The following is a 576716-nucleotide window of genomic DNA, read 5'->3' on the forward strand; positions in this document are numbered from 1 at the left end:
TCTTCTGACAAGTCACCATTGGCTATGAAAGTACGTAAAGCAGTCATGCAAGATATTACCACTGAAATGAATAGAACTGTGTGTGAGAGTTAGTCTGCACTGCCTTTCAGTCCCCAAGAAGGCCTTGGGGGCAGCTTGGAGATTGAAACACAAAAATACAATAATATGAGATTAAAACTAATATAACAGATCCATTAAGCCATTAAAACAGCAAGAGAGGGGAATAAAACACATTGGCCAGTTTAAACATACATTGCTGTTTCTGATTGCTCACTTGCTTGCTCAGACCTAGCTCCTGGTTAACTGTTTTATCTTAACCTCATTTTTCAGCTGAGCTTTGGCTTCCCGATTTGCTCAAAAAAATCAATAGAAAGAACAATTAAAATGTAATGCATCCAGCACAGTGGTAGGACAATCCTGAGATCCTCCCTTTCCTTCCAAATTAACTTTGTCCCTTTCGATAAAAAGATTCAATACCTTTGACTTGTGGAGGCTCCAGCACTTACACCTGCACAGGTTGACCATATGGACACTAGAGGGCCTCTGGGATTTGGTTTCCAGAGCAGAGTCTGAGAGGAATCTATGGAAAGTGAACATTTTTTCTATACTTAAGCGATATATTTTTCAAATCTGTTTCAAACTTCTAATATCTTGCAGTTGCTAATGGTGAATAGATTCCTTCAGGTTCTGTAGTCCAAGAAGCAACAGCATTGGCCATTTCTTCAGTGTGAATATTGCTAACATTTATTTCAAAAAGTCAGTAATGTGTTACGGAATGGAACGTATGTGTGTTTTGCCTTTCTTCTTTCTGACAGGCAAAACTAAACAAAAGGAAGTAATTGTTGAAATTAATTTTTGTGAAATGTGTAGATACGAATATAAAATCTGTGACTTTTTTCACAAGAAAACTGACCCTCATCCTGGCTCTTCTGGATCTCATTGTGTAGGCTTGGTTAAAGATCTACCATTGGAAGAAAAATGTATCTGTCCAGACCCTGATCTGATTCCACTGAACCTCTGCAGTAAAAATAGGGATGGATGAATAATCTGTTCAGTTCAGATTTTAATTTTGAATTTTTGAACCACTATGCAAACCGAAAACCAGTTATCCCTCAAGATTTACACTTCTCCAAATTTTGAAATAGAGTTCTGTAATAAAAAAATGTGTACAAAAAGGCACATATTAGGGGGAAGAATGTTTAAAAATGCATTAGGAAAAATTGCTTGCAGAAAATGTATATATTAGGAAAAAATGCATACAAAAATGCATGTATTATTATTATTATTATTATTACTACTACTACTACTACTACTAACATTTATATCTGCCTTTTTTCCTCCAAGGAACCCAAGGCAGCATACATAATCCTCCTCCTCTCCATTTTATCCTCACAACAACAACCCTGTGAGGTGGGCTGGGCTGAGAGTCTGTGACTGGCCCAAAGTCACCCAGTGAGATTCCATGGCCAAGTGGGGACTAGAACCCGGATCTCCTGGCTCCCAGCCCAGCACTCTAGCCACTACACCACACTGGCTCTCCATATTAGGAGAAATATGCACCAAAATGCTTATGAATTTTCATGTGAACTTTAAAAAAGAATTCTCAAAGTTTCGGGTGAACCAAATTAAAGACCGGAGAAATTCTCAAACTTCAAAATGAACCAAACGTAAGACTGAAAAAATGAGAAAGTGAGAGAAACCAAACTGACAGATTTGTCCATTCCCAAGTAAATATTTACTATTTCTACCACCTCTCCACTAATAGCAAAATGCAAAACTTTAAAACAAATAAACCTGTGTTAAAAGTAATTTTTAAAAATCAATGTTAAAATTAATAATACACAGTTATCATAAAAGAGGAAGTAGTATTAGTTGTCTTAGCGTCCTGTTAAGCTACAGAATGACCACACAAGGAGCATCTCTACACCAGCCTAACATCCCGCATTTAAAATGGGGCTTTGTGCTTCTGTTTTAAATGCAGACTCATAGCAGACTCCCTTTACACGCACTTCCTTTCCACCCCTTTCCCCCTTTTCTGAGTCTTCCATATGTTTCATTATACAGCTGCTAGATGGCGCTGTGGTCTAGCTCCTCTTATTGCAACTTTACTTTTCCTTTTTCATAAGGGAACTGAAATAGAACTCAAACTCTGTAATTTGATAGCTCATTATCTCCGATCTTTTAAAAAATGAAATAGATGTCATTTAATTCGGGAGCTGCCCTGGAGGTTCACAACATCATCTAAAGGACCCACAAACTTCCACGAGTAAGCAATCTCAATAGCAGGATAAAAGCTCCATGTGAAGAAACCCTTTGTGGTAATCTTGGCCAATCCAAAATTATGATTATTTACATTGTATGGTTCATTTGGCCCATAAATGGTTGTAAGAATCTAACATCATGATGTTTTATTGTAATGTGTTATAATTATGGTTATTGTATTTAAATTGTCTGTTCAGTGAACCACTTTAAGCACAATGTACTTTTGGAAAATGTGGTATACAAATAAATATGGCTCTGTTTGCAACTGTCACAAATCAGAGAGATCCTTAAAATTTTATTCCTGTTACCATTTGTCAGCGTTCAACAAATAGTAACCAAACTACCCAAGCAATTCAGGAACGGATACATTCCATCCAAATTGGCTAGCAGCACAGCAAGTCTCAGACTAGGGACTCCGGTGGAAGGGCCCACCTGCCTTCCTCCCTGGCAACTTCATGCAGAGGTAACTGCTAGTCTCACCTCTACTGTGCCACTGCTGCAGATAGCCAGGTTTTGATACTGCCCAGCGAACCGCCCCTCCTTCATGGATCACTGCCTTGTTGTGGCGAAGGGGCTCGCGTAACTCAGTGAAGCCATAAGCTATGCCGTGCAGGGCCACCCAAGACAGACAGGTCATGGCAGAGAGTTCTGACAAAATGTGGTCCACTAGAGAAGGAAATGGCAACCCACTCCAGTATTCTTGCCAAGAAAACCCCATGGAATGTATCACAAGGCTAAAAGAGATGACGCCGGAAGATGAGCCCCTCAGGTCGGAAGGTGTCCAATATACTACTGGGGAAGAGCAGAGGGAATTTCCAAGTGGTGCCAAAAAGAGTGAAGCGGCTGGGCCAAACCCGAAAGGACACTCAGCTGTGGATGTGTCTGGTGGTGAAAAGAAAATCCGATGCTGTAAAGAACAATATTGTTTAGGAACCTGGAAGGTAAGATCAATGAATCAAGGTAAGCTGGAGGTGGTCAAACTTGAGATGGCAAGATTGAACATTGACATTTTGGGAATCAGCGAACTAAAATGGACAAGCATGGGCGAATTTAATTCAGGTGACCATCATATCTACTACTGTGGGCAAGAATCCCTTAGAAGAAATGGAGTAGCACTCATAGTCAACAAAAGGGTGGGAAAAGCAGTACTGAATGATCTCAGTATGAATCCAAGGCAAACCATTCAACATCACAGTAATTCAAGTCTATGCCCCAACCACTGAGGCCGAAGAAGCTGAGGTTGATCGGTTCTATGAAGACCTACAACACCTTCTAGAACTAACACCAAAAAAAGATGTCGTCTTCATCATAGGGGATTGGAATGCTAAAGTAGGAAGTCAAGAAATCACCGGGATAACAGGCAAGCATGGCCTTGGTGTACAGAATGAAGCAGGACAAAGGCTAATAGAGTTTTGCCAAGAGAACACACTGATCATAGCAAACACTCCTTTCCAACAGTACAAGAGGCGACTCTACACATGGACATCACCAGATGGTCAATATCGAAATCAGATTGGTTATGTACTTTGCAGCCAAAGATGGAGAAGCTCTATACAGTCAGTAAAAACAAGACCTGGAGCTGACTGTGGCTCAGATCATGAGCTGCTTCTTGCAAAATTTCGGCTTAAATTGAAGAGCGTCGGGAAAACCACTAAACCATTCAGGTATGACCTAAATCATATCCCTTATGAATATACAGTGGAGGTGAGGAATAGATTTCAGGGATTAGACCTGATAGACAGAGTGCCTGAGGAACTATGGACAGAGGTCCGTAACATTGTTCAGGAGGCAGCAACTCAACCCATCCCAAAGAAAAAGAAATGCAAGAAAGCAAAGTGGCTGTCTGATGAGGCTTTACAAGTAGCTGAGGAAGGAAGGGAAGCGAAAAGCAAGGGAGAAAAGCGAAGATATATGCAACTGAATGCAGAGTTCCAGAGAATAGCAAGGAGAGACAAGAAGGCCTTCTTAAATGAACAATGCAAAGAAATCGAGGAAAACAACAGAATGGGAAAGACTAGAGATCTCTTCAAGAAAATCGGAGATCTCAAGGGAACATTTTTTGCAAAGATGGGCATGATAAAGGACAAAGAAGGCAGGGACCTAACAGAAGCAGATGAGATTAAGAAGAGGTGGAAAGAATACACAGAAGAACTATACAGGAAAGATCCAAATGTCCCTGATAGCCATGATAGTGCGGTCACTGATCTTGAGCCGGACATCCTCGAGAGTGAAGTCAAGTGGGCCTTAGGAAGCATTACTAACAACAAAGCTAGTGGAGATGACAGTATTCCAGCTGAGCTATTTAAGATCCTAAAAGATGATGCTGTTAAAGTGCTGCACTCAATATGCCAACAAATTTGGAACACTCGGCAGTGGCCACAAGACTGGAAAAGGTCAGTTTACATTCCAATTCCAAAGAAGGGCAACGCCAAAGAGTGTTCAAACTACCGCACAATTGCGCTCATTTCACATGCCAGCAAGGTTCTGCTCAAAATCCTACAAGCTAGGCTTCAGCAGTATGTGAACCGAGAACTACCAGAAATACAAGCTGGGTTTCGAAGAGGCAGAGGAACTAGAGATCAAATCGCCAACTTTCGCTGGATCATGGAGAAAGCAAGAGAATTCCAGAAAAACGTCTATTTCTGCTTCATTGGCTACGCTAAAGCCTTTGATTGTGTGGATCACAACAAATTCTGGCAAATTCTGAAAGAGATGGGAGTACCAGACCACCTTACCTGTCTCCTGAGAAACCTGTACGAGGGCCAAGAAGCAACAGTAAGAACCAGACATAGAATAACCGATTGGTTCAAAATTGGGAAGGAGTACGACAAGGCTGCATATTGTCACCCTGCTTATTTAACTTCTATGCAGAGTACATCATGAGAAATGCCGGGTTGGATGATTCACAGGTCGGAATTAAGATTGCTGGGAGAATTATCAGCAACCTCAGATATGCAGATGATACCACCCGAATGGCAGAAAGCGAAGAGGATCTAAAGAGCCTCTTGTTGAGGGTGAAAGAGGAGAGTGCAAAAGCTGGTTTGAAACTCAACATTAAAAAAACTAAGATCATGGCATCTGGCTCCATCACTTCCAGGCATATGGAAGGGGAAGAAATGGAAGCAGTGACAGATTTTATTTTCTTGGGCTCCAAGATCACCACAGACGGTGACTGTAGCCATGAAATTAAAAGACGCTTGCTCCTTGGGAGGAAAGCTATGGCAAACCTAGACAGCATAGTAAGAAGCAGAGACATCACCTTGCCGACAAAGGTCCATCTAATCAAAGCTATGGTTTTCCCAGTAGTAATGTATGGCTGTGAGAGCTGGACTATAAGGAAGGCTGAGCACCGAAGAATTGATGCTTCCGAACTATGGTGCTGGAGAAGACTCTTACGAGTCCCCTGGACTGCAAGGAGGTCCAGTCAGTTAATCCTAAAGGAAATCAACCCTGAGTGCTCATTGGAAGGACAGATACTGAAGCTGAAGCTCAAATATTTTGGCCACCTAATGCGAAGAGAAAACTCTCTGGAAAAGACCCCGATGCTGGGAAAGATTGAAGGCAAAAGGAGAAGGGGACGGCAGAGGATGAGCTGGCTAGATAGCATCACTGATGCAATGAATATGGACTTGAGCATGCTCCAGGAGAGAGCGCAGGACAGGAAGGCCTCGCGTGCTATGGTCCATGGGTCGGACACGAAGAGTCGGACACGACTGAACGACTGAACAACAACAAGCGAACCACCCAGCAGGGATGCGGTGACGTAAGAAGGCAGGGTTCTATCCATTTTATTTATGTATTTAATAAAAAATAAGAGGTATTATTAGGTTGCTAAGTAGTTCTCTTGTTAATATTTGTATGTAATGCTGTATTTGTATATATAACATGTATTTGATGTTGGTTGGTGATGTGCATAATAAAACATAAAATTAAGAATTTTTCTGCTTTTTCACCCTAATGAGGGTCCCTAGTCAAACACCAAATTGAGTTTGATATCCCCTACCCGCAATGCAGTAGAAGGTTATCACACACACACACACAGTTCATATATAAAATTTGTTTGTGTTTGTTTCAGAGGTCAGTAAAGGTACCATTTTAGGCCGGCATTTCTTTCTGTTTGCCATCTGACCTAGTTCCCTTCTTCTAAACTACCCTCTTGTGAGGAACAGCTATGTATGGCAACGGAGTTCTGACATGAGATAAGCAAACAGCTTCTCACTAATTGGAATGAACACTCTGCTGCTGTCACAAGACTCCAGGCATGTTTGAGTCTAGGGTGGAGCTTGTATGGCCTTGATAAATCAACTTATCGAACATCTCATACTTGATCCAGAACTACAGTACACACAGACATTCACAGTAGTTTACAACGAAAGCGTAAGATTTGCAGTAAATTGCCCACTGTGATGGTTTTTGAAATAGCAAGTGAAATGCCTCAGATGAACAGAAATTTTGTACAGTGATAAGTCAGAAAGGTGTTTGGGGCTTATTTTATCCCAGAGCATCAGTTTAAATTTCAATGGGAGGGCTGCAAATTTCAGAAAAGGGTGAAATTCTCAATGACAAAGCTAAAGATCTTTAAAGTAGTGCTTCAGCTGCTGGGTGGTATAGAAACGTAATTAATACATTACTAAATAAAATAAGTAGCAAATGCAGTCCAGAATAAATAAATAAAACATTTTTAAGTCAACAGTAACGAGCCATATGCATCTCTCTGGGGAGGGAGTTCAGGAGGTGTGGGGGCCACCATTGACAAAACCCTATTCTTCATACCTGCCAATCTAATGGCTCATGCTGGTTGGCTAGAGAATAGGACTCCAATGCTGATCTTAATGTATGGACAGGGTTTTACAGGTCTAGCGCACTATGCCTGTCTAAGCTATCTGTTTTGAGAATATGTCCAAACAAGGAACAATCTATATTTTTAATGAAGAGAATCAACGGACCGACCTCAGCATATCACCTGCATTCAGGTATATTCTCTCAACTAGTTAACTGATTGGTTGAAAGCAAGGTATTGATCAACTAAAAAGCATATAATCATTTGACAGAACTACCAGCTTAAAAAAATGCTTCCCTTATACTCTACAGTTGCAATCCTATTCATGTTTAGACAGAAAAAAGTCCTATAAGTCCCAGCATGCCCCAGCCAGAATGGCTGGCTGGGGCATGCTGGGAATTGTATGACTTTCTTCTGTCTAAACATGAATAGGTTTGAGTCCTAAGGCTTCAATCCTATATACAGTATACTTATCTGGGAGTAAGTCCCATTAAATTCAATAGAACTTACTTCTGGGTACTTAACAGACATAACATTGCAGTGTAAGGCTGCAATCTTAAACATAGTTACTAGAGAGTGAGCCCCATTGAACACAGTAAGTTTTCTTCTGAGAAAAACATGCATAGGACTGTGCTGCATTGACCTAATTTCATTTTATATTTAATTCTTGACCTAATTTCATTTTATATTGCACTGTTGTCATGTAAAATAATCTTTATAACAGTCTCTAATATGTTTACATGTTCGTAAGCTGCTCTGAACAACCCATTTTTTGGGTGGTGAAAAGTTGGGTATAATTTTAAAAATGTAATTAAATACATGTCCAAATTCTTGGGGGGTTATTGGTTTAATATAAATATAAGTAATCAAATAACAAAAGAGATGGGTCAATAAGCCACTCGCCACTTTTGCCTGCTCAAGCTCATCTAACAGAGGATGAGAGAGAAAAGAGAACTAGTTTATTAGAACAAGCAGCCAGATATAGTAAGAAACAAGACAAAAGACTGAGTATTAAATAAGGAAGAGAAGTGGAGGGACAAAAGGGGTCACAGGAGAGAAGCAAAAGGGAAGGGCTGCAGCAGAACGCATCACTGCTCTAAAAGGCAGACAAATCAATGCTATATAAATGTGAAGTTGTCAATGATTTCCTCAGTTCTAGATTCTTATATCTTGGGGGGGGGGGAGCGGGAAGGGTGCTTGCATTCTAGACCTTGTGGTTCCAATCTCATGAATGTTAGTGACAAGGTCCCATAGAAATAAAGAGGATGGAACTGTCTCATTAATTTCAGTGGGAGTGAAATGTGATTTACAGCTTGATACTAAACATATTTACTCTATAGTCCCACTGTGTTCTGTGGGGCTTACTTCCAAGTAACTATGCACAGGATGGTAGGCTGCAATCCTATACTCTCTTACTTTGGAGTTAGTCCCATTGGACTCAGTGAGGCTTACTTCTGAGTAGATATTTACAGGGTTACACTGTAAGGCTGCAATTTTGCACACAGATAAGCTGTTTAAATGTCATGGAAGTAAATGAGCTTTAAGCAGCGTCCGTCTGTGCAGGACTGCAGCTTTATTCATTTTACACTATGATCCTAAGCACCCATATCTGGAAATAAATACCACTGAGAGATGAGACTGAAATATGGAGCCTCAAGCTGAATATTTCTCCTTCTGAGTTCAAATTTGTGACAATATGAAATTGATTTGGAATTATTTAGATGGAGATGTACAGAAAGGACATTGGGTAGGTTCTCAGTCATACATACACACACACACACACACACACACACACTTTAATTAGAGTAAAAGCATACAAGTGCAACACAATATACAGTAATTCTGTCAAACATGAACTGTCCTCCCCCACAATCTTTTCAAGTTCATGGGTGGGTCATTGACAGGGTGGGCCTGTCACTAGCAAAATTCTGATAATTGTTTGCAAGACTTTTTGCCCGTTACTCTGTAATATAAGCTGAGTCACTGCATAACATCATTCTGTTTCCTCACCCGCCCTGCTGTTTGCAGCCTCTGCTGTATTATCCACATAGCTCTATCGTTCAGGAAGTAGTCCCAAAAATGTAGTTATTCAGTAGAAATATGCAAGGTATGAACTGTACCTGCTGACTGAACCTGTTTTCACCTCTGCCCCTTGCCATTTCACTGTCTCACCACCACCACCAGTCCATACCATGGCAAGAGAGGGACATGTACCGCCCACCCCGCTGCCCATCAGACTCCCTGCCTGAGCTGACAGACGTGGTCTCGGACTTGGTGTTGAAGACCCCTAGGATGATGGTCCTGGGGGATCTCAACTTCCATGCCGAGGCCGCTGTATCCGGGGCGGCTCAGGACTTCATGGCCGCCATGACAACCATGGGGCTGTCCCAACATGTCATCGGCCCAATGCATATAAAAGGACACACGCTTGATCTGGTTTTCTCGACTGGGCAGGAGGATGGTGATCTGAAAGTGGATGAATTAACATCTGTCCCTTTGTCATGGTCAGATCACTTCCTGCTGAGGTTTAGACTCCTGGCAGCCTTTCCCCTCTGCAAGGGTGGGGGACCTATTAAAATGGTCCGCCCCCGGAGATTAATGGATTCCGATGGATTCCAGAGGGCTCTGGGGGATTTTCTTGCTGGTATGGCTGGTGCTCCTGTCGAAGCCCAGGTCGCTCTGTGGAATGCAGAGATGACTCGGGCGGTTGACACGATCGCGCCCAAGCGCCCTCTCCCACTGAGCAGAGCCCGGCCAGCTCCTTGGTATACACCTGAGCTGAGAGCAATGAAGCAAGAGGGGAGACGGCTAGAACGCAGGTGGAAGAAAACTCGTGCTGAGTCTGACCGAACACAGGTAAGAGCCCACTATCGAGCCTACTCTGTGGCGGTGAGGGTGGAAAAGAGACAGTTCTTTTCCACCAGCATTGCATCTTCTCAGTGTCGTCCAGCGGAGCTTTTCCGAGCGGATCGTGGCCTGTTACATTCTGGGCCAGGGAGAGAGATGGTGGAACCCTCGGTAGCACGCTGTGACAAGTTTGCACGGCACTTTGAGGATAAAGTCGCTCAGATTCGTCATGAATTGGACACCACCATCAATGCAGTTCCATTGGTAGAGGCATTCAGAGCACCGTCTGGTCCAGTTTTATTGGATGAGTTTCAGTTACTGAGGCCTGAGGATGCGGACAAGGTGCTTGGCCAAGTCCGATCGACCACTTGTGTGCTTGACCCTTGCCCTTCATCGCTTATTAAATCAAACAAGGAGGGGTTGTCCGGCTGGGTCCAGGAGGCTGTAAATTCCTCCTTGAGAGAGGGAGTGGTGCCTGCCGCTTTAAAAGAGGCAGTAATTAGACCACTCCTGAAAAAGCCTAACCTGGACCCAGAGGATGTTAACAATTATAGGCCAGTGGCCAACATCCCCTTCCTGGGCAAGGTGCTTGAGCGGGTGGTTGTAGGGCAGCTCCAGGCACTGTTGAATGAAACGGATTATCTAGATCCATTTCAATCGGGCTTCAGGCCTGGTTTTGGAACGGAAACTGCCTTGGTCGCCCTGTGGGATGACCTCTGCCGGGAGAGGGACAGGGGGAATGTGACCCTGTTGATTCTCCTGGACCTCTCAGCGGCTTTCGATACCATCGACCATGGTATCCTTCTGGATAGGTTGTCTGGGTTAGGTGTTGGAGGCACTGCACTACAGTGGTTCCACTCCTCCTTGGATGGCCGATTCCAGAAGGTGGTGCTGGGGGATTATTGCTCTGTGCCATGGCAATTGTGCCATGGGGTTCCACAGGGCTCTATTTTATCCCCCATGCTGTTTAACATCTACATGAAACCGCTGGGGGAGGTTATCTGGAGGTGTGGGCTGAGGTGCCATCAATATGCAGATGACACCCAGCTCTACCTCTCTTTCTCATCAAAACCAGGTGAAGCAGTGGCTGTTCTGAATCAGTGCCTGGGCACGGTAATGGACTGGATGAGGGCTAATAAACTGAAACTCAATCCAGACAAGACGGAGGTACTGTTAGTGGGTGGTTCGTCTGCCCAGCTAGCTGATATTCAACCTGTTCTGGAGGGGGTTGCACTCCCCCTAAAGGATCAGGTTCGTAGTTTGGGGGTGCTCTTGGATCCAGAACTGTCACTTGAGGCACAGGTGAACTCAGTGGCACGGAGCACTTTTTATCAGCTTAGGCTGGTATACCAACTACGCCCTTATCTGGACAGAGATAGCCTTGCTACAGTTATCCATGCTCTGATAACTTCTCGTCTGGATTACTGCAGTGCGTTATATGTGGGGCTGCCTTTGAAAACGGTCCGGAAACTTCAGCTGGTCCAAAATAGGGCAGAAAGATTGTTAACAGGGACTGGCCTGCGAGCTCATATTACGCCAGTACTTTTCCAGCTGCACTGGCTGCCAGTCCATTTCCGGGCCCGATTCAAAGTGCTGGTGTTAACATTCAAAGCCCTTAACGGCTTGGGGCCAGGTTACCTCAAGGATCGCCTCCTCCCATATGTGCCTGCCCGGACCTTAAGATCATCAGCAGCAGCCCTTCTCCGTGAGCCCCTGCCAAAGGAAGTGAGGCGGGTGGCTACTAGGAGGAGGGCTTTTTCTGCTGTGGCACCCCGGCTCTGGAATGAGCTCCCTAGTGAGGTTCGCCTGGCACCTACATTGTATTCTTTTCGGCGCCAGGTGAAGACCTTTTTATTTTCCCAGGCATTTTAGCATTTTAGCTTTCTAAATTTTTATCTTTGCTGTTTTAAATCTGTATTTTAAACTCCTGCACTGCTGCTAGGTTTTATTGTGGTTGTATTGTTATATTGTGGTTTTAATGTTCTATATATTTTAAATTGTTTTATTGTGTGTTGTTTGGTTTTAATTTTGTGAACCGCCCAGAGAGCTTCGGCTATTGGGTGGTATAGAAATGAAATAAATAAATAAATAAATAAATTTGGATCATAGACCCAAACCAGCTTGATGGAGACCTATTTCAGTTTTGCCCCAGAGCCATATACATAGCTACACAGTGCTTATGGATTTGGTACAATCCACATGAATAGTCCCACAGAAGACCTTCACTATTGTCACACATTACCCCCAGTAAAGCATTTCAAACAGCTTTGCAAAACCAAAAGCCTTTATCAGGTTAGAGACCACTGGAAGGTGGACGTTGAAACCATTCTCTTCAAACCACAGCTTCTCCCCTGAAGACCAATCACAGGAACGTATGCATACTACCACAGAGATCTTATCTAACATTATAAAATGCCTAACATTTTCTTCTTTTTGGGGGGGAAAATACTTTTAATTCTATTTTTTATCTTTATAAATGAAATAAACAGTACCAACAACCTAGTCATTATCTACAGTTTCCAAGAATACTGTATTCTTAGGACTACATGGACACAGCAATAACAAAAAAGAAAGAAAAAGAAGGAAAAGGAAGAAGAAAGCAAGCAAGAAAAAAAATATTAAAAAGTTACTTAAAAGGATTAAATTTGAACTCCATTACACACAAACTTCAAATAACATTCTACTTACAAGTTAACATTATAACACTGCCAATATTAGAATTCAGTACAGCATAGATAATCAACTTTACATTTCAATATCATTCATCAGTCTTATAGCAAGGGAGCAAGCCTACAATTCAATGACCATATATTGCCCTTCAGTTAACATATAATAGTAAAGCTTAACAATTTAACTGGCCAAAAATATTACTAATCAAAGTCTCATAATAATGATAGTAATAATAATATAAAAAAGGAAGGAAATTAAAAAGGATAAGTAATAATAATAACAAATCACTAATAAATTTTATGCTATCTATATTTTAGATAGTGTCATTTCTAAATCTATATATGAATGTATACATATCTATACACACAGAAACAGGAATTTTATTATACGGACACGACTGAACAACTGAACAACAACAACAACAACATCATGTCTAATGTAAAAGAAGAGGAAGTAAGAAAAAGAGAGAGAAAAAAGGGGGATATATGTACACAGTCCTCTGGAGTGGCATACTGCCTGGACCTTATAACTCAAACAAATCCGAAGAGCAATAATAATTGAAAAGTTCCCAGCTCATGAGGCTGGGGAAGATGTCTCCTGTGCCTTACTTTGAACGCCAGCTAGCCAAGCCTCCGCCATTTCATGATTTAAAAACTTTTTCATCTGGCCTTCAAAAAGAATGCAAAATATAGCAGGATATTTGATATGATATTGCAGATTCATTTGTCTTGCCTGATTTCTCGCCTTGGTAAATTGCCTTCTTTTGTCAGCGATTTCTTTAGTGTAATCCGGAAATAACATAACTTTGTCTCATGTTGCCCCCCCCAAAAGTTCTCCCACTTCTCTTGCCAAGCGCAAAATATGATTTTTTGTAGAAACTCTTTCAAATTGAACTATAACAGTATAGGCAGTCCCTTTGATGCCACGAACTGGACCTGGAACACGGTATGCATGCTTAATATCGAGTAAATAATCAGATGGCAGAGCGAGTAGCTCATGCAAAAATTTATCCAAAAATTTAGACAGACAGGCAGATCTTTGATACCAAGGATACGCAGATTCGCTCTATGATTATATGCCTCCAGTTGGGAAATTCCCGCAGACAGGATATTATGGGAGGAATGCATAGCTGTCTCTTACGCAGACACCTGATCTTAGAGAGCATTAATCTTCAATTCCATCTTTTGCAAAGAGCTATTAATTAAATCCACAACCCCTTGAAGGTTAGTAATAGAATCTTGGATTGTATCCAGCCTCTTAGCCTGTTCTGCTAATTGAGAAGACAACGTTTTTATCAGAGCCACCAACTCCTCTACATCTCCGGCATCTCTAGAAACCTTTGCCAAGGGAGGGGTTGGGGGAGTTGGCGGTGGTCCCATGGCTTTTTTCCTTCCCCTTGCCGCTGCCATCCTCCTTTTCCATAAAGAAAGCAAGTAAGTATAATTACAAACAAACAGTCACTTCAACAGATTTTGCAGGTCCTCAGATATTGTTGGTATTTTTAATTCATAAATACTTTTGGGGCTCATCAGCCCTGAAGTCTCCTAATTACATAGGAGTTTCAAAACAGCTTTGAGTAGATGACGCTTCGGAAAACTGACCTTAGGGTCCAGCTCTTCTGCTGCTCCACAAAAGAAGTTGTTCTTCCAAGATCTTATCCAGATGGTACTCTAGCTTCCCCTTTTAATTCCAGGGGAAGATGAAAAGGTTTTTCAACCTTTTAAAAGCTGTTTGAGGAGGCGACCTGTGGACGCTTGCCAGGACGACATGGCTCCTACTGGCAAACCCTAAAGTGCCTAACATTTTCTAAGGAGATTAGATATATATTAAAAGCTAAGACAGCCTCTGCTCACCATCTATAGACACAATACAAAAGGAGGAAAGAGGAAAGAAAGCATAATAGCAACTACACTTTCCCTGGCATATGGATGGGGCCAGGCTGGTTTGCCCTTGCCATGGCAAGAATCAGATACCAACTCAGTTTTGGCTTTGTCCTTTCAAGAATCATTGAGGGGTGTGTATCTGTGTGACTTTCCCTGATGCTGTGAATCCCCAGCCTGCCATTTGTGTACTCGTATGCAGGCTGTTCTCCAGCAAAGGAGATTGTTACCTTGTCGTGGTGCTGGAGCTTGAGCACCTCAATGATGCCATGAGCTAAACTGTGAAGGGACACCCAAGACGGGAAGGTCATGGCAGAGAGGTCAGACTAAATATGATCCCTGGGGAAGGAAACGGCAACCCACCCCAGTATTCTTGCCATGAAAACTAAATGGATCAGTATAAAGAGACGACTTTATGAGGTGACGGACTCGACCTTGGGGGAGCTGGGGGTGGCGACGGCCGACAGGAAGCTCTGGCGTGGGCTGGCCCATGAAGTCATGAAGAGTCGGAAGCGACTGACCGAATAAACAACAAATGCAGGCTGTTGTACTCTCATGGAAATAAATCATCATTCCCACTGTTTCCAGTGTTCAGGCTTTCAGTGCACAAGACGGAGGGACCAGCAGGCTTGGGAGAATGCCAAGGTTTACAGAAGTATAAAAAAAGCGTTAGGAATTTCCAGGCGGAGGGAAGAGGAGAATCCAAAAACAGCCCAATGTGGATTTAGCATGCCCAATGACTGGGGAATGCTGAATGATTGGGGGGGGGCAGCAGAAAACTGGACAAAGAGGGATGGAATGGCTCAAATCCCGAACAGCTGCAACATTTTGTTGCTGGTCCTGCTGGTGTATACAAACAGCAACACAATCCCCATTGATTTCGGTGAGAGTTAAGCATGACTACCTTTTCCTGGATAGTGATGGTGAAATAGTAGAAAAGAACTTTAGAGATCCTCAGAATGCCTTTTGCAAGTGCTCATAGTTTGCATACCCATATTTTTAGAAACAAAGACGGTAAAACCATCATCTTTAAAGACGACTGTCAATGTAACCCTCTGCAATACCACAGGGTCCCCTGGTTCACATTCATTCATTCATATAAGCCGTGGCCGCCCTCTAAACTCCGTCTGTGTGGCGTACCTAGAATTTTAAGCCTGACTATACTTTGGGTGTGGCTAGCACGGACTTTCGGATTCCCGAAAACGAGAAAATAGCATTTGGGGGTGTGTTTTACACAGCAACATTTGGAAGCCTAGCAACGAACCACAAAAGCTGTCGTCAGTCTACAAGGAAAACAGCGTAATAACCGGAGGGGAAAATATCTCAAAAGCGGAAACCCACCACTGAGCGCAAGTGCAACTTTCGCGCTTCTCTGAGCCAAGGAGAGCGGCGGACATCGCCCGGCCCGGAGATCCCGCTTTCCGGTTACAGCTCCCCGAGTTTCCCCGAGGGCTCGCCCCAAGTTCGGTCCGGAGCTTCCCCGGCCGGGACGCCCGCCTCCGGGCCTGCGCCCCGCGCCCCCCGTGCGAGGCTCGCGCAGCCCTCCGGCAAGCCTTGCTGGCTTGGGGCGTGTCCGGAGGGCGCGGGCGGCGCGCGGGCGGCATGGCTGGGTTCCCGTTGTCCGGCCTTGATCCGAGGCTCTTCGTGCTTTTTTCCCTGCTCTCCAGAACTCGAGGTGAGCAAACAGAGCGAGATGGATGCTGCGGCGCCCCGCGGGAAAGATCGCCTGCCCCTCGGCCCACCGGAGCCCCGATCTCCCTCCCAAACACTGCTCCTTCCCCACCCGATGGGAGGGGCTCGCTCCCTCCCTTGAGGGCAAGGTCCTCTGCACGTGTAGGCAGAAAAAAGCCCTGCCGCTCCCAGCATCCTCCAGCCAGCCCGCTGTAGGACTTTTTTCTGTCTACGCAGGCAGAGGCTCGCGCCCTAAGGGAACATTTTTATCCAGAACGGTATACGCTGACTAGTATAGTGAGTCCAGTCCCTAATATGAATGACAGTGGCCTTGGGGGTGGGGTGAGGGACGGCTGCTTTTCGTGTGCAATCCAAAGCCACCTTTACCTGAAAGTAACCCCCCTTGAACTCAGGGAGACTTACTTCTTAGCAGCAGCCATGCACAGGCTTACACTGAAAGTCATGAGTAGGAGAGGTGCCACTGACTTCATTGGGAATTAAGCATGCCTGCCGTTTGCTGGATTGTAATCTTCAAAGATAATGTAATTCTGGTTTTACCAAGACACTGGTTCTAGAAATCACAGTATCCAAACCATCAACACTTGGAAAATACCTAAATGAAGCCCTGATGAGCCTTGCCTCAAATTGCATACAGATCCGTTTATTTCCAGTCTCATTTCCCTTATGTTAGGTGGAGTATTGCTTGCCCAATGAGCTTTGTTGCTGGGATGAAATTTGAATTTGTGTTTATCAGATTAAGATACTGAAGTAAAGAATAATATTGTGACTGAAAGGCATTCTAAAGTTTTCAAACAACAGCACGTCCCTTGAAGAATATACCTGGTTATTCAAACGCATCTCAGAGAGAAGCATCCTGACAGACCTCATGTTTCACATTATGACTGCCAGAGATGTTAGGAAGTTGTTTTCATACAATCAACTTTTGGGAAAATGTGATTCTGGGGCAGTATACTTAGGACACTATTTAAGTATGGTCTGTATCATTCGATTCAGAAGGGGATGGTGAATATTTATAAGCAAAACATAGATTTCTGACTGCTCAACAGGAAATTGGTTTTGGGTTTTTTTATCAGAGGGTAGGGATAAATGAATTACTAAAAAAGTGGCTGTATTTACAGCAGCAAAGACCATGCAGGGACTATTCAAATACCAGTGCTATGTGTTGCTGATGAAATATAAATATGACTTAGTTACATATTTTGGCACTGTTGTATTTTTAGAATGATTTTATCAGTCCAGCATTGCACAATGAAATGGAATTGCTATAACTCTTTCCTGAAAAATAAGTACATGTAATTACATACATCCAGACACAGCACTCTAGTCACTACATCAGAGTGTAATATACTTCCTTAAAGAAGTATATTACTTCTTTAATGCTCCTTCCTACATTCCTAGAATAAAGGTCTGGTGTGCTTAATTTGCTGCAGTGGTGGTTCTACGGAAGCGCTGTCTGAGTTTTGCAATAAATGGAAACATAGCAGAAAGATGGGCCAAGATGTGTGATGCTTGGATACAGAGGAGGGTGAGCATGTGGAATGGGGAAGAGGTGGCATTGCAGCCGCATACTGACTTATGAGCCACCAACGATGGGTGTGTGTGTATGCCACTGGCTGTCCTTCCTGAATAGTTAGTCCCCCACTTTTGTCAAACCCCTTGAATTACAGCTGGAAGTCTTGACTTCGCTCTCATCTGGGTGTGTTTCCTTTCAACTTCAACATGGTGGTGTACAGAGGCCAACTGCCAAAACAGTTATCCTTGTTCCAATATTTCTGGCCCTGACTGTAGCTTAACAATGGTGCAGTCCTGCACATAGGGAAGATTTTACTGAAAAACTCCCTTTTAAAATAATGCAGCCAAATGTCCAGATATAGAAAGGTAGTTTATTTGGGGGAGGAAAGAGGAAAAGTGAAGGACAAGTGAAGACAACAATCACATGGAGACAATTCCTAATAAAAATAACTAAAGTTAATCTAACTTAGCTAGCTAGCTACTTGAGTAGAATCTTGGATTACATAGCATATGCAAAGTTTCTTTAACAGAGTATGGACTGAGAATAAGCATCTTTGTGTTCCTGTTTAAAAGTTTCCATGTGACAAAGACTGAGGGCAAAGTATCACATGTTGATAGGAATCGGAGATCAGTTTTGTTTTTTTAAAGCCACTTGCTTAGTGGAGATGGAGTGGGTTGTTTTATTTTGTTCAGTGGAGTGATAAGCTCCAATTCTGACATCAGTGGTCTTTACAGCCAATCAGAAAATTATTTACAGGCTAGGTCTACCTGCAAAACAACTCTGCACAGTATAAAAGAACTATGCAGTTCCTTCCAATGCAGTGCATCGTTGTGAAAAAGATCTGTTAACAGGCTGCTCATGGAAGAGTAAGCTCTGCAAACTCCATGGTATTGGCAGCTGCAGGCATGGTGGCTTTAAGAGAAATTTGACTTGAGCCAACACAGGGAACTTTGGCCTTAACAAAGGAGATTGCTCAGCAGCTTTAGGTCAGGTAAGCAGGGCTGGATGTAGCATTACCAAATCAATCAAAACTGCATATATGCAAAAAGCCTCAGGTAGGAAAGAGGTAAAATTAACCTAAAATGCAAGAAACCAACCCTGAAGTGAATTCCACTCCTGCTTAAAAGTCAGTAACCTCAGTGGTCTTTTCAGCCAATGAGAAAATGATGTAGAGGCTGTTTCAACCGGCACAAACACTCTGCACATACATGATAAGAGAACTGTCCAGTTACTTCCAATGAGATGCATTAGTGTGAAAAAGATGTGTATGTTGGGGAACAAAAGGTAAGATTTTGCCTATTGGTGAGCCCCGCAGTGGGTGATGAGGGAACATAAGATGTGCTAGGGGGTGCTGTTGAGCTGCATCCAAATATATTAATCACAGTGGCACAAACATCTGTGTTCTCCCAACATCTTGCTGCTGCTTAAGAACCTAAGAAGAGTCCTGCTGGATCTGAACAAACGCCTGTCTAGTCTAGCATTCTGTTCCCACACTGGCCAAGTAGCTGCTTTGGGGAAACCCACAGGTTCGACAAGAGCACTCTGCTGTTTGCGCTCCACTCAAACATATACTACAATCCGACAGCAGTGTTAGCATGTATGTGCTACGTAAGCAGAGCAACACATGCACAAGCATGAGGCCTGCTGGATTGTGTGGCCTGGTCTAGTTGCTTCTCTGTCTTCTCTCATGATTGGGGGCCTTTCTCAACACCACTGTCTGTAACATATTGGGAGAAGGCAACTGGGTCAGACAGACAGACAGCCCAGGCTAGCAACAAGCAAGCATTGTTGTCAGAGCACCACCTTGGGAGGATGGAAACAGCTGGGGAAAAACTGGTGCCACTGCAAAATATGGATTTCAGTTTACCCAGGACCACTCGGTTGATCAGGCTGAGAGGTTTGGGATCTTGTGAGGTGGAGAAGAACACACACACAACCAATGCAGATGAAAGAAAAGGAGATTTATTGAAATAAAGGAAATAAGCAAAAGTAAAACCTCCCCACACTCTCTGAGGCTGAAGAGGTTACATGCCTCTCAGGTACAAACTTAGTTACAAAGAAATCTCAAATAGTTTCAGGCTCTCTGAAACTCAAGAGGTTGCACGCCTCTTAGATAAGAGCCCCAAACTAACAATCCTCAAGCAGTTGTGCCCTTCTCTGTGGCTTAAGAGGTTGCATGCCTCTTAGGTAAAAACGTAGTTACCCAAATATGGTGCATTAAATGACTAAGTATACAGTTAGCCCCTGTTTGTTGCTCAGCTCCAGATCGGTCCACGCCGCAAATGACCCACTGAGGCAACAGTGATACAATGTCAGCCAGGTCCAAGCCTAAGCCTGCTGTCTTATATCCTAAACCCAAACGGTTAAGTATGACAGAACAAAGATAACTGCGCCTTATATAAGCCCTGGACGATAAAATCCTTTCCCTGAATTTTATCCAACACATACCCACCACAACGCTATCAAGTATTTGGCCAGAGCAGTTATGTCCTGTGGATCAAGGGTACTGTTGGTATGTGCACATACAAATGATCCAGATGCACCCCTCCCCGAACACTGGCAGATTCAGGGGTTTTATACCCTTTTCCCTTCGTTGGGGCCCATGAGATCAAAGAGGGGTTCAGTATGTTCTTTGTTGATAATACATCATGTTCCCAATTCCCAAGATTGACATTTGTTGTAGAGAGCCTGGCACCTCCTTCTGACTCCCCAACATCTCTATGGTCATAAAGTGCTGTCCTTGTTATCAAAACATCTGCAGATACCCCTCTTTTATTGGCCCATGTCCATCTTCTGTAACTGATACTTTGGCAATCTTCAGCACATACCAGAGCACCCTCATCTGGCCCTCCTGCAATAAAACCATTCATTCTCCATTCACACACACCCTTCCTGATCTGGGCTATTCACACGACATGGACTGGTTTAGAATGTTGACCTTTTTACATTTCATAGTGTTCTCAATTAACACTCAGATGTCTTGGGTCACAGAATACATTTCAGGATGTTTATGATTCAGGCTTGTATTCAGGGTCAAACTTTGCATTCTATTTTTTCCACACCGAATATGTTACATTACAAAAGAAAACAAGAGTATACTGTGGCGCCTGAAGTCTACAAGGTTATCTACTAGGAGCAGAAAGAGACGTTATAGAAAGCACAATCTTTATTGACAAAAATCAAGTAAGGGTGGATTTAAGAAATTAGAGAAATTAATAAAAGTGGTAAGATATTACATGTAAGATATAAACTTAACTATTTAAGGGAAATATGTGTAAGGAGATATAGGGAAGACAACATGAAAAAATAGGAAAAATAAAATCACACTGTGTCACCGCCACATCCCATTGCCCAGCATCTGCCACTTGAGGTCGCCACTTCACTCTGCCAAATGATAGGGACAACTCTGTCAAGCTGGCTTTTTCCCCCTGCTGCAGCTATTTCTAGCTGAGATGGTCAGGATCAGGGGCTGATGGTTTAGTGGTGAGTGATTCTTGCTGTTTATTCGGTTAGTCACTTCCAACGCTTCGTGACTTCATGGATCAGCCCACGCCAGAGCTTCCTGTTGGCCGTCACCACCCCCAGCTCCCCCAAGGTCGAGTCCGTCACCTCCAGAATATCATCCATCCATCTTGCCCTTGGTCGGCCCCTCTTCCTTTGCCTTCCGTTTTCCCTAGCATCAGCATCTTCTCCAGGGTATCCTGTCTTCTCATTATGTGGCCAAAGTACTTCAGTTTTGCCTTTAAGATCATTCCCTCAAGTGAGCAGTCTGGCTTTATTTCCTGGAGTATGGACTGGTTTGATGTTCCTGTAGTCCAAGGCACTCTCAGAATTTTCCTCCAGCACCACAGTTCAAAAGCATCTATCTTCCTTCGCTCAGTCTTCCTTATGGTCCAGCTCTCACAGCCATAGGTTACTATGGGGATTACCGTTGCTTTAACTATGCAGACCTTTGTTGTCAGTGTGATGTCTCTGCTCTTAACTATTTTATCAAGATTTGTCATTGCTGTTCTCCCAAGAAGTAAACGTCTTCTGATTTCCTGGCTGCAGTCAGCATCTGCCGTAATCTTTGCGCCTAGAAAGACAAAGTCTGTCACTGCCGCCACGTTTTCTCCCTCTATTTGCCAGTTCTCAATCAAGCTGGTTGCCATAATCTTGGTTTTTTTGAGGTTTAACTGCAACCCAGCTTTTGCACTTTCTTCTTTCACTTTCATCATAAGGTTCCTCAGCTCCTCCTCACTTTCAGCCATCAAAGTGGTATCATGTTCATATCTGAGATTGTTAATGTTTCTTCCAGCGATTTTAACTCCAGCCTTGGCTTCATCCAGCCCAGCACGTCGCATGATATGTTCTGCATACAGGTTGAATAGGTAGGGTGAGAGTATACAACCCTGCTGTACTCCTTTCCCAATCTTAAACCAGTTGTTGTTCCGTGGTCTGTTCTTACCATTGCTACTTGGTCATTATACAGATTCCTCAGGAGGCAGACAAGATGACTTGATATCCCCAAAGCACCAAGAACTTGCCACAATTTGTTATGATCCACACAGTCAAAGGCTTTAGAATAGTCAATAAAACAGAAATAGATGTTTTTCTGAAACTCCCTGGCTTTCTCCATTATCCAGCGGATATTGGCAATTGGGTCTCTAGTTCCTCTGCCTTTTCTAAACCCAGCTTGTACATCTCGTTCCATGAATTGCTGGAGTCTACCTTGCAAGATCTTGAGCATTACCTTACTGGCATGTGAAATAAGTGCCACTGTTCGATAGTTTGAACATTCTTTGGTGCTTCCCTTTTTTGGTATGGGGATATAAGTTGATTTTTTCCAATCTGTTGGCCATTCTTGTGTTCTCCAAATTTGCTGACATATGGCATGCATCACCTTGACAGCATCATCTTGCAAGATTTTAAACAGTTCAGCTGGGATACTGTCATCTCCTGCCGCCTTATTATTAGCAATGCTTTTTAAGGCCCATTCAACCTCACTCTTCAGGGTGTCTGGCTCTAGCTCACTGACCACACCATCACATCTTTCCCCGATATTATTATCCTTCCTATACAGATCTTCCATATATTCTTGCCACCTTTTCTTGATCAGTTCTGCTTCTGTTAGGTCCTTGCCATCTTTGTTTTTGATCATACCCCTTTTTGCCTGGAATTTACCTCCGATGTTTCTAATTTTCTGGAAGAGGTCTCTTGTCCTTCCTATTCTATTATCTTCTTCCACTTCCGCGCATTGCTTGTTTAAAAATAATTCCTTATCTCTTCTGGCTAACCTCTGGAATTTTGCATTTAATTGAGCATATCTCCCCCTATCACTGTTGCCTTTTGCTTTCCTTCTTTCTTGGGCTGCTTCCAGTGTCTCAGCAGACAGCCATCTTGCCTTCTTGGTTTTCTTTTTCTTTGGGACGTTTTTTGTTGCCGCCTCCTGAACAATGTTGCGAACTTCTGTCCATAGTTCTTCCGGGACCCTATCTACTAAATCTAGTCCCTTAAATCTATTCTTCACCTCCACTGCATATTCATTAGGAATATTGGTGAGCTCATATCTAACTGATCTGTGGGTCTTCCCTATTCTCTTTAGTCTGATTCTAAATTGTGCAATAAGAAGTTCATGATCTGAACTACAATCAGCTCCAGGTCTTGTTTTTACCACCTGCATAGACATCTGCCAAAGGCTGCAAAGGATATAGTCAATCTGATTTCGGTGTCGACCATCTGGTGAAGTCCATGTATGAAGTCATCTCTTAGGTTGTTGGAAGAGAGTGTTTGTTATGCACAGTGAGTTGTCTTGGCAAAATTCTATCAGCCTATGTCCTGCTTCATTTTGTTCTCCCAGACCATGCTTGCCTGTAATTCCAGGTGTCGTTTGACTACCCACCTTAGTATTCCAGTCTCCTGTAATGAAAATAACATCTTTGTTTGGCGTACTATCCAGTAAGTGCTGCAGATCCTCATAGAACTGATCTACTTCTGCTCCTTCAGCATCTGTGGTTGGGGCATATATTTGGGTCACTGTGATGTTAAATGGCTTACCCTGAATTCGAATTGAGATCATTCTGTCATTTTTTGGATTGTATCCAAGCACTGCTTTAGCCACTTTATTATTAATTATGAAGGCTACTCCATTTCTTCTGTGGCCCTCTTGTCCACAGTAGTAGATCTGGTGGTCATTTGATGTGACGTGGCCCATTCTGGTCCATTTCAGTTCACTGACACCCAAAATGCCTATATTTAATCTTGACATCTCCCCAATAACCACATCCAATTTACCCTGGCTCATAGATCTTACATTCCAGGTTCCTATGGTGTGTTGATCTTTAGAACATCGGATTCATCGTTCACCACCAGCACCATTGGCTGCTAGCCATCCTTTCAGCTTTGAGCTAGCTGCGTCATCACATCTGGGGCTTGTTGAACTTATCCGCTGTTCCTCCCCAGTAGCATTTTGACCATCTTCCAACCTGGGAGTCCCAGCTTCCGATGGTATGCCGACATATCTCTGGTTGTACTGATCCATTTAGTTTTCATGGCAAGAATACTGGGGTGGGTTGCCGTTTCCTTCCCCAGGGATCATATTTAGTCTGACCTCTCTGCCATGACCTTCCCGTCTTGGGTGTCCCTTCACGGTTTAGCTCATGACGTCATTGAGGTGCTCAAGCTCCAGCACCGTGACAGGGTAACGATCTCCTTTGCTGAAGGAGTGATTCTATTTCAGCCCATTTTCCCCTAACTAAAATGGGGACTGCCTCGGAGTTTTGAGTTTCGATGAGATGCTGGTTGTTGAGAGGTTTGTGTGCTTAAAGTGTTTTAGAAATTATTAACAATCCTTGTAATATCTAACTAAAACTAAATACAGCATTCTGTATGAATTTGACTGACACCGAACAGGGTTATAATGTGCTTTGCTGCTGATGGTCAGTGTAAATCCATAAAAAGAATATTGGAAAACCAAAGCAGCTATGCAGTGATTAAAATCAATATTATCTGTTCAATACAGGTGATTGCGGAGCTCCACCAAAAGTGAACAATGCCATCCCTTCTAGGGAAGTTGATGATGAAAGCTTTTCTCCTGGTCATACAGTAAGCTACAAATGTCTGGATGGTTTTTATAATATCCATGGAAAACTAAATGTTGTAACATGCCTTCCAGATTCACACTGGACAACTATAGAAGAGTTTTGTGAGCGTAAGTTATCTTTTTTGTGTACAAGTTTTTGGCCATTAGTCTTGTATTATATTGAACAGTTTATAGGTTGTAATAATCCAAATGAACCAGAAGGGTATTATTAAATATTGTTTGTTTGTTTATTACATTTCTGTACCGCCCAATAGCCGAAGCTCTCTTGGCAATTCACAAAAATTAAAAACACAAAATACAGCATAATATTGAATATTGTGTCACTTCAGTCAATGATGACATGATTACAAATTTATTAACAGCCATGTCAACAGCTGTGTACTGGAAAAAGAAAGTGGGTATGCCTCTATTAGATTGGTTTTACAGGCGCTGAGTGTAGCTTTAATGCTTAAACTTGCATACCATATCCAGACCTATGAAAATCAAATCTGTCAAATCTGTAAAAATGTATTCATTAGGAAATGGTCAACTATCTGTCTCGTCTAGATTGAACTTCTGTTTATCGACCCCCGCCCCATACAGTCCATTACTACACCCAGGCACTGGTTTAGCACCACCACCAACTCACCTGAACTGGATGAAAAAGAGAAAATAGGCCTATTCGGGCATTATGCCTGAATACAGTACAGGAACATGTGTAAGAGGCATGAAAATGCACGTACTGGCCACGCTGTTAACAGCTTCGCACACTCTGGCCCCACCATTTAAGCCTCTGACCTCCTTGTATTGAGGGGAGTCCCTGCCCTCATGCTTACAAGACAAAACCCTGAAGGAAAATGGGATGGGGAGGATACAGAAAAGCAAGAAAACTCAGGCACCAATTCTTAATGTTATAAGGTTCTTATCACGACCAGCTTTGATGGAAGTGGGCTGCTCACATTTCAGAAACAGATCTTGGCCAGGCCTCCAAGAATTAGTTGGTGACCTGACCTTTCTCAAAATGGCTGTAATGCAGCCAGATGTTGTTGGGTGTTGGCTGTGGGCATGGGAGGTCGCCTACACATGCAGACACCCTCACAGAAGATTGCTGAGATTGTGGGGGGAGGCTGCTTCAGGGGTTGCTGAGGAAGGGGGAGCTTCTGGGTTCTAGTTGGAAACTGACAGCTTCTTGTTACTCCTGCCACTGCCCACTGCACTAAAGTTGAGGTGATGCCACCACCTCCAGTGCAGATGATTCTCCTGCCTTTCCTCGCAGGGCAGTTGACTCCAGTGGCCTCTGTGAGCAGGGAGGAGAAATAGCTAGGCTCTAAATTCTTGAGTAGCTCTTAAGGGAAACTTATTCCTGTGCCTGTACTTCAAGGTATTTTGGATGTGCTGGGGCTTCTTCTGAAGAGATACTCAGCATTATGAAAATCCCTGCTCTTCTAGTTGCCTCTGAGCTTTTGCACACATGGAATAGCTACCTTTGAATAAAACGAGGTTGTTTCTTGCAGGGAAACTGGCCTTTGTGCTGGGTATAATCCAGCATAAGCCTTTCCTATGAAAATGTGTTAGGATTCACCCATTCAAGCTACATTTGGTTTTCACAATCTATATGATTGGCCAGGATGTCTTTTTCAAGGTAGTGCTTACGTTGTGAATAAATCTTATGGAAAGAATCGACAGACAATCAGTCACAAGGAGACATGGGAAGGGTGGTGTAGGAGGAATGCAGAGGTGTTCTGAACATTTGGGTGTACATGTATTTTTACCATCACCAGATTGGCTGCTGTTTGGAACTTAGCCCTCTTGGGCTAAGCAATTTCTTTTGACTACTTTGCGGGGTTGGAGTGGATGTATTTATTTATTTGTTGTGATTGACACAGCAGATACAACATTATGCATCACAGCCTATCATCTTTAAAAAGCTGAGAAAATCAAACGTATAGCCTTTCTTTTATAGTTCTTCCTAGGAGAGTTATTCTGTCTGCTTTTGTTGACAGGCAGCTGCATTAATCCACCGAGGTCCAGATTTGCTAGAATACAGCCAGGAAAAATGAAGATCTACTATGCAGCGAAGTCGATACTGACCTATATCTGCCGCCCAGGTTATGACAGCATCCCTGGAATTAACCCTGTTGTAACTTGTCTTGAGAATTACACCTGGACAGCAGTCCCCAATTTTTGTCAAGGTCAGTATCTTATTGTTGCAGTTAGCTTCGAGACCACACAGAGCAACTGCTAGTTTGGCCTGTAATATTTTCAAAAGGTACGCCACTAAGAATACCAGTAGATACCTTGTTTTAATAAATTGCTTAGAGATCATTTAACAGATACTTCCATTATTCTGTGGGACTTGGCTATAGTTTTGAGGAACCTAAGCGATGAATATGCTTTTAATGTGCTTTTAATGTGGTTGGTATAATCTGCTGTTTTCTTTCCATCTTTTTGTTTTTGTCATATATTTGACTAACTTGTATTTTTCTAGATGGTTAATAGATGGTTGTGAGCGGCTGTGGGTGCCTCATATTGAGTCAGAAAGGCAATATAAAATGTTCTAAATAAATAAAATTAATTAGCAATCTAAAATATTGAGCCAAATATTCAAATATACAATGTAATGAAGAATACATTAACTGCCAAAACAACAACAACAACCTTTAAGAATATCTGTACAAACAAAAACATTGGTCAGAATTTGTGAAAGCATTGAGCATGCTGAAGGTGATTCCTTTCAGTAAGTGCATTAATTAACCCTTTGTTATATCACAACCAAATATTTGTGTTTGCGCTGCAGCATTCTGCCTATATTGGCATTGGGGGGGGGGAATTCATTAAAATTTTAAGAACAGCTTATCTAACATTGGGGCGGCAGTACTGCTTCCTGAGAAGGGAGGCACATCACAAACTTTCTTGTGTCCCTTTGAACCTGAGCCAGGATACTGAATGAATTAAATTGTTCGTTTGTTAATGCTGTATCCATCTAACCCTAGCATGTTAATTCTCAATGTTGTTTTCTACTAGGAAAATCATGTGGTGATCCAGGAAAACCGGAAAATGGCGAAGCTGTTCTTCTAACTAATTTCCTGTATTTGGCAAAAGTAAATTTCACCTGCGAAGATGGGTGTGTGTTGAGTTGGCTCTATTGGCATATTGAATTATGAGAGAAAGCTTATGGGCTGGATTATAGAACAAATTCATGGTGTACCTGATATTTTTTTAAAATCCAAGATTTAGGCAAAAGGTTGTCAACAATGAGAGAACAAGAAAATCCAACAAAACTACCTTGGTTTGGATCCAGGGTCTGCCTTCTCCAAGAGGAAGGGTTTGGCTTGCAGACGTTCCCTCTGCCCAATTTTTGGGAATCTCCCCTTCCCTATGCAGCTATTGAGCATTTCCAAAACATATGATTAAAAGAAGTATTAGTTGTATTACGCCTCCAACAATTAGCCAAGTTAGACAACCCTGTATTAAAGAGACGTTGTGGCATCCAATAGATCCCAAAAAGAAGTTTTGCTGAATAAGACATAAGCAGAGGTCCATAGACATATGAGATACAGACAGCAAAACGGCAATCCATTGATTAGGCAGAATAGGTCATTCCAGTTCTCTGTTCCATCCCTGCTTAAGACCCTGTGTATCTTATTTATTCACCGATAATAAGTATTTATAAACATGAATTGTGCGTCAATATACCTAATCAGCTTCAGTAAGTGTTTACAATAGCCAAGGGGACTCCAGAGCTATGAAAGCAGGGGGATCGAATCTAGATTCTAACAAATGTTGCAGCTGCAAGTATTGCCATTCAGCTGTAGCAGGCAAATCAAATTTATCTCGCAAAGCCCAAAATGGCAAACAATAATCATCAACACCCAATAATTGACCCAAGGTAAAAGTCATCTTATCTGTCCAGGTCTGCCACACACAAAAATTCTTTCCAAAATGAAAGAAATTGGGATTTCCCCATGAAGTCAATTTGGATCAAACTGTAGTTGGCATGAAATTATACACCAGATGTCCCTGACTGTCGAAATTGTGGGAGGAGCCCTGTGCGCTCCAGACAAGAAAATTCCAAAACTGGCCAAGGTGGAAAATCAAATCTATGTGGAAAAGACCAAAATTTAGTGCAAGTCAGCAGATAAGCCCGATGATACGTAGCAAGATCTGGAAAGCCGAACCCATCTTCTTTAACTGGAATGGCAACCTTTTCAAAGATATTCGTGATGGAAGGCACACCCCACCACCCCCAAATCTGCAAAACAAAGCATTAAGCTTTTGGAAATATTTGCCAGGTATAAGTAAGGGAATCCCACGTATAACATAAACAATTGCCCATTTATATCTTGTGAAATATAGAGATAAGAAGGTACATGCATCTACAGAAGAATGAGATAAGAAGGTTCTCTTTTTTTAGGTACAAATTAATTGGATCACCTTCTATCCAGTGCGTACTGAATGAAAAAGAAGTTGAATGGGAACCGATGCCTCCGGAATGTCAACGTATGTTTCTCCCAATGGCTTTGTACAGGCCCAGTACTCACTACTTCAGCACGGGACTTGAACCATGGGAGCAGCCCCAGATTATGCACGAGGAACCCGAATTGCAGCCACTCCTCATGGCAGCTTCAACCCTTCAGTACCTGGGCTAAAGGTGGCATGAGGAGCAACCCTACTATGTATATGATTGCACAGAAAATATTTTCTTCTCAGTTTACTTGTCTTTGGGCATCTCTACACCAGCCTAAAATACTCCATTTAAAATGGGGCTTTCTGCTTCCATTTTAAATGCAGGATCACAATAGGGATGTACGAAACACTTACCTGGTTCCGTGCTGGGGCATCCGCAGTGGGGGGGAGGTGCTCCGTCCCTCCCCCTGGAATCCTCCCCGGCCAGCTCCACTCCGCAGCAGGTCCGCGGAGCCGCCAGTCAGGGCCAGCCGCAGCTGGAGTTCCAGCCGCAGCTGGGCTGCTGTGGCTGCAAATGGTGGCCGTTGTAGCGGCCGCCATTTGCGTCCTTCCAGGCTGCCGTGATAGGCTACGTAAGTATTTACGCAGCCTATCACAGTAAAGGCAGCCACGCAAACGGCGGCCGCTACACCATTTGCGTGGCTACCTTTACTGTGATGGGCTACGTAAATACATATGCTATCACGGCAAAGACCAGGGGTGCAAACTGTGTAGTGGCCGCCATTTGCATCCCTGCTCTTTGCTGTGATAGGCTACATAAATACTTACGTAGCCTATCATGGCAGCCTGGAAGGACGCAAATGGCGGCCACTATGACGGCCGCCATTTGTGGCTGCAGCAGCCGGCCTAGAGACCAGCTGCCACCACTGCCGTCTCCACATCCGCCCCAGGTAAGCTTCGTCCTGGGGGTATTCCGTGGGGTGGTGGGGGGTGGGAGGCCGTTCTGCCACAGGTTTCAGGGGATCTGAGATCCGTGGCGGAATTCTCCACCATCCCTAGATCACAACGACTCCCTTTTTCACCCACTTCCTTTCCCCCCTGCCTTTTCCCCCCTTATCTGAGTCTTCCATTATCTTTCATTGATCTCGCTCCTCTTCTTGCCACTTTTCCTCTTTTCACGGAGGGAACTCAAGTGGAACACAATGGGGTAATTTGATAGCCCATTGGGGTTCATCACACGGAGCTTTTATCTTGCTATTGAGATGGCTCTGTCACGGATGTTTGCAGGCTCTTTAGATGATGCTGTTACCCTCCAAGGTGTCTCCCTCCATTTCCTCCAGCCTATCCCGTGTTTTCCCCAAATGCTAGTATTTTTCCCAGCCCGTGGAACAGGAGCGCCATGACCTCCATGTGAAATTCTCCCATAGTGGAAGAAACTGCTCTGTTTGCCTGCTGTGGGCATTTGTTTTTGGTTGCTGGGGGCATGGTCAGGATGACGAAGGCTTTGAGGATGGGAGCGGGGTTTCAGGGAAGGAGACCTGAGCAGATTTGACAGGCGCGAGGGCAAGAATCACCTGCCAATTGCCTCTCCTGCCTCTTCATTTCTCAGTCAGAGGGAGAAGAGGATAAAATGCCTCCCTGAAACAAAGGTAGACACAACTGATTCCCCACCCCACCAAGCTCAGAAGCAGCATCCTCTGTTGTTTCAGAGCACCCTATTAAATTCAGTGGGGCTTACTCCCAAGTAAGTGTGCCCATGATTGCAAACTTATACCGCGGTATTATCTCTACTCAGAAGTAAGTCAGGTTTCCTGGGGGCTGCAACAAAACAGTACAGCAGAAGTTGAGCTCCGGAAACAAGACCCCCCAGCTTTGTACACATGCCAGGGAGGGAGAAAGGCAGTCCCTGAGTTCAAACCACATGGCTGCCATGTAAAGAAGCCCTTCCTAATCCCACAAAGAAACCGAAAGCAGGAAGCTCTGGAAAGAATGTGGGTTTTTGCAGGTTTTTTGCTTAATGTAGAAATACCCAGAATCTGCGATCTATTTAAAAATGGAACAAAGGGCTTTTAGTGCAGGAGATGCCCTGGAGGGTCACGGCAGGTCACAGTATCATGTAAAGAGCCCGCAAACTTCCGTGAAGGAGCAATCTCAATCACAGGATAAAAGCTTTGTGTGAAGGAGCCCTTTGTTTCTTATTCAGTTACAACTGACTTTAAGTCTGGTTGTGATGTATTTATGTTGTCCCTAGCCCCTGTTCATGATACAGGGGCTAGGGACAAGGTGAGAATATACAGCTTGGTTTAGCCTAGTTTGTAACACCTAAAAACAGCTGCCCCTTAAAAAAACATTATCCAGGCAATTGGGTACAGGAGCTTGTGATGATTCTCAATTGTAGTATAACATATTCAAACTACTAAACTTGTTCCCATAGAGTCAATCGATTGCCAAATTGTTTTAGTGAAAAGTTTAGAACTGAAATGTTCATTGATATTGATTAACTCTTTTTCTGTATTTCAGAGATTACTTGCTCTTCTCCTCCTCATGTCACTAATGCATCCCATGATGGAGGAAGTACTGGAAATTTTACCTATAACTCAACAGTAACTTACAAGTGTGATCGTGGCTTTTCGCTTACGGGAGAGGCTTCTATTCGTTGTACAACTGAAGATAACATAAGTGGAGTCTGGAGAGGTTCTACTCCTGAATGTAAAGGTAAAAAATGTCTCTCTTGAGCAAGAGAAGATCAATTAACTGAAGGATGTCTCATGATTTCAAACTGTTCTTGTTCAGTTGTTAAGTCATGTCTGACACTTCGTGACCCCATGGACCATAGCACGCCAGGCCTTCCTGTCCTCCGCTCTCCCCTCGAATGTGCTCAAGTTCATATTCATCGCATCGGTGATGCTATCTAGCCATCTCATCCTCTGCCGTCCCCTTCTCCTTTTGCCTTCAATCTTTCCCAGCATCAGGGTCTTTTCCAGGGAGTTTTCTCTTCGCATTAGGTGGCCAAAATATTTGAGCTTCAGTATCTGTCCTTCCAATGAGCAGTCAGGTTGATTTCCTTTAGGATTGACTGATTGGACCTCCTTGCAGTCCAGGGGACTCGTAAGAGTCTTCTCCAGCACCACAGTTCAAAAGCATCAATTCTTCGGCGCTCAGCCTTCCTTATAGTCCAGCTCTCACAGCCATACATTACTACTGGGAAAACCATAGCTTTGATTATACGAACCTTTGTTGGCAAGGTGATGTCTCTGCTTCTTACTATGCTGTCTAGGTGTGCCATAGCTTTCCTCCCAAGGAGCAAGCGTCTTTTAATTTCAAGGCTACAGTCACCATCTGCGGTGATCTTGGAGCCCAAGAAAATAAAATCTGTCACTGCTTCCATTTCTTTCCCTTCTAAATAGCAGGAAGTGATGGGGCCAGATGCCGTGATCTTAGTTTTTTTTAATGTTGAGTTTCAAACCAGCTTTTGCACTCTCCACTTTCACCCTCAACAAGAGGCTCTTTAGATCCTCTTCGCTTTCTGCCATTAGGGTGGTATCGTCTGCGTATCGGAGGTTGTTGATAATTCTCCCGGCAATCTTAATTCTGACCTGTGATTCATCCAACCTGGCATTTCTCATGATGTACTCTGCATATAAATCAAATAAGCAGGGTGACAATATACAGCCTTGTCGTACTCCTTTCCCAATTTTGAACAAATCGGTTGTTCCATGTCCGGTTCTTACTGTTGCTTCTTGACCCTCATACAGGTTTTTCAGGAGACAGGTAAGGTGGTCTGGTACTCCCATCTCTTTCAGAATTTGCCACAGTTTGTTGTGATCCACACAATCAAAGGCTTTAGTGTAGTCAATGAAGCAGAAATAGACGTTTTTCTGGAATTCTCTTGCTTTCTCCATGATCCAGCGAAAGTTGGAGATTTGATCTCTAGTTCCTCTGCCTCTTCGAAACCCCGCCTGTACTCCCGGTAGTTCTCGGTTCACATGCTGCTGAAGCCTAGCTTGTAGGATTTTGAGCAGAACCTTGCTGGCATGTGAAATGAGCACAACTGTACGGTAGTTTGAGCACTCTTTGGCATTGCCCTTCTTTGGAATTGGAATATAAACTGACCTTTTCCAGTCTTGTGGCCATTGTTGAGTGTTCCAAATTTGTTGGCATATTGAGTGCAGCACTTTAACAGCATCATCTTTTAGGATCTTAAATAGCTCAGCTGGAATACTGTCATCTCCGCTAGCTTTGTTGTTAGTAATGCTTCCTAAGGCCCACTTGACTTCACTCTCGAGGATGTCTGGCTCAAGTTCAGTGACTGCACTATCATGGCTATCAGGGACATTAAGATCTTTCCTGTATAGTTCTTCTGTGTATTCTTTCCTCCTCTTCTTAATCTCATCTGCTTCTGTTAGGTCCCTGCCTTCTTTGTCCGTTATCATGCCCGTCTTTGCACAAAATGTTCCCTTGATATCTCTGATTATCTTGAAGAGATCTCTAGGCTTTCCCATTCTATTGTTTTCCTCGATTTCTTTGCATTGTTCGTTTAAGAAGGCCTTCTTGTCTCTCCTTGCTATTCTCTGGAACTCTGCATTCAGTTGGGTATATCTTCCCCTTTCTCCCTTGCTTTTCGCTTGCCTTCTTTCTTCAGCTACTTGTAAAGCCTCATCAGACAGCCACTTTGCTTTCTTGTATTTCTTTTTCTTTGGGATGGATTTCGTTGCTGCCTCCTGAACAATGTTACGGACCTCCGTCCATAGTTCCTCAGGCACTCTGTCTATCAGGTCTAATCCCTGAAATCTATTCATCACCTCCACTGTATATTCATAAGGGATATGATTTAGGTCATACCTGAATGGTTTAGTGGATTTTCCTACGTTCTTAATAACAGTTTTTTTAACAAATGCTGTGGATAAAATATTAGGAAACGGCAAGTATTCATAATTTTGAGACACTATTTAGTCAAAGTGAAATGTATGGTAAAGCCAGGAATATATTCCCAAACTTGCAGAAAGATAGGTAAGAAAGAGCTGTCCTAAAAATGTATTGGGCTGGATCCAGAGATGCACTAGTGGAAGAAACCATGGGGGCTGTTCCCTGGAAGACATTGTCGTCCAAGAGGCCTTCCACTTGCAGAAGAAGGCCTCCTGGGTACTACCCATTGAGCTGGATCATCATTTTGCATGATATATCTACATATGAAATTTGCAGTGTTTTTATGGGTGTGATAGATGTCAGGCCATGCTACATAATGGAAAGATCTTTGAAAGTGTGCTTGTCACGTTGCATAGCAGAAAAAATAGTTTTTTTATTAGTTGAGTGTCCAGTCCATCTTTACTGGCACTACCTAGCAGGTGGGCCATGCAATAAAGCGCTTTTTGATCCAGGAGTCTTACCCGTATCTAGTGTAATCCATTGTTTGGCTAGACAACAAACAAAGGGCATGTTCCGCTCATGTAACACAGGAAGGGCTTCACACTTATAGACCACACTTTCCGGAGCTATGAGGTCATCAGTGGGGAGTAGCGGGAACGGATGATGACTATATTTAAATTTAAAGGTCAAAATCATGAAGGGAGCAATCCTATCAGGATAGGCAGCTGCCTCCGAACTTGGAGGCAGCCGCCTATCCAATGCAGGGCGGGTGGCGCACAGAGAGGATCTTTTTCTCTGCGCTCTGGCTACCCTGCATTAGTGGCTAGATCGCCGATTTTGGCTGTCTAGCCACGGGACTTTGGAGTGGGGGTGGGGAGGCTGGACAATGCATAGGAAGCGTTGTACCGGCACTTCCACACTCCCCACCCCCGGGAACTCCCCCTTTTGCCCCTCTCCGTGCTGATCTGAGCGCAGAGCCTAGGGACAATCCACGCTGCCTATGAGTTAGTGGGGGAGGGGAGGCGGTTTTCCAGGAACCAACCTCAGAACCTGGGCTCCGAGGTCAGTTCCTGAAAACTGAACAATCCTATGGCTGTCTAGCGGCTGTAGGATTGCGCCCTAAATTGCTAATAAACGTATTAGCTTTAATGCATCAGATTTATTTGATTGATTTAGAGCAGGTATGGGAAGTCCAGGGCTCTTTTTTGCCCCCCATGTGTTGCACCCCTTGTGCAGGCACCAAATAAATACATAAAACAACTAATGGTGTTCATGGCAGTACAGAGTGTCAAGCTAAATTTGATTTCCAAGATAAATTAGCAAATTCATTTGCAAGCTACATTTGTCCCTTTTGGCATGCTGTAGCAGCTACGGTGTGCTAAAAGGATAAAATTTAGCTTGCAAAGCAAGCTAATTTTTGACCCTTTAGCCTCTCTGTAGCACAACGGATGACATTTTTTTTTGTTATTCCCCCCCCCCCCTATTCAGGGTGGTGGTGGCAGGGGCCACAGCAGGATGCTGTGCGTTGCCCACCCCTGATTTAGAGAGCAATCTTAACCTCTCAGATGGCTGACTGATGTGGGTTAGGATAGGGCAGAAATTATGATGCCTAGGTGCCTCTCTGCCCCATAGCATGCCCGCAGAAAGCTCCACATGCATAGATCTATTGCTGCCGGTGTTCCTGCCACCAGGGCAGTCCAGGTTTGAGGATGGTTTTGTATGGCCTCTATTCCCTAGAGAGCCCCCTGGATCTGGCCCGTCAACTATCTCAGCCTGTATCTTGGCTAGCTTATTTCCCCGCCTTTCTTTTCAAGGGGGGAAATTCCTAACAACAATGGTCCATTGGTCTAAAAAGCCTGATAAAGTCTCTACCCCCCTCACCTCTTGCTCTGGCTGGCATGAGTTTGGAAGTATCAGATCATCCACCACTTTGCTTCCTCCCCACCCCCACCACACACACACACACTTTAGATTGTTCTGCCTGCAGTGCTATCGCAGTTTCTCAGCCTTTTAGATACACAAGAAACTTGAAAATTTCTCAGAATGTTACCAGTCAAGTTTAAGGAGCTCTTTATTCTTTGCTTCCCCATGTGCGATGTGCCACCATATGTTTTTATGGCCCCTGACGGGTTCAATTTTAAATTTATAGTAAGGCAGGTTTCCTAAAATGGTGGGGAACACTTGGCTGTGGAAAATTGCATGGCATACAATTTGTATATGCTGCTTCTTAGAGCTTCATTTAATTAAGAGGTTGCAGCATTTAAATGCAATCATGGGTATATTTTGAAACCGATAATGCTCTTTTTAGACAAAATGCAACCTGGGTGAGTTCTGTGTTTAAAAACTGAAATGTGATTGTATTAGTTTCCAGTTATGTACAGGAAGGTTCTTTTTATGGTGCAGACAATATACAATCCTGAAGCATCTTTTTCATGCTATTTGTACTGTAGCCTCTACTGCGCTTACTACATCTGTGCCTCTCAGTGTAGGACCAATGAAGAAAGGTGATGAATCCTCAGGTGAGCTGACATAAAATCCTGTTTTGGAGCCATCAGGGCTAGTAATGCAGCACATACATTTTAGAAGTGAATGGATTATTACAATGTAAGTGTCTATGATACAGTCTTTTCTTGAATGGAAATGGGTTGTAATGGTGTACAGATAATTCTAAGAGTAGCCTTGATCTAGATATGGGCAAGGCAAGATTAGTGTGTACAGCAGAGGATTTTATTTTATTTTTGAAAAAGTAGCATCCCAGCTTTACTTTGGAAAAGCTATTTCTTGAATTCTGTGAAGAGTTTGGAATGGAGGGGAAGGGAGGGGAGGGGAGGGGGCATAAAAAAGCCAAACTGCACATTTAGAAATAGTATATTGTACATTCAGAAATAGTACAGCATATAGGCTTTCCTTCGAATAGCAAGATTGCTATTATTATAATAACCTTATTATTTTGTTGTTATAATAACATCTGTGCAGGGCAGATAGAGAATAAGAATGTGAAGGAGCATTGTAGGCTACAATTTTCTATCTGGATGCTCACTTTCTGTAGGTAGAGAGCTGCTGATTTTGTATGGGTGTGTGCACTAGCCAACGAGGCTATTAATTGTACAACTTCTTATATCCTCAGAAGTATTTATTCATGCTTTCTCCTGTGCTGTGCTGTGCTGTGCTAAACTGTCAAAATATGAAAGCGGCAATATACTTCCACACAACCAGGGTCTGCATCAAGGGTCAGCATGGTTGGGCACATGCCAAGACCTGCTGATGAGAGCTCCCAAATCTGCTCCTCCTCTTCACCAGTAGATCAGGAACAGTAGATGCCAGTGCCTGCATGTTCATTGGCTCTCTTCCTGGCAAGCAAGCAGGTTGTAGCAATGATGAGGAGAGGCAGCAGCAGGCAACAATGCTGGTAAGAAGATAGGTTCACTGAAGGAGAGGGGCCCATTGTGAGTGTCTTGCCAAAGGGCCCTCCAGAACCTGGAGCCCACACCACACACAATGTTACGTCTGCTGTCAATGTTATTGAGATGAATAATTAACTGGAGATAGGCCACTGAACATAAATGGAGGCTGTCAGGTGTAGTCCTGTCGTTTATATAAGCCCTGTTCAGGCATCCCTAATCCCTCAGGGAGAGTGGAGACAAGCATGCTAATTCCATGCCCCCTCCCCTGGTTGCCTCCACAATTTGGATGGTGAACATCTGCAGCAGGCAGCTGGTTCTACTCATGTAGGCTTCCCATGTAATTGGAAATCAGTCCTAAATCATGTGGGGAGTCTACATGAGTAGAGCAGGCTCCCCACTGTAGATATTTGTTCTCCAGCTTGTGGAGATGACCAGGGCAGTGACAGGGCATGGGCACAGAGCTAGCACACTTATCCAGGCTTGTGGTGTGAAGGAGTCTCTATGTCAAATGCCTCTGACGTTGCCAAATCTGCAGTTTTGTCTATGCATTATTTGGTTGCACAATTGCTGGTTCACTGCTGGTGTAGTGCGTTCCAGTGGGAGAAGCAATAAGATGTGTTGATTTTTGGTTCTCTTTGATTTGTTTCATTGGCACTGAAATATCAGAAAGTGTGGATCCAAATGCAAGCTCTGAAGTAACAGACTGAATGCAGGGAGGCATTTTTTGCACGTTGCTGAAGTCTCAGAGCTTTTGAAGCTTATCTCAAATAGTAATGTAAAGCCTGTGTCGCCATGGGCGCTAGTAGTCTGAGAATGATTGGATGAAAATATGTTTGATCATTTCCCTTGCAACTGGAACAAGTTTCAGGGAGCATTTCCTTCTTTCCCTCCCTCTTCCTCTCTCACCGTTCCAATTATGTCCCACATTAGCTTTCCTTCAGTGAGCACCCCAATAATACGACCTCTTTCCACTACATTAAAGCAAGCCCCCCCGCCTCCCCCTGCCATAGCAATCCACCTCCCTCCCTCTCATTCACCCACACAATTAGCCTCCCTCCTTCCAATAAGAACCCCTGCCCATTACATGGAAGCATAGACAGACCAACCAGTCCTCTGTTGTAGGGAAAGAGGGTGTTGAAAGCCTCCACCCAAGAAGCCTCACCCCCACCTTCACTTTGGCCTGAAAAACAAAAGGTGAGACCGCTACTCCCCCTCTCGTGTGTGCACACACACACAAATACACAACCCTCCCCACACACACAGCATCATGGGAGGAACAAAAGCAGCCCCTCCCTCCTCACTCTCTGATTTGTCCCATTCAAATACAGTTGGGGGGGGGAGCATGGCAATTGCCCCTAGCAACCGCCCCAAGGCCTAGCAGCGCCCCTTGAAGCCTACCTGTGAAGCAAAACAAATCAAAACAAACCCAAACAGAAACAGAAAAAAGGAAAGTGGGAAGATGCAGGTAACGGAGGTCGAAAACGTGTGCTGTCAAATCAAATCATGTAGAACAAATAAACTGGCACTGAACCAATAGAAGACTGTTTGATGCGGAGCCAATAAACATACCGTTTTGCTATTAAAGCTTGAGCTCTGAACTACTTTGAAGTTTCAAAATTTTCTGCATGTCTACACCGCTCAAGCTTCAGTTTAAAAAAATGAGCAAAATCAGTCTGGTAGATCTCTAATAATAAGCATTTCGCTGCCGTATTGTTATATAGGTAGTAAGTATGTCTACGTAAGCTTATCTCAACTACAGTAAGATGACATCTGGACGGACATACACACACACACACACACACACACACCCCGTAAAATTATGTGTTTGAAGCAGGGCTACTGCAAGATAAAGGCTCACCTGGAAGCCCCCTTTCTCCTTCTTAAATCAAAGTTAGGATTCTCTGAATCCATTTGATAACTGCAGTCATTAACTAGCACCAAGCTACTGTTCCTGCTCATACTTTTTCCATATAGGAGTTGTCCGCAACACCATACTTAGCAGTCTTGTAGAAAATCTTTTCCAGCGGCACAAGAGGTGACTCTACACATGGACATCACCAGATGGTCAATATCGAAATCAGATTGATTATGTACTTTGCAGCCAAAGATGGAGAAGCTCTATACAGTCAGTAAAAACAAGACCTGGAGCTGACTGTGGCTCAGATCATGAGCTGCTTCTTGCAAAATTTCGGCTTAAATTGAAGAACATAGGGAAAACCACTAAACCATTCAGGTATGACCTAAATCATATCCTTATGAATATACAGTGGAGGTGAGGAATAGATTTCAGGGATTAGACCTGATAGACAGAGTGCCTGAGGAACTATGGACGGAGGTCCGTAACATTGTTCAGGAGGCAGCAACGAAATCCATCCCAAAGAAAAAGAAATGCAAGAAAGCCAAGTGGCTGTCTGATGAGGCTTTACAAGTAGCTGAGGAAAAAAGGGAAGCGAAAAGCAAGGGAGAAAGGGGAAGATATATCCAACTGAATGCAGAGTTCCAGAGAATAGCAAGGAGAGACAAGAAGGCCTTCTTAAATGAACAATGCAAAGAAATCGAGGAAAACAACATAATGGGAAAGACTAGAGATCTCTTCAAGAAAATCGGAGATATCAAGGGAACGTATTGTATAAAGATGGGCATGATAAAGGACAAAGAAGGCAGGGACCTAACAGAAGCAGATGAGATTAAGAAGAGGTGCAAAGAATACACAGAAGAACTCTACAGGGATCTTAATGTCCCTGATAGCCATGATACTGCGCTCACTGAACTTGAGCCAGACATCCTAGAAAGTGAAGTCAGGTGGGCCTTAGGAAGCATTACTAACAACAAAGCTAGTGGTGATGACAGTATTCCAGCTCAGCTATTTAAAATCCTAAAAGATGATGCTGTTAAAGTGCTGCACTCAATATGCCAACAAATTTGGAACACTCAACAGTGGCCACAAGACTGGAAAAGGTCAGTTTACATTCCAATTCCAAAGAAGGGCAACACCAAAGAGTGTTCAAACTACCGCACAATTATGCTCATTTCACATGCCAGCAAGGTGATGCTCAAAATCCTACAAGCTAGGCTTCAGCAGCATGCGAACCGAGAACTACCGGAAGTACAAGCGGGGTTTCGAAGAGACAGAGGAGCTAGAGATCAAATCGCCAACATTCGCTGCATCATGGAGAAAGCAAGAGAATTCCAGAAAAACGTCTATTTCTGCTTCATTGACTAAGCTAAAGCCTTTGATTGTGTGGATCACAACAAACTGTGGCAAATTCTGAAAGAGATGGGAGTACCAGACCACCTTACTTGTCTCCTGAAAAACCTGTATGAGGGTCAAGAAGCAACAGTAAGAACCGGACATGGAACAACCGATTGGTTCAAAATTGGGAAAAGATTACGACAAGGCTGTATATTGTCGCCCTGCTTATTGAACTTATATGCAGAGTACATCATGAGAAACGCCGGGTTGGATGAATCACAGGTTGGAATTAAGATTGCCGGGAGAATTATCAACAACCTCTGATATGCAGACGATACTAATGGTAGAAAGCGAAGAGGATCTAAAGAGCCTCTTGTTGAGGGTGAAAGTGGAGAGTGCAAAAGCTGGTTTGAAACTCAACATTAAAAAAACAAAGATCATGGCATCTGGCCCCATCACTTCCTGGCATATAGAAGGGGAGGAAATGGAAGCAGTGACAGATTTTACTTTCTTGGGCTCCAAGGTCACCGCAGATGGTGACTGTAGCCATGAAATTAAAAGACGCTTGCTCCTTGGGAGGAAAGCTATGGCAAACCTAGACAGCATAGTAAGAAGCAGAGACATCACCTTGCCGACAAAGATTCGTATAATCAAAGCTATGATTTTCCCAGTAGTAATGTATGGCTGTCAGAGCTGGGCTATAAGGAAGGCTGAGCACCGAAGAATTGATGCTTTCGAACTGTGGTGCTGGAGAAGACTCTTATGAGTCCCCTGGACTGCAAGGAAGTCAAATCAGTCCATCCTAAAGGAAATCAACCCTGAGTGTTCATTGGAAGGACAGATACTGAAGCTGAAGCTCAAATATTTTGGCCACCTAATGCGAAGAGAAAACTCCCTGGAAAAGACCCTGATGCTGGGAATGACTGAAGGCAAAAGGAGAAGGGGACGGCAGAGGATGAGATGGCTAGATAGCATCACCGATGCAATGAATATGAACTTGAGCACGCTCCAGGAGAGAGCGCAGGACAGGAAGGCCTGGCGTGCTGTGGTCCATGGGGTCATGAAGAGTCAGACACGACTTAACGACTGAACAACAACAACAGAAAATCAAGATATTGCTGATGATTCTGAGGAAACCCAGGGATTCTTGCTAATTGATGTTTAATTAGGGTTTGTGGCAAATGGGGAAACATAACTATTAGGAGATTCAGGGTGCTTCCAGACGGATGGCTCCTAGTGCTACCAATCACAAGACATAGTACCTTTTTGTGGCGAGAGAAGAAGAGGTTTGGAAAAACCTGGAGGGTACAAATGGAAGATGAAGATGTCTCGGCCTCTGTAAATTTTGTGAATGAGGCATGATGATAGCATGATAAAAGCTTCACCTGGAAGCATCCTCAGAACTACTTTCTTTACCTACATTTCTTTGCTACTGAGGAAAACTGTATACTGTGCTCCATGAATATAGTCTTAGCATGATCTTTTGTTTAGAGTCTGAGGACAGATTTGAGCTGAGACTCTCTATATGTTGTTGTAGCTGCATACTAATCCAATTCCAGCCTACCCTACATGGTGCTGATGTTATGTTTAGTGTTTTCCAAGCAGTGATACATTTGTTTCCTGTATTTGCAGGGAAAAAATGCATCAGAGACCAACATTGGCACCCACATCAAGAAATAACTCTTCCAAAAAGCGTGCTCTAGTTTATGCATTGAGGCACCACAGATTGTGACAGAGGGGTGCAATTACAGGAGGGATGTCTATACCTTAATCTGGGATGGGAATTATCTTGGGTTGCACCAATCCCTGTTTCAACCTCCTTAGCTTGCTTTCAAGTATTGAAGCCTTCAGTCCCTCTCCCACCCCACTGTAGTTTTAGATTTGAAATACCCCATTGCCATCCTTTTTTTTTTCTTCTAGTGATAAACTTTTTAAAAACTTAATTGGAGCAGGTTTTCTTTATGAAAAACGAAGCTGGCTGTGTGCTTCTTTTCACTAGGCTGGGATTAACTTGCAGGAGATTTGGTCCAGTAAATGGTATCTCCTTAAGTAACGTGACTATCTGCATTATAAAAGTGCATAATATATTGCCCTTTAAAACATTTTGTATTTTTGTTTCAAGGGCCACCATCTGGAGTCCTGATTGGTGTCAGTAAGTTATCTGGAACCAAATAAATGGGGGGAAAAAAACCCGATCAACCTTTAGCTATGTTTAAAATCTTTAACAAATAGCACTATAAGTTAATTCTGTTTTGTTCTGATAATTATTTGAATTTCTTTGCTATGGGGGTGGGGGGGAAGGAAAGGAGCCCCACTGAACTGAGTGGTGCTGCATAAACAGATTATTTTTAAAGGAACATCTTTAGTCAGTTTATATAACATAGGAACATAGGAAGCTGCCTTATACTGAGTCAGTCCCTTGGTCCATCTAGCCCAGTATTGTCGACACTGACTGGCAGCAGCTCTCCAGCATTTTAGGTAGGATTCTTTCCTTGCCCTACCTGGAGAAGCCAGGGATTGAACTTGGGACCTTCTGCATGCAAAGCATCTACTCTGTCACACTGAGCTATGGCCCTTCCCTTAATTGAACCAAGTTCAATCTGATGGGCACTGACTCCAGTCATTTGGATGCTGCCCTATATGGGGAGCTGTTTGTGTGTAGTCTCTTATCTTGTAGAACCTCAGGCTACTTTCCCCTATAGGTTTGTAGTTCTGTACTGAAAATTTGAGGTTTCATGTGGTGAATGCCTACTCCAGGCTTAACCAAACTGATGTCCTCCAGATGTGTTGGACTACAACTCCCATCACCCCCAGTCAGCATGACCAAGCACTGTGTTGCCCCGGCCATGGGCACTGAACTCTTAGGTTAGAGGTGCCAAGATAGCGATAAATCAGATTCAAAGGTTTACTTACAAGGAGACTTTATTGGGTAACTTACAGCACACAGGTGCACCCAATGGTTGGATCAGACAGCTTCTCTGAACCCCAAGCCAGCAGGTACAATGGGTTTTATACAATATATGTTAGCAATAAGGCAGCATAACATCAGCAAGCGCCCCTAGCGTTCATTCCCAGCGTAGACTAACAGCACTTGGTTCTCAGCACAGCCACCCGCAGCTCAGCATAAACACATAGCTTCACTTCTCAGGCACGGCCTGATAAGGCTTTCTACTCATTAGTAAGGAATGCGCTGAGAAAGCTGTTATTGGCCCTTTGAATCATCTTCACATGCTCAGAGGCTTACTAGCAAGGGAATTGCACCAATAATGAACTTAAGCAAGCATTATGGATCTCTAGGCCCCTCTGACACTACAAATGACTTGGCTACGCTCCTGGGGCCAATACAAGCACCCATTGCCAGCATGCCTTGATCTCTGTGGCGGGTTGGATTGAAAGCAGACTAGAAGTTGCTTTGCTGCTGTTTTAAATGTTGTATATTTGAATTCTATTGTAAGTCACCCTGAGTCTCTTTTTTTTAGAAAGGTGTCTAAGGGAGCAATCCTATGGCTGCTAGTCAGCGGCTAGACGGCCATAGGATATCTGGCTTTCTGGGAACTGACCTTCCCCCCTTCCGCGCTGCCTGGAACAGCCCCATGCTCTGTGCTCTGAAGAGGAGTGCGGCGCAGCCAAGACAGGGCGTTCCGGGCGGTGTTCCAGGGCGGGGAAGGCAGAAATGCTGATACAACACATCCAGTGTGTTGTCCGGCAGCCTCCTCCCCTGCTCTGCCTTCCTGCAGCTAGACAGCTGAAATTGGCTGTCTAGCCGCAAATGCAGGGCAGGAGAAGCGTGGAGGGAACAATTGTACTTCTCCTACCCTCCATTGGATAGGCAGTTGCCTCCAAGTTTGGAGGCGGCCGCCTACCCCCTTGGATTGCACCCTAAGAAACTTAGATGATAATAATAATATCATCATCATCTTCATGAATTCACCAGTTAGAATTTATATTCCTTTCAAATATTGTTGGCTGTGTTCTTTGGAAAGGGATGAGCAATTGTGATCTATGTTCTCAGCTTGTTGACATGTAACGCTGTGTTTGCATGTAACACTAAAGCATAGTTTAGTGTTATTAGGACGACCCACAACAATCCTCTGGCTCATGTGTTCCACCTCCCCCTCTTCCTCCAGTGCAGCCAAGAGGAGGAATTTGGAACCTTTTGCTTCCATTTTAGATTAACTGCAATTTAACATTACATCAGAACCCTAAACTGTGGTCAGTCTTAATTCTGGCTTGTTGAAACAAGCCAGGTTCATAACCCATGTGATCCCTAAAAGTAGGGCCAAATAGCATCTGTTTTGGGGTGATGTTTCATTGATAGTTTTCATCACCAAATCTTCTTTTCCCCACCCCATCCAGCAGCACTTCTGGTGGTGGCTGCTCTTGGCGCTGTTGCTATTGCTGTTGTTTTAAGGCAGAAGGGGAAAAGGTAAGCCGGCCATAATAAATCTTGGTGTTGGAATAGTATTCTTATTCAGCCCATTATCAGTTTCTGCTCTGTAGCACCTCTGCTACTGATTCATCGTTCTTCATTTTTAGAAGCCTTAGGGTTTGTTTTGTCTGTAGAATGTTCAAGGTGTGGTGGTGCAAGGACAGCTTTTAATGGCATTCTTAAAACTCCACTTCCAGCATAAAACGTGTGAAATTAAAACTCGGATTAAACTGATAAATCTCTTACACGTGTAGAGCGTTTGCTGACCTATAGATAAGAACAGGGCACCCCTTGCACGTGTTAGAGCTATTGAGTTTCCACTGCAGAGCAGAGCCATTGAAATCTGGCAAATATATTTAGTCTTTCTTCTCATTATATGATTGTGTTTTGCACCATATTCTCAAGTGCCACTTTTTTTTCCTGCTGTTCAGCTCTTACACTTTGAATCAGGAAACCCAAATGTATCCATGTTTACAAAATATGGTCAGCAGAAGTAAGAAAGAACACACCTAACTTGGGCCTTGAAAGGTATATGCTTTTTATTTTGGAAAGACATTTCAAAGCCAGAATCATGCATGTTCCTTCACTTCTGCCTGTCCCAGTATGGCTTGGGGGGCGGGGGCAGGGGTAGAATAAAGCAGCCTTAACCAACCTGATGCCCTCCAGATGTTTTGGACTACAACTCCCAGAATTCCTCACCGTTAGCCATGGTGGCTAGGGCATTTCAAAGTTGAAGTCTAAAATATCTGGAGGGCACCAGGTTGAGGAAGATTGGAATAAAGCGAATCCATGCTGTTATACTCCTGGGTGAACCTCTTACCCCTTTGCTGGCAATTAGGCTGATTTCCGTGCAGATCTTCTTGAAGAGCAATGCTTGCTTCACATATCACGCAGGTTTTACATGCTTTTTCTTGCATGATAGTGCTTTTTGTAACATTTCAACCTATCCAGAGAAGAGAAGAGAAGAGAAGAGAAGAGAAGAGAAGAGAAAGGGATTCATAGAATAAATGCTAAATCAATAGAGGATGCATGTTATCTTTTATATTTGCTCACCAGAGTGCTAGGGGGATTAGGGGATTAGCTGCGTTTTAGCCCCAACAGGCATCCTCCACCTCCTCCCCACCTATTCCTCCTGCCCCTTGCTTCCCCCCACTTGAGAAGTCAGGAGGGGGAAAGGGAGGCGAAAGGAGTTGTGTTTTGTCAACATTGACATTGTCATGACTGCAAGGACTAAGCCATGTGCTTTTGCGATTGCATTTTTAATTGGGTGCTGTCTCTTTAAATGAAAAGTGGGATGAGCCTGGGAGTCATTTGCATAAAGTGGGATGTGTCTGAGGGAGTGGAATTCAAAGTAGTGTATGAATTTGCTGAGACTTCCTTCCTGAATTAAACTGCATTGCAAGACTGACTTTTCCTGCCAAAATTTAAGTATGAGTCATCCTAAGACTGCAGTATCAACTCTGACCAGTAGAGGGTGCTGTGATGTTAGGGATTGCACAAGATGGTGGTGGATGTCACAAAATGGACACCACGCTTCAGAAATCCAAATCCAAATCTGAAGCTTGCACACCCCTAATTCTCCATATGGGCTTGATTTCAGTGGTTGCAGGTCATATTTTTAAGTGCACATTGATTTACAAAGCAGTATACAAGTCCAAGTGCAGTTAACTCATCCCAGAAGCACTTAGTTGTTTTAGCAGTTTTAAGGAATTTTCAGTATTTCAGACTTTGCTTACAGGACCTGCAGTACCCACATGATCAATGTAATGCAGTCTGTTACTGGAGAGACTAGAACAGAAATACTGCAATCCTATATGTGTTTACTCAGATGTAAGTCACATTGAACCATTGAGTTCAGTGTGACTTACTCTCATATAGGTGAGTATAGGATTACATCTTAAATCTCTGTAGTATCCTCCCACCACAGTTTACTGCTTCCAACATTAGCAATTGCTAGTAAAAATATATTTATTTTATTATTTTTTAGTAGAAGATAATCATGGTATTTGAACAGGCCAGGTCTTCAGTCACCTTTTCTAATTAGCGGCTTTGGTCAGCTCTTTCTCCATTACTTATCCCTGTCATATCTACCTCTGTTCACCCAATTAATTCTCTTTTAACGTCCTTAACCTTAAGTTAGCATTTGCCAATCAAGAAGTGTTGTGATTCCGCTTGGACGTGAAATTTGTGATACTGACCTGTATACTTTAAAGTGTTATAATTAAAGAAGCTACAGTAGATGCACAGGTGAAAACATGAACTACAATTTATGTTCATCAGGTGGCGATCCAGAGCGGGAAATGTGTACCATGCGTGTACTCTAGCGTTCCCCAGCCTGATGCCCTCCAAATATTTTGGATTGCAAGTGCCAAGATACCTAACAAGTGGCTATGCTGGGGGCTGATAGGACTTGACATCCACCTGATCTGGAGGGCACATTCTAATGCTGAGTTTCCCTCTCAGCAGTTGGCCCCAAGCTGTTGTTGTTTTAAACTCGGCCTCCCCGTAATTATTAAAAGCCACTTAACCTGCTGATGACAGGCTGTTTCCCATGAAACCTACACACACACACACTGAAAGAATGCACAAGAGGGGTTGTGGGTCACACAGGCTAACCCCTACTCTTGCTATCTGTTGTACACTGGAGCCATGCTGCTGACAGCCACAGTGGAAATGCTTCCCAGCCATCCGCGTATTTGGAAGGCATGGGAAAGTGCTCTTCACGTACACACATAGAGCTCCTCCATGCAAGGAGAAACTTGGATTGGGCCAGAGTCCCTCCTTGCATGGAGAAGCTCTATGCACATTCATGGGTATTTATGGAGAGCCCTTTCCCACAGCATCCCAACACATGGATAGCAGGGAAGAATTTCCACCATGGGCAATGGCGGCAGGGCAGAGCTAGCCCACATGGCCCCTTCCACACATTATCATAATGCTTCTGGGGCAGGGTGGGGTATTGTTTGAACCATCTTGATTTTAGATTCTAATAGCCTACTGAGGTGCTGAGTTATGGCAGCTATATAGTCCAAATGGGGCTACGGAGAAACATGAAGGAGATATCAGTGTTCTTGAAGGAACTGCAAGATTTGCGGAAATAGAAAATATCTTTAGAGAAAAAATGAGGTGGGGGGAAGAACCCATCAAAACAGCTGAATAAGGACTGAGCAGGCTCAGAGGCCACAGAATGCTGAGTTTTGTGGGAAAGAGAAAACTGGGAAGGGAAGGAAATCGAGTATCCTGAAAGAAGATAGTAGGTTTCACTTGAGTAGTCTGACGAGGGAGAGGAGGGATGGCAACACACGCAAAGCAGCAGTTTCCTTTTTCTGTTAAATTGCTCTCATGCTAGCGGTTAGGATCAATGGGGAGCCTAGCTCCAGATGAAGAGCAGAGCAGAGCTGCTCTTTGCACCCCCATTCATTAAAAAAAATCAGGTTAAATTGTAATGTATACTTCAGTGTAGGAGTGGGAGTACACTCAGCCTCCAAAGAATTAAATTAAACAAAGAATTGTTTACTAGCGATGGTGGCAGCTGTTTTTATATGGCTTCATTAGTGCTCCTTTTCTGGTTGAACAGAGGAGCAAATGCCTCTTAACATTTTTTTTCTTTTAAGTTGTAAGAATATTTCACAGATTGAAACAGGCATGTTTTACACTAATATTTTATTTTTACAGGAGAAATTCCTGCTTTTGTCTGGCATCTGTGCACTGCCAATGAACAGGAAAATGTAATATTGGAACAAAAAATGCATACCATTTTTGTACTGAAATTTGCTCCACTTGGACATCGTGTGTTACATTTTCTCTCTCTCTCGTTAGACTGTATCTATCAAGTTGAGGAGAAATGAGAAAAACAGCAGCTTGCCCCTTATCAGCCAAATGTGGGTGTTCACTTGTTTTCCTGAACTTGGTGCTCATGTCTGATAAGGCCTCTTCACAGTATTCGGTATTACTTGCCTATATCATATATTTGCACTGAGAGTTGAGGCTGTTGTTGTCCTTATAGAGAATTTTAGGGCTGTGCAGGGACCCCCCTGATCCGACTCGGTGACTGCTTCATGGCGTCGGAGGTGGGCCCAATTCAGCTCAGGCTGATTCGGGGGTTGGGGGCGACCCAACTCGGCCCTGAACCTGAAGTGGGATTCAGATACCAGACCCTGCTTTGGGTCCCCCTCTGATGGCCCTGCGCAACCCCCCAGCTCCTTACCTGGGCCGCTGCCTCCTCCTCTTACACCACAGCCGTCGCCTTCTCCATCGCCACACCATCACCATGCCACCACCATCACCTTCTCCACTGCCACCACCGCGTTCTCCTCGCTGCCGCTGCCGCCTTCTCCATTGCCGCTGCCACCACTGCTGCCTTCTCCGTTGCCACCGCTGCCTTCTCCATCCATCTCTTGAGGCCTGGACTTGCGGCAACTCTTCTTGCAGGGAGTTGCCATTTTTAAAATGGCAACTTCCTGGAACTTCGGACGGAGAAAGCAGCGGTGGCTGGGCAGGCAGAAGTGACAGTGGAGAACGTGGCGGCGAGAAGGCAGCAGCGGTGGAGAAGGCGGCTCAGGTAAGGACCTGGAGGCGCCAGTGGGGCTGGGCCAGGGGGGGCGAAGCTCCAAAGCGCACTGAGAGCTTCAGAGAGCCCCTGACCTGCTCCGGGTCACTTTGTGCCCCCTCTACTTCACCTTGGAAGGGGCTCAAAGTGACCCAAAGCAGCCCGCTTCGACTCAGGGTTCGTGCCTTGGGCCTAGAGAATTTGTCCCTTGTTCGGTGATTGAGGATACTCAATGTAGTTTGAAGTTGCTGATCCACTGTTGTTATCCATAATCAGCAAAACTTCTTTACATGGGGGAAAGAATCCCAGGATCAATTAATCACAATGCCCTCATTCTCCCTCTTGGGTTACTATATTCTTACAAACAACTATCAGGAGCTATGGTGGTCCACTAGAAGAGAATCTAAAAGTGATGGTAGCATAATACCTTTTATTACGGACTTCTTCACATGGAGCTTTTATCCTGCTATTGAGATTACTCACTCATGGAAGTTTGCGGGTCCTTTTCATGATGTGGGAACAAATGATACCGCCAAGTGGAGCTACGAAGAAGAAATCACGTCAGACTTTGAAGCTTTGGGAAGGAAACTCAAGAACTTTGGGGCCCAGATAGTTTTCTCATCCATCCTTCCAGTAGTTAGACAAGGGATAGAAAGGGAAAGAAAAATACTCCGGGTAAATGACTGGCTACGAAGGTGGTGCCGGCGTGAGAGATTTGGATTCTGGGACCACAGGCTATACTTCCTGCAAGATGGGCTGTTGGCAAGGGACGGGTTGCACCTCACAAAGGCTGGGAAGAATGTGTTTGGCCACAGTATGAAGAACTTCATCAGGAGGGCTTTAAACTGAATCCTATGAGGAAGGGAGATGTAATGTTGGGGGTAACAATGGACGAAGGCTCATGCACTGCAATAGAGAGAACAGCTCTAATAGCGCCCAATAATAGTCTTCACAAACATGTAGGAAGAAAGCCAGACTATGAAGCACATGGTATTCAATGTCTATATACTAATGCCCAGAGTATGAGAAACAAACAGAACAAACTTGAACTCTTAATACAAGAGGGAAATTATGACTTAATAGGTGTAACTGAGACTTGGTGGGATGACTCTCATGACTGGAATACGGCAATTGAAGGATATAACTTGTTCAAAAAGAACAGGAGGAACAGAAAGGGAGGTGGTGTTGCGCTATATGGAAAAAATACATATCTCTGCACAGAAATACAGGAGGAGGAGCTTGGTAGCCCCATCGAGAGCATCTGGGTTGAAATAAATGGAGCAAAGAATAAAAGGAACCTGGTGGTCGGAGTCTACTACCAGCCACCCAATCAAGGAGAAGACGAGGATGAAACTTTTGAAAAATAAATAGCTAATGTTTCAAGGAATCATGATGTAGTAGTAATGGGGGACTTCAATTTCCCCAATATTTGTTGGGAGACAAATTCTGCAAAACATGGCCCCTCCAGGAAATTCCTGCCTTGTGTGGTGGATAACTTCCTCCTACAGAAAGTAGAGGAAGGAACTAGAGGATTGGCTCTCCTTGACTTGATCAAGGATAGACATTCCTGAGCGTGATAGTGACCCTGGCAGGAGAGGGAGGCGCAACAGCAGTTTCTGGATGCTAGGCGCTGGCGCAGCGTCAAGTGGGAGATGGTGGGCGCTGAGAGGAGGTGCTCAGCCCGCTTGGCACGATGGCAACAGCGGCTCCCCAATGCCCCACGGGAAAGGGGTGGACAATCTTCAAAGAGCCCTATTGTCTGTGTGTTGATTCTGGCTCCCTGAGGGTTTCAGAAGGCAGCAGGGGCAACCTCCTGACAATGATAAAGCAATCCATCTGTAAGCACCTTGAAAACAATGCAGTGATTACTCGAAGCCAACATGGATTTGTCAAGAACAAATCCTGTCAGATGAATCTGGTCTCATTTTTTGATCAAGTAACCTCCCTTGTGGACTGTGGGAATGCTGTAGACATCATATACCTCGACTTCAGCAAAGCTTTCAATAGAGTGCCCCATGATATCCTGATGAGCAAACTAGCTCATAGTGGGCTAGATGAAACAACAATCCGGTGGATCCACAGTTGGCTACAGAACTGGACTCAAAGAGTGCTTATCAATGGGATCTTCTCCAACTGGGGAGAGATAACGAGTGGGGTACCGCAGGGCTCAGTCCTGGGCCCAGTGTTCTTCAACATTTTTATTAATGACTTGGAAGAGGAGGTGCAGGGAATACTGATCAAATTTGCAAATGACACCGAATTGGGTGGGATAGCTAATACTTTGGAAGACAGAAACAAAATTCAAAGTCATCTTGATAGACAGGAGCACTGGGCAGAGAACAACAAAATGAAATTTAATAAGGATAAATGCCAAGTTCTGCACCTAGGAAAAAGAAACCAAATGCACAGTTACAAGAGGGGGGATATGTGGCTCAACCACACTACAAGCCAGAAGGATCTTGGAATTGTTGTCGATCACAAGCTGAATATGAGCCAACAATGTGATGTGGCTGCAAAAAAGGCAAATGCTCTTTTGGGCTGCATTAATAGAAGCATCGCTTCCAAATCCTGGGAAATACTAGTTCCCCTCTATTCAGCACTGGTTAGGCCTCATCTGGAGTACTGTGTCCAGTTCTGGGCACCACATTTTAAGAAGGATGCAGACAAACTAGAGAGGGTTCAGAGGAGGGCAACAAAGATGATCAGGGGACTGGAAACAAAGACCTATGAGGAGAGACTGAAAGAACTGGGCATGTTTAGCCTTGAGAAGAGAAGACTGAGGGGAGATAGGATAGCGCTGTTCAAGTACTTGAAAGGTTGTCACAGAGAGGAAGGCCAGGATCTCTTCTTGATCATCCCAGAGTGCAGGACACAGAATAATGGGCTCAAGTTACAGGAAGCCAGATTCCGGCTGAACATCAGGAAAAACTTCCTGACTCTTAGAGCAATACAACAAACCAATTTGGAACCAATTACCTAGGGAGGTAGTGGGCTCTCCCACACTGGAGGCATTCAAGATGAGGCTGGACAGCCACCTGTCAGGGATGCTCTGAGTTGGATTCCTGCATTGAGCAGGGGATTGGACTTGATGGCCTTGTAGGCCCCTTCCAACCCTACTATACTATTCTATAATTCTATGTCATCAATCTCCAGGGCACGTCCAGAGGTGTTTCCTGGTTATTCCATATTAAAAAGATCCTGAGAAAATATGAATCAAAATATCTCAGATTGTTGTGCTATTAAAACAGCCACTAGGTGGTGATGTTTCACTGAGTTCTATGGAACCTTGAAAATTAAAAACTTCCCCTCTCAGCAGTCCCTCTGGGAACCTGCTGTAAACGCGGAAAGGCTCCAGAATGGTAGGAATGCGGATTTTTTCTTTAATGTAAAGACAGCCTAGGAGTGACCAAAGCATCAGATAGTAGTGACCAGTCTTTGGGATTCCCTACAACTCTTCCTCAGTCTAAATATTCAATAAAACAACGAAAAGGGAAGGGCAGTTCCTATAGACTTTGGGGCTTTTCCATATGTTTCTCTCCCCACCGACCCATTTTTAGTTGATTGGTTGTTCTTACTGAATACCTAGCCTGAAGAAGAATTTTGACCAGCTTGCACATTAGATGCTTGACGTGTATTTGGGTACTACCAGTTTCTATGTACACAAGATAATGTTTATGTGGGACATTTTTGGAAGAGAAGCAAGCTGAGACCAGCATATCTAGGTCCTGTTTTTCTTGTGTTGTGTTTGCATTAGCCTCTGATCAGCCCGCTGATTATTTAATAAACAAAGACTAAAATGTATTATAACATTTGTGTTCCAGGAAAAGTATTTGTATAAAGAAGCTCTCAAGTTTCTATATTTATTTTTAAAAAGCCAGGGAGAAAAATTATTTCCCCTTTATTCATACGTTTATAAGATTTTTCTCTCTAATCATAGGTTTTTAAGTCATTTCCCCTGATTAGAATTTTCTTTGAAACTTGTCCTTTGAAACAGGTTGTCATATTTGCTCAACAGATCACTTCAAATAAAATTATTTATATCAGGTGGTGGTTTTCCTCCACAACATTAATTAGCAATGTGCATAGAGAACTCTTGAATAAATACCTAAAAATGAAATACAAATTGTTTTCAGTGTTTAATCTTATTCAAAATATCTAATTAAATATAACAAAAAAGGCAGTGTATAACACCTCATTGAATGAGGCTGTAATGAAGAACAATTAGGCTGCAATCTTATATCCATTTACCTGGGAATATGTCCCATTGAACTCTATGGGACCTACTTCTGAGTAGACATGTGTAGGATTGCACTGTAAATCTGTATTAAATTTACTCATCTGAAATTTTATGGGGAAGTTAGATTACTAGTGTTGCTAGGACCTTGCCCAAGGTGATGAATATTTACATGTACTGGGACTTGAACCAAACTGCAGCTATTGCATCTCCAGTCACATTCCTTCACCACTCCTCTCCCACACAGCTCCAGCTGTTGGGCAGAATTAGAGTCCATCTAGCCAAGGTTGGTGGGGGAGGAAGAGGGTGGAGGTACCGAGCTTACAGCTTTGCTCTGTGCGCCGGAGCATACGAAGGCACAGGCATTGCCTCTAAGCAAGGGCCTGGCAAACCTTTTGTTTACAGCAAAGTTGATATGTATCCTTTCTGGCTCTGGCCAAATTAAGATGGCCCAAGGTCTGGGAATGAGGAAGAGGCAAGGCAGGTCTGGTCTGGGAATGAGGAAGAGGCAAGGCAGGTCTGGTCTGGAACAAGAACAGAATGTCTCTGTTGGTCTTCGAAGCTTTTAGAGCAGCCCTTCCCAACTTGGTGCCTTCCAGATGTTTTGGACTAAAACTCCCACGAGCCCCAGCCAGTGTGGTCAATGGTTAGGGATGATGGAAGATGTAGTTCAAAATATCCGGAGAGTGCATCAGGTTGGCAAAGGCTGTTTTAGAAAGGTCTGGGCTTTACACATGACTTATGCTGAATGCTTGCTGTTAAAGAGGCTTCTTTGCTGGTCTAGCTGGTTTCCCCTCTGTTGGCCAGAACTTAGTGAGTGTACATGGGTTCAGTTCTTGCCTCACATCTCTCAGACTCCAGCTTCAGAGTTCTGCTGTGCTGTGCTCAAATACTGACACACTGTTTTTTTCAGGTGACGGTATTTAAAACAGGTAAAATGAACCCTCCTGCTGAACCAGTTGCATCTAGTTAAAACGTTTGTTGTTCAGTCGTTCAGTCGTGTCCGACTCTTCGTGACCCCATGGACCATAGCACACCAGGCCTTCCTGTCCTGCGCTCTCTCCCGGAGCGTGCTCAAGTTCATATTCATTGCATCGGTGATACAATCTAGCCATCTCATCCTCTGCCGTCCCCTTCTCCTTTTGCCTTCAGTCTTTCCCAGCATCAGGGTGTTTTCCAGAGAGTTTTCTCTTCGCATTAGGTGGCCAAAATATGTGAGCTTCAGCTGCAGTATCTGTCCTTCCAATGAACACTCAGGGTTGATTTCCTTTCGAATTGACTGATTTGACCTCCTTGCCGTCCAGGGGACTCGTAAGAGTCTTCTCCAGCACCACAGTTCGAAAGCATCAATTCTTCGGTGCTCAGCCTTCCATATAGTCCAGCTCTCACAGCCATACATTACTACTGGGAAAACCATAGCTTTGATTAGACGGACCTTTGTCGGCAAGGTGATGTCTCTGCTTCTTACTATGCTGTCTAGGTTTGCCATAGCTTTCTCTCAAAGAGCAAGCGTCTTTTAATTTCATGGCTACAGTCACCGTCTGCGGTGATCTTGGAGCCCAAGAAAGTAAAATCTGTCACTGCTTCCATTTCTTCCCCTTCTATATGCCAGGAAGTGATAGGGCCAGATGCCATGATCTTTGTTTTTTTAATGTTGAGTTTCAAACCAGCTTTTGCACTCTCCTCTTTCACCCTCAACAAGAGGCTCTTGAGATCCTCTTCGCTTTCTGCCATTAGGGTGGTATCGTCTGCATATCGGAGGTTGTTGATAATTCTCCCAGCAATCTTAATTCCGACCTCTGATTCATCCAACCCGGCATTTCTCATGATGTACTCTGCATATAAGTTAAATAAGCAGGGTGACAATATGCAGCCTTGTCGTACTCCTTTCCCAATTTTGAACCACTCGGTTGTTCCATGTCTGGTTCTTACTGTTGCTTCTTGACCTTCGTACAGGTTTCTCAGGAGACAGGTAAGGTGGTCTGGTACTCCCATCACTTTAAGAATTTGCCACAGTTTGTTGTGATCCACACAATCAAAGGCTTTAGCGTAGTCAATGAAGCAGAAATAGACGTTTTTCTGGAATTCTCTTGCTTTCTCCATGATGCAGCGAATGTTGGTGATTTGATCTCTAGTTCCTCTGCCTCTTCGAAACCCAGCTTGTACTTCTGGTAGTTCTCGGTTCGCATACTGCTGAAGCCTAGCTTGTAGGATTTTGAGCATCACCTTGCTGGCATGCGAAATGAGCGCAATTGCGCGGTAGTTTGAACACTCTTTGGCGTTGCCCTTCTTTGGAATTGGAATGTAAATTTGATCAAATAAAAGGTTTGGTGGTTTTTGTTTTTTTAAGTCAGCTATCGGAAAGGCTGCAGTCTTTCAGATAGCTGACTGCTGTTGTTGCAGTTATTATGATAGCCTGGCCACCGCAACTAATTTCTGAGAAACAGGAGCAGTAACTAATGATAGCTTCCATTAACAAATTTGGAGGAAAGGCTTTGTGCATGTAATCCTTACAACAACTTTCGAAGAGAGGTCGAAGAGAGGTTGGTATAGTTATCTCTATTTTTAGATGCAAGGGTAAGAGGATGGGAAACTGAGAGAATGGCTTTTCCTTTATTAAACAAACAGAGAATTTTCCAGGTTCCTAATTCCCCCTGTGTTGCTAGACCTTTTTAACTATGACCAAATATTATGGGCATTTTGCCTTGATGATCTAATAACTGCATTCCTATAGTCCTCACATTAATCTCTTTCTTGCCCGCCTTGCCTTTTTTCTTCTCATTAGATGAAGGAATTTTTTAAGCAAATAAGGCTCTTATCAGAGCCATTCATATGACCTATATGTGGTGAAGCATTCCTGCACTGAGCACGGGGTTGGACTCAATGGTCTTATAGGCCCCTTCCAACCCTAGTATTCTAGGATTCTAAGCAGTTGCACGATTTGCTATGGAATATGCCCAAACCACAATTTGTTTAATGTGTCTGGACATTTCTTTGTGCCATCAAAAAGGTTTCTGAGACAGAGAACCTACAGAAAAAAAGTATCAAGAAAACTTACTTTGCAAGAAAAGAACACTGGACCTCATTGCCCCCGAAGAAGATTTTGTAACAGAGTGTACTGAGCTATCTTTTTTTTTTTTCACTTTATGTACTGAAACACTGGGACTTGGGCTTGCTTTGAACCAAATCCTCATCCACTTCTATTCCCAAACTCAGCCTGTATACTCAGGAAAATTATGCCCTTAAAGCTAAGTTTTTCCACATTTCTAAGGCCTCAAGGCACATCATCTGCCACAACAGAAAAATGTGCAGCCCAGTTGCTTCCAGACAATCTGCTGTTGGGCTGCAATAGCCTATGAGATTGTTAGGGAGTTGGAAGTATGAACCATTGTTTCTCTTTCCTACGGAAATGATGATCAGTTATTCATGCATCACTTGATTCTATTTCATATGCTGCAGTCATGTGCTAGACCAGCCTTCCCCAAAGTGGTGCCTTCCAGACCACAACTTCCATCATCCCTGTCTATTGGCTATGTTGTCTGGGGCAGATAGGAGTATGTATGTATGTATGTATTTAACAACGTTTGTATACTGCTCCATATTTAAAGCAGATTCCAGAGCAGTGAACTTAAAGAGGTAAAATAGTAGAAAGATAAAAAGATTAAAACACCATATTAAAATTATTCCTTTTAAAATCAGAATGTCAATAAAGACCGTGGCTGGTCAATTACGGAATGCTTCCTGGAACAGAGCTGTTTTCAGGAGGCACGGAAGCAACACAGTGTTGACACCTGCCTGACCATCAGGGGCATGGAGTGCCAAAAAGGGGGCCACCACATGGAAGGCTCTTCTCTGGGTGGACTTCAGTTGGGCCATAGGTCCATGTGGATCCACTGGGAGCATGCCCTCTGATGACCTCAGTAACTGGGCAGGTTGGTAAGAGAGAAGGCGCTTTCCCGAGTATCCAGGTCCCAAGTTGTTTAGGGCTTTGTACATTAGTACCAAAACCTTAAACCTGGCCCTGTAGCAAATAGGCATCCACTGCAGTTTCCTCAGCAAAGGAGTTGCATGCTGAAAAGGGGCAGCTCCTGACAGTCCAAAACAGCTGTTTTGTTCTCCAAAACAGCTGGGGGGCACCATGTAGGGGAAGGTAGTGCTAGACAATATCTGGATTATATACAGCATTATCTCAGCGTTATCTATACCATCTCCATGATAGATTATCCTTGTGTCACAAAAACATGTATAGCTTTTGAGGATGGAGATTCGGGAGAGCAGGACTATATCTTCCATATTTCTTGTTAGCTGCCTTTGTCCAATAACACAGGTTTACATGAGTACAATGCTGCTGCCATCGGATCTTGTACCCATACATGCATATATTTGACATTCTGACAGAGGAACATATTGAAGGCACCAGAGGACGAACTAAAACAAACTCTCCATTTGGAGGCCCAATTCAAAGTGCTGGTGTTAACTGTTAAAGCCCTAAATGGCTTGGGGGCAGACTACCAAAAGGATTGTCTCCCCCAATATATATCTGCCTGGACCCTCCAGTTATCTTCAGAGGCCCTTCCCTGTGTGCCCCCACCAAATGAGGGGAGATGTGTGGCTACTAAGGAGTGGGCCTTTTCAGTGGAGGAACCATGTTTATGGAATGCCCACAACACAGGGCATTCCATACAAAAAGGCTTGCCTGGTGCCTACGTTGTGGTCTTTTTGGTGTCAGGCGAAGACCTTTTTATTTTCCCAAGCTCTTTAGTCCTTCAGCTTTGTTTTTAAAATGTTTTACTGTGTTTTTACATTTTTATACTGTTCCTGCCTTTTACTCTGGTTTTTATTTTGGTTTTATGCTGTTTCAAACTTTTAAAGATTTTATATTTTATCATGTTGTATTCTGGGATTTTAACTTTTGTGAACTGCCGAGGGAGCTTTGGCTATTGGGTGGTATAGAAATACAGTAAATAAACTGCAGAAAGTTAAAACAAGAGGGAAAACTTTGTGCCAGTGATTTTGTATACAGCCTTAGCCAACTCATCTCTTTCTTCTTGTAGTCCTTTGAAAGGGAAGGTAAACACAGGTTTTGGTCAATCTGTGATCCACCCACCCCCATTTGATAGGTTGCTTTAAAAAGCATAATTGGTAAATAATATGGATATTATAAAGTGGCATGGTAGTGACTTTTGTAAGAGATGCATAGGTTCTAAAAACTCTTTCCTAGCTATTTAAGAAAAATGCCCTAATATGATTCTGTGCAAAGGTGTTTACAATAACATAGGAGCACTGCACAAAATACCCAAACAGGTTAGCCCGGCCAGTGGCAGTGTAGAGGTTTTCTACATGAGGCTGCTAATCGATTGTTAATCTGTTGTGGGCGCAATCCTATCGAGATAGATGTCAGCCTCCAAACTCAGAGGCTGATGCCTATCCAATGTTGGTTGGGAGGAGCATGGAGGGGATCCTCTCCTCTGCACTCCGACTGCCCTGCATTCTTGGCTAGACACGCATTTTTGCACGTCTAACCATGGCTTTGGGGAGGGGGAAGGAAAGGGCCCAGAGACCTGATTGGAAGTTGTCTAAAGCAGCTTCCACAGTTTCCTCCCCAACTCGCCCCTGGGACCACCCCCTTTTTGCCCCCTTTGCACTCCATTCATGAGTGCAGAGACAGTGGCAGCCCGGAAAGAACTGTGTTGGCTATGAGAGGGAGGGGGAGGTGTGGGGAGTATGGTTTCTGGAAACTGAAAAATCTTATAGCCGTCTGGACAGTGTCTAGTGGCCATAGGATTGCTTTCTGTTATCTACTTTCAGTTTTGTTGCAGAATTGAAATCCAAACACTACACAAGGAGCATTTCCTTTCCTGCTTTTCTGCTGCATAACCTCTAGGTGGCACTGTGGTATGGTTGAAGAGCACAAATACACAAGAGGAAATTGTGCTTTCTTTTGCATTCAGTGATGCATTTTCCCTGCTTTAAAAAAACTTGCCAGAAGTGCTGGTTAGACACAGAATGGAAACTGAAGGGTCACAACATTGTCTAGCAACTGTGAGGAGCGAATGACAAGTGTATGATAAATGCCTCATGTAGAAAAGCCCATAGACTTTGCTCCTGGTGTGTGTATTTCTATAGAGTAGAGTTTCCACTTAACCAATATCAATTATTTGGTGTTGGAAATATCTTGGAAGTCACAGCAGTCTGAAATACAGCAGTAATAATTTCTACATTTTCTAGGTGGGTAGAACACCCTTTTCAAAGACAGCACCTTTCCTATAGCCTCCCTTAAAATAATGGAATATAGGAAAGCCACTGTTATTGTTGTCAACATGGGGAAAACTTTCCATTGAAAGGCAATGGAAGTAGCTCCCACTGAAAGGCAAAACAAACATTCAGGAGTGAAGTGCTTTACTGACGAACTGCAAACCGTTGCTGTTTGAAAAGGCAAGTGTGAACACAGCCATTTGCATTCTTTAAATTGCTGTTTCAGTATTTTATTCATTTTCAGTAGAACACTGTATTTAGCAGCCACAAGCATCTTTTTCTTTTGGGGGGAGTTTCTTGTGAACTCTGCCTGTCTTTTGGTTTGTTACAACCCCCACCTCATTCCAGCAGCAGATGCCTATTATAGCAGTCAGGAAGCTGTTTGAAAGGGCCAAAGGTGTGGTACTGTGCGTTTTAGTTACATCAGTACTGTGCCCTTCCCTACAGCACAATTCAGAAAGAGGATATCAGTTTTTAAATATGCTACTGAACAGAATCAGGCTGTTTGTTTTATAACCTACCAAAGGAAATGATACCCTGTCTACCTAATGCTACAAGTCTGCTTCCCTGAATTTATAAGTGTCAATGCTTTGTCATAAACTATATTTATTTTAAAAGTCATCATGTGGTGGATTATTCAGTGGGTGGCCTGTTGCAGGGTTTGATTGCTCATTTCTGTCTGTGGGGCAACTAACATTAGTTAAAGACGTCCCATTGTATCCTGTTAAAATATATTATTTGCCCTGCCCAAAGATTATCCCTGATAGCAGGTGATTTGATGTCTAGATGGATGGGTAGATAATCAGTTTTGCCCTCTGTACTGTTCAGTAGAAATAAACAGGGCTTCCTCAGTTCATAAAGGCTCATGTGGGGTAGGGGTGGGTAGTAGTATATAGGGAACTCAGTGAGGGGCCCATATACACCCAGCAAACTTTGTGTGAGCTTTTTTATTTTAAAAAATGGGATGGGGCAGGGAGAGATTTGAAAAACGCTGTAGCTGAACTGTTCTTGAACATGTTTTTCATGCAGGTTTCATTCTTCAGCAACCACGGTACGGCTTGCTACAGTTTAATCCATTCTTTCTTTAAGAGCAGGATACATAGGATCAGACTGGGGTGGGGGGGTGTCCTTGGATTTATGTTACTATCAACAAACCCCCTTCTCAGAAATCCCATAAGATACTGGAATAACATCAGAATGCACAGAATTATTCCTTCCCTTTCACCATGAGATTGTACCATTCTAACCAAGATGGAAGATCTAAAATGGTGAAAAGCTGTTCTGCTTTGAGGGAACTAGGATGTCTCTAGGAAAGAAGGGGATGCCTGACAAATTCTGTTGCCTATACCAGCAATCTGGATGCTTGAGTCATGCATCCTTTCCCAGCTGACCTTCAGACAATAATGTATGTATTATTCATCACTTGTGGCCACCCTTTTCCCAAGCTATACAGGGCAGCATGTATGTGGTTATCTCATATTATTCCTAGATTAGGCTAGCAGAGAGTGACTTACCCTCTGGAACCCAGCAAGCTTCATGCTGGGTGGGGATTCCTGGTCCATTAGGCTACACCAAAAAAGAGTATTTATGTGTCTCTGTTTCTCCCATTGTAAAATAAGAATAACGTGAAGACTGTCCGACTTCAGAAAACTTTTGATCTTGAGGACTGAAAGCTAAAGTTAATACTTCTTCGCTGTAAAGTGAATACATTATAAAGAGAAAGGAAGGTAGTTGCTATTATAGGAGCAGGACTGAAACAAGATAAAATTTATTGTTCAAGCCAAAGGGCTAGGCAAAAACATACAGAAACAAATCAGTACAGTAATACAGGATTACAATTTCAAACCCCACATCAAAGCATGAATAGATGCAAGGTTACAAAGAAATGGGCTTCCATACAAATTAAATTTCTGTATCTTCAAAGTAATTTTCAGCAGTTTTATCTAGTTCTCTCTTTCTGATCATTCTTGCTGCCAAGGCAGAAATTGCCACTTTTGTGTGTTACATAGACATTAGTATCACTCAAGAGAAAACAGTTTCCCTAAGAGTGCTTATACTCCCCCTGGTCATCAAAGGTAGCAGGACAGAACTGCTCAGTCCAGACAAATACATAGCAAGAAGTGGCACACTCCTATGCAGTCAACAAGAAGTGTGTCTTTAATTTTTAAAAGTGTGTGTGTGTGTACACAACTCTTTTCAAAATGCTGTAACTTCTGTATTTGTTTAAAAAAATATTTACTACATATATATGCCACCTTTCTTTCATCATGGAACCAAGGCAGTGTAAATGGGGCTCCGAGAAGGTCTTTCATCCAGGCCCTAGACAGACCTGGATCAGCTTAGCTTTAACAAGGCTGTGGCATTGTGGGCCCTCAGAATATGCTGTGTCAGCCATTGCCTTTAGAAAAACAAATGGATAGTATCTGTTTGCTTTGGCTTCTCCCCAGCCATGAGCTATCTTTGTATCAACTAGGGATGGGTGAACATGCAATATTTGAGTTTGTCGAGGTTTTCCGAATTCCTCTCCGAAGCTCAGTTTGCCACATTCAGATTCCCAAACGCAAGCATCTTTTTGTTTCTTGACTGGGAAACATGCACACCCAAAATGCGCACTTTTCCCCATTCAGCAAGCATGAAAAATACACATTTATTGAAGAGGCTCACAAGTTCAGAAACATGCAAACATTTTCTCTGAAAATACATTTGCGGTTGTGAACAGAGCTTGTTTGAATGTTTTGCAAGCAGAAATGAAGTTTTTATTTATTATTTATTTATTATTGCATTTATTTGTTGTTCAGTCGTTCAGTCGTGTCCGACTCTTCGTGACCCCATGGACCATAGCACGCCAGGCCTTCCTGTCCTATTGCATTTATATCCCGCCTTTTTTCCTCTTGCAAGGAACCCAAGGCGGCTTACATTATCCTCCTCCTCTCTGTTGTATCCTCACAACAACAACCCTGTGAGGTAGGTTGGGCTGAGAGTCTGTGACTGGCCCAAAGTCACCCAGTGAGCTTCCATGGCCAAGTGGGGACTAGAACGCGGATCTCCCGGCTCCCAGTCCGTCACTCTCACCACTACACTACACTGGCTCTCCACTGGTTTTTGTACATCCATAGTACAAATGAAACTATTGTGTGTATGGTTTGTTTGTTTTTTATTCTTTTGTAAACTGCTTTGGGTTTTGTTGGAAGTGCAAATAAATAAATATAGAATTGTTTAAATGACACCCAAGTCATTATAATGATAGACTGGCAATTTTTTCTATAGCAGTTGTGCTCTGTAACTGTTCGGTGTAATGTTGCCTTAAAGAAATCTATCCTCTCTGGGAGTTTCCTTGTCCTTGTGGAAGACAAGTATATCTGCAATACAGAATGTGGGTGAGGCTATTAGATATATTTCTTAAAAACTACTTTCACAATCTTGCCTTGGCATGCCTTGCTTTGGATAATGTAGCAATGCCTCAGAAAGAAAGGTAACTACTTTGGCATGACTACCAGGAATGTGGTAGTCATGTCAATACCTACTTCATAGGATTGGCTTTGACCTCATTATAGTGCTAGCAATCCAGAGTAGATAAATCCAATTAATCATCCATAAAAGCAAATCAGTTACATCAAGAAAATGTTCATGCCTCCATGTAAATTACATACTTTCTGTTTCTCATGATTAACTAATGCAGACAAATCAAGGAGAGAGCCTTTTTGGTGTCTGTGGGGAGCCTTTTGAACTCTCTCTTGAGGGTGGCTCATCTTTCTTGCCCCCTTTCTAATGGCTTTCCATAGGACTGTGAAAACCTTTCTTTTTAGGAAGGCTTTTGGGCCATAAACAGTTGCTGTCTTTCTGAAATGGTCTTAATTGCTTTGGTTTAATTATTTTTTCATAGGTTATGCTGTTAATATTTTTCCCCTCTCTGCTGTTGTAGTGTTTTATGGATGCTTTATTGTATTTATTGTTGTGATCAAGCTGTTGTTACAATTGGAATTTGTGATGTTAGCTTCCTTGGGCTTGTTAAGGAAAGGCGGTATATAAATGTTTTAAATAAATAAACTAAGAAGATGTTTTTGAATCAAAATAAATTGTTTAAAGCATTGCCATTAGCATTAAATATATTGAGACCAGTATAGTTTCAATTCAGACATTAGCCCTAATCCAGCTACACACAGAGATTATCCCCATTCAATTTAACAGGGGCAGCTCTGCAGTCATAGTCCCAGTAGACACATGGAGTTATCCCAAACAGTGAAATGAATGATGATGGCCAAGCTCAATGGAGAACTTCATTGCACACACTCAAGCTTCAGAGAGCTTTGCATTGGCATGAGAATGTGTATCTGGGATTAAAGAATGCATTCCAGTTATAAATTAACACATTTAGCTCTAATTTATGATTTGCTTGATTATGCATTTCTCAGACTTCCTTACCCAGTAAATGAGATCTGAAAGTACCTAATTCTGTCTTCACTTGAGACGTAAACTTCAATACAAAAGCCAGCGTTTTCCCCAAAGTTCTTTCATTTAATATAGTTACTTCCATGGATAACTTTCTGCTCATGTTGTAGTAAAGAACTGAAAATTTCTTGCCATAAAGGAACATTTTCACTTTGGGCCAAACCATGCAAGCAAGTACAAGTTTTCTTTGTGTATTTGTGTGTGGTTACACAACTGCATGGAGAAATGTTTCTGAACTGGTCAGTACAGGGAGGGAGCCACCACAAGTCCTGTGACTGCAACATCTGGTAAAACAGGGCCAATATTGCAGAATGGGCTAAAAGTTGTCTGCATGTTGCTGAATGCACACTTCAGTTTCTACCATGTACACAGTCACAGAAAAAAAGAGCAATGCCTGCATGCATGAACTAGCCGCAAGTTATTAGCCCTTTCCTGCTCAACATGGTAGTCACTTTAGGTCAGGGGTAGGCAATCTTTTTTTGTGCCCCAAATTTGCCCAAATCTGCAAAGCAAATTTGCCAATTTGAGAAACTTTCTTGGGCATCACCACAAAATGGGCATGCTGCAGCTGAAAGCATTGGCCTGCAGCCCCCTGCCATTTTCATTTCCTAAAAATGTCTCTGAGCCCCAGATGTAGCCGAGAGGCATTCATGGGGAAAGAAGATGGGAGCAGCTGAAAGCCCTCACTTTACTTTGAAGTGATTCCAGTTGCCGGTAAGAAATGATGGTATTTCAAAAAATGAAAGTGGGAGGGTTAGGACACCTTGGCAGACACCAAGAAAGGTATCCGAGTGCCACGAGTGCCTGTGGGAGCCATGTGGCCTAGCCCTGTGTTTGGTAATTTTCAGTGTAATCCTATGGCATGTTGATTCAGAAGTAAGTCCTACTGGGTCCATTGGGGTTTACTCCTTCATAAGAATGTCTAGGATTGTAGCTGCTGAGCTTCTTGGAGAGATGAAATTCAAAAGAGCAGTGCTGAACTGATCACTTTCTGCTCTTTAGGGCGCAAAGCATGGCTGACTGGGGCATGCTGGGAGTTGTAGGCCTTTTCTCTGTCTAAACATGCATAGGATTGTGCCCTTAATGTTCCTGCTGTGCCTTAAGTGGTGATAGTCTTATTCTTGCTGTCCACAAGTAGGCAACATTAAAGAAACAAACACACATGAAGAAACAGATATTACATTTGTACTTTCTGATTGCCTCCCACTTCTGCTGCTGCCCCAATGTTTTGGAGCCTTTAATGAGATTAGGAGCTGCCATATGCTACCAAAGTGGAGTCTAGAACAAAATGCTGATGAGGCTGGAGTTCTTTCAAAACATAAGGTCGTGATAGAAGTTTATTAAAGTGCAGCATGGAAAGAATGGAGAGAGAGAATTCTCTCTCCCAGCTGCCCAATGGCTGGCAAGACATTCAGGACGGGCAAAAGGAAATAAAAATCTAATAAAACAAACAAGCAAATACTTCACCCAAAATATAATAGGCTTCTGAAAAGCACTGGCACAGGATATAGTGATGCCACTAGCTTCAGTGGCTTTTTAAAAGGTCACTTATGGAGGATGGGCCTATCAGTGCCTAGTATCCAGGCTAATAATAAATGAACCTCCATAAGATAGCATACCTTTGCTAATCAAATACTAGAGATAAACAGAGCAGAACTATTGCCCTGGGCCCTGCTCATCTGTGTCTCAGGCCCATCTGTCCAGCCATGGGTAGAACCAGAATGCTGGACTCCACTGACTCTAGTCTGCTCTTTCTTATGTTCTTACTAGTGGGTTAAAAGGACGGATGATGTGAATGTGAGTTGGGCAACTCCTTTTATTTTTTGTATATATAGAACTGATGAAGAGAATGTTGCCATGGCAATGTTGACATCACTAGCAAGAGCTGGGAAACTCCTCCAGGTTGATTAATTGCTGGAGCCAGCTGTGTCTGACTCTTAAGGAAGGCTTTTATCTGCCCAGCCCAATGCAGGGCAGAGGTGCCACTGCCAAAGTGTTGCTATGTGGGGGGGCCACCCCTTTGGGGGTGCCACTTCTGGGGGGATGCAAGGGCGAGACCCCCAATGCCTGGCTAATCTGGAGGTTTTTTTAGAGTCTTTCTGGATGGGGTGGGATTGGTTTACTTTTTAGAGCCTTATTATATGCTGGGGGGAGGATATGGGGCCAAATTTGGACAGTTAGTATAGTGATATGTAAACTGAGGCATGGCATTGAGAGGAGGGCTAGCCAGATTAAGGGGAATGCAGCCCAGACAGTTAATGGCTGTGCCATGCTCCAGCCCTCCTCCCATCTGGAGGTTTCATGGTTGCCCTATCAGCCTGCCTACAGGTTTCTTAAATACTATATATAAGATTTAGTATAAATAAGATTTTCCTCAGCCATGATTTTCCTCAGCCAGTGGATGAGGCAGCAGATCTGGTATATATAACTGAGAACTGGGTGGTTGAGCAGGGAGTAGTGTCTCCCAGCTGTACCTAGTCTGGAATATTTGAGTCTTGTGTTGGGCCAGTAGAAGAGATTGCGGATTATTTTTAGAATCATAGTAGGGTTGAAAGGGACCTATGAGACCATCGAGTCCAACTCCCTGCTCAGTGCAGGAATCCAAGTCAGAGCATCTCTGATAGATGGCTGTCCAGCCTCATCTTGAATGCCTCCAGTGTGGGAGAGTCCACTACCTCCCTAGGTCATTGCTTCCATTGTCGTATTGATTTAACAGTCAGGAAGTTTTTCCTGATGTTCAGACGGAATCTGGCTTCCTGTAGCTTGAGCCCATTTTTCTGTGTCCTGCATTCGGGGATGATCAAAAAGGGATCCTGGCCTTCCTCTTTGTGACAACCCTTCAAGTACTTGAAGAGCACTATCATATCTCCCCTCGGTCTTCTTTCAGTCTCTCTTCATAGGGCTGTTTCCAGTTCCCTGATCATCTTTGTTGCCCTCCTCTGAACCCTCTCCAGCTTGTCTGCATCCTTCTTAAAGTGCGGTGCCCAGAACTGGACACAGTACTCCAGACAAGCCTAACCAGTGCTGAGTAGAGGGGGACTAGTACTTCCCGGGATTTGGAAGCTATGCTTCTATTGGTTGTTCAGCTATTAAATGGTTGTTCAGCTATTAAATAAGGATGGCAAAACGATAACAGATGACAAGGAAAAGGCAGAGGTGCTCAATTCCTACTTTGGCTCAGTCTTCTCCCAAAAGAAGGTCTATGCCCCCCCTGGCAAAGGCGAAGTGCAGGCTGAAGGGGCAGGATTGCAGCTTGAGATCAATAGGCATATGGTCAAGGAACACCTAATTACTTTGAATGAGTTCAAATCTCCAGGGCTAGATGAACTGCATCCTAGAGTAATAAAGGAACTGGCAGAACTCTCAGAACTGCTGTCTATTCTCTTTGAGAAATCATGGAGGATGGGGGAAGTGCCAGATGACTGGAGGAGGGCTAATGTTGTCCCTATCTTCAAAAAGGGTAAAAAGGAGGAACCAGTCAGTCTGACATCAATCCCTGGGAAAATTCTGGAGCAAATGATAAAGCAATCCATCTGGAAGCACCTTGACAACAATGCCGTGATTACTCGAAGCCAACATGGATTTGTCAAAAACAAGTCCTGCCAGACAAATCTGATCTCATTTTTTGATCAAGTAACCTCTCTTGTGGACCGTGGGAATGCTGTGGACATCATATACCTCGACTTCAGCAAAGCTTTCGACAAAGTGCCCCATGATATCCTGATGAGCAAACCAGCTCAAAGTGGGCTAGATGAAACAACGATCTGGTGGATCCACAGTTGGCTACAGAATCGGGCCCAAAGAGTGCTTATCAATGGGACGTTCTCCAACTGGGGAGAGGTAACGAGTGGGGTACCGCAGGGCTCAGTCCTGGGCCCAGTGCTCTTCAACATTTGTATTAATGACTTGGAGGAGGAGGTGCAGGGAATGCTGATCAGATTTGCAGATGACACAAAATTGGGCGGGATAGCTAATACTTTGGAAGACAGAAACAAAATTCAAGGTGATCTGGATAGACTGGAGCGCTGGGCAGAAAACAACAGAATGACATTTAATAGGGACAAATGCCAAGTTCTGCACCTAGGAAAAAGAAACCAAATGCACAGTTACAAGATGGGGGATACGTGGCTCAACAACACTACGAGCGAGAAAAATCTTGGAATTGTTGTCGATCACAAGCTGAATATGAGATAACAATGTGATGTGGCTGCAAAAAAGGCAAATGCTCTTTTGGGCTGCATTAATAGAAGCATAGCTTCCAAATCCCGGGAAGTACTAGTTCCCCTCTACTCAGCACTGGTTAGGCCTCATCTGGAGTACTGTGTCCAGTTCTGGGCACCACACTTTAAGAAGGATGCAGACAAACTGGAGAGGGTTCAGAGGAGGGCCACAAAGATGATCAGAGGACTGGAAACAAAGCCCTGTGAAGAGAGACTGAAGGAACTGGGCATGTTTAGCCTTGAGAAGAGAAGACTGAGGGGAGATATAATAGCACTCTTCAAGTGCTTGGAAGGTTGTCACAGAGAAGAAGGCCAGGATCTCTTCTTGGTCATCCCAGAGTGCAGGACACGGAATAATGGGCTCAAGTTACAGGAAGCCAGATTCCGGCTAAACATCAGGAAAAACTTCCTGACTATTAGGGCAATACGACAATGGAAGCAATGACCTAGGGAGGTGGTGCGCTCTCCCACTCTGGAGGCGTTCAAGACGAGGCTCGACAGCCATCTGTCAGGGATACTCTGACTTGGATTCCTGCACTGAGCAGGGGGTTGGACTCGATGGCCTTGTAGGCCCCTTCTAACCCTACTATTCTATGATTCTATTAATGCAGCCCAAAAGAGCATTTGCCTTTTTTGCAGCCACATCACATGGTTGGCTCATATTCAGCTTGTGATCGACAACAATTCCAAGATCCTTCTCACTTGTAGTGCTGTTGAGCCACTTTTTCCCCATCTTGTAGTTGTGCATTTGGTTTCTTTTTCGTAGGTGCAGAACTTGGCATTTATCGCTAATAAATTTCATTTTGTTGTTTTCTGCCCAGCGCTCTAGTCTATCCAGATCACTTTGAATTTTGTTTCTGTCTCTCAAAGTATTAGCTATCCTGCCCAATTCTGTGTCATCTGCAAATCTGATCAGCATTCCCTGCACCTCCTCCTCCAAGTCATTAATAAAAATGTTGAGGAGCACTGGGCCCAGGACTGAGCCCTGTGGTTCCCCGCTCGTTACCTCTCCCCAGTTGGAGAAATTCCCATTGATAAGCACTATCTGATTCCGATTCTGTAGCCAACTGTGGTCCACCAGATCGTTGTTTCATCTAGCCCACTTTGAGCTGGTTTGCTCATCAGGATATCATGGGGCACTTTGTTGAAAGTTTTGCTGAAGTTGAGCTATATGATGTCCACAGCATTCCCACAGTCCACAAGGGAGGTGACCGGATCAAAAAATGAGATCAGATTTATTCGGCAGGATTTGTTCTTCTAGTAATCACTGCATTGTTTTCAAGGTGCTTACAGATGGATTGCTTGATAACCTGCTCCAGAATTTTCCCAGGGATTGCCTGGTCTGTAGTTCTCAGGTTCCTCCTTTTTACCCTTTTTGAAGATAGGAACGTTAGCCCTCCTCCAGTCATCTGGCACTTCACCCGGCACTTCACCCGTCCTCCGTGATTGCTTAAAGATAATGGAGAGTGAGAAAGGTGTCTATTATTGTTAACAAGAGAATTAAGAAATATATTACTTAAGCCTCACTCTAGAAATGTTTGTAGGGGAGCACAATGCTATGCTCACTTCCTTGACTGTAATCTACTGAAATTAGGAGAGAATGAACATGGCAGTATTACACTGTGGAACGGCTAAAAAAAGGAGGCTAGCTGCGCCACTGTGTTCTTACTGCAGGTTATCACCGAAGCCTTCAAGCCAGAAAAGGAGTCCAAAGCAGACAGGCGTACATCGGCGGGCGTACTCCTTAATGCAAGAGGCACGGGCTTTACAGCCATCTGCATTCGTTTTGAACTCCACGCGTCCCCGTTCAAATGGCATTACCGTGAAAGGGAAGCCCACCGATTTCCATTAAACGGGTTAAGAGGCGGCTGCAAGTCCTAAGCTCGCTCGCCGGTCCCAAGACACGCGGTGGGCTTGTCTTCCGGGTGGACATGCCGAAGGTCGGGCCGGAAACCCCCCGTACGGGCCCGGGGTGCCCCGCCCCGCCCCCTCCTTCGCGCAGGTGGTGGCGGGTCCCTCCCGTCCCCGCTCTCGTGGAAGCTCCCCCTCCGCGACGCGCACGACCGAGGGTTACGATGCCCGGGCCCGCCAGCAGGCGCGCGTCTGCGGCAAGGCGTGGGCGGCGCTTTCCTGGCAGCGGTGCGGCTGTACAGCAGTGCCGCGCTGGGCGCGCCCATGGCACCGGAAAAGCGGCGCTGTTCCTTCCCATCCGTTGCTTTCGAGGCCCTTCCGTTCCGCGGCTTTTAGGCTGAGAAGCGGCTCCCCGTCTCTCTCTGGCTCAGCTGCCGCGATGAGGCTTTTCCCCCGCCGCCACGGCGGGCTCCTGAGATGGGCTTTTCTGCTGCTGCTGTCGGCCGGGGTCCACGGTGAGAAAGGAAAGCTTTTGGGTGCCTGCCAGCGTTCAGTTCCTGAAACGAGAGCCGCCGGGGCTCTTTCTCTCGCTCGCTCGGACGGGCCGGTGGTGGGGGTAACTGAGGCTTCCGCAGGGGTTTAGGGGAGGCATTCTGCCCATGCTCAGAGGAACGGCCTGCTGTGATACTGGTTTCGTGGCGAGCCCGGAGCTCCCCGGCCTTGTCTCTGCTCGTTCCTTTGCCTTGTATCGTTTCCAAGAGTGGGAGGGCGAGGAGGCCGCGCCAGGCTCTCCGCGCTACGGAAGCAGGAGTTCGGGGTTCCCCGACACGCCCCCGAAGCGCGGGGCGGTGGGAGGCTACGGCAGCCTTGGAGCTGGTGGTGTTCGCCTTTTGGGGGAAATATTGCCGGCGGGGGGGTTGAAGAGGAGGAGGAGCCGTCCAACCACCCCGATGCTGGGCATTAGGGAAGGCGTTCGGCGCCACGGATCCTCCCTCGCTCGCCCTCCCCCCTCGCTTTACCGTGGACTGACAGCCGGGCCTTTTGCGCAGATCCCCTTATGGCGCCGGATTCGCAGCCTCTTGGCTCGGTGGGTCCTAAATGACCAGACAGAGAGCAGCAGGTGATGGGGGGCGCAGTGTCAAATAGGCTCGGTATCAGCACCGGATTCTGCATGGGTAGGCCAGACCACACTGGGACAGGCCCTGCTCACAGGAGCATCCATAACGCTTATTCCAAGAACATTTTATAGATGGTTGCTACCACTAAGCTAGCAGATCGTAATGGCAGGCACTCCGGGAGGTTCCCTGCAGCAGCACCTAAGACTACAGGCAGGATTATATGAGTGAACCCAGTCGCACGAATAACCTGGTTCCAAGACACAGAGCTTTCATGGTTGAGACTGGTACTTTAAATTGGGCCTGGAAGCCAAAGTCGTGTTTTCAGACTTTCTGGCTCCCAGCAGCTTCAGGGCACCTGCATTTTGCACCAGCGGCATCCTCTGGGCTGTCTTCAGAGGAATCCGATATTGCAGTACTCCTCTTTGGAGGTAGTGGAGATCAGGACTAGCTGCTCCAGATAGGGCTGCAACTGGCATACAAGCTGGAGCTTTCAAAAGGCACTCCGTGTTACCATAAACATCTCCACATATCTCTAATATCTTGTGCATTTATGTTAATTCTAAGATGTCTTGGGAGCCAGCCTTGGCTGAAAGGTGGGGTATAAATACAGTCAGTGTCATGAAATGACACTGAGCCTTCCAGACTCTAATTACATTAGTACAAAGACAAGCTGCCAGGAAACATGTAATTGTTGGCCTCAGCTTTTGAATTAGAAGAAGCCCATTGCAGGCCTAGGGGCACAGGTTTCCCACCCCTGGAGCAGAGCCTCCTGGGACCACTGCTTGCTTCAGTGTGTCTCAGCAAAGGTCCCTTGCTGTTTCAGCCAACCCATCTGATGAAAGACATAGAACTGCTTTATGTGGCAGACAATTTCACAACATATCTTGGTCTGAGTATCCCAGCATGGTCTATCAACAGAAAGGGCAACTGCTAGGAAGCTCTGAAATATGTCCACTTTCTGCTTGTTTTCTTTTGTCTCCTCTTCAAAAAAAAAAGAAGTGTTTTTACTTCACAACCATGAGGTGACAGTGAGAGAAGTACCTAATATTCCAAACACTGCTGACCATTAACCTGAAAACATGTAAACCTGGTGTATCACATTGAATGAATAAAAATGAAGGCAACCTGAAACTGGTACTATAATCAGCATGCAACCTGTGTATTGGGGGAGAAATTCAAAATGCTTTGGTGAATAATATCTTGGCATCTTCCACCAGTTCAGAAATTGGCCTGGTACAATACAGATGGTAAATAGTAATACTATTTGTTTCAGTCTTTTTTCAGCTGTACTTGGGAAATCAACTCTAAGAATCTATAAGAAAATTGGCCTACAGTTCCCATTAAAGAAAAGGGCAGGAGGCTTGATAAATTGTCCAGAGTCCAGTGCTAGAATGATCCTTTCTGTTTCTCCCTGCTTGAAAACATCCTGTCTATTGTTCTCTCCAGGTGATTGTGGCCAGCCAGAGCATTTTACCTATGCTATGCTAACTAATTTATTTATTTATTTATTATTGCATTTATATCCCGCCTTTTTTCCTCTTGCAAGGAACCTAAGGCGGCTTACGTTCTCCTCCTCCTCTCCATTTTATCCTCACAACAACAACCTTGTGAGGTGGGTTGGGCTGAGAGTCTGTGACTGGCCCAAAGTCACCCAGTGAGCTTCCATGGCCGAGTGGGGACTAGAACCCGGATCTCCCAGCTCCCAGTCCAACACTCTTGCCACTACAATGAAACTTTGAAAAAGAGCTATACTGTTGGGACTGTTCTGCCATACCAGTGCATCCCAGGATATGAAAATATACCGGGAATATCTCCTTCTATTCGATGTCTTGAGGCTTCAAAATGGTCAGAAACCCCTGTCTTTTGTCGAAGTGAGTAACTTTGTCACAGTTCTACTTTTGCCAACAACAGATGCTGTCTTGAAATATTAATTGAAACATGTGCCAAGATGTCAAGCTCTCAAACTTTCAGCAGTGGAGGAAGAAATCCTATGGCTGCTAGACACTGTCTGAGGGGCCATAGGATACCAGGGATTCCTCTCCTCCGAGGTCAGTGACAGCGCTCTGACCTCAGAAGGGGATGTTGGAGATCTGACCCCCATCCCCTGCCCCCTTGCAGCCAGTGTGGAAAGAACCCTTGCCAGCTGGCCTCTGAGGTTGGAAAAGCAACCTTGGAGGGGGGGGGGGAGTGGGCATTCTGCTGTGTGGTGAGGGGAGGAGACTGGATATGAACTATCCTGAGGCCTCTCCAGCCTCCTTCCCTCTGCTTCTGAAGTGCTGTCGCTTGACTGGCAAAAAAAAGCCTGTCTAGTGAAAAATGCAGGGCAGGAGAATGGGGAGGTGAAGATCGCCTCCACCGTTCCTCCCGCTCTGCATTGGATAATTGGAAGACCCAGAGTTTGGGGGCTTCCAGTCATCGAGGGCACAATCATTAGGGTTGCACCCTTATTTTGTAATTTATGTCTTGTGCAGAAAAGATAAAAAAGCTGCTAATATTCTCTCAAATGAGTAACTTCACTTATTTAGTTGGATATGTAAAACTATAGAACCAGTTATCTGTCAGCATCTTACCTGTGTATTCCAGATGCTTCAGAAAGTTAGGCAATAACACGGATGGGACTTAAGAGTGGGAGAGATGATTATCCTAAGCATCACTCCTCCCAGTAGCAAGCTGGTGAATGCTGTCAAGATTGTAATGAAAACATGGCTGCTGAGAAACAAGAGCAGAGAAACAGTGCTTGAGGGAACCCTAAAGTTGCAGAAGCAGAATAATATATTTTTAAAGCTAAGTGGGCAAAAAGCAGCCTAATGAGGACTGGGCATGCTCAGTAGTTACCAAATGTTGACTGTCCATTGCAAAGGATGTAGGAAGATAAGGAGTTTGTGGAAATGGAATGGCCTGCTAGAGGATGGAACGACTGGCCATCTATCACTCTCTAGGAGTGAGAACCACACTAGGAGGTGAGAATATGTTGCAATGTTTTGTTCCAGGCTTTGCTACTCCTTTCTAATGCAGCGGTTTCCTGGTGTCTTTGAACTCATTACTACTGTTGACAGTTACTACTTCTGGTGTTAGAGTTCCATAGCTCAGCTGTGCACTTCACTAGGTAACCCTAAATCTTTTTGAGTGGAGGCCCCATGTGGAATTTTGAGAGACGGTTGAAGGCTCTCTGATAAAATAGCTGCCATTGGGGAGCTTCCCCATTCACAAAATGGCTACGATGGTGCCTGTAGCCAGTCAAAAGACACCCATTCCCAAAAAGCACACCAGTGTGGGTAAAGTAAAAGTAGCTTGCCCTGGAACCTAACCAAAAGGCAGAGGTGGGGGATGAGCTCCAGATCAAAGCCACTCTTTTGAACCCACAGTTTTCTGCTCCAACACCAATGTGACAAAAGGCAAATTGATGAGGCTCAGACAAGCAGCGTGGCTAAGAAACTGAGAACAAAGCAGAAATGAGCCCCAAATGTCAAATCACATATTTCCCGCACAAAACACCACAGATTATCCATTTCACAGAAGACAAACTGGTGATGCTTAGAGAAACATACATACACACAGGCAAAACACATGCACAAAAGCCAGGCAGAACACACATTACACAGAAAAAAAGCTCATGCAAATGACAGAGAGAGCACAGGCCAAACATGCCCTCGTTCCCCACCACCCCCTTCAGCCACCTGGGATGTTCCCTTCCACCTCCAGCTTACCTTTTTCTTGTTTGTCTTTGTGAGTGGGAATTGTACAAAACGAAGCATTGAACTGCAGCCACCCACCATTTTTATTTCCTAAGAATCCCCATGCAGGCCCCAGAGACATACTTGAAAATAAAGATGGCGCTGGAGGTTGGTGCTCGTCGTTGTTGTTGTTGTTATTATTATTACTATAAAAATTAAAACAAATGAGGAGAGGCAAGGAGCCTGGCAGGTGCCAAAGGAGGTTTCTGCAGGTACAGTTGTGCCTATCAGTACCACGTTGGAGCGGGCAGACGTGGGCAGAAAAGTATTTCCTCATGGTTAAACTGCCCCTGCTGGTGAGCCTGTTGGGTATAGCTATGTTTTTCTTCTAGTTTTTTTTTTATTTTGTTGAAATTTTATAATAAAAAATTAGTGTGTGTGTTTTTTAAGCCTGTTGGGTACCAGCTAGTTGTAGGATTATGGTAAGCAGCTGTTTTCTATTTAATCTTTTGAATATCCACTCAGTTTCCCCCACTTAAGCTGTGTTTCCTCTTAGCACTATTTCTCCAAAGCTAAATAGTCGGCTTCATTTTTAGAAAAAGTTTGCTGCTGAAAGTGAAAGTATTAGAAACACTCCCACAATGCTGGTATGCTGTTGGAAATGGCTGAGTGTTTAACTGCTAGCTCAAGTAGCAAAACTTTACATTAAAGTATATTTTTCCTGTCTCACTAAAATCTTTTTTTTTTACTGTGATTACACTAAGATGAGGACTGTACTTCAGACAATCCATATATATAAAATAAAAGATTTATTCCTTCATCACAAGGGCTTCAAATGACTCTTGTGATGCCAATATGCTTGATAGAGACACTGTACTGACAGTAGAACCGAATTAAATTCTTTTCCTTAGATGGAAGAGCCAGTATGGTGCAGTGGTTAGAGTGTTGGAGTCGAACTGGGGAGAACTGGGTTCAGGACCTGACTTGGCCCTGAAGTTCACTGGATGACTTTGGGCCAGTCACTGACTTTCAGCCTAATCTATCTCATAGGGTTGTTGTGAGGACAGAATGGAGAGAGGAGGATCATGTATGCCACCCTGGCCTACATGGTAGGATATAAATGTAACAAATACATTTTTTTTTTAAGGAACACATTACTTTGTAAAAGCTAGCTGGCTTTATTCATGTGACTAATTCTATTTAAATTTATAAGACATTGTATATATATGGATGCCCAGTGAAGGCCTTCCTCTTCAAGCAGGCATTTAATCTTTAATCCATTGCTCTGATTAGTGGTCTTACTCCTAGCTCCTTAACGTTTTTAATATTTTTAATTTTTTAATGGTTAATATTGTATTGTTTTGATACTTCTATTGTGTTTTTGTTCGGTTATTTTTAGGGTTAGTTTTATGATTGTAAACCATGCAGAGGGCATTTTCCAGTTGGGAGGTATACAAATCTAACAAAAAAATAAGACTACTCAGTAGCGCAGTAGGAATTTCTTGCTCCTAGTATTAAAACAGCTCCATTCTGATCAAGCTGCCTTAGCAACACCTCTTCTGGCACCTGGTTCTCACTTAGCACAGCTCTGTTGCTCGTTCCCCTTTGAATCTGACCTCCAGTCTCCATATTGTCCATCTAATTACCCCTCTGGCCATGGACTGTCTGTCCCAGGTGTGCACAGTATATAACACAATATTCTGCTAAATAAATAGCGAATAGTGACTGTGTTAGACAGCTGTCCTCACTATTTTTCAAGCAGGAGCTGCGTTGGCTGTAGGCACAGCTGCAGGGGCCACTCCTTGTGCAGGTCGACGTTACTTTATCTTTATTTGCATATTCATTTTTACTTTATCTTTATTTGCATATTCATTTTCCTCTCCACTGCAGGCTGTACAGGGCATCCCTGCAGCAAACCAATCGCATTGCTGTTTGTCACTTGGGTTCCCCCCCATCCCCCAGCTAATTGTCTGATTGCTCCTGCATTCTCCTCTCTCCCCATCCACAGCCACTTTACAGCTGATGAGCAGCAGGACTCCTGACCCCCCACCCCCAAAGCCTTCTAGGATAGCCCAGAGCACAACAGCTAGCCCACTTCTAAAGCAAGCAATAAGGCAGAGCTAGAGAGCCCCTGCTGAGAGTGAGCAGCTGCTGCAAAAAGAGAGGAAGCAGGTGAAAGAGAGAGGCAGAGAGATGCACTTGAGCTGCTGCCAGTGGCCCTCAGGCCTTGCAGTGAAGAAGGCTGTGCTGCAGCAACCTTCCTCCTTTCCTATGACATACTGCATATAAACAGTATTGAAAGGCTGAACTAGCTGCCTCTAGCTGCCTATGATATCAGAAAGGTGGGAGATGTCAGCAGGTACAGCTCTTCCCCTAAAATTAATTGGTTTATAGCATTTAGTAATTTGAAAGTCATAGTAAGAAGCAGAGACATCACCTTGCCGACAAAGGTCTGTATAATCAAAGCTATGGTTTTCCCAGTAGTAATGTATGGCTGTGAGAGCTGGACTATAAGGAAGGCTGAGCACTGGAGAATTGATGCTTTCGAACTGTGGTACTGGAGAAAACTTTTAGGAGTCCCCTTGGACTGCAAGGAGGTCAAATCAGTCAATCCTAAAGGAAATCAACTCTGACTGCTCATTGGAAGGACAGATGCTGAAGCTGAAGCTCAAATATTTTGGCCACCTAATGGGAAGAGAAAAGTCACTGGAAAAGACCCTGATGCTGGGAAAGATTGAAGGCAAATGGAGAAGGGGATGGCAGAGGATGAGATGGCTAGATAGCATCACGGATGCAATGAATATGAACTTGAGCACGCTCCGGGAGAGAGCGGAGGACAGGAAGGCCTGGCGTGCTATTGTCCATGGGGTCACGAAGAGTTGGACACGACTGAACAACAACAACAACAATTTGAAAGTCCTCAGCTTGGAATGATGCCTAGATGTTGCCTCCAGCCTGATTCCTGTTCTTGCTGCTTCCATGGCTAGCAGTGTAAAACTTCTGAAATGTTGAAGCCTTGGGGGGAAATTGAAAATACTTACAATATTTTTGTATCTGATCTAAACTCAGTCATTTGCATTTTATGTTCTTAATCTACAGCCTAACTGGAACAAAAATGTACTGTTTGGTGTAGATATATGAAACTGAAGTTTTATTCAAACCGTAATTCCAAATCTACCCAGTATTAGAGATGGAACAGCAAGCTGCTGCCCCTGAAGGAGAACAGCAAGCTCTAGGGATGGGGAGAATGTTGAAAATAGAAGCCATCAACATAGCAGTAAACCAAAGGAAGTTATTTATTATCTCAACAGTCTCCTCTCAATACTTGGGAATGCCAGCATTATCCAGAAACAGAAGAAACAATTTTAAAAAACCTTTCCAGTATCTATTTACCAAAGGCAACACTGGGATGCATGTACACAATGCAAGTCTCTCTCAGTTGCTTCCCTCTCTCTGAAGGAGGGGGGAAAACAAAACCTAATGTCTGCATCCATCCTACCTGATTAGTGTTAAGGACTATCAGTAAATCTCAGCGCTGAGTTAACATTACAAAAGAGTTCAATGCTATTACAAGGTATCATCTTAGAACATGCCGTACTAACTTTTCATAAAAGTGGCCAGTTGAAAGTCATATGATGTCATTAAATAATTAAATATGTTAAATATTAGTTTATCACATTTTTCCCTAATCGGAATTGGTTTCTGAAAGTTCAAGAGATTTTGTTTTATCTTCATGGGCTTCAGGAAACTGAAGGTTTACACAGATTGAACAAGCTTCTCTAATCTTTTACATGTTGGCTGGTTTCTTCATTTCATATGCACACTTCTAAATGTAGACCAGTTCCTTTCACATGCCGCAGTAACTAGAGGGATCTGAAGCAAGAGAGAGAGGATGTGAGAGTTGTATATGTATACAGAAATTGTCATTGCCTTCTACTATAGTTTGTCTTGCATAGTTTGTTAATAAAAAGCATTTTACGGGAGTAAAGGGAAGCTAAAGCAATATTTTAAAAACCTTTAAAGCATTCACTTTTTTTTAAGTAGTTCATAAAGGATTTTTTAAAAATTTACCCCCAATCTTCCATTTTTCCATGGGGAAAAATGGGTGGGGTTGGTCTAAAACACTCTTTCCCCCCCTTATCCCCAGCACTGATGCCTTCACACTTCTGTCCATGCTCTCCTCCCCCAGTATTTGCCCCAAAAAATGGTACAGGGGATGGATTTGTTTGGAGCTTCTGTTCCTGGGAAGTTTGCTGGTTTAATGGATCAAGTGTTAGACAGGAGACCTGAGTTCAGATCCCTGTTCAGTCATGAATCCCACTGGGTGACTTTGGGCCTGTTACCTCTGAGCTTTGGCTACCAAGCAGAAATGTGTGTGGAGATGTATACTACCCTACGTTCCTTGGAACAACTGAGGTAGGATAACCTGATAAAATTACCATTCCAATCTGCAGTGTGTTAGAGGTCCTCCTACTCCCTGGAGGATGAAGTGAGGCATAAGAGCAGCTGCATTCCACCAAGGGTGATTTATCTACCACAGCATTGCATACCTTCCTTTGACATTGGGTTTATCACTTCCTCAGATATGTCATACTTATCTTGCAGGCTAATTATGTTAGAACTGTCGAGTCACTCATCTGACCTGAAAGACATTTTCTAGGTGTCTGTATGTATGTTCATTTTGTTTGAAGAATCATGACAGTGTGCGGTAATACCCGTTCTGATTTTTCTTTTAGGGAAGCAATGCCGTCCTCCAAATATAGAGAATGGCAGAATAACACCCATAGGTGACCTCCAGCTTGGTGCTGAAATAACCTTTACCTGTGAACAGGGGTAAGTTATATGCCATTTGTTGTAACAGCTTATCTTTGAAAAAATCCTGGAAGGGGTTTGATGGACATGTATTCTTAATGTATTCTTAATGTACTGAGAGTTAATGTTAAAAGTCTGAGCCATTATGTATTATAATTATTTATATCTCACTTTTAAGGATACAAATCCTTCCAAGGAAAGTTTCGAGTAAATCAAACAACATCAAGGGCACAATCCTATGGCCACTAGTCAGCAGGTAGATGGCCATAGGATTGGTCGATTTCTGGGAACTGACCTTGGAGCCCGTGGTCTGAAGTTGGTTCCCGGAGAACCGCCTCCCCACTGCCTCATAGGTGGCATAGATCATCCCCAGGCTCTGTGCTCATAAGAGCCAGGCAAAAAGGGGCGTTCCCGTGGGCGGGGAGTGTGGAAATGCCGGTACAACACTTCCTATGCGTTGTCCAGCCTTCCCACCCCGCACTCTGACGTCTCACAGCTAGATAGCCAAAATCGGCTGTCTAGTTGCGATGCAGGGTGGCTGGAGCGCAGAGGAGAAAATCCTCTCCACGCTCCTCCTGGAGTGCATTGGATAGGCGGTCGCTTCTGAGTTAGGAGGCAGATGCCTATCCCCATGGGATTGCTCCCTAATAAGATTATAATCAGACAGTACCAAAACATATCAGAATTCTTTCTATGGGGTGGTTGGTGTCAATTGGCCCTGTTCGTGGACCTTACCTGTGGAATTCTCTCCACAGAGAGTGTCTCCTGGCAATCACTACTTCTTTTTCACACCAGGAAAACACATCTTTATCCAGTCCTCTTAAAATAATGCTCGAACTGGTTTGAATCTGACTGCTGATGTGCTCTTACTCCTGTGTTGTAATAGCTGGTTTTGAATTTTTGGTTTTATTAGTTCATATTTCTATAAGTGGTCCTGAAAGTGGTAACAGTGGAGGATGGGCTATATATAATCTAAATAAAATAAACTTACTGGCTAAGAAATATCCTCTATTTGCCCACCCATTACATCCCTTGTACTAAAATGTGAGACCTCACTTTCTCTTTAGGTACCGACTAATAGGTGTAAAGTCTGTTCGTTGTGTGGTGAGTGAGAAGAATGTGGATTGGGATAGAGAACCTCCATATTGCCAAAGTAAGAAGACATTTTTCTTTAATCTTGTTACGTTTCTCTCAGTGCATTTCATTGTAACTACACCCACAGCTGTCCCCAACCAAAGTACAAAGCCCAGTGTGGTTTTTGGTCTAGTTCAGTATATCTGGCATAATGGTTGTTGCCTGTATCTGGATTTGTCCACCCTATTCTAGTATTTAATTCTTGTGCATTTTTTTCTAGACTATAGAGCAAGAGTGGGCAACACGTGGGCCATCTGTGGCCCCTGCCACTCACCGAATTTTAAACAATGGTGCCCATAGCACTGCAGAGTGCCCAATTTAGCTTGTTTGTTTTTTCCCCACATGGCTGTGACAGCTGAAAATGTTACTCAGGTGTGTGTGTGTGTGTGTGCATGTGCACACACACACAGAAATTGCTGAGATGCTGTCTACCAAAATCCCATGAAGCTGGCTTATACTGAACTACACTATAGGTTGATGTAGCCCAGTATTGTCTACTTTGGCTTGACGCAGCTCTTGAACATCTCAGCCTTTCCCAGTCTTGTTAGCTGAGATACTTTGTATACGTGAAGGATTGAACCTAAAGTTATAACAATATGAACACACAATGAACATACAATCCACTAACACCCACTACGTTCATTGTGTGTTCATATTGTTATAACATTATATTATTATTACTTGACCTATTTACAGTTGTGTGCTTGTTCGCTTATTTTTAATTGGTTTTTGCAACTGTGGCCCTTTTTTGTACTTAGGGTTGAACCTAAATGCATGTGCTCTACCACTGAGCTATGTATAGACCTTCTCCACCATACTCTGGTTAGCATATCTAGTATCTGTGACCTTGCACATGTTTAGTATGATGGATTCTGTTTCAAAAGACTCCCTTTTGATTGGACTGTCTCCAAGGGATCATGCGTGCATGCACCTTCATGGGTGAAGAAACCTTCAGTGTCGGAAACTAGAGTTTGAGTAAATTCTGTGCAAAGTATACTTGCAAATACTAATATAGAACTACACACATGGACCTACCTGCCTTTTCTTGGAGGGAAATATTTTTTCTTAGCATCTGGGTCTGAAATTGTTAAACTGAGGTATTAACATATCAGCCTATGGCACATCTGCAATGGACCTTTCACTGTTACTCTTTGCAGCCTGATGGTGCATCTTTTAGTTTCTTCTTTGGGGTCTCCTCTGTTTGTGTCTCCTGTTGTATCCTACCAAAGTTTGGATAACGTGCACCATGCTTCAGGAACCAGTGGCAGGGGGAAGGATAGATTTTTCCAGCCTACTGTCATTGTTTTACTTGGAAGGGATCACAAAGGAGTGACCTTCTTGATGATATGAGCTCTGTAGCAGAACCGCGCCCCAGAAGAGGCCCCAGACAACTGCCTTTAATGGTATGAACAATGTGTCTGGGACTAAGGAAGTGAGTTCTCTACCTCTGGCTGCTGGCAGGAGGTATCCCTAGTTGTGTATTTACTGGATTGAAATAGTCACTTGATGAATGAAATAGCTGAACATCTTTTCAGTGATGAACTGCTTTAGCAATTGTACTTAAACTGAACTGTTAATCTTGATACCCTTCCTCAGCAATCCCTTGTTTTCCGCCACCTGGAACTACCAATGGAAGACATACTGGCAGTGATGGAGATGAGTATGTATATGGCAATGCAGTAACATACACGTGTGACGCTGGTTTCTCCCTTATTGGAAATGCAAGTATTGCATGTACAGCTGAGGAAAATGGTGTGGACGGAACGTGGAGTGGACCTGCACCTGAATGTAAAGGTGATGGAAGTTCATGCTCACTATTTTACCTGCAGTATGTTAAATTTCTTTCGTTGTGCGTAACTGCTGGACAATAAAGTTCTTGCTAGAATCACTGAACTGTGTAATCCACTAAGCACTGTCCTGCACTGCAGCCTCCATGGATTTCAATTGGATTGTAAGCAATTCAGTGGGATTAGTGAAGTAGTAAATGTTTTTTAGGCTAATTTTAAGGGTAGAACTCTCTACCTTTAGCTGGATTGGGGCTTTTATGCTCAGTGGAGTAGACATGATAAATACAATGGAGGTGTTTCCCTTTCTGTAATACAGGAAGGCGACACACTAAGTAGAAATTAGCTTGCATAGACCTGATTTATCTTTTTGATTTGCCCCCTCCTGAGGGATTGTATTGTAGTACAGGAGCAATACAAAGCAAATCCTACTTTGGGCTGAAGTAATCATTAAAATACAAAATAATCTCAATGCACCCTGTACTGGTTTAGTACTACATGCTGATAAACAACCTCTCTGATGATCGGGTTGCATATATACAATATAAAAGCTTTTTTATGGCCGTACTCAGTAGGTAAAAAGTGTCAGGTATACTTCTGTGAAACAACTTAACCAGATGCCTCTTACCTGACTCATAGGGATCCAGCAATAGCCCTATAGGACCTTTATTACAAAAGAATATAATGCAAAGAGGGAGACTGTTGTACAGAGCTGTGAGAAGATCACTTCTGGAAAAGCATGAGGGGAAAAGCAGAAGCGTTTCTTTTGATGGGCCATTAGGCATAAATTTGTAAAGAGAACACTTCGTCCTTAAGCCTCTAGTTTGTCTGTTGCTCGAGATACTTGCTGATTGCTTGATCAGATGTAACCGAGTCCAAGTTCTTTTTTAGACTGTAATGAGCTCTAGTGAGCTTGAAGGCATAAAATCGTTGAGATTATGACCTGGTTCGGATGACACGACAGCCCACCATTGTTTGATTAACCCTCACAGTGCTACAGTGCATGCTGTCTGGTATTATGAATATGCAAGCCCTGGTTGGGGGTTGCCGTGGCTTATGTCATCTGAACCTGAGCGGCTGGGGTTATTTGCGGGTTAAACAACCCTTGCAGAACCCATGGTCTGTTTTAGAATTATGCAGAGGTTGTTTAGCCCTCAAATAACACCCCCCACCCACCCCGGCTCAGATGACATGACAAGCACAGCAACCCCTGGCCAGGACTTGCATGTTCATAATGGCAGCTGGCATGCACCACAGCTCCTTGTGGGTAAATCAACTCTTGATGGAATGTTGTGTCATGCAAACTGGCCATATCTCTCTTTTTTATGAATTCAGTTCTTTATTTTAAGCCATAAGAAATGGAATTTGTTCTCGTGTGTCCATTTTGACCTTGGTCAGAGGCAGGCATTGTTAATTACATTTTATTTTTGCCAAAGCTTGGGTAGTGGTTGCTCATTTACAAATTTAAGATTTTCAGTTCAATTTTACTGCATTGACAACCAGTCATTTGCAAACAGTGAACTGGTCCATAAAGCTAAAACATATATGACTAAAATGCAACCACTAGTGACATTCAGGAAAACAACAGCCCTTAAAATTTAACATTTAAAACTTAAGGTCAAACCATCTTGGCTTGTCTTATATTAAACTAAACAAAAATTGAGGGTTTGAATTCAAAGCCCCATGTCTCACTGTCAATGCAGAATTAATATATTTTTCACCATTCTAAAAGCAGCATAATAATCCAGTCTTTTTAATAACATAAGCACCTTTTCCTTTGATGTTTGCAACCTCTTCTTCAAGAATGGGAAAATATATTTAAGTCTCAAGTCATCGTATTTAGCACACTCTACCAGAAAGTGAATTGGATCTTCTATTGTCTTGCAACTGAACGGACATAGCCAACATGACCTGGGCACATTGATCTACCCTCTTACTTCCCTCAAGGGAATGCAGTGCAATCAACTTTTAGTCATAAGAACCTGTAATGTATAGGGACTTTGATATGCCAGATATTGTGCCGCCTGATTAAATATAGCTGGCAACCCAGCATATAATTCATTTGATCTACAATTAGCCACCTTGGCTTTGTCCATTTGCCACAGTGTATCTGCTATCCTCTGCTTTATGAGCAATTTGGCCCATCATAACTCTTTGATAAAAGCAATCCATACGAAAAACCAATCTGGGTCACATACTCTCTCATTATACCTGGCCATGACCCGGCCATGTAATTCATCTCTTCAAAAGCAGACTGAAGCAATGGTGAGGTTAGCTGGAAAATCTATCTGAGCCAGAGGTGAGCCGCTGCCTTCATTACCAGGACTGAAATGCATAAAAAAACACACGATTTCAGTCCTTATTGTGGCATGCTTCTTGTTACATTTAAAGCTCTTGTTAAAAAACTACGTTGAACTGATTCCAGCTCAGCCAAGTTTGTATTTACCCATAGCACAGCCGCATAAAGCATTTGTGGCAGTAGTTTACAACGATCAAGTTCCAAAAGTGGGGAAATTAAGTGCCCTCTGCTCCCAGCTGAAAACCTTATGATCACCCCGCTTGAAATCTTGGCTTTCTCCACTGTCCCTTTTATGTATTTAACCCATTTGCTGGCTTTTGAAACAATGATTCCGAGGTATTTATATTGGCTCCTGGTTATGGCTGTCCAGCGATGGATCTTTCTAGATCTGTCAACTTCCATAACCTTTGTTTTCTTATAGTCCACAGTCAACGTTTCTTGTTGGCAAAACTTGGAAAGAGCCTCCAGCAACCGTCTCATCTCTATTGAGGTATAAGACAGCATGACAGCACTGTCTGCATATAATACAGAAACCAGACAGTGTCCCAGAGATGGTGGGGAAAACTGTGGACCGGACAGGGCATTTACCATGTCATTCAAATAGATATTAAATAACGTTTGGGCTAGCAATACTCTTGAAATTGAATCAAAGGCAGCTTTCAAATCCACAAATGTTTCAGGCAGTGCTTTATGCGGTGGAGAAGTATATTCCCTAATCAGATGGTGTAGGAGAAAACAATGATCTATAATAGAGCGTTCCCTCCAAAAGCCCGCTTGTTCCTCAGCCAGGATCCCAGACTCTTCTAACCCGGTCTCTAATTTCTCTAAGAAGTATTTTCTATGGAGCTTGCGGATCACATCCAGGAGACTAATAGGTCTATAATTTCCCGGGTCAGATCTAGAACCACCCTTAAGAATTGGGATGACAGTTGCCATAACCTACTCCTTTGGGAGTACTTCTGAGACATCAATAGTTGTAAACAAAGATGCAATCAATGGAAAGAGAGCCAGTGTGGTGTAGTGGCAAGAATGTTGGACTGGGAGCTGGGAGATTTGGGTTCTAGTTCCCACTCGGCCATGGAAGCTCACTGGGTGACTTTGGGCCAGTCACACACTCTCAGCCCAACCTACCTCACAGGGTTGTTGTTGTGAGGATAAAATGGAGAGGAGGAGGATAATGTAAGCTGCCTTGGGTTCCTTGCAAGAGGAAAAAAGGCGGGATATAAATGCAATAAATAAATGGGGCCCATCAATTTATTTGATCTTTCAAAATATCAGCTGTTATATTATTGAAGCCTGGGGCTTTACCTTTCTTTAAGCCTGCAATTAATCTAACAACTATTTCTGGGGTTATGGGGGGCCATGCTTGCTGGTTTACCAAGTCCCCTGGACTCATATCTATCTTGGTCCCTACTACATAAAACAGCTTTCGGAAGTGATCATCCCATTTGGATGTACTAATGGGGAATAAACTTTGTGGAGGACTTAGCTTATGAGGTTGATTTATCAGGCTCCAGAATGTTCTATCCTTAGACTTTAGGATTGACCCCAGCTCTACCCACTGAGAAATTATTTTTAATTAGACTTTTAAATAATTGGCATTGCTCAAGATACCAAATTGGAAGGGGGATAGTTGCACTTTGTTTAAGCGTATTATGAGCTTTGTTTAGTTCTTTCTTTTGTAGCTTATAGTCTGAATCAAATATGGTTTTGAATAAGTTTTAGCTAATAGCGGTCATGGGGCACAGAATAACAATGGTCCCAGATCTGCAATCATGTCCTGGAATAGGTCAATTTTAGCTTCCCTAATATGACCATCCGTTATTAGGTCATATAGATGTCTCATTCTATTGAAAGCAAGTATTTGTCCTAATTCCTGTTGGTCCACATTTTTCCCTTGAATCCTTATTCTGGTGCTCCTGAGTAGGCCTGTGATTCTAGTCCTGGCTTCCCCTCTCCTTGTGGAGTTACGAATGTCTATTGCTAACCTCTTTTTCTTTGGGATGGATTTCGTTGCAGCCTCCTGAACAACGTTACGGACCTCCATCCATAGTTCCTCAGGCACTCTGTCTATCAGGTCTAATCCCTTAAATCTATTCCTCACCTCTACTGTATATTCATAAGGGATATGATTTAGGTCATACCTGAATGGTTTAGTGGTTTTCCCTACGTTCTTCAATTTAAGCTGAAATTTTGCAACAAGAAGCTCATGATCTGAGCCACAGTCAGCTCCAGGTCTTGTTTTGACTGACTGTATAGAGCTTCTCCATCTTTGGCTGCAAAGGACATAATCAATCTGATTTCGATATTGACCATCTGGGATGTCCATGTGTAGAGTTGCCTCTTGTGCTGTTGGAAAAGAGTGTTTGCTATGATCAGCATGTTCTCTTGGCAAAACTCTATTAGCTTTTGTCCTGCTTCATTTTGTACACCACGGCCATGCCTGCCTGTTATCCCGGTGATTTCTTGACTTCCTACTTTAGCATTCCAATCCCCTATGATGAAGACGACATCTTTTTTTGGTGTTAGTTCTAGAAGGTGTTGTAGGTCTTCATAGAACTGATCAACCTCAGCTTCTTCGGCCTCAGTGGTTGGGGCATAGACTTGAATTACTGTGATGTTGAATGGGTTGCCTTGGATTCGTACTGAGATCATTCTATCGTTTTTGAGATTGTACCCCAGTACTGCTTTTCCCACCCTTTTGTTGACTATGAGTGCTACTCCATTTCTTCTAAGGGATTCTTGCCCACAGTAGTAGATATGATGGTCACCTGAATTAAATTCACCCATGCCTGTCCATTTTAGTTCGCTGATTCCCAAGATGTCGGTGTTCAATCTTGCCATCTCATTGACGAAAGAAGGGAAGCGAAAAGCAAGAGAGAAAGGGGAAAATATACCCAACTGAATGCAGAGTTCCAGAGAACAGCAAGGAGAGACAAGAAGGCCTTCTTAAATGAACAATGCAAAGAAATCGAGGAAAACAACAGAATGGGAAAGACTAGAGATCTCTTCAAGAAAATTGGAGATCTCAAGGGAATGTTTTGTGCAAAGACGGGCATAATAAAGGACAAAGAAGGCAGGGACATAACAGAAGCAGGTGAGATTAAGAAGAGGTGGAAAGAATACACAGAAGAACTATACAGGAAAGATCTGAATGTCCCTGATAGCCATGATAGTGCGGTCACTGAACTTGAGCCGGACATCCTAGAGAGTGAAGTCAAGTGGGCCTTAGGAAGCATTAGTAACAACAAAGCTAGCGGAGATGACAGTCTTCCAGCTGAGCTATTTAAAATCCTAAAAGATGATGCTGTTAAAGTGCTGCAGTCAATAGGCCAACAAATTTGGAACATTCAACAGTGGCCGCAAGACTGGAAAAGGTCAGTTTACATTCCAATTCCAAAGAAGGGCAACGCCAAAGAGTGTTCAAACTACCGCACAATTGCGCTCATTTCACATGCCAGCAAGGTGATGCTCAAAATCCTACAAGCTAGGCTTCAGCAGTATGCGAACCGAGAACTACCGGAAGTACAAGCTGGGTTTCGAAGAGGCAGAGGAACTAGAGATCAAATCGCCAACATTCGCTGCATCATGGAGAAAGCAAGAGAATTCCAGAAAAACATCTATTTCTGCTTCCTTGACTATGCTAAAGCCTTTGATTGTGTGGATCACAACAAACTGTGGCAAATTCTTAAAGTGATGGGAGTACCAGACCACCTTACCTGTCTCCTGAGAAACCTGTACGAGGGTCAAGAAGCAACAGTAAGAACCAGACATGGAACAACCGATTTGTTCAAATTGGGAAAGGAGGACGACAAGGCTGCATATTGTCACCCTGCTTATTTAACTTATATGCAGAGTACATCATGAGAAATGCCGGGTTGGATGAATCACAGCTCGGAATTAAGATTGCTGGGAGAATTATCAACAACCTCTGATATGCAGACGATACCACCCTAAAGGCAGAAAGCGAAGAGGATCTAAAGAGCCTCTTGCTGAAGGTGAAAGAGGAGAGTGCAAAAGCTGGTTTGAAACTCAACATTAAAAAAACTAAGATCATGGCATCTGGCCCCATCACTTCCTGGCATATAGAAGGGGAAGAAATGGAGGCAGTGACAGATTTTACTTTCTTGGGCTCCAAGATCACCGCAGACGGTGACTGTAGCCATGAAATTAAAAGACGCTTGCTCCTTGGGAGGAAAGCTACGGCAAACCTAGACAGCATAGTAAGAAGCAGAGACATCACCTTGTCGACAAAGGTCCGTCTAATCAAAGCTATGGTTTTCCCAGTAGTAATGTATGGCTGTGAGAGCTGGACTATAAGGAAGGCTGAGCGCCGAAGAATTGATGCTTTCGAACTGTGGTGCTGGAGGAGACTCTTACGAGTCCCCTGGACTGCAAGGAGGTCAAATCAGCCAATCCTAAAGGAAATCAACCCTGAGTGCTCATTGGAAGGACAGATACTGAAGCTGAAGCTCCAATATTTTGGCCACCTAATGCGAAGAGAAAACTCTCTGGAAAAGACCCTGATGCTGGGAAAGACTGAAGGCAAAAGGAGAAGGGGACGGCAGAGGATGAGATGGCTAGATAGCATCACTGATGCAATGAATATGAACTTGAGCACACTCCGGGAGAGAGTGCAGGACAGGAGGGCCTGGCGTGCTATGGTCCATGGGGTCACGAAGAGTCGGACACGACTGAACAACATTGCTAACCTCACTGGTTGACCTTGTCTAGGCAACCCCCCCAAATCAGAATGTAATCGATCACACTTGGCCCCCAGCAATTAAAGAAGGTGAATTCATCCCCTAGATCTTTAGAAGCTGAACCATTTAACAGGATTAAACCTGTCTCCCTTATCAGCGGACAAAAATAATGGCCATGGCTATTTACTGAGCGGTCTTTGGATTGTCTTGTAGGTCAATCCCAAGCCAGACTCCACTTGTCCAACCCCTCTTCAATACCATATCCCAAGATGACCCAATATGGGCATTGAAGGCCCCCCTCCCCAGGTTGATCATGGATCTGGGAAACTTCAGTTGGATGGCCCCAATTGATTTGCTGAATAGTTGCCATAGAACAGTAGGGTTGGAAGGGGCCTACAAGACCAACGAGTCCAACCCCTTGCTCAATGCAGGAATCCAAGTCAGAGCATCCCCGACAGATGGCTGTCCAGCCTTATCCTGAATGCCTCCAGTCTGGGAGAGCCCACTACCTCCCTATATAATTGGTTCTATTATCGTGTTCCTCTAACAGTCAGGAAGTTTTTCCTGATGTTCAGCCAGAATCTGGCTTCCTGTAACTTGAGCCCATTATTCCATGTCCTGCATTCGGGGTTGATCGAGAAGGGATCCTGGCCTTCCTCTCTGTGACAACCTTTCATGTGCTTGAAGAGCGCCATCATATCTCCCCTTAGTCTTCTCAAGGCTAAACATGCCCAGTTCTTTCAGTCTCTCTTCACAGGGCTTTGTTTCCAGTCCCCTGATCATCTTCGTTGCCCTCCTCTGAACCCTCTCCAGCTTGTCTGCATCCTTCTTAAAGTGCGGAGCCCAGAATTGGACACGGTACTCCAGACGAGGCATAACCAGTGCTGAGTAGGGGGGAACTAGTACTTCCCAGGATTTGAAAGCTATGCTTCTATTAATGCAGCCCAAAAGAGCATTTGCCTTTTTTGCAGCCACATCACATGGTTGGCTCATATTCAGCTTGGTGATCGACAACAATTCCAAGATCCTTCTCGCTTATAGTGTTGTTGAGCCACGTATCCCCCATCTTGTAACTGTGCATTTGGTTTCTTTTTCCCAGGTGCAGAACTTGGCATTTATCCCTATTCAATTTCATTCTGTTTTCTGCCCAGCATTCCAGTCTATCAAGATCACTTTGAATTTTGTTTCTAGCTTACAAGGTATTAGCTATCCCACCCAATGTTGTGTCATCTGCAAATCTGATCAGCATTCCCTGCACCTCCTCCTCCAAGTCATTAATAAAAATGTTGAGGAGCACTGGGCCCAAGAATGTGATACCCCGCTTGTTACCTCTCCCCAGTTTGAGAAGATCCCATTGATAAGCACTCTTTGAGTCCGATTCTGTAGCCAACTGTGGATCCACCAGATCGTTGTTTCATCTAGCCCACTTTGAGCTAGTTTGCTCATCAGGATATCATGGGGCACTTTATCGAAAGCTTTGCTGAAGTCGAGGTATACGATGTCCACAGCATTCCCACGGTCCACAAGGGAGGTTACCTGATCAAAAAATGACATCAGATTTGTCTGGCAGGATTTGTTCTTGACAAGTCCATGTTGGCTTCAAGTATTTGTTTTCAATTGTTTTCAAGGTACTTACAGATGGATTGCTTGATAATCTGCTCCAGAATTTTCCCAGGGATTGATGTCAGACTGACTGGTTTGTAGTTCCCAGGTTCCTCGTTTTTACCCCTTTTGAAGATAGGAACAACATTAGCCCTCCTCCAGTCATCTGGCACTTTACCCATTCTCCCTGATTTCTCAAAGATAATAGACAGTGGTTCCAAGAGTTCTTCTGCCAGTTCCTTTATTACTCTAGGATGCAATTCATCTGGCCCTGGAGATTTGAAGTCATTCAAAGTACTCAATTGTTTCTTGACCATATGTCCATCAATCTCAAGTTGCAATCCTGCCCCTTCAGCCTGTACTTCACCTTTGCCAGGGGGCTCATAGACCCTCTTTTGGGAGAAGACTGAGCCAAAGTAGGAATTGAGCACTTCTGCCTTTTTTTTTTTTGTCATCTGTTATCCTTATGTAACAGCTGAACCACCATTTATTTCCTCTGTCTTTTACTATGCACGTATCTGAAGAAAGCTTTTTTGTTGCTTTCAGCTTCCCTCGCTAACCTCAGCTCGTTCTCACTTCCATAAGCATCACCTCCCCATGGATGGCCTTTAGACGCTGGAGCCTTGGCATGTGTTGTTTTAAAAAAACAATAAACATGTAATAATATTTCTTTCAAAAGCCAGGTGTCTTGAAGCAGAATTATCTTAGATGAGGTGATTAACTCGAAAACGAAGGTTCATTCAGCTTGTTTGACCATCCTGTTATATTCCAAGAAATTAACGCACCAGTGACATTAGCGGGGCTCTATTTCCTACTAGTAAAAGGGAGGAAATAGGAGCAATTGCATTGACTCTAACATCACAACAAATTGCCCAGTTCTTTAGCTGCGATTTAGATATGAGGATTTGTGAAGAGGGGACTTTTTCTGTGGATGCCAAAAAATTTACTTCCGCTGTTACCTATTTTATATTTGGACATATAAATTCCACAGGCTGAGCAGGAGTCTCTTGCAACAGAGAGTCAAAAGTTTGCAATTATAGAGTCACCATTCTGCACTGACTTAAACTAACTAGCAAGCACAGGATCTTTGGCTGGTGATTTACTTTGTGCTGGATCTAGAGTTAAATCAATCAACGGTGCCCCATTTGATAGATCTTGTGTTTTCTTAAGCAAATGTCTAACTTGGCCCAAAGATGGAAAGAAGAGTGTACTTCCCTGTTTTATAGAATCATAGAATAGTAGGGTTGGAAGGGGCCTACAAGACCAACCCCCTGCTCAATGTTTTGGACGTCTAGCTCTGATGTTAAATTTTTGAAGAACATCCTCCGACACCATTATTTTGCTCACAGTCAGAGAAGAAGAAAAGGTCAGCACCAATCTTTTCTGATATTGTAACACTGGGAGTATCTGAAAAGATTTCAGATCTCCCATTATTAGGCCCAGCTTCAGCAAATTATTTAAATTTTATAGAATTCTAAATTTCCCTTGCCAACTTGGGAGGGAGCCATTTAGTAATGGGAAGACATCAAGGGCCACTTGACGAGGGGAGATTACAAGCTTGTAATCTATAGGATTCAAATATATTCTTGAGCTAGTAGCAGGTTTTGCTAGATCCTGGGATGCAAGTTTTCCTTTGCTTAGGGGTTGATCCTGTTCCTTTATGCTTGGAAGTAGTTCCACGTGATTTGAGGTTTGCTCAAGCCTAGATTTCATTTCTGGAGTTAGTGCAGTTTCTGCTTTAAGTTGATTGAGAGCCTTAAAGACTGTCATCAGTGTAGAGGACACTAAAGTGCAATGCTCTGCAACTCACATAAAATTAAAGATTTCCTTTTATGAGCTGGGAGGGGGTGACAGTTTGACTTGCTACATGTCCAACCCCATGGCCGTTTGGACTACAGGAGCTTCCTCCTGGGCAAGTTATAGTGATTTTGTAATGCGGTGGAGCATAGTCAATTAAGGTTTCTGTCTATATACCAATCAATTTTAGATGGTTTGGCTTTTGCAGTTAAGGAGGGGGTTGAAGGGCACCTTGTTCTTTTTTTACTTGACCCCTCCATATGATGTGATCAGCCCTTTAACTTTCCCACTTACCGCCTCCCAAAATTGTGATGTGCAAAAGCCTCACTGATGTATAAACACAGGACTGAATGTATAAACACAACTATGGATTAGAGTATTTTATATAGCACAATACTAAGATCTAGACAGTTTCTACTTAGTCCTAATCCTGACTACAGACTACCCACCCCACCCCAGAGGCCCCATTCTCCTCAGAGATGCTGACAGGCCGATGTTGAACTCTCAGCATCAACAAAGCTGGAGATTTAAGTTTTAAACTCTCACCTATTTGTGTCATGCAAACACTTAATTAGTAAATGCCACTTTTCTCTTTCCAGTGGTCCAGTGTAAGAGACCAGAAATTCCAAATGGACGCCTGTCAGGCACATTCCAGACTACGTACACATATAAGAATATTATAATCATTAAATGTGATCCCGAGCACACTCTGAAGGGCAGCAACGCCATTATGTGTGAGGCTAACAATTTGTGGAATCCTGCTCCTCCAACATGTGTTAAAGGTAAGTATCCTACTATACTTAAATGACTTTCAGAAGAGTTGTAAACTTTATGCTGAACATCCTGTGTCTATATAGAGCTAAACACTCAAACCAATTCTATTATTTCCCCCCCCTCTCTTTTCAACCAGGTATTTTAACCCCCACTGTTCAGCCAGGAGAAGAAGAAACTACAGGTGAGTCTTATAACATTTTTGGATTGATAATAAGGCTCAGCTTGTAGAATGCAAAGGATTTTGCTTTAAAATATACACAGTGGTGTTCCATAGATACATCTTCATGCCATAATTCAGCATCCTGCCTTTCCTTCAACTCCAAATAACATAGGCTGGGATACAGAAAGTATGCCTGCTGTCTTGGATTTACTTGTGGAGTATTCTTTGGAAAGCAGAGCACTGTGGAAGATCTATTTTCTTTTGAGCAGCAGACCACTGTGCCAAATTGCAAACTGTGTATGATCATTCCTTTACTTTTGAAAAATGTGTGACCTAGGGAGCGGTCTGAGAAACACAAGTCTAAAACTCCCTTGGGCAGATGGAACTAATTGTATGGGTCTTTGGATCCTGGTCATGGGATTATGTAATGAAATTGTTTAATATTCTAAACTTCTCCGCTCACCATCAGTGCAGTTCAGAGTGGGTTTACATGCACACACCTTTATGGGTGAAGTGTGAATTTTAACTACTGTGGAATTGTGTGAGGTTGTAGATTAAATCACATGTGTGAGTCACCAGGGAGAAGGATGCACTGTAACGAGCGGGAACCAAGGCTGAGCTTGCGGAAGCTCTAAGTTAAAACAAGAGTTGGAGAAACTGTCTCAGTCAGGACTTGCACAAATGACTTGGCAGAGAGGGTTAATTACATTAAGATGGGTCGGGAACGTCAGGTCTGAAGGCCTAATCCATCCCTCCTGGGCTCCCAGTTGGTCCCTCCTGGGTTGTCCAACTGTCCATGTTAGGTTTCCCCCTAACCGCTCATCATTTGGTGGTTTTCCAGCTTTTTCATGGTTTCCTGAAACCATACTAAAAGCTTGAAATGCCTCTCCTAAGGCTTAGTTACCAACAGTAAGAGATCTAATCTGCAATATGCTGTGAATTTTCGCATTTTGGCCCTGCCGACTACTGAAATGCAGCCCTGAGAACTTCTCCACAGTGGGATTTGGCCCTTGGGCTGAAAGAGTTTCAGCACCCTGTATTAGGAGAGTATTGGGAAGAGGGTGGCTACGGAAAAGGCTACATGGTCGTGCAGGAGTAGCCTTGAGTATTGGAACTGCACTGCAACATCGTGTTCTGTATGTAATCTGCATATGTTCCTTCCTAAGAGGAGTGCTGCTGTTGAGAATTCCTGCCAGTTATCTCTGCCAAACAGGGCATTTCCCTTTTCTTCACTCCATGTTGAGAGTTCTGTTTTTCTTTTTCAGCAGCTACTCTACATTCCATGGCTACTCTGCTCATATTCTCACTGGCCTGTGTTTTGGGGGGTTGGGCCCCCTTAAGGAAAGAAACCTCTACATTTGTTGTAGTTTTCCAAACCTCAGGGTTCCTCTAAGCATGCCGATACCTGCCTCTTGATCTTCGGTGGCCCCTCTCAGGCTACAATCCTAATGGCACTCAACCCTCTGAGTTTGCTATTAGAAGAAGAGAGGAGAGCAAACAGACTAGCAGAGGTCCAAGGACAGTGCTAAGGGAAGGTCACATAAATTGTATAATCTCAGTGCAGAGGGCTATTGCACACACAGCTGTGGAAAGATATCTTCTGGAAAAGTGTTAGGGAGCAGTAAGAGTATTTGTTCTAATGTGTCCTTTTTGTTTGTATTTTGGGGTAAAGAGAAAATTTTCTCTCTAAGCGTCTGTGCTGTTCACCTCCCTTGATACCTAGTGAAGCCCCGATCTTCATTGCATACCTTATGCTGTCAGCACATTGGAAAGCAAAGTTCCGGTCTCCAGCAGGGGAAACACTTTTTTCCAGCAGTATACACAAGAAAGGATGTCGGTAGGGTCACTATTGGCTGGGGCTTTGCTCTTTGGTGCATTCAACCCCCAAAGCCATTTTGATACAAGGGCCCCCACTGCTGTCTTGTAAGCTTGGGAAGCTAGGTAGTGGGGAGTGTTTTGGGAGGAGGGACAGTGGAGAGCTAGTGGGGTTTGTAGCCAGTGGGAAGGACTGCAGGGAGCATCCTGTGGAGAGGATACAGGGAACCAGTGTGCCTGGCAGGGGGTGGCAGCAGGGAACACATGGCAGGGGGGCAGACAATAGGGAGCAATGTTATATTCTTCAGTTCATTAATTCCTGCAGTGGGACACGTTGTTGACAGTCTTCTTAGCCATCCAGGAAAGGTCTCTATGGCTGAACATCGCTTTCTCAAGTTGTTTGGGGGGATTGGGCCCCCTTAAGGAAAGAAACCTCTACGTTTGTTGTAGTTTTCCAAACCTGTTGAGTTCGTACAATTGCATGTTGAGTTCGTACAATTTCACTGTGCTGTGCCAATTGGCTTCTTCCCATTATCAAGAAAATGCCAGGAAAGCTGTCCTAGAAAAAATTGCTTGTCTTTTAGACAAAGGCTGACCATCTCTTTAATAAATTAGAGTTTGAATTTGGAAGCTCATCTAAAGGATTTTTTAAAAATTGTGAAAACCCCATTTCTTGGTTCCAGCTACTGTAGTTTCAGATTGTAACTCACTCCTCTTTCCTCTTTCCCCTCTTCAATTTTAGGATCTGGCAAGACTGTAGCAATTGTTATTGGTAAGTAATTGCAGCGTGTATTACTTCAGTGTACAACTGGTTGTACAACTGGTTGTGGTCCTGGACCCTGTTCTCTGAGGAAGACTGCACATCCCCAGAAGGGGTGACAGTGTAGATCTGTGGAGGACTCACTGCTCAAAATATGTCTATCTGCAGACTTACTATGCCCAATATTAAAATATATATGAACTAATCCACCTGAATTGAATAGCTGTAACAGTTCTTGAACATTTCTGGATAACTGTCTGTACCCATGCTATTGCTTCAGCCGGTGAGGTAGTTGAAGTCTCATACAGCTTAACGGACACAGAACAGATAAGAAGTTGCCTTCGTCAGTTGCATATTTCTAGGTTGCTTGTGCATGAGAGGAGTGCTGCTACCATGATGAAGGCAATGCGGATCTGGTACTGGATTCATAATAGAAAAACTGGAAACTAGTGAAAGTGGTCAAACATAGAAAGCACAGTCCTTGATTCTCGTATTTATTATCTCTGTTTGCTTCCTAGTATACTGCCTCCTGGATTATCTCCCCCCCCCCCCAATCAATTGTAATTGTTATTTTGTGTTTTATATTTGGTCCTGTTTTGAGGTTTTCTCTCAAACCTCTCTGGAAACTTATTCCAAGTCTGTATTGATACATTAGTGACTAGTCTCTTATTTTACCCTTTCCAGCATTTCTACAGCATATCACTGGATTTCTTTCTCTTTTTCCCTTCAAGGAGCAGTGGCTGCTGTTGCAATCGTGATTGCTGCTGCAATTATTGTAGCTATGAAATACCGTAAAAAGGGGTGAGTCAGCCCAAGACACACTATCTCTGGTCCCTTATGGCCCTTTTGTGGCTCTGCAAGCAAGCGTATGCTTTCAGGCGTCCCTGTGCCTTCTATACAGCCTGCACCTGCCATATAAATGTGCTTTGTGTCCAGAATAACCTTGTGTGTTGCATTTGGAACAACAGCACTAATCTGCAACATAGGAGAAACAGCATTGACTAAAAGACTGTAGCTTCTCTAGAATGGCTAATCTGTATTTTATGAAGTTCCTCGTATTGGCTTTCTGGAGTGACAAATCATCTGTCTCCATTTACATTACCTGTCATTCTAACACCGGCTTGGCATTGTCTAGTGAATATTCTGGCACTGGAATTTCTAAAATCCATATTAAAACAGCTACAAAACATTGTGCCTCAACCTGAGATGTCAGAAGCATTCAAGGGTAACCTTGATGTCAGGTTTGTGACTCTGACTTTCGGACACAGTAGTAAAATGGATTTATTGAAAAGTCCTGTCTGAAGTCACTAATGTTCTTCAGGAGCTGTCTGCAGTGTTGCTGTCTAAGCCAACAGTTTGCAGCTGTAACCTTCTAGACAGATTAAAATGGGATTGTTCTGCATTTTTGTCTTGCATAATTGCTTTCTTTCTTTCTATCTCTGTCCATTTTCACTGTAGTATTATATGCGCAATTTGCTATTTCTATATGATACATGTACATAGATTCACAGCACTCTTTAAGCATAATGGAGTGTCCCTAAGTTACTTGTGCAGTGATTTACTAGTTTCTGGTATTCATTGCAATAATCTCTTTAACAGGATGGTTACATGCCATCACCGTATCTTTCAGGTCTTTACCAAAGAATACTGATGTAATCCCATGGCCATGGGTATTTACTTTGGATAAATCCTATTTGTTGGGACACCTTAACGTTAATGTTTTCACTATCTGTGAAAAGTTGTGTGGACAAATATTTGCCATGGAATTGAAATGACATAGAATTACACTGGAGTGTCATTTGGGGTTTGAGTTTCCAGGCAGACTGTCCTCTGCATAACGTTTCATGTTTGCAGGTTCTCCTTTGGAATATGCGAGCTCACTGAGAAGTGTTCATTATTTGGTCCTCAATAATTGTTAATGAAAATTGAAAAATATGTAAACAGGACTTGATTTCAAGCATGGAAGTCAGAGGATTGTGGGAAGGGCTTACTTTGGCCACGCACCAAGTCTCCTGCATTGATCCCCACTCACCCACTTTCCTCTTTATCTCTTCGCTAAGTTTACTTATAAAATCTTTGAATGAATAAATATCTTACTCTTCAGTCAAGGTTCCAAGAGCAGCTTAAAAAAATCAATCAGAAATTCTCTGCCCTTGGGTAGCAATCGGTGCACCCTCTACACACACCAGCGCCCCTCAGATTTCATTTAGGGGTAGACGCCTTGCCCTGAACAAGAACTCCAACAGCATTACAAAGACTTAACATTTTGTTTCTTTTTAGGGTTGTGTATGTGTTTAATTCTCTTTCTAATCATTTGAGCTCCAGGACAAAACCAAGGAATGCTGTTCAGTTCTGTTGAAGATACATATTTTGTCTATATGACATTGTTAGCTATAAAAATAAGATCCAGTAGTTTAGAATTGAATGTTTATGTATTGGATCCAGAGGGACTCTAGCATGAGTGGAAGGCACTTGTGCTCCCTGAAAAAGGGTGAGAGTTCTGCCAGCGCCTCCTTCCAGCAGTAGCTGCACATGCCCCAAGCTTCATGAACAGCTTTCTCTGAGGAGAACTTCAGGAGACTGCAGCAAGGACAGGAAAGGCCCTTTCTGCAACGAGAACTCTGCTCACAGTTCTTAGGGTCCCACCCATTGTTTCATAAGTTAACTTGGGTTCTTGCAGTTGGCATAAGTCTGTCTTTCAGTTTTGCTGAATTCGTGCCTTAAATGTCTTGAGTGGTCAGATTACTAGATTGAACAATTACGGGGGGGGGGGGGGGGCGGGATAGCAACCGTCTCCCACCTCCAAGTATGGAGGCTCACAGATTCCCATTCTTGTTAAGAGAGCACCTGCCCTGGATCTGAACCACATCAGATATTAATTCCTTAGCAAAGATCTTGCTGTGTGTATGGGATCGCCATTCAGCCATTTCACTCAGTACAGCCATGTTTCGTGTTGCAGATTCCCTGTTTCTCTGTGTGCTTTTGCTAGTTTAATTTGAACCTTGAGGTGATTTTCCTGGTATTCCCACTCCTGATCTTACTCAGCCATCTGAAGTAGCATTGCTTCTATCTCTGCTGCTAGCAACTTCACTTGGCGTGCCCCCTTTCTTTCTCTTTCCTGCTCTTTCCCTCTCTGAGAGGCCTCTCAGTTCTACCCCTTCAGGACTTGAATGGGCACCTGAATTGCTGCTTGCCTCTCCTAGTGAGGCTTGAGGGATTTTCACCATCTTCCCTCCCTAGCCTTTCTCTGCCTGGCTAGTATGAAGCTGGGGTGGGGGGGTGACTTCCCCTAGGCAAACAAAACTTTGCACACTCATGCTTTTCCCACCTTACTTCCAAAGTTAACCTATTTTCGGGGTGCTACTTTTATACCTTCAATTCAGGAATCTATGTGCTGCCAAGCGCTGTCACAGTTGTGCACTAGCCACGTCAAACGGCTACCCTGTCTCTTGACACGTACGGCTTGCCTTTGTTTGTTTGTTTGCTCATAATCTGAGTATGCATATAATTGTAGCTTAAACTAAGTTTGCATTTCAGATGAGAGAGATGCTGCTACTTTTCCATTTCCAGTAAACAATGGAGTGGAAAGTGGAAGTGCTTTCTGTTAGCACGAAGTCATGATTTTAAGTATGTGATGGAATCATTACTTCTGCTTGACTCTCCTGCCTTCTTTAACATATAAGGTAATAAATAACATGCACTGCCAGATGCTTAATATTCCACTGTACCATTTGGGAATTGGTGCTGTGCCTCATCACTGAAGGTATTTCCTTAAGTGGTATATTCATAGGTGACATGATATCCATTCAGTGCCATAGATCTGTGTCACCTTTATGCTGGGACCTGGACAAAGGTTGACCCTGTGAACACGGAGGGCCTGTGAACATTTGACTGCAGAATAATAAAGAGTCTGAGAAGAGCCTATTGGAAGTGAACATTTTTTCTAAACTTAAGCTACACATGTTCCAGATCTGTTTCTTTAGTGCTCCTATAATCCTAATCAGTTTTGTCTGGTTTACATCTAATAACTTGCAGTTGCTAACAGTCAATAAATCCCTTCTGGTTCTATAGTTTGCAGAGTTGGATTTTCCTGTCCAGGAATCAACAACATTGGCCACTTCTATATAATCAATACTAAAGTTTCTTTATGAAAATCAGTAGTGTGTTGTGAATGGAATGTATGTATGTGTGTGTTGCCTTTCTTCTTCCTGACAGGCAGCATTAACAAAAGGAAGTAACTTGGAATTCCTTCCAGGGAAATATATCAATAATTTAAAATTTGACTTTTTCCACAGGAAAACTGACCCTCATCCTGGCTCTTCTGATACTTATCGTGTAGTCTCAGGCAAAGATCTGCCATTGGAAGAAAAATAAAGTTATCAAGACCTTGATCTGATTGCATTAAAACTTCAGTAACCCTCCAGCTGATGATTAATTCTCAACAATTCTTTTCTGAGAACTGGACATGGAAATTGAGTGAAGATCTGAGTGGAAAGCTTTAGCAGTTTTTATAGCTGAAGAAACTGGCCATACAGATTGCTTCGTGTTCCAAACGCCTCAATATTTGGCCTCAAGAAAAGCCTGTTTACTTGCCCTTTTTGATTTTGCATAGAACTGTTCTGCATTAGGTGCCAGAATGAAATATGGAATCAAGGGGGACTTGTCTCATCCCTACCAGTGCAGCTGGTAGGGAAAAGAAGACTGGGTAGCTAAAGGTCCATGGAGCCAAGGAGTCATAGTAGGCGGAGTTAACCAGATGCAGTTTTCTCCCCATCTACCTCTTTCAAAGAGCCCTAAAACATTTCGATTTTCTATGGCACCAGCCACCATTACACAGAAAAGGGAAAGTGTGTGTGTAATTGTTTCTCTCTCTCTCTCTCTCTCTCTCTCTCTCTCTCTCTCTCTAACTGAATGCAGCGGGTGGTCTATGCAGGTGGAGTTTTTAAAAAACAAAGCCTATTGGCTCTGGGTACCCTAGTGGACACCCAAATTGCCAATATAAATCTTGGGTGATGCAAAGGCGCAAAAGACACAAGCATACCCAAATGTGGAAGGCAAGGAGAGCATTTCTCACAGATGTCCTTGCCCCCTCTGCTGAGTCATAATATTACTGTACAGGAATGTTCTGAGCATATGCAGCTACTGGACATGCTCAACAGGAGCCAGCAAGTTTCCAGTGGAGGAGGGGAGAAGAGAACTAAAACAAGGACCTTGTAAGACAGAGGCAGATGGGGGTGCACTGTCCTCCCACACAGAGCGAAGTGGAAGTGATACATTACCTCTGTAGTGGAAGTGATACATTCTGCTGCCTTTAACAGCCAAGATGCTATAATGGAAGCATAATGGGTTTTTGCTAGGAAATACTGAAAGTTACTGTTCACAAGAGCACGCCTTTTCCCTCAAAGTTTTGTACCATATACATCTTTAGAAGGGATGCAAGTGTGGCTGTCAAAATCCATTACACTGCTGAATTCTCTGGGATTTCCTATGCAGAGCCATAACTAATGTTACCTTGCTTCCCTCTTGTGGTTTAAAAATGTACAAAGAACAATATGTGCCTAATAGAAAATGTGCCCTGTATATTTTAGTAGTCAGCAAAAGCTTTGTATACATAATAAAAAAAAAATGAAAGGGCACTTTTAGGATGCAAAAATATCAGTGGGAAAAAGTTAAATAACCTGTTTGTCCCGCTGAAATCAAAGCAATCAGAAAGTGCTGTGCTTCAGCTGTTTTGAGCCCAAGCTTGTTAAGTTCATGAAGGAATGTTGTCTGTATTTATGTGATGTGCGTTTTTTTATAAACTTCATGTTGGATTGTACAAATATTTGATTAAATGAATGAAATAATGAATGTATAGAAAGTAAACTTTGTTTATCTGAGAATGTTTTCAAGTACTAAATAAATTTGAATAAAACACACCAAGCATCATAGCTGGCCCTGAAGAGATGAGCTGAAGATGCAATGTAGCCATTAGAAACGCTGCTGACAGAGATCCATTTCTGGCTGTTCACAAATGCACATTACAGTAAGAATAGACATTTGTGGGCAGACAGTGTAGTGCCCACCCAGATGTTTCAGACACTCCTCTTAAGCAAAAACCCTGAGACGGGCGTAGGCACAGGAACTAGAGATCAAATCTCCAGCATTCGCTGGATCATGGCAAAAGCAAGAGAATTCCAGAAAAGTGTCTATTTCTGCTTCATTGACTACGCTAAAGCCTTTGATTGTGTGGATCACAACAAACTGTGGCAAATTCTGAAAGAGATGGGGGTACCAGACCACCTTACCTGTCTCCTGAGAAACCTGTACGAGGGTCAAGAATCAACAGCAAGAACCGGACATGGAACAACCGAGTGGTTCAAAATTGGGAAAGGAGTACGACAAGGCTGCATATTGTCACCCTGCTTATTTAACTTATATGCAGAGTACATCATGAGAAATGCCGGGTTGGATGAATCAGAGGTCGGAATTAAGATTGCTGGGAGAATTATCAACAACCTCCGATATGCAGACGATACCACCCTAATGGCAGAAAGCGAAGAGGATCTCAAGAGCCTCTTGTTGAGGGTGAAAGAGAAGAGTGCAAAAGCTGGTTTGAAACTCAACATTAAAAAAACTAAGATCATGGCATCTGGCCCTATCACTTCCTGGCATATAGAAGGGGAAGAATTGGAAGCAGTGACAGATTTTACTTTCTTGGGCTCCAAGATCACTGCAAACGGTGACTAGCCGTGAAATTAAAAGACGCTTGCTCCTTGGGAGGAAAGCTATGGCAAACCTAGACAGCATAGTCAGAAGCAGAGACATCACCTTGCCAACAAAGGTCCGTCTAATCAAAGCTATGGTTTTCCCAGTAGTAATGTATGGCTGTGAGAGCTGGACTATAAGGAACGCTGAGCGCCGAAGAACTGATGCTTTCGAACTGTGGTGCTGGAGAAGACTTCCGAGTCCCCTGGACTGCAAGGAGGTCAAATCATTCCATCCTAAAGGAAATCAACCCTGACTGCTCATTGGAAGGTGCCAGAATGAAATATGGAATCAAGGGGGACTTGTCTCATCCCTACCAGTGCAGCTGGTAGGGAAAAGAGGACTGGGTAGCTAAAGGTTACCAGTTGTACACCCAGTATTGTTCTGCATTTTTGTCTTGCATAATTGCTTTCTTGCTTGCTTTCTATCTCTGTCCATTTTCACTGTAGCATTATAATACGCAATTTGCTATTTCTGTATGATACATGTACATAGATTCACAGAACTTTGTGAGCACAATTTAGTGTCCCTAAGTTAACTGTGCAATGATTTACTAGTTTCTGGTATTCATTGCAATAATCTCTTTAACAGGATTGGTTACATGTCATCACCATATCTTTCAGGTCTTTACCAAAGAATACTGATTTAATCCCATGGTCGTGGGTATTTATTCTGGATAAATCCTATTTGTTGGGACACATTAATGTTCCTGTCTGTGAAAAGTTGTGGTGTGGGCAAATATTTGCCATGGAATTGAAATGACATAGTAGGCAGCTTTGTAAGGTTCTCTTGATTTTGAAATATGAAACCTGTTAAATGCGTTATTTTACCTGATTGAATCTGGTCACATTTTTCATTGAAGACTGAAGATCTTTTAAATTTTTTCGAACGTAAATGTTGCCAAGCCTTTCCAATAGGCTCAGTGCCAGTTACGATGACTGGGTTTGGACATCCCGATAACCCATTGTGGGTTATTGTGTCATCTGGTGGGAGTTTAACCCACCATGGCTTATTTGTCCAAAATAACCCACTCTGGTAACCCATGGTCTGCAGAGTGAGTCATTTAACCAACCATGAGTTATGTCGGCTGGCGGTCACCGTGGGTTATTTTCGTTGGCTACAGAGCTGTGCGGGAAGAGCGGTCAAAACTACTTCCACTCTGCTTTTTGCTGGCTTAGCTCTTAGGAACATGTTAAAGTGATCAAGCCAGCAGTGCATGGGGCAGGGGGATGAGCAGAATTGGGACCAAACCTCATAGCCAGCCTCCCCTACTCAGAGGCACCTGATGATTCATCACAACCCAGCACCCTGACAGCAGCAAAATTCCAAGGTGGCTAGAAAACCTTGGGGGTTTGCAGGATCCAGACAAAACTTCATTAACAACCTCCCCCAGTCAGGAGGTGAATTCACAAGGGCAGTATTGGGAAGACGTTAAAGCCTCTTTGCCAGCAATGGCTATGTGGAGAATTGCGCTTTACTGAATGAACAGTATTACATCTCTATGAAGCTTGGCCCTGGTCCTGCAAACCTCCAAGGTTTCATAGCCACCTTAGATTTTCGCTGCTGTCAGTGCCCCAATCCTGCAAACCCCCATGATGTCTTCTCCCCCTTCTTTGGTGCACCTAGGATTTTCACTCCCCTGGGGTAATTGGGCAGGGTTTTGATGGTGGATTGGGTGCCTCCTGACTAAGAGAAGCTGTGTGTGAAGTTCAGCTCTGATCCTGCAACCACCAAGGTTTTATAACCATGTCCCTCTTTTGCTGCACTGTCCATTCTAACACAGGCTTGGCAATGTCTAGTGAGTTTAATGTCCAAAATCCATGTCAAAAAAGGCTACAAAACAGTGTGCCTCAATCTGAGATGTCAGAGGCATTCAAGGGTAATTGTGGTTTGTGACTCGTTGACTTTCCACCTCAGTAAGAAGATAGATTTTTTTGAAGAGTGCTACCTGAAGTCACCAGTGGTCTTTGGGAGCTGTCTACTGTGTTGCTAAACCAACGATTTGCAGTTATAATCTTCAAAACAGAATAAAATGGGATTGCTTGTAATCTTTCCCTGCATGACTGTTTTCTTTCTTGCTTTCTATCTCTGTGCGGAATTGTCCAATTTCTCTGTAGTGTTATATGCATGATTTGCTATTTCTGTATGCCACATTTAGATAGATTCACAGCACTTTGTGAGCACTGTTCTGCATCCTTAAATTAATCCGGCCATATTTTACTAGTCACAGGTACTAAATGCAAATGAAATGATAATCTCTTTAAGAGGATGGTTACGTGTTATCGCCACACTTTTCAAGACTTTATAAGTCATACTGATGTAATGCCATGGTTTTGGATAAGGGACAGATAGATACACCCAATTAGTTGGGAATCCTCACAGATTACACTGTAATATGCATATCTGTGGAAAGCTGTAATGTGTTACTCTCCACAAATATTTGCTGTAGAATTGAATCAGCATAGGATTGTATTAGAACTGTCCTTGAGGTTTGATTTTCTTAGGTAACTGTAAATTTATCTTTATTTAGAGAGGATGAAACTAGTTAACTACTTGATCTTACATGCTTGAAACTGTTCATATTTTTCATTTTGAATTGAACATTGAGCATCTCCATCTCCTTTTAAGCTTTGTTCAAATTAAAATATTCCCATTGCCTCAGCGCCAGTTATGATGTCTTCATCTGGCTGTGTACTCTAAATTACCTATTCAAGTTTAGCCAAAAGACCAAGAGACTGTCCTCTGCCTAACTTTTTCTTATTTGCACGTTCTTTCCTGACCCAATGAACTCATGGAAATGTGTTCATTATTTGGTCCTCATAACTAACTGTAATTGGAAAATGTGTAAGCAGGACTTGATTTCAAGCATGGAAGTCAAGGATTGTGGGAAAGGGCCTATTTTGGCATATGTAGAATTTTGGTCTACTGCATTGGTTGACTTTTCCTCATCCAGTTTTTCGCTTCTCTATTTACTAACCTAAGAAATTTATTCCGATTTTAGGGTTGGAGTGTCAAGTGCTCACTCAAGGAGGGGTGTCTGTGATTTCTGCCATTTCCTTCCTCCAGTGGTAGCCCCACGTACGCCAAGCTTCATGAACAGCTTTCTCTGGGGAGAGGTGCAGGAGACTGCAGCAGGCTAGGAGAGACCCTTTCTGCTCACAGTTCTTAGGGTCCCACCCATTGTTTCATAAGTTGGGTTCTTGCAGTTGGCATAAGTCTGTCTTTCAGTTTTGCTAAATTCATGCCTTAAATGTTAGAGTGGTCAGATTACCAGCTTGAACAATTACTTGTATTGTGGGGAGAGGGAGAATACCAACTGTCTCCCACCTCTGAGTATGAAGGCTGACAGACTCCCATTCTTGTTAAGAGAGTGCCCCCCCGCCCCCAGATCTGAGCCACATCAGATCTTCCTTAGCAAGGATCTCACTGGGTGTATGGGATTGCCATTCAGCCAATTCATTCCTTATTCCCATGATTTGTATTGCAGATTCCCACTGTTTCTCTCTATGTGCTTTTGCTAGTTTAATCTGAACTTTGAGGAGCTTTTCCTGGTGTCTCCTTATCTCACTCAGCCACCGGAAGCAGCATCGCTTCTCTCTCTGCTGCTAGCGACTTCACTTGGCGTGCCCCCTTGCTTTCTCTTTCCTGCTCTTTCCCTCTCTGAGGGGCCTCTCGGTTCTACCCCTTCAGGGCTTGAACAGGCACCTGAATTGCTGCTTGTCTCTCCTAGTGAGACTTGAATCTCACCATCTTCCTTCCCTAGCCTTTCTCTGCCTGGCTAGTATAGGAGAGTGGAGGAGTGCCTGTCTTTCCCCTGACAAACAAAACACTTTGTGCATTTACGCTTGTCCCACCTTCTTTCTTAAGTTAACTTTGGGAAAGGAGTTGTATTTATGCCTTCAATTTAGGAATCCCGGTGCTGCCAACAATCTCATGATCACATGCTAGCCATATGCAGTGGCAGCCCTCCAGGGTATGTCCTGTGCGGGATATTGGGGTGAGAAGTATTGACTTGTTGAAAGCTGTAGTGAGCCTATCATATTCCAGTCCTCTTTCCACTGGATTATGCTGACTGGTTAACAGTGAGATGTGTTTTAGAGAACCTAGATCATAACTGCCTATTAGAATGCTATGTAGACAATGGGGTGTATCCAACTGTGGCTTTGTGCCAGTGGAAAGCACCTTCTGCAAGGTAGGAAACCTGTTATTTCCTAATCTCCTCCCCTCCCCTGCACGCTATATTGCTGCCTTGTACACTATATCACATAATGTTCCAGACAGTCCCCCAACCCCAGGATCAGATTTGGGGGCATTTGAGAGGCTACAGTGCATAAAAGGGAAGAGCAAAAATCAGGTGCCCTGCCTTGTGCACGGAAAAGTGCCTTCTGTTAGCACAAAGCCACCATTGAATACAAATGTCACTGTCAAGGGCTCCTTGGAGGCCTCTCTCAGTCTAATCCAGTAGCCAAGTCCAGACACAGACAAATGGATTCTTTTCAAAGCTTTATTCCTCTTTTACAACTTAACAACTCTACTGTTAGCAACTAGATATGAGCAGCAGAGTACCTATGCCCTAAGTTAGAACAGTTGGTCCCCGTTTGAAAGGGAATTACTGGCAGACCCCTGAACTTAAGGACTAGGGAGAGTCCCTCCCCTTTTCCCTTGGATCCTCTGGGCGCAGCCGTTGTTTGCGCGCCAACCGGGCACTACGCCTCCTTTCTGCGCCCTCCATTTGGTGCCGCTCTCTGCTTCGGCGTTGCGCGTCCATCAAGTCTGCTTCCCGTCCTCTGTCACTCCCAGGACTGCTATCTAAGCTAGGAATGCTGGTGGGAGGAATCTCCGTCAGCTGTTGGCCCTGGGAAAGAGGAGTGCGCTCCTCTCCCAGGAGCGACTGCTCTTCCTCAGAATCAGAACTACTCTGGGATTCTATGGGCTCAGTGTCCACCCTGACAGTCACATACTGCATTCAAGATCTGGAACGTAAGGTAGGAGTTTAGGAAATAAAGTTTTGTCAAGAATTTTATTTTTAGCATGTCATAGAATTGTTACTTCTGCTTGGAACCTGCCTCTCCTGGGCCACTTCCAGTTCTAGATTTCACGTATAACGTAATAACATGCATTGGCACATGCTTAATATTCCACTGCACCATTTGGGAATTGGTGCTGTGCCTAATCACTGAAGTACTTCCTGAAGTGGTCCTTTCCATATGTGACATGACATCCATTTAATGCCGTACACCAGTGCCACCTTTATGCTGAGAACTGGACAAAAGTTGACTGTGTGGACATAGGGGGGCCTGTGGAATTTTGATTACAGAACTAAGAGTCTGAGAGGAATCTGTTGGAAGTGAACATTTTTTTCTAAATTTAAGCTACACATCTTCCAGACCTAATCCTAATCAATTTTGTCTGGTTTACATCTAATGCCCTGCAGTTGCTAATGTTCAAGAGATTCCCTCTGGTTCTGTAATTTCTATGATTTGATTTTTCTAAACGGGAAGCAACAACGTTGGCCATTCAGTGTGAGCATACTAACTTTTCTTTCAAAAAGTCAGTCGCAGGTTGTCGAATGGAATTTATGTGCACATTGTGTTTCTTCTTCCTAACAAAACTAAGCAAAACTAAGAGAAAGTTATTGCTGAAGTTCCTTTAAGTGAAATATATATAGATATGAATTTGAAATTTGTCTTTTTTTCCACAGGAAAACTGACCCTCATCCTGCCACTTCTGAGTCTTATCGTGTAGTCTCAGCTAAAGATCCGCCATTGGAAGTAAAATAAAGCTGTCAAGACCTTCACCTTATTGCGCTGAGCTTCTGCAGTAAAACTCCAGTAACCCTCCAGCTGATGATTAATTCCCAACAATTTTCCTTTCATGAACTAGACATGGAAACTGAGTGAAGATCTGAGTGGAAAGCTTCAGCAATATTCATAGTTATAGAAATTGGTGATACAGATTGAGACATGAAGCAATGTTTGCCCTCAAGAAAACCCTGCTCACTTGCACATGTTACTTTTGCATATAAATTATTTGCACTTAGCCGCAAGAATCAAATATAGAATCATGGGAACTGGCCTTATGACTGGTGTCTGGTGGGATGGAGGGCAGGGCAGCTAAAGGTCCATGAAATCAAGGGGGTGCAGTAGGCAGAGCTAACTAGATCTAGTTTTCTTCCTGTCCACCTTATTTGCAAAGATCCAAAAAGACATTTAAGTAATACATTATAATTACATAGCATTTAATGAAACTGAATAATAGGTGCTGTGATATGTGGTTCCATGCCAGTAGAAAAGGTGTGGCTTCCACCATCCCTTACAGCTGGGGTCCTCAATATGGTGCCAATAGGAGCCAATATATCTGCAAACACCCCCGTTGGCACCCACCAGATTGCGTGATCCTCCAGATATATATTTTTTTAATTGTTAAATGGAATGGCATGGACATTGCAAAGCACCAGCTGCCAGCACCACCTTTAATTCCAAGAATGCCTCTGGGCCCGATAGACCCCTGAGGCATTCTTAGAAGATAACAATGGTGTGTGCCTGTAGCCCAACCACCCAGAAAAAAAGATGCTTGGGGCTAGTTGGGAGCAATCTGCAGGTTAGAGAGGGTGATGAGAGCAGCAGAAAGTGCCTTGTGTATGTGTTTGTGTAGGCTAGCTTGTTCATATGGTTAGTTTGCTTTGACTGAATTTGGGTGTGTGGTATGTACTTGCCTGAGTTTTGTGTATGTGTATGTATTTTGCTGGGGGCGGGGGGTTGTGGGTGTATGATGTCTGTGTGTCTGTTTCTCTGATTATCACTAGTTTGCTTTCTGTGAATATTTGTGGGGGAAATAGGTGGTTTGGGGTTCAGAGCCCACCCCTGCCTTGTACTCAGTTTCTTGGCAAAGTTAATTGTCTCTCAGCCTCATCAGTTTGCCTTCTGTGAAATGGGTGTTGGAGCAGAAAACGGGGTACAAAATGTTGGCTTTGCTGTAGTGCTCAGACCCCACTTCTGCCTTGAGCTTAGGCCCTTGGGCACCTTCGTTTTCTTTTAGCCTCACCAGTTTGACTTCTAGGAAATGTGTGTTTTGTGACTAGCCATGCCCACCACAACGGCCATTTGTGAATGGGCAAACCCTGTCATGCCAGCCATTTTGTGAATGCCCACAACCATCTCTCAAAATTCCAAATGTGCCCACCAGCCCTAAAGCAATGGAGACCCCTCCCTCAGAGCTACCCCAATCCTCCAGTTAGGCACCCCACTCTGTGAACTAGGAGTTTGGCTTTCAGATTGCATAGCTTGTCCCATCTTTGAAATGAAGAAGGTCAGCAAATAGCCATGAAAAGAATGTTTGGGGCAACATCAGAAAAGAAGAAAAGGGCGTTTTGAGCAAGCTCGCTTGGTTCTGTGTTGGGAGAAATGGCATGTAGCTGCCTCTACCCTTTACTGCTGGGGTCAGAAACCTTTTTTTTCCAATCTAAGGTCCAACTTCCAATCTAGGAAACGGCTTGGGGGACACAATTGATCTGTGGGTGGGGGCAAAGGCAGAGTGGGCAGGGCCAAAATGTGATTCTTACTGATTTTAAGCCTGCTGAGAAGTAAGCAGGACAAGCCTCTGCATGTATACTCAGAACAAGCAGGCTTACATCAGTCAGCAACACTTTCAAATAGCATCCAAAATACCAGGTCTCTGCATGGCTACTCAGAAGCAAGCCTGCACAGCATGGCTACTCACAAGTAAGCAGGACAAGCTTAAGGAGTAAGTAGGACAGAATCACTCAGTAGCTCCTGTCCCCGCTCCCTGGAAGAAAAAGCTCATCTCTCCAAAGAGCAAGAGTACAAAGGGGGTGGGGTGGGGGGCAGGGATCCAGACAGAAGAGCAATCCTTGAAACCCACATGTGTTTTCTATGGCAGCAATTCCCATTGTATAGAAAAGGCAAACTCGAGAAAGGGGAGCAGGGGAGGAAATGTTACATACACGTTCACTCTCATCCTGCACCTTGCCTTAATAAGACTGCTTCCTGGAACTGAATGCTGGTGGCCTGGGCTGGTGGAGTGTATTATATGTATAAATATATAATTAAAGCTTATTGGCTCCGGGTGCCCTAGTGGATGCCCAGATTCTGAACATAAATCTTGGGTCCTCCATAGGTGCTAAAGACACAAGCATAGCAAAATTTGGGAGTCAAGGAGAGCAGCCCTCGTAGATGTCCTTCCCCTGCTGCTGAGTGATGTTAATACTGCTGGGTGGAAGAATGTTTTGAATATATCCAGCTACTGCATATGTTCAATAGCAGCCAGCAAGTTTCCTACGAAGGAGAAGAGAAGACTAAAACAAGGAAGCAAGTAACTGGCTGAGATCATTGCTGGGGAATCTATTAAGGACATGGGAGACTACCACCCCACCACCTTATGTACACACACAGGAAAGGGCTACCTCTGATCTCATCATGGAGGTGATACATTTTCCTGTTTTTAAAGACATCTAAAGATGCTATACTGGAAGCATAATGGGCTCTTGCTAGGAAATATTGAAAGTTACTATTCCACAAGTGCATGCCTTTTTCCTCAAGGCTTTGTCCCATATGCATCTTTAGAAGGGATTCAAGTGTGGCGGTCAAAATCCATCACACTTCTGGATTCCCCAGGATTTCTCATGCAGAGCCATAACTAATGTTACCTTGCTTTCATGTTGTAGTTTGCAGCAAGAACAATGTGTGCCTAATATAAAATGTTTTCTGTATATTTTATTAGGCAGCAAAAAACCAAGGGGCGCTTCTAGGACACACAGATTTCAGTAGGGATAAGTAACTTGGTTGACTGAAATCAATGTGACTAAAAAGTGCTGTGCTTCAGTACTGAGGCCAAGCTTATTAAATTCAAGAAGGAATTTTGTATGCATTTATGTAATGTTATTTTTATACATTTCATGTTGGAGTGTACAAACTCTTACTTGGTTATATGAATGAAATACAGTCTGTACAGAAAGTAAAATCTGTAAATGCAGAGGTTTTCAAATATTAAATACATTTGGCTAAAAACTAAAAGACACCAAACATAATGACTGGCTTTTTTATTTGAAGTAAGAGTGCTGGAGATGCAATGAGGCTATTATGAATGCTGATTGCCGTGATGCATTTCTGGCTATTCACAGGCACAATACAATGAAAATACCAGGTGGCCTAAAAGTAGGTATACAGTTGTTTAGAATGTTGATGGGAGGGGGAGAGAATGTGTGAGTAGAAGGTGTGTGGGTGGAGTCAGAATTTGTGTCGTACTGTGTGCCAGAGTGTTCTGGACAGGTTTGAGGAATGTTGCAATGTTGATGGAATACATTTCGAGCACTTACGAGATTAAACAGTGTTAAACAAATGTAAATGTAATAATGTAATAAAATGCAAATAAACTATACTGTACACCTACTTTTGGCCCACTCTGTATACATTCGTGGGCAGGCATGTAGTGCCCAACCACATATTTCAGACACTTTCTGTACGCAAAAATCCTATTAGACAAATCTTATGTATAACTTGTGTTCTTAGAATGTCAAAAGTGGCCTGTATGCTGTTCAGTGTCATTAGTTTAATAAAAACTATGTAGTTTAGGTCTTAAATAGTGAGGCAAGAGAACAGCATAACTTTTTTTAAAAGAGCATTTTGGTTATGGTGAGTTACAATAAACAATGAAGAATAATGATGATGTTTCCTTCTCAATTTTGAGGATAAGCTTCTGTTTGTCATTGTAAATACAGTACTTCACTGCTGGAGAAAAGAGAATTCAAAAGACCAGTATCAAGCTAGTCACTTCTCTTTAACATTCCTGCTGTATCTTAAGTACCAATAACCTTATTCTTGCTGTTCACAATTGTTGTTGTTGTTGCTGTTAAGTCATGTCCAACTCTTCATGACCCCATGGACCATAGCATGCCAGGCCTTCCTGTCCTGCGCTCTCTCCTGGAGTGTGCTCAAGTTCATATTCATTGCATCCGTGATGCTATCTAGCCATCTCATCCTCTGCCGTCCCCTTCTCCTTTTGCCTTCAATCTTTCCCAGCATCAGGGTCTTTTCTAGGGAGTTTTCTCTTCGCATTAGGTGGCCAAAATATTTGAGCTTCAGCTTCAGTATCTGTCCTTCCAATGAGCAGTCCGGGTTGATTTCCTTTAGGATGGAATGATTTGACCTCCTTGCAGTCCAGGCGACTCGTAAGAGTCTTCTCCAGCACCACAGTTCGAAAGCATCAATTTTTCGGCGCTCAACCTTCCTTATAGTCCAGCTATCACAGCCATACGTTGCTACGACAAACATAAATAAGCATACATGAAGAAACAAGTAATACATTTGTACTTCCTGATTTCCTCCTGCTTCTGCTGTCCCAATGTTTCCGAGACTTTACTGAGGTTAGAGCTGCCATATGTCAGCAATGGGAAGCCTATAAGGAAACACTAATGAGGTTGCAGCTTCTTTAAACTTGACATGAGGCTATGACAAGTATATAAAAGTACAAATTGTGGAAAGAATAAATGGAAGTTCTCTGTCCACATGCACAACTGGCAAGATGTGCAGGATCCAAATTATAACAGACAACTGGAAAACACTGGCACAGGATATAGTAACAGCCACTAATGTGAAGAGACCAAGTTAAAGGAGGCCAGGCCTATCTGGCTATTAGCCAGGCGAATAATAAATGAACCATAGACAGTATATCTTTGTTACTCAGATACTGGAGGTAAACAGAGAAGGCCATTGCCCTGGGCCCTACCTGTTTGGATCTTGGGTCCATCTGTACAGCCACGAGTAGAACAGGAATGTCAGATTAGCCTGTCTCTAGGCTGCTCTTTCTTCTGTTCTTACTGAATGGGTTAAAAGGACTATCCTAACACTAGCACGTGCGGACCAAAGGTGATATTCAATTGTACCCTCCATCCAAGAGGAAGAAGCTGGAGGAATGGCTCTGGGTCATAACCCCAACACGGGGGGGGGGGGAGCTGTGTGTATCCCCGAAGTTGTATTTGTGGAGGTGCAGTGTTTGTGGACGTGGTGAGGTGGCCATCTCCTGTATATGTAGAGGTAAAACTGATGAAGAATAGAATTATTTAACTTGCATCTGCTGTATTCGGCCTCAGTTGGGAAAGGCCGCGAGGCGAGCTCAATCCTATGCTCGCTTCCTTGGTTGTAAATTTACTGAACGACTCAAGGTGGCAGAAAAACGCTCGCTGTATTAGTGAGATCACCTGCACTACCGTGTTTTGTTGTAACTGCACATCTCTGAATTCTTCAAAAAGAGAAAGAGGGAGTACAAAGCGGTTAGAAATACGCCTGCAGCTGCCGTACCCTTTAATGCAAGAGCTTTACGGCCAGCTACATTCACCTTGAGAATCGTTATCAAAAGGGTGCCGATCCTAGGCATGACGGCTTGCTCGGGAGTCGGTCCCAACGAAGCCGGTGAAGTTTGTTTCCGGGTAAACATGCACAAGGCCAGGCTCGAAATTACCTGCGTAGGACCGAGGTACCGACCCCTCGCCCGCTCTTTCCGTGCATTCAAGCAGGCGGCAGCCCCACGCAGCCTGCTATCCCCACGGACACCACCTCCTTCCAACCACGTGCACAAGCACGCGCCCCTAGCCACAGCGTCCGCAGACGCGCGCGCGCACATATGGGAATTGCGTGGGTGGCTCCTTCCCGCAGGTGGTGAGGCTGCTGCGGGCTGGGCGGCTCCGAGCACAACGCTAAAAATACGACAGTGGTCACGCCCATTTCGCCGGAAAAGCGGTGCAGCTTCCTTCCCGCTAAGTTGTTCCGCGACCCACCCATCTGTGGGGAGGCCTGTAGATCGCGAAAGCACGTCTCTCGCCTCGCTCTGTGCGCGGCCCTACGATGGGGCTCCTTCCCTGCCCCTTCTGCGGGGGGCTCCTGTGGGGGGCTCTTCTGCTACTGCCGCTGCTGTCGCCCGAAGTTCTGGGTGAGTAAGGAGGGCTCTTGGGTGCCTGTCAGTGTTGGAATGGGAGCTAAGTGAGGCTTCTCCAGGAGGTATGGGAAGGGCACTCTGTCCATGGTCAGAGGAACGGCTTGCTTTGATATTGGTTCCGTGGTGGTGGTGGTGGTGGTGGTGGGGGTGGGGGGGGTTCTGCCATTAAACTTCTTGCTTGTAAACTGTGTCGCGTTTCTGGGGCGAGCCCAGGCCTCCCTCGGCCTCACGGCGGGCCGTCCTTGCTTACTTGTTCCGTTGCCTTGTTTGCAACAGTGGGAGAGCGAGGAGGCCGCTCCTTACGTACAGCTGTTTCAGGCTCTGCTCTGCAGAAGCAGGAGCCTGGGTTCCCCCCACGCGCCCCGGGCGGCAGGGCGGGCTGCGTCAGCCCTGGAGCTGGTGACGCTCCTTTTCCTTTATTTGGAAATAATGGGCGGCGGCGGGCGGAAAGGGAAGGCAAAAGGAAAAGGCCGCCGGCATTAGGAAGAGGCGGTTCGGCACCACGGATTTTCCCTCGCTCGCGCCCACCCCCTTAGGTTGCTTTATTGTGGACTGAGAGCCAGGCTTTTTCCACAGTTCACCGTATGGCGCTGGGTTCGGTGGTGTAGCTACGGTTGGACCGAAATCCAGGGCAACGAAATCCTGGGCAACGTAGCCCAGTGGGCCCCAAATGGCCAGCCAGACAACAGCAGATGACCGGGGGGGGGGGGCAGCGGCAAACAGGCTCGGCATCAGCACCTATTTGGACATGGGCATGCCAGAGTGCCCTGCAACAGAACTTAAGAGCACAGGCATGAATAGGAGTGAACCCAGTCGCACAAGGTGAGACATCACCTTGCCGACAAAGGTTCGTCTAATCAAAGCTATGGTTTTCCCAGTAGTAATGTATGACTGTGAGAGCTGGACTATAAGGAAGGCTGAGCGCCGAAGAATTGATGCTTTTGAACTGTGGTGCTGGAGAAGGCTCTTACGAGTCCCCTGGACTGCAAGGAGGTCAGATCAGTCAGTCCTAAAGGCAATCAACCCTGAGTGCTCATTGAAAGGACAGATACTGAAGCTGAAATATTTTGGCCACCTAATGCAAAGAGAACTCTCTGGAAAAGACCCTGATGCTGGGAAAGACTGAAGGCAAAAGGAGAAGGGGACAGCAGAGGATGAGATGGCTAGGTAGCATCACCGATGCAATGAATATGAACTTGAGCACACTCCGGGAGAGAGCGGAGGACAGGAAGGCCTGGCGTGCTATGGGCCATGGGGTCACGAAGAGTCGGACACGACTGAACGACTCAACAACAACAACAATGCCAGGGTGCACTGGGTCCGTTGCTGCTCGCAGGAGTGCCCATAATACTTATTCCAAAACTATTTTATAATTAGGTGGCTACTGCTAATTTAACAAGTCTTAGTGGCAGGCACACAAGAAGGTTCCTTGCAACAGAACTTAAGAGCACAGGAATGAATAGGAGTGAACCCAGTTGCACCAATAACCTGGTTCCAAGACACACAGAGCTTTCACGGCTGAGACTGGGACTTTAAATTGGGCCTGGAAGCCAAAGTCATGTCTTCAGACTTTCTGGCATCCACCAGCATCAGGGCAGTTGCATTCTGTAGCAGCTGGACCCTCTGGACTGTCTTTAGAGGAACCCCAATATTGTGGTACACCTGTTTGGAGGTAGTTGAGGCCAGGACTAGCTGCTCCAGATAGGGCTGCAACTAGCATGCAAGCTGCCGCTTTCAGAAGGCACTCCGTGTTACCATAAACATCTCCACATATCTCTAATATCTTGTGCATTTATGTTAATTCTAAGATGTCTTGGGAGCCAGCCTTGGCTGAAAGGTGGGGTATAAATACAGTCAGTGTCATGAAATGACACTGAGCCTTCCAGACTCTAATTACATTACTACAAAAACAAGCTGCCAGAAAGCATGTGATTCTTGGTGTCAGTTTTTGAATTAGAAGAAGCCCATTGCAGGCCTAGGGGCACAGGTTGCCCACCCCTGGAGTAGAGCCTCCTGGGACCACTGCTTTCTTCAGTGTGTCTCAGCAAAGGGCCCTTGCTATTAGCAACAGCTGAACTAGTAGCCATCCCATCAGGCTGAAAGACATAGAACTGTTTTATGTGGGAGACAATTTCACAACATATCTTGGTCTGAACACCCCAGCATGGTCCATAAACAGAAAGGGCAATTGCTAGGAAGCTCTGAAATATGTCCACTTTCTGCTTGTTTTCTTCTGCCTCCTCTTCAAAAAAAAGTATTTTTACTGTACAACTATGAGATAATAGTGAGAGAAGTAGGTAATATTCCAGACCCTGCTGACGACGGGGGAGAAAGCTCTCCCCTGCTGAAATCCAGGGCAACAATGCCCAGTGGGCCCCAAATGACCAGCCAGAGAGCAGCAGGTGATGGGGGGGGGGGAGACAGTGGTGTACAGGCTTGGTATCAGCACCTGTTCTGGCATGAGCATGCCAGAGTCTAGTACAGATGCTGCTCACAGGAGCATCCATAATTCTTATTTTTAAAAATATTTTCTAGTCGGGTGGCTGCTGCCTGTGTGTGTACATGATTACAGATGCTCATTTTTTCTTTTAAAATAGCTAATTTTAGTATTCCAAAATATATTCTTCTTTTAGACAACAAAATGGTGTTTATTCCCAAGTAATTGTGGTTAATATCAAGGTAGCAGAAACCAACTTCATAATCTTATAGTCATGGTGCTGTGAGCTGGCCATGCATGTATGGGGTGTTTTATCACAGTTGCTAAACAGTTTTTGTTTTGTTTTGTCTTGCTTTAACATATCAGGCATGTAGAAGCAATTGTAAAGCATGGATTGGCAATGGGGAGGCAGGGGGGAGAAGAGAAATATTAGTTGTGTGTCTTGCAACTGAAGTAAGACACAGGGCCACCTAACTGCCTCCCCCACCCCACCCCGAACATTAATTTTAGGGTCTAAAGTTGTTTAGACATGCCATTGGCTCTATTAAAAACTGACTTATCTGAACATAAGTCTTGACTGAAGATTTCTTTAACTGACTACAGAAGTTATTTGGGTTCAGAAATGAGAGGATACAAATAACAAGTAATGATGAAAATTGAAACTAAAGGCCTAGTTGAGTGTCTGGAACCTGGACTATGATGTCAACAGCCAGGGACCAGAGCAGATTATTATTTATTTACCTAAAGTATTTTTGGCTGCAAAGTGAAACACTGCAGGAGCAAGAGAAGATAGAAATCTGTTCTAGCCACATTAACACACATACAGATTACAGGATATTTTGAGAAGCTGCTCTGAAATGCACAAGCTGATTATGATTTGTTTTAAAAGCATCACTGAAGAGAGAGGTCTTCAAGGTTTACCTTGAATGCCTGTACAGAAGGGACAAGGAACAGGTTAATTGGAAGGGAACTCCACAGTTTTGAGGCCACTAGTGAGAAGACCCTACCTTTTATGCCCGCTAACCTGAATTTCACGGTGGGCTCTTGAGAAGGACCCCAGCAGCATTAGAGCAGGCAAGATTATGGGAGTGAGAGCAGTCTGTCACATAATCTGGTCGCAAGTCACATAGGGCTTTAAAAGTTAAGACCAGCACTTTGAATTGTGCCCAGAAACTTACTGGCAGCCAATGTGGTTGGTGCAAAATCAAAGTTATGTTTTCAGGCTTTCTTGCACCCACCAGCATCAGGGCAACCCTATGTCTACCAACTGCAGCCTCTGGACCATCTTTATAGGAAGCCCCACGTAAAGAACATTGCAATAGTCCAGTCAGGACGTAACTGAGACCAGGACCAACTGCTCCACATTCAGCTGCAGTTGCCGTACAAGCCTGACCTTGCAAAAAGCACTCCACATTACCATAAACACTTCTGCATATGTCTAATATAATGTGCCTTTATGTTTAATTGTAAGCTGTTTGGGGAGCCAACCTTGGCTTAAAAGTGGAGTATAAATATCAGACTCTTTGTACATTAGTACAAAAACAAGCCGACAGACAGCATGTGATTGTTGTCCTCAGTTTTTGTATAAGCTGATCAAAGTGTATGTTACACAGATTAGAGTAGGGGTAGGGAGGCTTTCGTTTGTCAAGGGCCAGAGCCTCTCGGGGGTAGTCTGTTGGTGGCCACATCCCTGCAGTGGGTGGGGCCAAAGCCAGTGGTGAGTGAAGCCATCCCCTGAAGGATGGGAGTGCCTGTCTGTCTCTTTCTTTCTCCTACTTTCATTTCCTTCTCTTTTGCTGTTATTCTCCACCCTGTGCACTGGCATAGGAGGGTGTGATTGCTCTTGCCAGGTCTGAACTGTTTGCTAGAACAGGTTATTTCAAATTAGACCGACAGCCACATGGAACTAAGTTGAGAGCTACATGCAGCCTTAGGGCCACAAATTGCCCACCCCTGGAGCAGAGCCTCATAGGACCACTGCAGATTTCAGGGTCCCCAGTGTTGGCAACACCTGGAATAATAACCAGCCTAATTGGCTGAAAGATGTGGAGTAGGCTTCCCAACTTATCTTGGTCAGAGCACCTGAGCATGTTCTGTAAACACAAAGGACAAGTGCTAGGGATCCCTGGCTACTTAATGCTTTTTTCTTTTGCCTCCTCTTCAGACACTATTTTCATTGCACAACCATGAGTCAACAGTGAGGGAAATACGTAATATTCCAAACTATGCTGACCATTACCTGAGAACATGTAAGCGTGGTGTGTCAAATGTTACTAGAAATGGAAGGCGAACAGGTGCTACAAGCAGCATGTAACCTGCACAATGGGGCAGAAATTCAAAATGCTTTGGCAGACAATATCTTAGCATCCTTCACCTTGTTAAGTATTGACCTGGTATAATACAGGTAGTAAATAGAAATATTTCTGCAGGAAGTCTTGTTTCAGCTGTACTTGGAAAATGTACTCCAGGAATCTATGAAAATGGTCCTACAGATCTCGTTTAGGAAAATGGCAGGAGGCTTGATGAAGTCCGTTCCCCTGAAGCCAAGGTTGTTGACATAGAGAAGCTAAGAGAGGCAGAGAGCTTGGTGGATGAGACCTTTGGGGACCTAATAGCGGTGTCTCAATCCCTGGGTCACAACTCCTCTGCTGGCATGGAGAATGGGGGTCTCGTGAAAGGAGGACAACATTTCTGAGGAAGAGGAAAATGATCCCTTAGAAGGAACCCGTTCCTTGGAAGATGAACAAATATCCTCTCTCACAGAAGTGTGCCTCCGGGGCTGTGGGGAGCTTGTGGTAGTGGGAGAGTTGATTATTGGACACAGATAGCTGGGTTTGTGATGGGCACACAGACTGCATGGTGCGAAGGTTGTGGATATCACGCGCTGTCTAGATAGCTTTGTACATAATGCTAGGGTGGAGTCAGCAATCGTGGTCCATGTTAGTACCAATGACATGGGGAAATGTAGTGGTAAGGTCCTGGAAGCCAAATTTAGGTTCCTAGGTTGAAACCAAAGACTCCCAAGATAACGTTCTCTGAAATGCTACCTGTTCCACGTGCAGGGCTAGCTAGACAGGTGAAGCTGAGGAGTCTCAATTCATGGATGAGACAATGGTGTAGGGAGGAGAGGTTCAGATTTATTAAGCACTAGGGGACATTTTGGGACAAGCCAGGCCTGTGCAAGAAGAACGGGCTCCACTTGAACCAACATGGAACCAGACTGTTGGTGCTAAACATAAAAACGGTGGCAGAGTATCTTTTAAACTGAATGCTGGGGAAAAGCCAACTGGAGCAGGGAAGCTCCAGTTTGAGTTGAAACATCCCTAGGGAATGAAGATGAAAATGTTTCTGATTGCCCAAATGTAGAAGGGGAAGAAATAGGCCATGACCATATGATGAAGCATGGTAGCCAGTCAAGGAGGCCTAAAGGCACAATCTTATCCGGATGCCCGTAAGCTCCACGCTCCTCTCACTCTGCATTTTTGCTAGACAGGTGATTTTGCCCATCTAGCTGGGGCTCTGCAGAGTAGGAGGGAAGGATGCTAGGGCTTGGTAACAATATATAAAAACCTTGCCTTAAATTCTAAAAGAAAATATTTTATACTCCAAAGCTTTTCAATTTTTCCATTTTTTGGAAAGAAAAAAAAGGCCTTGGGGGAAAAAATGGGGAAAAAACTGTTATTTTTCTAGGCCTTCACATCTCTACATCTTCTCCCTGCTTCAAAATTTCCTATCTATCATTCTCTCCAGGTGATTGCAGCCGTCCAGACCCACTTCCTCATGCTACGCTAAAGAATGGAGGTCTAGATGAGAGTTATTCTGTTGGGACTGTTCTGCGATATGGTTGCATCCCAGGGTATGAAAATATACCAGGGACAATTCCTTCTATTCGATGTCTTGATGACTCAACATGGTCAAAAACCTCTACATTTTGTCGAGGTGAGTACCTTTATCACAGTTTTACTTTTGCCAACAACAAAATCTCTCATGAAACGTATGCAAAGATCCAAAACTCTCAGACCCTTTCAGCAGTTTAGTTTCTAGTGAGGGCATATGAGGAATTTTGAGGGACTGTTCTGGGCACTCTGATAAAATGGCTGCTGTGGGGGAGCTTGCCATGGTGGGTGTGGCTAGTCACAAAACACCTATTTCCCAGAAGTCACCAGTGAGGCTTAAGGATAAGTAGCTTGCTCAAGGACCTAACTAAAACGCAGAGGTGGTGACTGAGCTCTAAAACAAAGCCACTGTTTTGTACCCATAGTCTTCTTGTCCAATACCCATTTAACAGAAGGCAAACTGATAAGGCTCAGAGACTAGGAAACTGGACCAGGAAATGGAGAATAAGGCAGAAATGGGGTCTGAGCCCCAAATGCTAAATCACATTTTCCCCAGAAAGCACAAAAAAATATTTTGGAGAAGGCAAACTGGTGATGCTCAGAGAACCCCCCCCCCCCCCCAAGTAGAACACACCGGAACAAACCAGCTAACATACACGTCACTGGGGGGGGAGGCAAAACACACACAGCAAAGAGAAAACACTCCCTTCACTATCCACCACTGCTTTTAGCTACCTAGGATGTTCCCTTCCACCCCCAGCTAATCTCACTGTTTCCTGTGGGCATTGTGGAAAATGAAGTACTAGACTGCAGCCACCCACCATTTTTATTTTCTAAGAATGTCTCCAGGGCCTATGTAGACCCCAGAGACTTTCTGAAAAAGAGATGGCAGTGGAAGTTGATGCTCTGCTTTGCAGCATGCCAGCCTCCTAGTTAAAATTATAGTAATTTTTAAAATAATTTAAAAAAATCTTTGGAGAGCCTGGCAGATGCCAAGGAAGGTTTCTGCAGGCACAGTTGTGCCCATGGGTACTGCAGACTTATGCAGAAAAGTATTTCTTTATGATTAAACTGCCCCGTTGTGTGTTAAGCCTGTTGGGTACTGGCTAGTTGTAGGATTATATGCAATAGTAAGCAGCTATTCTCTATTCATTCTTTTGATCATCCATTCCGCTTTCCCCCCCCCCCCCCCCCCTTAAGCCATGTTCTCTCTTGGCTGTATTTCTCCAAAGCTAAACAGTCTACCTCCTTAAAAAGAAATTGCTGAAAATCAAAGGAATGTTGAAAATGTTCCCACAATGCCAGTATGGTGTTGGCAATGGCTGGCTGTTTTGAATAGCTGCTAGCCCAAGTACCCGAAGTCAACATTAACGTGCATTTGTCTGTGTGTCACTGAAATCTTTTTTATTGTCCTTAATGACACAGATGGGGGTTGTACTTCAAGCAATCTAATTTACCAAAAGCTTTCAAATGGCCCTTGGGATGCCAACATGTTTGGGAGGGATGCTGTACAAAAGGAAGTTATTTATTATCTCAACAGTATTCTCTCAATACTGGACAGTGTCAGCACTGTTACCAAGTGTCCTTTTTACACAGATGTATGCAGGACTGGCCCAAGACATTTGTTACCTGGGGTGGGGAAGCAAATTGCGTCCTCATCCTCAGTCACGGTGTATAAAACTTAAAATAAAAATGTTAAATAAAATTTTGGGACTAGTCTTAGTCTAAGGATATGTTTAAATAATATAGGGTAAAATCCTATGCATGTTTAGACAGAAAAAAGTCCTACAACTCCCAACATGCCCCAGCCAGCATGGCATTCTGGGAGTTGTAGACTTTTTTCTGTCTAAACATGCATAGGATTGCATTCTAAGTTATCAAGGACACCTTCCCAACTGACTTTCATTACGCATCATGGGGTTGTCCCCCGGGGAAAAGATACCCACAGTCTCCAAAATATGTTTCCCACCCTCCTTGCTGTGTACTACAAAATTTCCTATCTGGTAGAGTTGCCACCTTTTTCACTGATGGGGTTACTGTTCTTTTTAAGAACTATAAGAAGGGCAGAAATCCAACAAGCATAGATTTTCCCAGCAAGGAAATAGATTAATGGAAATCATTATTATATTATCAGTATGCATAGCTCTTTACAGAATACTAGAGGCCAGGTCCCTGTCCTGAGGAACATACAATCTAAAGTTCAACACAGCGGAAGGAGATGGAGGTGGGATAAACAGGGAAAGAATAAGTGATTATTCCCTTTCCCGTTCTTAGACTTAGTTACTGACTTAGGCTATAATTCTATACACAGTTTCTGGGAGTAAGTCCCACTGAATCAATAAGACTTACTTCTGAGTAAATATGCATAGAATTACACTGGTAGTAGTTACAGTAGGGCAGGGGAACACACCTGTGCATCACACATAACCAGAAGCCCCATTTTTGTGGCTCCTGTGCAGGAATATTTCCCTTTTTAATATTTATTTAAATATATACCTGGCAGTCCAATGCAACTAAAAGTTTAAAGCTACCTTTCCTAATCTAAAATATCAGGCTTCGAACCCAGGAGAACTAGAAACTACAAATATAAATTGCAAAGCAGGGGGTGGGCAATGGAGATCATGTAAAATCCAGCAGCACAGAGAGATCACACTTTATGAATTGCAGTGGTGGCAGGGAGAGAAATAATTATGAAAAACCCAGGACTAAAAACTACAGATTATGGAATACAGAAGGGGGGGGGTGAGAATTATGGAAAACCCAGCATGAAGGTGAGACATACAGACAACAATCGTTTATGTATTCAAAAATTAACAATGCATTCTCTGGACATTGCATGGCCATGATTGGTTATTTAATTTCTTCTTTTTTCTAATTAATACCTCACGGCCCAGTTACTTGCAGCCTAGCTTGCTCTCTCCTCGTGATGCTGCCAGCTGCTCACCTGCATACTGCACCGCACTTCCCTTGCCAGCAACTTAGCTATAGCGGCCCTGGGGCACAAGCATGGTCCAGGAGCAAGCATACTAACTTGGAGAAAGGTCCTTGAGGAAAAAAGATGATGCTTGATGAGTGAGGAGAGAACCAAACACGTGGCTTTCTCTTTCACTTGAGCAGGAGAGTCAGGAAGTGGTAAGAGAAAGAGGCAGCCCTGGTGACAGAGGTCTGCAGCTCAGCTCAGGTGTCAGCCTCACACCGAGCGGCAGTACTGTTGCCAAAGCAATGCAAGTGGCTGCAGGTGGGTGGGCAGGCAGGAGTTGACGTGACCCAAAAAGGAGTGCAGCACTGCTGCGGAGTCAGGCAGCTGTGGCAGGCAGTGAACTCCAACCCACACCATAAAAGGGCAAGCAGCAGCAGTGTGCCAAGGCAATGCAAGTGTCTGCGGGTCGGCAGGCGAGCAGGTGTTGATCTGGCCTAAAAGGGACACAGCGCTGCTGCTGAGTAGTGGGAGGGCAGTGGGCCCTGCCCCAGCCCAGCCCAAAATGGCAAGCAAGGAGCAGCAGCACCATGCCAAGTGTAGCATCAGTGGGCAGAGGGAGGGACAGGAAGATGGAAGGCAGCCCCAATCCACCGCTCTTCCTGATCTTGTCACCAGAATTGTTTGCTTCCATCCGCTAATGGGAAGGCCTGCCCTGGATGTATGCCCAAGTGTGCACCTTCAGACATGTAGCCTTGACACTTGGAGGGATTTTTTAAACATTGAGAACCGAGTGTCCCAAAACATGGCACTTTACAGGTTAAGGGGATTTGGGGATTAAAGGCATAGTTGCATAAGCAAGGAGTAATTTATTGAAAGAAGTTAAACATGCATTTGCCACGTCAAACTGAGACAGTCAAACTGAAACTGACATGTCAAACTGAAACAGTTATTTGTAGGGTTACATTTCATTCATACAGGCTAATGTTTCTAATTATTGAGAGAGACACATTACAACTGATGGTTTGGCACAATTGACTAGAGTGGCGGGGGGACTTCTGGCAGTGAAGAGGAGGGAGACGGATATGGAGAATGGTGTGGGAGGGGAAGGAGACTTGTAACAAACCTAGCTGAGTTTGTGAGGAAGGAATGGTAGCCAGCAAGCTGCTTGCCTCCCTAGAGGCACACAAGTTTGTGGAAGAGAGAGGAAGAGGAGCAGGGAAAGAATAGGAAAAGGAGCAAGGGCTCCCCAGGAAAGTGGGGGTAATGAAGGAAAGGGAGAGGGAGTTTATAGCAAGCTAATGGACTTACTGGGCAGAGGTTTATAAGGGGGTGGTTACCTCATTTATTTGCATGGTTTTGGGTGCAATGAAGGTGGAGGCAGTAGGGTGCATTTTCAGCAAAAGAGAGAAAGGCAGGAGAGAGGGAGACATGGGGGTTCCACGAGATTCTTCTTGTGGGAGAGATTGAGGCTTCTTTGCATCAAAAGAGTCCTAGCTATTGGGCAGACTGGATGTTGCTGATATGCCCAAAATCCGTGCTTAATTATTAAAAACTCCAACAGTGGCCAACAATTCTGCCTTGGGTGGCTCATCAAGACTAAGATAGGCTGCTGAATAGCTTATAAGGTGCTAGTTTGGGAGTAAACTGGACTGAATTTTTCCTCTTGGCTTAAGCAGGAAGTGAAAATTAACAAGCTGTTAAATGCATTTACCTGTTGATGCCTCTAGAACTAGTGTGGGTGCATAATTGTAATTTTGGAAGTGATATTCAGGTAGGGGAAGAGGTCAGGGGATAAAGTCTGGAGAACAATGAGCATGCTAGAGGGGTCCTTGTGTTACATACACAGTTCTGCTTTGTGTGCCAGGCCTGGCTTTTAAGATGGCAGATTTCTGTGCTTTCCCAAGCTGGAATGATGCCTCCTGTTCCAGGTGTAGAGTACCATGTCAAAAATAGTAGAATATTGGGGAATTGGGAACAGCACTTTCCAGAACCAGTTAAAAAAAAGTTCCAACATCTATTTGCCACAGGTGCCAATGGGATGAATGTACACAGCCATGGGTGTTAGGGAAAGGCACATCAAGGCATGTGCCCAGATCTTTGTTGAGCTGTGCCCCAAATCTTTTGAGGTGCCCCATGACATCATATGCCTTGCTACATGCTTGTATCTTCCCTCTGAGCTCAATAGTCTTGCGGTGACTAGGTGAGCTTAAGATTCACTCCCTTAACAGATGCTACCGGGGGTCTAGCATGAAGGCAGTAGCCTTCTAAACTATAGGAAACCATTAACTACACTGCCACCTTTCTTTCCACAGTCTGCTCATTATTATTATTTTCCTCTTCCTACCTTTCTTCTCTTACATGCCCACTGCTGGGTGCTTGCTTGCATGAAGGTTTGAAGAGGGAGGAGGAAGGGAAGGAAGAGCTCCCTGTGAAATACTAGTATAGCATATTATTTTACTGCCGCAAACTGGAACTTTTGGCTTCTGCCAAAGCTCAGTGGCCTCAGAACAGAAAAGGATTTAGTTAAGCCTCCACAAACTTGTTTTTCCCTCTCCACCTTTAACTTCTCCCACATAGTTGCAGGAAGTGCTGGGGAGGCTGCGTGGAGAGTGCCGTATGGCTCTGCCAGCAGGTGTGGAGCTTTTCAATGCGTTTTATGGATTAGATAAAGCAAGAAAAAGCCCTCAGACACCTTTTCATTCATTTTAGTTCTATACCACCCAGTAGTCGAAGCTCTCTGGGCGGTTCATCAGAATACAACATAATAAGATCACCTCACCTCATAAAGTTTGTTAAGATATGTACAATAGTCCCACCCCCCTCCACCCTCTTCCCAAATTCTTCTGAAGTGCTGTCCCCCTGAAAGGAGTAACTTGACTTGGGGAATTCTCTCTCCCGCCTCCATTTACAATCACCATTCTTCTTTTCCTCTTCTTCCCTCCCCTCTCCTGGTCTTCCTTTCTCTTTTTTGTTCAGTCTAGAGCAGGAATCCCCAAACTTTGTGGGCCCACTTGGCACTTTGAAAAAGTGTCCTGGGCACCACCACAAATTGGCTGCTGTATGGGTGTGTAGGGGCAATCACAAAATGTCAGAAACACCCCCCTTATCTATGTTTGTGCCCTGTGTGTGTGCTTCTCACTCTGGCTACTCCCTCTCCCTCTCTTTCTCTGGCTCTCCCTTTCCTTCCTTTGTTTCTTCCTTCCCCCCCCCTCATATGGGGGGTGTTTGGCTCCCCTCTATCTTTGGCTCCCCTCTCTCTGGCAATTCTTCACTCCCTGTCGCCCCTTTCTCTCTGCCTCTCATGTGTGTGTGCCTTTCTCTGCCCACCCTGTCTCTCCGCCTTGTCTGTCTCCCTCTCTCTGTCCCTCCCCTCTCCCCATCCCCACGCAAGTGAATGGAGCCATGGGGTGAGAAAATTGGCTTGAGCAGGGGTGAAGCCCAAGGGTCCTTCATGGAGATGGGCTTTGCCACCCCATCCACCAGCCATTTCTAGGCAAGGAGGACTTCCTCCCCTATACAAATGAATGGATAAATAACTCCAGTCACTTGCAGAGGGGGGGAAATAGCTTGGTGGGTGCCTCAGCTTGGCCTTGCAGGCATAGTGGTGCCCACAGGTGGTGTATTGGAGACCCCAGATCTAGAGCAACTTTTGAGGAATTCTCAAGAGGGGAGCATAGGAATATAAGAAGCTGCCTTATACTGTGCCAGACCATTGGTTGAACTAGTCCATTGGTCGAACTAGTATCGATGCTGACTGGCAGCAGCTGACTGGCAATGGCTCTCTTTCCTACCCTACCTGGAGATGCTGGGAGGTTTGCAACTCAATCCTCTGTGTGTTTTCTCAGAAATAAGTCCTGAGTTCTGAGCATGGTCTTGCAGGCTTAATAAACTGCCCACCTCATTCCACTCCACTAACTTGGCTGCACTTCCAGTCCTGTGCATGTTTTGTCATTTCTGTTTGTTTGTTTTTGCATGGACTCTGGCTTCAGTGGTGAGGGAAAGACACGGTACATGGTCAGAGCTATTTTCTCCATAACTTAGCTATAGAATTGAAAACAGACTCCTTGGCTGAAGCCCGGTGAAGTCTTGGCACAAATTAAGTTATGGAGAGGAGGAGACAACAAGAGCTTAGGCATAATGAGGAGGAGGTAGAGGATACTTGGGGAAAAAACACCTGTTTTTATAAAGAGTTGCTAGCCAGTAGAAAAATGAGAAGGGGTTGTTTGTGGAGGGGAACAGAACATATGTGATCTGGTTGTTGTTTTCTTGCAACAGGTGTGGTCACTGCGTAATTTTTTAAAAAGGAAATGCTTAAGTTTTAATCTCTGTGGAATATATTCCATCACTGTGAAGTGTCTGAGGAGGGGGAAGGCTGTAATTGCTCAATGGTAAGAGAAAACCTCAGTCATTCCTAAAGGAAATCAACCCTGACTGCTCATTGGAAGGAGAGATACTGAAGCTGAAGCGCCAATATTTTGGCCACCTAATGCGAAGAGAAAACGCCCTGGAAAAGACCCTGATGCTGGGAAAGATTGAAGGCAAAAGGAGAAGGGGACGGCAGAGGATGAGATGGCTAGATAGCATCACTGATGCAATGAATATGGACTTGAGCACACTCCGGGAGAGAGCGCAGGACAGGAAGGCCTGGTGTGCTATGGTCCATGGGGTCACGAAGAGTTGGACATGACTTAACGACTGAACAACAACAACAAGAAGAGAGAAGCATTCAGTATATGCTCAGAGGCACTCTTTATTTCAGTGTTATTTTTCCTAACATTAGTGAAATGTAAATACATTTTAGTCATTCTAAATTTGCGTACATTAGCACATGCAAGCTTGTGTTATGGGCCCGTGCCCTAGACCTTTTCAGCCCCTCTATACAATGCAAGCAATGATCTCTTTCAGTTGCTTCCAACTCTCTGAAAGGGGTGGGGGACACAAAATAATGTTTGCATCCATCTTACCTGACATGGCCAGCCGTAACATTTTGTGGGGTCATGTGCTCACTTCAGGCGGCAGAGTGGGAAAGAGTGGAGAATGATGCCACTCTCTCCCCCTGCCCCTACCAGGAAGGCCCGCCATTTCTTCCCACCCTGGCTGGCTGCGGCTTCAGCTGCCGCCCGCCTGCCCAGCCTACCCACTTGGCCAGACACTCCCTCACTTGCTCGGGCAGCTGGCTGGCCTCTTGCTCCTGCTTGCCCAGTCACCCCTGCCTTGTACCCCTATGAGCTACCATGAGAGGCTGGCTATGGCTGGGAGTTCCCCAGGCCTCCCATGATAGCTGGGGCACAAGGCAGAAATAGGAGCCAGGCCAGCAGGAGCAGCAGCCAGGCTGGCAGGAGCGAGTGACCAGCTGAATTGGCTGGCCATGCAAGTGAGGGAGCAGCTGGCCAAACAGGAAGGCTGGGTGGGCGGGTGGTAGCTGAAGCCGTGGCCACCCACAGCAGAAAGAAGTGGCAGGCTGTCCAGCCAAGCAGGGATGGAGGGGGGCACACAGGTGGCAGCAGCTGCGAGCACAGATGGCAGCATTGGCCGCAAGAACAACAGGGAGGGCAGCACTGCTGTCTCACTTGAGGTGGCAAGGGACCTTGGGCCAGGCGTGCTATGTGATCAAAGTGTTACGGGCTATCTGTAAATCTCACTGTTGAGTTACATTTTACAGAAGAGTTCAATGCTATTATAACGTACCATCATGATGTACAGAAAATGCCATAGTATCTGTGTTCAGATCTGCCTCTGTCTCTGAAGAATCAAGAGCTTTTCTTTCAGAACTTTCATTGCACCGATTGAAACAAGCGTCACTAGTCTTACGCGTGTTGGCTTGTTTCTTGATTCGGAATGTATACTTCCAAACAACGTAGAGCAGTTTCATTCACATGCTACAGAGCTTGGTGGAATGTGAAACAAGAGAGGATTTGAGAGTTGTATATAGAAATTGCTATTGCCTTCTATAGTTTCTCTTCTGTAGTTAGTTAATAAAAACATTTTGAGGGAGTAAAGGGAGGGAGTAAAATTACCTTCCAGTCTTACATATTTTTCCACTGGAAAATCAGGCATGGGAGCCTCAAACACTTAGTTTTCCCATGCCCCACCTGCACTTCACACCTCTATCTCCCATCCCCCACTATTTACAAAAGGATGATATGAGGGATGGATTTGTTTGGAGCATCTCTTCCTGGACAGTTTGCTGGTGTAATGGATGAAATGGACACGAGACACCTGGGTTCCGATCCCTGCTCAGTCATGAATCTCATTGGGTGGCTTTGGGCCAGTTATCTCTGAACCTTATTGACCAGAATAAAATATGTGGGGAGATGTATACTGCCCTAAGTTCCTTGGAAGAAGTGTGAGGTAATCTATAATAATAAAGACAATGCATGCATGCCTGTGTGTTAGACTGTCTGTCAGCACCAAGACCATGAAACCTTGACACCTGAAACTTGGTATGCATACTAAGGGGACCCTAGAGGTGTGCACCTCCAAGTTACTGTTTTTTAAACACATTAATTGTAATCAGTTTAAATGTCTCTCTGTTATTGAATCTTTCAATAATGTCTTCAGTCAGTGGGGACAGACTTCCCTAAATAGTACATAGCTTTGCAGTTGATACTGTTTGAAGTGAGGAGAGATTAGTAGGCTGAGAAACAGTTATATGGCTTCTCACTCCCCACTAGTGTGGCTTCCCCCTGCTTTGGGGAAATGGGATGGATAGACCCCTCTCCCAGAGAGCTATAGGGGTGCACCATGTCAGGGCCCATGCCGGCAGGCATAGCTTCACTCATATGGGGCAGGCACTATGTGTCCAATTCTAACCATTGTGAAAGTTTCCTTGAAGGCTTCACTGTATCAAATTAAGGGCTGTTCCAGCCCATGTGAAGCTGGGTCCATTTGCTAGTAATCTAATAAAACTACCAATGAAATCTGTAGCAGATTGGTGGTCTCATAGTCCCAGGAGGATGAAATGAGGTATAAAGGAGCTGCACTCAACCAAAATAGTTCTATACAGACAGCTGCAACACAGACAACTGTTACTACAATTCCATTCCAGATTTCGCTTTTATAACAGTTTGATTAAACTTTTAGCATTACATGTTGTTTGCTTTTTTGTATAAATGCAAGTTTACGGAGATTTGGTTAAAACATGTTTCATTGTTACATATCTCTTATGCGTTACTGTTGTACTGTATTGCATTGTCAGTATTACCTGCAATAATAACCACCTTCAGTATTCAGATGGGTCCGTTTGACTGTAGTATGTTGTACCTTGGGGATCGTCTCCTTTGAGTTGGTTGGCACTTCGTTTAAGAATCACGACCTGTCGTAATCCTGGCTCTAATTTTTCTTTTAGGAAGGCAGTGCCGCCCTCCAAATATAGAGAATGGCAGAATAATATCCACAGGTGACCTCCGGCTTGGTGAGGAAATAACCTTCGCCTGTGAACAGGGGTGAGTTATATGCCGCTTGTCGTAACAGCTTGGCTTTGAAAAAATCTTGGGAAGGGTTATAGACATGTATTCTTAACATATTGAGAGTTAATGTTAAAAGACTGAGCCATTAACTAACTATTTATTATAGTTATGTATAACCTGTCTATAAGTCCACAAGTCTTTCAAAGACACATTTCAAGTCAAATCAAATGACATTAATAAAATTACAATAACACTATCAAAACATAACTCATCAGAATCCTTCCTACAGAGCAGTTGGTATCAGTTGGTCCTGGGTGGTGGGCGGGGAGAGTCCAGCTGGAGCAGACTCTGATACCATCTTCACCTGCCCTCCTCATTCCCATCACTGTGTTGTGTTATTTTAGGGTCTTGCTGTCCTTAAAGCCTTTCTGGCAAGCTGGATTGAGGATGGACAGTTCTGCCTAGCTGTACCTATGGGATTCTGCAGCTGTGTTTCTGAGGATTCTAAATATGTATATGGACAAGTGATGCATTTTTTGTTACTTTGTCCTACTTTTGACCTAAAAATCATTTCAAAGCTCTCAAAAAGTGTCTTATCTGATCATTTCTGGAGGAACAGAAAAGGTGTGCTCTGCTCTCCCTTTGGGCACTGTGGTGGTGGAGACTGGGCCTAACTACACTACCTAGAGAGAGGGTCACCAAGTGGAGAGAGGCAGCCCTGCTCACTCTGCTTCTCCCCAGCACACCATCCAGAATGAGAGGGTGAGCAAGAAGAGACAAGAGCAGCTGCAGAAATGGGGAATTGCCACCCCAAAGTGCTGTTGGATCCTGCCTGAAGCCTTGGCCCTACCCCCGCCTCCACGCTGCTGTTTGAATTACTGTAAAGGCATCCCACGCTCTAGGTGGGATGCCCTTAAGGCTCGTTCGGAAGCTGCAGCCTGTGCAGAATTCAGCAGCGAGGTTATTGACTGGAGTGCCATACCATGCACATAATACACCTTTGCTAAAGGATCTACCCTGGCTGCCAGTCTCCTACTCACCTAGGTTTAAGGTATTGGTATACAAAGCCTTATACAACTCAGGACCAGTTTACCTCAAGGAATATCTCCCACTATACCAACCTCCCAGGCCACTAGGATCAGGGCGGGGGGGGGGGGGCGCTATTATCTGCACCATGGCCTATGGATTTCCATTTGGTGATGACACAGAGACAAGCCTTCTCTGCAGTGGCACCTGCCCTGTGGAATGATCTCCCCTCTGAGGTAGGTTAGGCCTCAACAGTAGGGTGTTTTAAGGGTTTATTGAAACATATTTGTTTGCTTTGGTTTTCCCCCAGCCATAAGCTATCTTTGTACCAGCCACATGATACTATTGTGTGTGTGTGGCCTTTTTTGTTAGTTTTCGTTTCTTGTTATCCTTTTGTAACCCTCTTTGAGATTTTTTCAAAAGGGAAGCGGTATATAAATACTGTTAATAAATAAGCGTCTACTGGTGTCAATGGAAGCTTTTTCCTAAGCTGAATTGCATGACAGATGGGAAGGAAGTGGGGAAGAGAGAGAAGGAGGGAAGAAAATGAGAGGGATGCATGGCTGGATGTTTGTGCGTGAGAGAGAAACAGTATGAGGCGAGTCTGGCCCTGCCAACCATCTGTTCCAGCCTTATCTGCTATTAGCGTATTGTCCCCCACAGATTTCAATTGAGGGAATGCCCCCTCTTGATGGGGAGATGTTCCACACTTTGGCCCTGAACAACATTTGTGTCCACATGACCATGCTTCTTCCGTTTTTCTTCCATGTTGCTCTTCCTGAAGGGACAAAAGTGAACGCTTCCAAATACTTTATGTTGAACTGAGGAGATACATTATAAAGCACTTTGCTTGTCCAGGATCTCTCGTATGAAAGCTTTACAATCTATAATCAAAGCTGCAGCCACCTTGAAAGGGGGTTTTGTGTTGGAATGGGGGTTCTGGGAGTCTCTCTCTCTCTCTCTCTCTCTTTTTTTTTTTTTTTAACAACAAACCTGTGTTCAGAATCAGATTGATTGGTAGCTCCTCTCAACCTAGGCTGGTGGCAACCAGCAAAAGGGCCATTTGAGTTCTGGTGCCGCCTGCCTATGTAATACTCTCCACAGAAAGACTCTCCTGGCACCCACTCTTAAGGGTTCTTTTCATAGTAGGCAACGATATTTTTATTTACTCTGAATCTTTAAATCAGAAGTGGGCAACCTGTGGCCCTCAAGATGTTTTGACCATTGGCTATGATTTATTTTATTATTAAAATGGCTAGGGCTCATGAGAGTTGTAGGCCAAAACATCTGGAGGGCCACAAGTTACCCACTCCTACTTTAAATGTTGACTGAACTGATTTTCATGTGACTGCTGATATGCTCTACTGCTCTGTTCTGCTTAACTGTTTTTAAACTGTTGCTTTAATTCATATTTCTATATATGGCCCTGGAAGTGGTAACACTGTAGGATGGACTATAAATCTAAATAAAATCAATCTGCTCGCTAAGAAATATAATGTAATTGCACATTCATTATGTCCCATGTGCTAAAATTTCACTTTTTCTTTAGGTACAGATTAATAGGCGAAAACAAAGCTCGTTGTACTGTGTCGGGCAACATAGTTGAGTGGAGTAGAGACCCTCCATATTGTCAACGTAAGATGATATTTTCCTTTAGGCATGCTGTGGTTTCTCTCTGCATTTCAGAGTAACTCATTCATTGCAAATATTTTAGTCTGCCCAAGGTTTGGTATATGATTGGAATAATCCCCTGTGCCTGAATACTTTGGATTTTTTCTGAAAATTTAAGTGAAGAGTACCTATGGGTCTTGATATATTCTCTCTCATCTGTCTTTCCCATCCCCTTCTCCTGCTGCTGTCTCCGTCCAATATACAAAGCCCCGTGTGCTTTCTGATCTGGTCCAACATACTTGCCATAATGGCTGTTGCCAACCACCCTGATTGTACCAGAATTTGCCTACCCTACTCTAGTTATTTAAACTTTGTGCTCCTTTGCCCCCTCCCCCAACCCCCATCCTATGCATTGCCGAGATGCTACCTATCAGAACCATGTGTACCTGTCTTACGCTGGACAAGACCGTTCACCTAGCCTAATATAGTCTACTGTGACTTAAAGCAGTGCTTCAAGGTCTGTCTTTCCCAGTCTTGCCACCCAAGATCCTTTTGACTGGAATATTAGTCCTGGACCTGCCTTAGGTGTCCGTAAAAATGCGCAGAGAATCTTGAAGTTTGTATGTGTTTCAGGCCCATTTAACATGCCCATTCTGGTTCATGATTCTGTAACTGCCATTTTCCAAGGTGGCTGACATGCAAATGGCGATATGAAATAACTCATTAATGGATGCCTGTAGAAAGCTCATTTTGGTGGCAAAATATAGAATGGGCATGTCTACTCAAGTGAAATGTGTTCCTACATGGGTCTGAACCACATGCGAAGTTCAAGGTTCTCTGTCCCTCTACCTTTTATGAGAGTCTACTGCAGGTCCTGGATAAGATGTCAGTGACTGAACATGGACCCTCTGAAAGCGAATGCGTGTGCTGTACTGCTGAGCTATGGCCCCTTTCCCCCATACTCAGAGCAACAGATCCAGTATCTGTGTTGTCTGGTATAGCTGTTGCCCTGGGCATCATTAGCATGATAAATTCTGTTTTAAAACACACTCTTCTGATTAGGCTGTTGGCAAAGGTTCATCCTCTGTGATACAGCAGAGGAAGAAACCTTAAGAATATGAAGTAGAGTGTAAGCAAATTGTATAGAATTTGGAATATTTCCAAATACTAATACAGGGCTACAAGCAGTGTCACGCAAACAGACTTCTACTCATGCAACAGGCTGTCCCCTTCCTCTTCTCCCTCCTGCACATTTCCCAAATCAAGTCCAGAGGGTTCCCCAACCTTCTAGAGTACATTTGTGGGAGAGGGGGTGCAGGGGGCATGACGGGGAACCCGTTCCATCAGTGGTGGATGCTGCACTGGTGGAAGGGCACCATTGGTTACAACCCATGTGTCTCCCTCCCTCCCACTCTCACTCACACACTCCTCTTTGCCCATCTTTCCTTGGCTTAAATTATTTTAACATTTTGAGCTTAAATCATTACATTGAGATTAATACACTCCTATTTTATGGGTCCTGTAGAATGGACCTTTCACTGCCATACGCTACAGTAGGAGTGTTGAACCTCTTTCAACAAGAGCCAAATTCAGTTTTGGAGAATCTCTTGGGCGCTGCATTCCAGTCATGGATAGGGTTGAATGTGATATGGCAAAGACAATATACTATCTCCCACAGCATATTTAGCTTAAAGCTCTTACTCCAGTAGCTAAACCTTTGGAGAGGCATTTCAGCCTTTAGGGTGGGAAGAAACATGCAAAAGCTGGGAAACCACCAAACGATTGGCAGTCAGCAAAAGAGGGAAGGGGGCATGGCCATCTGGCGAAAACAAGAGGGCCAGATTGGGCCCCCAGGTGGTCTGGAATTGGTACATGCTCCTGAGTTTCAAAACCCCTGCTCTGCAGACTGATGCTGCCTCTTTCTGTTTCTTCTGGGGAGTCCCTTCTATCTGTCACTTCTATTGTATCCTATGAAAGACTGGATAACCTGCACAGTGCTTCAGGAGCTTGTGGCAGGGGAAATAATTTATTTTTCCAGCCTATTCCCCTTCGTTTACTTGCAAAGGATTACAAAGGAGTGACCTTTGTAGAGATACGAGCTCTGTGGCAGAACCCGATCCAGGAAGGGGATGGAGTCAGTTTAAATGGGTAATCTTGGTGGGACTAGAGAAGTAACTTCACTACTGCTTCTTACCGTCTGGTGGTAGAAGGTATCTCAAAGTATATATTTACTTGTTTGTTTCAAGTGACTATCTCAAAGAATGGGACATTTTTTCAATGAAAATATCATCAGTCCAATTACAGCCCAAATAGCAATGCTTTTGCAGTTGGTTTACCTGAACTGTTAACATTGATTATTTCCCCTAGAAATCCTTTGTTTTCCGCCACCTAAAGTTGCCAATGGAAGACACACTGGTGATGATAGAGATGAGTATGTATATGGCGCTGCAGTAACATACATGTGTGATGCTGGTTTATCCCTTATTGGAAATGCAAGTATTGCATGTACAGCTGAGGAAAATGGTGTGGATGGAAAGTGGAGTGGACCAGCACCTGAATGTAAAGGTAATGGAAGTTCGTTTTTGATATCATACCTGCAGTATGAGAAATTGCTTTCATTGTATTTAATAGCTAGAAAATAAAATTCTTACTAGAATTGGATAATTGAATAATTCATCAAGAACTGTGCTGCAGGGTAGCCTCCGTGGATTTCAATTTGACTGCAAGCAATTCAGTGAGAGTAGTGAAGTAGTAGTGCTAGTGGGGCACTTACCCTCAGTGTGCTGCTACTTTAAATTGAGTCATTTTGGGAGGTACTTATAGCCCTGATCCGGCTAAGGTTGGTCAATACTAACTCCCATTGAAAGCAAAGAAATCAGATTTGGTACGAACTTGTTCCATTGGCTCAATTTTGACTTGGTCATTAGTTTGTTTAGCTGGATTGGGGCTTTTATGCTCGATATATGAGACAAAGCTTTAAAAAATGATGTATTTCCCTTTTTGTAATACAGGAAGGGAAAACTTCAAATAGTATTTCTGATCCTGCAGAGAATTCATTGGAGATTTGGGGGGCTTGCCCCATCTTGAGAGATCCATGTGGAGTAGTAATACAAAGCAAATCCTACTTTTGGCTGGAATACCATTTAAAATACAAAATACCACAATTTACCCTGTAGAGGCTAACTATCCAGCGTCAATAGTACCAACTTGCATGTGTATGTTGCAAAAACCTTTTTAATGGCAATACTTCTCTTTCCAGTGGTCCAGTGTAAGCGACCAACAATCCCAAATGGAAGAGTGGGAAGTGGATTTCAGGCTACATACACATATGATAATGCTATAAGGATTGACTGTGATCTTGGCTATACTCTGAATGGGAACAACTTTATTAAATGTGGGGCTGACAGTTTGTGGCATCCTGCTGTTCCAACATGTGACAAACGTAAGGATACTGCTGTACTTAAATGTCTTTCAGAAGAGTTGTGTAGAACTTTATGCTGAACACCCTGTATCTATATACAGCTAAACCCTTAGACCAATTGTATTCCTTTTCCCCTCTCTTTTTGACAAGGCATTATCACCACCACCATCACTGTTCATCCAGAAGGTAAGAAAAATGAGACTATAGGTGAGTTATAACACTATTGGACTGATAGTAATGCTCAGGTTTTGGAATGTGAAATGCTATGTTTTAGAATATACACAATGGTGTTCCATAGGTATATCATCATTCCATAATTCAGCATCTTGCCTTGCCTTCAATTCCAACATACATAGGCTGGAATACTGAAAGTGTGCCCGCTGGCTTGGGTGTGTTTGTGGAGTATTCCTTTCCTCTGAACAGCAGACAATTGTGGAATATCTATTTTCCTTTAAACAGCAGACCACCATGCCTGACTGCAAACTGCATATGACAATGCCTTTACTTTCAAAGACATGGGGAGTGCTCTAAAAAACAAGTCAAAAGCTCCATGGGCAGATGGAACTAGTTGCATGGGTCTTTGGATCCCAGTCACTGAGGATTATTTAATGTAGACTACTTACTCTTCTTTAAACTGCTCCACTCCACTCCACTCACCATTAATGTAGTTCAAAGTGAATATACACACACACCTTTTTGAGGAAGGAACATTTTTTCTGGATTTAGATCAAATGTTACTCTGCATGTGGCACCATTTTGCCTGTGATCCTTGACTCTTGCTAGCAAATGCAAGTTTATCCATTATTACTGAAGGCAAACGGAAGGATGAAACTGATTTCTTAGTGAAGAGGGGGCCCATCATAATGACTGCACCTTCTGTAACTCTCAGAGGTAGAATATATTAAATAAAATAAATATGCATGTTCATCTAATATATGCTGAAGAATTTGCTATACATGTTTTATGAATGGGTATTTTAAAAATCTGGGCCAAGTGCACAAGTTGTTGTAGAGTAAGCAAAGTTCTGTCCATGAGTAACTCAGTCAGAAGCATTTTAACTTCCAAAAGACAGTATTCTGGGAGAAATTGGTTTATGTGAATTTCCTATCAATGTCACCCCATATAGAGTTTTCTGAATCTTGAGTGATGAAAGAATACATTAATGCAGTAGTAGCCAGCATCTCAACATCAGCATCTGTCTCTTGTTACACAGGGCCAACCACAACGCCAACCAGAAGGACAACCAGTGGAACAGAAAAAACTGGTAAACAATTGCTTTTAACTCACATTGGTTTGTATTTATTACAGAAATTCTATACTGCCCTTCTATAAGAATTCCCAGGCCCGTTTACAACTCTCCTTTTAGGTGCAGTTCAGCCTTGGTGTGCTAAAGCTCAACAGATAAATTGCTTTATACCAATCTAGGCTGTTGGTCCATCAAGATCAACTCTGGCAACCCCTTTCCAAGTCTTGAGTAAATATTTTCTTATCCCTGATACCCAGGATCCTTTAACTGGGATGCTATGATGGGCATCAAAAATTGGCTTTGATGCTGCAGGCTCTCTTGCGATATGTAGGCTGCCTACCAGACATAAAAGTTGAAGCATTATTGCAGGCAAGAAATCATAAAATTTATAGAATTGAGAATCATTGTAGATGAAACAGAGAGTCAACGGAGAAAGGATGCATTCGTATTTTGGCCCTGCCCCTTTTGTCTCGTTGACCACTGGCATTTCGGGTAACTTCTCCAAATGGAATTCGTGAAAAAATGTGGCTGGAAAATCTACATGGTAGTGCAATAGTAGCCTTGAGGTCTTGAAATTACACTGCAATATCTGCTCCTTTCTAAGAGGAGTGCTCCTATTTAGAATTCTTGCCAGATGTTCCTTCCAAACAGGGCATTCCCCTTTCCCTCACTCCATGTTGGTAGTTCTGTTTTTTTTTCTTTTTCAGCTGTTCTATATTCCCTGGCTACTCAGCATGCTCAGTTCTCATCAGGCTGTGCTTTGTGGGTTTGGCCCCCTCAGAAGAAACCTAAACATTTGTACTACTTTTGCAAATTTCAGAGTTCCCCATAGCATGCTGATACTCTTCTCTTGTTGCTCAGCAGCCCCTGGCTACAATCCTAATGGCATTTGAGTTTGTTATTAGAGGAAATGATGAGAGTGAAGAGACTAGTAGAGGTCCAAGAATAGTGCCAAGGGAAGCTAATGTAACTAATGCAAGCAGGGAGGTTGTTGCATAGACAACTGAAGGGAGATATCTCCTGCAAAAAGGAAAAGTGAGAGTTGTTTTAATATGCCTTTAACTTTTTGGTAAAGAGAACATTTTCTCCTTTTGCTTCTAGTGCTGTGGTCCTGTGTACACCTCTCTTGGTACTTGATAGGGGCCCTACCCCCCATTGTCTTCAATGCATAACTTAGGGTATCAACACACTGGAAAGCAAAGTCCTGATCTCCAGCAGGCAAACACTCATTCTCTCTTTTCCCCAGAATGCCTCTGGGCCCCAGATGGGGCCAAATACCTGGTTTGGCATTTGGAGCTCAGTCCTTGGTGACTGGCTTGGCCCCCATGGTAGCCACTTTGTTGTGGTGCCCGTGACAGTTTATCAAATTTCAGTGTATGCTCATGGGACCAAAACGTTTGGGGGCCCCTATTCTCATGCTTGTTTAATACCACAAATATCACAGCTGTTAAATGGATACTAGGAGTGGCAGTTTGGACTGCCTGGAGATGAAAGTTCCTTAGGAGAAAAAGTGCATGGATGGATGAATTTTCCTTTGGACAGCTTCAACAGCAAAAAAAAAAGTCTTATGAAAAGTACTTGGCTTTGGCTATTTTTTCTTCCATTTCAGTTCTTTTCTGGGTTTTGTTTTTTGTTGTTTTTGCTATTATATACTGTAGAGCATTGGACAGGAATGTGTGGCCCTCCAGATGTTGTTGGACTACAGTTCCCAACAGCCCAGCCCAGCACAACCAATGGTAAGGGAGGATAAAATTTGCAGTCCACCAACATCTGGACAGCCTGTCATTTACCCTCCCTGCTACAGAGGGTCTTCTGTTTCTGCCTGGCTTTGTATTTGAATTTGTGTACCTTCTGGAATGTGTTTCTGTGCACAGAAGCTTCTCTTTATGCAGGCGAGTCTTTCAAGGTACTTTATAACTTTTCAGTACTGCTTTTCATAAAAAAAAAAAAAAATCCAAAGCAGTGTTTATAAACTCTTGATCCTCTTCCACACAGGATCTACGCAGAGGCCAGATGGAACAGATTCTAAAGGCCCAGGTAAAGGTCAAACTTGGTGGTGGAAAGCAACCAGTCTTAACTTTCGATTACCTCTTGCACTTCTCATAGAGGCAAGGCAGTATTTTCTCAAATGTGAAGTAGTTTTGTTTTGAGAATGGGAGCATACCATCTGAGAACTTGGGTAGGTATACAGAGGCAAGGGGGATTTCCAGGGCTTGCATCTTTTCTTTTTAATGATTCCAGAATTATTTTGTTCTCACCTTTTTTTCTTCTTGCAAGGAACCCAAGGCAAGAAACCCAAGGCAGCTTACATTATCATTCTCTCCATTTTATCCTCACAACATTAATTCCTGAGTGGGACATGTTGTTGACAGTCTTCTTAGCCATATAGGAAAGGTCTCTATGGCTGAACATCTCTTTCTCAAGTTGTGCATGTTGAGTTCATACAATTTCACTGTGCTGTGCCAGTTGGCTTCTTCCCATTATCAAGAAAATGCCAGGAAAGCTGTCCTAGGAAAAAATTGCTTGTCTTTTAGACCAAGGATGACCATCTCTTTAATAAATTAGAATTAGAATTTGGAAGCACATCTAAATGATTTTTTAAAAGTCGTGAAAAACCCATTTCTTGGTTCCAGCTACTGTAGCTTCAGATTGTAACTCACTCCTCTTTCCCCTCTTCAATTTTAGGATCTGGCAAGACTGTAGCAATTGTTATTGGTAAGTAATTGCAGCGTGTATTACTTCAGTGTACAACTGCTGCTATTGATTTTACTACCTGATGGAAATGAACATGGAGCACCTAATTCTCTGTGCTCTTTCTCTGTGTCTCTCTCTCCACCTTGCAGTTTAACTGCTGAAGACTCCTACTTGGAGGAAACATTGAGTCTCTTTTGCAAGGGTCCTGTCAGGGTACAGATAGGCATCCTGCCTCCAGGATTGGGTGTGTTTTTTCTGCTGTGAGGCAAGCTTTGTTTCTATGCGCAGACATGTAGACCCCCACCCGCCTTTTCTGTTGTAATGCTGGACATGGTTGGCTCCCAAATCCAGTAGAGCTTTCCCCTTGCTCTCGACAAAATATTACGTTGTCTGCACGTGTTTCCTCCTTTAAAAGCATAACCCAAGGGAGGGGGTATTCAAACTTGAAACATTGCTTAGGGAAAGGATTGATTTCATGAATGTCACTACAACTGGTTAGTCTGTACTGCTGGAAACAGAAAGAACTGGTTGTGGTCCTGGACCCTGTTCTCTGAGGAAGACTGCACATCCCCAGAAGGGGTGACAGTGTAGATCTATGGAGGACTCACTGCTCAAGATATGTCTATCTGCAGACTTACTATGCCCAATATTAAAATATATATGAACTAATCCACCTGAATTGAATAGCTGTAACGGTTCTTGAACATTTCTGGATAACTGTCTGTATCCATGCTATTGCTTCAGCCGGTGAGGTAGTTGAAGTCTCATACAGCTTAACGGACACAGAACAGATAAGAAGTTGCCTTCGTCAGTTGCATATTTCTAGGTTGCTTGTGCATGAGAGGAGTGCTGCTACCACGATGAAGGCAATGCGGATCTGGTACTGGATTCATAATAGAAAAACTGGAAACTAGTGAAAGTGGTCAAACATAAGAAAGCACAGTCCTTGATTCTCGTATTTATTATCTCTGTTTGCTTCCTAGTATACTGCCTCCTGGATTATTTCCCCCCCGCCCCCATCAATTGTAATTGTTATTTTGTGTTTTATATTTGGTCCTGCTTTGGGGTTTTCTCTCAAACCTCTCTGGAAACTTATTCCAAGTCTGTATTGATACATTAGTGACTAGTCTCTTATTTTACCCTTTCCAGCATTTCTACAGCATATCACTGGATTTCTTTCTCTTTTTCCCTTCAAGGAGCAGTGGCTGCTGTTACAATTGTGATTGTTGCTGCAATTATTGTAGCTATGAAATACCATAAAAAGGGGTGAGTCAGCCCAAGACACACTATCTCTGGTCCCTTATGGCCTTTTTGTGGCTCTGCAAGCAAGCGTATGCTTCCAGGCGTCCCTGTGCCTTCTATACAGCCTGCACTTGCCATATAAATGTGCTTTGTGTCCAGAATAACCTTGTGTGTTGCATTTGGAACAACAGCACTAATCTGCAACATAGGAGAAACAGCATTGACTAAAAGACTGTAGTTTCTCTAGAATGGCTAATCTGTATTTTATGAAGTTCCTCGTATTGGCTTTCTGGAGTGACAAATCATCTGTCTCCATTTACATTACCTGTGCATTCTAACACCGGCTTGGCATTGTCTGGTGAATATTGTGGCACTGACATTTCTAAAATCCATATTAAAAAAGCTACAAAACCTTGTGCCTCAACCTGAGATGTCAGAGGCATTCAAGGATAATTGTGGTTTGTGACTCTGACTTTCGGACACAGTAGTAAAATGGATTTATTGAAAAGTCCTGTCTGAAGTCACTAATGTTCTTCAGGAGCTGTCTGCAGTGTTGCTGTCTAAGCCAACAGTTTGCAGCTGTAACCTTCTAGACAGATTAAAATGGGATTGTTCTGCATTTTTGTCTTGCATAATTGCTTTCTTTCTTGCTTTCTGTCTCTGTCCATTTTCACTGTAGTATTATATGCGCAATTTGTTATTTCTATATGATACATGTACATAGATTCACAGCGCTCTTTAAGCATAATGGAGTGTCCCTAAGTTACTTGTGCAGTGATTTACTAGTTTCTGGTATTCATTGCAATAATCTTTTTAACAGGATGGTTACATGCCATCACCGTATCTTTCAGGTCTTTACCAAAGAATACTGATGTAATCCCATGGCCATGGGTATTTATTTTGGATAAATCCTATTTGTTGGGACACCTTAACGTTAATGTTTTCACTATCTGTGAAAAGTTGTGTGGACAAATATTTGCCATGGAATTGAAATGACATAGAATTACACTGGAGTGTCATTTGGGGTTTGAGTTTCCAGGCAGCTTTTTAAGGTTCTTTTGATTTTGAAATATGAAACCTGTTAAATGCGTTATTTTACCTGATTGAATCTGGTCACATTTTTCAGTGAATATTGAGTATCTCCGTTTAAATTTTTTCAAACCTATACATTGTCAAGCCTTTCCAATGGGCTCAGTGCCTGTTACGATGACTGGGTTCGGACATCCTGATAAGCCATTGTGGGTTATTGTGTCACCTGGTGGGAGTTTAACCCATGATGGCTTATTTGGCCAAAATAACCCACTCTCATAACCCATGGTCTGCAGAGTGGGTTATTTAACCAATCATGGGTTATCATGCTGGCTGGTGGTCACCATGGGTTATTTTCACTGGCTACAGAGCTGTGCAGGAAGAGCAGTCAAAACCGCTGCCTCTCTGCCCTTCGCTGGCTTAGCGCTTAGGAACACATTAAAGTGACCAAGCCAGCAATGTAAATGGGGGCGGTGGGGATGAGCAGGATTGGGACCAAATCTCATAGCCAGCCTCTCCTACTCAGGGGGCACCCAATGCATCATCAAAACCCAGCACCCTGACAAAAGCAAAAATCCAAACTGGCTAGAAAACCTTGGGGGTTTGCAGGATCCAGACAAAACTTCATACACAGCCTCCCACGGTCAGGAGGCGAATTCGCAAGTGCAGTATTGGGAAGATGTTTTCAAGTGGCCACCACTTTTTTTTTTTGCTACACTTGGGGTTTACGTTCCCCTGGGGTAATTGAGCAGGGTTTTGATGGTGGATCAGGTGCTTCCCAACTAGGAGAGGCTGTGTGTGAAGTCCAGTCCCAGTCCTACAAACCCCCAATGTTTTATAACCACATCCTCCTTTTTGCTTCACTTGCAATTTTCGCTGCGTGGTGAGCGATCACACTGGGTTTTCTTGGTGGATCGGGTGCCTCCTCACTGGGAGAGGCTGTGTATGAAGTTTTGTCCAGATCCTGCAGACGTCCCGGGCTTTAGAGGTGAAACAGCGGGGGCAATGTCTTCCTCTGAATAACTTACTCAGTCTTAGCCAAAACGCCATGAAGACTGTCCTCTGCATAACGTTTCATGTTTGCAGGTTCTCCTTTGGAATATGCGAGCTCACTGAGAAGTGTTCATTATTTGGTCCTCAATAATTGTTAATGAAAATTGAAAAATATGTAAACAGGACTTGATTTCAAGCATGGAAGTCAGAGGATTATGGGAAGGGCTTACTTTGGCCATGCACCAAGTCTCCTGCATTGATCCCCACTCACCCACTTTCCTCTTTATCTCTTCGCTAAGTTTACTTATAAAATCTTTGAATGAATGAATATCTTACTCTTCAGTCAAGGTTCCAAGAGCAGCTTAAAAAAATCAATCAGAAATTCTCTGCCCTTGGGTAGCAATCGGTGCACCCTCTACACACACCAGCGCCCCTCAGATTTCATTTAGGGGTAGACGCCTTGCCCTGAACAAGAACTCCAACAGCATTACAAAGACTTAACATTTTGTTTCTTTTTAGGGTTGTGTATGTGTTTAATTCTCTTTCTAATCATTTGAGCTCCAGGACAAAACCAAGGAATGCTGTTCAGTTCTGTTGAAGATACATATTTTGTCTATATGACATTGTTAGCTATAAAAATAAGATCCAGTAGTTTAGAATTGAATGTTTATGTATTGGATCCAGAGGGACTCTAGCATGAGTGGAAGGCACTTGTGCTACCTGAAAAAGGGTGAGAGTTCTGCCAGCGCCTCCTTCCAGCAGTAGCTGCACATGCCCCAAGCTTCATGAACAGCTTTCTCTGAGGAGAACTTCAGGAGACTGCAGCAAGGACAGGAAAGGCCCTTTCTGCAACGAGAACTCTGCTCACAGTTCTTAGGGTCCCACCCATTGTTTCATAAGTTAACTTGGGTTCTTGCAGTTGGCATAAGTCTGTCTTTCAGTTTTGCTGAATTCGTGCCTTAAATGTCTTGAGTGGTCAGATTACTAGATTGAACAATTACGGGGGGGGGGGGGCGGGATAGCAACCGTCTCCCACCTCCAAGTATGGAGGCTCACAGATTCCCATTCTTGTTAAGAGAGCACCTGCCCTGGATCTGAACCACATCAGATATTAATTCCTTAGCAAAGATCTTGCTGTGTGTATGGGATCGCCATTCAGCCATTTCACTCAGTACAGCCATGTTTCGTGTTGCAGATTCCCTGTTTCTCTGTGTGCTTTTGCTAGTTTAATTTGAACCTTGAGGTGATTTTCCTGGTATTCCCACTCCTGATCTTACTCAGCCATCTGAAGTAGCATTGCTTCTATCTCTGCTGCTAGCAACTTCACTTGGCGTGCCCTCTTTCTTTCTCTTTCCTGCTCTTTCCCTCTCTGAGAGGCCTCTCAGTTCTACCCCTTCAGGACTTGAATGGGCACCTGAATTGCTGCTTGCCTCTCCTAGTGAGGCTTGAGGGATTTTCACCATCTTCCCTCCCTAGCCTTTCTCTGCCTGGCTAGTATGAAGCTGGGGTGGGGGGGTGACTTCCCCTAGGCAAACAAAACTTTGCACACTCATGCTTTTCCCACCTTACTTCCAAAGTTAACCTATTTTCGGGGTGCTACTTTTATACCTTCAATTCAGGAATCTATGTGCTGCCAAGCGCTGTCACAGTTGTGCACTAGCCACGTCAAACGGCTACCCTGTCTCTTGACACGTACGGCTTGCCTTTGTTTGTTTGTTTGCTCATAATCTGAGTATGCATATAATTGTAGTTTAAACTAAGTTTGCATTTCAGATGAGAGAGATGCTGCTACTTTTCCATTTCCAGTAAACAATGGAGTGGAAAGTGGAAGTGCTTTCTGTTAGCACGAAGTCATGATTTTAAGTATGTGATGGAATCATTACTTCTGCTTGACTCTCCTGCCTTCTTTAACATATAAGGTAATAAATAACATGCACTGCCAGATGCTTAATATTCCACTGTACCATTTGGGAATTGGTGCTGTGCCTCATCACTGAAGGTATTTCCTTAAGTGGTATATTCATAGGTGACATGATATCCATTCAGTGCCATAGATCTGTGTTACCTTTATGCTGGGACCTGGACAAAGGTTGACCCTGTGAACACGGAGGGCCTGTGAACATTTGACTGCAGAATAATAAAGAGTCTGAGAAGAGCCTATTGGAAGTGAACATTTTTTCTAAACTTAAGCTACACATGTTCCAGATCTGTTTCTTTAGTGCTCCTATAATCCTAATCAGTTTTGTCTGGTTTACATCTAATAACTTGCAGTTGCTAACAGTCAATAAATCCCTTCTGGTTCTATAGTTTGCAGAGTTGGATTTTCCTGTCCAGGAATCAACAACATTGGCCACTTCTATATAATCAATACTAAAGTTTCTTTATGAAAATCAGTAGTGTGTTGTGAATGGAATGTATGTATGTGTGTGTTGCCTTTCTTCTTCCTGACAGGCAGCATTAACAAAAGGAAGTAACTTGGAATTCCTTCCAGGGAAATATATCAATAATTTAAAATTTGACTTTTTCCACAGGAAAACTGACCCTCATCCTGGCTCTTCTGATACTTATCGTGTAGTCTCAGGCAAAGATCTGCCATTGGAAGAAAAATAAAGTTATCAAGACCTTGATCTGATTGCATTAAAACTTCAGTAACCCTCCAGCTGATGATTAATTCTCAACAATTCTTTTCTGAGAACTGGACATGGAAATTGAGTGAAGATCTGAGTGGAAAGCTTTAGCAGTTTTTATAGCTGAAGAAACTGGCCATACAGATTGCTTCGTGTTCCAAACGCCTCAATATTTGGCCTCAAGAAAAGCCTGTTTACTTGCCCTTTTTGATTTTGCATAGAACTGTTCTGCATTAGGTGCCAGAATGAAATATGGAATCAAGGGGGACTTGTCTCATCCCTACCAGTGCAGCTGGTAGGGAAAAGAAGACTGGGTAGCTAAAGGTCCATGGAGCCAAGGAGTCATAGTAGGCGGAGTTAACCAGATGCAGTTTTCTCCCCATCTACCTCTTTCAAAGAGCCCTAAAACATTTCGATTTTCTATGGCACCAGCCACCATTACACAGAAAAGGGAAAGTGTGTGTGTAATTGTTTCTCTCTCTCTCTCTCTCTCTCTCTCTCTCTCTCTCTCTCTCTCTCTCTAACTGAATGCAGCGGGTGGTCTATGCAGGTGGAGTTTTTAAAAAACAAAGCCTATTGGCTCTGGGTACCCTAGTGGACACCCAAATTGCCAATATAAATCTTGGGTGATGCAAAGGCGCAAAAGACACAAGCATACCCAAATGTGGAAGGCAAGGAGAGCATTTCTCACAGATGTCCTTGCCCCCTCTGCTGAGTCATAATATTGCTGTACAGGAATGTTCTGAGCATATGCAGCTACTGCACATGCTCAACAGGAGCCAGCAAGTTTCCAGTGGAGGAGGGGAGAAGAGAACTAAAACAAGGACCTTGTAAGACAGAGGCAGATGGGGGTGCACTGTCCTCCCACACAGAGCGAAGTGGAAGTGATACATTACCTCTGTAGTGGAAGTGATACATTCTGCTGCCTTTAACAGCCAAGATGCTATAATGGAAGCATAATGGGTTTTTGCTAGGAAATACTGAAAGTTACTGTTCACAAGAGCACGCCTTTTCCCTCAAAGTTTTGTACCATATACATCTTTAGAAGGGATGCAAGTGTGGCTGTCAAAATCCATTACACTGCTGAATTCTCTGGGATTTCCTATGCAGAGCCATAACTAATGTTACCTTGCTTCCCTCTTGTGGTTTAAAAATGTACAAAGAACAATATGTGCCTAATAGAAAATGTGCCCTGTATATTTTAGTAGTCAGCAAAAGCTTTGTATACATAATAAAAAAAAAATGAAAGGGCACTTTTAGGATGCAAAAATATCAGTGGGAAAAAGTTAAATAACCTGTTTGTCCCGCTGAAATCAAAGCAATCAGAAAGTGCTGTGCTTCAGCTGTTTTGAGCCCAAGCTTGTTAAGTTCATGAAGGAATGTTGTCTGTATTTATGTGATGTGCGTTTTTTTATAAACTTCATGTTGGATTGTACAAATATTTGATTAAATGAATGAAATAATGAATGTATAGAAAGTAAACTTTGTTTATCTGAGAATGTTTTCAAGTACTAAATAAATTTGAATAAAACACACCAAGCATAGCTGGCCCTGAAGAAATGAGCTGAAGATGCAATGTAGCCATTAGAAACGCTGCTGACAGAGATCCATTTCTGGCTGTTCACAAATGCACATTACAGTAAGAATAGACATTTGTGGGCAAACAGTGTAGTGCCCACCCAGATGTTTCAGACACTCCTCTTAAGCAAAAACCCTGAGACGGGCGTAGGCACAGGAACTAGAGATCAAATCTCCAGCATTCGCTGGATCATGGCAAAAGCAAGAGAATTCCAGAAAAGTGTCTATTTCTGCTTCATTGACTATGCTAAAGCCTTTGATTGTGTGGATCACAACAAACTGTGGCAAATTCTGAAAGAGATGGGGGTACCAGACCACCTTACCTGTCTCCTGAGAAACCTGTACGAGGGTCAAGAAGCAACAGCAAGAACCGGACATGGAACAACCGAGTGGTTCAAAATTGGGAAAGGAGTACGACAAGGCTGCATATTGTCACCCTGCTTATTTAACTTATATGCAGAGTACATCATGAGAAATGCCGGGTTGGATGAATCAGAGGTCGGAATTAAGATTGCTGGGAGAATTATCAACAACCTCCGATATGCAGACGATACCACCCTAATGGCAGAAAGCGAAGAGGATCTCAAGAGCCTCTTGTTGAGGGTGAAAGAGAAGAGTGCAAAAGCTGGTTTGAAACTCAACATTAAAAAAACTAAGATCATGGCATCTGGCCCTATCACTTCCTGGCATATAGAAGGGGAAGAATTGGAAGCAGTGACAGATTTTACTTTCTTGGGCTCCAAGATCACTGCAAACGGTGACTAGCCGTGAAATTAAAAGACGCTTGCTCCTTGGGAGGAAAGCTATGGCAAACCTAGACAGCATAGTCAGAAGCAGAGACATCACCTTGCCAACAAAGGTCCGTCTAATCAAAGCTATGGTTTTCCCAGTAGTAATGTATGGCTGTGAGAGCTGGACTATAAGGAACGCTGAGCGCCGAAGAATTGATGCTTTCGAACTGTGGTGCTGGAGAAGACTTACGAGTCCCCTGGACTGCAAGGAGGTCAAATCAGTCCATCCTAAAGGAAATCAACCCTGAGTGCTCATTGGAAGGACAGATACTGAAGCTGAAGCTCAAATATTTTGGCCACCTAATGCGAAGAGAAAACTCTGGAAAAGACCCTGATGCTGGGAAAGACTAAAGGCAAAAGGAGAAGGGGACAGCAGAGGATGAGATGGCTAGATAGCATCACTGATGCAATGAATATGAACCTGAGCACACTCCGGGAGAGAGCGCAGGACAGGAAGGCCTGGCGTGCTATGGTCCATGGGGTCATGAAGAGTCGGACACGACTGAACAACAACAAGTGCGTGTGGATGCTGTGAGGTGGCCATCTGTACACCTAGGTGCAAAAACTGATGAAGAAATAGAATTATGAAACTTGTCTGTGTTCGGCCTCCGTTTGGAAAAGCGGCTTGGCACAATCCTATGCCCGCTTCCTTGGGTGTAAGTTTACTGAAACCAGAAATGACTCAACGTGGCAGAAAAACCCTCGCTGTGGAAGTGTGATCACCTGCACTATTTTGTTTTGGTGCTGGAGAAGACTTACGAGTCCCCTGGACTGCAAGGAGGTCCAATCAGTCCATCCTAGAGGAAATCAACCCTGAGTGCTCATTGGAAGGACAGATACTGAAGCTGAAGCTCCAATATTTTGGCCACCTAATGCGAGGAGAAAACTCCCTGGAAAAGACCCTGATGCTGGGAAAGACTGAAGGCAAAAGGAGAAGGGGACGGCAGAGGATGAGATGGCTAAATAGCATCACTGATGCAATGAATATGGACTTGAGCACACTCCGGGAGAGAGCAGAGGACAGGAAGGCCTGGCGTGTTGTGGTCCATGGGGTCACGAAGAGTCGGACACGACTGAACAACAATTGCACATCTCTGAATTCTTTAAAAAACGGGGGGGGGTGAAGGGGTTACAAATACGTCTGCGGCTGCCGTGCCCTTTAACGCAAGAGGGGCACGTGCGTTACAGCCAGCCGCATTCACCTTGAGAATCGTTATCAAAAGGGTGCCGACCCTAGGCACGGCGGCTCGCTCGGGAGTCGGCCCCAGCGAAGCCAGAGCGGGGCTTGCTTCTGGGCAAACATGCGCAAGGCTGGGCTCGAGATTACCTCTACGGGCTCGAGGTATCGAGTCCCGGCGAACGCAGGCGGCAGCGAGGAGACCTGTCCGTCCTGTGACGACCGTCCGAGCTCCCGCTCTCCAACCGCCTCCACGAGCTCGGGCCCGTGGCTACGACGGCGCCGCGCACGCGGCCCGCCGCGATCCGAGTGTTGGCACGCGAGGGCCGGCCAACGGGCGCGCGTCGGCGAGGGTGGCCGCAGCGGCCCCTTCCAGCAGGGGTGGCGCTGCGCGGAGCTTGGCGGCTCTGAAGTGAACTGCAAGGCTGCGGGAGGGGTCGCGCCCGTGTCACCTCAAAACCGCCCCCCGGCCGCGCTCCCTTGAGCGGCGCTTTGGCTGCGAAAGCGCTTCCCCTGGTTCTCCCAGCCTGAGCCGCGGCAATGAGGCTTCTTCCCTGGAGCGACGGGGGGGTCCTCCGGAGGTGGGCTTTTCTGTTACTGCTGCTGATGCTGTTGTCGTCTTCCGAAGTTCACGGTGAGAAAGGAAGGCTTTTGGGTGCCGCCAGTGCTCAGTTCCTGCCGGAGCCTCCATCACCTGGCACTAAAAAATATTGTATGGGGGCTAACTCTGGCTTATTGAAGGGGTATGGGAAAGGCACTCTGTCCATGCCCAGAGGAACTGATTTGATATTGCAGTATTTTCTGAGCGAGCCCAGAGGGCCCCGCCCCTCCACCCAGCTTTGTTGTGGTTGGTCGTCTCTGCATTGCTAGGTACCGAAAAGATTTGGGGCGCAGGTCCGTAGGACACAAATTGACATAACATTTGCATATGCTGATTTACGTGTATATGCAAACTTAGAACTAATTACTGGGATTTAAATTTAGATTTCGCGGAAGACTACCCAAGTAGTTTCCCATCTGAATCACACGCCATAATCAGGTGCACATATCCTCTTTACTATCTGCTTTATATATCCTGATCTGAATAGAAAAGGGCTGTGCCCTCCATTCTTCACCAAGTGTGGCAGGCTGGAAGACAAAATGCCTTTGTGGTACCTAGCCTTACAGATTTATGGTTCGCTAAACATAATAGCACACTTGTACGGGAGAGTGGGAATGTCAGTCATAACTCATGGCCTTACGGTGCACTCCGTAGGGAGTAAGCCCCATTGAACATTTTTTCAGGGGCGGGGTGTGTGTGTCTTTCTCTTCCTTTCCTTATGTTACATTACACACACACACACACACGGTGGTGCTGTGGTATAGCGGAATTGCTCAATTATGCTATGCTTTATCCTGCCATTCACAAATATGAGCAGACTTTCCTCTTTAGAAAAAAACACACTAAAATGGTTGCAGAGAGGATGACATCATGTAAAAGACTTGCGAACTACTCTAAGTAAGGAATTACCAGTGCACAATAAATGCCTCATGAAGAAAGACTCAAAGTCTGCAGCTTACTGTTTGGTCCTACCAGGTGGACACTTATTATTATTTTATATTATTATTACTTGCGTTTCTATACTGCCCTATAGCTGAAGCTCTCTGGGTGGTTTACAAAGATTAAAAGCTATTTAAAATAGAGTACACAAAGTTTAAAAACTGTTTACATAAAAACACACAAACAGTATACACAAAGTCAGCATAAAGACAATAAAATGTTTATATATGGTTATTTCTAACATTGGGATGCCTCACAGCTTTATTGTAACACTAACATTAATAGGTCTGTGGGGGTGCAGGGGGAGGATTGTGCAGAATCTGCTTCAAACCAATGCCCTGCTCCTTAACCGATGAGAATAAACACTACAAGGGCAGTAAGAGGAAAATAGTACAGTCATCCCCTAATACAGACACGGATGCCTTGATTATGTACAAAGCACCTTTCTTACACTACTGATGTGAACCACAGCCAATTTCCTGAGACAAGTGCAACTGTGCAAGCTGGTGCTCGGCTGTGGTAAAGTACTCTACAGAACAGAGAGATGGAGTGATCCCAAAGCTTATTTTGAGTAGCTAGTTCTGCTGTAGTTTTTATCTGCATTAGGCTCCTGATAAATTATTCTGGCTTTTCTTTCTCATTTATAGCCATAAGAGGAAGTGAGAAACTGATTTCTGTAATGGAAATTACTTTTCTTTATTACAAAATTAGGTTCCAAAATGAGAGGATCCAAATACCAAGTAATCATGATAAAAATTGAAGCTAAAGTCCTGATGATTGTCTGGAACCTGGATTATAGCATCAACAGCCAGGGACCAGAGCAGATCATTTACTTATATACCTAGAGCATTTTTGGCTGTAACGCAACATACTATAAGAGCCAGACAAGATAGAAATCTGTTCTAGCCACATTAACACACATACAGATTACAGGATATTTTGAGAAGCTGCTCTGAAATGCACAAGCTGATTACAATATGTTTTTAAAGCATCATTGAAGAGAGAGGTCTTCAAGGTTTGCCTTGACCCCCTGTACAGAAAGGACAAGGCACAGGTTAATTGGAAGGGAGCTCCACAGTTTTGAGGTCACTAGTGAGAAGATTCTACTTTTTGTGCCCGTTAACCTAAACTTCACAGTGAGCTTTTGAGAAGAACTCCAGCAGCATTAGGGTACAGGCAAGATTATGGGAGTGAGAGCAGTCTGTCAAATAATCTGGTCACAAGTCACATAGGGCTTTAAAGGTTAAGGCCAGCACTTTGAATTGTGCCCAGAAACTTACTGGCAGCCAATGTGGTTGGTGCAAAATCAAAGTTATGTTTTCAGGCTTTCCTGCACCCACCAGCATCAGGGCAACCATATGTCTACCAACTGCAGCCTGGACCATCTTTAAAGGAAGCCCCATGTAAAGCACATTGCAGTAGTCCGGTCAGGACATAACTGAGACCAGGACCAACTGCTCCAGACAGGACTCCAGCTTGCATACAAGCCTGTCCTTGCAAAAAGTACTCCACATTACCATAAACACTTCCGCATATTTATAATATAATGTACCTCTATGTTTAATTGTAAGCTGTTTTGGGAGCCAATCTTGGCTTAAAAGTGTATAAATATAATTAATATCAGACTCATTGTACATTAGTACAATGACAAGCTGACAGATAGCATGTGATTGTTGTCCTCAGTTTTGTATAAGTTGATCAAAAAGAAATAACATGAAGCTATGAATTGTCCAGAGTTCAGTGCTCTAATGAACCGTGCCACCTCTTCCCCTGCTTCAAAACTTCCTCTCTATCTTTATCTCCAGCTGATTGCGGCCGTCCAGATATGCCTAAATATGCTACACTAAGGAGTGGAAGTCTGCAAAACAACTATGCTGTTGGGACTGTTCTGCAATTCCGTTGCATCCCAGGGTATGAAAATATACCAGGAACAACTCCTTCTATTCGATGTCTTGATAGCTCAACATGGTCAAAATCCGCTACATTTTGTCGAGGTGAGTACCTTAATCACAGTTCTGCTTTTGCCAACAACAGATTCTCTCATCGAAACATGTACAAAGAGCCAAAACTCTCAGAGCCTTTCAGCAGTTTATTTTCTAATCTTTATCTTGTGCAGAAAAGATCAAAACACTGCTAGTGTGCTCTCAAATGAGTAATTTCACTTAGGGCGCAGTCCTATCGGGATGGTCATCCAATGCAGACCGGAAGGAACAGCCAAGGCGATCTTGGCCTTGGTGCTCCTCCCGCTCTGTATTTGGGCTAGACAGGCTTTTGCGCCTGTCTGGCTGGGGCACATCGGAGCAGGAGGGAAAGAGGCTGGGGAGGCCTGAGGATATGTCGTAAGCCAGCCTCCCCAGTCCCTCCCCGCCTGCCAGCATGCTCCCTTTCCCTTCTCTGCAAGGCTACCTTTGCAAGCTCAGAGAGGCAGCCAGCGTGGATCTCTCTGTGCCGTGGGGGGCAGGTAGCTCGGATTCCGAGGTCGGAGTGCTGTCTCCAGCTTTGGATCCAGGAATTGGAAATATTCGATGCCCCCCCCCCCAACTCTGTCAAGGGGCCATAGGATTGCTCCGTCCAAGCTCAATCCTATGCATGTTTAGACAGAAGAAAGTCCTACAACTCCCAGCATTCCCCATCCAGCCATCCTCAATCAGACCAGTTATCTGTCAGTATCTTGCCTGCAGATTGAAATGGGCCCAGGTGCTTCAGAAAGTTAGGAAATAACACAGATTGGAGCGGGGGTTGTAGAATATTGGGAGCTTTGAATGGGAGGGATGATTATCCTGAGCATCACTCCCCTCAGTAGCATGCTGGTGAATGCTGCCAAGAATGTAGCCAAAGCGGTATGCTGAGAAACAAGAAGAAGATGCTTGGGAGAACCGTGAAATTTAAAGAATTAAAAAAAAAACTTTTAAGAGAGCAATCCTATGGCCCCTAGACACTGTCTGGGGGCAATAGGATAGTTTGGATTCCTGGATCCATCTCCGACCTCGGACGCAGCTCCTGTCCCCCTCCCCCTCACAGCCAGCGTGGAGAGAACCATGCCAGCTGCCTCTCTGAGGTCGCAAAGGCGACCTCGGAGAGGCGGGAAAGGGGACGGTTCTGTAGGCAAGGAGCGCAGGGGACTGGGGAGGCTAGCTTACGAAGCATTGTCCAGCCTTCGCAGCCTCCTTCCCTCCCATTCCACAGAGCCCCAGCAAGACGGGCAAAATCGCCCATCTAGCAAAAATCCAGACTGGGAGGAGTGCAGAAGCGAAGATCACCTCTGCACTCCTCTTGCTCTGCATAGGATGCCTGTCAGCCTCCAAGTTCAGAGGCTGACAGGCATCCCGATAGGATTGCACCCTAAGAAAACTAAAGGGGAAAAAATGTAGTAAGGACTGGGCATGCTCAGTAGTTACTGAACTTTGTCACTTGGAAAAGAAATAGGAAAACTGGGTGGGTGGGTGTAAGTGCAAGAGCAAATGGAATGGACTGCTGGACGACGACATGACTGTTTCTCTCTAGGTGAGAAGATATTGCAACATAAGAACATAAGAAGAGCCATGCTGGATACCAAGGGTCCATCTAGTCCAGCATTCTGTTCACACAGTGGCCAACAGGAAACCCACAAGAGGACATGAGTGCAACAGCACCACCCCGCCCATGTTCCCCAGCAACTGGTGTACATAGGCATACTGCCTCTGATGCTGGAGGTAGCATAGATCCATCAGGACCAGTAAACATCGACTGCATTCGCACGACGCACTAACCCATGATGAGTTGTTGTCTGAAACAACCCACGGTGAGTTAGCATGTTGTCCGAACCTGGAACAATTTTATCAGAGTGGGTTGTTTTCCCAAACAACCCACCCTGATAACCCATGCTCTGCTGTAGGAGTTATTTTACCGACAATTGGTTGGCGTGCCATCTGAACCTGGACATGCCAAGCCATCATGGATAAAGGATATTGGCCAGCAAGCCAGTCTTCGCAATTGCAGCCAAGCTGCTGCCAGTATCCCTTTCCCCTTGCCAGCAGCAGCCTCTCCAAAGTGCCCAAATGGCACTTCGGAGGGACTGCCACTGCTACCCCCCCTAAGCTCTAGCCAAGCCCCCCGTCCCCACTCTGACTGCCATCCTGATCACTGTTGGTGCCCTTTTTTTTGGTGCCTCTTTTCCCTACCCAAAAGGCACTTCAGAGGGGCTGCTGCTGCCCCCCAATCCCTGCCAAGCCCCCCATACCCACTCCAACCACGAGTGCTGTCAGAGCCCTCTTTTTTTGTGCAAAAGCGGGGCTGGGAATAGTTTTTTGTGCGTTTTCCCAGCCCCAATTTATATGTGCAAATGGCCCTTTTGCTTATTTTTTAATGGTATTTTAATTTGGTTATTCACAGTTGCACACTTCTGATACATTTTGGGTATCCAAAAATGTCAGAGCTTGCCTTGGTGCTCCCTTGTATTGAAAACATACAAGGAAACACTCAAGGCTGCACCGTAACAAGGCTGTTTTGACAGCCTTGCCCATTTGACAGGTGGGGAAATGGGGTGTAGATCAACCCCCTAGCAAGGGTGTCCACAGGGTTCAATACATTGCTCTGACCCTTGGGGGTGCCCTGCTAGGAATCCCCACTTGCCCGAGTCCTCTGCACCTCTTTCTAAGGGTACCCGAGGCCCCTCCATTTCTCCTCAGATCATTGTAACTGCTTCGGTTTTGACAGGTGTCAGAGTAGAAGCAGTTACTTACTTCAGGGTAGAGAAATGGGATGGCATGCACTTTTATATGAAAACCAGATGCTGGAGACTCAAGGAGGGGTGTACTAGTTCTCTCCATACTAGACTCAAGGAGGGGTGTACTAGTTCTCTCCATACTAGACTCAAGGAGGGGTGTACTAGTTCTCTCCAGCGTGGAGAGAACTAGGGTTCCACAAAGGTCAGGGTGGCAGTTTAAATCCCTGGGGTCCTTGACAGGTGGGGAAAGTTAGCGAAACACCCCCCCCCCCATTTAAGGTCTTGCCATTGGTGGTGCCCTTTTCTAGTTCACTACACCCCTAGTCGACAGGCCCCATTTTCATAGAAAAGTGCATCCCTCCCCCTTTTCACTGGTTTTCTATTAGCTGCATGGGAGTTCGACAGCTGTCAGAGGAGCTGTCAAACTCCAGCTCTGCTAGTGGAAGGGCAGGGAAAGGGGGGGGGATGAGTGGATCGGCTTGAAAAAGAATCTTTATGACAAAGAGAGTGTCTGTCCATCTGTCCATCACCAAAACCTTGACATCTGAAACTTAGTATGCATACTAAGGTGAACCAAGGGTGATACCTCCATGATATTCTGTTTTTTAAAACACTTTAATTCTAATTAATTTAAATGTTTCTATGTTATTATATCCTTCCATAATATCTTCAGTCACTAGGAGCAGACTTCCCTAAACAGTGCATAGCTTTACAGTTGATACTGTTTGAAGTGAGGGGAGATTAGTAGGCTGAGAAACAGTTATACGGCTTCTCCCTCCCCACTAGTGTGGCTTGGGCCCCCTTGGGGAAATGGGGTGGATAGACCCTTCCCTCAGAGGCCTACAGGGGTGCACCATGTCAGGGGTCATGCCAGCAGGCATGGATGGGGCAGGCGCTGACAGCTGTGAAAGTTTCCTTGAAGGCTTCACTTTATCAGACTAAGTGTTATTCCAGCCCATGCTGGGTCCATTCACTAGTAACCTGATAAAACTACCAATGAAATCTGCAGCAGATTGGTGGTCTCAAGGAGGATGAAATGAGGCATAAAGCAGCTGCACTCAACCAAGATAGTTCTATACAGACAGCTGCAACACAGACAACTAATATTACAGTTCCATTCCAGACTTGGCTTCTATAACAATTTGATTAAACTTTTAGCATTACATTTTGGTTTTTTATACAAATGCAAGCTTACGGATATTTGGCTGAAACACATGTCATTGATACATATGTCTCTTATACATTACTGTTGTACTTCATTGCATTGTCATGTTTTACCTGCAATAGTACTCACCTTCAAATGGATCCATTTGACTTTGTCTATAGTATGTTGTACCTTGGGGATTGTCTCCTTTGTGTTGGTTGGTGCTTTCTTTTAAGAATCATGATGGCATGTGGTCATACCGGGTCTAATTTTTCTTTTAGGAAGGCAGTGCCGCCCTCCAAATTTAGAGAATGGCAGAATAATATCCAAAGGTGACCTCCGGCTTGGTGAGGAAATAACCTTCGCCTGTGATCAGGGGTGAGTTGTATGTCACTTGTCGTAACAGCTTGGCTTTGAAAAAATCCTGGGAGGGGTTTGATAGACATGTATTCTTAACGTATGTTATAAATTTGAGCCATTAACTATTATAATTATTTATAACCCATCTTTAAGGTCACAAATCTTTAGAAGGCCAGTTTCAAGTAAAACCAGTTGGTGTCAGTTGGCCCTGGGTGGCCTGTGGGGTGGGGGGTGGGGCCGAAGGGTGGGGTGAGTCCAATTCTTGCGTGGGGGGCTGTTGTCCATACAGTGGCCTATGGATTTCCATTTGGTGATGACACAGAGATAAGCCTTCTCTGCAGTGGCACCTGCCCTGTGGAATGATCTCCCCTCTGAGGTAGGTTAGGCCACAACAGTAGGGTGTTTTAGGTGTTTATTGAAACATATTTGTTTGCTTTGGTTTTCCCCCAGCCATAAGCTATCTTTGTACCAGCCTCTTCAAGGTTTATCTCAAAAGGGAAGTGGTATATAAATACTGTTAATTAATAAATAAATAAAGCATCTACTGGTGTCAATGGAAGCATTTTCCTAAGCTGAATTGTATGACAGATGGGAGGGAAGTGGGGAAGAGAGAAAAGGGGGAAGAAAATGAGAGGGATGCATGGTTGGATGTTTGTGTGTGTGTGAGAGAGAGAAAAGAGTGAGTGTGGGGTGAGTCTGCTTGAGCCCCACCTACTTTTAGTATGTCCCCATCCCCCATTTCAGTTGAGGGAATGCCTCTCATGATGGGGAGAGGTTCCGCACTTCGGCTCTGAAGCAACCTTTGTGTCTGCATGACCATGCTTCTTCTGTTTTTTTTCCCATGTTGCACTTCCTGAAGTGACAGAAGTGAATGCTTCCAAACACTTTATCTTGAACTGAGGAGCTCCACTATAGAGGACTTTGGACATCCAGGATGTCTTGTATGAAAGCTTTGCAATCTGTAATCAAAGTTGCAGCCACGTTAAAAAGGGGGTTTGTGTTGGAATGGGGACTTGCGAGACACTTTTTGTTTTTTAACAACAATGTTGTGTTCAGAATTAAATTAATTGGTAGCTTCTCTCAACCGAGGCTGGTGGCAACCAGCAAGAGGGTCTTTTCAGTTCTGGTGCCCTGCCTATGGAATACTCTCCACAGAAAGACTCTCCTGGCACACACTCCTATGTTTTTTTTTTCTTGTAAAGATCTCTGTATTTACCCAGAATCTTTAGATCAGGGGTGAGCAACCTGTGGCCTTCCAGGTGTTCTTACTTACAGCTTCCATGATCTTTCACCATTGGCTACGCTGGCATGAGAGTTGTAGGCCAAAACATCTGGAGGGTCACAAGTTTCCCGCTCCTACTTTAAATGTTGATTGGACTAGTTTTAATGCAAGTCCTGATATGCTCTTACTGGTCTGTTCTGCTTAACTGTTTTTGAACTGTTGCTTTAATTATATCATATTTCTGTAAGGGATCCTGGGCGTGGTAACACTGTGGATGGGCTATAAATCTAAATAAAATAAACCTACTGGTTTATTGGTGAAGAAATAACCTGCATTTGCACACTCATTGGGCAACATCCAATGGCTGCGCCTGCTGATTCTGTTGCGCAAGTGGCCCCGATCACTTGCACAACAGCTATTTAGTGCTTCTGGGGCAACCTGAAACAAGAGGAAACGCTCACTTCTCGAAGGAGTCAGGTCGGCAGAGCTTGCCCCAGAAGCATCCCAGGCCAGTTGTGCAAGAAAAATGTCAGGGCTAGCCACACATGGAAGAAAAACAGCAGTGGTGGGCCCTGCACATAGATGGGCAGGATTGGTTCTTCTTTGTAGTCTGTGTGCATCACACATATGGGCTCTGTGGCTGCGCTGAGCCTCTTTTGGAAAACTTAGAATCACAGAATAGTAGGGTTGGAAGGGGCCTACAAGACCATCGAGTCCAACCCCCTGCTCAATGCAGGAATCCAAGTCAAAGCATCCCTGACAAGTGGCTGTCCAGCTTCATCTTGAATGCCTCCAGTGTGGGAGAGCCCACTACCTCCCTAGGTCATTGGCTCCATTGCCATATTGCTATAACAGTCAGGAGGTTTCTCCTGATGTTCGGCCAGAATCTGGCTTCCTGTAACTTGAGCCCATTATTTTGTGTCCTGCACTCTGGGATGATTGAGAAGAGATCCTGGCCTTCCTCTTTGGGACAACCTTTCAAGTACTTGAAGAGCGCTATCCTACCTCCCCTCAGTCTTCTCTTCTCAAGGCTAAACATGCCCAGTTCTTTCAGTCTCTCCTCATAGGTCTTTGTTTCCAGTCCCCTGATCATCTTTGTTGCCCTGCTCTGAACCCTCTCCAGCGTGTCTGCATCCTTCTTAAAGTGCAGTGCCCAGAACTGGACACAGTACTCCAGATGAGGCCTAACCAGTGCTGAGTAGAGGGGAACTAGTACTTCACATGATTTGGAAGCTGTAGCTCTATTAATGCAGCCCAAAATAGCATTTGCCTTTTTTGCAGCTACATCACATTGTTGGCTCATATTCAGCTTGTGGTCGACAACAATTCCAAGATCCATCTCTCTTGTAGTATTGTTGGGCCAAGTATCACCCATCTTGGAACTGTGCATTTGGTTTCTTTTTCCTAGGTGCAGAACTTGGCAGTTATCCTTATTAAATGTCATTCTGTTGTTTTCTGCCCAGTGCTCCCGTCTATCAAGATCACTTTGAATTCTGTTTCTGTCTTTGAGGGTATTAGCTATCCCGCCCAATTTTGTGTCATCTGCAAATTTGTTCAGCATTCCCTGCACCTCCTCCTCCAAGTCATTAATAAAAACACTGAAGAGCACTGGGCCCAGGACTGAGCCCTGTGGTACCCCGCTTGTTACCTCTCCCCAGTTTGAGAAGATCCCATTGATAAGCACTGTTTGAGTCCGATTCTGTAGCCAACTGTGGATCCACCTGATCGTTGTTTCATCTAGCCCACTTTGAGCTAGTTTGCTCATCAGGATATCATGGGGCACTTTGTCGATGTCCACAGCATTCCCACAGTCCACAAGGGAGGTGACCTGATCAAAAAATGAGATCAGATTTGTCTGGCAAGATTTGTTCTTGACAAATCCATGTTGGCTTCAAGTAATCGCTGCATTGTTTTCAATGTGCTTACAGACTGATTGCTTGATAATCTGCTCCAGAATTTTCCCAGGGATTGATGTCAGACTGACTGGTCTGTAGTTCCCAGGTTCCTCCTTTTTGCCCTTTTTGAAGATGGGGACAACATTAGCCCTCCTCCAATCACCTGGCACTTCACCCGTCCTCCATGATTTCTCAAAGAGAATAGACAGTGGCTCTGAGAGTTCTTCTGCCAGTTCCTTTATTCTCTAGGGTGCAGTTCATCTGGCCCTGGAGATCTGAACTCATTCAAAGTAATTAGGTGTTCCTTGACCATATGCCTATTAATCTCAAGCTGCAATCCTGGCCCTTCAGCTGTACTTCGCCTTTGCCAGGGGGGTCATAGATCCTCTTTCTGGAGAAGACTGAGCCGAAGTAGGAATTGAGCACTTCTGCCTTTTCTTTGTCATCTGTTATCATTTTGTCATCCTTATTAAATAGATGAACCACCATTTCTTTCCTCTTTCTTTTACTATGCACGTAGCTGAAGAAAGCCTTTTCGTTGCTTTTAGCCTCCCTTGCTAACCTCAGCTCATTCTCAGCTTTAGCCTTCCTGATGCCATCCTTGCAATTCTGTTCTACCTGCCTGTACTCTTCCTTTGTAGCTTGGCCTTACTTCCACTTCCTATATGTGTCCTTTTTTGTTTTCAGGTCATCCCTAAGCTTTTTGTGAAGCCACATTGGCTTCTTCTGTTGTCTTCCACCTTTTCTTGTTGTTGGAATTGTTTGTAATTGTGCCTTTATAATTTCCGTTTTAAAGAACTCCCACCCATCTTGGACTCCTTTTCTCGTTAGGGTCACTCACCATGGGACCTTACTTATCATTTTCTGAGTTTATTAAAATGGGCTTTCCTAAAGCCCAGGGTACGCGTTTGGCTACACTCGGGTTTTGCTTCCTTTACAACCAAGAACTCAAGTACAACACGGTCACTTTCCCACAGAGTTTCCGTAACTGCTACTTTATCCACTAAGTGATCTCTGTTGGTTAGGATCAAGTCAAGGATAGCCAATCCTCTAGTTTCTTCCTCTACTTTGTGTAGGAGGAAATTATCAGCAACACAAGTCAGGAATTTCTTGGAGGGGCCATGTTTTGCAGAATTTGTCTCCCAACAGATATTGGGGAAATTGAAGTCCCCCATTACTACTCCATCATGCTTCCTTGAAACATCGGCGATTTGCTTTTCAAAAGTTTCATCGTTGTCTTCTCCTTGACTGGGTGGCCGGTCGTAGACTCCGACCATCATGTTCCTTTTATTTTTCTTTGCTCCATTTATTTTAACCCAAATGCTCTCGATGGGGCTACCAAGCCCATCTTCCTGTATTTCTTTGCAGAGATATGTATTTTTAACATATAGTGCAACTCCACCTCCCTTTCTGTTCCTTCTGTGTGTGTTTTTTGAACAAGTTATATCCTTCAATTGCTGTATTCCAGTTAAGGGGTTACCCCACCATCCCACTTCTAAAGCTGAGGAATGTTTTGGCGGGACCCTCCCCCACCCATCCACTGCGCATATCCTAGAGGGTTCCCACCTGTTCCCTCGGTTCTCTTTCGACTGCCTAGTAATAGCCTCTTCAGGAGCTTCCTCCATTTTTAGAGAACTTTTTCTCTAAAAGTGTTTTACACTGGTGCTGAGGTCTTTTTCTCTCTTTTTCTTTTGTTGTTGTTATCTTTTCTTATTTTTCGTTGTTACCTAAAAAAAAAAAAATCAGCGGTTTTGTTTGTTCATCATTGTCATCTACTGCAGCTGTGGTCTTCATATGGCCACAAAGGCCCTGTGTAAATGTGTTAAATGTCGGAGTAAATTGCCCTCCACTGACCCTTACTCTTTTTGCCTCTTTTGCTTGGGTGAGGGACGTTTACCCAACACTTGTTCTTTGTGCCAGTCATTCACTAAACAAGTGTGGAAGAACAGATCTGACAGATTCAAAATAGAGCTGTGGAGGAGGGCCTTTTTGGCCACAGATCTGAAAAACGTAGCCAACTCTTCAATAAAAGAAAAGACAGTGGCTGCTATGTCTTTGCCAAAATTGTCATCTCCTCATCCCTCGGGTTCCCCTGAATGGATGGCCCCCCCGACTCTGGGGTACTCTTTAGCACTCTTGATAGCAAGCAAGATTTCAAAAAAAGCTAACATTCCAAAGTTGGGATCTCATAGCCTCAAGAAGCAAAAGAAAAAGAGGGTTGGTGATAAGCTGTCGAAACCTAAGGTTCCAACACCTCCACCTTTACTGGATTCACCTATCTGGGTACTCTCGTCGGTGCCAAGCGCTCCTGAAATTGAGCCAATTTCTACAGCATTGGAAGGTGAAATTTTGGAGATGTCTCCTCCACAGCCAGTTTCTCGGGACCGAAAAACTTCTCTGTCAAGAGATCACCAGTTGTCATCTTTGGTGAGGGATGAAGCTTCTCAACATCAATTGTCATCTCCTTCCCGGGACCGAGAACACCATTTCCCTCCTTCTGAGTCACTCAGGTCTCCTTATGGTGACCATTGTTATGAATATCAGTATAGAGAAAGGTCCAGGTCTCCTCATGATGATTGGGATAGAAGTTCTGAGTGGTCTTACCCACCACCATGATGCTGTGTTTTTGAGGACTGGCCTTGCCCTTGGGATCGAGGATATTATTATGATCAGACAAGATACCGTGGGGCAGCTTCACCTAGATACCATCCTCGACCATCAACAACTCTTTCTCATCCCCCCGCGGGAGATGATTTTGTTCCATCTCCACCTGTGCCTCCCCACCTGTCATTGTTGGTATGGAGCCAAACACCATCAGTCAAGCTGATGCAGTTGCCGCCTTCACCTGTGGTACAACCATACCCTTTACCAGTCCCCAGTTCCTAGGCCATCTTTGCCTCATAATTCAGCAGATGATTGCCAGTCTGATTCCTCTTCATACTCCTCTGTTCCACCTTCTGTTCCCTCTTCAGGTGATCTGGGATGCAAGAGGGAGCTTCTCCTTTGGAGGACATGTTTAGTTTTGCTGAACAGGTTAGCAGGATGGCCCATTCGCTGGGTATCGATGTTCAGCAACCAGAGCAGCATGTCCAGGACCCAGTTTTTGACGCAGTCCATACTGAATCGTTAGAACTGGTAGTGGTTCCCTGCCTCCCACCCCTCCTCCAAATGGTGCAGCAATCATGAAAGGCCCCGTCTTCAATGGTGCCTATGTCTAAGCAGCTTGAGTCCCTATACCATGTACAGGATAATGATGCAGCATTCTTATATTCCCATCCACGCCTGAATGCCATCATTGTAGAGTCGTCGCAAGGGTGATCACAGAAGATTCATGCCATGCCTGTTAACAAGGAGGGTAGAAGGCTGGATCTGTTGGGGAGGCTGGTCTTGGTCTCTGTCTGGTGAACTATCAGGCCATGATGGCCAGATACTAACTGTTTCTATGGGAGAAAAGGGACTCTCTTTGCACTTATCTCCCAGAGGACCAAAGGGATCTTGCTAGAGTTTTTCACATGGAAGCTGTCCAGTTGTCCAGGCAGCAGATTAACAGTTTCCCCCATGAAGCTGACTGTAGAGCTAAGTAGGGATGTACAAATTGTGTTCCTTCCATGCTGCTTGACTTCCGCAGTTTGCGTCCTGTGCTCCGTTCTGCTGTTCACAAGCCCCCAGAATCCTCCTCTTTTTTTTCCACTCCGAAAATTATGTAAATAAATATGTACCGACAAACATAATTTCTGTACCCAGCTGTCTCCGCGAGTCCACATAACTTCCGTAAGAATCACTATTTTTTGTAAATATTTACGTATTTTTCCCCTCTCCCCTGCCATGTAGTAATTACTTTCAGCGAAAACACTTCCTCTTCCTTGTAGCGGCTTCCCTAAAGAAGGCTGTCTTAGGTGTGCATGAGAGATAAACTATTTGTTTAAAGCAACGTGGTTTTAAAGAAAGAAAAAACCTTTTTAAATGACCATGCACGATGTATTGTTCTCCCTTCTAAGCTTTCTATTTCCACATCCAGCGTTGTTGTTGATGTTGTGAGGCTAAAATGGAGAGGAGAACTAACTCTATGCATGTCTACTCAGAAGTAAGTCTTATTGAGTTCAATGGGACCTACTCCTATGTCAGCACCCCACTTGCCTGCCCCCAGCTCAGCTTTCCACATCCAGCTCATTATCAAACCTCCTGTTAGGTTATCTCAGAAGACCCTTGGGTGAATGGGGGGGGGTGGTTTCCAGGGAAACAGCTGGATTGGGGGAGAAGTGCGTGCACACACACACTGGAAGAATATAGTACTTCATTTTCCCTTGTATGTTTATTCCTCATTTTGCCCATTCCCTGAGCATGTGCAGAGTGTGCTTTTTATTCAGACAAAGAGAAGCTTGCTACTCATGCTACATTTGTACAAGTGTAACTGCTTCAGAAAGAACTTTCATTATACTGTCTCTTTTCATGAGTTTCATAACAGCAGTGTGGTGTAGTGGTTAGACAGCTACTGTAGTCTAGTGGTTAGAGTGTTGGACTGGGACTTGGGAGATGGGGGTTCTAGTCTCCACTTGACTATGGAAGCTCACTGGGTGACTTTGGGCCGGTCTCAACCACACACATTGTTTGTGTGTTCTTTCTGAAGCAGTTACACTTGTACAAATGTAGCACGAGTGGAAAGATTAGCAAGTTTCTCTTTGTATGAATAAAAAGCACACTCTGCACATGCTCAGGGAATGGAGAAAATGACGAATAAACATACCAGAGAATATGAAGTACTATATTCTTCCATTATGTGTGTGGGGAGCTTCTCCCCCAATCCAGCTATTTCCCTGGAACCCCCCCGCCCCCCATTCACCCAAGGGTCTTCTGAGATAACCTAACAGGAGGTTTGATAATGAGCTGGATGTGGAAATATAAAGCTGAGCTGGGGGCAGGCAAGTGGGGTGCTGACATAGGAGTAGATCCCATTGAACTCAATAAGACTTACTTCTGAGTAGACATGCACAGAGTTGGTTCTCCTCTCCATTTTAGCCTCACAATGTCAACAATGCTGGATGTGGAAATATAAAGCTTAGCAGGGAGAATAATACATCGTGCGTGGTCATTTAAAAAGGTTTTTTCTTTCTTTAAAACCACGTTGCTTTAAACAAATAGTTTATCTCTCAGGCACAGCTAAGACAACCTTCTTTAGGAAAGCCCCTACAAGGAAGAGGAAGTGTTTTGGCTGAAAGTAAACTCCCCAGCGGAGAAGGAGGATTTCAATTTAAAAAGAAAACCCACAAGGTGGTAAACACAATTCATTAAAAAAAAAAAGTATGTGTTTATTATTGTAATATTGCTATCCTTCCGATTTACAAATTATACTGCATATTTATTTACGAAAATTTTGTGACTCTTTGCAAACAACAACAACAAAGCCACGTGATTGCTGCCTCCGCAGGACCTCGTGGTGCCACTTCGCAGAGGATTTCGTGGCACGGACTGAAGGGAAATCAATCCCATTTCAGTCTGTGGCAGAATTCTCTGACATCCCTAGTGCTAAGTCAATGGTGGGTGTGACCGTGCTCCAGAGACACGCTTGGTTGAGGTCTGCAGGCTTCACTCCTGTGGCACGATCGTGAATTAAGTATTTGCCTTTTGACAGTGAAGGTGTCTTTAATGCCAAAACTGATGAACAAATGTACTCTGTACAGAAGGCAAAGACAGCTGCTGGAAAGATGGGTTTGGGTCCTCAACTTCCATAGCAATAATACAAGTCATGCAGGTGGTTCCGCCACCAACTGCACATGACCAAGCAGCAGTTTGATCGTTATCCATGCTACCAGCCTCCTCAGCAGCAGAAGAAGCAGACCACTCCTTCTTCGAAGTATCAGGGTTGTGGAAGGACTGATTTTTCCTCTAAGTGGTAGCTTTGACTTTCCAGTGTTTGCCATCCCCAGTCTCCTCAGCCAACCCTTCTGTGGGTCCATGCTGGCTTGATTCCTGCCCACCTGGAAAATATTAACAGTGGACAGCTGGGTGTTAAATATAATCAGTCGGGGCTACATGACAGTTTCATACACCCCACACACATAGGGATGTATGAAAGTCACTTACCTTTTAACGAAATGTGATTCAAGGTGGGGGGGGAGGCGCTCCGTCCCTCCCCCCAAAATTCTGGCCGGGGGGGAGGCGCTCCGTCCCTCCCCCCTGAAATTCTGGCTGGGGGGGAGGCGCTCCGTCCCTCCCCCCCCCCGAATCCTGGCCGGCTGGGTCCGCAAATGGCGGCGGCCATAGCCGCTGCCGTTTGTGTCCCTGCAGTCAGCCGTGATACGCTATGTAAATGTTTACGTAGCCTATCACAGCTGAGTAAAAAACAAAAAAACAAAACGCGCGTATGCAAATGGCGGCGCCCATGGGCGCCGCCATTTGCGTACGCGCATTTTTTTTTTTACTCAGCCGTGATAGGCTACGTAAACATTTACGTAGCCTATCATGGTATTTTTTTAAAATCTAGCTGTGATAGGCTACGTAAATCTTTACGTAGCCTATCACGTTTTTTTGGGGGGGTTGGTTTTTTTACTGGAAATGGCGGCGGTGGCAGCTGGTCGGAAGACTGGCTGCCGCCGCCTCCACCGAACCGGAGCCGCTGCCGGAGCCACCGCCACCAGGAAGATTCGCCCAAGGTAAGTCCTGTGCCAGGGGGGGCAGGGGGGCAGACCGTTTTGCCACCGATTTCGGGGGGCCGAATGCGCTGGCATTCGGACTCCCCGAGATTCGTGGTGAAATTCTCTGACATCCCTACAACACACATACATACACACAACAATTGGGTTTTGTTCAAGTCACCCCTCCATCACAGGCCCTCCTGGAAATGATGACCCTGGTCCAAAAGGGAGCAATCCAAATTGTTCTTCCACACCAGCCAGAGGACGGGTTTTTTTCCCTTGGTATTTTACCGTATTGAAACGGGATGGAGGCCTCCATCCGATCATGGATTTGAGGAACTTGAACAAGTTTATTATTCCCAGAAAATTCAGAATGATCACGATGGCAACCACCCTGAGAGTTTTTACAAAGTGCATGGTGGTTGTATGCATGTACCTTTGACTCCAAGACATCAAAGTCTACCCTTACCTGGGCAACTGGCTCCTCATCTTGGACTCCGAAATTCCCTTTGTCATGCCATCGAGATTGTTCTGAACTGTGTGGGAGCATTGGGCCTGTACGTGAACAGGGAAAAGTCGACTTTGAAGCCAGCACAATGGCTCCAATTCATAGGAGCATTGCTGGATTTGACAGTTGCACACACTTACCTTCCTCGAAAGCAGCAAGAGCAACTGATTGCCGTCACAGAGACCCTTTACTTTCATTGACTACTCACCACTCACACTATTCAAACACTGTTGGGGCATATGGCGGCAGTGGTCCCAGTTGTTCACTGGGCAAGGCTTCGGATGCAACCACTACAGAACTGGCTGCTCTGAAACTTTGATTTCACCACCAACGCTCAGCGCTGTCACCTGAGGATTCCAGTCAAAATAGCAGGTTCCCTCCTGTGGTGGATGCAACCACGCAAACTCTGTCGGGGCACTCCCTTCGTCCAAACATCCCCTACGCAGATATTGACAACAGACACTTCCCTTTCGGGATGGGGAGCTCACTGTGGTCCACCTCAGATTCAGGGAACCTGGGCTGAGGTGGAGGAAAAAAGTCATATAATTTACCTAGAATTTCTTGCCGTTTGGAAGGCAATGCATGCATTTGAGACTTACCTTCATGGAAGGCATGTGCAAATCTTGACCGAAAATACAGCGGTGTTGTGGCACATCAAGAAGCAAGGGGGCACACATTCATCCAAGCTTGTGAGTCTCACGATGGACATATTCCAATGGGCAATCCAATGGGACATTTTTTTGAGTGCTCTTCACATTGCTGGAGAGGACAATGTTTTGGCGGACACTCTGAGCCGGTTGTACAAATCATCCTATGAATGGCAGATGTCCACCTTCATCTTGCATCATCTCTTCCTGAAATGGGGTTGGCCTAGAAGATGGATTTGTTCGCGACCCCATCAAATGCGATATGTAAGATATTCTGCATGAGCGCAGGGATTGGTCAAACATTGTTAGGCAACGCCTTTCAACTTTGATAATGCAGGGAACTGTTGTACCTGTTCCCTCAATTTCCCCTCCTCTCGAGGGTGCACCAGAAGCTAGCAGATGATGGGATGGACTGCATTTTGATTGCTCCTTGGTGGCCAAGGCAGTCTTGGTTTGCAGCCCTGCTGTGTCTGTCCAGAAGACAGTTCCTACATATTCTGCAATTCCCGGGTCTGATCTCTTGGGATCGAGGCAAAATCAGACATCCAGATCTCGATACCCTGAAACTCAAAGCTTGAAGGATTCAACAGTGAGTACCAGTAGTCGGCTCCCGTTTGAAGTCCAGGCCATTTGGGACATGGCTAGGAAACCGGCTACGCGTCGATTTATGCAGCTAAGTGGTCGTCTGTTTTGAAGTTTGCAAGTCTACACAGTTTTGAAGATGTAATTTTGTTTCTGCATCACTTGTTCCAGAAAGGTTTGACGCTTTCATCCATAAGGGTTTATTTGGCAGCTCTTTCTTTTTATAGAGGGCAAGTTCAAGGTTTTTCCCTTTTCACTCACCCTACTACCTGGCAGTTCCTGTGGGGCTTAAAGAATTTGACACCTCCAGTGAGAACTCTAGTACCTCAGTGGAGTCTCTCTTTTACACGCTCTCTTCTCAGAACCCTTTGAACCTTTGGCCACAACGGATCTTTGGTTGTTGTCATGGAAAGTAGCCTTTTTAGTTGCTATCATGTCCTTCAGACGTGTTAGTAAAATTTGTGCTTTATGGGCTGATCATCCCTACCTGATCTTTCATAAAGACAAGGTTGACCTGAGACTGGACATTGATTTTTTGCCAAAGGTGGTCTCTGATTTCCATGTCAACCAACCCATCTTATTGCCAACATTTTTCCCAGAACCAACTTCTGACCTGGAAAGGAGGTTGCATGCTCTGGATGTAAAGAAGGCATTGGCCTTTTATAAGTCAAGGACACCATCTTTCTGTAAGATGCCAAGACTTTTCATTTGTTACAGTGGTCCCAGAAGGGCTTCCCTATCTTGTTTCAAAGGCTAGCATCATGGATTGTGCAGACTATTAGTTTAACCTATGACTTACAAGGCTTAGCGTGTACACCTCATGTTCGGGTGCATTCAACAAGAGGGGATGCCACACCTACAGCCTTCAGCAAAGGTGTGCCATTGTCGGACTTACGTAAAGTGTTGACTTGGTCAAAACCCTCAATGTTTGTAAAGCATTACAAACTGGATGTTAAAGCATGTTCCGACTGTGCTTTTGGCCAAGCCATGCTGTCATTTGTCTTGTCGTGAATAGGGATGGCAGAGAATTCCGCCACGGATTCCAGTGAGGCCGGATTCTTTAGAATCCGCCCCCCCCCGGAATCTGTGGTAGAACGGCCTCCCAGCCCCCGCGGAATCCTCCCAGGACGGAACTTACCTGGGGCGGATGCGGCGGCGGCTCCGGCGATGGCTGGTCTCCGGCATAGCGGCCGTCATTTGCGATCTTGCAGCCATGATAGGCTACGTAAGTATTTACGTAGCCTAAATGGCGCTGCGCCATTTGCGCCCCTGCTCTTTGCCGTGTTAGGCTACTTAAGTATTTACATAGCCTGTCACGGTAAAGGCAGTCACACAAATGGTGTAGCGGCCACCATTTGTGTCCCTGCTCTTTGCCGTGATAGGCTATATAAATACTTACGTAGCCTATCACGGCTGCTAGCAAGGATGCAAATGGTGGCCGCTATGACGGCCGCCATTTGCAGCCGCAGCAGCCCAGCCACGGCCAGAACTCTGGCTGCGGCTGGACCCGGCTGGCAGCTCTGCAGAGCCGCTGCAGAGCGGAGCTGGCCAGGGAGGATTCCAGGGGGAGGGGCGGAGTGCCTCCTCCCCACTGCGGATGCCCCTGCGCAGAGCCAGGTAAGGGATTCGTACATCCCTAGTCATGAGACACCTACCCACCACCAGTAAGTGAACTTGTTAATCACCCATATGTATGATGCACAGAGACCAAGAAGAAGAAATGCAGGTTGCTTACCTGTAACTGCAGTTCTTTGAGTGGTCATCTGTGCATTCACACAACCCACCCACTGTCCTCACTCTGGTCTGGTGTCAATGTCAAATTCAGTGTTGGTATCGAGGTGTGATTTTTCCCTCGGATTCAAGGCCACACTAGGCAGTCTCAAAGAAGTGAGGGAACGGGCAGGAACCTGCTGGGATATGCACAGTGGACGGTGAGGGAGGATTCTCACCAAAATGTTCCTCAGCTTTAGAAGTTTCCTGAAAGAGGCTCAGCACAGGCGCAGAGCCCATATGTATGAATGCACAGATGACCACTTGAAGAATTACAGTTACAGGTAAGCAACCTGCATACTGCCCATTATATCCCATGTACTAAAATATAAGACTTCACTTTCTCTTTAGGTACAGATTAATAGGCGAAAGCAAAACTCGTTGTATTGTGTCGGGAGACATAGTTGAGTGGAGTAGAGACCCTCCATATTGTCAACGTAAGATATTTTCCTTTAAGCTTGCTATGGTTTCTCTCTGCATCTCAGTGCAACTCATTCATTGCAAATATTTTAGTCTGCCCAGAGTTTGGTATACGATTGGAATAATCCACTGTGCCTGAATATTTAGGACTATTTCTGAAAATTTAAGTGAGAAGTATTTATATCTTGATATATTCTCTCTCATCCACCTTTCCCACCCTCTTCCCCTGCTGCTGTCTCTGACCAATGTACAAAGCCCTGTGTGCTTTCTGATCTGGTCCAATATTCTTACCATAATGGTTGTTGCCAACCACCCTGATTGTATCAGAATTTGCCTACCCTACTCTAGTATTTAAACTTTGTTCTCCACCCTCCCCACTAGATGGTACAGACTCACTTTTCAATCTGACAGAGTGGATTAAACTTCTGCTAGTTTCTTATCAAGAAATAGCTAGTGTTTCCAGAATTGTATTACCATGATCTATTCCCTCCACATACTTTAGGACTGGGATGTTACAAGAAAGCGAGGCTGCTTTAATATTTTTCCAGCCTGTCCACATGTTCCCTTCAATATACTGCATTGTATTTTAGGCAGATTTGTGAGTTTGGGTCAAAATTATATACTCTGATTACTGGAAGCCTCTAAAAGACATTACGTCCATCTTAGTCTGAAGCAGCCCCTGCTGGATGTCTTTGCATATCTTTCAGGTGGTTTTGGCCTTTGACAGCTGAACGTGTATTATGCAGAATTATACACACACACCAGGATATATCAAATAAGGGTGCAATCCTATGGGTTGTGCCCTGGGTACTCGTTAGCCCATGAACCCGGAGGCTTATAAGTATCCTATGCAGAGAGGGAGGCAGCCTTGCACCCCCTGGGCTACATTTTAACTAGATGGATGATTTTGCCTGTCTAGGGAGGGAGAGGAAAGGAGGTTGGGGTGACCATAGGAAAAAGCGTAAGCCAGCCGCCCCTGTCTTCCCCCCCACACACACCTGCAGGAACACCCCCTTTCCCCATCTCCATGCTCTGTTTACAAAGCACAGAGAGACAGCCAGTGCGGTTCTCTCTATGCTGGCTACAAGGAGGAGGGAGAGGAGTGGGGAATGTGGTTTCCTGGCTCCGCACTCGAAGCCCTGTCTTTGAGTGCAGAGCCAGGAGTCTGAAAAATCCTATATCCCCCAGATGCTGTCTAGGGGACATAGGATTGCTCCCAAAATTGCATTAAAAAGAAATTGATTGCCAAGATGCTACCTATCACAACCACATGAAGCCGGCTTATATTGGACAACACCACTGGTCCATCTAGCCCACTATAGTCTACTGTAACTTGAAGCAGTGCTTCAAGGTCTGTCTTTCCCAGTCTTGCCACCCAAGATTTTTTTGACTGGAATATTAGTCCTGGACCTGCCTTAGATGTCCATAAAAATGTGCAGAGAATCTTGAAGTTTAAATGTGTTTCAGGCCCATTTAGCTTGGATAGACATGCCCATTCTGGTGCATGATTCTGTAGCTGCCATTTTCCAAGGTGGCTGACATGCAAATGGCGATATGAAATAACTTATTGGATACCTGTAGAAAGCTCATTTTGGTGGCAAAATATAGAATGGGCATGTCTACCCAAGTGAAATGTATTCCTACATGGGCCTGAAACACATACTAACTTCAAGATTCCCTGCCCATCTGTTTTTGTTTGTTTGTTTGTTTGTTTTTATGGGGGTGTATATGACAGGACTAAGATGTCAGGGATTCAGCATGAGACATTCTGGAAGCAGAAGCATGTGCTCTACCACTGAGCTATGGTCCCTCTTCACCATACTCTGGACAGCAGATCCAGTATCTGTGCTGTCTGATATAGCTGTTAGCCTGCACATCTTTTATTTTAAAACACGCTCTTCCGATTAGGCTGTTGGCAAGGGCTCGTGCTCTGTGATACAACAGAAGAAGAAATCTTCAGAATATGAAGTAGAGATTAAACAAATTCTATAGAATTTGGAATACTTCTAAATACTCATACAGGGCTACACGTAGTGTCACGCAAGCAGACTTCTACTCGTGCAACAGGCCTTCCCCTTCCTCTTCTCCCTCTTGCACATCTCCCATATCCAGTCCAGAGGGTCTCCCAAACTTCTAGAGTAGATTTGTGGGGCTGCAGGGGGCCGTGAAGGGGAATCCATTCCATCAGTGGTGTATGTTCCACTGGTGGATGGGCGCCATCGGATACAACCCATCTTTCTGTCTCTATGGCTAAGAAAAAACCTGTATTTTCACACTCATTGGGCAGTATCCAGCCACCAGTCCTGCTGATTCTGTTGTGCAAGTGGCCTGCACAGATTTAGCAGTTCTTGGGGCAACCAGAAATGAGTTGAATACAGCCCATCTGTCTGTTTAATAGTATGAGTAATCTTGCTGGGACTAGAGAATTAACTTCGTTACCGCTTCTTGCTGTCTGGTGGTAGAAGGTATCCCAAGGTATATATTTACTTGTTTGTTTCAAGTGACTGTCTCAAAGAATGGGACATTTTTTCAATGAAAATATCAGTCCACTTACAGCCCTAATAGCAATGCTTTTGCAGTTGGTCTACTTGAACTGTTAACACTGATTATTTCCCCTAGAAATCCTTTGTTTTCCACCACCTAAAGTTGCCAATGGAAGACACACTGGTGATGATAGAGATGAGTATGTATATGGCACTGCAGTAACATACACGTGTGATGCTGGTTTATCCCTTATTGGAAAGCCAAGTATTTCATGTACAGCTGAGAAAAATGGGGTGGAAGGAAAGTGGAGTGGACCTGCACCTGAATGTAAAGGTAATGGAAGTTCATGTTTGGTATCATACCCGCAATGTGTGAAATTGCTTTCTTCTCATTTAACAGCTAGAAAATAAAATTCTTACTAGAATTGGATAATTGTGTGATTCACCAAGAACTGCGCTGCAGTGTAGCCTCCATGGATTTGAATTAGATTCCAAGCAATTCAGTGGAGGATAGTATAGTAGTGGTGCCCAGTGGCAACTTTCCCTCAGTGTGCTGCTTCTTCCAATCAAGTCATTTTGGGAGGCACTTAGAACTTACTTGGAGTGAACCAACTTAACAATCTCTCAGGCCCATGTCCTGGACATGCTTTTTTGCTGCTTTCTGCTGTGAAGGAAGCTACCATCCCTGATCAGAAATGATGGAAGAAGAAAAAAACCCTCTCCCAGGCAGATTGCCAATCTGAGCCAGCTGTGTTTGTCTCCTGGGACAGCCTTATTTGCCAGGACTTGACACTGAGTGATGGTGCCTCAGCAACAATGACCCCAAAGGGGAGGTGCCACTTTGAGAGGAACTGCTTCAAGGGGATGCAAAGGCAAGGACCACCCCTCTGATATCGGGTTGACTGCCCTTTGTGGTTTTGTTGTGGGGGGGTTGGCTTCCATTTTTAGGACCTGATTATGTGCTGGGGAGAGGATATGGAGCCAAGTGGGGGGGCCCTGAGGGGGCCCCAATTTGTGTGGTTATGGGTAGAAGGAGATCTGGCATTGGGATGAGCGTTAGCCAGGTAAGGGGAACACAGCTCAGATAGTTAATGGCTGTGTCATGTTCCAGTCCTCCCTCTACCCATGGGCTTGGTGGTTTCCCTATCAGCATGCCCTAGGGGTCTCTGGATGCTGCTTTTAAATGGCAGACTCATTCAAAATAAGATCTCCCTCATTCTTGCTTTAATAGTGGATGGGTGGCCTATCTGGCATGCATAACTGAGATCTGGGTGGGGGAGCAAGGGGCAGTTAGTCTCTCCCAGCTGTGCCCTCCAGGGTACTTGGTTCAGCATCAGGGTAGATTTATGGGATGGGCGGGGGCTGCTGTGATCTTTAGGAATTCCATCTCTCTTTCCAGGCTCCCTGTCTGTCTGATTACCAGTCTGGAGTGTTTGTGCCTTGGGTTGGAGGTGCTGGACAAACTGGGGATTCTGTTGGCATACCGGCCTAAGAGTTTCCCTACCTAAGCTGATGGAGGTGGTCTCAGATGTGCTGTTGAAATCTTCTAGACTGTCAGTTCTAGGAGATATCAACACTGAAGCCAAGGGCACCTTGTCTGGGTGGCTCAGGATTTCATGGCCTCCATGACAGTCATGGGGCTGGCTTGCAATGTTATCAATCCAACCCATGTTTTTTCAGCTGGCCATGGAGATGGTGATCTGAAGGTGGGGGACTTTGAATCAATTCATTCATTATGGTCAGATCACCTCCTGCTGAGGTTTAAACTTACGGCAGCTTTTCCCCTCTGCAATGGTGGGGGACCTAATAAAATGGTCCACCCCCAGAGGCTAATAGATCCAGATAGGTTTCCAGATGGCTGGGGCATTGGAGCGGGGGTCAGGGGTCCATCTGATATGGTTGGCTCTCCTGTTGAAACCCTGGATGACCTGTGGGATGTCGAAATGACCGGAAATTGACACGATTGCTCCTGAGCGTCCTTTCCTCAGTAGAGCTTGTAGGGCTCCATGGTATTCTCTGGAGCTGAGAGTAATGAAACAAAATAATAGATGGCTCAAGCATAGATGGAGGAAAATTCCTAACAGATGCAAACACTGGTAAGTGCCTATTCTCAAGTATATTCAGGGGCATTGAGGACAGCAGAGAAACTCTGCCTCTATTTAATCCTCTATATGCTGCCCAGTGGAGCTTTTTAAAGTTGCTCAGTGGTTGTTATATGCTGGCCCTAGGGAGGCTGTGGAGCTATGAACGGTCCACTGTGATATGTCTGCAAGACACTTTCAAGACAAAATCTCTTTCATCCACTTGGACTGTGTTATAGCAGATGAATCAAGTGACATATCCAGCGCACAGTCTTGTTTAGTTTTGCTAGATGAGTTTCAGCTGGTACAGCTCACACACATTGCAAGGCAGTTGAACAGGTTGAGCAGCCACTTCTGCATTGAATCCTTGCCCATGGCTCATAAAAACCAGCAGCAAGGGAAAAGCCAGCTGATCCAGGAAGGTGATTAATGCCTCCTTGCAAAAGGGAGTGGTCCCGGGGCACCTGAAAGAAGCAGCAGTGAAGCCACTCCTGAAGAAATCCTCCCTGGACCCAGAAGGTCTTAACAACTTTAGGCTGGTGGCAAATGTTCCATACTTGGGCAAGGTCCTTGACCAGGTGGTTGGCTGTGGGTGCTCTTGGATGAGACTGATTATATGGATCCATTTGAGTTGGGGCTCAGGATCAGTTTATGGCACAGAAACAGCCTTGGTCACCCTGTTATGATGACTTATGTCAGGAGAGATAAGGGGAGTGCAACCCTATTAATTTTCCTTGGCCTCTTGGCGGCTTTCAGTACCATTGACCATAGTATCCTTCTGGGGCAGTTGTCTGAGTTGGGAGTGGGAGGTACTGCAGTGCAGTGGTTTCACTCCTACTTGGATGGTTGGTTCCAGAAAGTGGTGTTTGGCGGATATCTCTCAGTCCCATGGATTCTCCAGTATGTGGTTCTCTAGGGGTCAGTTTTGTCCCTCATGCTGTTTAATAGCTACATGTAACTGTTAAATGGGGTTACCAGGAGTTTGGAGCGCATTGTCATCAGTATGCTGATGACATGCAGCTCTAGTTCTCCCTTTCACTTCATCAGGTAAAGCTATGGGTGTGCTAAATCAATGCCTGGCTGCAACAATAGCCTGGATGAGGGCTAATAAAATGAAACTGAGACAAGATTGAGATTATGCCCATGGGTAGTTCTTCTGACTGGATTGAGGGTGTTCCAGCTGTTCTGGATGGGGTTGCACTCCCCCTAAAGATGCAGGTTCGTAGCTTGGAGGTTCTCCTGGAGTCACTGTTGTCACCTGAGGCTCAGGTGGCCTCAGTGGCACAGAGTGCCTTCTACCAGCTTCATTTGGTGACCCAGCAACACCTCTGTCTGAACAAGGATAACTTTGCTTCATTAATTTATGCTCTGGTGAACTCCAAGTTAGATTATTGCAATGCACTCTATGTGGGGTTGCCTTTGAAGGCTGTTCAGAAGCTGCAGCGTGTGCAAAACGTAGTGGTCAGATTGATAGGAGGGACCAGAAGGTCTGAAAATATAAAACTGATTATGTCCCGCTTGCACTGGTTGTCTGTAAGTTTCTGAGCCCAATTAATGGTGCTGGTTTTGACCTATAAAGCTCAGGACTGCAGTACATGATGGAGTACCTCTCTTGGTATGAACCAACCCATTTAATATACATCATCTGAGGTCCTCCTCCAAGTGCCTCCTCCAAAGGAAGCTCAGATGATGGCAACAAGGGAGAGAGCCTTCTTGGTGGTGGCCCTCCAATTGCAGGCCTCACTGCTCTCCCAGGTGAGGCCTACCTGGCACCAATGTCAACATCTTTCGGCACCAGGTTAACACTACTCCCAAGCATTTGACCACTTATGATAAGGTTTTAATGTGTCCTAGGATTTATTGTTGGTTGTTTTAACAGTTATGTTTTTGTTCATTGGTTTCATATTATGTATTTTTAGGGTTTTAATCTTTGTAAACTACCCAGAGACCTTTGGCTATTGGGTGGTATAGAAATGGAATAAATAAAATACTAACTCCCACTGAACGTAAAGAAATCAGATTTTGTAGTGAGTAATTTGTTTTATTTTGACTTGGTCATTACCATCTTTAGCTGTATTGGGCTTTATGCTCAACGTAGTAGTCATAATAAAAATTAACTGAGATGTTTTCCTTTCTGTAATACAGGAAGGGAAAATACTAAATAGCAATCAACATCCTGTATACAGGTGATTTCTTTTTTTGGCTTGCCCATTCTGAGATCCATATGCAGTAGTAATACAAAGCAAATCCTACTCTGGGCTGAAATAATCATTAAAATATAAAATAACCTCAGTTTACCCTGTACTGGCTTAATACCACATGCTGACAACCAACATCAGTGATGATAATGTTGCATAGGTACATTGCGAAAGCATTTTTATTGGCAATACTCAGTAGATAAAAATTGTCAGATATACTTTTGTGTACTAACTTATGCATATGCCTCTTACCTGACTGGTAGGGATCCAGAAATAGCCCTAGGGGAATTTAAACAAAAGAATACAAAGTAAATGGGGAGAATACTGCACAGAGAGCTGTGAATAGAGAAGTACAGATTTTGTTAAATCCATTCTGTCTATGTTTCATGGATTGTCAGGCATCTTTTATTCCATCGTCCGCTCATTTATGGAATTGGATTTTTTCTATGAGAATTTTGTTCCACTTGCATAAATGTGCACTAGCACATTTGTGCAAATGTGCATGTGCACAAATCCCCCCTAAAAGTCAAGAACAGTCCACAGAATCTGTGCAACTCAGAAGGAGCCGGTCTCCTGCAGAACCTGCAGGTTGGATTCATTTCAGTCCATTGCAGATTTCACCGACATCCTTAGCTGTGAAAAGATCATTTCTGGAAAAGTGTGAGGGGAAATGGAAGTATTTATTTAGATGTGTCATAGGGTGTAAATTTTTAAAGAGAGTATTTGCTCCTTTAGCTTCTAGTTTGTCTGTTGCTCCAGATACCCAAGGTCTTTCATAGACTATAAAGACGTGGAGGCATACAACTGTTGAGATTATAGTCCTATATTTAATAAATGTATATGCCAGTTAATAAAAATTTTCATCACTATGGTGTACAAAATGAAGAAATCACAAACACAATAAAATAGAATATAAAAATAATAAAATATCACTTTCAGCATCTAGATATCCAAAAGAGTAAGCAGCAGTATCCTCCCATCAAGAAAAATGAAATGGGAAAACCTTGGGTGAAAATCGTTCTTTATCATGCACCTAAAGCTCACAAATGGTGGTGCCTGCCTTAAGTCCAGGGGTAGAGCATTTCAGAGGGCAGGGGCAACTACACTAAGGGCGCAATCCTATGTTGATAGTTGGCAGCCTCCAAAGTCGGAAGCTGCCAAGGATCCTAATGCAGGGTGGCCAGAGCACAGAGGTGATCTGTGTTCTGGCCACCCTGCATTTTTGCTAGATGGGCAATTTTGTCAGTCTAGCCATGGTGCTTTGGAGCAGGAGGGAAGGAGGCTGGAGAGAGCATAGGAAGCTGTGTAAAGCAGCTTCCCTAGTCTTCTCCTCTCCCCACCCCAGGGCATGCCCCCTTTTCCCCGTCTCTGCACTCAGTTTTCCAAGCAATGTGATTCTCTCCATGCCAGCTATGAGAGGGAAGCCAGGAAACCAAACAGTCCCATGTCTCTGCCCCCTGCCCCCCAGGCACTGTCTAGGGGACATAGGATTGCTCTCTAAATGCCCTTTCATGGGCATTAATTCAGGGAGCGTACAGAACCATCAGAATGACTGAAAGGAGTAGGCAGGAGTGTAAAGGACAAGGCAGTCTCTCAAGCAGCTTGGTCCTAAATTCTTTAAGGCATTGTACACTAGTATTAATGCCTTAAACTTGGCCCAGTAGCATATAGACAGCCAGTACAACTCGTTCAGCAGGGGTGTTACATGTTGGAACTGGTTGCTCCACACAGCAACCGAGCAGCATTTTACACCAGCTGCAGTTTCCAGACCAACCTCAAGAGCAATCCCGCTTAGAGCACATTTGAATAAACTGATCTATAGGTGATGGATGCATGGACCACTGTGGCAAGGCAGTCTCTATCCAGGAACAGCCGTAGGTGGTATACCAGCTGAAGCTGGCATAAAGCACTCCTAATTGCTGAATTCACCTGGGTCTCAAGTGGCAAAGATGAATCCAGGAGTACCCCCAGAGCCTTTCTACATGAGGCATTTATTGTACGCTCATAATTCCTCATTAACAGTAGTTTGCAGGTCCTTTACACTACATTGTCATTCTCCAGGGCCTCTCCTGTGCTTTGCAACCATTTTAACAGCATTTTTTTCCAATGAGGAAAGTCTAGTAATAATTGTGAATGGCAGGATAAAGCCTAGTGTAATTGCACAATTCCTCTATATCACAGTGCCACCTAGTGCTCACTTCCTGGCATATAGAAGGGGAAGAAATGGAAGCTGTGACAGATTTTATTTTCTTGGGCTCCAAGATCACCGTAGACGGTGACTGTAGCCATGAAATTAAAAGACGCTTGCTCCTTGGGAGGAAAGCTATGGCAAACCTAGACAGCATAGTAAGAAGCAGAGACATCACCTTGCCGACAAAGGTCCATCTAATCAAAGCTATGGTTTTCCCAGTAGTAACGTATGGCTGTGAGAGCTGGACTATAAGGAAGGCTGAGCGCCGAAGAATTGATGCTTTCGAAGTGTGGTGCTGGAGAAGACTCTTACGAGTCGCCTGGACTGCAAGGAGGTCAAATCAGTCAATCCTAAAGGAAATCAACCCTGAGTGCTCATTGGAAGGACAGATACTGAAGCTGAAGCTCCAATATTTTGGCCACCTAATGCGAAGAGAAAACTCTGGAAAAGACCCTGATGCTGGGAAAGACTAAAGGCAAAAGGAGAAGGGGACGGCAGAGGATGAGATGGCTAGATAGCATCACCGATGCAATGAATATGAACTTGAGCACACTCCGGGAGAGAGTGCAGGACAGGAAGGCCTGGTGTGCTATGGTCCATGGGGTCACGAAGAGTCGGACACGACTGAACGACTGAACAACAACAACAGTGGAATATAAGGAAAAGAAGAGAGAAAACCCCTGGAAAAAAATGTGTGTAAAAGAGCTGAGCTTAATCCTGCAAAGAATCCGGAAACAAAAGTCTTGATAAAGTGGAGGGTTAAGTCTATAGTGTACATATGCCCCCAAACTACGATCCTGTTCTTTCAGAAGGGAGTACAGCAGGTTGTTGACCAATCTCCCAGAACAGAGTGTAGCAGCCATATCGGGGGTCAGACTAAGTAGCCCCATGCAGTCTCATGCTTCATGTTCTTGCTCAGCTCTTTCTCCCTTGAATATATTGTTGTAAGCTGATGAGACACAGGAATTCCTTATCTTGTCAAAGGACATACAATTGTATATCTTGTTCTCTGCTGTTCTCTTCTGTTCTCTCCTTATCATGGCTACCCTATAACCCAGTTCTTGTATTATAAACAATGGTGCTAAGAGAAGAAATGTTGAGGACTGCAACCCCACGCGGGAGGGGGAGGAGGAGCCGTTTCATATGTGTCACAATGTCTATAAAACCAATGTGCTGATGTATTTCGGGGCTTCTGGCTCTTTGGAAATGATTCCAGCCTTAAGCCCGCGCGTTAAATAAAGAATCTCTTTTTCCTTCACTCCGTGGTCTCTCTGACTCTGGGTTCTGCAACATAAATGGTGCCGTGACTCGGATGTGGCAGGCTCTGAGCCAGAAAGGTGGCAGTTGCCTGCTCTTGATCGCCGCACCGGGAAGACGAGCTCGGCGCATGCCTCCCTTTCTTGGTGCCACCAACCTTTTTGTCGAGTGAATGGGAGAAAGCCTGCACCGGGATCGCCCAAACGGCAGCGAGCAGCAAGAGAACCTTGGGAAGTGGAGGAAGGAACTTGAGCCCTGCCTGTATCGCAGCTGCAATTGAGTTGAAACCCACACTGGAAGCCTTCAGGAGAAAGGCAAGTATATGGGAAAAAGAGGGCCCCGCCTTTAGGGAGAAAGGCCTCTGGGCAGAAAAAAAGAGGGCCCCGCCTTATGAAGAAGGTCAGTGTTGGTGGTATACGTATACAAAAGAACCTACTCCTTGCGGGTAGAAGGGGGGCCTGATCACCCCCCCGAGTGGGCTCCAGTACCCAGCACGCCAGTACTCAGTAGGAAGCTGAAGAAGCTGGGGAAGCCGCTTTCCACTCTGGTAAAAAGTGGGAAAAGTGGGTGGCAGGGACATATGGATGCAGTGGAGAGATTGATGATTGTGTGAGTGGCTACTGCGGTTTCTGACGCATACCGTTGACCGTCCGGGTGCCCAGGCCAGTAGCAAAGTGCGTGGTGTGTAAAATCCTCTTGTGTCGGCCAGTGAGACCCCTTACTCACTGACCAATTCCCATTCCCTAATTGTGTCTGTCTTCAATTTAGGAGGGAGGCTATGGGTGGTGGGGGAAGCAAACCTTGCACCCCCTTGAGATGTATGTTAAACAAAGAAGGAAAAAGGTTTTTTTAAAAAAGATTCAAAATAGAGAGAGAAAACAGCAAAAAGCTCAAGGTCGAGCTGAGAGGAAAAAAAGAACAAGATCTGAGGCTGTTAATTAGAAAAATGTTGCAGGACAGTCTGGCTTTTAACAAAGCATGGGAGCGTGAGAGTGTAAGGCCGAAAAAGTAGCTGTTAGCCTAGCGCGCTGAGAGGGGGGGGCAGGAAAATTGCCCACAACGTTCTGAGTTGTGCAACATCATCACCTCGCCTAATTGAGATGAAATCCCTAAGAAATGGAAACTGAAAATGAAGACCCAGAAGATGAAGGCAAAATAGAAAATAAAGGTGAAGAATCAGCCCCAGAGCACAGGCTAGACCCTCTTCGAGTGAAAAGTGTGCCATAAGACTGTCCCAAAGCAGAATGAAGCAGAAAGACCATGTTGAAGATCTCTGTCAAGGTAACCGTGTTTAGCTTTGAACTGTGTTAGAATTGCATAGAGCCTGTAGCTACTGACCATCGGCTATATGATTTCTGAAGAGCGTAACCATTAAGCTTTTGCCGTGGGATTCCCTGCAATGAAGAAATTTCACTGATTTGAGTGTCCAGTGTTACACTGCCTAAGTGTGTGTGCTGAAGAGACCGAGAAACCAGACAGCATGTTCCTGGCCAAGCCAAAATCACGCTACTACCATGCTCCTAAAAGCTGCAATAAACTGTGTAAGCTGGGAGACCCAACCTGATTGAGAAGAAAAGAAGATATTGGAGCAACTGTCTTAAAAAACAATGAGATCTGTGTAGCTGGCTGGCTGACGCTGTCAGTGATGTTACAACTTTAAATTAAGACTGTTTTCCTGTTTGAGACCCCAGCGAAGAAAGCTGACCCGAGTTATTTGTTGCCCGTGCCAAAGCAAGAATTTGGCTGCCCTGTACCTCATCATGTCCTGTTTTAAGCTTGGGATTTACAAATACAAACAAACTGAGAAGCTTGCCTTTGAAGTCCTGCAAATCACCCCACCGCCTCCCGGAAGATTAATGGCTGCCTGAAAAATGCAAGTATAAGGCGATGCCCATCACCCCCCAGCGTCCTGAGTTTCGGCACTCAGTGTTTCAGTGCTTTCGTGTACCAGGTTACAAGAGAAAAAAAAAAGAGTAAGTTTTTAAAATGTCTGTGAGAACCTGACAGAGGTTGAATAAAATTTACAGAAGAGTTGCCCAAGTTAAAGCGTCACGGCTAAAGAGCTGAGCTGTGCCGCTCTGTTTAGACAGAGGCCTTGCTAAAAAGTTAAAGGCCCTTGTCTGTCAGAAGGGGTGTAGGGCCACACTTTCCCTTTTTAAACTGATGCAAAAGTGGAGAGCCTTTGCTGGAAACATCTCATCTTCATTGCCGAGAGCCTTCTCTGTTTGCCTCCATCATCATCTGGGCTTTTTAAAGACACTCTGCACTCTAAAATTTTAAATTGTCAAAGACTTGCCATGGACAGTGCTGTGAAGCTTTAGATAAACTTGAACTCTCATCGCTGTGAACCGCGTGTCTATGTTTGTAGTCAGCTCAGTGTACAGCAGGCTGAGTTTGATCTATGACTTTTAGATTTCCTTCTGCCAGAACTCATGCAGCATAGAGTTGCCGATGCAAAAATGGTGACCTAGAACTCTTTGCGTGTGTGGGTATGCCCGTCCCTTGATTTTAATGAGCCCTGAGCTTTCAGCCAGAAGAGCAGTATGATTGCTGGATCTGCTCCATCATGCCTTACCATGCAAAAAGTGTTTTCCATTCATTGTGTTAAATTGCAGGAAAAAGTTTGTTGTGTATATTTTATGATTTCTTAGATATCATAAAATATATGTGATATTTGCAGATTAGTGTTAGTTGCAACTCCAAATAATACTAAGTGTGGTTCCCAATGGATGACAAGGAAAGAAAGACAAAAGCAAGTAGAAAAGAAGGAATAGAGAAAGTAGCAGACAGATAGAGAAGAGAGAAAAAAAAAGAAAGAAAAGGCAAGAGGCAAAGAAAAAACATTTGTAGAAAAGAAGCGTGGCCATAGTTGCCCCCAGGGTAAATTAAAAGCAGCTGATTGTGCCTGGAGCTTATTACCTGGGGTAAAGTAGCCACAATAATGTAATAGTTCTTTAAAATGAAGAAAATGTAACTAGAAGGAGAAGAAGAGCCTATCCCAAATGTGTGTCATTGGGACTAGTGTAAGGCAGAAAGGTTTAAGTAAGTGAGTTTAACTTGAAAAAGACAAATAAAGAGACAAGGCTGGTGCATGGAGCTGAAAGTTTTATATATAAAGTTTGAAACATGATCTGCAATACAGGCAGATCAGCAAAGCAAAAGAAAGAGAAAAAATTTGTCTTCCCATACTAATGAATAAAAGTGTTATCAAGCACTTTGGGAAGCGAAGTTGTTTACAGGAAGCTGTGCCTGAGAACCAAACACTTCTAGCCTATGCTGAAAATGCTTGCTAGTGTTGTGTTGCCTCATGGGTAACATGTATGGTATAAAACCCATTTAGCCCAATAGTTCGTGGTTCAGAGAAGCTGTCTGATCCAACCATTAAGTACGCCTGTGTGCTGTAAGTTACCCAATAAAGTCTTCTTGTAAGTACCCCCCCCCCCGCTAGAATCGCAAAACACAAGTGGGGCTAGAGCGCCTCACCCAGTATCAAACCCTGCTGTTAAAAGCCATGAAAGCAGGTATAAAGAAGTCAGTTAATATAACCAAAGTGTCTAAAGTGCTGCAAGGTGCCACCGAGGCCCCAGAGCGTACTTGGAGCGTCTTTCAGATGCCTATCGCCAGTACACCCCCCTCGACCCAGAGGCCCAAGAAGACGTAAACGAAAAAAGAAAAGAAGAAGACCCGGTAGAGGCAGAAGATTCTTAAAAAAGAACCAGTGTGCCCAGTGTGGACAAGATAGACATTAGTGGCATGAATGCCCAAATAAAATAAATCAAATACACAAAGGAGAAAACCAAAAGGGCCAGAATAGGCAAAGAGGGAAACAGCTTGAGAGGGGCCGTGACATTGACTTCATAATTGACACTGGAGCAGCATCAAAAGCAAGCAAACAGCCTTAAACAAGAAGTCCAAACACTGAACAAAGTTCCTCAAGCCCAGCGTCGCTTTGTCTTAGAAAATAAGCCCCCAATTCCCATCACAGAAGTTCATCCTTTCCAACCAAGAGTTAAAGTATGAGTTAAAGAGGGAAAAATAACCCTTTGACTCCCAGATGGAGAGGACTGAGAACTGTCATACTTTCCACCCCCACAGCTATGAAAGCAGCTGGAGTTAAACCCTGGATACATTAGACACGAGTCAACAGAGCGAGAGGGGGAGAGTAGACTGTGAACAAAAATCCTAAAAATCCTTTGAAAGGATTTCTTTCCTTTTCAAAAATCCTTTAAAAATCATTCTAAAAAAGCAGTAAGAAGACTCAGGCTAGACCTTACTGTGGACACACCGGGAGACTGTCCCCCTGCATACGGTCAGACCTGCAACTGGAGAATTGAAGAAGGGGACTAGACCCTACTGCAGCTTGCCAGATGAATAGCTGCCCGGCGTACAGTCAGATCCCAAAGAAGATCAAACATGCGTGTTGTAGTGTTAGTAGTGTTGCATTGTGTTTCCTTAATAAGGTGCAAAAAGGGGGGTCTGCCCCTGGAAAGAGAAGTTTGTCCCAGTGATTTGCTGATAATTACTGGCTTCACCTGGCTAACATCACGAGAATAAAACATTTTTGTTTGCCAAGAGGTATACCTGCAAACAGGCTTATTAGCTCTTGCCTAATACCTGTCTGTAGACATCCTGGGAACATTCAAAAAGATACCATGTTAAGAGTTTATGGTGTAAGTTTAACTTATTCCCAAAATGCTAATTGGGGCATAGTTGCAAAGATCCTACCCCCTACAGAGTTCACTCTACGCACCCCCATCGTTGCTGAAACAAATGCTACGTGTGCACGAATGCTTAATTGTCAATTTTTTTTCCAGAAAATACAAAGCTATCCCTGGCCCCCTTCCACTGTAATAAAATTCAAAACATATCTTTTAATAATGCCCACATACTTTTGCCTCATGGATGGTTTTAGACATGTAGTTCCCGCACTTGGGCATTCATTCCTGCCAACTTGTCTAATAACCACCCATGTGGCCTCAGCCGCCAATTAAACTGGTGCCAATTCTTCCCCTGTGGCCCGAGAAAATCCGTCGACGGCAGCCTCGAGCACTCCAACTAACTAAAAATTGTAATAGTCATGTGCAGTTATATTCTGACTCAGAAAAATTGGCCTTAGCAATGTCACTGGTTAAGGTTCCAGGTTTAGCCTTGGCTGATGGTCTGGAGATCAACCGGTTAGCTTGCAGCTTAGCCAAAACCATAAATGCCACCTCACGAGCATTGTCATTGTTAAATAAAGAGTTGCGTGATCTAAGAGGTGCAGTTCTAGAAAATAGAGCTGGTATAGATTACCTCTTCCTTCTTCATCATTTAAGTTGTGAGACACACCAAAAGCTCTGTTGTTTTAACTTAACTGATAATGGCAATGCTGTAGATGAACAGATCAACAAGCTGCACAATATAGTAGCTAACAAAACAATAAGACAAAACAATTAGCTAAATTAGTTAACCCCTTGGCTTCCAGATTTTAGCTGGCTTGAAGCGTTGTTCATCCTAATTCTACCAGTGTTGTTCATAAAAGTTCCGTTATGTCTCTGCGTTCCTTGTCTTATGCGCTGTTTAACCAATCTGTTTATGTCTCAGCTAATAAAACTGCTGCCCTCTACGCTCTAATAGCCCAACAAGAGGCTAAGTAATATGTATGTCACAAAAAGCTTTGTATAGTTATCAGAAATGCTATAATTGTAATGAAATTATGCATTTAAGGGGGGAATGTAGCAGCCATATCGGGGGTCAGACTAAGTAGCCTCATGCAGTCTCATGCTTCATGTTCTTGCTCAGCTCTTTCTCCCTTGAATATATTGTTGTAAGCTGATGAGACACAGGAATTCCTTATCTTGTCAAAGGTCATACAATTGTATATCTTGTTCTCTGCTGTTCTCTGCTGTTCTCTCCTTATCATGGCTACCCTATAACCCAGTTCTTGTATTATAAACAATAGTGCTAGGAGAAGAAATGTTGAGTACTGCAACCCCACACGGGAGGCGGAGGAGGAGCTGTTTCATATGTGTCACAATGTCTATAAAACCAATGTGCTGATATATTTCGGGGCTTCTGGCTCTTTGGAAATGATTCCAGCCTTAAGCCCGCGCGTTAAATAAAGAATCTCTTTTTCCTTCACTCCGTGGTCTCTCTGACTCTGGGTTCTGCAACAAGAGTATCACTCATGCATAAGGCCTCCATCTTGCCAGGATTCAATCTCAGTTTATTTGCCCTCAACCAGTCTGTTACTATCTCCAAGCACTGACTAAGGCAGGAATGTGGAATCTCTAGCCCAAGGAAGTACTGCATCCAACCCACCAAGTCTCCATGGGTTCCTCCAGGGGATGAAGCTTGGTCTCCAAGTCCTGCCCTCTGTTGGAATCCCTGTTGTTATCTCTAATCAGAGATAACAGCGGGGATGTGGGTGGTGAGTGGCTGGTGCTGGGAGGAGCAGCCACTCTTTCCAGCCCTGTCTGACTCATTTCACACAGCGCGCAAAGCTGGGAATGCAGCCATTGCCCCTCGCAACATGGAGAAAGGCAAACTGGGTTGGTGTAGGGCGATGGCACCAGTGAGTTTGGTGTGGGACGATGATATCAACCCACTCAGTCTATCCTGATTACACCTTTCTCCAAATCCCTAATGACTACTCCCAATGGCTTCATATGGATGTTCAATTGCATTAGGGACTAGATGGTAACCTATGGCACCCTGCAGTTCACCTAACAGGGTGCCAAAAAACAATCGCCCAGTACCACTCTCTGAAATGGACCCCATAGGTAGGAGTGGAGCCACTGAAAAATAGTGCCTCCAACCCCTAATGTGCAGAGTCAATCCAGGAGGATGCAATCTTTCTTAATTCGTTTGGTTATTTATTTGAAGCCAAAATAAATGAAATTAGTTTTTGTGTGTCCATTTTGTTCTTGGTCTGTGTGACTTCCACAAGCAAAAGGCAAGTGACTTCTGCAAAAAAAATAAAATCATGTTTTGTTTTGGCCAAAGGTGGGTTGTTCATGCTCATTTTCAAGTTTAAACTCCCAGCTGCTTATTTGGTACAAACACTTCCTTTTTAAATACTGTTCTTTTCTTTTCAGATGTCAAGTGTAAGAGACCAACAATCCCAAATGGAAGAGTGGCAAGTGCATTTCAGGCTACATACGTATATGATAATACTATAAAGATTGTATGTGATGCTGGCCATACTCTGCTGGGGAACGCCTTTATTAAATGCGGGGCTGACAGTTCATGGCATCCTCCTGTTCCAACATGTGCCAAGGGTATTTTACTATACGTAAATGTCCATTGAATACCTTGTCTCTATATAAAATGAAACACTTAGACCAATAATATTCTTTCCCCCCCTGTCTTTGCAACCAGGTATTTTCACCACTACCACCACCACCACCACCACCACTACTCGTCCAGGAGATAAGAAAAATGAGACTGCAGGTGAGTTATAACATTATCGGACTGATAATAATGTTCAGGTTTTAGAATGTGAAATGCTTTGCTTTAGAATATACACAATGGTGTTCCATAGGCATATTGTCATTCCATAATTCATCATCTTGCCTTGCTTTCCATTCCAACGTACATAGGCTGGAATACTGAAAGTGTGCCCGCTGGCTTGGGTGTGTTTGTGGAGTATTTGCTTTCCTTTGAACAGCAGACAATTGTGGAATATCTATTTTTCTTTAAACAGCAGACCACCATGCCTGACTGCAAACTGCATATGACAATGCCTTTACTTTCAAAGACATGGGGAGTGCTCTAAGAAACAAGTCAAAATTTCCTTGGGCAGATGGAACTAGTTGCATGGGTCTTTGGATCCCGGTCACTGAGGATTACTTAATGTAGACTAGTTACCCTTCTTTTAATTGCTCCACTCTACTCACCATCAGTGTAGTTCAAAGTGAATTTACACGCACACACCTTTTTGAAGAAGGAACATTTTTTCTAGTTACAAGATCAAATGTTACTCTGTATGTGGTACCATTTTGCATGTGATCCTTAACTCTTCCTAGTGAATGCAAGTTTATCCCAGTTATTTCTGAAGACACTTAAAAAAAATCCAAAACATTTCTAGCCTGGAAGACTGTGTGTCCAGGTTTAAAAGTGTGTGTGCTGTGACTGGTAAAATTCCAAGAGCCAAACAGAAGGTGAAACAGATTTCTTGGTGACGAGAGGGGCCATCAATGGCCTTCATAATGATTGCACCTCCCCATAACTCCTAGAAGCAGAATATGTTAAGTAAAATAAATATGTGCATATTTATCCAGTGTGAGTGATACATGTATGCTGAAGAATTCTGAGTTACCTTGGTGGATTTTTTATGGGAGGGTAGAGGCAAGAATGGAAAACCTGGTAACTGCTCTACTGGTCACACCAACTCCACAGCACTCTATAAAAATAAATCATTGCTCCATTTTGAGTCAAGGTGACTTTGCTACAATTCATTTTTCCAATAGGTATTTTTAAAATCTGGGCCAAGTACACAAGTTTCATTGTAGAGTAAGCAAAGTTCTGTTCTTGAGCAAATCAGGTAGTCAGAAGCATTTTCAGTTCACCCTGTAAAGCCTTTTCTGCATCTTGAGTGTTGAAAGAAATTGCAGCAGTAGCCAGCATATCAACATCAGCACCTGTCTCTTGTTACACAGGGCCACCCATAAGGCCACCCACTCAGCCACCCATAAAGCCAACCACAGGGGCAACCACTGGTGCAACAGAAGAAACTGGTAAACAACTGCTTTTGACTTTTGTGGGGTTGTATTTATTTATTATAGAAATCCTGTACTGCCCTTCAATAGAAATTCCAAAACGCAACTCTCCTTTGATGGGAGAGTTAACACTTTGATGGGTGTTAAAGCTCAACCTGTATAGTTGCACTATGGACATATATATGAATAGATAAATTGCCTTATACTAATCTAGACTGTTGGTCGATCTTGCCTAGCAAGGTAAACCATGGCAGCAACTTTCCAAGTCTTGAGCAAAGCTTTTCTGATCCTTGATAAGATCCTGTAATTGAGATTCTATGATGAGCACAAAAATGGGCATTCATGCTGCAGGTTCTCTTGCTGACACATATGCTGCCTACCAGACATCAAAGTTGAAATATTGTTGCAGGCAAGAAATCAATATAAATTTAATAGAATTGTAGATGAAACTGAGAGTCACCAGGGAAAGGATGCATTGTAAGAAGTGGGAACCAAGGATGAGCTTATAGAAGCCCTAAGATAAAAATTAAAGTCAAAGGAACTGACTTGGTCAAGAGTCAAGACTCACACAGATTACTCAACAGAATGAGGAGCTATGGCTCAGTGGTAGAGGAGATGCTTTGCATGGAGAAGGTCCCAGTTTCAATCCCTGGCATCTCCAGGAAGGGCTTATAAAGAATTCTGCCTGAAACCCTAGAGAGCCACTGTCAGTCAGTGTCGACATTACTGGACTAGGTTGACCAGTGATCTGACTCAGTATAAAACAGCTTCCTGTGTTCTGTTAGAATATTGTAAAGAACCTTGCTAGGGAAAAGCTGCATAGTAGTACAGTAGCAGCTTTGAGGTATTGGAATTACACAGCACACAACTTACATTGTATCTTACCTCCTAAAAGGAGTGCTCCTGTTCAGAAATCCTACCAGCCATTCCATCCAAACACGACATTCCACTTTTCCCCACCTCATGTTAAGAGATCTGTTTTTCTTTTTCAATTGTTGCTCTGTATTGCATGGCTATTGAACATATACAGTCATCACTGGCCTGTGTTTGAGGGGATTTGTCTCCTAAAGAAAAACCATACAGATTCCTTGTACTTCTGCAAACTTCAGAGTTCTCTTGAGTATGCTGATAGGTCCCTCTTGTTTCACAGTGGTCCCTCCCTTGCTACAGTCCTGGTGACACTCAACCTTCTGAGTTTGCTATAAGAAGTGAGGAGAGCAAAGAGACTTGGGTGTTCTTCACACAGAGCTTTTATCCTGCTACTGAGATTGATTACTCACGGAAGTTTGCTGGTCCTTTAGATGATGACGTTAACCTCCAGGGCATCTCCCCCATTAAATTACCTTTATTCCATTTTTTAAAGGTTTAGAGATAATGAGCTATCAAATTACAGTGCTTGAGTTCCACTTGAGTTCCCTCCATGAAAAGAGGAAAACCTGCAATAAGGAGCTAGACCACAGCACCATCTAGCAGCTGTATAATGAAACATATGGAAGATTCAGATAAGGGGGAAAGTGGGGGGAGTCCGTCATGATCCTGCATTTAAAACGGAAGCAGAAAGACCCATTTTAAATGTGGGGTTTTGGGCTGGTGTAGAGATGTTGTAGAGATGTAGTAGAGGTCCAAGGACAGTGCTAAGAGAAACTAGCGTAATAATATAATGTAAATGGAGTGGTCATTGCACAGACAACTGTTGTAGGTAAATAGTTGTTTTTTTTAAGCATTAGGGAGAAGTGGGAACATTTGTTTTGATGTGTCATTAATATGTGTATATTCTCTGGATACCACTACTTTCCTTTCTGTGAAATGGGTATTTTGTGCTTTGTGTGGGCAAATGTGTGATGTAGTGTCAGGGTGGATAAAATCAAGGAATTTTAAATTATTGATTTAAATCAGCACGAAAAAAAGGTCAGTTTAAATTACTTATTTAAATCAAGTTTCCTACTGAAATGCTTTCATCTATTTCCTGAACAATCGTGCAGATGTGACCACTAAATCATGTTAATGTCTAACAAAATAAAGCATTATTTACGTTGTTTCATTCTTACAAGCAGGCTTTGCTTCTCTTTGTCTCACTGTAAATATTTTGAATGCTTTTCTTTTTACTTATAGAGGAAATGTATTTAACACATACCCATACAGGATCTTTCTCATGACCAGCACCCATGACAGCACACAGATAACAGCACAATCCTATACATCTTTCCTCATAAATAAGTTCCATTGAGTTCAATGGGGCTTAGTCCCAGGTAAGTGGGTATAGGATTGCAGCCTTAATATGAGAATACAGGAAGATGTGTACTGGACAATTTTATCTTCTTTTTTTCTTTCTAGTGTTGCTTCATTCTGCTTCAATCTGTCTTGGCCCAGTCTTACCCTCACAAAAAAACAAAGTAGCAGACAAAATGCCCATGACTAATGGGTCAAAGCAAGGTCTGATTGGTACTGGGCTGAAAAAAAATCAATTTTCATTTTGTTTAAATGTATTTTTTTAAGGTATCAATTTTTATCCACTTTGCTATATTGTCTTTCTGTCTTAACTAACTTCTCTCCCTTGCTTGGCCCAATACCAACACCACATAAGCATGGAGCATGTGTCTTTGCACATGTGACTTTAGTCAGAAAAACTGGAAGCCCAGAATATTCAAGAAACAAGGCTGGATAGAGCCATTTTCATGAGATGAAAAACTGAAATTAATGCCCATGTTTGATTGGTAGGTAACCTCATTTTTATGAGACTGTAAGTGTAGGTTTAGCATGTTTATAATGAGATTTAATAACGTTGTTATTTTTTAGGTTACAGAGAAATTTAGTATTTTATGGTATTTTTAAAAAAAAATCAAAAAGATTGATTAAAATTAAAAAATCTAATTTAAATTTAAAAATCCATTTTTAAAAGAACACTAAAAATTGTTGTTTTTTATCAACATTTTTTGCTGTTGGGGGCTCAAACCCGAGCTCTGTCTTGTCCTCAATTTTTTGGAAAAGTTACTTGCCGACGGTGACTTGTTAGGCCAGGGGTCCCCAACCTTTCTGGACTCATGGGCTCATTTGGGAATTGGAGAAATTTCATAGAATTATAGAATCATAGAATAGTAGGGTTGGAAGGGGCCTACAAGACCATCGAGTCCAACCCCCTCCTCAGTGCAGGAATCCAAGTCAGAGCATCCCTGACAGATGGTTGTCCAGCCTCATCTTGAATGCCTCCAGTGTGGGAGAGCCGACCACCTCCCTAGGTAATTGGGTCCATTGTCGTATTGCTCTAACAGTCAGGACGTTTTTCCTGATGTTCAGCTGGAATCTGGCTTCCTGTAGCTTGAGCACATTATTCCGTGTCCTGCACTCTGGGATGATCAAGAAGAGATCCTGGCCTTCCTCTCTGTGACAACCTTTCAAGTACTTGAAGAGCGCTATCATCTCTCCCCTCAGTCTTCTCTTCTCAAGGCTAAACATGCCCAGTTCTTTCAGTCTCTCTTCACAGGGCTTTGTTTCCAGTCCTCTGATCATCTTTGTGGCCCTCCTCTGAACCCTCTCCAGCTTGTCTGCATCCTTCTTAAAGTGTGGTGCCCAGAACTGGACACAGTACTCCAGATGAGGCCTAACCAGTGCTGAGTAGAGGGGAACTAGTACTTCCCGGGATTTGGAAGCGATGCTTCTGTTAATGCAGCCCAAAATAGCATTGGCCTTTTTTGCAGCCACATCACACTGTTGGCTCATCTTCAGCTTGTGATCGACAACAATTCCAAGATCCTTCTCGCTTGTAGTGTGGTTGAGCCACGAATCCCCCATCTTGTAACTGTGCATTTGGTTCCTTTTTACTAGGGGCAGAACTTCTCTTCTGGATCAGCAGCGGGCTCAGGAACAGGAAAGAGAACCTGGTGCCCTAACATTTTTCAACATTTAAAAAAAAATGGGAAAGGGACAGGGAGTGGAGAGCTTTGTGGGCGCTGTTGGGGACCCAAGTTAGGCCCTCATGGCAACCATTTTATGGTGGTGCCCACAAGAGTTTCTCAAACTTCAAAATGTGCCCATGGGCCCCAAAAGGAAGGGCACGCCTCTCCTAGTGCTTGCTTGGAATCACAAATAGCTGTTTGCTGCTTGGTCCGATGAAACCAAGCTCACTGCTGTCTGTAGATGGCTTCATAGTCCAAGAATTTTCCTTTAAACAGCTCGAACAGCAAAACAAACAAACAAACTACTCGGGTTTGGATTTTTCTTCTACTTTAATTGGTCACTTTTCTTTTTTTACCTTCTTGTTTTTTGGTTATTGTAGGCTGTAGAGCTGGGGTGGGGAACGTGTGGCCCTCCAGATGTTGTTGGATTGCAACTCTCATCAGCCCTAGCCAGCATAACCAGTGGTGAGGGATGATGAGATTTTCAGTCCACCAACTTCTGGAGAGCTAACCATTCCTCCTCCCTGCATTAGAGGGTCTTCTACTTCTGTCTGGCTTTGTCTTTGAATTTGTGAAACATATGGAATGTTTTTGTGTGGATGGAGGCTTCCCTTTATGCAGACGAGTCTTCCAATTTACTTTATAACTTCTCAATACCGCTTTTCATTAAAAAAAACCAACCAAAGCGGTGTTTTATAAACTCCCTCTTTCATACAGGATCTACACAGAGCCCAGATGAAACAGATCTTAAAGATGAACCAGGTAAAGCTAAAAGGTGCTGGCGGCAAACAGACAATCTTATGTTTAGGTTAAGTATTGCGCTTCTAATAGGCAAGGGCATGTTGTTGTTTTTAAGTGAAGTAATTTTGAGTTGAGAATGGGAGCGTACCATCTGAGACCCTGAGTAGGTATGGAGAGACAGGGAGGATTCCCAGGGCTTGCCTTTTATGAAGCTCAAGTTGTGGTAATGATCAGGGTGAATAGTTGTGCTATGAACAGATATACAAACAGATAAAATTGCCTCATACCAAGCTAGATTATTGTTCCATCTAGCCTAGCAAGGTTGACTTTGGCAGCAGGTTTGCAAATTTTGAGCAATACTTTTCTCAGACCTGGTATCCAAGTTCCTTTGATTGGGATGCTACAATGGGTATCAAAAATGGACTGCAGGTTCCCTGCTGATAGATAGGCTGCCTCTCAGACATCAAAGGTGAAATATTGTTGCAGGAGAACAATCAATATAACATTAATAACATTGAGAGAGGTTGTAGATGAAACTGTGGGAGTCACCAGGTAGAGGATGCATTGTAAGACATGGGGACCAAGGATATGTAGGCTATTTCCTATATATCCTCCTTTTCCAGCCCCTTTCAGCTACATAACCTTCCTTTTTCAGCCCCTTCTAATCAGCTTCTAACAAGGGCAGGATGCGGAGAGGAATGATCACAGTAGTTGCTTATCACCTGGGGACAAAATATGGTGAACAACAACTCCATGAGGTTTCTCTCTTGCTCTTTGGAGTGTACAGTGGGAGTAGCTTAAGTTGGTGGAGGCAGCTTGTTTTCTGAAACCCAATATTTGTCTTGAAATTCCTACATACCATTAAGTTTGGTTTTATAATAATATATAATACTCAGCTAGATATATCGCCATGGTTGGCTTTCTATAATCCAAGGAATTCCTAGCACAATGCTAGAATTAAGAGTGGCTTCTATTTTATTTTTTTTAGAAATATGATTTATGCTGCACTCCTATGCCCACTTAGCAGGGGACAAGCCACTTTTACTTAAATCTGACTGTTTCTGATTAGACATGTATAGGATTGACCTGTTGCTGATTTTTTCAGTTCAGCAATGCCCGTTGTTGACTGCCTTCCTAGCCCTTGAAGAAGCAAGACAGCTGAGCATCCCTTTCTCAAGTTGTGCATTCTGATCCTGTACAAACAATTCCTGTATGCTGTGTCGGTTGGCTTCTTCCCATTATCAAAAAGAGGATTTCTGAAATGTTGTAAAATGTCAGAAAATCTGTGCTAGAAGAAAATTGTTTGTTATTCAGACCAAGATTGATCATCATCCTTTAAATAAACCAGATCTTGAATTTGAAAGTACATCTCCATTATGAGTTTTTTTTTTAAAATACAAACACATTCCTTGGTTCCAGCTAGAGAAAGAATCTATATCTAAGGCACTCATTGTAGCTTCAAATGTTAACTCACTCCTCTTTTCTCTTTTCCTCTCTTCCATTTTAGGATCTAGCAAGTCCTTGGGAACTGCCATTGGTAAGTTACTGTAGAATTGTTACTTCAGCCTACAGCTGCAGCTATTGTATTTTAATGCCTAATGGAAATGAACATGGAACACTTAGTGCTCTGTGCCCTTCTTCTCTCCCTACTTTGTGGCTTAACTGCTGAAGACTCCAACATGGTGGACATTTTGACTGTCCTTGGCAAGGGTTCTTGTAGGGTACAAATAGATATACCTACCTCCAGGACTGGGTGTATTTTATTTATTTTTTTACTATGAGGCAAGCTCTGCTTCTTTACATGTACATGTACACCTACTTTTGCATTTGTAATGCCATACATAGTTGGGTCCCAAATCCAGTACAGATTTCCCCCTTGCTCTCAACAGGATTTTTAGCCTTTTAAAAACATTCTGTCACCTGGGCATGTTTCTTCCTTAAAAAGACAATCCCAGAGGAGGGGGTGCTTAAACCTGAAAAATTGCTAGTGGCGAGGAGTGGTTTTGTGATTGTCACTATGGCAGTTAAGCTGCAGTTAGTCTGGGAACAGAAATAACTAGATTCTATTCTTTGAGGAAGATTGTACTTCTGCCCAAAAAGGGATAAGTGCAGATCTGTGGCAGAATCCCTGCTTAAGATATTTCTGTCTGTTTGCAGACTTACTATGCCCAGTACTACATTGTACGTGAATTAATCCACCTGAGTTGTGTAGCTTTAATGTACCTTCAACATTTCTGGATAACAGCTAGTCTCTATTAATATTATTGCTTTGAACAATAAGGTAGTTAAAGCCTTATAGAGCTTAATCGACATAGAACAGATAAGAAGTTGCCTTCATGGGCTGCATGTTTCTATGTGGCTTGTACATGAGACGATTCCAGCTTCCACTATGAAGATAACATGGATCTGATAATGGATTCATAATAAGAAAATTGGAAACCAGTGAAAGTGGTCAAACATTGAAGACATGGTCCTCAATGCCAGAGTTGATTATCTCCATTTGGTTCCTAGCATATTGGCTCCTGGGTGAGTGGACTAGCTACCCCACCATCAAGTCTGCCTCCCCCTTCTTTGTCATTAGTCCACGGTACTTCTTCCCTCTTTGTTCCTCCTATTATTTATTATATTCAGTCTGCAGTAGGATTTAGTCCTTCTTGGGGTTTTGTCTTGGTCTTGAAATGATTGTTGGGAGTCTGTATTGATACACTACTCTGTTCTTAAACAACAAAATACCTCATTCAACCTTACTACAGAATGTCACTGGATTTCTTTCACATTTTCCCTTCAAGGAGCTGTGGTTGCTGTTATATTTGTGATTGCTGCTGCAATTTTTATAGCTATGAAATACAAAGATCGCCTTAAAAGGGGGTGAGTCAGCCCAAGGCCTGCTATATCTGTTCCTTATAGCCTCTTCGTGGTTCTGTGAGCAAGACTATGCTTCTGGGCTTCCCTGTGTCTTCTGTACAACCTACACTTTCCATGTAAATGTGCTTTGTGTCCAGGAAGAGTTTACTATTGTGTTTGGAACAACTGCACTAATCTGCAACATAGAAGAAACAACATCGACTAAAAGGTTGTAGTTTTCCTAGAATGGCTAAGCTGTATTTTCTCAAGTTGGTGTTCTGGAGTGACAAATGATCTGTTTCCATTTACATTATCTGTCCATTCTAACACAGGCTTGGCACTGTCTAGTGAATATTCTGGCACTGAAATTTCTAAAGTCCATATTTTTTTTAAAAAGCTACAAAACATTGTGCCTCAATCTGAAATGTCAGAGGCATTGACAGGTAATTGTACTTTGTGACTCTGACTTTGGGACACAGTAGTAAAATGGATTTATTGAAAAGTCCTCCTGTCTGAAGTCACTAATCTTCTCCGGGAGCTGTCTACAATGTTGCTATCTAAGCCAACAGTTTGCAGCTATAACTTTCTAGATGGATGAAAATAGAATTGTTCTGAATTTTTGTCTTGCATAACTGCTTTCTTTCTTGCTTTCTGTCTCAATGTATAGGATTGTCTATTTTCACCATAGCATGATATGCATAATTTGCTATTTGTATATGATACATATAGATTCACAGAACTTTGTAAGTACTCTAGTATGTCCCTAAATTAATCAGGCAGTGATTTACTAGTTGCAGCTGCTCAGTGCAATAATTTCTTTAACATGATAATTACATATGATTACCATACTTTTTCAAGACTTTACCAAAGCATGATGAAATGTAATCCCATGATCTTGGATAAGGGACAGATAAATACACTCAATTTGTTGGGAATCCTAAGAGATTACACCTTAATGTTCATATCTGTGGAAAGCTGTGATGGGTTACAGATATTAGGGTGAGAAGTACTGACTTCCCTGAAGCCATAGCTCAGCATCTCATATCCCAATCCTCTATCCACTGGATTATGCCTTTTAATAGTGAGGTATGTTCTGAAGAACTTAAATAATAGTAGCCCATTAGAATGCTGGCTAAACAATGAGTTGTATCTAGTGATGCTGCCAAATTTTGTAATTTGTCAGCTTGCTGGTCAAACTGCCCATTTGTAATGCTTACCCTTTTAATGAGCCTAGAGCGGCATCTTATGAATTCTCTATTAAGTTCACAATTGATCATGAACTTCTGAGCATGGGCAGTCTGTATCAAAATGCTGTTTCCGCTTATGTGCTGAGTTGGTTGGAGTAACATCGAAAGGCCATGTGCAGCCCTGTGCACTATATCTCATAATGTTCCAGAGGACCTCCCAGCCCCAGGAACAGCTTTTGTGGCATTTGGGGTGGATGGGCTACAGTCCATAGGAGGGATCAGCAAAAAACAGGTGCCCTGTCTTGTGCAATTAGAAGTTGTTTCTGCTAGTACAAAGCCACCATTGGATACAAACGTCACTAACTGTGTTCGAGACTCTGAATGTAAGATAGAAGTTTAGAAAATAAAGTTTTGTTTAAGGATTTTATTTTAAATATGTGATGGAGTTATTACTTCTGCCTGGAACCAGCTCCAGTTCCACAGTTGACATATAAGGCAATTGCATGCACTGCCAGATGCTTAATTCCACTGCACCAGCTGGGAATCGGTGCCATGTCTAATCACTGAAAGTATTTCCTAAAATCACATTTTAATAGGTGACATGACATCCATTCAGTGTCATAGACCTGTATCACCCTAATGCTGGGAACTGGAGATGCAGACACAGGAGTGCTTGTGGAATTCGTTGGATTTTCCTGTCCGCAAAGCAACAGCATTGGCCACTTCTTCAATGTGAACAAAGCTAACACTTCTTTCAAAATGTCAGTAATGTGTTGGGGAATAGTATGTATGTGTATCGCTTTTCTTCCTGACAGGCAAAATTGACAAAAGGAAGTAATCGCTGACATTCCTTTCAGTGAATGTAAAATTTGTGGGTTTTTTCCACAGGGCAACTGACCCTCAACCTGGCTCTCGTGCACTCTCACATAAAAATCTGCCATCGGAAGTAAAATGAAGTTGTGAAGACCCTGATTATACTGAACGTCTGCAGTAAAGTCCTGTAATGTTCCAGCTGATTATTAATTCCTAACAGTTCTCCTTTCAAAAGCTGGGGATGAGAATTGAGTGAAGATCTGAATGGAAAACTTTAGCTGTTTTCATAGTTATAGAAATTGGCCATACAGATTCTGACATTTGGAACATAAAGCAGTCTTTGGCCTCAAGAAAACCCTGATCACTTGAACATGTTGCTTTTTCAAAGAATTCTTCTGCACTTAGGTGCCAGAATGAAATGCAGAATCGTGGGAAATGGTCATATCTCTACCTGGAGGTGATATATTACCCTGTCTAAAAAGCATATAAAGATTCTATGTTAGAAGTCTAATTGGCTCTGGCTAGGAGGTATTGAAAGTTCCCTACAGCATTTTTCCTCAAGGCTTTGTTCCATATGCATCTTTTGAAGAGATGCAAGTGTGACTGTCAAAATCCATTACACTTCTGAATTTCTTAGGATTTCTCATGCAGAGTCATAACTGATGTTACCTTGCTTCTGTCTTGTGGTTTAAAAGTGTGCCAGTAACAATAACATGAGCCTAATATAAATTGTGAACTGTCTGTTTTAGTAGGAAACAAAAGCTTTGTATACTTAACAACAAAAGAAGTCAACAGGAACTTTTAGGACACACTAATTTCAGTGGGAACAAAGCCAGCTCTCCCACTGAAATCAATGTGACCAAAAAGTGCTGTTCAGCTGTATTGAGCCCAAGTTTGTTAAGTTCAAGAAGGAATTTTGTGTGTTTATATAATGTTCTTTTTTTGTAAACTTCATGTTAGACTGTACATAGTAGTATTTGTTAAATCAATTAAATATGAAGTCTGTAAACAATAAGGTTTTCAAATATTAAATTCATTTAAATAAAAGACTGTCCTGCATTGGCTGCAGCAAACTCTCAGTGATGGGGCTAGCGAAGGAGGAAGGTAATGAAACAGGCAAAGGTCAAAGCAGAGATCAAAATATGATTAGGCAGTCAGATATGGCACACAGTCCATAAGCAGATTCAAGAAGCAGTCCAAAGGTCAGTAGCATGGAGCCTCAATCACAGAACAAGGTCTGGGAGGCAAGATAGAATACACAGGAGCTGCAAGAACAGCATTTTTTTTCAGCACTGGCTAGGCAGACACTGGGGTTGGACTCGATGGCCTTGTATGCCACTTCCAACCCTACTATTCTATGATTCTATGAAGGCTTTTAACACCAGAGCCTGCTGGGCCCCATCTAGGGCTCAGCTTCAGTACATCAGAGCTCTCTGGTCAGAGTCCTTCTGAGGAGTCCTTCCTTGCAGTCAGGCACTTCTTCTTACAGCAGCCCTGCTGATTTGCCTCTTGAGGCGACAATGCTCTCTGGGACTGGGGGGTTGCTCAGGCTCTGTTTCTGAAGCAGAACTCCCCTCTTCCCGTGGCGATGGACCTGTGGTCCTCTCCCCTGAGGGCCCAGGCTCCCCCAGGTCTCCTGATCTAGATGGCATCATCCATCTCTCGGAGCTCTACCGAGGAGGAGGAGGAGGAGGAGTCTTCCAACAGGGGCCTGACAGACTCCAAGCATCATGGATACCTTTACTCCTCAAAGAGGTAAGGAGCTGGATATGTAATGTACTTGATCTGAATGCTGCCTGCAAGATCTGTTTCTGGATATGCATTAATGCACAATACAGTAAAAACAGACATCTGTGGGCAGACAGTGTAACACCCAACCAAGCATTTCAGGCAGTCTGTTTTTCTTAAAAGCCCTGCGAGACAGTGCCTTGGGCATACGTATGTATTCTTAGTATGTCAAAATGGCCTGTATACTGTTCAATGACCTTTGTTTAATAAAAGCTGTGCAGTTTTAAAATTTCAAATGGATGAGGCAAGGGAAGAATCCTATTTTAAAAAAGACATTTTGGTTATAGTGAATTACTTTAATAAACAATAAAAACTCCCAAAGATGACATTTCCTTCTCAAAACGAGGGCTAGCTTTTGATTGTAATTGTAAATGCAGTAGTTCATTGCTGGGGGAAAGACACCTCTCCTCACTTTAGGCTCATGTGTGTTCAGCCAAATACATGAATAGGACTCTTGTCTCAGCCCACCCCAACCCCCATTCATAATGGGTACATATGATCTCCTCCACGTGTTGAATGACTGCACACGGGCTTGTGGGGCCATGTGAGCTAGCCCCACTCACCGCCACTGCTACCCACTGCCACCACATTTCCCTGACTACTGTCTGTTTGACATTTGTCATAAGGAGTTTTCTCTCACACTCTATAAAGTTAGGGTTTTTTAATTGGAGGGTGGAGGCGGCAGGAGCCGAGTGTTGCCAACCCTACTATAAACAAATGTCGGTGTCCTTATGGACTGCTAGTCAGCACCACCACTAGAATGGAAGCTGGAATTATGGTTCTATTATCTGCTGTAAGTACTGAACCATCCTGCCTTCCTTTTGCACAGTGCCTTTTCCAAATGGATCAGACACAGATACAGTTGAATGTGTATTCTGCTTTTTGTGAGCAAAGATTGGTACTCTAGTCTCCTTTCTGTGTTATGCATCTCATACATGGAGAGTAGTTCAATTTAGGAAATAGTATGAAACACGTATGGATGGTTGCACAAGATTCATACATATGTGTATATCTTAGTGTATGCACATATTCTGGGAATCCACAATTGGTTGAAACTCCCTAATCTGGAAAGTGGGCAGAGCAGATTATGTGGGGCAGGAAAGGAGAGTGCCTGTCTGAAACCATTATCACATTCTACTCTCACTGTTTAATTGTAAATAATAGTTCTCCTTTGTTAAAAGTAGCTTCTTTCTGTTACCGTACTTTCCTGTTTTGCACAAGCTCAATACCTCACTTGCCAAGGTAATAAACTGAATCCCATGTTAGCATGTACAGTGCAAAACAAGAGGGTTTCCACAAGAGACTTCGTGGCAGGTTGGAAACATGTACTTTAAGGTGCCAAATCTTATTGATTTATAAAATATCATGCGTGCCATAACAGATTCCAGTCTTCAAATTATAGCATTTCCGTTTTAAAAGCCAGTGACTGCTGAAACTCCTTGAGAGCCAGTGTGGTGTAGTGGTAAGAGTGTTGGACTAGGAGCTGGGAAATCTGGGTTCTAGTCCCCACTTGGCCATGGAAGCTCACTGGGTGACTTTGGGCCAGTCACAGACTCTCAGCCTAACCCACCTCACAGGGTTGTGAGGATAAAATGGAAAGGAGGAGGATAATGTAAGCCGCCTTGGGTTCCTTGCAAGAGGAAAAAAGGCAGGGTATAAATGCAATAAACAAACAAATAAAACCATTCCAAAGGTAGCAGCCCAGCCTTGATGTAATCTAGCAATTTGTATCTCCTTGGAAGAAATGATGGAGGCAGAACTGAGGACAACTCTCACAGCCACAAGAGGCTACTGTAGTAACTGGAAACCAGGTTATGTTTGGATGCGGGATGCTCAGCGCCCATGTTTAATTTCTGAAATGAGAAGTTTGCATGAGTAAGCCTTTCTTATTTGTTATATTCAAGGGCTGTGCTCTGGAACTGAAAATACCTTGTAGGGTAAGCTGTGCTCAGAGCTGACAATGCTTTAAGTGCCAAGAACTGCTAGATAGCATTTTCTGTAGTTCTCAGCCCAGTTCCCTTTGGGCTTTCTCTCCGAAAGCCCCAGTTTTACTTGCTGCATACCATTTCTTCCTCTTCTGCATTTACATATCTGCCGGGTTCTGCAATCAACCTTGCATTCATTGTTGTGTCCTGAACAAGAGGTATGACTCCTGTCTGCACACTCAGCCTATTGTGGGGCTCAGCTGCACTCCTGGCTGTTGCTTTGGAGGAGCAAGGTAAGAAGTTGAAACTTTGAATATGTTTTCTTCTGCACTTCTAGCTTCTATGCTTCCTCCTTTTTCATGCTTTTTTTGGTCTGTCTTCTTTCTTTTTTGTTCTATTTTTTTTCCTCTCCATGGAAATTGGGTAAAGTTGGTGCTTCCTAACCTGGTGGTACACGCTGCTCTAGTTCTGGTGGTGATCTCAGCAGAGTTCTGATACTCCCACCTCTCTTAGCCAGGAGGAAAGTGCATGGGGAGAGGCTTTGGAGAAGAAAGTAGCAGGCACAGGGGAGAGGGTTAACCTGTCCTCATCTATGCAATCATTTTGCTCTAAAAAATAAATCCCTCACCCCCTGTTTTATAGTGATTAGGATACACCCAAATATAAACAAGCAGGACTTCTGATTATCACATCCATTCTACAAATGGATGTTGATCTTCTAACAACAGCTTTTCTAGTGCCTTCTAGTTGCAAAGCAAACCTTTGAAACTCTACCCCTAAATGGTAGAATTCTGCCTTTCAGAAATGTATCCATATCCCTAATAAAGAAAAGTAAATTAAGAGTCCCATCCCAAACATTTTGTTTAAAATCCACTTGTCCGTCTTTGAATCCAGTGCTACATTTTCAGGGGTCTCAAGGGGTGTGAAAGTAATGGTAGATCCACCACAAGAAAGCCATTATCCAAAAGCAGCAAATGCACTTAGGGCGCAATCAGACAGCCATAGGATTTTTCATTCTCTGGGAATTGACCTCAGAGCCAGCACTCCGGGAGGAGGGGGGACAGTGGAAGCACCAGCACAACACTTCCTATGTGCCGTCCAGCTTCCCCCACACCCTGCTCCAAGCTGCCCCAGCTAGACAGCTGAAATCAGCCATCTAGTTGCAAATGCAGGGCAGCCGGAGCATGAAGAAGAAGATCCCATCCATGCTGTGCCCACCATGCATTGGATAGTCGTTTGCCTCCAAGTTCGGATGCGGCCGACTATCCCCATACGATTGCGCCCTTAATGTTTGATTTATATTGGGATCACAGCAGCCTACACTGGATCATGGTGTTGTTTGGATCTTATGAAAAAGCATAATAAGGGATGAATCTGATGAGAGACTTGTGTTCATATATTTTTCACTTTCTGTTGTGGAGTAAGCAATGTTTCCACCTGCCTTTCCTCCTGTAAGGATCCACATACATCTCCAGGTCCAATATTGCTCTCCTCACACCCCCTGACCACTTCAGACATGCTGTTTCTCTCCCCACATTCACCGCCCACTCCAAGCACCTTGCATGTTTATCTGGCCAACTATTTGTTTGGTTCCTTTTTCCCCTTTAGTTTTGTAACACTTTAAAAACTGCTGTGAAATGGGGGAGAGGGTGAGTTTGTGATTGGAACAAGGGTCAGCTGCTGGAGACTGGGCCAAGACCAGAGAGGTCCTAGAATTTCTCATATCCTGGCCCCTCCCCCCTGCATTTGCAACCTTGGGAAGCATCTAGAACAGTTCTTTCCACAGTGGATGTGAAGGGGCAGATGAGGTGGATTATAATTTCCTGAGGTCATAGTAGCCTCTATGGCCTGAGAAGAGGGACTCGGAACAATCCTATGTTCCCTGGGATGCTTTTCCAGGAACCATAGGCTCGCTGTCTCTGGGTGCTTTTAGACAAACGGCTGTTGGTACTAGCAATCAAAAGGCATTGTGCTGCTATTCCTTAGCAGTTTTTTTTTTGGTAAGAAAAAAGATGGAAGAAGAGGTGGGAAAACATGGGAGGGTTACAAATGGAAGACATCATCATCTACACACACAGACACACACACACACACGTAACATTCTGTGAATGAGGCAGTCCAATTGCATGCTAAAAGCCTCATCTGGAAACACCTTTAGTCCATTGGGCTACGGTTGCTTCAAGCATAAAGTCATACTTGAGCCATTTCTGAGCAGGAAACAGTACAGTTTGTAGATTCTTCACACACATATGCACATGGGTCTGAAATGAATTGGGAGGATGCAGAACGTGCAAGGTAAAGTGAAGGACCATTCTTTTTTTGCCCTCCTCCCCATCTTGGGCTGCAGCAACCATGGGGCCAAAAGGAAAGGTGTTGAGTTTGCTGCCCCTCTCCTTTACCCCTGAAGCTATTGGGCCATAGCTCAGTGGTAGACCACATGGTTGGCATGTAGAAGGTCCTTGGTTCAATCCCCAGGGAAAGAATCCTGCCTGAAAGCCCGGAGAACTGCTGCCAGTCAGAGTTGACAAACCTGGGCTAGATGGATCAATAGTCTAACTCGGTATAAGGCAGCTTCCTATTTTCCTATTGGGGGGTAGTGCTAGGCCCATCACTGCTTTACTTTCAGCCACCTGAACATCCAGCTCCAGCTGACCAAGGAAGGGCATCTATGCACAGGTTGTTTGAACTATGAGGCTTTTAGGGAAATTAATTAACGTATATAATTGTTAAATAATGTTAGATGCCCTAAGATGTCAAGTTAGGACAGGATATACATTTTAATAAGTAGATCCAAGCCTACTGTATTTGAAGAAATAAATGAGAAATGCATAAGGTAAGCAAACGAACAGAACATTTTTTTCATAAAAATATTCTTTACATATATATGTATACAGATCCTAAGATATAAACAAGATATTATCAGCTGTCCTTGGCTGATGATACAAAGAAACCTTTAAGTTTAAATGGGGGAATTATAAATACATGTAATGAAGTTACAAAAAGTGGTTCTTAAAGGCCTGTATTTTGAATATATATATGTGTGTGCGTGTGCGTGTGTATGCATGCGCGCGTGTGTGTGTGTGTAAAGCGGCACAACATCAAAGCAACAAGAAAGTTCTGGATCCACTATTGATGTAGTCAGTCTTAAGTTAAAATATATAAGAAAAATAGATGAGGATGGAAGCTTAAATCTGTTTTTCATATATAAAAGTTTTCATATATAAAAGCCCAATTTAAGAGCAAGGGGGATAGACTGGATGACCTCTGAAGATAAGGGAGCCTTAACATAAATATGACTCTATATTTACTTTAGTGATATGAGGGTGTTTAAATTATCCCCCTCATGCATTCACCAGACCTGAGATGGGGAAGCGGGTGGGACTGTTGCTGTTAGCCACACAGCCCAAAGCTAATGCTCTCACTGGTCACACTCCCCTGGTGCTGTACAAACACAAGTGATGAGAAATATCCCTAGGCACATAGGGCACTTCCATGGAATTGGGAACCGTGGGTAAGGGAGCAATCCTATAGCTTCTAGATAGTGGCTAGATGGCCATAGGATATGCCATTTTCCCCAGAGAACCAACCTCTCCCCACTTCCGCACTGCCTCAGAGGCAGCGCAGAACAGCCCCGTCCTCCGTGTTCACAAGAGGAGCGTGGAGTGGCTGCAAAGGGGCGTGTCTGGGGGCATTCCGGGGCAGGGAGAGCTTAGCTGCCTGTATGACACATCCTATGTGTCGCACCGCAGCCTCCCTCCCCACTCCATGTTCCCACGGCTAGACAGCTGCAATCAGCTCTCTAGCCAAAAAAGCAGGGCAGGAGAAGCACGGAGGGAACGATCCCCTCCATGCTTTTCCTGCCCTGCTTTGGATAGGTGGTCGCATCTGAGTTCGGAGGCAGCCACCTATCTCGATAGGATTATGCCCTAAGAGTCCTATACAGAATACAGTACTTTCTCATTAACACCAAAAATGCTACCACCCAGGGGGCATGGACAGTGGTCATATTGTTTTAGGATGTGACCAGTAGCACATCTTTCTTCCCCTTGCACACTTGGTGATTGTGTGAAGGGGGTCAGTTGAACATTTTTATAGAGCCAGCACAGATGTTATTGAGAGGAGGCTTATGCATGCAAATAATAGCTGCTCATGCAAGTGGGTTTCCATATATTACTAGCATAGTTAGAGGAGGTTCTCATAGAAGATTACAGCAACTACATCCATGAGTAGGGTGTGCCCAAGAAGCAGAATCTTTTTTCCATGGAAGTAGCCACTTAGATTGTCCATGAATGACCACTCTCTCTGACGTTTGTACTGCTTGCACAAATAGTGAGCAGCGTGTGTGTGCATGTTTAAACCATGCAATATAGCACCTGCACAAGCAGCTCTTGGCTGCTTGATAAACTTAATTCCTTTGCTTCCAGTCAGGAGGCTTTTTGTTTTTCATTCTGACTGAAGAATGTTATTTGTATAGGGTTATGGCAGAATTTTTAAAAAAATTAATGACTGCTATACTAGATATAGCATTAGCCAGTGTTAGGTATTGCAGAAATCAGATTATACCTAGCAATGCATTTTGGGAAGCAGGAGCAATAGCTGATCTCCATTTATGAAAACATAAAGGCTGGCTGTAACTCTGATCTGCCTCTTGCCATAAGTGAAACACACAGGTCCCTGAGCTGGCATGCAGTAGAAATGCAGAGAAACATGGCAGTCTCCATTTTGATGGTGTATCTGAGGGCAGTCTCCATTTTGAGGGCCCATGCAGACCTCATGGCCATAACGCCTGGCCAAATTTGGGGGATTTATTTCTTCCCTTATCCCCTGCTTTTTTTGCCGGATGAAGAGTTCTGGGGAATTCAGAAGCTTACATGATGTTGTGGCATTTTGGTTGGTGCTAATAAAGGTATTGACCAACTGTGGATTTTGGATTTTTTTCCCCCAGGGACAAACTCGGCCACCTTTGTTGTTGTGGGGGAGGGGGGCAATGTGTAAGTGACCACCCTACTTTGTGTAGCTTTTTGTCACATTCAAATAACAAGTTGCAAATAACAGAGAATAAAGTTTGCATAGGAATTTTTCCCTGGATGACTTTATACAGCCCCAACTTTTTATAGGCTTTTCTAAACTTTTATAGATTCTTTGAACAGGTTCAAACATTTCTAATCTGGACATATTTAAAAAGTGGGATCTGATCTTGCTGTATAGAATGTGTAATTCCTACTGATGGTTTAACAATTCTATCAAATACCAACTGTGTGTAACTGCAAATATTCTGTTTTTCCCAGACATTACAAGTTGTTGATGGAGGTTGAAATTTAGAGCTTGAATTACTATGTAAAATGTGATCTTTCTGGAGCTAACATAACATGGCATCATTTATCCTATGGGGCTAGTACAGATAAAATGTAGCTTAGCCCTTAGAGGGAGAGACACTTCGAACCATACCCTCCAGCACATACCTTCTCCATAAACATACAACAATAGCAAGGGGGAAACCACTAGTGAAGCTTCTCAAGGAAGTAATGGGAAATTACCCCAATTACCCAGCAGATTCCTGTAAATAAATAATTCTAGAAAGTCCCATTTGATAACTTTAAACTAACAAGAAAAACCCTGTAGTAACAAAGAACAAGTACCTAATGTGTATGTAGGGAACTTATTTAGATTGTGTAACTTCATATTTCACCATGGAATAGTTCCTTCTTTGGACAATGATCTTACTGTGTCCCCAGCACCCTGTTGTTCAGGCAATGTGGAGTTGGTGCATGTAGAAAACACAACTTCATTGATTACAGCTTGAATAGATGTGGTGGAGCATAGAGCTTGGATCCAGTCCTTGGTCAGCCTGCCTGATGGCTCGTACCTACCAACCCAGCCCAAATGGTGGGTGGGTGCGGGGAGAGGCATGAGTCTGGGGCCCACTGTGGCATAAGCCATTCACCTGAGCCCTTCCTGCACCCCTGGGTGTGGACTGTTTGCTTGCCCCAAGCTGGGCTGGGTCTTGAAGCCACAGCTCCAAGACGCCTTATGGGAGCCCAGTCCTGCTCCCCCTTTAAAAAGGATTCAGCCCAGTGACTCAAATGCCTGCCCCAAAGTTGTGACTTTAAGATTAACCATGAAGGAACATGCAATAATAATATGCCAACCAGGATAATGCATGCCACCCCATGTAGCTATGCAAAGCAAAAACCTGCACCTCTTGCCAGATCATGGCCACAGCCCTGTCAACCTGTGGCTAACCCTGTTCATAGCTAGCTGCGATTATATTCCTAGGCGTGGATGGCTGGGAAAGTCAGCCTTCCAACTACCACTGCTGTGGCCTGGGTCTCTCCACATGTGTGTCCAAGGGGTGGACCAGAGGGAGAAAGTTCTCTCTCTGGTCCATCCCAAATCCCTGCCCCAACCGTCTAATTAAAGCCAGACTGAACCAGCCGCCTGCCAATCCTACAGTTCCACAGCAGCAGCCACAGACCCCGCTGCTTCCCTCCTGGCTCCCCACACACATGCCAGCACAAATCCAGATCCCAGTAAGTTAGGATTCATTTCTTACTGGTGACATATGTGTAGCTGGAATACACATAAAAGGCTCCGTGGTTTGTTTCACATAGTGATTGTTTATGTACAAATAAGCAAATACATTATTGGTGGTCTTAGCAGGGGTCATTTTGATTATCATTAGTTCCACAACACTTGCAGCACATTCCTGTGCATGTTTACTCAGAAGTAAGTCCACTATGTTCAATGAGGCTTATTTGTAAGTAAGTGTATATAGTATTGCAGTCATAGGCTGCTACCCCAGCAGATGCATGCATCCAGTAAATGACACTGCCACAGCACAAGTCCATAAACATAAATAATTAGTACAGTTTTACGTGTTATACAAATTAAGAAGAGTTCTTTTCGCCTTAGGGCTGACTAAAATTTCTGTGTTCACGTATAGATACTGCCAAAATTCACTTCTGTGTAGTAGCACATCCACAGTGGACTTGCAGCTTTTGTGAACTGTTTAGTACATGGATCAGTTCGATCCTGTGGAAAGCCCCCATGCCAGCCCAAGCACGTTACAAACATTGTGGTCCCACATGGAACCGTTGCCACATGCTTCTGGGAGCCTCCATATAGGAATGTAAACTTGAATTATCCCCCATTGTAACTATCTCTGATGCCACCATTATTATGGCATCATTGTAACTACCATTATTATGGTAGTACCTTGACAACATTGGTGGGACTAGGAGGTTTATTTGTATCCTAATGAACATACTTATTCGGTAGTCATAAGCGCTATGATGAGAGGGCCTAAGGGGGCAGTAATCATATCAAGAAGGTAGATAGCCTAGTATATTTCAGATTATGTAACTGTATCATTTCTTCCTGGGTGATTGGATAGAATACTTCCTCCAATCTTTTCCTTATATCTGCATTCGTCATAGGGCCAGAGACATGATTTAATTGAAAAAGAACATTCAAGGAGGATTATGGAATACCCTGAAGGGGGTCAGGCTCCCATCAGCCCTATATGGCTACAGTCCTGGTGTTCACACGCCTAGATAATGGATATCCATATCACAAGTGGAAGAAGTGGAGATCTGGTCAGAACCACACAATTACACTTGGCAGAGGTTCACAATGACTTAATATTTCCTCTCTTTTTCTTTATCATTAGGTAACTGTGGCCACCCAGCTAGGTTGGACTTTGCTGAATTAGCTGACAAATATAAAGCCAAGAATTCTTTTCCTGTTGGCTCGATTGTGAAATACACGTGCCGTCCAGGCTATATCAAACCACCTGGTTTGGACTACTCCAGTACATGCCTTAAAAACCTGGAGTGGTCTGAAGTTCAGGAACTCTGTCAAAGTGAGACTCTTGGCATTCTTGAAATACTTATGAGGGAGATGGAGTGGAATGTATTATCTCTACATTTTTAATATAAGAGGTGAATTGTCGTGCAGTTCTGCCCTTGTGAATTTTGTATTTATTTATTTTAAATGAAATAGACATAAACTTTGAATAAGTTTTGCACTCTAGGGTACTTTGACATTAAAAGGGAAAATAACATTTGTCTTGTTTTCTGCTAGGAAGATCATGTGGATATCCAGGAGAACCAGACAATGGCAGGTTGATTGCACTAGAAGATCTTCTCTTTGGTTCCACTGTAAATTTCATTTGTGATGAAGGGTAAGGCTGCCATTTCCCACCTTAGTATCTCAAATAGCTTCATAAGAAACAGAAATAAAACTTTTATCTTCACTTAATCTCCCAAGCAGGGAAACCGTCACTGACTGATTTCTGCTGCAGTTTTAAAGACACAGAACTCTTGCCAAAAAATAATTAGTAACCCTAGGGATTATTTTCTAATCCTAATGCTATGCATGTTTGTTCAGAAGAAAATCACAGAGTTCAATGGGACTTGCTCCCAGGTAAGTGTAAATAAGATTGCACCTTACTGCGAAACAATATATTCGTCGAGATGCGATTTTGTACTCCATTGTGCATGGTTTATAACGCCACATTATATAGCCCAGAAAAGCCACGTATTGTTCTCTCAAAGGATATCAGCTAATTGGAATACTGTGCATCTGGGCTGTAACCATGCACAAGGACTGAACATCTTCAGAAATATCTGCAGAATACTGGCTGACAAGGAAAATGCTTTCCTGTAATAGTCCCTCAAAAACACAGCTGTATTGTTTTTAGTGATCTTATGTAAGCTGCTCTGGGAGCCTTTTCAGCTGAAGAGTAGGGTAAAAATGCTTTAAATAAAAAAATACATTCAGATTCCAAGCACTTATATTCTATGCATCTCATGAGAAAGAAGGTAACAAACCAATTGCTTCTGTCTCAATACAGGTACAGACTAATTGGGAAATCTTCCAGGCAGTGTGTGATATCGGACCAAACAGTCGTGTGGACAGGTGTCATTCCCATTTGTCAGCGTAAGTAAGCAGTGTCTAAATAGCATGTATCTAAACAGTAATCATGTTTGGCATCAAGAACACTGCAAAATTAATCTGGTGCAGATAGGAAAGGGTAAATAAATTTGCTCACTCTAGTCCAGCAGCATCACAGACACAGATCAAGGTCACAGGTTGTCCTTGGTAAAATATAGAATTGAAAAGGTGCCTTCATGAAGCGCAGTATTAAAAACTGGGCCCAGTATACTGCTAATTTCTCTTGTGCACACCCCTTCTTTCTGTATGTATCCTCATTGGACATTGGCAATCACTCTGGCCCACATAAACTTATTTACTGCTGTTCAAAATAAAGTAGATGTCATTCCCATCCTGGAGCATGCCCCAATGAAGTGAATTAGACATACACAAGATTAGAGTTTTGTAAAGATAATTTAGTATAGTGAAGTTCGTACACAAGATATTACTGGTAGATTGTCGGAAGTTAATCTAAATTGGTATAGGTAAATTTTCATTATAAAGAGATGGTTAAAACATTGTTAATGAAAGAACTTTACATGGATGTGACAGGAGGATGAAGGTTGTTTTAATTACATGACATTTACATAATTTCCAGGGAGTGTATCTGAATGTAATGAATGCCAGACATAACTGATAGATATGATGTACTACTTCTGCAATGTCATACTAACCTTTTGTGCCTGTGTGTAATGATCTAATAGTCAGAAAATAATTCCCAGTGTGTTGGGTAATACTCCCATCAGATGAGTATTCCAGTTAATGAAATCCACACTAAATATTCAGGGCTTTTCTAAACAAGGAATTTATCATACGCTCCTCATTCTCTACTCATGATTGTTTACTGGTTCTTTAGACAATGTCATGACCTTCCAGTTTCGCTTCTGTGTCTAGCAAGCACTTCTGGAGAATTATTTTAGAGCAGGGAAAATGTGGCATTTAATTGTGAAAGTGAAAGAAAGTGCTGTTTCTTATTGTGTATTTGTGCTATTCCGCTATACCACAGTGCCACCTAGAGATTATATAGCAGGAAAGGAAACACTGTTTGTGTAGTGCTCGGATCTCAATACTGCAATGAAACCAAAAGTAGATACAGTGGATTAACAGCAGATTAACAGCTGCATGTACAAAAGCTCTCAAAATCATGTTTTGATTGAAAAAATAAAGACATAACTGTGCTCAAGCACTCTCATTATAATTTCATTTGTTCCAATATTTGTAGCCTTTTCAACAGTTTGACATCATGTCTTTCTGCTTTTCTTTGAAACATGACAGAAAGTTTACATTTTTTAAAAAAAATCTCAAGTATGATGGTAGCCATCTGCTGTTGTTATTCTCCACTAACTGGTAACCAGAAGTATAGTGTTCCTGATAGTAGGATTGCATTTCTTGTTATCATGGTTAGTATTTATTTTATTTTATTTATTACATTTATTAATCGCCCATCTAGCTGGTCACCCAGCCACTCTGGGCGATGTACAAAGCATATAATAAAACAGTTTAAAACAATAAAATTCTACAATAAAAACATTTTCTAAAATACCCTAACCCACCCCAAATACCTGCCTGAACAACCACGTTTTTAATGCATGATGGAAGCTCATTAAAGAGGGGGCATGGCGGAGTTCCCTAGGGAGGGAGTTCCGCAGAGTGGGGGCCACCACAGAAAAGGCCCTTTCCCTTGTCCTCACCAGTCTAGCTATCCTGGCTGATGGGACAGAGAGAAGGCCATCCGAGGCTGATCTTGTTAAGCGGCCTGTCTGGTGTTGCTGGAGGTGCTCCTTAAGATAGGCTGGGCCGGAACCATATAGTAATAGGCATTAGCAGACTTGTTATCCACAATCTATCAATCCAAACACATGGTTCGAGAGACCTCAAACATCCTAGTAGGGACAGAAAAATATAAATATACTTTTTCTAACCAGTTGGTGCATGCTTTCAAAGAGAGGGCTCCACTACCAATTATTGCTCTTCTGCTGTAAGCCAACAGCTGGATTGCCAGTGACTGTCGACACTTCAGGGGAATCTAGAACTTTTTTTTATGTGTGCATCTAATAGCTGTGTGGATAGTGTTATCCTCTCGTCTTTCCCCAACCCTCATGGTCACCTCACTCCTTCTCACATTTTGAAGCAGCTTCTCGACACCAGTTTAGCCATGTTTTTTGGTATGTGTTTATGCGTTTGAATTAGTGACTGCACATACATTTTTAAAATGGTTAATTATGTTATTCCACTACAGTGCAATTGCTGAAGTAATTTTTAAAAAACAAAAACAAGTGCCTGGATTGCAGTTGTACAGATTTGCAACCAAGTCGTGCACATGTTTACTCAGAAGTAAGTGGTCCAGTCTTGCCCTGTGTGTAAGTCGATTTTCCAACTTCCACTTCTATCTCACTTATCTCATTCAAATCAAGAAAGTGAAGCAGAGGCAAGGTGAGCCACCCAGTAGTTTGTAAGCTTTATCCTCATAACCCTGGCTCAAAGGAGACTCCAGAGAGAGGAATTCCCCTTGTGTGAGCATAGCCTTGTGTTTTAACAGAAAGTTTCAGCACCCACCTCAGAGCTATAAGCCACCCAAATCACTCCCAGTCCATTTCATTTGGTCTCTCTCTCTCTCTCTCTCTCTCTCTCTCTCTCTCTCTCTCTCTCTCACACACACACACACACACACACACACACACACACGTTCTTCTGTCCTCTTCCTTCTCAATCAACATACTCTAGGAAACAAAGCTCCAGGCTAATGCTACTTTATTGGTTAATGACTAGCTTCATTACAAATGCACATTCTAGGAAACTCTTAGACTGCAATGAACTACCTAATCCACACATCTACGAATATCAATAGAGGAGAGGATGCGAAGTGGAAGTTAGGAAAGTTGCCAGCAGTCTGGGCAAGAACTTCACGGCCAAGCTAGCTTCACAGGGATGCTCCTCCCTTAGGGCGGCTCCCTCCTACGTTGGCTATCACGTTTGGCCAACCTGGAGGAGCGTCTTAGCTCGGCCCCTAACTTTTCCCACTTTGCTCTGTGACTGACCCTTGCGTCCCTCAAGTCATGCCCTTGTTCCCCCAACTTCGTTCTCATGGTGGAGGAATGAGGGAGCCATTCAGCCTGTTCCATTTGTGTGTCAAGGTCTTGGGAAGAAAGTTTCACCATATCTGGGCTCACTGAGGAGGTTGCCTCCCTCCGTTCTGGCTGTTACCATTCTGAATCTAAGCTGCCAGACATCTCCATACGCTCAGATTCACTACATACACACACCCACACCCACACACACACACACCCCACCTTCCCACCCCAAAAATGGCACTCAAGGCTCCTCTCAGAAATATCTGGTTCTCAGGAACCCCCATCTCTAGTCTCCTTTCACCCCCAGTTATAGCACCCCCCATTCCTCCCTTATTAACTCCACTTTACTCCCCTCTGGCCAGTCTCTCCCCATTTTCCAGGTCAAATCCATTTTCCAGGTCAAGACCCTCACCTCATCCCCTTTAGGTTTTCAGCCTCCCCAGTCATATCCCGTCAATACTTTCCTTATTAAATCCCCCCCCCATTTACCACATGAACCCATCCCCTGTCATAGCCCATATGACACCCCTCCCCTAATTTTCTCCATTATTCCCCACACAACAGACCTCCAACCCTCATTTTCCTTTCAGGTTCTCTTCCCACCCCCTCCTCAGTTTGGAGATAAGGTTGGATCCAGTCTTAGTCATGCTTAGAGTATACCCATTGAAATCAATGAGACTTAAGTCAGTCATGACTAGCTTGCCTCATTGATTTCAGGGGCTATACTCTAAGCATGACTAAGTCTGGATCTAACCCACAGAGGCAAAGTATTATGAGAGAGGGAGAACGCTACCCATTGCATAATTTTATCATGTTATGTCCCCCTCTTAGTCATCTTTTTATTCTAAATTAAGAATCCCTAACCACTTTAGCCCACTCCCTGGTCATATTGGTTGTCCTTTTCTGCCTGCTTTCAAACTTTATTATATCCTTTTTGAGATGAGGTGACCAGAACTGTACACAGTATTCCAAATGTGGTTACACCATAAATGTGTGTACAGATATTATGATTGTAAGACTGAGGGCAGGGGCTGTTTTTCTTACTGCTATCTGTAAGCTGCTCTGGGAGCTTCCTTTTTTCTTTTTTCTTTTTTGCTAAAACGTGGGGTTAAAGTGCTTTAATACATAATATTATAAATGACAGTGCCGTCATCCATTAGTATTTCTCCTTTATTTCATATTCAGCAGTTACATAACTACTATTGCCTAAAGTGTCTATCTGCGTAGAATTTTAATTTTGTGCCTCATTGTTGGACACTTTTAGTGTTAAATTCCAACTGGACAGCCTTATATCTTTTATTCTGTCTGTGCAAACAAACTAGACCTTGGAGTGATCACAATAAATATTCTTCCTGCTCCCTTTTGAAAGTATTATGTCCCAAATCTGCATGCCAAATCACATTTGCACACTTTCCTAGAAGTAAAACCCATTGAGCTCTGTGGAGTCTACTTCTGAGTACATATGTATAGAATCGCATTGCTAATGTGCATGGGAGGTATTAAATTACAAACAAATAGAAAATGCTAAACATGTGAGATTAACCAAGGCTTCCTTCAGCTAGCAATCTCTGTTAGTTGCCATCACAACACCGTTTGGCAATTAGCCCTGTATGTCAGTTATGTGAAGTAAAAAACAACTTTCTGTGTTTGACTTAAACATGCTGCTCATCGTTTTGAGTGTTCCTGTATTCTTTGGGGGTGGTGAGGTCCTAATCAGTCTCTTCATACCACTCATTACTTAATGAATCTCTATCACAGATCCATCACACACCCCAATTATTTTTAATTGCCTTTTCATTTATAGTCTCCAAAAAAGTACAGATCAAGCAGTGTGAGCAAATGACACAGGTGAGTAAGTAGCCTCTGCTGGTGTCCTTAAGGAGCCCTACTTGCCCAATATGCAGCTGCTAAAGTCAGACACGACTGAACGACTGAACAACAACAACAAAATAAAGTATTAAAAACAGCAAACGTCTTCCATTGTAAATTGTAGTGCTTGTTCTGACTATGTGATGTGGACATGATGGGACTCCAGATATGTTTTCCCCCAGTGATTATTGGTTGCGTTTTGTAGATAACGTTGCATTCATTCTTTACATAGTCCTTTGGATTCACTGTGGGAGGCAGGATCTACACTAGGGATTTTTGCCAGCATTCTAATGCTTGGCTCACTGGTATGGCACCCGATGCACACCCCAGACCGACCTCCTCACGCTATTTCTGCCATTATATCCTGGATTTCTTCAGTCCAGTTGTATCACCATTTTTAAAATATGTTGTGTTTTCTATGCTGTATATATTTCGGTGTGTACTAAACTTGCAGTACTGTTCTGGGACGAGGAGGAGCGGCTTCAGCAAGGAGGGGGGACAGGCTGGGGGGAGTGACGCTGCAAGGAGGAAGTATCCCACATTACTGTCCTCAGGCAACAGAAGCAAGAATGGGCTTTTAAAAAAAATATTTGCTAATGTGCACCTGCGGGAAGTGTGATTCTGAATTACACAAGCCTCTCACATCTGTGAATAATACAAACCTCTGGCAAGTGCTGGGCGAGGAAGGATGCTCATGAGCAGCCTTGGCAAAACAGCAGCAGCTTTGAGGAGGAGATAAGCCCGATCAGCCTTCAACTGTTTTCCCTTCTCCCCGCCCCCGGGCCTCAATCTCTCTCTCTCTCTCTCTCTCTCTCTGCCTTGCTCAGCGAACTGGAGACTGAATACAGTGCTGCTTCCCCTCCCCGCCCACCCTGCCTTTGAAAAAAAAAGTTTGGAATGTCTTTTCAAGCCTTCCCAATTCTCTCCTTTGTGTTTTTTATTTCCTTGCCTCAAGGAACAACTAGCTGATAACGTGCCATATACATGTCTGTTCAGAAGTAAATTATATTGTCCTCAATGGCACTTACTCCTGGGAAAGTCAACACCAGAGAGGGGAGTGCATTAGCTTTCCGGAATTGCTTTTGAGTGGAGCGGGACAGAGGGGCTGGCCTTGCTGGCTTCATCCCATGGGAGGTGGGAGGATGGCCACAGCACCACAGCCCCCCTTTTCTCTCCCCACCCCCTTCTCCTCCATGATTTGGGGGGGCAGAAGGAGCTGTGAATTACTTAAAAAAAAAAATCTCCACTCCTTCACACCATCAAAGATGTGCATAGGCTTAATGGATGTAAAAAGAAAAGAAGAAGAAAAAAAAGGAAACATAAAGGCCATTTCCCCAGTCACCTTTCCAGCTCTTCCTGCTTCTCCCACAACTGCATTTGTGTGTGACACAAGGTCATGTTTTCAACTCAGCAGATATTGCACTGTATTCAGTAGCATGTGCCCCAACAGTGGTAAATGTGTTTTGCATGAATACCGTGGCAGTGCTCCCTGACACATGGAAAGGGTTCTAGTGTAGATTAGCTCTCGGTGTCTCAGGTAACTGCCATTAGGTAAAAAGTAGTTCTTGTGAAAGCAGAACAAATCACCCACATATTTATCTTTAATATATACCTTCTGCCTCTCTCTAGCTATTACATGTTCTCCACCACCAGATACTCCCCATGGCAAGCACACTGGCATATATTTGGTTGAATTCTCCTTTGGGACAGCTGTAAGATACACCTGTGATGAAGGCTACCCTCTTGTCGGGAATGCCTCTATTTACTGTACTACTAAGGATGGGTCAAAGGGAGTATGGAGTGGCCGTGCATATTGTGGAGGTATGGCTTTCACATATTGTATTACTAGTAGTAGTAGTAGTATTCCTCTTCCCCTTCATGGATCACTGCCTTGTTGTGGCAAAGGGGCTTGCGTAACTCAGTGAAGCCATAAGCTATGCCGTGCAGGGCCACCCAAGACGGACAGGTCATGGAGGAGAGTTCTGACAAAATGTGGTCCACTGGAGAAGGAAATGGCAACCTACTCCAGTATTCTTGCCAAGGAAACCCCATGGAACGTATCACAAGGCTAAAAGAGATGACACCGGAAGATGAGCCCCTCAGGTCGGAAGGTGTCCAATATACTACTGGGGAACAGCAGAGGGTATTTCCAAGTAGCGCCAGAAAGAGTGAAGCGGCTGGGCCAAACCCGAAAGGACACTCAGCTGTGGATGTGTCTGGTGGTGAAAAGAAAATCCAATGCTGTAAAGAACAATATTGTTTAGGAACCTGGAATGTCAGATCAATGAATCAAAGCAAGCTAGAGGTGGTCAAACATGAGGTGGCAAGATTGAACATCGACATCTTGGGAATCAGTGAACTAAAATGGACAGGCATGGGCGAATTTAATTCAGGTGACCATCATATCTACTACTGTGGGCAAGAATCCCTTAGAATAAATGGAGTAGCACTCATAGTCAACAAAAGGGTGGGAAAAGCAGTACTGGGGTACAATCTTAAAAACGATAGAATGATCTCAGTACAAATCCAAGGCAAACCATTCAACATCACAGTAATTCAAGTCTATGCCCCAACCACTGATGCCAAAGAAGCTGAGGTTGATCGGTTCTATGAAGACCTACAACACCTTCTAGAACTAACACCAAAAAAAGATGTCCTCTTCATCATAGAGGATTGGAATGCTAAAGTAGGAAGTCAAGAAATCACCGGGATAACAGGCAAGCATGGCCTTGGTGTACAAAATGAAGCAGGACAAAAGCTAATAGAGTTTTGCCAAGAGAACATGCTGATCATAGCAAACACTCTTTTCCAACAGCCCAAGAGACGACTCTACACATGGACATCACCAGATGGTCAATATCGAAATCAGATTGATTATGTCCTTTGCAGCCAAAGATGGAGAAGCTCTATACAGTCAGTAAAAACAAGACCTGGAGCTGACTGTGGCTCAGATCATGAGCTTCTTGTTGCAAAATTTCGGCTCAAATTGAAGAACGTAGGGAAAACCACTAAACCATTCAGGTATGACCTAAATCATATCCCTGATGAATATACAGTGGAGGTGAGGAATAGATTTCAGGGATTAGACCTGATAGACAGAGTGCCTGAGGAACGATGGACGGAGGTCCGTAACATTATTCAGGAGGCAGCAACGAAATCCATCTCAAGAAAAAGAAATGCAAGAAAGCCAAGTGGCTGTCTGATGAAGCTTTACAAGTAGCTGAGGAAAGAAGGGAAGCGAAAAGCAAGGGAGAAAGGGGAAGATATATGCAACTGAATGCAGAGTTCCAGAGAATAGCAAGGAGAGACAAGAAGGCCTTCTTAAATGAACAATGCAAAGAAATCGAGGAAAACAACAGAATGGGAAAGACTAGAGATCTCTTCAAGAAAATCGGAGATCTCAAGGGAACGTTTTGTGGAAAGACGGGCATGATAAAGGACAAAGAAGGCAGGGACCTAACAGAAGCAGATGAGATTAAGAAGAGGTGGAAAGAATACACAGAAGAACTGTACAGGAAAGATCTGAATGTCCCTGATAGCCATGATAGTGCGGTCACTGAACTTGAGCCGGACATCCTAGAAAGTGAAGTCAAGTGGGCCTTAGGAACCATTACTAACAACAAAGCTAGCAGAGATGACAGTATTCCAGCTGAGCTATTTAAAATCCTGAAAGATGATGCTGTTAAAGTGCTGCATTCAATATGCCAACAAATCTGGAAAACTCAACAGTGGCCACAAGACTGGAAAAGGTCAGTTTACATTCGAATTCCAAAGAAGGGCAATGCCAAAGAGTGTTCAAACTACTGCACAATTGCGCTCATTTCACATGCCAGCAAGGTGATGCTCAAAATCCTACAAGCTAGGCTTCAGCAGTATGCGAACCGAGAACTACCGGAAGTACAAGCTGGGTTTCGAAGAGGCAGAGGAACTAGAGATCAAATCGCCAACATTCGCTGCATCATGGAGAAAGCAAGAAAATTCCAGAAAAACATCTATTTCTGCTTCATTGACTATGCTAAAGCCTTTGATTGTGTGGATCACAACAAACTGTGGCAAATTCTGAAAGTGATGGGAGTACCAGACCACCTTACCTGTCTCCTGAGAAACCTGTACGAGGGTCAAGAAGCAACAGTAAGAACCAGAGATGGAACAACCGATTGGTTCAAAATTGGGAAAGGAGTACGACAAGGCTGCATATTGTCACCCTGCTTATTTAACTTATATGCAGAGTACATCATGAGAAATGCCGGGTTGGATGAATCACAGGTCGGAATTAAGATTGCTGGGAGAATTATCAACAACCTCCGATATGCAGACGATACCACCCTAATGGCAGAAAGTGAAGAGGATCTCAAGAGTCTCTTGTTGAGGGTGAAAGAGGAGAGTGCAAAAGCTGGTTTGAAACTCAACATTAAAAAAATGAAGATCATGGCATCTGGCCCCATCACTTCCTGGCATATAGAAGGGGAAGAAATGGAAGCAGTGACAGATTTTACTTTCTTGGGCTCCAAGATAACCACACACGGTGACTGTAGCCATGAAATTAAAAGATGCTTGCTCCTTGGGAGGAAAGCTATGGCAAACCTAGACAGCATAGTAAGAAGCAGAGACATCACCTTGCTGACAAAGGTCCATCTAATCAAAGCTATGGTTTTCCCAGTAGTAATGTATGGCTGTGAGAGCTGGACTATAAGGAAGACTGAGCACCAAAGAATTGATGCTTTCGAACTGTGGTGCTGGAGAAGACTCTTACGAGTCCCCTGGACTGCAAGGAGGTCAACTCAGTCCATACTAAAGGAAATCAACCCTGAGTGCTCATTGGAAGGACAGATACTGAAGCTGAAGCTGAAATATTTTGGCCACCTAATGCGAAGAGAAAACTCTCTGGAAAAGACCCTGATGCTGGGAAAGACTGAAGGCAAAAGGAGAAGGGGACGGCAGAGGATGAGATGGCTAGATAGCATCACCGATGCAATGAATATGAACTTGAGCACCCTCCGGGAGAGAGCGGAGGACAGGAAGGCCTGGCGTGCTATGGTCCATGGGGTCACGAAGAGTTGGACACGACTGAACGACTGAACAACAACAACAAGTATTCCTCTTTAGAAAAGTCCAACTTGCATGAACTCCTAGCATGATAAGCTGGCAATATTGAGGCAAGCATTGCACCAATGTTATTTCCCAACAAGAATGGTAACAAATCCACATTCCTGAGCTATCAGGAATACTAAGGCATCTGTCCATGATATTGCCATCAGCTATAGGCAAAAAAACAGAGAGCAGCTCTATTCCTTTTCTTCTTCCCTTCATTGGTCTAAAACATACCTTCTGTGCAGTGATTCAGTGTCCAACACCTGTGGTTGAGAACGGAAAAATAGTGGCTGGTGAATCCGACACCTACACATCCAACCAGAGAGTTACATTTGACTGCAGTGCTGGCCACACGATAGCTGGCTCGAGGGAGAGCCATTGCCAAGCGGATGGCAACTGGGACCCTCCTCCACCTCTCTGCAAATGGGGCAAGTATGACTATGGAGCTCCCATATTAAGACAGCCATATTCCCAGCAAGAAAAATGATTAGCTGTCCATATTCCTGAGCTATCATAGCTTAATCCACCTGTCCGTGACACTGCAGTAGCTAGTGGAATGAATACAAAGAGAACATGCCATTTCTTTTTCTTTTACCCTTCATTGCTCTGTACTTATACAAATATGTTTGCTTTGCAGTGACCCAGTGTCCACCTCCTCAAGATGAAAATGGAAGGATAGTGGCTGGTTCTTCTGACACCTACACATATAACCAGAGAGTTTCATTTGATTGCAGTGCTGGCCACAAGATAGCTGGCTCGAGGGAGAGCCATTGCCAAATAGATGGCACCTGGGACCCTCCTCCGCCTCACTGTGAACCGGGCAAGTATGATATATGTGACTAATAATCAGAGTTTCCCTTCAGAACTTCTGTGAGACCAGCAATCCTGTTCCCACTGTACATTGAAGGACACATTTGGATTTTAGAGAATAAATAAATTTTAAAGAATATTTGTGTAAACAAGCAGAATTATATTTTTAAAGGATTCCCCCCACCCCCAATGTACTAGTCCTAGGGATTGGGAAAAGAAGAACGGAAGGTGAAAGATAGAAATAAGCTTTAGGGAACACTAACATAATTTTTTTCAATTAGTTTTAAATCTCTGTCTTTTGTTTTTCTTCTGTCCCAGCTACAAGACTGTGCAGTGTTGCTATGATGTGTTGCTTATAAGAGACTTTTAATCTAAGCCAAAGAAATAAGATGATGGGCTTTTAAAAATATGACAAACAGAAATTCTCTTGAAGTCACACCCTTTGTTCCATTCCTCCTTAAGTTTACGGATTATACTCCTAGTAACTGAAAGTTTTCTTCGGTACCTGCAGTCTACAAACACTGCAGACAGTTTGCTGAACGTTTAATTATTTTCACCAAGAATTGATTGAAAAAGTCAGCTAATGCCTGAAAAGTTTTTTCCCCTGTAAACTTTCTTCAGGCAATAATATGTAGGAAAGGATTTTTAGCACACTATCTTATGCATGTTTACTCAGATGTAAGTCTCACTGTGTTCAGTATGGCTTACTTCTTGTTAAGTGTGCATAGAATTGCCGTCTTAGAGAGCAATCTTATGGTCCTTAGGAGAGTGTCCCAGGAACGATAGGATTGCTCATAACATTCTTCTGAGGCTGGAGACAGCGCTCGCCGCTCTGACCTCGGAAGGGGGAGTCAGAGATCTGCCCCCTCCCCACCCACTCACAGCCAGCATGGAGAGAACTGTACCAGCTGCCTCTCTGAGGTTGGAAATTCAACCTCAGAGACTGGGAAAAGGGGGTGTTCTTGTGAGCAGGGAGGGAAGGAGACCAGAGAGACTGAGATACAACTTATCCTGAGCCTCTTCCAGCCTCCTTCCCTCCCCCTCTGAAGCACTCTCACTAGACAGGCTAAAGAGCCTGTCTAGCAAAATCTGCAGGGCAATAGGATGGGGAGATGAAATTTGCCTCTTCCGCTCCTCCGCCCTGCATTGGATGATTGGATGCCTCTGAGTTTGGGGGCTTCCAGTCACCATGGGTGCAATGGATAATGGTTTAACATAGAGTACATTGTTATATAATCCCAAATGAAACAAAATAAGATAAATTAAGCTGGTCTACACATGCATGCACATGTGTGCACACATTAAAATCAGAAAAGTATATTAACTATCTAAACATGCCATAAATGAAGCAGATTACACTGTAAAGGACAAAAATAAGTTCTTAGTTGTAATGGAACTTACAGGTGGAGAAGCAAGTCTGAAAAAGAGAGAAGTCTCTCCAGATGGAAGTCTTACCATTCTCCACCAGATGGCTGAAGATTTTCACAGATCCAGGGTCTGATTTGACAGTGCAGCTAAAAGAAAAAGCATTTCTTGGCTCTTGCTTTTTAGAGCAGGGGTGAGGAATCTGTGGCTCTCCAGATGTTGGACTCTACCTCCCATCATCCCTAAACAGCATGGCCAATGGCCAGAGATATGGGAATAGTAGTCCAACAACTTCTGGAGGGCCACAGGTTTTAGAGGAAAGGTATGCTAAAGAGGGTTGGAGCTGTGACCTCCTGAAAGTCAGGTAATTCCTGGCCAATCCAAGCTGTGACCTCCTCCTACATGCAAAGCATGTGTTCTCCAGTCAAGCTATGGCTTTTCCCTGTGATCAAGAAAGGGGCTTTATATGATACTGAAGAAAGCTGAAATGTTCAGTTTTACATCAAGGCCTTGTATTAAGTTCTGCAATGCACCCCCTTTTCCAGCTTGCAAATGTGGAGTGTAATGGTGGCTTTACCCTTTCATTTGCAGTCCATGGTTGTGCAAGTCCCAAAATTCAGAATGGAAGAATAAAAAGTTCTCAAGTGCTAGTTAAACCAGCTGAGACCATCACATTTGAATGTGACCCTGGCTACATCCTGAAAGGCAAACATACAATTCAGTGCCAATCAGACAGCACATGGGATTCCCCTATGCCAACCTGTGTCAAGGGTATGTGGCTAGGTTTCAACTTCTAATGAGCAAGAATTCGAGTTACGTTTGGATCTTCCTTGACAATTTCAGATATGAACCAAAAACATTATATGAACAAATTTAATCTAAGCCTACATGTTTTTGAAAAGTTAAAGCGGCTTAGAAATGTCTACAAAACACTATAGAGGGGATTATAAGCCATTTTATCATTCTATAGCGTGTACAAAAGGCAATAGGTTTCTGGTTCTTCTTTGTGGTCTCTGTGCATCACACATATGGGCTCTGTGCCTGCATGGAGCCTTGATTTGGGAAACTTCTTTAGCTGAGGAATTTTGGCAGGAACCCTTCCCCCACCATCCAAGTGTGCATGTCCCTAGAGGGTTCCTGCTTATTCCCTCAGTTCTCTTTCGACTGCCATTGTGGTAGCTTCGTGAGGGAACTTCTCCTGCATTCACTTCATTCTGAAAGCATTTCAAAAGCTGAGGTTTTATTCTACCTTTCTTCTTTCTATCAAAGTGTTCTATCTTTACTCTCCTGTGTCATTTTTATTTATATTTGTTTTTCGCAATCTTGCAATTGCTTACAGGCATATGGCCCTTAGGGTGCCATTTAGAAAGTGTGTCAGTTGTGGAGGCAAGTTACTGCTTACCAACAAACCTTCTCTTTGCCTTTTTTTTGCCTCAGAGGAGGCCACATTGTTGAGGCTGGTCTTCATTGCCAAGCCTTTTCAAAGCTGGTGAGACAAAATCGCTCAGACTGGCTGAAAGCCACTCTGTGGAAATGAGAGTTGGAGGCACTGGAGAAACCAAAGGGTATGGCGCAGAAGCCAACCTCTTCACCAGGAGATTTGCTTGCCACACAGAAGCCTGATCCAGTGTCATGGATGTCGTCCTGTCAACGTTGTACTCCTCCAAGTACACAGGATCCTCCCAGTCTGGGCCGGTCTTTGACGTTTGCACTACCTAAGAAGCTAACCAAGAAGGCTAAAGCTTCTAAACTAGTGAGTATGTCTTCTTCAGAACCTAAAAAGAAGACAAAAACTTCTAAAAAGTCAGATGACTTTACTCGGGATCGAGCGCATCCCCATAATTCGGTTGCGACCCCATAATTCAGTTGAAGACTGTGATGACCTGTATGGTCCCTACTACTCTCCTCATCATCGTAACCCTCCATACTGGGAAAAGAGTTGATACCGTTGGTTCCCATTGGCTATAATATCAAGACCACTGGATTGGGAAGACGTTTTTCACGTGCCCCATCAGACAGCACCTCCTCCTCCATCAGTGGCAAACAACTCAACTACTAGTCGTCCTGCCTCCTGAACAACCACCAGCCATGCTACAGCCACTACCACAAACCATTACTGGTGACGTTTCATCACTTCCTTGCAAGGAAGGTGATAAAGAAGCTCCGCTTCTAGCTCCACTGGGAGAATAGCCACTTTCTGGTATGGAAGGCTATCAGTCTGACATCATATCTCAGTCTTCCTGCCCATTATCCATTACTTCACTTGATGCTGCTACTGGGTCGAATGATGCTATTTCACCATCAGTGGATCTTGGACAATTTTTTAATCAGGTTTTGAGAATGGCACAGTCTCTGGGCTTGGAAACCCACCGAGTGACCTCTACAGTGCAGGATCATCTTCTATTCTCCTCTCTCTTTTCTTCCCTTTTTCTAATATTTCACCCAATACCAAACACCAAAACTCCTAGGCTTTAGCTCTTTCTCCATCCACTTTCTCCCCAAACCCTGCATTTGCTCTAAAACTCTCTCTCAATCCCCCCAAACAGTCTGTTACTCCCCCATTCAAAAATATCAAGCTGAAAGTTCCTCCCCCCACTTTCTCTCTCTTCCTACACACACACACACACACACACACACACACACACACACACTTTCCTGTGCATCCCGGTGTACTTCACTATTGGCTTTAAATGCTTGTCTTTAACCTTCTGAGTGTTAATGTATTTCTAATTCCCCAAATGTATGTATAGTCCTAGTTTCCCTGATGTGTGAAGTTATTGAGACAACAAACACGTCTCGTCATCCAGTCAATTGTGACTTAAAAGTCCTTGTTGGTTCCATCACCCTGCATCGCCACACCTGGCTGAGGTTGGCTGGCCTTCCCCAAGAAACTAGAGCCTGCATCGAAGATCTGCCCTTCAGTGGTCAGGGATTGTTTAATGCAAAGACCAATGATGCATTAGACTTGGTACAAAAGGCCTGTACCATGGCACGTTGCATGGAGTTGATGTCCCAGCAACCATCCTGACAATGATGATGGTTCCGAGGCTCTACTGCCAGGTAACAGCCCCAACAACCGGCTTCATTGCAGCAGCACTGTTCTCAGCTGGTGGCATCGGGAAAGCCTTTCTCAGCTTCAGGTTTCATAGTTATCGCCACAAAACTGACAACAGAAATAAGCAGCACTTTTGACTTGAACACCTTTCTTCATCATCCTTCTGCTCGCCTTCCCATCTTTGGAATTCATCTGTCCTCTTATCATCTGGCATGGTGAAACATCACTTTGGACTCCTGGGTTTGTTCCATCATGAGGGGGAGGGGTTTACAGGATGGAGACCAATGCCCTCCCTCTGCTTGGTACTGTGAAAGTCATGACTCTACTGCCTGTTCTCCATCAAGAGGTTGACAAGCTTCTCAGGAAGGGAGCCATCATGCCTTTTCTGTGTTTGCATCTCCATGTCATGACAGGTTCTACTCCAGGTACTTCATGGTCCTGAAGAAGGATGGAGGGCTCTGGACGAGCTTGGACCTCTAAGAACTAAACCTGTACATTTCACCCAGGAAATTCCACATGGTTTCTCTGGCTACTATCCTCCCTCTTCTCACCCAAGGAGATTGTTTCGCCTCTATCGACCTCAAGGATGTATATTTTTCACATTGCCACATTGCCATTTTTCACATTGCCACAAATGTTACCTTTGATTTGCTATCCTTTCCGATGCCTACCAATTCCAGGTACTATCTTTCGGCCTCGCCATCGCACTGAAAGTATTCACCAAGTGCATGGCAGTTGTCTGCTCCCATCTTCAAATGCAAGGTGTCAAGGTGTACCTGTAAAATGATGACTGACTGTTGGTGGCATCAACATGGAACCATCTCCTTTGGTCAATAGAGATGACCTGCAATCTCCTTCAGAGTCTGGGACTATGTCTCAATCTTGACAAATCTCACCTGCCACCTACACAAGTTCTGCAGTTCATTAGGGCACTGCTAACTCCAACTTGAGCAGAGCATTCCTCTCTTGGGACCAAATGGAGGTGCTAATGTCACTGGCAGAGAAGCTGAATTCTTGCATGTCCATTACAGCACTCAAAACCCAATGTTGATTAGGCCTTATGGCTGCAATGACATCTGTGGTCCACTGCGTTCAGTTGAATATGAGGCCTTTGCAGAACTGGTTCATATGCAACCTTGATACCAAGCTGGATGCCTGTTGGACCAAATTGCGGCCTCCACAGGACATCAGGGACTCCTTACAATGGTGGATGGTGCCAGCCAACCTATCGGAGGGCATGCCCTTACTTCAAACCTCACCATCCCAAGTAGTAACTATGGATGCATTGATCTCAGGATGGGGAGCTCATTGCTTGGGCTCATGGTCCATGGACAATGGTCAGCCATGGAGGTGAGTCAACACATCAGTCTCCTAGAGCTCAGAGAGGCCCTTCAGGCATTGTGGGCAGATTGATCCAGGCCACCTCAGACAATACGACAGTCATCGTGTACCTGAACAAAGAAGGGGATATGAGATTGCTTCCACTCCTTGCTGGAGATCTTTCAGAGATGTTCCCCTTATCTGTCAGACTGTTCATGTTGGTGGGGTGGAGAATGTTTTGATGGACCAGCTTAGCCATACCAGGCTTAACACCCATGAGTGGGAGTTGGACAGATCAGTCCTGAGGACTCTGCTTCAAGGCTGGGGCACACCACATGTGGACATATTCACCACTCAGGACAATGCTGCATGCCAGAATTTCTGCAGCTGAGCAGGTTTCAGTATGGGTTCATGCGGAGATGCTTTCATTCTCAAATGGATGGGAATGTTGTTCGACCTCCCCCCCTCCTACTGATCACCAGGGTTCTGGTGAAAATTGGGACAGATGTTAGGGAATGCATCCTTAGTATTCTGTGGTGGCTCCACCAACTGTGGTTCACCCTGCTGCTCAGAATGGTGCAAGGTCGGTACTGTCATCTCCCATCGCGTCCATCCCTTCTTACCAGGGAGAACAGCTGAATCCAATACCCAGACCTAGCAACTCTCCACTTGATGGCCTGGAGGACTGGGTGACAAAGACTGAACCAGTCCTGGCACTGATACAGAAAATCCTCAATGCTGCTTGTAGGCCCTCTACATAGCATTTGTACGTGAGGAAATAGGCTGCTTTTTCCACCTCTGCTTCTGCTCAAGGTTCCCACCCACTCTGGTGCTCCTTGCACCAAATACTCAAATTTCTCCTCTCCTTCAAGAAAGGACCTAAATTGTCATTGTTATGAGTTTGTCTTCTGTTTCTACTTTTCATTCTCCCATTGAGGGTTTCTCTGTCTTCTTGCATCTGACAGTGAAGAGATTCCTGAAGGGGATCAGTTTGTTCCATGGCACTGAGCTGGAGACTCTGTAGTGTGTAAAGCACTTTCATCCAAGCCCTTTGAGCCACCGGTGACTACAGACCTATGTCTCCTTTCTTGGAAAGTAGCATTTTTGGTGGCTGTTACATCTGCATGCCAAGCCAGTTAACTCTGTGTGCTCAGAACAGACCAGCCTTACCTCACTTTTCACCAAGACAAGGTGGCCCTCAGACCTGATCCCACCATCTTGCTAAAAGTCGTGTCAGATTTTCATTTAAACCAGGGCATTATTCTGCCTGCATTCTTTACTTTCCCATCTACATCTCTGGAGTCAACCTTGCACATGCTTGATGTGCGCTGCACTTTGGCCTTCTGTAAGTCAAGGACTGAATAATTCCGACTCTCACATCACCTGTTGTTCTGTTACTGTGGGAAGCATGAGGGCCAGCTGCCTCGCATCCTGGGTCATAAAGACTATTGAACTATCGTATGAACTGGCTGGACTCGAACTGTCTGTCCCAGTCCAAGCTCACTCTACTTGTGCAGTAGTGATGTCATTTGCATTTGACAGAGGGGTTGCTATCCCCAAACTGTGCCATGCTGCAACATGGTTGACACTGTCTACCTTTATTAGACATGACAGACTGGATGTTTGGGCTAGGGTTGACTGTACTTTCAGTCATGCTGTCCTTTCTTCTGTATTGTAATAGGACACCAACCCATCACCTTGTATGTTAGCTTGCTACTCACCCAGATGCACAGAGACCACAAAGAAGAAAGACAGGTTGCTACCTGTCACTTTAGTTCTTTGAATGATCATCTCTGCATTCACACAACCCACCTGCTGTCCCCTCTTTGGTGTCATACTCAAGTTCAATGTTGGGCACTAAATATAATTCATCTCGGTTCCTCAGTTACAATGTCGGTCTCAAGGAACTGAGGGAATAAGCGGGAACCCACTAGGAACATGTGCACTGGGACGGTGGGGGAAGGGTTCCCACCAAAATTCCTCAGCTATAGAAGTTTCCTGAATCAGGGCTTCACGCAGGTGCACAGCCCATATGTGTGAAAGAACAGATGACTGCTAGAAGAACTACAGTTACAGGTGGCAACCTGTCTTTTTGTGTGGACTGGACTGAATCTTGCAATAGGAATAATATCAAATAAGGATAGGATATCCCATATTAGATGAACAAAGAAAGGGGTACAATGGATATATGCTTTCTTTAGTCTTAATACATATGTGCTATATGAATAACATAAATATATAAATATGAATTATATGGTTATATATAACCCAAAATCCATTTCTCATAGTGTTTATATGGTGGTTATTTAGAACACTTTGAGGTAATGGTGAGTGGAAGTGACACAATGTACTTCTGAATACAGTATTTATATGTGTAATGTTTAATTCGTGTTTAAGAGAATGTACAAAGCATATTTAATTAATCAGACTACCCTTCTGTGGAGGGTTTTTTTCCCCCCAGTTCAGAAGTTGTTTGTTGATTTTCAGTACATTAATAGCCCCTTTTAACATCAGCTATGGATTTTCAAGCTGCTCATTGGCCAGCAGCCTTGTTCTTGAATGCCATGAAGACACTGTTTTCCAGTTCAGAAGGTTTTGGAAATATGCGTTATATCAGTAGTAATGTACAGCATCTACTTTGAGGAGTAGGCTTTAGAAATTTAGCTGTGGAGACTACTGGAAAGTGGGAGCTTGTTAAGACAGAGTTAGGAGGGAGGTTATTAAGAGCAGAATTGAATTTGACCAAGCAAATTTAAGTGGATGTGACAGCTATATTTCACTTATGAAAAGGGACATTTATTTTTCTAGGCTTTAATTCCATTTCTGTGCCTCTCTCAGAGGCCTTTTGGATGAAGAAATGGTGTATAAATCAGTCAATATAAATATGGAAATCAAGATCAATGTTTTTTCTGGGCATTTTAATATTTCATTACAGCTTAGACTATTAAAGGAAAAATGTATGAGTCAGCGGAGACTCATTTCCATATTACAGGTGAAAGAAGAGCAGGGATATGTAAGTAGTGGACCTCTAGATGTTGGACCACAACTCTCATCATCCCTTACTACTGGCTATACTGCCTAGGGCTGATGCAGGTGCAGTCCACCACCATCTCAAAGGCCACATGTTGTCCACCCCCCAACTAGAGATTAGTAAATAGCTAAAACCCTAAAACCGCACGTGGTAGAATTTTACAGCAACCTAACTTTTCCTCTTTCTTTTTTGTTATCAGGAGGCAGCTGTAGCCCACCAATGAGATTAGACTTTGCTGAGCTTCATGGGCGGTTTATAAATATTAAAAACATTGAACATTAAAATACAGTGTAAGAGTTTAAAACCATTTACAGAAGACACACAAACAAACAGTATACACAAAGAGAACATAAATTGTATATTGTTAGTCTGTGAGCCCACACTGTCTTCAGAAGACTAAAGCAGCAACAGCTACTATTTTAAAATGTCTTTCTTTGATTCTCAGTGTTTTATGTGATATTGTAAGTCGCACTTATACATATCTGGCAGGATATAAATTTATAAAGTAAAATACAATGAATGTGAGAGAAGGGGGAGCCATTTCCATTTTAACAATGGAGGAACTGGGGTCAGAAATACAAAAATTCACCAATCTTCCCTCTTCCTTTTTTTGTTATCAGGAGGCAGCTGTGGTCCCCCAGCGAGGTTAGACTTTGCTGAGCTTCACGATGAGTATAAAGAAAAGAATTCCTTTCCTGTTGGCTCAGCTGTGAAATATACATGTCGTCCAGGCTATGCTAAGCATCCTGGACTGAAGGCCTCTATTATGTGCCTTAGAAATCAGGTGTGGTCAGAAGTTCAGGAATTCTGTAAAAGTGAGTCCCTTATCATTCTTGAATTAGATATAAGAGAGGGGGAAAGGATGGAACATTATTTTAATAGGGAATCTACATAAAGCTCAAATTATCTTAATGTTTAATATAAGTAGTGAATCAAGTCATGCAACTTTTCCCTTGTGAATGTATTCATTTTATAAAAAAATATAGAAAGAAAACTTTGAATCAGTTTTGCTCTTTAGAGTAGGTTGACATAAGTAGGAAAGATATCATTTGTCTTATTTTCTGCTAGGAAAATCATGTGGACATCCAGGAGAGCCTGATAATGGTAGGCTGCTTGCATCAGGAGATTTTTTCTTTGGTTCCACTGTAAATTACACCTGCGAGAAAGGGTAAGCATGAGGGAAACGAATGAAGTAGCCAGTTATGGGCTCCTCCCAACCTCGATTTCCCCCCGTCTACCTTTAAAAGCTTGATATTATTGAGTAAAACTTTTCCCCAAGGCTGGCATAAGGGGTTGGTGTCACTGGATGTTTGCTAAGGCCAATATCAGATGGACTGCTACTTGCCACCAGAACCCTCTAATTTGATGCTATGTCTCTTGGGATTATTCCCTACTCACCTACTCTAACCCTCTTTTCCCAAAGAAGAGCCCCAGCAAGCAATAAGAGTAAGCGGAAAGAACAGGAGTTGCCACTGCTTACTCACCTCGCTGCTCTTTCACTTTGAGCAGTGGTGGTGATTTTGCCTAGAGGCTGAGGCAGAACAAGTGGGTGACTGCAGAGGGGCCCACTGAGAACATTTTGCTCTACGGCTCCTAAAACATGGAAGAAGCACTGCTTTCCCCCTCACGTAAACTCCAAGGCAGGAAAAATTTCATTCTCAAATTTCATCTATTGCAGCTTTTCCCAAAACAAGACTTAGCAATCCTAAGAAAAAACTTATCTTGTAAGATAAACACTCAGGACCACCACCATGAGTAGGTGAAGGAGACAGTTGCCCCTGGCAACAGCTATAGGGGACATGCTGTTGCCATCTTTGCACAGGGCAATGATGTTTCTCTGGCACCTTCTCCCACTCCAGTCTTGTGCTATGTTTTCAGCTCTCCACAACCCCCCTCCTGCAGCTATACCACAGTATCAATTAATCATGTGGCCGCTGTTCCAGTCTCATACACATACATCAATGGAACGTATTTCAAAAAATGTGTACATATGGTTGTATCTTGATATGAAACTATAGAAGAATTTATGTGTTCTTTCCTTCAGTGGCCCATGAATTAAGTTTATACTTCCTTAATAGTCTATTTGAAAGAAGTGATGGAAGTGGATTTTTGTTCCTTTGTGTGTGGCTCATAAAGCCATATCTATATTGCCCAGAAAGAGGCCTGGAATGCTTGATCAAAGGAGATCTACTAATTAGGACACTGCATGAGCAGGAACCAAGGGTTGGACATCATCTGCAGAGTACTGGCTGATAAGGAATATGTTTTCCTGCGGGAGTTCCTCAATAAATAGCCCAATTGTTTGCTATGGATAGGTGAAACAGAATGCACATTCGTATTCTAAGCATCTAAATTCTGTACATATATGGAGAAAGACGTTGAGGATACATAATTGCTTCTGTTTCAATACAGGCACAGATTAATTGGTCAGTCTTCCAGAAGGTGTTTGATATCTGACCAAAGAGTAGTGTGGACCGGTGACATCCCCTTTTGTCAGCGTAAGTAGGAAACATGACACCTGCATAACTAAATAGTATTTCTATATGGCTCTTTGCTGGTCCTGTTAGAGTGCTTCAGGAACATTGCAAAATGAATCTGGTAAAGCTGGGAAAGGGTAAAGAAATACATGTGCTCTACTCAAGCACAGACAGAGAACAAGGTCACCAGTTCTCTGTGGCAAAATATGGGATTGAGCTGTGGCTTCATGAAGATCAGTATCTAAATTAGGACACAGTCTACCACTAACTTCTTTTGTGCAGGTCCCACTGAAGTTAATGAAACAGGCACAAAAGTCCAGTTTTGCAAATACCAGTTAGTTCAATGAATATATATGCTTTACCTGGTCACTAAGTAACACAGTCACAGAGCAAAGTCACATAGCATAGGAAGTCTGTGGCAAGACATGCAGTATCCATCAGAATATCTATACAATCAACTGAGCATAACTGAAACTCTCAGTGCTCACAGCCTTTCACCATAAATGACAAGAGCGCTGTCACACATTAATGTTGTTCCGTTCTTAGCACTTGAGTATCTGCTATCCAGCAAATCTTCTACACAGAATTTTAGTTGAGTACCTGACTGTGGACTGCAGCTCCTTTTCCGTTTTCTTTTTCAACAGCATAGCCTTATTATCTGTCTCTCCTAGTTTTTCTCTGTAAATAGAACAAGACTTCTGTGATCATAATCACTGGCCAGTATTCAATGGGGCACCCCCACCAATTCTTTTTCACTGTACTGATTCTGTTGCGCAAGCAGTGGGTCCCACCGGCTGTGCTGCGCAAGTGGGACTCACCGCTTACACAAGGGAGATTTAGCACTTCCTTGGGGAAGCCCCGAAACAAGCGGAAATAATCATTTTTGGAAGGAGGCAGGTTGGCAGAGCTCCCTTATTCAAGCTCCGATGATTATGCCTCCTTCCAGAAACGAGCATTTTTGCTTATTTTGGGTTTTCAAGGTTTTTCTGAAAGTGCTAAAGCACCATTGGGCAAGCAGTGGGGGCCGTTTGTGCAATGCAATTGGAGGGGAAGAAGAGAATTGGTAGGGGCAGAAGTACCCTGTTGGATTCTGCCTGATGTATTTTATATCTGCCAGGCTTCCTTTGAAATGCATGGGTGGGATGATCTGAAAGAGAGAATGGAGTCCCAAATATTCATGCCAAATCACATTGCATATACCTGGGAGATATTAAATCCCAAACAGAACAAAAAATCATGGAGAAAATAATATATACCTTCTGCATCTCTCTAGGTATTCCATGTTTTCCACCACCAGATATTCCCCATGGCAAGCACACTGGCATATATTTGGATGACTTCTCCTTTGGGACAGCTGTAAGATACACCTGTGATGAAGGCTACCCTCTTGTCGGGAATGCCTCTATTTACTGTACTACTAAGGATGGGTTAAATGGAGTATGGAGTGGACGTGCATATTGTGGAGGTATGGCTTCCACATATTTTTTTTAAATTATTCCTCTTTAGAAAAGTCCAACTTGCATGAACTTCTAGCATGATAAGCTGGCAATATTGGGGCAAGCATTGCATTGTTATTTCCCAATAAGAATGGTAACATATCCATAACATACCCTATCAGGAATACTAAGGCATCTGTCCATGATATTGCCATCAGCTATAGGCAGAAAAACAGAGAGCAGCTCTATTCCTTTTCTTCTTCCCTTCATTGGTCTAAAACATACCTTCTGTGCAGTGATTCAGTGTCCAACACCTGTGGTTGAGAACGGAAAAATAGTGGTTGGTGAATCCGACCCCTACCCATCCAACCAGAGAGTTACATTTGACTGCAGTGCTGGCCACACGATGGCTGGCTTGAGGGAGAGCCGTTGCCAAGCGGATGGCACCTGGGACCCTCCTCCACCTCATTGTGAACGGGGCAAGTATGACTATGAGGTTCCCACATTGTGAAAGCGATATGCAGAGACCTTCCTTCCTTCCTTCCTTCCTTCCTTCCTTCCTTCCTTCCTTCCTTCCTTCCTGTATGATGGTGTCCATTACATTCAGACACAGAGTATGGTAGTATAGAAACAGGAGATACCAGGCCTTATATTTTCCTTGCAGCCAAGCCAGTTTATCTTTCTGATGACTGACCTTTCCTTTGATCCTCTTCTGATTAATTTGGTGCCTGGCCTCTAGGCTGGCCATGAGCTCTGTTCACTGTTCTTATCTGTCTGTCTTGTCTGTCTGTCTGTCTATCTAATTTATATCCCACCTTTCTGCCAAAAGTGGTGTTCAAGGTGGCTAGCAATAATAAAATATAGATCGAAAACAAAATTGTAATAAAACACAATATAGAAACAGAGCCATAAAAACAATAAAAAACCAGAAAAATAAAAAAATAGACATCAGTCAACCAATTAAAACCTCCTTTAGCAACAGACCAGCTTATATGCCAAAGGTCTGCCTGAATAGAAACGTTTTTGTGTGTTGGCAGAAGATCAACAGAGAGGGCCAACCAAGCTTGTCTCGGCAGGGAGTTCTTGAGCCTGGGAGCAGCCACCAACAAAGCCCTATCTTGTATCCCCACCAGACGCACCTCTGATAGTGGCAGGCCTGGGAGAAATCTTAAAATCCAGGCAGGCTCATATGGGAGAGTGCTGTTTTTCAGGTAGCCTGGACTCAAGTCATATAGGGTGTTACAGGTCATAACCAGCAATTTGAACTGTGCCTAGAAACAGATCAGCAGCTGTTGGAACAAGCGAATGGTGTGCTGCTTGTGACCAGCCCCAGTCAACACTTTGGGGCTGGACCAGCTGAAGTTTCAGAACACTTTTCAAAGGCAGTCCCATGTAGAGTGTGTTACAGTAGTCCAAGTGTGATGTAACTAAGGCGTGCATGACAGTAGCCAGATCAGACATCTCTGTCAACAGGCACAGTTGGCGCACTCAACTGAAAACGCAGTCCTGATCACCACTGACACTTGGACATCCAGGTTCAGGACTGGATCCAGGAGTACACTCAAACTGAGTCTTCAGAGGGAGTATAAGCCTACACACCACAGCTTGAATCCCTATTGCCTAACCTGCCTTTTGACTAACCAGGAGCCCCCTTTCTTGTCTGGATTAAGCTTCAATTAGTTTGCCCTCATCCAGTCCACTACTGATATCATATACTGATTTAGAACTAGAATAATGTCCTTGAATCTAGGAGATGAGAGATACGGTTGGATGTCGTCAATATACTGGTGGCACCGAACCCCAAAGCTCTGGACAACCTTTCCCAGTGGTTTTGAAGGGGCCTCCGAGTCAGATCAGGGGGTCCATGCACAGCCCTAATAATTACATGGTGCTTAATGGAACATACTCCAGGTAAATGTGAATAGGACTGTACCTTAGTGTGAAATTGCAGAGTAAGCTACTTATTCCTTTCTTCCATGGGTCATGTAGGAAGTTTTTTCTTCCATAATATATGTGACTGAAGTGGTGGAACTGGATTTTTGTTCTTTTGTGTGTGGCTGGTAAAGCCATTCTACTTAATCCTGAAAGAGGCATGGATTTCTTGCTCAAAATATTTCAACTAATTAGGACACTGCATAACTAGGAAATAGGGACTGGATATCATAAGAAAAATCTGCAGAATCCTGGGCTGCAAGGATTACGCTTTCCTATTTTAATCCCTTGATATACAGTTTCATTGTTTGCTGTGCATACAGAGCATATATTGAATTCTAAGCAACTGAATTCTACACATCTCAGGAGGAAGAAGCAGAAAATCTGTAATTACTTCTGACTCAATACAGGTACAGGCTAACTGGTTAGTCTTCTAGACAATGTGTGATATCGGGCCAGAAAGTAGTATGGACCCCTGCCATTCCCCTTTGTCAGCGTAAGTGGAGTGCAGCTTAACGTTTATAGATCTAAATATTATCCCTAAATGGCTCCTTGTCAGTACAATTTCAGCTATTTGGGAACAATGCAAAATAGGTCTGGGAAAGACTGGAAAGGTTAAATATACATGCCCTTGTCAGACATACTGAGCAAATTCACAGGCAAAATAGAGAATGGAGCTTAGAATAAAAAATGGGCCCCAATCCACCACTAACTTCTTTTGTCCAGGTCCCACTAATGGTGAGCACAAGAGTATGGTTTGCAAAGACCATTTATTTCAGTGGGGTTTTGTGCACTACATATTCTTAGCAGATTATCCTAAAACAATGAAAACGAAAAGACTTTGTCTGAGTATTTGCCAAACTGTCTTTTATCTACAAAGAAATTGACATGATTGGCATAAAATATATTGAAGCATATCGAATGACTGCTAAGTGTGATGTGCTTCCAACTTCATGTGCCTTCATGTGGTGTCTAATACTTGGAAAAGAGTTACCTTTCTGTTTCCACTATCCACTAAATATTCTCTACAGAATTTTAGTTCAGCACCTCATTGTTGACTGGGTCTCCCTTTCAATGCTCTTTTCCAATGGTGTAGCTTTATTATTTCTCTCTTCTTGTTTTTCTCTGTAAATAGAACAGGTTTTGCTTGATCAAAATGAATGTGCTTTATATTTGTTTTGCCCCCTTGGAAAATGGGAGCAAACAAACATTAAAACAAAATATATGTTAAATCACATACAAACAACCCAAAGAGAGATAAAATATAACAATAGGTTAGAGCTACGCTTTGACAACTAACTTCATAGATCAAGCATGTGGTGTGAAGAACTGCCCTTGCTTTACTTTTCCCCTCAATTCACTCACTTAATATAATTCATTACTTTATTAAATTCTGTCAGTTTTAATCCACTCCTTCCCTCCAAGATCGTTTTAATTCTCCTTTATGTACATTTTCCATGAGGTGTAGAAGATGGAATATAAGAAATGGCACTTATACGACAGCAGGTTGTCTCTTTTAGAGTCTTTAGGGAGCTTGACTTGCTTGATATGCAGCCACTGGTGAGAAAACAAAAACAAAATAAAACATTATTCTGTTCATTCTTACTATGATGAAGCATGACAGATAGTGGAATTCCAGAGATCACAGTTTCTTGTTTTTTTCTGTTAAGGTTTGGTTATATTTTGTGGTTAATGCTACACTTGTGCTCATTGATATTTGCACTCCTTTGGCCTTAACTGTTGAATCCAGTAGTTGTGTTTTTCCAAGGTGTCTTACTTGACTGCAAAAAAAATTACATGTTGTTGTTGTTTTCAATATATGCCATCTGCCTAAATGTGAAAATCTGGTAATATTATGACAAAACATTGCCTGTTATTTTCCAACAAGAAGAATAATTCACTATCTGTATTCCTAAACAATCAAAACCTGACCTATTTGGCAATGTTACTGCATAGACACACAGGAAACAGGTATATTCCCTTTTCATCTTTCCTTCGTTCTTGTTTGATTATTAAATCATTGTATTTTCAGTGTCTCAGTGTCTACCTCCTCAAATTAAGAACGGGAGAATGGTGTCTGGTTCTTCTGGAACTTACACGTATAACCAAAGAGTGACGTTTGAATGCATTCCTGGCCACAAGATAACCGGCTCGAGAGTGATTCAGTGCCAAGTGGATGGCACATGGGACCCTCCTGTACCTCGCTGTGAAAGGGGCAAGTATGACTATGGAGCTTCTTATGTGACACCTTGCCTACAAATACAGAGAGCTCGCTTTCAGACTGCAAGAAACCTTGTCTCATGAAACTCCTTTGAGAGCAATAAATGTGTTCCTCACTGCATATTGAGAGAATGGTTTGAAGGAGATTAGTTTGACCCTGCTAGAAAATTGTATGCTTTGCTATTGCTGTGGGGGGAAATGTTTTGCTATTTACTGTGTTGCTGATATGAGAACTTTAAACTTAAGCCAGTCTATGCCACTTGAAAGCAAAAGTTGTCCGCAGAATATTCATATTGAAATATAATTGCAGTCCTTGTAGAGAGAGACAGTGTGGTGCACTGGATCGAGCACTGGACTTACACATGTGAGATTTGGGTTCAGATCTACACTCAGTGATCTACACCTTACTCGATGACATTGGGCCAGTCATCATTTCCTAACCTAACCTTACTTAGAGGGCTGTGGTGACAAAATGTGGGAGGAGGAGATCATGTATGATATTTTGTGCTCCTTGAAGGAAGGAGGGGATAAAATGTAATATACAACTTTTCACTGTAACTTTCTGTTAAGCATTCATTAAAAAGCTTTTGTGAATATTCTTTCTACGTTATTTTTTTCTGTTTAGTATCACAGTGCCCCTTGCCTCCAGACATAGCCAATGGGAAGCACAATGGTTTTGCTGGGCAAATGTCTGTAACGTATTCTTGTGATCCTGGTTATTCCCTTGTTGGAAAGGCATCTATTTCCTGCACAGCTTCTGGAGACTGGAGCCTTCCTCTGCCCCACTGTGCAGGTATTTAAGATTGCCATTTGAATTTGTGAGCTGGATACCCATACTTTGTATAGTCTGTACTGGTCTTTTGTTGTAATTTATTTCTTTTAAAATTCCTACCTGAAGCTGCTGTGAATTTTGAAGGAAAATGGCTTTGTAGACACTCAGTGGGACATGAATCTGCAACATAAATATTAACATAAGAGACTTGATTTCAGAGTTGCAGGGTAGCTTAGCAAAGATTCTATGTTTAGCTGGATTGATACGTATTCATGATAGTTAGCAAAAGATAATGTAGGCACCTTGTTCCTAGTATACCAGCCAATGATCACATAAAAAATACAAATCCACTAGTTTATCTTTGCATTGTGTTCAATGACTGGTATCAGGAAGATGTAACTGGAGACATCTCAGAATGTATGGCAGGATCCCAGATGTAGGGACAGTTTTCATTTTCTCAGTATTTGATGGACTCCCTCCTCTCTTTCAACAGTGCAGTGTTCCACACCTCAAATGAGTGCTACTGGGAAATACGAGAGTCAGAAATCAAAACACTTTACTAGCGAGATGTTTGTAGAATACAGCTGTGAGCCTGGATACAACCTTATAGGAAACGCAATAATGTTTTGTACATACATGACCCTTTATGACATGTATGTACAACTTGTGGCCCTCCAGATGTTTTGGCCTACAACTCCCATCAGCCTTAGCCGGCTTCACCACCATCTTGGAGCTGGATAGCTGTCCAAGGAAGAGTGGAGGAGGGACTATGGACGTTGTGTGTTAAAACACCCGGAGTGTCAAAACCTGCTCATTTCTGCTTTGTGTGTAAAGAAATCCAAAGTTACTACATTATTTATGACTATGTATGTGTATGAGTAGTGTTTCACCTTCACTAACAAGCCTGTTTCTCTTGGAGTTCTATTTGGGGGTTGGCTTCATCTGTCAGTCAGTAGAATGCAAAATCCAATGCAATGTGAGAAGGATTCGGTTATTTTTTTTCTCTTGCTCTCGTGTCTTTTGCAAAGTCTCAGCATGTGCTCAGAGATATCTATTACCCTGTAGTGTGCCTCATATAAGCATCACTTTCCACTATGTGTGCAACCCTAGATCAGGGTGATGATTTTGTGGAAAGATCGTCTTTACCAGAGAGATCAGAATCTGTATCAACATTACAGTAAGCATAAAACATCAGAATAAAAACAAATCAGAAGGATCTACTTTGTGAAGGGTTTTACCCTGAACAGCATCTAATCAATTAACAACCCCCCCTTTAAGTTTAACACATTGTGATAAGGGTTTTCTGTATTTGCTCAAGTTCCAGAATTACTAGGCAATATGGATATGGTGTGGTGTCCTATGCTGTGGCCATTTCCAGCTTCATCACCACCTTGGTTGGCTGTCAGTGGCAGAACAGTGGATTTAAGCCCCAGATTCTTCTGTTCTGTATACATGGACACCATTTGTCTTGGGATAACCAAGAGCACTGAACAAGAAAAGAAGAAACCCTAATTGAATATGTGGTGGTCAAGCATCATCTTAATCTGCCTCTGCATTGTATTCTTTGCTCTTCTCCTTTCAGTGGTGCAATGCCAGCCACCCCCAGATGTCGAAAATGGGGCTCACAGCAACCAGGGAGCAGTAGTGTTTACCACTGACATGTTTGTGAATTATACATGTGATCCTGGCTATACTCTTATTGGAGAGGCAACTATCTATTGCACAGACTCAGGCACGTGGTCTTCCCCTGCCCCTCGCTGTGAAGGTAAATTTCAGCAGCCTTAGCTGCCTTCCCAAGATCTCTGTAAATTTAATTCGAAATAAACACCCATCGGATTGCACTGTTAATTCTTGAACATTAATTTCTACAGCAAGCAGAGTTGCCAAATGCAACCTGCTCTGTCAGCTACACTTTTTGGCACTAGGTTGGCATGTACCTGGGCAAACAAACCCTGGCGGAAGGAAGGGAAACAGTAAAAAATCAGTTGGGGGGAAAGGAGAAAGAAAGGGTGTGGGTGTGCGCGCGCGTGCGTGTGTGTATGTATGTGTGGTTCAATCCAGCCGGGTGTGTCGATGTTTCTGTTGCGGGATGGGAGAGATATAATGAAGGAGCTTAGGAAAGGCTAATGGGCAATGTTGGGGAGCTAAGGGAGTGTGCAAGGGGGCTGTTTACATGAGAAGGGATCTGTCCATGAGGGCTGAGTTGAGAGGGTGAAGCTTCCATAGAGTATCATGTTTTGAAAACCTAAAATGTTTGTGGGTGTGTGAGTGAGTGGGTGAAAAAAATTAACACCACTCCATTTTTTCTCAGAGATCCAGTTGTAATACCATTGTCTAGGGATGGCGGAGAATTCCTCCATGGACCCAGTGAGGCCAGATTCAAAAGAATCCGGCCTCCAGAGTCTGTGGAGGAATGGATCACTTACATCCGCCCCCCTGAGGAATCTTCCCTGGCTGGATCCTCCCCGCCGGCTGGCTCTGGGGCGCCAGCGATACACCTGTCATTGCTGTATCGCTGGCTGGGCTGACTGACTCCGGACGCAAAAGGTGTAGCAGATGCCATTTGCAGCCGGAAAGCAATTAGATTAATCCAAATGCAGCCATAAATGGCTGCATTTAGCTTAAACCAAGGGCTTTATGGCCGCAAATGGCGTAGTGGACACCATTTGCGTCTCTGGTTCTTCACGCGATAGGCTAGCCTATTAATCTAATTGCTTTCTGGCCGCAAATGGCATCGCCGTGGAGCGTAGCTGGCCAAGGAGGATTCCAGGGGGAGGGACAGATTGCCTCCCTCAGTGGGCGGATTCCCAAGCGGAGGAACAGGTAGGGAATCCGCCCATCCCTACCACTGCCTTACTTTCATCTGCACTGTTTTTGGATCCAGTCGAAGGCTGTATATCTTACAAAGTGGTACGAACGTAGAAGGGGATGGGGCTGTGGCTGTCACGAAGGGACCCTGCACTTCTGAATTTACCACTACAATACTGGGCTGAAGACTGCCATTTTGCCCTTAATCTTTATCAATCCAAACTCAGCAAGCAGGGTTGGGAATAAGGCATCATGAGGCTAGTGAGGGATGCTAAAAGCAACAAAAAGGCTTTCTTCAGCTATGTGCATAGTAAAAGACAGAGGAAAGAAATGTTGGTTCAGCTGTTAAATAAGGATGGCAAAATGATAACAGATGACAAAGAAAAGGCAGAAGTGCTCAGTTCCTACTTTGGCTCAGTCTTCTCCCAAAAGAAGGTCTATGACCCCCCTGGCAAAGGCAAAGTACAGGCTGAAGGGGCAGGATTGCAGCTTGAGATCGATAGGCTTTTCACTGTAACTTTCTGTTAAGCATTCATTAAAAAGCTTTTGTGAATATTCTTTCTACGTTATTTTTTTCTGTTTAGTATCACAGTGCCCCTTGCCTCCAGACATAGCCAATGGGAAGCACAATGGTTTTGCTGGGCAAATGTCTGTAACGTATTCTTGTGATCCTGGTTATTCCCTTGTTGGAAAGGCATCTATTTCCTGCACAGCTTCTGGAGACTGGAGCCTTCCTCTGCCCCACTGTGCAGGTATTTAAGATTGCCGTTTGAATTTGTGAGCTGGATACCCATACTTTGTATAGTCTGTACTGGTCTTTCGTTGTAATTTATTTCTTTTAAAATTCCCACCTTAAGCTGTTGTGAATTTTGAAGGAAAATGGCTTTGTAGGCTCTCATGATGGTAGGACAGGAATCTGCAGCATAAACGTGAACACAGGAGGCTTGATTTCAGAGTTGCAGGGTAGCCTAGCAAAGATTCTATGGTTAACTGGACTGGTATATATTCATGATAGTTAGAAAAACAAAAAGAGGAAGCACTTTGTTCCTAGTATACCAGCCAAAGTTCACATAAAAATACAAATCCACTAGTTGATCTTCGTATTGTGTTCAGGGATTGGTATCAGGAAGATGTAATAGGAGACATCTCAAAATGTATGGCAGGATCCCAGATGTAGGGACAGTTTTCATTTTCTCTGTATTTGATGGACTCCCTCCTCTCTTTCAACAGTGCAGTGTTCCACACCTCAAATGATTGCTAATGGGAAATACAAGAGTCAGAAATCAGAACACTTTACTAGCGGGATGTTTGTAGAATACAGCTGTGAGCCTGGATACAACCTTATAGGAAACGCAAGAATGTTTTGTACAGAGTCTGGCTTTTGGAACTCCTCAGCACCAAACTGTGAATGTGAGTCTCTTGTCAGCCTTTCTATTTAAATCATAGTATGCAGCTCATGCAACAAATCTAGAAATGTTGCCAGGAAATATAACATTGCATACATGACCCTTTATGTCAGGGGTGGACAACTTGTGGCCCTCCAGATGTTTTGGCCTACAACTCCCATCAGCCCTAGCTGGGGAGGCTGACATACTGCACAGTGACATGCCGGCCTGTAGCCCTATCTTTATTTCCAATGGGCTGTCCTCACAAGCGAATTTGTGTGAAGTTAGAGCAGTTTGAGTTCCTTCCCGACAAATTACCTTGTCACCAATCCTCTGCCAACCAGCTGCTTCCTTCTTTAAAAGCTGCATTTTCTGAAACTCCTTTTATTCCAACTTTTGTTTTTACTGAAAGGGGCTCCCTGGCGGTTTTAGCACAGTGTGCCATGTCCCCCACTGCATTAAATCCTGGGTGTGCCTCTGTTACCTGGCAGTGATGTGGCCAAGGTGGTGGGATGTCCCGTTCCCTCTTGTTTCCCCAGTGGAAGTAATTTTTCCCATTCCCATTGAAAAAATCCCCACGAGCACAGCAGTGACCCTTCACATTACCACAGTACCGGGGACCTTAGGTACCCTGCTTTTAATCTTTAACATATCCCCCCTTTTGTGCATGTTTACTCAGAAGTAAGAAATAAATCTCGCTCATCTGCAGGAAAGGGTTAAAAGTTAACTTTAGTAACTCACCTTAAAGTGTTCTTTCACTTCTCTTAAATTGCTACTGTGTTGTTGTGCTTCTTTGATGTCCTGCAGTTTCTCTGTTGTTATGTAAAGTCCTTCTCTGCTATATCGCATTATTTCATTACTGCAATTACGATCTTTCGGGTTTGCAGGAGCTCCTCATTGCAAGCAGGGAGAAGGAGAAAGGGGGGAGTTGGAAGGGGGATTGGAAGCAATTGACAGAAGTGCACTCATGGGGAAAAATGGGGTTGGAGCAATAACTCTGCAGCTGTTTGCTGGGCTGTGGCGAAATTCGGGTGCGGGCGGAACTCTCAGGAGCCTTCAGATGCAGCACTGGAGAACTGGAGATTTTGGTTTCTTCTGGGAAATCTACACACACAGGGAAAATTAGTTGCTCTCCATTCATAATAATGTAGGGAGCGTGGAAAGGGGTGGGAAACAAGCCTCACTCATTGGTTGAGCAGCCCCTGCCAGTTTGATGACGTTCAGTTCTACTCCCCCCACCCCACCCAGAAGTATGTTCCTTTCGAGTGCCGAAAACCAGATTTTAAAGGTACACTACACTTGGCTTACCTTGCTTCGTGTGTCCCTGATGGACCAAAGCTGATTCCATGAAAATCTGGGTAATACTCCAATGAACTTCTCATTCTGTTGTCATGAAGATCCTCCCCACCGCAAATTTTCTGAGACCCACTTGGGCCCCAGAGGCATTCTTCTAAAAATAACAAGGGTGGGCTGCTGCAGACAAACACTTCATTTTGAAAAAAGAAAGGTAAGTTGGGGTGGGGTGGGATGGGGAGCAGAGCATCCTGGGGGTTTAGACCAGGTGGTGGGAAACAAGGGGAGCGTTCAGGGGCTATGTGTGGGGGTGGGCATGGGTTTTGTTTTTGTTTGGAGTGGTGTATGGTTTCCTTGGGTTTTTGTTTTTGACATGGTGTGTGTTCTGTCTGGTGTACACGTATGCACACGTGCTTGGGTTTTTTGTATGGCTCTGTGGTGTGAGTAGGCGTTTTGCCTGTGTGTGTTTCTCTGAACATCACAAATTTGCCTGCTGTGAAATAGGTATTTTGTTGTGCTTTGTGGCGCCAAATAAATGATCTGGAATTTGGGGGCTCAGATCCCATATCTGCCTTGTACTCAATTACTTGGCCAGGTACTTGTCTCAGAGCCTTCTGTGAAATAGGTGTTGCAGGAGAAAACTGTGGGTTCAAGAGTAGTTTTGTTTTTGACCTCAGACTCCACCTCTGCCTTGAATTCAAGTTCTTGGTCCTTTTAGCTTCCTCAGTTTGCCTTCTGGAAACTGTTTTGTGACTGGTTATGCCCCACCATTCATTCATTCATTCATTCATTCATTCATTCATTCATTCATTCATTCATTCAATATCCTGCCTTTTTCCTCTTGTAAGGAACCCAAGGGGGCTTACATTGTCCTTCTACATGGTCTCCATTTTATCTTCAAGACAACCCTATAAAGTAGGTTAGGCCAAGAGTCAGTGACTGGCTTAAAAGTCATCCAGTGAGTTTCATGGCCAAGTGGGAACTAGAACCCGGATCTTCTATGTCCTAGTCCAACACTCTAACCCCTACACCACTCGCTCACCAGGCAGTCATTTTGTGTGAGCATTCACAACACACTCAAATGTTGAAACATACCCATCATCTCAAAAAGGTTTGGGACCCCTGCATTATGTATATTATTGTTGGATATATTTTCTATCTGTCTGTCTCTCCCTCGGTCTATTGTCTGTCTCTCCCTCTGTAGTGCTGAGGACAATAACATTATGCCATTGCTCCTTTCAGTGGTACGGTGCCCCTCACCTCCCAAAGTCTTGCATGGGAAGTACAATGCCGAGGAATCAACAAAATACACCAATGGAAAATCTGTAAAATACAGCTGTGAACCTGGCTATGTACTAATAGGAGAGGCAACTATTTATTGCACAGGATCCGGTGTGTGGAGTATCCCTGTCCCACGCTGCGAAGGCAAGCTTATATAGTAGTTTTTCATTTTGGCTTTACAGATTTAAAATTGAGATCATTGTTTTCATAGATTCCCTCTTTCTGCATTGAGAGGAACTCCAAATGTTATGGGTTTGGAGTTCCTCTCAATGAGGATAACTTCAGAGTTGCAGGGTAGCTTAGCAAAGACTCTATGGTTAGCTGGATTGATAAGTATTCATGATAGTTAGCAAAAGATAATGTAGGTACCTTGTTCCTAGTATTCCAGCCAATGATCACATAAAAAATACAAATCCACTAGTTTATCTTTGCATTGTGTTCAATGACTGGTATCAGGAAGATGTAACTGGAGACATCTCAGAATGTATGGCAGGATCCCAGATGTAGGGACAGTTTTCATTTTCTCAGTATTTGATGGACTCCCTCCTCTCTTTCAACAGTGCAGTGTTCCACACCTCAAATGAGTGCTACTGGGAAATACGAGAGTCAGAAATCAGAACACTTTACTAGCGGGATGTTTGTAGAATACAGCTGTGAGCCTGGATACAACCTTATAGGAAACGCAATAATGTTTTGTACATACATGACCCTTTATGACATGTATGTACAACTTGTGGCCCTCCAGATGTTTTGGCCTACAACTCCCATCAGCCTTAGCCGGCTTCACCACCATCTTGGAGCTGGATAGCTGTCCAAGGAAGAGTGGAGGAGGGACTATGGACGTTGTGTGTTAAAACACCCGGAGTGTCAAAACCTGCTCATTCCTGCTTTGTGTGTAAAGAAATCCAAAGTTACTACATTATTTATGACTATGTATGTGTATGAGTAGTGTTTCACCTTCACTAACAAGCCTGTTTCTCTTGGAGTTCTATTTGGGGGTTGGCTTCATCTGTCAGTCAGTAGAATGCAAAATCCAATGCAATGTGAGAAGGATTTGGTTGTTTTCTCTTGCTCTCTTGTCTTTTGCAAAGTCTCAGCATGCGCTCAGAGATATCTATTACCCTGGGAAGATGTAGTGTGCCTCATATAAGCATCACTTTCCACTATGTGTGCAACCCTAGATCAGGGTGATGATTTTGTGGAAAGATCGTCTTTACCAGAGAGATCAGAATCTGTATCAACATTACAGTAAGGTCCAACAGTCACATCCAGTGGAGTTCTGTTATGTACGGATAAATAGACAGGTTCTGTTCAGAAGTATGGCATATGAAGCCAAGCATAGTCTTTCCCTGTCAAACATTGTGAGTGGAAAGGTTGATCACACGAGACGGGTGGGGTGTGACAAGGAATCCATGAAGCCGACCATGAGTAATGAATAGTATGTGGCCATGTGGAAAACTAAGTTGCATATTATCAGGGACTTTCATTTTTATAGATGGCTATTTTATTTTGTTATTATGTATTAAAAGTATTTTAACCTGCTTTTCATCCTAAGATATCAGGGCCATATACAAGAGATACAAAAAACGCCGAAATATGCCAGAATCTAATACAATAAAAGCATAAAACATCAGAATAAAAACAAATCAGAAGGATCTACTTTGTGAAGGGTTTTACCCTGAACAGCATCTAATCAATTAACAACCCCCCCTTTAAGTTTAACACATTGTGATAAGGGTTTTTTGTATTTGCTCAAGTTCCAGAATTACTAGGCAATATGGATATGGTGTGGTGTCCTATGCTGTGGCCATTTCCAGCTTCATCACCACCTTGGTTGGCTGTCAGTGACAGAACAGTGGATTTAAGCCCCAGATTCTTCTGTTCTGTATACATGGACACCATTTGTCTTGGGATAACCAGGAGCACTGAACAAGAAAAGAAGAAACCCTAATTGAATATGTGGTGGTCAAGCATCATCTTAATCTGCCTCTGCATTGTATTCTTTGCTCTTCTCCTTTCAGTGGTGCAATGCCAGCCACCCCCAGATATCGAAAATGGGGCTCACAGCAACCAGGGAGCAGTAGTGTTTACCACTGACATGTTTGTGAATTATACATGTGATCCTGGCTACACTCTTATTGGAGAGGCAACTATCTATTGCACAGACTCAGGCACGTGGTCTTCCCCTGCCCCTCGCTGTGAAGGTAAATTTCTTGGCAACAGGATTGTCCATGTTGGCCATAGAAGTGCAAGCTACAAAAGTGAGAATGCATGTTCACATTGGTTCCTTCCTTCTGCATTGAAACGTTTGGTTTCAGACAAATCCTTAAATTAAGGCTGCTTCAAATGTTCCAGACTTCTTAGACTGGAGGCATACCTTTCGGAATATGTGTCATATAGAATTCAGTTTTGTGTGGAATAAATGTTCATGTGAAGTGTCGCTGAAAAGAGACAAAGCCAAAGTGACAACTAGTGAAGGAAGACTCCTCTTATAGTAGTGGAGGTGGTACCACCTACCCTGCCCTGGGGGTTCAGTAACTTACCTCTTATTAAGGGGCTTCATATCAAACTGAGAGAACCTGAAATTTTAAACTTTCCATTGATAATGTGACTGAAATGGTTGTGCGACACATTCCTTTTTCCATTTAATTTTTACTGTAGAGTCCAATGCTGATTTTATATTTTCATTTGTAGTTGCTAGTTCTATACATTCATAACAGAAGAATAACAGCATCGCAACACTTTAGAAACCAAGGGAGAGAAGTGCATTTGAGTGATGTGTGGCTCATTATTACCTGAAACACAGCCTTACCATTCGGTGGCAATGTGACAGCAAAGGAGACTCTACTCTGAGAATGGATGCCGTTTACATGTGTTTGGGATGTGATTTACATTTGTTTAGGAATGGATGCTATTTACACCTGTTCACATGTGTTCATTTGCTGTCAGGATCTAAAAACATCAACATCTCATCTAAAGTTAGGGGCACTTATGAGAAAAGGGAAAGATAGTTAGGAATTCGTGCTCCAAATTAACACCATTATAAGGGCGGCAATCCAGATAGTCATTCTGTGGTGTTTCCCAAGAGCACGAGGTCCTCCTGGGTTTATAATTGCTTGAGGTGAATCTTCATTTGAAATTATCTAAAACAAAGATGCAGATACTACATATTGAAAGATCACAGAAAGAGGTGCAATGGACACGTGCTATTTGTATGTTGAATTTTTATGCATCATCTAATGAAGAGAAAGGTGGGGATTACTTTTTCCCAGAACTTTTTCCTTGTGTTGCTTGTCCTTGTTCAGGACAATAGCCTCACCTGCAGTTTTCCTATTGTGACATACATTGTATTGGTATAGAAGGGAGATATGTTTTCCCTCTTTCTAAAGCAACCTATGTTCTGCTGTCCATCAAGTACCTTTTCCCCTTTAATTATGTGATTAATCGCTCCTAAATGATTAACTGTCTTTGGAGTACCAGTGTTGATTTTCCATATGCAGCATGTTTCTGTACTGCTAGTTCAAAGTATTATTAGTGTGTACAGAGGCAGCTCCAGGTTTTAGGGGGCCCTGGGCAAAGAGCAGTCTGATGGGCCCTCTCCTCTGTTGGTGGGCCCTGGCACACCGAATCAGCTGGCTGAAGCAGCGGTGTAGTGGTGGCAGGTTGCGCTGGGGCTTTGCTCCGGCACTTTTTTTGAAGCCAGCCCCCAGCCGGGTCACAGTCTGCTAGAGAAGGAGGAGGGAGCAGGGGAATGCGAGCAGCTTCCTCTTGGCTGCTTCTCCTCTACTATGCAAAGCTAGCCAGACACAGGGGGCGAGCGAGAGAGGGAGGGAGCCTGAGAGAGCTCTGCAGCCTCCTCTCCCCCACCCCTAGTCTCCTCCTCAGCTCTTGGCTTCGCCGCCTGTCCCTGCTCTGTGACTTCAGGCCCGGTACTGCCCTCATCTCCTGCAATACTGGCCACCCCTTCAAGCCCGTTGCTGCTGCTGGCCAGGGCAGCAGCAGGAGGGGAGGCTGCTGACACCATTATTTACTTATGGGGCAGGGCAGGTGACTGGTTTGTGCCATTTTTTAGGATTTATCACACAATCCTATGCATGTTTACTCAGAAGTCAGTCCCGCTATGTTCAATTGCCAGGTAAGTGTGGGTAGGACTGCAGGCTTAGCTGCCTTCCCAAGATCTCTGTAAATTTAATTCGAAATAAACACCCATCGGATTGCACTGTTAATTTTCGAACATTAATTTCTACAGCAAGCAGAGTTGCCAAATGCAACCTGCTCTGTCAGCAACACTTTTTGGCACCAAGTTGGCATGTACCTGGGCAAACAAACCCTGGCGGAGGGAAGGGAAACAGTAAAAAATCAGTTGGGGGGAAAGGAGAAAGAAAGGGTGTGGGTGTGCATGCGTGTGCGTGTGTGTATGTATGTGTGGTTCAATCCAGCCGGGTGTGTCGATGTTTCTGTTGCAGGATGGGAGAGATATAATGAAGGAGCTTAGGAAAGGCTAATGGGCAATGTTGGGGAGCTAAGGGAGAGTGCAAGGGGGCTGTTTACATCAGAAGGGATCTGTCCATGAGGGCTGAGTTGAGAGGGTGAAGCTTCCATAGAGTATCATATTTTGAAAACCTAAAATGTTTGTGAGTGAATGAGTGAGTGGGTGGGTGGGTGAAAAAAATTAACACCACTCCATTTTTTCTCAGAGATCCAGTTGTAATACCATTGTCTAGGGATGGCGGAGAATTCCTCCATGGACCCAGTGAGGCCAGATTCAAAAGAATCCGGCCTCCGGAGTCTGTGGAGGAATGGATCACTTACATCTGCCCCCCTGAGGAATCTTCCCTGGCCGGATCCTTCCCGCTGGCTGGCTCTGGGGCGCCAGCGATACACCTGCCATTGCTGTATCGCTGGCTGGGCTGACTGACTCCGGATGCAAATGGTGTAGCAGATGCCATTTGCGGCTGGAAAGCAATTAGATTAATCCAAATGCAGCCATAAATGGCTGCATTTAGCTTAAACCAAGGGCTTTATGGCCGCAAATGGCGTAGTGGACACCATTTGCGTCTCTGGTTCTTCACGCGATAGGCTAGCCTATTAATCTAATTGCTTTCTGGCCGCAAATGGCATCGCCGTGGAGTGTAGCTGGCCAGGGAGGATTCCGGGGGGAGGGACAGATCGCCACCCTCAGTGGGCGGATTCCCAAGCGGAGGAACAGGTAGGGAATCCGCCCATCCCTACCACTGCCTTACTTTCATCTGCACTGTTTTTGGATCCAGTCGAAGGCTGTATATCTTACAAAGTGGTACGAACATAGAAGGGGATGCGGCTGTGGCTGTCACGAAGGGACCCTGCACTTCTGAATTTACCACTACAATACTGGGCTGAAGACTGCCATTTTGCCCTTAATCTTTATCAGTCCAAACTCAGCAAGCAGGGTTGGGAATAAGGCATCATTGGGGAGCTCTGTGAGGAAGGCAGACAAATAATCTTAAAGGAGACTCAGGTCAGGCATCAGTGGTACTCCCTGTCAGGGTGATGAGGTCCCGGTACCTGCCCAAGGATGCCATGTGTTGTTGAGCGCTCTGAGTGCATACATGAAATCCAAGATAAGAAAATATAAGAAGGGCCAGAGTAAATCCTTAGGGTTCACTCTGGCTTTCCCTGATTATGCTTTTCCAGGTGGATCTGGTTTATAGCTGCAATTGTGTTGTAGGTTCTTAGTACTGTCTAGGCCATTTCTTTTTTTGCTCATGTTTGTTGTTTCTATTAATGTTTTGCTGATTTATTACTGTATTGGTCTATTTTACTATTGTAAGGTGCCTTGGGAGAGGGGCTCTTGCCCTGAGAGATGGCCTAGAAATATTTTAAATAAATATTTAAATGAGCTTCACAAAAAGCTTAGAAATATTTTAAATGTTGTTCCATCCCTACTATTGCTTCATGAATTGTACACAAAATTCACAGTTACACATATCCGCCATCGGATTAGGCACAGGCATTCTGCTGGGGAGAAACTGGTAGGTGGAATATGGGGGAGATACATGTTTTAAAATGTTTTTGGGTAAAGAGCTGAAGTCCTGTTCCCAGTACCCAAGGAGTCTTGTTCCCAGTACCCAAAATTCACCAAATAAGCAAGAAAAAACTGCTTATCGTCCCTGTATTCCATGGAGTATTTTCTGATGTATTCAATTATCTTTCTATGTTTCGAAGACCCAATATTAGTGTTGGATGTGAGGAAGTCATTACTACGCTTATATATAGATGGAACATACATACAAGAGTATGTGAGAGAGGAAGTGTGTGTGTGTAAGATCAGTAGTGAGTAGGGGGGACTGGCATGGCATGGGTTCATTGATGTAATTAACTGGCACACTTTTAAGTGCTATACAGATTAATAAGGGTACTTTTTGCCTTGTCACTGATTGAAATGGTTCAGCTGTCATATAAGGAGCACCGAAAACCACTGCTTGGTGGCAGGAGTTCCACACTATTGTAATCTGTTTCTGATGGAGCAACTGTTCAGCCTGATCATTGGAATCCTCATGCCAGACCCAGTAGACATCAGCTTAGCTATGTGGTAGTCTCAAGAGGAACCCTTTCCATATTCTTTCAGAAACCTCCAAATGGAGCTGGTGGCATTTGAATTGTCCCCCAGCCTAACTATTTCTGATGCCATGGTCCGCCATTACTAAGTGTTATGGTACAATTTTGACAAGACTAGAACTATATCAATGTCTGTTTGTATGCTAATGGATGATGAGGATGAGGATGGGGTACCTGGTGAGTCCACCTGGAAAATATATATCTCTGAACAGAAATACAGGAGGATGAGCTTGGTAGCCCCATTGAGAGCATCTGGGTTAAAATAAATGGAGCAAAGAATAAAAGGAACCTGGTGGTCGGAGCCTACTACCGGCCACCCAATCAAGGAGAAGACGAGGATGAAACTTTTGAAAAGCAAATCGCCGATGTTTCAAGGAAGCATGATGGAGTAGTAATGGGGGACTTCAATTTCCCCAATATCTGTTGGGAGACAAATTCTGCAAAACATGGCCCCTCCAGGAAATTCCTGACTGTCAGGGTGGACACTGAGGCCATAGAATCCCAGAGTAGTTCTGATTCTGAGGAAGAGCAGTCGCTCCTGGGAGAGGAGCGCTCTCCTCTTTCCCAGGACCAACAGCTGACGGAGATTCCTCCCACCCGCATTCCTAGTTTAGTTAGCAGTCCAGGGAGTGACCGAGCACAGATAGCAGACTTAGTGGATGCGCGACGCAGACGCAGAGAACGGCGCCAGATGGAGGGCGCGGAAAGGAGCGTAGTGCCCGGTTGGCGCGCACACAATGGCTTCGCCCCGAGGATCCAATGGAAAAGGGGAGGGACTCTCTGTAGTCCTTAAATTCAGGGGTCTGCCAGTAATTCCCTTTCAAACGGGGACCAACTGTTCCAACTTAGGGCATAGGTACTCTGCTGCTCAGATCTAGTTGCTACCTGTAGAGTTGTTAAGTTGTAAAAGAAGAATAAAGCTTTGAAAAGAATCCCTTTGTCTGTGTCTGGACTTGGCTACTGGATTAGACTGAGAGAGGCCTCCAAGGAGCCCTTGACACTGACTTGTGCGGTGGATAACTTCCTCCTGCAGAAAGTAGAGGAAGGAACTGGAGGATTGGCTATCCTTGACTTGATCCTAACCAACAGAGGTGACTTAGTGGATAAAGTAGCAGTTCCAGGAACTCTGGGGGAAAGCGACCATCTTATACTTGAGTTCTTGGTTCTAAGGAAGCAAAACCCGAGTGTAGCCAAACGCGTACCCTGGATTTTAGGAAGGTGATTTTAATAAACTCAGAACAATGATAAGTAAGGTCCCATGGCAAGCAACTCTAACAAGAAAAGGAGTCCAAGATGGGTGGGAGTTTTTAAAAAAGGGAATTCTCAAGGCACAATTACAAACAATTCCAACAAGAAAAAAAGGTGGAAGACAACAGAAGATGCCAATGTGGCTTCACAAAAAGTTTAGAGATGACGTGAAAACAAAGAAGTACACATATAGGAAGTGGAAAGAAGGCCAGGCAACAAAGGAAGAGTACAGGCAGGTAGAACAGAATTGCAGTGATGGTGTCGGAAAGGCTAAAGCTGAGAATGAGCTGAGGTTAGCAAGGGAGGCTAAAAGCAACAAAAAGGCTTTTTTCAGCTACGTGCATAGTAAAAGACAGAAGAAAGAAATGGTGGTTCAGCTGTTAAATAAGGATGGCAAAATGATAAGAGATGACAAAGAAAAGGCAGAAGTGCTCAGTTCCTACTTTGGCTCAGTCTTCTCCCAAAAGAAGGTCTATGACCCCCCTGGCAAAGGCAAAGTACCGATTGAAGGGGCAGGATTGCACATTGAGATCAATAGGCATATGGTCAAGGAACACCTAATTACTTTGAATGAGCTCAGATCTATAGGTCCAGATGAACTGCACCCTAGAGTAACAAAGGAACTGGCAGAAGAACTCTCAGAGCCACTCTCTATTCTCTTTGAGAAATCATGGAGGACGGGTGAAGTGCCAGATGACTAGAGGAGGGCTAATGTTGTCCCCATCTTCAAAAAGGGCAAAAAGGAGGAACCTGGGAACTACAGACCAGTCAGTCTGACATCAATCCCTGGGAAAATTCTGGAGCAGATGATAAAGCAATCCATCTGTAAGCACCTTGAAAACAATGCAGTGATTAATCGAAGCCAACATGGATTTGTCAAGAACAAATCCTGCCAGACAAATCTGATCTAATTTTTTGTTCAAGTAACCTCCCTTGTGGACTGTGGGAATGCTGTGGACATCATATACCTCGACTTCAGCAAAGCTTTCGACAAAGTGCCCGAGGATATCCTGATGAGCAAACTAGCTCAAAGTGGGCTAGATGAAATAACGATCAGGTGGATCCACAGTTGGCTACAGAATCGGACTCAGAGAGTGCTTATCAATGGGATCTTCTCCAACTGGGGAGAGGTAATGAGCGGGGTACCGCAGGGCTCAGTCCTGGGCCCAGTGCTCTTCAACATTTTTATTAATGACTTGGAGGAGGAGGTACACGGAATGCTGATCGAATTTGCAGATGACACAAAATTGGGCAGGTAGCTAATAGTTTGTAAGCAAAAAAAATAATTCAAAGTGATCTTGATAGACTGCAGCACTGGGCAGAAAACAACAGAATGACATTTAATAGGGATAAATGCCAAGTTCTGCACCTAGGAAAAAGAAACCAAATGCACAGTTACAAGATGGGGGATACGTGGCTCAACAACACTACAAGTGAGAAGGATCTTGGAATTGTTGTCGATCACAAGCTGAATATGAGCCAACAATGTGATATGGCTGCAAAAAAGGGAAATGCTATTTTGGGCTGCATTAATTGCTTCCAAATCCTGGGAAGTATTAGTTCCCCTCTTCTCAGCACTGGTTAGGCCTCATCTCCAGTACTGTGTCAAGTTCTCCTGACTGTTAGAGCAATATGACAACAGAACCAATTACCTAGGGAGATAGTAGGCTCTCCCACACTGGAGGCATTCAAGATAAGGCTGGACAGCCATCTGTCAGGGATGCTGTGACTTGGATTCCTGCATTGAGCAGGGGGTTGGCCCTTCCAACCCTACTATTCTATGATTCAATGATTCTATGATGTTGATTTACATTTCTGTACCACGCCATACCTGAGGCTCTCTGGGTGGTTTACACAGATTAAGAACATGAAACATTACATTACAGTAAGAAAATTAAAATACAGTGTAAGAGTTTAAAACCATTTACAGAACACACACAAACGGTATACACAAAGAGAACATAAATTGTATATTGTTAGTCTGTGAGCCCACACTGTCTTCAGAAGACTAAAGCAGCAACAGCTACTATTTTAAAATGTCTTTCTTTGATTCTCAGTGTTTTACGTGATATTGTAAGTCGCACTTATACATATCTGGCAGGATATAAATTTATAAAGTAAAACAACACAATGAATGTGAGAGAAGGGGGAGCCATTTCCATTTTAACAGTGGAGGAACTGGGGTCAGAAATACAAAAATTCACCAATCTTCCCTCTTCCTTTTTGTGTTATCAGGAGGCAGCTGTGGTCCCCCAGCGAGGTTAGACTTTGCTGAGCTTCACGATGAGTATAAAGAAAAGAATTCCTTTCCTGTTGGCTCAGCTGTGAAATATACATGTCGCCAAGGCTATGCTAAGCATCCTGGACTGAAGGCCTCTATTATGTGCCTTAGAAATCAGGTGTGGTCAGAAGTTCAGGAATTCTGTAAAAGTGAGTCCCTTATCATTCTTGAACTAGATATGAGGGGCAGCGGGAGGATGGAACATTCTTTTAATAGGGAATACTATATAAAGCCCAAATTATCTTAATGTTTAATATAAGCAGTGAATCAAGTCATGCAACTTTCCCCTTGTGAATGTATTCATTTTAAGAAAATACAAAAAGAAAACTCTGAATCAGTTTTGCTCTTTAGAGGAGTTTAACGTAAGTAGGAAAAATATCATTTGTCTTATTTTCTGCTAGGAAAATCATGTGGACATCCAGGAGAACCAGATAACGGCAGGCTGATTGTATCAGGAGATTTTTTCTTTGGTTCCACTGTAAATTACACCTGTGAGGAAGGGTAAGCATCAGAGAAATAAAGAGGTGTTCCACTGATTTTCTGGTAGGGTTCCTCTTCCTTTAGCAGCGTAAGCAGAAATCATCTGATAAAGCTTCCCCCTCATTTAATACTCTCCCATGCAGGAAAAGTTTTGCTGAGAGATTTCCGCCTCTAATGCAGCGTTAAAGTAACACCAGTATTGATCGAAAAGTGAACAAAACTGGTCAGACAGAATAAATTGGTGCAATGTAAGGATAACTTCTATGAAGTATGGCAGATGTTTATGAACTATGCAAACAGTAACAAAGATATCACCAGCTCCCCAGCTAAACATGAAATGAGACAAAAACAATGAATTATAACTGTATTGTATACCATGGAATGTGATGGTCATGTTGTTCAGTCGTTAAGTCGTGTCCGACTCTTCGTGACCCCATGGACCATAGCACGCCAGGCCTTCCTGTCCTCCGCTCTCTCCTGGAGTGTGCTCAAGTTCATCTTCATTGCATCGGTGATGCTATCTATCTCATCCTCTGCTGTCCCCTTCTCGTATTTTGCCTTCAATCTTTGCTTGATTTTACATTAATGTATTTCGCACAGTGAATCATTTTTTAATTAATGTTTGATGTATGACTTCAATGAACATGACATTTGCATTTTGAGAAAAATCAATACAAATATGTTCTTAAAAATTCATCCAATTATTGGTGAAACAAGAGTTGGCAATCCTAGGGACAAACTTCTCTTGCAGCCTAATCCTATCAACCTCTGTTAGCAAAGTTTAAGTGGTAACTGTCAACAGGAGGGGAACGAAAACCGGGCCAGTGAGAAACAAGGAGGTATCAACATGCTTGTGAGAACCCTAAGGTTTGCAGAAATACAAACATCGTTTAAAGAAATAAAACTTAGGGGCAAAATCCTAAAGAAAACACAGCCTAATGAGGACTGCGTATGCTCAGCAGCCATTGAATGTAGAATGTCAGTTGTAAAAACAGAATGTTGGGGCATCTGGAACGCTCTGCTTCTTGGAATGGTTGGAATGGTTGCTAGAAGCCTGAATAGGAGCACTCCTGTTAGGGAGGGGGGATACACTGCAATATTTTGTTGTTTACATGTCATTCAGAAATAATTACACAGTGCTTAGTGGAATGTACTCCAAGTAAGGGTGAATAGGATTGCACCGTAGTGTGAAATTGCAGAGTAAGCTACTTATTCCTTTCTTCCATGGATCATGCAGGAAGTTTATTCTTCCTTAATATGTGACTGAAGTGGTTGAACTGGTTTTTCGTTCTTTTGTGAGTGGCTGATAAAGCCATTCTACATAATCCAGAAAGAGGCCCGGATTGCTTGCTCAAAAGATTTCAACTAATTGGGACACTGCATCACTAGGAACCAAGGACTGGATGTCGTAAGAGATATCTGCAGAATCCTGGCCTTCACGGAACATGCTTTCCTATGATCCTTGATATACAGTTTCATTTTTTGCTGTGCATAAGTAAACAGAGCATATATTGAATTCAAACAACTCAGTTCTATACATCCCAGGAGGAAGAAGCAGAAGATCCGTAATTATTTCTCTCTCCGTACAGGCATAAGCTAAGTGGTCAGTCTTCTAGACGGTGTGTGATATCTGGCCGAAAAGTAGAATGGACCCCTGCCATTCCCGTTTGTCAGCGTAAGTAGAGCACATTTTAATCGAAACATTATCGCAAAATGTCTCCTTGCCAGTACAATTTCAGCGATTTGGGAACAATGCAAAATAGATCTGGAAAAGTTTGAAAAGGAGAAGTATAAATGCTAAAGTCAGAGATACTGAGCAAGTTCATAGGCAAAATAGAGAATTGAGATCAGAATAAAAATGGGGCCCAATCCACCACTAACTCCTTTTGAGCATGTCCCAATGTTGTTAATGAGCCTGACACAAGAATATGGTACTGCAAAGACCATTTATTTCAGTGGGGTTTTGTGTACTAGATATTCCTCTTGTATTGTCCTAAACAATGAAAATGGAAAGACCTTGGCCCCATCTACTCAGGCGATTTACTCCAGTGCTACTGGGCCTCACAGATGATCATGGCACATGATGTTCCCCCCTCCCCACAGCAACCATGTGTTTTCATGCTGTAAACCCCACATTTTTGCAAACTCATTTTGTGATGGGTTTTCCTGTTGCGCTTGCTTCAGTGTGGTTTGGGAGTCTGTGTGACCTCAACTAGTGATACTACCTTTGCCTCTGGCTGGGGGGTGCAGCACTGAAAGGAGGAAGGGAAATTTGCGCCATATCCGGAGGACCGGACCTGCGCATGATCATGCTTTGTTTTTCCCCAAATAAGCCTTACAATCAGCACATGGCTGTGGGATGACTTGAGAAAGACGCTTCAAAAGTGGACACACTTCTGCCCTGAAAACAGCCTGCTAAATGTGTCTGCTCAGAAATAATTCCCATTGACTTCCACTGTACTTACTTAGCACAGCACGGAGCGGACAGAGGAGCGGGGAAGACTATTGTTCTAAATCTGTGCTTTTCTGAAGGTGCAGACCTTCGCATAAGTTCAGTTACTTTAACGTGCTTTGTTTTTTCCCCAAATGAGCCTGTGCTTTGGGATGACTTCTGCTTTTTGAAATCTCCATTTCTGCCCTGAAAACAGCCCTCTAAACATGTCCACCCATAAGTAATTCCCATTTCTTTGCACTGCACTTCCGTAGCACTGAGCCGAGAGAGTGGTGGGAAAGGCCATTGTTTTGAATCTCTGCTTTTCTGGGGGCATGGACTTTTTCAAAAGTTAATGGCTTTAACATGCTTCCCCCCCCCCCCAATGAGCCTGTGCTTTGAGATAACTTCTGTTCTTTTGAAATCTCCACTTCTGCCCTGAAAACAGCCCACTAAATATGTCTACTCAGAAGTAATTCCCATTGACTTCCACTGCACTTATTCAGCACGGAGCTGAGTTGTTTTTTTTAATAAAGGGAAGCTTGTTGATGCAACAAGACTCCACCCACGTATGCCTGAACTAATGCCATTTCTTGTGCAGTCTGCCACGCAAAAGCGGTTGTTCCCCTTCTTTTTTTATATACACCGCTTTAATCGGCTGCGTATGCCATGGATAGAGCAAATCCAATTTTATGAAAATGCGGTTGTTAACTGAATTGCGTTGGAAAGCGTCTCTGTGTAGATGGCCCTGTGTGTGTGTGTGTGTGTGTGTGCAAAGCTGTCTTTTATCTACAAAGAAATTAACATGATTTGCACAAAATCTATTGCAGCGTATTGTATGACTGCTAAGTGTGATGTGCTTCCAACTTCATGTGCCTTCATGTAGTGTCTAATACTTGGAAAATAATTCCCTTGTGTTTCCACTATCCACTAAATCTTCTGTATAGCATTGTAGTTCCGCGCCTCATTGTTGACTGGGTCTCCCTTTCAATGTTCCTTTCCAATGGTGTAGCTTTATTATCTCTCTCTCCTACTTTTTGTCTCTAAATAGAACAGGCTTTGCTTGATCACAATGAATGTGTTTTATATCTGTCCTGTGCCCTTTGAAAATGAGGGGGTGGGATTATCTGAAATAAAGAACTGTGTCCCAAATGTGCATGCCAAAATATACGTGTAGATTAAATCAGAAACTATACATTAACTCACAGACAAAAACACAAAGAGAGATAAAATGCTAAATAGGTGAGACCACTGAAGTCTTCATCTTCCTCATTCAGTCATCTATACTAGTTGCCATCACACCACTCTTTGACAATTAAGTTCAAAGATCAAGTATGTGATGTGAAGAAGAAATTCCTTTGCTCTTCTTAAGCATGCCACTCAGTATTTCAGTGATGCCAGGTGTCCTAATTTTTACAATACTTTCCCCCCTATTAATTCTCTTCATACAATTCATTCTATCACAGTCCTAAAATGTAGAACATGGAATATAGGAAATGACATTTACAGGACAGCAGGCACTCTCCTTTAGTGTCTTTAAGGAGCTTGACTTGCTTGATATGCAGGTACTGGTGGGAAAACAAAATATATAAAGTTTATTCTATTCATTGTGGTGATTGTGAATGACTATGACAAAGCATGGCAGATTGTGGAATGCCAGAAATAATGGTGTTTCTTCTTTTGTTTTTCTGTTGAGGTTTGGTCATGATTTGCAGCTAATGCTACACTTGGACTACTTAATATTATACAATAATATTTAGCCTTAACTGTTGAATTCAGTAGTTGCATTTTCCAAGTTGGCTCACTTGAAAGCAAAATAAATTCTAGAGATTATTTTCAATATATGCCTTCTGCCTCTCTCTAGGTATTTCATGTTCTCCACCACCAAATATTCCCCATGGCAAGCACAGTGGCACATATGTGAATGACTTCTCCTATGGGACAGCTGTAAGATACACCTGTGATAAAGGCTACCCCCTTGCTGGAAATGCATCTATTTACTGTACCACTAAGGATGGGTTAAATGGAGTGTGGAGTGGCCGTGCATATTGTGGAGGTGTGGCTTTCACATACATAATATTTTTTTATTCTTCTGTAGAAAAGTCCAACTTACGTTAACTCCTAAGTGTGATAATCTAGTAATATTATGACAAACACTGCCTGTTATTTTCCGACAAGAAGAATAATTCATTATCTGTATTCCTAAACAATCAAAACCTGACCTATTTGGCAATGTTACTGCATAGACACACAGGAAACAGGTATATAACCTTTTCACCTTTCCTTCACTGTTGTTTGATTATTAAATCATTGTATTTTCAGTGTCTCAGTGTTCACCTCCTCAAATTAAGAACGGGAGAATGGTGTCTGGTTCTTCTGGAACTTACACGTATAACCAAAGAGTGACGTTTGAATGCATTGCTGGCCACAAGATAACTGGCTCGAGAGTGATTCAGTGCCAAGTGGATGGCACATGGCACCCTCCTGTACCTCACTGTGAAAGGGGCAAGTATGACTATGGAGCTTCTTATCTGACACCTTTCCTACAAATACAGAGAGCTCACTTTCAGACTGCAAGAAACCTTGTCTCACGAAACTCCTGTGAGAACAATAAATACGTTCCTCACTGTGTATTGAGAGAATGGTTTGAAGGAGATTAGTTTGACCCTGCTAGAAAATTGTATACTTTTGCTATTTGCTGTGTTGCTGATATGAGAACTTTAAACGTAAGCCAGTCTATGCCACTTGAAAGCAAAAGTTGTCTGCAGAATATTCATATTGAAATATAATTGCAGTCCTTGTAGAGAGAGACAGTGTGGTACATCGGCTCGAGCACTGGACTTATGCATGTGAGATTTGGGTTCAGATCTACACTCAGTGATACACCTTACTAGATGACATTGGGCCAGTCATCATTTCCTAACGTAACCTTACTTAGAGGGCTGTGGTGACAAAATGTGGGAGGAGGAGATCATGTATGATGTCTTGTGCTCCTTGAAGGAAGGAGGGGATAAAATGTAATATACAACTTTTCACTGTAACTTTCTGTTAAGCATTCATTAAAAAGCTTTTGTGAATATACTTTCTACGTTATTTTTTTCTGTTTAGTATCACAGTGCCCCTTGCCTCCAGACATAGCCAATGGGAAGCACAATGGTTTTGCTGGGCAAATGTCTGTAACGTATTCTTGTGATCCTGGTTATTCCCTTGTTGGAAAGGCATCTATTTCCTGCACAGCTTCTGGAGACTGGAGCCTTCCTCTGCCCCACTGTGCAGGTATTTAAGATTGCCGTTTGAATTTGTGAGCTGGATACCCATACTTTGTATAGTCTGTACTGGTCTTTCGTTGTAATTTATTTCTTTTAAAATTCCCACCTTAAGCTGTTGTGAATTTTGAAGGAAAATGGCTTTGTAGGCTCTCATGATGGTAGGACAGGAATCTGCAGCATAAACGTGAACACAGGAGGCTTGATTTCAGAGTTGCAGGGTAGCCTAGCAAAGATTCTATGGTTAACTGGACTGGTATATATTCATGATAGTTAGAAAAACAAAAAGAGGAAGCACTTTGTTCCTAGTATACCAGCCAAAGTTCACATAAAAATACAAATCCACTAGTTGATCTTCGTATTGTGTTCAGGGATTGGTATCAGGAAGATGTAATAGGAGACATCTCAAAATGTATGGCAGGATCCCAGATGTAGGGACAGTTTTCATTTTCTCTGTATTTGATGGACTCCCTCCTCTCTTTCAACAGTGCAGTGTTCCACACCTCAAATGATTGCTAATGGGAAATACAAGAGTCAGAAATCAGAACACTTTACTAGCGGGATGTTTGTAGAATACAGCTGTGAGCCTGGATACAACCTTATAGGAAATGCAAGAATGTTTTGTACAGAGTCTGGCTTTTGGAACTCCTCAGCACCAAACTGTGAATGTGAGTCTCTTGTCAGCCTTTCTATTTAAATCATAGTATGCAGCTCATGCAACAAATCTAGAAATGTTGCCAGGAAATATAACATTGCATACATGACCCTTTATGTCAGGGGTGGACAACTTGTGGCCCTCCAGATGTTTTGGCCTACAACTCCCATCAGCCCTAGCTGGGGAGGCTGACATACTGCACAGTGACATGCCGGCCTGTAGCCCTATCTTTATTTCCAATGGGCTGTCCTCACAAGCGAATTTGTGTGAAGTTAGAGCAGTTTGAGTTCCTTCCCGACAAATTACCTCGTCACCAATCCTCTGCCAACCAGCTGCTTCCTTCTTTAAAAGCTGCATTTTCTGAAACTCCTTTTATTCCAACTTTTGTTTTTACTGAAAGGGGCTCCCTGGCGGTTTTAGCACAGTGTGCCATGTCCCCCACTGCATTAAATCCTGGGTGTGCCTCTGTTACCTGGCAGTGATGTGGCCAAGGTGGTGGGATGTCCCGTTCCCTCTTGTTTCCCCAGTGGAAGTAATTTTTCCCATTCCCATTGAAAAAATCCCCACGAGCACAGCAGTGACCCTTCACATTACCACAGTACCGGGGACCTTAGGTACCCTGCTTTTAATCTTTAACATATCCCCCCTTTTGTGCATGTTTACTCAGAAGTAAGAAATAAATCTCGCTCATCTGCAGGAAAGGGTTAAAAGTTAACTTTAGTAACTCACCTTAAAGTGTTCTTTCACTTCTCTTAAATTGCTACTGTGTTGTTGTGCTTCTTTGATGTCCTGCAGTTTCTCTGTTGTTATGTAAAGTCCTTCTCTGCTATATCGCATTATTTCATTACTGCAATTACGATCTTTCGGGTTTGCAGGAGCTCCTCATTGCAAGCAGGGAGAAGGAGAAAGGGGGGAGTTGGAAGGGGGATTGGAAGCAATTGACAGAAGTGCACTCATGGGGAAAAATGGGGTTGGAGCAATAACTCTGCAGCTGTTTGCTGGGCTGTGGCGAAATTCGGGTGCGGGCGGAACTCTCAGGAGCCTTCAGATGCAGCACTGGAGAACTGGAGATTTTGGTTTCTTCTGGGAAATCTACACACACAGGGAAAATTAGTTGCTCTCCATTCATAATAATGTAGGGAGCGTGGAAAGGGGTGGGAAACAAGCCTCACTCATTGGTTGAGCAGCCCCTGCCAGTTTGATGACGTTCAGTTCTACTCCCCCCACCCCACCCAGAAGTATGTTCCTTTCGAGTGCCGAAAACCAGATTTTAAAGGTACACTACACTTGGCTTACCTTGCTTCGTGTGTCCCTGATGGACCAAAGCTGATTCCATGAAAATCTGGGTAATACTCCAATGAACTTCTCATTCTGTTGTCATGAAGATCCCCCCCACCGCAAATTTTCTGAGACCCACTTGGGCCCCAGAGGCATTCTTCTAAAAATAACAAGGGTGGGCTGCTGCAGACAAACACTTCATTTTGAAAAAAGAAAGGTAAGTTGGGGTGGGGTGGGATGGGGAGCAGAGCATCCTGGGGGTTTAGACCAGGTGGTGGGAAACAAGGGGAGCGTTCAGGGGCTATGTGTGGGGGTGGGCATGGGTTTTGTTTTTGTTTGGAGTGGTGTATGGTTTCCTTGGGTTTTTGTTTTTGACATGGTGTGTGTTCTGTCTGGTGTACACGTATGCACACGTGCTTGGGTTTTTTGTATGGCTCTGTGGTGTGAGTAGGCGTTTTGCCTGTGTGTGTTTCTCTGAACATCACAAATTTGCCTGCTGTGAAATAGGTATTTTGTTGTGCTTTGTGGCGCCAAATAAATGATCTGGAATTTGGGGGCTCAGATCCCATATCTGCCTTGTACTCAATTACTTGGCCAGGTACTTGTCTCAGAGCCTTCTGTGAAATAGGTGTTGCAGGAGAAAACTGTGGGTTCAAGAGTAGTTTTGTTTTTGACCTCAGACTCCACCTCTGCCTTGAATTCAAGTTCTTGGTCCTTTTAGCTTCCTCAGTTTGCCTTCTGGAAACTGTTTTGTGACTGGTTATGCCCCACCATTCATTCATTCATTCATTCATTCATTCATTCATTCATTCAATATCCTGCCTTTTTCCTCTTGTAAGGAACCCAAGGGGGCTTACATTGTCCTTCTACATGGTCTCCATTTTATCTTCAAGACAACCCTATAAAGTAGGTTAGGCCAAGAGTCAGTGACTGGCTTAAAAGTCATCCAGTGAGTTTCATGGCCAAGTGGGAACTAGAACCCGGATCTTCTATGTCCTAGTCCAACACTCTAACCCCTACACCACTCGCTCACCAGGCAGTCATTTTGTGTGAGCATTCACAACACACTCAAATGTTGAAACATACCCATCATCTCAAAAAGGTTTGGGACCCCTGCATTATGTATATTATTGTTGGATATATTTTCTATCTGTCTGTCTCTCCCTCGGTCTATTGTCTGTCTCTCCCTCTGTAGTGCTGAGGACAATAACATTATGCCATTGCTCCTTTCAGTGGTACGGTGCCCCTCACCTCCCAAAGTCTTGCATGGGAAGTACAATGCCGAGGAATCAACAAAATACACCAATGGAAAATCTGTAAAATACAGCTGTGAACCTGGCTATGTACTAATAGGAGAGGCAACTATTTATTGCACAGGATCCGGTGTGTGGAGTATCCCTGTCCCACGCTGCGAAGGCAAGCTTATATAGTAGTTTTTCATTTTGGCTTTACAGATTTAAAATTGAGATCATTGTTTTCATAGATTCCCTCTTTCTGCATTGAGAGGAACTCCAAATGTTATGGGTTTGGAGTTCCTCTCAATGAGGATAACTTCAGAGTTGCAGGGTAGCTTAGCAAAGACTCTATGGTTAGCTGGATTGATAAGTATTCATGATAGTTAGCAAAAGATAATGTAGGTACCTTGTTCCTAGTATTCCAGCCAATGATCACATAAAAAATACAAATCCACTAGTTTATCTTTGCATTGTGTTCAATGACTGGTATCAGGAAGATGTAACTGGAGACATCTCAGAATGTATGGCAGGATCCCAGATGTAGGGACAGTTTTCATTTTCTCAGTATTTGATGGACTCCCTCCTCTCTTTCAACAGTGCAGTGTTCCACACCTCAAATGAGTGCTACTGGGAAATACGAGAGTCAGAAATCAGAACACTTTACTAGCGGGATGTTTGTAGAATACAGCTGTGAGCCTGGATACAACCTTATAGGAAACGCAATAATGTTTTGTACATACATGACCCTTTATGACATGTATGTACAACTTGTGGCCCTCCAGATGTTTTGGCCTACAACTCCCATCAGCCTTAGCCGGCTTCACCACCATCTTGGAGCTGGATAGCTGTCCAAGGAAGAGTGGAGGAGGGACTATGGACGTTGTGTGTTAAAACACCCGGAGTGTCAAAACCTGCTCATTCCTGCTTTGTGTGTAAAGAAATCCAAGGTTACTACATTATTTATGACTATGTATGTGTATGAGTAGTGTTTCACCTTCACTAACAAGCCTGTTTCTCTTGGAGTTCTATTTGGGGGTTGGCTTCATCTGTCAGTCAGTAGAATGCAAAATCCAATGCAATGTGAGAAGGATTTGGTTGTTTTCTCTTGCTCTCTTGTCTTTTGCAAAGTCTCAGCATGCGCTCAGAGATATCTATTACCCTGGGAAGATGTAGTGTGCCTCATATAAGCATCACTTTCCACTATGTGTGCAACCCTAGATCAGGGTGATGATTTTGTGGAAAGATCGTCTTTACCAGAGAGATCAGAATCTGTATCAACATTACAGTAAGGTCCAACAGTCACATCCAGTGGAGTTCTGTTATGTATGGGTAAATAGACAGGTTCTGTTCAGAAGTATGGCATATGAAGCCAAGCATAGTCTTTCCCTGTCAAACATTGTGAGTGGAATGGTTGATCACACGAGACGGGTGGGGTGTGACAAGGAATCCATGAAGCCGACCATGAGTAATGAATAGTATGTGGCCATGTGGAAAACTAAGTTGCATATTATCAGGGACTTTCATTTTTATAGATGGCTATTTTATTTTGTTATTATGTATTAAAAGTATTTTAACCTGCTTTTCATCCTAAGATATCAGGGCCATATACAAGAGATACAAAAAACGCCGAAATATGCCAGAATCTAATACAATAAAAGCATAAAACATCAGAATAAAAACAAATCAGAAGGATCTACTTTGTGAAGGGTTTTACCCTGAACAGCATCTAATCAATTAACAACCCCCCCTTTAAGTTTAACACATTGTGATAAGGGTTTTCTGTATTTGCTCAAGTTCCAGAATTACTAGGCAATATGGATATGGTGTGGTGTCCTATGCTGTGGCCATTTCCAGCTTCATCACCACCTTGGTTGGCTGTCAGTGACAGAACAGTGGATTTAAGCCCCAGATTCTTCTGTTCTGTATACATGGACACCATTTGTCTTGGGATAACCAGGAGCACTGAACAAGAAAAGAAGAAACCCTAATTGAATATGTGGTGGTCAAGCATCATCTTAATCTGCCTCTGCATTGTATTCTTTGCTCTTCTCCTTTCAGTGGTGCAATGCCAGCCACCCCCAGATATCGAAAATGGGGCTCACAGCAACCAGGGAGCAGTAGTGTTTACCACTGACATGTTTGTGAATTATACATGTGATCCTGGCTACACTCTTATTGGAGAGGCAACTATCTATTGCACAGACTCAGGCACGTGGTCTTCCCCTGCCCCTCGCTGTGAAGGTAAATTTCTTGGCAACAGGATTGTCCATGTTGGCCATAGAAGTGCAAGCTACAAAAGTGAGAATGCATGTTCACATTGGTTCCTTCCTTCTGCATTGAAACGTTTGGTTTCAGACAAATCCTTAAATTAAGGCTGCTTCAAATGTTCCAGACTTCTTAGACTGGAGGCATACCTTTCGGAATATGTGTCATATAGAATTCAGTTTTGTGTGGAATAAATGTTCATGTGAAGTGTCGCTGAAAAGAGACAAAGCCAAAGTGACAACTAGTGAAGGAAGACTCCTCTTATAGTAGTGGAGGTGGTACCACCTACCCTGCCCTGGGGGTTCAGTAACTTACCTCTTATTAAGGGGCTTCATATCAAACTGAGAGAACCTGAAATTTTAAACTTTCCATTGATAATGTGACTGAAATGGTTGTGCGACACATTCCTTTTTCCATTTAATTTTTACTGTAGAGTCCAATGCTGATTTTATATTTTCATTTGTAGTTGCTAGTTCTATACATTCATAACAGAAGAATAACAGCATCGCAACACTTTAGAAACCAAGGGAGAGAAGTGCATTTGAGTGATGTGTGGCTCATTATTACCTGAAACACAGCCTTACCATTCGGTGGCAATGTGACAGCAAAGGAGACTCTACTCTGAGAATGGATGCCGTTTACATGTGTTTGGGATGTGATTTACATTTGTTTAGGAATGGATGCTATTTACACCTGTTCACATGTGTTCATTTGCTGTCAGGATCTAAAAACATCAACATCTCATCTAAAGTTAGGGGCACTTATGAGAAAAGGGAAAGATAGTTAGGAATTCGTGCTCCAAATTAACACCATTATAAGGGCGGCAATCCAGATAGTCATTCTGTGGTGTTTCCCAAGAGCACGAGGTCCTCCTGGGTTTATAATTGCTTGAGGTGAATCTTCATTTGAAATTATCTAAAACAAAGATGCAGATACTACATATTGAAAGATCACAGAAAGAGGTGCAATGGACACGTGCTATTTGTATGTTGAATTTTTATGCATCATCTAATGAAGAGAAAGGTGGGGATTACTTTTTCCCAGAACTTTTTCCTCGTGTTGCTTGTCCTTGTTCAGGACAATAGCCTCACCTGCAGTTTTCCTATTGTGACATACATTGTATTGGTATAGAAGGGAGATATGTTTTCCCTCTTTCTAAAGCAACCTATGTTCTGCTGTCCATCAAGTACCTTTTCCCCTTTAATTATGTGATTAATCGCTCCTAAATGATTAACTGTCTTTGGAGTACCAGTGTTGATTTTCCATATGCAGCATGTTTCTGTACTGCTAGTTCAAAGTATTATTAGTGTGTACAGAGGCAGCTCCAGGTTTTAGGGGGCCCTGGGCAAAGAGCAGTCTGATGGGCCCTCTCCTCTGTTGGTGGGCCCTGGCACACCGAATCAGCTGGCTGAAGCAGCGGTGTAGTGGTGGCAGGTTGCGCTGGGGCTTTGCTCCGGCACTTTTTTTGAAGCCAGCCCCCAGCCGGGTCACAGTCTGCTAGAGAAGGAGGAGGGAGCAGGGGAATGCGAGCAGCTTCCTCTTGGCTGCTTCTCCTCTACTATGCAAAGCTAGCCAGACACAGGGGGCGAGCGAGAGAGGGAGGGAGCCTGAGAGAGCTCTGCAGCCTCCTCTCCCCCACCCCTAGTCTCCTCCTCAGCTCTTGGCTTCGCCGCCTGTCCCTGCTCTGTGACTTCAGGCCCGGTACTGCCCTCATCTCCTGCAATACTGGCCACCCCTTCAAGCCCGTTGCTGCTGCTGGCCAGGGCAGCAGCAGGAGGGGAGGCTGCTGACACCATTATTTACTTATGGGGCAGGGCAGGTGACTGGTTTGTGCCATTTTTTAGGATTTATCACACAATCCTATGCATGTTTACTCAGAAGTCAGTCCCGCTATGTTCAATTGCCAGGTAAGTGTGGGTAGGACTGCAGGCTTAGCTGCCTTCCCAAGATCTCTGTAAATTTAATTCGAAATAAACACCCATCGGATTGCACTGTTAATTTTCGAACATTAATTTCTACAGCAAGCAGAGTTGCCAAATGCAACCTGCTCTGTCAGCAACACTTTTTGGCACCAAGTTGGCATGTACCTGGGCAAACAAACCCTGGCGGAGGGAAGGGAAACAGTAAAAAATCAGTTGGGGGGAAAGGAGAAAGAAAGGGTGTGGGTGTGCATGCGTGTGCGTGTGTGTATGTATGTGTGGTTCAATCCAGCCGGGTGTGTCGATGTTTCTGTTGCAGGATGGGAGAGATATAATGAAGGAGCTTAGGAAAGGCTAATGGGCAATGTTGGGGAGCTAAGGGAGAGTGCAAGGGGGCTGTTTACATCAGAAGGGATCTGTCCATGAGGGCTGAGTTGAGAGGGTGAAGCTTCCATAGAGTATCATATTTTGAAAACCTAAAATGTTTGTGAGTGAATGAGTGAGTGGGTGGGTGGGTGAAAAAAATTAACACCACTCCATTTTTTCTCAGAGATCCAGTTGTAATACCATTGTCTAGGGATGGCGGAGAATTCCTCCATGGACCCAGTGAGGCCAGATTCAAAAGAATCCGGCCTCCGGAGTCTGTGGAGGAATGGATCACTTACATCTGCCCCCCTGAGGAATCTTCCCTGGCCGGATCCTTCCCGCTGGCTGGCTCTGGGGCGCCAGCGATACACCTGCCATTGCTGTATCGCTGGCTGGGCTGACTGACTCCGGATGCAAATGGTGTAGCAGATGCCATTTGCGGCTGGAAAGCAATTAGATTAATCCAAATGCAGCCATAAATGGCTGCATTTAGCTTAAACCAAGGGCTTTATGGCCGCAAATGGCGTAGTGGACACCATTTGCGTCTCTGGTTCTTCACGCGATAGGCTAGCCTATTAATCTAATTGCTTTCTGGCCGCAAATGGCATCGCCGTGGAGTGTAGCTGGCCAGGGAGGATTCCGGGGGGAGGGACAGATCGCCACCCTCAGTGGGCGGATTCCCAAGCGGAGGAACAGGTAGGGAATCCGCCCATCCCTACCACTGCCTTACTTTCATCTGCACTGTTTTTGGATCCAGTCGAAGGCTGTATATCTTACAAAGTGGTACGAACATAGAAGGGGATGCGGCTGTGGCTGTCACGAAGGGACCCTGCACTTCTGAATTTACCACTACAATACTGGGCTGAAGACTGCCATTTTGCCCTTAATCTTTATCAGTCCAAACTCAGCAAGCAGGGTTGGGAATAAGGCATCATTGGGGAGCTCTGTGAGGAAGGCAGACAAATAATCTTAAAGGAGACTCAGGTCAGGCATCAGTGGTACTCCCTGTCAGGGTGATGAGGTCCCGGTACCTGCCCAAGGATGCCATGTGTTGTTGAGCGCTCTGAGTGCATACATGAAATCCAAGATAAGAAAATATAAGAAGGGCCAGAGTAAATCCTTAGGGTTCACTCTGGCTTTCCCTGATTATGCTTTTCCAGGTGGATCTGGTTTATAGCTGCAATTGTGTTGTAGGTTCTTAGTACTGTCTAGGCCATTTCTTTTTTTGCTCATGTTTGTTGTTTCTATTAATGTTTTGCTGATTTATTACTGTATTGGTCTATTTTACTATTGTAAGGTGCCTTGGGAGAGGGGCTCTTGCCCTGAGAGATGGCCTAGAAATATTTTAAATAAATATTTAAATGAGCTTCACAAAAAGCTTAGAAATATTTTAAATGTTGTTCCATCCCTACTATTGCTTCATGAATTGTACACAAAATTCACAGTTACACATATCCGCCATCGGATTAGGCACAGGCATTCTGCTGGGGAGAAACTGGTAGGTGGAATATGGGGGAGATACATGTTTTAAAATGTTTTTGGGTAAAGAGCTGAAGTCCTGTTCCCAGTACCCAAGGAGTCTTGTTCCCAGTACCCAAAATTCACCAAATAAGCAAGAAAAAACTGCTTATCGTCCCTGTATTCCATGGAGTATTTTCTGATGTATTCAATTATCTTTCTATGTTTCGAAGACCCAATATTAGTGTTGGATGTGAGGAAGTCATTACTACGCTTATATATAGATGGAACATACATACAAGAGTATGTGAGAGAGGAAGTGTGTGTGTGTAAGATCAGTAGTGAGTAGGGGGGACTGGCATGGCATGGGTTCATTGATGTAATTAACTGGCACACTTTTAAGTGCTATACAGATTAATAAGGGTACTTTTTGCCTTGTCACTGATTGAAATGGTTCAGCTGTCATATAAGGAGCACCGAAAACCACTGCTTGGTGGCAGGAGTTCCACACTATTGTAATCTGTTTCTGATGGAGCAACTGTTCAGCCTGATCATTGGAATCCTCATGCCAGACCCAGTAGACATCAGCTTAGCTATGTGGTAGTCTCAAGAGGAACCCTTTCCATATTCTTTCAGAAACCTCCAAATGGAGCTGGTGGCATTTGAATTGTCCCCCAGCCTAACTATTTCTGATGCCATGGTCCGCCATTACTAAGTGTTATGGTACAATTTTGACAAGACTAGAACTATATCAATGTCTGTTTGTATGCTAATGGATGATGAGGATGAGGATGGGGTACCTGGTGAGTCCACCTGGAAAATATATATCTCTGAACAGAAATACAGGAGGATGAGCTTGGTAGCCCCATTGAGAGCATCTGGGTTAAAATAAATGGAGCAAAGAATAAAAGGAACCTGGTGGTCGGAGCCTACTACCGGCCACCCAATCAAGGAGAAGACGAGGATGAAACTTTTGAAAAGCAAATCGCCGATGTTTCAAGGAAGCATGATGGAGTAGTAATGGGGGACTTCAATTTCCCCAATATCTGTTGGGAGACAAATTCTGCAAAACATGGCCCCTCCAGGAAATTCCTGACTGTCAGGGTGGACACTGAGGCCATAGAATCCCAGAGTAGTTCTGATTCTGAGGAAGAGCAGTCGCTCCTGGGAGAGGAGCGCTCTCCTCTTTCCCAGGACCAACAGCTGACGGAGATTCCTCCCACCCGCATTCCTAGTTTAGTTAGCAGTCCAGGGAGTGACCGAGCACAGATAGCAGACTTAGTGGATGCGCGACGCAGACGCAGAGAACGGCGCCAGATGGAGGGCGCGGAAAGGAGCGTAGTGCCCGGTTGGCGCGCACACAATGGCTTCGCCCCGAGGATCCAATGGAAAAGGGGAGGGACTCTCTGTAGTCCTTAAATTCAGGGGTCTGCCAGTAATTCCCTTTCAAACGGGGACCAACTGTTCCAACTTAGGGCATAGGTACTCTGCTGCTCAGATCTAGTTGCTACCTGTAGAGTTGTTAAGTTGTAAAAGAAGAATAAAGCTTTGAAAAGAATCCCTTTGTCTGTGTCTGGACTTGGCTACTGGATTAGACTGAGAGAGGCCTCCAAGGAGCCCTTGACACTGACTTGTGCGGTGGATAACTTCCTCCTGCAGAAAGTAGAGGAAGGAACTGGAGGATTGGCTATCCTTGACTTGATCCTAACCAACAGAGGTGACTTAGTGGATAAAGTAGCAGTTCCAGGAACTCTGGGGGAAAGCGACCATCTTATACTTGAGTTCTTGGTTCTAAGGAAGCAAAACCCGAGTGTAGCCAAACGCGTACCCTGGATTTTAGGAAGGTGATTTTAATAAACTCAGAACAATGATAAGTAAGGTCCCATGGCAAGCAACTCTAACAAGAAAAGGAGTCCAAGATGGGTGGGAGTTTTTAAAAAAGGGAATTCTCAAGGCACAATTACAAACAATTCCAACAAGAAAAAAAGGTGGAAGACAACAGAAGATGCCAATGTGGCTTCACAAAAAGTTTAGAGATGACGTGAAAACAAAGAAGTACACATATAGGAAGTGGAAAGAAGGCCAGGCAACAAAGGAAGAGTACAGGCAGGTAGAACAGAATTGCAGTGATGGTGTCGGAAAGGCTAAAGCTGAGAATGAGCTGAGGTTAGCAAGGGAGGCTAAAAGCAACAAAAAGGCTTTTTTCAGCTACGTGCATAGTAAAAGACAGAAGAAAGAAATGGTGGTTCAGCTGTTAAATAAGGATGGCAAAATGATAAGAGATGACAAAGAAAAGGCAGAAGTGCTCAGTTCCTACTTTGGCTCAGTCTTCTCCCAAAAGAAGGTCTATGACCCCCCTGGCAAAGGCAAAGTACCGATTGAAGGGGCAGGATTGCACATTGAGATCAATAGGCATATGGTCAAGGAACACCTAATTACTTTGAATGAGCTCAGATCTATAGGTCCAGATGAACTGCACCCTAGAGTAACAAAGGAACTGGCAGAAGAACTCTCAGAGCCACTCTCTATTCTCTTTGAGAAATCATGGAGGACGGGTGAAGTGCCAGATGACTAGAGGAGGGCTAATGTTGTCCCCATCTTCAAAAAGGGCAAAAAGGAGGAACCTGGGAACTACAGACCAGTCAGTCTGACATCAATCCCTGGGAAAATTCTGGAGCAGATGATAAAGCAATCCATCTGTAAGCACCTTGAAAACAATGCAGTGATTAATCGAAGCCAACATGGATTTGTCAAGAACAAATCCTGCCAGACAAATCTGATCTAATTTTTTGTTCAAGTAACCTCCCTTGTGGACTGTGGGAATGCTGTGGACATCATATACCTCGACTTCAGCAAAGCTTTCGACAAAGTGCCCGAGGATATCCTGATGAGCAAACTAGCTCAAAGTGGGCTAGATGAAATAACGATCAGGTGGATCCACAGTTGGCTACAGAATCGGACTCAGAGAGTGCTTATCAATGGGATCTTCTCCAACTGGGGAGAGGTAATGAGCGGGGTACCGCAGGGCTCAGTCCTGGGCCCAGTGCTCTTCAACATTTTTATTAATGACTTGGAGGAGGAGGTACACGGAATGCTGATCGAATTTGCAGATGACACAAAATTGGGCAGGTAGCTAATAGTTTGTAAGCAAAAAAAATAATTCAAAGTGATCTTGATAGACTGCAGCACTGGGCAGAAAACAACAGAATGACATTTAATAGGGATAAATGCCAAGTTCTGCACCTAGGAAAAAGAAACCAAATGCACAGTTACAAGATGGGGGATACGTGGCTCAACAACACTACAAGTGAGAAGGATCTTGGAATTGTTGTCGATCACAAGCTGAATATGAGCCAACAATGTGATATGGCTGCAAAAAAGGGAAATGCTATTTTGGGCTGCATTAATTGCTTCCAAATCCTGGGAAGTATTAGTTCCCCTCTTCTCAGCACTGGTTAGGCCTCATCTCCAGTACTGTGTCAAGTTCTCCTGACTGTTAGAGCAATATGACAACAGAACCAATTACCTAGGGAGATAGTAGGCTCTCCCACACTGGAGGCATTCAAGATAAGGCTGGACAGCCATCTGTCAGGGATGCTGTGACTTGGATTCCTGCATTGAGCAGGGGGTTGGCCCTTCCAACCCTACTATTCTATGATTCAATGATTCTATGATGTTGATTTACATTTCTGTACCACGCCATACCTGAGGCTCTCTGGGTGGTTTACACAGATTAAGAACATGAAACATTACATTACAGTAAGAAAATTAAAATACAGTGTAAGAGTTTAAAACCATTTACAGAACACACACAAACGGTATACACAAAGAGAACATAAATTGTATATTGTTAGTCTGTGAGCCCACACTGTCTTCAGAAGACTAAAGCAGCAACAGCTACTATTTTAAAATGTCTTTCTTTGATTCTCAGTGTTTTACGTGATATTGTAAGTCGCACTTATACATATCTGGCAGGATATAAATTTATAAAGTAAAACAACACAATGAATGTGAGAGAAGGGGGAGCCATTTCCATTTTAACAGTGGAGGAACTGGGGTCAGAAATACAAAAATTCACCAATCTTCCCTCTTCCTTTTTGTGTTATCAGGAGGCAGCTGTGGTCCCCCAGCGAGGTTAGACTTTGCTGAGCTTCACGATGAGTATAAAGAAAAGAATTCCTTTCCTGTTGGCTCAGCTGTGAAATATACATGTCGCCAAGGCTATGCTAAGCATCCTGGACTGAAGGCCTCTATTATGTGCCTTAGAAATCAGGTGTGGTCAGAAGTTCAGGAATTCTGTAAAAGTGAGTCCCTTATCATTCTTGAACTAGATATGAGGGGCAGCGGGAGGATGGAACATTCTTTTAATAGGGAATACTATATAAAGCCCAAATTATCTTAATGTTTAATATAAGCAGTGAATCAAGTCATGCAACTTTCCCCTTGTGAATGTATTCATTTTAAGAAAATACAAAAAGAAAACTCTGAATCAGTTTTGCTCTTTAGAGGAGTTTAACGTAAGTAGGAAAAATATCATTTGTCTTATTTTCTGCTAGGAAAATCATGTGGACATCCAGGAGAACCAGATAACGGCAGGCTGATTGTATCAGGAGATTTTTTCTTTGGTTCCACTGTAAATTACACCTGTGAGGAAGGGTAAGCATCAGAGAAATAAAGAGGTGTTCCACTGATTTTCTGGTAGGGTTCCTCTTCCTTTAGCAGCGTAAGCAGAAATCATCTGATAAAGCTTCCCCCTCATTTAATACTCTCCCATGCAGGAAAAGTTTTGCTGAGAGATTTCCGCCTCTAATGCAGCGTTAAAGTAACACCAGTATTGATCGAAAAGTGAACAAAACTGGTCAGACAGAATAAATTGGTGCAATGTAAGGATAACTTCTATGAAGTATGGCAGATGTTTATGAACTATGCAAACAGTAACAAAGATATCACCAGCTCCCCAGCTAAACATGAAATGAGACAAAAACAATGAATTATAACTGTATTGTATACCATGGAATGTGATGGTCATGTTGTTCAGTCGTTAAGTCGTGTCCGACTCTTCGTGACCCCATGGACCATAGCACGCCAGGCCTTCCTGTCCTCCGCTCTCTCCTGGAGTGTGCTCAAGTTCATCTTCATTGCATCGGTGATGCTATCTATCTCATCCTCTGCTGTCCCCTTCTCGTATTTTGCCTTCAATCTTTGCTTGATTTTACATTAATGTATTTCGCACAGTGAATCATTTTTTAATTAATGTTTGATGTATGACTTCAATGAACATGACATTTGCATTTTGAGAAAAATCAATACAAATATGTTCTTAAAAATTCATCCAATTATTGGTGAAACAAGAGTTGGCAATCCTAGGGACAAACTTCTCTTGCAGCCTAATCCTATCAACCTCTGTTAGCAAAGTTTAAGTGGTAACTGTCAACAGGAGGGGAACGAAAACCGGGCCAGTGAGAAACAAGGAGGTATCAACATGCTTGTGAGAACCCTAAGGTTTGCAGAAATACAAACATCGTTTAAAGAAATAAAACTTAGGGGCAAAATCCTAAAGAAAACACAGCCTAATGAGGACTGCGTATGCTCAGCAGCCATTGAATGTAGAATGTCAGTTGTAAAAACAGAATGTTGGGGCATCTGGAACGCTCTGCTTCTTGGAATGGTTGGAATGGTTGCTAGAAGCCTGAATAGGAGCACTCCTGTTAGGGAGGGGGGATACACTGCAATATTTTGTTGTTTACATGTCATTCAGAAATAATTACACAGTGCTTAGTGGAATGTACTCCAAGTAAGGGTGAATAGGATTGCACCGTAGTGTGAAATTGCAGAGTAAGCTACTTATTCCTTTCTTCCATGGATCATGCAGGAAGTTTATTCTTCCTTAATATGTGACTGAAGTGGTTGAACTGGTTTTTCGTTCTTTTGTGAGTGGCTGATAAAGCCATTCTACATAATCCAGAAAGAGGCCCGGATTGCTTGCTCAAAAGATTTCAACTAATTGGGACACTGCATCACTAGGAACCAAGGACTGGATGTCGTAAGAGATATCTGCAGAATCCTGGCCTTCACGGAACATGCTTTCCTATGATCCTTGATATACAGTTTCATTTTTTGCTGTGCATAAGTAAACAGAGCATATATTGAATTCAAACAACTCAGTTCTATACATCCCAGGAGGAAGAAGCAGAAGATCCGTAATTATTTCTCTCTCCGTACAGGCATAAGCTAAGTGGTCAGTCTTCTAGACGGTGTGTGATATCTGGCCGAAAAGTAGAATGGACCCCTGCCATTCCCGTTTGTCAGCGTAAGTAGAGCACATTTTAATCGAAACATTATCGCAAAATGTCTCCTTGCCAGTACAATTTCAGCGATTTGGGAACAATGCAAAATAGATCTGGAAAAGTTTGAAAAGGAGAAGTATAAATGCTAAAGTCAGAGATACTGAGCAAGTTCATAGGCAAAATAGAGAATTGAGATCAGAATAAAAATGGGGCCCAATCCACCACTAACTCCTTTTGAGCATGTCCCAATGTTGTTAATGAGCCTGACACAAGAATATGGTACTGCAAAGACCATTTATTTCAGTGGGGTTTTGTGTACTAGATATTCCTCTTGTATTGTCCTAAACAATGAAAATGGAAAGACCTTGGCCCCATCTACTCAGGCGATTTACTCCAGTGCTACTGGGCCTCACAGATGATCATGGCACATGATGTTCCCCCCTCCCCACAGCAACCATGTGTTTTCATGCTGTAAACCCCACATTTTTGCAAACTCATTTTGTGATGGGTTTTCCTGTTGCGCTTGCTTCAGTGTGGTTTGGGAGTCTGTGTGACCTCAACTAGTGATACTACCTTTGCCTCTGGCTGGGGGGTGCAGCACTGAAAGGAGGAAGGGAAATTTGCGCCATATCCGGAGGACCGGACCTGCGCATGATCATGCTTTGTTTTTCCCCAAATAAGCCTTACAATCAGCACATGGCTGTGGGATGACTTGAGAAAGACGCTTCAAAAGTGGACACACTTCTGCCCTGAAAACAGCCTGCTAAATGTGTCTGCTCAGAAATAATTCCCATTGACTTCCACTGTACTTACTTAGCACAGCACGGAGCGGAGAGAGGAGCGGGGAAGACTATTGTTCTAAATCTGTGCTTTTCTGAAGGTGCAGACCTTCGCATAAGTTCAGTTACTTTAACGTGCTTTGTTTTTTCCCCAAATGAGCCTGTGCTTTGGGATGACTTCTGCTTTTTGAAATCTCCATTTCTGCCCTGAAAACAGCCCTCTAAACATGTCCACCCATAAGTAATTCCCATTTCTTTGCACTGCACTTCCGTAGCACTGAGCCGAGAGAGTGGTGGGAAAGGCCATTGTTTTGAATCTCTGCTTTTCTGGGGGCATGGACTTTTTCAAAAGTTAATGGCTTTAACATGCTTTCCCCCCCCCCAATGAGCCTGTGCTTTGAGATAACTTCTGTTCTTTTGAAATCTCCACTTCTGCCCTGAAAACAGCCCACTAAATATGTCTACTCAGAAGTAATTCCCATTGACTTCCACTGCACTTATTCAGCACGGAGCTGAGTTGTTTTTTTTAATAAAGGGAAGCTTGTTGATGCAACAAGACTCCACCCACGTATGCCTGAACTAATGCCATTTCTTGTGCAGTCTGCCACGCAAAAGCGGTTGTTCCCCTTCTTTTTTTATATACACCGCTTTAATCGGCTGCGTATGCCATGGATAGAGCAAATCCAATTTTATGAAAATGCGGTTGTTAACTGAATTGCGTTGGAAAGCGTCTCTGTGTAGATGGCCCTGTGTGTGTGTGTGTGTGTGTGTGCAAAGCTGTCTTTTATCTACAAAGAAATTAACATGATTTGCACAAAATCTATTGCAGCGTATTGTATGACTGCTAAGTGTGATGTGCTTCCAACTTCATGTGCCTTCATGTAGTGTCTAATACTTGGAAAATAATTCCCTTGTGTTTCCACTATCCACTAAATCTTCTGTATAGCATTGTAGTTCCGCGCCTCATTGTTGACTGGGTCTCCCTTTCAATGTTCCTTTCCAATGGTGTAGCTTTATTATCTCTCTCTCCTACTTTTTGTCTCTAAATAGAACAGGCTTTGCTTGATCACAATGAATGTGTTTTATATCTGTCCTGTGCCCTTTGAAAATGAGGGGGTGGGATTATCTGAAATAAAGAACTGTGTCCCAAATGTGCATGCCAAAATATACGTGTAGATTAAATCAGAAACTATACATTAACTCACAGACAAAAACACAAAGAGAGATAAAATGCTAAATAGGTGAGACCACTGAAGTCTTCATCTTCCTCATTCAGTCATCTATACTAGTTGCCATCACACCACTCTTTGACAATTAAGTTCAAAGATCAAGTATGTGATGTGAAGAAGAAATTCCTTTGCTCTTCTTAAGCATGCCACTCAGTATTTCAGTGATGCCAGGTGTCCTAATTTTTACAATACTTTCCCCCCTATTAATTCTCTTCATACAATTCATTCTATCACAGTCCTAAAATGTAGAACATGGAATATAGGAAATGACATTTACAGGACAGCAGGCACTCTCCTTTAGTGTCTTTAAGGAGCTTGACTTGCTTGATATGCAGGTACTGGTGGGAAAACAAAATATATAAAGTTTATTCTATTCATTGTGGTGATTGTGAATGACTATGACAAAGCATGGCAGATTGTGGAATGCCAGAAATAATGGTGTTTCTTCTTTTGTTTTTCTGTTGAGGTTTGGTCATGATTTGCAGCTAATGCTACACTTGGACTACTTAATATTATACAATAATATTTAGCCTTAACTGTTGAATTCAGTAGTTGCATTTTCCAAGTTGGCTCACTTGAAAGCAAAATAAATTCTAGAGATTATTTTCAATATATGCCTTCTGCCTCTCTCTAGGTATTTCATGTTCTCCACCACCAAATATTCCCCATGGCAAGCACAGTGGCACATATGTGAATGACTTCTCCTATGGGACAGCTGTAAGATACACCTGTGATAAAGGCTACCCCCTTGTTGGAAATGCATCTATTTACTGTACCACTAAGGATGGGTTAAATGGAGTGTGGAGTGGCCGTGCATATTGTGGAGGTGTGGCTTTCACATACATAATATTTTTTTATTCTTCTGTAGAAAAGTCCAACTTACGTTAACTCCTAAGTGTGATAATCTAGTAATATTATGACAAACACTGCCTGTTATTTTCCGACAAGAAGAATAATTCATTATTTGTATTCCTAAACAATCAAAACCTGACCTATTTGGCAATGTTACTGCATAGACACACAGGAAACAGGTATATTCCCTTTTCACCTTTCCTTCACTGTTGTTTGATTATTAAATCATTGTATTTTCAGTGTCTCAGTGTTCACCTCCTCAAATTAAGAACGGGAGAATGGTGTCTGGTTCTTCTGGAACTTACACGTATAACCAAAGAGTGACGTTTGAATGCATTGCTGGCCACAAGATAACTGGCTCGAGAGTGATTCAGTGCCAAGTGGATGGCACATGGCACCCTCCTGTACCTCACTGTGAAAGGGGCAAGTATGACTATGGAGCTTCTTATCTGACACCTTTCCTACAAATACAGAGAGCTCACTTTCAGACTGCAAGAAACCTTGTCTCACGAAACTCCTGTGAGAACAATAAATACGTTCCTCACTGTGTATTGAGAGAATGGTTTGAAGGAGATTAGTTTGACCCTGCTAGAAAATTGTATACTTTTGCTATTTGCTGTGTTGCTGATATGAGAACTTTAAACGTAAGCCAGTCTATGCCACTTGAAAGCAAAAGTTGTCTGCAGAATATTCATATTGAAATATAATTGCAGTCCTTGTAGAGAGAGACAGTGTGGTACATCGGCTCGAGCACTGGACTTATGCATGTGAGATTTGGGTTCAGATCTACACTCAGTGATACACCTTACTAGATGACATTGGGCCAGTCATCATTTCCTAACGTAACCTTACTTAGAGGGCTGTGGTGACAAAATGTGGGAGGAGGAGATCATGTATGATGTCTTGTGCTCCTTGAAGGAAGGAGGGGATAAAATGTAATATACAACTTTTCACTGTAACTTTCTGTTAAGCATTCATTAAAAAGCTTTTGTGAATATACTTTCTACGTTATTTTTTTCTGTTTAGTATCACAGTGCCCCTTGCCTCCAGACATAGCCAATGGGAAGCACAATGGTTTTGCTGGGCAAATGTCTGTAACGTATTCTTGTGATCCTGGTTATTCCCTTGTTGGAAAGGCATCTATTTCCTGCACAGCTTCTGGAGACTGGAGCCTTCCTCTGCCCCACTGTGCAGGTATTTAAGATTGCCGTTTGAATTTGTGAGCTGGATACCCATACTTTGTATAGTCTGTACTGGTCTTTCGTTGTAATTTATTTCTTTTAAAATTCCCACCTTAAGCTGTTGTGAATTTTGAAGGAAAATGGCTTTGTAGGCTCTCATGATGGTAGGACAGGAATCTGCAGCATAAACGTGAACACAGGAGGCTTGATTTCAGAGTTGCAGGGTAGCCTAGCAAAGATTCTATGGTTAACTGGACTGGTATATATTCATGATAGTTAGAAAAACAAAAAGAGGAAGCACTTTGTTCCTAGTATACCAGCCAAAGTTCACATAAAAATACAAATCCACTAGTTGATCTTCGTATTGTGTTCAGGGATTGGTATCAGGAAGATGTAATAGGAGACATCTCAAAATGTATGGCAGGATCCCAGATGTAGGGACAGTTTTCATTTTCTCTGTATTTGATGGACTCCCTCCTCTCTTTCAACAGTGCAGTGTTCCACACCTCAAATGATTGCTAATGGGAAATACAAGAGTCAGAAATCAGAACACTTTACTAGCGGGATGTTTGTAGAATACAGCTGTGAGCCTGGATACAACCTTATAGGAAATGCAAGAATGTTTTGTACAGAGTCTGGCTTTTGGAACTCCTCAGCACCAAACTGTGAATGTGAGTCTCTTGTCAGCCTTTCTATTTAAATCATAGTATGCAGCTCATGCAACAAATCTAGAAATGTTGCCAGGAAATATAACATTGCATACATGACCCTTTATGTCAGGGGTGGACAACTTGTGGCCCTCCAGATGTTTTGGCCTACAACTCCCATCAGCCCTAGCTGGGGAGGCTGACATACTGCACAGTGACATGCCGGCCTGTAGCCCTATCTTTATTTCCAATGGGCTGTCCTCACAAGCGAATTTGTGTGAAGTTAGAGCAGTTTGAGTTCCTTCCCGACAAATTACCTCGTCACCAATCCTCTGCCAACCAGCTGCTTCCTTCTTTAAAAGCTGCATTTTCTGAAACTCCTTTTATTCCAACTTTTGTTTTTACTGAAAGGGGCTCCCTGGCGGTTTTAGCACAGTGTGCCATGTCCCCCACTGCATTAAATCCTGGGTGTGCCTCTGTTACCTGGCAGTGATGTGGCCAAGGTGGTGGGATGTCCCGTTCCCTCTTGTTTCCCCAGTGGAAGTAATTTTTCCCATTCCCATTGAAAAAATCCCCACGAGCACAGCAGTGACCCTTCACATTACCACAGTACCGGGGACCTTAGGTACCCTGCTTTTAATCTTTAACATATCCCCCCTTTTGTGCATGTTTACTCAGAAGTAAGAAATAAATCTCGCTCATCTGCAGGAAAGGGTTAAAAGTTAACTTTAGTAACTCACCTTAAAGTGTTCTTTCACTTCTCTTAAATTGCTACTGTGTTGTTGTGCTTCTTTGATGTCCTGCAGTTTCTCTGTTGTTATGTAAAGTCCTTCTCTGCTATATCGCATTATTTCATTACTGCAATTACGATCTTTCGGGTTTGCAGGAGCTCCTCATTGCAAGCAGGGAGAAGGAGAAAGGGGGGAGTTGGAAGGGGGATTGGAAGCAATTGACAGAAGTGCACTCATGGGGAAAAATGGGGTTGGAGCAATAACTCTGCAGCTGTTTGCTGGGCTGTGGCGAAATTCGGGTGCGGGCGGAACTCTCAGGAGCCTTCAGATGCAGCACTGGAGAACTGGAGATTTTGGTTTCTTCTGGGAAATCTACACACACAGGGAAAATTAGTTGCTCTCCATTCATAATAATGTAGGGAGCGTGGAAAGGGGTGGGAAACAAGCCTCACTCATTGGTTGAGCAGCCCCTGCCAGTTTGATGACGTTCAGTTCTACTCCCCCCACCCCACCCAGAAGTATGTTCCTTTCGAGTGCCGAAAACCAGATTTTAAAGGTACACTACACTTGGCTTACCTTGCTTCGTGTGTCCCTGATGGACCAAAGCTGATTCCATGAAAATCTGGGTAATACTCCAATGAACTTCTCATTCTGTTGTCATGAAGATCCCCCCCACCGCAAATTTTCTGAGACCCACTTGGGCCCCAGAGGCATTCTTCTAAAAATAACAAGGGTGGGCTGCTGCAGACAAACACTTCATTTTGAAAAAAGAAAGGTAAGTTGGGGTGGGGTGGGATGGGGAGCAGAGCATCCTGGGGGTTTAGACCAGGTGGTGGGAAACAAGGGGAGCGTTCAGGGGCTATGTGTGGGGGTGGGCATGGGTTTTGTTTTTGTTTGGAGTGGTGTATGGTTTCCTTGGGTTTTTGTTTTTGACATGGTGTGTGTTCTGTCTGGTGTACACGTATGCACACGTGCTTGGGTTTTTTGTATGGCTCTGTGGTGTGAGTAGGCGTTTTGCCTGTGTGTGTTTCTCTGAACATCACAAATTTGCCTGCTGTGAAATAGGTATTTTGTTGTGCTTTGTGGCGCCAAATAAATGATCTGGAATTTGGGGGCTCAGATCCCATATCTGCCTTGTACTCAATTACTTGGCCAGGTACTTGTCTCAGAGCCTTCTGTGAAATAGGTGTTGCAGGAGAAAACTGTGGGTTCAAGAGTAGTTTTGTTTTTGACCTCAGACTCCACCTCTGCCTTGAATTCAAGTTCTTGGTCCTTTTAGCTTCCTCAGTTTGCCTTCTGGAAACTGTTTTGTGACTGGTTATGCCCCACCATTCATTCATTCATTCATTCATTCATTCATTCATTCATTCATTCAATATCCTGCCTTTTTCCTCTTGTAAGGAACCCAAGGGGGCTTACATTGTCCTTCTACATGGTCTCCATTTTATCTTCAAGACAACCCTATAAAGTAGGTTAGGCCAAGAGTCAGTGACTGGCTTAAAAGTCATCCAGTGAGTTTCATGGCCAAGTGGGAACTAGAACCCGGATCTTCTATGTCCTAGTCCAACACTCTAACCCCTACACCACTCGCTCACCAGGCAGTCATTTTGTGTGAGCATTCACAACACACTCAAATGTTGAAACATACCCATCATCTCAAAAAGGTTTGGGACCCCTGCATTATGTATATTATTGTTGGATATATTTTCTATCTGTCTGTCTCTCCCTCGGTCTATTGTCTGTCTCTCCCTCTGTAGTGCTGAGGACAATAACATTATGCCATTGCTCCTTTCAGTGGTACGGTGCCCCTCACCTCCCAAAGTCTTGCATGGGAAGTACAATGCCGAGGAATCAACAAAATACACCAATGGAAAATCTGTAAAATACAGCTGTGAACCTGGCTATGTACTAATAGGAGAGGCAACTATTTATTGCACAGGATCCGGTGTGTGGAGTATCCCTGTCCCACGCTGCGAAGGCAAGCTTATATAGTAGTTTTTCATTTTGGCTTTACAGATTTAAAATTGAGATCATTGTTTTCATAGATTCCCTCTTTCTGCATTGAGAGGAACTCCAAATGTTATGGGTTTGGAGTTCCTCTCAATGAGGATAACTTCAGAGTTGCAGGGTAGCTTAGCAAAGACTCTATGGTTAGCTGGATTGATAAGTATTCATGATAGTTAGCAAAAGATAATGTAGGTACCTTGTTCCTAGTATTCCAGCCAATGATCACATAAAAAATACAAATCCACTAGTTTATCTTTGCATTGTGTTCAATGACTGGTATCAGGAAGATGTAACTGGAGACATCTCAGAATGTATGGCAGGATCCCAGATGTAGGGACAGTTTTCATTTTCTCAGTATTTGATGGACTCCCTCCTCTCTTTCAACAGTGCAGTGTTCCACACCTCAAATGAGTGCTACTGGGAAATACGAGAGTCAGAAATCAGAACACTTTACTAGCGGGATGTTTGTAGAATACAGCTGTGAGCCTGGATACAACCTTATAGGAAACGCAATAATGTTTTGTACATACATGACCCTTTATGACATGTATGTACAACTTGTGGCCCTCCAGATGTTTTGGCCTACAACTCCCATCAGCCTTAGCCGGCTTCACCACCATCTTGGAGCTGGATAGCTGTCCAAGGAAGAGTGGAGGAGGGACTATGGACGTTGTGTGTTAAAACACCCGGAGTGTCAAAACCTGCTCATTCCTGCTTTGTGTGTAAAGAAATCCAAGGTTACTACATTATTTATGACTATGTATGTGTATGAGTAGTGTTTCACCTTCACTAACAAGCCTGTTTCTCTTGGAGTTCTATTTGGGGGTTGGCTTCATCTGTCAGTCAGTAGAATGCAAAATCCAATGCAATGTGAGAAGGATTTGGTTGTTTTCTCTTGCTCTCTTGTCTTTTGCAAAGTCTCAGCATGCGCTCAGAGATATCTATTACCCTGGGAAGATGTAGTGTGCCTCATATAAGCATCACTTTCCACTATGTGTGCAACCCTAGATCAGGGTGATGATTTTGTGGAAAGATCGTCTTTACCAGAGAGATCAGAATCTGTATCAACATTACAGTAAGGTCCAACAGTCACATCCAGTGGAGTTCTGTTATGTATGGGTAAATAGACAGGTTCTGTTCAGAAGTATGGCATATGAAGCCAAGCATAGTCTTTCCCTGTCAAACATTGTGAGTGGAATGGTTGATCACACGAGACGGGTGGGGTGTGACAAGGAATCCATGAAGCCGACCATGAGTAATGAATAGTATGTGGCCATGTGGAAAACTAAGTTGCATATTATCAGGGACTTTCATTTTTATAGATGGCTATTTTATTTTGTTATTATGTATTAAAAGTATTTTAACCTGCTTTTCATCCTAAGATATCAGGGCCATATACAAGAGATACAAAAAACGCCGAAATATGCCAGAATCTAATACAATAAAAGCATAAAACATCAGAATAAAAACAAATCAGAAGGATCTACTTTGTGAAGGGTTTTACCCTGAACAGCATCTAATCAATTAACAACCCCCCCTTTAAGTTTAACACATTGTGATAAGGGTTTTCTGTATTTGCTCAAGTTCCAGAATTACTAGGCAATATGGATATGGTGTGGTGTCCTATGCTGTGGCCATTTCCAGCTTCATCACCACCTTGGTTGGCTGTCAGTGACAGAACAGTGGATTTAAGCCCCAGATTCTTCTGTTCTGTATACATGGACACCATTTGTCTTGGGATAACCAGGAGCACTGAACAAGAAAAGAAGAAACCCTAATTGAATATGTGGTGGTCAAGCATCATCTTAATCTGCCTCTGCATTGTATTCTTTGCTCTTCTCCTTTCAGTGGTGCAATGCCAGCCACCCCCAGATATCGAAAATGGGGCTCACAGCAACCAGGGAGCAGTAGTGTTTACCACTGACATGTTTGTGAATTATACATGTGATCCTGGCTACACTCTTATTGGAGAGGCAACTATCTATTGCACAGACTCAGGCACGTGGTCTTCCCCTGCCCCTCGCTGTGAAGGTAAATTTCTTGGCAACAGGATTGTCCATGTTGGCCATAGAAGTGCAAGCTACAAAAGTGAGAATGCATGTTCACATTGGTTCCTTCCTTCTGCATTGAAACGTTTGGTTTCAGACAAATCCTTAAATTAAGGCTGCTTCAAATGTTCCAGACTTCTTAGACTGGAGGCATACCTTTCGGAATATGTGTCATATAGAATTCAGTTTTGTGTGGAATAAATGTTCATGTGAAGTGTCGCTGAAAAGAGACAAAGCCAAAGTGACAACTAGTGAAGGAAGACTCCTCTTATAGTAGTGGAGGTGGTACCACCTACCCTGCCCTGGGGGTTCAGTAACTTACCTCTTATTAAGGGGCTTCATATCAAACTGAGAGAACCTGAAATTTTAAACTTTCCATTGATAATGTGACTGAAATGGTTGTGCGACACATTCCTTTTTCCATTTAATTTTTACTGTAGAGTCCAATGCTGATTTTATATTTTCATTTGTAGTTGCTAGTTCTATACATTCATAACAGAAGAATAACAGCATCGCAACACTTTAGAAACCAAGGGAGAGAAGTGCATTTGAGTGATGTGTGGCTCATTATTACCTGAAACACAGCCTTACCATTCGGTGGCAATGTGACAGCAAAGGAGACTCTACTCTGAGAATGGATGCCGTTTACATGTGTTTGGGATGTGATTTACATTTGTTTAGGAATGGATGCTATTTACACCTGTTCACATGTGTTCATTTGCTGTCAGGATCTAAAAACATCAACATCTCATCTAAAGTTAGGGGCACTTATGAGAAAAGGGAAAGATAGTTAGGAATTCGTGCTCCAAATTAACACCATTATAAGGGCGGCAATCCAGATAGTCATTCTGTGGTGTTTCCCAAGAGCACGAGGTCCTCCTGGGTTTATAATTGCTTGAGGTGAATCTTCATTTGAAATTATCTAAAACAAAGATGCAGATACTACATATTGAAAGATCACAGAAAGAGGTGCAATGGACACGTGCTATTTGTATGTTGAATTTTTATGCATCATCTAATGAAGAGAAAGGTGGGGATTACTTTTTCCCAGAACTTTTTCCTCGTGTTGCTTGTCCTTGTTCAGGACAATAGCCTCACCTGCAGTTTTCCTATTGTGACATACATTGTATTGGTATAGAAGGGAGATATGTTTTCCCTCTTTCTAAAGCAACCTATGTTCTGCTGTCCATCAAGTACCTTTTCCCCTTTAATTATGTGATTAATCGCTCCTAAATGATTAACTGTCTTTGGAGTACCAGTGTTGATTTTCCATATGCAGCATGTTTCTGTACTGCTAGTTCAAAGTATTATTAGTGTGTACAGAGGCAGCTCCAGGTTTTAGGGGGCCCTGGGCAAAGAGCAGTCTGATGGGCCCTCTCCTCTGTTGGTGGGCCCTGGCACACCGAATCAGCTGGCTGAAGCAGCGGTGTAGTGGTGGCAGGTTGCGCTGGGGCTTTGCTCCGGCACTTTTTTTGAAGCCAGCCCCCAGCCGGGTCACAGTCTGCTAGAGAAGGAGGAGGGAGCAGGGGAATGCGAGCAGCTTCCTCTTGGCTGCTTCTCCTCTACTATGCAAAGCTAGCCAGACACAGGGGGCGAGCGAGAGAGGGAGGGAGCCTGAGAGAGCTCTGCAGCCTCCTCTCCCCCACCCCTAGTCTCCTCCTCAGCTCTTGGCTTCGCCGCCTGTCCCTGCTCTGTGACTTCAGGCCCGGTACTGCCCTCATCTCCTGCAATACTGGCCACCCCTTCAAGCCCGTTGCTGCTGCTGGCCAGGGCAGCAGCAGGAGGGGAGGCTGCTGACACCATTATTTACTTATGGGGCAGGGCAGGTGACTGGTTTGTGCCATTTTTTAGGATTTATCACACAATCCTATGCATGTTTACTCAGAAGTCAGTCCCGCTATGTTCAATTGCCAGGTAAGTGTGGGTAGGACTGCAGGCTTAGCTGCCTTCCCAAGATCTCTGTAAATTTAATTCGAAATAAACACCCATCGGATTGCACTGTTAATTTTCGAACATTAATTTCTACAGCAAGCAGAGTTGCCAAATGCAACCTGCTCTGTCAGCAACACTTTTTGGCACCAAGTTGGCATGTACCTGGGCAAACAAACCCTGGCGGAGGGAAGGGAAACAGTAAAAAATCAGTTGGGGGGAAAGGAGAAAGAAAGGGTGTGGGTGTGCATGCGTGTGCGTGTGTGTATGTATGTGTGGTTCAATCCAGCCGGGTGTGTCGATGTTTCTGTTGCAGGATGGGAGAGATATAATGAAGGAGCTTAGGAAAGGCTAATGGGCAATGTTGGGGAGCTAAGGGAGAGTGCAAGGGGGCTGTTTACATCAGAAGGGATCTGTCCATGAGGGCTGAGTTGAGAGGGTGAAGCTTCCATAGAGTATCATATTTTGAAAACCTAAAATGTTTGTGAGTGAATGAGTGAGTGGGTGGGTGGGTGAAAAAAATTAACACCACTCCATTTTTTCTCAGAGATCCAGTTGTAATACCATTGTCTAGGGATGGCGGAGAATTCCTCCATGGACCCAGTGAGGCCAGATTCAAAAGAATCCGGCCTCCGGAGTCTGTGGAGGAATGGATCACTTACATCTGCCCCCCTGAGGAATCTTCCCTGGCCGGATCCTTCCCGCTGGCTGGCTCTGGGGCGCCAGCGATACACCTGCCATTGCTGTATCGCTGGCTGGGCTGACTGACTCCGGATGCAAATGGTGTAGCAGATGCCATTTGCGGCTGGAAAGCAATTAGATTAATCCAAATGCAGCCATAAATGGCTGCATTTAGCTTAAACCAAGGGCTTTATGGCCGCAAATGGCGTAGTGGACACCATTTGCGTCTCTGGTTCTTCACGCGATAGGCTAGCCTATTAATCTAATTGCTTTCTGGCCGCAAATGGCATCGCCGTGGAGTGTAGCTGGCCAGGGAGGATTCCGGGGGGAGGGACAGATCGCCACCCTCAGTGGGCGGATTCCCAAGCGGAGGAACAGGTAGGGAATCCGCCCATCCCTACCACTGCCTTACTTTCATCTGCACTGTTTTTGGATCCAGTCGAAGGCTGTATATCTTACAAAGTGGTACGAACATAGAAGGGGATGCGGCTGTGGCTGTCACGAAGGGACCCTGCACTTCTGAATTTACCACTACAATACTGGGCTGAAGACTGCCATTTTGCCCTTAATCTTTATCAGTCCAAACTCAGCAAGCAGGGTTGGGAATAAGGCATCATTGGGGAGCTCTGTGAGGAAGGCAGACAAATAATCTTAAAGGAGACTCAGGTCAGGCATCAGTGGTACTCCCTGTCAGGGTGATGAGGTCCCGGTACCTGCCCAAGGATGCCATGTGTTGTTGAGCGCTCTGAGTGCATACATGAAATCCAAGATAAGAAAATATAAGAAGGGCCAGAGTAAATCCTTAGGGTTCACTCTGGCTTTCCCTGATTATGCTTTTCCAGGTGGATCTGGTTTATAGCTGCAATTGTGTTGTAGGTTCTTAGTACTGTCTAGGCCATTTCTTTTTTTGCTCATGTTTGTTGTTTCTATTAATGTTTTGCTGATTTATTACTGTATTGGTCTATTTTACTATTGTAAGGTGCCTTGGGAGAGGGGCTCTTGCCCTGAGAGATGGCCTAGAAATATTTTAAATAAATATTTAAATGAGCTTCACAAAAAGCTTAGAAATATTTTAAATGTTGTTCCATCCCTACTATTGCTTCATGAATTGTACACAAAATTCACAGTTACACATATCCGCCATCGGATTAGGCACAGGCATTCTGCTGGGGAGAAACTGGTAGGTGGAATATGGGGGAGATACATGTTTTAAAATGTTTTTGGGTAAAGAGCTGAAGTCCTGTTCCCAGTACCCAAGGAGTCTTGTTCCCAGTACCCAAAATTCACCAAATAAGCAAGAAAAAACTGCTTATCGTCCCTGTATTCCATGGAGTATTTTCTGATGTATTCAATTATCTTTCTATGTTTCGAAGACCCAATATTAGTGTTGGATGTGAGGAAGTCATTACTACGCTTATATATAGATGGAACATACATACAAGAGTATGTGAGAGAGGAAGTGTGTGTGTGTAAGATCAGTAGTGAGTAGGGGGGACTGGCATGGCATGGGTTCATTGATGTAATTAACTGGCACACTTTTAAGTGCTATACAGATTAATAAGGGTACTTTTTGCCTTGTCACTGATTGAAATGGTTCAGCTGTCATATAAGGAGCACCGAAAACCACTGCTTGGTGGCAGGAGTTCCACACTATTGTAATCTGTTTCTGATGGAGCAACTGTTCAGCCTGATCATTGGAATCCTCATGCCAGACCCAGTAGACATCAGCTTAGCTATGTGGTAGTCTCAAGAGGAACCCTTTCCATATTCTTTCAGAAACCTCCAAATGGAGCTGGTGGCATTTGAATTGTCCCCCAGCCTAACTATTTCTGATGCCATGGTCCGCCATTACTAAGTGTTATGGTACAATTTTGACAAGACTAGAACTATATCAATGTCTGTTTGTATGCTAATGGATGATGAGGATGAGGATGGGGTACCTGGTGAGTCCACCTGGAAAATATATATCTCTGAACAGAAATACAGGAGGATGAGCTTGGTAGCCCCATTGAGAGCATCTGGGTTAAAATAAATGGAGCAAAGAATAAAAGGAACCTGGTGGTCGGAGCCTACTACCGGCCACCCAATCAAGGAGAAGACGAGGATGAAACTTTTGAAAAGCAAATCGCCGATGTTTCAAGGAAGCATGATGGAGTAGTAATGGGGGACTTCAATTTCCCCAATATCTGTTGGGAGACAAATTCTGCAAAACATGGCCCCTCCAGGAAATTCCTGACTGTCAGGGTGGACACTGAGGCCATAGAATCCCAGAGTAGTTCTGATTCTGAGGAAGAGCAGTCGCTCCTGGGAGAGGAGCGCTCTCCTCTTTCCCAGGACCAACAGCTGACGGAGATTCCTCCCACCCGCATTCCTAGTTTAGTTAGCAGTCCAGGGAGTGACCGAGCACAGATAGCAGACTTAGTGGATGCGCGACGCAGACGCAGAGAACGGCGCCAGATGGAGGGCGCGGAAAGGAGCGTAGTGCCCGGTTGGCGCGCACACAATGGCTTCGCCCCGAGGATCCAATGGAAAAGGGGAGGGACTCTCTGTAGTCCTTAAATTCAGGGGTCTGCCAGTAATTCCCTTTCAAACGGGGACCAACTGTTCCAACTTAGGGCATAGGTACTCTGCTGCTCAGATCTAGTTGCTACCTGTAGAGTTGTTAAGTTGTAAAAGAAGAATAAAGCTTTGAAAAGAATCCCTTTGTCTGTGTCTGGACTTGGCTACTGGATTAGACTGAGAGAGGCCTCCAAGGAGCCCTTGACACTGACTTGTGCGGTGGATAACTTCCTCCTGCAGAAAGTAGAGGAAGGAACTGGAGGATTGGCTATCCTTGACTTGATCCTAACCAACAGAGGTGACTTAGTGGATAAAGTAGCAGTTCCAGGAACTCTGGGGGAAAGCGACCATCTTATACTTGAGTTCTTGGTTCTAAGGAAGCAAAACCCGAGTGTAGCCAAACGCGTACCCTGGATTTTAGGAAGGTGATTTTAATAAACTCAGAACAATGATAAGTAAGGTCCCATGGCAAGCAACTCTAACAAGAAAAGGAGTCCAAGATGGGTGGGAGTTTTTAAAAAAGGGAATTCTCAAGGCACAATTACAAACAATTCCAACAAGAAAAAAAGGTGGAAGACAACAGAAGATGCCAATGTGGCTTCACAAAAAGTTTAGAGATGACGTGAAAACAAAGAAGTACACATATAGGAAGTGGAAAGAAGGCCAGGCAACAAAGGAAGAGTACAGGCAGGTAGAACAGAATTGCAGTGATGGTGTCGGAAAGGCTAAAGCTGAGAATGAGCTGAGGTTAGCAAGGGAGGCTAAAAGCAACAAAAAGGCTTTTTTCAGCTACGTGCATAGTAAAAGACAGAAGAAAGAAATGGTGGTTCAGCTGTTAAATAAGGATGGCAAAATGATAAGAGATGACAAAGAAAAGGCAGAAGTGCTCAGTTCCTACTTTGGCTCAGTCTTCTCCCAAAAGAAGGTCTATGACCCCCCTGGCAAAGGCAAAGTACCGATTGAAGGGGCAGGATTGCACATTGAGATCAATAGGCATATGGTCAAGGAACACCTAATTACTTTGAATGAGCTCAGATCTATAGGTCCAGATGAACTGCACCCTAGAGTAACAAAGGAACTGGCAGAAGAACTCTCAGAGCCACTCTCTATTCTCTTTGAGAAATCATGGAGGACGGGTGAAGTGCCAGATGACTAGAGGAGGGCTAATGTTGTCCCCATCTTCAAAAAGGGCAAAAAGGAGGAACCTGGGAACTACAGACCAGTCAGTCTGACATCAATCCCTGGGAAAATTCTGGAGCAGATGATAAAGCAATCCATCTGTAAGCACCTTGAAAACAATGCAGTGATTAATCGAAGCCAACATGGATTTGTCAAGAACAAATCCTGCCAGACAAATCTGATCTAATTTTTTGTTCAAGTAACCTCCCTTGTGGACTGTGGGAATGCTGTGGACATCATATACCTCGACTTCAGCAAAGCTTTCGACAAAGTGCCCGAGGATATCCTGATGAGCAAACTAGCTCAAAGTGGGCTAGATGAAATAACGATCAGGTGGATCCACAGTTGGCTACAGAATCGGACTCAGAGAGTGCTTATCAATGGGATCTTCTCCAACTGGGGAGAGGTAATGAGCGGGGTACCGCAGGGCTCAGTCCTGGGCCCAGTGCTCTTCAACATTTTTATTAATGACTTGGAGGAGGAGGTACACGGAATGCTGATCGAATTTGCAGATGACACAAAATTGGGCAGGTAGCTAATAGTTTGTAAGCAAAAAAAATAATTCAAAGTGATCTTGATAGACTGCAGCACTGGGCAGAAAACAACAGAATGACATTTAATAGGGATAAATGCCAAGTTCTGCACCTAGGAAAAAGAAACCAAATGCACAGTTACAAGATGGGGGATACGTGGCTCAACAACACTACAAGTGAGAAGGATCTTGGAATTGTTGTCGATCACAAGCTGAATATGAGCCAACAATGTGATATGGCTGCAAAAAAGGGAAATGCTATTTTGGGCTGCATTAATTGCTTCCAAATCCTGGGAAGTATTAGTTCCCCTCTTCTCAGCACTGGTTAGGCCTCATCTCCAGTACTGTGTCAAGTTCTCCTGACTGTTAGAGCAATATGACAACAGAACCAATTACCTAGGGAGATAGTAGGCTCTCCCACACTGGAGGCATTCAAGATAAGGCTGGACAGCCATCTGTCAGGGATGCTGTGACTTGGATTCCTGCATTGAGCAGGGGGTTGGCCCTTCCAACCCTACTATTCTATGATTCAATGATTCTATGATGTTGATTTACATTTCTGTACCACGCCATACCTGAGGCTCTCTGGGTGGTTTACACAGATTAAGAACATGAAACATTACATTACAGTAAGAAAATTAAAATACAGTGTAAGAGTTTAAAACCATTTACAGAACACACACAAACGGTATACACAAAGAGAACATAAATTGTATATTGTTAGTCTGTGAGCCCACACTGTCTTCAGAAGACTAAAGCAGCAACAGCTACTATTTTAAAATGTCTTTCTTTGATTCTCAGTGTTTTACGTGATATTGTAAGTCGCACTTATACATATCTGGCAGGATATAAATTTATAAAGTAAAACAACACAATGAATGTGAGAGAAGGGGGAGCCATTTCCATTTTAACAGTGGAGGAACTGGGGTCAGAAATACAAAAATTCACCAATCTTCCCTCTTCCTTTTTGTGTTATCAGGAGGCAGCTGTGGTCCCCCAGCGAGGTTAGACTTTGCTGAGCTTCACGATGAGTATAAAGAAAAGAATTCCTTTCCTGTTGGCTCAGCTGTGAAATATACATGTCGCCAAGGCTATGCTAAGCATCCTGGACTGAAGGCCTCTATTATGTGCCTTAGAAATCAGGTGTGGTCAGAAGTTCAGGAATTCTGTAAAAGTGAGTCCCTTATCATTCTTGAACTAGATATGAGGGGCAGCGGGAGGATGGAACATTCTTTTAATAGGGAATACTATATAAAGCCCAAATTATCTTAATGTTTAATATAAGCAGTGAATCAAGTCATGCAACTTTCCCCTTGTGAATGTATTCATTTTAAGAAAATACAAAAAGAAAACTCTGAATCAGTTTTGCTCTTTAGAGGAGTTTAACGTAAGTAGGAAAAATATCATTTGTCTTATTTTCTGCTAGGAAAATCATGTGGACATCCAGGAGAACCAGATAACGGCAGGCTGATTGTATCAGGAGATTTTTTCTTTGGTTCCACTGTAAATTACACCTGTGAGGAAGGGTAAGCATCAGAGAAATAAAGAGGTGTTCCACTGATTTTCTGGTAGGGTTCCTCTTCCTTTAGCAGCGTAAGCAGAAATCATCTGATAAAGCTTCCCCCTCATTTAATACTCTCCCATGCAGGAAAAGTTTTGCTGAGAGATTTCCGCCTCTAATGCAGCGTTAAAGTAACACCAGTATTGATCGAAAAGTGAACAAAACTGGTCAGACAGAATAAATTGGTGCAATGTAAGGATAACTTCTATGAAGTATGGCAGATGTTTATGAACTATGCAAACAGTAACAAAGATATCACCAGCTCCCCAGCTAAACATGAAATGAGACAAAAACAATGAATTATAACTGTATTGTATACCATGGAATGTGATGGTCATGTTGTTCAGTCGTTAAGTCGTGTCCGACTCTTCGTGACCCCATGGACCATAGCACGCCAGGCCTTCCTGTCCTCCGCTCTCTCCTGGAGTGTGCTCAAGTTCATCTTCATTGCATCGGTGATGCTATCTATCTCATCCTCTGCTGTCCCCTTCTCGTATTTTGCCTTCAATCTTTGTTTGATTTTACATTAATGTATTTCGCACAGTGAATCATTTTTTAATTAATGTTTGATGTATGACTTCAATGAACATGACATTTGCATTTTGAGAAAAATCAATACAAATATGTTCTTAAAAATTCATCCAATTATTGGTGAAACAAGAGTTGGCAATCCTAGGGACAAACTTCTCTTGCAGCCTAATCCTATCAACCTCTGTTAGCAAAGTTTAAGTGGTAACTGTCAACAGGAGGGGAACGAAAACCGGGCCAGTGAGAAACAAGGAGGTATCAACATGCTTGTGAGAACCCTAAGGTTTGCAGAAATACAAACATCGTTTAAAGAAATAAAACTTAGGGGCAAAATCCTAAAGAAAACACAGCCTAATGAGGACTGCGTATGCTCAGCAGCCATTGAATGTAGAATGTCAGTTGTAAAAACAGAATGTTGGGGCATCTGGAACGCTCTGCTTCTTGGAATGGTTGGAATGGTTGCTAGAAGCCTGAATAGGAGCACTCCTGTTAGGGAGGGGGGATACACTGCAATATTTTGTTGTTTACATGTCATTCAGAAATAATTACACAGTGCTTAGTGGAATGTACTCCAAGTAAGGGTGAATAGGATTGCACCGTAGTGTGAAATTGCAGAGTAAGCTACTTATTCCTTTCTTCCATGGATCATGCAGGAAGTTTATTCTTCCTTAATATGTGACTGAAGTGGTTGAACTGGTTTTTCGTTCTTTTGTGAGTGGCTGATAAAGCCATTCTACATAATCCAGAAAGAGGCCCGGATTGCTTGCTCAAAAGATTTCAACTAATTGGGACACTGCATCACTAGGAACCAAGGACTGGATGTCGTAAGAGATATCTGCAGAATCCTGGCCTTCACGGAACATGCTTTCCTATGATCCTTGATATACAGTTTCATTTTTTGCTGTGCATAAGTAAACAGAGCATATATTGAATTCAAACAACTCAGTTCTATACATCCCAGGAGGAAGAAGCAGAAGATCCGTAATTATTTCTCTCTCCGTACAGGCATAAGCTAAGTGGTCAGTCTTCTAGACGGTGTGTGATATCTGGCCGAAAAGTAGAATGGACTCCTGCCATTCCCGTTTGTCAGCGTAAGTAGAGCACATTTTAATCGAAATATTATCACAAAATGTCTCCTTGCCAGTACAATTTCAGCGATTTGGGAACAATGCAAAATAGATCTGGAAAAGTTTGAAAAGGAGAAGTATAAATGCTAAAGTCAGAGATACTGAGCAAGTTCATAGGCAAAATAGAGAATTGAGATCAGAATAAAAATGGGGCCCAATCCACCACTAACTCCTTTTGAGCATGTCCCAATGTTGTTAATGAGCCTGACACAAGAATATGGTACTGCAAAGACCATTTATTTCAGTGGGGTTTTGTGTACTAGATATTCCTCTTGTATTGTCCTAAACAATGAAAATGGAAAGACCTTGGCCCCATCTACTCAGGCGATTTACTCCAGTGCTACTGGGCCTCACAGATGATCATGGCACATGATGTTCCCCCCTCCCCACAGCAACCATGTGTTTTCATGCTGTAAACCCCACATTTTTGCAAACTCATTTTGTGATGGGTTTTCCTGTTGCGCTTGCTTCAGTGTGGTTTGGGAGTCTGTGTGACCTCAACTAGTGATACTACCTTTGCCTCTGGCTGGGGGGTGCAGCACTGAAAGGAGGAAGGGAAATTTGCGCCATATCCGGAGGACCGGACCTGCGCATGATCATGCTTTGTTTTTCCCCAAATAAGCCTTACAATCAGCACATGGCTGTGGGATGACTTGAGAAAGACGCTTCAAAAGTGGACACACTTCTGCCCTGAAAACAGCCTGCTAAATGTGTCTGCTCAGAAATAATTCCCATTGACTTCCACTGTACTTACTTAGCACAGCACGGAGCGGACAGAGGAGCGGGGAAGACTATTGTTCTAAATCTGTGCTTTTCTGAAGGTGCAGACCTTCGCATAAGTTCAGTTACTTTAACCTGCTTTGTTTTTTCCCCAAATGAGCCTGTGCTTTGGGATGACTTCTACTTTTTGAAATCTCCATTTCTGCCCTGAAAACAGCCCTCTAAACATGTCCACCCATAAGTAATTCCCATTTCCTTCCACTGCACTTTCGTAGCACTGAGCCGAGAGAGTGGTGGGAAACGCTATTGTTTTGAATCTCTGCTTTTCTGGGGGCATGGACTTTTTCAAAAGTTAATGACTTTAACATGCTTCCCCCCCCGCCCCCATGAGCCTGTGCTTTGGGATAACTTCTGTTCTTTTGAAATCTCCACTTCTGCCCTGAAAACAGCCCACTAAATATGTCTACTCAGAAGTAATTCCCATTGACTTCCACTGCACTTATTCAGCACGGAGCTGAGTTGTTTTTTTTAATAAAGGGAAGCTTGTTGATGCAACAAGACTCCACCCACGTATGCCTGAACTAATGCCATTTCTTGTGCAGTCTGCCACGCAAAAGCGGTTGTTCCCCTTCTTTTTTTATATACACCGCTTTAATCGGCTGCGTATGCCATGGATAGAGCAAATCCAATTTTATGAAAATGCGGTTGTTAACTGAATTGCGTTGGAAAGCGTCTCTGTGTAGATGGCCCTGTGTGTGTGTGTGTGTGTGTGTGCAAAGCTGTCTTTTATCTACAAAGAAATTAACATGATTTGCACAAAATCTATTGCAGCGTATTGTATGACTGCTAAGTGTGATGTGCTTCCAACTTCATGTGCCTTCATGTAGTGTCTAATACTTGGAAAATAATTCCCTTGTGTTTCCACTATCCACTAAATCTTCTGTATAGCATTGTAGTTCCGCGCCTCATTGTTGACTGGGTCTCCCTTTCAATGTTCCTTTCCAATGGTGTAGCTTTATTATCTCTCTCTCCTACTTTTTGTCTCTAAATAGAACAGGCTTTGCTTGATCACAATGAATGTGTTTTATATCTGTCCTGTGCCCTTTGAAAATGAGGGGGTGGGATTATCTGAAATAAAGAACTGTGTCCCAAATGTGCATGCCAAAATATACGTGTAGATTAAATCAGAAACTATACATTAACTCACAGACAAAAACACAAAGAGAGATAAAATGCTAAATAGGTGAGACCACTGAAGTCTTCATCTTCCTCATTCAGTCATCTATACTAGTTGCCATCACACCACTCTTTGACAATTAAGTTCAAAGATCAAGTATGTGATGTGAAGAAGAAATTCCTTTGCTCTTCTTAAGCATGCCACTCAGTATTTCAGTGATGCCAGGTGTCCTAATTTTTACAATACTTTCCCCCCTATTAATTCTCTTCATACAATTCATTCTATCACAGTCCTAAAATGTAGAACATGGAATATAGGAAATGACATTTACAGGACAGCAGGCACTCTCCTTTAGTGTCTTTAAGGAGCTTGACTTGCTTGATATGCAGGTACTGGTGGGAAAACAAAATATATAAAGTTTATTCTATTCATTGTGGTGATTGTGAATGACTATGACAAAGCATGGCAGATTGTGGAATGCCAGAAATAATGGTGTTTCTTCTTTTGTTTTTCTGTTGAGGTTTGGTCATGATTTGCAGCTAATGCTACACTTGGACTACTTAATATTATACAATAATATTTAGCCTTAACTGTTGAATTCAGTAGTTGCATTTTCCAAGTTGGCTCACTTGAAAGCAAAATAAATTCTAGAGATTATTTTCAATATATGCCTTCTGCCTCTCTCTAGGTATTTCATGTTCTCCACCACCAAATATTCCCCATGGCAAGCACAGTGGCACATATGTGAATGACTTCTCCTATGGGACAGCTGTAAGATACACCTGTGATAAAGGCTACCCCCTTGCTGGAAATGCATCTATTTACTGTACCACTAAGGATGGGTTAAATGGAGTGTGGAGTGGCCGTGCATATTGTGGAGGTGTGGCTTTCACATACATAATATTTTTTTATTCTTCTGTAGAAAAGTCCAACTTACGTTAACTCCTAAGTGTGATAATCTAGTAATATTATGACAAACACTGCCTGTTATTTTCCGACAAGAAGAATAATTCATTATCTGTATTCCTAAACAATCAAAACCTGACCTATTTGGCAATGTTACTGCATAGACACACAGGAAACAGGTATATTCCCTTTTCACCTTTCCTTCACTGTTGTTTGATTATTAAATCATTGTATTTTCAGTGTCTCAGTGTTCACCTCCTCAAATTAAGAACGGGAGAATGGTGTCTGGTTCTTCTGGAACTTACACGTATAACCAAAGAGTGACGTTTGAATGCATTGCTGGCCACAAGATAACTGGCTCGAGAGTGATTCAGTGCCAAGTGGATGGCACATGGCACCCTCCTGTACCTCACTGTGAAAGGGGCAAGTATGACTATGGAGCTTCTTATCTGACACCTTTCCTACAAATACAGAGAGCTCACTTTCAGACTGCAAGAAACCTTGTCTCACGAAACTCCTGTGAGAACAATAAATACGTTCCTCACTGTGTATTGAGAGAATGGTTTGAAGGAGATTAGTTTGACCCTGCTAGAAAATTGTATACTTTTGCTATTTGCTGTGTTGCTGATATGAGAACTTTAAACGTAAGCCAGTCTATGCCACTTGAAAGCAAAAGTTGTCTGCAGAATATTCATATTGAAATATAATTGCAGTCCTTGTAGAGAGAGACAGTGTGGTACATCGGCTCGAGCACTGGACTTATGCATGTGAGATTTGGGTTCAGATCTACACTCAGTGATACACCTTACTAGATGACATTGGGCCAGTCATCATTTCCTAACGTAACCTTACTTAGAGGGCTGTGGTGACAAAATGTGGGAGGAGGAGATCATGTATGATGTCTTGTGCTCCTTGAAGGAAGGAGGGGATAAAATGTAATATACAACTTTTCACTGTAACTTTCTGTTAAGCATTCATTAAAAAGCTTTTGTGAATATACTTTCTACGTTATTTTTTTCTGTTTAGTATCACAGTGCCCCTTGCCTCCAGACATAGCCAATGGGAAGCACAATGGTTTTGCTGGGCAAATGTCTGTAACGTATTCTTGTGATCCTGGTTATTCCCTTGTTGGAAAGGCATCTATTTCCTGCACAGCTTCTGGAGACTGGAGCCTTCCTCTGCCCCACTGTGCAGGTATTTAAGATTGCCGTTTGAATTTGTGAGCTGGATACCCATACTTTGTATAGTCTGTACTGGTCTTTCGTTGTAATTTATTTCTTTTAAAATTCCCACCTTAAGCTGTTGTGAATTTTGAAGGAAAATGGCTTTGTAGGCTCTCATGATGGTAGGACAGGAATCTGCAGCATAAACGTGAACACAGGAGGCTTGATTTCAGAGTTGCAGGGTAGCCTAGCAAAGATTCTATGGTTAACTGGACTGGTATATATTCATGATAGTTAGAAAAACAAAAAGAGGAAGCACTTTGTTCCTAGTATACCAGCCAAAGTTCACATAAAAATACAAATCCACTAGTTGATCTTCGTATTGTGTTCAGGGATTGGTATCAGGAAGATGTAATAGGAGACATCTCAAAATGTATGGCAGGATCCCAGATGTAGGGACAGTTTTCATTTTCTCTGTATTTGATGGACTCCCTCCTCTCTTTCAACAGTGCAGTGTTCCACACCTCAAATGATTGCTAATGGGAAATACAAGAGTCAGAAATCAGAACACTTTACTAGCGGGATGTTTGTAGAATACAGCTGTGAGCCTGGATACAACCTTATAGGAAATGCAAGAATGTTTTGTACAGAGTCTGGCTTTTGGAACTCCTCAGCACCAAACTGTGAATGTGAGTCTCTTGTCAGCCTTTCTATTTAAATCATAGTATGCAGCTCATGCAACAAATCTAGAAATGTTGCCAGGAAATATAACATTGCATACATGACCCTTTATGTCAGGGGTGGACAACTTGTGGCCCTCCAGATGTTTTGGCCTACAACTCCCATCAGCCCTAGCTGGGGAGGCTGACATACTGCACAGTGACATGCCGGCCTGTAGCCCTATCTTTATTTCCAATGGGCTGTCCTCACAAGCGAATTTGTGTGAAGTTAGAGCAGTTTGAGTTCCTTCCCGACAAATTACCTCGTCACCAATCCTCTGCCAACCAGCTGCTTCCTTCTTTAAAAGCTGCATTTTCTGAAACTCCTTTTATTCCAACTTTTGTTTTTACTGAAAGGGGCTCCCTGGCGGTTTTAGCACAGTGTGCCATGTCCCCCACTGCATTAAATCCTGGGTGTGCCTCTGTTACCTGGCAGTGATGTGGCCAAGGTGGTGGGATGTCCCGTTCCCTCTTGTTTCCCCAGTGGAAGTAATTTTTCCCATTCCCATTGAAAAAATCCCCACGAGCACAGCAGTGACCCTTCACATTACCACAGTACCGGGGACCTTAGGTACCCTGCTTTTAATCTTTAACATATCCCCCCTTTTGTGCATGTTTACTCAGAAGTAAGAAATAAATCTCGCTCATCTGCAGGAAAGGGTTAAAAGTTAACTTTAGTAACTCACCTTAAAGTGTTCTTTCACTTCTCTTAAATTGCTACTGTGTTGTTGTGCTTCTTTGATGTCCTGCAGTTTCTCTGTTGTTATGTAAAGTCCTTCTCTGCTATATCGCATTATTTCATTACTGCAATTACGATCTTTCGGGTTTGCAGGAGCTCCTCATTGCAAGCAGGGAGAAGGAGAAAGGGGGGAGTTGGAAGGGGGATTGGAAGCAATTGACAGAAGTGCACTCATGGGGAAAAATGGGGTTGGAGCAATAACTCTGCAGCTGTTTGCTGGGCTGTGGCGAAATTCGGGTGCGGGCGGAACTCTCAGGAGCCTTCAGATGCAGCACTGGAGAACTGGAGATTTTGGTTTCTTCTGGGAAATCTACACACACAGGGAAAATTAGTTGCTCTCCATTCATAATAATGTAGGGAGCGTGGAAAGGGGTGGGAAACAAGCCTCACTCATTGGTTGAGCAGCCCCTGCCAGTTTGATGACGTTCAGTTCTACTCCCCCCACCCCACCCAGAAGTATGTTCCTTTCGAGTGCCGAAAACCAGATTTTAAAGGTACACTACACTTGGCTTACCTTGCTTCGTGTGTCCCTGATGGACCAAAGCTGATTCCATGAAAATCTGGGTAATACTCCAATGAACTTCTCATTCTGTTGTCATGAAGATCCCCCCCACCGCAAATTTTCTGAGACCCACTTGGGCCCCAGAGGCATTCTTCTAAAAATAACAAGGGTGGGCTGCTGCAGACAAACACTTCATTTTGAAAAAAGAAAGGTAAGTTGGGGTGGGGTGGGATGGGGAGCAGAGCATCCTGGGGGTTTAGACCAGGTGGTGGGAAACAAGGGGAGCGTTCAGGGGCTATGTGTGGGGGTGGGCATGGGTTTTGTTTTTGTTTGGAGTGGTGTATGGTTTCCTTGGGTTTTTGTTTTTGACATGGTGTGTGTTCTGTCTGGTGTACACGTATGCACACGTGCTTGGGTTTTTTGTATGGCTCTGTGGTGTGAGTAGGCGTTTTGCCTGTGTGTGTTTCTCTGAACATCACAAATTTGCCTGCTGTGAAATAGGTATTTTGTTGTGCTTTGTGGCGCCAAATAAATGATCTGGAATTTGGGGGCTCAGATCCCATATCTGCCTTGTACTCAATTACTTGGCCAGGTACTTGTCTCAGAGCCTTCTGTGAAATAGGTGTTGCAGGAGAAAACTGTGGGTTCAAGAGTAGTTTTGTTTTTGACCTCAGACTCCACCTCTGCCTTGAATTCAAGTTCTTGGTCCTTTTAGCTTCCTCAGTTTGCCTTTTGGAAACTGTTTTGTGACTGGTTATGCCCCACCATTCATTCATTCATTCATTCATTCATTCATTCATTCATTCATTCATTCATTCATTCAATATCCTGCCTTTTTCCTCTTGTAAGGAACCCAAGGGGGCTTACATTGTCCTTCTACATGGTCTCCATTTTATCTTCAAGACAACCCTATAAAGTAGGTTAGGCCAAGAGTCAGTGACTGGCTTAAAAGTCATCCAGTGAGTTTCATGGCCAAGTGGGAACTAGAACCCGGATCTTCTATGTCCTAGTCCAACACTCTAACCCCTACACCACTCGCTCACCAGGCAGTCATTTTGTGTGAGCATTCACAACACACTCAAATGTTGAAACATACCCATCATCTCAAAAAGGTTTGGGACCCCTGCATTATGTATATTATTGTTGGATATATTTTCTATCTGTCTGTCTCTCCCTCGGTCTATTGTCTGTCTCTCCCTCTGTAGTGCTGAGGACAATAACATTATGCCATTGCTCCTTTCAGTGGTACGGTGCCCCTCACCTCCCAAAGTCTTGCATGGGAAGTACAATGCCGAGGAATCAACAAAATACACCAATGGAAAATCTGTAAAATACAGCTGTGAACCTGGCTATGTACTAATAGGAGAGGCAACTATTTATTGCACAGGATCCGGTGTGTGGAGTATCCCTGTCCCACGCTGCGAAGGCAAGCTTATATAGTAGATTTTCATTTTGGCTTTACAGATTTAAAATTGAGATCATTGTTTTCATAGATTCCCTCTTTCTGCATTGAGAGGAACTCAATGTTATGGGTGGGCTACGTATATACATCACTGTGGCTGCCTTTACACTAAAGAAACCGCCTGCAGTCCTCCCATTCTAGAGCCTTCCAGCATTTGTTGCAGGCTCCCAGTGACCATGTGATTGCTGAGAGGGGAAACTTTTAATTTTCATGGTTTCATAGAATTCAGTGAAACAGTGCCATCTAGTGGCTGTTTTAATCACATAACATTCCAAGTTAAAAAGATGGTTCATTAGTTCCAGATCTTTTTGAGACAAAATAACCAGGAAATACCTGTGGATGTGCCCTGGAGGTTAACGATGTCATGAAAAGGACCCGCAAGCTTCTGTGAGTGAGCAATCTCAATAGCAGAATAAAAGCTCCGTCTGAAGGGGCCCTGTTAATGGACCAGGACCTGATATAAAATGAAAAACATAAAACTCTTACCTAAGTTTGTACTCTCACCACCCGCCCCCAAAGAGAAAGCTGGTTAGGAAGTCCTGCTTACTTTCCCAAATTAACACCAAAGGGAGAGTGTAAGACTTTTTATTTTCCTGTCTAACCTTGTTTGCTATAAATTGAGGAATCCATGTTAATTTTCAGTTGGCATTTTGTTTTATTCTTTTGCAGCTTTGCATTGTCGGTTGCCCCCAAAGATTGTCCATGGAAAGTATTTTGGAAAAGACTTCAGATTTGGGCAGTCTGCAACATACGTTTGTGATGCAGGCTATTCTCTCATTGGAGAAAGTGTGATTACCTGTACTTTGGAAGGCTCAAACTCTGTGAACTGGAGTGAACCTCCAAAATGCAAAGGTTCTTTTTAAATTTTGTTTTAACAACCGTAGACCCATAGATATAGCCTCATGCACACAGCTACTTAAAGTGCATCTTTTGCACACAGCACCTAGGTTTGTAGGTGCAGGGCAGTTGTCCCCAATTTAGTAACTCTGACAGATTTATAGCTGGGGTATAAACCAATGTTCCGGGAGTAATTTTATATTGAATTTTTTTTTTCCATAGGGTGCCTTGCACCTCCAGAGATTGCCAATGGGAAACATGACACCGACATTCTGGACGATTTTCCTTACGGCTCCTCTGTGACTTATCATTGTGATCCAGGCTACTTTCTTACTGGAGCAACAACAATCCATTGTCTGTCTTCTGGAACATGGAGTCGATCTGTCCCTCAGTGTAAAAGCAGAGAATGTATGTGAGGGGATATTTATTTTTGTCTGTCGAAGGATAGCAATAGTATAAGTTGCATGCAATGCTACCAACCTGGGGGTCAAAATATATACTCTCTATATTTTGCATATTAGATAGCTAATATCTAATGTGCTTTTGCACATCCTTTAAACTGTCCTAAATCTTCCACCATTCAGCATTATTGAATAACCTTGAGGTCTAGTATTATGAGAAAGGGGGAAAAACCTTTTTCTCCATGCCATGCATAATTTTATACACCTCTGTCATATATACCCTCTTACTCACTATTTTTCTAAGCTAAAAGGGCCCAAACATTGTATGCTGCCCTTATAGGGGAGTTACTCCAGCCCTTGATCATTTTGGTTGCCTTTCTTTCTTTCTTTCTTTCTTTCTTTCTTTCTTTCTTCTCCCTGTTGCTGTGGCTGACTGTGATGTCTGCCAAAGAGGGGAATGGGGAGTTACTCTTGCTTTTTCTCCTCACGGTCACTTTCAACTACCAGAGCCCTGCTGCCACACCAATACACTAAAGGTCACTAAAGATTGTGACTTTGAGAGCCAGATAATTCCTGGTCAGTCCTAACTTTAGCCTTGTGCCTGCAAAGTATGTATTTTCCCACTGTGCTATGTCCTTTGTCAAAGATCATGAAAGGTGTATTATACTGGGGAAAGATTAAATGTTACGTTTCGCATCAAAGTTTTGTATTAAGAAAATAGTAATGCAATGCATTCTTTTTTCCATTTGACATACACGATAGATTTACATTTTCCTTTGCAGTCACTGGTTGTGTAACTCCGGAAATTCAAAATGGAAGGATAAGATCTAAAATGGTAGATGAATCAGTGGAGATGATTCTATTTGAATGTGACCCTGGCTACATCCTGAAAGGCAACAGTATGCTTCAGTGTAAATCTGACAGGATGTGGAACTCTCCTGTGCCTATCTGTGTCAGAGGTATGTAGTAGTATTGGTTGGATTTCATTCCTCTGTGATGGGTAGGAAGGCTACTTAAATTTGTTTGGGATCTCCTCAGAAAGTTTCAGATATGAACCAAAAAACTTTAAAATCTTATCTAAGTTTGCATGCACAGAAAGAAAGAAAGACAGTTAGGCCTCCATGCTTACTTCTCCCCAAAGTTAACATCATAGGGACAGTTGTAAGCCATTCATTCATTCTGTAGAGTGTGCCAAAGGCAACAACCTACGCAGTTTTCCTTAACTGGATCGAACTCTTGTAATAGGAGTCAACTAGTGATGTATTGGACTAGACAAGTCAACTAGTGATGTACTGGACAGGCAAAGGAAGGGATGCAATGTGCATGTTTATCTTTAATCTGAATTACTATTGCTGTATAAAAAGCATAAATATATTATGCTTTTAGTTATTTAGTTAACACCTAAGATAGTTTTTTGCATTCTACAGTTGTTTCCTTACTGAGATGCATATTGTACTGATGTAGAAGGCAGACATGTTTTTCCTCTTTCTAAAACATCTCCCTATACTCTCATGATAAATTGCCCACTCAGCTTTAATTGTCTGCAATGGTGTGTGTGTGTGCATGTGTGTGTGTGTGTGTGTCCACCAGTGATTTACTCTGAGTTGGCTGCGTGTTGAGGTCACTAGGGATACATGATGTTGTGGCCATCCAGCAGCCACCCCAGAGCTTATCATGGAAAAACCAGGTTTCCTGAGATTGCTTAAAGTCCGATTCTTTTCCTCAAGTTGGGTGCTCGGTGGTATAGTTGTTGTGTGCCCCAACCCCCACATTTACCTCAGGTATGCTAGCCCTGCCCAGGGGTGTGCCTTTCACCGCGACCCCAGTTAAGGGGTGTTTCCCAGCACAAACTAATTCATGTCTACTCAGAAGTTAACTCCCATTGTGCTCAATTAGGCTTGTCACCTGAATGCCCACATCAGAATTTACAGAGATCCCCATCAATTGAAATGGCACAGTTTAAAGCACAAATTCCCTAAATACTCTAAAGCGAATCTTGAGGCTCCAATTCTCCGTTGTTTGGTTTATTGCCTTAGGAAGTAACTACGTCACACCTTTGTTATAGAGATCATGCACAGCATTGGGTTAGAAAGGGGGCTGGTTTCCCATCCCTGTGCTCTTCTCCCACCCCCATCTTTCCCAGCACAAACATATGTGTGTCTATTTGGAAGTAACTCCCATTCTGGTCATTGAGGCTTGTATTTTATTTCCCATTTCATGCTTTGGTAGAGTGCTCCCCTACTTCCCAGTGAAAACTACCAATATGGTTCCCTATATCTGGCCTTTTGGTAAACCAAAAGATATCATGTTACTTGGAGGAAACAAATACATGGACTATTTGTACATTTGAGATACCAAGGCTTTAAAATCCCATATACACTTATCTGGGAATAAGTTTGACTCATTGGGCTTACTTCTAAGCAGACATGCATAGGATTGTGCTGTAAGTGTAACAAATACATATGGGTAATAATTATGAATCCCTGAGGTCAACAGTATTTTTATTTGATTTTCATATCTTCCCCTCTTCCCCTTTCAGAGGTGCGATGCCAGCCACCCCCATATGTCCAAAATGGGATTCACAATAACCAGGAAGCAGCAGTCTTTGCCAGTGGGATGTCTGTGAAATACATCTGTGAGCCTGGCTACAATCTTACTGGAGAGGCAACTATTTATTGCACAGACTTGGGCACATGGTCTTTCCCAGCCCCTCACTGTGAAGGTACATTTCTCGACCACAAGATTGTCCAGTTTGGCTCTCGAAATGGATGTTCAAAATGGAGAAGCCAAGTTCCCACAAGTGCCTCCTGTTTGAATTGAAAACTTTTCAGACAACTTCTTAAATTAAGGCTGCTTCAGATGTTTCAGACTTCCTAGGCTGAAGTACACATTTAGGAAATGTGTCACATGGAATTCAATTCTGTGAAGGATAATGGATCATGTGACATGCCCCTTAGAAGAAGCAAAGACAAATTGGCATCTGCTTAGGCTGACCATATTTCCTTGAGACACAAACGGGATATTGGGATGACAAAAACGAGATGGGGTTATGTAATATTCCGTATTCATGAAAAAGTAAGACGATAACAGAAGTTTGATTACATGAACATATTGAGCTAACAATTATTCTTCAGTGACATAACTCATACAAAAATTTAGGTAGACGTAGAGGGGGACTGTATTTCACCACGATCGTACCATGAATATTTCTCCAATGAAGTAATCTTATGCAGCAAATTTCGGTATTTCAACACCTTATCATAAAACTTCTCACACTCCATGACACAATCTGGTTTTACAACTAACATAGCCCTCATTGTCTCAACACTTAATCTAGATTTCTCCTTTGACCACATACCGTGAATAACACTAATTTATTGCATATACACAAAAAACCCACTCATAAATATACATATATAAAATACTTATAAAATATTACACGAGCACTAAACAAATCTATATGGCATACCACACTGAACACTCTAATACAGGATTGCAGTGGCCAGACTGCAAAAAATCATAAACATACACCAAAAAGAAAAGAAAAAAAGGAATGAACACCCCGACTGCTATCAGAAGCCGGTATATGCCAATGTCCCACTGGAGAGTTCCGCTGTAATAAAAAAATAGCTAACAGACTGTTGAACCGAAATATGAGTCTGAAAAGTCCGAATCAAACTGAATGTAGGGCAGAAAGAATCTCTGTGGGCGGAATGATGGTGGAAATAACAGTAAGACTCACCCTCCTGGTCCCACACGCTGAATGGGGCTTAGCGACCGCCTCTTGAATTCCCGCCACTGCAGACAAGCTAGGGGGTGGCGTGTGATCGTTGCTAGATCAAGAAGCCTGGCCCTGACTGGATAAAGTAAATGGAACTTCCTCTTTTGTCACACTAGTAGTTTTACTGCATGCATTGATTAGCATAGAGCCTTATGATAAGCGCGTTCAGTTTTTTACAAAATATTAAAAATGGGACAAAATTGATATTTATATTAAAATGATGGGACGGTTGGGAAATATTAAAAAAATGGTACTGTCCTGTTTAAAACAGTACGTATGGTCAGCCTACATGTGGTATTTGTCAAATTCGCACAGTAGGGGAGGCTGCACTCAATGTACATATTCCTCAGTGCTGCAAAGATAGCGTCTGGGTATTTAACTGCTTGAGCAAACTAGAGAGCTCACACTTTGTTACTCCTTTTTGTGCACTTGCATAGCTGCATCTTCAGCACACACAAGGCACAATTTCACTATCAAGATTCATGGTAGCTACCGTGATTCCTTGAAGTTCATGAAAGCCTATGCCATAATAAATGTGTTTGTCATCGAACTGTGGTTTTCACTTGTTGAAGATAAAATATAACTTTCATTTTCTGTACATTACAACCGCCTCTCCCCTCCTTTCAGTGGTGCAATGCCACCTACCGCCACCTGTCCAAAACGGGGCTCACAGCAACCCCGAAACAGCAGTGTTCACCAGAGGAATGTCTGTGAAATACACCTGTGAGCCTGGTTACGCTCTTACTGGAGAGGCAACTATTTATTGCACAGATTCTGGTGCATGGAGTCCTCCTGCCCCTCGCTGTGAAGGTATGTTTCTTATTCATTGACACCTGCGGCTTCTTTCACAGTGCACAAAGCATGCAAACAGCCATTTGAAGGGCAACCTGCCACCAGATAATTAGAGAACTTCCATTTTTAAAAAAGGTCAGCACCTCTGAATCCAGACCAGGTATACTGCTTCTCACCCTGGAGACTCAGTTTAGCTTTGATGGGTGTTAGGAATTGCTTCCATAGGCAGAACTGGGGTGGACGAGATAGGAGGAGCTATGGATGGTGGAGTCCAGGGCACCCGAGATGGGGAATGGCTTGGTAGGTTGGCGGAACCTTTGGCACCTCCATGTTTTGGAGGCACTAGTTTCTGCCCTTGCCTCAGGGCTTTATTACATACCTCTAGGATTTAGATAAAGTGAGAGAGAATGTTCACAGTTGTTCCTTCCCCTGATGTTAATACCACAGCTTTAGGTCAGTTCTTAAATTAGAAGAGAGAGTAAAAGTGAGAGTGTACTGTTTTGAAAGTTCCTCTTAACTTAATTTTCATACTTCCTATGTCTGTAAAGTGAATAAAATTTGGTCTGAATGGCATGTTTGGTTTTGAAATGTCAGTCTTCTCCCACTTTCTGTTCCACATTACCAGTGTTCAGAAAGAACACTATTTATTTATTGCATTTTTATACTGCCCAAGAACCAAGGCTCTCTGGGCAGCTCATGGTTAAAGCCTGAAGGAATCACCCTGCATAATAGCAGTTGGCAGAAGACATGTATAGAGACTAAGAGGAAAACGTGATAGGTTTACCTTTCCAGTAGATCACCACCCACATCAAAACCTCACCTCTTAAAAAGGTGGAAGAGTGGCGCTAAGGATACCAGCAGAGATTGCATTTCTGTTCCCCAAACGGACATTCTCCAGTAAGAAACAAAAAAGGAAGGTGTACTGGGAGTACACAGGAGAATTACAAATGGATGACAATGTCGAGTGGACCCCATATCCTTGTCTGGAAGCAACCCAAGTGTACCAAATACATATAGATACTAGTTATAACTCATTGGGGTCTACAGTACTTTTATTTACTTTTTAAACTGTTCTTCCTGTCTTCCCCTTTCAGAGGTCCTGTGCCAGCCACCCCCATATGTCCCAAATGGGACTCATAACAACCAGGAAACAGCAGTCTTTACTAATGGGATGTTTGTGAAATACACCTGTGAGCCTGGCTACAATCTTACTGGACAGGCAACTATTTATTGCACAGATTCTGGCATGTGGAATCCTCCTGCCCCTCGCTGTGAAGGTACATTTCTTACTCATTGACACCTGTGGCTTCAGCAAAACTTTCGACAAAGTGCCCCATGATATCCTGATAAGTAAACTAGCTCAAAGTGGGCTAGATGAAACAACAATCAGGTGGATCCACAGTTGGCTACAGAATCGGACTCAAACAGTGCTTATCAATTGGATCTTCTCAAACTGAGGAGAGATAATGAGTCGGGCACCACAGGGCTCTGTCCTGGGCCCAATGCTCTTCAACATTTTTATTAATGACTTGGAGGAGCTGCAGGGAATGCTGATCAGATTTGCAGATGACACAAAATTGGGCAGGATAGCTAATACCTTGGAAGACAGAAACAAAATTCAAAGTTATCTTCACTTGATAGACTGGCGTGCTGGGCAGAAAACAGAATGACATTTAATAGGGATAAATGCCAAGTTCTGCACCTAGGAAAAAGAAACCAAATGCACAGTTACAAGATGGGGGATACTTGGCTCAACAACACTACAAGTGAGAAGGATCTTGGAATTGTTGTAGATCACAAGCTGAATATGAGCCAACAATGTGATGTGGCTGCAAAAAAGGGAAATGCTCTTTTGGGCTGCATTAATAGAAGCATAGCTTCCAAATCCTGGGAAGTACTAGTTCCCCTCTACTCAGCACTGGTTAGGCCTTATCTGGAGTCCTGTGTCCAGTTCTGGGCACTGCATTTTAAGAAGGATGCAGACAAGCTGGAGAGGGTTCAGAGGGCAACAAAGATGATCAGGGGACTGGAAACAAAGCCCTATGAAGAGAGACTGAAAGAACTGGGCATGTTTAGCCTTGAGAAGAGAAGACTGAGGGGAGATAGGATAGCGCTCTTCAAGTACTTGAAAGGTTGTCACAGAGAGGAAGGCCAGGATCTCTTCTTGATCATCCCAGAGTGCAGGACACGGAATAATGGGCTCAAGTTACAGGAAGCCAGATTCCAGCTGAACATCAGGAAAAACTTCCTTACTGTTAGAGCAATATGACAATGGAACCAATTACCTAGGGAGGTGGTGGGCTCTCCCACACTGGAGGCATTCAAGATGAAGCTGGACAGCCATCTGTCAGGGATATCTGACTTGGATTCCTGCACTGATTGGGGGGTTGGACTCGATGGTCTTGTAGGCCCCTTCCAACCCTACTATTCTATGATTCAGTGATTATTTCACAATGCACGAAGCATGCAAACAGCTCTTTGAAGGGCAACCTGCCACCAGGCAATTCAGAGTACTGTCATTTTTTTAAAAAAAAGGTCAGCACTTCTGAATCTGGACCAGGTATACTGCTTCTCACCCTGGAGACTCAGTTTAGCTTTGATGGGTGTTAGGAGGTGCTTCCATAGGCAGAACTGGGGTGGACGAGATAGGAGGAGCTATGGATGGTGGAGTCCAGGGCACCTGAGATGGGGAATGGCTTGGCGGGTTGGTGGAACCTTTGGCACCTCCACGTTTTGGAGGCACTAGCTGCCTTTGTCTCAGGGCTTTATTATATACCTCAAGAATGTAGATAAAGGGAGAGGGAATGTTCAGAGTAGCTCCTCTCCTAACAGTAGGTCGCAGAAGATGTGTGTACAGATGTGAAGAAAAATATAAAGAGTTTTAATGTTTTTTTAATTAAAAAAAAATTAAGAGGAAAAGTTTTGAGTCATTGTTTAACTTCTGGAGCCATGGAGACAGCCTCTACTACAAAGTTTGCTATAAAATGAGGAATCTGTTAATTCTCAGTTGGCATTTTGTTTTATTCTTTTGCAGTTATGCCTTGTCCATTGCCCCCAACGATTGTCCATGGAAAGTATTTTGGAAAAGACTTCAGATATGGGCAATCTGCAATATACATTTGTGACACAGGCTATTCCCTTGTTGGAGAGCATGTGGTTACCTGTATTTTAGAAGGCTCAGACTCAGTGAACTGGAGTGAACCTCCCAAATGCAAAGGTTCTTTTTGATCTTTTTTTTTTTTTTTAACAACCTAGACCCATAGATAAAGCCTCCTGTGCACATCTACTTTAAGTGCATCTTTTGCACACAGCGCCTATGTTTGTAGTGCGGGACAGTTGTCCCCATTTTCTGGGAGTAATTTTGTGTTGAAATATTTTCTCCATAGGGTGCCTTGCACCTCCAGGCATTGCCAATGGGAAACATGGCAACAAAACTCTGGGTGATTATCCTTATGGCTCCTCTGTGACATACCATTGTGATCCAGGCTACTTTCTTACTGGAACAGCAAGAATCCATTGTCTATCTTCTGGAATGTGGGATCCACCTGTCCCTCAATGTAGAGGCCGAGAATGTATGTGAGGGCATATTTACTTTTGTCAGTCAAAGGACTGTAGCAATAATATATGGGGCATGAAGTTCTGATGACATCGAGAGCCGCTTCAGAGCGGCACCTCCCCCAAACTATATATACTTCAGGATGTGACTGTTAATGAAAACAGTTGGGAATGATGCACGCAGGGTATGTTTGCTATACCTTGATGCAATAAGGAATGAATGCCTTTCACACCGATGAGGTCAAGGCAATCTCTATGTCTGCCTCTGACTGAATCTTTAGGTTACTACCACAAATGTGCTCAGCAAATCTTTGATTTTTGTTCCTTGAATGGCAGCATGTGGTAGCAGGAGCTTTAATAGTGATCTCACTGAGACTCATCTTCAGCTCAGGTTCAAGTAAGAGGAAAGCGTACCTACGTTTGAATTCTTCCTTGATGTGTGTTTTAAACAGAGGAAGAACTCTCCTCCTTACCTCCTCTCACTCATTCTTGAATCTCCCCTCCTTCCTTGCTTTCTGGACTGATGTTGCCAAAGTTGACATGGGTTGAGAAGAGAAGATGGTCTGTCCCCTCTCAACTCTTTAGTGCCTACTGTGTTGCTAAGCAGCATTGCAGGTCACCTAATGTCTACTGCAGTTTCCCAACGTCTACTCCAGTGTAGGAGAGAGGTTATTTGCTGGCTGATGGGCTGAATAGCAACACCTCAGGAACCAAGAGATCTCTCCCTCCCTTCCTTCCTCTGCCAACTTGCCACACCTAAAGCACCATTGTCATGAGTACAGGAGAGTCCTTCATTTCCTCTCTGTGCTTGTGGTGGCAGGTTGGGATCTTTGTCGAAGAGGGCAGTTGGGAGAGAACACTCCCCCTTGCCCCTTTCTGCTGGCCGTGGCTTGATACCATTGTATGTATGTATGTATGTAATTAATGTCTGTACCGCCCCATAGCTGAAGCTCTCTCGGCGGTTCACAAAAAGTGGGTTTCACCATGAAAACCCACTAGCAGCCACTAAGGGTTGTGACCTCGAGGGCCAGATAATTCCTGGCCAGTTTTAACCTTATAGATGCAAAGCAAAAGTTCTCCTACTGACCTACGCCCTTTCTGAAAATCAACAGTGGGGGGTTACCTCATACTGAGGAAAGCTGTGATCTTGAGTTTCACAGTACGGTTTTGTGTGAAGGAAATGGCTCTGTAATGCATGCTTTTTCCAGTTTGCATGGGCTATGGAACCTAATGCTGTTTTTATCCTTTCCTTTGAAGCCACTGGTTGTGTAAATCCAGAAGTTCAGAATGGAAAAGTAACACTATCTAAAGCGGTAGGCACAATTACAGTCCAGTGTAACCCTGGCTACATACTCAAGGGCAACCGTACGATTCAGTGCGCATCTGACAGGACATGGGACTCTCCTCTGCCCATTTGTGTCAGGGGTATGTATTACTACAGCTTTGGTTGGAGTTCATCCCTCTGTGAAGGGCAGAATGCTGGTTCCATTTCTTTGGTACTTCCTCAGAGTTTCCATCATGAATGAAAATACAGAAATGTCTTATGAAATCTTGCATGTATTCGAAAAAAGAAAAGAAATAGAGTGGCTTAGGAATTCTTGCTTACTTCTCTGTAACCTCTGTGGTTGTTCCATAGAGTGGGCCAAAGAGAATAAACCAATGAGTCTTTCTACTCTCCGATGCCAACCACCCCCGTATGTCCAAAATGGGACTCATAACAACCAGGAAACAGCAGTCTTTACTAGTGGGATGTTTGTGAAGTACACCTGTGAGCCTGGCTACAATCTTACTGGACAGGCAACTATTTATTGCACAGATTCTGGAACGTGGAGTCCTCCTGCCCCTCACTGTGAAGGTACATTTCTTACTCATTGGCACTCATAGTTATTTTCACACTGCACAAAGCATGAAAACAGCCCTCTGAAGATCAACCTGTGACCTGACAATTCAGAGAACTGCCATTTTTAAAAAAGGTCAGCACCTCTGAATCCAGACCAGGTATACTGCTTCTCACCCTGGAGACTCAGTTTAGCTTTGATGGGTGTTAGGAGGTGCTTCCATAGGCAGAACTGGGGTGGACGAGATAGGAGGAGCTATGGATGGTGGAGTCCAGGGCACCCGAGATGGGGAATGGCTTGGTGGGTTGGCGGAACCTTTGGCACCTCCATGTTTTGGAGGCACTAGTTTCTGCCCTTGCCTCAGGGCTTTATTACATACCTCTAGGATTTAGAAAGGACAGGAAGGCCTGGCGTGCTATGGTCCATGGGGTCACGAAGAGTCGGACACGACTGAACGACTGAACAACAACAACAGGATTTAGATAAAGTGAGAGAGAATGTTCACAGTTGTTCCTTCCCCTGATGTTAATACCACAGCTTTAGGTCAGTTCTTAAATTAGAAGAGAGAGTAAAAGTGAGAGTGTACTGTTTTGAAAGTTCCTCTTAATTTTCGTACTTCCTATGTCTGTAAAGTGAATAAAAATTTGGTCTGAATGGCATGTTTGGTTTTGAAATGTCAGTCTTCTCCCACTTTCTGTTCCACATCTGTTCAGAAAAGGTGTCACCTCCCCACAAAGCAAAAGTGTAATTTGGGGAAATCATGTGTACCATTGACTGAACTTTCTGCATCAGGAGATGTTTCTTAGAGTTTTATTGTAAACCCATTAACTTGATTAACATGTTGTGAAATTATTCTGCAAAGGAAGTGTATTTGCAGACCACTTCCTTGCCAAGAGCACAAAGCTTGTTTTTTCTCAAGGCCCCGTGTGATGTTTCCACTCCGTGTGTGTGTGTGTGTGTGTGCGCGCATGTGTGTATTTTCCTTTGTAGGCATGCATTACCATTTAAAAGTACTGAGCCTTTAATGTACGATGGGTAATAAGCTTGGGGATCAATAGGTTTTTGGATACTCACTTTAAAGATATTAATGGCCAAGCTACATGTGACATAGGAGTTTTGTGATTGGAAGTTCTGATGTCTTTCGCTTTTACAAAAGACAGCTACATCCAGCTGCTGTATAATGGCCATGAGGGTTTACCCCATGAACTCCCCTCCCCCCCGCTGCTGTGAGCTGTATGGGAGAAAACCTATAGTATTCATGAGGCAGTACTATGTATGCAACAATGTATCCTCTACTTGCACAATGAGGGCACCTCTTGTATTTTGTTCTATGATGTAAATGACCACCAGGGATATGATAGAGAAGAAAACAAATTGCTTATGCTAGAAATAATACTGTAGAACTTTGTGCTAGTGAAGATAATAGAATTTTCATCAAGAATTGCTCATTTAAATATTGTGCCCATCAATTATTAGAAGCTTGTTTTGAAAGAAGGATGACATTCACAGTTTTGCTTAAGTATTACAGTGTCACCTTTATTCCCATTGTTTTTGGTTTAGTAAGTTTTGCTATTGAAATATATGAGAAGTTATACTTATCACCATGACTACTGGATATTTATTATGAATTAACAAAGCTTAGTTGACTTTTTAAAAGTTCTTTTGCAGTTATACATTGTCCGCTACCAGCAATACTAAACACCTGAGGCAGGGAAGTGTCAGGGTGGACACTGAGCCCATAGAATCCCAGAGTAGTTCTGATTCGGAGGAAGAGCAGTCGCTCCTGGGAGAGGAGCGCGCCCCTTTTTCCCAGGGCCCGCAGCTGACAGAGATTCCTCCCACCAACATTCCTAGATGAGAAAGCAGTCCAGGGAGTGACCCAGCACAGATAGCAGACTGGGTGGATGCGCAGCGCAGACGCAGAGCGGCGCCAAATGGAGGGCGCGGAAAGGAGGCGTCGCGCCCGGTTGGCGCTCAAAGAACGGTTGCGCCCAGAGGATCCAAGGGAAAAGGGGAGGGATTCTCCCTAGTCCTTATATTCAGGGGTCTGCCAGTAATTGCCTTTAAAACGGGGACCAACTGTTCCAACTTAGGGCATAGGGATGCTGCTGCTCAGATCTAGTTGCTACCTGTAGAGTTGTTACGTTATAAAAGAAGAATAAAGCTTTGAAAAGAATCCCTTTGTCTGTGTCTGGACTTGGCTACTGGATTAGACTGAGAGAGCCCTCCAAGGAGCCCTTGACAGGAAGCATGCTAGCCCTACCCCCTCTGTCATTGCCCTCTACTCATGGAGGGCAACATTCTGAACAGGAGAGCCTCTTATATCTGTGGAAGCTCTCCGTGTGATTTTGAACACTGATTTTCAAGCATTCTCAATCATGTGGAGAGTCTCCACAGATACAGATGAACACCACAATGGAGAGCGGAGGGCCTAACGTACACTCCCGCCTCGCGTTTTTAATCTCCCCAGTTTAGGAATGCCTGAATACAGCTGCAGTTGTTGTAAAATGGCTACTAGTCTTGATGGCTATGTGCTACCTCCAGTAGCAGAGGCAGTGAGCCTATGAACACCGGTTGCTGGGGGATATGGGTGGGAGGGTGCTGTTGCACTCATGTCCTACTTGTGGGTTCCTGGTTGACAGCTGGTTGGCCATTGTGTGAACAGAATGCTGGACTAAATGGACCCTTGGTCTGATCCAGCATGGCTGTTCTGTTAGTATGTAGTTAGGCCCTACCCCATGCTACCAAAACGGGTCTGGGTTTGAAACTTGCTGCCCCCAGTAAAATAGCAGGTATGAACAATGTTAATGTGTAAAGCGGGGTCAGGCAACTTGTAGGCTAAAACATTTGGAGGGCCACAAATTGCCCAGCCTTGGTCTAGAGAATGTGAAAAAAGATACAGTTAGGGCCAGAAATATTGGAACAAGGATAACTGTTTTGGCAGTTGGCCTCTGTACACCACCACATTGAAGGTGAAAGGAAACACACCCAGATGGGAGCGAAGTCAGGACTTCCAGCTGTAATTCAAGGGGTTTGACAAAAGTGGGGCACTAACCATTCAGGAAGGCCAGCCAGTGGCATACACATACCCCCGTCATTGGTGGCTCATAAGTAATGGAACAAATGGCTGACAAGCAGCTGCATGGCCAGGTGTGGCCTGTTTTCTGGGTACCCCATGACCAATCAAGCAGATAAAAGGCCTGGAGGTGGTTCTATTTGCATTTGGTAGCTGTTCACTGGAACTCCCAACATGAGGTCCAAAGAGGTGTCCATGCGAGTGAAGGAGGCCATCATTAGGCTGAGGAAACAAAATAACCTATCAGAGAGATAGCAAAAACAGTGGGAGCGGCCAACACAACAGTTTGGAACATCCTGAAAAAGAAGGAATTAACTGGCAAGCTCAGCAACAGCAAAAGGCCTAGAAGACCACGGAAGACAACTGAAGTGGATGACCGCAGAATTCTGCTCATGGTGAAGAGGAACCCTTTCACAACATCTAGCCAGGTCAAGAACGCTCTTGAGGAGGTAGGCATGTCATTGTCAACATCTACAGTTAAGAGACGGCTTTATGAATGTAAATACAGAGGCGTCACACAACAAGGTGCAAACCACTGGTAACGCTCAAGAACAGACAGGCCAGATTAGCCTTTGCCAGCAAACACCTAAAAAAGCCTGCCCAGTTCTAGAATAAGGTTCTTTGGACTGATGAAACCAAGATTAACTTGTACCACAATGATGGGAAGAGAAAAGTATGGAGAAGGAAAGGAACAGCTCATGATCCAAAGCATACCACATCATCTGTCAAACATGGTGGAGGCAGTGTTATGGCATGGGCATGTATGGCTGCCAATGGAACCGGGACAATGGTTTTTATTGATGACCTGACTGCTGATAAAAGCAGAAGGACGAATTCCGAAGCGTATAGGGCTATACTTACTGCTCAGATTCAGCCGAATGCTGCCAAACTGATAGGACGCCGCTTCATATTACAGATGGAGAATGACCCAAAACATACAGCAAAAGCTACCCAAGAGTTTCTCAAGGCAAAGAAGTGGGATGTTCTTCAATGACCAAGTCAGTCTCCTGATCTCCACCCAATAGAGCATGCTTTTTACTTACTGAAGACAAGACTGAAGGCACAAAGACCCACAAACAAGCAGCAGCTGAAGGCAGCTGCAGTAAAGGCCTGGCAAAGCATCTCGAGGGAGGAAACTCAGCATTTGGTCATGTCCATGGGTTCCAGACTTCAGGCAGTCATTGACTGCAAAGGATTTTTATCCAGGTATTAAAGGCGATCCTTAAGTTTAAAATGATGTTGGTTTGTTCTATTACTAATAAGCCACCAACGATGGGTGTGTGTGTATGCCACTGGTTGTCCTTCTTGAATGGTTAGTGCCCCACTTTTGTCAAACCCCTTGAATTACAGCTGAAAGTCCTGACTCGGCTCCCATCTGGGTGTGTTTCCTTTCAACTTCAGTGTGGTGGTGTACAGAGGCCAACTGCCAAAACAGTTATCCTTGTTCCAATATTTCTGGCCCTGACTGTACATGTTCTGCAACTTTTCCAAATCTCCTTTCATTTAATAATTAATTAGTCTTCCACCATAACCATTTCGTTTTCCAATCAGAAGGCTGTAACTTTAAGTTATCAAAAAGGTATTTGTAAGGGTATTTGTGGCTAATTCTCACCATCACCACATATATCTGATAGGCCTTTTTGTCACCTTTGATTTTCAGCAGTCGGCTGCATCCTCCCACAGATTTCTGGTAGCAAGACTACAAAAACAGAAACCATGATTCAGGTTGGAGTTAATGTGACTCTGGAGTGTGAGGACGGTTATGCCTTGACAGGTAGTCCTCATATTCAGTGTCAGCATGGTTTCACTTGGAATCCTCCTGTGTCAGCTTGTAAACCAGGTGAGCAGAGAACAAACAGAAAGAAAACCTATCTGGAGTTGAGATAGAAATTTAATTTCATGGAAGGATCTGTACTGATGGTAAGATGCTTTAGACCCCCTCCCACCAGTGCATGAATGACCAACCTGTGACACGAGTGCCACATACAGCAAGGGAATGTGTGGCCCTCTAGATGCTGTTGGACTGCAACTCTTACCAGCCCTAGCCAGCATAACCAATGGAGAGGGATGATGGGAGTTGGGGCCCAACCACATCTGAAGCATGTTCCATTTACCTGGCTTGCTGCATGCCTGGATAGGGAAGACCTGTAGGCCTAAATCCTGCCTGTACTGTGCTACTGCATGGTCCATAACTAAATAGGCTAGAGGCAAACTGACACCAAGACACTGAGGAAAATGGAGAGACTATATACATCCTGTAGCTGCATTATTTCTTACCAATATTGTAGACTTCGCTTAATGATCACTTGCCAGAAAGGCTGGCCAGCAGTAATTTAGTGATTACAAACTAAACATATTAACATAGCTAAATGGTATATTAACAGAGCATTAATCAATTGATTGGTGTGAGAGTACTCATGCATATATCTATGGACATGTATTTAAGATTCCTCAGGGTAGTTTTTAAGATGATATCATTTGCTTAATTCATTAACAGTTATGGATTTAACTGTTAAACTTTCCAGAATATTCCCTTTGTTGAGATACTCTGATTCAGCTGATAAATCGAATACATTTCCTAATTTTAAAACATGACTGTGCTGAAAGCTTTTAATCAAATCCATTGCAAAACAGCTCATTATTATTGTTTTATTTCCCAAATTAGGCTTCTATGTTTCTGCTCCCATAGGCTATGGTAAGTAATTTCAAGAAAATCCCATTAGATCTTTGATAAATGTAAGATAATACAACCTCATAAACATTAATAAGGTTAATGGAGCAATCCTCTCGTTAGGGGCGGAGGACTCTGACATGAAAGCCTCTGAAGACCTTACAACCCTGCCAGGCTCATGCTATATAGTGTACAGTAACATGAGCAGCTTTATAATCTGTGCTAATCAAACTGAGTCTCTTCTAATGGGGCATATCTCTCCAGACTATGGATGAGGCAATCCCAGTCTCATCTCTTTACCCCAGTAGATGAAAACTTTTAAAACAAAACACTAATAGAAAGTGCCTACCCTCAATCAGACCTTGGGCATGACCCCTTTACTCAGAACTGATTGACACAGGTTTACATCATTTTAAAAAAATTCTTCCTTCACATAGCAATGGCTATATTCCTCAAAGGAAGGTAGGATTAAAAAAAAAATGTTTAAGGAATAGGGTATGTGAAGGAGCACATTTGGGACCATTCCAGTTGGCCCATCATAGCAGGAGATTGTTTCTGTTCCCTCCTTTCATTACATATCCCCTGAAAGATAAATGTGTTCAAAATTTGTAATATATTTTTATCCCACCCTTCTCCGAAGGAACTCAGAAAGGCATTATATCCTCACAATAACCCAGTGAGGTAGGTTAGAGAGAATAATTTGCTCAAAGATGTTCAGCGAGCATAACAGCTAACAAACCCAACACTGTAGCCCTACCACACTGACATTCACATGAGGAATGTAGAGGTGTAAGATCAGTGTCATCAGCGTCTTACATATTTGAAACGTGCAGTTATAGAAGCTGCCCTAGGTTTCTATTTGTGTGTTTTTTTAAAGCTGGGATGAGTTTAGATGGCCACTTTGTTTAGTTTTAAACTTTTCTGACAAGTACATTCAAAACATGTCAAAAGCAGAAATGTTACAGTACATTATGTCCCTTTGAGTCTGATCGTAAACAGATTTCCCCCCCCCCCTGAATTATACAGTGGAACTTCCCAATAGATATGCTTAGGATTTTAACCCTTTTGTTAAGTGAATTATAGCATTTTAATTGTTAGATAACATTCATGTTGTTTGGTTTGTGTATGTTATTGTTAGCCGCTTTGGAATTCCTTTTTGAGGGACAAGCAGGATACAACCATTGAAATGAAATTGTTATTTGGTTTCAACAGGATCTCTGGCTGGTGTCGTGGCGCTTTTGGTTATTTCTGGTGGTATATGCATGATAGTTTTCAAGCGGAACAAAGTGTAAGGCACTTTCCTTCCTTTATGTTATTTGCAGCTTGGTCTTTTGAGTCATTGAGCAAATACAGCAGCTCATAGAAGTAAGTGCCCCAACACCTGTGTAAAGGCTCAACAACCATCTTTAAGCTGTACCAGGATCCTAATCTTTAGCACAGATGCAAATGTTTTCTTTGCCTTCTGTATTTGCAGGATGGACATGGGGCTAGAACTTGTGTTATAAAGAAAACGAGATTTTTAAAGTAAATTTTATCCTGCTTTTTAAATGGAATGATCACATCTTAGTAGCATTCTTATTTACGTTATTAGGGGAGGTCTTGACAATAGTCTTAAAAATAACATCTTCTCACACTGATATTTTTCAGCACCTATGAAAATGAATGCATTTATTATGGCATAGTCTTTAGAGTCCACCATCAGATTTTCCATTTTCTTATACTGTAATTAAGTGAATATGGGCTAAATCTTTAAAATTGTTTTCTTTAAAATGTAAGGAGTAAATAAAATCCCCACAAACAGCTCTATTAACAAAGCTCCATCCTTCTGGCTTGCCAAAACTTCAGATTTCTGTAATTTCATACTGGCCTTTCAGTAGCTCTAAGAAATCTACAACTCTAAGAAGTGGGGCTGTGCACCAGTTCGGCCCAAAGCCTGAGCTCCAAGTTGAAGTGAGGTGCTTCGGGCCATTTTGGGTCACCTCCGAGGTGAGGTGGAGGGCCCCCGAAATGAAGCGAGTCACTCTGAAAGCGCTTCGGCGCAATCCGGAAGCTCAGCTGCCCCGCCCCCAGGTCCTTACCTGGGTCGTGTTGATGCATGCCAGCAATCATCTTGTTGTTCTGGAGGGGGGAGCCATTTTTAAATGGTGACTCCCTGTATTTCCAGAAATAAAGGGAGCCGCCATTTTAAAAATGGCTTCCTCCTTCCAGAACAAGATGGCTGCTGGCACACATCCAGAGGGACTAGGAGCTTGCAGTGGCTCCCCTGATGGCACCAGCAGAGGCAGCTCCCCCGGCGCGGGCTCTCCCAGCAGTGGCGGCTGCCCCTGGCAGCGCCTGTTCCCCCAGCGGAACAAGGGCCCAGGTAAACTGCTGGGGGCTGGGTGGTGTATTGAAGAGGAACTGAAGTGGGATTCAGATGTCCAAATCCTGCTTCAACTTCGTAGTAGCCCCGAATCAGCACAAGCCGAATCTGGCCTGCCTTGGAAGTCCTGAAGAGGCCTATGAATCAGATCAGGGAGTCCATGCACAACCCTGCTAAGAAGTGATAGTTAGCAGCCACGCTATCCAAATTCCACATTCTCCAAGATAATGAGGAATGGGGGTAGCAGTTACGAGGACCTGAGGAAAGTGCATTTAACTTCTGTTTGTGCTGATTCTCCCTTGAAAATCCCCTCTGGATCTGTTTTAAGTTAGGGGAGGGGACTGCCTAGAGAGGGAAACTTGCAAAGAATAACTGCCTGGCAAAGAAAGGTTAAGCACCTCTTTCAACTTCTCACATCTGATCTGCATATGCCCTCAGTCCTATATTAGCATTATGCAGGAAACTTATTAGGAACCCCGTACTTCCTTTAACATGTCTTGTTTGGCTCCAAGGATGCCATAATTTTCAAAGAGAGACATCCCCCCTCCAGCATTAGTTGCTTTGAGAAAGGCAATAAAGTGGTACAAGTTTAAGCTTTCCTGTGACCCTCAATGAGAAATGCTGAGATTCTGTTCCCAGCATTTGTTAGGGCGATCCTTCAAATTGCAACTCAAAACAAAACTAGCTGTGATGCCAAAGTACTTTTATTTCCAGATTTTATGAGGCTGCCCAGAAATACTGGAAATAAATGATTTTATGGATCAAAAATATTATTGGACAAAGTAACCCATTGATGCCTATTATTATTTTGCTTTTATTTATTTATTAAATTTATTAATTGCCCATCTGGCTGGTCACCCAGCTTGTTTGCTTTGCTTGGATATATTAAATCTGAAAAGTCAGTTAGTTCTCCATTTCTTAATTATGGGAAGGATCTTACTGGCTACCCACTGGACACAAGACCATCTGCCAAATACAGACATGCAGAAATGTAAAAATTACATTATTACATCATTGATCTATTTTAAGCAACTTTGGGAAGGGGAAATTAAATCCAGTGAAACTTTGTTGATACAGTGGAACCCATTTATTTCATATTGTAAGAGGACAATGCCACTTGAAAATGTTCACCAGGAGGTACTACCTATGGTTTGAGATCGACTTATATTGAATATAGATATTTGATATATATACTGCTTGATGGAATGATTGATTTGTGCCTTTTTATATATTTATACGGTTGGTTCCAGAGTGTCCCTTCCATGAATGGAAGGACTCCTTCCATTCACGGAAGGGTCCGATATCCAGTGGAGGCTCCCACTGGAGGAGGGGGGGGCAATTTTTGCTCCTTCCCCTTGCAGGCCCCCTCCCATCCCACCTCCCACACTACACTAGAGAGCTAAAAGGGGAAGGAGGCTTCAGAGAAAATCACATACACCCTTCCTTCAGCAGAAGCAGGCCCTAAGCAGAGTTCTATTGACAGGAACTCTGGATTCAAGCCATTTAAAAAATGCACCTGATTGTATTTCTTTAAATCCTAAACCCACCTGCTTGATTCTTTAATATTGTTTTCTCCCTATTCCTTCAGTAAATATACCGTTGCAAAGAGAAAAATATATATGAATCCAGACAGTGAAGTAGAATCACCTTCCGGCATACCACTCTGAAAAAAGGCTTCATTTTTACAGCACAAGGTAATTTCATTCACACAATTTTGTTCAAATTGAAAAATGTTCTAGTTATATGACAAAAAGTAACCATGAATCCAATATAATATTTAGTGCATATATAATTGTAGACTGGGCATGTGCTTGAGCAATGACTCCCCTTCTCCACTGAGGAGAAGACCTTTGTTGGTTACTTTTGCAATTTTAGATAACTAGCTGAGGACTGGAGTTTGTATCAATCTCTGAATTTCTAAAATATATTGGCCCTGGTCCAGAGATAGCTGCATGCAGTGCTTGGGAGTAATTTGGATTCCTCATTATCATTTCTACATATAGCTTCTGCTTAAAGAAATTAACACATTAACTTCCTAAGGATGAAATAATGCAAATTCACCGTAAACGAATGAGTACTACTGTAGCTGTTAAATCTTATCTAAAAAGAAGTGACAATAACTGGGTGAACAGAAGTCAGCAAGTATATACTGGCTTTTTTGGACTAGTTATTGCAATCTATGCCTAGAAATTGAATAAAAATCTGAAACATTTCTCTAAAAATAAAAGTTTGTATTCATATTTTGATCTTTAATTGCTTTTTTCTCCTGCAGGTGGAAATTTCCTTTGCCAGTGATCCTCCGTTTTGCTTTTAATTGTCTTCATGCATAGCCATATGTCTCAGAGCCCTACCCATTTCATGTATATAACTAATGATCCTGTTTTCTCCTGCTACCTTTAATGTAATAAACAGGTTCCTATTTCTCCAGAAAAGTTGAGCCTATAGATGTGTGTAATAATCTCCTGGGCAATATGCTGAATGAATGACTTTGTCTATGAAAGATAGAACTGTTATATAAAAAAATGTTAAAATCCATTGTGATCAGATTAGTTATTGTACAATGGAGAAAATAAATATTTTTATATACTACCATGGATAAATTGTTTATTTAATTGATTTATTTAACCATATTTAGAAAATATCTCTAAGTGGTTGGATTTGAACTCTGTATTGGATTTGAATGGATGGGAGAAACCCCTCTTCCTTTTTCTTGGTGGAAAAGTGTTTATGAACCAATGAAACTCAGTGAGACAACATTTTTCTATCATCAATAATGTCAGTATTGGTTGCAAAAACTTTTATACTGCCATATGCTGTAATAACTAAGTGACTAAGGGCACAATCCTATGTATGTTTAGACAGAAGAAAGTCCTACAACTCCCAGCATTGGATACATAAGATTGCACCTTAAACAGCATTTCTGTGTCTCGGTCAAATTACAAACATCTACATTCATCCTTAAGTATTAATTGCACAGATGACATCAACAGCTCCTGGTTTTCAGAACTCTCCATGGAGGAGACTGTTGAAGGCAGTGGGGAAACAGTGATGTAAGAAGTCCTTTTCCCATCCCTCTTGTTGCCTCACTGAGCCCATAGTGGTGGCAGTCCACCCCTGCCCCAGAAGTGTACTATAGAGAGCCAAGCCACATAACTCAAGACGTTGGTGTCCAGAGAGGAAAGTCCTTCTTCTCCCCTGTGCAGATGTCATCAATGGTTTCTGGTTCTCAGAACTTCACTTGAACACAAAACATGACTATCTGTAAGTTTTCTATAACACCCAGAGCACAGCCAACATAAAGGATTCTAGATTATAAGGTGAAGGATAAGTCTTCAATATAATGCAGTGTTAATGTGAAACCTTGTCCGACCAAGAACAGAGTGTTACTACACTGCAGCAACTACTTATTTGGTAAATTGCTTCTCTTGGATACAAGGACCCAATTAACAATGCGCATTTTAACCTAATCAGCAATGATGAACAAGTCTATGAACTAAAACATCCACCGCCTTCTGATGTTGTCTTCTGGTCGTAGTTACCTTTCAGATTACTCAAGACAGTGATTATTCAATAAAATATTGAATATTCTTTATTTCAAAAGAATATTGTGAATCCTATGACAATTGTGGTTCTATTGAAACATGGACTTATATAAGAACATAAGACGAGCCATGCTGGATAAGCCCAAGGGTCCGTCTAGCCCAGCATTCTGTTCACACAGTGGCCAACAAACAAAACATGAGTGCAACAGCACCCTCCTGCCCATGTTCCCCAGAAACTGGCATACATAAGCAGTATACTGGAGGTAGCATATAGCCATCAGAACTAGTAGCTATCAATAGCTTTATCCTCCATGAATTTATCCAATCCCCTTTTAAAGCCATCCAAATTGGTTTCCATCACTACATCTTGTGGAAGTGAATGCCATCGTTCAACTATGCGTTGGGTGAAGAAGTACTTCCTTTTATCTGTCCTGAATCTCCCACCAATCAGCTTCATGGGATGAGCCCGGGTTCTAGTATTATATGAGAGAGAGAAAAATATCTCCCTATCCACTTTCACCACATCATGCATGATTTTGTACACCTCTATCATGTTCTCCCTTACTTACCCTTTTTTCCTAAGCTAAACAATCCCAGTTGCTGTAACTTTTCCTCATAGGGCAGTTGCTCCAGCCCCTAGATCATTTTAGTTGCCCCTTTCTGCACATTTCCAACTCTGTGATATCCTTTTTTAGCTGCAGTGGCCAGAACTCTCTACACAGTATTCCAAGTGTGGTCGCACCATAGATTTGCATAAGGAGAGTATGATTGTGGCAGTTTTATTTTCTATTCCTTTCTGCCCGCCCCCCTTTTTTCAGCCGCCACACATTTTCATTGAGGTGTCCACCATAATCCCAAGATCTCTTTCTTGGTCAGTCATGGCTAGCTCAGATCCCAACTTCAAGTATAAAGTGATGGGATTTTTGTCCCAATGTGCTTTATACTTACTTAGGCTGAACCGCATACCCATTCACCGAGTTTGGGGACAGCCTTTTCAAGAGTTTCACAATCCCATTTTGTTTTAACTACCCTAAATAATTTAGTGTCATCAGAAAACGCGGCCACTTCACTGCTCACTCCTAATTCCAGATCGTTTATGAACAAGTTGAAAACTATTGGTTCTAATACAGATCCTTATGGGGCCTCAGTTTACATGCCTCCGCTGGGAGATTTTACCATTTATTCCTAAGGATGGCAGAGAATTCCTCCATGGATCCCAGTGAGGCCGGATTCAAAAGAATCCAGCCTCTGGAGTCCGTAGCGGAATGGATCGCTTACCTCTGCCTCCCCAGCCTGTTCCTCCCTGCCAGCCGGCTCCAGAGTGCCAGCAATACAGCCATTATTGCTGTATCGCTGGCTGGGCTGACTGACTCCAGCTGCAAATGGCGGAGCAGATGTCATTTGCGGCCGGAAAGCAATTAGATTAAGCTAAATGCAGCCGTAAATGGCTGCATTTAGCTTAAACTAAGGGGTTTATGGCCACAAATGGCGTAGTGGATGCCATTTGTGTCTCTGGTTTTTCATGCGATAGGCTAGCCTACGGCAATGGCGGCTGTATCGCTGGTGCTCCGGAGCCACCTGGCAGCTCTGCGGAATTGCCGCAGAGTGGAGCTGGCCAAGGAGGATTCTGGGGGGAGGGATGGATCACCTCTCCCCGTGGGCGGATTCCCAAGCGGAAGAACAGGTAGGGAATCCGCCCATCCCTATTTATTCCTACTTTGTTTTCTGTTCTTTAACCAGTTACTGATCCATAAGAGGACCTCTCCTCTTATTCCGTGTCTGCTAAGTTTGCTCAGGAGTCTTTGGTGAGGGTCTCTCTCAGAAGCCTTTTGGAAGTCCAAGTAAACAATGTCCACTGGATCATCCCTGTCCATATGTTTATTGACATTCTCAGTGAACTCTAAAAGGTTAGTGAGCCAGGACTTACCTTTGAGGAAGCCATGTTTATTCTTTTTCAGCAGGGCTTGTCCTTCTGAATGCTTACTAGTATTATCTTGAATAATGCTTTCAAACAATTTACCCGGAAAGACATTAAGCTAACTGGCCTGTAATTTCCCAGATCCATTGGCCATCTCCCAGTCCTGGACTTAGGAACATGTCAGATTCATATAAAGAAATAGATGGTCCATGAATAAAGAATGCCACCTTGTGTTTCACACTGGAGGCAACACAAGCAAGTAAAATTTCACCTGGTAAGACAGCTTCAGCAGTGCCACTCAATGAAGCCAGTGCAGTCATTTATTAGCAAGCCAAAGGCATTAATAAAATCTGTACACTACAAAATGTATAACAGAAATAAAACAATGCAGTAACTAAACAACTAAAAAGAGAGCTCAGTAAATCTGAACAAAGGTACATACCTAGGCCTTTACACCAAAGAACCATATTTACAGTTTGCTGTGAAGACAGTTAGGGCTTTAGCACAAATTTTGAAACTGCTCAGGCAAAAACCACAACCTGCTGGATCACTTGCCTATCTTGACCAGACAGCAGGTAGTCTATTTCTTAAGACACATTCAGGTTTCAACCCAAATATAGTATTCCCGAGAAATTTTGAATGCAGTAATGCATATAAAGTGCCTTTTTGTTCTTCCTTTTTTCTTTTGAGCTTTGCATTGATTGTTTTAACTGTTGCAGCTTACTACTGAGTGTTTGCAACTGGGGACTGTGCTGTGCCTGGATTGGGCTAGAGCCTCACCTGTGATTGAACCAGCTGTGGGAAGAGGCTCATAAACAACCAGCCCTGCCATGGGTGGTGGGGCTGACACCAAAAGGGGTCTCCTCTTTGGATTGTCCCTCTGGGGAGCTAGGTGGGCATCCCCACGTTAGCTGGGAATAGCCCTGTTGGCTGTGTGAGAAACAGGCCTGTGACCTTGACCTAGGGTGAGAGCCTGGGTGGAGGAAGTTGCAGCATGTGGGATCCCCGGCCCCCATGGGAGTTGAGAGGAGAAAGATAGGAATATAGACTGTGAGTTAACATCTTCCAGCCAACTTGGAGTGGGATGTAATCACCCATGTGGTTTCATTTATTTGCCCTAATTTGTCATCATTGGTCATTATTCTGTTTTAACCAGTTGGTTTACATCAATTGGCTGGCAGAATTATTACTGCTTGCCCTGTGACACTTAAAACATAAACATATAGAGGAAACTCATAATGTATCCGATCTTCAATTTCTGGGAATCCACAAATGCACATTTGTTGTTCATAAGGGACCTGATGGTATCTGCCAATGATAACTGCTTCTGGCATGGTGTGAAATTGTAAAGCTGTAAAAGCTTGTCTGTCTGGGAAAGGTCAGATCTACCAAATATGAGGTTCTCAAACTGTTACATTTATAAAATCTATAAAAACTAAAAAATGTAGAAGATAAAATGGCCTGCTGATCCAACATATTTTGATCAAAAAACAATTTTCACAGCTCTCTCTTAGAAAGTGGAACATAGGATGATAGAAAGCTATCTTATCCTGAATCAGACTATTGGTCCATCTAGCCCAGTATTGTAGCTATCCAAAGTTTCAGTCAAGTTTTTTCCTAGCCTTGCCTGGAGATGCTGGGGACTGAACCTGGGAACTTCTGCATGCAAAACATGTGTTCTACCACTGAGCCACAGCCCCTAAGTGGACCAAAGAGATCCTCAGATATGGAGCATGATTGAAGGAGATAATTAAATCCACGGCATGCAAAACTGAAGGCTAATAAAACATATCTTAGACAAAAACTTATCAGATTAATTTTTCAATTTTCTCAAGCATTAAGAACAGTCTAGTGTACTCGAGCTCTAACTGACGGAAGACCCACTTCTGCCCAGATCAATGCTGCTGGGTGCCTGAAGGTAATGCCAATATTTCCAGAGGAAAGAATTCTGAATTGTTTCCAGTTTGGTGACTTGAAAATTATCCTGCCCCATACTAAAATGCCATATAAGATACGGGCAATGCTCAATGAGGTAACTTTACAGATGTAGCCAGAAGTAGGAAAGATATACATCTTTGTCCCCAGCTTGGAATCATGCACTCCTACCTTTATGAAGTGGTAGTCCTGAATAGCACCCTTATCTTCCAAAACTGTATGCAAATTTTTGCACTGCTACATGTCCATTCATAAAACTACTTTGTTTTCTTCAATGTGTATGAATTTCTATGTGGGGCTGGTGTTTGTGCTTGCCTAGAAATCTCACCATATCTTCTGGCAACTTAGCTTCCTAGTCCCAGATGCATGCAGGGGACTGTGGTCTGTGAAGCAAATGCTGCTGCATATGTCCAGAAGCAGTCCTTCCACTGTGTGATTTCACATCTAGAGCTTACTTTAGCACTGAAAACAGGCAAACAAAGACTACAATACATGCAAACCTACTTGATGGTAGTAAGATAGAAACTGAGTGGGATTTGCTTTTTCAAGATTCGTTTGAAAATCCAATGAGCATAATGCTCTCTGCAAATTATGGAGCATATCCCTCCCAAAACACTTGTGATCTAACACAACCACAGCTGATGTTAAAAGCAACTCAAATACCTGACTTTATATGGACATACAGGGCAGTATCCAATGGAGCCTTTGTGTGGGCAGTCCAAGTTTGCTGGCCCCGGTGTGTGTGTGTGTGGCTAGCAGCAGCTCACATGTGGCCTCTACCACTGGTGGCTGCAATGTAGTGCTTCCAGGGGGAAGTGTCATAACAAGTGGAACTGCTCGTTTCTGGAAGGACAGGTTGCACCCCTTCCAGAAACAAGCATTTCTGCTTGTTGCAGCCCTTCCTCCTAGAAGCACTACATCAAGGCCACCAGTGGTAGTGGCTGTATGTGCGCTGGGGCCAGATGTCTTGAGCAGCCCACGCAAGGGTTCCGTTGGATACTGCCCACAGTCTAATATGCTAACAGGCAGGTGGCTACAGACCATGTTAGTGAGGAGCTATAAAGCCAAATATCCTGCATTCTAACAAATTTTAAGGCTGGAATCCTGTGCACACTTAGTGGGACTTACTTCTGAACAAATGTTGACAAGATTGGGTTGCCTTCCCAAACCTATTTACATGGAAACAAATTCCATTGAAATTCATCTGTTATACTTCCAAGTTAATTTGGTTAGGATTATCAAGCATATAGAACAATTCCTTCTGAAAAAGAATCAACACGGCTTCTGAAAAGGTAAGTCCCATCTCACTAACTTTTTAGAGTTCTTTGACACTGTCAATAAACATGTGGACAGGGGATGACATGGTAAACACTGTTTACTGGATTTCTAAAAGGCTTTTGACAAAGCCCCTCACCAAAGGCTCCTAAGCAAACTTTTGTTGTTGTTGTTCAGTTGTTAAGGTCATCTTATGGTTTGGTAACTGGTTAAAAAAAGGAAGCAAAAAGTGGAAATATATGGTCAATTCTCATCTCTCTTTAGGTGTTCATTTTACACTATTGATCTTGCCCTGCCAATTCATCACCAAGCCCATACCAATGCTGTTTATTTGACTAGGTGCTGTATTCATTTGTGTCCTGTTTAGTACTGTGTAACGCTCAGGACACAATTCTATGCATGACAGAAAAAAGTCCTACAACTCCCAGCCAACATGGCTGGCTGGGGAATGCTGGGAGTTGTAGGATATTTTCTGTTTAAACATGCACAGAATTGTGCTTCCAGTCTTGAACATTTGGCCTCCCTCTGAGTCGTCCCCTTCCTCTCTAGTCAAGGCATATATCTGACAAAGTGGGCTCTGATCATATCTGACCACAATATATATGTAGTTCTTTAAGAGTGCAATCCTTTGCATGTTTTGATAGAAAAAAAAAAAGTCCTACAACTCCCAGGATTTTTTCTGTCTAAAGATGCATAGGATTGCGCCTTAAGGCGCCAAAACTCTTAGAAAGAATTGTATTTAGGTTTTGCATTTGCAACACGATGAACTGTGATGCTCGGTGGCAGTATACCTGAAAAGAAAAGACCTTCTAGTACACGTACGTACACGTGTACACACACTCACTCACTCATACGAGGCAGTTCGCACTGCTATATGTACCACACATCGACGATGCGGCCACGTCACCCCTTCTCTTGCTCCACCTGCCCAGTGCGAACCTTCTTCAGTGTCCGCTAGAGAACAGGGGGGCCGGGCAAGGCAACCGAAGTCACGACTACAGCCACCTTCCATCCTGCCGCTCTCCCGCCGTTCCCGGAAGGACAACGCTCCTCAGCAGCTTTCGCCGCGCGCCTCTCCCAACGCTTCCTCGCCCCGCATGCGTAGTTGGGACCCTGGACATCCTCTTCGCCTCAGCCCCTCCTCAGCTCGGCGTCATGCAACAACGGTCGTCGTGGGCGCCTCTGCGGGTCCAGCGGTTTTCGGGGTTACTGGTGTTAGTGCTGCTGCTGCTGCTGCCTCTGGGGTCGCTGGGTGGGTGTGAGGCAAGGCCTCGCCCCCTTCTTTCCTAATGTGAGGTCTCCCGCGGCCGCGCGGCCCCCTTTCCCTCACGACTGCCCCTCTCGTCTTGCCGCCTTCCCTGAACGCCGCCTTCCTCCCAAGTCGTGCTTGGGGAGAGAGTATCTTCTCACGGGGCGCTGACGTTCATTTCTAGGCGCCCGAGACAAACGGGCTCGGGAACAGCCGCTCCCCATCTCGGAGGCTGAGCCCCGTCTTCGCAGCCTGTCTGGCCACGCGCAGTTGGGTGGGGGTGCCTGAAGAAGCTTAGGTGATATAAGGAGGCCGGCTCCACGCAGAGGCCCACGCAAACCAAATTAACAAAATGAGAATCAGAACAATGGAAGTATAAAATATCCTGCTTGCTGAAAGCTGATTCATTTCCTTTTGGGGATATTTCAATAGAAACTTCTGATTTCAAATGAATGAGAACGGTGCTAATTTCACTAGAGCAGGGATCACCAACTTTTTCACTACTTGGGCGCACTTAGCTTTGGCTATTGGGAGGTATAGAAATGTAATAAATAAAAATAAATTTAGAATGTTGAGAGATTTATTATGGGCACTTGTACGAAATGGCTGCCATGGTGGATATGGCCAGTCACAAAAAAATGATTCCTAGAACGCAGATTTGAGGCTAAAAAGAAAAGTAACTTATCCAAGAACAATCACAAGGCAGAGGTGGTGTCTGAGCTTCAAAATACAAAACCTCTCTTTTTGAACCCACAGTTTTCTGCACAGATGAGGGCGAGAGACAAGTAACTTGGCCAAGACTGCCGCTTGGGACTCAGAAGTATGCTTGAAAATAAAGATGGTGCTGGAGGCTGGCACCTCGGTTTGTAGCATGTCAGCCTCTCAGCTAAAAAAAGAAGTAAAAATAAAAGTCAGGAAGGTCAAGAAGCCTGTCAAGTGCCAAGAGAGGTGTCTACAGGCACAGTGATGCCCATGGGCGCCATGTTAGAGATCTTGGTGGTAGAGCTTGCACAAGGGAAGGTCCTGGGAGACTGAACCTTAATTGTCAAATAAAGATCTCTGCTAATACTTAAAAAAATATTCATGTATGTATTATTATTGTTATTTCACAATGAGTCTTTATGATCTAGATTTTGGCATATTAATCAAGGCCTCTCCCTCAACAGTCACCACCACCAGCCATTTCAGCAGACTGAACTGAGAGAGATGAGAGGGGAAATAGGGCCATTTCACCAGCCCTGCTGAAAGACTTAATTTTTTTCCTCTTCACTCTCCATTAATTTTTCAGTGTGTCTTAGATTATAAACCTGTGGGCAGGGATTGTTTCGTTTTACTGATGATATTTAAGCCACGCTGGGAGCCTTTTTGGCAGAACATTGGGATAAAAAATACTTTAAATTAATTAATAAATAATGACCATAACAAAAATATAGTGTTGTAGGCAGCGAATAAGTTCAATTATTTATTTCATTTCTATATCTCCCAAAAGCTGAAGCTTTCTGGGCGGTTCACAGAAATTAATAAAAAGGTTTTTTTCTGTCGATTTATTTAACATATTTTTAAACAATTCTTAGGTGACTGTGCTACTGCTGACTTGCCAGTCTTTGTCTATTCTGAGCCAGCACTTGAGATGCTTCCAGATTCTTTTCCAGACAAACATATGATTAAATACAGATGCAAACAAGGTTTTACACGTATCCCTGGAAGAGAACAAACTGCTGCATGTGTTGTCAATACTTGGTCAGCACTGGAAGAACTTTGTAATGGTATGTGCTTCTGTAAGAAAGAAATAAAGTTATTTACTTTGTTATTCATAAAACTTTGCTCTTATATTTTAAACATAAGAAATATTGAGGATCTCTCATTATTTTGTGGCTGCCATATTCATACTTGGAAGTAAGTACTATTGAAATCAGAAGAATGTCTCAGAATATGCTCTGGGTTGGGGTTTAAATCAGTGGGTTGTATTAGTGGATATGAATGTTAGATACAGATGAAGTGATCGAGCATAAAAAGCTCTGGTGGTGTCTTTGTTTCTGTGAATTCTTTTTTGAGATTGACGCAAAAGAATATAGCTTTCCCAGTTAATTTTGAGAAATTATTACTATGCATGCTTGCTTGGAAATGTCCCAATGAGTTCAGTTATATTACCCCAAGTAAATGTGCATTGGATTGAAGCCTTAGGTGAATAGCACCTTTGAAAAATAGATTCAAGGAATTGCTTTACTTTGCTGATACCCAGAGAACATAAGAGCCCTGCTGGATCAGACCAAAGGCCTACCTATTCCTTCAGTGTCCAGCCAGATGCCAATGGGAAGCCCACAAAACAGGACATGAATGCAATAGCACCTTCCTGTTTGTGTTCCCCAGCAACTGGTTTTGAGATATCTACTGGGTCTGATACTGGAGGTAACTTATAGCCATGATGACAAGCTTATCCTTCATGAAATTGTCTGATCCCCTTTTAAAGCTATCCAAATTGGTGGCCATCACTAGATCTTGTATTCCCCCAAGTATTCCACTTTCTAAAACTATCTTTTAATGTCAGGAATAATTAAAGTCTCTCCAAATAATACTAGGCCCAGTGCAGATGTAACACTGGTGATCTCTTAACTACAGATCAGGAGTTAGCCTTGTGTTCATATGCTCCTTCCCCACAAATGAGCAATTCCCCACCCAACAGTTAAGGCAGCAACTATGTTTAAAATTATTCAGGTTGCCTCTGAGGGGAGATATGATAGCGCTCTTCAAGTGCTTGGAAGGTTCTCAGAGATACGAAGGCCAGGATCTCTTCTCGATCATCCCAGAGTGCAGGACATGGAATAATGGGCTCAAGTTACAGGAAGCCAGATTCCGGCTGAACATCAGGAAAAACTTCCTGACTGTTAGAGCAATACGACAATGGAACCAATGACCTAGGGAGGTAGTGGGCTCTCCCACACTAGAAGCATTCAAGACGAGGCTGGACAGCCATCTGTCAGGGATGCTGTGACTTGGATTCCTGCATTGAGCAGGGGGTTGGACTCGATGGTCTTGTAGGCCCCTTCCAACCCTACTATTCTAGAGTCTATGATTCTTTAAATGTTCAACCTACTTAGACTCCCCTTCATGGATCACTGCCTTGTTGTGGCGAAGGGGCTTGCGTAACTCAGTGAAGCCATAAGCTATGCCGTGCAGGGCCACCCAAGACGGACAGGTCATGGCAGAGAGTTCTGACAAAATGTGGTCCACTGGAGAAGGAAATGGCAACCCACTCCAGTATTCTTGCCAAGAAAACCCCATGGAACGTATCACAAGGCTAAAAGAAATGACGCCGGAAGATGAGCCCCTCAGGTCGGAAGATGTCCAATATGCTACTGGGGAAGAGCAGAAGGTATTTCCAAGTAGCGCCAGAAAGAGTGAAGCGGCTGGGCCAAACCCGAAAGGACACTCAGCTGTGGATGTGTCTGGTGGTGAAAAGAAAATCCGATGCTGTAAAGAACAATATTGTTTAGGAACCTGGAATGTCAGATCAATGAATCAAGGTAAGCTGGAGGTGGTCAAACATGAGATGGCAAGATTGAACATCGACATCTTGGGAATCAGCGAACTAAAATGGACAGGCATGGGCGAATTTAATTCAGGTGACTATCATATCTACTATTGTGGGCAAGAATCCCTTAGAAGAAATGGAGTAGCTCTCATAGTCAACAAAAGGGTGGGAAAAGCAGTACTGGGGTACAATCTTAAAAATGATAGAATGATCTCAGTACGAATCCAAGGCAAACCATTCAACATCACAGTAATTCAAGTCTATGCCCCAACCACTGAGGCCGAAGAAGCTGAGGTTGATCGGTTCTATGAAGACCTACAACACCTTCTAGAACTAACACCAAAAAAAGATGTCCTCTTCATCGTAGGGGATTGGAATGCTAAAGTAGGAAGTCAAGAAATCACTGGGATAACAGGCAAGCATGGCCTTGGTGTACAAAATGAAGCAGGACAAAAGCTAATAGAGTTTTGCCAAGAGAACATGCTGATCATAGCAAACACTCTTTTCCAACAGCACAAGAGGCGACTCTACACATGGACATCACCAGATGGTCAATATCGAAATCAGAGTGATTAGTCCTTTGCAGCCAAAGATGGAGAAGCTCCATACAGTCAGTAAAAACAAGACCTGGAGCTGACTGTGGCTCAGATCATGAGCTGCTTCTTGCAAAATTTCGGCTTAAATTGAAGAACGTCAGGAAAACCACTAAACCGTTCAGGTATGACCTAAATCATATCCCTGATGAATATACAGTGGAGGTGAGGAATAGATTTCAGGGATTAGACCTGATAGACAGAGTGCCTGAGGAACTATGGACGGAGGTCCGTAACATTGTTCAGGGGGCAGCAACGAAATCCATCCCAAAGAAAAAGAAATGCAAGAAAGCAAAGTGGCTGTCTGATGAGGCTTTACAAGTAGCTCACGAAAGAAGGGAAGCAAAAAGCAAGGGAGAAAGGGGAAGATATATGCAACTGAATGCAGAGTTCCAGAGAATAGCAAGGAGAGACAAGAAGGCCTTCTTAAATGAACAATGCAAAGAAATCGAGGAAAACAACAGAATGGGAAAGACTAGAGATCTCTTCAAGAAAATTGGAGATCTCAAGGGAACGTTTTGTGCAAAGACGGGCATGGTAAAGGACAAAGAAGGCAGGGACCTAACAGAAGCAGATGAGATTAAGAAGAGGTGGCAAGAATACACAGAAGAACTATACAGGAAAGATCTGAATGTCCCTGATAGCCATGATAGTGCGGTCACTGAACTTGAGCCGGACATCCTCGAGAGTGAAGTCAAGTGGGCCTTAGGAAGCATTAGTAACAACAAAGCTAGCAGAGATGACAGTATTCCAGCCGAGCTATTTAAAATCCTAAAAGATGATGCTGTTAAAGTGCTGCATTCAATATGCCAACAAATCTGGAACACTCAACAGTGGCCACAAGACTGGAAAAGGTCAGTTTACATTCCAATTCCAAAGAAGGGCAACGCCAAAGAGTGTTCAAACTACCGCACAATTGCGCTCATTTCACATGCCAGCAAGGTGATGCTCAAAATCCTACAAGCTAGGCTTCAGCAGTATGCGAACTGAGAACTACCGGAAGTACAAGCTGGGTTTCGAAGAGGCAGAGGAACTAGAGATCAAATCGCCAACATTCGCTGCATCATGGAGAAAGCAAGAGAATTCCAGAAAAACGTCTATTTCTGCTTCATTGACTACGCTAAAGCCTTTGATTGTGTGGATCACAACAAACTGTGGCAAATTCTTAAAGTGATGGGAGTACCAGACCACCTTACCTGTCTCCTGAGAAACCTGTACGAGGGTCAAGAAGCAGCAGTAAGAACCATACATGGAACAACCCATTGGTTCAAAATTGGGAAAGGAGTACGACAAGGCTGCATATTGTCACCCTGCTTATTTAACTTCTATGCAGAGTACATCATGAGAAATGCCGGGTTGGATGAATCAGAGGTCGGAATTAAGATTGCTGGGAGAATTATCAACAACCTCCGATATGCAGACGATACCACCCTAATGGCAGAAAGCGAAGAGGATCTCAAGAGCCTCTTGTTGAGGGTGAAAGAGGAGAGTGCAAAAGCTGGTTTGAAACTCAACATTAAAAAAACGAAGATCATGGCATCTGGCCCCATCACTTCCTGGCATATAGAAGGGGAAGAAATGGAAGCAGTGACAGATTTTACTTTCTTGGGCTCCAAGATCACTGCAGACGGTGACTGTAGCCATGAAATTAAAAGACGCTTGCTCCTTGGGAGGAAAGCTATGGCCAACCTAGACAGCATAGTAAGAAGCAGAGACATCACCTTGCCGACAAAGGTCCGTCTAATCAAAGCTATGGTTTTCCCAGTAGTAATGTATGGCTGTGAGAGCTGGACTATAAGGAAGGCTGAGCGCCGAAGAATTGATGCTTTCGAACTGTGGTGCTGGAGAAGACTCTTACGAGTCCCGTGGACTGCAAGGAGGTCAAATCAGTCCATCCTAAAGGAAATCAACCCTGAGTGCTCATTGGAAGGACAGATAATGAAGCTGAAGCTCCAATATTTTGGCTACCTAATGCGAAGAGAAAACTCCCTGGAAAAGACCCTGATGCTGGGAAAGACTGAAGGCAAAAGGAGAAGGGGACGGCAGAGGATGAGATGGCTAGATAGCATCACGGATGCAATGAATATGAACTTGAGCACGCTCCGGGAGAGAGCGCAGGACAGGAAGGCCTGGCGTGCTATGGTCCATGGGGTCACGAAGAGTCGGACACGACTGAACGACTGAACAACAACAACACTTAGACTAGGTGCAAATAATAATGTGGGAACCAAATTGGTTGGATCAAAAGTCTGGGCATAATCTTTTTTCATTACAATGGAAGACTGTAGTCAGGATTGACCCTAGGCCCTCTTTGGTTTTGGACTGTGATTCTATTTTGGAGACAAGAGTTAGAAGAAGCCCAGCAGAAACACAGTCTCTGAGGGAAGAAATTCCTAGGAGCCAGCAAAGAACCTGACCAGGAGTTTATCAAGGAGGAGGAGGGCCAGGCTCAGAGACTGTCTCCCCCCCCCCCCCGCCCTTCCCATGGGAACCATGGCTGTCGGAGGGGGAGGGAGCTTTGGGATTGACAGATGCCCGAGCTTGCTGCTGAGTTAAATGGGCAGAGTTGAGAGGAGTTGGTGGGAGGCATCACACCAGATTGGCTGCCCATCAGAAGTTGGGTCAGGAGGATCCTCCCTGCAGGCAAGAGCTCAGAAAAAGCCAGCCAAGCACAGGGAAACCCATCCATAGTCGAAAAGAAAACTGCCTTGCTTTCAGTACCTTTCTAAATTAAAGCACTATTTAGCAAATTAAACCCCAAAGACAGCTCCCAGGGTTTATAGTTGCTCTAGGTGTGAAGAAGTAGTATTTACTGAATAAAAAAGTGTGGATTGCACAGCTAGTCTCAGTTGCCTCACTTCTTGGTGGGAGGGCTCAGAATCCACCACAACTGCCATCAGATTTCCCATAAATCCCATGTATATTGCCTTAACCTCCAGGGTGGAAATGTAGCATATAAATGTCATAAGTACAGTGAAAAGAGGCTGTAGATGATGACTTATCTGTTGCTTGCTAGATTGCAAACAAACTGTTAATACGAGTGTATGGAACATAATACCTGTTGTGCTTTAAAGAAAAATGTAATATACATACTTTGTAGCTGCCTTTAGGGGTGTATGGATTACTTACCCCATTCCACTGGGGGGGGGGTGTTCCGTCCCTCCCCGCCGGAGTCTTCCCTGGCCAGCTCTGCTCCGCGGGGAGCCTGCGGGGCCGCTGGCCGGGGCCGCTCACAGCTGGACTTCCATCCGCTGCTGGGCTGTGGCCAGCGTCCCTGCAGTAGCTGTGATAAGCTACGTAGCCTATCACGGCAAAAGGCAGGGACGCAAATGGCGGTTGCTACACCATTTGCGTCCCTGCAGTAGCCGTGATAGTCTACATATATATTTACGTAGCCTATGATAGGCTACGTAAACACGTAGCTTATCATGGCTAAAGTAGAATGGAAATGGCAGCTGCAGACCGGGGCAGCCATTCGTGGGGCAGCGGACGGCCAACAAAGGTAGGCTCTGTCCTAGGGGTATTCCGTGGGGTGGCGGGGGGGATTGCTCCGTTCTGCCATGGACTCCGGGGTGTGTCAGGCCTCACTGCAGTCTGTGGCGGAATTCTCTAACATCCCTACCTGCCTTCTGGAAAGATGCTGCTGACGAAATTAATTTGATTCTTCAGGGTTTCATCTTGTCCCCTATGTTTCTTAACATCACATGAAGCTGTTGGGGGAAATCATCAGTATTTGGATAATATGCAGCTCTACCTCTCTATCTACGAATCCTAGTAAATCTGGGACTCTAGGACAGGTATTTGGAGACAGTTTTGGAATGGATGAGGTATAACAAGCTGTAGCTTTATACAGATAAGGCAGAGATACTGTAGGTGGGAAAGTCAGCTGTTCTGGATGGACATTTGCAATCTGTTCTGGATATGCTTGCACTTCCTCTAAAAGACCAAAGTTGCAGCTTGGGGGTCCTCCTGGATTTAGCCCTATCTGTGGAGGTGCAGGTGTCATCAGTGGCTAGAAGTACCTTATATCAGGTTATCCTAGTATCCCAGCTACAACCCTATCTAGATAAAGCAGACTTTGCCTCAGTTACTCTTGCCCTGGTTACATCCAGACTAGATTACTGTAAAGCTCTTTATGTGGGGCTGCCTTTAAAGATGGTCCAGAAGTTTGAGTTGGCAGAGAATGCAGCTGTCCTAATTGGGGCTAAATATTTGGACCATATTATACCTATATTATTTCAGTGGCACTGGCTACCTGTTTGCTTCAGGGCCCAACTTAAAAGTGCTGGTGTTGACCTTTAAAGCCCTAAATGGTTTGGGAACAGGTTATTTGAAGGACTGCCTACATCTGTTTGAATCTGCCCGGCCCTTAAGAGATTGGACGCAGTGGCCCTGTTTACAGGCCTGCCTTCAGTGTCAGTTATACTTGTGGGCATAGGAGATGGGACTTTTTACACTGTGGCATCATATCTGTGGAATTTGTTCCCCAAAGAGGTACATTTCAATATGTTTGGTTCCTTCCCTATTCGCCCTTAAACAGGCCTTAAAGACATTTTTATTTCCATGTAATTTTAGCTGAAGATGCTGGACTGGATTTTAAATTGTTCTCTGTTATGAATCATATTAAATTATTTAATTTGTTTTAACTGGATTGCTGGGCTAGATAACGATATGCTTTATACTGCTGTTTTAATTCCCTGAGAATTGCATTCCTGTTTGCATTCAGGTTTGGAAATGGGGCATGTTCACATGATTTGTGAACAGGAACAAAATTCCCTAACATCCCTATTTACCAGTCTCTACAGAGGGATACTTGTTGTTCAGTGTATCCACTGTTACACAGTTCTGACCATTAATGCAGCTGCTCTAAGCGGTTTTGAGCAAGTTGCTATGAAATATAGGTGTGGAAGGACGGAATAACATCAGAAACTGGGACAAAAAGCATAAAACCATTTTGTCTTCCCATTAGTAAAATAGAGAGGAAAAAGAACAAGAAAATGGTCACAGGCAATTGTCATCTTTCTCTGTTTGATGCACTTGTGCTATGCAAGAATTAAAGCAAAACCAGTTCAGTGCTACACATGATTTTGCAATAGCAAGTTTTGACTGGTGGCTCTTTCCGAAAAATGGGCTACAAATTCAGCAGTGTTAGAAGATCTGCATGGTTGGACTTTTTTAAAAAAATATTAAAATGATAAGTATGTGTTTTAGTTCCCAATAGTCTGTAATCTAGCTAAAAGGTACTAGCCAAATAATTGTGACAATGAGCTGGGATGAGGCAAATTTTTTTTTTTTCCTGATGAAATCTGATTTGTATTCCCTCCTAATCTTATTAATTATACTAAATTTGTTCATTTGGAATTATCTCCATGTTTCATTGTTTTAGAGACTGTAGCTATAAGTACTCAAAATGTGAAGGATCTGTTGGTGGACGGACAGAATGCTTCTGGTAAGAGTTCCATAAAAACCTGTACTTCCCTTCAGAAACACACACACACACAGTCTGCAGTTCTGCTGGAATGAGTATTGTGTCTAAAACTCAAACTAGATGTTACATTATTCACCATGTGAATGATTTTTTAATACATAGTGCAGAAGTGGGGTGGGGGTGGGCTGAGCAGGATTGGGACTGTGCTTTGTGGGGAGGGGTACTTTAATTCTTTGCCCACTATAGTTCTGATCCATACCAGGGTGCCCGGTGCCATCTATTTTTTGTTTTTTAAAAAATAATGCCCATAGGACCCTTCTTCCTGTTGCAAATAACCAGTGTGGGAGGCCCTACTTTGGATCAGGACCACAGTGAGGGCAAGGTTTAAACCCTCCCTCACACCATGGTTCCAATCTATTTTTATTTTTAAGAAATCATGCATACCAGTACTATAGATGTGACGAACACCATGTTTACTTTGGCCCTAGGGGAAATAAGTAATTAAAAAAACCCATGGTCACTTCTGAGGTCATATATACTAGCTACTTAGGTGCCCATGACAATCACATAAAACACAATTTCTATGCCACTGCTTGCTGGAAGGATAATTGTGTTTCTTCTGGAAGGGTGGTAGGTAGCTTGGGAAATAGACCTCGCTTCTAGGACTGGGAAGACAGATTTTAGTTTCTTGCATCTGGAGAAGTAGCTTCTCCCATGTATCTCCAGAAAACTTCTTGCTTTCATTGCAGCCAGGTAGGCCCACTGAAAGATCTTGTTGATGTGAGCCAAAACAAATTTTAAAAATGGAGAGAGAATAAAAGAAAGAAACATCAAAGCAGAAAGCAGGAAGTTTCAGAAAGGGAGCCCCAGGAGGGATCAGCCTATTCAGGCATCTTCAGAAGGGAGAGAGTACTTCTCACCCAGTTTCCCCTGCTCAGCAGACGCCAGCAGGTCACCCAACAAGCACGTTTAGCTTGCCAGAGGACAGATGCTCTGAACATTGACTCTGTCCCAAACACTATAATTTCAGCAGTAGTTGCTTTCAGGCACCTCTGCTGTGAGGAGCTGAGATGTGGCCATAACCTCAGGAGTAGGAAAATAGCCTGGCTGAAGGCCAGGAAGCAGGTTTTATCATACTAGGGCAAGGGGTTCCAATCTCAGAGGCCCCAGCAGTCATTTTCCCCATAGCTCAGTCTGCTCCAACCTGGTGCCCTCCAAATGTTTTGGACTTCAACTCACATCGCCCATGGTCAGGAATGCTGAGAGTTGTAGTTCAAAACATCTGGAGGACACCAGTTTGGGGAAGGCTGTCATAGTGGGAACAAAGAATTTAATGTTCTTGCAGTGGAGGGGGAGAGTATACACTTAACCTTTGTTGACTGGGTGAAAGCTATGTTTGATCATTGCTTTATGAAGGCTCACCCTATCCAAATCCCTTTCTCTCCTGCTGGGAATCCTGTACCCATGGGTACAGGTTCTATTAAACTATAAGAATAGGGACATTGTTTTTTTTTTTTCTCTTGTAACTACTCCAGCAATTGTTTTAGATGCCATGCCTTTAAGCATTTATTCTGGTCCTACCAGACTTACTTGAACAAGTGAAGTTATAAAAGAAAGTGAAGCATTTGTTGTCCTATATACCATGTGCAGAACAGTTACAGAAACTTAAAGTGCTATCATTTGCACATCTACTGGGAAGTAAATCACATCGAGTTCAACGGAACTTGTTCCCAGGAAACTGTGTACACTATATATATGCTGTATAGAATTGCAACGTTAATTCACTATCAATTAATAACAATAATAATAATAGTAATAATAATAGTGATGATCCAACCCAAAGTAAGTCAAACCATTTCTCATAAAATGGCAAAACCAGTGACATTGGCTACCTGGTAGTATTTATTTGTAAAATTTCCATCTCATATTCCCTTAGACTCAAGATGGTAATCATTTTTGAAAGAGCTATATGACATTCAAATAATAATAGTATTTAGTTCAGAGGAATTTATTTCATATACTTAGAAATATGAAGCAGATGTATTGTGAAATAATGATATTAGTAATTTGCCCTCTCATGTTTATGGACTTAGGTGAATTACATAACAGGGGATTAATCTTTAACAGGGGTTCTGCATATGCTGGTGTGCATCGTTTCATTTCTTGAGGGTTAAAAAATATATATTATTCTCCACTTTCAGCAGCGAAGTGTGACGATCCAATAGTTGAACATGGAGTAAAATTAAGTGGATTTGGACATCTGTACACTGTCGGCAACAATATTACATTTGAATGTAAAATTGGATACTTTATTATTGGAAGTTATTTGATTCAATGCATGGGAGACGGCTCCTGGTATCCTGAGGTACCATCCTGTAAAAAAAGTAAGTTTTTTTTTTTAAAAAAAGAACAAACATTGATTAGCAGTTATGTTTTCTCATTCAGCAGTAATAAGCCACTAAAACACACACACATGGTACAAAGCATTTTATCAGAAGAGCGAAAGGGGGTAAGGTAAATACAGAGCTATACAATGAAATCTAAACTCTGACTCATCTTTTCCTTTCTTCTAATGTCATTTAGGGATCTTGGCCAAGTTCAGCTAATCTGTTCAGCTTAAGCAACATAATTAGTGTGATAATTGCACAGTAATGAGTGGCAGCCCAAAATTGTAGGCATCTGTATAAAGTCTTTAGTTGTGTGTTTGCTCATGTGTTGGTCTTGTGAGGATGGGCAGGAAGTAAAAGCATGATCTGGAGCAGAGGTCTCATTAGGTATTAAATGGGTGGTGGAGAAAATCTGAGGAAACCAAGGCAACAGGTGATCCAGAGGTGGAGGCCAGATGAGGCCAATGATCAGAGCTTAGACATTATGTCAGGCAGCTTGCAGCATGACAGGATATTTTCAAATTCCGCATATTAGGACACAATTTAGGAATAAATTATACAGATATTTGAGGGGAAAAACAAAATTTGACATTTACTTGACGTGCAACCTTGTCAGTAAAATTACATTTATTATTTGAACACAAACATAATTTAGTTTTTATTTAAAATAAAGTAGAATATAGTTTTGAACCAACAGATATAGGAGGGGCAGTGAAGTTGCATATTGAGTAATATTTTGAACAAAGGAATTCGTGAAAAGTTTTAAAAGAATTAAAAAAACAAATTACTAATGATACTATACAAGATACATAGATATATATCAGATTAAAAATATCCTGATTTGTTAGAAGAATGTTAGATGCCAAGTTTTACATGTTGACTATCTACATAACTTTTTGGAATGTCTGAAACAATGTTGGAAAGGAATATTGGATATAATCTTTTAAATGTCAGGCTATCGCCTTACTGCTGACCCCACAATAATTTTACTGGGATATTTAAAGGAACAAATTGACCTGGATGATAGGTCTGCTGCCATCCGTAGTACATGCCCTGGTCTCCTCTCGTTTAGACTACTGTAATGCACTCTACGTGAGGTTACCCTTGAAGACGGTTCAGGAGCTGCAGCTGGTACAGAACATGGCAGCTCACCTGATTAAAGGCAGCTGCTGGCGAGATCACATCACTCCAGTGCTGAAGGAGTTGCACTGGTTACCAGTGGTTTTCCAGGCCAAATTCAAGGTGTTGGTTTTGACCTTTAAAACGCTATATGGTTCTGGCCCAGCCTATCTTAAGGAGAGCCTCCAGCAACATCAGACAGGCCACTTAACAAGATCAGCCTTGGATGACCTTCTCTCCGTTCCATCAGCCAGGACAGCTAGACTGGTGAGGACGAGGGAGAGGGCCTTCTCTGTGGTGGCCCCCACTCTGTGGAACTCCCTCCCTAGGGAACTCTGCCATGCTCCCTCTTTAATGAGCTTCCGCCATGCATTAAAAACATAGTTGTTCAAGTAGGCATTTGGGGTGGGTTAGGGTATTTTTAGAAAATGATGTTTTAATGTAGACTTTTATTGTTTTAAACTGTTCTGTTGCTGTACATCGCCCAGAGTGGCTGGGTGATCAGCCAGATGGGCTATTAATAAATTTAATAAGTAAGTAAATAAATAAATAAATAAATTCAGTTAATAGCAACTCTATTGACTATAGCAAAAAATTGCATTGCCTCTTATTGGAAGTGTTGTTAAAACCAATAGCTATCTGATTGGGTAAGGAGAATCTGGGGATCAGCTCTATCAATTAAATGGATATATTTCTTAAGGAAGTAGCAAGAGCCACAAATAAATTTATAGAAAAAATTCCTTTAAAAAACATTTGGAATAATAAGTATCATGATAGAATTCTGCCCTATGGGCAGTACCAAGTCCTGGCAGTCTACTAGTGGTAGGATAAATGAATGCTACTGCAATGGGGAGCTACCACTTGCTAGCATAACCTCCAGAAACTAGCACTTATGTGGCAGGACAAGTCAGTGGAGCTTAATAAGAACGTAAGAAGAGCCATGCTGGATCAGACAAAGGGTCCATCTAGTCCAACATTCTGTTCACACAGCAGCCAACCAGCTATTGACCAGAAAACTCACAAGCAGGACATGAGCGCAACAGCACCCTCCCACCCATGTTCCCCAGCAACTGCTGTATATAGGCTCACTGCCTCTGGTACTAGAGGTAGCACATAGCTATCAAGACTAGTAGCCATTGATAGCCTTTTCCTCCAGGAATTTGTCTAACCCCCTTTTAAAGCCATCCAAATTGGTAGGCATCACTACATCCTGTGGTAGCGAATTCCATAATTTAACAATGCGTTGTGTGAAGAAGTACTTCCTTTTATCTGTCCTGAATCTTCCAGCAATCACCTTCATAGGATGACCCCAGGTTCTAGTATTTTGGGAGAGGGAGAAAAATGTCTCCCTATCCACATTCTCCACACCATGCATAATTTTGTAGACCTTTTTTCCAAGCTAAACAATCCCAGTTGTTGGAACCTTCTGTCATAGGGGAGATGCTCCAGCCCCTTGATCATTTTAGTTGCTCTTTTCTGCACTTTTTCCAGCTCTACAGCATCTTTTTTTAGGTGTGGTGACCAGAACTGTACACATTATTCCAAGTATGTTCGCACCATAGGTTTGTATAAGGGCAGTATGATATTGGCAATTTTATTCTCAGTTCCTTTTCTAATTATGCCTAACACAGAGTTTGCCTTTTTTACAGCAGTGGCACACTGGGTTGACATTTTCATTGAGCCACAACCCCAAGATCTCTTTCTTGGTCGGTCACCGCTAGCTCAGATCCCATCAGGTTGTACTTGAAGTTGGGATTTTTTGCCCCAACTTGCATCACTTTACACCTGCTTACACTGAAAGCACATTTACCATTTAGATACCCATTCTCCCAGTTTGGGGAGATCCTTCTGGAACTTTTCACTACCCTTCTTGTTTTAACCACCCTAAATAATTTGGTGTCATTGGCAAACTAGGCCACTTCACTGCTCACTCCTAATTCCAGATAATTTATGAACAGATCCCTTTGGGACCCCACTATTTACTTCCCTGCATTGGGATAATTTACCTTTTATTCCTACTCTCTGCTTTCCATTCTTTAACCAGTTACTGATCCATAAGAGGACCTGTCCTCTTATTCCATGACTGCTAAGTTTGCTCAGGAGGCTTTGGTGAGGGACTTCGTCAAAAGCCTTTTGGAAATCCAAGTAAACAATGTCTACTGGATCACCCCGTCTACATGTGTATTGACACTCTCAAGGAACACTAAAAGGTTAGTGAGACAGGACTTACCTTTGCGGAAGCCATGTTGATTCTTTTTCGGCAGGCTTGTCCTTCTATATGCTTACTAATTTTATCTTTAAATGCCTTCAACCAATTTATCTGGAACAGACATTAAGCTAATGGGCTTGTAATTTCCCGGATCCCCCCTGTATCCCTTTTTGAAAATTGGTGTTACATTGGCCATCTTCCAGTCCTCTGGTATAGAGGCTGATCTTCGGGACATGTTGCATATTTCTGTTAGAAGATCAGCAATTTCATATTTGTGTTCTTTGAGAACTCTAGGATGGATACCATCTGGGCTGGTGATTTATTTGCTTTCAATTTATCAGTAAGGTTGAGAACTTCATGTTTTGTTACCACTATTTCCCTCGGATTCTCTTCCTGAAAACATCTGTTCAGGCACAGGTATCTGTCCTATATCTTCTGCAGTGAAGATGGATGAAAATAATTCATTCAGCTTCTCTGCCATCTCCTTGTCCCCCTTCAGTATTCTTTTAACTCCATTGTCAACCAGTGGTCCAACTGCCTCCCTAGCTGGTTTTCTGCTTCTGATATATTTAATGAATTCTTTACTGTTGGCCTTGATATTGTTAGCAGTATGCTCTTCGAAATGCTTTTTTGCATCTCTTATTGTCTGCTTGCATTGGCTTTGTGCAAGCTTGTGCTGCCTTTTGTTTTCCTCACTTGGGCAAGACTTCCATTTTCTGAAGGAAACTCTCTTTTCTCTGATAGCTCCCTTCATATTGCCTATTAACTGTGCTGGCGACCTCTTGGACTTATTGCTACCTTTCCTAACCTGTGGTATACATTTTATCTGGGCTTCTATTATTGTGGTTTTGAGTAATCTTCAAGCATTTTGAAGGGATTTAATCCTCTTGACTCCCCCTTTTAACTTCCTTTTCACCAGTTCCCTCATTTTAGAGAAGTTTCCTCTTTTGAAGTCAAATGTGACTGTGTTGGACTTCTTGGGCAATTTTCCACATTTATTTATTTAAAAAAGCTGATAGCACTGTGGTCACTGTTTCCAATTTATTCAACAACATTTACATCTCGTATTAGGTACTGGATGACACCACTTAGGATTAAATCCAAGGTCACCTCCCCTATGGTTGGTTCCATGACCAACTGTTCTAGGGCACAATCGTTTAGAGCATCGAGAAAATTAACCTCTTTGTCATGAATGGAACATGTATTTATCCAGTCAATGTGGGGGTAATTGGTTGCTCATTATTACAACACTTCCTTGTTTGGAGGCCTCCCTGATTTTTCATCTCAAGGTCACCCTGAGCATTCTGGTTTGGGGAACGATAGCACATTCCTAGCACTAAACTAGTTTTAGAGCCTGGTATTGTCACCCATACCGCTTCTGTGGAAGAGCCTACAAGAGCTTCCTTTTGTGAGCTCCGCTGACTTTTCCATTTCCAGGAGCACTAGTTTGGGCTGCTTTCCAGTTGTGCTAGCAAGTGCTAGCTCCCCATTTTACTAGCATTCCTTTCCACTATCACCACAGCATATAGCTCTATGCCGTTTTTTCTATAATTTAATTATTATCTATTGTAACATTTGACATTTAATTATTGGCTCCGTTCTTTAATTATGGCTCAGTTCTTTAATTATTGGCTTAGTTCTTTATTTATGGGCTTGGTTGGTTTTTGTTGTTGTTTTGCTAAATTATAGGTTTGCTAAAATCATTTAAAAGACATATTTATACCCTGCTTGCACTTTCCATCCAAATGTTATATTCAGAGTGGCTTATAATAAAATCAACAATAGCACCGAAACTAAACATGGGGCAGTGAGGAGGGAATCGCAAAACTTCAAGGCTAGTGAGCAATGGTAAGACGGAGTTGTTTTAATCTGAAGAATTAGATCTGGATTTATTTTCAGTGGGGTTGGTCAATTAAACAAAAGCTGGCTTCTTTCTTCACAGGAACAATTCCAGATGGGTATCCCTGTTAATCTGTTGTAGCGGAAACAACAAAGAGTCTTGTGGGACTTTAAAGACAAACTTATTATGGCCTAAGATGAGTTTATGCTTGAAGAAAGGAACTTTAAGGGGAGAAGTAGAATTATAACTTATCAATTCACCTGTGGCCTGAATTTAGAAAACTAGTTTCTATCCCGCTACAGGTGTCAGTTAACTTAACACAAACATCCTGACACTGCTATTGTCAACATTGATTTGTGAATGTTCACTGTACTTATTTCAGAGAGCTTCAGCTATTGAGAAGTATAGAAATGTAATAAATAAATAGAATAATATAAGCATTAATGTCATTGTCAGAATCTGTATTCTGTTCCTGACCTCGGAGGCCAGCCACTGCGGTTCTTTCTGTGCTGGCTGCAAGGGGGTGGGGGAGGGGGGGTCAGAGCTCTGATTCCCCCCTCCGAGGTTGGACCTCAGATTGGGGAATCCAAACTATCCTATGGCCCCTATGATGCTGTCTAGGGGCCATAGGATTGTACCCTTGCATTTGATGAAATGGACTTCAAGGCCATGAATGTTTATGCCCCAATAAATTTGTTAAGTCATTAAGATGCCACAAGACTCTTTGTCGCTATGTAAAAGATTGTTCAATAGCAGTGTAAGTCGGAAATATATAGCCAAGAAAGTTGTTTCTTGTTATGACGTTGGCATGTGATATACCTGCCAATGTTTTGTTAATCTGTTATATTTTCATTTTACAAATCTGATGCATAAAATGCCATCTTTGGTTTCACTGAATAAATTATTTCTATTTTTACTACGTTTGCAACTGCCCACCACCATTATTAAATGTGTATGGCCTTCTGCACCCACCTCCAGATAAGGCAGCTTGCTAGCCTTCCAAATGTGAGATATATTGGAGATACATTGGAGAATACAGTTGGCTTACCTGTAACTATTGTTTTGCAAATGTTTTTTGTATGATCCTACAGCCTTCTCTGCTATACAGAGATTGAATTTATCATTTGTCTGTGATCTTCTGAATCTTTGCCATTCAGAAGAAAACTGAGTATGAAGATGCTCTCTTCGCTCCCCAAACACATACACAGTATGAATTAGCCAGCTTAGGGGGCAGGGCATGAGAACATTTGCTTCTTTCCAAGCCCTGGAACCTTCCCACATGTGTGCTAGTTACATTCCCAAATACAGCCTTACAAAGTTGTCCATAGAAATTACTAGCTTATAAAGACTTTTATTATCCTACCTGGTCATACAGCCCTGTGACACAGTTCCCCAAAAGAAAGAAATCTAAAAAGCCTTCTCAGCCTGGTTGCCTGGGAACTTTTCTTACCATAAATAGCCAGTCAAGTGGCTGCCCAAATGTGTAACTACACAGAAGATACTTGGAGATAAAAAGTTCTAGAGAAAGCACCTTTGTTTTCTCATGTTGGTATTTTGATAAACAAGGTCTGACTTGTTTCTGTTTTATCATTTTTGAGGTTTTATCTTTCTCATTACAGTTACTCCATTATTATGTGGTGCCCCAATAATTCCCAGTGGGAAAGTGAAGCCAATGCAACCTCAATATAAGATTGGACATGCCATTGATATACACTGCAATGCAAATTATTCTTTTCCTGATGAGACCATAGAGATGACAATACAGTGCCAAGGCTACAATTTGTGGAATCCGTCTGTACAACCTTGTTTCTGTAGGTATAATCTAGCTCTAAAACAACACCCAAGACATATGCTATTTTCCCCATTGTCTAAATATTCACTTGCAGTTCATAAGGGGAATTATTGTATGTGTGACCTGTTCAGGTTGGAGTGGTACTTCAACCCTCCCCTGCACCTGATCCATCATTTCCATGGTGAAATATGGAGACTCCAGTAACTCAAGTAGGTAATGCAAATATGTTTTTTGGGTTGGATCCAGAAACCTCATTTTGCATGTGGAAACATACTGCTGGTGGAATGGGACTTCTCCGTCGTCCCCCCACTCCTGCATAATCCCCCTTCTGTGCACCCTCTGAAATTGTTCCGGTGGGTTGAGGGATCCTCTGGAGCAGATTTGGCGGGTGTACAGGGGAGTCTGCGAGGGATAGGGAGGAGGAGATGCAGAAATCCCATTCTGCCAGTGGTATTCTATATGTGGAACAATCTTTCTGGATCCAACCCAATGGCTAACAGATAGCTATACAATACTTAAGTTGCTACTAGCCCCTTCCCCCTTCTGTCCCTCTCCTCAAGTAGTCTCTCATTTATGGACAGGAGGACCTCTCCTATTCCCTTGTTCCAGCATGCATGCTGGAGTTGCCCCAGTGCCTGTTTTCCCTGTTTCAGCCCTGCTATGCCTCTCTTGAAAGCAGCTCTGGATGACCAGCCCCAGCTGTCCTGGCTATACCTTTCCATAGGCTAGGGAAGATTGCTTTGAAGTAATCTTTGAAGTACGAGGTGGCAGGGGATTACAATTCAGCTCTCTGGGGTTATCTCCAAGTTGAATGTCAGGCTGTCATGTGGGAAGCTTTCTAGGCTTGATCCCTTTCACCCAGCAAACTTCACTTATGTTCCCCTGTATCCCCTTCTTCTGCAGAGCTGACTGGATCCTCTGTATAACTTCTTTCCTCTCTTGGCACTTCTGAAGCAGTTAAATAGTCCCAACTTTATCTTGCCAGACATTCCACCTCTTGCCTTTCTTTTATCTTCTCTCCCACAGCAATCTGCTATCATTAGGTTGCATCTCTGGCATTTCTCTCTGCCACGCTGTCTGTGTTTCTCCTCTTCAACCACTATTCTGTCTTTTCTTCCTTTTTAAATTTATCTGGCCTGTGCTGACTCTCTACCTCTGTCAACCTGTTTGTCAGCAACTGACCTAGCATCCGTCTCCTGGACTGGCTGGCAGATCACCATGGAATGTTCTGTATGTGAGATAAAGCTGTTGGGGTCTCCAAGTCTGAGATTGGCCGTTCATTATTGACAGAGACATTTGCTAAACCACTAAGCCCCTCATTAGGCTGACAAATGAATGATTCTATAGTTTGCTTCCCCCCACCAACTTCCTAATTTTAGGATATGGTCCCCTTAACAGAATAACCAAATAAATAATGGATTGGATCCAGGATCTGCCTTCTGTTAGAGGAAGGGACTTTCCATGAGAGGAAGGGCTCTGCTTGTGGAAGATCCCTTAATCCAATCCCTACCTCCCCATACCACAGCTCACCTCATTCAGCAGGGTTTCCTGACTCTGTAGCATTTTCAAGGGGCAGGAGGGGTTGCTGTGGAAAGGACTGGATGGGGATGTCCACTGTTGGGGGGACTCGGGCCTTGAGTCACTTAACCTGAACTTGAAGGGTTAATATGTACCTGAGTCAGGTGGGAGGGGATCTCTGGGAGATATGTTGCCTTTTCCTTGTCTCCTCCCCCTACTATTCCTATTTCCTCCTGCAAGGGATGCTGATCATACCTCAGCCAATTTACTCCGAGATGCAAGCTTGTTATATCTCAAGTAATGTCTGTTCTTAACCCACCACTTGAGTGTGTTTTGTCTACATCTGTGGCTACTGATGGGGGGCTGATTTGGACTTCATCCACTTCCACTAGTGCAGTTGATCCAGCATAAATCTTAGTCCAACTGATACATTTAATCCTATCATCGTTCCTTAGACTGTTAATAGCTTCCATTTTAGCAGCTTGTCTTTTGAAGCATGTGCGTCATCTCATGTCCTAACTCTGTTCAGAGATCCATTTCTGAGTTCCTTTAATACCTCATGATAGCGTTACTAACACTGATACAGTATTGCTCTCTATGTCTTTGTTGATAGGTTATGTGAAAGGAAATGCAACAATGCTCTGGTTACATATTGTTCTGCTTTATCTTCATCAGATAGCCAAATAATAATGTGGGACAAACCAAAGTAATTAAGTTGTTTCAAGTGACATGGTGCCCAGTGTAGTAGATGTATCCTGTGGAATTCAAGCAGAGAGGCTGAATTTATTTGGAGGTATGCTGAGCAGTGTGCTGTTTGAAACAGCACAGTCAGTTTTGTTTATTCCTGTTCTGCTCATGTATGTACTGCAAACATGTAAAGAGCACTATAGGAACAATAAGATGAGTGAGAAATCAAGCAACCTCTGATTGTCCTAACTTCTCATAGCTTGGGAGTGTGGTGGTGGGAGAAGGATGACTGATTGCTGTAGTTATAAAGTAGAACTTAGTGGTCTTACCAGCTGAGTAGCTAGTCTTACCACCTGAGTGGTCTTACCAGCTTCACTCCCTTGGGCGAGTGAAGTGTGCAACCAAATGACAAAGGCTCGCTTAGAAAGTAGGGAGAGAGAAATAGCAGCCAAGACTATTAGGCTATCCAAGGGAACAATGATGATGAGTTTATATAAAAATCCTGCTTCAGGTGGGATTTGGGATGGAATTACAGGGCTAAAAGTTGGGGGGAAATATTCTCCAAAATCTGCTGTCCTGGATCATAACTCCACAAGGTCCAGTATTTTCCAAGCGGGAAAATGTATAAGATAGCACTAAGTATGTGCATGTTTTCTAGAGTAGTGGCTCTAGGACAGTTTTGTGCATTTATGCCCAGTGCCCCTTAAGGTGATTATGCCTAGCAGGCTGTCCTCTTTTTACAGCCTTCACTGGACCAGACTGACCAGATCTGGGAGAAGCAGGCGATTGTGGAGTGCAGTCCCAACTAGGATACAGCCTCTCTGATAGTCTTTCATGGCAGGAACTAGACAGAACTAGGGCCAGCCCCACTATTTATATTGGCTATATAAAGCGTTCTTTATATGCTATTAGCTTTACGAACTTGGACTACTTCCAAAGATGCTTCTCACTAGCTGTTTTCACCAGAATTGCCATCCTTTTTTTGCTCAACTTTTACACAATCCAGATGTCGTTGTTGTCTTCCTATTGCATTCCAGCATTTTATCTCTGGGTTAATTAGTTTATTATTTATATCGCACTTGTCTGTTAAAACAAAGCAGCTTACAATAAAAATATGAAAAACACAAAAATTAAAAACTGCAGTTAAAACTATTATAACAATAAAAAGCAGGAGTTAAAACATAAAAAATACACCAGTGCAGTTTTGTTTTGTTTTTTTAACAAACAGCAGAATTAAGACTGTAAGCCAAATGGAATTTTAAAGAAGCCTTTACAAACCATCTGAAAGCAACAAGACAGAGAGCCCAACAGATTTCGCCTTGGAGTTCCATAGTCTTGAAGCCACCACTGAGAATATCCAGTCTTTTATGCCCTCCCATCTACTCTCACATACGGACAAGTTAGAGAGCCGTTACCTCTGAGGCTGAGGTTTTTTAAGGGAACAGATTATTCTTCTTTGTGGTCCCTGTGCATCACACATACGGGCTCTGTGCCTGTGTGGAACCTCAATTTAGGAAACTTATACAGCTGAGGAGTTTTGGTGGGAACATGAAAGTAATGGTACATTGCTCAACTGGATTCAATGGGACTGTGTCACAATAAACATTAGCTTGACTGGTAAAGATCACTTATTCAGTTTTATGAACTGTAAGTGTAAGCCTAGCATGCTTGCATTGAGATTTAATTTTAACCACATTGTTTGGTTGATACCATTTTTTCAAATTTTATTATATAAGAATATTCAGTACAAACAATATAACAATGTAACAGACAAAAAGGGAAATTACAAGAATTTAATTTTGAGGCCTTAGTTTATTTATTAAATGTCTATTCTGCCCCATAGCCAAAGCTCTCTGAGTAGTTCACAACATATGATTCTGTCACATAATTATACAGAAGAAGATCATATAAGGTTCAGTTCGTGTAAGGGTGCCTTTCCACAGTGGGTCATGCATGTGTGGTGTTTTCATATTTTTATTGCTAGTATTTTTGTAGGTAATAAAACAGTACAATCTCTCCATGGACTTGTCCACTTTGTTTCCTCTTGCTACTTTTATCTGTTTTGACAGTTTTTCTACTAGTGCAATGTGTGACATATAGATATGGGTCCTTGTTCAGAGGTTCTTTTAAGATATGCTGTCAGTACGTAAGCAACCTTACTCTACCTGTTTAACTAAACATATTCAGATTCCTCCACAACAAGATGCAATCTCAGAGTAAGAGTAACTTCTAAATTCTAGATATAGGACATACAGAGTTTGATATTTCCCCAGAAATCACTCTCTCAAACCAAGTTTATCTGTCTTTCTTTACTATTAAACTATCAGCATAACAATAAATGCAAAGCTTATACATGTATAGATTCAAACACATGATACATTCAACATCAACTTAAGTTGAGGATTAAATAGAGCAAGAATAATGAGCATCAATTACTAATTGCCTGGCACCTCTGTCTCCCATCTGGGAAGGCTCAAAGACAAGACAAGTTTTTATTACTCTTGTTTTAAGAGGCTGAGTTGAATTGCATTGTTTTACGCAATCCCATATTTTAATCCAGTGTTCTTTCAGAGGCATCTAATTATTGAATTTCCTAATTGTGTAACTGGAATGAGGTGGTGCAAATACAGAAGATTTGTCCCATTTGCCACAAATGGTCCATGTGTCATTATGCCAGTGTTCAATGAAGCCATTTATTAGCAAGGCAAAGGCAAATGGGGCAAATCTTCCATATGGCAGCAGCTGCTGTGATAAACTTAGGGGCAGGGATAGGCCCTTCTGAGCCTCTGGGCCTTCCAAAGCTGTCCCCCTATGCTAACTGCTGGTGCCAGCCGTGGTAATAAATGTGCTATTTTGTGTGTGTGATTTCTTGCTTCAGTTTAATGACTGTATAGAGTCCTACTGCATGGAGTCCTTAAGTAGGCAAATTAAAACTGTTTATTAATTACATGTTAGTTCAACAATGCATAATACCACAGACAATAGTAAACTATGTCTGTCTCTCTTTAGCACCGTATAAAGCTCAGGTGTGGGTGCCAATGGTATAAAAGCTCCAAAGTGTCAAGCCAATGAGCAGTAGATAAAATTGATAGACTTCCTTTCCACCACCACTAGTTTTTTCTCTGGGTGCCCTTGGGTGTTGCCAGATAATATAGCACTGTATATTAAGTGTGTGGAACCACTGTTTTAATTCCACTTTGGGCAAGCTGGTTGCAGAAAAGCAATACCTTAGTAGTGCTAAAGGGACCTAGTATGGCGGCAACTCAGATATATACAACACATGACAGGATTTTCTTAAATGTTTTGGTGAGCAAAATTCTTCATGTTGCAAATCAAGTTGTATTTTTTTTCTTTAATTATAAAAATTTATTAAATTCAAGTGTGAAGCTTTTTGGAAAATCTTTCCAAAAAAGATTTGGAAATGTGTGTTTTTAAAATATTTATATTTTTATAATTGTGTGTGTTTGTTTTTTTTCAGTTAGAACTTCACATGACACTGCTCAACTGTCTATTCCTAATGGAAAAATAATCCATGGGAAGAAAAACTACTATGAGCCTGGAGATAAAGTTATGATTCACTGTAATGCTGGCTATGCATTAAGTGGACCAGCTGAGATTCGATACATTGGTGGGAAGAAATGGTTGCCTGCCATTCCAGCTTGTTCTCTGAGTATGTATAAGGTTTGTGAATATATACCAACACTTGCCAGACAATCTACTTTACCTGCACAGGATGTATTCGTCTTTTGTTGAACCTCCTATTTTTCTTCAAATAGGAGACCTACCTTCTTTAATCATCTATACTTCCATGAGTGTAAAGAGTTGAGGCAGTTTACCTGGCAATAGTACACTGAAAGTTGGACGATTAAAGGGCAATCTGTAAAGTCACTTGTAATTCGTCTATTAAAAAAAGTAGACCATTTGATGTCTTGAGTTGGATAAATGGCTCAATGCTCAAAGTGTCAGAGTGATCCAGTTTGGGCAATAAAGGGTAATCTAGTGCAAGATAAATGTCATTGCTAGTAGCTGTTGAAGACCTATCTTGGGGTCTTAACCAAGGTGGATGAAGAAAAGGTGCAGTTTTCCAAACCACTGAAGCGAACTTGTTATTACATGCAGAGGTATATAACATTCACTTGTAGTTTTTTATATTTCATAATAAAAAGCAGCCTATGGAGGATATAATTGGTAGTTAGAGGAAGGTGCTGCTTAACCATTTACCCAGCTGCCACTTTCCTGCTCAAAATTGCCATGCATGAAGTTACTCTTCCACCACGAGGGAAAGGCATCAGGGAGCGGGAAGTTTGAGCAGGAAAATAGTAAGGAGGAAGGAATTAAGAACATAGCTTACCTTCTTCTGCCCCCAATTGCAGCCTCCTGGGGCAGCTTTTCATTAATAAAAAAGTGGCAATGTTACATGACTATAGTTAGTACATGTGCATTCCATTTGAAAATACATTAAAGCAGCAGTGGGGAACTTATTTCAGCCTGAGGGCTGAATTCAGTTTTGAAGAAGCTCTTAAGGGTGGCAAAAAATACCAGCATATTGTAGCTTAAAGCTCTTACTACCCATAACTAATGCTTAAGGGAGGAATTTCAACCTTTTAGAATGGGGAAAAACTTACAAGCCACCAAACAATCAGGAAACCACCAATCGGTGGTTGGGGAAAGGGGGAGACATGGAAGCAGGTGCGGCCATGTGAGGAACCCTGGAAGGCTGGATTGGTCCCAGGAGGGATGAATTTAGTCCCTGGGTTCCCCACTCTTGCATGAAAGCTACAATACTATAGACTTCCTTTGAACTAAGCACAACTGAACTCTGATGGACCTATTTCTGAGTGAAGAAGCTTAGGTTTGACAGTAAAAGCCCAGACATTTGTTTAGTTGAACAGAGGAAGCAAAGCATAGGCTAAGCAAACAGCTCCAGCACAGGAAGCTCTCATATCCTGTTGCTCCAATGTCTTGGAGCTGACCCTATCTCCCACACCAAAGGAGCAGAGGCCAACAGTGTTGTAGTGTTTATTACATTTTTCCATGCTACCACTACTTAACTCATGACTGCCTTTACATAATGACCTCTAGGCTTGAATCTGTGAAAATACATAACTGGGATTTTCCTTAAGTGGATAGATACCAGGAGCAAGCTGAGCCTTCTCTTCACAGCTTTTGTTTCGGTTCTCTGGAGGAACTATTTTTTGCAGTTTGGAAACAGTGATAGTGAGCTTGATGCCTGGCCTCCTGAAGGTCCAGGATCCCCAACGTTACTCTAAATGGGTGGAAGATCTCTTTTACAGGTGTTTAGTGGGAATCTTTTAGGTTATTTAATCTCTGGGCTCTTATTTTAAAAAGTAGATCTGCACCTTTAATATTTAAAAATACACTTTCTATCCAACAAAATCTTATTTAAAATTTGGGAATAATGAGTCAAATAACATCAAGGTTGCTTATTTTCAATATGTATGATTTCTAAAATTAATATAAGGGGAATTTTCACATGGGTGACTCGAGTTTAGGGTACTTCTTCAGAATCAGTGAAAAATGTTTACCAACTGTACTATGAATTACAGTACTTCAGCAAATAAATTCATTTTTGATGTCACTGCCAGTCTGAATGAATAGGCTTTCTTTTAATAAGTAGTATTAAATGGTATTTTGTGAGAGATTCACTTATCAGAATGCTTTTCTCCCTCTAGATGCTTTCTTCATACTGCTTATAACTGGTATGTAATGTTTTGAAACTGCATGCAAGAAACATGAAGATGCATTCATAAATTTGACATACAAGACCAATGCTTTAGATAATTTCACTTTTTTCAGTAACAAAATATATTTGGGTCATAGGAAACTGGGCATTATCCTGACAAAGTTAAACATTTCATAGTCTAATTTATTTCAGTTGGAAAGACTTAAGCATCTTTGAGAGTGTCAATAAACATGTGGACAGGGTGATCCAGTAGATGTTGTTTACTTAGACATTCGAAAGGCTTTTAATAAAGTCTGTCACCAAAGACTCTTGAGCAAACTTAGCAGTCATGGGATGTGAGGAGAGACCCTCTTATGTATTGGTAACTGGTTAAAGAACAGAAATCAGAGAGTAGGAATAAATGGTCAGTTCTTCCAATGGAGGGATGTAAACAGTGGGGCCCCTCAGGGATCTCTACTGGGACCAGTACTTTTTAACTTGTGATCTGGAGTTATGGGTGAACAGTGGGGTGGCCATTAAAATTATTTAAGGTGGTTAAAACAAAAATGGGATTGGAAAGAGCTCCAAAAAGATATCTCCAGACTAGATGAATAGGCATTAAAATGGCAAACAAGTGTGAAGTGATGCACACTTGGGCAAAAAATTCTACTTTCACCAGTATATGCTGGTGGGATCTAAGTTAGTGGTGATTGATCAAGAAAGAGATCTTGGATAACTTTGTGAAAATGTCCACCCAGTGTGCAGCTGCTATGAAAAGGGAAATCCATGTTGAGCATAATTTTAAAAGGAATAAGAAATACTATAATGCCCTTATATAAATATTGGCACAGCCACATTTGGAATATTGTGTACAGTTCTGGTCTATGCACCTCAAAAATATATGGTAGAGCTGGAAAAGGTGCAGAAAAGGTCAACCAAAATGATCAAGGGGCCGGAGCAACTTGTATGAGGAGTGGATACAACATTTGGGCTATTCAGCTTAGAAAAAAGGCAAGTAAGGCAAGATACGATAGAAGTGTATAAAATTATGCATGTTGTGGAAAAAACATGCATAATTCCAGAATTCTCTCACATAATACTAGAACCTGGGGTCATCCCATGAAGCCGATTGGTGAGAGATTCAGGACAGATTAAAGGAAGCACTTCTTCACAAGGCACAATTATGGAATTCACTACCATAAATTGTAGCGATGGCCAGCAACTTGGATGACTTTAAAAGGGGTTTAGACTAATTCATGGATAAGGCTATCAATGGCTACTAGTCCTGATGGCTATATGCTATCTCCAGTATCAGGGGCAGTATACCTATGTACACCAGTTGCTGGGGAACTTGAGTGGGAGGATGCTGTTGCACTCATGGTCCTGCTTGTGAGCTTCCATGGGCACCTGGTTGGCCACTGTTCAAACATAATGCTAGACTAGATAGACCTTTGGTCTTCTCCAGCATGGCTCTTCTTAAATTCTTAATCATATGCTAACTCTCCTGTTGAAACCAGTGGGACTTTAAAAGTGCTTAACATGAATTTAATCATACCTCTAGGTTTTCCCCATTTGGGGGTAAACATTGACTTTTTGCTGTGTTTTGCCCAAATCTGTCATCTTAAAAGAGAGAAGAAAAGAATGTTGCACAATTGGTGAAGTTCCATCACATTTGGTCATTTGTGTCACACATAGAAGATCAAGCATGATAGAAGTCAGCCAAATGGTTTCTGACATTGCCTTTCCCCGTTCTGGTATCCAGAACAGGGCTGTTATTGCCTCTCCAGCCCCCAGTCTCCTGCTCCTAGGACATCACGAAAAGTCATCTCATCCCACTAGCTGTCTTCATGCACACTATCCTATCCCTCACCAAGAATATGTTCAAGATTGCATTAGGTGGTAAAATGGCCACCTTGTTTCCTCTGGTATGCGCCTACCTTGAAAAAGATGGGCACCTCTCATTTGAACTCAATTCAACCTCTCCAGGCACTGACATAATATTAAATTACTTAAGTAATATTAAGTTACTTCTTCCACCATCAAGGAAAGAATAGGTAGTGATTGAGACAACAGTACAGGATGTGGTAGTGGCAAAGGTGCAATGGCTGGATTAAGATGAGATGGAATCCTCAGCACTCGCACCCAGTTCTCAGTTGTGGTAGGGGAAATGGCTAGAGTGAAATGGATATAGAAGCTGGATCTTTCCCTTCATCTCCACCCACCCCCACCTCACTATCTTGCCTACAAAATATCACTGCTGTTTTTCTAGTTAACTTTGGATATTTTGACATGGGGAAAAGAGGACTATTTCAAATAACTTTCCATATAAAAAACAGTGGTGATATCTTCATGTGTATACCTCAAAAATAAAGATGTAGATTAGTTATTATAGTAATTTGTCAGCATAAAATAGCAGTTCATAGCATTTTATTGTAACATTCAAGTATGAGGCAGATTGTGTTGTATGCTTTTAGTAATATTTAGAACAGCATTTCTAAAACTTGTGTTTAATCTTGCATCAGTTTTCTTGATCTCATGAATTTTTTTTACTAAGATAATGTGTTTTTTTTTTTTGCTTTTCTTTAAGCATTTATATTAATTGTGTTGCTGCTTGCAGTTAAAATGATTTACCAGAAGTATCGTTCCCTGTAAGGGTAAGACTTTTCTTATTACCACACTCCTCTTCATTTGTTTTGTATTTCTAAAGACCAGTTCACACATTACCTATACAGAGATTATCTCTGTGTAGAGAAAAGAGTGTACGCTGTTTCATCTGAATTGCAGATTCAGTGCAATTGAGTGCAGTTCTTTTTCCTGTGAATACACTGACTAAGTAGTTGAAATGTGGCTGCCCAATGAGTGGGTTGCTACAAAAGGAAAATTAACCCTGTACTTCAAATTAAGTAATTATAGTCTTTTATTATCCTTCACTGGCCACATTCGGACGATCAGAAAAGAAACCACTATGGGTTGTAGGGTGGGTAAGAAGCTACCCCTGCTGCGCACTGCACCGGGTTCAGACAACATGGCAGCCTGTGCAGCATCCCAGGTAATTACACAAATGGTGGTCGCACACGCAGGGGAAGAAGTCATGGCAGCATCTCCCCGCCCTCCCCCATGATTGTCTGAACACGGTTACTATAATAACCCTTCTAAGAGAGAGAAAAGTAGGTCCAGGATCTGAAGCACCATGTGTATAACATTCTACGTCTGTATGGGAACTTTTCACCTTTTGGCAGCCAGCCCATATAGCCCCCATGAGGTGCAAGAGGCTGTCACTGGAAGGATCCCCCCTTGCTATGGTTTGGAGCTCTGATCACTTTAGTCAGATCTAATTGATTGATGCATGAATGCACTTTTCATTGGTGGCACTGATTTGAAGGCTTGCCTTCATTTTTAAGGGTCTTTTGGTTTTGTGTGTTATAGAATGAGAAAATTAAAGATGTCTTATCTTCTAAAACATATGGTAACTTTGCTTTATTAAATAGTTACACTGACAGAAAGAAACATTTTGCATCATCAGAAAAAGGCAAGCTATACTGAAGTTTTGGTAATATACACATTATTTCCTTTTAATCAACTTGTTACAAGTTATTTAGTTAGCTGACAGCTGTAGAGTGCACTTTTGTATAAAGAATGTGAATAAGGAAGATCTGCCACCAGAATGCATGTTGGGAAGCTACTGTGTATGACATCTACTTAACTTATGTACTCACAGCAAAATGTATTGTTCATGACAGTGTGTGCATTTTTCCCAATATGGAGATCATCTTCATGCAAGGAAAAATGTTGGGAAATGCTATCCTGTTTCTAGGCACAATTCAAAGTGCTGGTGTTTATGAAAAAAAGCTCGTGCTTTACAGGATCTCGTTCTGGACTGAAAAGGTGCTGTAAACATCTTCAAAATTAAAAATTAATTGCAGTGCTGAAATCCTACATTTGGTGTACTTTTTATCTTAAAAACCTAAACACTGCATTCTTTTGCATATGCGATATTTTTTCCTCATCTTTCAGAAAATCAACAAATGCAAAGTGGAACGAAGTATTGAGAGTTCACACAGTAAAGTACAGTGTTCCTTAAACCTACATCATTGCCACTTAGGTAAGTGTTTAAGAACACATCATTCAGCTTAAAATATCTTATAGCAGGGGTGAGCAACCTGTGGCCCTAGGGCTAGATGCAGGCTTCGGCCCAATTTCATATAGCCCTCAGCCTAATTTCAAAGCCTTTTGCATGCCATCAGTTTAGATCTCTGGCAAAAGGGACCAGCCCCTTCCCTGGCAGCCAGGGAAGAGGGAGACCAAGAAAAAGGAATGGCCTATTTACCAGAAAGAAAAGAAAAGAGTAGCATAAAGAGGAAAGGGGTGACCCACCTCATTTTGGTTCTGGCCCTGCCCACCACTAGCTTTAGGTCTTCTCACTGTCAACGTGCAGCCCCTGACAGATGAGCCCCTGACCTCATGAGGGAATGCAGCTCTTGATAGAAAAAAGATGGCTCACTTCTGTCTTATGCTACTCAAAGTAAAAATTCATATAATGGACATCAGGGTGAGAGGAAAACTGTGGGCCTTATGCAAATGCATGTAACTAAATCCTGACAGCCAGTTTTAAAAAGAAATAGCAGCTTCAGACTGGATGAATTTAGAATGAAGAAAGTTGGGGTTTCCTAACCATTCCTCTGCCATGATATCCACTCTACTGAAAACCCATGATGAAAATGCATGGGGGGGGGGGGAGTAGAGAAACTATTGGCATGGGAAGAATTAAGCACTGCCTTGTCTCTTCCATCCTAAATTACCGCCCTTCCAAAGCTGCTCAGGAAACAGACTGTAAAGATTTAGTTACATGCATCTCCATGTAGCATTTAGAAAGGGCCTATTAGGGTGCAATCCTATGCGTGTTTAGACAGAGAAAAGGCCTACAACTCCCAGTATGCCCCAGCCCCAACATGCATAGGATTGCACCCTAAACCTTCTGGTTTAGTTATAAATAGTACATGCTGTTAGACAACAAATACTAGATTATATAAATTTTGCCAATCTAGAAAAGCCAGATCATCATGTAAGTTACAGAATTCCAGCAGTCACATAATATAATTCAACCTGTATTATAAATAGTTACAGTTTCCACATAAATGATGATTAATACCATTATATGTAATTATTTCCTTGTTACATTTATATATTTTTTTATTTCCTTCAAGAACTCCTGTGAAGTAGGGTAGCTGAGAGAAGCTTGCCCACAAGTGAGCTCCATAGATCAGCAAGAATATATTACTAGATACGGCAAAATTACCTAATCCTAATAGTGGCAAAGTTCTGATGGATGTTAGTTAATACTATATGGTATTCATGTTTCTTAAACAGAAAATTTACGCCATACAAATACTCCAGAAAACTGAATATTTTTCATTCCTGATATATGCTGTTTGATAGATATCCTTATGAGCTGGGGAAAAAAGCAGAACTGGGCACAGTATTACAAAATGTACGGTTTTATTTTCAGTCTGTATTCTAATACTTCCTAACACTGAATTTGCCTTTTTAAAAGCCACAGCAGATTAGGCTGCTTTTGTAGTGGTATGTGAATATGGCTGTATGTCTGACACTGGCATCTATTAGCTAGCTAGCGTCCAAGACCGCAAATTTTCATAGGAATGTTTATTTTTTCTGTGGCTGGAAACATCCCCTTTGCCAGTGACTAGATGTTTTGCTTTTAATTCAAAGCTGATTAGCACTGGGAAAAAATTATCCTCCCCACCCTTCCATTTACAATACCTTACATGTGCCAAAACACAGTGGCTACCTACAGGGTTCTTTTTCATTAATCAAACTGCTATATTGGATTACGGTTAATATTGTGAACTTCATGAAACTTACATTCATACTGTCTTTCTTTTTTCCATGAATGGCTACTGTTCTAAGAAGGCTACTGAGATAATAAGTGAAGTATACTGCAATATCCAACAGGCTTAAGACTTACATGAAGAGCAATGTTTAACCACAAATGCCATCTTGCTGCACAATGCAAGGTTCTATATGAACAAACCGTTTCATGGTCAATCCACTTCTGAAATGTTACAAGAAATACAGACTGTCACCCCCTGCCCATATGCTAGCCCCACTGTGACTTTTCTCTCTACGCCTCTGTAATGTCTAGTGCAACTTAACCTGTATCCTTATTGCACTGTACATATACTTGGCCATGCTTCACATCATTGACTGCTTCTTGTATGTACAGCAGAAAGAACTTCGGACACAGGGTAAGTTGTACTAGATCAGTCTTCCTAAACCTGTGTCTCCTCCAGATGTTTTGGTCTACACAAACTTTCAGTCCAAGTCAACAAGGCTAATGGTCAAGATGATGAGAATTATAGTCCAAAACATCTGGAAAGACCCAGATTGGGGAAGAGTAGTCACATCATTATGGGAAGGGTTGGGGTGGACTAAGAGAGGAATACTCATTTTTCATGTACCTTTTAATTTAACCCTGAGAAAGCTTGTCAGTTTTGCTACCCATGAGAAAGGCAACAAAACTCACATTGTTCCAGGATTAATTCAGTCTTTAGAATTAATTTTTAAGCCGCATATCCAAATATTTTAGTAGTCCCTCTGTTGTAAATGACAGCACATCAGCTACTTTTTCAACTCCCCTTTTAATTTTAGAAGTTTCCCAATGTCATTCTGGGATAAAACTTTTACCTTCAAGACTGATTTATTTCCTCTTCCGGCACTTCATTTATATTTACCACTGTTTAAAATGACATTATATAGATTTTAGAAGATAATTTTATACATATATGAATCAAACATTTAAGATTAAGTTTGTAATGTATATTGCTTTTATATGAAATAAATATCATGCATATACATAAGATCTTAAATCTCTACTTTTTATACAGTGTTTAGATGCTGTGCCACTTTTGACCTTTTTATGATGTTAAACATTACTTCCTCCAAGGAACAATTATCATTGAGATTTATCCAGAATATGGTTTTATCTGAAATGTGCTGAGATTAAATTTATTTAGGACATAATCCTATGGAGATGGCTATAAGCCTCTGAACCCATCTAATGCAGAGCAGCAGGAGTGGTGGAGGCTATCTGTGCCTCTGTGCTCCTCCCACTCTGCATTTCAGCTAGACAGGCTTTTTTGACCCATCTAGATGAGGTGTCAAGGAGAGGGAGGGAAGGAGGCTGGACAGGCCAGAGGATTCCTCGTAAGCTGGCCTCCCTAGTCCCCTTCCCAGCCACAGGAACGCCCTCTTTACTTTCCCCTCAAGGTAACTTCTGCGACCTCGGAGAGGCAGCTAGCTTGGTTCTCTCTGCACTGGCTGTGAGGGGGATGGGAACTTGGACTCCTGGGTCTGAGGTCAGAGTGCTGACTCCAGCCTTGGATCCAGGAATCCGAACTATCGTATGGCCCTCCCAGATGCTGTCTAGGGACCATAGGATTGCTCTCCCCATTAGGTTTTTAACCCATCTATCCATAATGACAAAAAGAATTGCCTTGCTGTATCAGTAAAAGGACCTATATAGTTCAACATTGTATTTTTTAGCAGTAGTCAGCCAGATGTCTTTGGAAGCTTCCAAGCCTCAATGTGCATTGCTTTACTGTTAACTTTCATTAACTTATTTAACCTTATTTGCCATTTTTGCTACCTTTCCTCCAATTGGAAGTTCATTGGTGCTCTTCAGTCTGCATGGGGTTTTACCATCCTTAATATTTTCATTCCATTTTGGAATTTTACCACCTCAATGCTCATCACTGATCCCAGATAATTTACATACACATAAATAGCATTTGTAGTCATTCGTGGACCACGCTATTTCCCTCTGTTGCAAGAATTTGCTTCTACTCTGTTCTCTACTCTCATCTTCCTATTCTTTAACCAGTTACTGTTCCACATGAGAATCTGCCCTCTAATACCCATGTCTTTAAGATCTGTCCCAAGTTACAAGCATGTTGAAGACCTAAAAAAATTGCACAATCACCATTTATGAATAAGTTGTTTAAAACCTGCCCTATAACCTTTCTGATATTAAGTGCCAGTCCCAATGTAGTTTCTTGTATATAGGCTCCACTTGTCCCAAAATGTTCCCCAGTACCTAATACATTTAAACCCTTCCTCCCAATACCATCATCTCACCCATGCATTGAGACCCTCATCTGCAGCTAAGTGGCTTGTCATGTGGAATAGGAAGTATTTCTGAAAAGGACTACCATGGAGTTCCTGGATTTTAACATCTTACCTACCATTCTGTATTTTCTAGGGCCAGAAACTATATTTTCCAACATCATTATGCAACAAAATCATTCCTTCCTTGTATCATCGACCAGCCTTTCTACATGGCATGTGGTATCTGCAACTTTTGCACCATGTGGGTAGTAAACATGAAATCAACGCTCCCAACACAAACCGATTTCTCTACGTTCCAAGTTATATTGAATCTTCCCCTATTGAGAGTCCCTCATCCCTTCAGACATATCTTTCCTGTGAGAGTTATCAGTTCATCACAGATCAGGTTCCCCCTAAAAAGACAATTTCTCTTGCCCTCAGAATGGCATCCTCCTGCCTCAAGACCCTCATGCTCCATTAGAGTGGGCAAGCTTTCAGAATGGAAATGAACACTTATACCTTTGTCTTACCAACATGTCTCTTTGCCTCTCTTAGTTTCTCCAGGTTAGCTATTTTGATCTTAATGGAACTAAAGAACAGGAATTCATTTTACTGAACACACCCATGCTTTCAGCCCACAAAGTAGATAGTTATACATGAGACATTCTGTTACATGAGACACCATGTTGGATTTCTAGCTTCCTGTTGATAAGGTCTTTTTATTTAAAGAACTGTATTTTAAATAGGGTTGCCTGGTGTCCTACTTTACACAGGACAGTCCTTTATCTGAAGGTGCCAGAGAACAGTCCTCTCTTTGAAGGTGCCCTCTGTTTGAAGATCTGCCCAGTCCAACTTCAATTTAAAGATAAGAAGGGAGTGGAGGTGCCTTGAAGTTACCCATCAGCAGCATTTAGACAGCAGACAAGGCAGGCACCTGGTCACAGTCTTCCTCACTATGGTGAGATGTATTATATTTCTATTTAAATTATAGGTATTATTTCTAAATTAGCATCTATACAGAATTAGTATGTGCAAAAGTTACGCACATTTGTGTCTTTTTTGGTGATGCCTTTCTTCTTTTTTGGCTATGGGCATCTCTACATTAAAGAAAAAACTTGCAGTCCTACTGTTGTGGAGCCTTTCCATGTTTACTGTGAGCTCCTATACGGTGACCATGTGACTGCTGAGAGAGTAAGTTTTTCATTATCAGTATTCCATAGATCTCAATGAAACAATGCCATCTAGTGGATGCGTAACAGCACAACAGTGAATGTACACTATAGGGAAAATACAAGATATTTAAATACCTCATTATCTCCGGATATTTTAAACATGGAATAACCGGGAAATACCTCTGGATGTGCTTGGAGGCTGATGACTTCATGAAAAGGAGCTGCCAACTTCTGTGAGTGACCCACCATGAGTGCACGATAAAAGCCTCGTGTGATGGCGCCCACAGCGTAAGCAACCGCTCCAATTTTAAATCAAAACTGGCTTTTAAGCTTGCTGTATTATAGTGAAAGACATTCTTCCCTGGCCACCTCACCCTTGTTACTGAAGTCACATAGGAGTTTAGTTTGACTGGTACTTACATTGTCTCAATACTTCATTGCTATGAAACTTACTTGCAAAGTTACGGCTTCTGTGCAAGCTATCTCTAGTAATATTTACTGAAAACACTTATTTATCGTGGGCAAAATGCTTCTCTGAGCAAAAACAAACAACAGACTACAGGTGCTTCTGTTTTAGCATTACTTGGAGAGAAGAGATACTCAAGTTTGAGTTTTGTCGGACCTTTGGAATGAGTTTAGAATGAGTTTGGAATGTTCCCACAACGTCACAGATTCATCTTGGAACATAGAAAGCACTAAGGAGAGTATAGAAATTGCTTATATACACGGTTAAGGAGACCATCCTCCACCACACTCCAGCATCATCTTACAGCCCCCACACTTCAATGCCTAATGAGCTTCTTCTGCAGCCTAAGTGCTCTACTAAGTCACAAGTTTCTTTTGTGAGTATATCAGATTACAGCTGTGTAGGCTAGTCCAGGGATCCCCAACCCCTGGGCCGCGGACCGGTCCCGGTCCGTGGCCTGTCAGCAACTGGGCCGCAGGGGTGTGCGAATCCCCTTCACCTTGGGTGAGGGGGGGGAGGTGATCCGCCCCCCCCCCCTGGAATCCTCGCCAGCCCTGGCCAGCTCCACTCTGCAGTGAGTCCGTGGAGCTGCCGGCCAGCTCCAGCCGCTGGCAGACTTCCGGCCCCTGGGACACAAATGGCATCCGCTACGCGGACACCATTTGCATCCCTGTTCTACAAGTAATAGGCTATGTAAATCTTTATGTAGCCGATTACTGCAAAGAATAGGGATGCAAATGGCGTCCACGTAGCAGACGCCATTTGTGTCCCAGCGGACGGAAATCTGCCTGTGGACCCCCCCCCCCCAGTCTGTGGAAAAATTGACCAGTCCCTGGCGCCAAAAAGGTTGGGGACTGCTGGGCTAGTCCATTTGGCTAGGAGTAGCATGGAAAACAGAAGGCAAAAGACCAGTTTGTGATTTCAGTCCTGCAGTTCTAATCCTTTAAATTTACATAGCACATATTCTTAATATTCTCCCACTTGACAATGTGGGAAACATCTTTAGAGTGAAGTGCATTATTGTGATAAGGTATTATAATAATTTTCTTTATGATATGTTAACCTTTGCCTTTACAACCTATCCAGGATCCATTATATCATTCAAGTGTGTTAGCAGCTTCAGGTGGCAGGTTTGGGACACAGTTATAGAATGTCAAATTTTAAGTCATTGTATGTATATGAATTAAAAATGTGAACATTTATTAGAAATGAACCAAACTGAACACAAAAAACAAGCTCATTCCTAAACCAAATCAAGACAAACTATCTTTTCTGTTTCATGCTTTTTTTTTTTTTTTACTATTATCCAATTCCATTGATAGAGACATGGACACCATTGTCCCAGGAACTACTGCTAAGAATGGTGGGGTGCCATTATTTGATTATGCATAGTTGAGCATGATCAAAATGCTGCAGCACAGTATGTTCTGTAATGTTGTAAGGGATCCGGTAGTGCATTGCTCCACTCATATGGTACAATATCTTATTTATAGAATGTATAGGCCACTCTATAACTGAAGTTCTCTGTGCAGCTTATAGGAATTAAAACAAACAAAATTACAATAAAACAAACTATAACCAAGGAGAAATTACATACAACCATTACATACATTATTACATACATTGTGATTATAAAATCACAAATAATTTAAAACAGAGGAAAATAAACTTTGCAGCAATAAACCAATCTCAAACTGAGGGCAGAGGAATAAAATCCATGGAGCCAAACGCTATAAATTGATAACATAATTTAAAGGCCTGGGAAAATGAAAAGGATTTGGTTTGGTACTGGAAAGATGTTAAAAGTAGGTGCGAGGCAGGTCTCTGGGGAGGGCCAAGAGGCTGTTACTGAAAAGCCCTTTCTCTCGTACCCTGCCATACCTCACTAGGCGGGGGCACTGAGAGAAGAGCCTCAGAGGATGATCTCAGGGAATGGGTAGGTACATGTGCGAAGAGACAGACCTTCAGATACCGAGGTCCCAACTATGGAGGGCTTCAAAGGCCAAAACCAGCTCTTTGAATTGGGCATGAAAATGGACTAGGAGCCAGTGAAGATGATGAAGTACTGGTTTAAGATATGAAGAATGCACATGACAAAATCACTTGAAGTTGCCCTGTATAAAGTAAATAAGTTCTAAACTGGTTAATTACAACCTCAAAATTATGCACTGGAACTGCTTTCCCTAACCTGGTGCCTTCCAGATGTTTTGGACTACAAACCCCAGCATTCCTCACCATTAAACATGCCAACTGGGGCTGATGGGAGTTGAAATCAAAAACATCCGGAGGGCACCAAATTGGAGAAGGCTGCTCCAGGATCTGAAAAGCTGTCTCATAATCCCAGATATGCATGTTGTTGCTAAATGTCCTCTGCACACCATTATTAGTCCCATTACTATAATCCCATCACAACTTCTATGTCTGGACTGTTGCACTAGAAGCTGACTACCTCTATGAAATTATGCTAACATGATGCTGTCTCAGCAAATACTGTAGAATAGTTCCAGACAGAAAGATACTCATATTTTGATGTGGACAGAAAATACAATAGAAGTCAAAGTGTGATTTTCAGACTAAAGTATTATTGTTTCTAAATTCTATCTGCTTCCTGTATAAAAACAGAATGTACTAGTTGGTAGGACAGGTAATTTACACACATGGCTAGGTTATGCATGGTTTGTTTTTGGACTAACTGCAGGGTTGTTTTAGCTCCTAAATAACCCATCACTCTGGGTTTAGATGTCACACTCACTGTACAAAGAAGTTGATCGTGGGTTGTTGAGTAAAAGTAGAAGTGGCAGGTGCACTCCAGGTAGCATGCCCACTGTCTCCTGGTCATCCTGACAGGCATGACAAATACGATAATTTCTCAAAGCCCCAATTGACTGTACCCTAGAACAGTTGGTAATGGAACCGACCAGAGGGGAGGTATCCAGGATTTAATCCTAAATGGTGCCGTCCAGGACCTAGTACGAGATGTGAGTGTTGTCAAACCAACTGGAACAGCGATCATAATGCTATCAGATTTAGGGCGCAATCCTATCGGGATAGGCAGCTGCCTCCGAACTTGGAGGCGACTGCCTATCCAATGCAGGACAGAAGCGTGGAGGGGGAGCATTTCTTTTTAACCCTACATTCATGGCTAGACAGCCGATTTCGGCTACGTAGCCATGGGAAGTTGGAGTGGGGTGTGTGTGGACAACGGATGATGCAGAGGAAGTGACGGAATGGCACTTTCACCCTCCCCACCCCGGCACGCCCCGTTTTCGCCACTCCATGCTCCTCTTACAAGTGCGGAACACGGGGCCATTCCACACTGCCTATGAGGCAGCATGGGAGGGGGTGGATGTCGGTTCTCAGGGAACTGACCTATCTATGGCCATCTAGCCACTAACTAGCAGCCATAGGATTGCGCCCTTAGTAAATATTTAAGTGGAAAATTGCCAAAGAAGTCCAACATAGTCACATTTGACTTCAAGAGGAAACTTCTCTAAAATGAGGGAACTGGTAAAAAAAGAAATTGAAAGGGGGAGTGAAGAGGGTTAAATCCCTTCAAAATGATTGGAGGTTATTTAAAACCATAATAATAGAAACTCAACTAAAATGTATACCACAGGTTAGCACCAAGTCGAAGAGGTCACTAGAAAATGGAAGTCTTGCCTAAATGAGGAGAACAAAAAGGAGCATAAACTTGCACAAAGGAGATGCAAGCAGACAATAAGAGATCCCCCCAAAAAAGCATTTTGAGGAGCATATCTCTAACAACATCAAGGCCAACAACAAAGAATTATTTAAAAATATCAAAAGCAGGAAGCTAGGGAGGCAGTTGGATTGTTGGATGACAATGGAGTTAAAGTGTGAAAGTTAAATCACTAGGCCCAGATGATATCCATCATAGGGTTCTTACCTCAAATATGAAATTGCTGATCTTCTAACAAAAAGATGTAACACGTCCCTAAGATTAGCATCTGTACCAGAGGAGTGCAGACTGGCTATATTAACAGTAGACTACATTATAAAGCTGTTGTAAGCCACTCTCAGCTACAGCTCCATGAGCCTGCAATATGGGCAAAGCAAATGTTTCATTTGCATTTTTGAATCTTAAAAAAAGCTTTCACAAATCATAAAAAGATCCCAAGTTTTAAAAGGCACAAATGCCTGTCTTTTATCTTTTGTTTAGAATAGACAGTCAAAGTTGCACAATCACAGCTGTGCTACACTCCTGAATTGTTTCATAGTTTTCTATGGCAGCTATCACTTTTTAAACAAACCAACAAACAAGGAATTGCCCATATACATAAACCAGGGGTGCAGAATCTGTTTCAACCAGAGGGCCAAATTCGATTTTGTAGAAGCTCTTCGGGGTCACATTCCAGTGGTGGGCAAGGGAGACGTAAGTTGGGGATGAAGGCTTACAACGGAGGGAACAGCTCTAATAGTGCCCAATAATAGTCTTCAAAAATATGTAGGAAGAAAGCCAGAATATAAAGTACATGGTCTTCGATGTCTATATGCTAATACCCAGAGTATGGGAAACAAACAGAATGAACTTGAACTCTTAACACAGGAGGGAAATTCTGATGTGGTGGGATGACTCTCATGACTGGAATACAGCAATTGAAGGATATAACCTGTTAAAAAAAGAACAGGAGGAACATAAAGGAAGGTGGAGTTGCACTATATGTTAAAAATACCTATATCTGCACAGAAATACAGGAGGATGAGCCAAATCGAGAGCATCTGGGTTAAAATAAATGGTGCAAAGAATAAAAGAAACATGGTGCAAAGAATAAAAGAAACATGGTGGTCGGAGTCCACTACTGGTCACCCAATCAAGGAAAAGACGAGGATGAAACTTTTGAAAAGCAAACAGCCAATGTTTCAAGGAAGCATGATGTAGTAGTAATGGGGGACTTCAATTTCCCCAATATTTGTTGGGAGACAAATTCTGCAAAACATGCAGGAAATTCCTGACTTGTGTGGCGGATAACTTCCTCCTACAGAAAGTAGAGGAAGGAACTAGAGGATCGGCTATCCTTGACTTGTTCCTAACCAACAGAGATGACTTAGTGGATAAAGTAGCAGTTACAGAAACTCTGGGGGAAAGTGACCATGTTATTCCTGAGTTCTTGGTTCTAAAGAAAGCAAAAGCTGAGTGTAGCCAAATGCATACCCAGGATTTTAGGAAAGCCAATTTTAATAAACTCAAAACAATGATAAGTAAGGTCCCATGGCAAGCGACCCTAATGAGAAAAGGAGTCCAAGATGGGTGGGAGTCTTTAAAAAAGGAAATTCTAAAGGCACAATTACAAACAATTCCAACAAGAAGAAAAGGTGGAAGACAACAGAAGAAGCCAGTGTGGCTTCACAAAAAGCTTAGAGATGACCTGAAAACAAAAAAGGATACATACAGGAAATGGAAGGAAGGCCAAGCAACAAAGGAAGAGTACAGGCAGGTAGAATTGCAGGGATGGCATCAGGCGGGCTAAAGCTGAGAACGAGCTGAGGTTAGCGAGGGATGCTAAAGCAACAAAAAGGTTTTCTTCAGATACGTGCATAGTGAAAGACAGAGGAAAGAAATGGTGGTTCAGCTATTAAATAAGGATGGCAAAATGATAACAGAGGACAAAGGCAGAAGTGCTCAGTTCCTACTTTGGCTCAGTCTTCTCCCAAAAGAGGGTCTATGACCCCCCTGGCAAAGGCGAAGTACAGGCTGAAGGGGCAGGATTGCAGCTTGAGATCGATAGGCATATGGCCAAGGAACACCTAATTCCTTTGAATGAGTTCAAATCTCCAGGGCCAGATGAACTGCACCCTAGTGTAATAAAGGAACTGGCAGAAGGACTCTCAGAACCACTGTCTATTCTCTTTGAGAGATCATGGAGAACGGGTGAAGTGCCAGATGACTGGAGGGGGGCTAATGTTGCCCTATCTTCAAAAAGGGCAAAAAGGAGGAAGCTGGGAACTACAGACGAGTCAGTCTGACATCAATCCCTGGGAAAATTCTGGAGGAGATGATCAAGCAATCCATCTGTAAGCACCTTGAAAGCAATGCAGTGATTACGCGAAGCCAACATGGATTTGTCAAGAACAAATACTGCCAGACGAATCTGATCTCATTTTTTTGATCAAGTCACCTCCCTTGTGGACTGTGGGAATGCTGTGGACATAATATACCTTAACTTCAGCAAAGCTTTCGACTGCCCCATGATATCCTGATGAGCAAACTAACTCAAAGTGGGCTAGATGAAACAGCTATCAGGTGGATCCACAGTTGGCTACAGAATCGGACTTGAAGAGTGCTTATCAATGGCATCTTCCCAAGCTGGGGAGAGGTAATGAGTGGGGTACTGCAGGGCTCAGTCCTAGGCCCAGTGCTCTTCAACATTTTTATTAATGACTTGCAGGGAATGCTGATCAAATTTGCAGATGACACAAAATTGGGCGGGATAGCTAATACCTTGGAAGACAGAAACAAAATTCAGAGTGATCTGGATAGACTGGAGCGCTGGGCAGAAAACAACAGAATGGTGTAGTGGCAAGAGTGACGGACTGGGAGCTGGGAGATCCGGGTTCTAGTCCCCACTTGGCCATGGAAGCTCACTGGGTGACTTTGGGCCAGTCACAGACTCTCAGCCCAACCCACCTCACAGGGCTGTTGTTGTGAGGATAAAATGGAGGAGAAGGATAATGTAAGCCGCCTTGGGTTCCTTGCAAGAGGAATAAAGGCGGGATATAAATGCAATAATAAATAATAAATAAATAAATGCCAAGTTCTGCACCTAGGAAAAAGAAACCGAATGCACAGTTACAAGATGGGGGATACATGGCTCAACAACATATATCTACAAGTGAGAAGGATCTTGGAATTGTTGGAGATCACAATCTGAATATGAACCAACCATGTGATGTGGCTGCAAAAAAGGCAAATGCTATTTGGGGCTGCATTCATAGAAGCATAGCTTCCAAACCCCGGGAAGTACTAGTTCCCCTCTACTCAGCACTGGTTAGGCTTCATCTGGAGTACTGTGTCCAGTTCTGGGCACCACACTTTAAGAAGGATACAGACAAGCTGGAGAGGGTTCACAGGAGGGCGATGAAGATCATCAGGTGATTGGAAACAAAGCCGTATAAGGAGAGCCTGAAAGAACTGGGCATGTTTAGCCTTGAGAAGAGAAGACTGAAGGGAGATATGATAGTGCTCTTCAAGTACTTGAAAGGTTGTCACAGAGGAAAGCCAGAATCTCTTCTCGATCACCCAGGAGTGCAGGACATGGAATAATGGACTTAATTTATAGGAAGCCAGATTCCACCTGAACATCAGGAGAAACTTCCTGACAGAGCAATGCAACAATCAAACCAATTACCTGGGGAGGTGGTGGGCTCTCCTACACTGGAGGCATTCAACACGAGGATGGATAACCATCTGTCAGGGATGCTTTGACTTGGATTCCTGCACTGAGCAGGGGGTTGGACTCGATGGTCTTACAGGCCCCTTCCAACCCTACTATTCTATGATTCTATTTTAATACTGCATTAAGGTGCACTATTTTGCATTAAATAAGTAATTGTTTACTATTTATAGTAGGGTGTGTGTTTTTCGGTAACTTTTATTTTAAGCACACAATACTTGTGATTGGGAGCATTTTTTTAACTGATGAGAGCATAACAGAACACTAATCCATCTGTGCTGTGATTCAGAAAAACTGCTTTCTCAAATTTTATATGGATTCAAGAAAAGTTTAGTTCACTGGGTCTGCCTAGGATACTAAGAAAAACTGACATAGTGTATCATCCAAAAGCCGTTACACGTACTTGTTAGTTTCTAAGCCATTAAAGAAAAAATGCCTGTCCTTGCCTAGCCTTTTAGCTCTAAAACAACCCTAACTTGTCGAAATTCATCACTAGAATCCAGCCCTCAGCACAGATACATCAAATGTTCATGGAAGACTTGGGGGAAACAAACTCCATGAGAATAACTTGGAACAAAATACATAGCCCCTCTCCCCTGTCACAGCATGTGGCACTTAGAATACAATGCAACACGTATTCCAGTAATAACTATATTCCTCAAGTAGTTTTTCAGATTATCAAAGAACTTGCAGAAGGAAAGCATATAATTAATTATGGAGAACATTTTGTCACCTGCGGGCTAGTTCTTTTTCATCACACCCAGTCTCCCTTGAAGAAGGCTGTACAACAAAAATAGTTTGGATGTTTTAATGGAAAACAACATCAGAAGACAATGGACTGCAAAAGGACTGCGGCAGTCTTTAATTAGTTACTGGCCGATGCATCAAAAATGTGAGCGGCCAGGTCTCCCGGACGCGGTGCCTGCAGCACTGCAATGGGTCATGGCTGTTGATGCAAGACAGCACGCGTCATTCTCCATAGTCGTTTGCTGTTGTGTGGTAAAATAATAGTCACGTCCACCTCCTTCATGCATTCTAATCTCTCCCCAGTGCACGACCCTTCTATTGTCCGCCAAGTAATCACAGTCGTCACCCGCCTCTACCCATCGCCGCCTCTCGCCCCTCACTTTCACAGATGGCGCGTCAAGGCACGCTTGAATCGCCATGTACAGTGTCACGGCAGTAACAGTTGCTCAGCAGCCGCGGGACCACGAGCTCAAGCGTTTCAAGGGCGCGGGCAGCCGCCTCACCTCGCGCCTCCTCCCAACGCTTTTCCGCGCCCGCATGCGCAGTTGCGAGACCGAGCGCTCCCTCGCCGTCGCGTCCCCTCAGCGCGGAGCCATGCAGCGCTCGAGCGGGAGGCCTCTGTGGTTCTTGGGGATTCTGACGCTGGTGGTGCTGCCTCAGGCGTCGCCAGGTGGGTAGGAGACGGCCCCCTTCGCAGCGCGGGTGTCCGGCGGCCGCCCGGGCCCCTTTGCCCTTTCCTTACGTCCGCTCCGTTGGCCGCCCTCTTCCGCGCGCGTCCTCCGGCGCTTCGCGCGGGAAACACCCGGCGTTTCGCGCGCGTGCCCTCGCGCTGTTGGGTGCGTCTCCGGGCGCCGGAGGCCGGCATGAATTTGCCCCCCGTGCGGGCGGTGCCGAGCCTCGCCTCGCCTCGCCTCAGGCGCCGCGCGGCTTCGAGCCGCAGCCGCCCTGGCCCCACTGGCCTGGGGAGCGACCGCAGGCGGGAGCGCGAGCGATGCCAGAGGCCGCCCCGGGGCCTCATACGGCGGGGCACGTTGCTTCCCGCTCTGCGCTCCCGGCGAGCCTTTAGCACGGAAACAGATCGGGATCGGCAGACCCCCGGAGGGGAACTGCTCTTCCCGGCCGCCATTCTCTGCGTGCGGAGGGCTTACTTCCGAGCAAGCATGCGTGGGGAAAGCCTCCCGCTTCTGAGGAGTAGGTGCATCTGTTGCAGCAAAAACAAAAGACCCGTGTTGCCTTAAAGCACGAAAAAAAAGTTCAGTTTCAGTCATTTAAATCAAGGTTCCCGTTGAAACTTTTTCATCTATTTCCTAAGGAAAGGAAAGTTTCCTCCTGTGAAAGCACCGAGTTATTACTGACCCCTAGAGGGACGCTGCTTTCGCTGGCGTTTTCATGGCAGACTCTAGTGGGATGGTTTGCCATTGCCTTCCCCAGTTGTGACTACCTTTCCCCCAGCAAGCTGGGTACTCATTTTACCAACCTCCGAAGGATGGAAGGCTGAGTCGACCCGAGCCACCTACCTGGCACCCAGCTTCCGCTGATATCGAACTCAGGTCATGGGGAAAGTTCCCTTTGAAATACTGCTGCCTACCACTGTGCGTGGTGTAAATCTGAACACTAACGAATGTTAATTTAGAACTAAATAGAGTATTATTTGCACTGTTTCATTCTTATAAGCAGGCTTTGCATCTTGAGGCAGAGACATATCTTATACTTTGTGAAGCATCATATATGTGGATGACACTTTGTTCAGTCGTGTCCGACTCTTTGTGACCCCATGGACCATAGCACGCCAGGCCTTCCTGTCCTGTGCTCTCTCCCGCAGCGTGCTCAAGTCCATATTCATTGCATCAGTGATGCTATCCAGCCATCTCATCCTCTGCCGTCCCCTTCTCCTTTTGCCTTCAGTCGGATGATACTAAATAAATAAAACCGAAGTTCATGGTGTGGCTTACAATATATTTAAATTTACAATGAACAGACAGTCAGTGATATTTATTTATTTACATTTCAATTTTGTAAACATTTCTATACCATCTTTCTGGAAAAACCAATCAAGGAACTTTAGAAAAGCATTCCAAAAAACAATCTCAAACAAAACCTTAGATCCCTCTTTGGGTGGGTCTTCCTCGTACAGGCTGTTTTCTCTTGCAATTTCTGATGTTCCTAAGGCCACCGTGCTGCTAAATCTGGACCATTGGTCTGGGAGGAAATAACCCTAGCTTGGATATGGCTTTCTTAGCAACCAGATGTTAGGATATTTCACATGGGGCTTCCTCACCTCAACTGCTGTCACAACTTCTACTGCCTGACAGCAGTGCAAGACACACTGAGGGGAGGGAGTTTATAAACCTCAGGTATTCCAACTTTTACTCTGCTCTTCCCTGCGCCTGCCTGATGGGGTTTGTCAGAGTATGAGTATACATAAATAAAATACTTTTACCTACTCTGAGCTAGACCATGGACTGTCACCCAATGTTTTAAAATACAGATGCTAAGCAGGCTTTACAAGAATCCCTGATAACCTGACACTGGTTATTGTGCTGATGGTTCCTGGACACCATTGGCAGATACCTGTGGTGGTATGTATTGCTCTAAAAATGCAATTGTATTTATTTTTATTTCTAAAGGGTTACTCTAATCTTTTAACGTAAGAAATCTTGAGAGTCTCTTACTGTGTGGTTGTGATCGTGCCCATACTTACCTAGAAGTAAGCTCTACTGAAATAAGAGGAACTTCAAAGTACATGTGATTAAATTTGGGGTAAATTTGTGGCTCCTGTCGGGGGATGTGAATGGATACAAACTTGGGTGCAGATAGAAGTTGTGGCCAAGTGCAGATGTAATCATGAACATAAACGGCATTATATAGTCACAATGGTGGCTTGGTTTCATTGGGCTTTTAAATGATAAGAAAGGAAGCAGATTTCTTTGTAATTTTTGAGAAACTATTTTATGCTTGATCTTTAGGCTTAGTGTATTTGTTTCAAAGGTGCTTAGCATCTTTGAAAGCTAGATTTAAAGGCTCACTTTGCTTGGGGTGTTGTTTTGGGTGTATAGAGGATAGTGACAGTTTAACTTAGTATGGTTTGCAAAACATTTGAAGCCAGAGCAAGTACCCACCATCTTGGCGCTGCTGCAATCAAAAGGAGAGAAGGAAGCAACCAGGCATACATTTATTGTGCCTTGACCCAGCTGCAACTGAGAACCCCACTCTTAAAGCAAGAAACATGACATTTGGAAGCTACTAACGACTGAACAACAACAACAACAAAGATGGGGAAGCAGCAGCTGGAGCAATACAACGTCACACTGAGGAAGGGGGGGGGAATCCCTTAGGGATCCATTTGTTGAGCGATTAACAGTTGTCCTTTGGTCCTGAGGATATGCCTCTGGCAGTGGGGGGTTATTGGTAGTGGATAGAGAATGGGCCTACTCTTTCCCACTCACTTAGAAATTATCCAAGTTGTTTCCCCAAAATGTTGAGAGAACTTTGATCTTTTTCCAAGCCAATCTGAGGTTTGGAAAATTGTAGAAATGATTTCTATTATTTCTATAATAGAAATAATTTTTAATATAGAAATGTAATAAATGAAAGGAATGAAATGGAAAATGACTCTACACTCCCTCCCCCTCTCCTCCTCAGCACCATTTCTTTTTCCATTTACTTTGCAGTCTGGCAGGATCAGCAGAGGGTATGAGGAAGCCCCCCCCCCCCCCGCTCAAAGTGCACCAGGAGAAAAGGCACAGACTGTAGTTTCCCAAGAGTGACTGCACTTTTCCTGCTGCCATGTTTGTAGGCCGACAATAGCGAGGGAGGAAGAGACAGAATCTCCCCTCTCCTCAGTGGCTACTTCAGTTGCTGATCCATAAGTAAAGGGAAAAGGGGGTGGGGGGATTATTTTTGAGAGGCAGTGGGGAGATTAGAATTCTTCTCTGGCTTAATTTGACCTGGAGAAGAGTAGTGTGTTCACCTTTCCTTTGAGCCAGTATTTTAGGTGCCCTGCGGTTCTTCTCTGAGCCCTGCTCCAGACAACTTTGCACACATTTCTAATAATGGATGGTTCAGTAGTTGGAAATATAGAGAGATGGGATTGCATTGGGCATGTTGTCCACACAGTGACTTGCCTGCCTGGTATGGAAGTTGCAAACATCATGTGCTGTGTAGATAGGTTGGTAGGGTTATGTGGGGAAGGAGTCAGTGGTAGTAGTACACCAATGAAACTGAAAAACGTAGTCATGATATCTTGGAAGATTTAGTGTGTTAGGACTGCTAGGAACTCCAGGACCTGAAAGGCAACATTTCCATAAATGGTACCTGTCCTCTGTGAAAGTTTAAGTAGGCAGGCAGAACTGTGGGCTTTCAATCCATGGATGATGTAGTATCAGGAGAAAGGAATCAGATTTCTGAGGTGCCATTTGAACCGCAGTGGAACTAGGCTTTAGGCAGTTAATACTGAACAAGTTGTAGGCCAGTTTTTAAACTAATTTCTAGAGAAAAGACATCAGAAGCTGGGAGCCTCCTGTACTGGACTTATCCTTTAGGACCGAGGGTGTAAATCTGTCTGTGGATAGTGTAGAAATAATGTTGAGTGCACAGAAACAAATAAGAAATTTAAAGGGGCATCAGCAAAATTGCTCATGATGAGACATTTTAGGAGGAACACTATGTATTGGTGTTTATGTGCTAATGCTAGAAACCTCCAGGCAAGATGGAGTCTTGGAATGTTCATTAGTAAAAAGAAAATAACTCAATGGAACTTATTTATGAGGAAAGATAGGATTGTGCTGTTAAACTCAGGCAGTCATGGGAACTGATCATAAGTAAGGCCCTATATGGGACTGTTTTAAAAACATTCCTTCTATAGGTAAAAGGTAAAAAAGGAAAACATGCAAAATATATACAGTGAGACTAAGAGATGCAAAGCCTGCTTGTAAGAATAAAACAGTGTAAATAATACTCTATTTAGTTGTAAATTAACATTGTTTAGTGGTCAGATCTGTAGCATAGTTCAGGAAATAGATGAAAAAGTTTCAGTGAGAAATTTGATTTAAATCAACCCTTTTAAATCAGCACTGATTTAAATTGCCATGATTTAAATCAATCCACTCGGGGCAACATAAGGTACAATAACCTAAAAATCTTAGTCTCATATAGCAAACTCCTCCACACAATCACTGTGAGTAGAAATACCAGACTCAAGAGATAAAGCAGTACCAGGGACATGCTGTTCTGGGACTAAAGCTTTGAAGTTGATCTAGGAATGGAGAAAGTAATCAGGGAGGCAACCAAATGAAAAAAGTTGTAGTAATAGATGCTTTCAATTATCCTCATATCAACTGGATATTTATGGTATGTTTGGGTTTTGGCAGAGACAAAATTTCTCAATCTGATAACTAATGGTTTGAAGGTACATTCATTTATGGAGGTGACTAGAGAGGTAGGTGGCAGTCCTCAGCCTAATCCCGAATGGTGTCCAGGCTGTGGTGTGCAAAATGTATTGTTGAACCACCCAGTTCTTCTTTGTGGCCTCTGTGCATCACGCAAAAGGGCTCTGTGCCTGCGCGGAGCCTCGTTTGGGAAACTTCCAAGCTCAACAAATTTTTGGTGGGAACCCCTCCCCCACCATCTATGGTATATATAGGATGGGTTCCCGCCTTCCCCTCAGTTCCTTTTCGACCGCCTTAGCGTTACTTTGTGGGGAATGTCTTTGACATTCTTGTCAAGCTGTTTTTTCCTATCTTTATCTTGTCTTCCTTGCCCGTTTTCTTCCTTTATCTTTTTTCTTTTTTATCTAAAACAAGAAAAAGAGAGAAGAGGAGAGTGGTGGCGGAGAGCATCGTTTACCTCAGCGGCGACGCGTCTTGCGGCTTATGGCCCAAAAGTCTCCGTTCAGAAAGTGTATGGCTTGTGGCAGTAAGGTGCTGCCTTTGGGTGGTCACTTTTTATGCCTGACTTGTTTGGGAGAATCCCATAAAGTCGAATCTTGCCACCACTGCCAGTCGTTATCGAAGCAGGCTTGCAAGAATAGGGCAGATTAACTAAAGGTGATCCTTTGGCAATGGGCCTTTCTGGCGGCTGCTATGCTTAAGGCCCAAACACCTCAAGAACAGCCCGCTGTTGCTCCTTCAACAAGTGCGAAAGGAGCAGCTTCCATGGCTCAATCTTCCCCTCTGTTAACCACAGAGCCGGTTCGAATAGACCCACCTACACTGGGAAGGAACCTAACTATTTCTGTGGCTAAGAAACTTTCAAAAAAGGCAAAACGCTCTAAATCGGCTGTGGACGCACTGGAGAAAAAGAGGAGAAAGAAAGTCTCTAAACAGCAGGAGAAAGAGTGGGATGCTCCCCCTCCCCCTCCTCTACTTGATTCTCCCATCTGTGTTGTGGCTCCTTCCACACAAGCTGTGGCTTTGGATCCAGCCTCCACAGTCTCGGAGGGTGAGTTGAGGGACACACCAACCCTACCACCCCATCCGGCTCAGACAGCTCCGGAGCGGAGATCTAGGTCTCCAACACCACGCCATTATGATATACAGTCACGCCGATATTGACGGACACTCTCTCCTCGGCAGCTTCCTTGATACTGATCTCCAGATCGTTACCATACGGATCATCGGCATGGACAATACAACCGCGATCGCTCCCATTACTTAGGAGCTACCTCTCCATCATATACTCTGGTTCAACCCAATCAACGACCACGGTTCGAAATGCAGAATGCTTTCTGTCCTCTTCCGCTACTGAGACGTACTACGTCTGTGATGCTACAACAATCCTGTCGGGACCGTCAAGATCCGCCTCCTCCAATTCCACCTCACGGTTCGACTAAAGTGGCACAACAACCTGCCCCTTCACCGGAATCCGGTGAGGACTATCAATCGGATTCTTCCTCCTATTCCTCGGTCCCCCCCCTTCGATCTCATCTCCAGATGATGTCATTGGGACACAAGATAGAGCCTCGCCTTCCGAGGACATGGGACACTTTCCTGAGCAAGTGCTTAGAATGGCACAGTTGTTGGACATTGAGGTGCAACAACCTCCGCAACAACTCCACAATCCGGTGTTCGATGCTGTCATGGCAGACATGTCCACCTCGGTGGCCATCCCGTTTCTCCCAGCTCTGCTGAGTACAGTGCAACAGACATGGAAAGTGCCTGCATCCTTGACCCTGACGTCCAAGAGGCTAGAATCTATGAACTAGGTTCAAGAAACGGATGCATCTTTCCCCTTTGCACATCCAAACCCGAACTCAATAACCATAGAGTCTGCTCAGGGCCACTCTCAAAAAACTCATGCCTCACCTGTGGATAAGGAGCTCAATCTTGTGGGATGCTGCCTCTGCTCTTCAGCAGCATTGGGACTTCAGATTTCATATTACCAGGCAATGATGGCCAGATACCACTTGTTCCTTTGGGAAAAAATGGATTCCCTTATCACTTACCTTCCTGAGGATCAACGCGAGTTAGCAAGAACGTTTCACGTGGAAGCATCCAAACTATCCCATCAGCAGATCACTACTGTCCATCATCAGGAGGACTGCAATGCTGAGGTGATGATGGGTTCCATAGCCTTGAGACATTCTTGGCTCCGTTCTGCAGGCCTAACGTCTGAAGCTCGATCTAGAATAGAGGATTTACCCTTTGACAGCGAGGGTTTATTCAGTGTGAAAACAGGCGAGCAAATAGACTCTGTGCAGAAAGGCAGAACAACTGCTTGTAAAATGGCTATCGGCCAAGTCCAGCAACAACAACAACACGTCCCTTATTGTCAGCGCTGGTGGTACCGACAACCCCAGACCCGCGCACCTTGACAACCTGGGGATCAAGCACCTAGATCTCAACATCAGCAACAACAGCAACAAAGGAAAAGTTATCCTTTTGCTAAGTTTCAGCAAAAGGCGAAGCGCAATGGATTCTCTAAGCATCGTCTTTGACTCCAGTCTTCTTCCCCTCCATACTGACCATTACAAACTACTTTTTGGAGATCTCCTGAACAAATTTTACTCGACTTGGATGAGAGAGATGTCAGACAACTAGGTGGTAACTATTGTCCGTTGAGGATACAAAATAGAATTCAACACACTTCCACTGCTGTGTTCAGTACGGACCACCCCATTCTCAAAGGTCCTTCAGGAGGAAACACAATCTCTCCTAAGGAAAGGAGCTATCCAGTGCATTCATCCAAACCTTGGTATGGACAGTTTTTTCTCCAGGTACGTTGCCGTACCAAAACGGGATGGAGGCCTCTGACCCATTTTAGATCTTCGGGACCTGAACAAATTCACACAACCCTCCCACCGTCCCCACTTTGGTGTCAATTTGATCGTTATTGGTACCGAGGTGTTTTTTCTCCTCGGGCTCCAGACTGCTTTGCGGTCTTAAGGAACTGAGGGGAAGGTGGGAACTGACGCTATATATACCATGGATGGTGGGGGAGAGGTTCCCGCCAAAAATTCGTTCACCATGGAAGTTTCCTGAATGAGCCTCCGCACAGGCGCAGAGCCCATATATGTGAATGCACAGATGACCACTCGAAGAACTACAGTTACAGGTAAGCAACCTGTCTGTACAGTGACCATGTGAATTTGATATAAGGAGGAAACAGAAATAGCTTGGTGAGCTGCCACCATCTAGCTCCCAATGATGGCCTCTCTCTCTCCCAACTGCCACCAGAAGGGTGTCTGAGGCAGCATCTTGCCCTGAGGGGATGGGAAAGAAACAGATTAGGCTTGAACTCAAAAGAAGAGAAATTGCAGAAGAGAAGAAAGAACAGAGGAGCAGGTCAGCAAAGAACACACCAGCCCAGAAGGACAATTAATGCAGCGCAAACCTGAATCAAGTATCATCATCATGCTTCCCCTGCCCCCATCCTTTTCCTTGTGTCTTGTTTCTTTTTCGATTATGAGCCTGAGGGCAGGAACTGTTGATCCTTGTTAACCTTGGGAGTGTTTTGACTAAGAGAAGGATATAAACACTGTGAATGAAGGAATGAATGAATGAATAAATAAGTATGAGCAGTAAATTGCCCAGATTTTCCATTTTACTTCAGAAGAAGTAAGTTCCTAAAAAATTAGAGGATTAGCTAAAAGAAAGTTGAATGGCAAGTCATAGGCTAAAATCCAACCTAAGTCCTACTTAGAGTAGACACATTGAAATGAATGAGTCTTAAGTTAGTCATAACTAATTTAAGTCCCATTCATTTCATTGGATCTACTCTAAGTAGGTCTTGCATTGGATATTACCCATAGTGTCTCTCTGGGATACTTGGAGGTTATTTAAAACCACAATAGTAGAACCTCAAAGAGAATGCATATCTCAGATCTGGATAGGTGCAAAAATAAAGTTGGTTAAGGGCTTGGTTAAGGAGTGGAGTCAAGGAAGCTATAAAAGTTCAGCAGACTTCCTTTAATAACCAGAAGGGATGCCCAAATAAGAATATAAAAAGAGCACAAATTCTGTAATAATAAATGTAAATTGATGATAAGGTAAGTGGGAGGGGGGGAAGACTTTGAGACTATATTGTTAAATTCATTAAGGTAAACAATACATGCTTATTTAACTAAGGGTGCAATCCTATATGTTGGACCCTCAATGATTGTAAGCCCCCGAACTTGGATCATCCTATGCAGGGCAGGAGGAGCGGCGGAGAAAATATTTGCCTCCCCGTCCTCCTGCCTGCATTTATTGCTAGATTGTCTTTTTTGCCTGTCTAGCTGGGGCACTTCAGAGGAGGAGAGAAGGACATTGCAGAGACCTTAGGATAACTGGCCTCTCTGGTCTCTTCCCTTCCCTGCCCAGTGAATTGCTCCCTTCTCTTCTACAAGGACGAGTTCCTGACTTTAGAGAGCAGCTGTGCCAGCTGGAAGGGGGAGGGTGTGTGTCGGAGCTCCAATTCCCCCTTCCAAGGTTGGAGTGCTGTCTCCGACCTCAGATCAGGGAATCCCAACTATCCTATGGCTCTCAGACATTGTCTAGGGGCCTTAGGATTGCTCCCTAAATCAGCAGCAGTAAACCAGTAAAAATATAGTAAATGAAATGCTCCTAAAGAAAGAAAAGCTAATAATAATAATGCAATCCATACATAAGCAAGGAAAGGCCAGACCTTTAAAGATGGAGGTGAAGAGGTGAGAGCGTCACATAAGTTTATCTGGAATAAGAAACCTTAAGTAATAATTTCTCACATACATTCACTTCCTTGCAATCAATAATGATAAAGCAGGGAAGAGACATAACAATTTGGGAAGAATAACTATTTTAATTGTGGCGATTTTAGCAAACCAGGACAATTTCAGTTCAAGCTCCCTTTTAAAATTTATTTTGAACAATCATAATTTGATTCAACAAATTAACATAGATTTGACATTAAATTAACACTAGGAAGATCAGTGGTATACTCCCCTAACCTGGCTTTCTGGTGGAAGCATCGATGCTTGCCAGTTGAGGGAGGGGCATAGCAAGAAGGTGGTTTATCAAACCCTACAAAAATCACATTTGTCACAAACTGCAGGAGATCTGCAAACGAACACACAGCTCCCCTGACTTAAAGGTCTGAGGTCCCACTGAATATTGTATGCATACAGTTGAGGATATGTATATAAATGTTAAGAAATAAATGTTGCCAGAGATGGGGCAAGGTGAGATGAGGTTGCATAGACACAGGCTTGATACACAAACTAAGCAGCCAACCCCTGCAGAGGGATAAACTACACCCACCCACCATGATCTGACAAGCTGACATTGGAAAGGCAATGAGCCAGACATAAGCAAAACATCCCCTGCACAGTCATCGTGAGGCAGCACAGGGTGGCAGAAATGCAGGAAGAAGCAAGCACACTTTAGAGTTGCCCTGGAGTTGGTGGGGATGATGCTTGAGCCAGAGAGAATTAAAGAGACCAGGGTGATCTGTACCTTGCCATCCCTAGCCTGCCTGCCCTTCTGTTGGTTCCCATGTCTTATGTGAGTAATATCACTGCCCTCACTCAGGCAGCAGCACCTGTGACCACCCCAGCAGCCAGGGGTTGCAGCTCCTGAAGAAATGCTGGCACCTAGGCTTGCTATCCAGGAACATTGTCAGCAACTATTGGAGGTTCCCCACTGCCCTTGTTGATCACTGCAGCAGTCAAGAGCAGCAGCCGCTCCCCCACCATAGATTCTTTCAATCCTCCAGGTGGCCCAGTTAAGTTCCAAAGGGCAGCAAGTCACTCCTGCAAAGAAAGCTGTTGGAGTTGCTCCTAGCTGACTGGCTCACAGTCCAGACACACCTGTGATGAAGGGAGAAAAAGCAGCCAGTGCATTGCTTATGAACAGAATGCCCCAGGTCAATCCCACAACCATGACAGAGCCAGGCAACTTACATGCATACCAGCTGGCAAAGTCCTCACCTTCAGCTGTTGTGAAGACCACAAGTGCCACCTGCTGCTTTAAGGAGGGGAAGCCAGGCATTTTGATCATTGGCAGGACCTCCTGGTTTGGGAAGGTACACATACTACCTCTTGGACATCCCCATCTCTTAAGTGAAATCCCAGGGCAGACACCTGTATCCCCACAGTAGCAGATCAGGCTGCTCATCTGGTGGATGCCCCACTGCCATCCAGTGCGCCAAGAGCCATGGCCTGATACCCCACAGTGAACTGATAGAGGAGATGCCTTCCTTCCACAAGTTGTACTGGCATTTCTGCTCTCTTCATGGCAGCTATCAAGTCAGAGGTTAAGAGCAGAGAAAGAGAGTGCTCACACATCAGTGTCCCAGGAGCAACAGAGAATCATAGAATAGTAGGGTTGGAAGGGGCCTACAAGGCAATCGAGTCCAACCCCCTGCTCAATGCAGGAATCCAAGTCAGAGCATCCCTGACAGATGGCTGTCCAGCCTTGTCTTGAACGCCTCCAGTGTGGGAGAGCCCACCACCTCCCTAGGTAACTGGTTCCGTTGTCGTATTGCTCTAACAGTCAGGATTTTTTTCCTGATGTTCAGCCGGAATCTGGCTTCCTGTAACTTGAACCCATTATTCCGTGTCCTGCACTCTGGGATGATTGAGAAGAGATCCTGGCCTTCCTCTCTGTGACAACCTTTCAAGTACTTGAAGAGCGCTATCCTATCTCCCCTCAGTCTTCTCTTCTCAAGGCTAAACATGCCCAGTTCTTTCAGTCTCTCTTCATAGGGCTTTGTTTCCAGTCCCCTGATCATCTTTGTTGCCCTCCTCTGAACCCTCTCCAGTTTGTCTGCATCCTTCTTAAAGTGTGGTGCCCAGAACTGGACACAGTACTCCAGATGAGGCCTAACCAGTGCTGAGTAGAGGGGAAAGAACTGTTGTTGACCAAACAAGATTCCTAGGCACAGCTGGGCTGACAGAAAGCTGCCTTTTACTGAGTCAGACCATTGGTCCATCTAATCCAGTATTGTTGACTGATTGGCATGGCTCTCCAAGTTTTCAGGCAGCCATCACTACTAGGAAATGCCAGGGATTGAACGTGGGACCTCCTGCATGCCAAACATATGCTCTCTCAAACTGTGTTCTGCTAGAGCAGTCCTATGGGACTGGATTCTGGAGGTGGGGCCTGTTCAGAAGAGAGACAAGATTGAGAGCTGCTGAGAGGCATCCCGTAGTCCTCCAATGGACCACAGAGGTACTATCAACCTGCAGGAAGCTTTCCTGGAACTCCCCAAAGCGTCAGTGATGGCACTAATTGTAGGCCTTACATACATCTGGCATCCAGTTGCAACTTCATGGGGAGATGCCTCAGGTTGGGCATATAAGGATATTGTGGCATCTCTGCCCTTAGGTTGGTACGTAAGTATACCTCAGTGGAGCACCAGAAGAAGCAGCTGACCACAGAGGCAGTTAAGGAGGTGGGCATCTCACCTATGATATTAGGGTTGGGCCAGAGACTGTAGGTGGTTGAGTGCGCCCACTGCACTATTGTGCCAGCAGCTCCACTGCTTGGAACAACTTGGATCTCCTAAATACCTCATCTCTCTTTCTCTCCCGCTGCAGATGGGGATATACATTTCAATCCTTGAGGCGTATGTGGAGAACCAGTTCACACAGTGCCAGCCTCCCTACATCAGTAGCTTCAGAATAACCAGCACCCAGTTGCCTACTGACATTCAGGCTGAACAAGGCTGTGTTACAGGAGCTATGCACTCTGCTGAGCCCACAGCTCAAAGGCTATGCCACATTACAGCAGACCATCACAGTTCTCCAGCAGGTTGGAGTGTGTGTGAGTTGATATCAGTATCAATAATGGTGGTGTAATTCCACACCTCTGCACTCCTTACCAGAGCAAATATACATAAACAATACCAAATAAATAATGAAGCGGTAAAAGAAAAAAATAACGGAAGATTTGCTTCCTAGCACTCAGATAAGCAGAGTTCACAACTTGAAGGATTACTTCAGATCTGAAAACCAACCTGTCAATATCACGGAGTCTGACAAAGAAGATGAGCCTAGTAGTATGTCGCCAAAAATGTCTAAGCTGTCAAAGGAAAGTGGGGGATCTTGATAGTGATTTCGAAACAACTCAAGGATTGTAAACAGGAACTCAAGGTACAGTGGCAGGGATCGATCGTTACACTGATTACAATCATGTTAAAAACAGTAATGGATCTTTTTAAGTCAGCAGATGAAACTGCTGGCTCAGATGATCACCACAGCCCACTGTGGGGTATTTAAACTATGGTCAGTTGTGGCATGTGTAGGTCGCCCTTTTGAATATTCATCCCCTAGCAGGGGGTTGGCATAATTTGTTGTGTCATCTGAACAACCCTCACATGACCCTACAACAGACCATGGGTTATTTGAACCTGCCATCTGGGTTTGGATAGGATGCCAAGCTGTGACCAGGGCTTGAATAGGCAATGTGGTACCCATGAGTGCCATGGAGCGTGGTTTAAATAAGCCACAGTGGGCTGCAGTCATCATGTGAACCAGGTCAGTCTTTCCTGTAAGGAAAACATTAACTCACTCAATATATCTACCTATAATGTTGGATCAAAGATCTTGAAAACTGCAGTTGATGTTAAATTCTGAGGGAGCGGGTACAATAGTCAGCTAATCAAAATGAGATTGATCACCTGCTGAAGATGTTTCAGGATCTCCTCCCAGACCTAGAGATGACAGACTGACATAGAGTGGGCACATAGAACTCTGGGCCCAAAACCTCTGGAGATAGGAAGACCCCGAGACTTCATTGTGTGCTTCTTCAACTGCTGGGTAAAGGACAATATTCTGAAACTGACAAGGACATTGATGAATACTACTTATGAAGAAAATACGCTGTGGTTCTGAGGTCTCCCTGCCGAAACATTGCAAAGGAAATCTTGTCTTACCACTTCTTCAATGAAGCAGAATGTGGGTATTTTATATTGTTGGGGATTCCTGGCCAAGATAATTGTGACACATAATAACTACGCTCACACTATCACTTAGAGCAGGGAGGCAAAGAGTCTATTCTCCCTGCTCAACTTGACGTTCAAAGGATCATCGGAAAAAGGGGCAAGGACAGCACTGCAACAGCTTGGTCTACAGTCTGCAGAAAGAAAGTGAAAAATGGGAATAACAGGGAGGCAGTCCACTTTTAACTACAAGCGGCTCCAACTCATTTGGGCAGTTGCATTGGAGCAGTTGAACAGCAAGTACAAATCTATTAAAGAGAAATGAAGAAGGAGGCAAACTGAGAAGAACTGTCCTTTCATCAAAAGTCTATGCTAAGACTTCTAATGTGTTGTTTTAGTTATACATTCTGTTAACCTAGAAAGGTTTGAGGGAAAGTGCGGGGAGGGAAGTTAAAGCCCTAAGTTGTGGAGACTGGGATCTGCTCCGCGTTACCTGAAACTCTGCACGAGTTGGGGCTCATCTTTAAGGGCAGAAATGTTGATAATGCACTGTTTCGCCTTGTTGGTTAGTATTTTTTGTATTAATCTATTAAAGAAGTGGGTTAAATGTGCCATCAAATATAAAAGAGGAGCAGTTGGGGATGGAAAGATTAAGTATTTATATAGCCCCACAAACTACTCTTACTTGTTATTGCAGCCATAATGAAGTATGTCATTCAGTGTCAGAGGTATGGGAGCACCCATTAAGCATAGGTAGAAGAGTGCAAGATATGATAAAATGTGAAAAACTTCATAGTGTACTCTTACAAGAGACACATAAAAAAAGAATGAAGAGAATCTATTAAAAATGCCTTGGATAGACAAGAACTACACAGCCTCAGGGACCTCCAAAGCCAGAGAAGTTGTCATCTTAATGACAAAAACATTTGATGTAGACATAATGGATGTATTCTGGGACTCTAGGGGCAGATATTTTTGATAAAATGTTTGATTGGAACCCAATAAGTAACAAAGACCATATATTTTTTGATTTTATTAATTTTCCAGAACAAAATTAAACCCACAGTAAGAGGAAAAAGGGGCCGCGGTGGCTTAGTGGTTAAGACGCTGAACTGCAGACTGGAAGATTGGCAGGTCAGCAGTTCGAGACCCGAGTGCTGCGTGACGGAGTGAGCTCCCGTCTTCAGTCCCAGCTTCTGCCAACCTAGCAGTTGGAAAGCAAGAAATTGCAAGTAGATAAATAGGTACCGCCTTGGCGGGAAAGGTAACAGCGTTCCGTGCACCTCGGTGTTCAGTCATGCCGGCCACATGACCACGGAAGCGTCTTCGGACAGCGCTGGCTCTTCGGCTTAGAAACGGGGATGAGCACCGCACCCTAGATTCGGACACGACTGGTTGGGGACACCTTTACCTTTACCTTAAGAGGAAAAAACAGAAATAATAAAAAATAATTAAACACATTGGTTTTAAATCTAATTATTGTCAAGTGCATCGACTTTTGACTCCAGAGGATAATACATTTAATATACATGTATATTTACATTTACCTTACAAACCAAGATATAGGTGGAATCCAGAGGCTGCTTGGAGGTTTTTAAAATAATTCACTGTAACATTATATTTAAATCTCTTCTCTATAGTCTAAGGAAAGGCTTTGACAAATCACTGCTCATAAAACTGCAATGGATGCCTCCCACAGTGAATTACCTGCTCAAATTTCTCATTTAGAAGCCCTCACTCAGAGAGCTAATCTGTGTATTCTTGGCCTTAGAGATTTGGCAACAGACTTCCATCTTGATGAGTTTATGGATAAATTTCTTCATGAGTTATTGGCACTGCCTTCTGATTTTCCACTTGATATTGAGCATGCTTATCGTGTTCCTGGTTCTATGTGAGGTTCTAGAGTGGGGCTGGTTATTGTTCAGTTTCTACGGGCCTCCACTAAAGAATATCTGCTGCGTATAGCTAAGCAGAGAGGAGAGCTTTGGTGGGAGCCAAACGATGATGAGATTATGTTCTTCCCTGATTATACTAAGGAAATCGCTGCTAGAAGACGAGAGTTCACTAAGGTGAGAAATCTCGCAAAGCAAATCAATTTGCAATACCATATCAAATATCCTGCCACATTTTGTATTTTTTTTGAAGGCCAGATGAAGAAGTTTTTAAGCTTTGATGCTGGAGAATCATTTTTCACTGGCATCAAAATTAAAACTAAGGATCTGTCATCCTCAGCTCCATGAATCTGGACTTCAGCTAGTTTTTTTGGTTGGTAGCCAGTATTTCCATGTCTTGTTTTGGTTTTGTACTGGTGTTTTCTGATAACAAGTCTGGGTGTCAGGCCAGACTTCATTGCATTGCATTCTGTTGCCTCTTCCTTTTTTTCCCTTTTTCTTTTTCCCTTTCCCTTTTCCTATTAATTTCCTCCCTCCCTCCCTCCCTTCCATACATATAACCACGCATATATAATTTATGTGCGCGCGTGTGAGTATTTACATATTTTGATTATGTTGAACGGGTTATATGTAATTATCACATTAAACTTAGTTTTATAAGGTTATATATACATCCAGATAAAATGTTACCTTAAATACCCATTTGCTTTTTTATTCTTTTTTTTTTTTAATTTCTTGCTGGTTAATTCTGCTTGTTTGTAATCTTGCTGTGTGTATACATTCATTATGTGGGAGGGGCCTAGCTGAGCGGTTGCACATTGGTCTAAATGGAAGCGTTTATTTTTTGTTAAGGTTTTTTTGTTTCGTTTGGGGTTCTTTGGCACTTTTGGGGGGGTTGGCACTTTTTCTTTTTGGAATTAGATAAAAGATTTGGACACAAATTAGATTATTTGATTTTTATTTGAGGGGTTATTTTCAATTATTATTTATACCTTTGAGGAATTTTAAAAATTTCTCAGTTTCTATACATAATAAAAATTATTCTGATGTTGTTTGAAATGGTTAGTCCTAAATGTAAACTAAGGATGTATTTGTTACACTACTTATGCTATACAATTTAGGGTGCAATCCTATTCAGATAGGTGGCTGCCTCTGAACTCAGAGGTGACCGCCTATCCAATGCAGGGCAGGAGAAGCATGGAGGGGATCGTTCCCTCCACGCTTCTCCTGCCCTGCATTTTCAGCTATACATCCGATTGCGCTGCGTAGCCTCAGGAGGGTTGAGTGGGGGAGGAGGCTGCTGTACGACACATTGGATGTGTTGTACAGGCATTTCTGCCCACTGCGCCCCAGAACGCCCCCCGGAACCCCCCTTTTCGGCCGCACAGAGGACAGAGCTGTTCCACGCTGCCTCCAAGGCAGCTCGGAAGTGCGAGGAGGTCAGCTCTCCAGAAACCAACCTTGGAGCGTGGTCTCCAAGGTTGGATCCCAGAAAACCAGATATCCTATGGCTGTCTAGCCGCTGTCTAGAGGCCATAGGACTGCTCCCTCTGTTATTTTTTTGCAAATCTGGAAAGATGTGTTTGGGCGGGGGGGGAGGCAAATAATTTGCTTTTGCTTTTTCAGTGCTTAATGTGACTTCATGGAATGCCAAGGGACTGCGGAACAAGCAGGAAAGCGTTCTTTCGAAGTTAAAAGAGCTTAATGTTGATATGGCATTTCTTTCTTTTTTACAAGAAACCCATTTCATGGCTGTAGATGGGTACTTGTTGAGAAAGGACTGGGTCAGTGAGGTTTATGTTACAGATACTTCAACATGGTGTAAAGGGATTGTGATTTTAATTTATAAGTGACTTTCCATTTCAATTTAATGGGTGATTCTTGACACAGAGGAGCATTTTTTGGTCCTGGTTGGGAAGTATATGGATAAATTAATTGCTATGATGAATGTATATGGGCCTAATATTGATTCTCCGGTTATGTTTCATGATTGTTTTGCTAAACTAGTTGATAAATGCTTATGATTATTTGCTTGTGGGTGGGGACGTTAACATGGTCTTAGATCATTTGTTGGATAGGAGTACACCTCGTTCTAAGACCCAATTTGCCATGAGACTGGCACTCCAGGCTTACATGATAGAATATGGTTTAATGTATGCTTGGAGAATTTTACATCCTGCCAACAGAGAGTATACTTTTATTTCACCAGTTCATTATTATTGCTTTAGATTAGATTATTTTTTGGTTTCTGCATCTTTGATATGTCAAATAAAAGATTGCAAAACTGACACATTGGTAGTGTCAGATCACAGAATCATAGTATAGTAGGGTTGGAAGGGGCCTACAAGACCATCGAGTCCAACCCCCTGCTCAATGCAGGAATCCAAGTCAGAGCATCCCTGACAGATGGTTGTCCAGCCTCATCTTGAATACCTCCAATGTGGGAGAGCCCACTAGCTCCCTACGTAATTGGTTCCATTGTCGTATTGCTCTAACAGTCAGGAAGTTTCTCCTGATGTTCAGACAGAATCTGGCTTCCCGTAACTTGAGCCCATTATTCTGTGTCCTGCATTCTGGGATGATTGAGAAGAGATCCTGGCCATCCTGTCTGTGACAACCTCTCAAGTACTTGAAGAGCGCTATCCTATCTCCCCTCAGTCTTCTCTTCTCAAGGCTAAACATGCCCAGTTCTTTCAGTCTCTCTTCATAAGGCTTTGTTTCCAGTCCTCTGATCATCTTTGTTGCCCTCCTCTGAACCCTCTCCAGCTTGTCTGCATCCTTCTTAAAGTGCGGTGCCCAGAACTGGACACAGTACTCCAGATGAGGCCTAACCAGTGCTGAGTAAAGGGGAACTAGTACTTCCCGGGATTTGGAAGCTATGCTTCTATGAATGCAGCCCAAAATAGCATTTGCCTTTTTTTCAGCCACATCACATTGTTGGCTCATATTCAGCTTGTGATGTACAACAATTCCAAGATCTTTCTTGCTTGTAGTGTTGTTGAGCCACGTATCCCCAACTTGTAACTGTGCATTCGGTTTCTTTGTCCTAGGTGCAGAACTTGGCATTTATCCCTATTCAATGTCATTCTGTTGTTTTCTGCCCAGCGCTCCAGTCTATCCAGATCACTTTGAATTTTGTTTCTGTCTTCCAAGGTATTAGCTATCCCGCCCAATTTTGTGTCATATGCAAATCTGATCAGCATTCCCTGCACCTCCTCCAAGTCATTAATACAAATGTTGAAGAGCACTGGGCCCAGGATTGACCCCTGCAGTACCCTGCTTGTTACCTCTCCTCAGCTTGAGAAGATCCCATTGATAAGCACTCTTTGAGTCCGATTCTGTAGCCAACTGTGGATCTACCTGATCGTTGTTTCATCTAGCCCACTTTGAGCTAGTTTGCTCATCAGGATATCATGGGGCACTTTGTTGAAAGCTTTGCTGAAGTCGAGGTATACGATGCCAACAGCATTCCCACAGTCCACAAGGGAGGTGACCTGATCAAAAAATGAGATCAGATTCGTCTGGCAGGATTTGTTCTTGACAAATCCATGTTGGCTTCGAGTAATCACGGCATTGTTTTCAAGGTGCTTCTAGATGGATTGCTTTATCATCTGCTCCAGAATTTTCCCAGGGATTGATGTCAGACTGACTGGTCTGTAGTTCCCAGGTTCCTCCTTTTTACCCTTTTGGAAGATAGGGACAACATTAGCCCTCCTCCAGTCATCTGGCACTTCCCCCGTCCTCCATGATTTCTCAAAGAGAATAGACAGTAGTTGCAAGAGTTCTTCTGCCAGTTCCTTTATTACTCTAGGGTGCAGTTCATCTGGCTCTGGAGATTTGAACTCTTTCAAAGTAATTAGGTGTTCCTTGGCCATATGCCTATCGATCTCAAGCTGCAATCCTGCCCCTTCAGCCTGTACTTCACCTTTGCCAGGGGGGTCATAGACCCTCTTTTGGGAGAGGACTGAGCCACAGTAGGAACTGAGCACTTCTGCCTTTTCTTTGTCATTTTGCCATCCTTATTTAACAGCTGAACCACCATTTCTTTCCTCTGTCTTTTACTATGCACGTAGCTGAAGAAAGCCTTTTTGTTGCTTTTAGCCTCCCTCGCTAACCTCAGGTCATTTTCAGCTTTAGCCTTCCTGACGCCATCCCTGCAATTCTGTGCTACCTGCATGTACTCTTCTTTTGTTGCTTGGCCTTCCTTTCACTTTCTATATGTGTCCTTTTTTGTTTTCGTTTCAGGTAATCTCTAAGCTTTTTGTGAAGCCACATGGGCTTCTTCTGTTGTCTTCTTCTTGTTAGAATTGTTTGTAATTGTACCTTGAGAATTTCCTTTTTAAAAAACTCCCACCCATCTTGGACTCCTTTTCTCGTTAGAGTTGCTTGCCATGGGACCTTACTTATAATTGTTCTGAGTTTATTAAAATCACCTTTCCTAAAATCCAGGGTATGCGTTTGGCTACACCCGGGTTTTGCTTCCTTTAGAACCAAGTACTCAAGTATAATATGGTCACTTTCCCCAGAGTTCCTGTAACTGCTACTTTATCTACTAAGTCATCCCTGTTGGTTAGTATGAAGTCAGGGATAGTTGATCCTCCCTCCACTTTCTGCAGGAGGAAGTTGTCCACCGCACAAGGCAGGAATTTCCTGGAGGGGCCATGTTGTGCAGAATTTGTCTCCCAACAGATATTTGGGAAATTGAAGTCCCCCATTACTACTCCATCATGCTTCCTTGAAGCATTGGCTATTTGCTTTTCAAAAGTTTCATCCTCGTCTTCTTCTTGATAGGGTGGCCAGTAGTAGACTCCGACCACCATGTCCCTTTTATTCTTTGCACCATTTATTTTTAACCCAGATGCTCTCGATGGGGCTACCAAGCTCATCCTCCTGTATTTCTGTGCAGAGATAGGTATTTTTCACATATAGTGCAACCCCACCTCCCTTTCTGTTCCTCCTGTTCTTTTTGAACAAGTTATATCCTTCAATTGCTGTATTCCAGTCATGAGAGTCATCCCACCAAATCTCAGTTACGCCTATCAAGTCATAATTTCCCTCTTGTATTAAGAGTTCAAGTTCGTTCTGTTTGTTTCCCATACTGGGCATTATTATATAGACATCGAAGACCATGTGCTTCGTAGTCTGGCTTTTTTCCTACATGTTTGTGAAGACTATAATTGGGCGCTATTAGAGCTGTTCTCTCGGTTGTGGTGCATGAACCTTTGTCCATTGTTACCCCCACCTTTACATTTCCCTTCCCTGTAGGGTTCAGTTTAAAGCCCTCCTGATGAAGTTCTTCATGCTGTGGCCAAACACATTCTTCCCAGCCCTTGTGAGGTGCAACCCAACCCTTGCCAACAATCCATCTTCCAGGAAGTATAGCCCGTCATCCCAGAATCCAAATCTCTCTCGTTGGCACCACCTTCGTAGCCAGTCTTTCACCCGGAGTATTTTTCTTTCCCTTTCTATCCCTCTTCTAGCTACGGGAAGGATGGATGGGAAAACTATCTGGGCCCCAACGTTCTTGAGTTTCCTTCCCAAAGCTTCAAAGTCTGACGTGATCTCTTCGTAGCTTCACTTGGCGGTATCATTTGTTCCCACATGGATGAGAAGAAAGGGATACCTGTCAGAGTGCAGGCAACCCTTCAGTCACGTCTCTAATCCGTCCTCCTGGGAGACAGCATACCTGGCGAGTCTGCGGGTCTTCACAACATACTTGGGTTTTGATCCCATGCAGCAAGGTGTCTCCCACTACTACTACTCTTCTTGTTGTTGAAGGCCTTGGTTTCATCTCCTCTGCTTGATTGACCTTCAGCCTCTTGCTCTCTCTCATGCAGGTTCCCTTGTAATTCTTCCTCTGTAGGCTGTCCTCTGATCTCATCGTCAAGTACCTGGAATTGGTTCCATAGCTCCACTGCTTCCACTGGTGCAGAGTGGCTTGTAGTTCTTCTGCTCCTAACTGTCACCCTTTTCCAGGGGGTATCTTCTACTGTATTTTTCCTTACCTCAGCATTTCCCACTTCTGCCTCAGCTTGGTGTTGCTCTTCAAGCTTCTGTTCTTCACTTTGCTGCTGTAGTTCCACCGTTCTGTCCAAGAATGTTCTGCAAAACATGGCCCCTCCAGGAAATTCCTGACTTGTGTGGCAGATGACTTCCTCCTACAGAAAGTAGAGGAAGGAACTAGAGGATCGGCTATCCTTGACTTGATCCTAACCAACAGAGATGACTTCGTGGATAAAGTAGCAGTTACAGGAACTCTGGGGGAAAGCGACCATGTTGTACTTGAGTTCTTGGTTCTAAGGGAAGCAAAAGTTGAGTGTAGTCAAACGCATACCCTGGATTTTAGGAAAGCTGATCTTAATAAACTCAGAACAATGATCAGTAAGGTCCCGTGGCAAGCGACGCTAACGAGAAAAGGAGTCCAAGATGGGTGGGAGCCTTTAAAAAAGGAAATTCTCAAGGCACAGTCACAAACAATTCCAACCAGAAGAAAAGGTGAAAGACAACAGAAGAAGCCAATGTGGCTTCACAAAAAGCTTTGACATGACCTGAAAACAAAAAAGGACACATATAGGAAGTGGAAAGAAGGCCAAGTAACAAAGGAAGAGTACAGGCAAGTAGCACAGAATTGCAGGGATGGCGTCAGGAAGGCTAAAGCTGAGAATGAGCTGAGGTTAGCAAGGGATGCTAAAAGCAACAAAAAGGCTTTCTTCAGCTACGTGCATAGTAAAAGACAGAGGAAAGAAATGGTGGTTCAGCTATTAAATAAGGATGGCAAAACGATAACACATGACAAAGAAAAGGCAGAAGTGCTCAATTCCTACTTTGGCTCAATCTTCTCCTAAAAGAGGGTCTATGACCCCCCTGGCAAAGGCAAAGTACAGGCTGAAGGGGCAGGATTGCAGCTTGAGATCGGTAGGCATATGGTCAAGGAACACCTAATTAATTTGAATGAGTTCAAATCTCCAGGGCCAGATGAACTGCACCCTAGAGTAATAAAGGAACTGGCAGAAGAACTCTCAGAACCGCTGTCTATTCTCTTTGAGAAATCATGGAGGACGGGGGAAGTGCCAGATGACTGGAGGAGGGCTAATGTTGTCCCTATCTTCCAAAAGGGTAAAAAGGAGGAAGCTGCGAACTACAGACCAGTCAGTCTGACATCAATCCCTGGGAAAATTCTGGAGCAGATGAAAAAGGAATCCATCTGGAAGCACCTTGACAACAATGCCGTGATTACTCGAAGCCAACATGGATTTGTCAAAAACAAGTCCTGCCAGACAAATCTGATCTCATTTTTTGATCAAGTAACCTCCCTTGTGGACCGTGGGAATGCTATAGACATCATGATATCCTGATGAGCAAACTAGCTCAAAGTGGGCTAGATGAAACAACGATCAGGTAGATCCACAGTTGGCTACAGAATTGGACTCAAAGAGTGCTTATCAATGGGACCTTCTCAAACTGGGGAGAGGTAACGAGTGGGGTACCGCTGGGCTCAGTCCTGGGCCCAGTGCTCTTCAACATTTGTATTAATGACTTGGAGGAGGAGGTGCAGGGAATGCTGATCAGATTTGCGGATGACACAAAATTGGGCGGGATAGCTAATACTTTGGAAGACAGAAACAAAATTCAAAGTGATCTGGATAGACTGGAGCGCTGGGCAGAAAACAACAGAATGACATTAAATAGGGATAAATGCCAAGTTCTGCACCTAGGACAAAGAAACCAAATGCACAGTTACAAGATGGGGGATTCGTGGCTCAACAACACTACAAGCGAGAAGGATCTTGGAATTGTTGTCGATTACAAGCTGAATATGAGCCAACAATGTGATGTGGCTGCAAAAAAGGCAAATGCTATTTTGAGCTGCATTCATAGAAGCATAGCTTCCAAATCCCGGGAAGTATTAGTTCCCCTTTACTCAGCACTGGTTAGGCCTCATCTGGAGTACTGTGTCCAGTTCTGGGCACCACACTTTAAGAAGGATGCAGACAAACTGGAGAGGGTTCAGAGGAGGGCAACAAAGATGATCAGGGGACTGGAAACAAAGCCCTATGAAGAGAGACTGAAAGAACTGGGCATGTTTAGCCTTGAGAAGAGAAGACTGAGGGGAGATATGATAGCACTCTTCAAGTCCTTGAAAGGTTGTCACAGAGAAGAAGGCCAGGATCTCTTCCTGATCATCCCAGAGTGCAGGACACGGAATCATGGGCTCAAGTGACAGGAAGCCAGATTCCGGCTGAACATCAGGAAAAACTTCCTGACTGTTTCAGCAATACGACAATGGAACCAATTACCTAGGGAGGTGGTGGGCTCTCCCACACTGGAGGCCTTCAAGACGAGGCTGGACAGCCATTTGTCAGGGATGCTCTGACTTGGATTCCTGCTTTGACCAGGCGGTTGGACTCGATGGCATTGTAGGCCCCTTCGAACCCTACTATTCTATGATTCTATGAACACTTTGTATTCTCTTATTCCCTGGAGGGTGGACACTCTCCGCTCCAGTCCTCTTACTTTTTCTTCCACCAGTGTGATCAACTTGCACTTGTTGCACATGTAGGCCATGTTGTTCTCAGGCAAGAAAACAAACGTTGCACATACCTTTCAGGTCACCACCACTGGAGAGTCTTGTCCTTCCATAGTCTCTTTTCCCTTTTTGTGTCTAGCTTTCTGATTGTACTAGAGTAGCCTGTGCCTGGTCCTCTGCTCACTGGAGGTTAAAAACAAGAGTCCCACTGGTATGGAAGTGTGTGTTACAAATAGGGATGGCGGAGAATTCTGCCACGGACCCCAGTGAGGCTGGATTCAGTAGAATCCGGCCTCTGGAATCCGTGGCGGAAAGGATCCCTTACCTCTGCCTCCCACCGGGATCCTCTTCGGCTGGATCATCCCTGAGGCTGGCTCCGTATCGTTGGCGATATGGCTGCCATTGGCATGCCATAACGCTGGCTGAGGGATCTCTGGACGCAAATGGCATAGCAGATGCCATTTGTGGCTGTAAAGCTCTTAGATCAACCCAAATGCAGCCATTTGCGACTGAAGATCCCTCAGCCAGTGATACAGTACGCCAATGGCGGACGTATCGCCAACGATACGGAGCCGGTGGCTGGTTCCGTGGAATTGCTGCAGAGCAGAGCTGGCCAAAGAGGATTCCAGGGGGAGGGACGGATCGCCTCCCCCCATGGGCAGATTCCCCTCTGGAACAGCAGGTAGGGAATCTGCCCATCCCTAGTTACAAGACAAATAAATTTAAAAAATGATTAAAAAAAAATGTTATGGGCCTTCCCCTTGACCTCCCCTGCGGAACTCCCCTGGCTAGCTCCCCTGGCCAACTCCTGTTTCCTCCACCTGCTTGCTTGCTCTGATCACTTGCTCTCTGGGAGCTTGCCTGCTTCTTTAGTTCCTAGACCAGCTGGAGCAGTTTCCTCTGCTCTTCTCTGCTCAGCTGGGAGGCGGGAAACAGACTGAAACGTCCTACCCACACAGCTGCTGGGAGTACTCAGGCCACCCCCCCTCAATTCAGTCGGCGCTCTCAGGTGCACTTGGTGAGCTCATGAAAAGGACAGCCCCCTGTGCTTACTCCAGCCCACTTACCTCTTTGCCTTTGTCTCCTTTGTCTCTTCTTCTACTGCAGCTCCCCTGGCCAACTTCTGTTTGCTCCCCCTTTTCGCTCGCTCTGATCGCTTGCTCTTTGGGAGCTTGCTTGCTTCTGTAGTCCCTAGACCAGCTGAAGCAGCTTCCTCTGCTCTGCTCTGCTCAGCTGGGAGGCGGGAAACAGTATGGCCTGGTATGTTTGGAACTGCAATTTTCTGACACCCCTAGGGCTGTTGGTCTTTGGCTCCTTAATGTTTGTCTTCTTAATGATGAGAAGTTTAAAACTCAGATGTTAGATGAACTGACAAGAATATTTTAATACCAGTGACGGTACAGTGGGTTCATGCACCATTGAGTGGGAGACCAGTAAAGCTTGTATAAGGCCCTCAACTATTGCATATGCTTTTTACCAATTCTTTTTTAAAAAACTCAATAGATGTTTTAAAGTAAGAAGCTGAACACTCTTATAAGACAGTTTGCCATTTCCCCTGTTTCACAACTTTATCAAGAGCTGCAGAATGCTAAGCAGGAGTTGAATAATATTCTTTCACAGTAGGTGGAATTTGCTCTGACTTGTTTGTTGTTGTTGTTCAGTCGTTCAGCCGTGTCCGACTCTTCGTGACCCCATGGACCGTAGCACGCCAGGCCTTCCTGTCCTGCGCTCTCTCCCGGAGCGTGCTCAAGTTCATATTCATTGCATCGGTAATGCTATCTAGCCATCTCATCCTCTGCCGTCCCCTTCTCCTTTTGCCTTCAGTCTTTCCCAGCATCAGGGTCTTTTCCAGAGAGTTTTCTCTTCGCATTAGGTGGCCAAAATATTTCAGCTTCAGTATCTGTCCTTCCAATGAGCACTCAGGGTTGATTTCCTTTAGGATTGATTGATTTGACCTCTTTGCAGTCCAGGGGACTCGTAAGAGTCTTCTCCAGCACCACAGTTCGAAAGCATCAATTCTTCGGTGCTCAGCCTTCCTTATAGTCCAGCTCTCACAGCCATACATTACTACTGGGAAAACCATAGCTTTATTTAGACGGACCTTTGTCGGCAAGGTGATGTCTCTGCTTCTTACTATGCTGTCTAGGTTTGCCATAGCTTTCCTCCCAAGGAGCAAGCGTCTTTTGATTTCATGGCTACAATCACCATCTGCGGTGATCTTGGAGCCCAAGAAAATAAAATCTGTCACAGCTTGCATTTCTTCCCCTTCTATATGCCAGGAAGTGATGGGGCCAGATGCTATGATCTTAATTTTGTTAATGTTGAGTTTCAAACCAGCTTTTGCACACTCCTCTTTCACCCTCAACAAGAGGCTCTTGAGATCCTCTTCACTTTCTGCCATTAGGGTGGTATCGTCTGCATATCGGAGGTTGTTGACATTTCTCCCGGCAATCTTAATTCCGACCTGTGATTCATCCAACCCAGCGTTTCTCATGATGTACTCTGCATATAAGTTAAATAAGCAGGGCGACAATATGCAGCCTTGTCGTACTCCTTTCCCAATTTTGAACCAATCGGTTGTTCCATGTCTGGTTCTTCGTGTTGCTTCTTGACCCTCGTACAGGTTTCTCAGGAGACAGGTAAGGTGGTCTGGTACTCCCATCACTTTAAGAATTTGCCACAGTTTGTTGTGATCCACACAATCAAAGGCTTTAGCGTAGTCAATGAAGCAGAAATACAGGTTTTTCTGGAGTTCTGTTGCTTTCTCCATGATCCAGTGAATGTTGGCGATTTGATCTCTAGTTCCTCTGCCTCTTCGAAACCCAGCTTGTACTTCCGGTAGTTCTTGGTTCGCATACTGCTGAAGCCTAGCTTGTAGGATTTTGAGCATCACCTTGCTGGCATGTGAAAGCGCAATTGTGCGGTAGTTTGAACACTCTTTGGTGTTGCCCTTCTTTGGAATTGGAATGTAAACTGACCTTTTCCAGTCTTGCGGCCACTGTTGAGTGTTCCAAATTTGTTGGCCTATTGACTGCAGCACTTTAACAGCATCATCTTTTAGGATTTTAAATAGCTCAGCTGGAAGACTGTCATCTCCGCTAGCTTTGTTGTTACTAATGCTTCCTAAGGCCCACTTGACTTCACTCTCGAGGATGTCTGACTCAAGTTCAGTGACCGCACTATCATGGCTATCAAGGACATTAAGATCTTTCCTGTACAGTTCTTCTGTGTATTCTTTCCACCTCTTCTTAATCTCATCTGCTTCTGTTAGGTCCCTGCCTTCTTTGTCCTTTATCATGCCCGTCTTTGCACAAAACGTTCCCTTGAGATCTCTGATTTTCTTGAAGAGATCTCTAGTCTTTCCCATTCTGTTGTTTTCCTCGATTTCTTTGCATTGTTCATTTAAGAAGGCCTTCTTGTCTCTCCTTGCTATTCTCTGGAACTCTGCATTCAGTTGGATATATCTTTCCCATTCTCCCTTGCTTTTCGCTTCCCTTCTTTCATCAGCTACTTGTAAAGCCTCATCAGACAGCCACTTTGCTTTCTTGCATTTCTTTTTCTTTGGGATGGATTTCGTTGCTGCCTCCTGAACAATGTTACGGACCTCCGTCCATCGTTCCTCAGGCACTCTGTCTATCAGGTCTAATCCCTGAAATCTATTCCTCACCTCCACTGTATGTTCATAAGGGGTATGATTTAGGTCATACCTGAATGGTTTAGTGGTTTTCCCTACGTTCTTCAATTTAAGCCAAAATTTTGCAAGAAGCAGCTCATGATCTGAGCCACAGTCAGCTCCAGGTCTTGTTTTTACTGACTGTATAGAGCTTCTCCATCTTTGGCTGCAAAGGACATAATCAATCTGATTTCGATATTGACCATGTGGTGATGTCCATGTGTAGAGTCGTCTCTTGGGCTGTTGGAAAAGAGTGTTTGCTATGATCAGCGTGTTCTCTTGGCAAAACTCTATTAGCTTTTATCTTGCTTCATTTTGTACACCAAGGCCATGCCTGCCTGTTATCCCGGTGATTTCTTGACTTCCTACTTTAGCATTCCAATCCCCTATGATGAAGAGGACATCTTTTTTTGGTGTTAGTTCTAAAAGGTGTTGTAGGTCTTCATAGAACCGATCCACCTCAGCTTCTTCGGCATCAGTGGTTGGGGCATAGACTTGAATTACTGTGATGTTGAATGGTTTGCCTTGGATTCGTACTGAGATCATTGTATCGTTTTTAAGATTGTACCCCAGTACTGCTTTTCCCACCCTTTTGTTGACTATGAGTGCTACTCCATTTCTTCTAAGGGATTCTTGCCCACAGTAGTAGATATGATGGTCACCTGAATTAAATTCGCCCATGCCTGTCCATTTGAGTTCGCTGATTCCCAAGATGTCGATGTTCAATCTTGCCATCTCATGTTTGACCACCTCCAGCTTACCTTGATTCATTGATCTTACATTCCAGGTTCCTAAACAATATTGTTCTTTACAGCATTGGATTTTCTTTTCACCACCAGACACATCCACAGCTGAGTGTCCTTTTGGCTTTGGCCCAGCCGCTTCACTCTTTCTGGCGCTACTTGGAAATACCCTCTGCTCTTCCCCAGTAGTATATTGGACACCTTCCGACCTGAGGGGCTCATCTTCTGGCCTTGTGATACGTTCCATGGGGTTTTCTTGGCAAGAATCCTGGAGTGGGTTGCCATTTCCTTCTCCAGTGGACCACATTTTGTCAGAACTCTCTGCCATGACCTGTCCGTCTTGGGTGGCCCTGGACAGCATAGCTTATGGCTTCACTGAGTTATGCAAGCCCCTTCGCCACAACAAGGCAGTGATCCATGAAGGGGATGTTTACTGACTTGTTTACGACAAGTATATTGGGAAAATGTGGAATGTCCTAGTAAGATCCTTCCACATCTTCTTAAACAGCAACAACATCAAGGTGTTATTTCAGCTATTAATGATGAGAGTGACAAAGTATATACTTCTCCCATAGATAAAAACTCACAATTTTTAAAGTTTCATTCTGATCTTTACAGCACTGATAGCAAGGTATCAGAGCAAGATAGGGAAGCTTGTTTTTCTCATATTAATCTTCCATACTTAGATTCTTCACAATGACAGCTTCCTTTGACTCCTTTATGTTTGGAGGGAATGATGAATGCAATTATGAATATGAGTACTGGAAAATCACCCGTTCCAAATGGATTCCCAATTGAGTGGTATAAAATATTCTTCAGCCTTTTAGCTGAAAAGCTCTACTCCTTGTATAACCATATTTTTGAGGCAGGTTCCCTTTCTTCATTGTTAAACAATGCTTATATTACCATGATTCCTAAGCCTGGCAAGGGTCATACCTATTGTGCTAACTATTGAGCTATATCATTAATGAATGTAGATACCAAAATATTAACAGAAGTTTTGGCTGATAGACTGCAACAAGTTATTGCTGCATTGGTTAGGCTGGACCAGGTGGGATTCATTAAAAATAGACGGGGTTGATAAATCCTAGATTAGTTGTTGATCTAGTTACTTTAAACTCTGAAAGAACTGAACAAGCGACCATAATTTCCTTGGATGCAGAAAATGCCTTTGACAAAATTCATTTGAATTTTATTTTTACCACATTGATTAATTTCGTTTTTCCTATAGAATTTTTGAAATGGGTTAAAATTTTATACTCTGCTCCAAGAGTGAGAGTAATGACTAATGGTTTATTTTTGGCTTCTTCTTTTTTTGTTTAACTTGGGTGGGGCACCAATCATGGTTGTCCACTTCTGTGTTGATATTCGACTAATGTTTGGAACCCCTGGCATGCGCTATTAGACAAAACAATAGTATTCATGGATTTGTGCATTCTGGCTTAGAATTTAAAATTAGCCTTTATGCTGATGTCCTTTAGCTTTATTTCGAAACTCCAGTTGTCGGTTCCAGCTTTGATGAAATTGAGTAATAGTTTTGGTGATTTGTCTGGGCATTCAGTTAATTGGTCAAAGTCAGAAATGTTGCCGATTGGAGATAGGGTATACTCTAGTGTATTAGCCAATTGGCAATTTCGACGGTGCCCAGAGTTTATTACTTATTCGGGAATAATTATCCTAGAGATATATCTCAAATAATTGTTAAATTTAAATAAATTGATTAAGTATATTTCATGAGATGTAGATAGATGGGCATCTTTAAAGTTGAGTTTAGGGGTAAGGGTAATACACTTAAGATGAACTCCGTACCTCAAATAATTTACATTATACCCAGCAAATATTTCCAAAAAATTAATGCTTTGTTTCATTAATGCTTTTGAGGTTGCTTTCCACCAAGAATATCTTTGAAAAGGATGCAACTTCCAGTTAAACAAGATAGATTTGCTACATATGATTGGGCTTACCTGCTGACCTGCACTAAATTTTGGTCTTTTCCACTCAGATTTGATTTTCCCCCTTGGTCAGTTTTGGAATCTTCTTTTCTGGAGCCTCTCTCCAAATGGATGGCATTTCTCAGCATATTAAGGCAGATAGAGCTCCTCCCACAACCTTAGCAGTTAGAGATGTGTGGTGTATAATGTCATGCCAGTTACAGTTTGACCCATTTTCCCACGCCAAATTGACTTTATGGTGAAATCCAGATACAAGAATAGGAAAGAAAATATTTCTATGGCGGACCTAGACAGATAAAATGATCTTTCCTCTGGTCTATTATTGGGTATTGATAATGAGTTTTTGCCATTTTCAAGTTTACGAGATAAATTTGATTTGCCTGCTACAGCTGAATGGCAGTATTTCAGTTGAAACATTTATTAATATCTAGATTTGGTCTTGCTGCTTTTACTGCCTCAGAGTCCCCTTTGCTAATGGAAACACTTACTGAAGCTGACCAGGTGTATCGACCCACGATTCATGTTTAGAAGTACTTATTATCAGTGAATAAATGTGATACATGGGGTCTACAGCAGGAATGGAACAGGGAATTGGAATGTTCTGTAATCGATGGACTGCCATTTTGGCATAGGGACCTGATATCTGTATGGACCTCTGGTTACATCTTATTCAGCAAAAACTTTTGTTTCGGGTCTATTGGATGCCACAACATCTCTTAAACAAAGGTTTGTCAAGCTTGGCTAATCGTTGGAACTGTAATGCAGTTAATGCTTCTTTTATTCATATGTTTTGGAAAGGCCCAATAGTTGCCTCCTTTTGGGAGGAACTTATTATACGGATAAACTTTGTATTGGAAAGCTCTTTAATATTTACTGATGTACATGTTCTGTTAAACTATTTACCTGCTTTTTGGAATGTAACACACGGTCAGTGTAAATGGATTTTTTGCACCCTCTTGGCAGCTGTATTGTACTGCTACTACAATACAGGAAGGATAAAAGCTCACTGCCTATTATGCAGTGGACTGAAGACTTAACAACAGTAGCAACATTTGAAAGAGTGGAATATAGGTGTCACTTACAAATGGGTTTATATTTAGATATCTGGTTTGCTTTTACTGAAGTTCATGTGTAATCTGTTCTCTCTCTCTCCCCTCCTCCCCGAATGTAGTAATATTAGTAACTGGGGACTTTAGAGTATGTTGTTATACTTTCAATTTTTTGGTTTTGTTCAAACTCACAATAAAAAAATGATTAAAAATATTTCCCCCCCCAAATAAAATGATAGTGAATCTTTCCCCATTGCTTCCATATGTACCCGTATCTTCTCTGATGTTCCCTCTAAATGTGATAGCACTATTCCTAACTGATTTGCTTGTTAATATTTATGGATACTTGGCTTTCCCCATCCTCCTTGACTTAATCTCTTTTGCCTCAGAATTTTGCAAGTCTTGGGCTCTTGGTGCATAAAGTTTTCAGATAGTTTTTTCCAAAGTGTCAGGTCTTTTGGGTCATTTATAGTGGGAAGTATTTGAAAAAAATAATAATTTAATTTTAGGATTGCTACCATTTTTATAGCACTAACCTTACTCGTAATTGTTAAATGTACCTAAGACCATCTTTTGATATCCTTTTTTATTTGCCTGTCACTGGATGTAAATATAACTGCTGAAATTTATTTACATTTTTGGGATAGTTACTCCTAGGTATTTAAATGATTTGTGAAATATTGGAATGCCCAAATGACTTTGTTTTTTGTGTTGCACTTTGGGTTTATTATTTATATATAATATTCCAGATGTTTTATAATTAATATGCAACCCTGCCACTGCTCCATATTCATTGATCTCTCCCATGAATTCTTGCAAGGCTTCTTTAGGATTTGTAGTAAGGATTGCAACATTAGCAATCCTTACTACATACCAATCTTATGTAGTTGGCCATTTATTTTTAAGCCTCTGATCTTGTTAGTATTTCTTATGGCAATTGCCAGAGATTCTAGAGAGAGAACAAAGAGCAGGGATCATAGTGGGCAGCCCTGCTTTGTTCCACTATTCAAAAGACATTTTCTGGAATAAAATCCATTTACAATAACCATAGCTTTTGATTTTTGATACACTGACTATATTGCTTTCATAACATACTGTCCTATATCTTTTCATGGGTCCAGATATGAAACCCCATTCCAGGTGGTCAAATGCTTTCTGTGCATCAAGAGATAAAATTGCTAATGGCTTCTCTTTCTTTTTACTTATATTGTATGAATGGTATTAAGTACTCTATGTAATGGGTCAGCTATTTACCTTTGAGGTATGCCTGTTGGGTCTTGGGAGACATATTCTTTTATTGTAGTGCTCAATCGAGATGTGAAGACCTCTGTGAACAATATTGCACCCTGGTTTAATAATGCTGTTGACCAATAGGAATCTAGTTAATCCTTTTGCTTGCCTGGTTTTAAATCACTGCAATCTTTGCATCTTCCCATGAGTGTGGTGATTCCTCCCCATTTATTATCTGACTAAAATCGTCATATTCAGCAACAATAGAAATTTAAATTGTTTATAAAATTCTGCTCTATAACCATCTAAACCCAAGGACTTTCCATTTTTAATTTCTTTATCATATTTTCTATTTCTTTGCTTATTTCTGAGCTTATTTAATACTTGTCTATACTCATTCTTGAGCTCTAGAATATTTAAATTTTGTAAACAGTCTTCTATTTTTTTCAGCTGGCTTACCTGAAGAATATAATTGTTCAAAGTATGTAGCAAACTGCTCTGCTATTTGTTCTGTGCTATGGGTGTCATATGCAAAATTCCACTCTCTTTTGAAATGGGGTGGCTTGGATTGACTTCATCCATACTATGCTGTGGCACCTTAAGGGAGTACACCTTCTCCTTCCTGCTTCTCTTATCCTACACCCATGCATGTATACATTCATTGTTCTTTGTATAAATATATACAAATATACTTCATTCCCCCTTTACTTAAATTTTTCAGTTGACTACTGATATTTCATTTTAGACTTTCAGATCTCTTTACGCTTGCTAATTCATATATATCTCACATGTCTTGTCAAAGACAATTATTTGCTCCTATTAAGTCTTGTTGTTTATTCGTTCAGTCACTTCCGACTCTTTGTGATTTCATGGACCAGCCCACGCCAGAGCTTCCTGTCGGCCGTTGCCACCCCCAGCTCCCCCAAGGTCGAGTCCGTCACCTCCAGAATATCATCCATCCATCTTGCCCTTGGTCGGCCCCTCTTCCTCTTGCCTTCCACTTTCCCTAGCATCAGCATCTTCTCCAGGGTATCCTGTCTTCTCATGATGTGGCCAAAGTACTTCAGTTTTGCCTTTAATATCCTTCCCCCAGGTGAGCAGTCTGGCTTTATTTCCTGGAGTATGGACTGGTTTGATTTTCTTGCAGTCCAAGGCACTCTCAGAATTTTCCTCCAGCACCACAGTTCAAAAGCATCTACCTTCCTTCGCTCAGCCTTCCTTTTGGTCTAGCTCTCACGGCCATAGGTTACTACGGGGAATACCATTGCTTGAACTATGCAGACCTTTGTTGTCAGTGTGATGTCTCTGCTCTTCACTATTTTATCAAGATTTGACATTGCTGTTCTCCCAAGAAGTAAACGTCTTCTGATTTCCTGGCTGCATTCAGCATCTGCAGTAATCTTTGCGCCTAGAAAGACAAAGTCTGTCACTGCCTCCACGTTTTCTCCCTCTATTTACCAGTTATCAATCAAGCTGGTTGCCATAATCTTGGTTTTTTTGAGGTTTAACTGCAACCCAGCTTTTCCACTTTCTTCTTTCACTTTCGTCATGAGGTTCCTCAGCTCCTCCTCGCTTTCAGCCATCAAAGTGGTATCATCTGCATATCTGAGATTCTTAATGTTCCTTCCAGCGATTTTAACTCCAGCCTTGGCTTCATCAAGCCCAGCACATTGCGTGATGTGTTCTGCGTACAGGTTGAATAGTGTGATCAGAGTATACAACCCTGCTGTACTCCCTTCCTAATCTTAAATCAGTCCGTTGTTCCATGGTCTGTTCTTACCGTTGCTACTTGGTCATTATACAGATTCCTCAGGAGGCAGAGAAGTTGACTTGGTATCCCCAAAGCACCAAGAACTTGCCACAATTTGTTATGATCCACGCAGTCAAAGGCTTTAGAATAGTCAATAAAACAGTAATAGATGTTTTTCTGAAACTCCCTGGCTTTCTCCATTATCCAGCGGATATTGGCAATTGGGTCTCTAGTTCCTCTGCCTTTTCGAAACCCAGCTTGTACATCTGGCAATTCGTGTTCCATGAATTGCTGGAGTCTACCTTGCAAGATCTTGAGCATTACCGTACCGGCATATGAAATAAGTGCCACTGTTCGATAGTTTGAACATTCTTTGGTGCTTCCCTTTTTTGGTATGGGGATATAAGTTGATTTTTTCCAATCTGTTGGCCATTCTTGTGTTTTCCAAATTTGCTGGCATATGGCATGCATCACCTTGACAACATCATCTTGCAAGATTTTAAACAGTTCAGCTGGGATACTGTCGTCTCCTGCTGACTTGTTATTAGCAATGCTTTGTAGGGCCCATTCAACTTTACTCTTCAGGATGTCTGGCTCTAGCTGACTGACCACACCGTCAAATCTTTCCCCGATATTATTATCCTTCCTATACAGATCTTCCGTATATTCTTGCCACCTTTTCTTGATCTCTTCTGCTTCTGTTAGGTCCTTGCCATCTTTGTTTTTGATCATACCCCTTTTTGCCTGGAATTTACCTCCGATGTTTCTAATTTTCTGGAAGAGGTCTCTTGTCCTTCCTATTCTATTATCTTCTTCCACTTCCGTGCATTGCTTGTTTAAAAATAATTCCTTATCTCTTCTGGCTAACCTCTGGAATTTTGCATTTAGTTGGGCATATCTCCTCCTATCACTGTTGCCTTTTGCTGTCCTTCTTTCTTGGGCTACTTCCAGCGTCTCAGCAGACAGCCATCTTGCCTTCTTGGTTTTCTTTTTCTTTGGGACATTTGTTGTTGCCGCCTCCTGAACAATGTTGCGAACTTCTGTCCATAGTTCTTCCGGGACCTTATCTACTGAATCTAGTTCCTTAAATCTATTCTTCACCTCCACTGCATATTCATCAGGAATATTAGTGCGCTCGTATCTAATTGATCTGTGGGTCTTCCCTATTCTCTTTAGTCTGATTCTAAATTGTGCAATAAGAAGTTCATGATCTGAACTACAGTCAGCTCCAGGTCTTGTTTTTACCGATTGTATAGATGTCTGCCACCTTTGGCTACAAAGGATGTAGTCAATCGACCATCTGGTGAAGTCCATGTATAAAGTCGTCTTTTAGGTTGTTGGAAGAGAGTTTTTGTTATGCACAGTGAGTTGTCTTGACAAAATTCTATCAGCCTATGTCCCGCTTCATTTTGTTCTCCCAGACCATGCTTGCCTGTAATTCCAGGTGTCGTTTGACTACCCACCTTAGCATTCCAGTCTCCTGTAATGAAAATAACATCTCTTTTGGGCATATTATCCAGTAGGTGCTGCAGATCCTCATAGAACTGATCTATTTCTGCTTCTTCAGCATCTGTGGTTGGGGCATATATTTGGATCACTGTGATGTTAAATGGCTTACCCTGAATTCGAATTGAGATCATTCTGTCATTGTTTGGATTGTATCCAAGCATTGCTTTAGCCACTTTATTATTAATTATGAAGGCTACTCCATTTCTTCTGTGGTCCTCTTGTCCATAGTAGTAGATCTAGTGGTCATCAGATGTGAAGTGGCCCATTCCAGTCCAGTTCACCGACACCCAAAATGTCTATATTTAATCTTGACATCTCCCCAATAAGCACATCCAATTTGCCCTGGCTCATAGAGCTTACATTCCAGGTTCCTATGGTGTGTTGATCTTTAGAATATCGGATTCGTCGTTCACCACCAGCACCGTCGGCCGCTAGCCGTCCTTTCGGCTTTGAGCTAGCTGCGTCATCACATCTGGGGCTAGTTGAACTTATCCTCTGTTCCTCCCCAGTAGCATTTTGACCATCTTCTGACCTGGGAGTCCCATCTTCCGATGGTATACCGACATATCTCTGGTTGTACTGATCCATTTAGTTTTCATGGCAAGAATACTGGGGTGGGTTGCCGTTTCCTTCCCCAGGGATTGTATTTAGTCTGACTTCTCTACCATGACCTTCCTGTCTTGGGTGTCCCTTCACGGTTTAGCTCATGACGTCATTGAGGTCCTCGAGCTCCGGCACCATGACAAGGTAACGATCTCCTTGCTGGAGTAAAGTCTTACCTCTCACTTATATTTTACTTTTCCTGGATGTTTAGGATGACTTGAGATTGCAGTAGTTTGTCCCTCCTTTTGTTTTCTTCTCCTATCTGCTGGTTTTTCTGTTGTGTTTGCCATTCTGAATATCCTCTTCTTTTCCTTCTCCTTCTGTTTCAAACAGTCTGAATTGTCTGCATCGTTACTCTCATTTGGAACTTCTACATTTTAATTTTCTAGCATGTGCAGTGCCTCTGTCAATGAAGTCACAATATAGGTTTTATTTTCTCTTTGTACAATCAGTTTAAAAGGGAATCCCCAACTGTATTTAATTTTAGCTTTCAGCAGTTTTCGTGTGCCTGGCTGCAGAGTCCGTCTTCTTTGGAGTATTTCAGAGCTTAGATCTTGCATGAACTTCCCACTTTCTGTTTATACATGGGTTTCCAAACTTTTTAAAGAAAATGGTCCTTCACTGCATATTGTGTAAAGCACAACACAAAGTTTCTTGGTTTTGCAGTGCCTTTTAATCTTGGAGCCAGGGCTCTATGAGCCCTTTCAATATCTGTTCTATTCAGGAGGGAATCTGGCACTAAGGAGTTAAACCAGACAGTAAGGAACCTATCATATCATCCCGCTCCACAGACTCAACCACCCCAGGGATGCAAACATTTACATGTCTTTTTCTGTCTTCCAAATCTGTTATTTTAGGTTTCATCATTCTGTTTTGGTTTTCTGCTCTTTTTATTTACATGTGGTGCACTTTGCTCATATCTTGTGCTTCATTCACTATCTCCTCTACACCGTTTATATCATCTGCCATTTCCTTTAGCTGATTATTTATTGGTTACAATAACTTCCTAACATTAATTCCGGGCTTCAAGTCTTGCTTTAACTGTGCTAATTGTTTTGCCATACCTTGTAGGTGGTTTGAAGTTTCGTTCTCAATATTTTCTTTCTCTACAGGTTTGGCAGCCATGTAATCAGCTCTGTTTTGCTATGGCTGATTTGTGTGCTCCATTATCATCTTGTTTTTAAGGCAAACATAGTCTGTGAGATCTTTTACTCTAGATGTCTGCAGTCCTTGCAACATCCCCCTCCTTTTCCAATTAAATTTCGTTGTCAATCACTATCAGATCTGTACTTTTAGAGGCTTTCTAGGCATCTACAGTAGGTGTGGAGCACTCTGATTAGAAATCTGTTATTATCTAGTGTAACTTTGCCTGCCACCCCAAATTAATTTTATAAGACAAATATTACACACTAGGAATGAATTTAAGAGAGGAAGATTATAAAATCTTCACAGCAATATTGGCTGGGTAATATAGCTCCCTCTTATATCCATCCAGAGCAGTCTGGATTCATAAAAAATAAATGCATCTCAACTCCAATTAGGAAGCTACTAAACATACTTTAATATTTCTAAACTAAATGGCCACCAATTTGGATGGCTTTAAAAGCAGGTTAGACAAATTCCTGGAGGAGAACCTGGAGGTTATCAATGGCTACTAATCCTGATGGCTATATGCTACCTCCATTATTGGAGGCGGTATGGCTGTGTACACCACTTGCAGGGGAACATGCACGGGAGGATGCTGTTGCACTCATGTCCTTCTTGTGGGTTTGCCATGGTCAGTTGATTGGCCGTTGTGTGAACAGAATGCTGGACTAGATGGACCCTTGGTCTGATCCAGCATGGCTCTTCTTATGTTCTCAGAAGCACGAAATCTATTATAATCTCATTATATGCCACCAGAACCTTTGATATGGTTGAATGGGCTTTTCTCTTTGAAACCTTTAAACAAATTATCTTTGGTGGTATTAATTTGTTGGTGGTTTTTGAACTTTTCCCTATTTCCTTTCTCGTATTACTGAACTAATTTTTGGATTAAAGCAACATTGGGGTTAATTTATAATTGATTACGTATAACACATTCCTTTTTGTATGTTTGTTTTGCTGTATGTGTTGTATGCTGACTGTAACTACTACTACTATTGCTATAGTTTCAGGACTATTTAAGAACACATACTGTTGTTGAAAATTAAATTTAGTATCTAAGTATATAATGTCATTTAAGGATGTTAATGAATTAATAGTATTTACTTTTGATAAAAGAATGACGTGCTAGATTCATGTAAAGTGGTTGACTTTATAAACTCAAAAACTTAGTGGGGAAAATTAGCTATTATTTTAAAATGCCACCAAAAAAGATAAGACAGAGAAAGAAGAAGATAGAATAGAGAGAGAGAGATTATCTTCTTTTTCTGTCAGTTCGAAGTGCTGAAGACATAAAACTTATTCTCACAAAAACTTCTGCAGGAATTTGAGGACATTTTGGGGGAGAATTTTAAAACTATTGAACAGATATTTAAGAAAACAATAGAAGATAAGATGAATGAGTGAAGATAGGTTAAGTAAATTAATTCTGGAAATAGATAAGGGAGGATTGGATAAGATTAGATAAGAAGTGTCACCATAAAAGATGCAGTACAAAGGAAAACCTGGTCATGACTGTCCTGTTCTGGCCTGAGCAGAAGCCCAGGGGTTCAATACCACGCAGCAAGAGACAAGGCAGGAAGAGACAGGGCAGGAGTTGCAGCACCCAGGAGAGCTCCTAGTGAGCAACTTGCTCCAACAAAGTCTGAGGCCAGACTAAAGCCTTTCATGCTACAGTCCCAGACTTCACCCTTTCCTTCAGAATGGAAGCCTTAAAGGGACAGGGCCCTGGCTTGTAGCCTAGCACTCCTTCTCTCCAAGAGTTCGTGCCTGGCATGCTGCTGGTGTTGGTGCACTGGCTCCCTGGAATGTGGGGCTTTTATAGATGATGGTACTGGTCTGGTCTGGTGCTGGGGCTAGGCTCAGGGGGCTCTGGAGGCTCAGGGGGCTCTGCAGCAGTGCTCAAACCCAGAGCCTCCCCTGTTGGCACCACTGGATCCTTGGCTTCAGAGTCCATGTCACTGCTGGACTCCTGGGTCATGACAACGACAGGCTTTAAAAACTGGGGAAAATAAAGTTGAAGTCCTAGTAGGCCTATGTTTTTATCCTTAAAAGGATAAAAGACTTGAGATTTCTAACAAACTGCATGAAAGAAACATCAGGTACAGGTTGTTACCCCATTCTGTTTGAATGTGTTGATGAGAAAAGACTGGGTGGTTGTATGGTCTATTGTTGAAGGGCATCAGTTACTCGAAATTATAAAAAATACTTCTGTTACCTGTTAATAGTAAGATATTTGGCAATTTGTATTCTCCAATTTTTAATCTTAAATTTTTTGTTCTTTTTGGTGATTACTGGATTTATACTTCTGGCCCTGGTGAATCTTTAGGTTAATATTTAGCTTCATTATGGATCATTTGAAAATCATCTCACTTCATGTTTGGCGGTTTAAATTCCCTAAATAAAAGGAGGAAATATGCTTTATTATGAAACAAGAAAGAGCATCAGTTATATTACTACAACAAACACATGTTAGGAAAGGGGAAGAAAAATGTTTAGAATTATTGAGATGGGGGGTATAACAGCAAGTTTAGAAGAGAAAAAAGAGTGTAGCTATTATAATTAAAGATCATTTATTACCCATGTTAATTCATTATATTTGAAAACTTTATGAAGTGAACTAATATAATCAAAAATGAACTTGACCAAACCAAGTTAAACATACAATACCTTAGATTCTTAGTTTATGTTCCCTACTTCAGCAAGTAGTCCCTGAAACATCTGAATCATCCTAGAAGCCAGAAGAAGCAGGAAGAACTGGAGGCAGAGGAAGGCAAGTCCAGAAATCCAGGACTCTATAGAACAAAACCCAAACTGTCAAGAATGTACATTTTCTTCCATATTATGATTGATTATTTATTTATTTATTTCATTTCTATACCGCCCAATAGCTGAAGCTCTCTGGGTGGTTCACAAAAATTTAAACCAAACAGCACAAAATAAAACAATTTAAAATATTTAAATAAAGCAATTTAAAATAAAAAATATGATATGCTGACTCTATTCACATGTTGGGAAACAGCATGAGTTAGAGCATACCAAAATGTAATTTTAATAAGAAATTGAAGAAATAACTATGCTGAGAACCTTACAGAGAGGATTAATCCCCCCCCCCCCCATGGCATTTTACAGAGAGGATTAAAAAACATTTTTCTTCATGGCTTCATTATTTCCAGACATTTTACTTTTCTAGTCTTTCTATAAAAGTCTTCTTATTACCTAGTTTTTAGAAATAATTTTGAGGGCAGGGGAGTAAAGGCTTGGTAACAATATATAAATGCCTTGTTTTAAATTCTAAAAGAAAATATTTCATAATCCAAAGCTGTTCATTTTTTCCAGTTTCTCGGGAAAAGGGTCCTTGGAAAAAAATAGGAAAAACTTTTTTCCCTAATTTTTCTGGGCCTTTCCTGGGCCTTCACATCTCTATTCATATAATATGACTAAATGTGGGTCACAGGACATTGTCCTAGCTTTGAAGCAATCATATCAGATGGAATACATAAGGAAACTCTAAGGGCACAATCCTGTGGCCGCTAGATAGTGGCTAGAGGCCATAGGATTATTCGGTTTCTGGGTACTGAGCTTGGAGCTAGCGCTCTGAGATTGGTTCCCAGAAAACTACCTGCTCACCCGCTGCCCTCATAGGCGGTTCGATTGTCCCCGGCTCTGTGCTCGTAAGAGCAGCACAAAGTGGGAGGAAAAGTGGTGTTCCTGAGGGAGGGGAGGGGACCTTGAAAGAGCCGGTACGATGCTTCCTGTGCGTCGCCTGACTTCCCACCTCCTGCTCCGAAGTGCTGTGGCTAGACAGCTGAAATGGGCCGTCTAGCCAGAAATGCAGGGTGGCCAGAGTGTGGAGGAGAAGATCCCCTCCATGCTCCACCCACCCTGCATTGGATAGGCAGTCGCCTCTGAGTTCGGAGGCAACTACTTATCCCCATAGGATTGCATCCTCCATTAATTTTATAAAGTTATAGCTTATCTCAATACGATAAGGAACATCTACTTGACTAAATGGGGAAATGATTCTGGAGTGCAAATCATTCAGTACTTTTGGGATACTGAATACTGGGATATTGGAATACTGAATACTGGGATACATAACCCAAAGAGTTCACTGTGTATGAATTTCAAAGAGAACTTTTACAGATTGTGCTTTAGATAGTACTTAGCACCACTGATGCTTAGTAAAATCTATAGAGAATAAATTTTGGCGATGTAGTTCCAGTGGAGCAAATATATACCATGTTTTTGGTCCTGTCCCCAAATAGTAAATTTTTGGAGAATGGCAAAGGATAAAATTATGAAAATCATAGGTGTCGAACTCTCTTTGGACCCATTGACTTTTTATTTGGATATGTTAAATATAATAGTCGTATTGATGATATGGAAATGACTATAATCCTCAAGTTATTTGTTTAGCATGTAATTTTTAAAAAATAGGACTTGCATGTGATGTGGAAAACAGATTGGATGTAGCCAAATGTAGCCTGTCTCTAAACAGTGATGGTTCCTTAGGCTCATGTTTGTATAATTTTGGTGTCTTGCATGCTGTATTAAGTTAGTGTATTTGTTTTACTTTGCAGAGAGCTGCCCTATTCCACCAAGTCAAAACAATACTGAACTAAAAGAGAAGTTTAAAAATTTAACTTCCTTTCCTGCTGGAATAGTAGTAGAATATGTTTGCATTCCTGGATTTCAAGAAATTCCTGGCATTGAAAATACAGTTATCTGTGAGAAAGACTTTGAATGGTCAAAACTTAAACAGTTCTGTAAAGGTAATTCTTCTTTTACTTTTGATATGTTGTAAAGGTTTGTAGGCATTTTGGGCCAAAATGTGGGCCTTGCCCATCTTGATGATGTGGAAATTAAAAGCAATACATATAATCTATATTTTTTAAAAACATGTTTTACTTTTCTAAAAAAAAAGAATGATTTTTAAGTAGAGATAATAATGCAGATGTTAAGATTTAAATCTTGGTAGCAAGGTGTACCATTGTTTTATTGCTATTACTTTGCTTGGTCATATTGAAGATAGGAAGGGCAAGAATTCAACTTGGAGGTCATTTGAGACAGTGGGTGTCAGGCTTTGTTATGGAAAGTCTGAAAAGTGAAGAAGTTGTGATTAGAAATGAGGGTCTGTATATAAGGAAGAATCTGGATAGCAATTAGTTTACAATAAGTTACAATAGTCTACTTTCCTTTAGTCCAAAATTACTTTATTTAGGAGTAAAAAACCCAAATTCTTCTTCCAGAGTAAGTGATGAGAACTGCATATGTTTCCTTTTCAAACATTTAGAAAACTTTAATCTCAAAAATAGAATTATACACCATTCTTAACAAATTGTGATAGAGAGAAATAGAGGCCATAGAAGGCATAGGTACTGGTGCTAGATTTGATAGAGTAGGTCAGTAATATCCTGACCACTAAAAGCTCTTCCATTACATTTCTAGTTCCTGAACTTTCACAAGACATGGCCCACACATTGTCAAGCATTTTGTTTTAACTATGAATGCTCAATACTTAAAATAAAAAAAACTTGGATTTTCTATTCATGGTAAAGAAGATAGGGTGGAATAGAAAACCCTGGCAGCTAAGAGACATGGCTGAACAGTTGCTCTTCCAAAGGGCAGGGACACTCTCATCCTAGTCCTCCTTATCATGCAGGATAACAGAGTCATGTTATCTTCTGAGTTTCTATTATTACTAAGACCTGTTTATCTGCTGTAACCTGCAGACAATACTTTAAGATGCAAAAGAAACAAAGGGAACAAAGAGCTTGATGCCTCAAAGGCTCAACTAGGTTGGATTACAGTAATACCTGTATGGTCCATAATAAGACCTCTGTCATATATGATTTAATCATGGATGAGAAGGGCTAATCTGCCATATATCACCAGGTCATGGTTGAAGTGGATCAATCTCAACTTTGCCCCACCGAAGTGTGTAGTGCAACACAAACACAGGCAGCCCCAGCTCGAGATCTTCTGCTGTCTGAGGGGAGAGACCACACGCACTGCCACATGATGCCTCCCTCCCTCCCCTTCTGTTCCCCTTCCGCTTCTGCGTTTCTGCTCCCCACTGCTGTGTTGCACTCCCCCTCCCAGTCACTGCTATGTCGCACCAGAGAGTCCTTCCTTAAAGCCAGGCCTTGTCGGAGGAGTATCCCAGGAGATCACCTGTACAGGCGATCTGATGGGACACCCATCCCGCAATGTCTGGTTCTGAGCTGTTTGCTTTCTCAACAGCTATTCTGGCTGCTTGCTTGATGCAGCTGTCTAGAAACAGCGCCTGCCAGCATTCTAGCTTTCACTGAGAGTATTCTCAACATGAACCAGGGGGCGGGTGGCTGAGGATCCCCTCAAAACAAAAGAGAGGGTGAGTGGCAGCTCTAGAGAGCCCTGCTGGCCACTGTCTCACTGCAGCATTTGCCATCAATAATACCATCAAACTTTGCGTTGGTAATGTAAATGGGAATTAATCTTGAAAAGAAGCTTCACAATTTGATAATCTTATTTAGACATATAAAGATTTAAAGTAGAAAAGTTATCGTTGGAATTTTTGGGTAAAAAAATATAAGCTGTAGTAAAAATGGCTTGGACCTATTTCATAACATCCAAAAAGTATATTAAAAGGATTCAGGACACAGAACAGTGGACACTATCCTTTTGGATCAGCTACTCCCAACTTGTTGCCTGTAGTATCAGCCTGGTAAGCTTGATATTGCTTATTAAGAAATAGCAAATGTACTTGACTCACTTAGAAGCCTTGTTAAAGAATGATGTTAGATGTTTCATGTGTTTGAATGTATGCATTTGTATTTAGTACTGTTATGCTAATTCTTTGTAGTAAAGAGACAAAAAGACAAATCTTGTCTGAAAGAGTGTTCTTAAGAAATAGAATTCTGTATTACCCATATCAAGAGTAAAAGTACTGAGCCTACTCTTAGACATCTGGTTTTAGGAGAAATCTGACTGTATACACAGTAAACAGGTAATCAGTAGATGCCAGTGTACTGACAATATAGTTTGAGAGAATCTCTGATGCCACAGTGGGTCGCTTCAGTAAGTGTTTCCAATAGCAAGAGGGACTCCGAGGCTGTTGTGATTGCAAGTATTACCATTCAGCTATAACAGGCAAATCAAAGTTATTTTGGAAAGTTGAAAATGATCAGAACTCAGAATTGATCCAAGATAAAAATCATCTAATCCACCCAGGTCTGCCACAAAAACATTTTCTTTCCAATTTTAAAATCTGGATTTCCCCAAAGAGACAATTTGGCATGGGAAAATGGATCAAACTATAATTGGCGTGAAATTGTATGCCACACGTCTCTGCCAAAGTTGTGGGTGGAGCCCTGTCCACCTTAATATGCCAAGAACCTAGTACCATCCATTTGGAGAGAGGCTGCAGACAGGAAGATTTCAAAACTGACCAAGGTGGAAAATCAGATCTAAGTGGAAAAGACCAAAATTTAGTACAGGTTAGCAAATAAGCCCAATGATACGTAGCAAGAACTGGAAAGCCAAACCCACTTTCTTCAACTGGGAGTTGCATCCTTTTCAAATATATTTTTGGTGGAAAGGAACCACCAAAATTTGCAAAACCAAGCACTGAGCTTTTAGAAGTATTTGCCAGGTATAAGTAAAGGAATCCCAAGTAAAACATAAACAATTTGAGGTACAATATTCATATTAAAGGCACAATCCTATGGAGATAGCCATCAGTCTCTGAATTTGGAGGCTGACGACTATCCAGTGCAGGGCAGCTGGAGCACAGAGGCGATCTTTACTTTCGTGCTCTGGCCACCCTGCATTTCTGGCTAGAGAGACAATATCGCCTGTCTAGCCAGGGAGCTTCAGAGCGGGAGGGGCGGAGGCTGCATGGCACATAGGAAGCTGTGTAATGCAGCTCCTGCAGTCTCCTCCCTGCCCCCAGGACTGCCCCCTTTTCCTTGTCTCTATGCTTGGTTTCTGAGCACAGAGACATAGCCAGTGCGGAGAGAGAATGCTGCTGTTAGGGGGTGGGGAACACAGTTTCTGGAAACTGAGGTTAAAGCCCTGGCTCTGACTTCATTTCCCAGAAACCGAAAAATCCTATGACCCTCTAGAAAGTGTCTAGTGAGCACAAGCACAACTTTAAAGATGCCCACCTGTCTATATCTTGTGAAATATAATTGATCAACTTATTTAAATTTAGCTTGATCGTTTGATATATATATCTCTGGGGTGACTTCCGGCTGGAGCCAATGTCGCCCTGGCAGCATTCCGTGGAGCCTCTGCAGGACGCTATCTCAAACAGCTTTTTAAAAGGTTGAAGAACCTTTTTATCTCTCCCCTGGAATTAAAAGGGGAGGCAAAGAGTGCATCTGGATGAAGTCTTGGAAGATTAGTCCTCTCTGCGAAGGAGCAGGGGCTGGATTCCGAGACCAACCTTCCAGAGCTTAAACATTGCTCAAAGTTGTTTTGAAACTTCTGTCTTAATAGGAGAAATCAGAGCTGACATGCTCCATTGTAGTTTATGGATTAAGAAATACCAACAATATCTGAGGAATGGTTTAAGAAATACTAACAATATTTGAGGACCTGCGAGATCTGTTTGAAGAGAAGAGTGGCTACATCAAGGAGAAAAAAAGTAACTGGATCTCCGCTTTACCCCCCCCCCCCCCGGTACCTCCTCTGGCAAAGGTTTTGAAAACCAAAGAGATATAGGGGAATTACTTGCTCTGATAAAAACTTTGTCTTCGCAATTTGCTGAACAGGCTAAGAGGTTGGATACAATCCAAAATTCCATCACCACCCTGCAAGGGGCTGTGGATTTAATCAACACTTCTTGGCAAAAAATGGAGGCGAAGGTTAACGAGCTGGAAGATCGAGTTGCAACAAATGAAACTGCGTCACAAGCTTTTTTCAACAATTTCTCTGTCAGAATTTCTCAACTGGAGGCTTTTACGCGCAGGGCAAATGTATGTATCACTGGTATTAAAGATCTACCTAGTGATGTAAATTTGTCAACTTTTGTAGATAAGCTTTTGCATGAGATACTCCCTGTGCCATCTGATTATTTCCTTGATATTGAGCAGGCATTCTGTGTTCCAAATGCCAAAGGGACTGGTCATACCATTATAGTCCAATTTTCAAGAATCTCCACAAAAAATTATATCCTGAGTTTGGCAAGAGGGGGCAGAAATATTTTTTGGAAACGGGATAAAGTTATGTTATTTCTGGATTACACCAAAGAAGTTACTGATAAAAGAAGGCAATTTATCAAGGGGAAAAATCTGGCAAAACAAATGAACTTACAATATCACTTAAAATATCCTGCTACATTTTGCATTTTTTCTGAAGGTCAGATGAAGAAGTTTCTAAATCACAAAATGGCGGAGGCGTGGATAAATGGAAAAATGCGTGAGATTTCTGTCCCAGCCCCATGAACTGGAATCTACAAACATGTTTTGTTAACTGCTCATGTTTAGTCTGTAAGATTTAGGCTAGGCCAGAGATAATTGCTCATATATAGATCTGTCTTCTTTCTCTCATTTTTTAAAAAATCCTTTCTCTTTAAAACTGATACAATATATTGTACTTAAACCTACTGTTTGAGGGTGTATAGAAATGTGCACACTCATTTATATAGTACAAAATACATTAGTGATTGCTGTAAGGTTGTTTTTATCATATAATATAAAATTTATTAGTGATTTGTTAATATTATTATTTATCCTTTTTAATTTCCTTTCTTTTTATTACTATTATCATTATTATGAGACTGGTTAGTAAGATTCTTGGCTGGTTAAATTATTAAGCTTTATAATTACATGTTAACTGTAGGGCAATATATGGTTACTGGAAATGAATTGTAGGCCTGCTTCCTTGTTATAAGATTAATGATAGAATATTTAAATATAAGGCTGATTATCTATGCTGTATTGAATTGTAATATTGCCAGTGTTATAGGTTTAATTCTTAAGTAGAATGGGATTCGAAGTTGGTGTGTAATGGATCTTTTTTCTTCTTTCTTTTCCTTCTTCTGTTTTCTGTTTTCTTTTTTCTTTCTCTCTTTTTCTCCTTTTTGTTATTGCTATGTCCTCCTAAGAATACTGTATTGTTGGGAAACTGTAGTTACTGATTAGGTTGTTGGTATTGTTTATTCCATTTAAAAAGATACAAATAGAATAAAAAGTATTTTTAAAAAAAAAAAAAAAGAGAGAGAGAGAGATATCTCTGGGGATAAGTATTCCCAAATAGGTAATAAAATCTGGGCACTGTTGAAATTGCTACTTAGCTAATACACACTAGAATGTACCCTATCTCTGGTCAGCATCATTTCCATCTTTGACCAATTAATTGAATAGCCAGACAAATCACCAAAAATATTAATCAGTTTCATCAAAGCTGGAACAGATGACTGGAGTTTCAAAATAAACAGCAAAAGATCATCAGCATAAAAGATAATTTAAAATTCTAAATCATCATGTACCAAACCATGAATACTACTATTCTGTCTTAATAGCACATGCCAATGGTTCCAAACATAAATCGAATATCAATGGAGAAAGCGGACATCTTTGTCTAGTGCCCTGCCCAAGTAAAAAAAAAAAAAGCCGAAAGTAACCTGTTGGTCATAACTCTAGCTCTTGGGGCTGAGTATAGAATTTTAACCCATTTGAAAAATTCTGTAGGAAAGCCGAAATTAGTCAACATAGAAAAATAAATTTCCAGTGAATTTTGTCAAAGGTCTTTTCTGCATCCAAAGAAACAACGGCCGCCTGGTCAGTTCTTTCAGAATTTAGGGCACCCAGATGAACAGCTAATCTAACATTATCAACTCCCTATCTATTTTTAATAAATTCCACCTGGTGTGGTTGAACCAGTGTTGCAATGACATCTTGCAATCTATTGGTCAAAATTGCCATTAATATTTTAATACCTGCATTAATTAATGGTATAGGTTGATAGTTAGCACAGTAGGTATGATCCTTGCCAGGCTACTGTGTAGGAACCACAGTAATGCGAGCATCATTTAACGATGAAGATAGGGAGCCCAATTCAAAAATATGATTATAAAGGTGGTACAGCTTTGGAGCTAAAGTGCTGAAAAATGTTTTGTACCACTCAATTGGAAGTCCATCTGAACCAGCTGATTTCGCAGTATTTATATTCGTAATTGCTGTCATAATTTCCTCCAAATTCAAAGGACCCCACAAAACCTGTTGTTGTGAGGAATCTAAGCATGGAAGGTTAATGTGAGAAAAAAGTGTCCATATCCTGCTCCAGTATTTCACTACAAGAGCTATAGAGAGCAGTGTAAAACTTTAAAGATTGAGAGTTTATAAGAGAAGTATATATTGTGTTATTCTCATCTTCGATAACTGAAATAACATTTCAGTGTTTCTGCTGTTTGAGATGATGTGCTTGATCTTACTTGGACATTCGCTGTTTTCCCAATATGCATGTCATTAGCAGATCAAATCAAATTCCGTCTGCTGTGAAAGAATATTGTTCAACTCATGGTTAGCATCCTGATAAAGTTGCGTAGTAGAGGAAATGGCACACTGAGTTACAAGAGATTTTACCTTCTTATTTAAATACACCTGTTGAATTTGTTTTAATTTTTTTTTTGTAAGAAGCATAAGCAATAATTCAGTCCTGAGTGCAGTCCTGCACTCAATGGTGCACGAACCAGTCGCATCCTCATTAGTTTAAAAATACTCCCATCAGTTCAGCTAACATCTGAGTTTTAAACTTCTCACCTTTAAGAAGAGAAACATTAAGGGTGCAATCCCATTGAAATAGATGGTTACCTCTGACTTCCTCTGAAGTTGGAGGTGACTGCCTATGTAATGCAGGGTGGCTGAAGCATGAAGGAGAGGATTCCTTCCATGCTCTGGCTGCCTTGCAGTTTTCCTTAGATGCCTGATTTCAGGTGTCTAAGCACAGCTTCGAGGAGTGGGCAGGGACAGGGCTGGAGACCGCATAGGAAGCTGCCTAAAACAGCTTTCACAATCTCCTCCCCTCCCCACCCCCAGGAATGCCCCTTTTTTGCCCTTTCTGTGCTCCATGGACAGGCAAGGCAGGGCAGTCTCCATCGTTCTCTCCACACTGTCTACGAGCTCGGAGCTGGGAAACCAAAAAATCCTATCTCCCCAAGACACTGTCTGGGGGACATAGGATTGCTCTAAAGTGCCAAAGACCACGGGCCCTAGGGGTATCTGAAAACTCCAGGCATACTGGGGCATTCCAGCTCTTGCTGTCTAAACTGTGATAGTACTCAAGTTTGGCTATGTATTGCTGACTTAATAGATTTGGGTAAAAAATTGTCTTGTGTAATATATAAATAATTTACATGTTTTATGTTAATTCAGGAGCCCAGTTTGGCAATTTGTATTGGCGAAAACAAACTAGATCTAAAATAATGGCTAAGAAAATGTAGGACAAGATCTCATGTATATATGTGGATCATGATCCTGGCAAGTATATGTAAAATACGTGTCAAAGATCCCTGTCAAAATCATGAACAGCAAACATGAGGGATTGTAATGTCCAACATAGTTCTTATCCATTATCCTAGATCTTGTTTATTTTCCTTCTTTCAATTTGTCAAAACTCTGCTCCTTTCAGATGTTTTGCATCTGTCAATTATATTGTGGGCGTTTTTCTGGGTTTTTTTATGGTTTTGTGCATCTAATTCCAGAGTATTTCATTTCAGAAAAATATTGTCCATCTCCAGGATTTTTGAACAACGGAGCTGTTTCTTCAGATAATACAGAATACATAATTGGCTCAACAGTTACGTTTGTTTGTTTTAGAGGGTAAGGCTAAATGCTAAAAGAGTGCCAGATGATATTTTAAATTTACTTTTATTCTATTTTTTTCCAGGAAGTTTTACTAAAATTGACAATGCTCTGTAACTAAAACTAATCTACTCCAGCTCAGGTTAGAAGAACAATCTAAACATATATATGACTTTTAAAAAGAATGTTTATCTGAACTTGAGTAATGAACATTTGTCTTAATGTAGAATCTGTAGTGTTTATACCAAAAGTAAGTTTCAACTCAATCTGTAGCTTTGTGAAATGTGGTCTCAAGAATTCCTGTACCTGGATTTAGAAGTTACATTACCTAGCGTTATTTGTGTGGTTATTCTGAAAGTGGGAGTAGAAGAAAAAGGCTGTTATGCGAGCCATCTCTATGGGATATTCATTCATTCAATGAATAATTGGCATTTGGAAGCTGGAATAAGGTACAGGTACACTGAGGCAGTGTATGATTCCTCTGTGCCAGTAAAACTACTGGATTTTGTTGCTTGTTCCCTAGGTACCATTTATCAACATGAAAAAGTGGAACATTTTTGTTTTGAGTTTTAGATTCTATAACCATCTCTATTTCTTCTTTTATATTACCTTAGCTGTTGTTGCATTGATTGCTAAGACATAGCATTCTGGGGATGAATAATTTTTTTAACTAAATCAATCCCAAATAATGCAAATGCTCTGCGGTCCATATATTATGGCTCTCCGTAGTATCCATGTATTATTTTTTCTTAGCCAGCTGTAAAATGTGGCATCACCATGATACTACAAAAGTATTAGTATTATATGCATTTTTAAAACAGTTATCAGTTTCATCAGACTGAATGAAGTTAGCTGTTAATTTGTGATTCATATCATAGCTTTGGGGTATTTTTTTTCCTTTTTAACTATTAAGGCTGATTTTTTATTCCTCATGCACATATAGGGTTGGATCCAGGGTCTGCCTTCTGCAAGAGAAAGAAACCTTCCACCTGATTTTGGGGGGTTCTGCCCCTCCCCCACACACCATGTAGCATTTTCAGGGGGCTGGAGGGGCTGCTGTGGGAAGAAGGGGTGGAGAAGTCTACTTCACCAAGTGTGTTGATCCAGCTTAAATCCGGATTTATAATATATATTATAAAATGTTTCTTAAAGTCTCCCAATATTATACAACATTTACATTTTTGTCTATGTAAGGATTGGGGCTGCTGTATTTTAGTTATAATGCTTAACTTCCAACTGCTTATGACTACAAACTTTTACTCTTCGTAATACTTTTCTAAGAATGCAATCCTATGCATATGTATATGGGCGTAAGCTGCATTGAACTCAGTGGGACTTACTTCTGAGTAAACATGCATGGTATGAGGCTGTAAAACACACCAAATGTTTATTTAACAAAAGGTTTTCTACCAAACATTATGCAATCTCTGAATTTTTAATAACCAAAATTTTATTATAAAGAATTTTTGCCATTTCAAAATGATTGCTTTTCTAATGTTTTAAAGTGCTAGTTGGAGCTAGGAGCCCCATTAAGAGAGGGAGATAAATATCTAGCTCTACCCTGCATAATTTTCCCCCTTACTCATTTTTTGAAAAACAACAACAAAGGTAGCCATGTTGGCCATAATTTTTTTTTTCAAACTCCTTATAGTGTATGCCAACTCAAAGATTACAAAAATGTGCAAACTTTTGAGATCTCCAGATCTCTTGCCAGGAGGCAAGACATTACAAGAAGCAGGTTGGCAAGGGGGGCAGGGAGGGCACAGGGATTTTTTTAAAAAAACTGACTATGCAGACAGCCTGACTACAACAACTGGTCAGCCTCCCCCCCGCTTCACCCCCCGCTTCACCCCCCGCTTCACCTGCTTTTTGTAACATCTTGCCTAATGAAGAGATCGTGAGAATGCGAAAATTTGGATTATATTTTTTGCTATGTTTTGGATTATATTTTATAATAAATTTATATATTATAAATCCATATATTATACTAAATGGATGTTGGCACGCCTTTTTTGAGGCATGCATTTCCTCTCAGTTCAAGCCAACAGTTTGTATTGTTAGAATTGAAGGTGTTTGTTCTATCTGAACTGGACCAGAGAGAGAGAGAAATTGAGGTCAGACTGGCATTTCCACTCCTCCTGCTAGCTCCAAGTTGTAAATATAAGATTATTGGTCTCTGCCCCCACCAAAATATTCCTCTTTCAGAGTGACTTGCCCAGCTTTTAGATTTTCTGGTAAGCATCTAAACAATAGTAAACTTCAAAAATTTCTGGAGCCTCCATCATTATAATTTCATTCATTTGAGTCAGAGAGGCGGGAAGGTAAGCGCTCCTAACGTGGGAGAGGCAGTTGCCGTATTGGCCATGGCGAGTACATTTGTGTATTTTTGAGAAAGCTAGATACCCATCTTTTAGTTTGGGTACATACGTTTTCCTATGTGTTATAGCTTGCCCTTTGTTGTAAATATGCTAAGAAAAGCCTCTGTATAAACAGACATCCTAGTTTTTATGCCTTCATTCTACTTGTAGCAAGCCATATCCCAAGATCTCTAAGCTGCTGGTATGATTTTTTTTGGTGTCTTGTACATTTAGGTTCAGATTAATTGGCTCCCGTGGTAGCAGATGTGAGAGTCGTGGAATATATGCTAGATGGAATAATTCATTTCCCCGTTGTGAGAGTAAGTAGATTGAATCATACTTTAAATGATTTTTTGATTATTAACAGCATAGTCTTATGCATATTTTCTTGGAAGTCAGTCCCACTATGGTCAGTAGGGGCTTAACTGCCAGCTAAGTGTATACAGAGTTGCTTTACGTCATACATCTGTTTGGTAGGATTTGACTGTAAATTTGCTTTAGAGTTAGTAAATTCATGCATTAAAATGCACTTTAAATATATAGTATAATATGCATGCTATATTAGTTAAGGAAATAAAAAGTGTGAAAGATCTAGTTTTTACCTGTTGTTATTTTAAATGCTATTGTAAAGATCTGAGTGAGGTCTCTGAGTGTGTAACTGATCAAGATATATCTAAATTATATAAGTATATACGTAGGTCCATGGGTCTATGGGAAAATGTATTTTACCCAAAGGTAATGGGAAAGGGTTCTTATTGTTGTTAAGAGATTTGTGGTTTGTACTCTGTTTATGCTCTGGAGCTAATTTATACAATACTAACTTCCCAGGTTAGGTTTATATGACAACTGTAGACAGGAGCACAGAGAGAATGTCTCTTTAAAAGTACATGTCTTGACTTTCATCATTTTGAAGTGCCTGTTAGACAGAAATATGTAAGTGAAAGCAGATTCTAGTCTAGAAATTTCTAGAAAAGCATTTACTAGAACTTCCAGGGTAAACAGGTGAGGCTCTGGGTGTAATAATGACTTTTTAGAGAGTATCTGGCATCTGACAGAGACATCCTGAAGCATCTGGACCCAAGTCAGAGCAGGGTAAGGAGAAGGTGGTTGTAAAAAACAAAACAAGAAATCTGTCTGTCTGTCTTTCTGTCTCTCTCTCTCTCACTCACACACACACACACACACACACACCCCTACACCTACACCTACCTGCTATCCCTCCTTGGACAGCAAAACTGTTTGAAGGAACAAAAAAGTCATAAATGCTTGAGGCCTCGCTAGAGCGAGAAGCCTTGGCCTGTTGCATGCAAAACAGCTCAGACCCAGAACAGCAGACCGGGATGATGGTGAGCAGAGAGCACTTTCTCTTCAATCTCTGCTCCCACCCCCTTGCCCCCATGGAAAAAGCAGATGTACCCATTCCAAATTTAAGGCAGTGAGGTACGGAGATAGAGGTGACATGGACACTCTTCCCAATTGATAAGATAATTATATTGGGCCCAGATTCAAAATGAGAGAGCAGAAAGGTAGGGAATAGGCAATCTCTTCTTAACCCCCGTAGACAAGGTCTGTGGAGCCACTCTAGTGACAAAAAATATCCCCACAAAAGGGCACAAAGCTGAGTCCTGGGACATGAAGCACACCACAGTGATCGCTAGAAAACTGAACGAAGAGCTGTACTTCTCTTGCATGTTTACATTTTTTAAAGAGGTTGCCAAAAATACAAAATTCTATAAGGCAGGAGTAGATCCATCAGACAAGAAATGTGTGCCTCCATGTATAAGATAAATTTGAGAGTGGAGGCAGCGGAGATTTGGATGTCAAATACAGAAGGCCCGGCAAGAGATGTAGAAGCTAACCAACAGGCCGACAACTGACTGCCTTACAAGACTACAAAAGAGAAAATAGATTCTAAGTTATGTAAAAAAGAAGAAGAGAGAGTAGATGTGGCATTGTGTTGTAGTGTGGTGTAGTGGCAAGAGTGTTGGACTAAGAGCCGGGAGATCCGGGTTCTAGTCCCCACTCGGACATGGAAGCTCACTGGGTGACTTTGGGCCAGTCACAGACTCTCAGCCCGACCCACCTCACAGGGTTGTTGTGAGGATAAAATGGAAAGGAGGAGGATAATGTAAGCCGCCTTGGGATCCTTGCAAGAGGAAAAAAGGCGGGGTATAAATGCAATAAATAAATAAATAAATAAATAAATAAATAAATAAATAAATAAATGCATTCCTATAAGAAAGGCACAGTCATAACAAATGGATTATACTCGGCACCCTTTCCATTGAGATACGTTGTTCCCCAGGGTTCCCCACTTTCCCTAATGCTTTCTGATATAGCTCTGGAGGCTCTAGTCTGAACTATTAGACAGGCTCAGGCATTTGAAGGCATAGATATTGAAGGTCTGAGGCACAAAATAGTACTTTACATAGATGCCTTAATATTTCTGACAGACGCAGACATCTTCATTCCCAAACTTATATCTCTGATTATTCATCTTGGCGCCCTCTCAGGATACAAAAAATAATTGGCAGAAGTCAGAAGCCCTGCCCATGGGAGAAGCCCCTGCAATAATCACTTCACAGACTGGCCATTTGTATGGAAAAAGAAAGTTTAAAACATATGGGCCTCTCTATACCAAAATAATTAGAGATGCAGTTAAGCTTAACTTAGAGAAAAATACTATGAAGGTAAAAGTGGACCTGGACACTTTGTTGACAATGCCACTAAGTCTAGGGGTAGGATCAAAATTCTAAAGATTGGTTTCTTGGTTCGATTGGTTTATTTCCTGAAAGGAGTCCCCTCTCACAATTCCTCAAAAATACTTCAGTCATGTATATCAACTGTTTAAAATGTTGCGGGGGACAGCCTCAGCTTCAGACTATACTTCAAATACTCACAAGTGCAACTGTGGCTTTAAGCTCTCCAACTGGCAAATCTATCACAGTACATACCTGATTGCTCAAGGCAAAATTTTGGCTAAAAGTTTCAGATCATTACTTACCAGAATGGGCTAGAATAGAAGTGGCCAATGTAGCTGTGCTGCAGAGCTGTACTATGCTGGTCTCAGATTTATTTAGATGCCCTGCACATTACACTCCCACAAGATAGGCCACCAGGCAGGTTTGGAAAGCAATAGCCAACCAGCTTCAATTTAACCGGTTTATATATAAGCTCACCATCTCTGGCAAACTGTATATCTTGATAATCAACAGAAAAGAAATGTGGAAAACTTGGGTCGACAAAGTAGGGATGTCAGAGAAATCCGCCACGGACTCCGGAGGCTGGATTCTATTGAATCCGGCTTCATTGGGGTCCGTGGCGGAAAGGATCCCTTACCTTCACCTCCCCGCGGAATCCTCCCTGGCCGGATCCTCCCCGCTGGCGGCTCCGGAGCACGAGCGATACGGCCGCCATTGCCGTGCTGTATTGCTGGCTGAAGCTGACTCCGGACGCAAATGGCGTCCACTATGCCATTTGCGGCCATAAAGCTCTTAGATTAAGCTAAATGCAGCCGTAAATGCCTGCATTTAGCTTAAAACAAGGGCTTTACGGACGCAAATGGCATCTGCTACGCCATTTGCGTCTGCAGTTTTTCACGCGAGTCAGAGTCAGTCTCAGCCAGTGATAAGGAATGCCGATGGCGGCTGTATTACTGGTGCTTCAGAGCTGGCTGGCAGCTCTGCGGAATTGCTGCGGAGCTGACCAGCCAGCGAGGCTTCCGGGGGGAGGGACAGATCGCCTCCCCCCATGGGTGGATTCCCCTCCGGAGCAGCAGGTAGGGAATCCGCCCATTCCTACAACAAAGGCATCTATTTTCTATCACAACTCCTCAACAAAAAACACGTTGATGCCCTTTGGATTGTTAAATTTTGCTTTCCTCCCCCAGTGGCCTGGCAATATCTACAACTTAAATTCAATGGCCTGGGTCACACATAACGACAACCCATAATATGGGTTGAATGTGGGCTATTGAATCGTGGGTTGTTGTTAGCTATGAGTTGTTAACCACAAACAACCCTGGAAGAGAACCTATGGTTTGTTGTTGGGTTGTGAACTCTGGTTTGTTCATGGTTAACAACACATAGTTAAACCATAGTTTAGGGTTTGCATGTGACAACCCATGATTCAACAAGCCATAGGTCTGGTTGGCACATAATGACATCCTGAAGTATTTATTTTATTTATTTATTATTAAATTTATTAATCGCCCATCTGGCTGGTCACCCAGCCACTTTGGGCGATGTACAACATACAATAAAAACAGTTTAAAGCAATAAAATTCTACAATAAAAACATTTTCTAAAATACCCTAACCCACCCCAAATGCCTGCCTGAACAACAACGTTTTTAATGCACGACGGAAGCTCATTAAAGAGGGGGCATGACGGAGTTCCCTAGGGAGGGAGTTCCACAGAGTGGGGGCCACCACAGAAAAGGCCCTCTCCCTCGTCCCCACCAGTGTAGCTGTCCTGGCTGATGGGACAGAGAGAAGGCCATCCGAGGCTGATCTTGTTAAGTGGCCTGTCTGGTGCTGCTGGAGGCGCTCCTTAAGATAGGCTGGGCCGGAACCATATAGGGTTTTAAAGGTCAAAACCAACACCTTGAATTTGGCCCGGAAAACCACTGGTAACCAGTGCAACTCCTTCAGCACTGGAGTGATGTGATCTCGCCGGCGGCTACCTTTAATCAGGTGAGCCGCCGCGTTCTGTACCAGCTGCAGTTTCCGAACCGTCTTCAAGGGTAACCCCACGTAGAGCGCATTACAGTAGTCTAAACGAGAGGAGACCAGGGCATGTACTACCGATGGGAGCAGATGGTCGGGAAGGAAGGGGCGCAGCCGCCGTATCAGATGGAGTTGATACAGCGCTGTCCGGCTCACAGCTGACACCTGAGCCTCCATGGACAGCTGGGAGTCCAAAATGACCCCCAGGCTGCGGACCTGGTCTTTCAAGGGTAGCCGTACCCCATTCAACACCAGGTCAACATCCCCTAGCCTCCTCTTGTCTCCCACCAAAAGTACCTCGGTCTTGTCAGGGTTCAGCTTCAGCCTATTCCTCCCCATCCAGCCACTCACCGTCTCCAGACATTTGGACAGGGATTCTACAGCCAACCGTGGTGAAGATTTAAACGAGAGGTAGAGCTGTGTGTCATCCGCATATTGATGACACTGCACCCCAAACCTCCTGATGATAGCCCCCAGCGGCTTCACATAAATGTTAAATAGCATCGGGGAGAGGATGGAACCCTGTGGCACCCCACAAGTAAGTGGCCACGGGTCCGAAACCTCCTCTCCCAGTGCTACCCTCTGGTACCTGCCGGAGAGGAAGGACCGGAACCACCGCAATATGGTGTCCCCAATGCCCAACCCCTCCAGGCGGTCCAGGAGGATACCGTGGTCAACGGTATCAAAAGCCGCTGGGAGGTCGAGGAGAACAAGGAAGGAGCATTCACCCCTATCCAGAGCCCTCCTCATATCATCTACCAAGGCCGTTTCTGTCCCATGCCCAGGCCTGAAGCCCGACTGAAATGGGTCTGGATAATCAGTTTCTTCCAAGTGTGCCTTCAACTGCACCGCCACCACCCGTTCAATCACCTTGCCCAAAAATGGCAGATTTGAGACTGGGCGAAAGTTGTTCAAAACTTGAGGATCCAAGGAGGGCTTCTTTAAGAGCGGTCTTATCACTGCCTCCTTGAGGGCTGATGGCATCACTCCCTCCTCAAGGGAGGCGTTCACCACCGCCTTGATCCCCTCACCCAGTCTCTCTCTGCAGCTCATAATAAGCCAAGATGGGCAAGGATCAAGTAAGCAGGTGGTCGGCCGTACCGATGAAAGCACCTTGTCCACTTCATCAGGAGGAAGAAGCTGGAACCGATCCCACAAAACCGGTTTGCCACAGGCCGCCTCTTGCTCACTAACTGTATCCACAGCGTGCAGAGTAACACACCTAATCTGATCAATTTTATCTGCAAAGTGCCTTGCCAAGGCCTCACAGGAGGCTTTAGAATGCTCTAGTGGTTCCGGAGCCACAGGACCGACCAGGCTCCAGACCACTTGGAACAGCCTCCTGGGACAGCACTCTGCAGACGCGATGGAGGCAGCATAATATTCCTTTTTTGCTGCCTTCACCGCCACGTGATAGGCTGAAGATACAGCTCTAGCTCGTGTCTGATCGTCTTTGGAGCAAGACTTCCGCCACCGGCGCTCTAGCCGTCTCACCTCCTGTTTCAGAGCTCGTAACCGCGGATTGAACCATGGTGCAGTCCGAGCCCAGTTCAGGGGGAGAGGGCGTTTCAGAGCCACCTGATCTAATGCCCCAGTGATTGCGGCATTCCAGCCACCCACCAGGGTCTCGACCGAGTGGCCGTTGGCATGCCCCAGAGAATCCCCAAGCGTGTTCAGGAATCCATTTGGATCCATAAGACGCCTGGGGCGGACCATTTTAATGGGCCCTCCACCCCTGCAGAGGGGTTGTGGAACCGAGAAGTCCAACGTCACCAGATAGTGATCTGACCATGACAAGGGGGTGGTGGATATACCCCCGACTTCCAGATCACTCCCCGCTTCTCCAGAAACAAACACAAGGTCTAGTGCATGACCGGCTACATGGGTGGGCCCAGTTAGAATATGGTGCAGCTCCCAGGAGGCCATGGTCTCCATGAAGTCCCGAGGTGCTCCTGTGAGGATGGCCTCCGAATGTACGTTGAAGTCCCCCAACACCAGTAAGTTAGGGGACTGTACACGCACATCAGAGACCACCTCAAGCACCTCGGCCAGGGAGTCAGTCGTGCAGCGGGGTGGACGGTACACGAGCAGAATCCCCAGACTGCCCTTCGGGCCCAAAGCATGGGTTGAGTATATGGTTGCCATTGAGTCGTGGGTTGCTGTTACATGCAAGCCCTGCTGTATGGTTTAACTATGGGTTGTTAAGTACAAACAATCCAGGAAGAGAACCCGTGGTTTGTTGTTGGGTTTTGAACCATGGGTTGCTTGTGGTTAGCAACCCATAATGAACCATAGTGCAGGTTTCGCATGTAAAGACAACATAGGGTTCAATGACAACCCATACTCAGCCTGTACTCTGGATTGTTATTATGTGTGAACCAGGTCAGTCTCAACCCTGAAACAGTACTTTGGGTTGTTGTTACCTGTGAACCAGCTAGCAAATTTCACCCCTGATGTGCTGACACTCTAGGCATCCTAGACTTACTTCAGATATCACAGGATGTGATAAATGTATAAGACCAACAAATTCTTGTATGGCTTATTTGGGATACCTTTGCTCCGAACTTGGACCCACTGAAGATTAAATGGAATGCAGAGTTAGAAACTAAACTGAAGCCCTCTTATTGGAAAGCAGGCTTGAAATATATCAGACCATCTAACATAGACCTCAGTCTACAGCTTATACAGCAAAAGATTTTATACAGAGCAGGGATGCCAGAATGATTCACATGCCTGGATGTCTCACAAGAAGGTAAGTGTTAATGCTGTAACAGTACATAGGCTAATCTGTTACCCATATTGGAGAGTCAGTGTGGTGTAGTGGTGAGAATGTTGGACTGGGACTTGGGAGATTTCGATTTTCAGCCATGAAACTCACTAGGTGATTTTGGGCTAGTCACTGACTCTTATCCTAACCTACCTCACAGGGTTGTTGTGAGGATAAAATGGAGAGGAGGAGAACCATTTAAGCTGCCTTAGGTTCCTTATAAGAGGAAAAAATAATTCTGGGCAAATGGGAATTGCCAGAGGGGTGTACTGCCTGGTTTAGTAAGGTGGCACTAACAGCTAAGTACGGTATTCTACAAAACTGGAAAGCAAATAAACCCCCCAATACTATTGGATTCACCTGTTGACCTTAGCTGTCCAAGAAAAGGTGTATTTTATCAAGTTACAAAAAGAAAGTAAATTCTTCAGGTTGGTATGAGGAAGGTATGTCACAATGGGTTAACTCCCTCTACTGCCCAGGAAAAGCAAAGACCATATGATAAGGTTTTATGTAGTCTGCTGGTCCCAAGCTCCTCCCTGACAGTTCGTTCCTGCTTTTTGCCCAGAATAGAGCTTGTTTGTTAGCTATTACAATCTACCTCTTTTCAACTCTTTGACTTTTGATACTTCAGATCTCTTTCTTGACTATTCTTTACTTCCCAGTAAAGAGGCCTGTGCCCAGTAAAGAGGCCTGATTCGGAAAACTTCTATAGCTAAAGAATTTTGGCGGGAACCCTTCCTCTACTGTCACAGTGTGCATGTCCCTAGCGGGTTCCCACTTATTTCCTCAGTTCTCTTTTCGTTACCATTGCGTGTGCCTTGTTAGAGAGCTCTTGCGTTCAGTTGATCTGAAAGTGTATTTTCCCTCTCAAAAGCTGAGTTTTTATTTGATCTTTCTTTCTATCAAGTTTTCTAGCTTGTTATTTCTTTTATTTCCTTCTATTTTTTCACAACTGTCGTGATCGCCCTCATGGGTGATGCTCCCACTCTGGGCCAATCTTTGTCACTTACACCGGCAAAAAGAGTAACAAAGACTAAAGTCTCAAAGCAGGGTACCATTTTGAAAGTGCACCCACTGCAGGGCAAAACTGCCGCCTTCTGACGGCCATTCCCTCTGCTTGTACTGCCTCGGCGAGGGCCGAGTTGTTGAGGCTTTCTCTCATTGTAAAGCTTTCTTGAAGCAAGCAAGAAAAAATGGATCCAATCGGCTGAAAGGCACACTTTGGAATTGGGCACAGGAGTCAGTTGAGGAGCCAGAAGGTATGGCAGGCATGCCAACCTTGCCCTTACACAACCTGCTTGCCGTGGAAGAGCCTGCTCCAGGTCATCATCCCCTCAGCATCATACTCTGCAGAGTACACAAGATACTCCCACTCCAGGCCAATCTTTATCACTTACACTGGAGAAAAGACTAACAAAAAAAGCTAAAGTCTTGAAGCAGGCCAGTCATTCTTCTTCAGAGTTGAGAAGGAAGAAGAAAAAGACTTCGAAAAGGTCACATGATTTTGCTCGAGATCAAGCATCAGGCTCTTTAGCCCCTCTGACTTGCGAAAGAACCTTGCGACTGAGAACGGCTTTTCCCAAGACTCCAACTTGGGATGAAGCGTGCCTTTCCACTCTGACTGCTCAACCCATGTTGGTACAGACTTCTCGGGATTGACAGCAACCATCGGTACTGGCCATGTCTCCCGCTGCTCTGCCAATGCTAGGGATGTTAGAGAATTCTGCCACGGATTCCAGTGAGGCCGGATTCTTTAGATTCTGGCCCCCCAGAGTTCATGGTGGAACGGAGCAATCCCCCCCGCCACCCCGCGAAACTGTCTCAGGACGGACCCTACCTGGTGTCGGCTGTCTGGTCCGTCCGCCGCCCCGGGCTGCGGCCGCAAATGGCTGCCCTGGTCTGCGGCCGCCATTTGTGTCCCTGCATTAGCCGTGATAGGCTATGTAAGTATTTACGTAGTCTATCGCGGCAAAGAGCAGGGATGCAAATGGCGGCCTCTATGTCATTTGTGTCCCTGCCTTTTGCTGTGATAGTTTATGTAAATATATACATAGCCTATGACGGCTAACGCAGGGACACAAATAGCGGCCGCTACGGCGGATGCCATTTGCGGCCGCAGCCCGGCAGCGGACAGAAGTCCAGCTGCGAGTGGGCCTGGCTGGTGGCTCTGCGGACTCATCGCGGAGCGGAGCTGGCCGGGGAGGATTCTGGGGGCAGGGACGAATCACCTCCCCCCCCCCCACGGATGCCCTGGACTGGAATGGGGTAAGTAATTCGTACACCTCTAGCCAATGCCTACGGATACCAATGGCTATACCTGCTGCTCCACAAATGTTATTTTCACCCATTCCAACAGTGAATTCTATGCCAGACAGGGAACCCATTCCAGTAACATCTACATCAGAGGGTCAGATCTGGGATCCATCTCCGTCAGAACTGCCCCCTCAACCACCTCATCAGTACAGGCTTGAGAGTTAGGGTACAGGTCGTGACTGGTGCCCATGCTTGCCTGATTCAGTGTGCTCATTCACCTCTTCTACAAGAGCTCGTGCCCCTGTGGAGTTGATACTGAGAATGGTCTAGATCACCATTTCCTGAGTGTGACAGACATTCCACTTGGGATGTGCAATATAAGAGACCCCAGGATTGGGTTGACTACTGTGATGAGCCTTATGGCCCATACTACCCTAGCCATCCTGATCCTCCCTATTGAGGAAAAGTCGGTACTGACAACAGCTGTCAGCTATGGTATCGAATACCCTGGCTCCATTCATGCCACCTGTCCAAGGACCGCTGCCAGCTCAGCCGCAGGACGTCCAGGCTGCTTTACCATCTGTCCAGCAGCCACGTACAGCTCAGCAACAGAATGTTCTGCCAATTTTACTGCAGCCACACACTGCACAATTACAAACTGCCTTGCCGGCTACTCAGCCACTGGCCTCCCTACAGTTTGGAGCACAGGTTAATACTGGTGATGTTCAACCACTCCCCATGGAACAAAGGGAAGCGCCCACAGCATCAGGTCCCTCCAGGGGAGTTTCCATGTCTGGGACTGAAAGTCACCAGATACCACCTCTCAATCTTTACGCCCTCTTTCCATCTCATCACCAGATGTGATCGTTTGGTCCAGTTAAGCTATATCTCTGTTAGAGAATCTGGGGCAGTTCTTCAACCAGATTTTCAGAATGGCTCAGGCCTTGGGCCTAGAGACTCAGCAGGTTGCCTCCATGGTTCAAGATCCATGATTCAATGCGGTAAATGCAGAATCCCTGAGACCCGTGGCCATTCCTCTACTCCCTGCGTTAGAGGAAACCATTAAACAGTCATGGAAAGCCCCCTCCACTGTGCCACCGATATCTAATTGGTGGGAATGTATCACCTACAAGAGGCAAATACTGAATACTTATTCAAACATCCAGCCCCAATCTTGATAGTTGTTGAAGCAGCACAGGGCAAGGCCCACAGAACATATTCTTCTCCAACTGACAAGGAGGGCAGATGCCTTGATTTACTTAGGAGGAGATTATATTCCTCTGCTGCTATGGGCCTGAACATATCGAATTGCCAGGAGGCGATGTCTGGATACCAGTTACTACTATGGCACAAGGTTAGTCATCTCCTCGAGCATCTTCCTTTTTTATATATAATAATTTTTTTTTAAAGAAAACAACAATATAAACACAATATACATACACTAAAATATCTCTTAAGAATCTACCTTTGGCTCCCCTTATACAACAAATGCTTATTATTATTCTCTACTTCTTTTCTTAGTTGTATAACATACATTGAGTTCACAGACATCTCATTTCTCTCCTAATTTTTAACAACAACAACAAAAAGGAGAACTAACCATCTCAAAGTTCAAAATCCACATACATAGATATAATTTTTCTCTGTTTCTTGTACAAATTCTATAAAAGGTTTCCAATCTAACATTAATTTAGTTGTTGATCCTTCTTTAATTATAATAAGTTTTGCCATCTCTGCCAGCTCTATCACTTTCATGATAAAGCCAAATTGTCCATCAATTCAAAAAATCTTTTAGGTAATTTCCCTTGATTGCTCTTTATTTTTTCGATATTCTATCCATATGAATGGGGTGCATTCACCCCATTCCAGTCTCCCATTAAACACCAACTGTCAAAAGTTAGATCCATGAGTTTGGATAAGAGATCCTCATACAATTCTGCTTTGTGGTCATTAGGTGCATAAACCCCTAAAATCAACGTTGATACACCATTCAGTGTAATTTTAACTCCCACAAAACGACCTTGTTCATCTGACAATACTAATTTCGGTCCCAAATGTGACTTAATATATAAAACTACTCATTTTTCTTTTTCTGGCTTGCAGTTATAAACTCTTCACCTAAATTTTTATTAATTAAATATTTGGTATCTTCTTTCTTAATATGAGTGTCTTGTAAGCATATTATATCTTGTTTCTATTTTTGTAAATAATAAAATATTTTCTTTCTCTTTTGAGGAGCATTTGCCCCATTAATGTTCCAAGTTAAAAATTTGTAATCCATTTTTTGAGAAATATAAGATTAAGATACATTCTTAATTTCCACCTGCTGCACCCTGAGTGCCATCATCTTCTTGCACATCAGGTTGTAGGTCTGTCGAATCTTTTCCATAAGTTTGAAGGAACTCTCTTGCTTTTTGAACTGAGTTCAACTTACATTCAGGGCCAGAAATATTGGAACAAGGATAACTGTTTTGGCAGTTGGCCTGTGAACACCACCACACTGAAGTTGAAAGGAAACACACCCAGATGGGAGCCGAGTCAGGACTTTCAGCTGTAATTCAAGGGGTTTGACAAAAGTGGGGCACTAACCATTCGGGAAGGACAGCCAGTGGCATACACACACCCCCATCGTTGGTGGCTCATAAGTAATGGAACAAACCAACATCATTTCAAACTTAAGAATTGCCTTTAATACCTGGATGAAAATCCTTTGCAGTCAATGACTGCCTGAAGTCAGGAACCCATGGACATGACCAAATGCTGAGTTTCCTCCCTCGAGATGCTTTGCCAGGCCTTTACTGCAGCTGCCTTCAGCTGCTGCTTGTTTGTGGGTCTTTTCTGTCTTCAGTAAGTAAAAAGCATGCTCTATTGGGTTGAGATCAGGTGATTGACTTGGCCATTGAAGAACATCCCACTTCTTTGCCTTGAGAAACTCTTGAGTAGCTTTTGCTATATGTTTTGGGTCATTATCCATCTGCAATATAAAGTGGTGTCTTATCAGTTTGGCAGTATTCGGCTGAATCTGAGCAGAAAGTATAGCCCTATACACTTCAGAATTCATCCTGCTGCTTTTATCAGCAGTTGGGTCATCAATAAACACCAGTGACCCGTTTCCATTGGCAGCCATACATGCCCATGCCATAACATTGCCTCCACCATGTTTGACAGATGATGTGGTATGCTTTGGATCATGAGCTGTTCCTTTCCTTCTCCATACTTTTCTCTTCCCATCATTGTGGTACAAGTTAATCTTGGTTTCATCAGTCCAAAGAATCTTACTCCAGAACTGGGCAGGCTTTTTTAGGTGTTTGCTGGCAAAGGCTAATCTGGCCTGTCTGTTCTTGAGCATTACCAGTGGTTTGCACCTTGTTGTGAAGCCTCTGTATTTACATTCATAAAGCCGTCTTCTTGACTGTAGATGTTGACAATGACATGCCTACCTCTGCAAGAGCGTTCTTGACCTGGCTAGATGTTGTGAAAGAGTTCCTCTTCACCATGAGCAGAATTCTGCAGTCATCCACTTTAGTTGTCTTCCGCGATCTTCCAGGCCTTTTGCTGTTGCTGAGCTTGCCAGTTAATTCCTTCTTTTTTAGGATGTTACCAACTGTTGTGTTGACCACTCCCACTATTTTTGCTGTCTCTCTGATGGGTTTATGTTGTTTCCTCAGCCTAACGATGGCCTCCTTCACTCGCATGGACACTTCTTTGGACCTCATGTTGGGAGTTCCAGTGAGCAACTACCAAATTTATTTATTTGTTTGTTTGTTTGTGTGTGTGTGTGTCAGAAGCATCACAATTAAAAAACATACTATAACACATAACATTTAAAATATAAAATGTAGAGGTTAAAATATATAGAAATTAGACAAATCTTGCCTCCAAACTAGCAACGTTAATTGCGTTCTGTCCTGCTGTCATAAGGTCCTCATGTGTACATTGGTCAGGGCACAAAGGACAAGTATATGTATGTGTTGTTGTCTGCAAGTCTCCACAGTCGCATAGGGCAGAGATCACTGGATAACCCCATTTATTCAAAGTGTCTCTAGATCTTGTTATACCCATACGCAGTCTATTCAATGATTTCCAAACTTCCCAGCTTTCATTGAAACCGGGTGCCAGCTCCTCTGCTGGTTCCCTCCAGTGTTGATTCTTTGTAACTTTCCATAAGCCCATTCTAGTTTTGAATTCATCAAAGTCTTCTGTCAATCTGAGGAAGCTTTTCCTGGAATTTAATCTCTGAGGAGCTGGTTGTAGGCTGTAAAAAGGGTGATGTTTGGGTATTGAGGATTTAAGCCTTTCTTTGTATGCTGCTGCTTCTCTGCAAACAGCAGGTGGGGCAATGCCAGCTATATGGTAGATCTTATCTAGAGAAGTAGGTTTTAGACATTCGGTAATGATTCTACTTGTTTCATTCAAAGCAACGTCAACTTTCCCAGCATGTGCTGATTTATACCAAACTGGGCAGGTATATATTCGCCAGCCGAGTGGCAAAGGGCTAATGCTGTAATCTTAAGAACCCTTGGTTTAGCACCCCAAGTAGTGCTCATTAATTTCGTAATGATGTTATTTCTGTTTATATGTTAAGGCCCTATCCAAAGTAACCCCTAAATATTTAGGGTTAGTGCAGTGCTCCAATAACACTCCTTTACATGTAATTTGCAGCTTCCAAGCAGCCTGCTTATTGCGTAGATGGAAGGCACATGCCTGAGTTTTTGCTGAATTTGCCCTTAGCTGGTTTTCGCAGTAATATCGATCCACCTCTTCCAGAGCTTCAGTTAATCGTTGTTCTACCTCCTCGAATGTTTTTCCTTGTGTGGCCATTGCCTGACCATCAGCATATATATAATTATTAGTGCCTGCAGGAAGTGGTTGATCGTTAGTATAGATATTGAAGAGGGTTGGAGCTAATACACTTCCCTGTGGTATACCCTTCCTCCACCAACGACGGGTGTGTGTATGCCACTGGCTGTCCTTCCTGAACGGTTAGTGCCCCACTTTTGTCATACCCCTTGCATTACAGCTGAAAGTCCTGACTTCGCTCCCATCTGGGTATGTTTCCTTTCAACTTCATTGTGGTGGTGTACAGAGGCCAACTGCCAAAACAGTTATCCTTGTTCCAATATTTCTGGCCCTGACTGTATATATATGAGAAACCTCTTTGAAAGCCTTCACCAGGTGGTGCAGATGAAAAAAGCTTGACATACGTTTGGCTGGTCTAAAGAAACACATGTTATTCCTTCAAGCAGGTATTGACCTAAGCCTCAAGCCAGTCACCCTACACAGGCAAATGTCAGCCATAGCTTCAGTATTGTCTAAATCAGGCTGTTCTCCGCTTATCTCCCACCCTCATGTCAAGCGTTTGCTGAGGGGAGCCTTGCTTCAGAGTTTACCAGCAGTCCACGGATTTAATCACAGAGCCTGCCTGTCATCCTGTCTGCGCTACAGATAGCTGACATCCTCATTGATATGGTGGAGCTCCTCTCTGCCTCTCATGCATTAGTACCATTCCAGTTAAGAGCTGAGGAAGCTGTCCCTATGAATGGTAGCAGCATTTCCTAATACGTAAGATCAATGAATCAAGGTAAGCTGGAGGTGGTCAAACATGAGATGGCAAGATTGAACATCGACATCTTGGGAATCAGCAAACTAAAATGGACAAGCATGGGCAAATTTAATTCAGGTGACCATTATGTCTACTACTGTGAGCAAGAATCCCTTAGAAGAAATGGAGTTGCAGTCATAGTCAACAAGAGGGTGGGAAAAGCGGTACTGGGGTACAATCTCAAAAACAATAGAATGATCTCAGTATGAATCCAAGGCAAATCATTCAACAACACAGTAATTCAAGTCTATGCCCCAACCACTGAGGCCGAAGAAGCTGAGGTTGATCGGTTCTATGAAGACCTACAACACCTTCTAGAAGTAACAGCAAAACAAGATGTCCTCTTCATCATAGGGGATTGGAATGCTAAAGTCAAGAAATCACCGGGATAATAGGCAAGCATGGCCTTGGTGTACAAAATGAAGCAGGACAAAGGCTAATAGAGTTTTGCCAAGAGAACACGCTGATCATAGCAGACATTCTTTTCCAACAGCACAAGAGACGACTCTACACATGGACATCACCAGATGGTCAATATCGAAATCAGATTGGTTATGTCCTTTGCAGCCAAAGATGGAGAAGCTCTATACAGTCAGTCAAAACAAGACCTGGAGCTGACTCTGGCTCAGATCATTAGCTTCTTATTGCAAAATTTCAGCTTAAATTGAAGAACGTAAGGAAAACCACTAACCCATTCAGGTATGACCTAAATCATATCCCTTCTGAATATACAGTGGAGGTGAGGAATAGATTTCAGGGATTAGACCTGATAGACAGAGTGCCTGAGGAACTATGGACGGAGGTCCGTAACATTGTTCAGGAGGCAGCAATTAAATCCGTCCCAAAGAAAAAGACATGCAAGAAAGCCAAGTGGCTGTCTGATGAGGTTTTACAAGTAGCTGAGGAAAGAAGGGAAGTGAAAAGGAAGGGAGAAAGGGGAAGATATATCCAACTGAATGCAGAGTTCCAGAGAATAGCAAGGAGAGACAAGAAGGCCTTCTTAAATGAACAGTGCAAAAAAAATTGAGGAAAACAATAGAATGGGAAAGACTAGAGATCTCTTCAAGAAAATTGGAGATCTCAAGAGAACGTTTTGTGCAAAGACTGGCATGATAAAGGACAAAGAAGGCAGGGACCTAACAGAAGCAGATGAGATTAAGAAGAGGTGGGAAGAATACACAGAAGAACTATACAGGAAAGATCGTAATGCCCCTGATAGCCATGATAGTGCAGTCACTGAACTTGAGCCGGACATCCTCGAGAGTGAAGTCAAGTGGGCCTTAGGAAGCATTATTAACAACAGAGCTAGCGGAGATGACAGTCTTCCAGTTGAGCTATTTAAAATCCTAAAAGATGATGCTGTTACAGTGCTGCACTCAGTATGCCAACAAATTTGGAACACTCAACAGTGGCCACAAGACTGGAAAAGGTCAGTTTACATTCCAATTCCAAAGAAGGGCAATGCCAAAAAACTACCGTACAATTGCGCTCGTTTCACATGCCAGCAAGGTTATGCTCAAAATCCTACAAGCTAGGCTTCAGCAGTATGTAAACCGAGAACTACCGGAAGTACAAGCGGGGTTTCGAAGAGGCAGAGAAACTAGAGATCAAATCGCCAACATTCACTGGATCATGGAGAAAGCAAGAGAATTCCAGAAAAATGTCTATTTCTGCTTCATTGACTACACTAAAGCCTTTGATTGTGTGGATCACAACAAACTCTGGCAAATTCTGAAAGAGATGGGAGTACCAGACCACCTTACTTGTCTCCTGAGAAACCTGTACGAGGGTCAAGAAGCAACAGTAAGAACCGGACATGGAACAACCGATTTGTTCAAAATTGGGAAAGGAGTACGACAAGGCTGTATATTGTCACCCTGCTTATTTAATTTATATGCAGAGTACATCATGAGAAACGTTGGGTTGGATGAATCACAGGTTGGAATTAAGATTGCTGGGAGAATTATCAACAACCTCCGATACGCAGACGATCCCACCCTAATGGCAGAAAGCGAAGAGGATCTCAAGAGCCTCTTGTTGAGGGTGAAAGTGGAGAGTGCAAAAGCTGGTTTGAAACTCAACATTAACAAAACAAAGATCATGGCATCTGGCCCCATCACTTCCTGGCATATGGAAGGGGAAGAAATGGAAGCAGTGGCAGATTTTATTTTCTTGGGCTCCAAGATCACCGCAGACGGTGACTGTAGCCATGAAATTAAAAGATGCTTGCTCTTTGGGAGGAAAGCTATGGCAAACCTAGATAGCATAGTAAGAAGCAGAGACATCACCTTGCTGACAAAGGTTCGTATAATCAAAGCTATGGTTTTCCCAGTAGCAACGTATGGCTGTGAGAGCTGGACTATAAGGAGGGCTGAGCGCCAAAGAATTGATGCTTTCGAACTGTGGTGCTGGGGAAGACGCTTACGAGTCCCCTAGACTGCAAGGAGGTCAAATCAGTCAATCCTAAAGGAAATCAACCCTGAGTGCTCTTTGGAAGGACAGATACTGAAGCTGAAGCTCAAATACTTTGGCCACCTAATGTGAAGAGAAAACTCATTGGAAAAGACCCTGATGCTGGGAAAGATTGAAGGCAAAAGGAGAAAGGGACGGCAGAGGATGAGCTGGCTAGATAGCATCACCGATGCAATGAATATGAACTTGAGCACACTCTGGGAGAGAGCGGGGGACAGGAAGCCCTGGCATGCTATGGTCCATGGGGTCACGAAGAGTTGGACACGACTTAACGACTGAACAACAACCACCTGAATGGACAACTTGCCTTAGGCTGTCAAGGATTCTGGGCACTTACTGCCATGCATGAGGTGCACTGGTTTATTAAGCAGGGGATGAGTGTTGGGGCTGAGCATTCGTCCTCTTTTCCCTCTTTTCTCTGCTCTTCCTCTCCGCCCTCCCATTGCACAATGGCTTCAGCATAAAGCTCTTGGCTTGTATGAAGCCAGTGTTCTCTGTTACACATGAATCCGAGAATTCTGGCTTAATGTTGGTTAACACCAGGAAAATAAGCAAGACGCGCGGTGGGGTTCACAACCTCAGAGCTTCTCAGAAACCTCTGACTGTGCTCTCTGCAGATCCATCCCCCTGTGTGTGACTCCACAGAAAACCACTTAAATAACCATAACTAATAGTAATTCCCACTCTTTTTTTAGCCTCTCAAGCAGTAGTTGCATGATACATTTTTTTATTTTTCAACAGTTTATCCGTATTCTGTGATAACGTTGTATTTTTGTTAAATTGTTCAATATTTTTCTAGAACTACTATGTCAAGAACCTCCAGGCATTCTTAATGGATCTCACAATGGGACCGGGACCTTTTATCCTTACGGAATAGTGATAAAATACAGTTGCAACGAATCTTTCTCACTTATGGGAACACCTTCTATTTATTGTGATGCCGTTGATGAAAAAGCACTGTGGAGAGGGAAACCACCCACATGCGAAGGTTACATTTTCTTTTTATCTTAATTTTTCCTTCTTGATTTTTTAAAGCCACTTGACTTGTTAGGTAGCTGTGCACTGCTGTGTGTTTCTTCCCTTTTCACCCTGACATTTTGCCATTGAATAGTTATTTTACTTTCTGTTGATTTTAAACTTCAGTGTCCATATTTGAACTTTCAAGCTGTTTGATGATAGGATTTTCTGGATTACACACACACACCCTCCCTATTTCCCTTAGTGGTGCAAAGTTTCAGACACAGTGCTTATTCAGGTCTGGATACCTTTTGGTGGAGAAATAACTGGGAACATAGGCATGCATAGTCCTAGCAGGGAAGAACTGCTAGCTACACCAACATCAGATCTCTGCATAGAGATACCTGCACCCGAAGATGCCTCTCAAAACTGCTGTATCTCTCATACAGATGCATGCTCACTTTCTTTAGCATATTCCTGCCTTCTCAAGCAAATTATTGTAGTGATAATCTTGGTTATCAAGGAATCATCTCCTAGCAATTGGCCCTCAAAAAGAGACGTTCCCTGATCATTTATGGATGGATCCCCAACCTTTTTGGGCTTGCGCACATTTGGAAAAAGTTATGTCAGCACTGTCACAAAATGGCTGCCATGGAGGTGTTGCCTTCAGAACTGTAGTGGAGTGGGGACATGCAGGGTCAAAATACCAGGACCTATTTGACAGCAGGGATGGTGACATTACCTGATGGCCCTCCAGCTTCCTGATGTGTTTGATGTTGCTGAAATTATCGTGGGGGGAGGGAGAATGCATTTTCCCAGCAGTAATATATTGTGAACTATGCCTGTTGAAACACAAATTATTTTAGTGTGGCTTGGTGTTAAGATTAAGACTTGTGATTAAGACCACTTAGCTTTACAAAAGCCCTGCTCTTTGAAAACAGCTACTGGTTTGTTGATAACAGAAAGTAAGTTTTTCCCTGGTACTATGCAAAGAAAGTTCTGAAGAATCTTGAGCTACTTGTCTTATGCTGTTTGGGAACATCTTTTCCCCCTTTATTTCCCTTTCTCATGTACTCTTCTTCATCATCACTGCTAATCAAAAAGTCCCAACACTCCGATCTTGTGAGCCCTAACTCCACTACATCACTGGCCAAGCACAGAGAAGTATGAAGAGTTCTGTAGAAATCCAAAGAGCTCAGAGAAAGAGTGAAAACGTGTGGGAATTGTTTCTTTTCTGTTATGGGTTTCAAAGAACATTTTTAAAGCCCTGATTGAGAACAGCAAAGGCAAGACTAGGAGGGGCAGAGCAGGGCCCTCAGGAAGTGCATATGGAGATGTGGCTCAGGAGTGGGAACATGGCCTCCCAGGAGAGCCAGTTGTTCCACATCTCTGTTTTAGGTAGTTATACTGAACCCATAACACTATACTTACTTAAGTTAGAATTTTAGAAGGTTTTTGCCAAGTTCTACTATCCATTGCAAATACTGTCCGTAGAATGATTACGGAAACCTGCGTACACTAATTATAAATGCTTAAAAAATTATAATGATCCAGTATCTAAAGTGAGTATAATAATTTCTCTTAAAATGTTAATACCTGTGACAGTGGTTATTGACTTTTATTTATTTGTAAAATTGCTAACTCATATCCTTGGGGTGCTTACCAGACAGAGGACTCCTAGCACTACCATTAGAATGCACTGAGCAACTATCCTGTCTTTTTCTACTCAACATAAGAAAAAAGATGGAAGAAGCTGTAGAAAAATACAGGAAGGTTACATGTGGAAGATGTCATGTGTACCGGTAAAATTCCATGAATGAACAGGGTCTCATCTGGAAGCACCCTTGGATCAGGATGGTAACAATTTTTGACAGGTCATGTGACATGAAAGTAACAGAGCATCATGCAAAACAATAGCTAGACAGAGGGCTTTTCTAGACAAGACTTTTAACCCGCCATTTTACCGCTGCTTCTGCTTCCAGATTCTTTGTGGGATTAAGATCGGATAACTACACACGGTGGGTTTTGGGGGTTATTTCCTTCTCTGCCTTTCTGTACGTTCCATTACATAACCTCTAGGTGGTGCTGTGGTGTAGCAGAATTGTGTAACTAAACTAGCTTCATTCCACCATTACCCAGAATGCCGGATTTTCCCCAGTCAAAAAACTCCTGTGAAAATGCTTGGAAACCACAGGAGAGGCCCTGGAAAATGACTTCTGCATCGAAACTATCCACGTACTACTGTGAGTGAGGAATGGCGAGCACACAATAAAAGCCTTGTCTAGAAAGTCCCAGAGAGAGTATCATAATTAAAACATCGCATTTATTTAATAAGGGTTCAACAGAATATGTTGACTTGTATTAAAGCATAAATGTAAAGCAACTATTTCCAATATTGTATTTCTTGAGATTTTTATTTAATATTCCTATTCATTTTTAGTGGTGAATTGTGAAGATCCACCAATTAAACACGGAATAAAGTTAAGTGGACTTGAACATTCGTATACATATGGCAGAAAAATTACATTTCAATGCAAGGTTGGATACTTTATGATTGGAAGTTATTTGGTTCGATGTGAAGAGCACGGTACTTGGGTTCCTAAAGTACCATCCTGTAGAAAGAGTAAGACTTGTAAAAAGCATTTTATTAGCATTTTTTTTATTCAACAGTAATGAGCCTTTTAAACACCCCTCCTTCTTACAGAAATAGTAAATGGTTGATACAGAGTTGTAAACTGAAATGTGTACTTTGGTTTTTCTTTTTCTCCTTTTTGATGTCATGTCAGGGTCTTAGCCAAGTTCGGAAAAACACTTGTACTAAGCAGCACAATGCTTATTGTAATAATAGCATATAATACAGGATGAGACGCAGACTAAAATGGAAAAGCATGTGTTCAACACTTTTAATAGGGTTTTTGTATTTTCTTCGGGAGCATGGGCAGGAAGCAATATGGTAGGAAGCCATATCAGCCAAGCAGAATTGGGATGATGATAGAGAAAATAAAACCCACCCAAAGTGAATAGTTTGAACCCAAACTTCAAACATGAACTTTGGATGAGGCCACTGATCAAATCTGAAAGTTCAGCTCAGCCAGGGTACAGCAGGGGTCCTCAACCATTTTTGGACCAGTAGGCATATTTGGAATTTTGATAGTGTTGTGGGTGCTGTCACAAAATGGCTGCCATGGGGGAGGCTTGCCCATTCATAAAATGGCTGCCATGGTAGGCATGGGCAGTCACTAAATACCCATTTCCCAGAAGGTACTCTGTTGAGTTAAAAGAAAAGTAACTTATCCAAGAACTTTAGTACAAGGAAGAGGTGTAGTCTGAGCTCCAAAACACAAAACCAGTCTTTTGAACCCACAGTTTTGAGCTCTAACACCCATCTAACAGAATCCTCCAATGAGGCTCAGAGACCAGTAACTGGGCCAAGAAACAGTAAAGGCAGGGGTGGGTTCTGCACCCTGAATATCAAATCACATTTGCTTCCACGAAGCACAATCCACTTTACAGAAGACAAACTGGTGATAATCAGAGAACCACATATAGCCAACACACATACACACAACCCAGGCAAAACCCTAACAAAAACAACAACTCAGACCCAAGTGTGTGCACACACAGACACACAACCTCAGAGAAATTACAAACCACATCAAAACAAGCAAGCCACCTAACATACATACATACCACCAGCACTCCCCCCGCCCCCCCAGTACACCTCCTTGTTCCTCACCATCCCCTTTAACTCCCCAGGATATTCCCTATCACTCCCCATAATACTTTTTGTTTTGTTTTTCTGGGAGGCTGGAGGAGCTTTAAACTGTTTTATTTTCTGCTTCTAGGGCTCATGTGGGGTCAAGAGCCATTATTCAAAATAAAGATGGCATTGGAGGCTGGTGCTTCACTTTACAGCATGCCAGCCACCCAGTTAAAGAATAAATCAATTTAATTTTAAGAGTCTAAAACCAAAAAATCAGGAGGGGCAGGAAGCCTGTCAGGTACTAAGGGAGGTTTCATGGGCACATTGGTGGGGACCCCAGTGTTACAGCATGGCAGTACGTTAACAGAAGGAGGAAGAGCTTGAGGCAAGGGACATCACAAAGTAAATATCAGTGGAGACAGAGGACAGCCCTGAGTTGTACCCTGCTCCAAACTTTAAAAAAACTTGGAAGAATTCCATATGTCAACACTCACGATATAGGAGAGAGAAATAAAATTCTAATCCATCTTAAAAATTCCTGTGGAAATCCAGATTTTTCCAAGGTCACAAACATAAACTACCAACAGAATTTGTTAAACACTTTCTCACCATCAAGTGAAATAATTGCAGCCAAGTCTGTTCTTTTAGAATTCAAATCAATCAGATTTACTACTTGCTTGCTGTCTGTGGTGAATAAATCCCACTTGATCAGGATGCACCAATGTATGTATCACACACTGAAGTGTGTATTAGCCAGAATTGCTGTTAATATTTTAGCATCCACGTTGATTAAAGGAATTGGCCTCTAATTATACAGTTGGTATGGTCTTTGCCAGCATTAGGGGTAACTGATATATAAGCATCATATAAAGAAACTGGTAAAGTTCCCGAATCAAAAGCCTAAAGATAGAAAAGCTTAGGAGTCAAAAAGCCTAAGTGCGCCTTACATCATTCTATAGCAAAACCATCTGGCCCCAGAGCTTTGCCATTCCTCTTATTCTCAATGACACACTTAAGCTCTTCCATCTGCAGAAGCTCTGCAAGTAGCTCCTTTTGCTGCAAATCCAGTTGGGGAAGGAGCAGATGCAAATATAAATGTTCAAATTCCTGATTTTTAGGCTCTCGATCCTTCCTATGTAGTTGAGAATAACATTTTTGAAACTAAATTTATATCTTTTGCAGTTGTATATATATTATTATGGTTATCTTTGATCAAGGGAATATAATTCCCCTTTTTAAAAACCGAAATGACAGAAACTTGCCAGGCCTTTCTCCAATTTCCCAATACCATTGATAGCAGGCAAGTCAATGCAAATTCTGGTTTAGGTTAATGTAGTCTATTCAATTCATATTTAGCACATTGTAGTCTTTGGTAGATGTCTGGGGAGAGACAAGCTGCAAATTGACTTAGTAAGGACTTTGCTGTTTTATCCACATTCTCCTCCTATATGACCATAAGCTTTTCTTAGCAAGAAGCATATGCAATAAGCCTTCTCCTCATATAAGCCTTAGACGCTTCCCATTCAATTACACAAGACGTAGTTGAACCCGCATTAATCTCAAAATATTCATTAAATTCAGAAGTGTTCTGTGTTTTAAAATTATCATCATTAAGCAGTGAAACAAACACTGTTGTGCCAAGTGCCCCAAAATTTAACAGCGCCTGGGGAGCTATAGGATTTTTCAGATTCCTGAATCTGAGGGCAGAGACAATGCTCCAACCACAGACCCAGGAATCTGTGCTCCCCTCCCCTCTTGCAGGTGGCAAGGAGAGGAATGTGCTGGCTGCCTTTACGAGCTTGCATGAGCTCGTAGAGGAGGGAAAAGGGGCATGCCGAAGGTGGGGAGGGGACTGGGGAAGTAGAGATACGAGCTATCCCCAGCCTCCTTCCCTTCCCCTCACCTCTGTCTCTGCTAGATGGGTGAAAATGCCTGTCTAGCTAAAGTGCAGAGGGAGGTGCAGTGCATCTCCTGCTCTGCATTGGATACTCCTAAGCCTCTGAGTTCAGAGGCTTATGAGTGTCAAGGGCATAAACAATGTGATCACGCCCTTAGGCAGTTTGATTCCTAAATGAACTGGAGTGTGGTCTAAGATAGCAATTGTATCAATATCACATCCCATCATGCATTGAAATAGTGGAGAACAAACGAAAAAAATCTAATTTAAACAATTTTTGATGCACAGCCAAAGAAAGGTATAATCCCACCCCGAAGGATGCAACAGTACATCAGTCAAACCTGACACAGACATATAAGCATTCAGTGTTGAATGGGTTACAGACTGAAATTTGCAAGATGGACTTCTCCTATCCAAGATTGGATCCAGAATCTCATTAAAATGTCTCAAGACATGAGCAGATTGGAATAGGGAGAAACACTCCTTCAGGTAGTTGGGTCCCAGGCTGCTTAGGGCTGCTAAGATAAGCACTAGAATTAGGCTCAGAAGCAGATGGGCAGCTGTTTAAGAATCAGTGTAATATGCTCCCATTTGAGTGTACTAGTTAAAATTCTGACAGCTGCATTCTGCACTATTTGAAACTTCTGAGCCATCTTCAACCTCAGCCCATATATGGCATATTGTAGTAATCCAATTGGGAGGTTACTAATGCATGGATCACTGTGGCCAGACTATCTGTACCCAGAAATTATTGTAGATGACGAACCAGCTGACCCTGATTAAAGGCACTCCATGCCACCAAGACCATCTGAGCCTCAAGTGACAGTACTGGATGCAGGAGTACGCCCAGGTTACATACTTGCTGTTTCAGGGGCTAAAATCCCATCTAGAACAGGATATACCCTTATATATACACCTGGACATAAGAACCACCTATTCACAGTGCCTCTATCTTGTCAGGATTCAGCTTAAGTTTATTTGGCCTTCAGCCTGTTACTGGTACCAGTACAGAACCAGCACAGCCTCCCCTCACCCAGATGTCATAGAGAGATAAAAATGAGTGTCATCAGCATCCTGATGGCACTTCCCTCCAAAGCCCTGGATGACCTCATCCAGCAGTTTCATACAGATGCTAAAAAGCATGGGGGACAAGATGGGACCATGTGGGACCCCACAGCATAAATGTCATGGAGTTGTGCAGAAAATTCCCCACTGCTGTTATAGCATGAATATGAATGATTTTACCCTCGCAATGCCTTACAAAGTTGTCACAGCAGGCCTCTGAGGGCTTCCCCACTAGGGTCCAATTTTCACAACCCATTCACCACCCCAAAAATGCTGTGTTTGATGGCTATTGGAGGATGCAGTGGCAGCAACAAAGTAAGAGCGTTTCACTGCCATTAGCGCTACAAAGTAGGTGCTATAACGTGCTGTCGCTTGTGTCTGGTCATAGTATAAGACTTGTGCTATCTGTATTCCAGTCATCATCCTGCCTATTTCATAGCCCACAGCTCCTCCGAGAACCACAGAGCTAATCGGGTTCTATATTACAGAACAGGACATTTAGGTGCAAATGTGTTGACAGCCCTCTCCACCATTCCTTAGTGAGAATAGGGCTTCAATATCCTATTTGGCTTGGACTGAATTGGAGGTTGCCCAATATGAGTTGGGTTTGAATCCAAATCTTGATTTGGAAATTCAACTCTTCATGCCTCCCATTGACTATTATTGGAAATCAACAAATTGCAGTATTTTTTTCCTGCTTAGGAGTTATAGGGTTGGAAGGGGCCTACAAGACCATCAAGTCCAAACCCTGCTCAGTGCAGGAAGCCTGATTCCCAGGCTGTCCCCCATCCAAGTACTAACCAGGGCTGACCCTGCGTAGCTTCCGAGATCAGGCGCATTCAGCCCTTTGCTCGTTGTCAGAATTGGATGAAGTTTGCAGACATAGCCCCTTATGAGGGAAGTATGCCTGCCAAAATCAGACAAATAGATGTTTGTCTTACATGCCTTTACATTTCATTTTTGATTTTAAAAGGGAACTGCTGATACCACTTTATTTCTTGGCAGAACTGGATGAAATTTGAAGGCATAGTTGCCCTTTCTCAGGGGATCAAGCCTGCCAAGTTTCATATGAGAAGTGCAGGGAGTTTTGTGCAAGAGCAGCATTTACACTATAGAGATTTGCATGGTAAAATAATTCACTGTGATTAGAAGCTAGAGCTGCCGGTCATAAAACTACACCCCCGCTTCTCCCCACCTAGTGTTTTCTTTATGTAGAGACCTTGGGGAGAAATGTATCAATTTTTGGCAAACTCTGTGTCCCTCCGAATCCAAATTGCTAATGAATCTTCCGGAATGTTCAGATTTGGACTTGGGTTGCTTCAGAGAAGCCCCATTTCTATTTGTTCATCTCCCAAATCTGTCCTAATCAGCCTGCTTTGGTTCACTTTTCAGCCGAAACCAAAGTACACCTGAAGTACATTACTTGGTCGTGAACTAGTCAGTAGTAAAGAGTTCTCAAAAATCTAGGTTCATTACACTATAGTAACATCTTAAATGTTGCAGTCTTGCTTTTATATTCATAACTTTTGAGGTTCTATTTTTCTCTTTACAGTTACTCCAAAATTGTGTGGTGCTCCATTAATTCCCACTGGAAGAGTGGAACCATTGAAGCCTCAATATGTAATTGGAAATGTCATTACTTTACGCTGCGATCTAAACTATTCTTTTTTTGATGAAACCATAATGATGAAAGTACAATGCCAAGGCTACAATTTGTGGCATCCTCCTGTACAAGCTTGTTTCTGTATGTATAAATCCAGCTCTGATGTATTCACATCTGTTGCTTCTAAAGCCATACTCAAGACAGATGCTATTTCCCCATTGTTTAAATATTCATCTGTCATTCATAAGGTGAATGATTGTGATAATGAGTTACTCAATATCTTGCTTTTCCCCACTAACTTTGTAATTTTACATCATGGTCTCCTTAACACAATGAATATGAATGATACGTTTTAATCCAATGACCTTTCCCTAGACTGTTAACTGGTATATCTTTTCCAGGGTGCACTTAATCTCTTATTCTGTCCTTGATTAGAGACTCGCTTCTAGGTTTATTTGCAAGGAAGTTAGAATTATTATAGCGCTAACACTAATATTGGGTTGCTCGCTATGTCTTTGTTTGCAGTTTCTGTAAGATGAGATGCAATAATGCACTGCTCGATGTATTCAGGTGCCTTATTGCTTTTCCTTACCTGCAAAGATCACAAGAACATAAGAAGAGCTATGCTGAATCAGACCAAGGGTCCATCTAGTCCAGCATTCAGTTCACACAGTGGCCAACCAGCTGTCAACCAGGAAACCACAAGCAGGACAAAGTGCAACAGCACCCTCCCGCCATGTTCCCCAGCAACTGGTGTACATAGGCACACTGCCTCTGAAACTGGAGGTAGCACATGGTAGCAGCCATTGATAGCCTTCTCCTCCTATGGGGGGCTATCGTAAAGGATAGCCTATGAACAATGAAGGACAAACCAAAGTAAGGAAGTTTTTTCATGTGACACAGTGTCTAGCCTTTCATCAAGTAAATCTGTCTAGTGGCTTTGCCAGATTTGAGGGGTCCTGGGCAAGGTACTCCACATGTGCCATTCTGGCTGCTCCACGTGTGCCACCACACTTTCTTCCCCTGTGCGCCACTCCCCCCACATCAAGTCCCCTGGTTGCTCTGCTTTTCATCCCTTCCCCAGCTTACCATGGCCCCTTTTTTTTTCTTTTTTAACATTTAGTCAGGCAGGTGCACTGCACAGTGATGTGGCTGCTGTTGAGGCTCCAGTCACACCCATCATCTTCATTTCCCCAGAGTGCCTATAGGCATGTTGGGCCCAGAGGCATTCTGAGGAAATGAAGGTAGACACAGCTGGAGCCTCAGCAGCAGGTACTTTGTTATGCAGCATGCTTGCCAACTAGATGTTGAAGAAAAAGAAAAAAGATGTATGGTGGTAGGCATCAGCTCCAGTATGTGACCTCCCATGCCACATGCTGACATTGCGCCTTTTTCCTGCCGCCATTCCTGTCATCTTCCTCTGTGTCCTCTGGTGGTTTGGGGGCCTCTGAATGTATCCCATGGAGTTCAAGCAGAGATCTGCATCTCTTCCCCCTAGATCAACATATTCAGGAATATGCCCAGCAACATGCTGCTTCAAAAAGCACAGTTAGCTTGATTTGTTCCTGTTACGCTTATTACACTATAAAAACATGCAAAGAGTAGAACAGAAATAATGAAATACTGAGTGAGAGATCATAGCAGTTAAATACAGAAAGAACTCCAGTTTTTAAATACTCCCATTCATCATAATTCAGCAATGGGATAGAAATAGAAGGATAACTTTTAGGAATGTTCCAAAGCCAAGTTCAGTATGTCTGACTAGATAACTAGCATGTGGATTCTTGGGAGAAGTAAAAAGAGTGTAAAATCATGCGGCTATGAGGGCGGCACAGAAAGCTGGAGGAAGAAGCAACAGCCACAGCTTTTATTCAGGGTCAGCCTCATGATGAGTCAATCTGAATATCGTATCCCAGGTAGTAAATTTGGAGTACAATTGAGTGGTGGAATTTTTTTTGACAAATATTGTCAAAAATAAAACCATCCAAACCCACGTTTACCACTCCTGCCACATGCACGTGAGAAAAAAATCTGCAAGGCAATGCTGCTATGTTCATTTTGTGCAAGTTTTCTGGTGATACCTGCTCTAGGAAGTCTGCATGGAATTATCCCTAATGCCATCTTGGAAATAATGATACCCCTTCCTACCCCTTTTCATAGCTACCACTGGTCAGCCATATCTGGAAGAAGGAGGAGGTTGTAGAGGAGGGGGACAACTAGGTGGAGCTTTTTGACAAGATTTGACATCCCAGGATTTAAAAAAATACTTTGCAGATATAACACTGGCCATATTGGAGATCAAACTGCAACTTGTGCCATAGGCTGTTAAACTTGACTATGAAAGATTTTTGAAAATAATCTTATTTTTGTATTGGTTTTAGTATTGCTTTATATTGTTTATAAAAGTTATTCGTGTTTTCAGTCAGAACTTCTCCAGACACTTCTCAGCTTTCTGTCCATCATGGAATAATAGTCAGTGGGAAGAAACAATACTATATGCCTGGAGATAAAGTTACTATTAAATGCCATGCTGGCTATGTATTGAAAGGGCCACGTAAGATTCAATACATTGGTGGGAAGAAATGGTTGCCTGACATTCCAACTTGTTCTCTGAGTAAGTATAAGGTTTGTGAATACGTACCAACACTTATCAGACACTGCCTTAGAACAAAGACAAATACTTCCTGTTCAGCTAAGTGTTATAAGTATGTGGTCCTGTGTTCTAAGCGACAAGAGGATTAATTTTTGACACTACAGGATAGTTCAAAGCAGGGGTCTAGAAACTTTTTGTCCCTGAGGGTCACATGTGATGTTAGGGTCAGGGATGAGGGGCCGCACACACAGAATATAGGCACAGACGCATGCATGTACTGACACACATGCATATGTGCGCACACACATACACATCCCCTCCCCAAGCAATCCTGATACAGATCACTCTAGCAAGAAAGATCTGTATGAGTATTTCTGGGGAAGAGAGTGTAGAGCCTTCTGTCCAGCCCCTCCCTCAGTGATCCTGATTGCTCTTTCCTCGCTGGAAGCAGGATCACTGGGGAGAGGTTAGAAGGCTAGCCCTGTGGGGACCTACATGATGTGCACCCTTGATTTAAACCAAGGTAAATTTATTTGATAGTAGTTGTTGGGCACAAATGCTGTGGTGTTCTATAGTCATTGTGGCTGTAGAACACCTTTCTACAAGCAGAAGCATGTAATATTTACCTGACCTTTAGAGGACTATGAGTGGGAGTGAGGGTGGGGAGGGCTGCCAACTCTTTTCCCAGCTACCCTTTGTCTATTTAAACTTGGGCTGCATAAAGCTGTTTTTCCCACCCACGAGGAAAAGACCATATCTTTTTGTCCACGAGGCGCAAAGTATGGGGGGGGGGAGGGTTGAGCAGAATAGCTGGCAGGAAAATATACATCTCACCATTTCTGTTCCCAATTAGTAGTTGTAGTAATAGTGTTAAAAACAAAAACTGCAAGACTCTTATACTCACCTGTGTTCAATAACTGTGTTGGCCCTAAGGTTTAACATTTGTTAAAATATGAAGTATACAGTCCTATGCAGACTTGGGGGAAAGCCTCACTGAACTCTGAGTAAACAAACTAGAATCAACAGTACAAACCCATTATATGCTAAGCTATGCAGAAGTAGTAAAGCACAGGCTCTAGTGTCCAGCACAAGAAGCCCTCATATTTTGATTTTATTTTATTGTTCTTTATCACTGGCCTGTTCAGACATCATACTAAGCCGTGATGGTTAGCATTTTTGAGCCAACCATGACGGTTTAGCGTGATGTCTGAACGGCATTTTTCTCAGCCACGGTGGTTTATTAACCATGGACTAACCACTTGCTGCAACATGGTTAGCAGCCCTAACCATGGCTTAGTCTGCACAGCCCCCCACCCCATAGTTAACTGAGTGCTACCATAGAGCTCCATAGCAAGAGCGTCTGTAGTCGGCCCAGCCGCTTTTGCCAGTGTTCCAGATTTCCATGGTCAAAATCTGCTAGCAACACATGACATTGCAGCCAAGAGCCAGCCTCCTTGCTCTCTGTCCCCACCCACAGTATGAAAATAGGAGAAGCAGCAGGGAGAAATGAAGCTTTCAATCCCACACTGCTGTTATTGGCACAGCAACCTTGAGCACTTGGCACTCCCAGGCACAAGCACCTGTGTCAGCCACGTTAAGGGACAACATCCCTGCCCAGCTGGCCGCTGGCCAGGCATCATCATCCCTGCCTCAAACGGTGCCCCTGCCCCAAACCTGCACCCCCCTGGCCCCCATGAAATGGCTGCCCGCAGCTGCTGCAGCGCTGAGCCCCAAGATGGCAATTGGCCGCTGCTGTAGCACTAAGCACCAAAATGGCCATCTGCAGCAGCTTCCTTTGCTGAGGCCCCCCCAAAGGCTGCCCACAATAGCTTCTTCCACTGAGGCTGCTGGGATGCATGATGGCCTGTCTGGAGGACTGTGGGGTTTAGCTGTAACCATGGTGGTTAGTGAGTGGTTAGGCTAACCACGCTGTGGGCCATGGCAGGGGCTCTTGCAGTGGCTAGCACTAACCACCTTGCACCATAGCTAGCCTAACCACCTTTCTCCAATGTGCCTGTGAACAGGGCCACTGTTTAATGGACTGGGTTCTCACAACATGATAACCCACACTCAAGGTTGAGTATGGGTTGAGTGTGAGTTGCTGAAATGTGAGTTGTGTTGTCTGAATCCAGCTGCCCTAACAAATCATGGTTTGTTAACCATGAACAACCCACAAGTTCACAACCCAACAAAAAACCATGGTTCTCTTCATGGGTTGTTCATGGTTAACAAACCATGGTTTGTTGGCACTGCTGGGTTCAGACAACACAACAACCCACGGTTCAACAACAACCCACACTGAACCCATACTCAACCTTGAGTGCAAGTTATCGTGTTCTATGAGTCCAGTCATTGTGTTTTCTGGTTTTAAATGTTGTATGTTGCCTTTGGAAGGTTTTCCCTAAAAGGTGGCTTATAAGTAGCTGTAGCAAAACAACAGCAACCAACAATACCTCTGTGGTGTTAGGGGCCTGTGGTGAGAAGGCTAGGGAAGGGTTGATACTGCTGTAGGTACATTGCATCTTTTCATCACAGAGTAGCCCATGATTAGATACCTTGAATAGAGCAAGCTAGATGAGTTGGAATTTATTTATTTATTTGAAGTATTTTTATGCTGATCCTCAGTCAAAAAAGGCTCCCAGAACAGCTTACATATAATCAGTTAAACAAGGCAGCCACAGGCTTCCTTGTTTAATTCTAATCTTGCTCATTGCCCAAATGATCTTGTCTTCATATGGTCTGTTTCTCTTATGCCTTATCACCACATTATCACAGCCCTCTTTTTGAGGAGTGCTAGACACCCAGTAGGAAGGAAGTGGCATTAGGATTGTTGCCCCTAGCTGTTGTGGCCAGTATGGGGGATTGGATTTTTTGAGGACTGACTTTTACTTTACTTTCAAGCCCTAATGGGCTCCATGTTTGAATCTTTCAAAACGCATGATTGGAATTTTCCTTAAAGGGGCAATGGTTGAGGAGCAAACAGAGCCTTCTCTGCACGTCCTCTGCTTGTATGCTCTGGTAGGATGGCGTATGATTCTGGGGTATGATGGAGATAATAGTAAGCTTGCCTTCCTGAATTGTGAAGGCCCAGGACCCCCAGACTCACAGGATATGGCTGCAGCTTCCCTTTGGTGGTTTGTTAGAATTTGTAAGTGGTTTGCCTAGTTCTTCATCCTTCAGTAATTATATAAAAATGAGACATGTAGCTTTTGTATTCTAAAATGAAGTTCTTACCCCAACAAAAACGATTATGATTTGGGATTAATGAGTCAAGAATAGTCAACATTTATTATTTTACCTCTGTGTGGTTTCTTGGTTGATATAAGAGAAATTTTCAAATGCCACACTAATTTATAAGAGAAAAAGAGTATTATAGAGGAAGTGTAACATGTCCACTTAACAGTGGTATGAAGTCTACCTAGAGCTGCAGAATGTCTGCTAATTCATTTTTTATGTAGCCGCTACTCTGAATTAGCCTTTTTTTCTATAATTAGCATATAAGTTAATATTGTGAGAAATTCACTTATTGGAAACATTTCCCTTCTTTTCTAGGTATCTTCCTCAAACTAGTTATAGCTGGTATGTAATTTCTTTAAAATGAATGAGAGAAAAATGAAGATGCATTATAGATTTTCACATGTCAATACTTGATAAAATTTCATATGCTTTTTAACAGTAACAAAATATATTGCCCTGTGTGTGTGTGTGTGTGGAAGCTGGGGTACTACCCAGACAGAGCTAAGCATTTTAAAGTTTCGCTTATTGGAAAGATTTAAGCCCATGCCTAATTCTCCTGATGAAACTACTGGGCCTTAAAAATGTTTTACATTGGTTGAATCGTGCCTCTAGCAATTAAATTAGGAATGGGCCGAACCTTCTGTGGAATACCATTTTGCCTAAATTGGGTGAGGGATTGTCCCCCAAATGTTATGATTCGGAAGGGACACACATTTTGACTCATTTGGGGGGGGGGAGGATTACTGAAGGGGGCTTACTTTGACAGTGTTTTAATTTTTTAACCTTTGAAAAAGGTTTTTTATACTAGAGGAAGTTTACGTCTTTTCTTTCTTTTAATTATTTTTTCAATCATACTTGTATCAGTAGCCAGATTCTCCTCTCATAATTTCTTGGCCTTCTGCAGAATGATTCTAATGTGACAGCATTAAAAAAATATGTAAATGGAAATCTAAAAGTATAAAATAAGCATTCCATATTTTTTTAAAAGTCTCACTTCAAGTTGCTTTGCTATCTCACTTTTCAAAAAGCTGAAATTTTTCTAATAACTTTTTATATCATCCAATGTTAAATGATATGCAACTGTAAGCAATAGAGCATGAGGCTTCTGAAGGAAACTGAGCACTAGTTTGGGCTAGGAATGACTCTAAAAGGAAATAATTGAACTAGATTGACCTTTGCTGTGACCTGAGAGGGGTTTTTTTTTTTTTTAATGTGGATGGGGTAGGGTACTTTTGGCTGGAAATCCAAACCAGCCATTGACAGAAAGTGACCAGGTGAGGTGTAGTGCAGGCATAATAACTTCTACTGCAGCATTTTAAAACACTGTTCAACAGCCTGGAGCCTAAACCACACATGGTTGTTTCAGAGTGTTTTTAGAGAAATGCAGAAGGCTGGCTGCAAGGTTGATTGCAACATGGCACCCGGTGATGGGAGATTAACACTTTCCCTACAAGCTGTTTTTGCAAGCCTAATTCCCTGTCAACAAGAGTCTCCTTATTTTCCCCTCACTGGTGGCAAAGCAATTAATCACTCCCTCACCCTTTCCCCTACAGTCAACTTCACAGCCCCTCCAAACTGCATTTCCCCTTTTAAGAAGAACTGTAGGAAAATGGATAACAGCACTGGCCTGCACTGCAGGGTTGTCATACACTCTTATAATGCCCCCCCCCCCCCCAGCAATATGGGTATAACATCGGGCTACTTTGCAGGGCTGGCATAACCTGCACACTCTCAGCCACAGCCATGCCCTCTTCAATATGAATATAATAATGGATTTTATTTACATTGGCAGGTTAATTTTTTTAATGTTTACTAACTCGGGGAGGGTTTTTTTGGTATGACATAAGAACTGATTTAGAAAAGTCATTAACAGCCCTATCTGTGCTACTACATTTTGTTTTGGGATAAACACACTACTGCACAGTCACAACTACACTAAAATCCTGGATTTCTTAACTTTTTTCTATGGGTCCGCGATCACTTCTTAATCAGAGAAGAACCCCCCCGTCCCATGACTTCTTCTCCAGACATTGGGTGTGCCACTCTAGTTTGTCTGTATGGCTATTTGTGCATTCCTAGTTGTCAATCCTAAATTTCAAAGACTATTCATTGGCCAAAAAACACTGAAAGGCAGGAACAAAAGCTGGCAGGTTTCTCATCAAACAAAGGGCAGAATATTGTCTGCATAGTTTGCCTCGTTATCTCAGGTTCTACTAGGGCCAGGGACTTGCTTTTTAAAATAAATTAATTAATGCTGGGAATCTGGAAATTATGGCTCATCCAAGGCAGGGGAATGCCCCCTTCAGATGCCCATGGCAGGGGGAATAGCAGCCGGAGTTCTGTTTTTCCTACACTGCTGCTACAATCAGCATTTTGAAAAGAACTGCTGTTGCCAGAAGCAGCATATTGTGAAGGTTAAAGAAAGGAAGAACAAAATCTGCTGCCACCATCATTGTAAAAGCCCTTAGGTTCCTCCCCCCACCTGGTTTCACTCCATCCCCTGAAAACTGTCAGAACACCCCCCTCCACATTATAAATGGGATGGTGACATGCCAGGAGTTTTGGTCCACTATCTCTGGTTTATTAAAAGTGTTTGTAAAAATAGAGCAATTAGTTTCCCTCGTTTCTGTTTTTTAAAAAAAACAAGTTGGGTCCTTGGAATCATATCCCACATGAAGGACTAACCATGTCAGAAGAGAAGTAAGTTGCTTCTGGTATAGCCTCTCTCTCGCAGCACCATGTTTTTAGCACATCCTTACTTGAAGGCACTCCCTGTCACTAGCTGCCTCCATCTGCTACACTCTCCCTCTCTAGGGAAGAATCATATTCATGATAACACTTGGTGCTAGCTTTTCTTTGGTATAGTGCCATTTTAAAAAAATAAATGGCATCTCCCTAGATCAGGGGTACAAAAAGCATGGGCTGTAGGCACCCCCCCAAACTCTGTCTGCTGCCCCCTGCCCCAGACCCGCAGCCTTTGCTGCCGCCACAGAAAAAAATGCTTTGAAGACATTCAAGGAAAGTAGCTTCTATGGCAGGAACCATAAAGCCCTCCAAGAGTTTCTCCCATAACGTCTCTTGGAAGATAATCTGCCACACCAAAGCAGCTGGTAAAGCAGCAAGCTCATCTGGGGTGGGGAGCGGGCTGCAGCCTCCCCTCCAGCAACGACCCCAAAGCAATTGTGGTAGTAATGCAGTAGTTGTGTCGAAGCCAGCCACATGCTCCTCCCTCCCCCAGTGTGTGTGTGTGTGTGTGTGTGTGTAGTGTGTATCTGTTTGAATGAGTGCACATGTGCATGCATGTGTGTGTGCATGCCCATGTACAGCTCTTGGCACCCCAGCAGATACCTGATGCAGCCCTTGGGACCAAAAAGGTTGTATACCCCTTTTATAGAGGAACCAACGCAAGCACTCCAAGCACTAGCACCATCTCAAATACTTTTCCCTGGTGAGGGTAAGAGTAAGTAGTGGTTGGAACAACAGTATAGAGTGTAGTAGGAGCAGAGGCAGGATGAAGAAAACTGGGATGGAGTCTCTGTCCCCCAAACACTGTTTTGACGTTTGGAAGTGGCCCTATAGGGATTGAGCCCAGCACTTCTGTAGATGTGTCCCAAGAAGACACAGGAACTGATTCTGAGTCAGAAGGGGAGGTGGAGGTAGAAGGAGTTGTCCAGGCATCAAGGTTGCAGCTGCAGTCTAATCAGTTGGATGATAGCCAGGCTGGGTCCTCCCCTGAATGTGTGGGAATGCAGACTTCTAATAAAGAGGAGGAGGAGTGGGTGGGAATAAGAGACCCAAGGGTTAGACATCACATGAAAAGTGAGGAGTAACACAGGGTCATGAGGCGCTCCAAGAGACTTGCAGCAAGGGAGGTGACACCTGTCAGGAGCGCCCTAGCTGCCTCTTACAGTCCCCTCCAGTAGCCAACTCAAGACACAGGCGATGAGGATTCTTTCCAAGGCTTTGTTCCTTTATTACTTAATGACTCTTACAGATACTAATCACTAGCGATTAAGCTAGGAACTGCACTGGGGTAGATAGCAGAGTAGCCTAAGCTCCAGGTAAGGCAGTTGGTCCCCGTTTGAAGGAGAAGTGCAGGAAGACTCTGAACTTATGGGCTATGGAGAGATCCTCCCTCTTTCCCTTGGGTCCTCGGGACGCAACTATTGTTTGAGCGCCAAACGCGCACTACGCCTCCTTTCCGCGCCCTCCATCTGTCGTCGCTCCCTGCGTCTGCGCTGAGCATCCAGCAAGCCCCCCTCCAGCGCTCTCTCACTGCCAGGGTCACTATCCCAGGAATGCCAGCTGCTGTGCTTGTGAGAGATGAGTGAGCTCTTCTCCCGCGGATTGCCGTTCTTCCTCAGAATAAGAACTGCTCTGGAGTGCTATGGGCTCAGTTTCCACCCTGACAACTCCATGGAAAGACCCACTTTGGGGTAGGCCATTTAGTCTGAGAAGCGGGGACTGAAGTAACTAGTGGTAGTTCAGTAGCAACTCTCATTCATGGTGCTTTCATCCAGTTAGGGAGCAATCCTATCTGGATAGGCAGCCACTTCTGAATTCGGAGGCAACCGCCTATCCAAAGCAGGGCAGGAGAAGCACGGAGGGGATCATTCCCTCTGCGCTTCACCTGCCCTGCTTTTTCAGCTAGACAGCAGATTGTGGCTGTCTAGCCGTGGGAAGACGGAGTGGGGAAGGAGGCTGCTGTATGATACATAGGATGTGTCGTACAGGCAGTTACGCTCTCCCCGCCCTGGACTCTCCCAGCCACACCCTTTTCCAGCCGCTCCGCACTCTTCTTGCGAGTGCAGAAGATGGGGCTGTTCCGTGCTGCCTCCGAGACAGTGTGGAAGTGGGGGGAGGTTGGTTCTCCGGGAACCGACCTCGGAGCACAGGCTCCGAGGTTGTTTCCCAGTAAACAACATATCCTACGGCCATCTAGCTGCTGTCTAGTGGCCATAGGATTGCTCCCTCCATTACCTGAAGCCTACAGTTAACTGCTGCATAAAGATACTGTCTGTAGCCTGAAGCAAGGCCTGTTTGTTTGTAGTTTGCATAATAAAAGTAATTGACTGAAAACCCAGCTTGACTACAAAGGAAGCCAGGGGCTGGGTACTTGACAGGCCCAGGACTCAAAATTCTGGCCAGTAAGTTAATTTTAAGCAGGAATAATGAGTGCATGCTTTGAATGCAAAAGGTTCCAGGTCCAATTCCTGGCATCTCCAGGTAGGGCTAGGAAGAATCCTGCCTGAAGCCATGGAGATCCATTGCTAGGCAATGTACACTGGGCTGCAGAACCTCTTTCAGCCTGAGGGCTGAATTCCATTTCAGAGAATCTCTCGGGGGCCGCAGTGGTGGGTAGGGCTGAAGGCAAAAGGACTGGGGCTGAAATACCTAAAATATCAGCATATTTTAGCTTAAAGTTCCTATTGCCAGTAACTAAACCTTAGGAGAGGCATTTCAACCTTTTAGAATGGGGAAAATATACACAGAAGCTGGAAAATTACCAAACTGTTGGTGGTTGGGAAAAAGGGATAGGGCCTGGGGAAGGGGGTGTGGCCTTTGGGGGAACCTGGAGGCCTGGGTTGGGACCTCTGAAGGCCTGGATTTGGTCCTGAGGTTCTGCACCCCTGATGTGGACAGTACTGAGCTTAATAGACCAAATGGCCCTACTTTGTAGAAGGCAGCTTCCTGTCTTCTTATGTAGAAATTATCAAATCGCCAATACTTCTCTTTGCTGCTACAACTATATCTATCCTTTATTCTCCATTGAGAACTTAATGAGTTTTGAAGTAGAATATAAATCCAGAAATAAAGAAATAGGAGTATTATTTGTTACATCTAGTTCTGAACATTTACAAAGAACTAACAGTGTGTACAATGTTACATTCAAAACTTTGGCACTGGTGCTCAAAACTTTTGATCACTATTTGCCTATTTTCATATTTGCTTCCAAAAGCTACAAGAAACTTGTAGATTTTGATTTTTAAATTTTGAGGTGTATTATTAAAGGCACTGAACTCACTAGGACTTGGTTTTAAGGAAAGATGTTTAGGGTTGGTTTTATAAAAAGTTTTCCATTCAGTTTTATTTTTCAATAAAACAATTCACAAAGGTAGAATGATTCCGGTAATATTATAGTAACGTAAGAGATGTCGGCATGGTAGCTATTTCAAATGGCTTCCCATACTTCACCCAACCCAGGTGGTGAAATCACCATGTGTAGTTTTTACTAGCTCAGAAATAATAAGATCAGTTCTTGGAGTGACTTGTTAGCAACAAATGGCAGCAGGTTGCATGTTATTGTCTATAAAATTCAGGTATGAGGTAGATTGTTGTTTATCCTTGAATAATATTTGAAGAACGTTTCCAAAAGTGTGACGTCTTTAATTATGCATTTTTTTGATCTTGCATCCATGTTTTTTTACTAGAATAGCGTAGTGTTTTTTTTTTTCTTGGCTTTTTTTTCTTTTTAGCATGCCTGTTACCTATATTGATGCTGGCAATCAAAATCGTTTATCGGAAATGGTGGTTAGAACGAAGGTAAAAAGTCTGTTATTGCCAGACTTCCCATTTCTGTTTTTATTTCTAAGCACCACTTCACATATTACATACACAGAGATAATCTCTATGCAGAGAAAAAAGTATGCTGTATTGTCTGAAGTGCAGTGTGATTGTTCTTTTTGCTGCATAGATACTGACCAGGTAGCTGATACGAGCTAGGCTGTCTAACCAGTGGGGCAATGCAAACAGAACACCCACATTGCATTTTTAATTTTAAGATTTATTTGTTTGTTTATTGCATTTATATCCTGCCTTTTTCCTCTTGCAAGGAACCTAAGGCGGCTTACATTATCCTCCTCTCATTTTATCCTCACAACAACAACCCTATGAGGTAGGTTGGGCTGAGAGTCTGTGACTGGCCCAAAGTCACCTAGTGAGCTTCCATGGCCAAGTAGGGACTAGAACCCAGATCTCCCGGCTTCCAGTCCAACACTCTCACCATTACACCACACTGGCTGTAAGCAGATTAGAGAGCAATCCTATGATTCTTAGGATAACATCCTAAGGGCCACAGGATATTTCCAATTTCCCCTTCTGAATTAATTACTTCAGCAAAGGCCCTTCTCTCCATAACGATACAGTTGCTTTTATATGTGGCGTGGTGGATCAGACTATCTGGTTGTGGCCTCAACTTACTCTGGGCCAGGGAGTCCTCCTTGTCTGATTGGTACCTTGCTGCAGTTCAGGCAGCCTTGTGGCAGTGAGCTACCTCCATCTGACACAACCAGAGAACTCCCTGACATAGAGCAAATGTGGAGGTTAAGTATGCTGTTGATGCCAGAAAGATGGAGGGCGCTAGAGTGGCTAACCTTGGGGCATGGCCATATTTACCCCAGTACTTCCATTCTGTGACAGGCCAGCAACAGGGAACAAGCCAGGCAGAGCAGCCACCTAAGCAGTTACTTGGCTGCTAGAAGGGGAGGATGTAGCAGTGGCAGAATTTGGCCCAGCATGGCAGAGAGAAAACAGAAAGCAGTAGGAGCAGTGATCTTTCCTGCAATACAGCCAAGAGGACAGTGGTGTGAAGCAAACCTGACATTTCCTTGTCTAGAGGAGCTAAGAAGCCTATAATTAAAGGCAACTGGGTAGATTAGACTTATTTCTTCTCTTTCTCATCCCCTTCTTTTGACCCTGAATGCCCCTTTGGCTGTTACATGCATATTAAAGAACAGAGGCAACACTCTGTTCAGGGCAAAGGCTTCTGCCACTGTCAGCATTGATAGTATCTTACAGTGTTGTGTCCCACAAGAGTCCAAGCTCCCTGCCATGCATGTGCTACATACATTTTATGAAAAAAGCAATAAAAACACATTCCATGCAACATCACCTTCCGAAATGGGAAGATTCTGCATCTAGAGCAGGGGTGGGCAACTTCTGGCTCCCCAGATGTTTTGGCGTACAACTCCCATCATCCCTCACCATTGGCTATGCTTGCTAGGCTGATGGAAGTTGTAGGCCTAAACATCTGAAGGGTCACAAGTGACCCATTCCTGGTCTAGAGCTTTAGGGCGCAATCCTGTCAATTGTGCCCTCAATGATCGGAAGCCCTCGAACCTGGAGGTTTCTATCATCCAGTGCAGGCTGGGAGGAGCAGGGGAGGCAATTTTTGCCTCCCTACCCTCCCGCCCTGTATTTTTCGCTAGACAGGCTTTTTAGTGGTGACACTTTGGAGGGGGAGGGATGGAGACTGGAGAAACCTCAGGATAGCTAATATCCTGGCCTCTCTACTTCCCTCCCTGCCCACTGAAACTCCCCCTTTTCCCCCTCTCTGAGGTTATAGGGCAGCCGGAGCAGTTCTTTCCATGCTGGCTGGGAAGGGGTGGGGGAATGGGTCTGATCTCTGACTCCCCTTTCCAAGGTTGGACCATTGTCTTGACCTCGGAGCGAGGAATCCCCCGTATCCTATGGCCTCTCAGACAATGTCTAGGGGCCACAGGATTTCTCCCTTAAACACCTTAAAAATAATTACATTGGTGAAATATTTTGTTTGTTCTACTTTCCATCTTTTAAAAAGTGTATGACTTTGTTTAAATCTGAAATCCTATTAATCCTTTGCTAATATTATATTTTTTCCTGTCATCCAGTAAATAAACACATGCAAAGAAGTATGACAGCTCACACAGTAAATTACAGCATTCTTCAAACCTATATCTGTCATTTACACAGTTACAGGTAAGTACCTTTTCCGGATTTCATTAATCAACATTAAAAGTTCTTATAAGCAGATAGTAATGAATGTGGAAATTGTGTAAGTTTAATAATTATTATAAGTAAATTATAGAGTATTATTATAAAGTAGAGTACTTATTACAGAGTAGTCATCAGCTTGAGTAGAAGATTATTGAACAATTAAACATTACAGTCTGATGTATGTAATTAAATATTGACAACTGCTTTTTAGAATAAAAGCCTCTTCAGAAGAGGGCAATTTAGAGTACAGCAAGGGGTTCCCATGCCCACCACTTCTCTGCTCTAAATCAGCACTTAAAGTGGAACCTGTGTAGGATGGGAAGGGAGATATGGAGCAGAAAAGCAGAAGGCCTGGGAAGAATGAAATCTATTCTGCTTTAAACTACTTCTTCTACAAACTACCTTAAAAAAAGAAATGAAACTGGAACTATTGTTGAAATTTAATTACACACATTAGTATGTAGGCACAGTTAGCCGTTCCTTTTTGTTTTGTCACTTAGTTATAAATAGTGCATTGTCTTTGAATGAAGGTAATGGAAAGCAATCAAGAGTAGCATTAGATAGCATCATTTTGGATAACAAACAAGATTATATTAAATGTGCCAATATATGAAAATCTAAAGGAAGCTGATTTATTTGACTCTGGGAACTCTAGCAACAGCCATGTAATGCCTGCGTTATAAATTATATTGCTGTTTTCATATAAATAACTGTCAGTGTTGTATATACTTACTACATTTATATTGTGAAGTTACTCCAAAAATCTCAGTGAGGCATTTTAGCCTCATAACAACCCTTTGAGGAAAGGTAGTTAACAGAAGCTTGCACAAAGCTGCCAAGTGATATTCAATTGGTAAGCAAGAATATATTACTAGATACTGGAAAATGTCCCAAATCTGGTCAAACCTCAAATTTCAATGAACTCTGTTTGATATTTACCTGTTTCTTAAATAGAAGAACTACTTCATACAGATATTTTAAAAAATGAATTATTTTGTATTCCCCACTTACACTTCCTGATAAGAACATTTCTGGGTCAAAACAAGTTCCCTAAAGTCTGGTACTCTATCACTAAGAGCGGCAAGCTCACTAGCATGATTGTGATAGCCATTTTCTACTGGCATTAACTAGATCTCCAAATTGTTGAGACGTCAACTCCCAGCATTCCTGACCATTGGCCATGTGGGCAGTGGCTTCTGGGAATTGAAGTCAAAAACATTTGGAGATGTATGTTCTGTCCATCCGTGTCCTACTGTTAGCCCCCAGCTTCTGGTCCACAGAGTTGTTCATGGTTCACAGAGGCCCAGAGTCAGAATTTTGGCAGGAGGCCAAAAGTACAAACGCTATTGTGCATACTCAGAGTGGTGTCAGGGTGGACACTGAGCCCATAGAATCCCAGAGTAGTTCTGATTCTGAGGAAGAGCAGTCGCTCCTGGGAGAGGAGCGCACTCCTCTTTCCCAGGGCCAACAGCTGACGGAGATTCCTCCCACCAGCATTCCTAGCTTAGATAGCAGTCCAGGGAGTGACAGAGCGCCGATAGCAGACTTGGTGGACGCGCAACGCCGACTCAGAGAGCGGCGCCAGATGGCGGGCACGGAAAGGAGGCGTAGTACCCTGTTGGTGCACAAACAACGGCTGCGCCCAGAGGATCCAAGGGAAAAGGGGAGGGACTCTCCCTAGTCCTTAAGTTCAGGGGTCTGCCAGTAATTCCCTTTCAAACGGGGACCAACTGTTCCAACTTAGGGCATAGGTACTGTGCTGCTCAGATCTAGTTGCAAACGGTATAGTTGTTAAGTTGTAAAAGAAGAATAAAGCTTTGAAAGGAATCCCTTTGTCTGTGTCTGGACTTGGCTACTGGATTAGACTGAGAGAGGCCTCCAAGGAGCCCTTGACAAGTGGCTTGTCTCCCTTTTTCCTGCTCAGTTCCTTTTTGACCACCACAGAGGTTGCATCTTTGGGACTTTTTCTCTTCCAAATTCCTCTGTGGAGAAGGTAAGCTCCCCCCACCCCTCTTCCCTATTGTTTTCTTTTTCTCTTTTTTTCAGTTCTTTCTCACATTTTGTACTTTATTTAACCTCCGTGATCTAGTACTCGCCACACTGTTTGGAGTTTAGTGCCCATCAAGCACTTATGATGCAGCAGGGACTATTTAAAAAGTGTGTGAGCTGCAGCAGCAGTTTTTGTCCTTCGGAGAGTCATGGCAGTTGCCTTCTCTGCTTGGGTGAAGGGCATGTGCTGGGCACTTCTCCTTATTTTTTATTTTTTTAAAAAATCCCGTATTTAGTTTTGACAATATGCATAAAACACCCTAAACAATAATCAACAAAATCCATCATATAAAATAAGACTAATAAATGGGAAAAAAGAGGGAAAAAGAAGGGGGGGGGGGAAAAGCATTCCACAATAATTTAAACAACATATGGGGAAAATATGTAGGACACTTGCCCTTATTGTCCCCAAATTTATAGAACAGGTATGCCAAAATAGGTCCACCTGCCTTTGGGTAATTTTGTGGGAGTGGGATCTCTTGGCAGCAGATACCCAGGACTTGGAAACTCAAGTCCCATGAATGCCAGTTACATGACTGTGCTCCATCTCAGCTCCATCACTTTCACTGCTGTCACCTAAGGCCACCCTCATGGACATCTCTGCTATATTGTGGTCTACTGGAATGGTCACAAGTGCTATAGCTGTCTTCTCTAGCCACGCTATGACACCATTGACTTCAGGAGCAATTCCACTGTTTGTTGTTATGTCATTGAGCGTAGTAGCCTTGTTTGTTTCTTTATTGATGTTAATTTTGGTATTGGATCTTGCTGGGCCTTTGATTTTGAGGCAGTGCCCTCAGCATGTCAGCCATGGTGAAAGGCGAGGAGAAGGAAGGATCAGTGGTTCACGATCCACCATGTCCAGATATGGAGGCAACCGCTCTGTCTGCCTCCTGTGCTACAGTCTTCCTGCACACAATACTAAACAACTCTCAGCTTTTTGGCACCTGGGGCCAAATGGTCTTTTTTTGAAGGTTCAATCCATTGAACCCGCATCTAAGGAGAGATTTGTGACTAGCTTGTACCCTAACAGTACAACTACAATTCACGTTAATGTAGTTAGTTATCATAGGGCCCTGTTTGTATCTCATTGGGATCAAGGAGGTGTCCTCACTGGGATTCTGGGCATCAGTTTGAGATTATTATTACCAGCACTCAGGTCATAACTATGTCTCTCCAGTCAACTCCATTCTTGTTTCCCCTGCACTTCAATTCCCAGGTAGGTATGGTTTGTTACAGAAGTTACTCCAGTATCCCAGTATTTGGTTATAGTTCCCATTTGGGGCACCACATTGATACTGACAACAGGTACTTTATCACTACTGACACCTATCCTACAGCTCATCATGCTACTGAGTGCTTCATTGATAGCAATACCTATCTTGCCACTCACCAAGCCACTGGTACCTGATTTCTTGACAAGGCCGCCACACCAACAACCAGTCACTTCCCTTCCATTTCTGCCCTTAGCTTCTGGGATGACTTCAGCCTCAGTAATGTTCAGTATGGGACATTCAGTACTTCCCTCAATCTCAGTACCAGCTTCTTCAGACTCGAGAATTTATGTGATTCTGAATCACTTACTTTGGAAGTGGCATCTAGTTCCAGACCATCAGTGTGGGAAATCAGAATCATACATCTCCAAAGGAGGACACCAAGCTCTATGCTGGGATTAGGAAACCATATTTCCTCTGTGGGTCGGGTTACTCCCCCAGATCCTCCCATGACTCGGATGACATCGGATGGTGGGCCCCCCACCAGTATTGTCATGGTCTGCCTGCCCCCTGATCTCATTAGGTCTCCGGCCAAAGTGCTGGCTGGAGTTCTTCCAGTTGGCACTTTGGCCAAGGAGCCGACTTTGCTTGTCCTTTGCCCTGCGTGGGGCAGGCAAAGGATGAAGAAAGCACATTCAGCCTGCACCTTGCAGGAGCTCCTGTAAGCACCAGTGCTCCTACTTTTCCTTCCCCACACAGGAAACAAGAAGCAGGAGCAAAGTGTGCCTGGTCAGCACTTACAGGAGTTTTTGCAAGTACCAGGTAAGTGTGAAGCTGCTTTTGCTCCTGCTTTTTCTTCTCAGCATGGGGAACAAGAAGCAGAATGAAGCACACTCAGCCAGTGTTTGCAGGATTTCCTGCAAGCACTAGCTGAGCCTACAGCACTTAATGTGCTTCTCCCACTCCCAGTTGTGCTCTGCTCCCCTTCCACTGCACCCTCTGATGTGCAAGCACCAGCTAAGCCCACAGTACTTAGGATGCTGTTCCCCCTCCTGATTGGAGGGGGAATCTGCTTGTTATCTCTGAACTGTGATAGGAGATAACAAGGAGATTCCCCTGCATCCTGCTCTCCCTACCGCCTCCCCAAGCCCCTGGTAGCCATTAGGCCAGGGGGCGGTGCTTGGGGAGGGGCCTGTGAAGGATGCCCAAGACACAGCAGGTGGGATGGGGAACCTCCATAGTCCAGAATAGGCCCCAGGAAAAAGATTCCTACTCCTTGCTGTATGGCAGAAGCTTTTATGTGTTTTAAATATCTAGCTCTAAATTGTAGAAGCTTAACAAGGAAAGGTGAGGCAGAAACTTAAGTTGGTTCTGACCGATTCGGAGGACCATAAGTTGGAGGTAATGGGTCAAAAGTTTCATTCCTCTGTCACCTCACTCCACATCACAAACTATCAATATGCCTTGGTATCAGCATTTTCTCTGGGAAAGTCTGTTCTTTCTTCAGTCACCCCGAGATGACAAAGAGAGCTTTTCCAGCACCAGGCCTGTTGCCTTGCAAAGCAGCAAATCCACACCTTTTGTCATATGACAGACTTTGGCTCTAAAGCCATGGCAGGCTCTTTTACTCTCCAGCATCATACTTATGGTCATCAGGCTTATCAGGGCTTATGCATTGGGGCTTATGCATTGGGGCTTATTGAGGAGCCCTCCTGGGTAGGCCTTACCCATCAAATGGATTGATGGTACTCTTAACAATGCATATGTACAGAACAACAGCATGCTGCATAGGAATAGGTCAGCAACGTTCCTACCACCAGTGGTCTTGTCATTCGCAGAGAGAATCCTCCCAGCATCATCATTTCCCAAGAGCACAATAATCTTTCTGATCCTGCAAGGAAGTCCTTTCCTACTGCAAATTTCTGGGCCTCAAGTCACCACAAGACACTTCAAGCCTCCATCCCCATCCACAAATGTATGTGCTCCCATGTTTGTAACCAGACATTTCCATCATTTCTGGCATGTCATCACTATGGACGACTAGGTACTCAGTGTCATTCGCATTAAGTATGTGATTGCGTTTGTAATTCCCCTCAATGGAGTTTTCTGTTCAACACCTCCATACCCTCCTTTAGAAGAGAAAACTGAAACCCTCTTCCACCATGGGGCAATGGAACAGGTGCCTAGGGGCCAAAGACATTGCAGAGTTTATTCAAAGTATTTCACCTCTCCAAGAAAGATGGAGGCCTCCAACCAATACTGGTTCTCTGGAACATCTACATCTTTCCAACATCCTTCTCCGTATTGGGACATGATTTGCCACGTAATTTGCTATGCCTACTTTTACATATCCTTTCAGCCAAAGCATCAGCATTTCCTTTTTCGCCCTTGGAGGCCAGTGTTTTCCATTCAGAATTTTCTGTTCAGCTTTGACAAAGCTCCCAGAGTTTTCATAAAATGCATGGCAGCTGGTGCTGCACATCTTGGTCTGCAAGGAATTTCCATCTTCCCATATATAGATGATTGGCTATTTATAGTGCCCACAAGGCACCAACTATTGGCACATTTAGACTTCACCCTCAAGCTCCTCAGCAAACAGGGCCATTTGGCAAAATCACACTTGACATCAGCGTGTCATCTAGAACTCAGAGGCTCACCTAGATTCCATGTCTGGTTGTGCCTATCTTCTCTCTTGTAGAGCTTAAACCCTCTGGCGGAGCTTGAACTAACTTTGTTACAGACATGGCTGTCAGTCCCAACAACTCATCTGTCCAGATCAAGAAGCTGTTGGAGTTGATGACATCTAAAATGGCCATCACCCCATGTGCATGCCTGAGGACGCACCTACTATGATGCCAATTTTTGGACTTATTCCAGCTCCACTTTTATTCCATTAAAGCAGTGATTTTTTTGGGCAAATGAAGTAAGTGCTCTGAAAAGGGTGAAGATCAGAGCAGGAAGGGGGCTGGGGTGAGGAGACAAGATGGGTTCTGCTGCAAAGGTGACAGGGTTATGTGCTAGAGTTGGTGAGAGGACTGAGGGGGAAGGAGAGGGAGAACAAGACACGGCAAAATGAATTATCTTTCAGGAATACCGTGCGTTGTTCAGCGGACAACTAACCTATGACGCCTTACAGTATTTGCAGGGTGGCTTAGTGTGATGTGTGAACGCTCCCAAAGAGTCTGTGCAGTGATATTTGAGCAGTTGGGGCAAAGGAGGGGGTACATGGGGGCATCATCTTTTTTCTTCCACACAGTGTCCTTGAGAGGGATGGCATGGGATCACCATCACTGCTCCCAGGGCCATTTACAGATGCATATGCATTTTCTAGCTACTCCAGCAGCTAGAACCTGTAAAGAAAGACTTTATTTTTAAAAAACAGCCCTCTGACCAAACCCTAGGATTTGGTAGGAGTTTGAATTCCAGAGTGGACTATATTCTGATACACATATTCATTTGGAAACTGTGGATCAAGTGAGTTCACTCTAGAAAATGGACCCCCCTGAGTTCCTCAAGCATCCCTACACAGGATTGACCCCCAAAGCCAGAGACCTGAGAAACATAACATCTAGAGCTGGGAATGTGAAAGGTATTCACTCACCAGTCAGGCCCACTTGCAGGCTGGTGCAAACAAAGGTGGGCAGGTTGCAAGCTCTTAACTAGCACTAGCTGGGTTCAGACAACATGGTAACCCACACTCGAGGATTGAGTATGGGTTGAAGGTGTGTTGTCGTTGAACCGTGGGTTATTATGTTGTCTGAACCCAGCTGTGATAACAAACCATGGTGAACAATCCACAGGTCACAACCCAACAACCATCAGTTCTCTTCATGGGTTGTTCATGGTTAATATACCAATCTTAATCTCACAAAGAATCCGTAAACAGAACCAGCAGTAAAATGTAGGGGTGGACGAAAGTCACTTACCTGTCCTCAAAGCTTGTTTGCGGTGGGGGGGAGGCGCTTCGCTGCTCCCCCCGCGAAGTTCAGGCCGGGGGGGGGAGGCTTCCCGCCTCGCCCGGCTGAAATTCAGGCCGGGGGGGGGAGGCTTCCTGCCTCGCCCGGCCGAAATTCAGGCCGGGGAGGAGGCGCCTCGCCTCACCCGGCCGCGAACTCAAAAGTTAAAAAAAAAACAAAAAACGCCCCCGTGATAGGCTACGTGACGATTAACGTAGCCTATCATGGCTAGATCTGCAAAGTCAGCCGTGATAGGCTACGTTAATCGTCACGTAGCCTATCACGGGGGCGTTTTTGTTTTTTTTTCTTTTACTGCAGTGGCGGCAGCCGGTCAAAAGACCGGCTGCCGCTCCCGCCCCGGATGAACACCCGCCGAACCGCCGGCCGGACCCACCGCCGGGAGGGACATTCAGCAAAGGTAAGTCCCATCCCGGGGGGGGGGTGCGGGGGGGGTGCGGAGAATTTCTCCCCAAAACTTCTTCGGGGGGCCGAACACGTTGGCGCTCGGCCCCCCGAAGTTTCGGGGAGAAATTCTCCGCCATCCCTAGTAAAATGGCAGGTTAAAAGCCTCAGCTAGAAAAGCTCTTGGTTGCTAGTTCTGCCAGGAGTCTATGTTCATTTGATAAGGGCAGTTTTACTGTCCAAGGCATTTCTGAGAGAAGTCTTAATCTGAGCTCTATCAGGCTGCCATCTGATCTCAGCCCTCAGCCATCATCAGGCATATACACTGCATGTTTGTGCCTGAGAGGATGCACCCTTCAGAAGGGCTTTGGTGATTGTGTCAGTTAGGTTTACTTCTGAGTAGATAGAATTGTAGATAGATTTACTTCTGAGTAGATAGAATTGGAAGGCAAAAGGAAGAGGGGCCGACCAAGGGCAAGATGGATGGATGATATTCTGGAGGTGACGGACTCGACCTTTGGGGAGCTGGGGGTGGCGATGGCCGACAGGAAGCTCTGGCATGGGCTGGTCCATGACTTCACGAAGAGTCGGAAGCGACTGAACGAATAAACAACAACAAGATAGAATTGTACTGTGTTTTCCCCCACGAAATGGCAGTACCTTACAGTACCAAACACTCTGGCTAACTACTAAATGTTGTTTTAAGGGCCAAATCCAATTTTGGATAAGCACTCACGGGCCTCATTCCGGTGGGGGTGGGGCTAAAGACAAAGGTGTGGGGTCGAAAATACCAGCATAGTATTTTATTTCCAGTAACTAAGCCTTGGGAGAAGCATTGTAACCTTTCAAAATGGGGGAAAATGTACAAAATCAAGGAAACCACCAAATTATAGATGTTTGAGGGTGCGGGTAAGGGTAAGGGTGATTTTTTAATGTATATTGCTTTGTGGAAAATAAAGCCTATATGTGAATATAAAATCATAAATCTCAGTTCTTCAGATGGTGTTTAGATGCTGTGCCACTTTGAGCCTTTAATGCAGTTAATAGCCTAAATCCAATAAGAAACAAACATTTTTCTATGGGATTTATCTGAATTTTTAAAAATCCAAAACATAGTAGGTAAGCTATACTTTAATCCATAGTGAGATTAAATTAATTTTATTTTATTGATTTACATAAGGAAAATATTGTTGTATCATTAATAAACGCTTCAACTGTCTGGCATTGTATTTTCAACAGTGGTCACCCAGATACTTCTGGAAGCTCACAAACAGGTCATGAAGATGATGGCATTTTCCTGTTCCTGATATCTGGTACTCAAATATTGACTGTTAGAATTTCCATACACTTTCAGATTAATGTACTTAACAAGGAAAACACTACTCAGCAAGAAAAAAAAACTTGTACAAAATGCTTGTATGGGGAAAACCCAATGTTTTTATTTTAACATCACTTACAGAAAATACCCAAGGCTGAGCGTTATTAAAACGTTGGGCTTCCATATCCTCGCAAATTCAACTTGGCACATGGAGGGAACCACCAAAGGACTAGAAGTTGCAAATGGACACAATGAAGGAAGGAAACAGTCTTCCATATTTTAGTATCTGCTCCAAGGCTCTCCATACATCTTCCCCAAACATGCCCTTTCTGTGCTCTGTTTCCGAGTGTAGAAACTTAGCTGGCGCAGAGAGAACCGTGCTGACTATGAGGTGGGAGGGGAGGGGGCGGGGAGCACAGTTCCTGGGCATGCAAGTTTGGAGCCCTGGTTCTGACCTCAGATCCCAGAAACCAAATATCTTATGTCTTCCAGATGCTGTCTAGGGGACATAAGATTGCGCCCTTAGGAACTTCGTTTAAATGGACTACTTCAAAGCTACAAGAGACGAATTGTATCTATTTCTGAAGATTATGTTATGTTCCGTCCCAAATCCAGCTATTTATTTTACCAATGAGTAGCATGGAGAGCAGGAGATGGAAGGTCAGTTCATGGATACACGCAGACCTCCCGTCTTACTCCTTTCCTTTACATAGCTTATTTTCTTACTCTTAGGTCAGTGCAGTAAACATACTTTATCACCATAGCACACTTGATCCTATGGATGTTGGTTAATAATCTTCTGTCTTATATGCTGATGTTATGCAAGTTCTCTTAGGCCCTATCATTAGGCAGAGTTTGCCCTATCATTACACCTCAGGTGGCAAGTTTCAGGCACTGTTAAAAGAGTGTCCTATTATAAATGACTTAAGGCACAATCCTATGAAAGTTTAGACAGAAGAAAGTCCTACAGCTCCCAGCAATGCTGGGATTTGTAGGACTTTTTCTGTCTAAACCTGCATAGGATTGTGCCCTTAATTTATTATATTTGTACTGTGTGTGCTGCAGGGTTAAGTGAGTATGCTCTTTCACTGCTTTTGGTGTTGGTGTGAAAATCAATGAACTAGTGTTCCTCAAGGGAAAGCCATTACTCATTTATTAAATTATCAAGTTACAGCTTTTCTGCACAAAACAAACAAGAAGGGACATTTTTAACATTCAACTATGAGAAGTCCAGGAAGCAAAGCATTCTCTTAACACCTTCATTACATTTATCTTTCAGAGAGATCACATGCCCACACCCAAATATTAAACCAAAACAAAATACAGTTATCATATAAAACAGTGGGCTAAGATAATCGACACTATGGAAATAGTTGGATCATAAATCACTGCAGCAATCTTGTATCCACTGTAGCTAATACTTGCAATGCAAATTTGGTGTGGAGGGACCACACTTGGGGCATATCTTCATTACAAACATCACTTTTATTGAAGACACTCAGCGATGTAGCCGTCACAGAAAATTCAATGTGACACCTGTTAAAATGTTAATTCTCTGATGGATGTACTACTATTAATTATTTTGCTCAACCTGACATCTAGTCCAGCTTTCTGCCTCCAACTACTTCTAGCTAGATGTTCTTGAGAAGGTGATGCACAAAGCATGAACCCTATTTGCATCAGCACTTTTTAATTTTAGTAATCTTATCTTATTCTCATCCCTGCAAAACATCAAATTGGATTTACCTGTGTTAGGGAGCAATCCTATGGCCGCTAGACAGCCATAAGATGTCTTGTTTTCTGGGAACCAACCTCGGACCCTGCACTCCGAGGTCAGTTCCCAGAGAACTGACCTTCCCCCACTTCCACGCTACCTCGGAGGCAGCGGGGAGCAGCCCTGTCCTCTGCACTCACAAGAGGACTGCGGAGTGGCTGAAAAGGGGTGTGTCTGCGGGGCGTTCCAGGGCAGGGAGGGTGGAAATGCCTGTACGACACATCCAATATGTTGTACAGCAGCCTCCTCTCCCGCTTTGCCCTTCTGCAGCTAGACAGCCACAATCGGCTGTCTAGCTGAAAACGCAGGGCAGCAGGAGCACGGAGGGAACGATCCCCTCTGTGCTTCTCCTGCCCTGCATTGGATAGGCGGCCACCTATCTGGATAGGATTGTGTCCTTAGATATGGATGTAATCCAGGCTGCCTATTTGCATAATCAATCCAAGCAGTTTGAAGGAATGGCGATATTTTAAGGGGTACTGTTGAAACAGCACTTAACCTGTTTTGAAAAGCATAGCTCAGGAGCCCTTGTACTGTTGCTGAGAACACTGAAGTGCAATTCTTGAATCAAAGTACTGCAGCACGGCAATGCTGTGCAGCATTACAAGGGATCTGGGATGGCATCTCTTCAGTTGTTTTGTTGCAGCAGCTTGGGGCAACAAAATACTTTCAACTGGTCATGCAAACAGTGACAAAATTCAACTGAACTAGTCATGCAAGCAGTGGCTTGTGACTTCCTCAAAACTAGTTCCAGAGAGAGAGAGATGCAGTTGCTCAGTGGTGAAGAAAAGTAGCCTCTGAACATTGTTAATATTCTCTGCTATTGTCGTCCCCTCATCTTCCCTGAACTATGGCTTTGGAAACGTTCTCTGAATCAAATTAAATCAAATTGTTCTGCAATCTGAAAATTCTGCCTTTTAATCCCAATTGTATGTGTGCAATTTCTAAATGGTAAAGAAAAATGCCCTCTTCACAAAATTAACATTGTCTGTTATTATAGGCACAAATTCCAGGGCTGAGTTCTGTGCTGAAAGCAGACTCAATTCTGCTAGCATCATGCTCTTTTAGCAAATACTATGCAACAGGTTCAGATGAAGAGATATCCACAGTTTGAAGTAGCACAATGAAGACATATCCTTGCCTCCAAATTCTGTTCACATGTTAACTATACCCTTGAAAATCAGCCTTCCGGATCAAGTGGAGAGCCCCTACAGATACAGGAGGCTCTCTTCTTCACAATCACCTTCCACATGTAGGGGGTACTGAAAGTGACAACAGAGGGGGCGGGGCAAGTGTGCTTCCCCTCCTTGTATGTTTACTGTTGTCAGTTTCTGAACACCTGAACAGCGGTAAGTCAAGGGAATCCAGGATTGGGATGGCAGTGTGAAGGTGGGGAGGACAGCATGGGGCTTTCTTATGTGTGTGTGAGGTGGGCGGGCAGTGTCTAGGTGTATATGTGTCTTCTAGGTGTGTAGCTGGGTGTTTAGGTATCGCCTGTGCGTTGTCTGTGTGAATGGTGTTTATGTATGTGCGAGTTTGATGTGTGAGGTGGCTGGCTCTTTGTGTGTGCGCGTGCGTGAGAAAGGGTGTCCCATCCTGCAGCCTGGCAATCAGGTGGCTCTGGACAAGTTGATGAACAACAACCACAGTGGAGCAAAGAAACCACAGTCATGAACCAAGCCCACCCATCCCAACCCATCTTCTCTTAATCCCTGACATTTATAGCAGAACCCTGAAAAAACATAGTTGTCGCCTGGTGGTTGCTTCAACTACTATAGTCGTTTACAGTCTCATTGAATAACACAATTTTACTCAATGAGTAAAATTGGCTTTCAATTTTATTTAGGATCTCCACACAGTCAGAAGAATAAAAGTACAATTATGCTTGCATTCAGTTGAGCACTGGTTTGGTGAGGGAAGAGTGAGGGGAACAATTCATGTTGATTTATCAGAGGAATTTTGTGGGAAATCTTGTTAGGAATAAAAACAAAATGTTTCTGGGTTGGGTGTGGGATACACTACAGCATTTAAACAATCCTGATCATTGTGTGTTTGTCAGGCCCCATCACTGCAAACCTTTAAAAAGGCCCTGAAGATCTGCTTGTTTTCTCTGGCCTTCCCTTTACAGTTTTACTGGACTGTTCTGCTATATAGCTGCAATTATGCTGTAGGTTTTTAGTAATATTTTATTGCTGTGTCTGTTTTTATATGAATGTTTGCCGCCTTAGTATTGGGGGTTTTTTTATATGAATTTTAATGTAAGATGTCTTGGGAAGGCTTCTACCCTAAAAGGTGGCCAAGAAATATTTTAAATGAATAAAAATATTTTGGTTGTCTACATACATAACATTGGATAAAAAAAAATAATACTTCAAATAAACACTGCAGGGTTATTGTAATTTATTCAGCTTCAGCCTTTCCCACAATATTTTAATTATTTTGATATATTCATATCCTGCTTTTTATATTCAAAGCATAGTCTGGTTAACACTGCTATCATAATGCAGATACGCATATCCCAATTCAATAAAAATTCAAAATTGAAATGTTTAAAATTAACATGACAGATTCAATATATCAGTAGGAAGGTGTACAAAACTATGCATGGTCTGGAGAAAATGTATAGGGAAACATTTTTCTCCCTCATAATACTGGAACCTGGGGTCATCCCATGAAGCTGATTGGTGGGAGATTCAGGCCAGATCAAAGGAAGTACTTCAGACAGCACATGGAATTCACTTCCACAAAATTTGGATGGCTTTAAAAAGGGATTGGACAAATTCATGGAGGTTAAGGCTACCAATGGCTACTAGTCTTGATGCTTCTATGCTACCTTGAGTATCCGAGGCAGTATGTGCACCAGTTGCTGGGGAACATGGATGGGTGGGTGCTGTTGCACTCTTGTCCTGTGGATTTCCCATGGGCATCTGGTTGGCTACTGTGAACAGAGTGATGGACTAGATGGACCCTTGGTCTGATCCGATGTGGCTCTTATGTTCTTATGGGATAATGCTGGACTGGCACAAGCCATTCCCTCTCAGCCAGAGGTCCGCCCTCTCATCCAGCTGGCTGAATGGAGTAGTAAGCTGGCTGCAATCCTATACCTTCCTACCCAGGAGTAAGCCTCGTTTAATTCTGTGGGACTATTTTTTGAGTAAGCAAGTATAGGGTTGCACTGTATGACGTTACATTGGCGAAGATTGTTTAAAAAATGTTAAAATTGGAAGTTTTTATAAGATTTTAGTTTGGAAAAAGATGGACAACAACAAACGTAATTACAATCTCCTGTCAAAACATAACTACAATAAAACGCTGAATTTCTTCACTGTCTACAACCGCTGTCATTTTTCACCGAGGTGGGGGGAGTGGCATGAAACAACACGGAAGTATCTATACAAAACAATCGGCAGCCTTTGCAAAAACCACAAGTTTAATACCGCTCGGCGCGCGCTTCTCATCCCGCTCGTCTCCCAACGCTTTTCCGCGCCCGCATGCGCAGTTGCGAGACCGAGCGCTCCCTCGCCGTCGCGTCCCCTCAGCGCGGAGCCATGCAGCGCTCGAGCGGGAGGCCTCTGTGGTTCTTGGGGATTCTGACGCTGGTGGTGCTGCCTCAGGCGTCGCCAGGTGGGTAGGAGACGGCCCCCTTCGCAGCGCGGGTGTCCGGCGGCCGCCCGGGCCCCTTTGCCCTTTCCTTACGTCCGCTCCGTTGGCCGCCCTCTTCCGCGCGCGTCCTCCGGCGCTTCGCGCGGGAAACACCCGGCGTTTCGCGCGCGTGCCCTCGCGCTGTTGGGTGCGTCTCCGGGCGCCGGAGGCCGGCATGAATTTGCCCCCCGTGCGGGCGGTGCCGAGCCTCGCCTCGCCTCGCCTCAGGCGCCGCGCGGCTTCGAGCCGCAGCCGCCCTGGCCCCACTGGCCTGGGGAGCGACCGCAGGCGGGAGCGCGAGCGATGCCAGAGGCCGCCCCGGGGCCTCATACGGCGGGGCACGTTGCTTCCCGCTCTGCGCTCCCGGCGAGCCTTTAGCACGGAAACAGATCGGGATCGGCAGACCCCCGGAGGGGAACTGCTCTTCCCGGCCGCCATTCTCTGCGTGCGGAGGGCTTACTTCCGAGCAAGCATGCGTGGGGAAAGCCTCCCGCTTCTGAGGAGTAGGTGTGGTGCTGCAGCAAAACGAAGAGGCGTGTGGTACCTTATAATTTTACCAGATTTATTGTGGTATAAACTTTTGTAGATTACAGTCGACTTCGCCAGATGCAGGGTTTGCTTCCTTTTGACTCTCAACTGAAAACACGAACCGTTAACCTTGTTAATCTTGCTGCTTTTGTGTCCATTCGTAGCTATCCGATTTATTTCCATATTTTCGTTCCAGTTTGTTGGTGTAGCATTGCCACAACATAAGAAGAAAATAGCTGCTTTAGAGTCTATTTATTCGGAAAGTGGCTTATAAATATTTTAAACAAATAAAGCTCCATATCTTAATCACAGATTTAAACTGGTATCAAACCTGTTTGAATCTCACTATATTTTTTATACGTTTTCATTTTATTTGTCATCCATCCTGGGAATACAGTGTTGAACTTATGGGGAATAATGATGCATAAAACTAAATAATTTGGAGAATTAGTTCTGTGAAGGAGATATGGATCTCTGTCAAAAAGCAGCCGTTGCAGAACTTTGTGGGATGGAGTTAATTCAACCAATTTGGAGCTGGAGATGTAGATGTTGTCTGACTCTGGTTGTGGGTTGATCTTGTACACATGTGTAAGTCATATTCTTTCCCGTAGTCACAGAGGCCAATAAATTATAAACACCTTGTGCGTTGGTCTTGGGCCTCCTTCACAGACAACAACGTTCATATGCTAATATTTTACTGTAGAAAAAAGTTTGCACACCACCATATGTGAAAAATGCACAGATACCTCTTTTGCCATGTCTTTGTGTGGTGGAAATGTACAATCAGATATAACTTCATTTTTTCAAAATATTCAGTTTACTCTTTGACTATTTTCTCTCCTTTACCCTCCATTTAGGCCATTGCTCCCATTGTAATGTTGCAAATAAAGTAAAATAAAATGGCTTCCTCTCTGGCATGTCAGCAAAAACTGTGGTTCATGCTCTAGTCATCTCTTGGGGTGCTTCCATATGGAAGGGTCCTAGTGCCAATAGTCAAAAGTAATTTTTCAGCTATGCTGTCTTCCTTATCAGATTTTCTGCTGTAAGAAAAAAGAGGGGAAATTGTGGGAAAGCATGCGAGTATTACAATGTTACAAGTTACTGGAAGGCAGATTTCAGATGAACCTCAGGGGGAAAAAATTGAATGGTTAGAATAGACAGACAATAGAACCAACTACCTAGGTAGGTCATAGACTTTCAGTTGCTAGAGATATTCAAGCAGAGACTGGACAACTGTTTGTCAGGTATGCTGTATTCTAGATTCCTGCATTGAGCAGGGGGTTGGACTTGTTGGCCTAAACGGACCTTTCTCACTCTATGATTCTGTGATAAGTGGATGAGAATGATGTCTGGACCACCCCTAAAATTATCCTCTCTTATTGCTCTGATCATGTGATGCTCCTGCTTAAATACCTACACTGGCTTCCTGTCTACTACAAGATTCTGCATGTGCTTCTTGTCTTTGAAGGTAAAGTCCTCTATGACCTTGTTGTCTTTATTCTTTGTTCTTATATCCCAGCACGTTACAGCAAGTAACAGTCACATCTCCTGCTCTATCACCACTTGCTTTTAATCCCTCCTTCAAAACACATATTTGGCATAACCCACTAGTCTGCATAGCCTAGAGTACTAAGCCTAAATACTTGTAACAAATAATCACATATTCTTTCCTTGTTAAGCGCAGCCTCCGTTTTCATTCCTTTCCTTTCTATTGGTGTCTAGAGTGTAACTCCATGGGGGCACACACCTTTTGTCTCCAAATTTGGGAAGCACCATGTACATGGATGGCATTTAATGCCAACCAAAATTCTTGCAGTGGCTTACAGTGTATTTAAAATACAATAAAGCGGACAATTGGGACCAGTTATTGGCTCAAATCACCCATGTGGCTGCTACCTTTGCACCCTCTGACATTCTAGCTGTTACTCTGCTGCTGAACTTTGGACCATGGCAGGTTTGAGAGGAAATAAATTACCCTAGCCTAGATTTGGTTTCCAAAGCAGCCAGATGTTAACGTTTCTCACTGGGTTGCTGCTACTATATTGTTTGCACTTTCTGATTCCTGGAGGCAGATGAAAGAAGCACATTGGCTGGGGGAGGGGACATTATAATCCTCCATTCTAGTCTCCAGATATTCCAACTACCACTCCGTTTTTACCTGACCTGAGTGGATACTGTTTGGCAGACTATAAAAATAAATAAACAAAATGTGTTATCTGGTCACAATGTTTAGAGATTATAAACAATGAATTGTCCAGAATACCATTAACATGAAAATGGAACAATATAGGATTGACAAAGACTTGTACTGTAGCTTTAAACTAGCTCCTTTTCCTGCTCCTTCTGTCCACTTCCACCTCTGCTTGATGTGACATGACAGGTAGAGGAGGGGACTAGGCAAAAGGAATAGGCACAATGCTGTGACTGCTGGTGTGTCCCCAGCTGCTCTGTCAGAGCAATCCTACCATTGAATTAAGTGGGTGTGTGGGAAGATGTGAAGCTGGAGGAGCTGCTTTATCATTGGGAGAGAGGAGCGGCATTTTTATTTTTATTTAATGTTTAACTCTTACGATTTTGTTCCCATTGGTTGCAATGGGAAGCTAATTATATTCACTAGCTCCAAGGTAGTGTACATTTCCTCCAATTCCAGTCTCATGTTAGAGAAATGGGAAGACCATGGATTCGGTGGATCCAAGTCTTTCCTCAGTCTGATGCAAACATGTCCATGGAATATCCCTTTTTTGCTTCTACAGATGTTGGAGCTCTAATGTCAGAGAGACAAGGGCGACAGAGGTTTCCACAATGGCTGGGAATGTTTTGTGAGGTTGGCTCTCTCCTCTGGGCTGGACCTCTCTCTCTGTCCATGGAGAGGGAGGTCTGAAACATCCTGTGGGCCCTAGGGCATCCTCCCATGGGCCATAGCAGCTTGTGCAAAGCTTCACATTTCAACACCAGCAACGCTAGAAAATATAATCCGTAAGAATACATTGTGATATGAGTTTCTAACAGGCAGCAGTGTATTTCATCAAGTGCAACATGAGTTGAGCTACAGCTGAGGATAAGCCTAATCAATAAAGTGAAAAAATAATGAAAATTCAAAGTGCATCTTTATTACTGAGACGTTTCATGCTTTTATTTATTTTTTATTTATTTGTGACATTTATATACCAGTGAATATAATAAAATCTCTTAGCCATTAATAAAATCTTCAGCGGTTAATGAAGTCTCTCAGCAGTTTAGTTTCTTGGGGAACAATCCTATGACCGCTAGACAGCAGCTAGACGGCTAGAGGATATGCTTTTTTCCGGGAATTGACGTTGGAGCGCGGTTAATTTCTGAGGTCAGTTCCCGGAAAACTGACCTCCCGCCACATCTGTGCTGCCTCTGAGGAAGTGCAGAGAGGCCCTGTGGCTGAAAAGTGGCGGGGCTGGGGGTGTTCCAGGGCAGGGAGAGTGGATCTGCCTGCACGACACATCCTATGTGTCGTATAGCAGCCTCCTCTCCTGCTCGGCCCTCCTGCGGATCCCCCCATTCTTCTCTTCTTTGCTTTGGATAGGCGGTCGCCTCCGAGTTTGGAGGTGGCTGCCTATCTAGATAGGATTGCGCCCTTAAATTCTGTGGAGACATTAGAATAAGACGTTTTTGTGCATAAGCTGTTTGAAATCAACAGCATCTGTGGAAGAGAACATGTGCTAATTTTACTGGAATTTTCATAGGAAAAGATCCAGGGAGACAGCCTTAAATAAAGAGCTTGAGATTAAGAAGAGGTGGCAAGAATACACAGAAGAACTATACAGGAAAGATCTGAATGTTCCTGATAGCCATGATAGTGCGGTCACTGAACTTGAGCCGGACATCCTAGAGAGTGAAGTCAAGTGGGCCTTAGGAAGCATTAGTAACAACAAAGCTAGCGGAGATGACAGTCTTCCAGCCGAGCTATTTAAAATCCTAAAAGATGATGCTGTTAAAGTGCTGCATTCAATATGCCAACAAATCTGGAACACTCAACAGTGGCCACAAGACTGGAAAAGGTCAGTTTACATTCCAATTCCAAAGAAGGGCAACGCCAAAGAGTGTTCAAACTACCGCACCATTGCGCTCATTTCACATGCCAGCAAGGTGATGCTCAAAATCCTACAAGCTAGGCTTCAGCAGTATGCGAACCGAGAACTACCGGAAGTACAAGCTGGGTTTCGAAGAGGCAGAGGAACTAGAGATCAAATCGCCAACATTCGCTGGATCATGGAGAAAGCAAGAGAATTCCAGAAAAACGTCTATTTCTGCTTCATTGACTACGCTAAAGCCTTTGATTGTGTGGATCACAACAAACTGTGGCAAATTCTTAAAGTGATGGGAGTACCAGACCACCTTACCTGTCTCCTGAGAAACCTGTACAAGGGTCAAGAAGCAACAGTAAGAAACGGACATGGAACAACCGAGTGGTTCAACATTGGGAAAGGAGTACGACAAGGCTGCATATTGTCACCCTGCTTATTTAACTTATATGCAGAGTACATCATGAGAAATGCCGGGTTGGATGAATCAGAGGTCGGAATTAAGATTGCCGGGAGAATTATCAACAACCTCCGATATGCAGACGATACCACCCTAATGGCAGAAAGCGAAGAGGATCTCAAGAGCCTCTTGTTGAGGGTGAAAGAGGAGAGTGCAAAAGCTGGTTTGAAACTCAACATTAAAAAAACTAAGATCATGGCATCTGGCCCCATCACTTCCTGGCATATAGAAGGGGAAGAAATCGAAGCAGTGACAGATTTTACTTTCTTGGGCTCCAAGATCACCGCAGATGGTGACTGTAGCCATGAAATTAAAAGACGCTTGCTCCTTGGGAGGAAAGCTATGGCAAACCTAGACAGCATAGTAAGAAGCAGAGACATCACCTTGCCGACAAAGGTCCGTCTAATCAAAGCTATGGTTTTCCCAGTAGTAATGTATGGCTGTGAGAGCTGGACTATAAGGAAGGCTGAGCGCCGAAGAATTGATGCTTTCGAACTGTGGTGCTGGAGAAGACTCTTACGAGTCCCCTGGACTGCAAGGAGGTCAAATCAGTCCATCCTAAAGGAAATCAACCCTGACTGCTCATTGGAAGGACAGATAATGAAGCTGAAGCTCCAATATTTTGGCCACCTAATGCGAAGAGAAAACTCCCTGGAAAAGACCCTGATGCTGGGAAAGACTGAAGGCAAAAGGAGAAGGGGACGGCAGAGGATGAGATGGCTAGATAGCATTACGGATGCAATGAATATGAACTTGAGCACGCTCCGGGAGAGAGTGCAGGACAGGAAGGCCTGGCGTGCTATGGTCCATGGGGTCACGAAGAGTCGGACACGACTGAACGACTGAACAACAATGCACAATCTTAAATGTACTTCTCATACAATGCTTTAATTTCCTTTATTATATTTCTGTACCACCCCATAGCTGAAGCTCTCTGGGTGGTTCACAATAATTAAATACCAGTAAAAATACATTATAGGAAGTGCAAAAATCATAAGAACATATAAATCGATGGCACATACCCAGAACGTATATCTAAAACAATATTTAAAACAATTAACCAAAGACAATCCAGGACCTGATTAAACCTCATTATATGCTGCCAAATACCTGAGAGAAGAGGGCAGTTTTAACTTTTCATATGTATATGTTAGTGTTTTATCATTACAGTTTGTACTAATAATTAGCCAAGTTGCAGATTTTTGTTATAATCACCACCAGAACAAATATAGTGAAATAAATAATAATGTTTTTACTCCTATAGTTTTGTATATCAACTAACTGTTGTCTTTTAAAAAGATTTCTCAGGTGACTGTGCTACTGCTGACTTGCCAGTGTTTCCCTCTTCTGAACCAGACCTTGATGAACCCCTAGATGTTCTTCCAAACCATCGTGCTGTTATTTACAGATGCAAACCAGGTTTTAAAAGAGTCCGTGAAAGGTTGGGCACCACTAGATGTACCAATGGTTCCTGGTCACCAATACAAGACGTTTGTGGCAGTATGTGTTACTCTAAGAATATTCTATTTACATTTGTTATTTCTAAAATATTATTTTAAGACTTCAAGCATAAAAAATATTGTGAATCTCTTATTATTCGGTTGTTGCAATTGTACTCGCACTCACTTGGAAATAAGCTCTACTTAGAGTGGTAAATCTGTGTTTTTTGTTAATGGATATGAATTCTGGTTATAGATTTTAGTTGTTGTGGAGTGCAGATGAAGTTAATGAACATAAAAGAACCACACGCTCTAATGGTGCCTTAGTTTCTTTGACATTTCAGCTGACATGCAAGAAAGTAGCTACTGAGTATTATTTGAGAAACTATAACTTGATCCAATGTATAGTTTTTGGAAGTCAGTGCCATTGAATTTGTGAGATTCTTGGAGCTGTTGTGTATAGATTACAGACTAAGGGTACAGTCCTATGCATGTTTAGACAGAAAAAAGTTCTACAACTCCCAGCATTCCTGAGACAACCATGCTGCACACTTAGTTTCTTATTTTCAACACTACATGAAACCTTTGAAATTTAAAGCTAAGGGGATTCCTTTGCTTTAGATTTTGTTTTATAATTGTGTGTGTGTGTGTGTGGAACTTGCTTCACGGGGCAATCCCACCTAAGGGGTTTCTTTTTTCTTTTTAGCAAATGCTTATATTTCAGGGTCTAAGGAACTCTCTGCCACAAGCTGACCCTTTTCTGCTGCCACCAATTCTCTCAGAATACTTTAAAACCTAGTAGCTTGGTATAAGAGGCTTAGGCATGAGATGTGCACCAGTGCTAGAAACAAGATGAACTATTAAACGACTGATTTATCAAAGGGATATTTTATATATAAGGGAATATTTACTTTGGGGTTTTCAAAAGATTGCTTACTGACAAGAGTTTTTGCTTAATAAGGCATAACCTGAGATCCGTAGATGCTTCAGATACAGATGCTAAAGCAGCGAATCATTGATTAGGCAAAATGGGACAATCCAGTTCCCTATCCCATTTCTGCTTGAGATCCTGTATATCATATTTATTCAATGATATAAGTATTTATAAACATGGATCATGGGTCGATATAACTGATCAGCCTCAATAAGGCTTTCCAATAGGAAAGGGAACTCTGAAGCGGTAAAAGTGGCTGGGCCAAACCTAGATTCTAATGAAAGTTGCTATTCCAAATATTACTATGCAGCCGTAACAGACAAGTTGTATTTGGCATGCAAAGCTGAAAATGACAAAGTCACATCATCCATGCCCACTTATTGATCCAGGTAAAAATAAACTTCTCCATCCAAGTCTGCCACAAAAAAAAAATTCTTACTAATTTTTAAATCTGTGTTTCTCCATAGAGTCAATTTAGCATGAGAAAATTGATCAAAATGTAATTGACATGACATTATACTCCACACATTTCTAGTAGCCGTAACTGTGGGAGGAACCTTATCCATTTTGTGCCAAGAACTTAATGCCATTTGTTTAGAGAGGGGATCCAGACAATAAGATTCCAAAACAGAGCCAGATAGAAAATCTGATCTAAGTGGAAATGACCAAAATTTAGTATAGGTCAACAAATAGGCCTGATGTTATAAAGCAAGATCTGAGAAGCCAAACCCACCTTCTTCAATTGGAAGTTGCCGCTGTTTCAAGGATATTCATGGTTGGGAGGAACCCCCAAAGAATTTACAAAACAGAGCATTGAGTTTTTGAAAGTATTTGCCAAGTATACATAAAGGAATTTCATGTATAACATGGACAATCTGAGGTACAGTATTCATCTTGAGTGTATTAACCTTTCACCACAAACGTAGCTTTAAAGAAGCCCAGCTATCTAAATCTTGTGAGATCTCAGTCAATTTATTCAAGTCGAGCTTGGTCATTTGAGATATGTCTCTGGGAATAAGTATTCCCAAATAACTAATAATATCTGGGCTCCAGCAAAATTGCCAGTGAACTAATACATTATGAGATACAGTATCTTAATCAGCATTAATTCAGATTTTGACCTGTTAATTGAATAGCCAGACAAGTTACCAAGGGAGCAATCCTGTGGCCACTAGACACTGTCTAGAAGGCCATAGGATTTTTTGGTTTCCTGGCTCCAAACTCAGACAGTGCTCTGAGCTTGGAGCCAGGAAAACACTCTCCCTGCCCCCTCCCCCTCATAGCTTGCATGGAGAGAGCCATGCCGGCTGCCTCTCCATGCTCATAAAACGGAGCATGGAGAGGGCAAAAAGGGGGTGTTTCCGGGGGCAGGAAGGGGATGTGAGTGCAGAAGCCCCTTACATTGCGTCCTATGGGGTCTCCAGGCTCATTCCAACCCCCTCTCCGAAGCCCCAGCCAGACTCGCGAAATAGCACGTCAAGCCAAGAATGCAGGGCAGGTGGAGCGTGGAGGAGAGGATCTTCCCTGTGCTTTGCCTGACCTTCATAGGATAGTCATCAGCCTACAACTTCAGAGGCTGGCAGCTATCTTGATAAGATTGCACCCCCAAAGTATTAATCATCTGCATCAAAGCCAGAACAGATAACTGAAGTTTTGAGATAAACAATAAGAGATCATCAGCATAAAGAATAATTTTGAATTCTGAACTATTGTGCACAAAGCCGGGAATGCTACTATTCGGTCTAATAGCATAAGCCAGAGGTTCCAAACGTAAATCAAATATCAAAGGAGAAAGAAGACATCCCTGTCTGGTACTTCTCCCAAGTAAGCCGAAAAAAGCTGAAAAAAAGATCATTAGTCATAAGTCTAGCTTTTGGGGTTGTATATAAAACTCTTAACCCATTTCAAAAATTCTGCAGGAAAGCCAACATTACTCAACATGACAAAAATAAATTTCCAGTAAATTTTGTCAGAGTGCTTTTCAGCGTCCAAAGAAACCATGGCTGCCTGGTCTGTTGTATCAGTGTTTAGTGCAGAATACCCAGGATAACATAAGTCTTAAGTTGTAATCTGGATTTTAAAAGCAGAAAATCAGGAGAGGCACAGGCTGCGTCCAATCAAGTCATCATCTTAACTGGAAGTTCTTGCTCATTCCTGTCTTCCCTTCTGACAAAGAAAAAGAATTATAGTCATTTTTTGATTTCCTATGATAGTTAATGGGATACATGAAGCTTCAGATTATTTACTCATTTATTACGTTTATACCCCAGGTTTTTTCTCCTTAAGGAACCCAAGGTGGCATATATAATCCTCCTCCTCTCCATTTTATCTCCATTTTATCCTTACTATAACAACCCTGTGAGGTAGGTTGGCAGAGAGTCTGTGACTGGCCCAAAGTCAGTGGGTACTAGAACCTGGATCTCCCGACTCCCAGTCCAAGTTGATGTTGACAGCTGCTGAATTGGGCCATTTTTGAAAGTGAGGTATTGAGGTCTGAATCTAATCCTGTGGTGGGCACGCACTGCTAACAACAACATAAGAACATAAGTAGAGCCATGCTGGATCAGACAAAAAGTCCATCTAGTCCAGCATTCTGTTTGGACAGTGGCCAGCCAGCTGTCGACAGGAGACCCACAAACAAGACATGAGTGCAACGGCACCCTCCTGCCTATGTTCCCAGCAACTGGTATATTTAGGCATACTGCCTCTGATAATGGAGGTAGCATATAGCCATCAGGACTAGTAGCCATTGATAGTCTTCTCCTCTAGGAATTTGTCTAGTAATAATAATTCTGGACCAATAAGAGTTCCTGGATCACACATTATTTGGCCAAACCTACACAATTACTGAGATTTTGGAAGAGTAGGAAAGAAATAAAGGGAATCAGATGCTGTTTGAAAATGTTTGTAATATCCTGAAATAATTCTATCACAGTTTTCTGATGGCAGTACTTTAAATTTTGAAGGGTTTGAATGTCCTGGATGATTCTACAATATAGTGGAATAATTACCATAACTAAACTGTTTAAAGGAATGTTAGCTCTTTGGCAATCAGTGTTTTAGTCAAATACACCTCCATGTCTGTGGCCTTGAACTCTGGAGGAAAGCTATGATGATGTAAATGTAATACGTTAATTTAACAAAAACTTTAGATTTATGATCTCTTTCAATAAAAAACCATATTTCATGTTTGCTGATTTCCTGGCAAATGTTTATAATGAGTACTTAAGAAAAATTATAGTGGCTGCAAATGTTGCACCTTAAAGGCAAATCTAATATATGTCTTAGAGCAGGGGTGCAAAGCTACAGTCAGGGCCAGAAATATTGGAACAAGGATAACTGTTTTGGCAGTTGGCCTCTGTACACCACCACATTGAAGTTGAAAGGAAACACACCTAGATGGGAGCGAAGTCAGGACTTTCAGCTATAATTCAAGGGGTTTGACAAAAGTGGGGCACTAACCATTCGGGAAGTACAGCCAGCGGCATACACACACGCCTGTCATTGGGGGCTCATAAGTAGGGATGGGGGAGAATTTCTCCCCGAAACTTCGGAGGGCCTAGTGCCAACGCATTCGGCCCCCCAAAATCGGTGGTGAAATTCTCCGCCACTCCCCCGCCCCCCCAGGGATGGGACTTACCTCCTCCGAATGTCCCTCCCGGCGGCGGTTCAGTGGGCTTTCGTGCAGGGGCGGCAGCTGGTCTTTTGACCGGCTGCCGCCGCCGCCATTACAGCTGAATTAAAAAACAAACAAACCCCGTGATAGGCTACGTAACGATTAACGTAGCCTATTACGGCTAGATCTGCAAAGTCAGATGTGATAGGCTACGTAAATCATTACGTAGCCTATCATGGGGCTTTTTTTTTTTTCTTTTGAAGTTCGCGGCCGGGGAGACGGGGCGCTTCTCCCCAGCCTGAATTTCGGCCGGGCGAGGCGGGAAGCCTCCACCCCGGCCTGAATTTCAGCCGGGCGAGGCGGGAAGCCTCCCCCCCCCGACCTGAATTTCGGGGGGAGAAACGAAGCGCCTCCCCCCCACCGCGAAGCAAGCTGCGAGACCAGGTAAGTGACTTTCGTACATCCCTACTCATAAGTAATGGAACGAATGGCTGACGAGCAGCTGCAAGGCCAGGTGTGTCCTGTTTCCTGGGTATCCCATGACCAATCAAGCAGATAAAAGGCCTGGAGCTGGTTCTGAGTGTTACGTTTGCATCTGGTAGCTCTTCACTGGAACTCCCAACATGAGGTCCAAAGAGGTGTCCATGCGAGTGAAGGAGGCCATCATTAGGCTGAGGAAACAACATAAACCCATCAGAGAGATAGCAAAAACAGTGGGAATGGCCAACACAACAGTTTGAAACATCCTGAAAAGGAGGAATTAACTGGCAACCACAGCAACAGCAAAAGGCCTGGAAGACAACTGAAGTGGATGACTGCAGAATTCTGCTCATGGTGAAGAGGAACCCTTTCACAACATCTAGCCAGGTCAAGAACACTCTTGAAGAGGTAGGCATGTCATTGTCAACATCCACAGTCAAGAGACGGCTTTATGAATGTAAATACAGAGGTGTCACAACAAGGTGCAAACCACTGGTAACTCTCAAGAACAGACAGGCTAGATTAGCCTTTGCCAGCAAACACCTAAAAAAGCCTGTCCGGTTCTGGAATAAGATTCTTTGGACTGATGAAACCAAGATGAACTTGTACCAGAATGATGGGAAGAGAGAAGCATGGGGAAGGAAAGGAACAGCTCATGATCCAAAACATACCACATCCTCTGTCAAACATGGTGGAGGCAGTGTTATGGTATGGGCATGTATGGCTGCCAATGGAAACGGGTCACTGGTGTTTATTGCTGACCTGACTGCTGATAAAAGCAGCAGGATGAATTCTGACGGTTATAGGGCTATACTTCCTGCTCAGATTCAGCCGAATGCTGCCAAACTGATAGGACTCCGCTTCATCTTGTAGATGGAGAATGACCCAAAACATATAGCAAAAGCTACTCAAGAGTTTCTCAAGGCAAAGAAGTGGGATGTTCTTCAATGGCCAAGTCAGTCACCTGATCTCAACCCAATAGAGCATGCTTTTCACTTCCTGAAGACAAGCCTGAAGGCAGAAAGACCCACAAACAAGCAGCAGCTGAAGGCAGCTGCAGTAAAGGCCTGGCAAGGCATCTCGAGGGAGGAAACTCAGCATTTGGTCATGTCCATGAACTCCAGCAAAGGAGATCGTTACCTTGTCATGGTGCTGGAGCTTGAGCACCTCAGTGACGTCACGAGCTAAACTGTGAAGGGACACCCAAGACGGGAAAGTCATGGCAGAGAGGTCGGACTAAATACGATCCCTGGGGAAGGAAACGGCAACCCACCCCAGTAATCTTGCCATGAAAACTAAATGGATCAGTACAACCAGAGATATGTCGGTATACGATTGGAAGATGGGACTCCCAGGTTGGAAGATGGTCAAAATGCTACTGGGGAGGAACAGAGGATAAGTTCAACTAGCCCCAGATGTGATGACGCAGCTAGCTCAAAGCTGAAAGGATGGCTAGCGGCCGACGGTGCTGGTGGTGAACGACGAATCCGATGTTCTAAAGATCAACACACCATAGGAACCTGGAATGTAAGCTCTATGAGCCAGGGCAAATTGGATGTGGTTATTGAGGAGATGTCAAGATTAAATATAGACATTTTGGGTGTCAGTGAACTGAAATAGACTGGAATGGGCCATTTCACTTCAAATAACCACCAGATCTACTACTGTGGACAAGAGGACCACAGAAGAAATGGAGTAGCCTTCATAATTAATAATAAAGTGGCTAAAGCAGTGCTTGGATACAATCCAAACAATGACAGAATGATCTCAATTTGAATTCAGGGTAAGCCATTTAACATCACAGTGATCCAAATATACGCCCCAACCACAGATGCTGAAGAAGCAGAAGTAGATCAGTTCTATGAGGATCTGTAGCACCTACTGGATAGTACGCCAAAAAAAGATGTTATTTTCATTACAGGAGACTGGAATGCTAAGGTGGGTGGTCAAACGACACCTGGAATTACAGGCAAGTATGGTCTGGGAGAACAAAATGAAGCAGGACATAGGCTGATAGAATTTTGCCAAGACAACTCACTGTGCATAACACACACTCTCTTCCAACAACCTAAGAAACGGCTTTATACATGGACTTCACCATGGTCGACACCGAAATCAGATTGACTACATCCTTTGTGGCCAAAGGTGGCGGACATCTATGCAGTTGGTAAAAACAAGACCTGGAGCTGATTGTAGTTCAGATCACGAACTTCTTATTGCACAATTTAGAATCAGACTAAAGAGAATAGGGAAGACCCACAGATCAATTAGATACGAGTGCACTAATATTCCTAATGAATATGCAGTGGAGGTGAAGAATAGATTTAAGGAACTAGATTTAGTAGATAAGGTCCTGGAAGAACTATGGACAGAAGTTCGCAACATTGTTCAGGAGGCGGCAACAAAAAACGTCCCAAAGAAAAAGAAAACCAAGAAGGCAAGATGGCTGTCTGCTGAGACACTGGAAGCAGCCCAAGAAAGAAGGAAAGCAAAAGGCAACAGTGATAGGGGGAGATATGCCCAATTAAATGCAAAATTCCAGAGGTTAGCCAGAAGAGATAAGGAATTATTTTTAAACAAGCAATGCACGGAAGTGGAAGAAGATAATAGAATAGGAAGGACAAGAGACCTCTTCCAGAAAATTAGAAACATCGGAGGTAAATTCCAGGCAAAAAGGGGTATGATCAAAAACAAAGATGGCAAGGACCTAACAGAAGCAGAAGAGATCAAGAAAAGGTGGCAAGAGTATATGGAAGATCTGTATAGGAAGGATAATAATATCGGGGATAGATTTGACGGTGTGGTCAGTCAGCTAGAGCCAGACATCCTGAAGAGTGAGGTTGAATGGGCCTTAAGAAGCATTGCTAATAACAAGGCAGCAGGAGACGACAGTATCCCAGCTAAACTGTTTAAAATCTTGCAAGATGATGCTGTCAAGGTGATGCATGCCATATGCCAGCAAATTTGGAGAACACAAGAATGGCCACCAGATTGGAAAAAATCAACTTATATCCCCATACCAAAAAAGGGAAACACTAAAGAATGTTCAAACTATCGAACAGTGGCACTTATTTCACATGCCAGTAAGGTAATGCAAGGTATACTCCAGCAATTCATGGAACAAGAATTGCCCGATGTACAAGCTGGGTTTAGAAAAGGCAGAGGAACTAGAGACCCAATTGCCAATATCCGCTGGATAATGGAGAAAGCCAGGGAGTTTCAGAAAAACATCTATTTCTGTTTTATTGACTATTCTAAAGCCTTTGACTGTGTGGATCATAGCAAATTGTGGCAAGTTCTTGGTGCTTTGGGGATACCAAGTCATCTTGTCTGCCTCCTGAGGAATCTGTATAACGACCAAGTAGCAACGGTAAGAACAGACCACGGATCAACGGACTGGTTTAAGATTGGGAAAGGAGTACGGCAGGGTTGTATACTCTCACCCTACCTATTCAACCTGTACACAGAACACATCATGCGACGTGCTGGGCTTAATGAATCCAAGGCTGGAGTTAAAATCGCTGGAAGAAACTTTAACAGTTTCAGATATGCAGATGATACCACTTTGATGGCTGAAAGCGAAGAGGAGCTGAGGAACCTCATGACGAAGGTGAAAGAAGAAAGTGCAAACGCTGGGTTGCAGTTAAACCTCAAAAAAACCCACAAGATTATGGCAACCAGCTTGATTGATAACTGGCAAATAGAGGGAGAAAACAGACTTTGGAGGCAGTGACTGCCTTGGTCTTTCTAGGAGCAAAGATTACTGCAGACGCTGACTGCAGCCAGGAAATCAGAAGATGTTTACTTCTTGGGAGGAGAGCAATGTCAAATCTTGATAAAATAGTGAAGAGCAGAGACATCAAGCTGACAACAAAGGTCCTTATAGTTCAAGCAATGGTATTCCCTGTAGTAACCTATGGCTGCGAGAGCTGGACTGTAAGGAAGGCTGAGCGAAGGAAGATAGATGCTTTTGAACTGTGGTGCTGGAGGAAAATTGTGAGAGTGCCTTGGACTGCAAGAAGATCAAACCAGTCCATACTCCAGGAAAGAAAGCCAGACTGCTCACTTGAGGGAATGAGATTAAAGGCAAAACTGAAGTACTTTGGCCACATCATGAGAAGACAGGATACCCTGGAGAAGATGCTGATGCTAGGGAAAGTGGAAGACAAGAGGAAGAGGGGCCGACCAAGGGCAAGATGGATGGATGATATTCTGGAGGTGACGGACTCGACCTTGGCGGAGCTGGGGGTGGCGACGGCCGACATGAAGCTGTGGCGTGGGCTGGTCCATGAAGTCACGAAGAGTCGGAAGCAACTGAACGAATAACAACAGCAAACGAGCTCCAGGCTTCAGGCAGTCATTGACTGCAAAGGATTTTCATCCAGGTACTAAAGGCGATCCTTAAGTTTGAAATGATGTTGGTTTGTTCTATTACTTATGAGCCCCCAACTATGGGGGGGGGTGTATGCCACTGGCTGTCCTTCCTGAATGGTTAGTGCCCCACTTTTGTCAAACCCCTTGAATTACAGCTGAAAGTCCTGACTTGGCTCCCATCTGGGTTTGTTTCCTTTCAACTTCAGTGTGGTGGTGTACAGAGGCCAACTGCCAAAACAGTTATCCTTGTTCCAGTATTTCTGGCCCTGACTGTATATGTGGGTGGGGGGCTGGATTACCCTCTGCCATGCCCTCTGTGGGCCAGATGATGTCACTGACCATGGCCATTATTACTTTCTTCCTCATGCCCTGGCCATTTTAGTTTTTTGGGGTGCTAAGAGAGGCACAGAGAAATGGACTTGGATGGTGCTTAGTGGAGCATTATGTTCACTAGCTCCAAGGTAGCATACATTTCCCCCAATTCCAGTAACATGTCAGGGGAATGGGAGGGCCATGGATCCTGTGGGTCCAAGCCTTCCCTCAGTCTGAACCAAACGTGTCCATGGACATCCTTTTTCTCGCTTCTACAGATGTTAGAGCGCCAGTGTCAGAGAGACAAGGGCTACAGAGGTTTCCACAATGGCTGGGAGTGGTTTGTGAGGTTGTCTCTCCCCTCTGGGTTGGACCTGTCTCTGTCCTTGGAGGGGAAGATCTGAAACATCCTATGGGCCATAGGACACCCTACTAGAGACCATAGGATTGCAGCTTGTGTGTTTTAAAGCTACAGTGAGAAGCTTCATATTGGAACACTGGCAACGCTAGAAAATTTAATCTACAGTAAGAATACATTGTCATATGAGCTTCTAACAGTTAGCAGTGCACTTCATCAAGTGCAACATGAGCTGAGCTACTGCCGAGGATAAGTCAAATTAACAAAGTGAGAATATAATGGAAATTCAAAATGTATCTTTATTACTGAGAACTTGTGTGCTTTTAGTCTCCTTTCATGGAGATATTAGAATAAGAAGTTTTTGTTCATGCGGTGTTTGAAATGAACAGGATCTGTGCAAGAAGAGGTGTGCTAATTTTGCTGGAGTTGGCATAGGAAAAGATCCAGGGAGCCTTCCATAAAGACCTAGCTAATATAAACTATTAAATGTATTTCTCATACAGTGCTTTCATACATATTTGTTAGTGTTTTATCATTATGGTGTGCTATCATAATTATCCAAGTTGCAGATTTTTGTTATAATCACCATCAGAACAAATATAGTGAAATGAATAATAAAGCTTTTTACTCTTATAGTTTTGTATATCAACTAACTGTTGTCTTTTAAAAGATTTCTTAAATGACTGTGCTACGGCTGACTTGCCAGTATTTCCCTCTTCTGAACCAGACTTTCATGAACCCCCAGATGTTCTTCCAAACCGTGGTGCTGTTATTTATAGATGCAAACCAGGTTTTAAAAGTATTCATGGAAGTATCAGCACCACTAGATGTACTAATGATTCCTGGTCACCAACACAAGACATTTGTGGCAGTATGTGTTACTCTAAGAATGTTCCATCTATTATTTACCTTTGTTATTTCATAGAATCATAGAATAGTAGGGTTGGAAGGGGCCTACAAGGCCATCGAGTCCAACTCCCTGCTCAATGCAGGAATACAAGTCAGAGCATCCCTGATAGATGGCTGTCCAGCTTCGTCTTGAACGCCTCCAGTGCAGGAGAGCCCAGGTAATTGGTTCCATTGTCATATTGCTCTAACAGTCAGGAAGTTTTTCCTGATGTTCAGCCAGAATCTGGCTTCCTGTAACTTGAGCTCATTATTCCGTGTCCTGCACTGTGGGATGATCGAGAAGAGATCCTGGCCTTCCTTTCTGTGACAACCTTTCAAGGACTTGAAGAGCGCTATCATCTCTCCCCTCAGTCTTCTCTTCTCAAGGCTAAACATGCCCAGTTCTTTCAGTCTCTCCTGATAGGGGTTTGTTTCCAGTCCCCTGATCATCTTTGTTGCCCTCCTCTGAACCCTCTCCAGTTTGTCTGCATCCTTCTTAAAGTGTGCTGCCCAGAACTGGACACAGTATTCCAGATGAGGCCTAATCAGTGCTGAGTAGAGGGGAACTAGTGCTTCCCGGGGTTTGGAAGCTATGCTTCTATTAATGCAGCCCAAAAGAGCATTTGCCTTTTTTGCAGCCACATCACATTGTTGGCTCATATTCAGCTTGTGATCGACAACAGTTCCAAGATCCTTCTCGCTTGTAGTGTTGTTGAGACAAGTATCCCCCATCTTGTAACTGTGCATTTGGTTTCTTTTTCCTAGGTGCAGAACTTGGCATTTATCCCTATTAAATGTCATTCTGTTGTTTTCTGCCCAGCGCTCCAGTCTATCCAGATCACTTTGAATTTTGTTTCTGTCTTCCAAAGTATTAGCTATCCCTCCCAATTTTGTGTCATCTGCAAATTTGATCAGCGTTCCCTGCACCTCCTCCTCCAAGTCGTTAATACAAAAGTTGAAGAGCACTTGGCCCAGGACTGAGCCCTGCGGTACCCCACTCGTTACCTCTCCCCAGTTGGAGACAGTCCCATTGAGAAGCACTCTTTGACTCCGATTCTGTAGCCAACTGTGGATCCACTGGATGGTTGTTTCATCTAGCCCATTTTGAGCTAGTTTGCTCATCAGGAGATCATGGGGCACTTTGTCGAAAGTTTTGCTGAAGTCGAGGTATATGATGTCTACAGCATTCCCATGGTCCACAAGGGAGGATACTTGATAAAAAAAAATGAGATCGGATTCGTCTGGCAGGACTTGTTTTTGACAAATCCATGTCGGCTTTGCATAATCACTGCATTGTTTTCAAGGTGCTTCCAGATGGATTGCTTTATCATCTGCTCCAGAATTTTCCCAGGGATTGATGTCAGACTGACTGGTCTGTAGTTCCCAGGTTCCTCCTTTTTGCCCTTTTTGAAGATAGGGACAACGTTAGCCCTCCTCCAGTCATCTGGCACTTCCCCCGTCCTCCATGATTTCTCAAAGAGAATAGACAGTGCTTCTGAGAGTTCTTCTGCCAGTTCCTTTATGACTCTAGGATGCAGTTCATCTAGCCCTGGAGCTTTGAACTCATTCAAATTAATTAGGTGTTCCTTGACTGTATGCCTATCGATCTCAAGCTGCAATCCTGCCCCTTCAGCCTGTACTTCGCCTTTGCCAGGGGAGTCATAGACCCTCTTTTCGGAGAAGACTGAGCCAAAGTAGGAATTGAGCACCTCTGCCTTTTCTTTGTCATCTGTTATTGTTTTGCCATCCTTATTTAATAGCTGAACAACCATTTATTTCCTCTGCCTTTTACTATGCACGTAGCTGAAGAAAGCCTTTTTGTTGTTTTTAGCATCCCACGCTAACCTCAGCTCATTCTCAGCTTTAGCCTTCCTGACACCATCCCTGCAATTCTGTTCTACCTGCCTGTACACTTCCTTTGTTACTTGGCCTTCTTTCCACTTCCTATATGTGTCCTTTTTTGTTTTCAGGTCACGTCTAAGCTTTTTGTGAAGCCACATTGGCTTCTTCTGTTGTCTTCTACCTTTTCCTCTTGTTGGAATAGTTTGTGATTGTGCCCTGAGAATTTCCTTTTTTAAAAGCTCCCACCCATCTTGGACTCCTTTTCTCGTTAGCGTCGCTTGCCATGGGACCTTCCTGATCATTGTTCTGAGTTTATTAAAATCAGCTTTCCTAAAATCCAGGGTACGCGTTTGGCTACACTCGGCTTTTGCTTCCCTTTGAACCAAGAACTCAAGTACAACATGGTCGCTTTCCCCCAGAGTTCCTGTAACTACTACTTTATCCACGAAGTCATCTCTGTTGGTTAGGATCAAGTCAAGGATAGCCGATCCTCTAGTTCCTTCCTCTACTTTCTGTAGGAGGAAGTCATCCGCCACACAAGTCAGGAATTTCCTGGAGGGGGCATGTTTTGCAGAATTTGTCTCCCAACAAATATCGGGGAAATTGAAGTCCCCCATTACTACATAATGCTTCCTTAAAACATTGGCTATTTGCTTTTCAAAAGTTTCATCCTCATCTTCTCTTTGATTGGGTGGCCAGTAGTAGACTCTGACCACCATGTTCCTTTTATTCTTTGCTCCATTTATTTTGATCCAGATGCTCTCGATGGGGCTACCAAGCTCATCCTCCTGTATTTCTGTGCAGAGATATGTATTTTTCACATACGGTGCAACCCCACCTCCCTTTCTGTTCCTCCTGTTCTTTTTGAACAAGTTATATCCTTCAATTGCTGTATTCCAGTCATGAGAGTCATCACACCAAGTCTCAGTTATACCTATCAAGTCATAATTTCCCTCCTGCATTAAGAGTTCAAGTTCATTCTGTTTGTTTCCCATACTCTGGGCATTAGTATATAGACATCGAAGACCATGTGCTTCATAGTCTGGCTTTCTTCCTACATGTGTCTGAAGACTATTATTGGGCACTATCAGAGCTGTTCTCTCCGTTGCAGTGCATGCTCCTACATCCATTGTTACCCCTAACATTACATCTCCCTTCCCCGTAGGATTCAGTTTAAAGCCCTCCTGGTGAAGTTCTTCATGCTGTGGCCAAACACATTCTTCCCATCCTTTGTGAATCATCATTTCTAAATGATTATTCTAAGCCTTGAATATAAAAAATATTGAGGGTCTCGAGGACTTCTGGTCGGAGCCAATGTCGCCCTGGTGGTGTTCTGCGGAGTTTCTGCAGGACACTATCTCAAACAGCTTTTAAAAGGTTGAAAAACCTTTTCATCTTCCTCTGGAATAAAGGGGGAAGCAAGAGCAGCATCTGGATGAAGCCTTGGAAGGATAGCTCTTTCTGCAATGCAGCAGAGGGGCTGGCCTCCGAGGCAAATCTGCCAAAGCTTAATCACCGCTCAAAGTTGTTTTGAAAACTCCTGTCTAATTAGGAGGAATCAGGGCTGACATGTTCCAATGTAGTTTTTAGTGTTTGTGGACTAAGGAATACCGGCAATATTCGAGGACCTACAAGATTTGTTTAAAAAGAAGGATGGCAACACCAAGGAGGAGAAAAGTTCTGTCGACCCCTCCCACACCTCCCTTGGCAAAGGCTTTGAGAAGCGATGAAAATACAGAGGAGTTACTTGTTTTGATAAAAACTTTGTCTTTACAATTTGCTGAACAGGCTAAGAGACTGGATACAATCCAAAATTCCATCACCACCCTGCAAGGGGCTGTGGCTTTAATCAACACTTCTTGGCAAAAAATGGAGGCGAAGGTTAATGAGCTGGAAGATCGAGTTGCAACAAATGAAACTGCGTCACAAGCTTTTTTCAACGATTTCTCTGTCAGAATTTCTTAACTGGAGGCTTTTACGCGCAGGACAAATGTACATATCACTGGTATTAAAGATCTACCTAGTGATGTAAATTTGTCTACTTTTGTAGATAAGCTTTTGCATGAGATACTCCCTGTGCCATCTGATTATGTACTTGACACTGAACATACATTCCATGTGCTAAATGCTAAAGGGACTGATTATATGATTATGGTTCAATTTGCAAGAATCTCCACATAAAATCATATTCTGCCCTTGGCAAGATGGGGGAAAATCTTTTTGGGGGATCAAAACGAGTTAGAGTTATGCTATTTCCGGACTACACCAAAGAAGTTGTGGATAATAGAAGCCTGTTTACCAAGGCGAGAAATCTGGCAAAACAAATGAATCTACAATATCATTTAAAATATCCTGCTACGTTTTCCATTTTCTCTGAAGGTCAGATGAAGAAGTTTCTAAATCACGAAATGGCAGAGGTGTGGCTAATCGGAAAAACACGCGAGACTTCTGCTCTAGCTCCACGAACTGGAATTTACAAACATGTTTTATTAATTGGCTATGTTTAGTCTGTAAGATTCAGGCTAGACCAGAGATAGCTGATTATGTATATTGGTTGTTTTTCTTTCATCCTTTTCCTTTTTTCCCCCTTCTTCTTTTAAAATGGATATGATAGACTATATTTAAATCTTCTGTATGAGGGTGTACAGAAATGTGCACACTCATTTATATATTTAGAAATTATACTATCTAAAATATAGATAGTATAAAATATATTAGTGATTGTTCTATTTTTGGTTATTTTTTATCCTTTATAATCTTTTTCTTTTTTAATTATTATTATCAATATTATTAATATTATGATACTAGGATTAGTAAATATTTTTGGCTGGTTGTTCTTAAACTTTATCATTATATAGTAGCTAAAAGGCATGATATGGCCAATGGAAATGAATTCTAAGCTTGCTTCTTTGTTATAAGCCTGAAGATACAATATTGAAATTGATTACTTAAGCTGTATTGACCTGTAAGATGGGTGTAATCTTTAAGTAGAGTGATATTTGAAATTTATGTGTAATGTAGTTTAAATTTAACTTTGTTATGTAAACTTCTGTTTATATTGTGCTTTGTTTTCCTCTGTTTTTGCGGGTTTTTTCCTCTTTTCTGTTTTCTTCCCCTTTGCCCTTCTCTCTCCTTTTTATATTATCTCCTCTCTTCCTCTCTTTTTTTTTCTGTTTCATTATTGATGGGTCCTCTTAAGAATACTGTAATGTTTGAAACCGTAGAAGATGATTATGTTGTTGGTGTTCTTTGGTTTGTTTATAAAGATAAAAGTAGAATAAAAAGTATTTAAAAAAATATTGAGGGTCCCTTATTAGTCTGCGGTTGTGACTGTATTCATACTCACGTGGAAATAAGCTCTACTGAAATTGTAGGAACAGGTAAATGGCCTCAGTGTGGTAAATATGTGGTTCTTGTTAATGAATACGAATGCTAGTTATAGATTTCAGTTGTTGCAGTGTGCAGATGATGTTAAGAACCACATAATGAAGAACCACATGCCCTGTTGGTGATTTAGTTTCTTTGACATTTCAGCTAAGAAAGTAGCTACTGAGTATTATTTGAGAAATTATAACAGATCCAATGCTTGTTTATTTAGAAATAGTTGCCACTGAGTGCGATTATTGAAGTTGTTGTATATAGATTACTGCCTAATTTTTTTTCATTTTCACCACTGCCTAGCACCTTTGAAAACTGGAACAAAGGGATTCCTGTGTTTTAGTTTTATTTTAGGATTGTTTATTTTGTGTGTGTATATGGGGAACTTGCTCTTTCATTGAGCAGTTCCACCTGTGGGGTTTCCTAGTCATGCCCTGCCCATCTTAGCCTTTTTCTGTGCTAAGAAAGGCACAGAGGAATGGACTCAAATGGCACTTTGAGGAGCAGCTGCTCCTCCCAACACTGTCCAAGTCCCTGGCTTCATGGGGTCCCCCTTTGGAAACACTGCGCAAAACCAGGGACTCCGCCAGTGCTGGAAAGTTGGTCCTTGGTTTCATGTGGCATCCCGGCGGAAGTGCTATAAAGAGCAGCCGCTCTTCCCAGTGCTGGCCTAGCCCTCCACCTCTTACATCGCAGCTGTTACTTCCATTCTGGAGGATCCCAAGGAGGCTCCACAGGGTGGATTATGCCTGGGGGGGTTCTGCACCCATGTTCTAGAGCCACCTATTTATAAACCCCTTTTGGAATTACATTATATTCATTCTACTTATAATGGCTCAAAGCGGAAACAAATGCACTTCTTTGTCCCAGTAACTCTTTGTGTAACCTGAAATCACTTTGTACCTAGCTCAGTCTAACCTAATTATGGAAGCAATCAAACCTCTTATGCACTTTCCTGGGCATAAGACTCACTGAACTCAGTGGGACTTGTTTCTGCATATGTGCAAATGATTGCACTGTCAGTCTGCATAATACCTCCTGTACTCTGTTCTTAAGAATGTTACAAACTGCTGTCTTTGGGCCTTTTCTCTCCCTTGCCCCCTTATTTGTCATTATTTAACATTTAACCTTTTTTTTCTTTTTAACATTTTTATTTGCAATTATAACAAAACAAAAAGTGGGAGAAGATAGCAAACAACAACAAAAAGAACATAACAAAAAAGCATATCCATTCACAATAACTATCCACAGCACCATGATTTTTTTATAAAGAGTGAAAAAGATTCATTTCTTCTGTTTCAAATATATATGTTCATATAAGTAGTCCATATATCTAAGGATCCAGACAAAATTGACGACTGTGGGATGTATGTTCAAATGTAGCAAGAGCAGTAAGATCTTCAGACCACTGAATGATAGGTGATGGGTCCTTATCCTTCAAGGCTTGAAGTATGAATCTCTTTGCAACTGTAAGAGCTCTCAGCCCACTTCTGCTTTCCATCTGTTAATCCCCACATCACTGGAATATAATTTAAAGGTGCATGAACATTATCACAGATCGTTCAAGAACAAAATTTATGTGAGCAATAACTTCCAACCAAAAGAAGCCATCACAGGATATGGCCACATCATATCCCTCAGCAACACATTGTCCACATTACATCACCAACATGTAGCAGAGCTAGCCAGCTTCTTACGAAGACTGTGTGGTGTCCAACGGATACAAAACATCTTTATTGAATCAGCCTCAATTTTAAGTCTGCAGAAATAGTACATATGGAAGCTAGGGCAACTTTCCATTGATTAGGCTGTAGAGAGCATTCTTAATCCCTATTCCATTCCTCTCTAACATACTAAGCATCCACTTTATTACATTCCAAAAGACCTGTATAAACTACTATTATAGGTTTAGCTTTTATATCTGACCTACAAAAGTGCATGCCACAATAATTTTGTTAGTTTTTTAGAAGCTACAATATTCAATCCCCCTCTGCAGCAAAAAAAGCCCATCTAGCTAAAATGCAGAGTGGGAGGTGCAGTGGAAGCAACAATCGCCTCTATAGCACCTCCTGTTCTTCATGGGTACTCATAAGTCTCCGAATTCAGAGGCTTATGAGCATCGAGGGTGCAATCAATAGGATTGCACCCTAAGTTCATGTTTTCTAGATTAGCCTGTTTTAAAGAGCAGAAAACCAACATGACTAACACTTCTGATTCATTGAGATGCGTAGCTTGCTATTTGGCATGTTATTTTTTTAAAATAATGATTTTAAAAAAATATAGTAAAAATAAACTTGATAGTTGTTTATTAAAAATAAAACTCCTTGCAATGTGGACAGTAAATGGGACCAAATAAGAGGTTATCAAAGCATGGTTAACTGTAGCTAGGCTAACTGTCTAGATAAGAACATAGTTGGTATATCAGCCCAAGCTGATAAAAGGTGCGCCATGCCACTGAGTCCACCTGTGCCTTGAGTGACAGTTCTGGATCCAAGAGCACCCCCAAACTACAAACCTGATCCTTTAAGGGGAGTGCAGCCTCCTCCAGATCAGGTTGAACACTTAGCTGGGCAGGCGACCCGCTCACCAATAGTATCTCTGTCCTGTCTGGATTGAGTCTCCATTTATTGGCCCTCATCCAGTCCATTCCCACACCCAGGCACTAATTCAGAACACCCGCTGTCTCACCTGGATTTGATGAAAAGCAGAGGTAGAGCTGGGTGTCATCTACAGATTGGTGACACCTCAGTCCATATCTCTGGATAACCTCCCCCAGTGGTTTCTTGTAATTGTTGAAGAGCATGGGGAATAAAATAGAGTTGTTTGGCACCCCATGGCATAACTGCCAAGGGTCAGAGCAATAATCCCCCAGCATCACCTTCTGGAATTGGCCATCCAAGTAGGAGCGGAACCACTGCAGTGCAGTTATCTCCAGCTCCCACCCAGATAGCCTGTCTAGAAGGACACCATGGTTGATTGTATCAAAAGCCACTGAGAGGTCCAAGAGAATCAACAGGTTGCATTCCCCCTGTCCTTCTCCCAGCAAAGGTTATCCCATAGGGTGACCACGGCTGTTTCTGTTCCAAAACCAGGTGTGAAGCTTGGTTGAAATGGATCTACATAAACTGTTTCATTCAAGAGTGCCTGGAGTTGTCCAGCAACCACCCGCTCAAGCACCTTGCCCTGGAATGGGATGTTGGTTACTGGCCTATAACTGTTAATATCTTCTGGGTCCATGTTAGGCTTTTTCAGGAATGGCCTAATAACTGCCTTCTTTAAAGTGGCTGGTACTGCTCCCTCTATTAAGGTGGAGTTGGTAACCTCCTGGACCCACCTGGACGTCCCCTCCCTATTAGAGGTAATAAACTATGATGGGCAAGGGTCAAGCACACAGGTGGTTGACCGGACATGCCCAAGCACCTTCTCTGCATCTTCAGGCCTCAACAACTGAAACTTATTCAATAAAACTGAACCAGATGGTGCTCTGGACACGTCTACTAGTGGAACTGCATTGTCTGGTGTCCAAGGCATGGCAAATGCAAGCGTTTTGATCTTCAAAATACCATGCAAACTTGTCACAGGGCTACCAAGGGCTCCACCATCTCTCTGTCTGGCCCAGATTGCAAAAAGTCCATGAACCACCCAGAAAAGCTCCGCTGGATGGCACTGAGAAGATGCAATGAAGGTAGAAAAGAACTCTCTCTTTGCCACCCTCACCGTCACAGAATAGGCTTGATAATAAGCTCTAACCTGTACTTGGTCAGACTCGACATAAGTCTTCCTCTGCCTGCATTCTAACTGTCTTCCCTCTTGCTTCATTGTCCTCAGCCCAGGTGTATACCAAGGAGCTTGCTGGCCTCTGCTCAGAGGGAGAGGGTGCTTGGGAGCAATTGTGTCAACTGCCTTAGTCATCTCTGCATTCCACAGAGTAACCAGGGATTCAGTGGAACAGCCAGCCATACCAGCAGGAAAATCCCCTAGAGCCCTCTAGAATCCATCAGAATCCATTAGCCTCCAAGGGCAGATCATTTTAATAGGTCCACTGCCCTTGCAGAGGGGAAAGGCTGCTAAGAATCTAAACTTTGATAGGAAGTGATCTGATCATGGCAAGGGTATAGATGTTAATTCCCCCTTTTTCAGATCACCATCCTCTTGCCTAGTTGAGAAAACCAAATCAAGAGTGTGTCCTCCTATATGCACTGGGCCAATAACATGTTGGGACAGCCCCATGGCAGCCATGAAGTCCTGAGCCACCCTGGATCCAATGGCATGAATTTCAGCTTGAAAGTTGAAATGCCCCAGAACCATCAGCCTAGGGGATCTCAATACCAAGTCCGAGACCACCTCCATCAGCTCAGGCAAGAGATGTGATGGGTAGCATGGTGGGCGGTACACCAGCAGAATCCCTAATCTGCCCTGGATACCCAAAGTAAGATATAAACACTCAAGATCAGCACTCAAATGGACAGGAAGCCTAACGAGGGAAATCAAATCACTGTAGATCGCAGCTACTCCCCCTCCCCAACTCTCAAGTTGGTGTTGGTGCTGCACTGAATACCCAGGAGGGCAAAGCTGGGAGAGACTAACCCCTCCCAGTCCCCCACCCAGAGGGATGTCTTCACAAGCGATTTAGTGCAAAGTTAGAGCAGTCTAAGTTCCTTCATGACAGATGACGTCATCACCAATCCGCTGCCAATGAGCTGCTTCCCTCTTGAAAAGTCGCATTTTCTGAAATTCCTTTTACTCTTTTTTACTGAAAGCGGCTTCCTGGAGGTTTTACCACAATGTGCCATGTCTCCCCTGCATTGGTTCCTGGGTGTGCCTCTGTGACCTTGCAGTGATATGGTCAAGGGGGTGGGATGCTCCATTCTCTCTTGTTCCCCCAGTGGAAGTAGTTTTTCCTATTCCTATTAATAAAATACCCAGGAACTCAGCAGGGATCCCTCACATTACTGCAGTGGTGGGGACACTCTATCACCTTTGGTAGCCTGCTTTTAACCTTTAACATATCCCCCCCTTCTGTGCATGTTTACTCAGAAGTAAGAAATAAATCTTTCTCCCCTGCAGTGAAAGGGGTAAAGGCTAACTTTACTAACTCACCATGAAGCACTCTTTCGCTTCTCCGTTGCTCTCTTAAATCACTATTGCGATGTTAGGCTTCTTTGAAGTTCTGTAGTTTCTCTGATGTAAAGTCGTTTCTCCCTTGTTATGTAAAGTCTCTTTGCTTTATCACAATGACGATCTTTTGGTTTTAGGGGAGCTTCTCATTGGGAGCAGGGAGAAGAAGAAAAGGAGAAGGGGGTTTGGAAGCAATAAGGGGGTTTGGAAGCAATAAGCAAAAATGCACACAAGTGGGAGCAATAACTCAGCAGCAGATTACTGGGATGTGGTGAAATGGGGGGGGCTCTCAGGAGCCTTCAGATGCTGCATTGGAGAACTCGGGATTTTTGTTTCTTCAGGGAAATCTGCAGACTTGGGAAAATTAGTTGCTCTCCATTCATAATAATATAGTAACAGTGGGGAGCCTAGACAGGGGTAGGAAACAAGACTCTCTCATTGGTTGAGCAGCCCCTGCCAGTTTTATGACGTTCGGTTCTACTCCCCCCACCCTGAAGTATATTCCTTTCAAGCTCTGAAAACCAGATTTTAAAGGTACATTAGACTCGGCTTATCTTGCTTTGTGTGTCCCTGACGGACCAAAGCTGATTCCATGAAATTCCAGGTAATACTCCCAACGCGCTTCTCATTCCATTGTCGTGAGGATCCCCACCCCCCCACCCCCAGTCTCAGTAATGTACACCTGGTTGGTGCTCTCATTCACTTTTTTTTGGTGATATTCACTTCTCATATTGTGAATGAGGAGGGACATTCTGGCCCTCTCATGGTGCCTAAGTATTCATTTTTGTTTTTAGGGAGCTGTCCTATCCCACCAATATTAGATAATGCTGAAATAAAAGCTGACTTTAAACGCCTTAGGGACTTTCCTGTTGGGAAGGTAATAGAATATGTTTGTCAGGAAGTATCTGACTAAATTCATACCGTTACTATTACCTGTGGTAAAAACTTCAAGTGGTCAGAACTTAATGTTTTGTAAAGGTAACATCCATTTTGTTTTTGATTAATTATTTAAAGGTATTTCTGCAGTGTGTTCTGCTTGTACTGAAAAAATTCTGAGTAATATTTTTCAATGCAGGCATAATAATACAAATGGTAGGAGTTAAAATTAAAGTTAAAATTATTGCGAGAAGGGCACGTCTGGGTCTTACTGATCTTACTCTTAGTCATGTGGAGATAAATGTAAGTGTTTCTTAGTTATTAAAATATTTGTAGCCTGTCTTTTCATGTAAAACACTACCAAGGTAGCTAAACTTCCAGTAATCCAAATCAAAACCACACTAAGAGTATTCTCAAGCTCAATGCAACCTAAACCCAATATACACATACAACGTAATTAAATTATGTTTTAAAATACACGTTTAAGAAAATATATGTTAACATACTAAGTAACAATTCCATTTTGACTACACAGAGTCTTTTTCAAGTCTGTGTGATAACGTTCTAAGTCCTTGGGAAAATTATTTTTTGTTGAGCTTTTATCTTTTGTTGTATTATGATCACTGAGGGGGCAATCCTATGGTGATGCACGTAAGCCTCTGAACTGGGAGGCTTACAGGCATCCTATGCAGAGCAGGAGGAGTGGTGGAGGTGATCTTTGTCTCCTCGCTCCTCCTGCTCAGCATTTTGGCTAGACAGGCTTTTTCACCCATCTAGCTAGGGTGCATTGGAGCAGGAGGGGAGGAGGCTGGGGAGGCCTTGGGATCTTGGTTTCCCTCCTCTCCCCTCCCACCAGCATGTTCCCTTCACCCCCTTCACCATGGAGAGGCAGCTGGCATGGTTCTCTCCATGCTGGTGGGGAGCATGGATTCCTGAATCCGCAGTTGGAGTGCTGTGTCTGACCTTGGATCCAGGAATTTGAATTATCCTATCCCCACACAACTCTGTCTAGGGCCCATAGGATTGCTCCCTAAACCAGTAATAGGAAGAGTCATGGAGGGAGCAGTCGTATGGATATCTGCTTTTTTGGGAACCGACCTCGGAGCCTGTGCTCCGAGGTCAGTTCCCGGAGAACCAACCTTCCCCCCTGCTTCCGCACTGCCTCACAGGCAGCATGGAACAGCCCTGTGCTTCGCGCTCACAGAAATGCGGAGCAGCCAAAACGGGGTGTGCTGGGGCAGGGAGGGCAGAAATGCCGGTATGACACATCCTATGTGTCATCCGGCAGCCTCCTCCCCCGCTCCACTCTCCCTCAGCTAGACAGCCACAATCAGCTGTCTAGCCAAAAATGCAGGGCAGGAGAAGCGTGGAGGGAACGATCCCCTCCGTGCTTCTCCTGCCCTACACTGGATAGGCGGTCACCTCTGAGTTTGGAGGTGGCCGCCTATCTCCATAGGATTGCGCCCTAAGTTGTTCATACTTTTTTCAAATAGTCCCATATATTCCGGATCATTACAGATCCACCTTTGTCAGCTGGTGTTATAACAATATTGGGAGTATTTCTTAAATGTTCTAAAGTTTGAATAGAGGGAACACTGCATTGATCATAATCCGACAAGAGTTATCAGATTTATTATCAGAATCTTGATAGAAGAGGCAATATCTCTGGGAAACATTTATGTTCTAAAATGTACATTTAAAAATACTGAGTAAACACAATTGTTTATGTGTATTGGGTTTTGATTGTGGTTGTAATAAACACCCAATAAAACAGTTTATAAAAACAAAATTCATAAAAAGGTGAAAATAAATAACTATAATAGATGCTGGATCAATCAGTTGTTAACCAATAGCTCTAGGCAACAGCCGGGTCCCTTTCATGCCAAAAGACTTGTGGATAGGCAGATGTTTACTATGTGCCAAAAAGCCAACAATAGAGTAGAAGCATCTCAGTAGGGCATTTCATAATCTAGTTACTATTACCTAAAATACTGCACCTCAAATGACAGTGCAGGGGATCATAAAATATTCAGTCTGAGATTGTGAATATCAGGCTCTGCTATAGACAGTCTGAATAGTCAAGAAGGTGCGGTCAGAGATGAGGGTCTGGTTGAAACCATCTTCTCCTGTATGAGCCTGCTTGCCTGCTGAGATCATCTTCAGAGACCCTCTTCTGTGTCCCAACAACCCTGAGATAAGTCTAGCTGGAGCTAGAGTGAAGGACATTTTGGTGGTTGCGCTTAAGCTCTGGAACTTCCTTTGAAGGGAGGACTATCTTCACTTCATTAATGACCTAAAAATTGGTAAATACATTTATTTTTAGGAAGGCATTCAGTATATAACTTTAATATGCTGTTTTAAGTGGTCTATGTTTTTTTAATCTTTTACATATTTTGATTGCTGTCGATATTCTTTTCTGCTGCTGCTTTAATGCTTTATGTTACGTTGTAAATTGGAAGTTATGTTGTAAATTGTTAAAATATCGGCTTTGTTATAAGCCACCTAGAACTTTTTGGATGTAAGGTGGGGTAAAAATGTTTTTAAAAAAATAAACTTTAGTGGTTTTATTTTCAAGTTGGAAGCAGAAAGGGATTCATTCCTACCTCCTTTCAGGAAAGATGAAACAAATTTAAAGTAGAAATGAATATTTTGTCAACTAGAAAACAACACTGCATCTGGCAAGTTGATCTTTGGGGTTAAGAGAATTCATGGGGGCTATATACCTCTTATAGGGGACGTGGGGATTTTCCTGCTTGGGAAGATTTTATCTGGACCTAGACTTCGGGTTGATGTCATCTGGATCTGGAACTGGTTAATTTGTAATTTGGCAATAACATCATCTTTTGTCACCACTATTTGTTTTGATTCTTCTGATTTCCTTCCCGAAAAAGCCATGACAATCAACCCTTTCTCTTCTACAGTGAGATACATGCAAATAACATGTTCACCTTCTCTGTAGTCTCCATAACCTCTTTTAGTACTCCTTTAATTCCCTTGTCATCTAACAGTCCAGCCACTTTCCTGGCCAATTTTCAATGTTACCAAGGAGCTCAGCCTCACTGCCATTTTAAGTATATTCCGAAAGATTTGTGAGAACTCTGGATAAGTGCAGATGCCTTACACCAGCCTTCCTCAGCTTCCAGATCTTCTGGACTACAACTCCTAGAATTCCTGACCATTAACCATGTTGGCTGTGGATAATGGGGTTATAATGCAACACATCTGGAGGGTGTCGGGTTGAGGAAGGGTGCCTTTCTCACATCAGCCATCCTGGGCAAATCCTTTTAATTTGGCCAGTCAGTAACCCTGATATGGGAAAGCACCATTCAGATATTATTACATGCAGCTTTAGACTCATGAGCTTGGACAGAGGACATTGGGTATCCTGCATGTTCTGGGCACTTACACTGGATTATATTCTGTGTGAAAATTTTCTCATATAACGTAAGCATGTAAGGTTGGATCCATACTAGGTTACTCATGCTTTAGTGACATTAATTTCAGTGGGACTAAAGCTTGATTTAATTAGGATCCAACCCGATAATTGTATGGGGAAAAGTAAGCTTTAAAAAGTGATATATGAGGATAATATTGCCATGAGATTTTGTTTAGAACATTTTTCTTACCTATTCATCTGGTTTTCATGCATACAATTTGTGAAAACTTTGCTCTATTGATGCTTTAATTATATTTGTTTCTGTGTTTGCATGAGTTGTGTATCTAATTACAGATTATTTCATTTTAGAAAAAACTTGTGCAGATCCAGGACGCCTAAAAAATGGTATAATTCAAGCATTGCAGGAGAAATACATCATTGGCTCAAGAGTTACATATTCTTGTATTCACGGGTAAGGCTACTACCTAAAGATGCTAAAAGAGTGCTAACTGGCATTTCAAACCTACTTTTAGTTTTGCTCTAAACTATTTTTACTAGAATTTGTACTGAAATTAAAAATGCTCTGTATCTAAACCTTGATCCCTCAGTTCTGGTCAGGAAAGGAATCTAACCCAAACTATCTGAATTTGAGTAATGAACATTTTTCTTAATATAGGTACTTCTTTATGAAGTTGTACACTTGTCTACATCTTACTGTAACATGGTCTGAAGTATGCTTGTAGCTGCCTATAGTAGTTACATTTGCTGAGATTATTTGTGGCCATGAGTTCAGCATTGGTATGAGCATGCTGTACAAATTAGTTGTACTGATTTCTCTTCAGGTAGTTCTAGCTGTGGTAACTCAATGCGTAAAGGAGGTAAATGTTTGGATAGGAGCAGAAGAAAAGGACTCGTGTGAACCACATCTTTTGCCATAAAATAATACATTAATGAATGGCTAATTGGGGTTGGGATTATGAATATACTTTCTCATTTTTCAAGTAGGGCAAGCTCTGTTATAACTGAGCTTAGAATGTTGCTTCTGTGCCTTGCTGTCTTCCCACCAACTTGTGGCTAGTTATGGGGAGGGTTAACTCTTCTGGAAGCTAGAAACAGACACAGATGCCAGTAAACAGTCTCTGCAGCAGTGAAATTGCTGGAATTTATTCCCTTTTACCTAAAATGTATAAACAAAAATGTATAAATTGAATATTTTAGTTATAAATTCTAGATTCTGTAACAGATTCCTTTTTTAAGACCTTGTTTGGATGTAGCTGCTGCATCCAGTGCAAATCATGGATTTATTCACTCACAAATTGCAGGGATGGGCGCCGCACCCATGCCACTTCCTGTTTAACCCATGACTTGTTCTTGGGTTAACTTGGGGTTGTGTAACCCATGAACAACCCCAAATGCCCATGTTCGGACGTTGAATGCAGCATTTGTTAATGAAAACAGGAAATAGCTCATTTTCCCACAGTTCGTGGGTTTATTAACCCATTGTTTGCTTCCAGATGCAGCTGTTATGTCAGAATAGGGCCTGTATGGTACCATCACTTGCCAGGACCTGAATTTTGGAGAGTGATACTTTTGTTAAAATCTCCCTAATAATTCAGTTGAAGATATTCATTGTCTTACTGTTTGGAATCCATTTTTCTTTTACATGTGTTTAGGCCTCTGCTATAAATGTGGTTAAGAAAAACTTCTGTGAACCAAAAAATCATACTTCTTCCTTTTTCCATTCTATCAGGGGAAAGCAACATCTTGGATCTCTAAGCAGTTTGAAAAGGATGATGATTTCATTTTTTTTATTGACTAAATTTAGGTACAGATTAATTGGGCACAATGCTAGTGACTGTGTGCTTTCCGGAACAGATCCTATATGGAGTAATTCATTTCCCACTTGTGAGCGTAAGTAGAGTTGAATTCTGAACAAATTTTAAATAATTTTTTATGATTAAGGCTTTAATCATAAAACCTGAGTCCTAAAACGGTTTTAAGAGCACTCAAAAAGAATGATTGCAAAATCCAAATGAGACTCCCCGCCCACCCCTCGCAAACAGTAAAAACCCTACCTTTGTGAAGTGGGTGGGTGAGCATAGGCAAGCCACACATAGCCAGGCTACAACTCCCATGATTCCCACAGGAGATTATATTTCTAATCATGCTGAGAGCCATGACACTCTATAGGAATTATGGGATTTGAATACTTTTTGATGAGCAGAGGATATGATCCTGACAGGAGGTGAAGCTTCTGAGCATGCTTAGAATATTTCCAGGGTCAGCGGCCTGCCTATGCATGTGTGGGGCCTGGGGTTCCCTCAAGTATCCCCTCCTGCTTTGGCATGGTAAGGGGTTTTATTGTTTGTGAAGGGGTGCAGGAGAACTGGCAAATGAGGAGGGGGAATTTTCAACCCTTTTCAATAATCAGAACCATGGCCAGAAATGGCTTGCAAGTTATTATTTTTTTAAGGGGGGTGGTGGCCTCCCTATCTCTAATCAAATTGATATAGTAAGTCATGATATATTACAGTTGTGTGCACATGCTACACTATTCATGTGTAGCCCTCTGTCAAACAATTAGCAATCTTGTTGATAGCCATGTGGCAGGATGTGAGAGTGGAAGAACTAAATCCAGCTTCCCTCTCCCCTTGAATATTACCAGTTTTCTAACAGGACACTATGTACAATCCCACTAGCTGGATTGGGGTAGAAACATTTGTGCATATAGTTCCTGATCCAGCTAGACATTCACACAAGGAAACATGCTTCTCCAAACCTATGCTCTCTAGCTGGATAGGACATCAGTGTATAATGATGAGAAAGTATTACAGAGTCCAGTATTGGTGTTATAAAGCTTGACTCCAAATTTACAGCTAGCCTTAATTGATTACTTACATTATAGAGATGTTCATTTTAAAAAAATGTTTATTTGAAGCATTTTTTCCCACTCTTTATCTGACAGAGCTCCCAGAACTGTTTACATATGATCAATAAAAACAAGACAGTCCCTGCCCTCAGGATTATAATCTAAATGATACGACATAAAAGGAAAAAAAGGGATAGGGCAGGAAGATGGCCAAAGTAAAGACCATCAGTTCTTCTTAATAAATAGTAGTACTTTTAATGACCTCCTGGAATGGAAACAATTATATTGTGCATAAATTGAAAAATAGGCTGCAGTTCTGCCTATTGTACATATTACTAGTTACTATACATCATCTATATATTTTCTGAACAGTGTCTCTAGAAATGTGTTTCCTCTGTCTCTGCATGGTAATGCTGAGTCTAATTGTATTCTAAGCTCAAAAGATATAAACTTCTTCAGTTCAACATAGATGGGTTATTTTTTATATATATTCCCCTCCCCGCAGCTGATCGGCAACAAGATAGTGTTAGGCACTTCCCCAATAATGTGAAGTATTTTTCAGTTCTCCCTTCTGGCAATCAACAACCCTTTTATTTCCAGATACTATGATAGTAATAGAATCTGAAAAAACAGGGACACAGTTTTTCTCCCCCACCCGGTCTGGGGTCAGTATAGGCTATGTCACATCTATAGAGCTAAAATATGTTGTATATTTGTGCACTCACAATTGTTTAATCAAACTTGTTTAATCCAATCCTAACTTAACTTTCAGGATATATTCAGCTCACATTAAAAAAGGGGTTTCGTGCTAGAGGAAAGGGGCACATTTTTAAATGAGGGAGCCCCTATGAAATCACAAGCAAACCAACTAGTAAATGATAAATTTCCAAAATCCATCTTGCTTTAGTACCTTTATTAGGCCAACCAATGCCAGGTGAATGCTATTCAAAATCTAGTAAACCAATACATCCAATACCCTCTGCGAGAGCCCTGTCCTCCTTGGAGTAGTAGTAAGCACTGTAGTAGTAGTAGTGTTGTAGTAAGCACTACACTGAGAGCCAGTGTAGTGTAGGGGTGAGAGTGACGGACTGGGAGCTGGGAGAGCTGGGTTCTAGTCCCCACTCAGCTATGGAAGCTCACTGGGTGACTTTGGGCCAATCACAGACTCTCAGCCCAACCTACCTCACAGGGCTGTTGTTGTGAGGATAAAACGGAGAGGAGGAGGATAATGTAAGCCTCCTTGGGTTCCTTGCAAGAGGAAAAAAGGCGGGATATAAATGCAATGAATAAATAATAAAATAAGCAGGATGATGGAGTTAGCCTTACTGGAAGAAGGTCAGCCAAGAACCTGGGTAGTGAATCCACAAAAGACACGACACATACATACACACACACACACACACACACACACACAGAGGGAGAGAGAGAGAGAGAAGGTAGCATGAATGGCTGCTAAAAACCTGGCTTCTTATACTTTTTATGTAAAAGAATTGATGTCATGTCAATGTGACACCCCAATTAAAGACTTGCAAAACTTGTCTAAATATTGGAAATGACGGTGCTTGCCCTGAGACAAAACGCTTGATGGTTCTTCCTGCAAAAACTACTCTTAACCCAAAAGGAGTGCTTAACGTAGATGCCCAGATTTCATCTTTATTCTGAAAATAAGCTCGGTGTTCCTTAGGGTTTAACAACTCACACTTTTCTGTCCATACCAGTTCTCATCCTTGGAGAAGGAATGGCACATGTTAAAGTCTGTCAGGGGCATTCAAGTTCTACATAGACAGGACTTAGAACAACACTGCTCTTTGTCTCCTTTGAGAAGTCAGACCTGGGACGAAGTGTTTGCATGGTTTATCTTGCTCAGTGGCTTAGAATGCATAGCCCTAGCCTACAACACCAGTAATCTGCAGGGTGTTGTGGACCTCTCAGAGGAGCCGCCACCAGCAGAGCCTTCTGGAGAAAGGCTCTGGTGGAAGAGATAAATAGGGCAGATACCTGATCATAAATGCATTCCCTCACTTCCTCTGAGGCAGCCTTTGAATGAGTTCTTCAAAGGATCCTTTATCCACAGAAGGATTTGCCATCATGAGGCTTTTGCAGTGGATCCTTCTTTTAAACATCTGCAAGCTACCTACCCTCAAATGGGAGAAATGAAAATTCTGGATTTATCCATGATTTTCAGTTCTTTTTGAGGAAAGGAGGGTAGCTAGGCCTGTGCCAGCTCACTCTCTTGTTTCTGGTTCCACACTCAGATTAGCATGCACATACCAGGGAGAGGTAGATTATTCTCTCCAACCTGTCTTCTTCTCTGTGGGTTCACTACGTTCTATTTTTTTTAGTTGATTCTCCCCTTCAGGGAGACAACTGCATGATTTGAGCTGCCACCTCAGTTGACAGCATTAAAATAGTACTTATTCTGGATAATTTGGAATCAGGCCACATTAGTTTAGTCACTTGCTCCTTAGCTTTTGTTGTATGAATTTTGAGAAGCTTCAGCCACTGTGGATGTGCATCCTCCACTAGATCCAGAAAAATGGAACTGATTTCTTGCAGAGGGTTCTCCGTCACTCTGTCCACTTTGGCTTCTCCCCCCACCCCCCCTTTCCCCCCTCCTCCTTGCCAGAGGTCCTTCCATTGTTCCATCTGCTTCAGCTTTCCCCCACGTTTCCCCCACCTTCCTTCCATCTGGGTTCCCCCTACTTGTGTGAAGTTAGGGCAAGGTTCACATGCAGCTCTCAGGCTACAGGTTGTACTTTCCTAGGCTAAACAAGAGATTTTGGCATACTAACAACTTCAAAATCTACTGCAGGGTGTGGGAGAGCGGGGAAGATCAGGGGTGTCAGAGAACTTCAAAATGGACATTGAAAGCCATCAAGTGTTAAAGACATTTTGTCCTCCAGGAAAACATTTTACTAAATCCACTGCAATGTTTACCTGCAAGATATTTCCAGCCATGACATCTGCGAAGTAGACACATAGTCAGTGTCCTCACCATTAGTGTCAAAACTGGAAGGAGATCCAAGCTTTGGCAGAACATTACTCAAGAGCTTGTTTGCCCAACTGTCTCCTACACCCACCTCCCAATAAATGAGCTTTCTAGTCTGCCATATAATAGACTTTGCAGACCTTACAAAGAACAAAACAAGGTCTCTTACCTATAACTGTTGTTCCTTGATTGAATTCTGAGGCGGGCTTCCCTACAAAACGAACAGAAACTAACCCGCACCCTTACAAGGCTTTGTTACCTATTCAGGCTTCGGAGACATAGACCTTCTGTCCTGGTTCCCACGTAACTCAGTCACCCTGGAGGATAAGCCACCATAAGTTGGTTATTTGTTTGTCACCCATGTTATTCCCAACAGATGATTGGGCGAGCAGTGGCTCAGCATAGCTTGTTTCCCCCTTGGTCTTCCAGCCCACTTCCTACAGTTGTCCCATGCAAACCATCTTGTTATCCCCTCCCCTCCCCTCCCCACTCTGATTGCTACCCCTTTTCAGAGCCTTATTTAGCCACCTTTTTTAAAAAGAAAGATTTCAGTGCCTCAGAATTGTACAAATGAGGTCATTAAAAAAAAAAAAAATCCTGGGCTTTAGCAAAAGTGCAAATTCAGCTGTCCAATGTGCATAGTCTTGCCTTGTATATTTCCTTGTATGTTTGAGCTGTCAAAGGGAGTGCCAAAGTGGCCTGGGTAACATACAAAGAAATTGACAAGGCAAGACTGCATATAGGCTAATTTGTGCGTAGTTGTGAAGGACCAGGAAGAGGGCCTTTTGTGCTGTGGCACCCGAGTTGTAGAATGAGTTCCCTAGAGCGGTTCGTCCAGTGCCTATGTTGTGCTCTTTCTGGCATTAGATGAAGACCTTTTTATTTTCCCAGGCATTTTAGGATTCTAGTCTTTTATCTTTGCTGTTTTAAAATATGGTAACAGATTTAAATCTCTGCATTACTACTAAGTTTTTATTCTGGTTGTACTTTTATACTGTAATTTTAAGTTTTGTATTTTATATTGTTTTTAGGCTGTACTTTGTGGCTTTAATTTTTGTGAACTACCCAGAGAGCTTTGGTTATAAGGCAGTATAGAAATGTAATAAATCAATATTTAGAGAAAGGAGGAACCCATTTGAGCAATTCAGAAGCACCAAAAAAATGGGAAAATGTGAACCAAGTAAGTCCACCTAAAAGGGGTGGGAGAAACAATATCTCCGCCTTGGTAATGCGAGCCTCTTGCTTTTAAGTGTTGAACTGACACTTCTCAGTGTCCTCCACCTTTTCAACACTTCCCTTAGTCTCCTGCTGTTCCAGAAAGAGAAGATAGTAACTCTCCTTACCCCTTTTCACTGTTCCTTTTTGGAGCAGTTACTGCTTCAGTTACTGAGCTTCAGTGGATATGCGTAAATCTCCCTGACATTTTTAAAGAAACCCATGAGTAGGTGGCTGCATGCACTGGAATGGAGCCCCATTGGAGTGTGTGTGTCAGTACTGCTGGTGCAGCACCCCATTTGTTCTGTCCTGTTCAGCCACCCTCCGAGGGTTTTTTAAAAAAACCTGTCGGGAATGTGTGTGCAAATTTAAAGGCTGGAAAGTAAATAGGAGGGGAAATTTGCACACCTGCAGTAATTGCTCCATTACTGCAGGTGTGCAAATTTCCCTTCCATTTACTGTCAGGGAGACTTCTGCACAGCCACTGAAGTGCAGTAACCATAGCAGTAACTGCTCTGAAAAGGAGCAGGGAAAGGTAGGGAGAGTTATTCCCCTTTCTGGAGTAGCTGGAGACTTAGGGAAGTGTTGAAAAGGTGGAGGACACTGAGAAGTGTCAGTTCAAGATTTAAAAGTGAGAGGTTCACATTGCCAAGAAGGAAATATTGCCCTCCTTTTGGCACACTTCTTTAGCCTCCTCCCCCATTTGTGGTGCTTCTGAATTGCGCAAATGGGTTCCTCCTTTCGCTGTTATTTTCCCCAGTCCTTTGCAAGTGTGCGCAAATTAGCCTGTATGCAACCTCGTCTTTTCCATTTCCTTATATGTTAAATACTCCACTTCCTCGCTGCCTTTGACAGCTGAAACGTACAAAGAAATTGACCAAGAAAGACTACCCATATTGGACAGAACTCTGCGGGAAAGTGACCGTGTTATACTTGAGTTCATGGTTCTAAGGGAAGCAAAAGTTGAGTGTAGCCAAACGCGTACCTGGATTTTAGGAAAGGTGATTTTAATAAACTCAGAACAATGATAAGTAAGGTCCCATGGCAAGCAACTCTAACGAGAAAAGGAATCCAAGATGGGTGGGAGTTTTTAAAAAAGGAAATTCTCAAGGCACAATTACAAATAATTCCAACAAGGAAAAAAGGTGGAAGACAACAGAAGAAGCCAGTGTGGCTTCACAAAAAGCTTACAGATGACCTGAAAACAAAACAGTACACATATAGGAAGTGGAAAGAAGGCCAAGCAACAAAGGAAGAGTACAGGCAGGTAGCACAGAATTGCAGGGATGGCGTCAGGAAGGCTAAAGCTGAGAACAAGCTGAAGTTAGAGAGGGATGCTAAAAGCAACAAAAAAGCTTTCTTTAGCTACGTGCATAATAAAAGAGAGAGGAAATAAATGGTTGTTCAGCTATTAAATAAGGATGGCAAAATGATAACAGATGACAAAGAAAAGGCAGGGGTGCTTAATTCCTACTTTGGCTCAGTCTTCTCCCAAAACAGGGTCTATGAGCCCCCTGGCAAAGGCGAAGTACAGGCTGAAGGGCAGGACTGCAGCTTGAGATCGATAGGCATATGGTCAAGGAACACCTCATTACTTTGAGTTCAAATCTCCAGGTCCAGATGAACTGCACCCTAGAGTAATAAAGGAACTGGCAGAAGAACTCTCAGAACCACTGTCTATTACCTTTGAGAAATCATGGAGGACAGGTGAAGTGCCAGATGACTGGAGGAGGGCTAACGTTGTCCCTATCTTCAAAAAGGTTAAAAAGGAGGAACCTGGGAACTACAGACAAATCAGTCTGACATCAATCCCTGGAGAAGATGATAAAGCAATCCATCTGTAAGCACCTTGAAAACAGTGCAGTGATGACTCGAAGCCAACATGGATTTGTCAAGAACAAATCCTGCCAGACGAATCTGATCTCCCTTTTTGATCAGGTCACCTCCCTTGTGGACTTTGGGAATGCTGTGGCCATCATATACTTCGACTTCAGCAAAGCTTTTGACAAAGTGCCCCATGATATCCTGATGAGCAAACTAGCTCAAAGTGGGCTAGATGAAACAACGATCCGTTGTTGGCTACAGAATCGGATTCAAAGAGTGCTTATCAATGGGATCTTCTCCAACTGGGGAGAGGTAACGAGCAGGGTACTGCAGGGCTCAGTTCTGGGCCCAGTGCTCCTCAACATTTGTATTACTGACTTGAGAGGAGGAGGTGCAGGGAATGCTGATCAAATTTGCAGATGACACAAAATTGGTCAGGATAGCTAATACTTTGGAAGACAGAAACAAAATTCAAAGTGATCTTGATAGACTGGAGCTCTGGGTAGAAAATAACAGAATTAAATTTAATAGGGCTAAATGCCAAGTTCTGCACCTAGGAAAAAGAAACCAAATGCACAGTTACAAGATGGGGGATATGTGGCTCATCCACACTACAAGTGAGAAGGATCTTGGAATTGTTGTCGATCACAAGCTAAATATGAGCCAACAATGTGATGTGGCTAGGGATGCACGAAAGTCACTTACCTGGTCTCGCAGCTTGCTTCGCGGTGGGGGGGAGGTGCTTCGCTGCTCCCCCCGAAGTTCAGGCCGGCAGGGGGAGGCTTCCCTCCTCACCCGGCCGAAATTCAGGCCGGGGGGGAGGCTTCCCGCCTCGCCCTGCTGAAATTCAGGCCAGGGAGAAGCGCCCCGTCTCCCTGGCTGCGAACTTCAAAAGAAAACAAAAAACAAAAAACGCCCCTGTGATAGGCTACGTAACGATTAACGTAGCCTATCACAGCTAGATCTGCAAAGTCAGCCGTGATAGGCTACGTTAATCGTCACATAGCCTATCACGGGTGACTTTGAAAAAAAAAAAAGCGCGTACGCAAATGGCGGCCCCCATAGGGAGCCGCCATTCGTGTTCCTTATTTGGTCCCTGTAGTCTACGTAAAGATTTACGTAGACTACGGCGAAAATAAGGGCAACGCTATTTGAAAGAACTGGTCAAGTTTAGCCTTGAGAAGAGAAGACTGAGGGGAGATATGACAGCGCTCTTCAAGTACTTGAAAGGTTGTCCCAAAGAGGAAGGCCAAGATCTTTTCTTGATCATCCCAGAGTGCAGGACACGGAATAATGGGCTCAAGTTACCGGAAGCCAGATTCCAGCTGAACATCAGGAGAAACTTCCTGACTGTTAGAGCAATACGACAGTGGAACCAATGACCTAGGGAGGTAGTGGGCTGTCCCAGACTGGAGGCATTCAAGAAGAGGCTGGACAGCCATCTGTCGGGGATGCTGTGACTTGGATTCCTGCATTGAGCAGGGGGTTGGACTCGATGGTCTTGTAGGCCCCTTCCGACCCTACTATGATTCTAAGAACCCATCTGTACAGTTTTGAGGCACCGAAAAAAAGGAAGTGGCAAATGAGTGATGGTCCTTCCGAAGTGCTATTTCGGCATTGGGGTAAGGGCAGTCGGCTGGAAAGGGAGGGTAGAGGCGGCACTTGGTGAGATCGCAAATAGTGACATGGGCTTTTTTGCCACTCTTGACAAATGGCTCTATAGCCAATCCCAGCAACCCATGATGAAATTGCTCTCCCAGATTTGAACGACATGACAACCAACCATGGCTATGAACAACCCTACCACAAGCCATGGGTTCTCAGGGTTGCTTCTTTCTGAAACTTAAGCCACTCTGTGGAGAACGCATCGGGTTCAGATAACACAATAACCCACCATGGCTGGCTGCTCATGGTGGGTTGTTGTGTCATGTGAACACAGTCTCTGTCTCCTCTCCAAATAGTGTAGTTTGGTTGCATTTCTAGAAATGCTGATTATGAGTGGGGGAGGGGGAATTGGTGACTGATAGGTCCACCTTCTAATCATGCAGCATGTTTTACCAGAGGCTCTCTAATCAATGTCTTTTGGGGAGGAATTGGGGCTAGTTTTGAGTATATTATATCATTATTTTATTAATATCCAGTAGTTATAATCAAAGTTTTCAGTTAGTTCTTACTATTGTTCTTCAGTTTTTCCTTCCCATTTACATTTCTCCCCCCCTAATTTTGATTTCTTTACAGACGCACCTTATTTGTATTTGCCTGTTTGTGACCGTCTGTGTCCAGGGTCCACTGTCTTTGTCTTGTATAGAATAGCTCTTAATATTAGGCATTTGTATCCTTCCTTGCCCCTTCCTACAATTTCTTTAAACTAAATTTCTTAAGTTTATCTTCTAGTGGGCAAGTTTTATATCCTTTTGTTTTACATCATCAGTGTTTTGCCTTATTTGTGGTTTTGGTGGATTGTGCTGTTTCCTGTGTTTGTATATGTGTGCGCGCGCATTAATTCATTACGCACACTGTTGTGTGCAATCTTATCACGTATTTTACTGTGCACCCAAGCATTGTTTATTATTTTGTTTCACCTCCTGCACCTCCTGTTTATTAGAGTTACTTTACTTAATACATTCAGGTAAGTCACAATTATGAAAGTAGTTCATGGTGTGGGTAAGCCATGTGGTAGTAACTATATTACTAGTTGGAGAACTCTTGGCACTGCTGTTGCCGTACCCCCCCCCCCATCAAACTTCCGTCCTTTACAGGAGGCAGAAGTAGCAGCTTGGATTCTGAGCATTCCTCCCAGAATCCTTATCCCAGCTCTTAGGGTGGTTGTGGAAGTGGGATCCATCCCACCCAAACTACAAAGTGGGGTCTTTTTGTAGAGGGGCAGTTGGCAGCAGCAGGATTGACCACCAGCCCCCAGTGGTGGAAGAGGCAGGGGATATTAGATATTGATATTCCCAAGGAACTCTCAGATGTGGTGGAGTCTCTCACCAAGGCAGGAGAAGCTGATATACTATTTGCTCACAGTCCTGCTTGTGTTAGCACCTGTATAGAAGGCAGCTTTGTCCGTAGCGCTAATTCAGTCCATTGTCGCAGCCAGCCACTAATTTAGCCCATCCACACCCTCACCTAATGAAGATGAAATGAAACAGAGCAGTGTGTCATCAGCATACTGGAAATGCACTCAAAAACTTCTAATAATCCCACTCAGCAGTTTCATGTAGCTGTTAAATAGCATGGGAGCAAAACTGACCCCTGCAGAACACCATGCTAGAGAATCTGCTATTTGAGTGAAGCCACTCCAATATAGTACCTCCCACTCCCAACTAAGACAGATCACCCCAGAAGGATGCCGTGATCAGTGGTATCAAAAACCACCAAGAGGTCAAGGAGAATCAACAGGGTCACGCTCCCCTGTCTCTCTCCCAATATAGATCATCATACAGTATGACTTAGTATGTCTCTGCCAAAACCCAGCCTGAATCCCAACTGAAATGGATCCAGATTATTGGACTCAAGAAGGATTTCTTCAGAAGTGGTCTCACTGCCCCCTCTTTCAGGTGGCCTAGGACCACTCCTTCTCCAAAGAAGCATTAATCACCTCCCTGGCCTATCTGGCTGTTCCCTCTCAGCAGTTTCTTATAAGCCTAGAGGGGCAGAAATCCAGTACAAAACTGATTGCTCGAACCTGTTCAAGCATCTTGTCAACATCCTTAAGCTGTACCTACTGAAACCCACTTCAGTAGCTGTACCTACTGAAACCCTGAATATACTTGAGCATAGGCACATTCCAGTGTTCAGTTGCATCCGTCAGGAGTTTTCTCCATCTCTGCTCAAGCAGTCCTATTTTGCTTCATTGTTCTCAGCTCTGGGGCATGTCATGGAACTATATGAGCTCTATGCAGAGAGGGCGCTTAGGAGCAACTGTGTCTCCTGCCCAGATCATTTCTGCATTTGACATATATATCAGTGTTTCGACAAGATGGCCAGCTGTTTCAGCTAGGGAAACTTCCAGAACTGTCTGGAAACCATCCTGGATCCATTAGCTTCCGGGGGTGGACCATCTTAATAGGTCCCCACCCTTTCAGAAGGGAAAAGCTGCCATAAGTCTAAACCTCAGCAGGACATGATATGACTATGACAAAAGGACTAATACAAAGTCCCCCACCTTCAGATCACCATCTCCATGGCCAGTTGAAAAAATTAAGTTGTTTTCCAAAGCACCAAATCAATGTCCGAATTGAATGTTGTGGTCAGTGCACATCTCTAACTTTATTCCTGGTGGATTCCATTTGATCTGAATCAGAATGGTTGGGGGTTCTTATCCATTTACAGCAGAGCCTTACCACAGCAGTCAGTTCCAAAGATGTTTTCTTCTTTAGGTTGAGTCTGAATTGATTTCTAAGCCTTTTGCCTAAATAATAGGATGAAAGAGAGAGCTATCGCGTGAAAACACCATCTCTCCAGAATATCACAAATTACAAATAAGATTACAGTTCCCAAGTGTACCTCTCTACTACCTCTCTAATACACTAAACAGTGTGAAATAGCTATTGGATTTCCTTTCTGTCTCAAAATATAATGAATTGATGTCATGCCTAGCCTTGGAGACTCCTCATCAGATGAGCAAGAGGCCTTACCAGAAAAGGAACCAGCAGAGGAGATCAAGGAGGCATCCTGCCAGACTGATGGAGAATAGCCAGGCCCATCTTGTGTTTCATGAGAGAACTCGGAGTCTGAGCAGGAGCAAGGTCCTACCATAATTCCCCAGGAGATACGTCGACTGAAGAGGTGTGCTCAGCTGCCTCCACTCAGGCATAGTTCTTGGCTGCAGTCAAGGTGTTCTTGGGAGGAAGGCATCTGAAAGTCTGGGGGTTGGGTGGAGTCAGGAACATACAGCCTTGAAAAGCCTTGCAGAGAAGTGACATCTTTGCTAGAAACAATTTATCTGTTCTTGGCTCTGTTTCTACATCAGTTTGTTTTCCTGCAACCCTGTCTCTTCTGGAATTCCTGTTTTATGACCTGGACCATCTACAGCCTCGCTTAATTGTCTGCTCCCTGTTATTCTTCAGAAGCTTATCTCCTCCTGGACCTTTGACCGTGGCACACTTTTTGATCACTCTTCTGTCATGTCCTATGCTTTTGATATCCAGCCTCCATGGCAACCTGACCTAGCCTTTGTTTTCTTCCTGATCTACTATCAGCTAGGAGCATGCAACTGACTGGGGTAGCTTTAAAACAGCCTCAGTCTTGGAGAGGCTTTACCAGAGCAGGACAATTAAATACCCATATGCTGTTTGAAACCCTTGAAAACCCTTGTTTTCTCATACAAATAAATACAACCTCTTGGAAGTGGTCAGATATACTATACTGAAGATGAGCAACACAGAGACCATGGGGTAATTTGTCATGGTTCACTCTGCTTACTTAATTTTACTCAGGATCAGTTTGTTAGCAAATTGTTGCTTGTACTGGGGACTTCAAGATCCCAGTTTCCTTTTTACCTCCTTTGACCATTGTGAGGGATCAGCAGGGCTTGCCGTCTCTTACCCGGCTCCCATCAGACCCCTTGCAGGGAGTGGCAGTGGTATGAATGAATGACATGGCTGAGGAATTCTCAGGGCTCGTGTTGATGGCCATAATTGGGTCTACCTGGAAGAAGCTGAGGATGAGGAGGGGGATAGGAGGAAGAGCAGGATAAAAAAGGGGGGGAAAGGCGATAGGCAGGAAGGAGGTAGAGAAGAGAGAGGGGGACAACAGAGATACAGAAAAATACAGAGAGAGGCAAGATAGGAGGGAAGAATGATTTCTTACATGGGAAATGACAACCACCACTGCTTTATACTCTTGTCAGGAGCCAGTTAACTTCTTGGGGAGAGAAGTGACCTACCCCCTTCCTACATTTGCCTTTTAAGAGGAAGCTCCAAAGAGGCTTCAGCTGAGTCAACCGCCCAAGGCTGGAAGAGTCTAAATAGCCATGGACATTGTTTCTCCACATAAATTTGGCAGAGACAAACAATGGGTGGATTATTTACTTGCCTGGCATTAGTTCATGCTGTAAGTGGAAGTGGAGAGAATTTTCCTAATGAATGAGGTATTCCCCAATTGTTTCATGTTCTGTTTGGAGACTACTAGTGTTCTAACTAGGACAGTCTTTCGTATTCAGATTTTAAATTAAAGCATATTGTTAGCTTCTGACTGGGTTCATACAACATGATAATCCACACAAGATTGATGATATGTTGAGTGTGGGTTGTCATTGAACCATGGGTTGTTGTCTTGTCTGAACCCAGCTGCAATAACAAACCATGGCTTGTTAACCAGAGACAACCCACAGTTCACAACCCAATGACAAACAATGGGTTTGCTTCCTGGGTTGTTCGTGGTTAACAAACCATGGTTTGTTAGCATGGCTGGGTTCAGACAACAGTACAACCCACATTTCAACAACAAACCACAGTTGAACAACTATAATCAAACTTTAGTGTGGGTTATCGTGTAGTGTGAACCCAGTCATTGTGTCTCCGATGGAGTCAATGGATCGTGGAGGTTTTGATGTGCCTTTGCCATAAGACCCACTCACAACCATGTTCCCCCTTCAGTTTTTGAAACTGCTCCTGGCCATCTTTTCTGAGCCAACCTTTGGGTCTAGTTGCTTGGCTCATGCATAAATTTGAATGGATTCAGCTTTTGTATTTTTTTAAATATAACGTTTCTGATTTCCTTTTGCTTGTTCTTTCATGAGGCTCAAACTTCACTGCTATGCTTTTTAAAATCTTTTTCTCATTTTCTGCTTGGATCAGTCTTCCTCCACTCTCTTTAGAGCCCACATGAACCTGTCTCCCCCTCCTTGGATTAGGTAGATATGACTTTCCATTCTCCCCCCTTTCCCTAAGTTTTAGATAAAACTACTATATAGTGAGGAACATGGGGCAGTATCCAACAGGGTGCTTACGCCCCTGCCCATTGTCTTATGGCCTGCCAATTCCATTGCGCAAGTGGTCCCCACCTCATGCGCAATTGCAATTTAGTGCTTCTGGGGCAACCTGAAACGAGTGGAAATGCTTGTTTCTGGAAGGAAACAAGCTTTTCTGCTTGTTTGGGGGCTTCCCTGAAGAAGTGCCAAATGTACCTTGTGTAAGTGGTGAGTCTGACATGCACAGTGGAATTGGCAGGATCCACTGCTTGGGGAAGGGAATCAGCGGGGGAGAAACAAATCAGCAGGGGTGTAAGTGCCCCCTTGGATTCTGTCCGTAAGCTTGAACTAGTTTGGACTGGTGGGAGTTTTAATTGGATGTAATAAGGGCATAGTAAAATATATGCTGTATTGGTAACTGTTTGATTTTTATTACTATTCTTAGTTTAGTTGATTATTTTTGTGTAAACTGTTGCTATCTTTATATCTGCATTGTATTTTCTGGGTTTCTGTATTTACATTTACACATTTGTCCCCAGTCAAACATGCCATGTATCTACTTGTCCATTTATACACGGCTATCACATCTGCATGTTTTCATCATTTGTCATTGAATAAATCTTTCACTTTTTTTTCTGACTGTTCTTTCTGGTTACCACTACCAGCTCAATGAAGCAAGTTCAGTACAGCTAAAATTCAAACCTATTTTCACAAAGGATCTCAGAGATATGCTGGCACTCCATACATGTGTGATTGTGTTTGGTATTTTCATTGTCATTACCTTTACACCTTTGTTCCTGAATCCATTTTGTTCCAGAAGCAGCAGTATAGAAAACAGCAGGAATAAGGATAATGCTCCGGATGGTCAGAGTACTTCCATATGTGCTTCGTCCATTGATTAAATTAAAGGGAGTTGCTCCTGTGGAACTACAGAATCATGCTGTGAAGAAATCCTTTTTCCTTTTTGTCTTCTAGCTGCCTGTAAAAACTTTGTTTCATGAAGATGGGCGTGTACTAGGGATGTGGGAGAACACTGCAGTGGAACCAAATGTGTTAAGATTTTCCTAACATGAATTCAACCTGTGGATTCCGCAGTGGACCGGCTTTTCCCGTTGGATGGATTCTGTGGACTTGTGGACCGGGTTTCTACCTTTCCCAAATTTTGCGCTCATTTCATTATAGAAAAATATGCAAAATAAAAAAATGCCAAAAATGCGTATTTCCCCCATAGGCTAAAGCCTGAACATGCACATTTTGGGGGAATTTGCGCATTTTCGCATGTGTGAATTTGTGCAACTGCACATTTGCACAAATGGGAGTTCGTGCAAATTCAGAAACAAAAAAAAATGGATGGACACTGGAACAAAAGGCACCTGATAATCCGCAAAACGCAGACAGAATGGATTTTACACAATCCATACATCCTGGCCTGCATGCACTCGTTAAATCATCTGCATGTGTTATCTTCTGCTGTTCTGGCTTCAAGGCCAGGGCAGAACTCTTTCCAGTTAGACTGAATGGTTTCATCTGGGCTTCTGTGAGAAATTTCCACCACCATACCCCCAAACCCTTGGGAAACTATTCAGCCAGCTAGTAATTGGCTAAGGAGGCTCACCTCACATTTGTCAAAAGTTTTTGAGTATAAAGTTAGAGAGGCTACTTGCCCTTCGTATTTGGCTTCATTTGTTTTTGTTTGTCTACATTTTACATTTTGCTTTTGGCTTGTGACATTGAGCATCAACTGAGGGGCGGGGCGGGGGCTGTCCTATTGAAGACCTGTGCCTAGGTACATAGAGACAAATATAGGTAACTTTAGTATTTTCCGCCTGAAGTATTGTTTCCAAACATTACTTTGGATCTTGTATCCTTGTTATTACCTTTTCCCCTTTCCCTATATAAATCAAACACCTACCTCAAGAGCGGTGTGTGCTTTATTCCAAGTAACCTTTGGTACTAAATCCATAACCATCTGTTTGTTTATTGCAACTATTTAACCTTTCAGGCCTAGGGCTTCAAAATAGAGAATGTTGGCTTGGAACCTTATTTCTTAAGCCCTAAGAGTGTCCTGTAAGGTCTGAGGGTCCCCTGGCTTAGGCAGAGGTCGATGTAAAGGGTGGTGGCAGCCTACCTTGATAACTGTCCCTGCCTACACTGCTGGGAGCTATGGCAACCCCCTTCCTCTTTTCACACATGCAAATGCCTACCTGATTGCCAAGTCACTGCCCAACCAGCTAACCCACAAGAGTACCTTTAAACTGGCCAATTCCAGAGTTTTGGATGGAAGTGTAGCCAAATCTGATGTAATCCCACCCACTACAGGTCATCAGATATCACCTGGGCACCCCTTGGGATAATATTTATTTTGTAGACGGGTAGCTAATTATCTTCTACTTACAGTTCTTGTATAGCGAGCTTGATTTCAGTCGAGCAAGATGCAAGGAACCTCCAAGCTTTCTTTTCATTCCTGGAAGTCAAACTTTGTTCTGAATATCCAGAATCCAACCTCAAAGCCACTGGATCCTTAGAACCCTTTGTTTTGAAGTCTATAAGCATTCTTGAGTTCAACCATCAGTTCTTTCCTTCTTCTTTGGGCATCCCTCATGCTTCTGGGTCTCAACTCAGATTGGCTTCCTAGATGATTCCTAGTGGACCTTCTCTAGCATGATTGCCTGCTCCACTCTGGCATCTATCCCATGTTCTCAGGATTAGAGTCCCCACATTTTTTGCTGTGAACCACCGTGTTCCCTCATTTGTCTTCTATACCCAGGGAGAAAGCTTTATCCTCTGGTAAAGTGCCATCTTCCATATGTTGAAGGAATGCCAGATTCCACATGTGAAGGAACATAACTCATCCTGCGGGGCCATGCAGGATGCTTGCAATCTCCATATGAGCTGTTGCCTTTGAGTCCAATGGTAGTGGTCAGGCAGGGAGCCTAGAGCACTAGGAAGCTGCTACAAAATATCTCAAGCCAAGCACAACCATTTTAAATAACTTTTTTAGAACCTAAAGATAACCTAAGCTTAAGCTAAATTGTCATGACTCCAGGGTTCCTAATAACAGCTAAGCCTCTGTTTCATCTCCCCATCATCGCCGCGAGTGCCAGTTTTGTCAGAATCACCTTTGGATATATCCTCCATTGGCTCTTTCTGAAAATTATAGTACTTAATAGTATCCAAACCTCTTGAGACTTTCATTTTTTAGTTGTAATGGAAACCTGAGGGTAGCCTGTGCCCATAGCGTTTTTCCAACTATTTGTAACAATCAGCAATGAAATCTTTTGAGTTCCCCTTACCAGGAAGCCAGGTAATTAACCACTTCTGCTTTCTTTTCCTCCTCCAAATTTATCCCTTGCCACCCCCATGGTCCATCATTGTCAATGGCACCTGAGCTTTCTCTAGATATATAACATACATGAAACAGCTGGGAGAAATTATCTGGAGTTTTGGGATTCGGTGCCACCAGCATGCTGACGACACCCAGCTCTATCTCTCTTGAACCATCTAAATTCAAGGAAGCTGTTCTAGTACTAAATTGGTGTCTGATGTAAGTAATGGACTGGATGAGAGTGAACAAATTGAAGCTTAATCCAAACAATACAGAAGTGCTCCTACTTAGTCAAAAGGCAGATCAGGGAATAGGGATTCAACCTACACTTTCCCAGAAGATTCAGGCTTGCAATTTGGGTGTGCTCCTGGATTCAGTCCTGAACCTGGATGCCCAGGACTTGGCAGTGGCCAGGAGTGATTTTGCGCACCTGTACCTAGAGATGCCTGATCTGGCCATAGTCAGGTATGTCTTAGTTACACCCTGATTGGACTACGATAACGTACTCTACACAGAACTACATGTGGAAGCTGTTCAGAAATGTAAATGAGGACGCACGACAACAGAGTCCAGTCAATATTTTCAACATAATATGTTTAAATAAATTTTAATATTTAAAGCAACAGTAGTTGAATATAATAACAACAGCTTGTTATTACTACATGATTAACTTGTCCTTTCCCCTACGTATTTCATCGTGTCTCTAGGATTATTGTGTGCAGCTCCTCCAAACATTTCAGGTGGATCTCACAATGGCACTGGGAGTCCTTACGCTTATGGAATAGTGATAACATACAGTTGCAATGAAAGTTTCTTACTTATTGGAACAGGCTCTATTTCCTGTGACATGGATACACATGATAAAGCATTGTGGAAAGGGAAGCCCCCAGAATGCAAAGGTTGTATTTTCTTGTTATCCCAGTTTCTCCCCCATTATATGTTTAAAAAAGAATCTTTTGTTAGACAGCTGTGCCTTTCTTCCCCTCCCTCACCCCTTTCTTGCATTTTCCATTGAAGCGTTATTTGGCTTTTTATTGATTTAAACCTTCAACATTCATGTCCAAAATTCCTCAGTTGTTTAATCACGTTAGTACTTCAGTGATATGTTTTCTCCAAATTGTCTGCCCATTGTGTGTGGTGGGGGTGGGGGTGGGGGAGAGAGAAAGACTAGGTACAAATAACAGGATAACCCACACTCAAGAGTCATGGGTTTAGACAACACAGTAACCACAATATTTGTTAACCGTGAACGTCCCATGAAAAGAATCCATGGTTTGTTGTTGAGTTGTGATCTGTGGGTTGTTCATGGTTAACAAACCATGGTTGGTTATCATGGCTGGGTTCAGATAACACAATAACCCATGTTTCAACAACAACCCATGGTTCAATGACAACCCACACTCAACCATTGAGTCTGGATTATTGTGTCAGAAAGTTTGCGTTAACAACATTCTCCTGGTTCACACAACATGACAACCCATGGTGGGTTGTCAGCCTTGTTTGTTTCAGAGTGGCATGTCATGACATCTGAACCTTGTAGTTTGCTCAGTGTGATTTGTTAACCATGCACGAGTCACCCTGAGAACCCATGACTTGTTGAGTTGTTTTCAGGGTGGCGTGTTGTGACATGCAAACCTGGCACGATGGTTTGAGTGTGGCTTGTTGGAAAGGGTTACAGAGCCGCCTGAGAAGAGCAGCGAAGAACCTGGTTGCTCCCCATGATCTTGCTAATGATATCCATTCTCTATTACATCTTGAAATTAGTCTAGTCAATTTACTCCTCCACTTTGTTGCCTCCCTAGACAGCAGCACCTTTCCTCCCACCTTTGGGGAGATTTGCACAAGTTTAAGCTTTTTTTCCCATCTTTGGGAAGATTTGCGCATATTTAACTTAAAAAAAACCTTTTGGGGAGATTTGTGCAAATTTGCTGAAGTGTAGTAACTACAACCAACCCACCATGGCTTATTTTCAGGGTGGCTTATTGTGACGTATGAACTGGCACATTGAGGATGTGGAAGAAAAATAGGCTTTCCTGATGCTATCTGAAATACATTCTTTTCCAAAACAAATGTAATTCATTAGTATACAATTATCTCTATGATTCATGCTTTTAGGGAGTATAGCTAGTAGGTGAATGATCTCCTGCTTACCTCATGAAAAGCTCCCCTCCCCATCACTAATCCTTGTGCCCTATCCCTAGTCTGTACTTCTACTGGAATAGTACTAATCCATTCATGTATGTAATGACTGCATTTTTAGGGGACCTTCTTTACTGGAAATCATTTTTAGGTGTCTAAAATGTTGACGGGGCAATTTTTCTTATCTTGGGGTTTTTCAAGAACTTTAAAAATGGCAGGCATGATTAACAAGATACATGCTAGTATCTTGATAACGATGAGGCCAGTTTTAATTTCTAAACACCTTTCAGTGACTATTGGAATAATGTAAAAAAACCAAAACCCTTTTGTCTTTTGATGAGGTGGCTCCAAGCCCTTAAACGCCTCTCCCACCCCATCATTACTGACCATTTTTTGCCAACATAATAAAGAGTCCTTATTAAAGTGGGAAGTTTCGCTTTTCTTTCTGCAAACATCACTTTAATAATATTAATAACAAAGGTATAAATGATTATGGAACAAATGTGCAATAACTATTTCAGTTCAAATTTAAAGTCACATCTGTGACACGATATACACTGAATATTCTTAATCTAGGTATCTACTCATTATCTTATTCAGATGATTCTATAATAGTAGCTTTATTGGTTCATCTAAATGTAATTGGTTCACCTAAGTGTCAATTGTCAATACTCGTGTCATGCACACTAGCCAGTTAGGTGCTCTTGACTATGTCATATAGTATTGTTTGCTGGAGGGATAGTAAAATAAGGATGCAATCCTATGACTTTTGCCCTCTATGCTTGTAAGCCTCTGAACTTACATTCAGTGCGGAGCGGAAGGAGCAGCGGAGGCGATGATCACCTCTGCCACTCCTACCACTCTGCATTTTCACCAGAGGGGCTTTTTTGCCCATCTAGCCTGGGGCATTCCAGAGTGGGAGGGAAGGAGACTGGAGAGGTCTCGGGATAGCTTGTATCCTGGCCTCTCCAGTCCCTTCCCCTCCCCACCTACTGGAATGCCCCCTTTGCCCCCTCTCAGAGGTCAGGTTCCTGACAGCTCTTTCTGTGCCGGCTGTGAGGGGGAGGGGTCAGAGCGCAGATTCCCGGATCCAAAGTCGGAACGTTGTTGGAACCAGGAATCGCTGTCAAAGAGCCATAGGATTGCTCCCTAAGTAAATAAAATTAAATAAAATTAAAATAATTGTTTCCCCAGAACAACAGTTTGCTGTTTGTGGAAAAATGTGATTAGTTCTAATTAGAAGAAAGATACTTGGTTTCAATTCCAATAAATGGACAACTCTGGAGAATATTGTCTGGATTTTTCATATCCACCTCTAGTATAAGAAAACCCTTGTTTGTTTGGAAAAACCTTAAGATACAGGGCCCTTTTCTCAACATGGGCTCTGTGCAGTCCCACAAATGGGAAGTGACTGCGGAGACTGCAGTAAGCTCTGTAAGATTAGAAATGCTGCTTTCCTTCCCAGCCTCATACCAAAAATCACTGCATGTATGGGATAAGGGGGTGTGGCATACACCCTCCCTCTTTCTTGTCACCCAGGGGATCTCAGCTTTGTTGTTCAGCCGTTCAGTCATGTCCGACTCTTCGTGACCCCATGGACCATAGCACGCCAGGCCTTCCTGTCCTGCGCTCTCTCCCGGAGCGTGCTCAAGTTCATATTCATTGCATCGCTGATGCTATCTAGCCATCTCATCCTCTGCCGTCCCCTTCTCCTTTTGCCTTCAGTCTTTCCCAGCATCAGGGTCTTTTCCAGAGAGTTTTCTCTTCGCATTAGGTGGCCAAAATATGTGAGCTTCAGCTGCAGTATCTGTCCTTCCAAGGAGCACTCAGGGTTGATTTCCTTTAGGATTGACTGATTGGACCTCCTTGCAGTCCAGGGGACTCGTAAGAGTCTTCTCCAGCACCACAGTTCGAAAGCATCAATTCTTTGGCGCTCAGCCTTCCTTATAGTCCAGCTCTTACAGCCATACATTACTACTGGGAAAACCATAGCTTTGATTAGACGGACCTTTGTCGGCAAGGTGATGTCTCTGCTTCTTACTATGCTGTCTAGGTTTGCCATAGCTTTCCTCCCAAGGAGCAAACGTCTTTTAATTTCATGGCTACAGTCACCGTCTGCGGTGATCTTGGAGCCCAAGAAAATAAAATCTGTCACAGCTTCCATTTCTTCCCCTTCTATATGCCAGGAAGTGATGGGGCTAAATGCCATGATCTTAGATTTTTAATGTTGCGTTTCAAACCAGCTTTTGCACTCTCCTCTTTCACCCTCAACAAGAGGCTCTTGAGATCCTCTTCGCTTTCTGCCATTAGGGTGGTATCGTCTGCATATCGGAGGTTGTTGGTATTTCTCCTGGCAGCCTTAAGTCCGACCTGTGATTCGTCCAACCCGGCATCTCTCATGATGTACTCTGCATATAAGTTAAATAAGCAGGGTGACAATATGCAGCCTTGTCGTACTCCTTTCCCAATTTTGAACCAATCGGTTGTTCCATGTCTGGTTTTTACTGTTGCTTCTTGACCCTCATACAGGTTTCTCAGGAGACAGGTAAGGTGGTCTGGTACTCCCATCACTTTAAGAATTTGCCACAGTTTGTTGTGATCCACACAATCAAAGGCTTTAGCATAGTCAATGAAGCAGAAATAGATGTTTTTCTGGAATTCTCTTGCTTTCTCCATGATGCAGCGAATGTTGGCGATTTGATCTCTAGTTCCTCTGCCTCTTCGAAACCCAGCTTGTACTTCCGGTAGTTCTCGGTTCGCATACTGCTGAAGCCTAGCTTGTAGAATTTTGAGCATCACCTTGCTGGCATGTGAAATGAGCGCAATTGTGCGGTAGTTTGAACACTCTTTGGCGTTGCCCTTCTTTGGAATTGGAATGTAAACTGACCTTTTCCATTCTTGCGGCCACTGTTGAGTGTTCCAGATTTGTTGGCATATTGAGTGCAGCACTTTAATAGCGTCATGTTTTAGGATTTTAAATAGCTCAGCTGGAAGACTCATCTCGCTAGCTTTGTTGTTAATAAGGCCCACTTGACTTCACTCTCGAGGATGTCCGGCTCAAGTTCAGTGACCATACTATCATGGCTATCAGGGACATTAAGATCTTTCCTGTATAGTTCTTCAGTGTATTCTTTCCATGTCTCCTTAATCTCATCTGCTTCTGTTAGGTCCCTGCCTTCTTTGTCCTTTATCATGCCCGTCTTTGCACAAAATGTTCCCTTGAGATCTCTGATTTTCTTGAAAAGATCTCTAGTCTTTCCCATTCTGTTGTTTTCCTCGATTTCTTTGCATTGTTCATTTAAGAAGGCTTTCTTGTCTCTCCTTGCTATACTCTGGAATTCTGCATTCAGTTGGATATATCTTCCCCTTTCTCCCTTGCTTTTCGCTTCCCTTCTTTCTTCAGCTACTTGTAAAGCCTCATCAGACATCCACTTGGCTTTCTTGCATTTCTTTTTCTTTGGGATGGATTGAGTTGCTGCCTCCTGAACAATGTTACGGACCTCCATCCGTAGTTCCTCAGGCACTCTGTCTATCAGGTCTAATCCCTTAAATCTATTCCCCACCTCCACTGTATATTCATAAGGGATATGATTTAGGTCATACCTGAATGGTTTAGTGGTTTTCCCTACGTGTTTCATTTTAAGCTGAAATTTTGCAACAAGAAGCTCATGATCTGAGCCACAGTCAGCTCCAGGTCTTGTTTTTACTGACTGTATAGAGCTTCTCCATCTTTGGCTGCAAAGGACATAATCAATCTGATTTCGATATTGACCATCTGGTGATGTCCATGTGTAGAGTTGTCTCTTGTGCTGTTGGAAAAGAGTGTTTGCTATGATCAGCGTGTTCTCTTGGCAAAACTCTTTTAGCCTTTGTCCTGCTTCATTTTGTACACCAAGGCCATGCCTGCCTGTTATCCCGGTGATTTCTTGACTTCCTACTTTAGCATTCCAATCCCCTATGATGAAGAGGACATTTTTGTTTTGGTGTTAGTTCTAGAAGGTGTTGTAGGTCTTCATAGAACCGATCAACCTCAGCTTCTTCGGCATCAGTGGTTGGGGCATAGACTTGAATTACTGTGATGTTGAATGGTTTGCCTTGGATTCGTACTGAGATCATTCTATCGTTTTTGAAAACCAGTACTGCTTTTCCCACCCTTTTGTTGACTATGAGCGCTACTCCATTTCTTCTAAGGGATTCTTGCCCGCAGTAGTAGATATGATGGTCACCTGAATTAAATTTGCCCATGCCTGTCCATTTGAGTTCGCTGATTCCCAAGATGTAGATGTTCAGTCTTGCCATCTCATGTTTGACCACCTCCAGCTTACCTTGATTCATTGATCTGACATTCCAGGTTCCTAAACAATATTGTTCTTTACAGCATCGGATTTTCTTTTCACGGCCAGACACATCCACAGCTGAGTGTCCTTTCGGCTTTTGCCCAGCCGCTTCACTCTTTCTGGCGCTACTTGGAAATACCCTCTGCTCTTCCCCAGTGGTATATTGGACACCTTCCGACCTGAGGGGCTCATCTTCCGGCGTCATCTCTTTTAGCCTTGTGATACGTTCCATGGGGTTTTCTTGGCAAGAATACTGGAGTGGGTTGCCATTTCCTTCTCCAGTGGACCACATTTTGTCAGAACTCTCTGCCATGACCTGTCCGTCTTGGGTGGCCCTGCACAGCATAGCTTATGGCTTCACTGAGTTACGCAAGCCCCTTTGCCACAACAAGGCAGTGATCCATGAAGGGGAGGGATCTCAGCAGAAAGGGACTTTTCTCTGCGAGTTCTGTACATATTCAGTATAGGTCTGTTATTTTTGATCTGATTATTTTTCCTTCAGTCACTTATTTTCCAATATGGCAAGTAAGTGTTAAAAATGGTATTGCTTGTATTAAGATCCTTGAATCCCATTTGCATGGATTTTGCCTTGCCTGTTTAGATGTGAGTCATGTTTATCTAACTTGGTAAGATTATCATGCTACCCCCTCTATACCTCAGCCATCTACAGAAGTTCTGCATGCTTGCTGGAGGGGCATAGCCAGTACCTTCCCACTTAATTTCCTGCTGACCATGTAAGGAGCAGCAGCAGCAGCAGAAAGCATAGTCTTTAAGAATTTTGTAAGTGTTTGATTGGTTTGGTGAGATTTAGGTCCATTGTTACTCAACTGCTGATTTTTCTCATCTGCCATTTTTAACTTTTATTTCTGTTCTTCGTGTTAAGTAAAGCATTGTTCAAAAATTGCTGCAAATATTGTAAGAATCTTGAATCCCATCTTCATGACACTTGCCCAGTCTGCTTAGATGGGGGCCATGTTGTAGAATAGGCTTCTCCAACCTGGTGCCCTCCAGATGTTTTGGATTACAACTCTCATCAGCTCCAGACACATAATCAGGAATTATGGGAGTTGTAGTCAAAAACAACTGGATGGCACCAAGTTGAGGAAGGATCTTGTAGAAACTTGTCAAACTTGTCAGAAAGTCACAAAGAAAGCTTGTGGGTGGCAGACCTATATAAAGCATGTTACAGTAGTCCAAAGAGTGTAATTGAGGCATGTGAATGAGACCAGATCAGATTTCTCTTGGAATGGACGCCATTGGCTCACTAGCCTCAGCTGCACAAACACACTCCTGGCCAACATTGAAACCTGGGTATCCAGGTTCAAGGCTGAATCCAGGAGTACACCCAAACCGAAACCTGAGTCTTCAGGGGGAGTGTCATCCCATCCAGCCCAGGTTATTATCATTCTCATCTCAGTGTCTCCTGTTGCAATGGGTTGTTGTTGGTTTCCAAAGACTACTTTTCTGTGTGGCTCTGAGGATATAATCAGTATCATTTTGTTTGGCTGTATTGATTCTCCTCTACCCCTGTTTTGCACTCATGATCTTAAAGTCACTTGATTCTCTGTGCAAAGAGAGTTGTTGCTGGAACAGGAGAATGTGTGTCATCTTGATGAAGTCTGTAGTACTTGAAAGCTTGCACAATATTTTTGAACTTTGAGTTTGCCTAATAAAAGTATTACTCTAATATGGGTTTTAGCATTATTTCCTGGAATTTTCTTTGGCCAATTTGCCACCGCGGCCCATCCAATTTGACTACTTTTGCTTTTTTAATTTTTGAAGAGAACACGTGACATGGAAGTACCAAGTAAAACAATAGCCAGACAGAGTATCACAAATGCTGTCTTTTCAATAAGGATTCAGCAAAATATACTGGCTTTGTAAGAAAGTATACATGTAAATATGTACATGCCAGATTGGTTCAAAGTAAGACCTCCCTCATCCATGACTTAATAGCAGATGAAGTGGCCGATCTGCCATGTATAACTGAGACCTGGGTGGGTGAGCAGGGAGGAGTTAGTCTCACCTAGCTCTGCACACCGGGGTACTTGGTTCAGCATCAAGGAAGACCTGAGGGCTGGGTTGCTGTGGTCTACAGGAATTCCATCTCCCTCTGCAGGCTCCCTGTCCATGTGACTACTGGTCTGGAGTGTTTGCACCTTGTGTTGGGCCAGCAGGACAGATTGAGGACTCTGTTGGTGTACCTCCCACCCTGCTGCTCAATAGACTCCCTATCTGATATGACATTAAGTGGTCTCTGGTGCGCTTTTGCAGTCCCCCAAACAGTTGGTTCTGGGTGATGTCAACATGTGTCCTGAGGGCACCTTGTCTGGGGCGGCTCAGGATTTTGTGGCCTCCATGATGACCATGGGACTGTCCCAACATGTCATCAGCCCAACGCATGTAGGGGGGCATACTCTAGACTTGGTTTTCTCAACTAGACATAGAGATGGTGGTCTGAAGGTGGAGGAATTTGCATCAGTCCCCTTGTCATGGTCATTACCTGCTGAGGTTTAGACTTACAGCAGCTTTTCCCCTCTGCAGGGTGGGGGACCTATTAAGATGATCCACCCCCAGAGGCTAATGGATCTGGATGGTTTCCAGAGGACTCTGGGGAGGTTTCCAGCTGATATGGCAGGCTGCCCTGTCAAAACCCTGGTTGATCTGTGGAATGCAGAAATGACCCCGGGTGGTTGACATGATTGCTCCTGAGCACTCTCTCCTGAGTAGGGCTCAAACTGCTCCGTGGAATACTTCAGAGCTGAGAGCGATGAAACAAAATAGATGGCTTGAGTACAGATGGAAAAGAACTAGTGGATGCAAGCAAATGCTGGTATGTGTCTATGGTAAAGTATATTCAGGGGCAGTGAGGGTGGCAAAAAAAAACATAATCTTACTGCCTCTATTGAATTTTCTATCTGCTGCCCAGCAGAGTTTTTCAGTCCGGGGGTTATTACATGCTGACCCTAAGGACACTGTAGATCCCTCTGAGGCCTGCTGTAATGCATTTTCTAGGCACTTCCAGGATAAGATTTCTTGCATCCGCCGGGACTTAGACTCCAGTGTTATAGCAGGTGAATCTGGTGAGTGCCTTCTACCAACTTCGGTTGGTGGCCCAGCTACGCCCCTATCTGGACAGGGATAACCTGGCTTCAGTTGTCTATGCTCTGGTAATCTCCAAGTTAGATTACTGCAATGCACTCTACATGGGGCTGCCTTTGAAGATGGTTCAGAAGCTGCAGCTTGTGCAAAATGCGGCAGCCAGATTGATAACAGGGACCAAAAGGTCTGAACATATAAGACCGACTCTGGCCCGCTTGCACTGGCTGCCTGTATGTTTCCGAGCCTGATTCAAGGTGCTGGTTTTAACCTATAAAGCTTTACATGGCTTGGGATCACAATACCTGACGGAGCACCTCTCCCAACACAACCCTACCCGTATACTACGCTCAACATCTAAGGCCCTCCTCTGGCTGCCTACACCGAGGGAAGCTTGGAAGACAGTGGCAAGGGAGAGGGCCTTTTCAGTGGTGGCTCCCAAATTGTGGAATTATTTCCCTGATGAGGCCTGCCTGGTGCCAACATTGTTATCTTTTCAGCTCCAGGTTAAGACCTTTCCCTTCTCCCAGGCATTTGGCAGCATATGATAAGTTTTAATCGATCCTGGAATGTCTTATGATTATGGTTGTTTGCTTTTGAGATTGTTTGTTTGAAGTTGTTTTAGATATATGTTTCTTTTGTGTATATTGTCTGTTTGTGTGTTTTTTATGTAAATTGTTTTAAATCTCTGTATATTGTATTTTTAATGTTTTTAATCTTTGTAAACAGCCCAGAGAGCTTCGGCTATTGGGCAGTATAGACATGTACGTACTTACTTACGTACTTTGGTACTAAATAAATAAATACACAAACAAACAAACTATTTGCAATGTTCAATTTTTAACAGTTTTTCTTTTTTAATATTTCTATCCACTTTTAGCGGTAAAGTGTGAAGATCCAGTGGTTGAACATGGAATAAAGTTAAGTGGATTTCGATATTCATATACATATGGCAACAATATTACATTTGAGTGCAAAATTGGATATTTTATGATTGGAAATTATTTGATTCGATGTCTGGAGAATAGTACCTGGTATCCTGAGGTACCATCCTGTAAAAAAAGTAAGATTTTTTAAAAGCATTCAATTACCAATTATGTTTACTCATTCATTGATAATAAGCCACTGAAAAATACCCTGATTGACGCATGAATGCAGTGTAAGCATTCCTTTAGGGATCTTGACCAAGTTCAGGAATTGGTTGTACTTAAGTAGCATAATGATTAGTTTGATAATAGTAGCATAATGCAGTATAAGAGGCAGCTCAAAATTGCAAACATTACATATTCAACACATGTAATTGTTCATATATTTACCAATGTGTTAGGCCTGAAAGAGGAGGAAGGCTCCTTCTGGGGGGCAATGATTTCCACAGGTGCTAATTGGGTTAGTACCTCCATTGAGCTCAAGGTGTCGCTCATAGTGGGAGGTTTTTTCATCGCTGGAGGTTACCCCATATTATGATTGTGTCACTTGAAAACCTATATCGTTGAGTGATTCATAAATCCAGAATTAATTTGTGAGAGTTTTAAGTATTTCTCAGAATAAATCTACTACTCTACTTCACAGTGGAGGAGCTGGGAGAATATGTAGTTAGGATAAATAAACATATCCTTTTGTTATTTACAGGCTCTAATTGGCTTTCATACCTGAAGGTAGACTAGCTAAACTGTATTTGCAGGAACAATAAATTAAAAGATGTTTGCATAAAGTTTTGGGTTGTAGGAAACGAATTAATTAATAGAACAACTATAGGCTTTAGCTATGCTTAAACATTTTGACGCCAGAAAAAAGGTAAGAATAGACTATGCAATATTGAAATGCAGAATGATCTAACTGCAGTATCTAGTGTATTTTTTCTCCTGCTTTTTTTTAATGTAATCCAAAGTAGATTACATAAAGATGAAATACATCACAAAAATTAAAACAGGTTTAAAACAAAACAAATCAATAAAATGCAAAAGTAAAACACATTAAAAGCAGACTAGCCTGTTTGCTTGGATGTGTGTGAGTCAGTGATGTAGGTTTTATAGAAAATTTTGAAATGGAAAATTTCTCCATGTATGTTAGGGCAATTTGCATAGGGTGATATGCATCGGAAAAAATTCAATTTGCATCAGAAAAATTTCTGATGCTCTAGAGAAGGTTCTAATTTATCATGCTTATTTTACTTGTACTTAATAAACAACACTAAAAAAATACCCCATCTAGATTTTTTTTGCCAATGCACCACAAGTATTTAACCTGATATATTTGATGAAAATATTAAAGCACACTTCATATGATTTAAATGCTATATTATGTAGTGATTTTCTTGAGATACTTGTCATAATGTATAGACATTGGGCTGGTGGGGCTGGCTGTATGCGCAGGGGGCCCTGTTGGATACTATCCATGGGATTTGTCCATAGACAATCTTTTTATAACATTTATGAGGACTTTTCTATTGCAGTTGATCCGGAATTATGTGGTGCCCCATTAATTCCAAGTGGGACTGTGCATCCATTGCAACCTCACTATAACATTGGAATTGTTGTTGATATAACCTGCAGTCCACATTATTCTTTTCCTGATGAAACCATAGAGATGACTACAGTATGCCGTGGCTACAATGTGTGGGATCCTCCTGTGCAACCTTGTTTCTGTAGGTATAAACACAGTTCTGAGGTATTCACATCAGTTGTTCTAATGCCATATCCATGCAGATGGTAGTTCCCCACTGCCAAAGTTAATTTGGCTTCCATTAGGTGAATATTGGTGTATATTAAATTATTCCATAGCTTAGTTTCCCCCACAAATGTCACAAATTTAAGATGTGGTCTCATCATCATTATCATCATTATTATTAATTACATTTCTATACTGCTCTATAGCTGAAGCTCTCTGGGTGGTTTACAGAAGTTAAAACATTAAAATACAATATAAGAAGTTTAAAAGACATTTACATAAAACACTCAGACATTATACACAAACAACATATTAGTACAATGAATGGGTTGAATCCAGGATCTGCCTTCTGTTGATGAAAGCAGTCAGCTGATGGAAGATGCCACCACCTGATTTAGGGGGGTCCCCGCCCCCCCACTGGGGGAAGAGGCAGCAAGGAATTCTGCTTCTGCCAGCAAGGTCGCATGTGCTTAAATCTGGGTCCAGTTTAATGTATGATATATTTAATCCAATTACATTTTTCTAGATCATTAATCTATTTTATTTTACCAGTATGTACACTGTAGGTATTACCTCATCCTATAAGTATCCGTTTCTGGATGTCTTTGCAAGAAAGTTAGTACTTCCTTATAGAGCTACTAATTTGACATCTCCCTATGTTTATACTGAGAGTTAATGCTGGATGAATTGCTTTTGTTTGCGTGCAAAGGCAAGTCTAGGGAAAATGTGGGACACACCGAAGTAATTAAGGGTGCAATCCTGTGCATGTTTAGACAGAAAAAAAATCTTACAGTTCGCAGCATTCCCCATCCAGCTATGCTGGCTGGAGAATGCTGGGAGTGACAAGATTTTTTTCTGTCTAAACAATCATAGGATTGCACCCTTCATTGGTTCAAGTGTCGTCGTGTCTGGCCTGCCATCAAGGAAATGTATCCCATGGGGTTCAAGCTCCACCCTTCCGCATGAATATACTCATCTGGTAATATGCTCAGCAAATGCTGCTTGAAAAGCGTAGTCAGCTTGGTTTGTTCTGCTCATTAGAGCAGAAGGATAACAATAGGATAAATAAGGGAAAAATTAAATCAGATCAATACAAAAAGAACAACTGACTTGATATCTTTCCTCACAACTTGGGGTGGAGAGAGAACTATGGCTGGAAGTCAAGATTGCAAAGCAGAATCTGGTGCCTCTACCAGCTAACTATGTTGTGGACCCTTGAGTATGCAATCAACAGAGTATGCAATCACTTGGATATGAGACTGGTTTGGAAACCAAGATGGAAGAAGCTGTAGCCAAGGCTGCTGTGCTAACCAAGTCAACCTGATTCCTGATTATGAGTTTATCTGAATAACCTGTGTCAGGTGGCAAATTTGGGGTAGAACTGGGTGAAAAATTGGGAGTACATATTGTCCAAAATGTGCCATCCCTGGATCCTAGTCTCACAATCTTCAGAATGTTGCAGTGAAGAAAAACCTTGCAGTGAGGGAAAGGTGTAAGATAGTGCTGGGTATGTATGTGCATTGTGTGCATGTCTTCTAGCTGCTACTCTAGGAAGTCTGTATGCAATTAGGCCTGATGCTGATTTGAGATGGCTATGCCCAGCAGGCTGTCCCCTTTTCACATGTATTACTCAAGGGATAGAAGCTGAGTAGATCCAGGAAAAGTGCAGAGACTGCCAATAGCCTTTCATCTCAGGAAGTGGGAAGTGCCAGCCCTGCTATATGCAGCCCTGCATAGATTTTTTATGCACCCTTGGGCTTTAAGGGTTGGGATCACACTACAGGATTTTATTAATGGTTTGGTGACAAACACTATCAGTGTTGCAAATTAAACTGTTCCTTTTGAGCTTTAGAATTGCTTTATTTTGTTTATAATAGTTTATTTTTGTTTTCAGTTAGAACTTCACAAGATCTTTTTCACCTGTCGATCCGTAATGGAAGGATAACCCATGGGAAGAAAAACAAATATGAGCCTGGAGATAATGTTACTATTAAATGTTATGCTGGCTATACATTGGTAGGGTCATCTCAGATTCGATACATTGGTGGGAAGCGATGGTCACCTAAAATTCCATCTTGTTCTCTGAGTACGTATAAGGTTTGTAAATATATACCAGCACTTACCAGACACTGATTTAACTGTGGAAGAACCATTTGTCTTTTGCTGTCCCTTTTATTTTTCCTCAGATAGGAAATCTGCTTCCTTTTACTAGCTTGGGTTGTAAGTGTATAGGCAGTTCATCTGACAGTAGGCACTCAGAGCAGGAGGATTGGAAGGTACTTTGCATAATCACTTTTGATTCCCTGTACAAAAAGAGCACCATTTCATGACATGAGCTATGAAGAGGGCATTGTGCTAAAAATGGCAGGAGGACCCATTCCTAAAGGATAATCTAAAGCAAGGTAAACTTCATTTCTCGCAGCAGTTGGGTGTCATCACCAGGTTGGATGTGGAAAAGGTGCAGTTTTAAAATTCCCAAGTTTTTTGCATATGGTAAGGACCAAATTAGATGTTATGTGAAGAGGTATGTAACATTCACCTGAATGTTTTTATTTTATAATGGAAAGCAGCCTTGCTGCTGTGCATTCTTGTTCATATGCATAGGTGAACTTCTGTGTACGCATGTGTAACAACCAACACAGACCTAAAGGGGCCTTTAAGTAGAGGTTTGAGCACGTACAACACAGTTATCACTAATAGTTATCACACTAATCTTTGACAAATGGAGAGTAGTTACTTCTAAATTGGGGAAATTAGCTCACTCATTAAAAGTCCAACAGTATTCTCGATTTTTACAGATTTTTGTTTATAAAACACACATGAACACATTACAGAAGAGAAATATGACTTGGTTAATATATCTACCCCCTAGCCCAGGGGTGCAAACCTCATGCGCAAGGGCCAAATCCAGCCCTCTGGGGTTCCCCAGATGGCCACGCTGCCTTTCCCTGCTACCATCCCCTTTCCAGTAACCATGGATTACTGGTAGTTTCCCAGCTTTTGTGCAGTTTTCCTGATTCTAAACAGTTGAAATGCCTCTTCCAGGGCTTAGCTACTGCCAGTAAGAACTTCAAACTACGCTATGGTTGTGTTTTTGCCCCACCACTTTTGCCTTGGGCCCTACCCACCTGTGAAATGTGGTCCCCAAGAGCTTTTCCAAAATTAAATTTGGCCCTTGGGCTGAAAGAGGTTTCCTACCCCTGCCCTATCCCACAGGCCAGTATAGTAGCTTTAATAGGCTTAATTAAAAGATCGAGAAAGGAGATTGGGGAAATTAGCATTTGCCAGATATGGAGGGGAAGTTGTCACAGTGGAAATTGCAAGGCAGGTGATAGGGAGGCTATGCAACCAAGGGAGCTTGGGTGTTAGTGACAGTGATGGGTTGTGGGTGTGAAAATGGATAGATTTAGGAGGAAAGGAAAATAAATTGAGGAGGAGCAGCTAAAATTATCTGAATTCAGAGGAAGGAGAACCCAAAGGACTTCTTTTCCCACTTGGTTGCCAAAAGATCAAAAAATGCTGTGGACACATACTACCCTTGGAGTTCTCAATTTTTAGATGAAAATTCACAAATGGGTTAAAAGCCTCACTGGCCTTGCTGACAACTGCCAATGGCTGTGCCACAGTCTTGATACACAGTCCATGTCTGCTGTTAGGGTTTTTTTTTAAAGAGACACAGCAGTAAGTGACGTGTTTAGCATCACATCTACTTTGGCCCTGAAATACGTCCACCAGTTGCGTATGGAATCAACCTTGAGCTGCATTAATTCAGCTAATAATGCATTTCTGATGTGACTGCCAATCTTGAATGAGCAGCCTTTCTTTAATATAAAATGTTAGTATTGTAAGAGATTTAACTTATCAGAATGCTTTCTCTCCTTTTCTAGGTTTTCTCTTCGTACTACTGATAGCTGGTATGTAATTTCTTGAACTAATAGGAAAGGCATGAAGATGCATTAAATGTTCACGTGCAGGACCAGAGTTTTATTGAATTGCACATGCTTTTAAAAATAGGAAAATGTGCTGGAGTTGTAAAATCTGCCTTATCCAGCCAATATTAAGCAGTTTTAAATCTCATATTTCAGTTGGAGAGATTAAGCACATTCCTAACTCAGTCCTTGAAACCTGTAAGAATTTAACAGTGTTTAACATTGGTTGAAAATGCCCTTAAGTTTCTGTTCTGTGCCAGACAGTATTCTCTTGCGCGTGTGTGTGTGTGTGCGTGCGTGTGTGCAGGTGCTTCCAGACAGAGGGGTCCTAGCGCAATGAATTAGAAAGTACTGTGCAGCAAATCCATCTTTTTCTCCTTAATGGAGAAAAAAGATGGAAGAAGAAATGGTGGGAAAACATGGGAGGGGTATGGATGGAAGATATCATTATCTGGATCCCCCATAAATTCCAAGAATGACTCAGGGCAATAGTGCTATAAAAGCCTTGTCTGGAACCACCCTAAATCTGCTTATTAAAACTGTTTTCAAAATTATACAGAAGTTAGTTATCCTCATATCTAAATATAAGCCCAGTTGGTTCATTAGTATCACATTTGGTCAGCTGTGTTGCACCTGGAGAATTAAGTATGACAGAATTGAACCAAATGGCTCCTGGCATTGCCTTTCTCTTAATTGCACTCTTCCATTCCCAGCACATCCTTGCATCAGGGCACCTTGTATTAATGTCTGCCTCCATCTATACTCTCCCTTTCTAGGGAAGAATAGGATTCAAGATAGTAGCAGGTGCTAAAATGACTGTGTTGTTTTCTTTGGTGTGCTGTCAGTTTGAAAGAGATGGCATCTTCCTATAGCAGGTGTGGGCAACCTGTGGCCCTCCAGGTGTTGTTGGATTATAACTCCCATCATCTCCATTTGCCATGCTAGCTGGGGTAGCTGGAAAGAACCAGTGCATCCACTCCAGGCACTGCTATTTTTTTCTCTGGTGTGGGTGTTGAAACAATGGTATAAGGAGTGAAGGGAACAGGGATATGATATGGGAAGGTGAGTTGGAGTCTCCATCCAACCCAATTCTGGTTCTGGTGGAGGGTGACTGGAGGGAAAGGAAATGGGGTAAAAGGCTAGAGCCTTCTATTTACCTCCGCCTGCCCAAATGTGAATACTCTTGTTGGTCTACATTGGCTACAGTACCCTGGCCACCTTAGTCAGAGTCAGAGCTGTATGGCTTTGTAAGTCCTCGTGGGGATTTCTAGACAGCTCTTCACTGAAGTCAGAAACCAAGTCAGGGCTCCATGGCACAAGCTATACAGCACAGGCTTCAGAGTGGGGGAAACTGAAGGGGATGGATAAATGCCTAGTGCGGCAATTAACTGCAAGCAACTAAGGTCAGAGAATACATATGTTAGGTGTGGTGTTGGAGATTTGAAGTGGAAGGTGGTATAGAGTGGTTGCCGGGTGTAGAAAGAGTTGAAGGGAAGCGGGATTACAATGGCCATAGTGACGACAGCCTGCCAACGTACAAAGTACCATGAAACTCTCAGAGAATGTGAGACTCTGTGCTTCTGCCTCACTTGGTGGTTGTGATGTGGTTGGCTTATTGTTTTGGTTGCTGTATGGGCCTGAAGATATGGAACCAGTGCTGCTTGAGGAAGGATATTTCTATGAAGAAGTGCTGTTGTCACTGTTGTCACTTGTTCCTTTTGAATATTCCCTTCTGCTTTGTGGTTGTACTGGGGTGTCCCAGCAGCAGCAGCAGCTATTTCTGCAAAACAACTTTTTTGATAGTGTGAGTTTAGTTTTTGCCTTGCTCTTCCCCATGGTATCATTCCCTTGGGACATTCTACTTAGGGTACACTAGTCACATTACCAATTTGTGTTGAAACACCCTTATTTTTTATCCTGGACTGCCAAGTGATCTTAGAGGAAAATCCATTTTAAAGAATAAAGGCCTAAGAAAAAAATATGTGAAAAGGGACTCAAAAGAATTATATTGTAAGAACCCTGTCAAAAGTCTGTCCAGAGTCACTGCAAATGAAAGGAACTGGGTGATATAGTCAGCTGTTGATTCCCCCCCCCCCCCGTAAGGGTTGCACTGATGACGCGCTTGAGTTCCAGGGGTTGTTTTAAATCTGTAGTCTTAGATTTTATCAGTCTAGAGGGGTGCAGGTGACTACAATGGGTAAACTAAGTGCTGGGATAGTCCTGGGGGCAATTTATTTTGCCTGAAACTCAAACAACCAAGAACTGATACTTTTTCCTCCTCCCAATTGTTCCTGTTACTGTTTTACTGTGCTTGAAGTAATTGTTTTGGTGTGCTTAATTCCAATATAACTGACACTTTAAATTCTCATAACTAGGGTATGTGTGTGTTTGTCAACGAATTTGGATTTAACATTCTCTGGTAAGCTATTGGTGGAGCAGTGTGTTCTAACAGTGCTGTAAATTCAATTTATGAGTAATTGAAAGAAATACATTCAACATTACTTGATCTTATTAGCCGTTTAGCATCTAGGCTGGAAGCTAGACTACCCCTGAGCATTCAGCATTGTGAACCCAGTTAACCAGCTGGCTGAAACTGTTAAATAGCATTTTTATTTGGCACTTACTGCCTTACTAATCCTAGAGGCTAATAAGATTGCTATTTCTACTTCTAATTATCAAGGTCCCTGGTTCTGAAATCTAGAGCTTCCATGGCTTCACTATTAAGTGATTTAGTAGCAGTGTATCATTCAGTATTGGATCTTATTTTGATGGAATAGTTAAAGATTTGTTGCATAATCTTTATCATTTACCAGTTCTATGGTGCCTTTATTACTTTTGGGCAGCAGAACCAGATTGGAGAGATTGGGGTTCAACCTCTCAAGGATTTTTCAGGATTCTGTTATAACGCAACTATTGCAATTTCATCAGTCTCAGCTGCACTCCAGTATTTCTTTGGAGGCCTCTTCTAATCTTCCTAAATGCTTGATGAGATACTCTACAACAACCCCCCCCCCCCAATACCGATATGCAATCAAATAAAAATTCATTACTGACAATTAGAAAATCTTCTCTGATCAATTGTGAATCTGACCTAGTGGATCAGCAACTTACTACATCTTTTGCTGCATTACCGAAAGCAGAGCAGGAGGAAATTGTAGATATTAGTTCAGATTCAGTTTTTCACAACCTATTGTTTGTTTAGCTCTAGTTGTTATGTTAGGCACTCAGCAGATGCAGTTATTTCATTTTCAAGTAAAGGGGGTGTTAGGGTTCGTCCTTTATTTGGGCATTGTGAAAATTTTATTAGCTCACCTCCTGATCTGCCTTTGGGTGAGCCACCTAAGGAGTTTATTTTTTTCAAGCCGAGTAAGAGCTTGTAGGTAGCTGATGGGGAGCTTGTGCTTTCATGTGAATCAGGCTTTGCCACCAATTGCCCTAGGGAATTAGTTTTGCCCTACATTAATTCCACTAAGGGCACAATCCTATTGGGATGACCATAAGCCTCCAAATGTGGAGGCTTACAGCCATTCAGTGCAGAGTGGGAGGAGCGGCGGAGGCAGTCTTCGCCTCCTTGCTCCTCCCACCCTGCACTTTAGCTAGACGGGCATTTTCACCCATCTAGCTGAGGTGTTGGGGAGGGAAAGAGGTTGGGGAGGTCTCTGTAAGCCAGCCTCCCAAGTCCCCTCCTTGCCCATAGGAATGTCCCCTTTAAGTTCCTTCCGAGGTCGCTTTTGCGTCCTCTCCGACCTCGGAGAGGCAGCCAGAGCGGTTCTTTCCACACTAACCTGTCTCCGACCTCAGATTGGTGTCTCCGTCCTCAAATCCAGGAATCTGAACTATCCTAAGCCCCTCCCCCCATTCTGTCTAGGGGTCATAGAATTGCTCTCTTAATGGTTGTTTTGTTTTGGATAATAGATGCACTTTGAATTCAGTTATGCAGGTAGAGTGACTAACGCAAGCAGATAACGATTCATTATTTTTTATCTTGGAATATGGCATGATGGAGGAATAAGTGTAAGGACTCAAATTTTGTAAATAAGCTTAGAGACTCGGGTGTGGGAGCTATACGGTATTTTGCACTGATTGTCACCTGTATGGACATGAATCATGGCGGTGTGCTTGGTCTAATGAGCTTACTTCATCTGCTTTGATTCAGTTGTTTACTCATCAGAGCATTGGGACTTGGAACAGGTGGATGTTCCCATAACTTTAAAAGAAAGCATAGGCCATTACATTAGCCTCTGGAATTTCTCAATTAATGTCATTTTTTCTTTGAATCGTTTTCAGCAGGCTAAAAGGTATTGTGATAGGAGTTTTTGGAAACAGAAAGGATTGGAAAAATAAGTGATTTTTGAAAGAAGGGAGAATAATTGAATATAAGGACTTAGAACAAAAAAGTATTCAAGTTCCATTATTTCTGTACTTACAAATAAGGAGTTATGTAAATAAAATGTCTAGGACAAATAATATATATGCATCCTTAACTAAGTTTTAAAAAGTAATAATTACTTGTGATTCTCATAAGGGATTGGGATCAAAATTATATAATACACTTTCAGAACTACAAGAGCAGGAGACAGGGATAAAGGCAAGATGGCAAAAAGTTTATCATCAGTGTATCAGATAAAAAATGAAAGGTTGTATATGTGCAAGGTCCAGAGCACTTTATGGATGTAGCAGCAAGGAAAAATTTCTATATGATAATATGTTTATGGTATTTAAAACCTCAGTGACTGCAGAAATTGTCTAAATTGTCAACTGCATTGTGTTGGAGATGCAATCAGGATTTTGCAGATTTTAGACATATATGATTGATCTGCAAAGAATAAGATTTGGGGGGATTAATGTAAGTATAAACAGAAAAACATACGCAGTACTTTTATATGTACATGGTACATACTTTCTATGAACATGGTATATAGAAAAGAGTACATGGCAATTAGAAGGAAGCCTCCAATTTTGGAGACCTCCAAGTATCATATGCCCTGCCAGGCTGCTGCTAGCAGTATGGGAGGAGTGACAGAGGCAATTCTCATGTCTCGGTCCTCCTATGTTTGTTATTTTTCCTCTAGATGGGAAAAATAAAAAACAAGAAGTACCATCTCTAAGGGAATAGAACAATATCATTTGGCATAAAGTAGAAGATAAGATTTGGCTTAAGATCTCCTGGAGGGCATTCCTTTACCTTGGGATGGCACCTCCCTCTAGAACTAATAAGCAGGGCCAAAGTATTGGCCTGCAGGGGGAGGAGCCACCCATATCGCCCAGCCAAGTTTTCCTAGTGAGCCAGTAGGTTGGGGTGAGTTGCTGCTCTTAAAGCTCTCTTTCTTCAGGCTTTTTAATCTATTTTTTGTTTCTTCCTTGCCTACACATCTCAGATAGGAGCAGAGGACTGTTTTCATTTATCTGGGGAGCGGCAAGGACTTAGAATCATAGAATAGTAGGGTTGGAAGGGGCCTACAAGGCCATCGAGTCCAACCCCCTTGCTCAATGCAGGAATCCAAGTCAGAGCATCCCTGACAGATGGCTGTCCAGCCTCGTCTTGAACGCCTCCAGTGTGGGAGAGCCCACCACCTCCCTAGGTCATTGGTTTCATTGTCATATTGCTCTAACAGTCAGGATGTTTTTCCTGATGTTCAGCCGGAATCTGGCTTCCTGTAACTTGAGCCCGTTATTCCGTGTTCTGCACTGTGGGATGATCAAGAAGAGATCCTGGCCTTCTTCTCTGTGACAACCTTTCAAGTACTTGAAGAGTGCTATCATATCTCCCCTCAGTCTTCTCTTCTCAAGGCTAAACATGCCCAGTTCTTTCAGTCTCTCTTCACAGGGCTTTGTTTCCAGTCCTCTGATCATCTTTGTTGCCCTCCTCTGAACCCTCTCCAGTTTGTCTGCATCCTTCTTAAAGTGTGGTGCCCAGAACTGGACACAGTACTCCAGATGAGGCCTAACCAGTGCTGAGTAGAGGGGAACTAGTACTTCCCAGGATTTGGAAGCTATGCTTCTATGAATGCAGCCCAAAAGAGCATTTGCCTTTTTTGCAGCCACATCACATTGTTGGCTCATATTCTGCTTGTGATCAACAACAATTCCAAGATCTTTCTCGCTTGTAGTGTTGTTGAGCCACGTATCCCCCATCTTGTAACTGTGCATTTGGTTTCTTTTTCCTAGGTGCAGAACTTGGCATTTATCCCTATTAAATGTTGTTTTCTGCCCAGCGCTCCAGTCTATCCAGATCACTTTAAATTTTGTCCAGTCTATCCAAATCACTTTGAATTTTGTAGCCAGCTGTGGATCCACCGGATCGTTATTTCATCTAGCCCACTTTGAGCTACTTTGCTCATCAGGATAACATGGGGCACTTTGTCGAAAGCTTTGCTGAAGTCGAGGTATATGATGTCTACAGCATTCCCACAGTCTACAAGGGAGGTTACTTGATCAAAAAATGAGATCAGACTTGTCTGGCAGGATTTGTTTTTGACAAATCCATGTTGGCTTCGAGTAATCACGGCATGGTTTTCAAAGTGCTTCCAGATAGATTGCTTTATCATCTGCTCCAGAATTTTCCCAGGGATTGATGTCAGACTGACCGGTCTGTAGTTCCCAGGTTCCTCCTTTTTACCCTTTTTGAAGATAGGGACAAGATTAGCCCTCCTCCAGTCATCTGGCACTTCCCCCATCCTCCATGATTTCTCAAAGAGAATAGACAGTGGTTCTGAGAGTTCTTCTGCCAGTTCCTTTATTACTCTAGGATGCAGTTCATCTGGCCCTGGAGCTTTGAACTCATTCAAAGTAACTAGGCGTGCCTTGACCATATGCCTATCGATCTCAAGCTGCAATCCTGCCCCTTCAGCCTGTACTTTGCCTTTGCCAGGGGGGTCATAGACCCCCTTTTGGGAGAAGACTGAGCCAAAGTAGGAACTGAGCACCTCTGCCTTTGTCATCTGTTATCATTGTGCCATCCTTATTTAATAGCTGACCCACCATTTCTTTCCTCTGCCTTTTACTATGCACGTAGCTGAAGAAAGACTTTTTGTTGTTTTTAGCATCCCTCGCTAACCTCAGCTCGTTCTCAGCTTTAGCCTTCCTGACGCCATCCCTGCAATTCTGTGCTACTTGCCTGTACTCTTTCTTTGTTACTTGGCCTTCTTTCCACTTCCTATATGTGTCCTTTTTTGTTTTCAGGTCATCCCTAAGCTTTTGTGAAGCCACATTGGCTTCTTCTGTTGTCTTCCACCTTTTCTTCTTGTTGGAATTGTTTGTGATTGTGCCTTGAGAATTTCCTTTTTTAAAAGTTCCCACCCATCTTGGTCTCCTTTTCTCGACCTTACTGATCATTGTTCTGAGTTCATTAAAACCAGCTTTCCTAAAATCCAGGTACGCGTTTGACTACACTCGGCTTTTGCTTCCCTTAGAATCAAGAACTCAAGTACAACATGGTCGCTTTCCCCCAGAGTTCCTGTAACTGCTACTTTATCCACTAAGTCATCTCAGTTGGTTAGGATCAAGTCAAGGATAGCCAATCTTCTAGTTCCTTCCTCTACTTTCTGTAGGAGGAAGTTATCCGCCACATAAGTCAGGAATTTCCTGGAGGGGCCATGTTTTGCAGAGTTTGTCTCCCAACAAATATTGGGGAAATTGAAGTCCCCCATTACTACATAATGCTTCCTTAAAACATTGGCTATTTGCTTTTCAAAAGTTTCATCCTCGTCTTCTCCTTGATTGGGTGGCTGGTAGTAGACTCCGACCACCAGGTTCCTTGTATTCTTTGCTCCATTTATTTTGATCCAGATGCACTCGATGGGGCTACCAAGCTCATCCTCCTGTATTTCTGTGCAGAGATATGTATTTTTCACATACAATGCAACCCTACCTCCCTTTCTGTTCCTCCTGTTCTTTTTGAACAAGTTATATCCTTCAATTGTTGTATTCCAGTCATGAGAGTCATCCCACCAAGTCTCAGTTTTACCTATCAAGTCATAATTTCCCTGCTGTATTAGGAGTTCAAGTTCGTTCTATTTGTTTCCCATACTCTGGGCATTAGTATATAGACATTGCTTGCTTGCTTCTGCAGTCCCTGGAGCAGCTTGCTCTGCGTTGCTCAGCTGGGAGGCGGGAAACAATCCCTTCTCTAGGCAGAGTCATGGTTGTGCTATATCCTTTTGGTTTTGTAATAATGGATTTATCCAGGAGATATTCATATTTTGGGGTATTTTTTTTTTAATAACCCAACCCTGATTGGTGCTTCTCCAGAACTGTATCCCTGACTTATTTTGATACTCCTTGGTTTTCACGATGCTGTTTGTTTAGATATGCTGTTCAACGAACTCTGGGGCCTTCAATTGTTGTATTCCAGTCATGAGAGTCATCCCACCAAGTCTCAGTTATACCTATCAAGTCATAATTTCCCTCCTGTATTAAGAGTTCAAATTCGTTCTGTTTGTTTCCCATACTCTGGGCATTAGTATATAGACATCGAAGACCATGTGCTTCATAGTCTGGCTTTCTTCCTACATGTGTCTGAAGACTATTATTGGGCGCTATCAGAGCTGTTCTCTCCGTTGCAGTGCATGCGCCTACGTCCATTGTTATCTCCAACATTACATCTCCCTTCCCCATAGGATTCAGTTTAAAGCCCTCCTGATGAAGTTCTTCATGCTGTGGCCAAACACATTCTTCCCATCCTTTGTGAGGTGCAACCCATCCCTTGCCAACAGCCCATCTTCCAGGAAGTATAGCCCGTGGTCCCAGAATCCAAATCTCTCTCGTCAGCACCACCTTCGTAGCCAGTCATTCACCCGGAGTATTTTTCTTTCCCTTTCTATCCCTCTTCTAACTACTGGAAGGATGGATGAGAAAATTATCTGGGCCCCAACGTTCTTGAGTTTCCTTCCCAAAGCTTCAAAGTCTGACGTGATTTCTTCGTAGCTCCGCTTGGCGGTATCATTTGTTCCCACATGGATGAGAAGAAAGGGATACCTGTCAGTGGGCTTTATGAGTGCAGGCAACCTTTCAGTCACGTCTCTAATTCTGATCGACGCTTGAGCCATTAGCCTAGCATGGCTTGGGCAGGCCCACTTCACTACAGCTGAGCATAGCAGTGGCTTTTCCCATTCAGCCCAAGTGTACCAGTGGGCAGCCGCAGGAACCCAAGAGCCTGTACTGGGTGCAATAGCCCTGCCACATGTCCTTACCGCTTCCCTCTACACAGGGCAGGCAAAGGATGCATCCAGACCATGCCTTCCCTGCTTCTCCTCAATGGCAAGAAAACACAGTCAAGCCACAATAGGTCCAGAGGCATGCCTAATTGAGGAATTGCCCTGCCCCAACTCTTCACCATACTTGGGGGTGGCTCTTTAATTTTGTACATGTATGGAAACAAACCACTTCAGACCTGTGGGTACAAGAGACCATATCCAGGGGCACTGCCCTGTAGTTTGTGGTAAGGCCCAGGGACAAATTAATTGCTTCCCCACAATAAAAAAAAACCCTGGAGAAGCATCTGAAGTTTCTGCAAGTGATAGAACATCCCATTGCCATCAAAGCCATAGAACCAGTCCCTCATTTGGACTTTCGCTCAGGTGTTTATTCAGTATTTTTATTAGTGCCCAGTAAAAATGGAGACACTTGTGTGATTCTAGATTTGAAATGGCTGAACATGTGGGTGGACAAAAAGCACTTCTAGATGGAGACTCTAAAATCCAAAGTGGAGGCCATTGTAGAGGAAGAGTTTCTAGGCACAATCAGTCTCTCCAAGGCATATCTCCACATTCCAATCAGGAGGTACCATTTCATGTTCTTCTGTTTCTGTTACATCAACAGGCATTTTCAGTACCAGGGCTCCCATTAGGCACAGCCCCATGGGTGTACCCTAAAAGTATTGGTGGCACTGGTGGCCTACCCCAGAATGTATTTGTATCTACTTACATCCATATTTACATGACATTCTCGTCAGGCCTCCTTCAAGGCAAATTGCATTCAGGATCTACAGATTACACTGGCTGCCTTCAGCAACATGGATTTGTCATTCAATCAAAACTTTTATTGTTTCAACCAAAGGTTACAACAAGCAGAGTAACAGCATAAATAAAATCAAGCAAATCATGTTAATTTTTAATTTTCTGCAAGGTCATGAAATTATACGGTTGGGCTGTAAGAGCAAAGTTGGCCAAAGCCAATAGGACTGTCTTACTTCTCCAAGTAAACAAAAAGTGTATTCTATCTGAATCGGACCAGCTGGACTTTTTTCAAGAAAACGATGCAAATATTTGAAATGGATTTGGGAATAAATAGGGCAATAGAATAAGTAATGAGGCAGATCTTCCACTTTGCCACTGCAGCAGGGGCAGAGCCTCGAGGCATAGGGAGTCTTGTTAAAACGCCCTTCTAGAACTGCTGTTTTCATTTGCTCCATCTTCAATCGTGTAAGAGCGGATCTAAGACAAGAGTTTGTAATTAAAGTCAAATAGTGTTCACATTCAAATTTAAACTTGGTCTTTGCAAACCAAGGTGCTATCTTATTACTGGACACTGAACAGAGATCCATTTGGATAGAGACGCTATAAACCCTCTCCTTAAAGACCTCTTTGCTGTGGGCAACATTCAAAGTAGTAAAATATTTAAAGGAAAAACCATAATAATGAATATAAAGAATTAGTTTCTGAAAGCAAAATAATGTGTTTGATGGATTGACTCTCATTTGTTCTAAAAGACACAATAGTTGAAGGAGAGAAAAAGTCTTGAGCCAATAGTTAAAGGCCTTGATGATCATGATAGATTTAACTGGTATTACACCAGTTTCTAATTGTAAAAATGAAGCAGGAATACCCCTTGTCAAACCTAGAATTGTTCTCAGCAATTTGTTTTGAAACATTTCCATATTATAGGAAGACTTCAAAGCCCATAACTCTCCTCCATATACAAACAGAGGGATAAGTTTTGATTTCAACAAAATTAGCATTGGGTGGATTTGGTAATCTCCCCTTGTAAATAAAACACTAAAGTGTTTCTCCCAGTCTGCCTTTGCTATCTGTTACATTAAATATATCGCTGTTTAAGCTGTTGTTTACAATCTTCCAAAAGGCTGACAGATCTTTTGTTTTCATAGCAGTATCCAAGCTATGCCAGAGCTGTCTTTGAAATGTCATTTTCTTATTTCTGATCAATTCCCTATATTCTTTTTTCTTATTCACGAATATCTCAATTATTTTAGGGGAATGGTTAGACTTCATTTTCCTAGCATAACTTCTTACTGCTGATCGAGCCTTCCTACAGTCCAGGTCAAACCAGCTTTCTTGATATTGGCTGCAGAAAGCTCTGCATTTGCCTCTGATTAAATTAGGCTGTAGAATACTCATTATGTGCTGGTACAAAGGTACAATGTTTACTGAAGTAACATCTAATTGTAGTATACTATTATGAAGAGATAACATCTGCTCCGATGGGAGAGTGTGATTTATTATATCCATTGTGATATTACTCCATTGAACCCTCCTTTGACCAAGTAAATCGACTCTGGCCTGGAACTCTTCACAGGCAAAAATCTGAGAATTTCCATCCTCTCTAAAGAACTCAAACCTTAGAGACTGGTGGTCACAATGGCCCGTAGGCATGACCTCAGAATTAATAAAGTTTCTGATCTTGTTCAGGGGATCACAGGCATAATCAATTATGCTTTGCCCCCTTGTTGATAAATAGGTGAAGTTTCCTGGAGTATCTTTAGGGTAGGACCCATTCAAAACTGAATAGTTCCTTTTAAACAGAAAGTACAAAAAGTTGTGACCCTCTGTGTTAGTAGTCTTGTCTCTCAAGTTCTGTGGAAAGATAACTAGCAATTCTTCTTTGTCAATAATTAGGTGGCCTGCTAACTTATTTTTGTTTCCTCTGATTCTAGCATTAAGATCTCCCACTATTATAATAATAGAGAGTGGGAATTCATTTTCTAAATAATCAAGGTATCCAAATCAATCCACTGCGTGTTAAGGGGGGCTTTTGTACTGTGGGGTGGAATGTAGATGTTAATTATGATTAGGGAGAAACTATTCCCTGACCACACCCTTACTGTCAGAAGGGATGGGGCAGCTTCCACTGTGATCTGTTCAGTATAAAGCCTCCATTTTTGGTTTATTAAAGTGGTGAGGCCACCAGTTGGATGATGATGATGATGAAATTGATTAATCGCCCATCTGGCTGGTCACCCAGCCACCCTGGGCGATGTACAACATACAATAAAACAGTTTAAAACAATAAAATTCTACAATAAAAACATTTTCTAAAATACCCTAACCCACCCCAAAGGCCTGCCTGAACAACGTTTTTAATGCACGATGGAAGCTCATTAAAGAGGGGGCATGGTGGAGTTCCCTAGGGAGGGAGTTCCACAGAGTGGGGGCCACCACAGAAAAGGCCCTCTCCCTCGTCCCCACCAGTCTAGCTGTCCTGGCTGATGGGACAGAGAGAAGGCCATCCGAGGCTGATCTTGTTAAGTGGCCTGTCTGGTGCTGCTGGAGGCGCTCCTTAAGATAGGCTGGGCCGGAACCATATAGGGGTTTAAAGGTCAAAACCAACACCTTGAATTTGGCCCGGAAAACAACTGGTAACCAGTGCAACTCCTTCAGCACTGGAGTGATGTGATCTCGCCGGCGGCTGCCTTTAATCAGGCGAGCCGCCGCGTTCTGTACCAGCTGCAGCTTCCGAACCGTCTTCAAGGGTAACCCCACGTAGAGCGCATTACAGTAGTCTAAATGAGAGGAGACCGGGGCATGTACTACCGATGGGAGCAGATGGTCGGGAAGGAAGGGGCACAGCCGCCGTATCAGATGGAGTTGATACAGCGCTGTCCGGCTCACAGCTTTCACCTGAGCCTCCATGGACAGCTGGGAGTCCAAAATGACCCCCAGGCTGCGGACCTGGTCTTTCAAGGGTAGCCGTACCCCATTCAACACCAGGTCAACATCCCCCAGCCTCCTCTTGTCTCCCACCAAAAGTACCTCGGTCTTGTCAGGGTTGAGCTTCAGCTTATTCCTCCCCATCCAGCCACTCACCGTCTCCAGATATTTGGACAGGGATTCTACGGCCAACCTTGGTGAAGATTTGAATGAGAGGTAGAGCTGCGTGTCATCTGCATATTGATGACACTGCACCCCAAACCTCCTGATGATAGCCCCCAGCAGCTTCACATAGATGTTAAATAGCATCGGGGAGAGGATGGAACCCTGTGGCACCCCACAAGTAAGTGGCCACGGGTCCAAAACCTCCTCTCCCAGTGCTGCCCTCTGGTATCTGCTGGAGAGGAAGGACCAGAACCACCGCAATACAGTGTCTCCAATGCCCAACCCCTCCAGGCGGTCCAGGAGGATACCGTGGTCAACGGTATCAAAAGCCGCTGAGAGGTCGAGGAGAACAAGGAAGGACCATTCACCCCTATCCAGAGCCCTCCTCATATCATTTACCAAGGCGACCAAGGCCATTTCTGTGAAGGCCGACTGAAATGGGTATAAATAATCAGTTTCTTCCAAGTGTGCCTTCAACCGCACCGCCACCACCCGGTCAATCACCTTGCCCAAAAATGGCAGATTTGAGACTGGGCGAAAGTTGTTCAAAACTTGAGGATCCAAGGAGGGCTTCTTTAAGAACGGTCTTATCACTGCCTCCTTGAGGGCTGATGGCATCACTCCCTCCTCAAGGGAGGCGTTCACCACCGCCCTGATCCCCTCACCCAGTCTCTCTCTGCAGCCCATAATGAGCCAAGATGGGCAAGGATCAAGTAAGCAGGTGGTCGGCCTTACAGATGAAAGCACCTTGTCCACTTCATCAGGAGAAAGAAGCTGGAACTGACCCCACAAAACCGGTTTGCCACAGGCCGCCTCTTGCTCACTAACTGTATCCACAGCATGCAGAGTAACACACCTAATCTGATCAATTTTATCTGCAAAGTACCTTGCCAAGGCCTCACAGGAGGCCTTAGAATGCTCCAGTGGTTCCGGAGCCACAGGACCGACCAGGCTCCGGACCACTTGGAACAGCCTCCTGGGGCAGCACTCTGCAGACGCGATAGAGGCAGCATAATGTTCCTTTTTTGCTGCCTTCACCGCCACGTGATAGGCTGAAGATACAGCTCTAGCCCGTGTCTGATCGTCTTTGGAGCAAGACTTCCGCCACCGGTGCTCTAGCCGTCTCACCTCCTGTTTCAGAGCTCGTAACCGCGGATTGAACCATGGTGCAGTCTGAGCCCTGTTCAGGGGGAGAGGGCGCTTCGGAGCCACCCGATCTAATGCCCCAATGATTGCGGCATTCCAGCCACCCACCAGGGTCTCGACCGAGTGGCCCTTGGCGTGCCCCAGAGAATCCCCAAGGGCGTTCAGGAATCCATTTGGATCCATAAGATGCCTGGGGTGGACCATTTTAATGGGTCCTCCACCCCTGCGGAGGGGTTGTGGAACCGAGAAGTCCAACGTCACCAGTTAGTGATCTGACCATGACAAGGGGGTGGTGGATATACCCCCGACTTCCAGATCACTCCCCACTTCTCCGGAAACAAACACAAGGTCTAGTGCATGACCGGCTACATGGGTGGGCCCAGTTAGAATATGGTGCAGCTCTCAGGAGGCCATGGTCTCCATGAAGTCCCGAGGTGCTCCTGTGAGGATGGCCTCCGAATGTACATTGAAGTCCCCCAACACCAATAAGTTAGGGGACTGTACATGCACATCAGAGACCACCTCAAGCACCTCGGCCAGGGAGTCAGTCGTGCAGCGGGTTGGACGGTACATGAGCAGAATCCCCAGACTGCCCTTCAGGCCCAACCTCCAGTACATGCACTCAGCAACCTTGGTCTCCCGGAGAGGGGGTCTGGTGAAGACCAAGGACTCTCTGTAGATAACAGCCACTCCCCCTCCCCGATCCCCAGCCCTCGGCTGCTGTGCATACGAAAATCCAGCTGGACACATGGCTGCAAGGGTTGGAGCAGCAGCCTCGGCCAGCCAGGTCTCCGTAATACATGCCAGGTCTGCACCCTCATCCAGGATCATGTCATGGATGAGGGAGGTTTTCTGGGTAACAGACCTGGCATTGCAGAGCAGCAAACGAAGGCCAGAAGATGGGGTCACGCCTCCCCCAGCCATCTTTTGGCTCTGGACAGGCCCGGAGCAGGGGACAGATATTACACATCTCTCCCTTGTTCTCCTTACCTGGCATGGCCTGCCCCTAGCGCTCCACCAGCGCCTGCTGCCCAGCCTCGGTATGTTCTGGCCCCCAACACTCCCCCCACTGCTTCCATCAGGTGGACACATGCCCCCTCGCTCCCGCCTGTCAGGCAGGCTACCCACCCCTAAAAACACAACAAAATCCCTCAGAAAAACAAAACAACAACAAAAGACAATTAAAAATCCCCTTAAAAATAATGCCAGGCAGAAGTCCACTGGGAAGGCCCGGTGGTGGTGGTGGTGGTGGTGGTGGTGGCGGCGGCGGCGGCGGCAGCAGCAGCAGCAGGCCCAGTAGCAGCAGGCACGCCTCTTCCCTGGTGGTGGTGGTAGCTTCTCCTGCAGGCCCTGGCTCTCCAAGGCCACCTCAGCCAGCCAGCTTATGTAGCCCCTCCAGGGAGGGGCAGGTGGAGCAGCACAGCTGGCTCGGTACCTGGGGGCCTGGTCCTGCAGGGACTGGCAGTCTGCCAGGCAGAAGTCTACAGGGAAGGCCTGGTGGTAGTGGCAGCAGTAGCAGCAGGCACACCTCTTCCCCGGTGGTGGTAGCTTCTCCTGCAGACCCTGGCTCTCCCAGGCCACCTCAGCCAGCCAGCTTATGTAGCCCCTCCAGGGAGGGGCAGGTGGAGCAGCACAGCTGGCTTGGTACCTGGGGGCCTGGTCCTGCAGGGACTGGCGGTCTGCCAGGCAGAAGTCTACAGGGAAGGCCTGGTGGTAGTGGCGCAGCAGCAGCAGGCCCAGTAGCAGCAGGCACGCCTCTTCCCCGCTGGTGGTGGTAGCTTCTCCGGCAGGCCCTGGCAGGCCCTGGCAAGGATGGCCCTTGGAAGAAAGCTTTTTTGCAGGCAGAGGTCTAAATAAGTAGCCTTCTAAATAGATATTACTCGTTTCTGTGTCCGCTATCCACGTCTCTTGAATGCAAATTATATCATATTCTTGAAATAATTTTAGGAATTCTTTATCCTGTCTATGTGTGTTCCAGCCAGCAATATTCCATACTAAAAAAGAAAGATCCATATGTTTCAACAAATCTTGATTTACTGGGGTTTGTTAACAAAAAAGCAAGGGGTCCGTTACTTTTTTACAGTCTAATGATGAGATAAATGGGTTCATGAGAGATGAGGTACAGGTCAGTTTATCCTCATATAAAGGAATGTTGAGACTTCTATCCTCGCCTTTACTTAGGTGGAGGGATTCAATCTTATCAAAAAAATATTGTGATCTAATCATGTTTGATTGTTTTGGGGGGACCAGAGTGGGCTCTGTAAAAGTTGGTAAGTGGGGCTTATTTATGCCCAACTCTTCCTTGTCGAAGTATCTCATTTCTTGCCAAGCACTCTCACTATGTTTGGGACATGGCTTGAGAATGTTGCTTTCCTGATGGGTTACTTCAGGTGTTCTACTTGATCATAAAGAGGTGGACCTCCACTTCCACCTGAACCAGACTGTGGGATGGGGGCTTAGTAATTTCAACAGCTATACATTGCTGTGAACAGGTGCTATGGGTCTTGGCTGGGGGTTGCTGGTTTACTAGGTCCTGTAATCTTCTCTCTATCTGGGAATAAGCATAATATTGAGTATGAGGATTTCTCCCCATGGCTGTTGAATCTTTCATAGTAACAGTTGAAAGATCTACTGAAGGGGCAACCTGTCTATATGAGTCAGAGTAGTTCTTCACCCCATCCTGGGGATTTGGAACTTCTGAAACAGCTTTGTCCATCTGAAGTTTGGACATCAAAATCTCTTTCAGAGATGAAAGTCTCATCTTCCTGAGTTGAGCGGGGGAGGTTACAGAAACTTTCTATTAATCCAGCCTCTTCTGGGAGAAAATATTCTTGTTGTAAATCTCTACCATTTATAAAGGACTCCATACTAGTGGGGCTTTGCTGTTTTCCCTTAGTTGGGATGTTCTTGGGTAGATGGTCTGGGGCTGCAGTTTTGAGTTTCACGTCTGGAGTCAGTTCCACTAGAATACCAACCGGCGGTTCAACGTGTGTAGTGTTTGGCAACTTTAAGATCTTAATACTTAAGGGTCCCAGAGATAGGCTGGGACAGGTGTTTCAGAAGTGCCTATTGATTCCTATGCCCTTCCTTACCGGCACATCTCTAGCACTGTATATTTCTGCCGCTACATTTCTTTGAGCAAAGGGTACAACTGCACAAGCGGAGTTATAATTGTAAAAGAGATATTCAACCTTTTCAATATCCCCTACTGTTAGGGGTATTGCTGTAAGAGATGAAATCAATTTTGAAAGATGTAACTTAACGTTCGGTCTGGGACGTCTACCCTGTTAGTTTGGGGTAGTTAATAAATAGCTGGTTTTGTTGCATTAGCTGCAATTTCCAGGACATGTTAGTCGACAAAGTGTCTCGAGTGATATCCTGTCTAGTATTATCTAAGGGGACCAAGGTTACCTTATTTGGGAATTCAGCTATGGACCAAGGGTCCTGATTCAGATCTGTCAAAACATTTGGAATTTGCTGTAGTATATTGATCATTGGGTTTAGCGAGTTGCATCCCTGTGTCTCAGGCTTCTTCTTAACCCTACTTTTGGGAAAAAACACAGATTTTCCCTTCTCAT

General features: G+C 43.2%; 7 protein-coding genes, 1 long non-coding RNA gene and 2 pseudogenes across 25 annotated transcripts in view; 9 read left to right on the forward strand and 1 right to left on the reverse strand.

Annotated features, from left to right (window-relative positions):
* The first annotated feature begins 15616 nt into the window (after window positions 1-15616).
* On the forward strand, window positions 15617-113419 carry LOC146348533 (complement decay-accelerating factor-like). Of its 9 annotated transcripts, none has more exons than XM_084853363.1 (16): window positions 15617-16114; window positions 24645-24833; window positions 26708-26896; window positions 27729-27828; window positions 29119-29204; window positions 31632-31826; window positions 36428-36496; window positions 42697-42726; window positions 80090-80186; window positions 81233-81318; window positions 82896-83093; window positions 94084-94266; window positions 94395-94439; window positions 96976-97005; window positions 97725-97794; window positions 109442-113419. In XM_084853363.1, the coding sequence occupies exons 1-16, from the start codon at window positions 16042-16044 to the stop codon at window positions 109518-109520; spliced, it is 1719 nt and encodes a 572-aa protein (XP_084709489.1). In that variant the 5' UTR covers window positions 15617-16041; the 3' UTR covers window positions 109521-113419. The 9 variants fall into 9 exon arrangements, with proteins under 9 accessions (XP_084709489.1, XP_084709491.1, XP_084709494.1 ...); XM_084853362.1 differs by lacking the exon at window positions 109442-113419 and adding an exon at window positions 101289-105788 and having other exon boundaries at window positions 15622-16114; XM_084853365.1 differs by lacking the exon at window positions 42697-42726 and having other exon boundaries at window positions 15619-16114.
* On the reverse strand, window positions 112301-115322 carry LOC146348534 (uncharacterized). Its single transcript, XR_014790661.1, has 2 exons — window positions 115216-115322; window positions 112301-114016 (listed from the first exon to the last, which is right to left on the reverse strand). It is a non-coding gene; the product is annotated as an uncharacterized LOC146348534 (long non-coding RNA).
* A 211-nt stretch (window positions 115323-115533) lies between these two features.
* LOC146348535 (zona pellucida sperm-binding protein 3 receptor-like) lies at window positions 115534-149713 on the forward strand. Of its 4 annotated transcripts, none has more exons than XM_084853385.1 (12): window positions 115534-115683; window positions 121877-122065; window positions 132231-132327; window positions 134867-134952; window positions 137296-137493; window positions 138188-138370; window positions 138500-138556; window positions 139563-139613; window positions 141591-141632; window positions 142281-142310; window positions 143486-143555; window positions 148085-149647. In XM_084853385.1, the coding sequence occupies exons 1-12, from the start codon at window positions 115599-115601 to the stop codon at window positions 148161-148163; spliced, it is 1167 nt and encodes a 388-aa protein (XP_084709511.1). In that variant the 5' UTR covers window positions 115534-115598; the 3' UTR covers window positions 148164-149647. The 4 variants fall into 4 exon arrangements, with proteins under 4 accessions (XP_084709511.1, XP_084709513.1, XP_084709515.1 ...); XM_084853387.1 differs by having other exon boundaries at window positions 138500-138535; XM_084853389.1 differs by lacking the exon at window positions 143486-143555 and having other exon boundaries at window positions 138500-138535; window positions 148085-149713.
* A 137-nt stretch (window positions 149714-149850) lies between these two features.
* LOC146348536 (membrane cofactor protein-like) lies at window positions 149851-203070 on the forward strand. Of its 3 annotated transcripts, XM_084853382.1 has the most exons (12): window positions 149851-152360; window positions 155072-155260; window positions 159397-159493; window positions 173083-173168; window positions 175771-175968; window positions 190438-190620; window positions 190721-190792; window positions 192001-192078; window positions 196671-196715; window positions 198202-198231; window positions 199484-199562; window positions 201614-203070. In XM_084853382.1, the coding sequence occupies exons 1-12, from the start codon at window positions 152267-152269 to the stop codon at window positions 201678-201680; spliced, it is 1218 nt and encodes a 405-aa protein (XP_084709508.1). In that variant the 5' UTR covers window positions 149851-152266; the 3' UTR covers window positions 201681-203070. The 3 variants fall into 3 exon arrangements, with proteins under 3 accessions (XP_084709508.1, XP_084709509.1, XP_084709510.1); XM_084853383.1 differs by lacking the exon at window positions 196671-196715; XM_084853384.1 differs by lacking the exons at window positions 192001-192078; window positions 196671-196715.
* On the forward strand, window positions 164693-172222 carry LOC146348537 (uncharacterized; annotated as a pseudogene).
* A 212-nt stretch (window positions 203071-203282) lies between the features above and the next one.
* CR1 (complement C3b/C4b receptor 1 (Knops blood group)) lies at window positions 203283-330033 on the forward strand. The gene is made up of 60 exons (XM_084853355.1): window positions 203283-203293; window positions 205470-205544; window positions 212921-213112; window positions 213334-213433; window positions 214106-214191; window positions 220755-220946; window positions 224854-225036; window positions 226983-227162; window positions 234418-234612; window positions 234866-234965; window positions 236210-236295; window positions 237548-237739; window positions 241675-241857; window positions 242488-242655; window positions 244217-244399; window positions 246027-246194; window positions 246673-246852; window positions 249363-249545; window positions 251423-251605; window positions 259482-259676; window positions 259929-260028; window positions 261597-261682; window positions 264303-264494; window positions 264761-264943; window positions 265547-265714; window positions 266193-266372; window positions 268871-269053; window positions 270931-271113; window positions 278990-279184; window positions 279437-279536; window positions 281105-281190; window positions 283810-284001; window positions 284268-284450; window positions 285054-285221; window positions 285700-285879; window positions 288382-288564; window positions 290442-290624; window positions 298501-298695; window positions 298948-299047; window positions 300616-300701; window positions 303323-303514; window positions 303781-303963; window positions 304567-304734; window positions 305213-305392; window positions 307907-308089; window positions 308795-308977; window positions 309185-309370; window positions 310146-310322; window positions 311903-312085; window positions 313772-313954; window positions 315031-315213; window positions 316971-317153; window positions 317323-317508; window positions 318749-318916; window positions 319128-319346; window positions 324066-324245; window positions 325071-325100; window positions 326289-326364; window positions 329027-329132; window positions 329711-330033. Exons 2-59 carry the CDS (start codon window positions 205472-205474, stop codon window positions 329103-329105), a joined length of 9270 nt encoding a protein of 3089 aa, XP_084709481.1. The 5' UTR covers window positions 203283-203293; window positions 205470-205471; the 3' UTR covers window positions 329106-329132; window positions 329711-330033.
* Window positions 330034-337217: 7184 nt separating this feature from the next.
* LOC146348539 (zona pellucida sperm-binding protein 3 receptor-like) lies at window positions 337218-371018 on the forward strand. Its single transcript, XM_084853398.1, has 10 exons — window positions 337218-337360; window positions 338932-339123; window positions 346869-346931; window positions 349112-349294; window positions 361941-362132; window positions 364156-364182; window positions 366733-366799; window positions 367634-367674; window positions 368160-368247; window positions 370071-371018. Exons 1-7 carry the CDS (start codon window positions 337264-337266, stop codon window positions 366795-366797), a joined length of 819 nt encoding a protein of 272 aa, XP_084709524.1. The 5' UTR covers window positions 337218-337263; the 3' UTR covers window positions 366798-366799; window positions 367634-367674; window positions 368160-368247; window positions 370071-371018.
* An 11462-nt stretch (window positions 371019-382480) lies between these two features.
* On the forward strand, window positions 382481-486273 carry LOC146348540 (membrane cofactor protein-like). The gene is made up of 12 exons (XM_084851674.1): window positions 382481-382733; window positions 425052-425243; window positions 433175-433277; window positions 435851-435936; window positions 454236-454424; window positions 456834-457016; window positions 462611-462802; window positions 465084-465275; window positions 468807-468833; window positions 474968-475034; window positions 477140-477227; window positions 486106-486273. The coding sequence occupies exons 1-11, from the start codon at window positions 382481-382483 to the stop codon at window positions 477144-477146; spliced, it is 1491 nt and encodes a 496-aa protein (XP_084707800.1). The 3' UTR covers window positions 477147-477227; window positions 486106-486273.
* A 5045-nt stretch (window positions 486274-491318) lies between these two features.
* LOC146348541 (C4b-binding protein alpha chain-like) overlaps window positions 491319-576716 on the forward strand; it is a 111656-nt gene continuing 26258 nt past the window's right edge. The window contains exons 1-8 of one of the 5 annotated variants that reach the window (XM_084853391.1): window positions 491319-491582; window positions 497943-498143; window positions 524004-524106; window positions 525460-525545; window positions 553228-553410; window positions 554800-554991; window positions 556909-557111; window positions 558902-558928. In XM_084853391.1, the coding sequence (XP_084709517.1) occupies window positions 491450-491582; window positions 497943-498143; window positions 524004-524106; window positions 525460-525545; window positions 553228-553410; window positions 554800-554991; window positions 556909-557111; window positions 558902-558922 (1122 nt within the window). In that variant the 5' untranslated portion in view covers window positions 491319-491449 and the 3' untranslated portion in view covers window positions 558923-558928. Of the gene's footprint in view, window positions 491583-497942; window positions 498144-524003; window positions 524107-525459; window positions 525546-543479; window positions 543672-553227; window positions 553411-554799; window positions 554992-556908; window positions 557112-558901; window positions 558929-576716 lie in introns of all 5 variants that reach the window. The other 4 variants (XM_084853393.1, XM_084853392.1, XM_084853390.1 and 1 more) reach the window with 4 other exon arrangements.
* On the forward strand, window positions 507910-520438 carry LOC146348542 (complement decay-accelerating factor-like; annotated as a pseudogene).

Source organism: Heloderma suspectum, chromosome 4 (genome assembly GCF_057233095.1).
Source record: "Heloderma suspectum isolate Gila_16-S chromosome 4, 16-S_ref, whole genome shotgun sequence".
Classification (NCBI taxonomy): domain Eukaryota; kingdom Metazoa; phylum Chordata; class Lepidosauria; order Squamata; family Helodermatidae; genus Heloderma; species Heloderma suspectum.

Excerpts from the sequence above, each read along its gene's own strand:
- LOC146348533 (XM_084853363.1), top strand. The coding sequence starts at position 16,042 with ATGGCTGGGTTCCCGTTGTCCGGCCTTGATCCGAGGCTCTTCGTGCTT. Across the intron at positions 31,827-36,427 it reads TTCTACTCCTGAATGTAAAG|CCTCTACTGCGCTTACTACA; the intron begins GTAAAAAATGTC and ends TTTGTACTGTAG. Across the intron at positions 97,795-109,441 it reads ATGAAATACCGTAAAAAGGG|GAAAACTGACCCTCATCCTG; the intron begins GTGAGTCAGCCC and ends TTTTTTCCACAG.
- LOC146348535 (XM_084853385.1), top strand. The coding sequence starts at position 115,599 with ATGGGGCTCCTTCCCTGCCCCTTCTGCGGGGGGCTCCTGTGGGGGGCT. Across the intron at positions 122,066-132,230 it reads AACCTCTACATTTTGTCGAG|GAAGGCAGTGCCGCCCTCCA; the intron begins GTGAGTACCTTT and ends TTTTTCTTTTAG. Across the intron at positions 132,328-134,866 it reads ACCTTCGCCTGTGAACAGGG|GTACAGATTAATAGGCGAAA; the intron begins GTGAGTTATATG and ends CTTTTTCTTTAG.
- LOC146348536 (XM_084853382.1), top strand. The coding sequence starts at position 152,267 with ATGAGGCTTCTTCCCTGGAGCGACGGGGGGGTCCTCCGGAGGTGGGCT. Across the intron at positions 152,361-155,071 it reads GTCGTCTTCCGAAGTTCACG|CTGATTGCGGCCGTCCAGAT; the intron begins GTGAGAAAGGAA and ends CTTTATCTCCAG. Across the intron at positions 159,494-173,082 it reads ACCTTCGCCTGTGATCAGGG|GTACAGATTAATAGGCGAAA; the intron begins GTGAGTTGTATG and ends CTTTCTCTTTAG.
- CR1 (XM_084853355.1), top strand. The coding sequence starts at position 205,472 with ATGACTCCTGTCTGCACACTCAGCCTATTGTGGGGCTCAGCTGCACTC. Across the intron at positions 236,296-237,547 it reads TGACATCCCCTTTTGTCAGC|GTATTCCATGTTTTCCACCA; the intron begins GTAAGTAGGAAA and ends GCATCTCTCTAG. Across the intron at positions 269,054-270,930 it reads CCCTGTCCCACGCTGCGAAG|TGGTGCAATGCCAGCCACCC; the intron begins GCAAGCTTATAT and ends TTCTCCTTTCAG.
- LOC146348539 (XM_084853398.1), top strand. The coding sequence starts at position 337,264 with ATGCAACAACGGTCGTCGTGGGCGCCTCTGCGGGTCCAGCGGTTTTCG. Across the intron at positions 346,932-349,111 it reads GGACGGACAGAATGCTTCTG|CAGCGAAGTGTGACGATCCA; the intron begins GTAAGAGTTCCA and ends CTCCACTTTCAG. Across the intron at positions 362,133-364,155 it reads CATTCCAGCTTGTTCTCTGA|ATGCTTTCTTCATACTGCTT; the intron begins GTATGTATAAGG and ends TTCTCCCTCTAG.
- LOC146348540 (XM_084851674.1), top strand. The coding sequence starts at position 382,481 with ATGTACAGTGTCACGGCAGTAACAGTTGCTCAGCAGCCGCGGGACCAC. Across the intron at positions 435,937-454,235 it reads TTCATTTCCCCGTTGTGAGA|AACTACTATGTCAAGAACCT; the intron begins GTAAGTAGATTG and ends ATATTTTTCTAG. Across the intron at positions 468,834-474,967 it reads CCTCAAACTAGTTATAGCTG|CATGCCTGTTACCTATATTG; the intron begins GTATGTAATTTC and ends TTTTCTTTTTAG.